Source organism: Rhinolophus sinicus, chromosome 17, assembly GCF_057876585.1.
Source record: "Rhinolophus sinicus isolate RSI-liver-muscle chromosome 17, RSI-T2T, whole genome shotgun sequence".
Classification (NCBI taxonomy): Eukaryota; Metazoa; Chordata; class Mammalia; order Chiroptera; family Rhinolophidae; genus Rhinolophus; species Rhinolophus sinicus.
In genome coordinates, this window is record NC_142517.1 from 207,405,892 (window position 1) to 207,934,699 (window position 528,808).

Here is a 528,808-nt window from a genome sequence, read left to right on the forward strand (position 1 = left end):
TTTCTTTTTAGTCTTTTTAGTCTTTTTTTGTTTCTATGCATAGGAATTTGTTTTACAAAACATGGATCAGATTTGCACAATAATATGGATATTGCCTGCCATGTTTTGAGTTCTTTGTCAGGTACCCAGCTGGACACTGGAGAAGGGGAGATGGAGAGCAGGGCTTTTCTAGCCATGGCCATGACCATACTCACCTTGGGTCACCTGTGAGATACTGAGACTTCCTAGGGGTGGCCAGGTGTTGCCTGGTAAGCATCTTGGGTACCTGCTGCTTTGCTGCCAGGGGTGGGCACACCTCCATCCCTACCTCCGTGGCAGGGAGGCTTGGGAGGTGCCTGGTGGGCACAGTCCCCAAACTCAGCCCCTTGCAAGTAAGTGCCTGTTGAGTGGCACCCAGGGGACAGTTCAGAGCATCTATGTACATTATGCAAAAGTGCTTCCATAGAGATCCACTGTATAACATACAGCCTGTAGTTAACAATATGGTGTTGTACCCTTTAAAATTTATTAAGAGGATAAAAGGTAAAATTCATTAACTTAACACTCACATTAATTGTTCTTACCAAAAACAAAACAAAACAAAAAACCCTCAAAAAACAAAAATTAATGGGACACAAAGGAATTTTTGGAGGTGATGGGTATGTTTATTACCTTGATTGTGGTGACGGTGTTATGGGTGTTTGTACATGTCAAAACTCTTTGTATATATAAGTTTTTTTGCATATCAAATTGTGTACATTAAAGATGTGCATATTTTTTGCATATTAATTATACCTCATCAAAGGTGTAGAAAAAAGTGCTTCCTCCTTTGGAAACACTTAAATGAAAAAGTTGAATTGCATTCAAATCCACTCTCATTAACAAGAGAATTTTCAACATTATATTCATAAATGAAAGCAAAGGAAGAGCTGTTAGATTTTTTAAAAAAGTAATGTAAACTGTGATAAATTTTAACATGGAAAATGATTATTTACATTTTTATTACTTACCCATGCAAAGTTTCTCTTCTTAATGGAGACTATTAAGAATTTAAAATCTTTCTTTGGTGCGTGTGTGAAATATGTCACATAAGGTGCTCAAAATAGAAGTGACAACAAAGCAAACCTTCTAGTCACCACCACCAGGTCAGGAAGGGTGGCGCCCTGCGGTATGTTTGGAGGGGTCCACCATTACCATTTCAAGCGTAAAACCTGATGGAAAAAAGGCTGCTTTTGCAGAACCAAATTGTTCAGTAGGGATGTTAAAAATATTTTATTTGATACCTTTATTTAAAACAGTATTTTCCCAAATAGCTTTTTAAAAAAACGCACCCCTCTCCCCCTATCCCCCCATTAGGCCCTCACAGATGCCCAGAATCCCGGCAGGACCGCCGCGTGCCCTACACTGGCATGCCACAGGCGGCTCCCGGGTCTCCCGCGCCCCCGGCGGGCGGGGTGGCAGACACGCCCCGGTCAGCAGCCCCGGAGGCGGTCAGAGCAGAGTCGGTCTGGTTTGGGGCAGACCGGTGTTTACAAGACGTTTCTCAGCGCTTGGCTGATGTAACAGCCATCGGCGTCAGCCTTCCTTAGGGAGAATGACGACCGTCCTTGTTTTTACCCTCGTGTTAAACATGCTCAATTATTTATTTTCAAGCTCCTTTTTCTTCTCCTTCTTGTGTGTTTCGCAGAAAAAGCCGGAGCCTCTGAAGCTGCGCGGGTCTCTTACCTCCAAGGGAGCCACGAGTTTCATCTCGCTCCTTGCACTTTTTTCTGTTTTCTGATTTTTTTTTTTTTCAGTATTGTTAGTATGTTTTGGAAACGTTTCTTTTCAATTAATGCCTGTTTGGAAAAGCAGCTCCCCCGCCCCGCGCTCTGTGGGCGCCTCCCACCCTCAAACTGCGGGGACCCGCGGGTGCCACTCTCAGCCGTGGGAGCGTGTGGGTGACACCCGGGAATACTCGGCTCCCCCCACCCCCAACCTGTTCTGGGCCGCGAGCGTCTCCAGTCGGGGCACTTCTAGGGAACGAGAAAGGAACCGCCCGAAGGGTCGTGAAACTTTTTCCGTTGCTGTTCCCCCGGGGACTACAGGGTCCCCGGGCTCCCCAGGAGCAAGCTCCGGTAGCAAGGTCCGAGTTGATCCGACGTCCAAGCCCCGTCCTGGGGGCGGTCAGCCACACGCCGGGAGCCTAGGGGAGGGGGGAGCCGGTTGAGGTCCGGGGACGCGCAGACACCTGCGACCGCTGCCGCGGGAGGCGGTCCCCGAGCCCTGGCGCCTCCTTAAAGCCTCGGCTCCGCCCCGCCCTCCCCCACCCCCGCCCGCGGTTCTACCCAACCGCCGGATCCCCGCCGCCTTGGCAGTGCTGCACAGCCGCGAGCCGGAGAGGAGCGCGCCGCCCGCCCAGTCCCTGTGCCCGGTCCTGCGTCCCGGATCCGCCGCTATGGCCAGCGAGGAGCTGGAGAGCAAGCTGCAGCGGCGACTGCAGCGGGAGGAGGGGGAGGACCGCCCCGAGCTCGCACCCCGCGCGGTCCCATTCCCGGAGCCGGAGCCGGAGCCGGAGCCCGAGCCACCCTCCCGGGCGCCCAGCGCCAGCGCCGACGCGGAGCTGAGCGCGCAGCTGACCCGACGGCTGGACATCAACGAAGGCGCGGCGCGGCCCCGCCGCTGCAAGGTCTTCAACCCCTACACGGAGTTCCCGGAGTTCAGCCGCCGTCTCATCAAGGACCTGGAGAGCATGTTCAAACAGTGAGGGCCGCGCCGCTCTGCACCGTGCGCCCCCGAGGGCCCTGCGCCCGGGAACCCGGGAGGGAGAGAAGGGGAAGTGGTTGGTGGTGGATCGGTCTTTCTGGCCTGCAGTCCCGGCTCTGCTTTGGTGGGACTGGGTGGGATAGTTCAGGAGTCCCGGGGGTGTCCTTAGCATTTGACTCAACTCCCCAGATCCTATGCGCCCCGAGTCTATGACGGCGCGGGGGTGGAACCCGGAGGGGCAGGGACACAGCGGGAGACGCGGACCCTGCTCAGAAGGTCCCCTGGGACATCCGAGCCCGAGTCCCGGGTCCTGGGCTTTCCGGGTCGCGGGCCCTGTCCCCTCCGCGGACTTGTTCTGAGATGAGCTCTGAGCGCAACTTCTAGGAAATTGAGATGCGCCGCCGCGCCTCACCTGTCAGCTTTATTCCCAAAGGAGAAATTAGCCTCGTGGTCCTTTTTTAAAACAAAAGAGGAAAGTTATCCTGTGCTGCCTCGCGGGGTCCAATGTACCAACAGAGGTTGAGAACTGGGAGTTGGTTAAACGCTTCTCCAAGATCGGGACGTTCCTGGAGCGAGCGCGTCCCGAGGGCCTCCTGGGGGCATCACCTGTCTGTTGGCGCCGGTCGGAACCGGACAAGGCAGCTGGCAGCTGGTCCGGCGGGGGCCCGGTCCTGTCCTGCTCTGTAAGCCCCACCGGGCGGGGGAGCTGCGGGCGCGCCCCAACACCCGGCACTGGAGGCAGCGTAGAGAGCCCCCACTAGTTGCTCTTGTAGCCTAGGAACTCCCTGGGCCTCAGTTTCCTCATCCCGAGAGAATGGCAGCAATAAGCGTTCCTGCCTTTTAAGGCCATAAAGTATTTTGCACACCGTAAGCTCCTAACCGAGCTATTAATATTATTTCCAGAATTGGTCCAAGACCAGAAAAATGCATGGGGGAGCAGAGGCCGCCAGCCAGGTCATGTTTAGGGCGTTTTTAAAAGCGCTTGGAATGTTTGTCCTCCCGCGTGGAGGTTCTATTTAAGGGCGCTGTGTGGCTGCTGCCTTGGCCCCTGCCTGAGGCTGGGCTGTTGTCCAGCGCCAGCCTCTGCGCGGAGGTCAGTAGAGGCTGGCGCCCAGAGACCCCTCACCTCCTCCGCTTCCCTGACACCCTGATTTCCTGGTCCATGGCTGGCTTCCAGGCACTGTTCTCTGGGGTTAACACCTGGTGGGGCTAGTTTGGGCAATTAAGGAAAGCTGAGTTGGGGCAAAAGCATGCCTGCCCCAACTGGGGAGGAGATGGAAAAGCAATTGGTAAATGGTTTGTTAGGACCCCTTTGATCTGTGTGGGGTTATGCCTTTCATGGGAAGACTGCTCTGGCATGGCTGCACTCATGTCCCCAGTTCCTCCAGTCCAGCGGGATTCATGGAGGGCATCTTGGGGACCTTCTTCAGCTTGCTTTTTTCTCCAAAGCTAGTGTGTCAGTCAGCATTCTAGGTTGGGTTTTCTGTCATTTTCAATCAAGACTGGCATAAGCAAAAAGGGATTAATTGGCTCATAAAACTAAAAAGGCAACTGCTATCAGGTATGGCTGGATCTAGGTGCTCAGATGATGCCATAGGTGCTTAGTTTCTATTTTTCTTAAGCCAGTTTCCTTTGTGTTGTCCCCATTGTCAGGTGGCTAATTACTGGTGGTGGTATTGTGGCCACAGTAGCTCCAGTAAGTCCAGTGGGAAAGAGTAACCACAGCAAAGGCTTTATTCTCTCTCTCTCTCTCTAGTTCTATTGTTTCTTATTGGCTCTGAACCAATTGCTGTAACCAAGGGAATTTGTTGCTCTGATTGACCATGTCTGAGCCCTGTGCTTCCATCCCTGCAGTGAGAAGGCAGCCCTGCCCCTAGCGAGGAGCTGGCAGTGGGGAAGAATGGCTTCTCCTGGCCAATCCGGGGCCTCTTGCTGAGGAAGGAGGGACATGTGAATGACCTTCACAGCTCCATCCTGGACTCTGACCCAGCTCAGGCCTGCTGCTTTGTTCACCCTCAGTTATGTGTGTCCTGTGGCAGGACTGGTAGCTCCTACGTATCATCAGGGAGTGGGATCTGAGGCACAAGTTGTTACAGAGAAAACTTCCTGGGGATTTTCCTTTGTGTCCCCACTCTAGAGTCAGCTGAGCAGTGGCTGGAGACCCCAGTGTGGCTGGTGGAAGAGTGTCACATTTGGAGCCAGACAAGCATAGGGGCAGATAGGGCTTAGGACCTGTGATCCTAGGTGAGCAACATAATTCCTCTAAGCCTTAGTTTTCTTGCCAGTAAAATAGGCATAAATACAACGAGTTTCCCCTGAGGGCCAGGTAGCTGCTGGGGCTACCAGGGGAGGGCTGCCTTCTTCCCCCCACAATGGTTTGGGAAGGCCCCCATAAGACATGGGGTTAAGACCCAATTATCCATCATGGGTTTGGGGAGGGCCGGGACATAGCCCCGTCATTCCAGGGTCATTGGCTGTGATTATGAGCAAGTTGCTTAACCACTTCTGTCTTTCCATCTGTAATATGGGGCAATAGTTCCTTTCATGGGGTTTTGTGAGAGCTGAGTGAGGTGGGTGGGTGACAATGCTGAGTTGACATGTGACATAGAACAGGGGCCGCTTGCTAAAGACCATCCCCCCCACTCTGGCGTCAGGCCCTGTGTCCACGGCCAGGACCCTCCCCACTCTGCTCCGCCTTCCGGCTGCCCATCCCGCGGAACGTCCACAAACTCAGCCTCCTCAACTGAGCTCCTTGGTTTTCCCTTCAGGTGCTTCTCCCAGTTTCCCACACCTGGGAGGCAGCGAAACTTCACTCTACCTAGCCCACCCGGGACAGGGGCTCCTCTGGCTGGGAGATGTCACTTGGACACCTCTGATTTTAGTATTCAGCCCGCCTTGGTGTCCGGAAAGTGGCAGTGACTCGAGCTGATGGACACACCCCTCATCTTATGAAGGCGCCTTGGCTTGCCAGCCTCCAGCAGATGGCAGATCCCCAAATGCCAAGCCCCACAGCATTGTTCCCCGGGTGGTAGGGAGCCCGTAGCCTGCCTCAGACTGGGCAAGGGCAGCAGGATGCAGGTGGCCCTCTGGGCTGACGGGCATAGGCAGAGAAGGTCCCAGAGCCAGCTGGCCACCTGGAGGAAGCTTGAGGTGGCAGGGGTACGGCAGGGATCTGCCTGACGGCGAGCAACATGGTGTTTTCCCTGTGTGCGTGTCTTCACGTGACCTTCTTGTAATCCACTAGTCATTGGATTTAGGGTCCACCCTAATCCATTATGACTTCATCTTAATTTATTACATCTGCAAAGACTATTTCCAAAGGAGGTCACATTCTGTAGTTCTGGGTGGCCATGAATTTAGAGGGGACCCTATCCAACCCCTTGCTGTGAGTGAACAGAAATGCCCAGACCATGTGGCCCCATGACTGTCTCCTCCCCACCTCCTAAGGGTGGGGGAAGGTCCTTCCAAGGAGGCCCTCAGATTTAGGAATGTGAGTCTTAACCAATTTAAGTTATTTACGATGGAGTTAGGAATGTCAGGGACATAAGCAAAGGCAGTGCTGTCCCACCCCCAACAGAAAGGGGATCAGTCTTCCCAAAGCCCAATCCTTGCTCAAATGCAGTCACCCTCTAACTATAAAAGCGAAACAAAACCAACAGAAAACCCCCTGCTCTTGCCAAGAGTGCACTTACTCTCAGGAAGAATTTCACTTTTAATCAGTTTCTAGATCCAGATTCTGATGTCGCCTTGGAGTTCACTCAGAACCTGACTTGACGGGCCCAGAGCTCACTCACCGTTTTTGTTCTGGGGCTTGATAGATTCATGCAGATACTGCAAAACATGCTTTGATCTTTTAAATGTGATTTTTCTAGTTAAAAGTATTTTGCCTGGGGATTTCTTACATTTTGAAAGTTAAAAAAAAACACAACAACAACAAAAAAACCTGGGTCCTTCCCTGCCTGTGGGCAGTGTCGGGTTCTTGGCATGGGGGTCTTTGGTCTTTGTATCCTGGCTCCTCAGTTGTATGTTGTAGAAGAAAGAGAATTTTCTAATGAGTGTGGGAAACCAGAGGCGTCATCAACCGGGCCAGAGAAAGTTCCCTCTCCATCTCCAAGTGTGTTACTGGATAGCCTGAGCCAGCAGAATAGTGGCCTGATTTTAAATGAAGAGTGAGAAGGCCCAGGAGAAACTGACTCTACAGTGTGTGTCCAGGACTGTAATAGGAGCTGGTGGGGTGGTCAAGGTTAGACAGGAAATTTTAATTACCCTGGGCTTATCCAGGGGCCTCTTTCAAAGGGGGAGGTAATGAGGGCAGCCACTTAAGGGCAGGACCAAATGCAACATGTGAAAATGCAGCTGTGATGATTTTGCAGCATTCTAAAAGCTTGTGTTTCAATTCCCCAAAGAGAGGGGAGGGGAGCGTTTGGCTCTGGGAAAGTTGTCTTTTTATTAAGAATCCAAAGTGATGATGTTGTGGAGGCCTTGCCAACACCCGACTCTTGTATCACCATGGAACCCCAAAAAGGTGAGCTTGTCCTGGAACTCTTAATTTCTTGTCTCTCCCTCCCCCAGTTTCTTTTTCTCCTCCTTACTCTGTTCTCTGAGGGAGGGAGTTCTCTGAGAATTGGAGGGCTGGGAATTTGCCAAAGAAGTGACAGGAGCCCTCTTGAGGAGGATTTTTACTGGGGGGTGGAGGTGGGGTGGCCCGCCCATTCTCATGCTCATCTTTTGAATGAATTGACTTTAAAGATGGGAAAGGTGGATGCAAATGGTTAAATGCTTTTTTCCCCCTCTTCAGGGAAGGCAAGAGCTTTTGTCTCTCCTGTAGCCTCCGTCCAAGGTGAACCCCCCTCAGATTTGAAATTACCTCACCTGCAATGGATTTTGCATGTTGTACTGTTCTGGACTGAGGGTGGGGTGAGAACCCAGGGCTTGTCTGAATTCCTGGGGGGTGCTCAGCCAGAACCCAGGCTGGTTTCGGGGCCTTGGTCTCTGGCAGAGAGACAATGTAACTTGGAACTGTTTTGCAGCGCAGTGTTTAAGCACCGGTTGTTTTTATTTGCCAGCATGTGTGATGGCTGTGAGGCCCACAGCTCCTGGCACTTTCACCCTTGCAGGGCACTGTCTCCCTCCTCGTGCCTTGCTCCCCACCCCTCTCTCTGTGGGGAATCTCCTCCACCCTCCTTATTACAGAGCCATCTAATTTTATGAGCATTTGAAATGATGGGAATTTGAAATTGAGTGAGTTATTCAAGTTTTACCATATACAGAAAAGAGTCCTTTTCCCCTTCTCCCTGGAAAGATTAGTTACTGATTACCTGTTTTCAAAACTGAGATCCAGGGACTCTACCTTTTTTTATACTCTCAGCCCTGTGGTTCTCCCCCACCCCCGCCCCACCCCAACTAGGAAATAGAAATACCTTCTCCTTTGAGTTTGGTCTGGTTTACAGCAGGCTACGTAACTGTGGTTTCCTGGCATGGCCGAACCAGTGGGTCTCTAAAGATGTACGAACGAATGGCATCTGGGGAGCTGGTGGCTGCCAGGTGTGTCAGACTCTGGGACAAGATGCTCAGGTTAGGGGCCCAGCATACCGGCCAGGTTTTGCACATGATTGCGCATATCTTCCTGCTTCACAAATCTCTGCTTCGGGTGCAGCAAAGTTGAGACCTAGTGGTTTGAAGGGAAACGAGATTAGAATTTCCCAACTTAAAAAAAAAACTGAAATTTTTTTATTATTATAAAAAGTATAACGTTCCCTGTTTCAATTTTCTTGCAAAATAGTTAAGATGTTTATGACTTCGAGAGTGGAAGCCCCACGCTGTCCTGTTCCCAAGGGATCTCCGCCAGCAGGTTAGGTGCCTGGTCCTGAACAGGAAAGTTGGGACCGTATAAGCCATTCTGTCCTGTGTCAGGCGGGAGGCCTCTGGCTCAAGTGGTGGAAAACCCTGCCCCGAACTCCCTGATCAGTAAGGAAATGTATCATCTCACATAACAGGAGTTCAGAGGATGAGGTGGGCCCTGGGTGTGCTGGCTGCTGTGGCTGTCAAGGACTTGGGTTTTGTCCCCCTCTGCCCTCCATCAGTCTCTGTGTTGGTTTCATCTGTGGGCTGATAACCGTAGCAAGATGGCAAGGTTTCCCAAGTCACACCCAGCCATGAAAATCAGAGGCAGGAAAGACCTGAGGTTGTTCTAAACAATGAGGAAATCTTTCCCAGATGTGTCCCCTAAGCCAGCCTCTGGCATCCCATTGGTCAGCACTGGGTCATGGGCCCAGTGGCTGCCCAGAGGAAGGCAATGACCGTGATTGGACCACAAGTGGGCTTCCTTCCCTGAGGGGCAGGTCCCTGCCCCAAATGGGGGTTCTGTTAGCGAGGAAGGGAAAGGAGGAAGGGAACGGTAGCCCTCCCAGTGTCCTTTTGGGGTCTTTTCCTTTGTCCCTATGCATTTTTGTGTGCATGGGAGGGGCTTTTAGATGCAAACGTGGCTTCCGGAGGCCAGATGGGGGAGCAGCCCATTTCTGGGGGCTCCTGAATGCCTGAGTGTAGAGGTCTTTCTTCTGGGACAACTCACTTCTGCCATTTTATTTTTTCTTAAATTTTATTGGGGAATATTGGGGTACAGTGTGTTTCTCCAGGGCCCATCAACTCCAAGTACTTGCCCTTCAATCTAGTTGTGGAGGGTGCAGCTCAGCTCCAAGTCCAGTTGCCATTTTCAATCTTTAGTTGCAGGGGGTGCAGCCCACCATCCCATGCGGGAATTGAACCGGCAACCTTGTCGCTGAGACCTCGTGCTCTAACCACCTGAGCCTTCCGGCCGCCCCTCCAGAAGCGCAGCGGCAGCTCGTTGTCTTCAGTCTAGTTGTGGAGGGTGCAGCTCACTGGCCCATGTGGGAATCGAACCAGCAACCCTGTTGTTCAGAGCTTGGGCTCTAACCAGCTGAGCCATCCGGCTGCCCCACTTCTGCCATTTTAATGGAGACCATGTGTCTCCTCTCTTTGCCTGTGGCTGTAGATCCCTGGCGGCTGGGAGCCCTGTGTGCGTATTGGGGGGTCGGGGACTTTGTCTGTGTTAACCACTCCCTAGGCCAGGGGTGTCCACACTGCGGCCCGCGGGCCATTGTTAATTGGCCCACAGCAAATTCCAAAAATATATTTAGTTTACTTAAATAAACCAGGTGAGGCAATACGTACTTCACCTCGAGTGAGTGGCCCGGCTGTTTGTGTATTTTACCGCATATGGCCCTTGGTGAAAAATGTTGAAAAAAGTTTGGACACCCCTGCCCTAGGCCAACTCTCAGTGAAACGCCTACTTTTGCCTCACGTAGCCCTTCCTCCTTACAAAGAGCCTGGTATGACTGAACCCGCCACCCTACCTCTGCATTTGGAGGGCCTGCTGGCTGCTCTGGGCAGATTGGCCAGTTACACTCCTCCTTGGCCTGGTCTTTGACAACCTTTCCTTGATGCCCCCCCTCCTCCCTGGCCCACTCCCCACACCTCCTTTATTCTCTTTATCATCATGAGTCGCATGCCTCTGATTTCCTCCTTTTAGGAGGTTCTCCAGATGAGAGGTGGTGAGTGCATGGGGCCAGCCGCCATCTTTGGCTGGGAGGCACGTGCATTGATGGCGCTCATGCCTTTTAGCAGCTGCCTGTTCTGTTGCTAAGGGCCCTCTCTTGGCATGGAGGCCTTTGTATAAGTCGTGGGTGGATGGGCGTGGGGGCGTATCCGGGCCTGGGTTTATTTTCTTTCCGTCTCAGCCTAGCCTCCCCCTGAGTTGGCTGAATGAAGGTACATTCTTGTCTTTTGGAGGTAAGGACTGGGTTGCTAGTGCCAGCTGCAGTCTCTTTGTTCCTGTTCCTGGTTCCAGGCCAGGCAGAGCCTGAGACAGGCCAGGCAGTGGACTCTGATTCTGAAGTGGTGACCCCCACCTCTGGTGGGTGCTGTGGTAGCCTAGTCTCTCCCCATGCAAGGCTGCCTCTGTGTGGACAAAAGGCCTTCAGCTGAGGAAGTAGGAGGATGTACTTTAGGGCTAACAAATTGCCATGTGTCCAGGGCTAGCCCCTCTGCCCCATCCTGGTGGGAGTGGCAGAGGGACCCGAGAGCTGCAGCTGATCCCAGTTCTGGGGTTGGACAGCTCTTGGGGACCCACAGACCCACCCAGCACTGCTCATTGACCACTGACTTTGCCTGTGACGGGGGTCCCAATCATTGGCCATCTAATAAGGTCTGGCTGCTGACCATCCCAGCTCTGTGCTCTGGGATGCTGATGTGGTGAGCTCTATTACAGCCTTGGAGAGGTTCTGGCCCCTGATCCTGCCCAGCTCTGCAGAGGGTCTTTGTCTCCTCCCTAAGTGCCTCATGCTTCCACCTCATTCCCTACAATGGCTGACTTTATTGAGCTTTGGACTCCCCCAATACCACCTAACAGCCACTGCTTACAGAGCACCTACTGTGTGCAGGCATTTACACATCAGAATCACGATGAGGTGGGTACTATTATCAGCTCCATTTTACAGATGAGAAAACTGAGGCACAAAGAAACTAGGTAACTTGCCCAATGTCACACATGGTGTAAGTGGTGGAGCTGGGATTTGAATCAGCTCCCTTGTGCCAATGAGCTTCTCTCATTAATGTCATTCTACCCCCTAGAGTCTCAGGCTCCAGGCTTTTAGCCCTCTGCCAGCTTGGATTAGGTTTGCAGGAAGGAGGAGGATGGATGTGCTTTAGGACTTACTCAGCTATCCTTGACACTCCCCCACTGCACAGCCAGGTGGCGCCATCGGTGACCCAGCCTCTACAAGCTGCCTGGCCTCCAGACCTCTCTGGACCACCCACACCAGGCCTGGGGCAGCTGCCTCCTAAACTAGCCTCCTCTCATCCATCCTATATGTTGTGACCTCTTGCCAGAGCCCAGATCTCATTACCTTGCTTTCCCCTTCAGAAGCCTTTGTGAGCTGGGGACAACATACAACATTGGGTAGCTCCCTGTTGTCCACGGAACAAAGTCTGGACTCTTCAAGATGACCCTAAGGGCCAGTCCCACCTGGCGATTGCATTCTTCTCTCTCGCTGGCCTGATGGCCTCCCACGGCTGCCCTCCTAGACCCTGCACTATCCAATTAATTACACTTAGGCCTGTCAGTTATTGTTGATTTTTGTGAGGTTCCCCTCCCCCTCCATAGTGTTTGCCCTAGCCAAGCAGAGATGGGTCTTTAGGGTTGTGTGGCTAACTTCTTCCTCCAGTCCCCCTGCCCACCCTTCAGCCAGGCCCAGGGCCATAGGTAGGGCCGGGGGTGACTTGACCCCTGCAGAGGGTCTGACCTCTGCCGCTGGAGCTGCACAGAAGCCCTAATTAGTGCCCCTGGGGAGCTTCGCAGCTCACAGGGCTGTCAGAGGAGTCGGAGCTCTCAATGGGATGGTACAGTTCCTTCCAGCAGTGACACTGACCACATGCCATACGGGCACACAACTGTAAGTGAGATGTGGAAACTGGTAAGTGACCACCTTCTCAGGTTGTCCCCAAGATCGCGTGACCACTTGGTGTGCAGTCACAGCCTTAATTAGGTCACTCCAGTTCCAGCCCCATGTTCTTTCCACTGAGGGAGCTGTCGGTCCCTGGCCCCCAGCAGGGCTGCTGGATTTAAGGTGGTGCCAGCCCAGAGGGGGGGACACAGGAAAAAGGACTGGCTGGCAGGGTAGCAATGGGGGCACAACCAGCTTCTGAGAGCCAGAGGGTGGCAGCCCAGGAGTGCTTCCTTCCTGTTTGAAAGGGACAGACTTGTCCCCCACTGTCCACTTCAACTGGGCCTATGGCCCCTGGCCTCCCCCGAGACCTGTGTCTCCCCCTGGCTGTTTCCCCCCCAGACTCCTCCTGGTATTGGGTGTTGAGCAGGGGTGGGGCCCTGCTGGGGCTGCCCCATGCCTGACCAGGTTGGCTGTGGAAACCTGGTGTGTTTGGGGCACCTGTTCCCTGAGATCCACAGGACTCCTGGGAATTCCCAGGAGAACTAGGTTTCCGGGGTACCTCTGCCTGGTTTTCTGGTCCCTCAGGACTTTTATGGTGAGTGTTGGGAGCTAAGGGGAGGCGCCCCATTGTTGTACCTTCACAGCACAGAACTGACCCTTGTTCATTTAGACATCCGTGGTCAGAAGAGCTCGTTTGTCTTACTTTCTCCAGTCAGGCATTGTTCCGGGAGGCTTCCCCTGGGAGTGTGTGTCCTTGGCTCTTTCTTCTCCTTTCTGGATGGATTGCCTGGAACTGACAATTCCTTGATCCGCTCATTCCATTCCCTGTACCCAAACTGAATCCTCAGCCGTCTTGCCCAAATCCAGCAGGAGTGCCCTGATTTCAAAAGGATCAAGGGGAGATCCCAGGATTAGGGTCTTTTCCTTAATGAGATGCCAACCAAAACTAAAACAGTGAGCCTGACTGATAAGCCGAGAGTTTATTTACCTTACTTTAATTTTGGCCACAACTGGACAATGGAAGTATTGGCAGCCCAGAGAGTTCGAGTAATTTACCCAGGGACACACAGTGTATGACACTGGGGCTTTGAAGCAGGGGAGTTTGACCCCAGGAGCACACCTACAGCCACCACTGTCTCTGCCTTCCTCAGCAGGAGCCCAGCGGCTCCAGCAGAAGGAGTTGTTATTGTTGCATTGGCATTCCTGAGTCAGAAGCTTTCCCCGCCCATCCCTCTGCACCCCATCCTTCATAGTCAGAGGGTTCTTGGTATTTGTGCCTTTAGTGTGGCCGACACACTTCACACCCCTTACTTGTTATCTCATTGTCACTGGCATGTGCCTTTGGGGGTAACCATGGGGGCTGGCGTGCTTTGTTTCTACTCTGGGTTGCTGGCATCAGCAGGAGAATTTTGCATGTGCATGTAGCTAAAACCTCCCTCACTGAGGCTTTCCCCACTATTGAGATACTGAGGTACAGCATCCAGTTTGAGAGCATGAGGCTGAGGGAGCTTGGTGCAGCGAGTGGCTGTCCTGTGTGGTCACCCTGGTGCCGTCTCCTCCTAAGCCTTGTGCAGTCCCTGGCAAGGGCAGTGCATTCCCCTGCATCAGGGGTGTCAAACTGCAGCCCGCGGGCCAACTGCGGTCTGCAATCCATTGTTAATTGGCCCGAAGCAAATTCCAAAAATATATTTAGTTTACTTAAATAAACCAGGTGAGGCAATACGTACTTTACCTCAAGTGAGTGGCCCGGCTGTTTGTGTATTTTACCGCATATGGCCCTTGGTAAAAAACGTTGAAAAAAGTTTGGGCACCCCTGCCCTGCATGCATGTGGGACAAAGCAGATTTCCCTAATTGTATTAAAGCCTAGGTAGCAGTTGTCCAGTTCTGCCTCCCTTCTGCTGTCTTGTGAGGCGCTGAGCACTCCGTAGTGGGGCGGCCCCTCAGCTCTGCCCCCCAGTTTCTTTTATGAACTTCCAGACCCTGTGTGTGGTGTCTGGAAGTACACAGCACTGTGGCTGAGGGTGGGGATGGGACCCAACCTCCACTGCTCTCCTGCAGCCTGCAAAGAGGTTGGCCTCTTACCAGAAAATGAAGGCTATTTGCAGGCAGCGTGCCACCCCACACAGGCTGTGCACAGAACAGGTGAAGTTGGCATTCAAACGTACCCAGTGCCACCCCTACCTCACCATGGCCCTCCTTGCATCCCTCCATGGCTCGGACTGTTGTGGGCTCCCCAACTGGGCCCCCGGCCTTAATCTGCTCATCCGCCCACCTCCCAGAAAACTCCATCATGCACACTGAGCTGACAGGCCTTTCTGAAACAGCTATCTGCTCAAACTCTTTGGGGGTTATCCCCTGTTGCCCTTAGGAAGACACAACTCTCCCAGAATGCTTTGTGGGAGGGGGCCCTGTGTCCCCTTCTGGGACATCCTGGCACCTCTGGACAGGGTTGGTGACCGTGGCTCCCTCCCAGCACATTTACTCCTGTTAGTTCCTGCTTCTCTGTCCCAGCCGCTTCCCTTCAGTACAGTTCTGCCCAAGTTCTGGCTTATCACAGCTCAACTGTCTTTTTGTACCTCTGCTCCCCACGGGAACTGGTCTTTGTGCTTTCCTTCTGCTCTGGAGAGGCCCCAGGTAGACAGGAGCCAGGTGGTGAGCGAGCAAGTGAATGGACAGCCACAGAGCCAAAAGCTCAACCGACAAACCTGGCTGGGAGCAGCCTGATTGGAAATCAAAGACTTTTGGGCTCCAATCAAAGCTTTTGTACTTAACTCCTTGGAGGCCCCTGGGCCCCTCCTCGGAGCCTGCTTACTCTTACTTTGCATGCAGTGATAACACACTTGGAGATCTGGTTTCCCAGCCTGCAGCAAACAGGAAGGAAAGAAGGAAGGAAGGAGCAGCAGAGGATTTGACAGCTGGGAAGGACCCACGAGAAGGCTAGGAAACCAGAAACTTAGAGAACGGGCAGCTAGGGAAGTTTGGAGGAGGAAGGACCATCCTATGACCTCGGGAAGTCCTGAAGCTCATGTGGATGGGCCCAGTTAGGGCAACGCACAGGGAGAAGTGGGAGGGACCCAGGAGAGGCCACCTGCTCTGGGGATAGTCTGGCACAGTGCCCTTCTCCTACTTGAAAGAGCCTGGGCACCACGGAATCTTGTAAAAACGCAGGTTCTGATTCAGCAGGTCTGCATTTCTAACAATACTGGGTAACCATGCGCTGCTGGGCCAGGGACCCACTTTCAGTAGCTAGCCCCTGCCTGTTTTTAAAAGGCAGTGCATTTTCACACAAGGCCTTTCTGAAGAAAAGCAGGGGTGTTCTGACGTCCTGGTGGTCTCTGAGGCATAGGCGATCCTCCCAACACTAAGGCATTTTCTGGGGCACTGCCATCCCTCTGCGGGATCCCTGGGGAGTTTCTGATGGCTGGGCCTCAGGCAGACAAAGGCTGGCCGGCGCTTTTCTTCCTTTACAGCAAGATTATTCTGGTGCAGTGAAAACCAAGAAAACCCAGGGGCTCTGCACAGTGGAAGCTGAGAGAGTAAGTGATTTGTGGAAAGAGGAGGGGCCCAGCTCTGGGAGGACACTGGAAACCGGCCCATAATCCCTGGCTAGTGGGCCTTTGGTGGGGTGAGGCTTAGGTGCCGCCAGGGTCCCTGTGGCCAGGCCGGGGGCTTTCCCAGGTCATAGGCATGCACAGCTGTGTCCCTGTGTTTGGAGATGTCAGCCTGTCCTGCCTCACCCCACCCCACCCCGCCAATGATGGCCCCAATCAGTAAAGAGTGGGGAAACCTGTTAGAGTGAGCCCTTGGAAGCAAGCCTGATCCTCTCACGTAGGGCGGGCCGGGCTGAGTCCCTCAGGACAGGCTCGTGGAGATTCAGCATAAGGGGCCACGCATGGCAGGCTGTGGAATTGGGTTCCCTGCAGAATGCTAAGATGGCAGAACCTGTCTGAGGCCCAGCTGAGTGTGGGAAGCTCTTCAGAACAGAAGTCCTGGAAGCTGTCTGCTTCCTCTTCATGGCTGCAGACAAGTACTACTTTTAGAAATAGATCCCGCTCCTCGACTGCTTACTCCGTGCAGGGCCCGTGCCGGCGTGTTATCCCCTTTTGGCCTGTCTCCCACCCTGCAAAGCACAGCTGGCTCTCGTACACCCAGTCCGCACAGGGCTTACCAGCCCAGCCCTCTCCCAAGTGCAGGGCAGGGCTGGGCTTGAACGTCAGCCTGTGTCTGCAGGGCCGTCCCCGGTGCTGATGGGACCTGAGTCTCCCTCACAGATCCTGGAGAGTATAACGGGGACAGGGATTGGGACATTTTAAAGCAAAAATGTGGTGAAAGGTCACTAATCCAGAGGAGGGCTAGAGGGAAGCCCCAGGAAACAAACAAGCACGCGGGGGGGTCTCAGGATTATGGGTGGTTTTTCTTTAATAGCTTAGGCTTGCCTTTAATAAGAAAGATCTGGCTTAACATTTAAATTATAGGGAAAAAAATGGGTGTAAAGAGCTAAGATGTGGGTGGGGGAGCCAAGGGCTTAGGGGAACTCCAATAATCCTGCAAGCATTTGAAAGATGTAAACTGTGCAGAGGAAAAGAAAATAGTTTCATGGTTTGAAATGGGCGGTGGTGGTGGAAATACAGCTTTAGGCCAGATGTGTGACCTTCGGGGCCTCACTGGATTGGGGCCTCCCTCCCTCCCCAGACTTCCCCCTTCTGGGTTCCCCTGGGGCCTGGTCCCACACTCCAGGGCAGGGAAAGGCCATCGGTCTGCAGGGGAGTTGCCTGATGCGTAGCCCTGCCAGCTGGGCAGTGCAGGTGGGCCCGCCTGGGCAGGCTATTCTATCTAGATGCTGTTCCCTTTTCTCAGGGCTGGATTCCAAATTGCAAGGAAGGTGATAGCATTTTCACAGGGAGAGAGGAAGCAGAAGAGTTTTCTAGGATGACCAAAACATATCCAACTGCATTTGCTTTTCCCAGAGGTTCAAAAGTTTGGTGTAAGATCACCGTTTGCAGACCTGTCTAAAGGGGCTTCCAGACTGCAGTTGCTTGAGGAGAGGGGCTCTGAGCAGGATGAAGATGGTTTTAGCCCTTGGTCCAGCCTTGGGCATACTTGTCCAGGGTCCTCACCACCCGGGTTCCGCCGCCACACCTACTGTGGGCTGTGGTAAGGATGTAGGAAGTCCTACAACCTTCAGAAAGGCCTTTATTTCTTTTAATACCTGACTTCCCCGGGAAACTTGTCTGCCTTGGCACCTGTCTCTGTCTTTGTTAACTCACTGGAAGGGCAACCTTGGCCTTCTGTAAGGACCGACTTGATATCGAATCTTCCTTGGAAACGCCAGTGGCTGTGTGTCCCAGCCCCCGGGTCGGACCGAAGACTTGGGATCAGGATGGGGGCCCTCCTGGTTAACCTCACTGTGCCTGGTGACCTTGGGCTTGTTGACCTCGATGGGCCTGACCTCATCAGGCAAACAGGACTACACCCCAGGAGGAGTGTTGGGGGTTTACATCAGATGAAGTTGATTTGAGGGCTTGGCTGCTGAGACTTTCTTCAAATGTTTGTAAGATGGCAACACTGGTATTCTCTTGGCCAAAAATGAATGACTGCATATTTGCACAGTCCAAAGGACCATGCTTTCAGACTGAAGTCTGAATCCACCACCGTCAGGACTCAGCTTCAGATATAAATTGTAAATGGTGCAAATCTCACTTACACCAGTGGTCTGTTTACTGGGACATCAAGCATGCTCTCTGTCCCCCGGGTGTCACCAAGTTGAGGGCACATAGTATCAACTCTGTTCCTGGTCATTCTTGTCTTCTCTGTGCCCAGGTAAAGCCAAGCATCTGCTTGGAAGTCCCAGGTTAGTTCTGATCCACAGGAATTGGCCTTGCTGCCTACTTGGGCTTTCGCCACCTGTCAGGTGGGGTAGCTAATCATGCCACAGCACTGCTGAATTAAATGAGGTGATTTAGCACAGTGCCTGGCACTTGGTAAGCTCTCAATAAAGCAGTGAACACAGGCGGCTGTTATTAATTCTTCACAGGACTTGTAAAGATGAAAAGGATTAGTATAGGAGACAGTGCACTGTGAACCTGCAGGGCAGGGCAGCTCTAGTTATTAGGCGCTTTGAATCCTACTGTGTGTGCTGCAGGTATATATAGTCTCAGACGCTTTGAGAAGAGCAGATAAAACAGAACGATGACACGGGAACCTGGGAGGTTTTTCCTGCCTTTCTTGCAAAGGCAGGCCCTGAAGGAAGGGACCGTGGACAAACCCTCAGACGGTCTGAATTATAAATCCTAGCTCCACGGGGAGGGGAGAGGATGCCACTAATGTGCCACTTTGTAGTCCTGCCAGGACTTCCATAGATGGTACTTGGCTGGTGCTTCCAGCAGGAACAAAGGAAAGCAGCCTTTACTGCGTCCCTGGGTGTGAAGGCAGTGGCGGCTCATGACCCCTTTCTTCCCTGCCCTTCATGACCTTGCAGATGCCCCCCCACTGTCATTATTCCTGTGCCAAGCTGGTGGCTCCTGGTAGGACACCAACGGGGTGTGCTCTAGCTGTAGCTTTGGTCTTTTCCTCTACTGGGATTTGCCCACTGGGGAGGTGGGCTTCTGCTTCCAGGCAGAAAACATGGTCAAACCAAATTTTCCTGCCCATTTAAAGAACATGGAATTCCTTTAACCTGTTGCCTAGACTTTGCCGAGGTTCTTTTTGACATATTTGTCCTTTTTCTTAGGCCTGGAGAATGTTTCAGGCTTGAGGGTCTAAACGAAAGGTTTTTTACACCTTCTGGTCTCCTCTCAATCAGAACCCAAGAAAAGAAACACACGGATAGTGGCTCCAAGCCTCTCCCCGCAAATGGCCTCCTATCCACAGCCCCTTTGTGCTGGGGAGGCTGTGCTAGTTCAAGATTGGGTGACAGAAACCCTGGTTCCCCCCACCCACAGGACAAATTCCTGCCTTGTTCCCTGACCTTTTCTTATCTCCCCCTTGTCCCAGTTTATATCCTCTTCCTGGGCCCTCCCCTCTCTTTTCACCTCAGCTTCGCAGCTGCTCCTTTCCTGCCTTCACTTTTCTGCCCTTCTTTTCTGCATTTAGACCTTAATACTCTTTGCTTCTGCCCCGAATAATTGACATCTTGAATGCACCGCCCTTCATTGCTTCAGTTTTCTCTTTAGCAAACTTTGTTGGAATGTCCACTGTGTGCTGAGCAGTGGGCAGAGGACATTTCATTCAAAATCTCAGCACAGGGGCAGCTGTCGTGGTCGTTTAACTGGCTGCCCTTCTAACATGGAGGTATTTCCCAAAGTGTTCTCCTTGGCACACTAGCTTGCCAAGATATGCCTCCTCCCATGGAAATTCCCTGAAAACAGGACTGTGTGGTCACATGAGTCTGTGTGTTGTTTCCCTCTGGTAAGGGTTGGACACATGACCATATGGAAGGCTCTGGAAAGTTCCATACTAAAGAAGCCTGTTTACTCTGACTAGGATTCCCTGTAATGGAGATCGTCCCTCTGGCCTGTTTGTAAGAGCTCTCCTTACCTCACGTCTCCTTCTTGTCAACTGTTTTTTTATTTTGTTGTTTTTTTTTAAACTTTTTTTTATGTGTTTAAGTGTGTTTTTCCAGGACCCATCAGCTCCAAGTCAAGTAGTTGTTTCAATCTAGTTGTGGAGGGCGCAGCTCACAGTGGCCCATGTGGGGATTGAACCGGCAACCTTTTTGTGAAGAGCTCAGCACTGTAACCAACTGAGCTAACCGGCCACACCTCTTGTCAACTGTTTTTGCCAGAAAGTTCTTCCTTGTGTTGGCTAAAGCTGTCTCTGTCCTGTCCACGTACAGAGCCCAGTTCTGGCAGTCCTTGGGGAAGGTTCCTGGGAAGTTTAAATGCGTAATCTGAAGGCAGTGTTCTGCTTTCCGGGGCTAAATACTCCACGTTTCTTCTACTCTCATCCTTATGTGAGGTTTTAAAGTCCATTCACCTTCCTGGGTGCCTCCCACTGACCAGGCCTGTGTTGCCCGATGTGTGGTGTCAGCACGGACTGGAGCAGACTATTATGGGAAGGCTCTGGAAAGTTCCATACTAAAGTTCCATATTAAGGGGTGGAGAGAACTGTGGCCCCTTCGTTCAGTATTTGGAACTTTTTGTTCTTGTCATCATGATTTCACCCCATGGGTTTTTGGCAGCCCCCAAACTCACTGTGGTATCGCAAATCTCCAAATGTCATCATACATGCAGTTGAACTCTTTCCCTTAGAACCAGCACTTGAGAAACTGGTTTGGAGGTCTCAGTTTCAGGACTGTTTTGAATGTGGGAAGTAAATACAACACAAATTTTACTATTTTAAACCATTTTTAAGTGCACAGTTCAGTGGCATTGTGTACATTCACATTGCTGTACAACCATCACCACCATCCATCTCCATAACTGTTTTCATCTTATAAAACTGAAACTCTGTTAACAATAGCAAATAATAATTCCGCTTTTCCCTCCTCTCCCTAACACCATTCTACTCTCTGTCTCCTAGAATTTGACTACTCTAGGTACCTCATATAATTGGAATCACACAGTATTTATTTGTCCATGTTGTAGCATGTGTCAGAATTTCCTTCCTTTTCGGGGCTGGATAATATTCCACTGTATGTACAGAACACATTTTGTTTATCCATTTATCTGTCGATGGACCCTTGGGCAGTGTCCATCTTTGGCTATTGTGAATAATGCTGCTATGAACGTGGGTGTACCAATATCAGTTCGAGTCCTGGCTTTCAATTCTTTTGGGTGGATGCCCCGGCGTGGAGTTGCTGGGTAATATGATGATTCTGTGTTTAGGACCTTGCGTTCTTCCTCGCTCTGCTTTATTCCTGGACATCACCAGCTTGCTGACAGATGGGCCTAGATTCTGCCCCAACTTTGTCACCAGCAGATGATAGTCAGCACCCTTCCTCAGTGGCCCTGCGACTCACCGCCAATCCATCTAATTGTATGAGTATCTACATCTGTGTTTCTTTCCCCCACAAGCCTAACAGCGGGCCTTGCTGACTCGGGCAGAGATAACAGGTCAGCCATCGTTTTCTGTTGGAACAACTTGACACCGTGTTTCAAAAGCTAATGAACATATGCCCCAGTAATTCCACTCTGGGATATACACCCAAGGGAAATGGAAACGTGTCCACACAAAAACTTGTACATGAGTGTTCATGGTAGCATTATTCATAACAACCAAAAGTGGACACAACTCAAATGTCCATCAACTGATGAACGGATAAACAAAATATGGTCTATTTATACAATAGAATATTATTGACAATAATAGAAAGGCATCACGTGCTGTTGATACAGGCTGCAACATGCGTAAACCTTGGAAACGTTATGCTAAAGAAAGAAGGTCACATATTGTATGATTTCTTTGATATCAAGTGTCTAGAATAGGCAAATCCACAGATACAGAAAGCAAATTAGTGGGTGGGGCTGGGGTGAGGGAGAGGGAAATGAGCAATGACTGCTACTGGGAGCGGATTTCTTTTGGGGGTGATGATATGTTCTGGAATTAAATAGTGATGATGGCTGCCCAACCTTGTGACTATGCTAAAAGGCACCGAACTATGCAATTTAAAAGAATGAATTTTATGGTATGTAAATTGTATATCAAGAAATGCTATTTTTAAAATAATAGTGCTGTTATTTTAAAAAGAAGTAAAAACCAAGTAAATGGGGGCTATTCCTGAATTATTTTTGGTGAATCCATTGCAATCATTGCTTCCTTTTTGAAGTGATCACAAACCATTCTTTGATAATACTAGGTCCTGGGCTGGTCCAGCTGTGATTTACATACTCTGCCCACCCCCTGGTAACCGAGAAGCACTTTGCTCATTTCCACACCTGCGACATCTGTGTCTTCCTTCAGGCTCCTCAGAGCTCACCAATAGACATCCAGGGGTCTCGTCCGCATTCTTTTCCACCTTGCAATGTGATTCTTCCAGGCAAGGAGGCAGTGCCCAGTGGGAGCACAGAGCTGCTTGAGCTAGAAAATGCCATGTGGAGGGAAGTGGCATCAGCAGAGTCCCAGAGGAGGACAGACAATGGGTGCTATTGGAGATCAGAGGAGGGAGGGGGCAGCTCCTTGAGCTCGGGGGTACAGAAAGGCCACCAAAGAGAGTGAGGGGTGAGTGGGTGATGTGTTCTGGGTGGGAGGAATGGCATGCGTTGGCCCCTGCCACCGGAACAGAGCGTGTGGGGAGTGCGGGCCTCATCTCTAGCCTGACCACGTGGGCCTTAAAATACCACTGGCCCACAGAGTTAGATTTCTGGTTGTCTACAGGCTGCATTTCTCGGTGGGTGGTGGTGTGGTTCCCAACAATGGTGAGTTTTTGTTGTTAGGTCAGGAGGAAGGGGGTGGGCTATAGAGAGTGAAGAAACCAGATTTGTTTGCTTATGTGTGCAATTTTTTTAAATGGTAAAATAGACATGAAAGTTACCATCGTAACCATTAAGCATACATTCACACTCTTGTATGACCATCACCACCATCCATCTTCAGAACCTTTTTTCATCCCAAACTGAAACTCTAGCCCATTGAACAGTGACTCCCCACCCCCCGTCCCCCAATTCCCGGTAACCACTGTTCTACTTTCTGGCTCTATGAATTCTAGATACCTCATGTGAGTGGGATTACGCAGTATTTGTGCCTTTGTGTTTGGCTTATTTCAACCCTAGAGTAATGTTGTCGTGTTCATCCATGTTGTAACATGTATCACAAGTCCATTCCTTTTTACCACAAATAATATTCTATTGTCTCAAGATGACATATCCCATTGTATAAGTATACCACATTTTGTTTCTCTAGTCATCATCAATGGACACTTGGGTTGTTTCCACCCTTTGGTTATTATGAACGGATTTGTTTTTTAAAACAAGGTTTTCATACCTGAGCAACAAGGGATGTCTGGATAGTAGAAAATAAGATGGATTTGAAGGAAGGAGACCAGGGAGTCAGTGAGAAAACCCTGTAACAGTCCAAGTGTGTAGAGAAGAGGGTGGAGGGGTGGGGTGGGGTGGAGTAGTCAGGAGAAAGCAGAGGACAAAAGGCTGAAAAAGGTCCTCCTGGGCTGACCCAAGCCCAGGGAGTAAGGGGTAGGCCGGGATCCCCCACTGTGATGAGGATGAGTTTGTTTCCAGGCAGGGGCCTGAAGGGACAGCCAGCAGAGGTGCTGGCTCTGTGGTTGAACTCAGCCAAGCGGGCAGAGCCGGGACTCCTCTCAGCTGTCACTCACACAGATGTGACCAATTAGACCTGGAGACTAGATGAGTGAGCCAGAGGACAGAGCATAAAACAGGAATGGAATGCGGGGGGCCAGGCTGATTCATAGCCTCGTGCAAGGGCAGGAAGCATGAGCCCAGAAGGATGAGAGGAGGGGTTGGTGGAAATGGGGTGGAGAGTCCCAAGGAAAGGGTCCGGAATTGCCGTCACTCCGTGTGAATGGAGTGGGTGTGTGGGCGCGTTCCTGCAGCATCTCCGTTGTCTAGCATGAGGAGGTTCTGTCGATGTTCACTGACCAAAACTGGGGGAAATAAGGGTGAACAGGCATGGTTTTCATCCTCAAGAAACTATCACTTAGTTAATGAGATAAGACATGAAAACAAACACGTGGTACAAGACCCACTTGGAATCCTACCATCAGGGCCTGAAGGTGTTTTGAGGAGAGGAGGGTCCGTTCCGATGCAGTGACTCAGGAGGGTGCTGCAAAGCAGGAGGTATTTGAGTGGTTTCTCAATACATGAGGCTGAAAGAATCACACATTTGGGAGAGTAACAAGTGTCCTTTCGTTCTGGCCATGGCCGTTGCTCATCAGTGCCCTGCCTTTGACCCCACAGATACGATGCCGGACGGGATGGTTTTATCGACCTGATGGAGCTGAAGCTGATGATGGAGAAGCTGGGGGCCCCCCAGACCCACCTGGGCCTGAAGAGCATGATCAAAGAGGTGGACGAGGACTTTGATGGCAAGCTCAGCTTCCGTGAGGTACCTGCATCCTGCCGGCCCTGAGCCCCTGGAGGGGGAGTGCCCCTGCAAGAACCCTCAGATTTACAGTCCCCTGGAGTACAAATGGTTTTGGCCTCTCTAGAGAGCTGTTTGGATATTTAACCTACAGTTCTGCTTTTAAAAATAATTTAAGGAGCTAGTGAGCCTCAGTGCTGGCATGGAGAAATGCGCAGAAAGCAGGCTGAAAGTCAGTGTGGGTAGGATAACCTCATTTGGGTAAAATGGTGGAAGTGTCAAGAAATATGGAAATATTCTTAGTGAATGTTTGTGGATGCAAAGATTTCGTGGTCTTATAATTTTATACTTTTTAATATATAAAAACTTTTAATATTTATAATATGCATTTAAAAACAGTAAAAAAAAAAAGCAAAAAAAAGCAAACAAAGGGTCTTACTCTGTGTCCAGGGACACCACCACTCCCAAACAGTCCGAGAATGGGCTTTTTGGCCTTTGAACCCTGAACTTGCTGGCAAAATTTTGTATGTAGAGATATCTTCCTGGAAGAGTATACGTAGATTCACAGGCGGATCTCCAGTAGGTGAGAACCTTGGTGATAAGGTTCTATTTTGGTGCCATTTCTATTTTGGGGGAAAAGTCTCAAGGCCATTGGGTTTCTTCCATGGTAAGGTTGCATCCCCACAAGGAAGGGAATCCCATGTCTTATGTGTTTGAGTTTTATTGAAAGGCCTCTCGATATGTCAGTGTGGCCTGGTATTAGAATAACTTCGGTGATAACATCTGGGCTAAAGGCTTGGGCATTAGCCAGCTGTTGTAGTCTGTTCTCAGTTGTGTCTCAGCTGGTCCCTCAGGAGCCGGGAGTAGAGACGACTGTCCTTGCTTCCTGGTGTTTAACGTTGGTTATTCTAGAAACGGTGGAGCACTGGCGTCCTGGTTTCTGATGGTGAGACTGGCCAAGTACTGGCCTTCTGTCCTGGCTAGGTAGGGACTTGGAAGCTCTTCCTAGTGTCTCTGTGTCTGACCTGTAGCCATGAGTCCCCTCCCAGCTGTGATGAAACTGATCTTGTCTCTCACTGCCCACAAATCAGCTCCATGTTCTCCCATCTCTCCCTTTCCTGAACTGGCAGATGTGACAATAGAAGCGCACGGAAAACCCGTGTTAGGCGGAACCCTCAGGATAATGTGGTAAAGCCTCTCATTTCAGGTCGAGGAGCTAGAGGGCCAAAAAGGTCAGCACTTTTCTGAAATCAGGCCCCAGCTCAGGGCTGGGTCTGGGTTGCAGCCTCTGTGCCCCGTGGCCTCCCATCGTCACTGCCACGCTCGCCTTTCCAGCTGCCCCTCTGGTTTGGTTCCTTCATATCATTCATGCTGGGCACTGGCTCTTTCCAACCCGGGTGCCCCTGGGGTGTAGAAGGTAAATGTTTTTGCCTTGGTGAAGCTTTGGAGGCAACACTGGGGAAACAGCTTCTGTGGCAAAGTTGTGACGTCTGGGGAACAGAAATCAAGAGGGTTTTGAGGTCTGTGCAAGTCACCAGCTGAGCTAAGACACAATCCCCCCCCATGTTTTACCCAGGGGTCCCCCAAATATGTTCCTGCCTGAGTCTCAGATGCTTGGTTAGCTTTTGCTTTTCCCACAGAGGCTGGGACATCTCAAAGGGTTCCGTTGTGGGGTCTCACCCCACCCACAGAGCTTCAGTGACATTCCCATTCAGTCCTTTATCAGTTCAGAGCCCCATGTGGTCCCATGTCTAGCAGTTGTACCCAGAAATGCAGGTTTCAGAAGGATAGACACGTTTGCCCTTGGTACTCTGGAGCCCAACCTCCTGTTGTAGTATTTTATTCTGCTGGTTTCCACCTGTGTTGTAAGCCACTCGTGGGCCCATGTGCTTATGTATGAAACGAGGCTTATAGTCAGACCTCAGTCTCCACACAGAGCTGTGTGACTTCAGGGTTCAAAGAAGTTATTTCACTTCTAAGCCTCAGATTTTCTGTCTTAATATAGGGGTGTTAGTAGCTTTTCCTCAGGACTGTTGCGAGAACTAAGTTCTTTTTCTGTGCCTGTTTCAGTTAGGACTCTTGGTTATAAGTGACAGAAAGAGAATGCCAATTAATGTAAACAAGAAAAAAACAACTATTGGCTCACATGCCTGGGAGATGAAGTGAAAGTGCTTTAGGCACAAATAATCCAGGGGCTTTCCCTTTCCATGTCTTGCTTTCTTCTGTGCCCACCTCATCTTCTTCCACTAGAGTGTTGCCCCCAGGGCCTGCAAGACGGCTAACAGCAGCTCCACGTTGCAGTGTCCCAGTGTAGAAACCCCAGTGAATAGAGAGCTTCTTTATCCCAGAGTTCATACCAGTCCCAGAGGAAGGCCTCTGATTGGCTCTACTGGGGACACACACCCACCTCCTGGACCAATCATTGAATTCAAGGTACTATGATTGGCTAAGTCCAGGTCATTTGCCACAGGATGCCATAGTGAACAGTGCTACATTCATCACATGGGACAGGGGTTTGCCAGGTAGACAAAATTGCTCACTTCTACCGTTCCTTCCTTACAGCCTGGCACTTAGTAGGTGCTTAGTGAATGTTGTGTTCCCTTTCTTTCTCTTTGCATTAACTCTACCAAGTAAGTCACACCCAAATAAAGCTCTTTGATACAGAAAGTATGTCGCCATTAAGTACTCTTTTGCTGCTTTTCCCCAGCGTACAAGGAAATTGGTCTTTCTCTTAAATCATTTCTTTTCTAATTATGAAAATAATGCACGCACATTAGGGGCATTTTAGAAAATTGGCCTATATGAAGCCATTAAAAATGATGGTGTGATACAGTGTTTCATGACCAGAGAACAAATGTTGACCATGTAAAACTTAGGGACAAAAGCAGATGACCAAACTGTATATAAAGAATGATTGCATTTATGGTTTATGTGTGCATTTATGCATGTGTATAGACACATAGAAAAAGTCGTAAGGATGAACCAAAGTCAGCAGGTGTAGCCCCACAGCTCTGGTGATCTAGAACGGGATTCCAGGAACTCCCCACCTCATTCTCCTTTGCTGGCAGACAGGGAACCCTTAAGATCTCCTCTCTTTCTTGTATTCCTCACTAATGCCATTACATCTGTCTCAAAGCACCATTACTCCAAGGCCAGATATGCAATGGTTCTGCACAAAGGTTGGGTAAGGGGCTTACTGGATACCTCTCAGTACCAGGAACTGGGACCTGCTCTCTCTTCCCACTGACCTCTCCCTCAGGTGCGTCCCTGGCAGCCTTGGCTATGCTGGGTTGTCTACCTGCCTGATCACGGTTGATTGGACCAGGGGTGGACCCCGGCCAGACCAGGTCAATTGGCTCTGCAAGTGGCTGTTTCTGGAAGAATAACTCAGTGTGGCCATTTTCTACCGTGTGGATCAGATACGAGAGCTAGAGAGGGAATGTTGCTTCCACGCCTGAGAGCATGGCCTCTCCCAGTTCCAGTCCTCTTCCTGGCCACTGTATTTTGTCCTTGGTTTTTTGAGACATCCATTCATATGACTACCTCCTTTTTTGCTTATGCCAGTTGTGTTTGTTACTTGCAATCTAAGAGCTCTCACTAATACAGGGGAAGTGTTTGCATCTCCAGCTAGAGCCATGAAATATAAAATTTCCTAAATTGATCAAAGCACTTCTTAGCTTGTATCTGAGATCACTTTAGCTTTGTTAGTTCTCTCTCTGTTTCTTTGTTTTCTGCTTCTCCTTCCCTCCCCCACTCTTTGCTCATAGTCACAGCCAGGACACTTTCCAATTCTCCAAAACATACCAGTCTTTGTGGACTATAAATAGGAAGACAAACAAGGCTGGGCAGTTGGAGAAATTGTCATTCAGGGGTTGGTGATTATAATAAAATTAAATGAGAATACCTGGCATGCTTTGTGAAAGGCTGAACATTTTCAGGTTGAGCTGGATTTTTTTGCCCATTTTTAACTGGCTAGGGTAGGGGGACCCCTAAATTATGACAGGGCGCCTGGTGGTCATCTACTGAGTTGGCAGAATAAGAGTTGAGTATACACAGCCTGGATCCGCTCTGGGGAAAAGACCCATGAGGAATACTTTCAGCCATTCTGTAAACACAGAGGAACATTGTTACCTCCCCTATAGATGTGAGGGACCCCCATCCTCCCCTCCAGGTCACTTGCATTGTTGCTAGGCTGGGGGCGGCGCTCCATCTTTCCTGGGCTGCCTGCCTGGGCCCAGGAAAACAGCTGGTGTGGAGGGGCTACCTGTTTTGTGTTTACCTTACCGAGTAGTGTGTATGTGGTAGTGTTGGGGGGGGGGGCGCTCCTGTAACTGAATGCTTTAAGGATAGCTAGGGTACAGAGAGATGGGTACTTCACTCCTTCCTGTGGCTCACGTTCGCAGCATGAGGTCTTTGCTGCTTCAGTCTCTTCCACGAGTCCCTGACCACAGCCCCCCCCCCCCCCCCCCCATCGCCCCTTGCCCACCAGTCTGCTCTTGGGGGCCTCACCTCCTTCAACGCGCTGTTTCCCAAGCCTTCTTTGGCGTCTGTGTTCTGGCTCTGATGGTCTGCAGCATATCGAGTCTTTGCCGGCCTCTAGCGAGAGAGTTGGAAGCTGCAGGTGGCTGAATGTGCCATGCTGCCCAGTCACGTGGTGGCCTCCGCAAAGCTCCCTGCCCTTCAGCATCTGGCTTCATCCCTTGCTTTGCAGTCGGCAATGCCCACCTTGGAGTCAGGACCCCCCAAGCAAGAATGACAAAGGTTGAGGTGGTGGTGATGGAGGCTGAGACTGTCATTTAATGAAACACACTTCCCTCTAGGAATTAAGAGTCTTGACAATAAAAGAGACCCAAGGTGGAATTTGGAAAACCTGTTGAAGGTGTTTCACCTCTCACTCTACTTTAGATAATATTCTTTTCTCCTGGAGAAGCCATTCTTCAGAGGAGATGGTCATGAAAAAAAACCCCTGAAAACCTGAGAGTTCCTGTAGGCACATACATTTTAAGTAACACCTGAAAACCTGGAGAAGCCTCTTTCTGTGATGACTTAGAATGCATAATTTGTATTCTTTCCAAATGGAAAAATAAATTATAGAAGTTGGGTAGCAGTTATTTGACAAATAAGTTCACAAACATTTTTTAGCAGTAAAAAGCCATAAAATTGACTTGGGGGGGGGAAGGATGGAAAGTGGGGAGACCTACCTTTTCAGTTTGGCCTGTTTATTTTAAAATGTATTCTGCAGAGGCTTTAGTACACATTAGCTTTAAAGATTAACTCATTCAGGTCACATTTTGTATCTGGAGGAAGAAGATGGATTATTCAATAAATGATGTGGGGATTACTAACTAACCATTTGGAGGAAAATAAGGTTAATGATCAACATCACATGATAGATCAGAATAAATTTCAGAGATTAAATATTGACACGTTAAAAAAAGAAGTCATAAAAGCAGTAGAAAAAAAAACGAAACATAGGTGATTGTTTCTATAACCTTGGTGGCGAGGAAGGTTTTTCACAGCAAGGTTATAAAAGGTCTGGAATGCCCAGGTAGACGTTCCCAGAGACTTCACACAGACTTCAACAAGAGCGGCTGGCACCGCGCACTGCAGCCTCCGAGTGCTAAGCTTGAGTCTCAGCCCCAGTTTCCTGCCCAGGGCACCGCAAGAGAGCTGCAAGCGTTGACTCAGTCAATGAGTGGGTAGGACCCATCCCACCAGGAGGAACCCTTGCCTCCTTCAAAAAGATTTTTGAGAGTCAAAAAGCACCATAAGTTATTTTACGTGGTGGTAATGGAGGCTGAGAGTCTCTCACTTAATGAAACATACTTATCCTCGAGGAATTAAGAGTCTTGGCAATAAAAGGGACAGAGCTAAAGTATTTGAAATATATCTATAAAGGTTTCTTAGAAAACATGAAGAATGGTAAGCAATCTAATGCAAAATGGGACAGAAATGCAAAATAGGAATGAGTAAAACTATTGGAAATATTAAGTTATTTAGTTTAAGAAAATAATACATACAGGTCTTTTTCTTTCGTGGCTGTAAACAAGGACATTGCCTTTTTTTTTTTTTTTTTTTTGCTTGTATAGATAATGCTTCTGAAACGATTGTGTAAAGTTTTTTTTAGGAATAGAATCCCAGCAGTGACATTGATAACTGGAAGGGTGGAAGCATTTTGTTATTGGTAAATATTTCCAAAGTGCCCTCCAAAAAGTCTGAATCCATTTACTCTCATCAGCTAGATGTGAAGGCGCCCATTTCCCTACATCCTTGTGAAAGACGGGCAGGTTTTCATTTTTGACAATATGATAAGAGGAAAACATAATGGTCGCACACACTCATTTCCACCCTTTTTTATAGGCTTGGCAATAATGACACTGGCTTGGGCCGAAGGGGATTGTGGTAAATCTCTCGCGATGTTGGCTCTGACTCGAATCAACCTTTCCCCACAGTTCCTGCTCATATTCCGCAAGGCCGCGGCAGGGGAATTACAGCAGGAAAGTGGGCTGATGGCGCTGGCAAAGCTGTCCGAGATTGACGTTGCCCTGGAGGGTGTCAAAGGTGCCAAGGACTTCTTTGAAGCCAAGGTAGGTGGCTCCTTCCTGTGCAGGACAGTCGCCCTCCCTCCACCCTGTCCCACGGGAGCTCCCAGTAAGGAACTATCTCATTCACTCCCTCAGGACAAGCTGAAGATAGATCGTGTGTGATTGCAGGGTAATGAGAGTTTGTCTGCGTGCAATGTGAACATTAAAAGCAAAACAGAAAAACACGCAAATGGTAAATGCATTAGGTCCTAGGTTTAGATTCACATGGGCTTGCTGGTATAATACTTCCAGGTTGACTCTCGATCCAGGCTTTCCTAAAGGGTTCTTCCCTACCCCAAACCACAGTTGAGTTACTTGAACTCAACCTTATGTCTGCATCTTACACACCTGTGTGTAAGCAAGTGAATAATGGGGCCAGAGGAGGGGGCCTTGGTGCCTTACCCCAAATCAGTATTTGCTCCATTGACAATGACTGGGAGTTGGGAAGGAATCTCCAGCACGTGGTCTTGGAGCCCTTCTGGGTACTTCTGTTCATTCATCCAGCCATGAACATTTCTCGGGGGCCACCCCTTGCTGGGTGCTGTCATTTTCATCTCCATTAGAGCACACCTGCAGAAAGAGAGATCAGGAGAGCCCTGCAAATCCCATCGACCACAGCAGTAGACAAGGCTCCCTGGGTTCAGATTCTGCCTCCTCCTGTTACCTGTCTGTGTCTCAGTTTCCTCACCTGTACAATGGGGCCAATAATGGGATTGCTGTGAGGATTCCATGAGTTCACACATACTCGTATATGAGTATATAAAGTGTTGAGCAAGTACCTGGCTCACTGTGAGTAGTCCATACGTGATATTAGCCGGTGGGACTCCCTAGCACTCCAGGCAGGAGCCAGCCTCTTGTGGAGTTTTGGCTTATTCCAGGAGTGCCCAGAGTCAAAGTGTCCCAGCCTGCTTGGGCCCCTAAGCATGACTCTCTTCTCACTTCTCTGTAATGCTGCTTGGGATAGAGTCCACCATCCTCCTGCCAGCATGTAAACTGTGACTTATGGTGGACTCCTAACACCTGAATTCCTACTGCTGTCCGTCATCTGACAGTTTCAGGGGCAGGTGGCCCACTCATTGCGCCTTCATACCAGCATAGTGGGTCTAGTCCCGGAAGTGGTTAGGCCCTTTCTTCAGGACGTCACATTGAGTCAACCCAGCTCCGGCAATGCTGGACACACATTGAGCTCAGGAGATACAACTTTACAAGGGTGTAGTAGACTAAACTTTTGCCTTCCACAGGATGCCCACATGGGCTAGTGAGGAAAGCAAACTCTCAGCTCTGATAGACAGCGAGTAGAGAGGAGGCAAGGGTTCCTCCTGGTGGGATGGGTCCTACCCACTCATTGACTGAGTCAACGCTTGCAGATCTCTTGTGATGCCCTGGGCAGGAAACTGGGGCTGAGACACAAGCTTAGCACTTGGAGGCTGCAGTGCGCAGTGCCAGCCGCTCTTGTTGAAGTCTGTGTGAAGTCTCGGGGAATGTCTACCTGAGCATTCCAGACCTTTTATAATCTGGCTGGGATCCCCTCTCCAGCTTCATCCACCCCTTTTCTTCAAATACTGCCACATTTTTCACAACAGGGCTTCAGTATCTGCTGTTTCCTCTTCCTGGAAGGCCCCACCCAAATGCCTCTTCCTAGAAAACTACTCACTTTTCAAGACCCACATTAAAGAGTTGCCTCCTTGGCTGCTTTCCTGATTTTCCAGCCAAGAAAGTCTAGCCTCTTCTGCATGCCTTGATTATGAGTGGAAGTGGTATTACAATTTATTTGTTCAAGGCATTCTTGGATACTTTTGGTAAGAGTATAAATTGACCCAACGTTTTGGAGAGCTGTTAACATGTCTTTTCTTTCACCTAGGGAATACTGCCTCTGGGATTTTATCCTTCAGAGGCACTCATGCAAATGCACATAGATACATAGACAAGGATTATTGTACAGCACTGTTGGTAATAGAGAAAAATTGAAAACAACTGAAACCTCCTTTACCAGGGAATTGAGTCCATTCTGTCACACCCACACATTTACACACCCTGCAGCTGCATCTATGTGTGGACAGATGTACAAAATGAGTTAAGCAACACAGTATTTTTGAAACCCCATTTTGTAAATATTGAATACAACCTGGATAATTATATACCAAAGTATTAGTAACAGTGCTGTCTGAGGGACTTATTTTTTTATATTTTTGTAATGTTTTATAATTGTGTATGCATTCTTTTTATAACCAGGAGAAAAGATGAAAAGAACAACAATAAAAAATTTTGAACTTGTTATGTTTATATGTCTGCCTCCCCACCCAGACTCAAAGGTAGAGTAGGTGTGTTATCTTTGTAATTACAGTGCCTGGCATATAATGGCCCTCAATAAACATTTGCTTGAATGACAAATGGAGGGAACCATCACTACAATTTGGGAGAGGGCCATAAAGGAGCTGACATTTGCGTCAGATGTTCAGAGATGAATAGGGATTCACCTTGTAATCAAGGAAAGGAAGGGATTCCTGTTGTGGGAACGGCCAAGAGCAAAGGCTCCAAGACACAGAGGATGAGTGTCTGGAGGCTGGCCCTTGTCCACAGTGGATGCAAATGGACAAGGAGTTAGTTCTGGGCTCCCATGGAGGTCAGGCCTTCCCCAGCCTGCTGGCGGCCAGAACTACCTGTAGAATAGCTTTCCAGGCCCCGCCCATATCTACCTGGGATTTCTCCAGGAAATGTGGAGTTGAATGAGATCTGCAGGTGGAGCCAATGCATGATCAGGCTTGGGAAGCACAGCTGCAGGCACTCGGGGCCCTCAGGTGTTTGAGCAGGGACTTGAGGGGATCAGTGGTGGGCACGATGGGGATGGACTTGTGTGGGGAGAGTTTGAACTTGGGATAGATTCTGGGGAAGAACTGTAGGTCCAATGGAGGTACTGACGGTGGGGCTGGGGAGGAGGTGGGTGAATCCTAAACCCCCCGGAATTCTCTATATTTATGACAGTTTAATTGGAGGTGGGAAGTAAAATACCATGTGGCTTGTGGAGCTATGTGCAGAGGGGCCGGTGATATATATATATTTTTTCCAATCAAGACAGGACCTCCCCGGCCCCACAATGGAAATGGTTTGAGGAAAAAAAGTTATAAAAAAGTTATGGGTTTTAGTGTTAAGTCTAAGGTGACTTCAGGCAAAGGGAAGGCATGCCCCTTCATTTGAAGGGCATGACGTTGGTTGCAAATAGTTTCTGTTCCCATCCTGTTGGGCAGAAGTTGGCCACACCTGCCTGCATGGGAGGCTACAAAATGCCTTTTTTCCTGGAGTTCCTTGTGCCCAGCTGTAATTCTACTAGGGAAGATATTGGGGGTCATGGAATAATCTCTTCCACACATGTCCGTTGCTGAACCAATGGGCAAGGGCTGGAATATCATTACCCTGATGGGGCTCTCTCTGCTGGAGCCTGGAGTCAGGGGTCAGTCTCTTCTAAACCCTTGGGCCATGTACCAGGGGAACATCTCATAGCAAAAAAGAATGTAGAAAACGGATGCTTCGCAGACACCCAATCACACAAAACACAGGAGCAATCTTCATAAGACACAAGGTGGAAACCGTGAACTAGAAAAGATTGACCAGTGGTAGGATATAATGGTAACTGGACTGTGGGGAGGGATGTAACCAGAGATATAAGGAAACGCTGGAGAAAAGGCTATTTTGGAGGACAGGAGCCACTTGAAGAAGAGATCAAATCAGATGAGGCCATAACAGAGGGCTGGGATCTGGCAAATGGTCAATGGAGGTTTTTAAGAGACCAGGTTGATTGTGGAGGGCAGATTGCAGTGGGGTAAGAGGTGAGCAGGAGCTGGGGAGGAAGAGCCCTGATGGCTGACTTTTCTGTCTCGCAGGCTGGCAGAGGAAGCCTGGACAAAGTGGGGATGGCAGCTTGGTATCAGGAAAGAACTTTTGTTTTTGTATTTTAGCATGGACATGATAGTGTTGGCGTATTTTTAGGTCACAGGGAAGTGGTCCAGGGAGAAGGCAACATGAAGACAGTGGGGTAATTGATGGGACGAGGACTTGGAGGTCATAGAATCAGGAGAAGAGGTGGATTTTGTAGCGGAGAAGAAGAAGGACCCCAAGTGAAGGAATTGCAAGAGCCCCCAGCTCTCCTCTGACCTGGCTGGGAATGGTGGGCAGGTGGGGCGGTTCACAAACATGTGAGTGTTGATGGGTCAGACCCTCTGCTGCGCGTCTTAGATTCAGGTCTTACCTAATGCTAACACAAACACTCCGGAGGCCGGTGGTGGTGTCCCACTTTGCAGATGAGGAAAATGAGATTTAGACAGTGGTTTGTCAGTAAATGTTTAGCAACTGACTCTCTGAACAAAGTATATATATATATATATATATATATATATATATATATACACATACACACATATATATATATATATATATATATATATATATATATATATATACATACACACACTATCTATATCCATGCCTAAGTTTATTATAAATTTTACTGATATAAAGGATATGTAGCACACAATTTACAAATAATAAAATATGTACTACTCTTATTATCAATTCCATATAACCTGTTGATTCTCAAAGAATGGGTCCTTGACATTTGCTGGGCTCTTATAGCTATACCAGCCTATGGTTGTGACGGACTAAAGAATGTAGTTCCAATGTGAATGTTGGTTGATATTTTCTTTAAGTTGATTTATAAGCAAAAAGGGAAAGGGCAGTGAACTTCATTCATTCCTGAGTGATGTGAGCAACTTCTTTGCTGAATTTGATAATAGTTTTCAAATGTTGGAAGAACACTCTCTCAAAAAAATTTTTGGAGCTATTCATAATGTAAAGGTTACAGACACTATCCATTTTTAAGTTCAATCTGCATTTTTAACATTTTTCCATCACTTTCTTTAAGAAAAGATTGTCTAGACAGTCAATGAAACAATAAAGCAAGCCCTAGTTCAAAGCATTTGTTAGTTTCCATGGCGTACATACTCCTGGCAGGGTCGCTTCAAGCTACCCATGGGCTATTGCAGACGTGGAGTTGGGAAGAGTCACAATAGCATATCGTCGTATAGGATTTCCACCTTGAAGATATAACCTCAAGAGCACAGATAATAGTAAAATGTTATAAAATAATCAAGCAGTGATGACTTTTTAGTACTTGTTACTTTTGCTTTAAATATAATTTATTTAATTGTAAATTAATATAATTCTTAATAATGGCTGTAATTAACAATCAGCTCATAAAGTTAAGAAAAATGATCATTTTACTTAGACATCTTAAAATGTTTGGTGAAGTTTAACACTCATTCATAATAACACATTTAAAAATAAAAATATGCTCCTTCAACATGATAAAAGAATATTTACTTTATAAATATCAAGGCATTCTATAAAGCAGTAATATTAAATAATGTAGCATGGGTACAGGAATAAACCAGTTAGTAGAACAGGATGTAAAATAATAAAAACAGATCTCCATGTGAAATTTAGTATATGAAAAAGAGCATTTTCAAATTGGTGGGCAAATAATGGGCTATTCAATAACAGGTATTAAGACAGCTGGCTATCCACTTACCATGTTTCCCCAAAAATAAGACCAAGTCAGACAATCTGCTCTAATGTGTCTTTTGGATCAAAAATCAATATAAGACCCGGTCTTATTTTACTATAATATAAGACCAGGTCTTATATAATATAATATAATGTAATGTAATATAATATAATATAATATAATATAATATAATATAATATAATATAATATAATATAATACAATACAATACAATATAATATAATATACTATGACATAATATAATGTAATACTGGATCTTATATTAATTTTTGCTCCAAAAGATGCATTAGAGCTGATTTTCTGGCTAGGTCTTACTTTCAGGGAAACACAGTGGGAAAATGAAGTAAAGGACCTCCATTATATTTGCTCACTAAAATAAATTGTAGGTGGCTTCAGAGCTGAATGTGAAAATAAAACCATAAAAGTATTAGAAGAAAATACAGGAAAATGGATTTAGACCTTCTTAAATATGACATAAAACACAAAAGCCAGAAAGGAAATGGCTGAAAAAACCGACTACATCAAAAGTTTAAAATATTTGTATGACTAAGATACCTTGAAGTTAAAAGACAAGCAAAAAACTGGGAGAAAGTAACTGAAAAGTATATGACACTGGATTAATACCTAAATTATGTAAAGTACTGCAAATTAAAGAAAAAAAAACTGAATAGAACATGGGCAAAGGATACAAGTGGGTAATTCACCAAAGAGGAAATAAAAGAAGGTGCCAATTTTTTTGACTATCAGATTGGCAAACAGGAAGAAGATTAATTATAAGCACTGGCAAGACTTTGTTCCATGATGGTGGGGGTGTAAATTGAAGCAGTTGTTTTGAGAGTAATTTAGCAGTCTTTATTAAAATAATGAACACACCTACTGTGTTTGCAAATTTTACCAAATTGATGAGACACGGAGAGAAAAAAAATCAGTTCAAGACTAGAGGATTTTAAGATGAATTTCTCTGCTATGGTATTATTCAAGATAAATTTGGTTTAAAAAAATGGTGCCAACTCTCATTCATACTACTAACAAAAACGTGTAATATTTGGAAGTAAGTTTAGAATGCTCTATTTAGAGAAAACAAAATTTGGCGGGTAACATAAAAACCGTATTGAATAAACACTGAGGCATTCAGGGAAAACTTACATTGTACAGAAATTCCTTTGCCACAGGCAGATTGATGCAATCCCAATCAAAATCCCAGCAGGGGGGTTGTTTTGTTTTCCTGAACTAAACAATATTATTGTGAAATCAAAGATAGCAAGTAGAAGTGGGTGATAGGTGAGGATATTAAACAGTATCCCGAAAAAGAAGTGAAGTGGGAAGACGGCCCAGCAGATAGGAGCGTGTATAACATGGCAGCCTGTAAAGTAATGGCTTCCTGGAGAGCAGAAGGCAAACTTGGGAAGACCACCGGGAAGGAGTATTTGCTGGGGGCCCTGCCCCCCCAGCAGGCCGGGTTCCTAGGTCACATGGCAGGAAACAACTGAGTTCTGTTTGGCGGGTGCTCCATCTCCACGTTTCTCCTCCCCTCTCTCATTCTGTTGGTCTGTGTTCTGCTGTTTCTCCTGCAGGTCCAAGCCTTGGCCGCTGCCAGTAAGTTTGAAGCTGAGCTGAGAGCCGAGCAAGAGGAGCGGAAGCGGGAGGAGGAGAAAAGGAGGCTCCGCAGGGCGGCCTTCCGGGAGCTCAAGGCAGCTTTTAGCACATAGTCGGCTGACCTTGAACTGTGTCCACAGCTGTGCCTCACAGATGCCCCAGGGAGAGCTGGCTGGGCATTCTCACCCTTCCTGACCCCTCACCCCAACCAGCCTCCACACCCACTGCCCAGTGCAAACTCCTTAGCGTCAGAGGGGTGGCAGGGGGCACCTCTAATCCCAGGGTGGGGGCCTCTCGTGAGAGGCCACCTGGAGCATCCTGGGACAGGCCAGCTGCCCCCTTGCCTCTCTCCTGCCCACCTTCTTCTGCCCTTCTCTGTAGCCACAATGTGCCTTTACTTGGCAACCTGTCCCTTTTCCTCATCCCTGTACCCTTCCACATCAAAGAGTGGAAAGTAATTTGTACAGATACTTCTTTCTTTGGTGGTCCTCAGAGGAGCTAGTCCCTGGGGGGCCGTGATGTTAATGTTGCCCGTTTTCTTGGATAATTCTCTGCACCTCTTCCTGTCATGTTCCCTCACCCTTTGTTTCCCATCCAGCTATGCTTTTGTCCTCCTCAGCCTGATTCTACCAGTTGCTTTGGCATCTTCCTCTGTCCTTTGACGATGGTAAGGCTTAAGGCAGACCAGGCTGACCATGCCAGTCCCCTCTCTAACAGGGGGCATGGCATGCCTCTGAGATGACCAAATAATGAAAAGACAAGAACTTCCGTTCTTTTTATCACCTTTCCCTGCCCTCTAGTATTCCCGCTAGATCCACTCTCTTCATCTTTCCTCCATTTGTGTCTCTCCGTTTCAGCCTTTTTCTGTGCTACTTAACTGTAATAATGAAATAATTCAAAGTAATGTTGAGTAGAAGAATTCTTGTTAACTCTGACTCGATGCAAGTTATATTACAAGTAGACCCCTGACATTCCCAAGTGACAAATGTGGAGCCTTTCAAATCCCAGAACTCATAACCCTCCTCATCCCATAGTCAATTTCCAACGTCTGCTCCAAGGAGGTGAAGCTGTTCTTACCCCCAGCACCACTTTTATGTGTTGTGAGTTCTTGGAGTTGCTCACAAATACCAGGGGTTTGTTGTATTTTTAAAAATAATTCCTAATGTCATATTTATTCTCTTTTGTAACTGCTGTCTTTACAATAAAGAAAACACCTGCGTTACTACCTTACAGCTGTTTCTTTTTAAATAAAACTGTGCAAATAGACTTTGCCGTCACCTTGTGGTGCTTCTCGTCTTTGAATTGATGGAGAGAGAAGAGTGTTCTCTGTAGGGGCCACGTCCAGCCCAGCCTCCTGTTGGGACACTGAGTCCCTGAAGCCAAGTTAACTCGAGAGTTGGTTTTCCCTTATGGTGTTCTCAGTGCCCTTTCTTGTCCCATCACTGAGGATTCTTTCAGCTGCAGGGAAAACCTGTACCTTAGTTTCTTTTGCTTCCCAGACCCTTGAAACTCTGATGCTGGCCAATGACCCTTCTTCCCATGTATAATGCCAGGGTATTTGGGGGACCTGGTAAGGACCCCTGTCCTAAGAGAACGCACTTAGTTCCCCAGGGAGGATCGTTTCTGTTTCTGCACAAACCCAAGACCTACAATTCTCAGGCATTTTTCCAGGTCAGATTGTCACCCTCCACAAACCTCTCCACCAGAGGCAATGGACATGAAAAAGGAATGGAGACACTTGCTGTCCCATCTAGCAGTCATGCTTCTTGGTATTTATCCAAATGAGCTGAGAACATTTATCCACACAAAACCCTGCACACGAATGTTTATAGCGGCTTTATTCATAACTGCCCAGACTCGGAAGCAACTAGGATAGTCTTCACTTGGTGAATGGATAAACAAACTGTGGTACATCCACACAATGGAATCTTAATTCAGCAATGAAAAGAAGTATTTTTCAACAATAAAAAATGAACTATCAAGTCACAAAAAGATGGAGGAAATGTAAATATATATGGCTAAGGGAAAGAAGCCAATCTGGGAAGGTTATATACATACTGTGTGATTCCAGCTACATGATATTCTGGAAAAGGCCAAACTATGAGGACAGTAAAAGGATCAGTGGTCGTCAGGGGTTGGGGGTAAGGAGGGGGGATAAATAGGTGATGCACAGAGGATTTTTAGGTAATGAAACTATTACCCTGTAGGATACTGTAATGGTAGATACATTCATCATACAGTTGTCAAAACCCATGGGACACACAACACAAAGAATGGGCCCTAATGTCAACTATGGACATCAGTTAATAAGGTATCAATATGGGCACATCAATTGTAACAAGTGTACCACACACTAATGCAAGATGTTAATAATAAAGGAAATTGGAAGGGGAGGGGGAGAGAAGTTTATGGGAACTGTACTTTCTGTTAAGTTTTTTTATAAACTTAAAATTGCCCTAAAACATAAAGTCTATTAGTAGAAAAAAGAAGGAAGAAATGGAGACAACAGTGTAATTACCTCAAACATCCATTTGCCTCTCTGCACAATTAGGCCCATGCGAGAGCCAAAAACTTGATTGCAATGATAGAAAATGTAACACAAAGGACTTAAGACAACAAAGGACAAATATTGGACCATGTAACTACAAAAACCAGGGACAGGACTTCTTTGCCCCATCTTTGCACAAAGTCCTGCAGACGTTGCTCCTTTCATGCCTGTCACCTACAGTTCACCTACAGTTCCCATCCTCCCATCTCCACGGCCATGACTTTCATTGGTTCTTTCCTGGGTCTCTACAGAGCCCTCCTAACTGGTTTCCTCGTCCTCATTCTGTCTTGATTGTCTACCCAGCAGCGAGAAGAGTCCTTATACATTGCAAACTGTTCCTAACATCTCTCTTACGTTTTTGGCTTCCTACTTTCAGGATCTGGTCTCTACTCACCTCTCCTGCCCTATCTCCTTCCAAACTGTACACGCCAAGTATACGCAATACCAAGCAGTTCCTAGAAGGTGCTACTCCTCCAGGCTTTTGCACTTGGTGCTTCTTCTGCCTGGCACTCCCTCTCTCCCTTACCCTACTGGCAATCTACTTCTCCTTGTTTATGACTCAGCTCAGCAATTATCTTCAGGAAGCTTTCTTGATCCTCCCAGACTAGAGATGCCCTTTCTCTGGGTTCCCATTTTACCCCGAGTTTTTTCCTGCTGTACTCCTTACGGCATTATGTAGCATCCTTCTTCTTACTTGTCTTCCTCCTCTTTTGGACTATGAACTTTTTCAAGGGCATGTACTCTGCCTAACCCACTGCTGTAGGACTAGCACACTGTCCTGCATGTGGCAGGGATCCCTTGCATGTTTGTTTCACAAGGACATCCCAGGTTTGTTGGAGCTGACAGAGACAGGCAAGGGAAGACCACTACCACTGACTGAGCGACCTTCTAAGCACCCTGACTTAGATGGGAGCCTAGCCTGAGGGGACAGCTCTGCAAGTGAGGACGGCAGAGATTGTGGGGACCTCATTCTCTCCGGAAAAGTGATGAGTCCACTCCGAGAGGCCCTCCCTTGACTGAGCAATAGGGAAAACAAACAAATCGGTTCTGCCTCTGCCCTGAGGCTGTATGATGTAATGGGATTTGGAGTCAGATATTAGGCTACTTAACTTAGCCTCACTAAGCCTCAGTTTTCTCACCTGTCCAATGCGGATGATGATTGCCTACCTGGCAGATTCCATGCCTGGCATATATTTAGTGCTCAGGACACATCAGTCCTCTCTCTTAGTTAGGGTACCAATCTGAGTGGCGCTGGCTTCTCCACTAACAAATCTGTCCTACTTTTTCATTCACTTTCAAATTTCTGCATCCTTCCTTATCACTCATTTCCCCCTAACCCTCTGTTCTCCCTGCCCCATAGACACTGCCAGTCATTAATTCCATGGCCTTCTCCCCAGTACAAGACTCCTTGATAATGCTGCAGATTTGACATCGCCAATCAATATTTTCCTCCTTCTGTTCTGAGACTGGCTCCTGCTTCTAATCTGGTCCTACCCGTAACTTTTCTGTCCACCAGCTATGCCTTTCCTCCCAAGAGCCTTCCTTCGTCATACTTTTCTTCTCAGCAGTTGCTGGTGATGGGTGATTCCCCATGATTTCAGAGATCTCCTCTCTATGACTCTCAGATTTGTAGCTCTGACCCCCTCTAATCTCCTTCATTTCAAATGGCCTCTTCAGACCTTTAGATGATTGTAGTAATTTGCCAGGGCTTCTGTAACAAAGTATTCCTAACTGAAATTTATTGCCTCACAGTTCTGGAGAATAGAAGCCAGAGATCAAGGCATGGGCAGGGTTGATTCCTTTGGAGGGAGAATCTGTTCCAGCCTCTGTCTTAGCCTCTGTAGTTTGCTGGCCATCTTTGGCTTTCCTTGGCGTGCAGAAGTGTCACCTGATTCTCTGCCTCCCTCTTCACATGGAGTTTTCCCTGTGGGTCCAAATTCCCCTTTTTTATAAGGACACCAGTCGTACTGAATTACAGCCTACCCTAATGACCTCATGGTAGCTTGATTACCTCTTAAAGACCCTCTCTCCAAATAAGGTCACATTCTGGGGTACGTCCTGAGGTTAGGAGGCCAGCATATCTTATTAGAAGAACACAGTAAGATCCATAATGGTGATGTTGCAGTCACTATTGCTGTGTAACAAATTACCCCCAAAATGGAGTAGCTTGAAACAACCGTTTTATTCTGCTCATAGACTTGGTGGATCAGGAATTCACACAAGGCACAGTGAGGATGCTTGTCCCTGCTTCGGGATGTTGTGGGCTTGGACGCCTGGCGTGACTGACAGCAGGGGCTGGAATCATCTGGTGACCTTTTCCACTCACGTGTCTGGTTGTTGATGCTGGGACTTCAGTTAGGACTGTTGACAGGGCAACTACATGGGCCTCCTGTGGTCTGGGCTTCCTCACAGAATGGCAGCATCAGGGTGTTCAGATTTGCTATATGGCAGCTCTTGCTTCAGAAGAGACTGAAGAAACAAGGAGGAAGCTCCGTCACCTTTATGATCTAGCATTGACAGTCACCTCGTTTACTGCCACCGCGTTCTATCGGTTACAAGGGCCAGAGGGGAGGGGAAGTAGACTCTACCTCTAGACAGGGTAATGCCAAGGTTCTAGAGGAGTATGTTGGATGGAAGAGATTGTTGCTGCCATCTTTAGAAAAATACCACCTCTCGTGGTTGATCACCTGTGTTTACTACAAATTAAACTTATTTCAGGTTAAACTCCTTGCTCCCCTCTCTCCCTGATACAGTCTCATTTTCCACATCTGTGTTTCCATCAATGACACAAAGCTGAAACTTTATTATCATCTCTGACTAGGGCAGGCATCAATCTACTGTTATAATTTTAAAAACCACTGTTTAATGAAACCTTGGAGAGACGGCGAATTAAAAGGAAAGAGGAAAACACCCTTCCTGAGGAGTAGATAATCAAGGATTTATTTGATTCTATAGGTATTTATTGAGGGTGTACTGTGTGCCAAGACAATGCCAGCAGCTGAGGATGCAAAGTCGAATAATGCAGCATGTGTAACGGGTAAAAGCTTGGGATGTTATCACCTTTAATCATCATCATCATCCCTTAGATTCAGTTCTTCTCTCTGGGAACTTATAGTTTAGGGCTAAAAATATGGCTAAGGCACTCTGAAAAATAGTTTGGCAGTTTCTGATAAAGTTAAACAAGCAATCCCATTCCTAGGTATTTACTGGAGTGAAATAAAAACCAATGTTCATACCAATACCTGCATGTGAATATTTATAGCAGCCTTATTAATAATCTTCCTAAACTGGAAACAACCCAAATGTTCCTCAACTGGGGAATGGATAAACAAATATAGTGCATACATCCCAGGAAATACTACTTAGCAATAAATATGCAAGAGTACGACTGACTCTCAAATGCATTGCTAAGTGAAATAAGCCAGTCTCAAAACCATACTCTATGGCTTTGTTTATATGACATCAGAAGGTAAAACTAAAGGACAGAAAACAGAACAGTGGTTTCAGAGGCTGGGAGTGGGGGTTATTGCTGACTACAAGAGGATCATTGGGGGAACATTTGTGGGTAATGGGACTATTCTGTACCTTGTTTTTATTGGTTGTTACACACACCTGTATATGTTTGTCAAAAGTTGCAGAACTGGGGCGGACGGGTAGCTCAGTTGGTTAGAGCGCAAGCTCTGGGCAACGGGGATGCCTGTTCGATTCCCACATGGGCCAGCAAGCTGTGCCCTCCACAACTAGAATGAAGTCAATGAGCTGCCGCTCAGCTCCGGGTGGCCAGATGGCTCAGTTGGTTGGAGCGTGGACTCTCAACCATAAGGCTGCCAGTTCGAATCCCACAAGGGATGGCGGGTTCTGCCCCCCACAACTAAGATTGAACATGGCACCTTGAGCTGAGCTGCAGCTGAGCTCCCAGATGACCCAGTTGGTTGGATTGCGGGCTCTCAACCACAAGGTTGCTGGTTGGACTCCCCCAAGGGATGGTGGGCTGCGCCCCCTGCAACTAGCAATGGCAACTGGACCTGGAGCTGAGCTGCACCCTCCACAACTAAGATTCAAAGGACAACAAGTTGACTTGGAAAAGTCCCGAAAGTACACACTGTTTCCCAATAAAGTCTTGTTCCCCTCCCTCCCAAAAAAGTTGTAGAACTGCACACTAAAAATGCTAAATTTCATTGTATAAAGGAAATTATACCTTTATACATATATTTATGTATATATTTATGGTATATATGTTTATATACACCATAAATATATGTATTAGGTTGGTGCAAAAGTAATTGCGATTTTTGCATTTATTTTTAACCTCTTAAACAGCAATTACTTTTGCATCAACCTAATATATATATATATATATATATACACACACACAAATATATGTATATACACATATATAATTACTTCAGAGAGGTGGCAGGACAAGTTGGTTAGGGACATGGGCTCCGAAATCAGTCAGCCTGGGCTAGGAAGTCGTGGCTGAGATTTGGAGAAGGTAAGTACTCTCTCAGGTGTCTGGTTGACTTTCTTAGTGCTCTTAGTGCACCAGGATTATAAGAGAAATTGCAAGTGCTTAATAATATAACAAGTATTAGAATTACTTCTTTTTTTCCTTAAAAATAACAATTCAAGAGATAAGTTCTTTGGTCTAAGGGAGGGGATTAAAGAAGGCTTCACATAGGCGGTAACATGATTTTGACTTTTAAAGATGAGCAGGCATTTTGTGGGTTGGTGAGAAGTGGGGTAAGTGTTGACAATGGCATTGTAACAAGAGAAAACAGCATGTGCAAAGGCTAAAACACACTGGCATATTTAAGGACCCTGAAATGTGAGTTTATCTGGAGCATTAAGTTCAGGGGGAAAAGAGGGGGAGCAATATGGATGATAGAGGATCCTGAGTTCAGCAGAATGGGACTGTGAAAGGTTCGTTTGAGAGTCTGCATTTCTAACAAGCTTCTAAGTGATGCTGCTGCTGCTGGACCATTGACCATATTTAGAGCAGCAGTATAAAGGTCAAGGGAAGAAAGTATTTCAGAAAGCAGGGAGTGATCAGTCTCATTAAAGACGCAGGAAGAAGTGGGGTGCCCAGTTAGCTCAGTTGGTTAGAGCGTGTTGCTGATAACACCAAGGTTGCCGGTTCGGTGCCGGCATGGGCCACTGTGAGCTGCACCTTCCTTAAAAACAAAAACAAAACCGGCTGGCCCGGTGGCTCAGGCGGTTAGCGCTCCATGCTCCTAACTCCGAAGACTGCCGGTTCGATTCCCACATGGGCCAGTGGGCTCTCAACCACAAGGTTGCCAGTTCAACTCCTGGAGTCCCACAAGGGATGGTGGGCTCTGCCCCCTGCAACTAGCAACTGGCAACTGGACCTGGAGCTGAGCTGCGCCCTCTACAACTAAGGTTGAAAGGACAACAACTTGACTTGGAAAAAAGTCCTGGAAGTACACATTGTTCCCCAATAAAGTCCTGTTCCCATCCCCCAATAAAAAATCTTTTAAAAAACAACAACAAAAAAAGACGGATAAAGCACTAAGTCAGGATGAGGACTGGAGAACTCATTATCAACCTGTAGGTGGAGGTGTCCTTAGAGCAAGCAGTAGGTGGATGGGTCAGGATACAGACCACAATGGACTGGTTGATGATTGCTTGCAGGGTGTGGAAATTGGAAAAGTGCTTACAAACAACTTTTTTTTTTTTTTTGGGGGGGGGTGCAGTTTGGCTTTGAAAGGGAACAGAGAGGTAGGGAAGTGTTTGGAGGAGGAATTGGAGTTTTTAACATTAACTTTTAAGACAGAAGAACCTTTTTAGTATTTTAAAAAGCTGATGGGAAGGATCCTGTAAAAAGGGAAGGGGCTGTAGGCACAAGGAAAGAATGGGATGACCTGAGAAGGGTGGCGTTGCCAGATGTGACAAATAAAAATACAGGACGCCAAATTAAATATGAATTTCAGAAAAACAATAAATACTTCTTTAGTGTAAATGTGTTTCCAATATCGCTGGGCATCCTGTATTTTAGCTGGGAACGGCCAAATGGGAGATTTTAATGCAAAAGGATCATAACCCTGGATGCAATAAGGGATCAGAGCTCCAAAGTCCTTTCCAGCTGTCACATTCCAAGACTCTAGAATGAATTTCCAGTTTTACCAGAACCGTTAAGATGTACAGAAACTGCTTTGAATTTTGGCTTTTCTCGCATCCCCATTTTCTCTATGATGGCAAGCGGGCAGGAAAATGCTGGATGAAAATCTGTGGAAAAGTTCTAGTTTGGAATATCGACTCATAAGTGATGCAGAACTTTTTGAACTGCAGACAGGTTCTGGATTGGGCGCACAGGCCGGTGAGTCACAGGGTGCCAGGCACGGGTCCAAAGCTGGACACCAACTCTACTCAACCCAAGGGCAGGTAGGGAGCCCCGGCCCAGCAACCCGCAGGCGACTGCGTCCAGGCGCTGCCCCGCCTCCTCCAGTTCGACATCCGGGGCTCCGGCAGGGGAGTGTCGGGGAAGAAGGGCGGGAGGCAGCGGAAAGGAAGGATGTTGTGGGAGGTTGGATGAGTCGGGAGGGAGGCGAGGCGAGGCGAAGCGGGGGCGGAGCAGGGGGCGTGGCGGAGCGAGCGCGCTGTCACGTGACGTGCGTGGCGACGTGTCGGCCATCTTGTGTTGTTGAGGCTGAGGACTGACTTGGGTTCTGAGAGACTCCCTGTCCCGGACCGCAGGTAACCAGCGACTCCGTCTCGCTCCCCTGCCCGGCTCTGCTCCGCGCCCTGGCTCCGCCGCCCCACGCCTCGGGCCGCCGAGGCCTGCCGCCCGCGCTCGCGTCCCCGCCGCTCCGGCGGACCTTGCCCAGCCGCATGGACACCCACAGGCCGCCCCGGCAGCGGCCGCGGCCGGCTCGGGCGTCAGGCGAGGGGACAGGTCAGGTGCGGGGCCGGAGAGAGCCTCCTCCCCGGCGGGGGGCACGCCGGTCCCGGGCGCATCTCGTCCTCGGAGCCGACGTGCCCCCTCCTCCGGGGCCCGTTGGCATCGCGGTGGGGAGCCGAGAAAGGGAAGATGTTGGTGAGGCGGGCAGTGTCAGGCCGGCTTGCTCAGGGCCAGAGGGCTCGCCTTCCGCTACCTGCCCCTCGGGGCCAGCCGCCCTCCTGGCCTCGGGCTGCCCGGGGTCACAGCTGCCGCGGCCAGCCCGCCGCTCCACACCTGGCCTGTGGGAGGTGCGCCCTTCTCCTCCTCCCCGAGCGTGTGCGCTTGGAAGGCTCCTTCCGTGGCGAGGGGACGGGGTCTGGGCCAGGCCTGAGGCAAGGTGTAGCCGTGATCGGGACCTGGGACAGAGGTTGGGAAAGTAGAGCCTGTGGCGTTTTTGGTCCCCGAATGATCACATCAGGTTCAAGTGGGCATTAGCCTTAATTGTCAGCATTCTGAATACTCCAGTGTGTGGCTGAAGCACAAATCAGGCGACCAGAGAAGGGCATGAGAGTGAAGCAGCTTGTGTGCCCGTGATTGGGAAGCAATAATATTGTGTTGCATTTATCTAGCACCGTTTGTTTTTTTTAATTCTTCCTTTCCTTGAAAGTCAAAGCACTTAAGCACACCTTTCTGTGAGAAAGGTAAGTGTTCCAATTTAACTTGCAGGAAATTGAGGAAGGGGCCAGAACTTGTGAACAACTTCTTACCCATGTTGCATACCTTGGATTATTAGCAGTTTTGATGCCCAGTGTTGGTGCAGGGAAGATAATCTTTATTTACGTAGTATTTCTTTTTTAGACTCCTAGATTAAACACATTTTTTTCTTGTCATCGTATCTGTACATTAACTCTCATCATTCTAATAATTGACAGCTCTGGCTTTACAGAGTTTGCCCATTTTGGTTAGAACATAAATGCATTCTGTCATTCATTGATGTTTTTATGTGTTTCACTCATTAGTGTAGCAGCTTTAAGAGTGCTCAAACTGGAATGTGTACTTTTCTGTTACATCAGATGTTGACATCAGTTGAGGACACTAGAAAAAAAATTTTAAGTGGCACGTATCTGGAAAAATGTCACACAGTGCTTCCTTTGATATTTAACACTGAGGAATACACTGGTGATGGTAGTGATTCACTAGAAAAGCAAGGGCTTCACACCTTTTCTATACTTGATGAAACATTTTAGAATTTTTGAGACTGAGGAGGGAGAAGGGACCATGTGCTATCATTCATTTATTTGACAAACATTGAGACCCGGCTGCACTGTTGGTTGCTGGGAGCAAAACAGACCAAAAATTCCTGTCTCCATGGAGCTCATTTCTAGACAGATAAATAAATACTTAGGTAAAATATATAGTTAGTGGTAAGTGATGTGGAAAAACATGAGACAGGGAGATGGGATACTAGGGAGTTGGGGGAGGGGTTAATTTTAAGTAGAGTGCCCTGGGAAGGCCTCATGGAAAAGCTAATATTTGAGAAAAGACCTGATACAGGTAAAGGAACTATTCCGGTAGTTCTGTGGAGGAGGAATGCTCCAGGCCACAGAAGTGAGGGCAAAAACCCTGAGGCAGAAATTGAAGTGGGAGCAGATCTGGTGTGGCTGCGGAGTGGACTAGCCTAGCCAGAGAGGCACAGTGAGAGGTAGGGTGGTGGGAAATGTGTACCCAGTTCATTGGTACTAAGATGAGAGGGGTTTATTCAGTGTCCTGGAATCTCTTCCCACATCTCTGTGACTCTTAGGGGAATCAGATATCAGATTCTGGAAATTTGGGCCAGTGTGCCCCACCCCCTCCCGCCACATGACCCCCCCCCCCCCACACCCCCAATTTGGAAAAATTCAAGATGCTCATAGAACATCTATCAGGAAATTGTCATGAAATAGTTTTCACATGAAATTGATGGTCAACTGCCTAAAGGGATCTTAAAAAAAGGATTGCTGTCTAAGAAGGGGATCTTTGAGATACCACAGAATATTTGAAAATATAGGCAAATGATTTTCCTTTGAAGTTTAGACACAGGTCATTAAGGGATATAACCTGGAAGAAAAATGAAATCAATGTTTTAACACGTTGTCCTTAATGTGGTTAGTAAAGAATTCCTTTTAATTATTTCTGTGCTGTCCAGCCTCGTTTTAAATTCCTCAGGAACTCTTCCACTAATATGTATATGTCTTATAGCATTTTACCCTGTTTCCCCCAAACTAAGACTTAGTTGGACAGTCAGCTCTAATGTGTCTTTTGGAATAAAAATTAATATAAGACCCGGTCTTATTTTACTATAATATAAGACCGGGTATAATATAATACCGGGTCTTATATTAATTTTTGCTCCAAAAGACACACTAGAGCTGACTGTCCGGCTAGGTCTTATTTTCGGGGAAACGGTACATGTGTAGAACTTTTTGTGCTGAGTTTTTCATTCCTCCACTTTTACCTTTCAGACTAGTTCTCCAATTAATTCGATACTCAGTAGACTTTCTCATTGAAAGAACATTTTTTTCTGATTTCCTTCCAGCTTATCTCCATATTCTTATTACTGAGCTTTCATGAATGTCCTCTTTCATGTTAATTTACCATAGGAATTTAATATTTTGCTTTTGAAATGCTTTTGCTTGTGAGTTGCATGTATGAAAAATAATTTGTCATATGGTTGCCTGAAAAGCATGAGAACATAGGAATTACAACCTCGGGGTGTGAGTGTACTCCTCTGCTAAAAGATACAGTGATGATAGTAGGGAGGGTAGTGTTTTAAATGAATCACCTTTCTCCCTCCTGTTCCTTTGTGGAATTTTTGAAGTGACATTTTCAAATGATAGTGTCTTTGATGTCTTACCAGCTCATATGTTCCCATGACTCTGCATTTTACTACTCCATATGTCTATTCTCTTTTTGTTGACCTTCACACTGGAAGATAACACTATTGATAGTGATTGCAATCTAGGAGAATCTTTTTGGGTGAAAAGATTATTACTGTCCCTTTACCTTTGCCCTCCTAAAGGATCTCTGTGCCTTTTTTCAGAGACTGACTCCATTAGCCCTGGCTGAGTAAATTTTCAGTACTTTCTGTTTTATTCTATTTCTTATAGATTATAGTGGGACCAGTCTCATTAGGTGGAATCTATAGCCAATGTTGGTGTTAATCCAGGTATCTTAGAGGCAGGTTAAATGTCCATTTTTCTTCAACAATTTGAATTGCCTTATCATTTGGTCATCATTATAAAGCTCTGAATCCAGGCTTTTTTCCCCCCTCTTGACCCCCCCATTAGGATTTTATGGTGATAAAGTTGTAGGATTTCCGTTCATTTTTAATGCTGAAGAATTACATAGCTTTAAAAATATAAATAGATTTTTACTCCATAGGCAAGCTTACTTATACTTAGAATCCTAATTTATCTTGATCAGATGAGAATTTTTTTATTTTTATATGCTCTCAGATGACTGATAAATATACTAAATTAGTTATACAGGAATGCAAAATGATACCTTTGTTGAATTGTCCATAATTTTGTGTAAGGTTGAAGGAGAAGAGCGGAGAGGTTTGAAAATCAAAGGATGTTCCCTTAAGTGGCCAAAATTAATTTTATAAAAATATTTTCAAAGTATTACAACCTTCCCTACTTTAAGTAATTGAGTAAGGACCACAATTTCATATTTTCTTGTCAATTACAGAGTTTCATTGAACTTCAACTTTATTTTTTTTTAAAGCAAGATTTTCTTTTTTTTAATTTTTATTGGGGAATATTGGGGAACAGTGTGCTTTTTCCAGACCCATCGGCTCCAAGTCAAGTCATTGTCCTTCAATCTAGTTGTGGAGGGCGCAGCTCAGCTTCGAGTCCAGTCGCCGTTTTCAGTCTACTTGCGGGGGTACACCATCTCATGCGAGAATTGAACCTGCAACTTTGTTGTTGAGAGCTCGTGCTCTAACCAACTGAGCCATCCGGCGACTCCACCGGCCTCTTGTTGTCTACAATCTAGTTGTGGAGGACAGCTCACTGGCTCATGTGGGAATCGAACTGGCAACCCTCTTAAAAGCTCGCGCTCTAACCAACTGAGCCATCCGGCCTTCCCTTGAACTTTATATTTACAAAAGGAGATACCCTAGAGCTTGTTCTCGAGTTGGAACCAGAGGAGAGTTTGTTTTATTACTTAGTTCTCCCCTCTATTTATTATGTCTGCCTTTATAAAAAGTAGAGAGCGGTGGGTAAAGTTGGATGACCTTTTGGACATTATAACAGCTTTTTTTTTTTTCAAAATTAAATCAAAGGCAGAAGTGGCTTTCTCAAGTTGGTTTCTTGCTGTTAGTAAAATTGTCAACTTTATAATTTTTAATTACTGTATTTTGACTCTTTAGAAGCAGCATTCAAAGCATTTGATTATAGCTAAGAAACACTTGAAGCTGTTGGGGTTCAGTCCATTCCATGTCACTTGAAATACCACCATCTTGTGGATTTTTAAGATACTGTCTCAACAGTATTAAAAGAAGGTTGTGATTTTGCAATTGACAGCACACCTGGAGCTTTGCTCTTTGGAGATTTGGCAGTGATCAGACTTCCTGGGGCCTCCTTGATTATTTGCATAGAGTACATATTATTGTATTGCTATGTTGCTGGCTGTCATTTTTCTATTAGATATGTTTAAAAAGTTAAACCTAAATTCCTATGATGTGGTTTTGAATGAAAACTCCAAATCACTTTCCTGAAACCTTGTAGTGGTGCTTATTTGTCAGCTTCATCAGAATCACTTAGAACTTTTGTTAAAATACATTTTTCTTCAGTCCCACTCAGCTACTGAGAGAGACTCTCTAGATGTTAGGACAGGGAATCTGGTTTGTAAGCACACCAGGTAATTCTAATATTTTAACCAGGTTTGGACTCTATTTCCTGTAAAACATATTCATGATAAAAATTATGTTTTTCAAGTTTCCTAGGAGATTGTTGGGTCATTTACTGTAATACTTTTATTATTTACAGTGTTAAAAGGACCTGAACAAAGTCTGCTCAAACCTCCTGCTGTGAAGCAGAAGAACTTTTGAACAGGTGAGTGTTGAAGGGGAGTACAAAGTGACGGCGTACGCAAACAGATGATTTTTACTTTTAAGGTTTTGGTTATTTTTGTCCTGTTATTTCATCTGAACTTATAGACAGTGAATGGAAACAATTTCCCAGGTGCTGCTCAGAGCTCTTATGAATCATCAGAATAATCATACCTTTACTGCATTGCTCCTGTTATAAATTTGTGTCTTAAACTGTTGTAAAGATTTTTTTGATGGCATGAAACAGGGAAAGGAATGCTTTGGGGGGTAGAGGTAAGGACATATCTTAACCCAAGAGCAGTTGGCTTCATGAAGGACGCGAATTAGAAACTGGGAAGCATTCAGAAGCCAAAGTTGTCCAGATAGCACTTTTCTCCCCTCTGGCTAGTCATGTCCTTTCTTGTCTCTTTTTATCCTGTTTTAGTTGTCTTTCCACAGTCTGACCTTCTGTGCTTTAACAAACACATCGGAGGAAATTGCCACTTCATTCCTGTAGCCACATATGAACTCAGGTTCTAGTGCCACTAGCTAACTGGTTACTAGCTCAGTGTCCACATTTCAAATTCCTGGGAGGGAAAATTTGATTGGTTGAACTTGGTCCAGTTCTCCATCATTGTACCCTTTAGTATGGTCATGAAGTTGGGATCTAGAAAGGCACACTTGTTAGTTGAAGGATCCTACTCCTAAGAGGGGGGGAAGGTCTCAGAAGAGGTGGTGTGTTGGCTATTCTAGTCAGAGTCCCACAGAAGCTTCTAGATGTTTTTTCTTCCCTAGAAAAATTTCTTGTATATAGCTCAGCTGTTTCAATTTGTGTCCTGAAGAGTTAAAAATATATGCATATGTTTTGGTAAATGAGGCCCAGTAGGTCTCACCAAGTATCCTTGTTGGAACTTCCTAGTGCAGTGTTTTAACAAAATTTCTTGATTTGGGGGGTTCAGATGAGCAGCTGGGGTAAAGGTTTAGCAAAAGAACATAAGGAAATGGGAGGGTTAGTGGAAAAAATAAATGGTTATTTGTTTTTCATTGATTGCTTTTATAAATTTTAATTTCTGGGTACTTTTACAGCACTAAGCGACACTTGAGTGTTAGGAAGCCAAAGAGAATTTTGAAGCGTGAGACTTCTGTATGTGAGTCTATATTCACATTATTTGAATGGTAGCAGTGTCAGTAAAGGATCAGTGAGACAATATAAACTTGTACTAATATGTTTTTGTATTCTAGAATTATTAGGTGATACAGAAGCAAACTTTTTTTTTTGTTTTTTAAATTTATTGGGGTGACAATTGTTAGTAAGATTACACAGAGTTCAGGTGTACAATTCTGTATTACATCATCTATAAATCCCATTGTGTGTTCACCACCCAGAGTCAGAGCAAACTTTTTTAATGGACATTTTGAAGTCCTGTTTATGTTTGTTTGTAGAGTGTATGTATTTGGTGACAATTGCTTAAGTAACTTTTTTTATTAGTTAAATCTTATGTTAGTATATTAGTATATCAAGATTTTTGATGCAAAGCCTAGGGATTACTGATAAAAGTGAGCTATTATAGAGTTATATATCGAATGACAGGCCACAAATGTAACTGTTTGTGATACCCTTTTTTCAGCCACGGTTTCTTTAGCAAATAGATTGCAGATGAATTCATTTTTAAGGTAGAAGAGTCCTTTCTTATGTTGTATGTTTTCTTTAATCTGGGTGTTGAGGTAAAATTTATTCAGGACTTTGTAAAGTTTAAAGAGATTTCCACAATCTATGTAAAACTTTCACAAGCTCTGGGGATCCCTATCTGGAAAACATTGGCTTGTGGTAAGATCAGATGACATGGTAATATTTAGGGCATTGTAATTTTTGCAGAATAGTTCATGGTTGCTAATTTTGTTCTCCTTTCACCAAAAGGGGGCAAAAAAGAGAAACATTTAGATACTGTTCAGAATCAGTGGGGAGAATGATAGTAACAGTAGTAGCACTTCTTATAGTGGTATTGTGACCAGTATGTTCTTTGGGAACAAAGCTCCTTTTATTCAAGTTGTCCTAGCGCTGCAGGAAGTGTTGGGAGCTCTGGTCTCTTCAGTATTGGTTCTATGGTTGCAGAGACTGGCAAGGAATTGGCAGAGATACGGTCTTGGTACTTTCTAAATGGTAAATCATGGCTCAGGCCTTGAAGACATTGCCACATCCAGGGGCTCTCAGCCCCTTGGGAATTGAGGTCGTGTTGCCCAAAGCATGGCCAGTTGAGTAAAGAATGTGAAGCCATTCTGCAAGATCAGTGGGTCAGAGAGCTTTAATTCATGTTCTGGAATCGGATACTCTCCTTTAGTCTTTTATTTGCTTCCATCACTGTTAATGAAGTTTCTGATAGTATGTTACGAGAAGATGTACTCTTCCCTAAGCGAAGGGCTTACTGTTTTGTCTAATTGAGTGATACAGAGGGGTGGAAGTTGGAGGATAGTGGAACAGAGTGTGGGAGATTGGGAAAAAGAGAAAAGGGACTTCCGCAAAATGAATTCCTCTGAAAACTGCAAGCAAGTGTGGGAGAAAAGGTAACCAAACACTACTGAGCACTAATCAGTATGTAGAGAAAAGCTTGTGGCGTTTTAAACAGAGAAATGTGGGTGTAATTTTCTGTTGCTTATTACCTGTAACTTTAGATAAATAAGTTAACCGCTTGGAGCCTTATTTTCCTTACCTGTAAAGCATATCCGATGGTGGTCGTGGAAATTAAAAATCTAAAATGCCCAGTACAATGCCTGACATACAGTAAATAGGCTCTCAATGAGTGGCTTTTATGATTGTTATGACTACCGTGTTTCCCCGAAAATAAGACCTAGCCAGACAATCAGCTCTAATGCGTCTTTTGGAGCAAAAATTAATATAAGACCTGGTCTTATTTTACTGTAAGACCGGGTATAACATAATATAATATAATATAATACAATACAATACAATACAATACAATACAATACAATACAAAAGACACATTAGAGCTGATTGTCTGCCTAGGTCTTATTTTCGGGGAAACACGGTACGTAAATAGGTAAATTTTGAGTGTAAAATTTCCTATTTATGATTTGAATAGAGACATCAGTGGGTTCTGTTTGTAAGTCTTTGTTTTATTTTCAATCCAACAAGTATTTGAATACCTACTTTGTGCCAGGTGCTGGGCTATCCACAGTGATGAGCAAAACATACAAGGTTCTGTCTTCATGGGGCTTACAGCCTTGTGGCACAGGCAACCAAAAACTCATAAGTAAATTCAGAATGTGCAAAGTCTCTCTCTCTGTCCTTGGCAAAGGTATATTTTTAAAGCCCTAGATACTTAAAAAAAAAAAAAAAAGTGTAACATTTTGGATCTTGGTGTTCTTGTTGTAGTTGGTATTTTATGCCCCTTGGTACGCCTTCCAGGGTATGTATGTATCTTTCTTCTAAGTTAATATATGTATTTCTTTTGTTTGTCATTTTTTCCTCTTTCCTTGAGATAGATGTTCTCAACTGTTTGATCTTAGGACTCCTTTACCCTCATAAAATGTAGAGGACCCTAAGATCTTTGGTTTTTAGTTACATCTATCTGTATTTTAGTTACACCTATCATATTGAGAAATTGAAAATGATTTATTAATTTGCTTTAAAATAATAAGCAATCTCATGTTGACATAAATACTGGGGGTGCCAAAATATATACACATGACTTGTATTCATCTTTTGTTATTGGTATATATTGAGTATTACAATTTTAATATGGCTTTTTCCTTCTTAAAATGTGTATATATATATTTTTTGGTACCCTCTGTGTTTTTAAGGAAAAACGTCCATTTTCTAAAACATTTCTCAAAAATTTGGTGAGAAGAGGGGTATTGTTTCACCTTTTTGCAAATTGCTTTTATGTCTTGCTTTATAAAAGGCAGCTGAATTCTCTTACCTGCTTCTGTATTCAATCTGTTATTATTACTTTGGTTGAAGTATATGAAGGAAATTCATCCTCACAAAGATATGTATGTAATTAGAAAAGGGAGGAATATCTTAAGGGCTTTTTCAGATATTTGCAGATATTCTTTGATATTACACTAAAATTAAACAAGTAATAGTTTTTAAAGGTTAGTTGCAACATGAAATCTGAATTATATTAGTGCACCTTTTGTAATCTGATACATTAAAATCCCTTGGTCTTGTACATTTAATGGATATTTTATATTACACAGTATCAAAAAATCACATTCATTAATATCAACACCAATCAAAAAAGGCTTTAAATATTGGAAAAGTTTAAGTACTGGAAAACCCATCAAGCTCATATTGGTGAATAGAAGTTTTCCAAAGTTCTAGTATTTGCCTGAAAGCTCAAATTTTATAATTGGCAACAAGTATTGTCCATTGTTTTCCTTGAAGTGACAGTCTCACTTCATTCATTTTTGAAAAACTATTGTACTAAATACCCAGGTCTGGATAACCATATTTGTGTGTCAACTATTCTTTCAAGTCAAAATGATGTTCCATGGAAAAAAAAAAAAAAAAGGCAAAGGCAGGTAGTTGATCTTGCAGCTCAGAATACTCAGAATAGTTGCGTAAGTGCCTTTCTTTGAGACTTCTGTATGCAGCAGAAGTGCTTCATGCATGCTTCCCATTTCATCACGTAGAATATTAAAATGATGTTTACACAGGGATCAAAGTTAATAAAATCAGTAGTTTTTACTGCTTTGTCAAGGGCATTCTTAAGTAAAACTGGCGTTTTCTCTGTTCCGAGTGTGTGGCACATGGTGGTGAAGAATACAGTGACTGCTAGTACAGTTTGGTGCCATTATTTGGATGATGCTGAGGTACCAGCAATTTTACTCATCACTGCTTTTCATGATCAGTGCAGTGCCACGTAGTGAAAAATGCAAGTGATAGTATTATTATGAAAATCGTTTTAGCATCATGGATACCTTGAAAGAGTTTCAGAAGACTGGAAGACTTACTTTGAGAATTGCTGCTCTGGGGAGTGGAGCAGTTTTCAATGTTAGTTTATATGTATATGTTGCATTGACTTTTTTTTTTTTTTAAGCATTTAAAAAAATAAAGTAATTGTTTTTTAATATAAACTGGAATAAACATTGAGGGTTTTTAGTGCTGGGTAGAAACAGATTTGTCCATAAAGTGTGAGTAGTTATAAGACAGCCTTCATAATAGTCCTGTAAAAATAGTCTTCTAAAGTAGCATTATTAACAGAACTTTCTGCTCTGATGGAAATGTTACTTTTTTATTACAACTTAAATTCCACTATTTTTATAGTAGGCTGTATTTTTAAAAACAATTTTAGATTTACAGAGAAATTGAGAACATAGTATGTAAGTAGAGAGCTCCCACATACATATCACAATACTGTTATTATGGTACATTTGTTATAATTAATGAATCAATATCTACACATTATTATTAAGTAAAGTCCCCAGTTTATTCAGATTCCCTTAGTTTTGCCTATTGTGTTTTTCTGTTCCAGGAGCCCATTGAGGATTGCACATAACATTTAGTCAGGTATCCATAGGCTTCTCTTGGCTGTGACAGTTTTCTTAGACTTCCGTTTTTAACAGTCTTGACCATTTCGAGGACTACTAGTTAAGTTATTTTGTAGAATGGCTCTCTAGTTGAATTTCTCTGATATTTTTCTCCTGATAAGATTGAGGTTATGGGCTTTTGTGAGGAAGACCACAGAGGTAAAGTGCCATTTTCATCATATCAAGAGCACAAATGGTCAACATGATGTGTCATTGTTAATGTGGACTTTGATAACTTGTCAGCTTCGTCCCTGGTAAAGTTATTCTTCCTCCTTCCCCTGAGGAACTAGATTTTATTTTATTTTTTTCCACAATATTGTTGACTATATTCCCTATGCTGTACATTACATCAGGTGTAGTGGTTACGTAATGGTTAGACATTTATATAATTTAAGAAGATTCCCCGACTAGTCTAGTACCCACCTGACACTATACATAGTTGTCACCATAATATTGATTGTAGTCCCTGTACTTTACATCCCGTTGACTATTTTGTTAATTCCAATTTGTATTTCTTCATCCCTTCACCTTTTTCACCCTGTCCCCAACCCCCCTCCCATCTATCACCCCGATAGAGCTAGTACCCATCTAACACCATGCATAGTTATTACAATATTATTGACTATATTCCTTGTGCTGTACCCTCCATTCCCATGACTACTGTGTAACCACTAATGTGTACTTCTTAATCCCTTCCCCTTTTGCACCCACCCTCAACCACCCCCCCAATCTGGCAGCCATCAGAATGTTTTCTGTATCTATTTGTTTCTATTTATTTCTTTAGATTCCACTTATAAGTGAAATCATAGGTTTATCTTTCACTGTCTGACATATTACACAGCACAGTACTCTCTAGGTCCATTCATGTTGTCACAGATGGCAAGATTTCATTCTTTCTAATGGCTGAGTAATATTCTGTTGTATATATATACCACTTCTTTATCCATTTATCCTTTCAGGGACACCCAGGTTGCCTTCATATCTTGGCTATTGTAAATAATACTGCGATGAATGTATGGATGAACACGTTCCCTTGAAGTAGCGCTTGGGTTTCTTCGGATTAATACCCAGAAGTGGGATTATTGGTCCTTTGTCTCTTGTTGTAGCCTTTATTTTAAAGTCTATTTTGACTGGTGTAAGTATTGCTACCCCAGATTTTGTTTTTTGTTCCCGTTTTTCGTGAAATAGCTTTTTCTATCCCTTTACTTTCAATCTGTGTCTTTTGATCTGAAGTGAGTCTCTTGTAGGCAGCATATGTATTGGTGTTTTTTTCATATCCACTCACACATTCTACATCTTTTGATTGGAGCATTTAATCTGTTTACATTTAAAGTAATTGTTGATAGATATGTAGTTATTGCCATTTTATTACTCATATTTTTTCTTTTTTTTCTTTTCCATCTTAAAGAAGTCCTAAGATTCCTTGCAATACTGGTTTGGTGGTGATGAACTCCTTTAGCTTTTTCTTCCCTTTCTCTGTCCTTCGATTCTAAATGACAGCCTTTCTGGATAGACTAATCTTGGTTGTAGGTCCTTGCTCATCATCACTTTGAATATTTTGTGCCAATTGCTTCTTGCCTGCAAAGTTTCTGTTGAGAAATCAGCCGCCAGTCTTATGGGGGCTCCCTTGTAGGTAGGTAACTGCTTTTCTCTTGCTGCTTTTAAGACTTTTTCTTTGTCTTCCTTTGGCATTTTAATTATGATGTGTCTTGGTGTGGGCCTCTTTGGGTTCATCTTGTTTCTGACTTTCTCTCTGTGCTTCCTGGGCTTGAATATCCATTTCCTTCGCCAGTTAGGGAAATTTTCCATTATTTCTTCAAATAGGTTGGTTCTCAATTTCTTTCTCTTGTCCTTCTGGTACCCCTATAATGCAAATGTTGTTTGGTACGTTTGATGTTATCCCAGAGGCTTGCTCCTTAAACTGTCCTCAGTTTTTTGGATTCTTTTTCTTTTTGCTGTTCTGTTTGGGTGTTTTCTGTTACCTTATCTTCTAAATTGCTGATTTGATCCTCTGCTTCATCTAATCTGCTATTGATTCCCTGTAATATATTCTTCATTTCAGTTATTGTATTCTTTATTCTAATTGGTTCTTTTTTACGTTTTCTCTCTCAATTTCTCCCCCCCCCTTCTGTCTCCTCCCCCCACTCTGGTTCAAGCTGTTGTTTCTCAGTCTAGTTGTGTAGGACACAGCTCCCTAGCCCATGCTGGTGTTATGAGCCTTGCGCTCTCCCTGCCTGAAGAATTTGGTCGCTGGTCATCGGTCGGCCGCTCACAGCAGCTCATGGCAGTGCCGGCCACTCATGATGGCCACCGGCTGCTCATGGCAGCACAGCAGCCCGCAGCAGTTCACGCCGATCTCCGCCTGCTGACAGCAGCCCAGCTCCAGGGAGAGCTGTTGTTCACAGTCTTAGCTGTAGAGGGTGCAGCTCACTGGCCTATGTGGGAATCGAACCGGTGACATCAGTGTTAGGATCCTGGCACTCCAACCACCTGGGCCACTAGGCCAGCCCTCTCTCTCTCCATTTTTGTTTCCTCCTCTTTGTTGAAGTTCTCCCTGAGATCACTGAGCATCATTATAACCAGTGTTTTGAACTCTGCATCTGGTAGGTTGCTTGTTTCCATTTTGTTTAGTTCTTTTTCCGGAGGTTTGTTCTGTTCTTTTATTTGGGACATGTTTCTTTATCTCCCCATTTTGGTTTCCTCCCTGTGTTTGTTTTATATCAGGTAGGGCTGTTATGCCTACCGGTCTTAGTAGAGTGGCCTTGTGTAATAGGTGTCCTTTGGGGCCCAGCTGAATTTTAAAATTTAGTTAATTTTAATTAATTTACCTTGATATAGCCACATGTGACTCGCAGGTACTATATAAGACAACACAGTTCTAGACAGTGTTCCTCACTTTTAAATTTTATCCAAAACTTTATTTACCATCTCTTTTAATAGATTTAAAGAATGGGGTTTAACCTAAAAAATATAAAATGGAATGCATTGCTTTTTGAGGGTGGTGGTCAGTCTACTTTTAGTAAGCTTAGTCGTTTTTAAAATCAACTTTTTTGAAGTATAATTAGCACACAATAAAAGCCTTCATTTTAAGTACGCTCATATTAAATGTATGTTTTATGAGTTTTGACAAATGTATATACTTGTATAACCATCACCATAATTAAGATATGTAACATTTTCATCCCCCTCCCAATTTCCTCCTGCTTCTTTGCAGTCATTGCCCCTCCCCCAACACTAATCTATTTTCTGTGACTATAGTTTTGCCTCTTCTAGAATTTTATATAAAGGGAATTATTCACTATGTATTGTTTTTGGGTCTGGCTTGTTTTTCTTAGTGATTCATCCAAGTGGCTATAGGTATCAGTGATTAGTTTTTTATTGCCGAGAATATTCCAAGATATGGCTGTTACAGTATTTGTTCATTTGTGGATGAATATTTGGGTTGTTTTTGGTTTGGGTCTCTTAGGAATAAAGCTGACCTTAGTTTCATGGCATGGGTAGTGATTCAGATTGTGGGGGATTGCAGTATTTATCACAGCACTGTAACTTAGGAATTTAAATTCCTTTTATGATGAAAAGTCAGCTGAGTATATGTTTTTTGAAGATAGGACATAAAAAGAATAATTAACATAGAAATAAATAGTATTTTCTAAGGTTTTATGTATAATGTGTGGTCCAGATAGAGGTAGACAATTTTTTTGACTTTTGATGACTTTCTGGGGGAAAAAAGTTCTGAATTCCATAGGTTAAATGTTTAGTAATAAAGTGAAAAATTGAAGCCTAATTTTGCTTCATGAAATTTTGTCATCAGTGAATATGTTAACGGATCATATTTTAAAAATTACTCAAAAATGTTCTCATGTTTAACAATGAAGAGATCTGGCATTGTCACATCAGATGAATACAGAAGGAAAAAGTGCTTTCTGCTATAATAGGTGGGAGAAGAGTTCCCTTTTATTTTTGTACCTTAAAATTGTTTTTTAAACTGAGTTAATGTTCAAAAGAATATTAACTTTCTATGACGTTTATGTTGGGGTTGTAAAAGTATTTTAAACAGTCCAGGCAAACACTTTTGTGGGACTTACAATATATTTTGTTATAAAAAAAAATGAAGAATAGTGCAAATTATGAAAATAGAGGGAAAAAAATCATTACTCTCACCTCATATTTCTTTGTTTCTATGTTCTCTGTCTTTTTACAACATACGTATAATTATACTCTTGTGCAAATGTCATTGTACACTGTAGTCGGTTGAATGACTATGCTGCTTTTACAAGATTGCTTCCAGCCTTTTACAATTATAAGTGATGTGTATATCATTACCCCCTCATGTTTGGCCTTTTCCTTTTTATTTTACTTAGGTTTTTTTCTGAAGTTTGGAAAAAAATGAATTTTGAGACCTACATATTTTAGCCTAGCAACTGAGTTTTGCCTTGATTTGAATGTAGACTTGTTTATGGTCTTAAAGAGCGGACAGATTTTTGGATAATTTTAACATGGTGTAAGTTTTTTCAATGACAGAAATTTAAATAGGGAATTTTTTTGTTATCATAAGACTTGCATTTAAAATAGTTTCCTTCCTGTCCACTAAAATATTTTTAATTGTACTGTTTTTTTTTCCAGCTAAACCATTTATGATTTATTTTAACCTTTTTAAAATTGAGGTATATAAAATGTAGTCAATATGTACACAAATCCGAAATGTATAGTTGGAAAAAATTTTACATATGTCTGTAGATCAACACAGTGAGCATTTCCAGCACCCCAAAAGGTTTCCTCTTCAACTTCCCGGTCGTTAGTCCCACTTCTGTGGTGAGCAATTTTCTGACCTCTCTGACCATTGATTATTTTACCTATTGAACATCATATAACAGGGATCAGACAGTGCATATTCTTTGGTGGCAGGCTTCTTTTGTGGCATTCATGCAGTATTGCTGCGATTTTCAGTAGTTGGTTGTTTCCTTTATTGTTACTGAGTATTTTGTTGTATGAATATACTACAATTTTCTAAAACTTATTTTGAAATAATTTCAAATTTACAGAAAAATTGCAAAAAATTAAGATTTTTCTGTATGCCATTCATCTAATTTGGTCACCAGTTTCTAGCATTTTCTCATATATTTGCTTTATCATTCATTTTTTTGTTTTCTTTCTCCATATATATGCATGCATATATACATATTTTTAAATATAATTTAGTTTTATATAATTTTTTTGTTCCATTTGAGAATACGTTACAGACCTCATGCTCTTTTGGAAACCCCTAAACATTTCAGTGATGTTTTCTAAAAATAAGAACATTCTACATAAACACAGTGAAAATTTCAGAATCATAAACATTAACATTGATACAATACTATTATCTAATCCATAACTCCTGTTCAAGTAATTATTCCAATTGTCTCTTTAATGTTTCCTATAGCGTATTTTTGGCTGGTTCAGGATGAAATTAAGAATCACCCTTGCCCTTAGTTTTTATATCTCTTTAGTCTCCCTTAATTTGAGATAATTCTTCAGCCTTTCTTTGTCTTTTATGACATATTTTTGAGAGTACAGTTGGTTAATTTTATGTCTGTCAATTTGAGTTTATTTGATTTTTTTTGAAGATTAGTTTCAGTTTATACATTATTGTCAGGAATATATCATAGTGATGCTGTGTCCTTCGTAGTGCATCGTGTCAGGAGGCACGTGGTGTAGTTTGTCTCATTATTAATGATGTTACCTAACTCAGTAACATCCAGGTGGAACAGATGCATAGTGGGAAGGGGTGCGGCGCTTCAGCACTCTCTCTGTCACACCACCCCCTCCACACCTTCACGTGCTCAGCGTCCTTGAATCTCCACTGCACGTTTTTATTCATTCATCTGTCAACATAGTCACCAAATGTCAGTTTATGGTAATTGTGAATGAAGCTGCTGAAATGGGGACAGAACTGTTCATTTATTTGGTATATGTGAAGAGTGGTAGGGGAGTAGCTCTTTTTTTCTGATTTTGAGAAAATGGAGGTAAGGCAGTATGGGGCAGATTCAGCTTCCTTGGTGCTCACTCTGTGTCAGTCTTTTGGCAGACTGTGCAGGGGCCTGGCTGGACTTAATCCCAGGTTTACCATAGTTTTGTTTGCTAAAACTTCACCGGGTAAATTTTACATACCCACGATATGGAGATTTGCAATAGCAGGTAATTGTTTTCATAAGAAAGATTTAGGAGATTTTCAAAGGAGTATATATTTTGAATTGTCAGTTGCATAGTGCTAGCTAAGCAGTGCATCAAGACTTCTGGGGAAGCAGTGTCAGGGAACACATTTCAGTGTCGAGCTGTCAGCTGCGGTGCCGGATGGACTCTGCTTTGGCCTCTCCTTGCTTTGTTTGTGTGGACAAGACTTACTACACAGATCTGTAGCTCCTTCATGCTGATAATGATTGTGTGTGCCCAGAAGTCGTCTAGCTCCTCGACACTGGGCCATGGTGCAGAAAATGGTAGCTAGAAGAGCTAAGAGGCCAGGGTCTCCCTTTTTTGTTTCAAACCCAACAATAAGAAAGAGCTAAATTGATCTCTTCCCACTTCTCCCTTGAACATGCGCTCTTATGCACACAGTGATAGATGAGGTCCCAAAGAGAAGTTGAAGACCCAGGAAAACTAGAAAAATATATATAGAAAAAGAAAAATAATTATGCTAGTAATCAGAGATAAAATAATTGCTAGTGAGGGTTAATTTAGGTCAGAGTTTTTAAGAAGTTGACAGATTATATCACATTCATTGTCAAGTACAGGATGCAGTTTATTGAAGAAGGCTAACTTCTTAATATTAATTGCCGAAGGAATATAATACTTGAATTCACTTACAAGGAATTTTGAATAACAGACGAGGTCTGAAATAATGGTAATGTAGAAATATTCTCTCAGCTATTTTGAAGTCAACTCTTTAAAATTTGAGGATAGGGCCAGCCTGCTGGCTCAGGTGGTTGGAGCGCCACGTCCTAACGCCGAGGTCGCAGGTTCGATTCCCATATGGGCCAGTGAGCTGCACCCTCTACAGCTAAGATTGTGAACAACAGCTTTCCCTGGAGCTGGGCTGCTGTGAGCAGGTGCGGGCTGCTATGCTCCCGAGAGCAGCTGGCAGCCAGCTGGAGCTGCTATGTGCGGCCGTGGGCTACCGTGTGCTGCCGTGAGTGGCCGGCAGCCGGCGATAGCTGCAGTGAGCTGCTGTGAGCAGCTGACCTACGACCACCGACTGCCTCAGCCAGGAGGAGCGCAAGGCTCATAATACCAGCCTGGGCCAGGGAGCTGTGTCCTACACAGCTCGACTGAGAAACAACGGCTGGAACCGCAGGGGGAGTGGGGAGGTGGGAGGGGGTGGGGGAAATTTGAGGATAGACTTTTGTCTGAGGCCCTCATTCCTAGAATGGAGTAGCCAGAGGAGAGAAAAGGCCAGAGGAGAGAAGTGAGAGCCTTGTCACCTGCTCTGTCACAGTTGCTTTCAGCATGAGAAAGATACGCTAATAGGGTGGTCTCAGAACTGACTGTTTTGCTCCATTCCCTCAGAAGCACTTTATGCCATTAGGACCACTTAATGTCATTATGTCCACTTCACATCCTTTTCTGACTTCCTCAAAGATGTGAGTGCTCCTATAGTTCAGAGATTCTAGGACTAGGACTAGTGTAGAGAACTAAGACTAGTTCTCTCAGAATTTTTGCGGCCTGCTAATTCTGCTATGCCACGTGTTATTGTCATCATCTGTCATGAATTAAATGAAAGTCCATTTGTTTATTCATCCTTTTTGTAGTCTCATCTTCACACCACTCTGAGTTTCTTCTTTTGACCCCATCTCTCACAGTGTTCATTTTTTTCCAAGGTCTTTCTACTGACGTCTTTGAAATACCATGTTTGTGTTAAACCTCTCCAGGGGTTAAACTGTTTGTAGGATATTTCCCCATTGTTAAGGTAACTGAAGCCCGTCTTGCCCTGGTAATGTTACATTCCCTTTAGCCCTCTGAAGTTACCAGTGTGTTTTCCTGCACAGTGGTGGGTGCGTCAGCGGCAGAATCGGGATTTTCATCCTTTTCCATTCGCGTGCCTGTTCTGTTCCTTCAGCCTGGTTGGCTCCCATTGTCTCTCTGTAATTATTTATACCCTTTCACACACACATTTTCTGAGTTAGATGATAGGTTACATATAGTTACCTTAGTCATTATTCCTCCCATCTTTTGTGTGAAATCCCTTTTCCTCTGAAGTTCATGCTAATGATACAGTATCTGTACCCTCATCATCATCAGCTGTAGGCCCTGTGGTCTCATCCTTTGATTCATTGTCTTCTCTACTCTCCTCTCTGCCATTATCCTGAGGTGACGCCGAGTCCATGCGGATGACCCATCCAGTCCTCCCAGGCTCCTGGTTCCTGATACACCTCCATCTCTACTTCTCCTGGTGCTTTCATTGTTATTCCTCCTACATCTGCTTTTCGACATTACCAGCACCTCAAATTTTTAAAGTCTCTTCTGTTTTTACTCCTTGCCCATTGTGCCAAATCACACTTTTGCCAGTGCCCTGCACGTTGCCCTCTTACTCTTCCATTTACTGATGACAAACCCATAATCCCGGTTCAGTCCTGTGGTGAGCGCTCTCTGTCCTAGACGCAGGCTGTAAGTTGGAGAAAGAAGCCCACAACTACGCACATAGGTGCCATCTTCGTCTTGATGGGGCCTTCCGAACTGCTGTAACTAACTGCAGTGTGGCTTCCTGGATTAGCTCCTGCAGCAGAACGAGGAGACTGCTGGGAAAACTGGTGAAATCTGAATAAACTGTTAATAGTGATGTACCAGTGTTGGTTTCTTAGTTTTGACACATGTGCTGTGGTAATGAAGTTGTTTGCATTAGGGGAAATGGGGGAATTTTGGTAATATCTTTGTAGCATTTCTATAAATCTATAAGTATTTCTAAATAAAGTTCATTTTTTGAAAAAACAAACACTTGTAGATCACAGCAGCTAGCCATTTCTTAATGCCCTTCAAACTTTACCCTGTTATCTCCTCTGTCATTTACCTACTTGACTGAGAAAATCGAGGCCATCAAATGTGAATTCCCCTCAACCTCCTATCACACACACACACACACACACACACACACACACACACACACACCCCAAGAATAAGTTTGGAGGCATCCTAAGTCATGTGGATATGACTTGTCACAAGTAGATAGGAGTAAAGTCTTTTTCCCCCCCCATTTGTTCTCTGAAATCCCATCCACTGTACCTTCTCAGAGACTTTACTTCCACCATATTTTTGCTCATTGTTTGTTTACGTTTTGATTCTATTAGTACTTTTCCATTAGGATACTTTTATCTGAAATACAAATGGAAAATTTCTTTCCACTTGAGTTCATTTCTCTTCACCATTTCACAGCTAAGGTTCTATAAAGAGCTGACTGCATTTCTAGTCCTCCCTTCCTCCCTCCCAGCCATTCCTCATCCCACTGAAATCGGGCTTTGGCACCCCCCACACTTCTATAAACTGCGCTCTTCAAGTCACCAGTGACCTCATTGTGGAAGCCAGTGAAGGCTTTTCAGTTCTTGCTCTTTTTTGACTTTAATATTTGAAATTTGTGAATTCTTCCATTAAAAAAATTGTACTGGAACTATCTTTGTTGTATACATGAGTTAGGAACTTACTAGGAAATAATTACCCATAACTCCACCATTCAGAAGTAAAAATATTCACATCTTGGGGCATATCTATATATACCCATTAAAAATGTATTTTAAAATGTGTTGAATGTAATTATATTCTCTCTATTCTACAGCCTGCCTTGGATACTTAATGTATTGTTGACATCTTTTCATGTCAGTGAATATACTTATCATCGCCTCTCTTCTCTAGTGCTATGTAGGTCTGGCTTCTACAATATCTGCTGGATTTCTAATGCTCCTCCTTTATCTCTTGCTAATTCATTCTCCTCCTGGCACCCTGAATGGTCTTTCTAAAGTGCAGATTTCATTCTGGACATTTTGTTGCCCAAATCTTTTCAGAGCTTTCCGTTGCCCTTGGGATATAAAATACAAACATTTCTGTGATACGGCTACTGCTTTCTCAGATCTTCTCTTTAGTTTTTAGCCTTATTGAACAAATGGATAATCTCCCAAAAGAACTTAGCTCTTTCTCCTTTCTGTTTTTGATCACAGTGAAATTGGAGAAAGCTAGAGTCAGTGAATTTGAGTTTAGGTGAAAGGTTAGGGTTAGAGATATCTAACTACATACATGGTCTTTCTCTTCCTTCCTGTATCCTCCTGCACAGTTTTTGCTGAGGCTTTGTTCTTGTCCCTTGAGCTTGTCCTTGACTTCTGCTTTGGGGTAGTTTCAGTCAATTTTTGGTTGCAATTCTGTAGCTTTACTTCAAACTCTGTGTCTCCTTATCCCGACTCTGCACTGAAAGTCAAAGTCTATGTTTATAGTCTTTTCAGGCCCTCAGGTTTTGTCCAAAACCATAAGTGTCCTTCGCCCAAAATCATTTCTATTTTCTCCTTTTTTCAAGCTTTATGTTCAGATTCAAAAGGCACCCCGCTCCCAGTATTGAATCCTGTAGATTTCATTTTTGCATTTTCTGTTTAGATTTTCCTTTCCTTGGAGTTGAGCTTTTTCCACTGTGGGTAATATTTTGTGGAATAAGTTATTTGAATGGATCCTTGGTTTCATGCAGGCCATCGTGAGGGAAAGACGGCAGGCATTCTGGGGGAAGGAAATGGAATGAGCAGAACCACAGAAGTAGAGAGTAAAAAGTTCTCATTTGGTTTTGAATTGGGAGGTAAAACAGTAATAGTTGAAGAGATATGGGTTGTCAGGTTGATGGGAACCTGAAATACTAAGAATTTTGACAATACGCGGTAGATTTAATTGACTGTTATAAGGGGGATAGGCATTGACCAGAGTGGTGCTTTAGGAAGATTGATCTTCCTGGATGGAAATACTTAGAGGCTGAGTCAGGGAAGCCAATTAGATATTTTATTCTAATCAGACATGAGTTAACAAAGGTTTGACTATAATGAAAGAGAATGTAGGCGGAATTTTGAAGGAAGGATTGACTAAATTTGGGACAAAATGATTGGATATGAGTGAGAAAGAGGAAGGAGTTTCAGATAACTGGGCTTTTGAGCCTGGCTGACCAGTCAACTGTTAAAACAGTGGTACCTTGATCAGTTGTTGATGAGATAGATATCCAGGAGGAGCAGGCCCCTGGAAATGCTACACAAGTCACGGGAGAAAAGAATCAAATACGTAATTCACAGCAGGGGTGGGGCCCCTCCCCAGGGATGGGGACAATTTAGAAATTTGTGGGAGAATTTTTTCATTGCAATTGTTATAACGACACCCCCACTCCCTGCATGTCCCCTATTATTCCTTGTGATTTAGTAGGCAGAGTTCTACCCAAAGTGTTAGTAGAGAACACCACTGTAGATAAAGAAAGGTCCAAGACAGTTCTAAACAGAGTTTATAGTTAAATAAATCCTGGGTATGCAGAGGGAAGTTAGAAAAGCAGAGAAACTTTTGAGGAATGGTTACTAAATAGGAAGAAAATGATAGGAAAAATAGGAAAAAAGTAAGTATAGTGCCGGTTGTGGAGGGGAAAGGAGGAAATAGTTTCAAGAAAAGGCAATCTAGAGAGGAGGAAGAGTATGGTGGGAGCACGGCATCCACGTCTGGTTCAGATCCTGGCTTGCTGCAAAAATTCAGAGCTGTGTTCTAATGGTCACAAGTCTCCTGGGGGTGGGAGTTGACTGCATGTGGCGTGGTTTAAATGGTGGTGAAGCTTATGCTCATTTTAATACCTCACTCCGTCCTTAGAAAGGACAATTGAGAAATAAGGCCCAGTTTCCATTCTGACTAATTTATAATTCAGAGGCATCATGTAAGACTATCCCTCCAGTACATGTAAATACATTAGAACTGGGCTCATTTAAATTAATTTGGAAGGAGCAATCTGGGGTGGGGAATTCAGAATTAGGGAGTGCAGTACTTTAAGCATTAAAATTAGATTTCTTCAACAGTCATAACTCTTACATTTCCTGCTTTAATTCATAAAGGAGAATGAGCAGAATACCATTCTGAGTAATGTGGGACTCTGATTGATAATTAAATAGCTTGAATTATTATTCTTAGGTTCTTAAGTGTTCTCCAGAAATCTTTACAATGGGAAGTAATCTTAGGAAAACCCTGTTGTAAGTGGTAGTTAGGTTCTGAGACCAAGGTATTAAAAATGTTGAGCTTTTAATATTTGTGCAGTGTGGTAGTTGGGCACTACTGAAAGATTTGTAGGTAGAATGTAAAGAGAACTAAACCAAGATCTCCTTGTTTTGTGGTGAGATCATTTAAGATCTACTCTCAGAAACTTTCAAGTAGATAACACAGTATTATTAACTATAGTCACCGTGCTGGTTGCCAAAACTTGTTAATCTTATAACTGGAAGTTTATACCATTTGCCCAATATCTCTCTCCTTTCCCCCCACCCTCCAGCCTCTGGTAACCACCACTCTACTCACTGAGTTTGGCTTTTTAGATTCTGCAGATAAGTAATATACGGTATTTGTCTTTGCCTGTCTGACTTATTTTACTTTAAGCTTTGATATCTTAACGTTGCTTTTGAAAGGTTACTCATGAAATTCATTAGCTTATTATTTTAATTTGATGCTCCCAGATAATTTTTTAAATAATCACGAGAGTGTTAAGTGCTAAGCAGAAAGTGGGAAGAATTGTGGGGGAAGCTGTGAGATCGATAAGCGGGGGTGGGGGGTGGGGAGGATGTCCTTGTTTTAAGCATCGTTGGTATATACCTCATGGTGATGGGACAGCTATTACAAGGGAGTAATGTAAATTAAAATGGAAATCTGTGACCCTTAATTCACTCCCCATTGCTCTAAGGCTAAAGAGGAAAATCCTTCATTTGGTTCCCAGTGCCCTGCATGTCTAGTCCCACCAATCTCACCAGCTTTATCTCATACCACGCCTCCTTTCCCCAGATTAACATGAAAAGATGGTGAATGGGAATGTAAGGGTGGATTTATTCATTTTACTTTGCCTGCTATATTGTTATAAACAGATTTTAAAATCTCATTCTGGTGATTGTGGTTGAGAGAAGCATAAGCAAAACATATTCCCTAGCTATATTTTCTGGGCTGGAATTCTGCATTGAATCTTGACTAACTGTATGGAGATATTCTTCTCTTTTACAGGTTTCTCCACATATAAAAATCTGTTGTTAACATACGGGAAAAAATGGCAGCGGAAACACAGACACTGAACTTTGGGCCTGAATGGTGAGTTTTCAAAATCTCATCTTGTTGATGTAGGATAACTAGTACAGTAGTAAGGTGTTTGTACAGGTGTTGGGTGGTTTTTGAGACTCGTTTATGTGCCTCGTTGAAAATAATGTAGCTATTCTAGGAATTATATTTTATTAGTGACTACATTCTGTATTTTAAAAAAATTTCTTGGTCTGGTTATGTAATGGTAACGGAATTAAAACTCCCCACAATCCCACCACCCTACCAAATTAATTTACTTTTTGTTTGAGCCTTTGTCTAGGTGCATATACAATTTTATATAATTGTTAACGTTTTTATGTGTATATATTTTCTGCTACAATATTGTTTTGTGAGTGCTGTTCATAGACTCATTTGAAAAATAGTTTTATTTGAATTTTATTGTATTGATGGGCTAGGCAGGTTGTCCAGAATTACATTGGCTGTTAACAGTAGCCCATAGAGGATTGAGTCTCTTACAGATGTGTTTGGCCCGAATATGGAATTCTCATGGAATTTTGAGATCCATCACATTGTAGTGTGACTTTTACCCTCTCTTCTTCCTTCCCCCCCAAAGTTGGTGATTGGACATCCTCTTGTCAGTAGTGTGAATAATGATAGTTGCTTTTTCCATTTCAAGCCTCGAACCAAGCCTCATCTACTTAACATAAAGCAGACAAATGAGAATAGTGCCTTAAATATTCTTGGTTGTTCAGGTGATGGTAGTTTGATAAATGATACAGACTCCTGTAGTAACTCCCTATCTGAAGAACTCTTTTTAAATGAATTTCTTTCTGTATGTAATTCTAAATTTTCTTGGTCTTTAACAGCTAGTATTTGGAGACTGAGGAAAAGTCGCTATTTGAAGTTCTAAGAACTGATGCAACTTCTATACTTTAAGAGTTTATTTTGGAAATGTTGATACAAGTAATACTGCAGCTATTTTAGTTCTTTAAAAATAATTTTTTATATTTACATTTTATTTTTATTTTTATAATTAAAAATTTTTTCTCATTATCAAATCAATACAGGTTTCCAAAAGTAGAGTGTTCCTATGAAACCTTTCATAAGCCAAAATAGCATAAAGCAAAGAAGCAATTACTTTAGGGACACATCTTGCTAAGGGATGCACAGAATCAAGCTCTGATGGCTTGTTGCTGAGATGTTGAGTGTAGATCCTGGGGAAAGAGCTGGTGGGGTCTCTCTGCTGCTTGGGTTGCCGCCCTGCCAAACTGTTTTCGCTAGTTGCCTTTTTTTGTAGAAGTGAAAATCCTCTTTGGGTTTCTTTCAGTTAACAAAAATAGGTACTAATGTAGATTTTTTTGTAAAAGCGAAGTGGCGTAAAGCGAACTTTTGAAAAGTGGGGGTTACCTATATATGTTTCTAGAAAAATTAGAAATTACAAGTAAGCCAGAAGAAGATATAATCACCCTAATTTCATCATTTGTGATACCACTGTAAATAGGTTGGTGTTATCTTTCCAGGTGTTTTATGTATGCTTATTTGTATATATATACACATTTATTTTCACAAAAATGGGATCATACTGTACATTCAATTTTGTAACATACTTTAAGAAAATAACCACATCAAAAGTATCTTTATTAATACATATTTTCTATGAAGTAGTTGCATTGTATGGATGTATCATCATTTAACTAGTCTTCAAGATGTCGCATATATAGGCTGTTCTCAGTTTTTCATTATTATAAAAATATTTTTGATGAACATTCTTGTAGCTAACTCTTTATTCACATCTTACTAACTTCCTTTACCAGGTGGATTTAAATAGCTTATTTGTTAACTGTTTGTGTGCCGCTCTTTGGCCTTTATCTGGAATTTATAACTGCTTCTCTTTTGCATTTACATTCTCATGTCTCTTTCTTTGTGAAAACATGACAGAAGTCGTCATCTAATTTAAGGAAGTGTTTTTCCTCCAGTATCTCTCCGTAAAGAGGTAACAAAAAGACTCCAGGTAACAACTCCAGGAATGTAGCCAAACAACAGAAGAAAGCTCCTGGTCCTGTCCTCGAGTCAGGACACATTTAGCTTGATGCCCTGCACCACGGGTTGGCCTGTGTGGCTGTAAATCAAGGTGTTGTAAGTAGTTGTATTGGAATACAGCCACACCCATTTGTTTCCGCATTTGGCTGCTTTCACACTGCAGTGGCAAGGTTTAGTAGTTAAAACAAAGGCCATCTGGCTCAAAAAACTCCCATATTTATTCTCTGGCCCTTTACAGAAAAAAGTTTGCTGACTCTTGCCCTAAACCATGGGTTCCCAGAGGCATTTCAGTGTGTCACTGACCCAGTCTATCCATCGTGGCTTACACCTTACACATCCATTTCATCGGTACTCTCAAGTTTTGTTTGATGGTATTTTGTTTGACTAGCCCAGTGTTTTTTTTTTGGTTGTTGTTGTTTTTTAAACAAAATTTGAATTGCGGTAACTAGTAGAGAACAGTTAACAGTACCGTGCTTAAACAGTAGCTTTACCTAATGGTTACCTCTGTTACCCTGCAGGCATTAGAACTTAGAAGCTTTCCCTTGGTCAGCTGAAATGCTGGTAATCTGAGGAGTGGAGGTTTAAGTAGGCATACTGCCTTCTTTGTACCATCTATCAAAATTCCTTCTGGCAAAGGGAATATATGAGACCCTTAAGTAACTCAGGTATCCCTGAGCTAGAAAGCTGCTGTGTTTTTCTGCATGTTATATTCCATTCATTGTGAAACTTGAGGTGAGGAGCTGTGTCCAGAATACTTGAGAATCAAAGTATAGAATGTTACCATTGAATCAGTGTGTAACTCTGAAGCATACAGAAACATTTAGTGATACTACATTCTGTTTACTAAAATCATCGTTTTTACAATGATGTAAAACAGTGTTCAGTAAGAGATGAATAAAATGAAGAGATTTATTTATTTGTACCTGGGATAGTAGTGAAGATGGGAGAGCATTGAAAATTGTGGTAGGGACAGACCCTGAATGACTATGAGCATGGACTTTTTAATTTTTTAAGGTCTGTGGAATCATTAGGTCTTAGTTTATCTTTATATTTAGAATAAAGAAATGTATTACATAATCACCAAAGTAATTTAAAGGGTGTGATAGATTTAAGGAGAAGTAAATCATTTCTAGGTATGAAACAGTAGTCACTTTGCGTCTTTCTCAAATGTTACCACCTTAGACCTTTCCTGACCATCTATGTAACACTTTCCCTTTATTCCACGTCTCCCCTGTTTAATTTTTCCTCCATGGTCTATATCAAAATATAACATACCAAATATTTTACTGTTATTTTCTTTATTATTTATATTCCATCCTCCAGCCCCCACTAGACTGTGAACTCCATTGAGGGCAGGTACTTTGGTCTCAGTTTTTGTGTAGTTTGTTCACTGCTGTATCTTCAGTTCTTAGCACATAGTAGGTACTCAAATTATCTGTGAAATGAATAGGTGAATTGTTGGAAAGGAAGGTTGTTCTTAATGTTTTGCTATTGTAAATACATATATACATCCTTGAGCAGTTTTATTTGTATTGCTGATACTTTGGATTAATTTTTTGGAAGTGGAATTATTAAATCAAAAGTTTTCATTTTTAAGGCTTTTGTATGATATATGGACAGATTGACCATCTGAAGGATTGTATGAATTTAATTCCCATCCCTTACCTGTTTACTTCACCCTTGACAAAACATTAAGTACTACATTTAAACTTTTTTTAGTTCTAAATCTGGTAGATTGGGACTTTTAAGAATTTTTTGTTTTTAGTCCAAATAACAAAATAATTAATGTTCATTCCAGAAACCCTTGACTGTTTATTAGCTTTTTTTTCCACTGGCCAGTTAGTTCTGTGAGGGCCAGGCAGGTACTTGTGTCTGGCCAAGTTCCTGAGGATCTAAAGCTCTCTCCTTTTCCCCTTACTGATCTCTTTCCACCACCCGCCCCAATCCTCCTCGTTCTGTTTCTCTTCCTTTCTCCTCCTTTCTACTTAATCTCTCTTCTCCTAGGCAGTCACTGCCTCCCCCACTCCCCAGGTGAAAGGGCGATAAAAATATTCCTGAGGACAGAAAGTACAAGGGGGCAAGAAACTGCAGGTTTCAGAGAGGAACTCCCAGATGTTTGCTTTTACTCTAACGTGAAGTGTAGAAAAGATGAGCTGGGAGGCAGCCCTTCTATGTTAAGAAGTTTTGGATTTTATTTGATCATTGTGTGCCAGTGAAGAGTTATTAAGCAGGGAGTTTTTAATTCAGATTTGCATTTGAAATAAACATCTCGCGGTAGTCTGGAAAGTGGAGGATGGACTATGACTGGTTACATTGTTTAGGATGCTGTTGCCGCAGCCCAGGTAAAAATGAAAGTGTGAACAATAACAGTTTAGTTAATCACAGAATGGCTTGAGAGACTGAGGATTTAAAACTGGTGGGACGCGGTAATTGGGTACGGGAGATACCAGAAGGTGAGGCGTCAAGGATGACCCCCACCTAATCCAGTGGCTGAGTAGAAGGTGGTGTCTTTACCTGCCTTGGGAAGACAGATGATGAAGGGGGTTGGGATGAATAAACTGAATAGGGGTTTGGGGCGTGTTAAACCTGAGGGTTGTTTGTGGTTCTATATGAAAGTCTTACTCTAGGGGAGAGATCAGAGCCAGAAGTGAGAATCACGAGCTTATACAGTTGTCCTTTGACTGCCATGCCGTCATACCTCTACACTGAGGTTGTAAATTGCTTTTATAAGCTGCAGTTTGGATGTTGGACAACTAACAAGTGAAGGTTTTGGAGTATCATGGAGTTTTAGGAGGCCCTGCTGGCGCTACCTGTCAGTTACTGCTCATAGTAGGACGGGCTCCTGTGTTTGACAGATCTCAGGATGGCCAGGAGGAGCAAAGTGATAAGGGTAGAAAAATGGCCCTTCCATTTAGTGTTGAGGTTACTGATGAACTTCGCTGGAGCAGTGGAATGGTAGGGGAGAAGCCAGGTGGCATTGGGTTTGGAAGGGACCGGGGAAGTGAGGATGCAGAGATATTTCTGAGATAAAGAGGAAAGATGAGCAGTGGCGCATGGCGAGAGGGGTGCTGCGTTAGTGGGGTTGTAAACGAACCACTATTGGATGTATTTAGAGACTGAGGGGAAAGCAAGTAGGGAGGGATTGAATTTCTAGAAGAGAGGGTTGTGTGGAGTGAGATTCTAGAGGAATGAGAGATCACTGGTGGGTTTTTAAGAAAGGATATTACCCAAATATGTGTTAGTTTTCCCAGCTATCTCTAGGTGAAGAGGGACTTGGAATAGGATTTGTTGATTATTGAATAGAGCACAACCATTATCCTGCTTCACACTACCATCTCTAATTTTGAATTCCTCTCAGCTTGCCTTCTTGGTCTCGTCTCGTCACAGTAGCTGGAGGAATCTCTTGAGAATGCACTGTGGTTATTCATGATAGGTCTGGTGTGTATAAGGAGTTCCGTCCCGGACATTGGAAAGCCCTTGGTGGAGTTGGGGGTAGGGTGGGGTGCGGGGAGCGCATGGCGCATTGGAAGGGAACTGGGTGCTGAGTGGATTTGAAACCTTGTGAGGAGCAGATGAAGAAATTAGGGATGTTGGGCCATGAGGAAAGTCTCTGGTGAGACAAGTGACTGACAATACTGGAGTGATTTCACTCTAAAGAGTGCTTAGATGTGCCCTCTAGTGGTAGAAATTATGGAGTATATTGGTTCAGTGTAAGAAAGATTTTAAAATAAATAATTTCTAATAAAAATGTATATTTTAAAATTAATGTTCAGTAGGATAAACCTTGTCCTCTTTAAGTGAAATTTGGAGACCTTTTTGGCAAGATCTTGGTCTTGTTAATCATAAAAACCTGAGTTTGAATCTTTGTTCCCCTCCCTATGACTGGGCAAGTTGTTTAACCTGTTGGCTTCATTTTTCTTCTCTGTTATATTGGGGTTCTTATTAAGCTTAAAAGAGATTAAATGAGGTAACGTATGTCTAAAAATCCCAGCCTCAGTTCTTAGTGGATATTCCAGTGTTTCAGGAACGAGCTCAACTTGACATGAATTTCTGGAAAGCCGTTTCCTGGAAGGTCCTTTAGCAGTGGTTGTTGCATCACTCCTTTGTGGGCATGTTGTTTTCTTACCTGGTTGTTTAACCTGTCTCATAGGAGTTGGACAAAGGATAATGGGAAGAAAAACAAAAGATCAACCTAGTAGCAATGAGCACGCCTAGAGCCCAGACTGTGGTCTTAACATACAGTAAAGGGAATCTGGATTCCTGAAGAAATGGTTGATTCTAGGTCTGAGGCAAGAAATCATATAAGCAGAGTCTGGAACATTTTGACGTACCAGATAGAAAGGAAGCTGTTAAAGACTAAGAGGGTTGTGTCAGACGGACTCAGGAGCCAACCTGAAGTCTCTTACTGGTCAAAGATGAGACAATTTCAGTATTGTTAAGAATAATTACAGTGAGTTGAAATACATTAATAAAAAATAATTTGTTATCATCAGAGGATGCTAGTGAACCAAGTAATTATTTTTGAAAACAAACAAGAAAGAATCAAGGCTTTTTCTTTCCTTTCCTATATAAGGTATACTATTAAGTAATGATACCAAGTAGTATATGAGGGAAGTTTCTCTTAGTTTCTCTAAATAAAGAAGGAATGACAGAATAAAGTCACTTTGTAACCCTGTGAAGTTAGGGATCTAAGCATTGGCCATAGGGATGCTAGCCTCACAGACCCAACCGGCAGTACGTGCCTCCTGGTGGAGTAACACACCGCCACTTGGAAGTAGTCTTGCCAAATCTGATTAGGTCTCTACATGCAGTGACCAATTTACATGAAATGCAGAGAACAGACGTGTTAAACTGTATCACAGGGATAAAATCAAAGTCCAGACTTAAAAATAAATCCTTATCTTGTAGTGATAGCATTCTGAAATATTTACAGATAAAATGATAACTTCGAAGATTTCCTCAAACTTAAAAATAATTTCCGTCAAAAAATCTTGAAAGCCAAAGATTTCCTTTAACATTATCAAAGGAGTATTAATTAGATGGGGCAGTAGAAGGAGCAGGAATTGGCCATGGATTGTTGGTTTGGGGCTGGTGGTTGGTCTGTGGGAGTTCCTTATGTTCTTGGTACTTTTGTCTATATTCAAAATTGTCCATTATCTAATATTTAATGTTTTTTTAAAAAGGTGGAAAGAGAAGATAGAAACATTGGAAAAAAAAATCTAGTCTCACTTTACTAATACATATTCCTTTTTTTTTTTTTTTGGTGTTTTTACATTTTTATACCTATGCATACATTTTTCTGCCATTTTTGAATAATATTCAAGTATTTACTGTGCTTGGCCTTCAAATTTTTAAATATGTAATTAGTAGATTATTCCTCTTTTTTACTTTTGTGAATAAAACTTAGCGATTCTGGGTGCTTTTTTTTTTAATGCTTCTGTTGAAGCACAATTTTGTTAATTTCTTTTGTTAAAGAAAAATTTAGGCTAAACTATCAAATTAAAGTACCTTGGTCCTTTTCGCCCTTGGTGTCTGCTACTTTATAGAACTTTGGGCAGCTTCCTGGTGATCAGCTACTCCTGATAACTAGTTTTCCTACTTGCTGTTTGACACAGTGCTGGAATAGCATCTTTCTCTTGCCAGTTTTTGCTAAGGTTTTTCCTTCCCCTGTGTGTTTTGTTTTTTTTTAAAATAAAAACATCTCATGAAATTAAACAAAATGCTCTTTCCCCAGTTCCATTTCTCAGAGGCAACTGCTGTTATGAGCTCAGAGTATATTTTTATATTTTTCTTCATAGCAGTAAATATAGCTTCTATATATTTTTGTACTTCACTCTTCACTGCATTTTCATATTCTCTACACTGATCATTAATTGCTTTCATTAAAAATGAATTATGAAACATTGCAGACGTATAAAAGTATAAATCGTAACAAACCTCCATGTACTCAGCACCAAGTTGAAAAAATAAAACATTGCAGTTATAATGAAAGCACCCTTTATACTCTCCATCCCTTTGCAGATAGAACTTTATCTTGAATTTTGTATTTGTCAGTTCATGTTTGTTTCTATGCTTTTGTTATGTTTTTGTTATGTGTTCTTAAACAGTATAAACCTATTTGCAAATTTATATGAATTATGTGTAAAAATGTCATCTTTTTATAAGCTGTATTTTGCCTTTTATATAGCATACTTTGTTACATATTTTAATTAAATAGCACATCATTCTTTGAAGTGGTTCTAATTTATAATCCCACAAATACTACTTGAGAATTTCCATTGTTTTACATCCTTACCAACAAGTGGTATTGTCAGATTTATTAATTTTTATTAATCTGATGGGTATAAGATGATATCTCACTTTTGTTTCAATCATGTTACTTTTTTAATTTGGAGAACTGTCCCCTCCGTACCTCCCAACTTTCTCAGGGACATGCCACAATACCTTTTAAGTTAAGGAATTGCCACATGGTTGTCTAGTTATTTCTCAATGAATTGCTCTCTTAAAATCTTGGATGCCTTGATATAATGGGATTTCTTTCTGTTCTTTTCAAGAATGAAAATGAAAAATTTTATAGTATGTTATATAAAAATAAAAAGTTCATAGTTCCAGAATATTTGACAATTCATTTTTATATATTCTTTGTGTCTCCTGTTCTAGGCTCCGAGCTCTGTCCAGTGGTGGGAGCATTACATCCCCTCCTCTTTCTCCAGCATTGCCGAAGTATAAATTAGCAGACTATCGTTATGGCAGAGAAGAAATGTTAGCACTTTTCCTTAAAGACAACAAGGTAAAAAAGTAGGAAAGAGTTTAGAATTATGAATGAGTTTTGGGGTATGTACAATGATGTACTGATGACATGAAATACCCATGGTTTTTCTCTCTAACGTACCTTTTTTCTGCGTTGAAACCTGCAGTAGTTAACAGAGGCTCTTTCTTCTAAGTGTAATGTACTCCATTTTTTAGAGAAGACCTAAGATTTCATTATAGGAGTAGAAAGCTTCATGGAAAAAATAATAATAGTCAGCACTTAACGTTTTGTCTAATTAGTTTAGTCTTAGCTTCTGTTGCTTGTCTATTTCTATCCCAGTTTGATGGCTGAGAAAGGAAGAATTTCTCCCTTTATTGCACCTCTTCTTTCCAGTTAGAAGTTAGAAGAGTAAGAAGAGGAATTGTTGCTCTCATTCTTTTCCTTTTTGAGTGAAATGTAAAATTTTTAGTGGAGAGGAAATCTTAAAATGTGATGCCACATTTGTGTCACTTATAAATGATCAAATCACAAACAGTATAAAGTATACTTTTATCTGACTAGTGAGAAATAGTATTTTCTATTTTTAAAATATACTTTGTTTTTAATTTTATCAGTGGATTGAGAATCTCCAGTTTTAATGATGGTTGCTGAGGATAGAGTTGCTTACAAAACTCTCCTTACTATCTTGGGTTTTGAGTTAAATGTAGAGATTTTTACTCTTCCACTGTGCACTCTGGAATACCGGAGTTAGTGCTATATCATATCTGATGGGAAGATGGGATGGGTGACTGGGGTTTTTAATATTTGACCCTTCAGAATGCGTAAGTACCACCATAGTTACTTGTGTCTGAATAAACTTTAATCCATATTTATAATAATTAGCAACAGGTAAACAGAAGAGTGATTTTTTTTTTTTTCTTGTTTTACCTTCTTGAATTGGAGGGATAGCGTTAATCTCATGTGTTTGGACAAACAGATACCTTCAGACCTTCTGGATAAAGAATTTCTGCCTATCCTCCAGGAGGAGCCCCTGCCGCCGTTGGCTCTTGTACCCTTCACGGAAGAAGAACAGGTTTGTGCCTCGCTGTGGGCTTTAGGTCAAACCCTTGTTCCTCCCACTGAGGCATGAAAAGAGGACGTTACGATATACTGAGGCCCTAAGGAGTATTCCTGTGTCCCCACAGGTCTGCTTCCTTCTTACTGTTTTCTTGGTGTGTGGATGCCTCTCTTAGTTGACTAGATTCTGCTTTTGATCTGAAGCAGCTGAGTGTTACGTAGAGATAAGGCAGTGTTTCTAGAACCTTCAGGACAATGGCAACCATCCCTTAGAACTCATGTGAGTAGAGAGAGAGTTATTTTGTGAGGGAAGGAGGGCCTTTTTTTCCAGAAAAAGACTTTTTCAGAAGTAATGGCAACCTGAATTTTCACCAATGCATTCTACCATTAGAGGAAAATGTAGATCTTCAGCTTAAAATGTGCTTAAAAATGCTTTCTGTCACCAATTTTTTAAGTGATATTATGAGAAAATTAGACTTTTGGGTTGAAAAGTAGCAGATTTTGTGTTGTCCTATTATAGTATACTATGTCCAAAGATAAATAAGAGAGTTTCTGATTTCAAGGGACTTACGGTGATTGCAGTAAAATGGAGAAACGAGATCTTTGTTGGATGCTGGAATGCCACTTTAAATGAAGAATCATTACTTTTTTTTAAAAAGACAGCTTTGTTGATGCAATAACATGCCGTAAAATTCATCCTTTTAAAGTATACAATTTAGTGGTTTTTAGTATATTCACAGAGTTGTATAACTATCACAACTACCTAATTCCAGAACATTTCATTATTACTTTTGTGACAACCCTGGATGCTTCCTCTATACTCTTGCAATATTTTACATGAGGAAGTCACTCTATTATGAAAGAAAAGCTTATTAAAAGAACTCTATTACAACTGTGTTAGGTTCTAAGAAAGGTGCAGTATTCATCTTTGGTGATTTTTCAGCACCAAACTTTCATAAGCAATTTTTGTTTGTTTATGGTTTTCTTCTAGTTCCATCTTTATTCATGAAACCCAATTATCACATAGGTTCATCAGATATTTTCATTGACCAAAAGGTGTTTATTGCTGTAAAGAGAATACAGGAAAGAGAGTCCTGTCTCTACTGATTGCTGAAAAGTTTCTTTTCAAAAAAATTGACGTCTAGCTATATTTTGGTTATGAAGTATTTCAAATAGATAAGTAAGGAGCATATTATTGCGAAGACCAGTGTATTTACAATTCACGTATGTTAAATCTTAAAATTATGACGTATTTGTGTCTGTTTTAAGAAATAAAGTTTCTCAGATAGTTGAAATTGCCTGGGTGTATCCCTCCGTTCCTTCCCAGAGATTACTGTGAATTGGATTACTTTTCTCATTCATGTTTTATTTATTTTTTCTCCCTCATTCATGTTTTAATGTTTTCATTACATATTTGTGTATTCATAAGCCATAAAAGTTTCATTTTGTAGGGTTATAAATTTTATATTGAAGATAGCATACTATAGTTTTTAATTCTTCAGCTTGCTTTTCTCTTTCAATAATGAGTTTTAGATTTATGTTGCTATACGTAGCTTTAGTTCATCTCTACTATATAGTATTCCATATGGAGAAAAATGCGTGTTTTTTTTTTTATCTCTGGTTGGGTATTTGTGTTGTTTTGAATTTTTGTTATTATAAATTGTGCTGCAGTAAGCATTCTTATAACGTGTTGTAAAAATGGAATCGCTGGGTTTTGGTTCTTTGCATTTTTAAAAATTTTTACTGGGTATTGCCACACTGATTTCTATAGTGATTTAAACCGTTTGCACTCTCACCAGCATTGTATGAGAGGTCTCATTTTTATGTAACCCTCCAGTTCTTGGTTTTTAAATTTTGGCCAAAATGATGGCTCTGATAGTTGTTTTTAATTTGTATTTCACTAGTTGCTAGTGAGGTTGAGCATCGTTTCACATGCTTGTAGGACATTATGGTTTTTGATTTGTCTGTGTCCTTTGCCTGATGTTCTGTTGGGTTGTTTGTCTTTCGTGTTGATTTTACAATTTCTTTGTTCTTTAAAATCAGTAAAATACTCATATTCATTGTAGAAAATACAGAAAAGTATAAAGAAGAAAATCTCACTTATAAACTTACCACGTAGAGATAATTACTTAACATTTAGTATGTTTTATAGTCTATTTTCTCCTTATATCTTTAGTTGTCAAAAAATACCAATACAGCCATAATCCAACGGCATATTAAAAGGATTATATACCATGACCAAGTAGGATTTAGCCCCAGAATGCAAGCGTGTGCAGCATAAGAAAATAAAAAAACCCACTTGATCATCTCAATTGATGCAGAAAAAGCATTTGACAAAATTCAACACTCTTTCATGATAAAACCCTTGGTGAGCTAAGAATAGAAGGGAGCTTCATCAGTATAATTAAGGGCATTTATGCAAAACCCACAGCTAACATATACAGTCAGTGTTACTTAATGATGGGGATACGTTCTGAGAAACGTGTAGTTAGGTGATTTTGTCATCATGCGAACATTGTGGAGTGCGCTTACACAAACCCAGGCAGTAGAGCCTGCTGCACGCCAAGGCTGAACCTGTGCTGAATACTGTAGGCAACTGTAACACAATGTATTTGTGTATCTAAACATAGAGAAGGTACAGTCAAAAGACATAAACCCGTAGGTCATTTGTTATCATTGCGTATTACATACTGTACATCATTGTATGTGGCAGACTTTTATATGCTGGGCGGTAGGTTTGTGTACACCAGCGTCACCACACACACGTGAGGAATGCCTTGCACTGACATTGCAACGGCTGGGGTGTCACTAGGCAATAGGAATGTTTCAGCTGCATTATACTCTTACGGAACCGCTGTATGTGTGATGCGTGGTTGACTGAAACGTGCATAACTGTACATATTGGCGAAAGGCTGAATGCTTTTCCCCTAAGATTGGGAACAAGACAAGGATGCCCACTTTCGTTACTGATGTCCAACATTCTGTTGGGAGTTCTGGGCCCAGCAGTTAGGCGACAAAAAAAAAAAAGGCATCTAAACTGAAAGGGAAGAAGTAAAACTATCTCGGTTTGCACATGACATGCTCCTACATGTAGAAAATCCGAAAGACTCCACAAGAAAACTGTTAGCACGAATAAAGTTCACAGTTGTAGAGTGCAGGACCAACACAAAAATCAATTGTATTCCTATACACTAGCAGTGGACAATTTGCAAAGGAAGTTAAGACAATTTCATTTATGGTGGCATCAAAAACAGTAAAATACCTAGGAATAAATTTAACCAAGGAGATGTAAGACTTTTACACTAAAAACTACTAAACATTGTTGAAGAAATTAAAGAAGGCCTAAATAGATGGAAAAGCACCAGTGTTCATTAAGCCTTGGGAAGATTTAATATTGTTAATTGATCGATTGGCAGCACAGTTCCCATCAAAAATCCCAGTGACTTTTTGGGTAAAAATTGACAAGCTGATTCTAAAATTTATATGGAATCGCAAGGGACCCCCAAATAGTCAAAACAATTTTGTAAAGAAGAACAAAGTGGGAGGACTCATACTTGCTGATTTGAGAACTTTTAATAAAGCTACAGTAATCAAAACTGTGGCATAAGGATAGACATATAGATTAGTGGACTAGAACTGAAAGTACAGATAGAAAACCAAATTGATACATACTGCTAACTTGCTTATAAGAAGCTTTGCATAAGACTATCTCTCTTGTTTCACTGCTGCCATAACTATAGCATTTTACCACTCCTTTTGCCATGCTCAGTATTTGTATTTTTTTGAGTTTATTTTTTGAATAAGTAATAAACCACATGGTTTAAAAATCAAAATTTGCTGTATAGTATATAATAGAAAAATCTCTCTCCCATTCCATTCCCCCAGCTGCCTTTCATCCTTTCCCAAAGGCAGCCAGTGTTAGTAGTGTCCTGTTTATTTTTCCAAGTAGATATTAAATATATCTCTCCCTTTTTTATACAAGTGATGGTGTACACTTGTATAAGCATTCTGTACTTCCAACTTTGAGGGTTTTTATTGAAAATATTTTCTGTAAATTTGGAAAAAATGTTATTCCATTATTTTAGGCTACGTTTCTTTCTCCAGTGCAGTGCAGTGCAGTGTTTTTCAAATGTTTGTGTTTATATTTCTTTCAGTTTTTTGTTTTGTCTTTGCCAATTTATCTTTTGGACACTAATCTTTTTCTTACTGATTTATACTATTTATATGAGTTGAACCTAACCTGTTTTCTAAACTTCTAAATTGCATTTAATTTCATTTACAATTTTTTAAAAAATACAGAAGCTAATTTTTATATAGCTCATTGTACCAGTCAGTTTTAATCTTTTGTGATTATTCTTCCAAAATTTTTAGCTGCTTATGCATATATTTAATGATGTATTTTTATTTTTTCTGAAATGATTTCTTAGAGACTAAATGGGTCAGAAAAGCTTTTTAATGAGGAGGGAGGAGGACTTGCTACTAGTTATCAAAACCTGATAGGTTTAATCAACAGAATGGGTAATTGAATCATTTAGAAACATCCCATAACATTTATAAGAAATTACTATTTAGTAAGTGGCTGTACAAATCATTTGGAAAATCAAAGATTATTCAATAGATGCTGCTAGCGACTGTAGTTAACAATTTGAAAAATAAAGTTAGGTATGCAATGCACCTACACACTAAAACTGGTTCTAGAATGACTAAAAGCAAATCCTCATTTTGTTTTTATAATGGAAAAGTTTATCTTAAGATATTAAGTCTGGATGCTACAATTACAGGGGCTTAACGTAAGTGTTGGGAATTTTTCAGGCAGTAGCAGAAGATCATCAGGGTCCATTTTCAGAAGCATTTAAAACGCATCATTTAGGATTTCCTGACACCTACTTGGTAGCCTTTTGTTATTTATAAAATATAATAGATTAGGACAGTGCTTAAAGGTGGTAAAAGATTTCTTAACATTTTGATGTTTGTCCTTTGGACGGTCAGGCACCCCTTCACGAATTTAGATCTTTGTAGACTAGAGTTTTACATACGTTTTCGCCTATTATGCCTATGGGGAGGGGAATACTTCTAATAACCTAAGGTAGCTTCTTGCTGCCTGTCTTAAGTTTCCTGAAGTTACCTGAAATAGATATTTTATCTTTAAAATGGAAGTTAATTTTGTTCTCTCCCTCTCTCCCCTTATATATGTGTATAGATATATATATGCATGCAGGCATGTACAAATAAAATATAACTAGGGAAAAAAGTTTTCTTAGAACAACATTGATGCTCAGAGAAGATCTAGTTGCTCTTTTGGTTTGGCCTTCCCTTGAATATATTAATATATCTCAGTTTGAGAAGCATGACTCTGTACACCTATAATTTAGGTATCTACTACCAGATTGGTGTATTTTATTTATTTGCCAACGAAGACAATTCATGTATGCATTTTTGAATAGATAATACATGTATATCCATAAAAAATGCAAAAGTGCATATAGTGGAAAGCAAGTCAACGAGTCCCCAAACTCTTTAATTGCTTCTTTTTCTTCCCCAGGAGTAACCAGTTTCCGTTTTCTTGTGTTCCCTTCCAAGGGTATTTAATACATCTGCCATACTTTATGTATAACTCCTGACTCCTCAAAAACTTTAATAGCCTACAGTGGACCGGAAGCCTTACCAATAACACAAACAGTTGATTAACACCTGTGTATATGTATTTATGTACTGAATTCTTACAATGAAGTAAGCTAGAGAAAAGAAAATCATAAGAGAAAATACATTTACAGTATTTATTGAAAAATATCCACGTATAAGTGAACTTGTGTAATTCAGACCATGTTGTTCAAGGGTCAAGTGGGGATGGGTTCCTTTAAACACATATACACATAAATGGGAGCATGCTCTGTGCACTGTTTGCACTTCACTGTTTTCACCTGAGCATCTTTGGGAGATAATGGCAAATACTTGGCTTTTAGTTTGTGTCAGGCACTGTTCTGAGCACTTGTTTAATGTGTTCAGTACCTGCAAAATCCCAGGAAGTGGATACAAATATTACTCCTATTCACGTTATGTAGATGAGGAAAAGGAGGACAGAGGAGTTGAGTAGAGGAGCCAGAATTCAGTCTCAGGCAGCCTGGCTTCTCCTTGCTTCTAACTACAATTATGCTTTATATCTTCGTATGTTAGGTTGACTATATGAAATTGCAGTTTTTGTGCAATTTCATATGGTTCAACCTAATAAATAGAGTTGCCTTATTTCTTAAAACAACAGCGTAGAATTCCATGTGTAGGTGACCATGATTTTTCAGTTAGTTCCTATTGGTTGATAATAAGCAGGTTCCCATCTTTGCTTTTACAAAAATACAGCAAGGCTGTTATAGATCTTTCTGCTTATGTTATTTTTCACAAATGTAAGAAGAGGAATTGTTGTGTCAAAGGTTACAGACGTTGAAATGTACTTTGAAAAATTGCCTTCCGGTGATTATAGCAGCTTGCACTGTCTGCTGCACCGTGTGAGGACGTACGTAAGCATATGAGAGTTTCCTCGCACCCTGCAGTTGGGTGCGTTTGAGTTGTATTCATGTGACAGTTTGGTAGTGAGGTGTTCAGCTGCATGGGATCTTGGCATACAGAATGCACTTAGCTCTGACCTCTGATTTTTTAGTATTAGAATATATTAATTTAGATGTTGAGACTTCATAGTCTTGCTTAATTGTGACCCCAGAGGCCGTTATTCAATTACTCTACTGGTTACTCTGTGCTGAAAGCTTAAGTTAATGCATTGTTTCAACCAGTTTGTTTTAAAAATTAAGTTTTATTAAAATATAGTTTGAAGTAAGCGTTTTCGAGTTGGGTGTTCCTCTAATTTTTAGTTATCGATTACATCTTAAGTCTTCAGTTTTGAAGTTACATGATTATATGATTATATATCTATCAAACTCAAAGAAAAAAACTTATTTACATTGATAAGTTTTTAAAATTTACCTGAACAAATTGTATTGAGTACAATTCTGAAAAAAAAACACAACTAATGAGATAGGTAATGAGAAGGTGACCCATATATTAAAACAAGAAATTTAGTAATGAAAATAGAAGTTTTCAACCAGTTATATGTTGGTTTCTTCAAAAGAGGTATAGACATTACATTTCAATTTGATTTAGAATCAAAACAGCAAATCAGGACTTCATAGTGGAAAACAATTTAGACTTAAAATATTAGTTGAAAAAATTTTTTTCAATCCAATTCTTAAGTCTCACTTCTTGCTCTTTTCCCAGGAGGGTCCCTTGGCTAAAGCCATGCCCAGGTTGCATTTTCCTCAGTGTACCACACCTGTGCACTTTTGCACAAATGTCTGTTAGGTTCTAAGTATATAGGAAGTATATAGGTAAGAATATATTCCAACATTTTCTGAGTTTAAAACTCTCGTTAAATTCTCCTTCCAGCCGATGTCCTGTGCAGTCGAAAATCTGCTTATAACTACTGCATTTTATAGATCATTTCCCCAAATTTTAATAATTGCTTCTTGCTTTATCTTTTCCTAAGACCCATATATTTCATTTATCTAGATGTGTCAGCTAAACAAGTTTTTGATTCCCAGGCCGCCCGTCTTCCTGTTTTCCTTTTCATGTTTGAAGGATGCCCACCCACTACTCTCCCGTTGTACTTGACTGTGTTCCAGCTTGGCTGTGGGTGCATGTGTGGGGTTTTGTTTATTTTTTCAAACATTCCTTCCCCCTCTCCATTGAGATGGTTGATCTTATGTAGATTCTTATTTGGCCCTTCCCCATTCACTTCTTTTTTTTTTTTTTTTTCTTTTTTAAAGATTTTATTGGGGAAGGGGAACAGGACTTTATTGGGGAACAGTGTGTACTTCTAGGCCTTTTTTCCAAGTCAAGCTGTTGTCCTTTCAATCTTAGTTGTGGAGGGTGCCGTTCAGCTTCAAGTTGTCCGTTCAATCTTAGTTGTGGAGGCGCAGCTCAGCTCCAGGTCCAGTTGCCATTTCTAGTTGCAGGGAGCACAGCCCACCATCCCTTGCGGGACTCGAGGAATTGAAGTGGCAACCTTGTGGTTGAGAGCCCACTGGCCCATGTGGGAATCGAACTGGCAGCCTTCGGAGTTAGGAGCACGGAGCTCTAACTGCCTGAGCGACCGGGCCGGCCCCCCCATTCACTTCTGGTTCCTGTAATTCTATTAAATACTACTTGGAGTTGCTAATTCACATTGGTGAACAGAATGAGGCAAAAAGGATCATTTTCCTGTTTATCATGCTACTCTTGATTCAGACCTGTTTGTGATTCCCTCGCATTTCTAACTCTCACTAGTTAAAAGACCGTTTTAAATCAGATCTCTTTTCCCAAAATTTCTCTGTGTTGATGCATATTTTCTCTGTCTGCTTCAGGATACATAACAGCATCTAGAGTTTGGTTAATATTTACCTCCTCATAGAACCTAGCATAGTGTAAGGCATTGGTTGCTAGTGTTTGTTGATCTGAAATGTTTATTTGAAATTTTCAGCTAAAACCCGGTTTGGCTCATCTTAGTATGTCATGTAGTTATGGTTTCCCATTGTTAATAGCAATTAGATGCCATTTTATAGATGCAATGGGAGATGGGGAGAAGCAATATGCAGTTTTATCTGTTTTATCCAGGTTTTCTTTGTTTTTTTTTTGCAGAGAAACTTTTCCATGTCTGTAAACAGTGCCGCTGTCCTGCGATTGACAGGACGAGGAGGAGGAGGCACAGTGGTGGGGGCTCCTAGAGGACGAAGTTCTTCGAGAGGACGAGGTGAGCTTCATGTGAGAACGGTAATAGCTTTGTGTGAGAACAGAGGAGGAGGAGGCGGACAATAGGAAAATCACTTTAAACATACTAATATTTGGTGTAAGGAAAACTGCTCTTTCACATTAACTGCATACTAAGTGTCCTGAATATTTGTTTTCTACAATTCTCGGTGTATCTGCTTTACAACCCCTGGTTTGGAGCAGAGGAGGGCAACTCTAGCTTAGAGATTTGAGTGTGAAGGATTCTGGATGGTCCCAGTTAACTTTGGCAAACCCTCATTATCCATATTCCTCGTGCACAGGAAGCCTTGCACTTTGAGAGCCAGAGCTCTCTAATGGCCTTGGCTGCTGAAGCAGTACCAGGGTCCCAGCAGGCCTCTGTGACAGGTTTGTAGAGAAGGCCGTGTGCCAAGAGTGTCCCCAGCCAGAGAGAGGCTTTAGTAAAAACTGTCTCATCGATACTATGGCTATTTTAGGGGGTAGAACAAAAAATAATTATGCAGCAGTCATTTCTTAAACCTGTGGTTTTGTAAATTTGTGCCTTAGAAGAATAATTCTTATTTTGATATTACTCATTTCTTTGATACCCAGTCTCTATTTTGGGATCGTTGATTTTCTGCTGCATAAGGGCATTCTTGATGTTTGTAATATAAATATTTACTTGAGCATTTACCTCTAAGTTGGCTAAATCATAGCAATAGTCTAAACATACCTTGTAATTTTCTTTAAGAAATGGAAGAATTGGCTATCTGCAAAGACAGAGGCCATTGTGTCCACATATCGCACCACCCAGATTGGCGTGATCACGAGTGTGGAGTATCTAAATTCTTCTTAAAGTTGTGACTTATGAATAGAGTAATTTATACCCAGTCTTTATAGAGACTATTAAATTGTGCATTCCTGTGAAGAGGTTTCTTTCAGTAGTCCATTCAGAATGTGGAACTGCAGGTGCTGTGAATAATGAAAAGGCTAACTAAAATGCTCCACGTGTAGGCCAGGTATTATTACCAAGTTATACGTGGTTTTCCTTCTGGATTTATTTGTCAGTCTCTAGAACGGTGGTTTTTAAACCTGGGAGTTGTTAGAATCATCTATAAAACTTGTAAGAAACACCCCTGTGAGAGAATACTCAGCGGTGAGATTTAGGCTCGTGTGTACTTCAAAAGCTCTACAGATCATTCTGATTTCTACATGCAGGTAGATTCCATTGGCCAGAATTCATTTGAGATCTGTGCATCTTGGTGGTGCGATGGTATTTTGGGGATGGTTGGACTGCTGCTGGGTGTTTCCTGTGTTTCTCGGTGGTGTGTTGGCAGCCAGGAGAGGTTGCGTGCACTCAGCGTTGCCTTCAGTGCTTTTCAGGGCAAGTCATAGAGCTTATTAATCAAGAAGTGTGGTCCACAGGCCAGCTGTTTATGTGCCTCAAGTGCCCACCAACTTTGCGCGCCGCAAATACCAACCAGCCTCTAAACAGGCTAAAAAAAATTCCACATCGAGAAACAAATGACGGATTGATGAATTTCTCACTGCTTTCTGGTTTCTTTGAATGAGAGCTATCATTCAAAGCTAGCTTTGGAATAGGATAGAACTCTGACACTGAGGATTTAAACAAGGTGTGTACAAAATATAGATACTGTGACGAAAGCAGTGACATTGATGGCAAAGAATGGCTTGAAACTAGTCAAATGAATTAACTGACTTGTGACAAATACTTCTAACACCATTGTCCCAACTGTGATTCTTTTTAATGGCCTCATAAGACCATTAATCTGTGTGTGTGTGTGTGTGTGTGTGTGTGTGTGTGTTTTAATTTTTAAATTACCTTTACTCATTACTTAATTTGAACTTGTTGGTTAAATAATGATTATTGTGGCTTTTTTTGCCTGGGCAGAGTTAACATTAGATGACAGTCCTGGCTTTTTCCAACTTGAGGAAACTCTAAAAAGCGACTGACTTCTAAATATCATGAACTAGTAAAATTTAAACAGTGAGTGGATGGAGAAACAACATAAAGTTATCACACTCGTATTTTATCTAGTTAAGGTGTTTAACAATAAAGCAGATTCGCACAACTGTCCGCCACTGTCTTCCTTAACAGGAAGTATATTTTAATCCCTGAAAAGAATAGAGTGAAATCTCAGACAATAGGATAGTCCTTTAAACTGAGCTTTATGAAAGATTGACCATGTTATATTTACTTGTTCCTCCTTACTTGGGAACTACACTTATAAATGGGCCTTGTACTTTGGAGAGTGTTCCTACATTCTACAAGCTGGAAAGCTCTAGAATCTGATTGTTTTTATGTGCCCACTTACAAAGCTTTAATCCCTCAAGAAGGACTGGTGCAACCAGGAGGCTATTTCTCATGTTCATATGTTTCCAGCATAAAACACTTTTCCAAGGTGATAGCGACTTAATGGTTTTCCCTAGGAAATTGTTCCCTACAAGGACAGGGTACTTTTTTTCTAAAAATTATCATTGTAGGGATCACCCGTGTTATATAACAGTTTGTATTACAGTGTTTTAGGATCTTAAATAAAATGTATACACTACCTAAGGAGACAGGTACTGAAACTGGGAGTTGACTTTAAGTTGACTTGAAGTTGACACAACTGGAAGGTAAGTTTAAGATTATTACAGTTCAACCCTAGTCCTCACTTACATTTTACAGATGAAGAAATGGATACTTGGACTCTTAAGAAGGTACCCATTGTTCCTAAGATTACCCACATACAATTCTGTCCATTATTTTTATATTTCCTAATAAGATGTGAAAGTACAACTGTATTCTGAGTCAATTCTTGAGAAATTACAACCAAGATGTAGAAATACTGCATGAATATTTGAAATAATTATTTAATTCAATTGTGTTTAGCTTTGGAATGCATTCATGCTGTTTTTCAAGATTCAACCTTTTTCTTTGGGTGGTTTTACACTGTTGGAGAAGTTGAGCTAGGGATGGCTAAGGTTTCGTCCAGGTGTAAATGCATCCCCAGACTCCTCCAATTTTCAAACCTGTGTGTTTGAAATGTGGGCACATCAGTTGGGAAATCCTCACATTGTACAGAAAGTAGAAAGCCGGAAGTTCATACTATCTCCAGACCCGGCAGTTGGATATATGTCCTTCCTGACCCCAACTCTGCAGCCGTGTCGTTTACATACATGAATCATTTTTATATGTGCTGTTCTTGGCATGCGTTTGTCATTCAACAGAATCACATAGATTTATTTTAATGGCACCTTTTATATCTTCATAGTGTTCAGCTGAATTGTTTTATAAGAATTTATATAGCCAATCCTTTATTGATTAGATTGTTTCTGTTTTTTTAAATTACAATGAACATCTTCATGTGTATCTATTTGCCTATTTGTAAGAGTATGTCTAGTAGGACAGATTCTAGTTAGAGTATTTGAGTCAAATTTTGATAGATCTACCCAGACTGCTTTCAGTAAGGGCCAATTTACACTTGAACCACTAGCACCTCTGAATCCCTCTACACTCTTACCAGCTCTGAATTTAGTCGCGATACTTCTCTTCAACGTTTGAACAAAGGGAAAAGAGTGTCTTTGGTTGCTGTGGAATATCCTTTGAGGAGTTAGTTCACAGAATGATGAGTTGACCCTATTAAATTATCCTTTCTCTGGAGTTAGATAAATTATTTTAACATTTGTGGTTGGCTTTTGTAATTCATCTGTGCTCTCCTCAAACTCCCCAGATCTTCCATTTTTGTTGAAAATAATCCAATAAAAGGTTAAATTTGTAGTAATGGTTTAGTGGTCATCTTAGAATTTCACTATTGAACTTTTTATTATAGAGTTTAATATTGACACTGTTTCTTGTTCAGGACTGGGACTCTTACACCAGTTTCTACTTGTTTCTTTCAACCTCCTGTGGTATAGCTACTTCAGTGCCGTCCTTGGTCTCACAGGTGAAGATCCATTGGGCCTCGCTAAATCTTTAAATGTAGATATCCTGCTTTGTATAGAGACAGACTTCAAAGATTACTCTTTGGTGTTGAACGTGTGCCAGATGTTGACATCTGACCATCATTTTTTTTCTGTTTTCTTATTTTCAGGCAGAGGCAGAGGTGAATGTGGTTTTTACCAAAGAAGCTTTGATGAAGTAGAGGGTGTGTTTGGTCGAGGAGGTGGCAGGGAAATGCATAGGTCGCAGAGCTGGGAGGAAAGGTAACTAAGGATCCACATCTTAGTATAAAGGTTTCCTGGTGTAAAAAACTTCTTTTCTGCTTTCTGCAGAGGAGAAGCCACTTTGTAGAGTTACAAGTTTTCATTTCAAAAAATGCTATTATTAAATATCAAGTAGTTTGTTAGAAATTTTTAAGTGATTCTTTAAATAAGCATTTTAGGTAAATAGTTTAATATGTTAGTACTGGCATGGATATTTAACAGTTATTTAACATTGACATTTTATTGTTTGTTGCTGTTAATCAAAGCACCTCCTCTATATTGTCTGTGACTTTATAGGCAGTCCATCAAGATGACGTATAAGGACAGTGGCACAAAGATGCATATGCAGAGAATTCCACTGTGGTGATATTTATGATATGAAGTAATTCGAAACAAGCCAAACAGCTCAAAATCAGCATGGTTTCTTATAAAATAGTGTATTCGCACAGTAGACTACTACAGAACCATTCACGTTAGGGTGATTTTGAAAATACTCATATTTAATGATGTGCGAAAGTACATTCTAAAAGCAGTATATAACACTATTACAGCATGTATTTATAATAAGCACATATGTAATCTAAAAAATATCTAATAAAAAATAACATTTCTGGATCAGTAAAGCTAGTTTTTGGCAGGTAAGATGGTGGATATTTTTGTTTTCTTGTTTGTGCTTTTCTGTATTTTCCAAATGTTAGGTAATAACCATGTATTTGTTTTATAATTTGAAAAAGAAATTCTATTTATGAAAGACAGGAAAGGGAGTGTCATGGATGGGAAATCTATTACTCTCAAGGCTTGTTTGAAACTTACTTTATCTTTTCTAGGGGTGACAGACGTTTTGAAAAACCAGGACGAAAAGATGTAGGTAAGGCTTTCCTACTGTTTTGAAGTACTTTTATCTGGACTTCCTTGGTATTAGTTCTTAACAAGGCTCCCACATGAGGATACATTTACTGAAAATTGACTCAGTTACCTGCACCTCTCCAGCAGATGGGGTTGTAGCATTGCCTGCACTGAAAAGTCCATGGTTATTTGAGGGCTCTACTACCGCGTGAGACCAGGGATCAGGAATACAGCCGTCAGGATTTACTTGATGTAACTTTTAGTCTGTGTGTTCTCTGCAAGGCATACATTCTCTATTAAGGCTGTCTTGTGAACTGAAATCTCAAGTTAGAAGCCAATCTATTAATTAACTCCTTTTCCAGTGTAAATAGCATCTCACAAGTGAGAAGAAATAGGGGAAGTGCTAGAATCTTGGCTTTTGTATTAGAGAGCAAAGGCTAAAACTGAAGTTGTTTTTATTTAGTCACTTACTCATCTGGTCTTTTTGGTGTATAATCTTTTTTTCTTGTTTTGAAATGAGAGCAGTTAAAATAAATTATATATATAGTTAAATAGCCACTGAATTAAGACAAACACAGTAAGAGAACAGAATTCCAATGTTTATGGTTGAATTAATCGTCGTCTGTATTAAAGATCTATAATGTTAAGATGGGCTTTCTGACTGATTAAAGGTACTACCTTACAAACTGCCTGTAGGTAGTACTAGTATCTGAGAGAAAAAATTCCATGCATAGTAACATTGGAGTTTTGAAAATCACCATACAAGCTCAAAATTCCTAGAAGTACTAGGAAAGTTCTCCAGAGCATGATCATATCTGACAGTGGTAAACATTTCCCGAAAACAGGTGTTAAATATGTAAATATCATTTACAGACTGATGTGCAGATTGCTTTTTAAAAACTAAGTAGTTATAGCATCACTTTCGTACCACTGTTTCCATATCAAATTCATTTTAGTATATCAGTTATTTCTCATTGATTAACATGGCATTGGGAATATAAATGAAAAGCCATTAAATGAGTGTAGCATGAAGAAATTTGGAACAGACTGGCCAGATAACTTATTGCTAGTTGAATGGCTGTACTCCTGCTGTAGACTATTACATAAGTATCGTCTTGGGGGATTTGTCAGGACCTCTGCTTTCATCCTTGTCTGATTCTATACTTTTGCCAGTGAATATGGAGAGGTAATGAGGAGTTTAAAGAAGACAGGGTTTGGAATCGGAAGATCACCGCTAATCTAAGCTCTCAGATATTCAGTAGTCTCATGCTTCACAGAATTTTTAGGATTAAGAGTATATGAATTCGTTTATCTGTTCAGTGATTATTGAATTCCTACTCCTATGATAGGCCTTGTGCTGGGTGCTAAATAATTATTCCTTTTCTTTGCATGACAAAGTTGGTGTGTGATTAGATTTTCAGATCATTTAGGTCTAGAGGGACAGCTCTAGAGACGACTAGCTGGGACTTGGGCTCAGAATCCAGGTGTGGAAGAGACCAGATCAAATCAAATGGAAGTTTAACAGCAGAACATGCAAAGTCTCTCATGAGTAGCTCTGCAGTTTAACCTGTGGAGTGATTGAGTACCAGCGGCCTGCTGGGGAACAGCACCGCCCTGTCCGCTGACTGCTGGGCATGAGTCGGCAGTGTGTGCAGCGTTTACCGAACTGCTGGGTCCTTAGTGAGTCCATGAGAGAGAGGCCTCCTGTCTTTTATGTTGTCACAGGACAGCCTAAGAATTGTGTTCAGTGCTGGGGCTGCACCTTGAAAGGATCCATACAATGGAGTAGGATGGTCAGGGCATTTGAAGCCCTATGATGGGAATGCATCACGGAAGTGGGGCTGTTTACATAGGAGACAAGACTGGTCAGGACAGAGCAGGGTCACTCACTCTCTGAAAACATTTGCTTAACAGTCATGTAAAAGAGGAATTGGACTTGATCTGTATGAATCTAAAGTGCAGGTGTAAGGAGGCTGAGACCATCTTACAGAGATCTCATAATTAGGGTGGTCTGAAAGCGACTTGGGTTCCTAGTAGTGAGTTCCCTGTCAATGAGGACAGCTTGATTTTAACTGATACATAGTCACACTTCGGTAATCTGGAGTAGGTGAGTATAAAGTTCCTTTTTATCATTATTTTCCTTTCTCAGATTTTAACTGTATTAATTCAATTAGGGTGATTTCCCCAGTCACCCTCTATGAAGAGGATAGGTTCTTTTCTTTGCACCCTATAGGTGTATTTTTGAAAAGGCAAGTTCCGTAAAACTAAATAGATGTGAAGCAGTTAAGAATACTAAGAATGTTTTCCCTACTGAAATACCAGGGCAATTTTGTACAAACAGATACATTCAAATACTTTATTGTGGCTTTTATTGAATGTTCTTTGATAAGGTGCTCACTTCAGGGTATCATATTAACTGTGCTAATGATTCTGAGCTGCTTTTTGTGAGTAATCCACTTTGGTTGAAAATATTGTAGATTTTTAAAAAGTTGCTCATAATTGTATCTTACACTCTTCAAGAATAGCAGTACTAAATTAGCTTGTTGGGGCATCGATAGATTGATCAATTGTGAGCTGTCCTATGACATTAAGTTAAGATAATTTGAATACTGAAGGTTCCAGAATGATTTGTCCTTTTTTAAATTAGAGATGGTTCTTATCATGTATTTGCTTCCTGTATGGAAAGAAAAGGGTGGAATTTGACAGCTGGGTAAGAATTGGACATACCCCCTGTGAACACCCATTGGGAGAATATGGAGACGGAAAAAGACCTGTGATGATGGAATTCAGTGGGAACTGATTACTCCATAGGGGGGATCAGTGCCAGCTGTCCTCTTGTAGTATGATTCTGTGAGGAGGAAATGAAAAGATCATTAAAAACTAAGAAATGATCCAGATGATACCAGTAGGTCCACAGCCCAGTGTGACACCAATTAATACATTTAGGAAGTACTTCGAAGTAGACATAGTAGTTTTTGGTTATTGGGCTGCTGTTGGCAGTTGGTAATATGGGCTTGTGCAAAAAATAAAACTAGGCCTTATGGTTTATAGTAACTACTTGTCTCCAGTTTGTTGGGACTGTCATGGTATCTGTATTGGTTTCCAGAAGCACTTTGAAGTTAGGTCTAACGTGGTCTTGGTTGGTCATGTATCTGAGTACCATCATGGAGCTCTCAGGTGGCCCAGGTAATGGGTTGTGCAGCCAGGAATTAAGGCTGCTGTTCCCACCTCCCAGTAATTCCCCCCGCCCCTTTTCATTTGCACTCCATTCTTCTGAAAGGATAATGGCACCTTTGCAGAAAACTTAATCCTTAACGTAGAAACTGTGATTCTTTGAAGTGAAAGAATCATGAACAGTGCTTTCAACTCCGTAGACAAAAGTTTTTGATTGCTTTTCTTAGTTGTCTATTTGTGAAACATTTTAAAAATAGTGTTAGTATACCAACAGAGTCTTTTGGTGTGTGTGTAGGAGGGAGTCATATCTAGTTTTCAGATGCAAAGTTTATATATGAATAGTGTACAGTGTGACTCATCGACTTGAATGGAGAATCTGCTGCACCTACAGGGAGGCTGAGATCCCAGATCTTGCTCACTCCCTTTGTTGTGTCACTTTGGGCAACTTCACTTAACTGTGGGAATTGTGATCTATGTAAATGACATAGAGCTCTTAGGAAAAAACATACCATGTATATCTTTGATACAACTTTTATTTTCACAGGTAACATGAATCTTGTTATTTTATTATAGAAATAAGAATTACTGCTGTCTACATGTGTTACAAGAGTCTTGGGTTGGAAAAAAAAAAGTGTTGGTCTGGCTAGTACTTAAATTAAGAATGTCTAAGATTTTCAAACAGCAAAAGCTCACAATAATTAAGTTTCTATGTCCTTGATATTCTTCCGCCATTATCAGTCTTAGACCACTCTGAAGTTCTTCTTAATTTCTTTTCCTTTTGGTCAAAGAGTAGAAAAATGTGACTTGCTGCTGTGCTCTGCTCTTCACAACTGCTTGCCTTTACTCAGCTAGTACTTATTTCAAGAGATGATTCCTGCATGGGTCGTCATCAGTGGGGAGGGGTAATCTTTCACTTTTCCCACATAAACCTGAATAAGGGAAATTTTCAGAAAAGAAGAGCAGCCACAAATCTGTTTGAAATTAGATAGGGTGACTTATTTGGTTCTTGTTTTGTTTGAGGGGAATTTGATATTTTTATCGAAATGAAAATTATACAAAGGATAGTCTTAAACTGGAGGGAAGGGAAGGGGGTTCATCTTGGTATATATAAAATAAAAAATGAGGCAGAGGAAGCATAATTTTCATGGAGTATTATTAGATTTGGAAAGAAATAATAGATTCATCTAGTCCAACCTCCTACTGGTGAATAAACACTCATTTTGTGTTTATAGAAAAAACTATTTGAAGTTGGAAACAGGAATTTGGATTTGAAAATACTTCGTTGCCTAATTATTTTTTGCTTTATCTATTGGAGATTTTTTCCTAGTTGAATTATATCTTATTCAACCTTTATATCTATAAAAACTTAAATATATTTGCATTTATTAGTTACTTAGAGCTGTCATGGTTTTTTATGCCAATGAATGCATCATAGGTAGGAAGGGAATGTTTTTACTTCTGTTATAAACCATTTAGAGGAGTAGATTATAATTTTTAAATCACGATTTGGTTATTAGGCAGTGTAGCTTTAATGTAGATATGATTTTGTTTCTCCTTGTCAGAAATACCACCACAGGTTCCACTTGAGCTGGAACTTATCTTACTTTCTCTGATCACTTTCTGCCCCAAATAACGTGTGTTTAGGTATCATGCTCAGATGCTTTTGCAGCTATGTATAAATCTATACTTTGCTGTTGTTCTTGTACATTTTTTTTGTTCCTAGCTGTTAAAAATTAAGGGGTAATACTTACCCCAGTTTTGTAGTATAAAGAACCAGAAGAATGATCTTTGTCGTCTTGAAAAAAATAACAGTTTTAAAAGGATGCTCACTAAATATTGTGAAATCATCTTTCCACCCAGGGAGCTAGGTTTGAAACTGGACTGTTGCTTCAACTTGCAGATGAAAATGAGTGATTTTTTGGTTGATTTGTTTAGAGTTCAGCTGTGGTGAACTTCACTGTCCATTTTACCTTCATTATTGGTATCATAGTACATCTTTATAAATTCAACAACATTTTGGTATAAATAATCTGTCATGTTGAGATGTGTTGATTTCAGCAGATAACCACAGATACAAACTTTGTAAAGTAGAATATTATGTTTCCAGACTGTGTATTGTTAGCTCAGCCATTTTTTATGGGCATAGGCTTGATTACTATGATGTAATCAGAGAAATGTAATCAGCATTGGAAAAAAAAAAAGAAAACATGAGATATGATAAAGGAAAAGTAGCTGCATAACTGGCAGGGTGTGTTTAATACATTAAAAAATAGGGTGCTATGGACACGTCTTATTCTGTCAGTCCTGTTTCAGAGATCTGAAAATTGTCAATGCTTTGTCCATTGATACGGATGTCCAGGTCAGTCCTGTTTGGGCTCTTAGAGACCAGAGGAGTTGGAAGTTCAGGCACAGTCTTGTCAAAATTCTCCATCTTGATTTGATATTCACCTTTGGAACCTCGGGTCAACAGAGACGCAAAACAGTGATGCAACATGATCTCAGAGGGGAGGTAGGATGTCCTCCTTTGGCATATTTCTCCAGTGCCTTCCTGCATTGCTGAAAGGAACACAACTAACTCAAAGTGGGGAGGATTTTCTTGCTGGAGCAGAGTAGCCAGAGGACTCGATGGTACAATGGAGTGATAGTAGGTCAGTGGAAAGATAAAGAACGGGCATTCCTCAGAACTGATGCCATCGAGGTGGAAGTCCACACTGGTTTGGTAGAGCTCACCGTTCTCTTTTTCCTGATAGAGTATAGCTGAGACCCGAACGCTGGTTAGAGGGCTTGGTCGAGTGTTGGCCACTTGGAAAATAAGATTAGGTTTGCCATCTACGTGAGCTACTACTGCTAAGTCAGTGAAACGAATTGAGAACGCTCGATTTTTTGGCCGGGCAATCTTCGCCACAAAGGCACCTAAATTAGAAATCATTAAGTTTTCTTAGAATGAACACTTTAAATATCAATACCTTTTCTGAATGAGAAGGGTATATCAAATAGTTATACATTTCTTGGTGCCATGCCTTCCAAATGAATTGGGAATGGAACTCGTTAATTTGGGTAGTCTCATTTGCCTGCAGAATGTTTCAAAGTATACATACATTCTTATTTAAAAATTATGATTTCAAAAGGGATAAGTAAAATTCATTTTGTTACATAGAAATGTAATATTTCATTCTCTAGTTTGTTACAAGGTCAAAGAATGGTTACTTCCTATATTCCTGCCACTACTTTAAAAAGTGTAATAAAATAAGCACAGTTTAGGTGCAACCAGATTACCACAAGCCTAAATGGAGATTAGATTCAAAGTAGAATGATTTGGGGTGCGGAGGGGGGACCACTAGATACATTCAAGAATTTTTTTAACTTTGAAACTTATACAACCTCCTCTCCCCCTTTTTGTAAAGAAGACTGGCTCTAAGGTGATTTCAGTGTGCCTTTCAAGTGCATCCTTCTTGTGGCCACGAGCTATAGATCAGGGTTTCTCAACCACTTTTGTGCCCCAGAACTTGTTGGCAGGCTGGGGAAGTCTATAGAATTATGCTTTAAATGCATAAAGATAAAATACATCCAAAGGAAACCAAATATATTGAAATCCAGTTGAACATTAAAAAGAATTGTAGTATAGTACTATATATATTTTATTAAAATGTTAAATAACAACGTGGTGGGTTTAGTACTGTAATTTTGATGTATTGTAGTGTGAGATGAAAATATCTGATTTCTGTTTGTATCAAAGTTACAGGTATTATTGCTGATGCTATTGTTTTTTTCTTGCATACATTTATAATCAAAGGAAATAGTAAATTTCAGTCGGGGGTAGTGAAAAAAGATGCAAGTTTTTCCTGTTTTAAGTTCACAGATCCCCTAAATTTTATCTTACGACTGACCCAGTTTAAGCACTCTTGTTGTAAAGGTTAAATAGTTTGTTACAAGTTATAGAGCCAGTTGTTAAACCACACTGAGATTCCATTCCAGACCACCCTTCATGCAGCCCATTGTTCACTTTCTCAGATTATCACTGGGTAGTGTGTCAAGACCAGGTTTTTTTCTTTCTTTTTTCTGTTTTGATTGTATATAGTGTGTTACTGGTTTATAAGCAAAATTTCATAATCCTCGTGACCTTATTTCCAGTGCATTTTGCTAAGGCTGTGTATACTTGTTCTTTAACATACAATGCTGACCTTGGTGCTCTGGGCTCACTAGGGTTGAGTAAATGCTGAAAAGATGAACTTAGAGGAGAAAATTCTTGTCCAGTTTTAAAAAACCATCACAGGGGGCCGGCCCGGTGGTTCAGGCAGTTAGAGCTCCGTGCTCCTATCTCCAAAGGCTGCCGGTTTGATCCCCACATGGGCCAGTGGGCTCTCAACCACAAGGTTGCCAGTTCAATTCCTCGAGTCCCACAAGGGATGGTGGGCTGCGCCCCCTGCAACTAAGATTGAACACGGCACCTTGAGCTGAGCTGCCTCCCGAATGGCTCAGTTGGTTGGAGCGCGTCCTCTCAACCACAAGGTTGCCGGTTCGACTCCCGCAAGGGATTGGTGGGCTGTGCCCCCTGCAACTAGAAAACGGCAATTGGACCTGGAGCTGAGCTGCAGCCTCCACAACTAAGACTTAAAGGACAACTTGAAGCTGAATGGCACCCTCCACAACTAAGATTGAAAGGACAACAATTTGACTTGGAAAAAAGTCCTGGAAGTACACACTGTTCCCCAATAAAGTCCTGTTCCCCTTCCCTAATAAAATCTTTAAAAAGAACAAACAAAACAAAACTATCACATTCCTCTGTTAGGTAAAATGACTGTCAGAATATGTGCTGATATTTATTCACTTAATGAAATATTTAGCTTCTCTGAAAAACTCCTTTTAGAACTTTTGTTAATTGTTTTTTGTTTTTTGGGGCATAAGATGTTGCTACAAGTAGGTGTTATATTAACCCCTTTTTTCTTAAGAAGTTCCAATAGGTGAAATTTAAAGTGTAGAGTCAGGTTTCTTATAATCTCTCCTACCATGTATCCCTAGGCTCTCCTTGCAGTCTCACTCATCATCTGCTAATAACGCAAATAAATGATCCAATAGCACAATGCTTATAACTTTGACTATACCCTTTCCAAAACCTTTGTAATTTTTTTAAAGAACAAAAACCATTACCTGTGATAAAAGCCTCTAGCATGAGGCCCAGGAGCATTTGTATGGCAAGTAGGGCGATTGCACTTGGACAGTCACCACTGGGGAACATGGTACCATAACCAATTGTGAGTTGTGTCTCCAGGGAGAAGGAGAACGCAGCCGTGAAACTGGTGATGTACTTGACACAGATAGTGTGGTTTTCAGGAGGGGCATCATGGTCTAGCTCCAGGTCACCGTTCATCTCTGCTAGCACGTACCAGAGCACTGCAAAGACAAGCCAGTGGACAACAAAGGAAGCAGAAAAGACCAACATCATCCAGCGCCAGCGCATGTCCATTAGGATTCCCCACGCATCTCGAAGATACACAAGACCTCTTTGAGCGCCATCCATTTGGAGTGTGCTGTGGCCATCCTTGGTGACCATCCTCCGGTATCTCTGAGTTAGGAGAGGAGCAATAACTTTGCAATTACTGCCATCCATCTCACGCTGTAAATCTCTGAAATCAAGAGTAAACTAGTAAACCCTTGACTGTTTTACAGTTAACATTAATAAGTTCTGAGACCTCATTCACCTTGTAAATACACCTTTGGAATGTTTTCCTGACTGTTGGGGCAGGCTTTCCCAGGCTGAAGGCTCTCTCTTTTCTCTGTACTTAAGGTGGCATTCACAAAGTCCTACATTTGATAACTAATCATGAGTTGCCTTATGGTATCTCTTATTGTTTCCTAGAATGACTGTTAAAATATTGTTTGGCTTTGTAACACTCCAAGTATATTTTAAAATCTCTGAGGGTTAGGATTATGGTTCATGGCTTATTGATATGCCTGTATTTTTCTTGTACAAGTCCAAGCATCAACTACTTAACTGACTTGACTAAATGTTATGTGTAAATAAAAACTTCTCATAATTATTTAATAATTCATCATGAGTAACTCATAATTAACAGGAATGTTAAATACATGTGTTCCTCTGTATAAATAAATAGAAATCATTTGGAAGTATAGTGTTAAATTGTCTCCAACAGTTTTGAAGCCAAACTTAGTGCTAGGACAAGACTAAGCTTTTAGAGACCTGTAGTTCTAATGTATGCTGTATAGTTATTTAGCCTATTCAAAGTTTTATGATTAGGTTTTATTTTTGTCACTTTGTGGCCATTTTCATGGAGTTTTTTCTTCCCTGGCTGATGGATTGCTGCCCTTTGTGACTATTCTAGATGCTGATTAGATTGTGGGGTGGAGAGAGATTTTCTTGGCAAAATAAGAAATTTAGGTAGAGGTTCCTAGATAATAACTACTTATGAAAATAAATAAGCCAGAAGAAAAAACTTTAAGTTTAATGAACTAAAATAATCATTAAGACATCAAATCACAATTTAAAAAAGATAATATAATTAGTTTTTAGCTGTAAACAGTTTTCATCAGTGGTTACCCTTTTCTCTGTGTGGTGAGTAGAAATCAAAGGTGTGCTTTCTGTCCTTGCATATGGCCATCCTTGTATATGACAAAGGGTCCTAAGACATGTGTAGAGGTACCAGGAACAGAATGGGAAATGCAGCTTTGCTCCTTAGTGCTCCTCTCTTCTTTGCAACAGTCCAGTACTAGGAATTCTACTTGACTCTTTTTCTTGCTTCTTCCTTCAGAAGTAGATGCCCTTGGAAGTATCGCATGTCCCCTTCCTCCCATTTGAAGGATGGCGCCACCTAAGTGGGTTAGAGGCATGTAGAGCTGGGGTGTTGCCTGGGTTTGCTGGGTCGTTCCTGTGTCCAAGGCCTTAGGAGACTGACTGCCTGTGTTGTCGGAATTGAACGTTGGCCTGCTCGGTATACACTTTCTCTTTTGTCCTGAGGTTCATTTATCATTTATTGGTAATGTTATTTTCTTCAGATGTGAGTTACTGATGGAACACGGGAATGATTGTTACATTTATTTAGATTAGCTGGTGATTTCAGCTTCATATCATAAACTTAAAAAAATCCTAGGGCATCAGTGTTTTATAATTTATTATTCCTCACAAGTTGTCGTTACCATTTTTTTAGTGTATATTTTTTTCTTGGCACTGCTATTGAATGACTCATTTTGCTAGATTCTTTAAATATTTTAGAAGACCTGATCTCTGCCCTTTTGGAAATAATAACAACAGCAACAAAATATTCATAGGCACTGTGCGGGGTGCTTTCGTATTGCATTATCTCTTAATTCTTTGGTATCTCAGCAAGTCAGACATTATTGTCCCATCTTCAGATGAGGTCACCGACAATCAGGCAGATAACTTAAATTCACACAAGGCAGATGGGGCCTTGGATTATTGGGATTATTCTCCAAGTCTGGCTCAGTTCACAGCGGGTTAGTTTTGTTTGTTTGTTTGTTTGTTTCACTACAAGAAGCTGTCTATTTAGAGAGTTTGGTGAAATAAAAATCTTGCCCAAGATAATTACTGTTGCATTCACAAAATAGTCTTTGACAGCCAGATTTTTTTTAGCGCCTTTAATAGATGCGCTTCTTGTCCCCAAACTGTCTGAAATATCTGTTTTGAAGCATTGTTAACTTTATACATGATTCTTATGACAGTAACAATAATATTAGCTAACGTGTATTGTTATGTGCTAGGAATCATACCAAGCACTTCACATGTGCTAACTCGTGAAGCTAATAGGCAGTGTCTGGTTAGATTAACCTCTCAGTAAGCATTAGTTGCTTTATTGTTATTAATAATATTTCTTAACTTTCACAGAATTAAGTATCTTTATGCCCATTTTACAGATAATGATATTGAGGCACAGTGAGTTTCCTAAGATCACTAAGGTAGTAAGTAGTGGTGAATCTCACACTGAGTCCATAGTCCGTGCTGTATTACTGCAGCAGGAGACATTTTGACCCTGGTTAGCCTTCATGCATAACACACGTTCTGTTTGACTAATTTTGTTCAAGATCCACTACAAAATATATGTTCTTCATGAATGCTTGCTTAGGTTCAGACTTAGGATTTGTAGGCAAGAAACATATTTTCAGTTAAGGAAGACATCTTGCAAGATTTGAAGACTAGCGCAATGACGAATTATTACATAATCTAGGATTCTCCGGACCAGGAAAATTAAAACACTGGAGAGGACAGTTCTTACATAGCATTGCCAAGTTTGTATTTTGCCAGATGAGAAAAGAATTTTAAAAACAATACTATCATAATTTTATAAAAGACGTTTTGACACTTGAAGAGGAAGAAGGATATAACAGTGAAGAATAGTCGCTTGTGAACCACTGCCTGGTTCTGCACTGACCATGGCATCGTCCTTTCTTGTTTCTTGCTTCCTGCTTATGTGAAAATGCCCATCACGGACCTCTAGACTAGTGCTTGTGCCACTCAAGAAACCACTGATTGCGTAGTGTTTCATAGTAATTTGGAGTGGGGAAAGCTCCATGATTCATATTGATTTTCAACCTGCTTTGTTAAAGTTCTAAAATGCATTCATTACCTGGGGAGGTACCCTTTCTAGACAGACTTAGCTAGCAAAATTAATTATTCCCATTTGGGCATTTTTAGGATTGTTACTTGTTACCTACAGCTTTTGTAGCACTCATACTCTAGGCCAGGGGTGTCCAAACTGCGGCCCGCGGGGCCAACTGCGGCCCACAATCTATCGTTAATTGGCCCGCAGCAAATTCCAAAAATATATTTAGTTTACTTAAATAAACCAGGTGAGGCAATATGTACTTCACCTTGAGTGAGTGGCCCGGCTGTTTGTGTATTTTACCGCACATGGCCCTTGGTGAAAAACGTTGAAAAAAGTTTGGACACCCCTGCTCTAGGCTTTTACAGTTTCACTCTTTTTTTCTTACCTTGGAACAAGAAAGTCAAAAGGCTAATATCAAAACAGTGAATCAATATCTTTTTTATATAGACTAGCTTGCTAGATCTTGTTTAGATTGTGTGGCAAGGGGAAGAGCTGAGAGGAGTAAGATTCTGATCCCGTTTAGCAGATGTCCCTGAATGACTCCATTCTGTGGACTCATGGAATCAGTGTGTTTAGCATGAGGAAGACAAGGTGGGGGACGGAGCAGGCCGGGCTGTGGCTCTGGTGGTTACAGAGCCGGGTCAGTGCGGGCGAGCCACCCAGTCCCTCTGGCCAGGCTTCCTTATGTTCAACAAGGAACGGAAAGGGGGGATTAAAGAACACGATCCCTTAAAACCCTACATGTCTGTAAACTTATTACCATTTCCCTCAACTGATACAGGTTTTCTGTAGGATTTTATGTCTGCTTGTATGGCATTTAAAAATTATATTATATGTGCCTGATATATGTAGATTTTTCTTCCATCAAATTTAAAAGTGACATAACATCTGATGAGCAGACGTTATGTTTATGTGCTTACATTTCCAAGTAATTTTCATATCTCTGCAGGCACACAGTCCATTTTTCAAAATTTGTTTCTTTAATTATAGTTGACATACAATATTATTCTAGTTTCAGGTGTACAACATAGTGATTAAACATTTATAGGCCTTTCAAAGTGATGACCGTGATAAGTTTAGTAACCATCTGTCACCATACATCATTATTACAATATTATTGACTATATTCCCTACGCTGTATATTATTTCCCAGTGACTAATTTTATAACTGGCCGTTTTGTACTTCTTGATCTCCTTCACCTTTTTCGCCCATTTCCCCCACCTGCCTCCCATCTGGCAACCATGTTTGTTCTCTGTATCTATGATTGTATTTCTGTTTTGTTTTATACTTACATGATTCTCATCAACTGATCCCAATAGAAAGTAGAATTGGAACTTGGGAAAGTTTGCTTGTAACTCTGTGTGTGGGCTGTACATCTTTTGCCCATATATAAACTATTTGGTGAAAAAAGTAGTACTTTATAAAAATGATAGTTTGGCTGCTTTATTGGTCATCAAAATAATGGATTCATTTTACTCTTTAGTTTGTGGTTCTTAAAGCTATGTCTCTTATTGCCATGTTGCAATGTAATAGTATAGTTCATATTAAACAGTTAAGATGCAGGCTATAACAACGAGTGTTAAATTATTGCAGTATTACTATGTATTTGTTCACGTCTGGTAAAACACTTTAAGACAGTATAGGGAGTCTTATAATTGTCTCTCCTGCCCTCCAGAATTAGGGTAAACAGTTTGAGTTCTAACTATTATATAAGCTCAGAGATTCTTTTAGATGCTTACTTGCAGAAGCATCTAATTTCAACAATACCATACTTAAAACTTAAAATTAGGATACTCATAACTTTTTTCATGGATTAAAAAATAAAGACAAAGTGTTTTTCCTTTTTGTCATTTGTTTTTATATGCTCATCTTGGGTTCTTTAATCCCTTTCAAAAAAAAGATAACATTTTGTTAAAAGTTACTGCATTTTTTTAAAGGGTTTTTCTCTTACTTGCTTCTATGTTATAATGGAGAGTTAGTATACATTTAATAAAACAACTAAGAAGAAAATTTCCAGTAATACTTTCAATAGGCCTGTTATTCCAGTCCTGAAATTTAAAGAAAAAGAATGAAGAACCTTAATGTATGACCTTATAGGTAATATCGTTGTTTTAAAACTCGATTGGCAATATCTAGCTCTGTCCCTATTTGCCAGTCTGTTTCCCTTAAGGAAAGAAATAAGAATGAATATTATTTCATGTACTCACCAGTTCTTTTGCTGGGTCGGCCTATATGCACAGGTAGGTCTTGAGGAAACTTTCAGAGTCTGCCTTTTTGATGAGGTAATTTTATTCTACAAGTCTAGTTTGTAGGTTCTCTTCTTGGACTGGGTTTACAGTTCACATTCCTCTGTTTATAGTGTTGTGGGGGCTGGTTTCAGCTGAGGCTGATGTGATTGGTCACTTAGTCTGCAGGGGGGCCAATTAGCTCTGATCATGTGGAAAAGAATGCTGGTTTGTTAAGAGGTCTTTCTTTACCCAACACAAACCTTAACAACTCTGGAGAAAGCCTCCAGAACTGACTTGGAGAAGGGGTGCATTTTTTCCCTCTAATCTGGACCGGTCTTTAGTAAGTTTGCATAATCTTACTTAAGAGTTTATTTAAAAGTTCAAAGGGATAAAATTCCCTGCAAGATTTTCTTTCAACCGTCTTTCCTTATATAGTGTGTCGAAGTGTGAGATATTTCATTTACTAATCTTTTTCCCCCCTCCATTTCTTTGGGGAAGATATCCTTGTATAAGGACTTTTAGGTATGAATTGATTAATTGATTTTTACCAGTTTTCTTTGCATAGTCCATCTCATCAGAATGGCTATCACTAATTCTAGAATTAGTAATATAGGTAATTTAGTTTCCTGAAATCTTTCTTGGGGGGAGGGGCAAGGAGGCAGACTTCTTTATTTTTAAGGCTGTGTGCAGGGACCTTGAATAAAAATAAACTTGTTTGGTACCTTGTACTTATCTTTAAAAAACACACGTGTGTGAAAGAACTGAAGGATTGTCTTAAGGTATGCCTCAGTGGTGTTTCCTTAAGGAAAAGTATGATGACATGCAGTAAAACATAGTGTTCAGGGTACAGAAAATTTAACTTAACATCTAAATAGTGTTTAGCTGGAAAACATCTGTGATGCAGCTTGTAGCAACCTTGAAATGAGCTGTGGGGTGGCTTTGTATAATGCCTTACTGAGCAGTACTTTTCTCCACGTCTATTAGCTGCTGATTTTAAAACTTTGATCAAATGTCACATGTAAGAGGATCTTAGAAACAAAGGCTGCGATTATTCAAAGTAAAATCATGGAAGGCCTGCTGGGAAAATTATTAATGTAGATCAATATAATGCTACTTAGAAAGTGAAATCCGTCTTTGTAGATTCCTTCCCGCTCCCCACAATTAAAAAATATATTAAGTCTTTCTTTGTTTTATTAATGCCAAGCATTTCAATACAAGTTCAGACACAGCATTGGAAACTGACCTTCAGAACTAGAGAAGGTAAACGCATAAAGGAAGGACTTGTGATGTGATGCTTGTTTCCTGCCTGTGCTGGTAGGAATTATACTTTACATCAGTTGCCAGTTAACTGATTAGGGGAGGAAAGCCAGAGTAAATACAGTGTAACACTGCCTTTCAGAGAGCAGAGGTACTGAAGTGTATCTGCCATGTGTCTTGAACAGACACTATAGCAAACAAGATAGTGAAGGATTTTACCAAACTTAGAAGCTTCTTTCCATAATATACTCCATTTCCGAATATATTGAGGCAAAAATTATTTGACAGAATGATCATCAAGAAAGAAATGTCTCAAGTGAAGGTGTGTCCTGGTTTCTGCATTTCTGTAATTTGAAAGTCTGCTATGGCCTGTACCCGGTGATTCCTCACTGCTAACTGCATGGGTAGTGTAGACCAGCTCTGGAGTGCCCACCGGGAGCAGAGCGTGCCCGTTACCGTAGCCTGTTCATTCATTTCTGGTGCAGGCTGCCAGGTTAGCGGAGGTGGCACTGGTGATAGGCCAACTTCACCCCCAAACACGTGGGCCCTACACAGCATTAGTGATTTTAGGTGGCGAGGGCTGTAAAACATCTCTTCTATGAATGAACATAAATGCTAGGTTGCTGTTCATTGATTGATTGATTTTTTAATTCAAAATCATAACGATTAAGCAAGGTGCCAGACCAGGGAGGTTGTTCTCTATTAAATTCACTTCTCTGCCCCAAGGGTGTTTGGTTTTCTTTCTGGCTGAAGTAATTCAGTATATAGTCCATAAGTGTTCCACACTGTAGTTGAAAACAATAAAACCTTTAGTTGAATGTCCTGCCAGTGTTTATAGGGAATCTCCCAATTTCAGGACGTCAGCCCTGGTGTCTAGGGTTTCTCTAGTGTTCTTTCTTGCATGGTCCACTTAGCTTTCTTTAGAAGGTGCCTGTTCTCTTTCCAGTTCTGCATCCAGGCTCACCTTCGGGTCGCCTTCCCCAGAGGTTGCAGGCAGCATCTGGGTGCCTCTCAGCGGAAGACTGAGCACAAGGACTGGGGGAACATGGGGCACATTCAAAGCCCAGGAGGCACTTTGCAAAGAGATTCTCCCTTCCAGCCCAGAACTGCTGTGTTTTCGGGACCCATGTTAACCAATGGAGCGGATTGCTGCCCCTCAGGGCTTGGGATGGGAGAGGAATTGCAAATCTCTGGATATAGAATTTAAACTACTCCATCTAGCCACCGAGAGTTTTGTTTACAAGTAATTGTGGGGGTGGGGAAGTAGATGTGTACACCTGGATGGGATTCCCTTTCACTGTTTTCTCTGGCATTAGAAAATATTTTTAGTGTTGATCAGAGAGTATATATCTGAATAGAGGAATACAAAGTTACTTGCAAGAAAAATCTGCACATAAACAAGCTTCAAAGTCTGTCCCATAATTCCACGTTTGCTTTTGGAGTTGGGGCACTTGTAGGTTCCAAGTCTCACAGCTGTAGATTTTGTTGGCTGAGCGCCTCCTTGCTCCATCTGAAGTTTTCCATAAACACGGTTTTTGGCTGTGTGTCAGACATGCACACAGGTGCCCTTTTACTGCTCTTTCTCCTTAGGAAGTCCACTCAATTAGACCAGACTAAAACCAGTACTGCATTTTTATTTTATTTTACTTTTAGAAGAATTCTATTCTGACTTAATACATGAAAGCAGAAACAAGTATTTATTGCCACTGGGGAAAATACTTAGATATGTAATACCTTGTATTGTAGCACCTTTTTATACAGTTTCAGTTACTGTGATGTAAGAAAAAACATGTATTATACAGATAATACAGTTTGCTCATAAAATGGTCATATTTGCTATATTGAATAGAAAACAAATACATTTTACATTTGTGTTTCTTTACATTTTGGCCGTTATAGGTACCTTTAAGACTGACAGAAACCTTAGACCCTTTTCCCTGAAAAAAGGAAAAAGCATGCTAACATAATATGTGCTTCCAGTTCAAGGATTCGTAGCCTGGGGCTCATTTATTGACTGTAGATTAGGACTATTTGGTTCAGGCATTAATTTGTAAATTATCCAATTGCATGTACTTTTAAATCAGCTTGTTTACAAATTAATCTGTTAAGATTTTAAAAAGTCACCCAGAATACTCACCTTTGTTGTGGTGCTATTGCCATAGGAGGAGGGAGACTTGGACTTTAAAGGCTGAGAAAGGCCTTGGGCTGCCCCTCACTCGTTTATCCCTGGTCACTGTGGAATCCCAGAAGAATTCTTCGACATGAAAGGAACTTTAGATATTATCTTCTAAGTTGCCTGTGAATGACTTTAATACTTACTATTATTCTAAAATTATGTCAGTAAGATACAAATGTATTTATTTTTTAGCTCAAATTGTTCAGGTGAAGTTTTCTTTGGCACCTCCACTCCCCACCCAAATTTATACAAATGTAAGTCTACTGTAATCAGTTAGTTTCTAAAGGGTTTATTTTAATATTTTAGAGCAATTTTTACATACAGTATAATTTTTAGTTACATTCATAGTAATTGAAAATGTATATTAGATAGTTCTTAAAGTTATTTTTTTCTCCTCAAAATAATTTCTAGAGTAAAATTTTTATGTTGGATAAATTGGTCTTAATATTTTTTTCAGGGGTATATTGTTTCTGCTGTAAGATTCAACAAATTTAGTTCCATCTTCCCCCTTTTAGAGATGTGGGCAGTCTGTCCCCAACTTGTTCCATGCATGGTATGTCTGTTGCTCTTTTAAAGCTTATTAGATTTAGATCTCAGATCTAACTCTTCCTGCTTTAGTTTTTCTAGAATTTCTGGCTACTTCTGATGGGTTAATTTGTGAGTAAACCCTGGATTAGGAGTTTGAACACTGTATTCTGTTTCTGATTTGGTCACTATTCAGCTATGTGACCTTGGGAAACTCCCCTACCAGGTATCCCTTTCCTCAAGGGAACAGTAGAGATGATAATGTTTGACTTAACACGTTTGTTTATTGTGAGGATCTGAAGAGATACAGCAGTGTATTTTGTCAACTGTAATGTATCAAGTCATTTATTGTGTGTCCACTGTGGACCTGGAGCGGAGGTGCTATGTCTATGTCTCTTCTTTATTTTCAGTCCTATGTCTTCAGTTGGGTTTGTCCGTGGAGGAGGTACTCATGTTGATGTTTACTAGAGGTTTGAGTAAAACAAACAAGCAAAAAATGGTAGAGAAAGTAGTACTATTTCTCGGGGAAAATTTTTGGTAGTACTTATTAAAGTTGAATATACCTTATGACCCAGCAATTTCACTCCTAGGAAAATACCAACAAAATGTAAACGTTCGTCAAATTCCATATCCAAGAATGTTATGTTCATAGCCCCATAATTCATAATAGCAAAAAGTAGAAGCAACCTAAGTGAGCAGTAGAGAAGAGGAATATGTTTGGTCTGTCCTTACTACGAGGTCCTGTAGAGCAGCAGCAAAGAGCAAGCTGGGATTCTGGGTAACAGTGTGCGTGCCTGTCCTGTAGTGTTCAGGGAAAGAAGCTGGACAGCAACGAATGTTCCATTTTTATAAACATGGTTAAAAGCACGGAAAACTAATCTTTGGGGCTGGAAGTCAGACTAGTGCTTCTCGTGGGCAAGGCTGATGGGGAGGACATGAAGACACGAGAGCTCCTGACGTTCTCTTGCTTTTAAAAATCGTAGGAGGTAGTTATGTGGATGGATGTGTTTGCTTTATGAAAACTCTTTGAATTGTACATTTGTGATTGGTGTACTTTTTGGTAAGAATGTTATACTTCAACAATAAGTTTTTTAGAAGGTAGGGGAGGAGATGTGTGAAGTCCATTTAAAAGTGCTTGGATCTTTTTCACCCTTCTCTTATGAAAATGGCAGTGACCCCTGAGGGTAGAATTCCACATACCTGGCACTTACATATGGATGGGATAGATTTGGCCTGTCAGAATTACATTATTCTGGTTTTCCTTGGTTTACCAGAGAAGTTGTCAACTAGATCTTTCTATTGCACTTACTCATTATGCAATATTTGATACATCAAAAAGTGTAATGCAGTTTTAAGGAATTATTTTGTGGAAACAAGCACTAGGTAACAAAATCTGAACTCCTTTATTACAGAATTTTTGAACTAGCATGGGCTGGTGTTTGTGTCCAATCAAGTGGCCTCACCTTGTGTACACAAGCGCTCTTCAAAGTGTGTAGATCAGAATTGGAGCCAGAATTTAAAATCAGGTCTAGTGACTCCAAGATCTTCATTCTTTCTTTGGTACTGTGCTCTTCTTTATCTTCCACATTTCTGTCTCAAATCCTTTCTGGGACAAGGAATGGCATAGGTAGTCATTCAAACTTTAGACATGCAGGTTTTCCAACAGGTTGAGAATTACAAGATAGTTTTCAGTAAGTAGGAAAGCCAAACTTCTTCCTTTCTGTAGTTTTCTTATTTTGACCTTAGTCTGTCTACATTTTTCTTATTCCTAGGTGCTAATACGAAAAGTATGTATAGGACTTGACAGTTACAAAGGTAAAGAAGCTGTTAGTTTATTTAAAAAATGCAAACAAACAATTCACATTAAGGGAAATAAAGTCAGTAAACAACAGGAAAAATCTTTGATATGAAAAATTCATATTTGAGCCACATTTGTATACCATTTTATAACTATTAAAGTAGTAAAAGCTTTAAAAAGATACAACGCTTAAAGTCGATAATGCAAAGTGGTGTGGTGGCTTGACCCTTTTTTAGGAGGGAAAAGGTATGTCATGTATGAAGTCCGTCATTTTGACCTAGTAATTTCAGTTTCACCCTTTGAAGTTTTTTTCAGAAGAAATAGTTCAAAAAAGCAAAACACATGTACACACAGGTATTTCTTATCTCATTATCTATAGTTCTCAAAAAACTAGTTATAAAGCAGTGGGGCAGTGGGGAATAATCTGCTGGATTATGCTACAGCAGCAAGGTATATTTGGTATGTACCCATTTGTATTATTTGGAAGCTATATAATCACAGAGAAGTATTTGTTATCATAGATGAAAAGTAGATTATAAAATAGGTATACTGATTGTAACTGTAATACATAAAAATAATAAAGTCACGTAAAAGCTAACCACAGATAGAGTTCTAGTTCTAGATTGAGGGACTACTAGTATTTTTAATAACTTATATTTTTTGTAGTTTATCATCTGTTAGGAAGAATTATAATGACCAATTTTGATGAGTTAAGCATTTTGTCATTAGTGCTATTTTGCTTAGCTTCTACATTCATTACATTTTTTTTTCCCCAAGTCAAGTTGTCCTTTCAGTCTTAGTTGTGGAGGGTGCCGTTCAGCTTCAAGTTGTTGTCCTTCCAGTCTTAGTTGTGGAGGGTGCAGCTCAGCTCCAGGTCCAGTTGCCGTTGCTAGTTGGCAGGGGGCGCAGCCCACCATCCCTTGCGGGAGTCGAGGAATCGAACTTGGCAACCTTGTGGTTGAGAACCCGGGCTCCAACCAACAACTGAGCCATCCGGGATGGCAGCTTAGCTCAAGGTGCCGTGTTCAAGCTTAGTTGCAGGGGGCGGAGCCCACCATCCCTTGCGGGACTTGAGGAATTGAACTGGCCCATGTGGGAATCGAACCGGCAGCCCTCAGAGTTAGGAGCATGGAGCTCTCACCGCCTGAGCCACCAGGCCGGCCCCCGTTCGTTACATTTTCAAAGGCTTAATGTCAAAGTAGATGAAAATGAGTGGTTCAACTATCATGTTCCCAAGTCATTGTATAGTACCTGGCACATACGTGTATCCTGCAACTCATTGATTACATGGGTTAATCTATTGATTACATGGGTTAAGCTATTTCCCATCATTTATCAATTTATATACATTAGTGATTTCTTTGTTTTAAATTTGTTCTTTCATAAGTGTGCCTACATTTTTTCATCACATAATAGATGTGGTGCTTTGTAAAATGGGTTATTCCCTTTTAATTCTGAGCAAGAAAGCTTGCAAAGTCTTCAAGCCCTTCTAACCCAAGGCCAGACATATGGGATATGTCTGTACTTGAATCCATAAAACTTGCACTTAGCTTGCAATAAATATTTATTGAATGAGTCAGAAGATTAACTTTTGAATCCTATCTGTGCCATTTAAATAGTAGTGTATGATTTTGAACAATTCTCTTGGGTTATGTTTTTGAGCCTCAATATTCTCAGCTATAAAATGGGAAAAATATTTTCCAATACTGAGGATTGTTATGAAGATTAAATCAGTTTAATGAGTGTTTTTATTATCTATGGCTGTGTAACAAGTTACCACAAAACTTAGTGGCTGAAAACGGCCAACACTGATTCTCGATTATCTCAGTTTCTGTGGGCCAGGAAGGAGCAGCTCAGCTAGGGGGTTCTGGCCTGGGTGTCTCATGAGGCTGCAGTCACCGCAAGGCTCAACTGGGGTTGCAGCTGCCTCCAGGCTTGTTCATGCGGCAGTTGGCAGGCCTGGTTCTTTCAGAGCTGCCTCATGACATAGCAGCTAGGTTCCCTCAGAGAGAGTATCCAGCAGGGAAGCTTCATGTTGGAAGTGACAGCTCATCACTTCTACTGTATTCTGTTTGTTAGGAGAGTCAGTAAGTCCAGCCCACACGTGGGGTGGGGGAGATTACACAAATGTTAGAGGCTGCCTGCCGTGATAAGAAAGCGTAGTGTTTTTCCTCCCATTCTAAGTTCTTTTATCCTTTAAAATAGTCTTCATCCCTTAAGAACAGTATCTGATAACAACCTAACAGACATTTGGGCAAACAGGATGTTGAATCATGATGCTAAATGGACTATAAGAGGATGACCAAAAAATAAAATGTCTTCGTTTTCAGGTGCCACTGTACAATTTTGTTTTTCGGTTTTCAGTATGGTTTAATGAAAAGAATTGAGGTTGTCAGTGAGTGAATATGTAACTTTTACTGTTATAAACTGAGGATATCAGTGTATGTTCTGGATTTTCAACTACTTTAATGTGAAATTTAAATAATCTGTTATGAATTATATATATTAGCATATGTGGGATGGTGATTAAAGAATCTGTTTACACAGTTTAGAATTATCTTGTCCTTTGAAAGTGCCAATTTAGTTTACTTGGTATACCAGGATATCTTTTACTGTTAATGTAGCTCTTCAGTTGCATCAGGTTAGACATAGCTTAGCTTTGAATTTTGTTCAAAAGCAATTCGTTATATGCCTGTAATGTTCTTCCTGCTAGAGTGAATGAAAAATTATAGCTCACAATCTCTGCCTTTGAGTTTACAATCTGTTTTGGAATAAAAGAGGGAGAGAAATTTGCAGATATCCTGTTTGGGCAGAATCATCAGTAGAAGTTGGTTAAATTAAGTTACATCATATAATTTAAAATATTGTTTGACTTAAAAAAAGAAAGAAATATGTGCTGGTAAGGAAAGATTGTCAAGTTACACTGTTAAGTGAAAATAGCAAGGGTACAAAACAACATGTATAACGTTCTGAGGGTGGTGTTACGTGAGTGCAAATGAGGGGTCTATGTGTACATGCATAAGTCTAGCTGTGGACAGTTTTGGGAAGACTTGGTAAGAAACTCCTGGAGAGTAAGACTGGGGGGGGTCTTGTGTAAGGGGAAAGTTGACTCACTTTTCATTGCCTGCCCCTTTTTTTCAAAGCATATATATTTAAAAATAATTGCCCAGTCTGTTAGCATTCAGCTTTAAGAAATGTGTTTAATAATATATATGCTCATTTTATTTACTGCTCTACCTGAACATTGAAATGCACACATTTGCAGAAGAGCTTGATTTGAGCAGTCAAGTCTATTTTCAAAATCCTTCTTGGCTCAGGCTCACGTTTCTTATTTTATTTATAGGGAGACCAAATTTTGAGGAAGGTGGACCAACGTCAGTGGGAAGAAAGCATGAATTTATACGATCAGAAAGTGACAATTGGCGTATTTTTAGAGAGGAACAAAACGGAGAAGATGAAGAGGGAGGTTGGCGACTAGCTGGATCAAGAAGGGATGGCGAGAGGTGGCGGCCTCATAGTCCTGGTAAGAATTCTGTTGAGGGTTTGGTGGAAATGGTTAGGGAACAAGTGGAAAAGATAAACTGTTTTTTTAAAAAACAACTGGAGTCATTATTTATGTCATCACTCAGTCTTATTACTACAAAAAATTTCAACAAAAATTCCCTACATCTATTCCCTACATCTAAGTGATTAAAATCACTTATTTTTCTGGGGCAAATAGTGTGGTTTAATGGGAAGCACCTGCTCTTAACTGCACAACCAAGAAGAGAGTTTCGTTTGGTTTTGTCTAACTCTAAGTCTTTGAGTCTTTTTTTAGCATGCTTTAAAACTTATAAATGTATAATTAATTATACGCTCTCTTAGGGACATGTGCTCCCCCTAAAATGTTTTTTTTTTCCCTGCATAAGAAAGAATTCATTCTTTCAATTTTTTTTTTGTCCTGAAAATGTGATTTATTCTTATTTGAAGAATAAACTTTAAACCCAGGTCAAAAACAATCACAAGTTCATTTTTTTTGTCCCTCTAACTTTAGAAAAAGGAAAGAGAGTAGTAGCGATTAGTGGTTTTATAAGTTCTTCTGTTCGACTTTGAAGAATGCTTCAAACTGTTTCTTCCCTGACATTAGATATGCTGGTAATTGAAGACACTGGTGCTTTGTGTCAAAGTTCATTCCCTACCAAAGTGCTGATTCCATGCCTCATGATAATCAGATGCCACTCTAGTTTGAATCTTGGGGTCATGCAGAACTGACGCATACACAATGTGTACATGTCTTTTGAATTTCACGTGCATAATGTAAGATTTTATCTATCAATCATGTGCCAAGGGAGCTTACCTTTATTAGAGGAACTTATAATAATGTAAACTGTTTTCATTTGCTTTTTAAAATCAAGTTATTAGCAAAACCACTAGTCTTGCTGTAAGTAAACATTATGACAGGCATTCAGTGTGCTTTATGGAGTGGTGGGTAGGTAGAAACTTTGTGAAGTCAATCTTTGGATGAAGTTATGATACTTTATGACTGTTTCTTGGGTGAGTTTTCTGTCATTAGTGGGCATTGTTTACATCACAGTTATCGAGGCAATTCTCATCAGTCTGTGTCCTGGGCAACCAAATGTTATCATTCTCTTCAAGGCATCACAGCAGTTTTTGCTGAGCTTGCCTGTAAGCAGAGGGTTTGTAGACTATGTTCCCAACAAGCATTCAGTGAGAATGGACAGGATCTGGGCTGAGCGAGAAGAAAAATTCCAGCTGATCAAAAACAAACAAGGTGAATGTTTTGGAAGATGAACAGTGTTTCTGAGCCCAAATGTCTGATGTTGATTCTGTTAAAGGGAGTTGAACAAAGTAAAGTTTAGTGTCATATTTTACCACTGACCCTCCTCAACCAACAACTACGATTTTGGATATATATTGTCTTTTTCTTATCTTTTCTAAATCTTTCTCCCTAATGTTTGGCTTTCATGTCAGTTTTATTTGTCATCAACTTGACAATTTCCCCCCAATTTTTATCTATATAGTTTTAAAAGATAGTTTGGGGGAATATAAAGATATATGGAGCTGGAAAAGCACTGTGAATATGCCTTTTTAGAAACGAATAATATCTCCTCTTTCAACCCATCATATTAAAAATTGAGTCTGATTATATCCGTTGTTATGTTACTCTTCACATTTCTTAGATTTTAGTTAATCTTTTATTAGAATTTGATTAAAATTTTAATATAATGATTTTGACGGATTTTTATCTTGTGAAAATAGTATCACACTAGTTCTGATGTAAGGTCTATAAAGCAGTGGTCAGTCTAACGAGCTGCAGATGTGCCTTACCTGCTACATTTACTTTCATGAATAAAGTTTTATTTGCTATTGGTAAGACAATGAAATTATGGGACATACTTTTATTAAAGTAGGGCTCACATCTGGGTATATATGGAGGTGGAAGCATTAAGGGCAGCTGAGCATCTACTCTGGGAGCTGAACTTAGGAAAGTCAGTAAGAGAAACATGAGCCAGATGCCTAGAAGGATAGATTCCTATCACGGTGCATACTTACAGACGGGTTAGAATAGATAGTAGCAGACGGAGTGCTCTGGAATTCAGCACTTGATCACGAATACTTCTTTTGAGTAATGACTCTAGGTTACATTTAAGGAATCTGCGTATCAAATTCCTTAGTTTTCATAGAAGGTAGTAAATAGTGTTCTGTTGTTGAAAGTAAAAGGTGAGTGAGGAGTGTGGGAATGATGTTTCCTTACCTTTTGTGAGTGGTTGATAAGATACCTGTATTTGACATTTTAATATTTTGCCCTTTGGTTTTCAGTTTGATTTTCAGATTGCTCATTTTAGCAAATTGAGCCTCAGCAGTAAGAGCATTTCACTTTGGCCTCATTTCTTTGTGTATCTCCCACAGAGAAAGCAGTCAAGCATAGAAAATTCAAATAGGTTAAAACCTGCCTCTCTTTTTAAGACTCTCTTAGACTCAGGTTTGTCACATTTTAACAAGTTTCCCTTTCATTTTTAGAAAAATACTTTAGGATCTTTTATTCTTAAGCAGTCTCTTTTTGTTGGATAGTGGATATAATAATATGCTAGGGTGGGTTTAGGAATGTCCTTGGGGGTGTTATATGGAAATAAAAATTCCCTAGGGAGAGTTAAGAGATGAGAGGATAAAAAAATAAAAAAATAAAAAAGATGAGAGGAAGGGAAAGAGGAAGCATGTTATTGTGGAAAAAGCCAGAGAGGGTGTAGAAATGAATTATAATTCTGCTTTGCTAGTTATTTCTGCTGTCAGAATTTTGATTTTTTAAACTATAAAATTAGGGTAGTAAGCTATATAAAATCTCTGACATTTGTCAGTACTATAATTCCATGACTTATTGTTGGGAGTCAGAATTACAAAAGGGATCTTGGTGCTAGCAAGTAGGCGTGATGGTTTTGATATTATGAATTGACACAGGGAACTGGTCTTAGCCATAAAGAATATTTCCATGATAAGAAATGCTTGAAGACCTGCCAAAGGGAAGGCATGGGTCTTAGTATGGAAAGATACCCAATGCTGCAAGTCTAGGCCATGTGAGTGGCTAATCAGCATTTCAATCAGATACCTAAGGCTTATTAAAAATATATACTTTTAATGAAGTGTCCTTTAAAAGTGATTTGTTTTAAATGTATCTTTAAAAGCCTTGGAGTATGTCGTAGCTCGGTCCTTAATGAAGTTACCTATTGTCACTCAGTGATGGTATTCATATTCTGAGCTCGGAACTTCATGTAATTTGCCCAATTTTCTCTTTAGTAGGTTGATCCATTTGAATTTGCTTTTCAGTGGTAGTTCTCTCCTTTATTCCCATCCATGGTTTTCTTTTTCCAGTGCTGTCATAAAACGTCTCTAAGGTTTCTGTCCCCCTCCTCATCCCAGATGGCCCTCGTTCTGCAGGCTGGCGGGAACACATGGAACGACGGCGAAGGTTTGAGTTTGATTTTCGAGATCGGGATGATGAACGGGGTTACCGAAGGGTGCGCTCTGGCAGTGGCAGCATCGATGACGACAGGGACAGTTTACCAGAGTGGTGCTTAGAGGATGCCGAAGAGGAGATGGGCACATTTGACTCCTCTGGCGCTTTCCTCTCTCTCAAGGTAAAACGTGTGTTTCAAATGGCATGACAGGCACTGACCTTCTACCAAATCCAAACATGGTGTTAACTTTTGGCTGTATTTTTTGCTACAGAAAGTGCAGAAAGAGCCTATTCCAGAAGAGCAGGAGATGGACTTCCGGCCTGTAGAGGAAGGGGATGAGTGCTCTGACTCGGAGGGTAGCCATAATGAAGAAGCCAAAGAGCCTGATAAGACAAATAAGAAAGAGGGAGAGAAGACAGATAGAATAGGAGTTGGTGAGGCGCAGTTTTGTCTTTTACCTTTTTTACTATCGAACCAGAAGTTTCCTAAATTGTTAATTTAAGATTACTTCATGTTACAGAAGCTAGTGAGGAAACACCCCAAACCTTAACATCATCTGCTAGACCAGGTACTCCTTCAGACCACCAGGCTCAGGAAGCACCACAGTTTGAGAGAAAAGAGGAATCCAAAACTGAACAAACAGAAAAAGCTGAAGAAGAGAGTCGGACAGAAAATAGTCTGCCTACCAAAGTGCCCAGCAGAGGGGACGGTATGTATTTATGAGGGTGACAAGCATTGGGATTCTGCTGGGGCCGGTGATCACATGACAATAAGAAAGGCTTCTGTCTGTACCTTCTAGAACTACTTCCAGTGGTGAGTTCCTAGGATAGATTACTTCACTGGTAAACCTAGTCAAACACTGCTTCCCACAGATGTGTCCATCCCTGAATTCACCAAAATAGTTAGAGGAAGGAAGATGGAGCTCAGGAATCTCATTTCCTGGGTTGTTAGGACATAACCACCCTGGTCATTCCAGCAGACTGGGCTACTGATCCTCTGCAGTCATTTGATTCCCACATCAGACAGGTACTTTCTTATGCTGAGATGTGCCAGATGACACACCAAAATGCCATTGTTTCAAAAGAGGCCAAAAAGGGCTGGATGAATCTGTGGCAGTCCCATCACCTTTACTAGAGAATAAGCTTAAAGTATATTCTCCACCATTACTGTATTGATTTCAAATTGCTCATATACCTTAGTAGGCAATATTAATGTTCATTTCCATGTTTATTCTTGTACATATTTAAAAAACGACATTGTAATGCCTGGTGTTGAAGGGTTAATTGATTCACCATGAAAATGCACCCCATTTAACGTGGCCTATGAGATGTTGTGTGATCTGACATCTGCCTCCCTCCGTGTGGTGTCAGCACCAGTCTCTGACTCCTTCGTGCTATTCACCAGCCTCACAGCCTGTTAGGTTCCAAAATGTGCCTTGTTCTCCTGACTTATGGCTTAGCACGTGTTCTTGTCTGTGCTTGACACGCTCCCACCCCACATTCCCACGCTAGCTTTGGTGTCTTGTTTCTTAGACAACCAGCACTACTTCTAATGTAGTAATACAATATTATAAAGATCTGTTTATTTTTTTTGCCCAATAGACTAATATTTTGAGGGCTTGAACCAAGGATTTCTTTTTAGTTTTTCATGTCGTGAACAAAGTTGAATGAATGAATTCAGCAAATATTTGAATCTCTACTATATACAGAGGGTGCCAGTGCCAAAAAAGTGTATACACATTTTAAGAAATGAAAACTATTAAAATTGTAATACTCAATATATACCGATAACAAGAGATGAGTACAAGTCACACTTGACCTCTGCAATTACCAGAGGTGCTCAAAATGGTTGCCGTCAATGTCCAGACACTTCTGATTATGGCGAACTACTGCTTGAACAACGCTGACCAAAGTGTCCACTTGTCTGCATTGTTTTGCCCCCCCCCCCCCCCCCGGGATATCAGGCAGGGTGTGACTTGTACATTTGGAGACCTGTTTCATTTGTGGTAGTCACTTTTCAGTTATGATGGCCCCAAATTACTTGTGGTTCATTCTCTTGAATGTACATGCCTGGGGCTTTATTCTAAGATTTTAGGATGGACTTAAAATACACGTGTACTTTGAGAGTCTTCATAGATGTGCATTAAAGATTGAAGCTCTGGGTTTAGAGGAGATAAAGCATGTGTATATCATAATCTAGGGCAAAAAAGAACTACATGAATTCACAATTGGCAGACTCCTAGAATGCTTCAGGAAGCAAATGTCTTTGAGTTTGTCTTGGAATAATATGTAGAATTTGGGGGTAAGTGTAGCTGGATAAAATGGGAGAGGGCATTCCAGGAGTAGGCAGCAGTGGAGCAAACGTGAGGAAGTGGGACTGACCTAGGCATGGGCAGGAATCAGCTCCTGTTTTTATTTAGATGAAGTATGAGGTGTGAAGAGAGAATGGTGGCAAACATGGCTGGAGCATGGACTTGATAACTGTATGAAGGGTTGATGCTGTGATGACAGATGGCTGCAGTGTGACCTGCTGGGCTCCTCAGCAGTCACTTACGATGGAGGCAGTGCGCCTGTAAAGGGAGATAGTGGCAGATGAGGTTTCAAAGTAGCAATTGGTAGAACGTAGTCACGGCTCATACGTTAGGGCCAAGGACAGGGAAGAAGCAAAGATGAGGGAGGTGCCTGAGAGGATTATGGTACCGTCAGCAGAGAGAGAAGTTGAAGAGCACATTGGGCGGGGAAAGAATACATTCAGTTTTGAATGTGGGTTCTGAGATGTTGATGAGGAATTAGGTAGAGATAGCCAGAGAGCAGTTGTGAATAAGGGACTATAGCTCGATGGGAAGAGTTCAGGGCCAGAGAGGAGGAAAATTCACAAAATTACATACACTTGTTAGGGGTCAAAAGAAAAGTGGACTGAAAACAGACCCTTGGGTAATTCCTGTTTTTAGAGGATAAAGAGGAGCCAGAGAAAAGTCTTCAGAGGCAAGTGTGAGTGCAGGACAACTAAGGAAGGAGAACGTTTTCAGCTTAGATTTGGGTAGATAATGTCAGATGCTACCAAGAGGTTGGATGATGAAAATGAGGAAAATACTGGATGTGGGGACTTGAGGTCACTGTTTATCTCGGGGAGAGAAGCTTTACTTACTGGAGGGGTGGGTGTGGAAGTCACCGTGTAGCAGGTGTGGGTGGTGGCGAAGTGGAGACAGCTTGTGTACACTGTCTTTTTAGATTGGCAAAGGAAGGGAAGAGCGAGAGGGGCAGGAATTTGGAGACGCTGTCTGTAATTGAACAAACAAGGTTTCATAGGGGAAACCACAGTTGTATCGAATTCCTTCCATCCCCCTTTCCTCCTGAAGAGCCAACACACAACCTCTTTGGCAGTCTTTATTCTTACTGAGAACAACTTCCTGCGCGGTACAGGTAGACAGACTCCAAGTGTTTTCCATTGTCCTACAAAATGTAATGTATTGAGTTACATTAATTATGACTTGAGATAGGTACTTAAGATAAGTGCAGATATTTTTAATAATGCTTTCGATGATGAGATACGACATCTTTGAGAAGATTTACAGTGCCTTGTTAAGTGGAGACATGAGACAAGGAAGGAATTAGACTGATGCGGTTTGTTTGCAGGAGGTAGACCTGCAGCTGTTGGGTGGATGCTCTAGTGACACAGGTAGGCGCTGTTGGAGGCCCTTGGATACCTTTTACTCCTCAGTTTTGTCATTCTATGGCGGTACTTCTGACATTATAGGGAGAAATACTACACTTCTCCATAGGAAGGAGCTGCCATATTCATGACACAGGTCACATTTCTGTTGAACCCATTTAGCAAGCTGCCCAACGTGATAATGCAGAGTTATCCTTCATAAGAGTCTCTATATTTTAAAGGGTTTTCATCTGTCTATGTTTTTTCCCTCTAGAAATGGTTCCTGATGTCCAGCAGCCCCTGTCACAGATTCCTTCCGATCCAGCCTCTTCTCTTCTCATACTTCCACCACCTGGTCCCAGTCCGACTGCTGCCCTCCGGCCAGTCGAAACGCCGGTCGCGGGTGCCCCTGGAATAGGCAGTGTTTCCACAGAGCCGGATGATGAAGAGGGTCTCAAACATTTGGAGCAGGTGAAAATCAGACAGTCCTTTTTCTCTCCTCTGATACTGCCATAAAAATTGGAAGGCAATTAAAGGAGTAATCAAAAATGGAATTTTCGTGCGCTAGATCTTATGTACTGGAAAAGTTGTTTGTGTATCTAGTATTTATTTGTGTGAGTAATTGTCTTTCAAATCATTTCATGCTTTTAAGTTTCTGCTATGTAGTAGTCATTATGTCAGGTTGTTTTTTGCTCTTCTGAGGTTGCCCTTAGCTGTTTGCTTTTCTTTTTTCTTTTTGGAAATTAATGGAATCAATTAGCCAAAAATGGCGAATGCAAGCAACTGTGGATGGACACTGTGTCTTCTGTGTATTTTGCCTGAAGTGTGACAGGAAAAATAGTCACACTCTCAGGATATTAAATCTTAGTCATGTCTCTCGGTTTCCCTAAGATTGTACATACCATTATTTATGTGCAGAGTAAATGATAGCTTGCTTTCTGCAGAAGAAATTATCTGTAGAAATACCATTCCTTCTGGGTGGGATGGTTGGTGGCAGGAAATGCTAAAGAAAGGAAGAAAGGGGGCATTGTCTTACTACAACTTGTGAAAGATTTTATTTGTAATTGTATTAGTTGAGCCTTTGTGCTAGTAACACCCATGTTTTTACAGGTTTAGTTTTTACAGTTTAGGATTGACCAATGGCTTATAAGTTTAAAAACTACTCTTATTAAGTATGTTGATTAGAAGCCTGGGTTTTGATCCATCCAGTTGGTATTTTAATCTCAGTTCGGTTTGCTTAATAATTTGAGACCTTGGCCTCTCTGAGCTTTAGTTTCCCCTTCTGTAAAATGGGGATAGTACCTATTTCATGGCATTGCACGATGTGTTCCTTGCACGGTTAATGCCTTTCACAGATCAGGTGGTCCAAAAAAGGCAGACTTTTTTTTTTTCTATGTGTACAAGTAATTATGCAGAATCATTTGTTTCACAATGCATTTTTTATTTTTCTCTTAGCAAGCTGAGAAGATGGTGGCTTATCTCCAAGACAGTGCACTAGATGATGAGAGACTGGCATCAAAACTGCAAGAGCACAGAGCTAAGGGAGTCTCAATTCCGTCGATGCATGAAGCCATGCAGAAGTGGTATTACAAAGATCCTCAGGGAGAAATTCAAGGTAGGTTGTTCCATTCTCTTTAAATACAGTGTCTGCCATTTCCTCCAGATTCTGTAAGATGGTGATTGCTTAATGTTAATTTGCATAATAGTAGAAAGGCTTTCTTTTTCTGTATGTATAGAAGATATTTTTATCGGCTTAGCCCCATAGTACTTGATGATTTCAGTGTGGGGAGGGAGAGTCCAGTGAAAAGAACTTGAATACAGGGCCGCATGTGAGTGGTAATATGATAGGGACGTAAGCAGAATGCTTAAGACCCCCTCCGTTCTGGCATCCCAGCTGGTTAACTAGGCAGGTGGGTTACTTACCTCTCTACTGCAGTCTCCTTACCATAAAAAGGTGATGGCAGCAACCGTGGAAAATCTTGCTTAATGTTTCGCTGAAGTGGTGTTGATGTTATAAATGATAAAGAACTATTAAAAATGTTTGAGAAGAGATAGTACCATATTATAAACTAATTCCTTAAAAGATTTGTTTGGTGCGTAAGTTAAAGTAGAATGGGGAGAGAATACTTTAAAGGACATTTGTTGATTCTTCATTTCTGCTTTCGAATACTTTGCTCATAACCTGAAATTGGTTGTTGACTGTATTAGTATCAGTTTCATGATAGTGTTTTACCAAGTACAGCCATCCTGTGACCTTTCTCCAACGTAATAACTCCCTTTCCACTCTCAGTCCCTTTTCCCTGCTTTATTCTTCTCCATAGCATCTGTTGCTACCTGGCAATATCTGTATTTGTTCATGATCTATAGAATGTAAGGTACATGAGAGCAGTGCTATGTGTTTAAATTTACTTTAAAGTAATTGTTGCTTCACATGTGGTTGTAAGAAATAATACAGAGATTCCATGTACCCTTTGCCCAGTTTCCCCCAGTGGTAGCCTCTTGCAAAACTAGCTCAGTATCACAGTCAGGATATTGACATAGATACAGACAAGATTCAGAACCTTTCCATCTCAACAGGGATCCCTCATGTTGCCCTTTTATAGACACACTATTCCCTTCCCACTTACACCCCCTTCTCCTCCTTATTCACCCCTGGCAACCACTAATCTGTTCACCATTTCTACATTTTGTCATTTCAAGAATATTATATAAATGGAATCATACAGTATGGAACCTCTTGGGCGTGGATTTTTTCAGTCAGCATAATTCTCTGGAGATTTATCCAGGTTGTTGCATATATCAATAGTTTTTTGTTTTTTTTTAATTGACTGAGTAGTAGTATTCCGTGATATGGATCTATCATAGTTTGTTTAACCTTTTACTCATGAAGGGCATCTGGGTTCCACATTTTGGGTGTTTAATAAAACTATAAAACATTCATGGATTGGTTTTTATGTGAACATAAGTCTTCACTCCTCCTGAGGTAAATCTTCAGGAGTGCAATTGCTGGGTTGTATGGTGATTACATGTTTAGTTTTTTTAAGAAATCACCAAACTGTTTTTCAGAGGGGCTGTACCATTTGTATTCCCACCAGCAATCTATGAGTGATCCAGTTTGTCTATATCCTTGACAGTATTTGTTGATGTTGCATATGTTGATATCTCACTGTAGTTTTTAATTTGCATTTCCCTAATGGCTAATGATGTTGAACATCTTTTTATGTGCCTATTAGCTATTTATCCTCTTCAGTAAAATGTGTCTTCATTTTTTTTCTCATGGTATAATTGGATTGTTTGCTATTTTCACTTTTGAGTTTTGAGAGTTCTTTATATAGTCTAGATACTACTCCTTTGTTAGATACATGGTTTGCAAATATTTTCTCCCAGTCTGTATCTTTTATTTTCTCTAAAGAGTCTTTCACAGAGCAAAAGTTTTAAATTTTAAGGAAGTCCAGTTGACCGATTTTTTTTTTTTTCTTTTATGGATTGTGCTTTTGGTATTAAGTCTAAGAAGAACACTTTGCCTAGCTTCAGATCCCAAAGATTTTTTTTCCTCTATATTCCCCCCCCCCCCCGAAAAAATTTACTGTTTTATGTTTTACATTTAAGTCTGTGATCCATTTGCACTTCATTTTTGTATAAGTTATAGGACCTAGATGAAGGTTTACTTTTTTTGCCTATGGATGACCAGTTGGTCCTGGACCTTTTGTTGAACAGGTCCTCTCTTGGATTGTTTTTGCACCTTTGTCAAAATTCAGTTGAGCATGTTTGTGTTGGTCTGTTTCTGGATTCATTCATTCTGTTCCTTTGATCTATGTATTTGTCCCTCCACCAATACCGCAGTCTTGATTACTAGCTATATAAGTGTTGAAATTGGGTTGACTGATTCCTCCTGATTTATTTTTCTTTTCAAAATCGTTTTTAGCTTTTCTAGTTCTTTTGCCTTTCCATAGAAATGTTAGAATAATCTTGTCTGTGTTTAGCAAAAATCTTGCTGAGATTTTAATAGGAATTATGCTAAACCTCTATATCATTTTGAAGAGATTCAACCTCTTTACCATGTTGAGTCTTCCAATCCATGAATATGATATGGTATATCTCTCTATATAGATCTTTGATTTCTTTCATCAGCTCTGTGTAGTTTTCAGCATAGATTCTATACGTTTTATTAGATTTTCACCTAAGTATTGTTTTTGAGCAATTACAAGTTTATTGTATTTCAGTATCTATGTGGTCATTGCTACTATATAGAAGTGAATGTTGGATGTTTATCTTTACCCTGTGATCTTGCTGAGCTTACTTATTAGTTCTAAGAGTTGTTTTTTGTTAGATTCCATAGGATTTTCTAAATAACATTATTTGTTATTTACAAATGAGGACAGTTTTATTTTTTCATTTCCAATCTATATGCCTTTTATTTCTTTTTGTTGCCTTTCTTGGCTATTCCAACACTGTGTTGAATAAAAGGGATGAGAGCAGGTATACTTGCCTTGTTTTTCCTGTGTTCCTATCTTGGGGGAACACATTCAGTCTTTAATATTAAGTGAAATGTTAGCTACTGGGTTTTTGTAAATGCCATTTATCAATTTGAAGTACCCTGTTTTTTGAGAGTTTTTATCATGGTTGAGTATTGGATTTTGTCAAATATTTTTCTACATCGATTGATCTGATACGATTTTCTTCTTTCGACAGTTAACATGGTGAGTTATTACGTTGATTGGTTTTTGAATATTGAGCCAGCTTTGCATCCTTGAAATAAATGCCATTTGGTCATGATGTGTACTCTTTTTATATATTGCTGAATTCTGTTGGGTAATATTTTATTAAGGGTTTTTCTATCTGTGTTCATAAGGAATGTTGTTTTGTAGTATTTTTGTTCTGTTTTGTTTTACTCTCATTTTCTGGTTTTGGTATCAGGGTAGTACTAGCTTCATTAAGGGATCTGGAAATTATTTCCTGCCCTTCTGTTTTCTGCAAAAAGATTCTTTAGAATTGGTATTGATTCTTCTTGAAATGTTTCGTGGAATTCTCCAGGGAAACCATCTGGAGACTTCTTTTTTGGGAATTTAGAAATTGCAAATTCAAAGTCCTTAATAGTTTAGGGCTATTTGAAATTATCTGTTTAATATGGGCGAATTGTGGTAGTTTGTTTTTTGATGAATTGGTCCATTTTATCTAAAATGTCAAATTTGTGTGCGTAGAGTATTTCCTTATTATTCCCTTACCTTTGTGATAGTATTCCCTTGTTATCTTTTTGATGTCCGCAGGTTCTGTAGTGATAGCTCACCCTGTTTCATTCCTTATATTGGTAATTTGTTCAGCCCTCTTTTTCTGTTTGCCAATCTTGTTAGCGATTTGTTAATTTTACTGATCTTTTCAAAAGATCAGCATGTTTCATTGATTTTTTCGCTATTGTTTTTATTTTCAATATTATTGATTTCTACTCTTTATTATTTCTTTCCTTCTATATCTTAGGGTTTATTTTGTTCTTCTTTTTCTAGGCCCTTAAAGTGACAGCTTATATTATTTGAGCCTTTTCCTCTCTTCTAATGTAAGCATTTATTACTGTAAATTTCTCTCAGCACTTCTTTAACTGCGTACCACAAAATTTGACATACATATTTTCGTTCAGTTCATTGTTTGTTTGTTATGTTTTGTTTTTTAATTTCCCTTGAGTCTTACATTTTTAACCTATGGATTATTTAGAAATGTGTTGTTTAGTTTTCAAGTGGAGATTTTCCTGTTATCTTTCTGTGTATGAGTTCTGGTTTGATTCTATTGTGGTTGAAAAACACACTGTATATGATTTCAATTTTTAAAAATGAGGGGCAGCCCGTTAGCTCAGTTGGTTAGAGCACGATGCTCGTAACACCAGGGTTGCCGGTTCGATCCCTGCATGGGCCAGTGTGAGCTGCGCTCTCCACAACTAGATTGAAGCAACTGCTTGACTCGGAGCTGATAGGTCCTGGAACACACTTAAAATAAATAAAGAAGTTTAATTATAAAAAAAATTATTTATAGTCTGTTTTGCTGTATGTTATGTGGTACTTGAATGTGTATTTTTCTATTTTTGGAGTATTCTGTAAATGTCAGTTAGATCTTGTTAGTTGATGGTGTTGTTGAGTTTTGTAATCTTGTTGGTTTTCTGTCTAGTTCTAGCAGTTGTTGAGAGGGGTGTTGAAGTCTTCAGCCACAATTGTGGGTTTGTCTGTTCTCTTTCAGCTACAAGATTTTGCTGCACAATTTTGCAGCTTTGGTGCTTGTACCTTTACAATTACTATGTCTTCTTGGTGATTGACCCTTTATTATGTAATGTCCCTGTCTCTAATTTTCTTTGCTCTGAAGTCTACTTTATCAAATACTAATATAGCCACTCTAGCTTTTGATTAATCTTTGCATGGTACATCCTTTTGTATTCTGTGACTTACCTCCCTCTGTTGTTATATTTGAAATACTTTCTTGTAGACAGTATCTAATTGGGTCATGTTTGATGTTGCTGGGTTCCTCAGCTCCAAATCTGGGATATATAAAGTAAAATGAAAACCCAGGGCTTTGACCACCTCGTGGTTCCTCAAGCCCCAAGGCCCTGAGTCAGTCTGCCTTCTTCTCCCACCAAATTTCAGAGTCCTCCTTTATTTGTCTTATATATAATGTGCCAGGGGTTTTAGTTGTATTTATCAGGAGGAGCAGGAAAAATACATCTATTCCATCTTCCTGGAAGTGAAAGATCCAGGACTTTGTTTTGTTTACCGCTGTATTCCCATAATTGGTTGTCAGTAAATATTTGGTGACTGAATAAATGAATGATTACTGAACAGAGTGTATTTGTTAATTTTGTGTATAACATATTTGATTATTTCTTATTATAAAACATCTAGAGAATGTTAGTTTTTTTCAAACCCTTACCCAAAGCCAGATTTAGTCTTACCTGGGTAAATGAATTATAATTTGTCTTAATTTAATTGATTATTCTTTATACTTTACTGTCTTTGGAGTAGTCTATGAGTGTCAGATCTTGTTGGGTGATGGTCTTGTTGATTTTCTGTCTAGTTCTATCAATTGTTGAAAGAGGGATGTTGAAGTCTTCACCTATAATTGTGGATTTTGGTTGTGTAATCTCTGGCAGAAAATAAAAAGCAGGAAGCACAGCATTCAGCCCTGCATGTTTCTATTCTCTGTGCTTAAGTGGATACAAAGTCTAAGAACAACCAACTCTTTTCAGTTTTATTTATATACTAGGGACTGAGTGAGATAGAGACAGTTGCGTTCCTTAAAACTAACTAAAGCACTGCTGAGAATCTGGGATTTGTAGACATAGGGCCTATTTCAAAATCATTTCTGTTGTATTATATTAGAAGCCTGTTTACCACCTTTGGAGATAAGTTTAATTATCTTACAGACTATTTGAAGGGTTCCACCTGAAACGGGTTTACCTTGAATGAGGATTAGACCCAGAAAACACTTTTTTCCTTTTTAGCCTGAAAGGATTCTTATTGCCCTTCTGTTTTAATTGGTGTTGTTATAGGTCCCTTCAATAACCAGGAGATGGCAGAATGGTTTCAAGCTGGCTATTTTACTATGTCCTTATTGGTGAAGAGAGCATGTGACGAAAGCTTTCAACCTCTTGGTGATATCATGAAAATGTGGGGAAGGGTTCCCTTCTCTCCTGGTCCAGCTCCCCCTCCTCATATGGTAAGTACCTCACAGCTCACCCAGAACACATGTTAAACACAGGAGCACTTGCTTCTGTTATATCTAAAGATGAGGAAACTATAGTTATTTTAAAGTAATTGCAGTGGCCCTGGGAATTCTGAATCGGAGACTGCGTACCTAGCTATAATGATCTTTTCAAAACTCAAATACCCATGCCCCCCCCACCTCCACCCTTCATGCACACACTTGCTTTCTCTCAGGAACAGAATCTCTCAGTAGCTCTCCAGCAGGTGTAGAGGGAAGAACAACACCGGATCCTGGCCTGCCTACCAGGTCCGGCATGTTTCGGCACATCCCTTTCCACGTCAGAGCTTTCGCCTTCGTCTGCTGTGCTCCTGCACGGTGCACTTGAGAGTCCTTGTTGCCTTTACTTGGAGTGTGTTCTCCTCCTCCTGCCCGCCATTTGCCTTCTGACTCATAAAGTTCCTCAATTTGAGGTTTACCTTAAAGCAAGTGTTGCTAATATACAAGTCCAGTGCTTTGGAATACTTTGAAGACTTTAAAGAATATTAGGTACTGATATTTTATAATAACTAAAAATGGGATCAAATGTCACCCCTCCCCGTAGTATGGTGGCAGTGGCGCACCTTTGAACGGGAAATCTCACTCCTTGCAGCTGCTCCTGAGCCTGTCGCCATAGAGCTCCTTTAGGAGAGCTTTGGATCTGGGCCTTAACGTTTCCTTCTCCAGGCAGGAGTGTCTCCAGCTAGGGTGCTGGCCATAGCCAAAAGTAGCCATAGTCAGAAACTTGTAGTGTGAACAGTGGATTTTCATTGTGGCATCACCACTGACTTTCTCATCAACTGCATATCAAGGGCCTGTGCCAGGCCTTGTGGTAGGTTCTTAAGAGATGAAGGTGAATAAGACAACCTTGGTAGTCAAGGGAGTTTATATGTGAGAATAGTGTCTCTCCAACTTTTTGACCATGGCCTGTAGTAAAAAAACAAAAGTGAGTTTTACATCACTTCTCTGTGTGTATATATATGCGAAACAAGTTCCACAAAACATTTTGTGCCATGCACATAATTTTGTTCTATTTTTTTCCTTTTCTAAATATACAGATGTTGATCTTGACCTAGCAATTGATTTCACAATGCACAGATGGGTTGAGACCTCCTGTAGTTTGGAGAGCAGTGAAGATTCCTAGGTTAGGGGAATTATTTGTGACATTTCTGTTGTAAACCCAAAGAAAAATTATACTGTGTACTATTGTATATAAATTTAACTTATATACCAACTTTGAGTTTTATTTCTCTTCTCTGAAATTGGGATGAGTTTTTATCTTGATGTTTCTGAGCTGAAAGCTCCTTACTCGGAACTTGACATACATTTATTTCCTGACTTGCAGTTATAGGGCTAAGCCTCAGTCAGACTCACTTAGGGGAAAAACCAGGGGCAACTCTGCTTCCTGTGAGCGATTGCCTTTGTCCTGAAGTACACTGAGAAGAATCCACCTTGCTGATGAACATACCTGGAAACCTAGGTTTTCATGTAGAAATTTTAGATTAACCTAGCATAGCTTCTATCTAGCTTCAGTATTTAACGAGAAAGAAAAATGTCCCTGAATTTCAAGTATTTTATTCCAAACTATAATTTGTGTATAATAAAGATATAAGCTATTCACTAAAGATTTGCCTAAGTTTAGTCTATGTCACCCGTATACTTTTATGGTAGTTCCTCTTATCCACGGAAGATACGTTCCAGGACCCCCAGTGGATGCCTGAAATCGCAGATAGTACCCAATCCTATATAGACTATGTTTTTTCCTGTACATACATACCTATGATAGTTTAATTTACGAATTAGGCACAGTAAGAGATTAACAACAGTAACTAATAATAAAATAGAACAGTTACAACAATGTACTAAGATACGAATGTGGTGTGCCACTGGCCCCCCTCCCCCCATCTGATAACCAAGACAGCTATTAAGTGACTTAACTGGCAGGAGCATCTACAGTGCAGATATGCTGGACAAAGGGATGATTCATGCCCTAGGACATGCCCCCAGGAGGGACGGAGTGGGAACCGCAGGAGATTCATCACACTACTTAGAATGGTGTGCAGCTTCGAACTTACAAATTGTTTGTTTCTGGAATTTTTTAATTGGTCCACAGTTGACCGCAGGTAACTGAAACCTTGGAAAGTAAAACCACAAGTAAGGGAGGTGTGCTGTGTTTCTGTTATCTTACACTTCACAGTTCATTCTTTTTCCCTTCACATTTCATACATTTTTCAGCTTTTCAAAATTTAAACTCCTGCCATGTTATTTGAAATATAAGCTGAAAAACAAGGTTTTGCTGGAGTTTATTTTCTGTAACTATGATGTATTAATAGCAATAGGAAAATCTAATTTTGGGGTAGAGAGTTACAGTTTTCAAAGTTTTTATATTCTTTTTAATTTAAAATTTTTCATCATCTTAAGAAGACATACTTACATACTGGTTCTCTGTGTTCATTACGTGCCATTATAAAATTCCTACCATAACCTTTCCTTTAACCTTTAGATAGTTTTATTCCTTTCTGTTTGTCCCATTTCAGTAATTCCTACATGACCTCCAAATTTATGAATCACTTGTAAGATTGAGAGAATTATACTTTTTTTTAGTTACAGTAGTAACTAGTACAGTTCAACATTCAGCTTCAAGGGCTGGAGGGGAAGACAGCAGCTGAAATAAGGACCCTGTCCTACTTTAGTTGAGTCTCTTATATGCAGACAACCACCTTCTCCCACTAGATGGCACTGTTTGGTTTTTAAAGATGCCTGAGTTTTTATAGTTAAGCGTTTTGGACATAAAGGTGAAGTGGGAAATGAAGGTCTGGATTTGTTTTGCTTTCAGATATATGTGCTAAATGACTTTTAGGCTCTTTGCAATTTATTCAGTGGTATTTCTTCCCCCCTCCCTTCACTCCCAGGGAGAATTGGACCAGGAACGACTGACCAGGCAGCAGGAACTCACGGCTTTATACCAGATGCAGCATCTCCAGTACCAGCAGTTCCTAATACAGTAAGAGCAGCGATATAGTAATGAGTGTACCACAGCACCCAAGGGCTTTACATGTAATCTGCTCATGTGTGTCACCTTTTATAGCACAAAACTGAAAGTTTATAGGGTACTTCAGTACCCAGCCTGTGGCATGTTAACCACTATACATTCTAAGTTTGGTCTTCTTAAATACCAGAAGATGATATACATAACTATCATCTTGTAAGGTCTTTAGCTCCTAAAGCAAGAATCAACAGGCATGCTAAGAACTAAGTGCCTCCTAAATGGCTCAGCTTTGAATGTCACAGAGAAAAACATAGATGAGAGGACAGGAAAGAAGTAAAAGTTTAAACTGTTACAGGTGGTGTGGAATGATGACAGACTCACTTGGGCTGTGCATTTCTTTTGTAGAAGTAAGATTGGCTGTCATCGGTGCAGAGGTTGGCAGCCCGATACCTGTTTTTATAAGCAGCTTGATTGGCACACAGCCACACCCACTTGTTTGTGCATTGTCTGTGACGGACAACAGTCGCAGAATTGAGTGGTTTTCTATGGTTTACAAAGCTAAAAATACTTACTGTCTGGCTCTTTACAGAAAAAATTTATCTACTGCTCATCTAGTGAAAAAAAATCTTACCTGAAAATTTCCAAGCTGAAGGACGAATTTGAGCATTTTTATACAGCTGATTTTATTTTTGCAAAGGTGCTTCATGTGGAAATAGCAGTTTGAATCTGTTTGATTTTAATTTGTTTTCTGATAAGAGGCCACATCTTGAGGGGATTTACCAGTTTTTGACAATCTATGATTTTTTTTTTTTTGCTGTCCTCTTTCAGAAGCATGTCATCTATAAGTTCCGTTCTTTCTAGAATGAAGTATAGAATTTTCTATGTGACTATTATGAAGAATTATAAAAAACGTATTTGATAGCTATTTCTGGTGGTATTTGGGGTGGGGATGGACTGAACCATGTCTTATTGTGTTAGTAAATGAACTAAATGTGGATGGATAGGTTACACTTTATTTTACTTTTTGAAGACAACAGTACGCACAGGTTCTGACTCAACAACAGAAAGCAGCGCTGTCTTCCCAGCAACAGCAGCAGTTGGCACTTCTCCTCCAACAGTTCCAGGCTCTGAAGATGAGGTTGGTGGTCATTCCATGAAGTGTCATATTGTATGTGTGTCAGAGAAAGAGAAGAAAGGAAATAGTGTGTGTGAACTCGCCTATCAAAATATCCACACACAACAGAAAACTGTGTTGTGTGTGAAAACAATATCATTTATTAAAATAATTAAGCTGGAGAGGTAAAGCATTTGTTTGCTTTTTACTCAGAGGATAAATTTGGAATGATAACCAAAGAGTAACAGCACTTAGGAAGTAGTGTAGTCTTACGGAACCATCAACAACAAAAATTGTCGTCTGGACGTTTAATCTCATTTATACCCCTGATATCTCAACAAAGTATTAACAATGCCACATGGGGTTATAATTTTCCAGAACCCAAAATCTATTAAGGTAGGGTAGGTCACAGGGAAAGGGCATTACACTAGAAGTCTTAAATTTCTGCTGTTTCAGATTATCATTCAGGTTATTACTTGTTTTACCCTCTGCAAAGGTATTGGTTGCTGCTCTTAAAAGCTGTACTGTCCATTTTAATTGGAACCTTGAACATTTCTCTTTTGAGTTACAAACCGTCTTGTCAGGTAGGCAGGTTAGGTGGTAAGGTCTCCATTTTACAGATGGGCAAACTGGGACTCTGAGAGGCTAAAGGACTTGGTTGTCATAATATACAGAAAACTTCCGACACAGAACCAACATGCAGACCTTTTGACTTACTGTCTACGGGTGTTTTCATTATAACATGCCTCCATGATTTATTGAGATATTCTGGATTTTTCTTTTTTTAAGATGGTAGATATATCCATTATTTGGAAATCAATGTTTGCTATTTCCTTGAGGAGTCCAAAAGTGTGACCATTGTGTCTCTCTCTCTTTGTTCCTCTCCTAAATGCTTTGGTAGTGTTACGTTTTAGTTAAAACAGTGAAGGAGTTTTCTGGCCAGATAACCTGGCAAATCTACATTTAACATAGAAATTCCTCATTATTTTTTGCAAATGACAAGAACAAGTTAATTTTTGTATTTCCCTTTTGCAGAATGTCTGATCAGAACGTCATTTCCTCAGTGACTCGGTCTGTGTCAGTGCCAGATACAGCATCTATCTGGGAGCTTCAGCCAACAGCCTCACAGGCTGCAGGTAAAAGCTTCAACTGGCCTTTGGTAGCGCTCCTAGGATTTAGACTCAAATAACTTTATAATTCACTTTTTAAAAAATACCAGGGTTTTTTGTATTTTTTTACCTGTTTTGTATTAAATATTAACAAAAAGTTCCTTTTCTTTTTTATAGACCCCAGCAAAGGATTGAAAGTGTTGTTGAAAATACACTGTTAAGGATTTGGGAGAAATTATTTAGTAGATAAATTTCTTGAATTTGAGCCAGCCTCTCTTTTTTTATGTTCCTCTAATCAGTGTGTAAAAGTCTTTTAAATTGTTTTCAATCTCTCCTGCCAGAGTGAAAAATACAAGTAGTGATGATCTATTCTTCTGAGCCAAGGGTAGCTATATAGGTTAACACCACAGGTGCCCAGAAGTTTGGGGAAGAGAAAAGCCTGGTTTGAAGTGAACATCTTACTTTATTCTCTGATCTTTTTGCATCAAATAAAAAAACTGGGGGCTGGGATTTTTTAAAAGTCTTTGTTGTGAAGCACTTCTGTTTCTTAGTGTCTGATACCTACAGAGGTGGGTAGTGTGAATCATAGATAGTCCTTATAACAGGTTATAGTTTATATTGGAAATTCTCAGGAACCGTGGGCATTGCTGAATTTTTCTTAGAGCCATTGAGCTCTAAGGCTGTAGTTCTCTTGTTTGTTAATTAACCTCAGCCCTGGGGATTATGGCAGGAAAAGGACTGATTATCCTCCTTCATCAGCTCTCCATGCTGTATGTTACCTTATTTTTTCTTAGTAGCCATTTGTAGTTAGAATGTTGAAATCCTCTCCAGTTTTTGGGAAACTAAGTACCTTATTAAACAATTTCTTTCTTTGGGTGTGATGCAATCAAGGTCCTTTACAAATAGTCCGCCAGTTTTATGTAGACAGTAATTTATAGTCCATAAATAACGCTATAATAGGAGTGTAGAAAATAGAGAATGCTGAAAAAAGGTGTCAGCAAATATTGCTGGCAATAGGAAAACAGACGTAGAAGCCTTTTTGTTTTTTACTTTCACATCTGACTCTGTGCTGCCTTTCAGGTCCACAGGACCCAGTGTCATTTGTGAGACCTGCCCAGCCTTTCCAGAGGCCTCCCTAGCTCCAGCTGTACCTCTTTTTCTCTCTATCTTTTTTCCCTCCCGTTTGTTAAAGTAAAATTCACATAACACAATTTAACCATTTTTCAATGAACAATTCAGTGACATTTAATACATACACAATATTGTGCGACCTCTTCATTTTCTCTAGCTCCACCATTGGACCTCTCCTAGCCCTCTTCTCCACGTGGTGTGCAGTGAGAGGTGGTGTGGCTGTTGGAAATGCCCTGGGCGTTGGGATCTAATACGGTGGGATTGAAATCCTAGCATGGCCATGGTGCTTGCCCTGTGTCCTTGGGAATGTTGGCAAACCACCTCTGACCCTTAGCTTGTGCATCTGTAAAATTGGAGGATGTGAACAGATATCTTACAAGGTTTTTTGAGGCTGAAATTAATTCCTCAGTAAATGCCTGGTATTGTCTTTCCCTCGAGGTGTGTTGAAGGGTATTGATACGAACGAGAGCACTGGCAGCTTAGCCTCCTTCAGAGCAGAGCAGATACATATGTGTGATGGGGCTCATTCAGGGGACAGGGACACAGCTTGTTACATTATTCTCATGGGTGTGTGGCCGTGTTTGTTGGCTCTGACTTCCCTCACTTCCTTTCCCTTGTTTTCTTACAGTTTGGGAAGGTGGTAGTGTATGGGATCTTCCCCATGACACCACGACTCCAGGACCTGCCCTTGAACAGCTTCAGCAGATGGAGAAGGCCAAAGCTGCAAAGGTCTGACCCTCCTTCTTCCACAGCCATGCGTCCTTTCCAGCTGCAAGACATAGGCATTGCTGTAGGGAGTCTCTGTCCCTAGCTAACTACTTTTCTCCCTTTGAGTTTGCTGCTACTTAGCTGGTATGAGCACATACATATTCTGTGAATATATATCCCCCAAAAGACCTTGAACAGAATGAAAATTACAAGTTTAAGTTAAAGTAATTAAAATTGATTAGTTGGTTGACACATTAATGATCATGGTCATATGTATATTTTAATTACATTATTCATGGTACAAACAAATGTTTGTTACAAATACTAAGACTAAGGAAATATCCACTGCATGGCTTATTAGACCCTTGATTGTAGCTCGAGTTCCCACCTGGAACCTTATAGTAATGGTTGTTTACATTTCTTAGTGTCCTCAGACACACAGCTGAAAAGCTCAATATTGATATTAGATCCTGTATTCCATTCACATCTTTTGGAGGAACTAGGAATCCTGAATTTTGGTTTTAGTACTTGCCAGAAGAGGTTGTCTGTCAACACTTAGAGTCACTGTAATGATTTCTGGGGTCTTATTCCTATTTTATACTTAGTGCAGTCTTATCCCGAGATAGTGATAATCTCCTTAGAATGCCCAGAATGGTGAAAAGGCTTATGGTCAGGGTCTGTCTCCGTAAATGAGTGAGAGACCATAATTCAGACAATTCTTGAGTGTGTTCTAGTTCCTCAGTGCTTTGGGCTGGGAACACATACAAGGTAGGATCAAAAAATATGTTGACTAAATTTATCACAGTAAAAGACACATTACCATTGATCCCTCTTAAAATACTCCCCCTCGCTTCGAACATGCTTATCCTATCATTCATGCCACTTTCTGAAGCAGTTCTGGAAGTCCTCTTTTGTGAGTGTCTTTAGTTGAGCTTTCGTGGCTGCCTTGATGTCCTGACTCATTCTGACTTTGGGAAAAAGCCAGAAGTCGCATGGTGCCAGGTCCGCAGAATAAGGTGATGAGGACACACCATAGTATTTTTATTTGACAGAAACTGCTGTACCAGAAGTGATGTGTGACACGGAGCCCTTCTGTTGTGATACAAAAACACAGTGGATGCTGCTGCCGAGTGCCATCCAACAGAAAGGCAGGGACCTTCAATACGGAAGCGGCGCATTGAACCTAAGTAACAGTGTGTGACAAGTTTCAACTTGTTCGGTGCAGTCAGTTGGGTGTGAGCCAGGGTTGAAAGAAGGTGTGTTTTAAAGTGTGTCATAAATCATCCTCCGTCATGACAATGCTCCATGTCACACATCACTTCTGATATACGGCAGTTTTGTTAAATAAAAACATTACGGTGTGTCCTCATCCACCTTATACACCAGATCCTGCACCTGTGACTTCTGGCTCTTCCCCAGAGTCAAAATGATTCAGGACATGGAGGCAGCCACGACAGCGCAACTTAAAGGCACTCACGAAAAAGGACGTCCAGAACTGCTTCAGAAAGTGGCAAGAATGATGGGATGAGAGTGTTCAAAGTGAGGGGGAGTATTTTAAGGGTGATCAATGGTAATATGTCCTTTACTGTAATACATTTTTTTTAAACATTCACCATATTGTTTGATCACACCTCATCCATCATAGATGATGAAAGATAGGCGCTTCCGGGGGGGCGGGGATGGTGATGACACACAGACAAGTCAGTCAAGAAAGCACATGGGCCAGCTATCCAGTTGGAGCGGTGGGGATCAGGAATTGGGTGACACTTTAGATGGAGAGTAATACCTGAGCTAACTTTCATTTGTAGGACAGTAGGGTTTAACCAAGTTAAAAGGTTTGGAGTTAACAGAGTAGGAGGAGGTAAAATTTAAAGTGCAGTTGAAGGAAACAACACCTGTAAAGTCTCAGAAATGCAGGAGAACAGACTTAATTTGCTCTGGCCTGGACCCATGGAGCGTCTGAGGAATAAATAATGAAAGAGGAGGCTAAAGAAGATGAGGCAGGCCAGTCACAAGGATCCTTGCACATGTCATATTAAAGTTAGGATTTATTTTCTGGGTGAAGAATGGCATTAATGGAAGCCTGGAAGTAATTTTTTGATGGAGGTTAGATGTTGTGCTGGGGAATGTGGGCAAAACAGGATTCTGGGGAACCAGATAAGAGACTCTTGAGACTGTAGATGAGGAAATGAAGGCCTGAACTATACCTGTGGCAGTGGATCTGGAAACTAGGTACTGGATTTGACTAGGATTTAAGAACTGTTGATGATGACGTATGTCAACTGGTTGGTCTTCAGGTTTCAAAGAATTGTATCATTCTTCACACCAGCAGCTTTACCACATTGCTGTTGAAAGCTTGCAGTCACAGTGTTAGATCTTCAATCAGAAAATCTTCTGTGGGATGAGCAAAGAAATGGCTACCCCAAGAGAAGTCTGGTGTGACTCTCATATTGGCCCCCCCCCCCCCCCCCCCCCCCCCCCCGTCTAGGAGATGTGACGTGTGGTAGTGTGGTGTGAGGAGGTTGGTAAGGGCGGGAGAGTGCACTCAGGGCAGAAGAGCGTAAACCTGTTCTGATGCTGGGCGCTCACAGCTGGTGCAGCCCTCAGTGGCTGTAGAAATGACCACTGAATGGTAGTGTCTACACCAGGGGTGTCCAAAACTGCGGCCTGCGGGCCAACTGCGGTGCATGATCCATTGTTAATTGGCCCGCAGCAAATTCCAAAAATATATTTAGTTTACTTAAATAAACCAGGTGAGGCAATACGTACTTCACCTCAAGTGAGTGGCCCGGCTGTTTGTGTATTTTACTGCATATGGCCCTTTGTGAAAAATGTTGAAAAAAGTTTGGACACCCCTGGTCTGGACACACATTCCATCTTCTCCTAATGTACTGCGCAGGGATGTTGGAGTGTCCCTGTATATGGCTTCACGTTTCTAAGAGTGCTCTTGTGTAATCACAGCTAGAGCAGGAGAGACGAGAGGTAGAAATGAGGGCAAAACGGGAAGAGGAAGAGCGAAAGAGGCAAGAAGAACTCCGGAGACAGCAGGAGGAAATGCTTCGGAGACAGCAGGAAGAAGAGAGGAAAAGGCGGGAGGAAGAAGAGCTTGCCCGGAGGAAACAGGTATACCTCTGAGAAATGTGGCTGGAGGGTTAGCGCTGAGGGAGCGCCTTCGGGGTCTCTCGCTCACTCCCACCATTACACAGGTTGGAGTTCTCCAGGAGATGGTTTATCCAAGGTCAACAGCAGGATTAGAACCTTGGAAGACTCACTTCCCTTTAGAAAAAATGTCTTATCCACTCACACCCACTAGAGGGATATTCTTCAGTCCTAGTAAAACATTAGAATGGATTTCTTTTGCATATTTATTTCCTGGGGTTTTATAAGCTAGTTAGATTTCAGAAGTTAACTGAGTCTTAAGTACTTACGACCAGTGACATTGAATGTTTTTCATGGTTTTTGGCTATTTGTTTTTTCGGTGGGCAGGAATTCTCTGTTCATGTGCTTGACCCATTTTTCTGCTGGGACTTTTAAAGATCCCAGTTGAAAAGATCCACTTTGCAATAGCCCCAGAGTCTAGCCTTTACCTCCCATTTCGTACTTCTTGTTGGCCACGTGGGATACTCTGTGAAAAGCAAAAGGGCCTATGCTGGGATTAGATTAGCACTGCTAATATTTCTTAGAGTCACACTCTACCTTAGCATGTAAGGACTCTGAGAAATGCTGCAGTAAGAAAATCTATTTAATTCCATGTTGCTCAGTATTTCCTAAATTGTTTTGATAACGAGACCCTTTTCCGTATACTTACTATCTGTAGGACTTTGGTCCTTCAGAACGTGTTCTGGTACACACAGCTTTACTCAGTGCTTCTGACTGGAGAACTTACTCCTACCTTACCAGGCATTTTTAGTGGCTACATTGATTTGACCTCTCTATACCATAGAGTCTCAGCTGATTAAAAATAGGGGTTAACGGTACCAATGGAGAAACCCAACCCTGAGTTCTAATGTAGCCATTTCTAGGGGTAATCAGTACATCTAGCTAATGCAGAAACCAGGGTCAACTTCACAGGACAGTGCTGTTTTTATTTTAAATACAAATCATTTTAGCTCTTAACATGCCTACTCCTGAAATTACATACTTTTTGTTCTGTATGCTTTATATATATTCTGTTAACAGAGTCTTAGTGGCATATAGTCTATTCCTTTTCAAATTATGAAGTAATATATTGAGACTCAGAATTACACACCCTTTTTATTTTAATATAGGAAGAGGCTCTACGACGCCAGAGGGAGCAAGAAATTGCACTAAGGCGACAGCGAGAAGAGGAAGAAAGACAGCAGCAGCAAGAAGAAGCTCTTAGAAGAATGGAGGAGAGGAGAAGAGAAGAGGAAGAAAGGCGGAAGCAGGAAGAATTGTTGCGCAAGCAGGTGACCGGATGGCTTACTCTCCTCATTGCTACTGGACGCTAGGAATCAGGGATTAATAATGAAAGTGTTCAGATAGCCTATCTAAAAGTTTTTCAGGTTGCTGAAAATTACCGGAAGAGACCTAATTGACTCTTACTACAGAAGTAACAACACTTTTGTAATAACTGGCCCACTTGCAATTATAAAAGCTGAACAAAATAACCACCAAAAATAAACAAAAGCAGGCCACCAGAAAGAAATCCAAAGACGATATACCCTTGAAAAACCAAGTGTGAGATCTACAAGGTGACAGCTTTTGCCTGAGCATCATCCTCAATTCACTCTTTTAAAGTGTACAGTTCAGTGCTGCTTCATATATTCACAAGGTGATGCAGTAAATTGCCACTGTCTAACTCTAGTCTAAGCATGCCGTCCTGCCATTACAGGCAGCCAGAACCCCTAAGGCATTTCATTTTAGTGTTTAAGGGCAGGTTTTTTTTATTAATAGACTTTATTTTTAGGACCACATTAGAGTTTCAGAAAAATTGGGATGATGGTACAGTTTCCCCTATTACTATCTTATATTAGTATGGTACATTTGTCACAATAAACCATATTGATGCACTATTAACTAAATTTTTATTCACATTTCCTCAGTTTTCCCGTCATGTCCTTTTTCTGTTTCAGGATCCTATCCAAAACAGCACATTCATTGTGTGTCTCTTTAGCTTCTTCTTGCCTGTGATTGTTTCTCAGAGTTTCCCTTGTTGATGACTTAGACAGTTTTAAAGAATACTCATCACTTTATTGTAAGGTAACCCTCTATGGGAATTCACCTGCAGTTTTTCTCACAATTAAATGGGAGTCCACCCCAATAAATTTAAACCAAAAAAAAGGGAGTCATGGGTGTTTAGGAGGAAGATCACAGAGAGAAAGTGCCATTTTCATCACATCATGTCAGGGTACGTATCACCAACGTGACTCCCATCTGCTGACGTAGACCTTGACCACCTGGCTGCCACGGCACTTGTCAGGTGTCTCCAGTAAAGTTACTTTTCTCCCCCTTTGGGAGGAAGTCCCTATACCCAGTCCACACTGGGGACATAGATTGTTTGTTGGTTAGATTGACACAAAGCTGGAAATTACCTGCTTTTGCCTAAGTTCTTGACTGAAACTCTTTGGGAAACCTAAGAGGTAGATAGTGGCTCCCAGGTTAGATGGTGTATGATTCGTCCTTTGGTTTATGCATTTGACAATTCACATGTTTAGTTAGTGTACTACTGTATGCCAGTTATTGTGCTTGTTTCCTGGGGGAGTACAAAACTTTTAAAGAAATTGTTTCTGTCCCCAAGCAGCTCGCAGACCACATGGGTGAGAATTATACAAGAAATAAATGCCACATTTAGGATACTTTCAGCTGCAAAATCAAAACATTCACCTAAAAGTGGCTTAAATAGTTGCCGTTATCGCCTGACCTATTCCGGAGACATGGCAGTTACAGACAGCTTCAGTGACTCAGGATGTCATTAAGGATCCAGGTCCTTGCATACTCTGCTCTGGTGCTGGCTGGTGTGCTGACTTTGGAGTTCAGATTCTTTGCCTTATGGTCAGGAGTTTGGGATCCCATACACTTGTGCCACGCGCATCGAAAAGAGAGTCGGTCCTTCTCTCATCCGTCTCTCCTTTTGTATGGGAAGAAAATCATCTGTAGAAGCCTCCCAGCAGACATCCCTTTGGCCTAAATCAGATCACACTGGAAGCTTAAAAAGCAAAATCTGGCTTTTAAACCTCTGGTATAAGAGGAGGCTCTGTCTGCAAGGAAGAAGCCTGAAGGGAATGGATGCTGGGTAGGTGGGGACGGTTGCTGCTCCAGATGGGCTAGAAGCAAACAGAGAGCGGAGGAAAGGTACAGTTGGACATAATGAAAAGGCAGAGGGCAAGTTGCCTGCTGCAGATTGGGGCGGTCCTTTGAGCGTGACTGACACGAGTTCTGGACAATAGAGGGGCACGCGCTGTCTGGATAAGACGGAGCATTGCAGTGCTTAGGAAGGTGAGGAGAGCTCCAGAGGGCACCATGGCGTGGTTTTGAGGGAGGGAAGCGGAAGGAAAGTGAGCCAGCGTATGGGGCACAGTGGGAGACGGGTGGAGTCGGGGAGAGATGGTCCGAGGGGCCTGTGGGCCCAGGGGTGAGGAGCAGGATTGAAGTAAGTGGCCTGTAAAGTTGCTTTGGTTCCAGAACTGGCTGGGCTTCCCCAGTAATCAGTATCCCTCAAGGTCCTGGCAGCTGTAGGCACTCAGCACCCTGTAACGCTCGCTCTGCCTCAGTGTTGGAGCCGTTTCCTGGGGGCTTGGCTGCAGTTGGCAGGGACCTCTTAGAGATCAGTATTTAACCACACATGTTCCAAGTGACATTCTTTCTATGTAGAAATTACCAAAGAAGTGAAAAATTTATCCTGTAAGCGTGCTAGGCCTTTGTGGCTTCTATAAATACATTTTAAAAGAAAACCCTACCTGTCATCATAAGCATGCTTTCTCTGTTGCTTCTATAACCTTTTGACAAAAGCCTTCAACAGTGATTCACATTTTTCTTTTTAGAAACACAATCAAGTTTTATTCTCTTTATTTTTCCTTCTGGGAAGGAAGAGGAGGCTGCAAAATGGGCCCGAGAAGAAGAAGAAGCCCAGCGTCGATTAGAGGAGAACCGGCTGCGAATGGAAGAGGAGGCCGCCAGGCTCCGGCACGAGGAGGAGGAGCGGAAGCGGAAAGAGCTGGAGCTGCAGCGACAGAAGGAGTTAATGCGCCAGCGGCAGCAGCAGCAGGAGGCTCTGCGGAGGCTACAGCAGCAGCAGCAGCAGCAGCAGCTGGCGCAGATGAAGGTAAGGCCTGGGCACCCGGCTTCAGGTAGGTCAGCGTTGCCAGTAAGATGGCTGCTTCCTTGCGTGCTGAGTACGACCACTGCGGAGTGCAGTGTGGTGCGTGCACGTCGGGCCAGACCTTTCGACCAGAGAGGAATCAGTGAGAAGCTCGGACCGCAGCAGGGTGCAGCAGAGCTAAGGCAGTCTCTGGTCCGTAAATGGAGTGCAGCCCGGCAGACGTGGGACTGGGCTCTATATATAGCAGTTCAGCACTGCTGAGACAGGGAAGTGGGAGAAGGCATCTGCCCCCCGCAAGCAGGAGACACACAAACTCGGGTGTGTCCGTGGGTCGTCACCAGGGCCTGAAGCAGCTGACCGTGCGTGGGTTTACTGAAAGTCGGATTGGGATGATGTATGCAAACGGTTGTTTTATGAGCATTCAAAGCATTGTTGGAAATAGTAGAAAGTGAAGACGGGGAGACCAGTCAAGAGAGTGTGATGGTGGTGGGGGCAGTGCATAGGAAGGGTCAGCAGGACAGAATTAGCTTGAGAGCGAGTGTCTGGTCAGAGGGACCAAGGCAGCGGCTGGAACGGTCCTAGTCAGGAAGCGCTCAGGGACTGGGAAAGCAATGGGATTACTGGTGAAACAACCGGGGTAATTGGGAAGGGGCGAGCGGTGTATGGCAGGTGTGTGTAACTTCACGTGGGGTCAGTGGTTGGTAATAAGACTCAGTGTCCCCTATCTTAAGGGGCCTGCAGGAGAAAGACCTAGAAACAGTCAATTAGAATACAGTATGCGTGTGGTGAGAGAGGTGGCAGTAGGCATTATTTGTTTTGTGGCTGGCTGGATTAATTTAGTGAAGTCCCACTGTCCCCAAAGTGTGAAGTCTCTTCTGCTGCTCTTCCCGAGATACAGCATTGGGTATGCCCAGCCACTCTTTGGTTGTCTTTTTCCTGGTCCAGCTGTTAAACTCCACTAATTGCCAGCTGGATTGCTCTGTTGTTGTCAAAGTGCCCTGGGGCATAAGTTGCTTTGTGATCTGATCGAGTCAAATTCCGTCTTCTTTGAAGAGCCACTTGCCCAGGTCTGTATTGGAGATTTGTTCTTTCTGCTCTTTCCTTGGTTGTCTGACACAAAGTAGTGGCGACAGTTCAGCCCGCCTCTCCAGTAAATCCACCAGTCTCCTCCCAGCTGCCTTTCACTGGTCCTTCACTGAGGCTTTGAAATGCTCGTAGAGTCAAACTCCTCATTCTCCACACTTTTGCAGAGGAAGTCAGTTCCTTTGGGAAGGCGCTTGGAGCTGTCATATTCTAGTCTGGTCCTCCCACCTCCACCCCCAGGCAGAAATCTGAGTCACAGCTCGAGCCTGAGAAAGCGGAGTGCTGCTCTCCTGCTCTCCGAGTGACACCCCTGCTGTAGGAGTTGAGCCCTTGGGGGCAGGTAGCCTCGGGTCTGTGGGGCCTGCCTCTCCAGCTGGGGCAGTGGTGGCTTGGCAGCCTTTCCAGCTGGAGCAGCGGCAGGACCCTAGTAGTCTCAGTAGTGCAGGGCTCAAGGTAGCTTCCATTTTCAGAGTGGGGGTAGGCATAAGAAGGGAGCCCCTCTGCGCTGTCTTTGCTGTCACTTAGGCTGAGAAGTGCTGATGTGCTTCTTGGGGAAGTCTGCCCTCACTGACTGGCAGCTGAGGAGCAGGGAGGCCTGTGTTTTGGCCGCACTCACCTGGGATGGAGTTTCTGTCTGGCTGAGCTAGGAGCTGGGAGAGAGTGGGGTTTGGTCCAGGTACCACATCTTCTGTTCTGATCAAGTTTTAGCAGATTTTCTTGGGGAAAAAAGTGTCGTTTGCTGTATTCCCTTTGGAGCATTTCTAGAGGCTTTGAATGATTTTAAAAAATAATTTTTACCAGTTTTGCTGGGGGTTGGTCCACAGCTCCTTGTGGTGTCATTACTGGATATGGAACACAATCATTTTATTTTGTTTTTTAAAATAAAAAATAGTGTTAAAAGTAAGATAGCAGTGTCAGGGCAGAAAACAAAGTAAAAGTTTAAAAAAAATCAATGAAAGATAGTAGCCATTCAGGGGTCACAAAATGTGCCAAATTCCCTACTATGTGCTTCTGATTTGGGAGAGAATTGTTCCAAAAAGCATGATGGATGAACTGCGGTTCTCTGAGTGGGCTGTACAGGATGGGGGGGCCGGAAATGATCCAATGCAGTGTTGCCACGTAATGGGATAGTATTCCCTGTGCACAGGTAAGACCAGGAAAATGATAGCTGTCAGCAGACCTTATGTCACGTGAAGACTCAGATTCGTCTGCTTTACCCCAGAGAGCCGGCCCGGGAATCCTGAACGAAAGTGGGTTTCGGCCCAGCAACTGGAAGGGTCTCAGAGGCGCCTGACAGAGGCCGAGGCCATTGCAGGAGGTGGTGCATCTCTTCCTGGTGCTGCCTCACATCCTGCTGAAGACAACTGGGGACTGGCTCCTGGGGACAGTGGGTGACACACCCACTGAGACGAGACTCCATCAGTGGTTCTGGCTGATGGTTGGCATCAGAATTACAAAAGGGCGCACGTTCTCTGGCCTGACCTTTGGATCTTCTGGTTCGTCAGGTGTGGGGCCAGGGCATCAGCGTTTTTACAGGTCCTCCCAGGTGGTGCTTCCCGGTGTGAGATCTGCTGCCCTAGTTGATCTTGATAGCACCTTCCAAGTGGGTCATTTCTTCCGGAGAAAAGTGGTTGTTTGCGCTCAGCTTTGCCTACCTAGTCCCCCAGCTTTCTCTCTTAGTTTCCTGTGTACCCCTGTCCCACCCCAGCACAAGGGCACTTTGAGAGAAATGCCCCCCACTACTGCCTGTCATATTGGCCCCAGACTGTTAAGGATCAGCTCATTCTGTTCAGGAGTGTTGCAGGTACTCATTTGGAGAGCTGTTTGGTGGTGTCGGTGACAGGTGAAGCTGTTTATCCCCTTGGCCCATCAGTTCTAGTTTTAGAGATTTCTGCTGTAGAGCCATCCTTTTGGGGGCTTTTGGGCATTTTGTTTGTTTTGATTCATGCTCGTATTATTTCAATTAAACAAAATATAAGTCTGATTAGATTTGTTTTTTGTTGTTTGTTTTTAAGATCCGTAAGATGTCTCAAAATTAGAGTGCATTTTTTTTCTGGCCTAGAAGACCGAGGGATTCTCTTAGAATAATCAGTCTTTTAAGAACGTTGAAGTACTCAGAACCCAGATATTTACATACTATTTTAGTCCATAATTTTAGGGGCTAGGAAAAAATAGAATTATTAATTAAAAATAGCTTGGTGCTCATAACTAGAAGATAGTTTGGTTAACAGTAACTCTTTTTCATAAAAGACTAAGAACTATGCCTGGCATCTTCCATTAGCTGTCCGCTCTGCTGTCCCTGCAGAGAGCTTGTCCTTAACCCTTTCACTGGAAAGTCACAGATCATGTTTTTTACTGCCTCCTTGGATTAAAAATTCGGTGATTCCTTGTTTACTCCTTTCCCTTTATGTCTGTAGCTACAAATGTTAGTGTTAGATGTATCAAATTTGCAATCCCAAAATGGTATATCAAATAGAAGTGTATGGTATGTATTTTAAGTTGTTTTAAAATAATCTTAGCTTTAGAGTAGTGACAGGAGATTTAAGTAAAAGTAGCCGACTGACTGGGAGAATCAGTGTAAAAGGAAGGACACGTGTATGTTCCGTTTGTACATGTTGCATCACTGCCTCTTCATTTCCTTTCCCCGTTTCCTCATGAGCTCTTCCGCCTTCCTTTTTGTTAGCTTCCCTCTTCGTCAACGTGGGGCCAGCAGTCCAATACAACAGCATGTCAGTCCCAGGCCACGCTGTCATTGGCTGAAATCCAAAAACTGGAGGAAGAACGAGAACGGCAGCTTCGAGAAGAGGTAAATTTTAAAAGTAAAAGGGGTCCATTCAAACAGTGTTCCAGAGTAGCTTGTGTGCATTATGGGTTAGTGGTTAGTAAAGATAATTATTGTCAGATTGCTGTGTGTCTGAATTGCATGTTCGTTATTAAACTCTTTAGCCTATAATTTGGTCATTCTAGCAAATACGAAGGATGTAACAGGACTAACATTAAGATTGGATAACATAAATATTTATCTTAAACATTTTAATGTAGCTCTTGAGAGAATAGCTCATAAATAAAAGTCCATGGGTTTTTCAGAATTATGGGTGAGCTTTATGCAGATAATCCTTCTGTAAATCTGATTTCTAGAATGCAGGATACATTTTTCTCTAAGGGTATTTATTGAGTTTTCTGACTACCCTAGAAAACCATAAAATATTCCAGTAGGAGAAAAAGTCTCTGCCTATAAGTCTATATCATTAGGATAAGAAGGATACAAAAGAATGAAAGAGAGGGCGGGAGGAGAATATAGTTCTTGACAGAAGAGAAAATGAATAAGCAAAATGGTTTGGTTCAGCATGCCATTAGGTGCCATATTCATCCATCCATCCATCCACTTATCCATCCATTCACCCACCCATCTATCCATCCATCCACCCATCCATCATCCATCCACCCACCCATCCATCCTTCCATCATCCATCCATGCAGCATCCATCCATCCATCCATCCATCCATCCATCCATCCATCCCATATTTGCTGAGTCTCTACTTGGTTATAGTTATAGTCTGGGGTTATATCTTGAGTCTGAAACTGACAAAATTCTCTGCTTTTATAAAGCTTACCCTCTAGTTGAGGGGAGATGGACAGTAAAACTTGGTGCTGCTAGTGATTGTCTAGTTTTAGGTAGTGTGATCTGGGAAGGCTTCTCTGAAAAGGTGGCCGGAGGTAGAGTCTTGAAGAAAGTGCTTTATATGGATATGGTTTGAGGTAGAGCAGTCAATTTGTCGTAGAATGCAAATTGTCATTTTGGATCTAGGTGGAATCGTTCACTGAAAGCCATGGGTACACAGAGAAGTGGGAGTTGTCTCTACATGTTCACTGCGTAGTGTGTTTGACCTCATCAAATAGGTTAAAAGGTTTCTTCACCTTTAAAATTCCCTTATTTCCTACCCTCTTAAAAAAGACTGAACTTTCTCTGAAATCATTTCTTTTTTAAAAGGTTGTAACAAATGGATGCAGAGCAGAGTATATCATTTACCTTAAGGCTAGAAATTGTTCTGGTAATTTTGGTGTCTGCTGAATGAAAAAATGATAGTGGCCATCAGGGTCAGAATCACAGGTCTTTTCTTGTTTGTCAGAAGTTAATGATTGCCTCATTTGTATTTTCATTTGATTACTTTTCTTTGAACTGTTGAGTCTTCCTCCACTCTTTAAAAGGTATAAAATGCCACTCAATAGCTATTTCTCACATAGAGAGAGAAAAACCTAAGAATTTTATTTCATTTTTTCCATGGAGGTGTCTTTTCCAGAACCCTCTAAGCTGTTTTGAGCTGTACGCTCTTGGCTTGCTGCCCAGCTGTTAGGTTTTTCTTGAAGTCTTCTCAGTTGTTTGTTGCCCTCCTGGACTGATTTTGATTTTCTCACAATTTCTCTCCTGTGTTTTCAGTTCTGTCTTTTTATCCTTTTTTTGAGGGGGCATTTCTTCAGTCTTACCTTTCAGTCCTAGTGAATTTTTAATGTATGCTATCTTATTTAAAATTTCTCTGAGTCCTTATTTGGTTCTGTTTCTTTTTATAGTCTCTTATTCGTATTTCCTCAAATGCACCATCTTGCCTCTCTCAGAATATTACTTACTGATGATAGCTTTTAAAAAGCTAGCTCCTGCTTTCCCCTGTCTGGTTTGTTTCCTCTGAATTTTGTTTTTTTGGTTTGTTTATTTGCTTGATTGTGTCTTTGGCTTTCATTTTAGAAGTTTATGTCACATGTTTGTTACTCCTGGGCTGTCTGTTCATATTTAGGAATAAGGCACTGAAGAGCCGATAGGAGGTGCTGGTGTACAGCACCTTGGCAGGTTTTGCCGTGATGGTCTCGGGCTGGGCTGTTCTGCTGGAGGAGTCCCCGACCTGTCGGTGTCTATAGGTGTGTTCTCTCGTGCAGGGTCAGCTCCCCCACAGAATTACCCTCCAGGGGGTTTCCGCCTTTCCGAAGAAGTTTCTGTTTTCTGCCAGGGAGAGGGAGACACAGCAGCCCAACTGCATCAGCTGTAGGAGGCAGTCTGGGGTCTCACTGCTGCTTTTTTATAGACCGTCAGCCAGCCTTCCTTTGCTGGAGATGCCCACACCTCTGTCCTGAGCTTTCTGCATACGTTGGCCCCGTTCTGAGCTTCCTGTAACTTAGGTTTCATCTTAACTGGGTCTGTTACATTGGCCATCATTTGTATGCTGTACAGCTTATAAAATTTATTCTGTTCTCTTCGTAGTTAGCTTTCTAACAATAGTTTTTTTCTGTCCTGTTGGTAGGGCTCTAGGAAATAAACATGTATTTCATTTCTGTGCTTCACCAAAAGCCCTACTTAATTTTTAAGAAGTAGTTCTGCATTTGATTTTTTTATTCTCCTCCTAGTAGCTCTGTCAGTTTACATCTTTATTTGTAGTAAATGAGTTAATCCTGTCAGGTGTTTAATTTGGTGTAGCTACTGTGTATTCATTTGCATTCCATTTAGTTACTGGACATGTGTAACTATGACTTTTACAACCGGTATCCTGAGCTGACTTCCATTTTTGTGCCACAGCAAAGGCGCCAGCAGAGGGAATTGATGAAAGCTCTGCAGCAGCAGCAGCAGCAACAACAGCAGAAGCTCTCAGGCTGGGGGAATGTCAGCAAACCCGCAGGTACCGCCAAGTCTCTTCTGGAGATACAGCAGGAGGAAGCCCGGCAGATGCAGAAGCAGCAGCAGCAGCAGCAGCAGCAGCAGCCGCCACCAAACAGAGCCCGGAACACTACGGTGGGTTCCTTTTCCTATGGACCGGTGGCATCAGTTAGCACTTCTAATTGGTGTGGACTCTTTTTTAAAAAATATTTTTGTTATTGTTAAGTCATCATGTGTCTCTTTTTCTTTACCAGCATTCCAACCTGCACACCAGCATTGGGAATTCTGTTTGGGGCTCTATAAATACTGGTGCCCCTAACCAGTGGGCGTCTGACCTAGTCAGTAGTATCTGGAGTAACGCTGACACTAAAAACTCCAACATGGGATTCTGGGATGATGCAGTGAAAGAGGTGGGACCTAGGAACTCAACAAATAAAAATAAAAACAGCGCCAGTCTCAGGTAGGGCTCAAAATAATCAAACCCATGCTCCTTGGGGGGTTGGGGGAAAGGGGCGTGTGAGGAGTGGGATGGTGGGTGGGCAGGGAAAGGCAGTTAATTTAGTTTTTACTTATGTTCATCTGTATCTAAGCACCTGAGGTTATAGTTTGGGGGTTGCTTTCTTCCCCCTAGAAACACATCTGTATTATCACTAAGGGCTCCTTCTGTTGCTGGCACTTAGTCCATTGCCTGTCACACGGTAACCACTTAATAAATATTAGGAATAATATATTTTTGATGTTGTTTAACATTTCTCCAAGGTGTTCTCTAGATCATAGCATTTTTTCCTAAACGTGTATTTTTAAGTTACTTACAGTATAATGAGTATTATAAACACCTCTGTAACGGTCTATTTATTTTTATGATAAGTTAGTTACCTTTCACCTTCATCTTTCTTTCTTTAGTGTACATTGTTTTTGAAAGAGCATGGGTTTTAGTGTAAAATACATGACCTCAGATCCCAGCACTACCACTTATTAGCTGTGTGACCTTGGGCAAGAGGGAACCTCTTTGAGCCTCAGTTCCCTCATCTGTAAAATGAAGATAATAATAACAACTTCATGGGTGTAGTTGTAAAGATTAAATGAATACACGTGAAGTAGTTAGTAAAGTGCCTGGCACATAGCAACTACTTAATAAATGGTAGTGTTGTCAGATAATTTCTTATCAATTGAGGGCCTAACATATTGTGACTAAGACACTAAATACGTATGTCAGTTTATAGAGCACAGTGCTCTAGGCCTTTGTGTACAATGTCTTTATTCCTTATGGTAACCCAAAAAAGTATCAGTACCATTTTACAGATGAGAAAACTGAGGCTTAGCAAAATTAAAAAACAAAGGACACACAGGAAGAATTTCATCATTTCTCTGAAAAGAAGCCCTACATTCACAAACTGGAATATGTTAGCTGAGGCTAGATTTTTAAGGGGGTATTGAGTAACCCCTGCTTCACCCCAAATCCAAATACTTGAATATTTGGAGCTAAGCTTTGGATGATTGGACAGCCACCCAGTGTTGCCAAGACATTATTTGTGGTATTATAGTATAATCATATAGTAACAGTTTCTGGGAATATAATATCGCCCTATTGTTTTGCTTTAGTAAATCTGTAGGTGTGTCTAACCGGCAGAATAAGAAAGTAGAAGAAGAAGAAAAGTTGCTGAAGCTCTTTCAGGGAGTAAATAAAGCCCAAGATGGATTTACCCAGTGGTGTGAACAGATGCTTCATGCCCTTAATACGGCAAATAACTTGGATGGTAAGAATTGGGGAGGGAAACCCAGCATGTGGAATGGCAGAGCAGGACCCACAAAGAGGTTGGCACACTGGAATGATGGGCCAGAACTCAGGAGTGAAATCTAATGGAGGTCAGGTCCTGCACCTACCATGAGAACTTGCTTCTTCAACAGTATAGGATGTAATATTACTTGTGAGAGAAGCCCGGTAATACTCTGCTCAAATAGGTTGTCAGCGTTTGCCATAAAGGTAAATGCTATCTCAGGCTGCCTTATGATGTACTGGACAGAGGCAATCAGAGTTCCATACTGCTCGTTTAATGAGGGACAATGCCAGCCGGACCAAGTCTGAGGGAAGGTAACTGGCATGGTGGGGACAGAGGTCAGCTTGGGCTGGAAAGGCTGAGGTGATGTGAACTCTTTCAAACCTTCCTGCCTTTGGGGGTGGGGTGGGAATCCTGTGACACAGCAAGTAGAAGTACTTTGTGTAGCATAGTATGTGGAAGTAAAGCAGTTTCAGCACAATTCGAAGAAAAAGTTGCTAATTGTTAGCTGTTCATGAAAAGAGCATTCTGCCTGAGGTAGAAGTGAGTCCCTCCCCCAACCCCAAATGAACAGAGACTCGTCAGCTTGATACAGAAGGGATTCCCGTAGCTCATAGTCTACCTCTGATGTCTTGTCCCCAACTAAGGATCTTTAAAAACAGAGAGGTAAAGGAATGAAGGGTTCTTTGCAACACTGTAACAATATTTAATGGTCTGAAAGAGCCAGAGAGAATAATAGTGAATGATAGTAAAGGCTACCATCCATTAAGCACCTACCATGTGCTGGGCACTTTCTAGGGGTTAATGTATGTTATCGCAGTTACTTAATTTTTGCAGCAATTTTTAAAGATACCTTTACAATGTAGGTGATCTTATTCCCATTTTATAAATTAGGAAATGAGGCTCAGAGTGGTTAAGTAACTCATCAAGGTCACACAGCCAGCAAAATCCAGAGTCAAGTTTTAAACCCATGTCTGTCTAACTCTGATACTTGTGCTTTTCTCCTACACCATACTGCTTGCATGTTCCATTTGATTTTCTCTAAATGTATGAAATCTCAGTGACGTGAAGGAGGGTACGGCTTTATCTTTAGCGTCTGTCGTGGTGCACAGCACACATCATAGCACTTAATAATAAGTATTACTTGAATTTAAGAAAAGAACGAATCCCCAGATAACTTAAGTCTTAGGCAAGCAGTTGTTTCAATCAACATAACATTTAGTGAAACTAAACGTGTGATATGTCTTTGATTGTATGCTATTTCACATAATTTGGGGCATTGCGATGATAGTGGGTTTTTGTTTTTTGTTTTTCATTTCTAAAGCAGATTAAAAAAGTATTTAACACAATTGCTACATACCTTTTAAGTTTCCATCATTAATGTCTTTTGGGTGTGACAATATATTAAAAACTAAAACTGATTTTTGTATGTGATATTTCATTATTGCTCTATGTCTTCTCCCCCCTCGTGTTGCAGTTCCCACATTTGTTTCTTTTCTGAAAGAAGTAGAATCTCCTTATGAGGTCCATGACTATATCAGGGCCTACTTGGGAGATACATCTGAGGCCAAGGAGTTTGCCAAGCAGTTCCTCGAGCGCCGTGCCAAACAGAAAGCCAACCAGCGGCAGCAGACACCGCAGCAGCCGCAGCAACAGGTATGAGGCAGCCGTGAGGGCGCTGCCCCGTGCGAGCCGAGCCATTAGTACCGTGAAGGACCGAGCACCAGAGAAATGAAAATTAAAACAAAGACAGCGTTTTTGTACATCAGATGACCCAAGCTTTTTAAAATGTGGTAGATGTGATCTTTTTAAATTACATATCTAGAGACCTTTGTGAATTTCCCAAAAGGTAGCAAATATAACCATGCATTCTCCATTAGGCGCACCAACCCCATCATTCTTGGTTCATGCGTGTACCTCAAATCGCAAATTCCAGCTTGTCACAGAGCCATAAATTTGGTTGTGAATAGTTACAGACTACAAATACTAAATCCCCAGTACCTGGGATCCAGTTTTCCCCCATGCTGATAATCTTGTCGTTTCTGATGGGGATGCAGTCAGTTCTCATACACGACTTTCGTGTTCTGTAAAGTTGCCGCCAGCACTGAATCAGCAAAGACTGGAACATTGCTCCCAGGGGAAATACAGGGTTAACTTCATGTGAACCTCTGGTCACAGTATTTTTGTCAGCTGATCAGTATGTAACCTTGTTTTACATGTGTTTCTATTTAAACATGCTTTATATCATTTATTGTGGAGTCCTTAACATGGAAGTCACAGCCAGCAGCGCCGTGACTCAGCCTGAATGAAGCTCAGCTAACACGTGTTTTGTCCAGGAGGCATGTCACAGCCTCCGTGTGCTTAGCAACGCTAGACAGCACTTAGCACTCCGGCGCCGTTTTATATAATGAAATCACCAACAGAAAGGACACAAATGCGAAAAACATGACACTAAATAGAATGAAAAGGATGCTTGTTTACAGTATGAGAGCTGAGACCAGAAGGCTGAGTCCTGCTGTCGTCTGCCTCAGCTGGGAGGGTGGCCTCGAGCCCCTCAGATTGTTCACTGCTCTGCACGTGTTCATGTCCCGAATAACCGCAGAGCACTGCAGTTTTTTTACCCACTGATTTGGGGGTAACAAGTAGATTGTAGCAAGTACTGCAGCCCCCCCATCCACAGGGGATACGTCGTACAACCCCCCAGTGGATGCCTGCAACTAGATAGTACTGAACCCTGCACATACATCCCTATGATAAAGTTTCATTTATAAATTAGGCACAGTAAGAGATTAACAACAGTAATAACACAGAACAATTATACAACATACTGTAATACAAGTGGTATAGAACGTGGTGTCTTTGTCTCCCTCTGAAAGCCGAGGTAGCTGCTTTCTGACTAACGCGTGGCAGAACCCAGCATGGATACGCTGGACAAAGGGCATAATTCATGTCTGGGCGGGACAGAGTGGGAGATGTCCGTGCAAGATTTCATCCCGCTACTCAGAACAGTGCACAATGTAAAGTTTATGAATTGTTTATTTCTGGAATTTTCCGTTTTTGGGCTGTGGTTGACTGCTGGTGACTGAAACCACAGAAAATGAAACTGGATAAGGGGGGACTGCTGTAAGCCAATTCACAAACACGGACTCCTTGAATAACGAGGATGGCTTGTTGAAGGTTTCTGAAACGAATTGGCAAGATTCAGGGAGAGACTTAAGAATATTCATATCCTTTAATCACATAATTCTACTAGAGATAATGTTTGCTTTATAGGTCACTTCTGGGGATATGTGAAATACAGCGAAGTACAGGGCATTTAAAATCCACTTGGGTAGATGGGCTAACAGGGATCAACTGCAGGAAAATGCAAGTTGTAAACACGAACGGGAATCAGAAGAGAAGGCATCCTAATACCATGTTTCCCCGAAACTAAGACCTAGCCGGACAGTCAGCTCTAATGTGTCTTTTGGAGCAAACATTAATATAAGACCCGTTCTTATTTTACTATAAGATAAGACCGGGTCTTATAATATAACACCAGGTCTTATTTTACTATAATACAAGACCGGGTCTTACATTAATGTTTGCTCCAAAAGATGCATTAGAGCTGATTGTTGGCTAGGTCTTATCTTCTGGGAAACATGGTAACAACACAAAAGGCTCTTTGCATTTGTGAATGGCTGACAGTGCTGCAATTAGAAGGTGGAGGTCCAGTGTGTGTGCACAGCCAGGCTTGTCCTCCCACAATGCTTTCTCCACCCCCGCCTGCTTTCACCTAGCTCATTGACTCTGATCCCAGTTTAAAATGAATTGCTCTAGTAAGAGCACCAGTTGAGTGTGAACACCTGGTAGACTATTCCATAGTTTAACCAGTTGGTAGGAAGTGTGGGTAATATTTTAAGACCAGATCCCTTCTGGGATTGCTGGTCGGAATTAAGTACGTGACACTAACTTTGTTTGGTAGCATGCTGCTCGCTGGTCTGTAGTCTGGGGCCCAGAGAACAAAGGGACCTTCCGCTTTGGGGAGATGAGGGGTATAAATTGCCAGAGTGCAGAGGTCTGTTTGTGATTTTATTTGCTATAGATTTAATTTCCTAGTGGATGGTACAGAGTCCTTGTGTACCTGAGAGGTTTTGACAGCTGTGCTGTCATAGCAGTGTGGACACGTGGAGTGACAGGACAGGCCTTGTGGAGGCACAGAGCTTCCTTAGGGACATCAGAATCTACATGAAGGTAACTCAGTGGACTGCGGTTGGTTTCAGTGTTATCAGAATGCATGGTAGGCTTCCTCTTGTTAAACTGCTACTTGATAAGGTGAGGGCGCATCAGCGCTTCTCTTGGGGCGGGGGGCACGCCTGCCTGCTCCGTGTAACCTCAGCTGTGCCCTCTTGCTCCACAGGACTCTGTGTGGGGAATGAACCACAGCGCACTACATTCAGTATTTCAGACCAATCAAAGCAACAACCAACAATCCAGTTTTGAGGCCGTACAGAGTGGCAAGAAGAAGAAAAAACAGAAGATGGTCCGAGCAGATCCCAGCTTGTTAGGTGAGCACAGGCCTAAAATCTCAGCTGAGTGTTGGGAGAGTGCAGGTTCTAGCAGTTACTTTGTGACTCCTGGGGGAAGTGTTTTTCATGAAGGGAAATAATTCATACACAGAATTTAACTTTTTTAACCAGCTCAAAATAAGTAGTCAGTATTTCCTGGGCATCTCAGTGTAAGAATTGTGCCTCATGTAGTTTAGGGACTTACATTGTATGGTGCTTTAACGCTTGTTTCATATTTAATATGAATTTCCCTAGAAGGCCTTTCAATTTAGTTAGAAAATAATGCTAATGGAACACCATCAAAGTTGTTTATAAACTTATTGCTAATTTGTGTGAAAGGTGACCGACCATAAATCCAATCAGGTATTCAGAGAAAAGAACTGAGTAGTGAGTATATATTCACTAGATCCGTCAAGTGATTCTCAGAATGATGGCTTTATGGCATGATGTTGCCGTTTTACTACTGAGCGAACCTGGAGGACTGAGAACATTTCCCAAAGGCACACAGCTGATCAGCATGGGGCTGGGATTTCAGAACAGGCATGTTTTCTTTCCACTCTTCTGTGTTACCCACACCTGTCGTCTAGAATTGAGGACTAGTGTCTTCATACAAGGCAGCTTCATGGAGCTGGTGACACTGAATTGGGGCTTTGAAAGACTGGTCGGAAGGATGGGGAATGGCGTTTCTAGAATAATAAACAGCATAGGCAAAGCTGATGGGCTGCCTGTGCTCCCTAAATTGGCCTACCGACCTATATACAATGATAAAGTTATTTTCCATTTATGAATGTAAAATAGGCTATTATAAAACCACGCTGTCTGGAGTAGAATGATTATATTGGCAAAGATTGCAGGTGGGGATGCTGGCCCGGTTAGCAGTGTAGATCAGGGAAAGATGCTGGCGGCCTGGAGTGGGATCTGGCATTGGCGATGGAGAGGACAAAGATGGATTTGAGAAGTTTAGGGGCTAGAATAGGCTGGACAAGGAGAATGGGAAGGTTTTGGCAGCTGGATGGATAGTGTTGCCTTTTGCTAAAATGACAAGCACTGGGAAATGGAGCCGGCTTCTGGGGAAATGTCAGGGTGTTGGAGTGTTGGATGAGGTGAGTGAAGTGACTGTGAGACACCAAATGGAGAAACCCGTGTGAAAGAGCTGATAGCACAGCACGCGGTAGATTATAAACCTGTTCTGCCCTGGGTGGAATCCTATGTTTTCCTTCAGTGGTTTCCTGCCCTGGAGAGAACAAAATGTCAGTAACAAAAACTTAACTGAGGATTGCTCTTTTGGAACTGGTGCCTGAAAGCTGGCTTTGGGGACATAAGGATCTGGTGAAATTCTGTTTTCTTCTGCCTGTTTTGAAAGTTTATGTTAAGAGTGGGTGGAATAGTCCAAAATTTTTTCTAGTTCTGACAGAAATAGGTGAATATAGATTTAAAAGTGTTCCTTAAATTCTGGTTGTGGGTTCTAGCTAAGAATCCCTTGCTCTTTAGCTATGGCACTTAAGGGCTAGGCTGTCAGGGAACGGTTCCTCTGAAAATGAGGTGAAGCTCTTATTATTTTTAATTGATATGTGCCTTATGGATTTACAGATTAAGAAAATTAATAAATGTCCATCAGTTACAAGTTCCCCATGCATAGAGTAGGGGAAACAGGTTTTCATTTGATCCAAAACTACCCGTTGAAACCGTAGTCATTAATCAGAGGAGAACTTTGCTTCCAAAACAAACCATCAGAAAGGGGCCCAGCCCCATTTGAACAATCCATATCCTCCATTGTACTGGTGTCTTCCTCTAGTTGTTAGAGTTGCCAGGTGCCACTGTGAACCAGCGTCCTATACTTGGATATGACAAACACAGTTGACCATTGAGCAACACAGGGGTTAGGAACATCGACCTGCACAGTCGAAATCACATATTACTTTTTTATTCCCCAAAAACTTAATTATAGTCGTCCTTCGCTCTCTGGGGGGGGGGGGGGGGGTTGATTCCAATACGACAGCGGATACCACAATCTGAGGATGTTCAGGCCCCTTCTATAAGATGACGTGGAACAATGCATAGAGTTGGCCCTCCACGTCCACTGATTCCCAGCTGTGGATCGAATAGACCTGATTTCATGGATGTGAAACTCGGGGATACAGAAGGTCGACTGTATGTTGAAAAAAATTCACGTGTAACTGGACCCGTGCAATTCAAACCTGTGTTGTTCAGGGTCAACTGTGTACACACAATGCCATTTTGTCCCAGTCGTACTTTCCTGATAAGAACAGTCTCAATCCTGAAAGAAATTGTGCGAGCAAGGGAACAGCCTGTTGTTCTGAACCTAAGAGAATACAGTCTTTAGAGCTAGGCTTCCTGGGCTCAAATCCTCATTTGTTGCCTTGGATATCCCAGAGTTTCCCTTTCTATCAAATGGGGAGAAGTGTCCACCTTACTGGTTTATGACAGGTAAATGAGATTATGTCTGCTAAATGCCTAGGAATCAAGATATTATAGCAATGAATGATTAACTTTTTTGGCCCCAGGCTTCTTTTTGCTTCCTGTCTTTTCATGATTAAAAATAATTTAGTTTGTGTTTTTATTACATTTCTTTCATTGCATGTAGCTCATTATTGTTTTTATCATATTTCTTTCATCTGTTCTTGAGGTACATATGAAATCAAAGAAAAGCCTGCTTCAGAATACAGTAATAGCTCATTTCATAGTCTTTCGGTTTTTAGGCTTACCTAATTACACCGTTATTTTAAAATATGAACACTAAGCCTTTCATCATTTTCAAGGGAAAGCAGTCTTGCGGGCGCTGGGAGTACAGTGATGGGCAGAACCCAGGGTGGACGGAGGCCGAGCCTCCCCCAGAGGTATTAGGCCTTGTAAGCAGCTTGTACCACAGCTTCCTGGGTTTAGAAATAGGCATGTTTATGTTTGCAAATCAGGATATTTTGGAGTCAAGAATGTAATATAATTAAGCTGTTTGTATTATGTAAGGCATTTTTTATTATTGGTATATTTAAAATGTGTCTTTGTTTGAAAACTTGAACATTAAGGAACAGAAAGGAGGGGTCAGAAAACTCAAATAATATTAACAGAACTGCTTTTAGACTGGAGAGCATCGCTTGTTTGCTTTTTGATATTCAAATAGCAGCTGAGACAGCTTGGAATTTCATTTAAGGTGGATGAACTGAACGGCTTCTTGGAGTCACTCCTTCCGAAGAGTCTCTGTCAATAGTTCCGTTTGTCTGTCAGTCTCTGATTGTGGAGTTTATGGCGTCTACACACTAATGGCTGATAGCACTAGGTATTCAAACGTCACTGGTGTTTGTGAGTAGTGCGAGTTGCTTTCAGTGGCCGTGCTAGTCCTGCTTTTTCTAAACCAGATTCCATTTTAGTCAATATTGCTAACTGAAATCCTTTCCTTTGCAGGTCTGCTGCAATAGATTGAGTGGAATAAAGTACTTAAATTGTTTTGTGCTGTCTACTATGTGATAGGAAGAACATCTGAGGGCTCTGGGGATCTTGTCTTCCGAATAGCACAGCTCTTGGCCAGAAGTATTCCCAGTAGTGAGTGGGGCTGAGGCCATGTTACACCCACTCCCAGTGTGTTCCTCCTGCCCCCCTACCTGCCCCCATATCTTGTAAGGCACATCTCCGGAATGAATTTCCCCACAGCCCCGCCTGGCCTGGCCTTAACACACACTTACACCCTAGGCTCCTCTCAGGAAAAGTTCTCTAGGGCAGTGGTTCGCAATTCTATTTAAGCAGTGATGCTGTGTGTTTGCTTTTCCGCCTTAATTAGATTATACCAGAACCCTAAGAAGTAAAAACAAAGAATCTCTCATTGGAAGGGCAGAAAACCACTGCTCTGACCTTTCTCCTCCTTTCTTCTTCTCTTGACTGTCCCTATGGAATGCTCAAAAACAAGAGCTTATATTGTAGCCACTGCCTGGACTTGGAAACAGAGCTGTCACTCATTGCCATTTTTTCCTGCAGGGTTTTCAGTCAACGCTTCATCGGAGAGACTCAATATGGGTGAAATCGAGACTGTGGATGACTACTGAGCACCTGCCAATGACTGGCCTTCCCTCTCTCTCTGCTGACCATGGATTCTCCACCTTTGGACACAACACTTAGCATTTACTCTTCCTCACTCTGCAACAAATCACAGAACCGATCATCTCAGGCCTTTCCTTCTAGCCTGTTGTGTCCAAGATCTTTAAACCGTTTCTGTTGGTGAGCATCTCAGACTGTAGATGAGTGGACCAGCCCGTGTCTCGGGGGTGGCAGTTGGGATTTCTCCCCAACAAGGCCGTGTTTGGCAGCACGTGTTCACCTCGTGATTTCATCTGCTGTCCCCCAGAAAGTGTACTGGGATCTGCCAATAGCAATTTACTTTCTGTTGTCACTTTTTTCCTTTTATCTTGTTTTTCTTCTTCATTTTATTCCCCCCTCCCCCATAAGGGCAAGGGGTCTACCTGGTGCAGTCGTGAAGAGAGTTCATGGTAACAGACATTGGCCAGCAACAAAGCACCCATGTACTGTGACGTGAGCGTCCCCCAGGCCGTCGGCACTCTCCCGGTCTGAAGGCTGCATGGCCACTGCTGCCTTCGGGCTTGCATCCCAGAGGCCCTGAGTGGGGTGGAGTTTAGATTGCGTTGTTTGGTGTTGCACACCCTTGGCCTGTTCCTTCTGAGCATCCTTTCGGAGAAAGGACTCATGTTTCTTCATTAGATAGTGACTTCCAAGCAAGCTGCCTTCTCCCCCAGCGTACTGCAGCCCGATTGGACAGAGGAGACCCTGTGGCCTGGGAGAGGGACTTACTCTTAATTTTCCTTTCTTACAAAACTGATTTTTCCCATAAATATTTTTACTTCAGAGGACTAGGACCAGTTTGTTTTGGGCCTTTCTGCTGAAAATTTGTCTCGTTTAAGAGGCAGCTAGGATCTTTACCATATGTATGAATTTGTATAATTTCATTTTGGATAGGGATAAACTTGTGCATCAGATAAAAGCCCGGAATTTCATCTGGTTCCTCAGAGCATTGCGTGTGTGTCTTGCTGTGGCCCCAAAAAGATTTTGTTTAAAGATTCTGGAATGGCAAGTTGCTTGCCTTTTCTGAAAAGAGAACATACCACACCTGATCATCTTTCAGACCTTCATCCATGGAAACCACTATACAGGAGAATGGCGGGGAAGGGAGAGAACGGGGGAAAGAGCCTGGTGTTGGCTTCTGGTCGTAGCCTCCTAATAGCCCTTCACTTCAGATATAAATGTACCCAAGCCCTATTTATAAACAAATACTCTACCTGCCTCCACCAGCCTCCCCCTTCCCCCAAACAATATCATCTGGAATTGCCAATCACACTTTGGTCTGAAGCCACTGGACGTCCGTCCCTGGGCACGAAGTGCTGAGTTGGGGTGGCTCCTGGTAGAGCACCTTTTCTTTCTGTCATCGTTGCCTGAAGAAGGCTGGAGTTGCTCTGAGAGCAGTTTGGTTTGGGATGATTATATTTGGTTTCTATTTTATTCTTTTGGATCACCAGTCTCCCTATCCCTTCTTGCCTCCCTCCCTCCGAAACGTGTACAATAACTATACAGAGACTGCTATAAACTTGTATATAGTTTTTGGATCAAATAGCATGAGGAGATGGGGAACCATTTAAAATTGGGACTCCTGCTCTCCTTTGCTTTGTAAATTCAAAAGTGGGGGGTGGGGAAGAGGGATAGTTAAAATGTTTACAAAACTTTAAGCTCCCTCGGACCTTTTGCCAGTGTGGAGGAAAATAAAAAGAACTTAAATAAAAGCTGGTGGTGTTCTATCTGAGCGCACCTCTTGTACTCGCCTTTGTTGAGGCTGAGTTTTGCACTAAACCCTTCGTTCTCTTGGTCCATGGAAAAGCTCCAAACCTGTGAGCACCCGAGACATGGAAGCAGCGGGGACTTTGCCAGACTACGTTCGAAACACTGGCTGGTTCTTTGTGATAGAAAATGTAGAGGTCAAGGTAGACATGGGTAAGTTTGACCAAATGTCTTTCCTCCTCTTACTGTCCCTTTCTGCTGACCTGTGGCTCGTGTCCTGCCCTCACCCCACAGACCCTCCTCCCTGGATGTGCTGTTCCTCTGGAGGAGCCCACACCTTCCAAACTGGGCTCCACTCTGTGCTTGTTCGGGAAAGAAAGAAAGACAGAAATAGCATTTGGAGGTGGGGGAGGCAGATTCGAGGGAACAAAGTCATATTAGTCATGGAACATTCCATTTCCTTAGCTGGGAGCCTTGCTCCTACCTGAGGACTTGGTCACTTCGTGGAAAGAAACCACTGTTCCCTAGGAATGCCTGTTTGTTTCTGTTGCAGTTTTGCTCTTTTTTTCCACATTCTGATTTACTCTTTCACTTCCATGTTCTTACCCCTTTCTGTAAACGTATTTGCACGTTATCTGAACTCTTCCTGAGTTTTAAGATATTTGTTTTGTACACTGTTTGCTTCCAGATATTTCAATTCAGAGATTTGAGAAACATACCCAGACAACATGTTTTTGATTTTGGAGACTTTCCCCAAGATAGTTGGTGCTCTGGTTTCTGTTGCTGCGTAACAAATTACCCCACACTGTCTCACAGCAGCCCTTCATTTTGTTGATAACTGTGTGAGGAGGACCTCGGGCAGGGCTCCGCTGTCAGCTGGGGCTGCCATCTTAGGAAGGTGGGATTGGGGTGGCCAGCTCCCTGGTGGGGCTGGCGGTGGTGCTGGCTGTGGGGTGGGAAATCGGCGGGCTGATGGCGGAAGGAACTGGGTGTCCTCTCCAACACAGCACCTTCATGTGGACTTCTTACGGGGCATGTGGCTTCCCCCAGAGAACCAGGCAGAGGCTGCATCGCCTTTCCTGACGTAAACTCAGAAGTCACATGGTCCACTTCTGTGACGCTGTTCTGTCAGACCAGTCACGAGCCCACTCAGATTTAAGGGGTTGAACGTCCCCGTCTGCCTTGATGGAAAGAGGGCTAAGGTCACTTTGTAGAAGAGCATGTGGGTTGGGAGACGCTGTTGTGGCCATTTGGGAGAAATAATTGCATAAAATGAGTTTATGCGTATACATCAAGGACCTTTAAGTTTTCATTGGCTCTAAGTTGAGGGATTATTTTTTTCTTTTTAATTTCAGGATAGATAATGATACTTCTGGCTTTATTTTGAATAATCAGTTTCTTTTAGGGCAACTATTTTATATATATATATATATACATATATATATATATGTGTGTGTGTGTATATATATATATATATATATATATATATGTTACACATAGTATGTGTCATTTTAAATACATTATCTTATTTTTAATCAGATGGAGAAATGAAAAGTTATTTTATGCAAAATGCCCCTTTCTATGTTATTAGTAAAAATTGCAGGTGTGTGTATGACTGATGAAACAAGTGCTCCTGTGAGACGGCCCTGCTTCTCCGCTGCCTCCATGGTGGGAAGGGAACTTCATCAAAAGAGCAGCAGGCACGCATGTTCGAAACAGGCACCACCAAGAGCACACCCCAAATGGGAGTTGGCCTCCTAGCTGATGGCTGTCTGGGAACGAAAAGGAGAAAGCCCAGCTCTGCAGGATGGCTTTGGCCCTGCTTGGGTGCAGGCAGTTCCTGAGGAGGAAGCTGCAGTGCCTGCCAGATGTGCCATGTTCATTTTGCTGCTGATGATGGATGCCCTGAGCATGACGGATGCCCTGAGCATGATAGTCAGCTTTCCGTATTGCCAGTGCTGCACTGGGAACCTGGAGCGTTTCCCTCTGGGGATTAATCAGTACGAATGTTGTGCAGCTAAAGAAGACCATAGCTATGGCTCGCCATCTGGGAGAACTGGCATGTAGATGCTGGGAAGCAAGAGAAGAGAGTGGCTCTGTCCTGTGGCCTAAAAGCTGCCCTTGCCTCCCGCTTCGTTGCTGGCAAAGTGCTGACATCTGGGACAGAACTCACGGTCACCTCAGCAGTCACTTCCGTCCAGCGGCTTGAAGCAGAGACATCATTTCTTAAAGATTGTTTGCTTGTCCTCCCCCATGAAAGTGTGGTGGACGAGTTTCCCTCGACAGCAAATTGCTTTTTGCTTTGAATTCCTCCTTTAGCATGAGAAATGGTCCTGAAAAGGGTCACTGGGTTGGGACGAGGTTTTGGCTGCCTCTAACAGAAACCACAGTGACAGTGGCCTAAACCAGGATCGCTCAAGGTCATCAGGCCAAGGCTGCTGTTGTGGCTCAGGGACCTCGGTTCTTTCCGACTCACCCTCTTAGACTAGTCACTCTAGTCCAAGGTGACTGCCAGAGTACCAGCAATCATGCCCGTGTTCCAGGCAAGAGGAGCACGCCTCCCTGCTCAGCCCCCTGTAAGGAGCTTTTTGGGGAGTCCACCCAACTCCTAAGTCTTCGGTTGGATGTAGGTCTATAACTACCACTGTAAGAAAGGCTGGAAGTGTGGGGGTTTAGCTGAGTGCTTTGCCACCCCAAATACCTTGGGGATTCTGTGTAGAGCAAATGGGAAGGATGGGTATAGCACTGGCAGTTAGCAGTCTGCTCAGTCATTCTCTTTGGTCTTCTGTTTTGAAAGGGGAAGAGGTTGTGCACACTGACCAGGGGAAGGAATCCTAGCAGCTACCCCAGTGTAGTCTGTAGACGGAGGACCAGGCTTTTCCAGTGAGGGGCTCAGCAAGGCTCTGGCTTCCGTTTGTGTACAGAGCCGTGAACCCAGAGCTGTTTCCAAGGGCCCGCCCGGCCCTGCTGTATCTAGCACCTCCCAATTCTACACAGAATCTAGTTTTTTTGGTGTGTGTGTGTGATTTTTGTCTAAGGTACCCTGTGGAGTGAACCTGTGAGTGGTTTCATGAATGGAGGTCCTGGAGTCCAGCTGTCAGGTTTGAATGTTGATCTTACCACCTACTTTGGTCAAGTATTTGTTTCCCCATCTGTGGAATGGGAACTGTCAGCCAGCTGTCATCAATAACTTCAAATGGAAATGCATAGTACAGTGCCCGACATGTAAATGCTTGATAAATTCTGTGTGTAGGCTGTTTTGCGAGGGAGGAGGTGCTCATACGCAGGTGCAGTAGAGCCTATTAAATAGGGTCACCTTCCTCTTAGACGTCTTTGTGCACAGAGGTTCCCTCAGGTTGGGAGTGTGCAGGTGCCAGGAGACGGGCCATTTGCTCCAGCCTCGTTATTAACCATTGCTTCCTGTCCTGTCGCTGGGCCTGTTTCCTTGCCTGTCAGATGAGGGGGTCAGCCCAGGTCATCTGAGGAACTTGAAACAAAAATCCACACCTAAGCTCAGTGTCCTGGAGTCTGGAATGGGGTGGGTTCCATCACTCCAAAATTTCAAGTGCCCTAGATTCTAAATGGACAACCTGAGTGGGCAACCACCGGCCTAGCTGATGGTGTGAAGTTTCCTTCAGCTCTCACCTCCTGAGTGTGCTGGCGTGATCTGCGTGTGCCTCTGGCCATCCTTGCAGCATACTGGTGACGCTTGGTGTTTGCAGTGTAGCCCTTGGGTTTCAGTGTGGCTCCTTGACGATGCTTGACAGGACCCTCTGCAGTTTTACAGAGGCAGACCCCCGTCAAAACAAGCCTGGTGAGCTCGTGTCAGGGATAGACACACCTACCTGGATTTCTGACTGTCTGTCTTTGGTCATGTGAAATTACACCATAAGCACGTCAGGATCCATCGTGAAACACACCAAGCAGGGAGCATCCATAAGGTGTCAGTGTGTTCACTCCCAATGTGTTCTGTCATTGGGGGTCCCATCTAGAATCGTGACTAAATTCAGGTTCTCCAAGAATACCTAAGGGGTGGTGGTGTGTGCATCAGTCACCCTGGCTGGCAGTGTTGTATGGTTCTCCCATCTTTACTTGGGTCAGAATTCTTCAGTCAGTTCTGTTGCTGTGAGATGGACTCCCCGTTAGAAAAGTTCTTTCACGTAGCGTTTTTTTTTAATTAAAATTAAAAATTTTTTCAAATTAGTTGACATTCAGTATTACATTATTTTCAAATGTACAGTATAGTAGTTAGACATTCATATAACTCATGAAGTGATCACCCTGTTAATTAAGTCTAGTACCCACCTGGCACCACACATAGTTACTACAATATTATTGACTACTGGTATATTCCCTACGCTGTACTTTGTATCCCATAACTATTTTGTAACTGCCAATTTGTACTTTTTAATCTCTTCACCTTTTTCACCCATTCTCCTAACTCCCGTTCCATCTGGTAACCATCGGTTTGTTCTCTGTATCTGAGTCTGTTTCTGTTTGTTTGTTTTGATTTTTAGATTCCACAAATAAGTGAAATCATATGGTATTTGTTTCTGACTTACTTCACTTAGCATAATACCCTCTAGGTCCATCCATGTTACAAATTGGTGCAGCCACTATGGAAAACAGTATGAAGATTCCTCAAAAATTAAAAATAGAACGACCTCATGACCCAGCACTTCTACTTCTGGGTATTTATCTGAAGAAATCCAAAACACTAATTTGAAAAGATACATTCATCCCTGTGTTCACTGCAGCGTTATTTACCATTGCCGAGGTAGGGAAGTAACCTGTGTGTCCATGGCTAGACAACTGGATAAAGAAGTGGTACATTTATACAGTGGAGTATTACTCGATCTCTGGTGGAGCATTTTTAACGTTCATCGGTGGTCACTGCTTAGGTCTATTACTTAGTCATTGAAAAATGGGGATTTTTTTCATTGAGGGGGGTATTTGTATTTTGAGTAATTTCAGACTTAAAGAAAACTTGCCAGACCAATAGCAAGAACTCCCAGGTAGCTTTAACCCAGATTCTCCAATTGCTAATGTTTTGCCACATCTTTTTTTTTTTCTTGGTGACTACACTCAGTAATGACTCTCAGTAACTTTTCCTCCCCTTATTCCGCCCCCACCCCCCTCCAGTTCAAGCCGTTGTTTCTCAGTCGAGCTGTGTAGGACACAGCTCCCTGGCCCAGGCTGGTGTTATGAGCCTTGCGCTGCCCCGTCTGAGGCAGCTGGTCACCGCAGGGTAACTTTTGTGACCCATCTGAGAGTAAGCTACAGACATCATATCCCTTAGCCCTAAGTATCTCAGGGTGTATTCTTTGAAACAAGGGCATTTTACATAACCACAGAACAGTTATTAAAATTAGGAAATAAGTGGTACAATACTATTAATATTCAGGCTTCATTCATATCTCACCGGTTGTTCTGCTAATGGCTTTTATAAGGAAAGACAGTGTGGGATGCCTTCTCTGATCACTTGTATTTAGTTGTCATGTTTCTTGAGTCTCCTCTAATCTGGAACACTTCTCTGTCTGTCTTTGTCTTTCAGATCTTGATGTTTTTTTAAGGATGCCAGACAATTATTTTGTAGGGTGGCCATAGTTTGCCTGGTGTTTTCTCGTGGTTTGATTGAGATGATGCAATTGGGCAGGAATGCTACAGCAGTGATGTTATGTCCTCAGTGCGTCATCTCCAAGCACATGTCAGTTTGAACCATCACTGGCGATGCCAGCGCCAATCACTTGGTTACGGTGCTGTCGGCCAGGTGTCTGCACCGGAATGATTTTCTCTTAAAGGGAGAAGCATTGAGACCGTGTACATATCCAGTTCTGCATCAAACTTTCATCCACTGGTCTTAGCAGCCATTGGTGATTCTTGAACAATTGCTAGGATGTTGGCTAAGCTTTCCTTTTCCATTTGTTGGTCAGGAAGAGCTTTCCATACATAAACATGCATGCACGCACGTGAACACACTGTGTAGGTTATAATCGGACAATACTTTTTGTGCACAAATTGTCCATTTGGAGCCCCGCCGAATTGACTTCCGTGTCCTTCTGCATGTCCCCATCGTTCTTTGAGCATTTCCTTCCTTTGGCCTGAGGTAGCCTAGGCTCAGCATCTACTTTTTTCCCTACCCCAGATATAGAATTCACCATTTCTCCAAGGAGCTGTAGTTCCTTTTAGTAAGGAATGGTATCCAGAAACCAGAATCTGGTTCCTGGTCATGCTTATTGCTACTGGGGTGTCTTGACAGGTAGAGACAGGCCGTGTGTGTGTGTGTGTGTGTGCGCGCGCGCGCGCGCGCGTACGTACAGATACATGCACACATCTGTGTACCTCATCATAACTTATCTCTACATACCATGAGTCCTGACTGATGTCTTTAATTCTAATATGATCCCACAGGCTCCATTCGAATCTTCCTGCTCTCCATGTTTGTGATTCCTCTCGCCAACAGCAAGAAACTGGCTCCTATTATCCTCAGTCTTATCTCCTTATTTGCTCAATCCTAGGACACACCAGTGTAGTTTCATAATTGCTAACCCATACTGTGAAAAACAATCTTTTTCTAGCTAGAGTTCAAATTTGTTTAAAGATACACCTCCAACATTACAGAAATACATATGTACAAGGTTAATCATGCAATAATCTTTGTAGCAGTTTAGACTTTTTGTCTAGTCAGAGAGTGCTTTGCCATTTTTCTCATTTTATATAAATATAAAATTATATAAATTAAGATTTCAAATATTAATTTGAAATACTATTCACTGTCTTAAAATTCGTAGTAATTTTATCTTGAGTTTGTCTGATGGATTGATGAAACACATTAAGGGCTTGGTGACATGGCTTACACATGCCCCTACCCCTCTGCAGCCTCACCCTCCTTCCCTGCTTCTCATCCACTGAGATGGATTCAGGCCAAAACCCCATCTACCACTTGACTGCCATAAGCTCTCACTTTGGTGAACACAGTGGCATTTTGGGTTTCCAGAGATTAGTGTCAGCACAGTGCCAGTGTCTAGTGGTCCCAGAAGCTATGCGTATCTGCCTTCCCCAGGCACAGCTACCCAGTCTATGGCTGCCGGGACCTTTGGGGGAGATTTACTGTTTATACCTGTGGCCATCTTGCAGAGTCCTTTCTCACCAACACAATGTTGCCTCCCTTTCTATCAGAGAGTCTGGGTCTGGGAAGTAGGTGAGAGGTTTGATGCTCCATTGCAGGAAGTGCAGATTTCTGTTCACCTGTCCGTTTTTGTATATCAAGTAGTGCATTAGTTAGCTGCCCATCTGCTTTATTCCTAGGGGTCAAAACACTCTTGTGGTCACTCCGTCTTTGCTATTCATTGCAGTGTTTGCATCCCCCTTATTCCTACTGAAATCAGGCATCCCATCAACACAGGCCTGCAGAGAACACACACCACATACTTTTTCAAAGATGTGAGTCTTACGAATGCATCTCAAGCCTCAGTGAAGGGAGTGCACTTTGGAACCTCCTGAGGACACTGGAGTGGTGGCGAATGTGTGAGTCACCTATCGCAAATCCACTCCAACACTCCTTCCTTCCTAAATCTGTGGCTTCCCTGCTCTTCATTACATCAGGCTTCTCCATCTCATTGAATCCAGGCTACTGTTGAATTGAGGTTTTATTCATCCAACCACGCTGTTAAAGCTACTTCTAGATACTTGAACTAAACATTGAGTTAGAAGCTCCACTAAACACGCCCCATCGATACGTTTGACCTGATCTAAGGTCACTCATATCCTGTCCATTTAGTCTACTACCTTAGAATTCATTCCCACACATGTCCTCCAGATTTCTACTAGTGTAAATTAGCAAAATCTTAGTATTTAGTTATTAATTCATTGCTAGCATAATTAGCGATTGTTTTAGTGTGTACCTTTCTCTTCCCAGGTCAGCTGTTTCTGTTCTCCTTGCCTTTAGTTAAGGATGTGGAGGCAGTGAAGGGTTGTCACGGTAGGTCTTGAGAACAGGCATCTTGCAAGGGGAACGCACAGATGAGATGATTATTCAGACAAGAAAAGACTCTTCAGACAGAAGAGCCTGCTGCTTCAGCAAGAGTGGCCTGGGGATTTGTGGGTAGAAGTTTGTCCGATTTGCATCAACCCAAACATCCTCCTTCCGGATCTCAAGGTCCCACTCCTTCCCAATCAGTGCCATACATGCTGCCTAGGAGAACAGGCATGACTATGAATTCAACTTCAGATTGTAATTCTGCGACTCATGCAAATTTGGGGCTTGATTTTATGCCGTGTATAAGAAAGATTTTTTTTTTTCAACAGCACGAATGGACCTGGATGGTATTATGCTAAGTGAAATAAGTCAGAGAAAGACAAATACCACATGACCTGACTTACATGTGGAATCTAAAGGATAAAATAACAAAAAAGGAATGAGATTTTTAACAAAGACTTCCAATGGAAATGCTCTGTCTGTTCCCTGATGAGACCCAGACCTTAGAATTTAAAGCCCTGAAATCGTCCTTTTCTGTGAACACCCAGTGCAGTAACAAGTAGCCCGTTCACTCCACTATCCTTTGATCATCATCACTTCTATAAACATCAAGTGCAGCATTGACGTGGCTCAGTAGGCCTTGTCTTCAGCAGGCACTTCTTGCTGAACAGCCACAAGCCGTAACACAGCATGCCGTATGTGACCTGATCTCATTCTCCACTGGCAATGAGGTCTGCACTCAGCAGCAGGGGGTGGCAAACCAAGCTCAGAAACCTATCTTGGAGGGTCTGTTTCCCAGGACCGTTCCAGGTGCAAAGCACTGCATTGGTCAGGGTCTGACTAGGAAAGAGTCCATTCTAGGTATTTCAAGCAGAAGAGATTTAATACAGGACTTTGTTAAAAGAATATGTAAAAGTGAAGGAGCAAAAGATGGAAGGCAAGGTTCCTCATACATTAGTAACTGACACCTGCCTGGTCTGGAAGGAGCAGAAAGGTTGCTCTGAGGCCACCGTGCTGCCCATGAAGGCTGCTGAAGTCAGGGTTCGGTTGCCTGCTGATGACCCAGGAGCTGGCACTTCCAGCCTTCTGTGCCTGTCCTTGCAGGCACTGCCACCTGACCCTTTGTCACTGATGTTACTGTGGCCAGTGCTGCTGCTAGAGACAGTCAGAAATCGGAAGCAGAAAGAAGTCGCTTCTCCCCACACTTCCCATCTCCCACCAGTGCCTCCCATTGGCAGATGCTAACAGGAAGTCAGCTGGCAGGAAAGTCTCGGGAGTGGCATTTGGGGGTCTAACTACATTATGTTTCTCCGTTACATTGCGGGGAGCAGAAAGATGGGGATGGGAGGCTGAGCAATCAAGCAGCACAAACGAATCAACAGTGAGAAGATGCTCATGGTTAAATCTGTCCCAGAAGCCGCAGCTGGCTGAATCCAAACATGAAGTCTCTGCTGCCCTGGCGCTTCCCAGGTGGGGACGGACAGACAAGCAATGCGCACTTCATCTACAGATGCTGTTACATGTACCTGACAAAGGATTTTTATGTGGGACACACCTTCCGAAATAAATACCACCCTAATAAATACAATATAGGCAAAAATAATTGAGCAGACCCTTCACAAAAGAGGATATTCCTGTGGTCAATAAGAAAAGGTGCCCAAGGGGCGGCCAGTTAGCTCAGTTGGTAGAGTGCGGTGCTCTTAACAAGGTTGTCGGTTCCATCCCCACGTGGGCCACTGTGAGCTGCGCCCTCCAGAGCTAGATTGCAAACAACTACTTGACTTGGAGCTGATGGGTCCTGGAAAAACACACTTAAAATAAAAAGTTAAAAAAATAAAAATTGGCTGCTTTATAAAAAAAGGTGCTCAACTTCATCAGTCATGGAAGCGCATCCACAGTGAGACCCCGCCATTTACCTATCAGACAGCTAGAAATAGAAGGACAGGCACCACCAGGGGTGGTGAGGATGCATCAATTGGAACAAACACCTTGGAAAAGTGCTGGGCAGCATCTAGAGAACCTGAAGACTATCCACCCTCTGCCCCAGTGATTCGGTCTGGAGGTGTAAAGACAAGCACGAAAATCGGTACATGTCCAGCAAGAGACATACAAGAATATTCATTGGAGCTTTATTCATAAAAGTTCACACCTGGAAATCACCGAAATGAACACAGATAAATGACAAAGGAATGAGTAAGCCGCAGCATATTCAGATGGTTGAACACTGTTCAGCAATAAGAATGAAGGAGCTACATGCAACCGTGGATGAATGTCACAGAATGCTGAACAAAACACACCAGACGCAAGAGTTCATGTCATCGGATTCCATTTATTTGATGGAATCCGATGGGATTCCTGCAGGTGTGTTGGAAATGTTTATTCATCTGGGTGGCATTTACACAGGTGTACACCTGTATAAAAGTTTATCAAGCTGTAAACATAAGATCTGTGTACTTCACAGCATACGAGCTTTGACAATTAAGTTCGAGAACTTGTTGCAACGATGTTGCTAACCTTCTTTGGTGTCAGAGGGATTATTCATTGTGAACTTGTACCAACTGGACCAACAATCAAGTTTACTATTTGGAAGTGCTGCAAAGGCTGCATGAAAAAGTTAGACGACCTGAACTTTTCACCAACAATTCATGGCTCTTGCATCACAACAATGCCCCAGCTCAAATCATTGTATTGGAACACCCTCCCTACTCACCTGATCTGGCCCCCAATGACTTCTTTCTTTACCCAAAGATAAAGGAAATATTGAAAGGAAGACATTTTGATGACATTCAGGACATCAAGGGTAATATGATGACAGCTCTGATGGCCATTCCAAAAAAAGAGTTCCAAAATTGCTTTGAAGGGTGGACTAGGCACTGGCATCAGTGCATAGCTTCCCAAGGGGAGTACTTTGAAGGTGACCATAGTGATATTCAGCAATGAGGTATGTAGCACATTTTCTAGGATGAGTTCACAAACATAATTGTCCAACCTTGTATGTTAGTCCTCAAAAAAATTTAAAACAACGAAAAAGAAAAACAAGTTTCATATAAATAGAAGTGCAAAGAAATTGAAAGTGATGTGATGGGTGGATAGGGGCTGACTCATCAGCTGAGACCTGAATGGTGACAAGGAGATAGCCACTTAAGGAGCTGAGGGGCTGCTCTCTAGGAGAGGGGACAGCAGGTGCAAAGGCCCTGAGGTAGGATCAAATTTGAGCAAGGTGGGAGAGGTGAGCAGGGCCAAGGCAAGCCCTTAGGTTGGCTTTTTTAAGTGCAGTGGGAAATCACAAGGGTGTGAAGTAGGGGGGTGTTGGCAGTACTTTCTGAGCCACTAGATGTGGGGAGTAAGATAGAGAGGGAACTTTGATGACTTACTTGTGGGGCTAGGATGTCTGGAAAGTGAGGGCTGGGATTCCATTGACTGCGCAGGGCCAGGGAGGCAGTGGAGTCAGGTTTGTTTTGCACAATGTCACGTAAGAGATGCTCATTAGACACCCATGTGCTGTTGGGGAGGCAGTGGGCAGTGGGGCTGAAGTTCTGGGCTCGACCCGGGCGGGAAGCACATGTCACGAGCATACAGGTGGCATTTCAAGTCTCAGGCACCTGGGGGAATAGCGAAAAGAAGGGACACATGGCATTTAATGACATGGGCTTTTCTGGAAAGAGACTAGAGCTGTCAGGGAGTTTGGACTGAAATTGTTTAAAGTGCTTGTGCTGCTTTAACAAACTCTGTGGAGAGTCCGCTCCCAGCCAGCCATCTAGAACCCAGCCGTGAGCAGACCCCGGCCGTTCAGTGCCCACTGCGTAGGGCCCTGTCTCTGAGCCTGGGCCCTGGGCCACATCCAGAGCCACTAAACAGAGTGCTAGGAGCACCTGCATTTTCCAGGGTCCGGGGTGTTTGCTCATGGAGGTTTGAGAATCTCTCACTTCCAATGGCCCAGGAGTGAGTGAGTGTGTGTGTGTGAGAGAGAGAGAGAGAGAAAGGGTGGGGCTGCTCCAGAATTTGGGAAGGCGGTCTGTTCTGTAAGCTCCGCTCTCTGTGTGTGTGTGTGTGTGTGTGTGTGTGTGTGTGTGTGTGTGTGTGTGTTGGCGTGTGTGGGGGGCGGGCACGGTGTCCCAGGAGGACAGAGTTTGCATTGATGAAAACCCTTCCCAGCCCTTTGATACCTCTTTCCCGCCGCCCTGAAGTTAAGCAGCTCAGTCCTCAGTGCATCCTGCTCTCCGGCCGGCCGTGCTCACTCGGCCAGGATGGCATTCCGTCAGGCCCTGCGCGTGGTGCTGCTGCTCCTCTCCGGGGTCCTGGCTCCTGCCGTGCTCACAGGTAAGGGTGCTCCCTTGGCTCTGCTGCCACCAGCCTCCAGGTGGGAAGAAGCACCAAGACCTCCAGGGCCAAGAAGTACCTTGGACCAAATTCGCCAATGCCCACAGGGCGGAAGCCCTTCGCAGGAGATGGGCGGCCATTGGGGTGGTTCTGCGGAGGGCTCCCATGAGACAGATGGCAGCAGTCGGGGAATTCCAGCCCCGGGGACGGGGGCAATGGCCTCTGAAGTAGGAGAGTGACTTGGGAAGCAGGGCCGGGGATGTTAGCTGCCTGGGGGACATAGGGATTACTCTAGTACCCTAAAATCTGCAGCCTCCCAGACTTGGGAGTCACAGGGGGCACAGGGCCAGGATAAGCGGCTGGGGAGCCAGAGGCCTCAGGCCCCTGCACAGAAGACCACAGAGCCCTGCCGTTTACTTTTCAAACCCTGCAAGCCCTTCCCTGCTGGTTTTCTGAAAAGTCTTTCACGAGTGTAGACCCAGGTGCTATTCCCAATTTGGGAAAAATTCCAGAGGGAGCACCGGGCCTGAACCTCAGCAAAACCATGAAGACCCTGGACTAGGTTTTGCACTGAGGCCCAGTGGCTGGGTCTGGGTCCCAGCAAGAAGGAGGGTCCCCACAGGTTTGGGCCGCGTGCCCAGGACCTCAGCCCCAGTCCTGGCATGACTGGGGCTCTACCCTGGGAGGAGCTGGCCCAGGCTGGCTTTGAAGCCTGAGAGAGCAAAGGCACAGCTGGGTCGGGGGGTATTTTTCCAAGAAGAAAGTAATCTCTGTTGGCCCTGAGGTAGCCAGAGGAGTGTTTCAGGCCCCTGTGGGGAGTCGGGGGCTCTGGGGAAGTGTCTGTGGATGGGTGGATGGCAGGCGTGTGTGCACGGCCCAGGGTGAGCCGCTGGGGGGTGGAGGCCTGGGGGACGGCCGCGCTTAGACACACGCGGGAGCAGTAGGCAACGGTGAGGAGCCTGGGGGCCTCTCTTGAGGTGCCCTAGGAAGCAGCCAGCAGCCTGGCTTTGCTTCTGGCTGTATCCCTCCTGGCTGTTTCTCAGCCTCTCTGTGCCTGTCCTCGTCTGTACAGTGGTGACAGCCTCCCTTCCAGGGGACTGTGGGCCTCCCAAGTTCAGACACGTGAGCTTTCAGGTCGGGTCTGGCATGTGGTAGCGCCCAACCTGTGTACACATGTCCCAGACCCTCTGTCGGAGGCAGGGAGGTCTCAGGGCAGAACACCACGCAGGCTGGGGAAACGCCTAGCTCCCTTTTGGTGGGGAAGGTGTGGGCTGGGCAAGTCGGGGGAAGTGGCCCAAAGCGTAGGGCGGCGTCTTCCCTAGCCTAGATCTTGGGGCTGTGATCCTTGCAGCCCCCTCACCCCGCCCCATCCCAATGAAACGTGCTCCTGCCTGGTGGTCAGAGTGGTGGAGGTGAAGGCTGGCGCCTGCCTGCCGGGGTCTGGGGCTGCCTGGGGAGCTCCTTGCAGTTTCCGGCTCCCCGAGCAGCCAGCTCTCCCAGCCAGGCTGCCGGCCAGAGGTGCTGGATCAGGCTGTGTGTGCTCAGCCTGGGTGGGTGGGCTTCGTCCTCTGCCACAGGAATGCCTGGGTGTCAGCCTCGTGTTTGGTGTCACAGGCCCTCACCTGGGCTCACCTCCCTCCACGTGTCCTACCGAGGGCAGGCAGGCCAACTCCACTCTGGAGTCTTTGGGGTTCTGGCTGGCTGTCCTTCCTCCCACCATTCTGGGAGGTATATACGAGGCCCGCCAGCCCCCTGACCGCTGCCCGGTGGGCAGGGGTCCTGGAGCCGACAGGTCAGGAAGGAGTGGCCCTGTGGCTCAGGTCCAGGCCGGCCTGGGCCCTCCCCACCGGTCGCCTGTGGCCGCAGCTCCTGGCGAGGGGGAGCAGGCCAGGTTGAGCGGGCGGGAGGCCAGGGCAGGGATGAAAGGGGCCTTCATGGCCTGCACAAAGGCCGTCTGTGAGCAAGGGCGCCTGGCCTCGGGGCCGTGTGGTCAGAGCGAGCGCTAAACAAACTTATTTACCGAAAGGCAGAGCGGCTGGGGGTGGTGGGGCTGCGGGACAGCCCACAGTGCCCAGGCCTGTGTCACGAGGCCCCCACTTCTCCTCATTTCCCTGGTTAGAGCAGAGTCGCAGATGTTGTTTACTCTGGTCCTTGGAGTTTGGGTCTCATCACGGGTCCTCTTTGGTCCTCCCCCTGTCTGTCCTCACTTAACTAACGTCACTGCGGCCGACCCATCACTCGCCTTACATGCCCATGGGTTCCGTCCTCTGCACCGTTGCTCAGGCTGCTCCCCCTGCCTGGCACTTCTTCCCCCGCCTCAGTTGGGGCCTGCTGCCGGCAGACTCTGACAACTGCTGCTGGTCATGGCTTCCCAGACGGGTAGATCTGGGGGCAGGGTGGGCTATTGCCTTTCCACGTTTTTTCCCCTCGTACTACAGCAAATTGACAAAATCCAGAGACATGTAGGTGAGGATAAGCAAATGATTCAGCCCCTTCCTGGGAGCTGCACCTCTTTTGCTGGAGGCTGGTGGCTAGCCCCTGAGGCCCTGGCTGTTCCAGCACAAGTGAGCCCCGGACCAGACTTTGGAGGAGAGTGGGTTCTCCCGTGGCAGTGGGCACCAGAAGACCACACCACACGGAGTGGCTTAGCCTGTCTGGCCATGTGGCTCATGCCAGAGGGACCCAGGGTGGAGGCAGCCCTGACGATGGTAGCATGGTTACCCACTTGTGTGGGCTGGGAGAGGCACGGTCCAACCCACATTTCACAGGTCGGGAGAATGAAGAAGAAGGTGGTGAAGTCTGTCTGCCAAGATCCCAGGGTGAAAGTGTGACGGAGACAGATCTGGACCCAGACCACTGGGTTTGGAAGCCCATGGGTTCAGCTCAAGCTTCAGGGACTGGTTGGGTTTTGAAGGCAGGTACAGTCAGCAAGGAGGAGGCAGCCCAGGCCGTGAAGCAAGGAAGAGCCAGGCCTCTGTGGGGAGCAACAGAGAGGCTGGTCACAGGGGAGAGGAGGGGAGAGGGCCTGGGTGCACTTCCCAGCTGCCCTGCTCAGAGGGCCTGTTCTCCCCAGAGATGGCTCCCGGGCTCCAGCAAGGGCAGAGGGTGGCTAGCTCCAGGAGTGAGCCCCTGCCCTCCCAGGGGCTATGGGGCCTGTCACTCCTTCTGAGCTTGGAGCGGATTCCCCACATGCCACCCAGGTTGGCTGGGCCTGAGCCCCAGGAGCCACAGCCTCCCTGGCCAGGTGCCTGGCAGACAGAGGTGAGCTTTGGCCGGCAGTGGTGGGGCAGGGAGGTGCCTGCCTGCTGTCCTGACTCGGGGTGGGGGTCATGGGGGACAAGCGGGGGCCAGTGGTGTCTCCATTTATCTGGGGAGACAGACAGTCTGCAAGCCCTAGACCTCAGGGCCTGCCAAGTGGTGGGTACACTCAGGCCTTTTTCTGCCCAGCCCCCTGGAGCCTGAGGTCAGCATGCCTGGGGCCTGGGCCTGGAGCCTTCCACGGCAGCTACAAGGCGGCAGAGCCACAGTGACAAGGAAGGCCTGCTAGGGTCACTCGTCCATCCTCACAGGAACAACTTCGCAGCTGGTGGGGCCACCATGGCCCCCAGACCCAGCACTGCAGTTGAGAGGAAAGCTCCCCCCACCCCTGCCCCACTAGGTGCTGGGGCCTTTTCCCCTGGGGCCTCCTTGCTAGCAGTGTTTTCTGAAAAGGGTGCCAACTTGGGCAAGCTTTGTGGTCCCTGCCCGCAGGCAAGCTTCTGAGCTGAGCCAGCCTGGGTCTGGGAGAGGCTGCAGGGGCAGGAACTAGGGGGCTTTGTACGATTTTATTGTGAAAAGATGTTACGTTCATAGAAAAGTTGCAAGAATAACCCAACGAATTCCAGTAGATTCCGTGTTTCTCAAAATAAGACCTGGCCGGACAGTCAGCTCTAATGCATCTTTTGGAGCAAAAATTAATATAAGACCGGGTCTTGTAATACAATAAGACCGGGAGTTATATTAATTTTTGCTCCAAAAGACGCATTAGAGCTGACTGTCTGGCCAGGTCTTATTTTCAGGGAAACACGGTAGATTCACCGGTTTCCACCATTTTGCCATATTTCTTATCTCTGTCTTCCTGTTTCTATCTACCCATCTGCCTGTCTGAACGCTGAACCATTTGAGAGTAAGTTGCAGGCATGCCCCTTTGCCCCTAAAATGCCCAAGAACAAGCATATTCCCTCACATAAGTGGTCGGTTGTCCACATGAGGAAAGGAACATGCATGTAGTATCTAGACCACAGCCTTACTCGAATTTGGCCAGTGCACCCCAAACTGTCTTTTATAGCAGCTCTTCCAGCCCCACCCAGGAACATATGCATTCGTTGTCACATCTCCTTCGTCTCCAAGCTGGAAGAATTCCTCAACCTTCTTTTGTCTTTCATGGCCTTAACATTGTTGAAAGCCCAGTTATTGTAGGACTGGCCCCGAATTCGGGTTTGGCTGATGTTTCCTCAGGCTTTGCCCCGGGTGCTGCTGTTGGCAGGGAAGCCCTGGAGGCCCTGTGTGAGTTCAGAGCAGCCCCAGATCACACTCAGGGCCAGGCTGAAGGCCCACCCTGCTACAGCCCTACAGCCGATGGTCAGGGCTGCGCTAGGAGGCCTGAGCCCACCTGCCACCCTCATTTGGAACTTCGCTAGGTGGCTGCGTTCTCCTGTTTGAGGAGGATGGATGAGCCCAGGGTTGGGGTGATGCTGCGGGGTTCACGGCCAGGGTGGGGGTAGGTGTGGGTAATAGAAAATGGTGAGGGGTATGGGGCTGGGGTTAGCACACAGGCCTGTCGCTTTAGGTCTCTGGGGCCCCTGGGGACCCCAAACCCTACTAACCCCCCACCCATGAGCAGAGAAAGGCTCCTGCAGAAAAGGCTGCCCAGGGACGGATGTGTTGATTGAGCCCCAGTTTGTATAGGGGGCAGGGGACACCCACCCTTTCCTTGGAGGTCCCTTACAGACCACAGATACATACCCCTGCCCACCCCTCTGGCCCTGTTCTGTCTGGAGACAGAATGTGCTGGCATCAGTTCCTCAGGATGTACAGGCCCCTTGGGCTTTTAGCCTCAGACACATACAGGCGTGAGCGGGTGCTAGACCCCATGTCCTGTGGGTCGCATGGCTTTACCCAGGCGAGGGCCAAGTGGGAGAAGCGGGGCTGACTGGCCTGGGGTGTGGGTGGACCTCTCCTCTCCACCTCCTGCAGCAGTGGTCCCCTCCAGCCTCATGGGGCCGGGTTGGGCAGGGACGCTGATGCTTCACCTTCCTGGCCTCTTCTCCCTGGTGAAGGCTGACCTGTGTCTGCCCTGCAGGGGAAGGGGGTCCCTCACAGGTGTCACCCCACCCAGGCCTATAGAGCCCATTGGTTCAGATGAGGTGTCCCAGGCTCTGCTGGGAGAGAGGAATCGCCCTGCCCCATGACCCCCTAACTCTGCTGCCAAACCTGGGTTCTCACAGCTGTTTTCTAAGCCGGCCTGTCCTTTTTCTCCCCCTCCCCCCATCAATCTGTCTTCACTTCGGCGTGGAAGAAGCCTGGCCCCAGTGGGGACTCTGGGGCTACACGTGGCTTCTCAGCCGCGGTTGCCTCACCTGTGACACTGGAGGGCTAGTGTAGTGCTGATCACCAGGCGCGCCCCCCATCTCCGCACAGAGCACCACCTCCCCAGGTGGTCACCCGCGGGGGCGGGCGATGTCCACGTCGGCCCCACTGCCTGTGCTCCAGCGCCTGTCCTTGGCCTTGCAGCCGAGGGCCCGCAGGAGCCCGCACCCACCCTGTGGAACGAGCCCGCCGAGCTGCCGTCGGGAGAAGGCCCAGTGGAGACCACCAGCCCCGCCCGGGAGCCCGCGGCCACCGGTCCCCCGGCCCCCACCGCCGCACCGAGTCCGGAGGACAGCACCGCGAGGGAGCATCTGGATCAGGGCGGCGGTACGCGGCCGGTGGGGAGGGCAGGGGCGGAAGGGAACGGGCAGGCGGAGAGAGGAGGGGGAGGGGAAGAGGGAAACGAAGGGGGAGGGCGGGCTTGGGCCAGGGGCTGACGCGGCCCTCCGTCCTCCGTCCTCCGCAGGCTCGCTGGGGCCCGGTGCCATCGCGGCCATCGTCATCGCCGCCCTGCTGGCCACCTGCGTGGTGCTGGCGCTCGTGGTCGTCGCGCTGAGAAAGTTTTCAGCCTCTTGAAGCGAATAAAGGGGCTGCGCCCCCGCCCGGCGCGACTCCGCTGCACCGCGGGGCGCGCCCGTTTCTCCAGTGTGTCCGTGCGTGAGTGTGTGGCGCGCGGGGGCAGGCGACAACTCGCGACACGTGAGCGTGTGTGCACATGCCCGGGCGCAGTATGCCCGCAGGAGCCGTGTGCGTGCGCGGGGCTGAGACCGCTGGGAGCGGCCAGCGCTGGGAGCAGGACACCCGCACCCGCATGGCCCCGGCGGCCCCATCGCCCTGTGCCCTCGGCCCCGCCCTCCCCGAGGCATCCTGTGCAGCGACACACAGGCAGCCGCGGGGTCGGGAGGGGCTGACCGAGCCTGCCCCGCACCTGCCACCCTGCTTTTGGCGTTCGGGCCTCGAGATGGCAGGGATTGGACGGCCGTCGGGGCTCCCGGCCAAAGGCCGGGTTGTTTTGGGGGAAAGGGGGCTAGGGCCCCGTCTGCGGGCTTGGAGCCCCGCACCCATCCGCCAGGATCCCTCTACCCTAGGGAGCCCCAGGAGCCAGACGAGCTGAGCTGAGGGCCATGGGCAGTCTGTTGGCTGGGCCCCTTACCCCACCCACTGCCCTAGGCGAGGGGAGGGGTGCCTTGGCTGGGGTGGAGCTGCACGTAATGGGCATCCTGGGAGCTTTAGGCCTGGGGCAGCCCCAGAAGACAGCTCATTTATTTAGAGAAAGAAAGAAAAGCCTTTTCAAGTTCAGCTCTCCTCACTTCAACTCTGGAAGCAGTGTGTGTGTGGCTGGGGCCAGGGGAGGTGTTTGGGGTGGTGGGTGGTATTGAGTGAGGCATGAGGACCCGCCTCCAGCTTGCCCTGACCCCCGACCTTGGTCTCGCTGTCTTCCACACAGGAATCCTAGCCTTTATAATTTAGAGAGAGATTTACTATAGTGGATGGCCTGCTCGGGGGCAGCAGGGAAGAAGGGCCTTTTGGACTGAGGCGCAGACGACCTGGAGGTGGGACTGTGTGCCAGCCCTGAGGTTAACACCGTGGGCTCCGGGGAGATCCCTAGTGTGAGTGCTGGTGGCTGGGGGGGACTCGTCCTCCTTTTCCTCTTTTCCATCATTGTCTCAGCAACTATTTGGCCTCTGGTTTCCCTGATCTCCTGGCCACACCTGTTCTTGTGAAGATTAGTTTTCTCCTGGAGACTCCAGATGAGCACGTGGTACCCACACACACTCTCCCCAAACACATCATGGGTTACAAGTTTCTGCTTATAAAGGACTGTTATGAAACTGACCAGCTTTCATGTAACTGTTTAAATCATTTCATTTCACACACCCTCCAGTGACCAAAGCCTCCCTTAGAGCAGATGATCCAAGTCAGCAAGCTGTTTCCCAGCTTAAAGGAAACAAGCTGGACAAGGGCCGGGACCAACAGACAACGCCTCCCCTCACTTTGTCCCAAGCCTCCTCCCCGAGCAGCATGGGGCTCAGAAACCTCCCCTCTGCCCCATCCCTCACTCCTGGGGAATTCAGGTGCTGGTACTCCCCCCAGAGGGGTGGGGGTTATAGGCCCAAAGAGCGTGCCCCTCAATGGGACCAGGGGTTCCTCCCCCGTTAAACGAACATGTTGCACGTGTGTGCATCTTCCAGGATTCGTGCAATTCTCAAAGGGGCTGTAGTCTCAAGAACACTAAGAGCCATGGGATGGCCTGTGGGAAGGAAGAAGCTACAAAGTCCCGCTGGATCACAACCTCATGCTTCGAATCAAAAGCCTGTTCTGGCGCAGAGGAAAGTGTGTCCTGGCAGAAAGACAGGACAGGCAGACAGGCCCATCCACACTCCAGGACAGACAGGTGGTGAAGGTGGGGTCGCTGTGAGGGCCAGTTGGGCTGGGGGAGGAGCTGTGCCTCTGGGTAAGTGGCTGCTGCCTGCAAAGGTGGGAAGGAGGCCCAAGGCCAGTGACTGGCCAGGTAGGGAGCCCCAGCCCCACGCCTGGAGGTCAGATTCCCTGTGAGACCGCTCATACCTGTCCCACTGTGGTCTTCCAAACCTGTGTTCTCACTTCCACTGTAGCAGAAGGGCGTCCCTAACTCCCTAAAACAGCCTTTTCTGTTTCTGGACTCCTTGAACAGGCAGAGGTCCAAATCTACTTCCATCCTGAGGCCCCGACTCTGGCTGTTCCCTCCTCCACTAGAGGTCTCCTCAGCCCTTCTTTCAGGATATACCTTTTCCACTGACCTTGAAGGGGGTTCCTCTCTGTCTGCCCAGAACCAAAACCTCAGTCCTGTGTGTCGCAAGGCAATAAAGAGTAGAACTTCACCTCCTTTATTTTACACATGATGCTTCTTTTAATGCAGTCAAAAATGATACTTGCTTTTCTTGGAACCATAACCAATACAGGATGCAGTGACCGATTCATTCCTTACGACACCTGGGGTCCTTAAGGGACCAGAAGACACAAGTTACATCTAGCCCATCAGGGACCCAGAGGCAGCATGGGCCCTCGGCCAAGCTCTGGTAGGCCTGCCATGAGGCAGGGCCTGGCCGTGCAGCCAGAAGCTGGCGGAGGTGAACAGAGACAGCTGGCCTCTCAGTCTTGTGAATTAGAGACCAAGGGCTGCTCTTCAAGCTCATGGGGCAAAGGCAGTCCATCCGCACACCTGGCGGATTCTAATGGCTTCCAGGTTAGAGAAGGACACGTGCAGGGGGTCATGACAATCACCACCTTCGCACCTGCCCTCGGCCAGGGACACCCTGGGTCCGGGGCTTCCAGGGCCTGGGAAGGCCCCTGGAGCATGCCAATCCCCTTCCACCCCCTCTAAGAGATAAGAGGGAGAGGTGGTATAATACTGTTTAAAATACACTTTCCCATTTACAAGTGCATCAGAAGAAAGACGTGGGCACCCTTTTTCCAGTTTGTGAGTGAGGGGCTAAGACACATGAGCACTCAACACGTGGAAGGGATGAGGGGTGGGGGTGACTCCTGCACAAGGTCACCTTCCCCCCGCGGCCCTCCACTGTCCGTGGGTTTGCCTGCCAGGCCCTGCTCCCACCTGCCCACATCCCTCCACCAGGCTGGGAGCTGGGGGTCATTGCCGATTTCGGCTGCCCAACTTCCTGCGGTCCTTATTCTGGCTGCGCTGAGGGTCATCCATTTTGTGGACACGGAAACATTCCTTGAGGTTCTGGGACCGGATCTTGGGATTCAAGATTTCCTCGGTCATGTTGCTGGGGAACCAGCCTCTCTCTTGGTCGTGCAGACGCTCACCAAAGATCCACCCTGCACAGGGAGAGGATGGGGGGGTGGTCAGGAGATCCCACAGGAACTCCAGTGAGCCTTCCTCCTGGTCAGGCGCCCATCTGTGCAGGGAGCATGGGAGGAGACGCAGGAGTCCAGTGGGCCTTTCCAGAGCCATCCGCTCTGCAACCCCCTGCTGGAGACCCTCCGATTGGGTCTGCCCTCCATATGCTGGGGAGGTACCACCCTGAAACCACCTTAGGGAGCAGTGTGTGTACATGTGGCTGAAATGGAACCAGTCACATTCTGTGCCACGGTGTGTCCCACATGGATTGACGTTGGAAACTATGCCTGAGCCTTCAGCAATCCTAGGAGACTAGGAGACCCCAAGGGCCGCCCCCCAAAGCAAGAGGTATCCAAGGGGCCAGTGGGGGTGGTGGCTGACTGGTGGTTACCCGGACTAGCATGCCACTGTCTCCCTCTTGTTGAGCACCCCTGTCTGAGCCTCAGCCTCTGAAGGACTAGGTGGTCAGCTGAGGTAAGCCGCCATGAACTGGCCGACACCAGCAGATGCCCCGGCACTCTTTCCCTCCCCCCGAGATCACCCTGCAGCTGCGGGTCTCTGGGCAGGTCCCAGCACAGGGCAAAGACCTGGGGTGTGAAGGGCTGGGGCAGGCCCTCTGCTGGCCACGCGGGGGGTGCGCTGGGGGGCATGACAGGTTGTTTGTATTCTGTGGGTGGGAGGGGAGGCTGGTGGCAAGAGGCACTGTTCTTCCAATGCTGGGTGAGCCCCTGGGATTTGGGACCAGCAGAAATGGCCTTCCCTGGAGGTCACCAGCCTGAGGCCTTCCAGCCAGGACCTCAAAGGGGAGGAGGGACTGGGGGATGGGGAGACCTCTGTGCAGATTTGGGGATTCTGAGGAGCAACTGATGTAGAAATAAGGGATCAATGTTCCAAAGGAGGGGCGTGAACCTGCTTGTTTGGCACTGACGTCATGGGCATGGGTGGGTGGGAGCTGGGGGTGTGGGGGGCTTCTTGGGCCACACGGGGCTCCGACTGGAAGCCTGTTGCAAATGCAGGGTCTAGGGTCGAGGTGAAGGTGTTCCTGACTCCTCCTACCTCTGTGATGGGTGGGCCAAGGCCAGGGCTGTCAGGGGAAGGCATGGAACCAGCCTGCGGCTCTTGGGCTGGGCTTGGTGCTAAGCGGGAGGCGGGGCTCAGGCTCGGGGAGGAGAGCAGAGGTGCTAGGAGAAGCGCCCTCTGCTTTGAGGGAAAGCCAGGGAGGCCAGGATAGGCAGAACGGCGTAGGGGAGCAGAGACGTGCCAGGGCCTGGGCTCCCCGGCCCATCAGCCATCTCTGCCAGCTGCTTCACCTCGATGGGGGGCTGAGACGCCCCACCTCATCCACAGGCTGGTGTGGGGCCGGGTGCAGAGTCCCGGGGGGCATGAGGGGGAGACGCTCCCAACTCCCGCCTCACCGTCTTCCGTCTTTTCCAGGATGTTCAGAATGTCTGCCAGCTCCAGCGTCAGCTCATCGGGCTGCTGGGCCACGTACGGGTGCACGCACTGGACCTGGGGGCAGTCTGAAGGGAGGGGAGGGAGGTGGCACACCCTCATCACCGTGTCACCGCCCTGCCCCCACCCAGCAAACCCTGGACACCGCCAGGCAGTTAGCAGGGTTGTTGGCCTGTCCCACAGCAACTGAAAAGGGGTCCTTTGACAGGGGGAGGGGCCTGGCTCCAAGAAAATGAGATTCAAATAGCTGGGTGCTCGGAGAAAACAATACGTGGATAAAAGAGTAAACAGGCCATGTGTGGGGCTTCAGAAGGAACCTCTTGGCCCTGGGACGAGGCCCTGGGAGCAAATGTGGGGTGCTCGGGACTTGGTGAGTACTGTCACGATGGCAGCTTCCCTCAGGCAGCCAACGTGCACCCTTTTATATTTTGTAAGGTTTTCAGACAACTGGCAACCCCAAAGAACACTGGCATTCACCTTCTGGGCCCAGATTCCTCGTGGTTTCATTGCAGCACCTATCACTTAAGACACAGGGACTTGTTCCTTTGCTAACCATTCAAATGTTTGCAGAACTCAGCACACTGACGTCCTCCATGGGGCACTAAGCTTGCAGCTGAAGCGGGCACCCCGAGGCCACCTGGGCCTCTAGAATGATGGGCTTGGGAAGCGTGGCCCTTTTGGGAGGAGTGCAGAGGGCACTTGCGGCTGATGCCACAGAGCCTGCCCTGCCCAGAGACGGCCTTGTCCCAGAGGAACACTTACCCAGCAGCCGGGATGTGAAGGAAACAAACTTGGTTCTCCGGTTGGGGGCCAGCGAGGTCATCCAGCGCTTCATCTCACTCCTGGGACAGAGGAGGGGACAAAAGCCCCAACCACAGAGCACATGAGGCATGGTGGGCAGCTCAGAGGGTGCCCAGCAGCCAGCAGAGAGGCTCGGGAGCCCTACAGAATCTCCCCTGTGCCCTTTAAAAAACCAGGTGGTGAAGTGAGTGCTCCACAACACCTCAAAGTTAACCCACAAAAGAGCGCTCAGCAGCCAGCTGCCCTGAAGCCATAGTCTGTCGGAAGTGTCACTTCATTCCTGCCCCAGGAGGGGGGAACTGACCCGAGATGGGCCGTCTGGGGGACGGAGGGGGGCTGGGCACCACCACACAGGGCGTCTCCCCACACTGATCTTGGCTGTCCCTCTCAGAACCTTGGGGCTGCAGGGCAGGTGGCCTGGCTGCTCAGAGAGGTGACCAGATAGACGATGGTTGTTCACTGGTCAGCCTAGTACAAGGTTCCTATAACATCTCATCCAAACAGAGGGCCCACCCAGAGTCTGAGGCCCCGAGGGACACACACGTTCACCCACACACCAGGCAACGTGCAGCCTCCCACCCCAACCCCCACACACAATGGCCCCAAAACCTGACACTAACCCCAGACAGAAGCCCTGTGGGGAAGCACGGGAACCAGGCGGCCTGCGCACTGAGCCTGGAGCCTTGTTCCACCTGGGAAGGTGACACGGAGGGGTGGGTGGGGTGGCACTGGGCACTCACTGAGACGACGCCTTCAGCATGTAGGTGGCCTCCCGGTCGTCGGAGTTCTCCAGCAGCCGCAGAATGAACACGTTGGCCAGCGTCTGGCCCTGGTCCTCCAGTTCCTCTACGCGGAGCAGGCCCCGTGGGGCCGAGTCAAACACCTGGTACTTGTCTCTGGGGACCGAGGATGGCAGGGTAGGCATGTCGGTCTTGAGGAGGCCTGGGGGGTCCCAGCAAAGCCCTCACCCTGGCCAGCCAGCAGGGCCAGCCCCGCCACTGCCACTCCTCACCTCCTTCCAGAAGGCCCCCCCCGAATGCCTGTCCCCCTCACCCCAAGCCGCCCCTTCCCATGTTGTGGATGGCAGACCAGGGGTCAGCACTGACCACAGCAGCTGCCCTGCTGAGCTCTCACTGCGTGTCAGACGCTGAGCTGGCCTCTCCATATCCCTAGGAGTAAAACCCACTTGACAGGAGGGGAAACTGAGGCCAGGGGGTTTAAATAAACTTGCCCAAAGGCCCAAGGCTAGAGAAGAGAGGAGCTGAACTTAAACCTGAGTCAAAGCCTGGGCTCCATCCGGCCATGTGGCTGGCCTCCCCCAGGCCACGGCGAACCCCGCCCTGCCCACACTGTGCCCCCTGCAGCACGGTCACCCCCAGAGCGCCAGGCAGTGCCCGGCCAGCTCACCCAGGGACCTGCCGGCAGATCACCAGCAGGTCGTTGAAGAGGAAGAGGTAAATTTCCTGGAAGAGCTTCTTGGTCCGCAGGGTTCGGGACGTCTTGGGGCCTGACATCTGCTGCAGCCCCCCCTGCTTCAGCAGCCAGCGGGAGTGGGAGATGATGGGCACCGACTGCAAGGGGGCAGTGTCAGGACAGCAGTGCCCCCGCGCCTCCCCGAGGCTCCCCGGTGCCCTCACTGGAGCAATTACTGTGAGTATCAGCAAGCGGGGGCTATTCTGGGAGGAAGGGTGGGGCCCAGGCCATGGGAGGACAGCGCGTGCATGTGGTTCTGTATGTGTTTGAGCCTGTGTGTGCAGTCACATATTATCTGTTGCATATGTATTTGCGTGTGCTTGTCTACGTGTACTGCATCTGTACACATGTGTGAGTGCATGTATGTGTGGGCACCTGTGCGTGTGTCATCGCCCCTCCACCAGGCTCAGCCGGTGCGATGCAGAATCAGAGGAGAGGCCAAGTTCATGGAGGAGAGGTGAGAACTGGGCTGTGTGAGGTCCTGCTGTGTGGCTCAGGGGTAGGCTTCCGGTGCCTGGCAGTCAGCCGGCAAGGGGAGCTCTGTGGGGGGCCCCGAAGGCCACGTCTGCATCCTCGACTGGGGCTCAGCTCCCACACCCAACAAGACCTCAGAGACCCTCGGTGGGCACTGTAGGCTCATGTGCCTGTCACCAGAAACCCCGCTCCTCCGGCCCTCAGCTCACTAATGCCTGAAGCTCTACACAAAGTTGGGGGAGCAGGTTGGTAACTTCAAATCTCCCAGCTTTAAGACTCCCTGGGCTGGTCCCTGTCACGTACTTCACTGTAAACACACAGCCAATAATGAGCCGATGGCTGTGCGGTCCCTGCCCACCTTCTCCCAGAAGACAGTCTAGGCCAGTGTGATAGCCTGGTGACTGGGGAACACACAGGGGCCCTCCAGCCAGGGGTCAGGGAAGGCCTCGGGGAGGTGACCCTGCTCTGAGACCCCAGGGTGGCCATTCAGGGAGCCCGGCCAGTGAGCAACGCTCCAGGAAACCGGGCTGGGTTGGACACACGCAGATGGGTGCACGCTTACCTTGATCTTAAACTCCATCTTCTTCTGGATGCTGATCATCTGCTCCGTGCGGCTCATTTTCCTGACGCCCTCGTTGCATGCTTTTACCACCTGGGACAAGAACGAGGACACATCAGGCCACCTGTAGCCAGCTGTCCCCAGCCACTTCCTTCTGCCCACGCAGGTCCCAGAGAGCTGAACAACCACCGTGACCAGACATTGTTCCCACAGCTGAGACTGACCGTCCAGTCTCCATCGGGCTGGCGCTCCTTGCTCTAGCATCTTCTGGAACAAAGGCATAGCGGGAAAACCTGTCAGGCTGTTAGTTATGGCTCTCGGTTCTGGTGGAGAAGGTAGTGCCTTGTCCTTGGTAGGAAGTAAACCCCAGACCACGTGTAAACTGAGGCCCGACCCCTCACATCACCCAGAAAGCAAACTTCAACAATGAGATGTCCTTTCTCATCTGTCAGACTGGAGAAGACAGACAGGCCGACAAGGCGCCAGGTTGGCGAGGTGTGGGGACACCCCTATCACACACTGCAGGAGAGTACAGGTCCCTCACCTTCCTGGGACGCAACCCAAGTACCAAGACGCCTAATAAAACCGCCTTTCCCGGGACTTCTGAGGACAGTATTCCACCCTGGATCACGGGTGTCTGGAACAGAGCCTGGCACCCAGCAGGCACTCGGTGTTTGTGAACGAGGACGGTGCCCAAAGCTGTGTGGACTAGGGTGTTCCCCGCAGTGCTGTTCAGAATGAGAAAAACTGGCACCGACCTACGTGTCCATCAACCGGGATTTCCTGGCGCTACCCTATCCGTACAAGCGAGTGCTCTGAAACCATTAAAAATTGCAATAACTTCACATGCCCTAAAATGGAGAGTAAAGCCGTTTTTGCAGAGAAGACAATGGTGTGTGCCGGTGAGTGGAGAGAGGTCTGCAGGGCACCATTATGCCAGCAGGCGGTGGGGTCACCCGTGGGATTGCTGCCATCTTCTCTGTACTTCTGAGCACGTTCAGATTTTTTTGTATTGAGCGTCAATTTCTTTATAAATTAGAAAAAAAAACTTTAAAAAAAAAGGAGTCTGTGAGAAATAGGAGTATACCTTTCATCACAAGGAAGAGAGATGACAGCAGAAAATAAGAAATAGAAAATGCTTGCTCACTGCAGGGAGACCCTTGGGGCACGTAGGCCTTTCACAGGCCTTGGTGGTCACCGGACTCACCTTCTGTGACCCAGTGTGGCCAGCTGCCCGGTGGGGGCCAGAATGAACTCCCATCCATGGAACTCCCATCCCATGTAAGTCCTAGGGCTGAGCAGAGGCCCCAAAAGACGCTGCCTGACTCACAGGTCATGGTCCCTCCCTGACCAGCCTGCTCGAGGCTCCACCCTTTCCCCCCTAGGCTGGGAGGAGTCCATTGTTTTCCCCAATAGTCAACGGGTGCAAATGCCAGAGGATTTTGGTGGCCAACCGGTGTGAGTAAGGGACACAAGGAGAAGACCTGGGGTGCAATAGCTGCATTAGAAGTCCTTGTGGCTCAACGTGGCTTAGAACCAGCATCAGAAGCCCACTGAGGCTAGAATTTCACTAAGCTATTGCCACTGGTGCAAGAAGTGGCGAGGACTTCCCAACACCCACTCTCTCGTCCACTGCGGGGTCAGTAGCATGGCAGAGCGGTCCCTGCACAGCTGCCAAGAACTGGCTCGCAGCTTCAGCTGACACCAGGAGCCAAACACGAGTCAGCACTTTAAGACAAGAAGGATCCACGTTAGCTGAGCACGCGTGAATGGATACCGTTTACTGACCCCTCCCACACAACTACTCTGCAACTGCCGGGAGAACCGCTTCTCTCTGAGGATCAGGAGCAGAGGTGGTCTCTCTACTCTTGGGCAGGAAAAGCCCTGGGCTTGGCAGGGCCAGTGAGTCCTGTTGCAGACATGGGAAACATAGCCTGAGGGATGGGGAGAGGTGTGGAGGCAGGCGCTTGGGGCTGAGCTACATCAGGGCTCGAGAGCCAGACCAGCCTCTGCGAGAGAGACAGGCGGGGATGCACTGGAAAAAGACAAGGACAAGCGTGGGCTCCCGACGTGCAGGCAGCTGATGAGAGACCGGGCCGATGGCGGGCAGCAGAAGTCGAGGTGGGTAAAGACTGCCCCGCCACTGCCTCGTCCCCTCAGGGTCACATCCACAGTTGGGGTGGAGAAGGAAGACATGCCGCTGTGCTGGGGCCACACCTAACCTGGTGGTCAGCCCCACTGGCGTCTCTGGGTCGCAACAGCAAATGTTAAGCTGCATTTGCGTTTTCCAAAGACACACTGACAAGCGAGGGAGCAGGGCTGGGAAGGTGCGTCCAGATGAGGGAACAATTTATTGGGAAATGCAGGCAGAGGAAGCCCACTCACCAGTTCCAGCTCTTTGTGGGCGTCCAAGGCGGTGCATTCATGCTCAGACCTTTCCTCCACTCTCTTCAGGATGTTCTGAGCACAAAGAAAGTCTGCATGAACTTTCACAGGCCCTGCCTCCCCGGCCCGCCCCCTGCAAAGCAACCTCCCTGCTGCACTGGTCCAAACAGCCTCGTTTAGCTGCGACAGCCACTACAAAGAGCCCAACCAGGTGACAACGGAGGCAGAAGGACAGGCTCAGCTGGGCTGAGGGTCAAGCATCCTGACCCAAGCTTTGCCTGGCTCTAAACTGGTAACCACACGGCAGTCTGCTGTGAGGATTAACCGAGGGCCTTGCCAGGGACAGCAAAGGTCAGAGCAAAGGAGGCGACCCGCGCTGGCGGAGGGGCAGGTCCAGCGGTAGGGACCGTCATGCTGCGCCAGCCCTGTCCTCACAGGGGGCTCACTGCAGGTAGCCCAGGCTCCCTGTCCTCTCCTCTGGGATTGTCATCTAAGCCCAGTCACCATTAAACCCAAGGCCTTACTAACTGGTCTTATTGATCAAGTATCTTTTTTCTAATTGTTGTATTTTCTTGAATTATCAAAAACAATGCTCACGTTGCCTTCACTTCTAAATGACAATTTCTTGTGTTGCTCTCCAAACTGCATAATTTCTGTCTCCCAGTCCTCGCCGTGCCCAGATTTTTGGATCTGCTCTTGTCCGCTAAGGAGGTCTGGGTGCGTCTGAGCTGCCCCACGCGACGGCTGCCCGAACACCGCTGCTGACCACCCAGCCACCTCAGACAGCTGGATGGGCATGTCTTTTCCCTCTTCACACAATGCTCGGCCTCTCCCCTGAGCGCGACCAGACCTGGATCACCGCCAACTCTGATGTCTCTCAGCGGCACGTCCCCGGCTGCCTCTGTGTGGTTACCTGCCCAGCCTCTGCTGGCAGCCAAGCCAGAGACCTGTCCTCCCAGATGCCTCCTCCCCCCCTTCACCAACATGAGGCCACCAAACCCTATCATTAATGGTCCCCCTACTCCCAAATCAGCATGGTTCAGGCTCCACCTTTTCTCATCGGAATAACACTCCCATCTGACCAGTTCCTGCTCGTGGCCTCAAACAGGACGGCCCGGTGCACATGCCCTTCGCACTCCTTTCTATATGCTCGTGCTCCATACCCTGCCTTCTGTAGTGACTGGCGGTTCTGCCTGGAACGCACCCCCCACCCCCCGCACCCCTGAAACACGCTTCTCTGACACCCCGCTCCACCTCCATTCCACCGTCGTCCTCAAGACAACGCTAACGTAAGTCTTGAGCTTGGTTTTGTTGGCTTTCATGGTATAAAAGTTAAGGTTTTATATATATATGTTCTTTCCCATAAAATTTCTTAATTTTTTTTTCTCTTCCTAATTAGGAAATGCTACCGTCTTCTGCTCAGTTTTTCCAAGTTAAAAACATCCAGACACACTCCTTCCCTCCGCAGTGTCCTGACGTGGGTCTGTCCTCACTGTTCTCTGGAAGCGTTATCGCCCGCTCCCCGGGCACTGCTGCTGTGACTCAGGTTTCTTTGGTTTCCAGCCTCTGAGCCCTTCCTCCCCGGGCTCCACCTCTCCTCTTTGATTCCCTTCTCCTGTGGAGCTAGTAGCCGTGGCCTTTGGTCTGACCTCTGACCGCCCCTCACTGTGGCTTACAGGTCACCATCTCAGCTTGTTTTCTCCCCACCCGCACCCCCCAGCTGTGGCCAGATCCACACCACCCACTTCATCTGCCAGAAGCCAGTGGTTTCCCTGTGCACACCAGCACGCAGCGGGCACAGGGGTCTCCAGCCGTCTTGCCGGGAGCCTGACTCCTTGGAGACCCCCTTTCAGGAGACTCACCCTCTCCAGGCCTCCCAGGCTCTGGCTCTCTTGCTCTTCCTCCTGCTGCATCCCTGTTCCTTCTGGGGCACGGTGTGTCCCAGGACTGGGTCTCCAGACCCATGTCTCTCCTTTCTTGGCGGTCTCTTCTATTAAATGCCACCCTGTCCCAACTTTTCCCTTTGACCCTAAACTTGGATGTTCAACTGCTCAAAGTCATCCCAACCTCAGCCAGTTCAACACCGACGCAGACTGCTCCCCACACTGCCTCCCCACCTCGGGGAGCGGCACCATCACCCACGCTCAAAATCCAAGATCCTTCTTCTCCCTCTTATCCCACAGGAGCAAGTCCTCCCAAGGCGCTGGCTTCCCTCCGGGACCCCCCACCCCCAACACCAGCCAAGCCATCCTTCTTTCTCGAATCACTTCCTTATCCTTTCTCCCATTTCCACTCTTGCCCTCCTGCCCATCCATCGCTCCCCACGTGGCAGCCACTGTGTGCTCTCACAAATGCCACTAGATTGGGTGACTCCCCGCCACACTGAGGATAGAGCCCAATGTCTTCTGTGGCCCCGACTGGCCCTGCCCACATCTCCACACTCCCTCCCATCATGTTCCCTGAGCTCACCTCTGGCCTCTCTGTCTGCGAACTTTGCGGCTCCAGGGCTTTTGCACAAGCAGTTCTGTCACCTGAACGGCTCCTCCCTGGCCGCCAAGTCTCAGCTTAAATGTCACTCATCTGAGACGCCTTCCTGACCCCCCAGCTGGCAGTGACCAGGCAGTCCATCCCTATCATGTTACCCCTGTTTCTTTGTCTTCACGGCCATGACCACTTCCTGGTTGTCTATGTTTGTCACCTCCCCACCCTACCCCGAATGTGGTTCCCCAGGAGCAGGGGCTGAGTCCACCGCTGCTTGGCACACAGCAGGAGCTTAATTAGGATTTGCAGAACAAATGGTCTTTCTAGAAAGCCAGCAGGGAACCGAATGTCCCAAGGAAATGGCCTTCAGCCACAGAAATACACATAAACCCGTCTGCCTATGGGGGGAGAGGCAGTACCTGGACCAACAGCTTGAGGCGCGTGATCCTCTGGAAAGGCAGGATGAGGAAGGAGGAGAGGGGCAGCCCCTTGCACTTGGGGTCCTGCTCCAGCTGCGCGATCAGCTCTCGAAAGGCTGCCTTCTCCTGGCTGGGGACACAGACACAAGAGTCAGTCTCTGGCTCACAGAAGGCGTCCATCGGAGCCACTTCCTCACCACTCACTGCCTTGTAGGAACCAGACAGCCCACGGGCACCAAAATCGCATTGATTCATTTATTTCTTTTTTTATGGAAAATAAACTGTTCCCGTACAGGTCAAATGACAATGGTAGCCTCACATGCCTGGCCTATGAAGACTGAGCGAAACACGCTGTGTGTGGGAGGGCAAGCATTCTTTGTGTGGCCGCCTCTATGAATCAGACGCACAGTTCGATGATTTACCCAGCAGGGACCCGCGGCAAGGTAAACCCTCGGAATGACAGGAAGAGGCAGTAGCAGCTGGAGGCAACTGCCGGGGTAACTGCGCTATTCCTGCCAGGTGGGGGGCATCTGCAGACAGTGGGAGGGTCCACTGCTGACGAGGGCTCCCTGGAACTGCCACCGGAGACGAGACGCAGCAGGGACAATGGCACTGCCTGTCCTCGGGCCCAGACCATCTGCACTCACGGGCCACACCAGTGTACCCTTGGGCACTGCGATATCTAGATTCCTGTCTCATGGATACCTGTCTTCTCAACGCTTGTCCTCAGAACTGGCTTCTGGATTCCCTCCAATCCCAATTTCCAACCCCAAATGTAAAACACCCAACCCCCAAATACTCAATCTTTAAAACATCCACAGAGGATGACACGGTTCGATGGAAAGGCCCAGTGAAATGTAACAATTAGATGTCACTGTTCGGAAAGCTCTGGAAACTCCCCAGTCAAGGTAGGAACACATCACTGGTTACACTGTCATAAAGCCCAGCACAGAAAGGCAAAGGATTCGAAAGAGGCAAGTTGACTGAAAAATTATCTCATCAACCAAAACTCCGAGAAAGTTTATGAAATGGGCAGATTAGCAAGAAATTCAAGGGTATTGCTGGGTAATCACCGAAAAGATATCCTTTCACCCATCCCTGCCTTTGCCTCTAGTTCAAATCACTTTCCTGACGTCTTGGCCCTGGAGTTGTCCTCTCGGCCTCAAACTCCCTTTTCTAAACCTCACAGAGCTCTGCACGGCCGCTCTGGGCAGAGGTGCAGTGGGCACCATGGCTGACCATCTTGGGCTCAACGTTTCTCTAGTGACACCGAGCCCCTGGGACATGCCGGGCTTGGATACTGTCTTGGTAAAGTGAAAGGTCCAAGGAGAGCAGCTCAGCGCCCATGTGACAGGAGTGGCCCGAGCCTGACACACTCACAGCAACTGCTTGTAGGTCCTCTCCTGGTAGGTCTGGTTGCTGACGTAGGTGATGTACACGGAGAAGTGGTTGGCCGCGTAGTGGTACACGATGTCACACACATCCGAGATGACGATGTTCTCTTCCAGCCGGTGCTCCAGCTCCAGGAGGAACCTGCAGGAGGCCAGGGCCGGGTCAGGGATGCCGCGGTGGAGACTCAGGACCTGCCTCCACCAGCCGCTTCCACTTGGACCCACCGACACACACGACAGGATGACATCCGAGCACAGGTGGCAGATTTGGTCACATCGATTATTGTTCAGGTTTTTAGGTGGCAATAGCATTAGGAGTATTTTTGAGAGAGAGAGAGACACCTTCTCTCTTAGATCCACACTGATGGGTTTACAGGTGAAATGAAATGAAGATGGGGGTTTGCTGAACCTCGATGCTGATGCTTACACTCGCTATACTGGTGTCTCTATTCTGCAAATTTGGAATTATTCCTAACAAAATATAAATAAGTACATAAATAAATAAAAAGACACTCCTCCTTCTAGAGAGGATGAAGAGGCAGAGGCCGGCGGGGGTCTCACAGCTGCTCTTATCTCAGGCGCTCTCACCCTCCCGAGCCCACTGCAAATAGAAAGGTGGGGTGACAGTGTGGGGGACGGTCCTGTTTGGGGGGGTCCACAGAGAGCCAGCAGCTCTGCCACCTCTCAATTTCACATCTGAACACTCAGGGTCGGACCAGATGGTCCAAAAGCTGAGTTTGGCACTTTTAACTGCAAAACCCCATGGCCGACAGTGAACGTGGTAAATGATCTTTCATCCCGACACTGTGACTGGAGTTCACTCCTTCTTTGCAAGAATCAACGAATTCTGATAACCACCTGCACACACTGTGTCAAACACCATCCCACTGGCAGAGAGGAAGCATTAGCGTAGGGCTGTGCTGTGCGCCGGCCCTCAGAGGGTCTCAGGGCCCTGCACGCACCAGGCCAGGGCTTCACCACGTCAGGATAAACAGTTTATGCGGCCACCCCTGCTGGTCAGGACAGTCCGCCTTACACACCTGCCTGACCGAGCGGATGGCACGGAGCACTTATGCTGACGGGAAGGGACCTGCAATCACGTCCAGGGGGCCGTGACTGGCCACCCTGCTGGGAGGGGTGGTGGGCCTCTGGGTTTACACCTTATTATAGGAAATTCCACCCAAGTGGAGAAGCCCGCGTGGCGAGCACGCGCCACCTCCTTCAGCCGTGCCCCAGGCGAGAGGAGTTGGGAAGCCAGGCCCCCCAGGACCCGGGCAGGGGCTCACCGCTCGCTGACGGCCATGACGTCTAGGACGTTGGAGAAGAGGATGTGCGCCTCGGACGGGTGCAGGATCTTCTTCAGCCGCTCGTTCTCCACGAAGTGGGACACCAGCAGGCTCAGGCTCTTGTAGTAGGAGGCCTCAGACGTGACCAGCTCGAACATGGCCTGTGTCCGGACACCGGGCAGAGCAGACAAGAGGAGACCGTGGTCAGCACCAAGGACTCGCCCCAGGAGGGCGCCTGCCCCGTTCTCAGACAGGGACGCAGGGAGGCTTGGTGGGACTCTTAACAGTAATAAAAAAGGAAGCTGACGCTGAGGTCGTGTGGAAGACGGTGGCAAAGTGACCCTCTGCATGAAAGGCTCAGCAGCCAACCCTAGAGAGAGCGCTCCCACGGCCTGCTGCTACAGTGAGAGCTGGAGACAACCTCGTGTCCAAAACACGGAACAGGGTAGCAACGCCAGAGGTCGCCATACGTGGCAGCCCCGGCGGCTGCTAAGGGTGACAGGTCCTGGCACGCGGGCTGGACCGTCAGTACTAGGGGGACTCCCACGCCTCCATGCCCAGAAAGATTCTGTAAGGAAACAGGCCACCATGTCAACCACAGGTATGGGGCAAGGGGGTGGAATTCAGGGGTGACTTTTCCTCTTTCCTCTTTGCCCTGAAAACTGAAAAGAAACGAGAACATATTATTTCTTTCATGGTCTGCTTTTATAATGTGATTGGTAAAGCATTTTTAATTTTGCAAAATAGAGAAAGAAATCCACAATCAGATGAACTTTTTGGAGCACCGTGACTTTGTATCATGATGATTACCTGGTTAGTGAGCCTGTGAACAACAAAACTCATCAAAGCTCTGTTCTCTCAAGTGTCGCTCTGCCAAGTGCTGGCAGTCAAGCCTGGCTCACCACCCCCTCACTCACAAGCAAACCCAGCGACCCTGCCAGAGGCCAGCCTGAGTCCATCCTCACCTTCGCCATCACCCTCTGCTGTTCCTCGACCTTGGGCAGATTCAGCTCCCACGGTGGCTGCCCAACAGGGACAGCAAGGTGGGGTGAATTGTGCCCCGCCCCTGAAACCTGTGCCCACGCCTGGCGCCTGTGAATGTGACCGCGTTTGGAAAAAGGGTCTTTGCAGATGTGGTGAAGGGTGTCAAGGTGAGGAGAGCAAGCTGGACTGAGGGTTCAATCCAATGATAAAGGTCTTTACAAGAGAGAGGTGGAGGGAGACTTGACCCAGACACACCGGGAAGAGGCCACGTGACGACAGAGGCAGACATGAAGGGACACCTGGTGCCACCAGAAGCTGGAAAAGGCAGAAGGATTACTTGGAGCCTTCGGAGAGAGTGGGGCCCTGCCCGCCGACACCTTGATTTGAGGCTTCTGACCTCTACCACTGTGGGAGAACACATCCCTGTTGTTTTAAGCCACCCAGTTTGTGGTCATTTGTTACAGAAGCGCCAAGAAACCCACACAGACAGACGGGGGAGAGATAGAAAAGCAGAGGACAGTGACGAGCGCAGGGGACTCTGGCCCCTCCCCCAGTGTCCTGCCCACCCCCATCTCACTCCAACCTCCCCAGTGTCAAGAAAGCTGGTGCTCCAGGGGTGGGGAGGGGTGGGTAAAAAAGGGGGGCAGGGAAGGGAAGAGGGGGGATGGGCTGGCACGTGTTCCAAACACACCAGGCTCTTCTGTCTCACGGAATCCTCACAGGGCCCCCAGGAAAGACAAAAACAGAAGCTCCCGTTTTACCAAAAGGAAACAGGACGCAGAGGTGAAGTAACGCTCCCCAAGTCATACCGCTGGCTGGTGGAACAGCAGAGATTCACCCAAGGTTTTTCTGAGTTCGAGCTCTGCCACGACCCCACCGTGCAGTGTCAGACCGTCGGCACAGCGTGGTCAGCCAAGCAGCCACTCTGAGGCTGCCATGCAAAGCTGGACCAACAGCCAACGGGGCAAAGCACTTTAAAATGAGCGACATATCAGAAAGTGGGGGCACTCCGTAGCATGAACCTGCTCAGCAACAGCGAGAAATTGCTCAAGGAGTGGCCACCAATTACAGACCCTGGGCCACCAGCAATCATGAAAGACAACACAACCCCCTGGGCCCTTAGTGTCTGCCTCGGACTTGAGACACAGTGGTGAGGAGCTGCCATGAGCCCATGGCCTCTCAGTGACGGCCCCACATCACAGCCACTTGGTCCCCTTACAGACACGAAGCCATGGAAAGGACAGCACACTGGTCTCTCTAACGGCAGAGCTGCACCCCAGCACTGAACGAGGACCCACCCTTGTTCTGTGTCCACCAGGTGTCCCCCACCTTCTCACTCCCTCAAGCCCTGCTCGGCAAGACTGAGATTACGATGGGCAGGAATTTCCCCAGAAGATTCTCTGTTACCGATGCTGAAATCAAGTCACTTTCCTGCTGCTGCATTTAAGTTTCTCAAGAAAATGTCAAGTCATTATAGCTCATAAGTTCTAAGCAAATAGAACTAAAAAACCCAAAATACCCCAAAACTGATGTGGATGAGTGTCACCAAGACAGGAAAAAAACACCGGGCCCCGAATGCAGCCCCAGAGAGAAAGTGTCCTTGAAGGAGCCTGGGAGGGACACCTGGGACTGTACATGGAAACGCCGTCCTGGCTCAGTGCACCCGGGTCCTTGAGCCGATGGCATCCTGGTCCCGATCTCCGGAGGACAAAGGGCCAGGGGGCAGCTGGGCAGAGGCAGGCGGCCTTTCAGCCGCTGACACGCAGAGGGCTTGGCCTGAATCCCTGCTAATTGGGACTGGCTGAGCCCATTCACAACACTCACCCCCTCTTTCTCTGTTTGTAGGCAATTAGTCATCTGTGAATTTTAGTTTTCCAGGGTGTCTGTCTTCATTGTACACGTCAAACTATTTGCCACATCAATATGGTTGTCTTTTCCTCAGTCAGTCAAGCCTTTGCACGGCAGTGTGGAGCTGACAGGGATCCAGGCCCTGCTCGTTCTCCATTCATTCACTCATTCATTCATTTAGTCCACAAATGTTTACCAAGCACTGGCCTAGGCACCACGCATTCAATGCTGAATACGGCGAACCGCAAGCGGCAGCCGGAGCCGCATCCCAGGGGAGTGGAGACAAGGCAGATGGAAGGACAACGCCCCCGGACAGGGGACAGAGACGCCATGGAGCAGAGGTGTGTGTGTGTCTGTGTGTGTGTATGTGAGCGTGTATGTGTGTGCGTGAGTGTGTGTGTATGTGTGCGTGTGTGTGAGTGTGTGTATGTGAGTGTGAGTGTGTAAGCATGTATGTGTGTGCGTGTGAGTGTGTGTGTGAGTGCATGTGTGCGTGTGAGTGTGTGTATGTGAGTGTGAGTGTGTGTAAGCATGTATGTGTGTGCGTGTGAGTGTATCAGTGAGTGTGAGTGTGTATGTGTGTGTGAGTGTGTATGTGTGTGTGTGAGCATGTATGTGTGTGCGAGTGTGTGTGAGTGTGTATGTGTGTGCGTGAGTGTGTGTGTGTGCGCGCTACTACAGGGAGTCCCCCCTGATAAACCCGCACCTGCATCCCCACCCACAGCGTCCACGTCCCCACCATCTGGGCTCACACAGGGCTGCTGTCTCGGGAGCACTCAGGGACACTGAGCGGAAGTTTATGAAGCACGGCTTGGTCTCCCAGGGGCGCTCCGAACGCCTGACTGTTCCATTTGACACCTGCCAATAATCACGTTTCTCCTCCTGATTTTCCATCTCTGCGACGACTAAGCCCACTGCAGTCTGGACTCCTGGCGGAGGGTAACATCCTCGGCGTTAATGGCTCACAGGTCAACTCTGGATGTTTCAGAGGGGCCAATCCAGGCTTTGCCATCGGCAAGGGCTGTGACGGGCCTGGCGTCCACCACGGGCAGTGGAGCAGCAGCGTAGACAAGGCTTTGGCCATGGAGTTAGCCAGACGTCTGTCGTGAGAACTGATTCGTCCTGCCAAGCCTCAGTTTCCGTATGTGCAGAATTGGAACAGTCCCCAGGGGAAGGCGCTCGGCCTAGAGCTGGCCCATCTCAAAGCACCGGCAGACGGCCGATGTCTGGGGTCATTATCGATCCGGACTCTGGGCATTGTCCTCACAGACTGTGCTTCATGGATGGTGCCCTGCCCAGAGGGCTCGAGGTGGGCCTGTCTCAGAAGGTGACAGTGGGACTGATTCCAAACTAAGACCAGAAAGCCCATTCCTGGCACGGTCTCAGGGCTCGGGAAGGAGGTGGAGAGCAGGGGCGGTGGGGCTGGCAACGGGCTCCCATTCACATTGAGTCCATCCCCGCTGACGGCCGCTCAGCCGAGTTGGCCAGAGCCACACAGCTTTGTTTTCACGAGTCCGCGGAGGGCTGCTGCTCCTGGACTCTGAACGTGTTCTCATGCTTCCCAACCTGGCGTGTGGACCAGGAGCCGTGCCCGTCTCCCCACCGGCCTCCCTCGCCAAGCTCAGGAAGCACTGGAACATATTTTTCTCAGGAAATTTAGATTTTCCTCCAAAAGAAGGAAACAACACATCCGAGGAATCACTGGCACTCCAGCTGGGACCATCACCGTGCAGTGTCTCAGATGAGCTGTGGGTTTAGCTTCAGCTGGTGAGTGTCTCCCCCTCCTTGGGGAGTCCAGACTTCTGAGACTTCAGACCCCAGGTCAGCACCGCGCCTGCTGCATGGAAGACACCCCACAGACACACAGAGCGAGGAACCCCCCTAATGCAGGATGGGCCACGGGGGTTTCTTGGGGTTCAGGGACCTCAGGTGGCCTTGGGGCTGGAGTGACCCAGAGCTAAGCCTTCCTGGACCACCCTGTCCGAGCAACGCATTTGAAGAAACAAAGGAGACCCTGACCCATTAGCAAGGGGAGCAAAAGAGGAAGCAGGGCCACCAGGAGCAGTCCGGGGGGGAACACAGCCTGCGTCTGTGGGAGGAAGGCTGACAATCAGTCCTATGCAACACGGCACTGCTCCTGAAGCACTCTGCACCGGCCCGGAGTTCCCTGTGATTGACACAATTCACTTGTGTTGTATGTCACTGTGCGACATGGGTCCTCACTGTCTGGCCTGGCAAACTCCCCTGACCCACTCTCCACATGCGCCCCACAGACCCACTGGTATCAGTGCATCCTTCTCCCAGCGCCAGCAAGGCTCAAGGTTGGACAGCTGTCTCCCTCGCTCCTTACTTTCACTGCCTCCTTCTCGTAGTTCTGGGTTCTCTGGGAACCCCTGCATGTGCTTTATATTCTCATACAGTTTCTGGCTCACCACGCGGTCTTTGATGCTGTCACCTTTCCTTTATTAGGATGCTGTTGTGCGGGGCTGACTGAGAACCGAAGCTGCACGTCACCTCTCCCCACTGTTGTCTCGTGTGTCATCAGCACAGCACCCCACACCCCCAGGGTCCCAGGGAGGCCCTGTGACCTCCACCAGAGCCCCAGGCTCTTCCCAGGACCAAGTGTCCTCAATGGGTGTGAGCTCCCATCTGAGCAGATGAATGGAACAGATCTCAGGTAACCTGTGCTTCCCACCTGTCATAGACTGAACCGTGCCCCCCCAAAGTCATATGTTGAAGCCCTGACCCCCAACGTGACTGCATTTGCAGATGGGGCCTTTGAAGAGGTAATTAAGGTTACATGAGGTCCTAAGGGTGGGGCCCTGATCCACTGTGACTGGTGTCTTCGTAAGAAGAGGAAAAAATACAAGAGATGTGCACACTGATGAGAGGTCCTGTGAGGACACTATGAGAAGGTGGTCTCACCAGACACCCACCCTGCTGGCACCTTAGTCTTGGACTTCCGGCTTCCAGAGCTGTGACAAAGAATGTCTGTCTGAGGTATTCTGTCATGGCAGCCAGACCACCACCTGAATTCCCACCCAGCTCCAAGGACTGTCCCCCTACAGCCTCTGGGCCAGATGTGAGTCCACGCTGCCTCCACAACCCATCCGACCAGATCAGGGACTGGAGGGTGACCCAGGGCGTCCCTCCTGACACGGGACACACACCTCTCAGGGAACCAGGCAAAGTCGGACATTATTCCAAGTTGCCGTAACGGAGGTCCACGACCAGAGTCAAGAGGAACGAGACGTCCTCGCCGTGGCCCCTGCATCACTGGGGAGGCTCGGACCAGACTGACGGCCATTCACCGATAGTCTGTAAAACAGCATGTGCTGCTTCCGAAAAAATTGCACTGGGGAGAAAAAGGCTATTTTGCCAGAACTCCTTGTTTACGGAGCCAGGGCTGCTGCCCGACATGCATAGAAGCCCCCATGGTGGCACCGGCTTCTGAGAAAAGAAAAAGCTTTTGTTGCGAAGTCAACCGAGCAAGGAGGCAGGAGGCAAAATTCAAATCTGTCTCCCAACCAAGGATTTTGGGGTTCCACTTAAAGGAAAAAGCAGGGTAAGTTATGCATATTCTAGAGGTACGTTATTTTAGCGTACGGTCTGGTGCACAGCCGTTGGGGGATCAGGGCTTTTCACGCGTGCATGTTTGGTTTCGGGGGGTTAGTATGTATTCCGTGGAGTATTTCAGCCTAGTGTTGTTAAAAGGTTATTGTAGGGTGACATCTTTCTCTAGGGTGCATGTCTGACTGTCCAGCTGCCTGATCTGTGGCCTTACTCTGTTCTGCCTGAAACTCGTCAGAAATAGGACAAGGCCAGTTTACACTGGTTCTGCGGCTACGTGCTGACCATGCTGTCCCTTTGCCAGATCGACGCACCCTTCTCTCCCCAGCGCCAGAAAACTCTTAGCTGCCATTGTCTCTTAGTCATTACCCTCCTGCCTGAGACACATCGTTGGATGTGGCTTTTAATTGGTAAGTGGTGGCCATAAACATCCTTGTTCTCGTCACCTAACATGCGACCGGCATAACGCGAGGTAGTTCCAACGTGTCACCTCACTTGGTCCTCAAGACAACTCTGGAGGTGGCCCAGCCTGTCCCCATTGGGCAGCCCTCGGTGCTGAAGCCACATAGTTCATGAACAGCAGACACAAGGTTTGCGTCCCCACCCTTTTACTCCAGGGCTCCGCACCTTGACCTCTCTCTCTGAGACGACCTTCCACACAAGCACTGAGGTTTTCCTGCGAGCCCAGAGGCCAGTGGTACCAGGCCAGTGCCCCATGTCCTCGCAGGTTGGCCTGCTGCTGTTTCTGTAGGAGTCCCCTTGCTCTCACACGGGACCATGGGCTCTTTCCAGATTCTTAGTCATCTTTTTAGCTTTATATGGTGCTTTCAAGTAGGTGTTTAATGGTAAATTTGTTTAAGGAACACCTCTAAACAAGCACTGAAATGGTGTCTGGTTGATGGATTGTACAGGTGGTAGTAACTCCCACCGACTCCTAACTTCCTCCCAATGGCTCAGCCCTCAGACCCCTCCGCCTCCCGGTCAGTTTGCACTTGGCCTTCATCCTTCCTTCCTGGCTGCTGCTGGTCTGGATATCTGACATCCCTGGAGGGCTTCCTAAAGGGCCTGGCCCCTGGTGCAGCAGGCACAGGAAACTCAATGCACCGAATGTGTGCTTAGCACCTAGTAGGAGCTGGGGACTGTCGGGCACTGGGGACCCCGAGATGACAAGCCCTGACTCTGGCCTGTTGCAGATCGTGGGTCAGGAGACCACACACCGGGAGCCAGGGTCCATGCTGCTGCCCAGCCATTCCCAGCTCACCGGCTCTACAGACTTGTACCAAGAGCCACCTGCAGGAAGCAGCTGGGCTCGATGCTGGGGACACAGACGTGCTGTCACCGAGGATGCAGCCCCGAGAGCCTGAGGCCGCCCAGCGCTCAGGTAAGCTGTCTGTGCTGGGATGACCGCATGGCCCCCCTCCAAAGGGTGTCAGAGGAGCCAGAGAAAGGGGCGGCCAGGCCCTCCCATCAAAGGCCAAGCTGCTCTCTGCTGGGGCCTTCAGAGTCCTCCGTGCCAGCAAAGCCACCCTGGTGGACTCGTGCCCGCACTCGGCTGGACCGTGCTTCCCCCATCATCTGACTGCAAAGGCACAAAGCTGTGGTCACTTCTATGGCTAGTACAGGAATTCATGCCCCACAGGCGTTAGGGTGTAAAGAAGTGACTCCAAAATGGCTTTTAGTCAAGAAGCCTCTAGAGCATCCTTCTTCTTCCACAAACAAGAAGTGATGAAGTCAGACCCCACACCTGTGCCCTGACCTGCTGCAAGACATGCAAGGAGGGCCTCGGCAGACACATGGGGTGACAACCACCTCTGGGCATTGCTGTGGGACTAGGGGTCAAATATTAAATGTGAGCCATGTTTGCACGCACTGGGGGGCCTGATGCAGCCCCCAAGCACCAGCAGCCCAAACCCAGGCCTCCACAAGCTGTCACATGTCCAAGCACCACGTATCACATTTTCTTACAACGATCTGATCAATAAGGTAATACAAAACAAGTCCATACTAACTAAAATAGGTAAACATTTTAAAAGCCACACGCTTGCCAAGACACTCAGCCTCACTCACCGTCAGAGAAACGCAAATTAAAACCACAATGAAATATAATTTACAGTCTAGCACATTTATCAAAATAAAATTGCTCTTTTTGAACTTTCTATCAGGTGCATACATTACTTATACAAAAGATTCATTTTAAAAATGATAAATGCTAACTTTGTCACTTTGCTAAAACAGTTAACAGCTGCTTGCTTTCTAAATCAAATAGAAAGGAGCTTTCTGGTGTTTGGGGTGATGGCAATTGCCCACCTTAAATCAGGGGGCAAACATCTCTGTTCCCTCCCAGTGTGGGACTAATTTGCTGACTTGTTAAGGTTTATCCTAACAGGACAATATGTACGATTCAATAAAGATTGGTAAATAAAATAGCAATCATGATTTAATTTTTCAATAGAGACATATCATATAAAAAATCCGAAGTAATTTCCTTCTAAAATGGACAGTTTTCTTTTGGTAAAAAAACCAAAGTACACTTAAGTTCTACATTGAGAAAGTATGTGGGAAAACCACAAAAGTACAGCTCTGGTGTCAGAGATGGAGCAGACTCAGGCTGTGATGTATAGCATCACTGGCTACAGCCCCTGGGAGGACCGCACAGGGCACCTGCCAGGTTCCCTCCCTTCTCGTTCCCAGGAGGACGAAGCTGGAAGTGCTGTCTGGCCATGCTGGGGCGGTGCCGTCACAAGTGCCAGCTGGGCAGGACAACCCACATGAGTGTATGTGTGTCCTTGTTTCCTTGGAGATACTCAGAATATCATTCCTTGCTCATTTTTCAAGCTCTGCACACCCAGCTCACAAGATTAGGGGCTGTAGCCAGTCTGTCTTTTTCCATCTCCTTTGCCTAGGCAGGCTCCTGATGCATGCTGGGGACACAATCCACGCCAGCAGCCGAGCGACTGCTTCAGGTACTGTGCAGGGGATGGCACTGCCAGGTTCCTGTGTGTCTCCTGACACCAGTGTCAGGAGTGCTGAGTATCGAGTGCTAGCTGAGGTTTTGTCTGTGGCAGTGGCTGTTCTCCACCTGCCCCCCCGCCCCCCCCACACACACACACTGCGGTCTGTCCTCCTTGCTTCGTATTCTCTTTTTAGGACAATTCTGTGTTCCACTACTTTCTAGAGAGGCCCCAGCCCTCCCTCATTTGAACACCTGCCCTTTCTACAGCTGCCTCCTCCCCAGCTTTGCAATTTGAAAGAATAGATGTCTAATTATTTTCCCAAACACCACTCCAAAAAGGAGGGCAGAAATCCAGAGCTTCAGAGGGAGTTAAAAAACAAAAACTAAACTATGAAAGTCCAACACGACATCTGAGACGATAGTTTCCAGTTTCAGCCACCTAATTTTCACTTTAACAAGGAGGAGGAAAACATATGATTTTGTTCTTAATCCTGATACTTCAATGGCTGATTAAGAGCCAGGCCTACAAAAGGCTATCATTTGGGGGTATTTTCCTTGTGTGAACATTAGTTACTGCGACCTGCTGCTTTTGTAGCTAATGAAAAAGCAACGTTTCACCAACAGCCTGAGCTGGTGGTACAAGTTGCCTGACTTGCTCGGACACATGAAACAATGATCTGATTCTGAAGTCACTGAGTCAGAGCCTGAATCTGAATGGGGTCAGCGTCGTGCCCCACGGCCAGATATGAACAAAATAGAAACTCACATTAAGCGCCTTAAAATACGTATGAAAAGTCAGAAGCCTGTGTCGGGTGCCCGTGTTACTTACCGTGTTTCCCCAAAAATAAGACCTAGCTGGACCATCAGCTCTAATGCGTCTTTTGGAGCAAAAATTAATATAAGACCCGGGTCTTATAGTAAAATATATAAGTAATATATTATATATAGTAAATATATATATATATAACATATTAGTAAATATATATTTATATAGTAATATATATAGTAAATATAAAAAATATATATTATATATAGTAAAATAGATTATATATTATATAAGTATAATATATTATATAAGACTGGGTCTTATATTATAGTAAAATAAGACCCAGTCTTATATTAATTTTTGCTCCAAAAGACTCATTAGAGCTGATGGTCCAGATGGGTCTTATTTTCGGGGAAACACGGTACTACTGCACGTGACTATATTTATTGTCAGGTCATCCTAATTTATTTAACTATCTTTATCTGTTCCACTGGAAATGACAAAAATATAATTTATTAAATATCTTTATCTTCTATGCACACTGTACTATAAATGTAATGTTTTATCCTGCCTTTTAAAAACTTAATATGTCATGAATAGTCACCTATTTCATTCTTTGAAAACATGTTTTTTAAAGTTTGTGTCTTTGTATAGTGGTACACTGTCTTACTAAACAATTGCCCTATCATTGGGCATTTAGGTTTCTTCCTCAGAATCTTCCCCTAATTTTTGCTGAATATCCTAATAAATATTTGTGCACATTTCTGATTATTTTTCAAGATAAAGTTCTAGAAATCTAAACATCAAATAGTGCACAAATTCTTGTAAGGATTTTGATACAAATACTGTTATACTCTTCCTATCATCTGTGTTTAAGCACTCTTTTAAAAATGCCCCAACACTGGGTTTTAAATATATTTAAATTTAAAAGTCTCTGCCATTTTGAAATGCCTGTTCTCAATGTTGTTTTAATTTATACCTCTTTGATCACCAGTGAGCTTGATTTTTTTTCCCTTTCTTCATTTAATCACTGGCCATTTGCATTTTTTCTATGATAAATGTTTTGCCTATTTTCCTTTTGGTACTCATAGTTTTCTTATCAACAGAGCTTTCTAATTGATTGCAACCTGGATTTTGCTGATACATACCAAAAAAACAACAAATTTTTGCATGTTTATTTTATAATTGGCCACTTCCCTGAACTGCCTTATTGGATCCAGTATTTTGGACTGCCTCAGGATTTTTAAGTAGACAACCATCATTGGCAATAAGTGTGGTTTTGACTTTCCTTTTCTATGGCTTTCTCGCTCATTCCTTTCCTTGTCCTATTGCACTGGCTAGAGCTTCCAGAGCAACGTCAGCGTCAGCAAGCTTTACTGTCTTATCTTCATGGTCCCAACAATTCTTCATTAAATATGATTTTGTATATAGGCTTTCCTATAAATTGTATTCCTTATAAATTGAAACTTTCCTTATGAATATTCCTGAGATATTCTTTGTAAATGTCAGAAAGTACCCTTCTGAGTTTTGTTTAGACGGAAATAGATGTACTACTTCCCTTTTCAACCTCTTTGAAGATGAGTATTTTTCTCCTCTGGCCTATTGATAGGATAAATTTTGGTCCCAAACATTATATGATTTTTACATTCATTTACACATGCTCAGTTATTCTTTTAATGTATCTCCCAATTTGATTTTCTTATGTTTTATGTAAGTTTTTTGTCTTAATTCACAGTGAGACAGATCTATGTTTTATTTTTTGGGGGGGGAGGAGGAGGAGAGTACTTATTTTGTTGGGTGAAACAACATGAGGACAGTCAACCTTTTCTATAATGCATTAGTTTTTAAATTAACAGACAGTAAAATTGACTTTGGAGTGTAGAGTTCTATGAATTTTAACACATGTATAGAATCTTCCAAAACTACAACCAGGATACACAACAATGCCATCACTCCAAAAACACCTGTGCTAGCTGTTCTAGTCACACCCTCCCCCACTCTTCGCCCCTGACAACCACTTATCCGCTCCCTGTCACTATAGGTTAGTCTGGTTCAGAATGTCATATAAACGGAATCATATAGTAGGTAACCTTTCTGATGTCTTTCATGCCGCAAGATGCCTTTGAGATTCAACTAAGTTGTATGTATCACTAGTTCATTTCTTCTTATTACTGACTAGTGCCATGTATGGACGCTCCAGACTTTGTTTATCCATCTATCTGTTAGAGGACATCTGGGTTGTTTCCAATTTGGGGCAATTATGAATAGAGCTACTATAAACATTCATGTACAGGTTTTTGTGTGAACACAAGTTATTTCTCGAGGGCAGTGGTTCTCAGCCGGGAACTATTTTTGCTTCCCAGGGGATATTCAGCTAAGTCTAGAGTCATTTTTGGATGTCACAGCTGAAGGTAGGGGTGCTACTGACACCTGGTAATAGGGGTCAGGGATGCTGCTAAACCTCTTACGACGCACAGGAAAGCCCCCAAAGACTGATCCAGCCCCCATGTCAACAGGGCTGCTGTGGAGACTCTGCTCTAGGTAAATACCAAGCACTGGGATTGCTGGGTTGTGTGGTAAGTGTATGTTTCACTTGATAAGAAACTGACACCTCTTCTCCTCTCCACCGCTTCTCCTCATATGGCCAGTGGCTACTATAGTGGGCAGCGCAGATTTAGAGAGTACAAAGGTCCGTAAAAACACTTTAAGTCAACCTCATTATTTTCCTCAGATTCCTCATATCCCTTTACATCCCACACCTATTGTATAGTGTGCATGGCAGTTCCTGCTCATGTTTCTGACAGATCGTGCTCTGCTTGGGGGCTAGCTCCTAATAGTTTATAATAGTTACCTTTTCTTTATCAATATACCTCTTGGGAATGGCCATCCTAATCAAGACACAACATCCAAGAGAACAGGTTTAAGTAAATAAAAAGACTGACATATTGTCTATAAAAATGGAAATGAGATTTTTATGTGACAAAGGATACCATGCACAAAGTAGGAAGGAAAGTAAGCTCTCGCTCAGCCTGTCACCAGCTCTTTCTGTGTTACGACCCAGTGATACAGGTACTATGACTGTGCCCATTTTATAGCTAAGGAAATGGAGGACCGGAGAGGTTAAGTAACCTGTCCAAGGTCACACAGCTAAGAAGTGGCAGAACCGATACACAAACCCAGGCGGTTGGGCTCCAGTGCCTCTATACATAACCACTATGCCACATCACCTCCCCTAACTACACTGCAGGAGAAAACACTTGAAACATATAAAAAAATATTTATACATTTAATATTCAGAATGTATAAAAAGCTGCTATCAATCAAGAAGACAAATATAAACAGCCCAATAGAAAAAAGGGCAAACGGCAATTCACAAAAAAATGGAAACAGCCAGTAAACATATGAAAAGATGCTCAATTTCCAAGTCATCAGAGAAGACAGGTTAAGACAAGGAATGATTTTTCAACCAACAGAGTCGAGCAAAAATTAAGACCTTTGCTAACAAGGCTGGGAGGGTGTGAGAGAGTGACTGTCACACTGCCAGAGTCCCGTGAAATGTGCACCGCCTTTCTGGACGGCAGTTTATCCACCACCATTGAAAGCACACTTCACCTTTGACCAGCTATTCCTCTATCCCCCAGCAGTGGTCTCACAGCCCCACACAGAGGCACTCTCCTAACCGAGCTCCACGGGCCAAGTTCAACCGCCCTGTTTCCTGCAAAGCCATGTGGGGATCAGAGCTGAGCACTGGAGTGGCAGGACACTCACCAGGCCCCCTGCACACCTCCCTCCCCACATGCGTCCCTTATGTCGTTGTCGTTCATCCTTAAACTCACTCAAGCCATTTGTACTTGCTATGCACTTACGTCCTTTCGTGATAGAAACTAAAGAATTTTCAGAGCAAAGGGAGTTGTTCTTATGAAAACCAAGCTGAAAGCTCTAAGAGTCCAGTAACGGCCAATTGCTAAAAAAACAAAACCAAAACCAACGGCTGATGAATAAAACAAGTGTAAAACATGGGACACATCAGAAAGACCGAGAAGGATTTTGCACTTAAGAGTCTTCCTAAGTGTCTGAACTCCGAATCGGGTGGTGCATGATAACAATATCAGGAAAGCTAAAGTACACACAGCCGTTCTTCCAGGGAGAACCCAGGAGCCAAGGAAAGGCCGGCACACATCGGCACGGTTTGCATCGTCTTAGACAGTGAAAATACATTAAGGAGTTGGTTATTTAATTTTAAAACATTTAAAATTAAAGTGATACCTTTATCAATGTAGAGGATCCCTTTAACAATACAAAAATGACTCGTCCCCTGTGGAAACTTTCCTTGCCCTGAATTCTACTGTCTGATAATACAGTGGATTTAGTTTTCTAGCCAATTGGAAAATTGCTGTCCTTCAAAGGAGGATTTAAAGCAATTTACAGTCATTGTCGTAACTGACATGTTTGCTATTAACTCTGCCACCTTATTTTATGCTATTTGTTTTCTGTATTTTTTATTTTTATTTTTATTTTTTTTTGCTATTCGCTTTCCTTTATTACAAGGGCCCTACTGTCCCTCCATTTAGCTTTGCTTATGTTGTAGAAGGTTTATATCCATGTTTTATGTTCTACTAGGGTTTATCTCTAAGCTTCCCAAAGTATTTAAAACTTTCATTTCCCTAATTATCAAGGTAAAAAATAAGTAGTCCCCCGAAAAAGCTGGTCTCTTTTCCTTGTCCTGAGGACAAAAACAAATGGCCCCAAGGTGGTACTAGTGTGTGAAAGAAGCCAAATGCACAGTCCTGTTGTGTAATTCTTTTTCTGAGAAAGTCAGAGTTAGGGATGGTGGCGCTGTGGTGGCTGCGGGAGCCCCAGGTCTCTCCGGATGACCAACCGCAGGGGTTTCCCCCAGGCTTCAGGCACCTCCCACATGGTTGCTTTCAGTGGGCAAAGCCTGGCGAGCCTTCCCAGTCCAGCTCCACCTGCCTCAGTGGAGACGCCCCCCACCCCCACATCTTCATTCCAGGTGGGGTGAGTGGCTTCTTGATGTCTCCTCACTAGGAACTGATGACTAAACATCATTTACATCAGAAGTTTCATATAAAACTCCTGATACAGTCATTTACCAATCACTGCTCATGGATGCAGTCAAAGTTGGAGCCGATTTCTCCTGATTCTACGGGGCAGGACACAGGTGAACCCTCCAAAAATCAGTTTTATCAAGCCTCCCCGAGAAGCCAATGCATCATGGGACAACCCGCGTTGGAGCCAGACGACCCTGGTCAGGAAGTATTCTCAGACGCGGCCGTTAACTGTGTGCCTTTGTAGTGACTGAGAAGCGCAAATGTTTGTACAGAATGTAGTGCAGGAGTACGTAACTGGGAATCAAAGAAAGGCAGAACGCAGTGCGTCAGGACCGCAACAAGGAAGTTCAATATGGGCTTCACGGAGCAGGTGAGGGGATGAGGGAGAGAGGAGACAGATGGGACTTGGATGGAACAAACTGGAAAATCCCACTCTCTTCATTGCCCCCTCTCTCCCCACTTTTAAAATTCCACAATGAGCACATACTTGCACGCTCACCACTTCCTTTGCTCAGTCTCTCTCCTCTCCTGAGTCTGGACCATACCTCTGTCTCTAACACAGATTTTCCTTCTATACCCAAAGAATTGCTGTTCAACTAAAACGAACACTTAGATTTCTTAGTTACTCATTACTGTCACTGCGCATTTGGAATTAATTATTTCTCCCTGCTAGCAATAAACCATGAGGCTCTCCAGGTGACGCCTCAGCCTAATCTGCCAGGACCATCAAATGAGGGGGCGAGGGAGGGGGTCCCAGCCCTCTGTACCAGTTAGGAGGGGTGGGCATGCCCAGCGCTTTCTTTCAGAGCCCCCACGCATCCGCGGTTCAGGAGACTGCAAAATAAAGTGGGTAAGACTGTGAGTGAGAAGTAAAGTACCGGTGACTGGCGTGATTTCTCGGTCACAGTTCCTGAGCATCACCTAGCGTCCACACGTGCCAGGAAACACCCCAGAACAATGACGGAGGGCGTCAAGAGTACAGTGTTGCTACTGCATGAAACGAGCATGCTGAGAACACAGCAGGGGGACCGAGCTAGCCTAGGAGGTACTTTTTGTTGCCTGTGAAATAATGTGAATTTTCCTGCAGGTTCTGGACGGATGAACCCTGTCAATCATTCTCTCGGTGAGCCTGCTGAGGGGGGGGCCTCAACCCACACCAGTTACAACACCCCTCCATTCCAAGGACGCTGCACGCCAGGCGCCCGTTACCTCCTGCAGTTTGATCTCCTCGGGCTGAAGGATATCCAACAGCCCGCTGCTCTGGATCTCAGGGAGGTCCTGCCAGAGGTTGAACTTGGAGTGGGGGTTGCTGAGCAGGCAGATCTGGGGCAGAGCCTTCCTCTCCGGCAAGCTGGCGGGCTCCTCCTCTTCCTCTCCTTCCTCTGGAGTCTCCTCGCTGCCTGGGGAACTGGGGGCATTAGCTTGTATTTCTGCATCCTGCTGCCGCCTGGTTTCAATTTCCTGAAGAGTCGATTTATCTCGGTATTCCTGATACAGGAGCCCTGGAATCAAACAGAATTGGAATGAAGAGAAGTAAACAATTTCGGATGCAGATCTTTCCGAATCACTCAGTCGAGGCATGGTCCTCTTATCGAGGGCAGGGGCTCTGCCCAGAGGCACCCCAGGACGGCCAGACCTGCACATGTCTCAGCCAAGGGCTGTACCATGTCTTCACTTCCTGGGAAGGCTCAGCATGCAGGAGTTTTTTTCAACAAAGACTAGAGAAATCCCTGAACTGATTTAAAATCTAACCACACAAATATCTGCTTTCTGCACACATACTTGGCAAACAGGAATCTACAACTTGACGTGTTAATAACCAGCGTGGGCAAAGTGGATGGAGACGTCTCAGTTATGTTCAGTATCCCACGGGACGTTTCCCACAGCCTTAAACGCTTCCATATTGAAACTCAAGTATATTCATTTGTGAACTGGGAGTGGTCAATTCTCATTTTGAAGGAAAAACCAGTATTTCCTCAGTCTTAGGATTCAAAAATGAAATATTCCTTTTTTGCTTTCACAGTTTCAGGCTTACTTCCCTGAACAATTGAAATAAATGCATTAAGAGTCTCCAAGGAGATTCGGGGGTGCCTATGAATCAGCACAGAGGTGGCACCTCCATAGGGAAAAACCCGTGTCAGACATCAATTATCTCTTCACACACACGGGAGCAGAAACCAAGGGGGTGTCCCAGCCCAGGGAGAGGGGGGAGGGGTTGCTGGGGAGGGGGGCAGGAGTCCCGCCAGCAGTGAGGCTGGGAGGAGATGGTCAGACCCCAGGGGTGTTGTCTGCTTGTTGTGCCATGGAGGTGGCAGTCTGTCCTGTGGGCAAGAGGGAGGCCCCAAGAGAACTCAGGCAAGTCGCTCTGGTCTGCATTTTAGGAGGCCCACGGATGGGAAGAAAGAGGCTGTGACAGCTTTCCAGGAGAGCAATGATGGAGACCTGAGCTGCAGTGGTGATGGAAGGATGGAGCCATGTGCCTGATTCAAGGGACAGTGACAAGGTGGAAGACGGGTCCTGGTGACTGGCTAGTGCTGCTGGGTGATGAATAATATCCAGGTAACAAGCTTGGCAATGAGGTTGGGTGGCCCCACTCAAGGAACACATGACGGGGGTGTGGAGAGGTCCAGTGGGCAGCTGGACGTACTGGTCTGGACAGCAGTCGGGGCCCCTTGATATGTTTATCTCTAAAACAAAGATGACTTTCCCAGGAAAGTTCTGATAGAGATAAATGTACCACTTGGAAAGCACTTTCTCTTATAAGTGCAGTACCATGTTTCCATGTTTCCCCGAAAATAAGAACTAACTGGAAAATAAGCCCTAGCATGATTTTTCAGGATGACGTCCCCTGAACATAAGCCCTAATGCATCTTTTGGAGCACAAATTATTATAAGACCCCGCCATATTTCCAGGGAAGCATGATAGCTATTATCCCTTCTTGATCTAATTGTTAAATATATCTAAACAGTAGAAAAAGGAAGGAAAGAAAAATAGGCTAACTTTGAAATCCTGAATGTGGCCGGACAGATTATATTTATAAACAGGAACCCAATAAATCTGCCCTGTGGATTAAATTAGTTGGCTTCCTATGCTCCGTGACATTAAATTAGAAAGCCTTTATGCGAAGTACATAGCATTCACTTCAAAAAATGAGGACCCTGTAATTTAACAATGTTACAATCCAGCAGAATACAACATGGCATTAATACGACAAAGGAATGAAACAGAAAACTGAAGTGCATGCTAAACGCAATGGACTGAAGACGGGTAACATCACTACATAAACTGGTTCGCTCACGAGTACAAGATCACTGCTGCTTCCGAAACTGAACTGACTACTCTCTTGTGATTTCGATACTATATTTACGGAGATTTAAAGAAACCAGGTTCCCACAAGTTGACTTGGAGTCCCTTTTCTATGCTTAGCACAGTGCCTCCCCCACATAGTAGGTACGCAAATATTTGTTGAATTGAACGCCTTTTTAAAAATGCAGTTTCCAAGCTTCACAGAAGTGTTGAACTAATTTGGCATCTTTTTGAAGGTTCAAAAATACGTCTTATGTATGCAACAGTCGGCAAATCATGGCTGAATGCTATCTCCGACATCATACGCTGAAAAGAGACATAACTATCAGCACTGTGGATTGAAGATAATGTTTCTGAAATCACACCGTGGCGGCCACTGTTGGCTGTCTTTCCTCTGTGCCCTTACACCGCTTCTTCCCAGCTGGCAGGGGAGGGGTTTTGTTTGCGTGCTGACCCATTCTGTGCTCAGGGAAGTGGGTGAATGTCGACTGATAAAAACTTACTGTGACCGTTCTCTTCCCCTCGTCAGTGGTGGGTTTAGATGTGAGCATGTGACACAACCTGGCAGAGGAGAGTAAGCGGATAGCTTACATCTTTATGAAGGGCTTCTCAAAAAGATATCCCTCCCTGATAGACATTGAAGACAAACTGCCCCCTTTTGCTTTCACACATGGCTCCTGGAGGATGTGATGTCTGGAGCTGTGGCAGCCATCTTGTGACATGAAACTCAAATGCTGAGAATGGTGGAGGGAAAGGAGCTGGGTGATTGCTTGACAGAACAAACTAACTCCAGAACTTCACTCCAGAACTTCCTACCACTGGACTCATTAACTGAGATAGAATATTTCCATTGTTTAAAGTCATTTTTGCTGGATATTCTGATACTCTCAGCCAAAGACTCCCAATACAAGTAATTTTGAAATTTTCTTAAAATTTCATACTTCTTCCTGAAGTATTTAGAATATGAATTTAAACACCCATTTTCCTGAAGTTACTGTGATTGCAAAGAGTTGTCTGACACACCATGTAACCATTTTTCATAGCCTGTTTATTGTTACTAGCTTTAAAATTCAGATTACAATACAAATAGAGCAGCTTTACCTGAGGAACTACACGCTATCCAATTAAATTTCTGTACTGGATGTACTGTTAACATATCATGTTTTCCTATTTTATATTTTGTACATTCATCAAGCACAATTGTATATGGAAATTAACTTCCCTTGTAAAACCTCACCCCTGGTATTAGCACATTCATTCAGAATCAGAAGGTTCAGTTCCCATCTCTCCTAATTGGAATGATCTCTACCAGGCTGGCTGTGCAGCCCTGGAAAAGAGAGTAAGTTCCCAGCTCCTCTTGCCAAAGCCACCAGAGTCCTTCAAAGTCTCACTTTCTGAAGAGAATACTTTTTTTCTTTGAATCCTTCAAATAGAAACTTCCAAAGGGCAGGGAATCCTTTTATTTATTTTTTTTACTGAGCACCTTCTCTGTGCCAAGCATTTATTAGGTGTCAGAGACAACAAGCGTAGTGCATGTTCACACGTGCTCACACGTGCACACACACAACCAATCGCAGGGTCTCAGGGTCCATGATCTATAACGACAGTTGTATACTGCGTCATGCATAATCCTGGCAAAATTCTGTTCTGGCTTCCATAGGAGCCACTGCAAAATCCAACACAGTGGCCTGCAAAATGCCCAGGTATTCATTCCACTTTCCTCCACCCCCCAACCCCACTGTGTCTTTAGGAACCTCTCATCCCTTCCTGATAACCTGGCAGAGAATTCACTTCATTCGCAGAGCTAAAAGCCGGTAGTGCTGGTGAGGGAATCTGCTTAGCACAGGCCTCAAGTCTATGATGGAGGATGAGAAGAAGGCAGTGACAGCTCTGCGCTGTCAGTCAACATATCTGTTGAGCTCCTGCTATGGATCCAGCCCAGGAGCCAGAAAAAGACAGTTGCCATTACACCAGCAGATACTTGCAGGGGACCAGGGACTAAAGACTCAAATGTCCTTCTCGACTGTTCACCACATGAGGAAATTGAGGGCCAGGGTGGGCAGATATCAGAGCTCAGGGCCCCCAGTCTTGGGCTTATGGTGCTGGCCCAACAGGTCCATCCACCTCCGGAGAGGTATATCCACATGTCCGTAATGCAGATGGGAACCTTCTCCATGAGAAGAGGCACGGAGCCCTCTACCCTCACCCCGATTTCCTTCCTAGTTGTGACATTGATCTTAACCAAAGAGGATCCCTTTCAAGAAGGTGGAGGCCTAGGCTTCCAGTGTTTGCCAAGGCAGAGGTGGCCCTCCTCATTAAGAAGGACAACGTGGCAGGGAGGTGGGAGAAAAGGGTTTTCAGGAATCTGTTTGCAGGTCAGCCCTTCTCTGTTGCCCCAGAACACAATGGGAAAAGCCGCCACCACCATCACCACCAGGCCTGACATGCAGGGGGGCTGCTGGAAACAAAATCCCTGGAGTCAGCGGCCTAACAGCATGCAGTGTGAGCTCCACCCCCTCAGCTTTGCAAGGGCTCAGCTCTTCTCAGGGAAAAACCCCTGCCAGGGAAGAGTGGGCCGCCCCAAAAGTCTCCCACACACAGGGTCTCATGGGGCAACGGATGCTCCACTTCCACTGGAGGCAATTCCTTTCTGTCTGAGCTTTTGGGATGAAGGACAGTTAATGATGTTTAGGGAAGAAATTTTCCAAACCTAGAATTTTAGTTTAACAAGTAGAGTCTCCTGCTCTGACGTTGAAAAACAAATAGGATTTTCTAAGCAGCCGGTACCATTTTCTGAATAACAGAACCCACATCACACATTCAGTGCCACCACTGGTGACAATGATGAGAACCAGTTCCATGTCATTAGCAATTTTTTAGTCTTAAACGCAAGTGCTCACATTCTTGGGATGCCTTTTCAATCAATTTTCTGTATTCACAGGGCTTCAGCAGCAGCTGTGCAGGAGCTGGACACCTGCGGGCTGTACCCCACACCTCCTGGCCATGTTCCTGGAAAGGCAGGTGCAGCCAGGCTTCCCTTCCTAACCCAGGGACCTTGGGGGGCGGTGGATTCCTGCTTTCTCTCTACTTTACCTTTCCCCTTGAGCAAAACCAGCCACGCCTCCTCTTCCTGAAGTGCCCTGGTCAGTCTGTCTCACTCCAGAAGCGATTCCCTCTCTTTCCAGCTCTTCCCCAGGCTCCTCTCAGGCGGGGGTTCATGGAGTGCCCTCCTCCCGCATGGCCCAGCAGAGCCTCACCCCTGGTCTTTCTGGCATTACTGACAAGGGGAAAGCCAGCCCTCCCCCAGGACAAGGCTGGGCAGGTAGAGCTCTCAGGACAGAGCAGGGCAGAAATGCATTTGCAAAAGCCCAATTACACAATACTATTAAAACGTGGCAGTTTTGCCTGTGACACCATTAAGAACCAAATATGCCAAAAATGTTCCTTAGCCATGTCAGATACATTTGCTCACAGAAACCCAAGGGCATCTCACGAGCAGAGGGTCCCTCAAGAGTCCACCAGGAGCCCGGGTTTCACCCTTGAAGCCTGACCCCCGACCACCACGGCACCCACCTATTTGTTCGATGAGATTCCTCCAGGAGTCGGCGGGAATGGGGTGGATCATGCGCAGGGCGTCGGTGAGCGTGGTGGGGCTGTCGGCCAGCGTGGTGGGGCTGTCGGCCAGCGCCGGGCACTCCTCGGGCGTGGCCCCATTTCCTGGGCTGGAGGACGACTCACTGCCAGAGAGAAGCAGGGGCAGGGCCGGTTATTTTTAAGCAATGACACACCTTGGCTCGCTGGCGAGAGGCGTCCGCACAAGGGTCCTTGGCCTGCTGGACCGGCCCGGGACCGTCCAGGCCGAGCGGACGCCGCCCCTTTCAGCCAGAGGGGCCTCACAGGCCCTTTTTGTCACCGCACCAGGGCGCGACCGGGTGATTCATTCCCACACCAGCCCGCCCAAACCTTCATGTTTTCAGAGCTCGAGGGCAGGCGTTGGAAACTTGGCGCGCCCTGCCCACTCCGCGGCGCCACCCGGACGCCCCGACGGGCCAGTGCCCAGGAGCCCAGCCCGCGCTGCGCCCCCCAGCGCAGTCCACGGTTACGTGGCCCTGGCCCCCTTCTGGCTCCGGTCCTGCCGTCCCAGTGCCTCACAGCATAGAGAGGGGACACCGAGCAGGACGCGCGCGCCCAGGGTGCCTAGGAGAGGGCATGGGAGGCGGCCAGGGACAGGGGTGTCGGCGGCCCTGGCAGGGAGGCACCCCAACCCCAGGCGGGTGCAGGCACTACGAGACCGTGGGTGAGAGTGGGGGGCGGCACAGCCCACGCGGCATAGGCCGCGGGGGTCGGCGTCCGCTGCCGGGGACAAAAGCTGGGGCCAGAGGCGCGCGGGGGCGGCGCGTAGGGGTCTGGACGGCCGCTAGTCCTCACCTGCCGAGCAGGTGTCCTGCCGCCGAGTAGCGCGCGTCGCTCTCCGAGGTGGAGCTGTCGTGGTCCACAGCGCAGGCTGCGCTGAAGGCTGCGGCCAGCAGCTCCATAGGGGCCAGCGGCCCGGCGGGCGCTGGGGCCGGGTCAGGGGCCTCGATGGGGGCCCGGAGCCGGGTCGGAGGCGACGAGCGGGCTGCGGAGCGGGGTCGCAACACGCGCGGCTTGAGCTAGAGCTGCCCGCCGCCGCTGCTGCCGAGCGCTCCCGCAGGCGGGCAAGCTGGCAGGCGGACGGGTGCGCGCCTGGAGGCTCCCGCGGTTGCCACGGCAACGAGGTGGCGGGAGGGGCGCTGTGGCGGGGGCGAGGCCGGGCGGCAAAGGGGCGGAGAAGCCCGGGCTGGGCGCGACCCCGGGCAGCGGGTGCGGATCGTCGCCCGGGACCTCCCACCGGTTGGGGCGGGGCGGGGGAGTGGAGGGGAGGATGCGTGGGGGCCGGCGAGCTGTGCCCTTGGCTTCCCGCCCCCTCCTCGCTGCCTGGACTACACCGGCTCGCGTGGCGAACTTGGAAGTTGCGGGCGAGGTGACCCTTTGCCCTTGATGCTCTCGAACCTCTGCCTGATCATGCCCGCTCCCCCCCCCCCCCCCCCCCCCGCAGAGACTGGCCCGGGGACCCCCCCCCTGCTGCCCCAGGCACAGCCTCAGGGGAGTGCATTCCCCCTGGAGGTGCCTCTGTCTGAGGGAGTCCGAGGCAGAGACGGGTCTTTGAGAGCCCCGGCACGTCCGCTCCCCACCCTGACCTGGGAGAGGGGCAGATCGAGGCGTCTTCCGGGCGTGTCTGGCTGCCCTCAGCGACCCGCAGGCCCCGGTGGTCCGGGATGGGTATGGGGGAGCTACAGGAGAAACAAAGTGCCCCCAAACCTCCACCCGCTTTCCCGGTCCGGTCACATTGACTCTGGGAATCTGCACCTTTGTGTTAGCTAGTTGAATCCGCTTGTGGATACAGAAAGCAAGCAAAAACCGGAGTCCAGTGAAGTGTGAGTGAGCCCCTGTGACGAGGAAATCCTGAGGGACTTTCACCCATCAAGACTAACTGGCCCGCTCCCCGGTGTCCTTTCCGAGGCCGGCCTGCCTGCTTTCCTTGATGGGCGCTGGTGACAGCGACTGTTTCTGTGGGCCAGGGTCAGTTCTAATGGTTAGGGACGGAGGGTGCCTTGGGTGGTGGAGGGTGGAAAATATTCCTCTGCATATTCCACCCACTTGTTTTTGGATGCGTATACTCCTGGTGGGCGGGGTTCAGTTACTAGTTAGTAGTTGACTTTAATAGGTTCCTTACCCAGCTGTTTAGAACAGTGTTAAAGGGAGAGTTGGGGCAGGAAAGGAAAGAAAACTGCTTGGGAGGGGGTGTTGCCTGGAAGGGAACTCCCCTCCTGACACCAGGGTTGCAGCCCTGTGGTCCCTGTCCCCTCCATCTCCCCAGTTCCCACTCTAGGAAAGGTGCTCAGGTGACCACAGTCCAGTTCCTATAGCTGCCACTTAGCCCTGGTTCCCCTCTAGGGGCCAGAATGGAGAGGCCTGGTCTCCTCTTGCCTGATATCCTCTTGCCCTTAAGGTCGCAGAGTATCTTCCTGACAACCTTCTGGTCTCCTCTTTCTCCAAGCCAAGCCCCTCCCTTCCTTGACTCATTCCATACGTGTTCAGACAGCCCACTCTATATATCTCTACACTGTCATCTGCTCACTGGCCATCTCCGCCCGGATGCCTCCTGAACACTCCACAGCGTGCTCACATCTCCCCACTGCCACCAGCAGCCAACCAGGCGGCCAGGCAGAAGGGGAGAGCTGGCCTCCACTTCTGTACCTGCTGCCACCCCACATGTCAGTGCCTCACTGAGCCCCCAAAGTCTTTTAAAGCAGTAGCCCCCTCGTTGGCATTTGGACCTCTCCCCACCCAGTTCATCTTCTCTGTCCCCTTTCTAACTATGGGTTTGCTTTGGTCTTAAAAACCTGCGTTGGCGTGCCATCACCTGACGATGCGGGCCAGTCTCCTGGCACTGTGAGGGGGTCTTCACCAGGTGTCCCATTCCTTGCCAGCATCCTCAGGTTACTGTCCTCACCCGCTCCTCTGAGGCTTTGGTCTCACTACACACTTTTCCAGGCTCTGGGCTTTGGCAAAGACTGCTCCTTCTGCTAGGACTCTGTTCCCCTAGGCAAGTCTTCACTCTTGCAGGTCAAGGTGCATTAGGCCGTCCCGCCCAGGTCCTTTCCCCTGTGTAACCGGCAGCATTGCCTGGCACTGCAATTCTCTGTGAACAGGGCCATTCTTACACTAAGCTTTGGGCTCCCCCAGGGTGGGCGCCATGATGTCTTACTCATCTTTCATCAGGGTCCAAGGAAGAACAGGGAATGGGCATCGCTAGGGCCTACTGCTTTGCATGGTTTCACCACTCCTTACATTGAATGTAACATTAAATGAAGCTGTTACTTTCACACTTTGCTGCACCAAGGAGAAAGGATTAATATTTTTAAATCAAAATATTCAAGTGAAATTACATATATTAAGCTGAACATAATAAAACCTTCCAATTGAAAAATAATCTAAAAATATCCTCGTAATTATAAAATCAGTTTAGAAAGTCACAGTTCTGAAGGCATATAACCTTAAGCTAAATTCCCCATGTTCTATTTTTTATCATATTTAGTGCTTATTAGGCAAGCTATGACTAAAATCTCTACTTACTTGACATTTTGCTCACAGTATACTTTATTCACACAATAAAGACAAATATTTCAAATATACCTCATTAGCACATGGTACGTGCTCCATAAGTATTTGTTAAGGAATTAATTGTATGTTTTTTAAAAAATATTTAGTGTTAAAAGGAACCAACAGTCCAAAAGGGAGTCACTTTTGCTAAGCTATCTCACCAAACCAAAACTTAATAACTAGACCTAATTGCAGTTTCAGCCTCTTTCAGGAGTGAAATTCTAAACCAATCAGTATGGAATTTCCTGGTCAGCACTAGTGAGGTAATAACCCACTTTTAACTTCTTAGTCCCACCCTCTTTTCTGCCTATAAAAACCCCTTTCATTTGGTACTACTCATCAGAGCACCATTCTACTTGCCCAATTCATTGAATCACTTAATAAAGCCAATTAGACCTTCATATTTACTCGGTTGAATTATATCCTTTAACAGTAGTTACTTTATATATTTTATCTAAAGATTGTTTAATTTTTTCTTTTGGGTTATAAAAGGTAAATGTTGGGAAAAATTTGATTCTTATTTGTATAGCTACCTCTGCCTTCAGGAGTCCTCATTTATGTTTATAAAATGTTACCTTACTCTGAGGGAGAATTGCTAGAAGCAGAGGGAAGTTTAGAAATAATCTGCTCCAATACTTTTATTTTACGAAAAAAAAGCAGCAGAACCAGAAGTTTAAAACAACAAGTCCAAGATCACATAGCTGCTAATAGAAGTATGTGCTAGTAATTCAAGACTGTGTTGTATGGGGAACTGCACATTTCTGTTTACTTATTCTAAATATTTTTAGAGTTACACTGTCACCAGACAATCAAATGTTAAAACACATTTGTATTCTTAAATCTAGTCGGGAAATGGCTTGGATTTTTTTTTCTTTTTTTGTGTGTAATGAGATAATCCTCAAATATATATGGGAAACTTCTAGAAACAGGTGCTTGGTAACATTTAATTAACTATCTTTTAAATCCATAAAAACAGTTTATTTTTGTCACTCTCAAAAGAGTTTTTCAGTTGCTTTGAAAATCAACAAACTGAAACTGTGCCGGCAGCAATCAACACTAAATCCACAGAAGGCTACAGACTCAAGGGACAAATGGGTCCCCAAAAATCTAGGGAGAAAGGTAGGAAAAGGACAAGATATAGCTAGGCTTTCTTACTGAAGCTCCAAGAAACCCAGAAACCCATATTTAATAGATGCAAAGATTTTTCCACAAGACTTGCCAAAAGTAGATTGTTCTGTTGTGTGGTTAGAAGTATTTTACTGGAGAGGTGGAGATCTTTCCTTAGCTTTGATCATAAGGATAATTTATAAATGTGGGATTGTAACATATTATGGAAATAAGTGAAAAACACAATCATTTTAGTCTGTGTAATAAAGCATCAATCGTACCCAAAGAAAGGCCTGGCCTTTGCCCTGGTCTCCTGGGAAGTGATCTCTAAGTCATAGGAATGACCTATCTGATAAGCGTGTCTGCTTACCTGGAGGCCTGGAGCTACACCAGAATAGGTCCAGAGGGGCTGAAGACTGAGGTCAGCCACCTGGGTGGTCAACCAATTCTAGGTAATCAAGCTCCAATAAAAACTCTGGACACTAAGGCTCAGGTGAGCTTCCCTGGTTGGCAATATGGTCACACATTGTTGCTGGGGAATGTTAGTGCTGTCCACGGCCCCGTGGGGATAAGACAATTGGAAGCTCTGAGTAGAACTTTTCTGGACTCTGTCCTATGCATCTCTTCCCTTGGCTGATTTAAATCTGTAGCCTTTCGCCGTAATAAACTGTAACCTATAACCACGAATGTAAGCTCTCAGTGAGTTCTGCGTTCTTCACGTTAATTGTGGAAACTGAGGGTGGTCTTGGTGACCCCTGAACTCTGCAGCTGGTGTCAGAGTCAGGGTGGTCTTGTGAGCTGTCCCCTAACTTCACAAGCCTTCAGTCTGATTTAGAGTAGAGCAACCACATCCTGCTAACAATCTTCTTTTCCTTGACCTCTTTTTCTCTCGCTCAGTCTGCCCTATACATAGCTGCCAATCAATTTTCCTCAAACATATCTGATTCCACACATGTTATCTTAACTGACTTCCCAGTACCTTGCTGGTAAGTAATTCATTGCTAATGGAGTTAATGTGCAGTCCAGGCTGGGGTTGCCCAGATGAAAGCTGGGTCACCCCTGAGAGCTCCCATTGCCCTCCCTTTGCTCTGTTTGTATTTCCTGTTGAGATTTTGGGGGGCAGCTATGAAGATGTCATCTACCTCTGCATCCCCAGCACCCAGCACATCCAGGAATCATCAGGAAATAGATGGTGAATAAGTAAACACACAGAAGTTGGCAGCGGTTATGTTGACATTTCCTTGATTTCAGTCTTTCTTCTACAGGTATTGAATGTAGCCACACATTTCCTTGGTGTTACATCTTGCCCTTCTTTGGTCAGTGAAGACGTTTCTTTAACTGACCTCTTTGGAAACTAGCAGGCTTCTAGAGTTGGTGCCACAAGCTAGGGGGAGGTAGCTGTGACCTGTTGTGATGAGTCAAAAACCCCATTAAAACTGGACTCACTGTTTTGGTGAAGTGAGGAGTGTTTTCTTTTTGTTCTTTTTTGACATGGCTGCTATGGTGGATGGTTGGTTCAGTTTTGGTTAAATAGGGAAAAGCCGAGAGGGATGCAGAGATGCATAAAAACCTTTGTCTGGCTTAAGGAGATGTGCTAGCACTGGATAGGTTTAAATGATTATGGGAAGCAGGCATTGAGATCTTAGGGCCAAATTACTGAAGATTTCATATTGCTATCCTGAACACATTTTCAGAATCAAAAATAGGTGGCCACGCTTTGCTCCACTTTCAGGCGTGAGAGGCAGCCTGGGTGATGCTGCTTGGTTAGTGAGATGTTAGAATCTCTAAAGCATTGTGATGGTTTATATCCTTAGCTATGTCCTTAAAAGGCTGGGACAAAGGGCGGCCATATCTTCAATTATGAGATGCAGATAATTGGATGGCCTTGATAGAAATGTATTTCTCAAAACAAGCTTCCCAAAATACTCACGGATAAGAGGCCATAATACTTGTGTGTTTATTTGAAACTGTGAAAAATGAAAGAGGGCCTGGGCTGTGGTTTCTTTGGAATATTCCTACCATATGGACGATGTCGTGGCCTTTTGACCAATAGGAGCATACAGAAACAAGGAGACCTAAGGAAAAATATTGTTATTTCCACACTATGTTGAGGATAAAACTTGGAGCGAATGAGATAAGGAGTTGCTTGGACACACACAATTTACATTTTAGGTTGTGGTAATGGGGGCTCATATACTGTTATTTTGAACTCCAACTGCAAAGGAACGAATACCCCACTTCCTTCCACTTAGCTTTATTCATTTTAAATCACCTTATAAACTAAATAATTAGATCTAATTTAGTCCTATGTGTAGTGAGTCCTATAACGTATTATACAAAGAGAAATTGATCAAAATGGCGGCGTGAGGTGAGCCTCTGTAAAGTTCCCCTGGAATTTACAACAAATGGAACAACTATAACTCCACAAAGGACTCCCTGCACAGCGGACAGGCAAGAGGAAGAGGCCCACTACTGAATTCACCTAAAGGTGGGCAAATCGCGCGAGCGGGGGAGGAGGGAAGGGAGAAGTGCGGAGACAGAGTCACGCGGGCGCAGGACGCAGACCTCGCTCAGGGCTCCGAGCTCGCTGCTTCCCGGAACCACCGCAGCTGCGGGAGAGGGGAGGACTCGGACTGCTAGGGCTCCGCTTATGGCCCACAGGGCTGAGGGGACAGCATATAACACGGCTGAACCCAATGCTCACGGCAGAGACCTCAGAGAAAAGACTGAGGGAAGAAGGCTGAAAACGGTGGTTTAAGCCCTCACTGCCGAGCAGAGAACGGAAGCCTTAGTTACTGAGACTAGCCACCCCTCCCTACCCTCCCAGAGCTCACCCCACCCCCACCTGCCCAGTGCTAGATGCGTAAGAGTAGCAGTGTCAGATCAGAAGAATAGAATATTTGCTGTTCTGAGAACTGTGGTCTGCAGACACAGATTCGCAGCCCAACCAGTTCCGGCAAAGGGCAGGGAGCTGTGGAAGCAGGACTGGCTGTGGTGGTGGTCGCTGCCATTGCTCTGGGCCACCTCTCACAACTCACCCCACCCCTGACCCCACCTATCTGGGTGGATCCATGCAGGAGTAAACAGAACTGTTGAAACATACGGGCTCTGAATCTGGTGCAGGAAGAGCTTTGGAACATCAAAAGCTCTCCGCATATCCACACGGACACTGCACCCTGTGACCCAGGCGAACTATTAACAGAGGAAAAGCCCGTCTCCCAGGGAATCCCCCCATTGTGTGAGAAGCTGGAATAGTGCAGAAAAAACATAACACTACCATGTGTGAGAGACAAAAAGGCTGCAGTCGGAGAGAAAATAAAACATTCTACCAACAAGTACTAGAAAACAAAAGAAAGACCTCCTCCTATCAACCTGTTGCAGAAGCCACTCCTGTAGATGTCTAGGAAGAGAAATAATAAATCAGTAATTGCCATGAATAACCAAGGCAACAAGACAGCTCAGAAAGAAAGTGAAAAGTCTCCAGAAAAGGAGCTTAAAGATATGGAAATATGTGACTTAAGTGACAGAAAATTCAAGATTGCAGTTCTGAAAAAAACCTCAACAAGATGCAAGAAAACACAGATAGGCAGTTTAATGGATTCAGAAACACAATCAAAGAACAACATGAGCATTTTACAAAAGAGATTGAAATTTTGAAAAAGAACCAAATAGAATTTCTGGAGATTAAGAACTCAATAGAAGAAATTAAGAATGAAATAACCAGCTTAGGTAGTAGAGTTGACCAGATGGAAGAAAGAATCAGTGACATCGAAGATAGAAACCTAGAAATTACACAGATGGAAGAAGAAAGAGACTTGAGACTTAAAAGAAATGAAAGAACTCTACAAGAACTTTCTGACTCCATCAGAAAGAGCAATATAAGAATAATGGGCATACCAGAAGGAAAAGAAAGAGAGAAGGGAACAGAGAATATATTCAAACAAATTGTCGATGAGAACTTCCCAAACTTGTGGACAGAACTGGATCCTCGAATCCAAGAAGCAAATAGAACACCTAATTACCTCAATCCCAACAGGCCTTCTCCAAGGCACATTGTATTGAAGCTGTCTAAAATCAATGACAAAGAAAGAATCCTCAAGGTAGCCAGGGAAAAGAAGACGGTAACCTACAAAGGAAAGCCCATTAGATTATCATCAGATGTTTCAGCAGAAACTCTACAAGCCAGGAGGGAGTGGAACCAAATATTCAAACTATTGAAAGAGAGAAATTATGAGCCAAGAATAATATATCCAGCAAAGATATCCTTTAGATATGAAGGAGGAATAAAGACCTTTCCAGACATACAGAAGCTGAGGGAATTTTCTAATACACGACCTGCACTACAAGAAATACTAAAGGAGGCTATTCGCCCACCATCAACAGGGACAATTTGTGGCAACCAAAACCTAAAAAGGGGGAGAGTAAAGGCCTGAACTGGAATATGGGAATGGAGAAAGTAAGCATGCTGAAGAAAATGGCATACTCTAAATATCAAACTTTCTTTTATATAAACTTAAGGATAAACACTCAAAAAAAATCCAAAACTGACATATATACTGTAATAAAAGAAGAAACAGAGGAAAAAATCATAGAATACCACCACACAGAAATAATGGACAACAACAAAAAGGCAAAGAAACAATGGAGACACAGCCTTACCAGAAAACTAAAGATAGAATGACAGGAAATCCTCACATATCAATAATCACCCTAAATGTAAATGGACTGAACTCACCAATAAAAAGGCACAGAGTAGCAGATTGGATCAAAAAACTAAACCCAACCATATGCTGTCTCCAAGAGACACATCTCAGCTACAAGGACAAGCATAGACTCAAAGTGAGACGGTGGAAATTGACACTCCAAGCAAATGGTACCCAGAGAAAATCAGGTGTAGCCATATGATATCAGATGAAACAGACTTCAGGGTGAAAAAGATAACAAGAGACAAAGATGGACATTTCTTAATGGTAAAGGGGACTATACAACAAGAAGACATAACAGTCATCAATATTTATGCCCCCAATAAGGGAGCACCAAAATATACCAAGCAACTACTAACAGAACTAAAGGGAGAAATTGACCAAAACACAATTATACTAGGGGACTTAAATACATTGTTGACAGCTATGGATAGATCATCCAAACAGAAAATAAATAACGAAATAGCAGCCCTAAATGACACATTAGATGAAATGGACATAATTGACATATATAGAGCATTTCATCCTAAAACATCAGACTATACATTCTTTTCTAGTGTACATGGAACATTCTCAAGGATAGACTGTATATTGGGACATAAAATCAGCCTCAGCAAATTTAAGAAGATTGAAATCATACCAAGCATATTCTCTGATCACAAGTCTTCTTTGAAATTGGATATCAACTGCAAAAAGAAAGCAGGAAAAAACACAAATACATGGAGATTAAACAACATACTTTTAAAGAACGACTGGGTCAAAGAAGAAATTAGAGGAGAGATCAAAAGATACATAGAAACAAATGACAATGAAAATACATCCTACCAAAATTTTTGGGATGCAGCGAAAGCAGCTTTAAGAGGGAAATTTATATCATTACAGGCCTATCTCAAGAAACAAGAAAAATCCCAAATAAATAACCTCATGTTACACCTTAAAGAACTAGAAAAAGAAGAACAAGTGAAACCCAAGGTCAGCAGAAGAAAGGAAATAACAAAACTCAGAGCAGAACTAAATGAAATAGAGAACAAATAGACAATAGAAAAAATTAATGTGACAAAGCGCTGGTTCTTTGAAAAGATTAACAAAATTGACAAACCCTTTGCTAGACTCACTAAGATAAAAAGAGAGAAGACACTAACAAAGAGAAATTATTATTATTAATTATTATGACTATTACTACTGCTACTACTACTTCTACTATTTAGGAAGCCTGCATTTAGCACTGAAATACATTCACTATTGTAATGGAGAATGTATTGCCTTAATCATTAATCAAATGTAGCAAAACTGTTTAAGGTATGAAATAAGAAAGAAAAAATTGTCTATTCATAAACTAAGTAGACTTGAAGGAATAGCATGTAATTAGCAAAATTAATAACTAGAAATTACTCACACATCGTTCCTTAAACATTGCAAATAACTGGATTTTAGAGTAGTATTTGCCATAACAAGAGTAGTATGATAACTTTTCATCCATCAAAACAAACCCCTCACCCTTAACATCCAGTAGAAATAATATTCTTTGTTGAGTCACCAGAACTAAGCGTTCGAGGATTTAGAGTCTCATAAAAAGACCAATATGTGTTTGGTAGAGATGGGTCCCTTCACGGGAGCTGTTAGAGACACGGAAGAGGCGTACCACTAAAGTGCCCATTCCGGGTCCTTGACTGCCCAGTGGAATCTTGATGAAAAAGTCTGTATTCCCAGGAATTCAAAGCTTTTGACTACTATTGATATTTCTATTTTGAAAGCTCTAATAAGGGAACTGAGGATAGCAGCACAGAAATTAGTACCAAACAAATGAATGCTATCCTAAAGAGCAAGCATATTTCAAAAGCATATGAGATGCACAGCCACCAGAGAGGTGTAAAAATGAACAGGCAGTTAGCCAAGGCTTGGAAATGGTCATTTGCCTTCTGGATGGACCACCCATATAAATCTGCAAATGTTCATACCTTTAGTGAAATGATTCTACTTTTAGGAATGTATCCTAATTAACTGCAAGAATCCATGTGAAAAAATTAGCTACAAGAATGTTTATCGTAGTGTTATTTATAATAGTGAAATATTTGGAGCTACCTGAATGTCCGATAATAGAAAATTGACTATTTAAATTATGACATAGCTCTAAAATGGAATTAAACATGATGTTTAAAATATTTAATAATCTGGAAAGATGTCCATAGTATATTGAATAGGCAAGTAGATTCCCAAACTGGATGGTAGTATGTCTTAGTTTGTTTATAAATAGATTTATTGAGATGGAATTTTAAGCACATGTATGTATTTGAAAAAGGGCTGGAAGAATGATCACCAAAAACACTTCTCAGTACCTGTGCTTGATTAGTCAGAGTCTGAGGGAATTTTCCCCTTTTTACTCACATGTGTTTAAAATTTTTTCCACAATAAATGTGTCACTTATATAATAAGAGGGAAAAGTTACTTTAAAAAAAAACATCAGTCCCTTAATTGCACACATTTAGAGCGTGAGTTTAAAGCATTCACAAAACCAGAGGGAATTCTGATGAACTTGAAAACTTGAGCTGAGCTGTTTTGTGTTCTCGAGATTTACCTGGGGAAAAACCCTTCAATTCATTACATAAATCTATCTTTTCAAAAGCTCTTCAGTTTCCAAAGCATCACGAATTCCAATTTTACAGTAGATTACCTCTTGGCATCTCTAAAATTAAAGCACTTACTTGATATTCCAATCTGCCTGGTTATAAAAACAATCCTTTCCCAGAAATTCCCCCTTTCCTTCCATAAATCGACATGTATGATTCCTAACCAGAGTGCATCTTCCTCTTCTATTGAAGTCATGGCCCCATCAAAGTCGCCATCAGAGAAGTCCCTGCCTCCTGTCAAAGGCAGGACTCTCCAACACCACAAGCCCTTCCCTGCTCCCCCACCCACATCCCATCTGTGCTGGCGCAAATGCCACCTCCTCTGTGAAGCCCACCCCCCACCCCATCCTGTAGCTGGTTGTACCTGCTCACTCTTAGGGTCTCCTATAACACTTCCCCACGGCTTCTCTTAAAGCTTGATCACTTTCTTAGAGAATTATTTCTCTGTCCTACTAGGCTGTGCATAGAGACAGGGCAGCCTGGTTGACGTTGCCCCCCTTGCTGTGTGGGCAGAGACCTTACACATCTTGGAGGCTCAAGACACCTTTGCCGAGTGGGAGCAGAGTTGAAGGAGGCTTGAATACACAGGCATTCTTTTGGTAGCGTCCCTGTGCCTCTCAGTAAATTCCAGCCATCGAAGCATGTCACAAAACCTTTTCTTTCATCCACTAAATACAAACCGCCTCTCCTTGCTACTCCCTTAAAAGGTGAGTGCCCCATTCGCTAAAGTACCATTATTATCTGGGGGGGAAATCAGACTACCAGCAAAGAAGTGAAATTTCACTTTGGTTTCTTTACCTCTTTACTGTTCAGCCCTCCCCTGAGCTGACCAGTTGATGTTTCTTTTCCTAATTTGAAACCCATGTCTCAGTGAAGATTGCATGCTAAGTGATTGCTAGTTCTAAAATGTTGCTCAGCCCTTGGAGAACCTTTTATTTGTCACAGTCAGTGGGATCTCTAGGCTTGTTTTTCTCAAAGGCTCAGGGTAAAAACGATGGTCCTTAATAGGTCTCTCTTTTCTTCCAAATCACCAGGGGCTTTTGTAGCAGTCTCAGAGGAGAGTCTTAAACTCTCCAGAAATACATTCTTCCATTTGAAATTAACATTTGTCCTTAAAAAAGGAAGAGACTCTACCCTGTCATTAGCTGAGTGGTTTTTCTAAGTGATAGATTCTTACCAGGAGAGAGGAAAGTCTTCTCAACACAGTGAGTCAGAGAAATGACAGAACAGAGTGGAAAAATTCCTTCCTGTTGAGAATACCTTAGAATACATGACGTCCCTTTCTTAACCCACGGCCCTCAATACCAGCACCCGACACACTGTGAGTCTCTATCGATTGTGCCCTTATCTTTTGTAGCACTCTAAATTTTGTGGATTGAAATTCAGTGATTACCAAACTGAAAATCTTCAGGGAAAACAGGCACTCATATATATTGCAGATGATAGAGCAAGATTGTCTGACCTCATATGGAGGGGAAGTTGACCATAACTAACAAAATCACATATAGGCAAAGAACTGAATGTTTGTGTCCCCTCATAATTCATGTGCTGAAAGCCTAATCCCTGAGGTGATGGCACTGGGGGATGGGGCCTTTGAGAAGTGATGAGGTCATAAGGGTGGGGCCATCGTGAATGGGATTCGTGTCCTTATAAAAGAGACCCCAGAGAGACCCCTCCCCCTGGTCTTGGATTTTCCAGCCTCCAGAACTGTGAGAAATACATGTTTGTTGTTTATAAGCCACCTAGCCTACGGTATTCTGTTACAGCAGCCGCATTGGACTAAGACAACATATATTTACCTTTCGACCCAGCAATTCCATTTCTGAGAATTTACCCTGAAGACAAATCCTAAAATATGAAACAAGATTAAGTGCAAGTTCGTTCACTGTGGTGTTATTTTCGATAGCAAAATATTGGAAGCAACCTACATACCCATCCAAAGAGTGCTCTCTGGTGTAGTCGCACAGTGGAGTCCTGTGCAGCTGGAAGGATGAAAATGAGGAGGGAGCTTCCGAAGCGATACTGAGTGATTTCCCGTGTTATGGGAAAGAAGCAAGATGTGAAGGGGCATATGCAGCATGTGAACTGAAGAAGACAAAGTCACACAGTTATAGTTTTTTCCCCAGCAAGAAACATACAAAGAAAAAAAGAGAAACAAATAAATATGGTTATTTCCAGAGTTGGGGTAGAGGGCAAGACCTTTCTGAATATAACCTTTTGTGCAGTTTTGACTTATAAAGCATGTAGATGTTTCACATATTCGAATAATTTTTAAAAATCTAAAAGTATGGGAAAATATCAAGCCCTAGGTATAAAAAATAAATCGAAACAAGTGAACCTAAGTAATGATCAAATTGATAACATAAGCACACAGAAAAATAATGAATTCAAGTAGTTTTGAATGTAGTACCTATCTCTATACTATTACTGTGATCTATTCTAGGATTAAAAACAGCAAAAAATCTTTACTTAGTCGAAGTGTGGGTTGAATTATGTCCCCTGAGAAGATCTGTTGAAGTCCTAACACCTGGTATCTATGAATGGGACTTGATTTGAACATAGGGTCTTTGCAAACAGAACCAAGGGAAAAGCATGTTATCCTGGATCAGAGTGGGGCCTAACCCAGTAACTGGTGTCTTTATAAGAAGAGGAGAAATTTGGACATAGACACACAGAAACGTACAGACAGGAGGATGCTATGTGAAGACGTTGGCAGAGATTGGAGTGATGCATCTACGAGCTAAGGAAACGCCAAGGGTTGCCAGCAGCTACCAGACACTGTGACAGAGACACGGTACCACACTATCACAATATTATTGACTATATTCCCCATGCTGTACATTACACCCCCAAGACTTATTTGTTTTATACCTGGAAATTTGGACCTCTTATTCCCCTTCACCTCCCCCCCCTTTTTAATTTTTAAATTACAGTTGACATTCAATATTATTTTATATTAATTTCAGGTGTACAGCATAGTGGTTATACATTTATATAATTTAAGAAATGATCTCCCTGACTAATCTAGTACCCACCTGGCACTATACATAGTCATTACCATATCATTGACTATATTCCCTATGCTTTACATCCCCATGACTATTTTGTAATTACCAATTTGTGCGTCTTAGTCCATTCACTTTTTTCATCCTCCCCTCAACTTCCCTCCCATCTATCACCCCAACAAATCTAGTACCCATCTGACACCATATATAGTTATTATAACATTATTGACTATATTCCATGTTATACCCTCCATCCCCATGACTACTGTGTAACAACCAATTTGTACTTCTTAATGCCTTCCCCTTTTACACCCAGCTCCAACCCCCTCCCATCTGGCAACTATCAAAATGTTCTCTGTATCTATGAGGTTGTTTCTGTTTTGTTTGTTTGTTTGTTAATTTTGTTCTTTAGATTCTACATATAAGTGAAATCACATTGTATCTGTCATTCTCTGTCTGACATTCTCCATTCAGCACACCATCCAAGTCTATCCATGCCGCCACAGATGGCAAGAATCCATTCTCTTCCATGGCTGAGCAATATTCCATTGTATATATGTACCACCTCCTCTTTTTCCATTCTCCCAATGATGGACATCCAGGCTGCCTCCACATCTTGGCCATTGTAAACAATGCTGCAGTGAACATATGGATGCACACGTCCCCTTAAGTAGCATTTTGGGTTTCTTTGGATAAATACCCAGAAGTGGGAATACTGGGTCCTTCTTTGTACCTTGTTACAGCTTTTGTTTTAAAGTCTATTTTGACTGGTATAGGTATTGCTACCCTAGCCTTTTCGTTTATTTGTTTCCATTTTCATGAAATTTCTTTTTTCATCCCTTTACTTTCAGTCTCTGTTGTGTCTTTCAATCTAAAGTGAGTCTCTTATAGGCAGCATATGTAAGGCTTTTGTTTTCTTACGCATTCAGTCCTATGTCTTTTGATTGGAACATTTAATCCATTTACAATTAAAGTAACTGTTGATAAATATGTAGTTTTTACCATTTTATTTTTCATATTTTTTATCTTTATTTTTTCTCTTGTCTTGTCTGAAAAAAGTCCCTCTAAGATTCCTTGTAATACTGGTTTGGTGGTAATGAACTCCATTAGCTATTTCTTGTCTGGGAAGCTCTTTTTCTGTCCTTTGATTTTAAATGATAGCCTTGCTGGGTAGAGTAATCTTGGTTGTATGTCCTAGCTTTTCATCACTTTGAATATTTCGTGCCAATCCCTTCTGGCCTGCAAAATTTCTGTTAAGAAATCAACTGACAATCTTATGGGAACTCCCTTGTAAGTTACTAATTGTCTTTCTCTTGCTGCTTTTAGGATTCTCTCTTTGTCTTTAAACTTTGACATTTTAGTTATAATGTGTCTTGCTGTGGGCCTGTTTGAGTTCATCTTGTTTGGGACTCTCTGCTCTTCCTGGACTTGTATATCTATTTCCTTCACCAGGTTAGGGAAGTTTTCAGTCATCATTTCTTCAAATAGGTTCTCAATCCCTTGCTTTCTCTCTTCTTCTGGTACCCCTATGATGCAAATGTTGTTATGTTTGATGTTGTCCCAGAGGTCTCTTAAACTATCCTCATTTTTTTAAATCCTTTTTTCTTTTTGCTGTTCCAATTGGTTGTTTTCTGCTACCTTGTCTTCCAAATCGCTGATTTGATCCTCTGCTTCATCTAGTCTGCTGGTGATTCCTTCTAGTTCATTCTTCATTTCAGTTATTGTATTCTTCACTTCTGACTGGTTCTTTTTTATGGTTTCTATGTCCTTTTTTATGCTTGCTATCTCTTTGTTGAAGAGCTCACTGAGTTCCTTGAGCATCCTTGTAACCAGTGTTTTGAACTCTGTCTCTGGTAGGTTGCTTGCCTCCATTTCATTTAGGTGGCCTTATGTGGTAGATGCCCTATGTGACCCAGTGTCAGTCTCCCTGGTCACCTGCTCCAGGTGCTCCCGGAATGTCCCTTGTGTGGATTGTGTGTGCCTTCCTGTTATATTGAGCCTTGATTGCCATTGGCACCTCAGTGGATGTGATTGGCCCTCAGGCTGACTGGCTGTGGGAGTTAGCCATGTCCATAGCTTATGGGGTGCTGTGCGGGGGGCTGATCCCACTGAGTGGGGTTCACCCCAGTGGGCTCTATTGCCTGCTGAGACTGCCCTTGGGAGTGCCACTTGTGGGACTAATTGGGTGGTGCTCTGCTGTGATCTGAAGCTGACCTCCAAGTACATTGGTTCTGGGGTCTTAGGAGGGGCTCCAGTGCAGGCCCAGGTCACCCACTGCCTGTGACTGGCCAGGGACTACCTGGTAGGAGCTACAAAGCAATCCACAGTTGTTTGCTGCCTGTGCTAAACCTGGAGTCATGTGGGAGAGGCCATGCTGTGAACTAAGGGCAGTTGCTACCAGTACTGGAACTGGGGGAGCTCCACAAAAAGCTAGGACGCTTGAGTCCTGCTGCCACCTGTTGGTTCCCTTAAGCTTCAGCCCTTGATAAAACCTTGTGCGGTACACGAGTTGGGTGAGGCAGGGTCTCAGGGAGTCACTAGAGTGGGAATAGCTGTGTTCACCATTTGTGTTACTATACATTCTGGTTTGATACCAGTTCTGAACTTGGAGCTACTCAGCAAAAGCCTCAGAGCACAACAAGGTCAGCTGCCCACCCCCACCTGAGACCCTCAAACCCTGATAGTTTTCCAAGAAAGAGTGCAGTGAGGGTGGGTCTGGCTGCTCACTGAGAAAGTGTTTCACGGGTTGGGGGAGTTGGGTAAGGTGAGGTCCCAGCTGAATCAGCAGGGCAAAGCAGTGGAGCTCACCAGACCAATCAGATTCAGATTTGGCCTGTGGGGGAGGGCTCAACGCAGGAAAGATGGCGCCCGGTTGCTGCCTGTATGGGAGAAAGACTCGACTCTACACAGGGAAAATGGTGACAGTCCCTCCAGTTTTCGTGCTGAAGCCGCACAGCTCAGTCTCTCCCTGTGTGTTTTTAAGGCTTCCTGAGTCACTGTCCCACTGCTGGAACCCAAGGTAAGTGTCTGTGCTCGAGGGAGGCTGCACTTGGGCTCTTTAAGAGGATGTCTGGGTTTCCCGCAGCTTTCCATCCCACCCAGAAAGGATGGTTAGAATCGTCACTGTTTTTCACAGCCAGATGTTGTGGGGGCTCTTCTACCCGGCACCAGCACTCCTGGTGTGGGGCTGGGTGCCTTGCTTCTCTAGGGGGAATCTCCGCAGCTGTGATAATTCTCTCAATTCTCAGTTACCACATGCAGGTGTGGGGCTGGCCCATTCTGCGTCTCCGCCTCTCCTACCAGTCTTGAAGTGGCGGCTTCTTTATATCTTTAGTTATAAAACTTCTGTTCAGCCAGACTTCAGATGGTTCTCTGGGTAGATTGTTCTATAATTTAGTTGTAATTTTAATGTCTTCACAGAATGAGGCAGGCACAGTATTTACCTACTCTGTCATCTTGGGTCATCTTGGATCTGTCATCTTGGTAAAGTTCTTTCCTCCTCTAATAGATTGATACTGAGAACCAGGGTCCTCACTGTTAGAAGATGGAGGTGAAAATATGGAATAAGGAGAGCAAGGAGGAACACTGTGTGTTGAATGGGGATTGAAGGTCTTTATATGAACTGAACGCACACGTTTCCTAGCTCTGACCACTGAAAAGTCCTAGAAGCGACGCCCTGCCCAGTAGTAATGAGCACATATGACCCCAGATCTTGGATTCTAAATACCACTCTGCACTGAGAGGCACCAGGGCTCCTTGGAGAAACAGCTGGCTCCAGGTCTGGGATATAGAAAGTATATGAAGTATCTTGCTGTGTCAGAATGCAAGGAAGTCCTCAAAGACAGGAAGGGATATATCAAAGGGACATAGTAACCAGCTTAAAGGAACTCCTATTGGCCATATTTGTGACAGTTTGAGCATCAAAAGGAATATGACAGTAATGGAGCAAAACACATTGAACTTGACAACAAACCACCACCGTGAATCCATAGTGATATTCCAAAACAAAATAAATCAAAACACAAAGGAGGGGTTTTCTTTCACAGAAGTGAATCAACTACTATAAGTAGGAGACCTAATAGGACACGCCCATTTTGCAATTCTCAATGTAATGGTGGCTTCAGGGAGCATCAGCAATGGTTGTTAAACGGTTAACAGGAAAGAGGACATTTACATGGTCTCAAGCTATTACTTTACAGATAACTTGTTAGTTGTAAAAGGAAAATTTATCTTTACTTTGGAGCAAAATGGCAGCTTCCAAATTAACCAAATGATCCAAGCTGGCATCAGGAATAGGGGGCCAGCTGATCTTAGTGTCTTTTGATAGGATGCAGTTTGAAATCCATGTCACCTGGATGCATTCTTGCTACGAATGTTTAACCTGAAGAGAATCAAGCATCTAACCCTAACTTCCAATTTAAAGGAAATACAGGGGTAAGGGAACAAGTGAACACAGTGCGAGAGAAAGCAGACCAACCCGCAATGGGGGTGGGGGTCATTCCACAATCGATAAACCTGGGTTTACAAAGAGTCTGTCCTGGAAAACAAAACGAGGAGACTTTTTAGATTGTAGGACCCACAAATGCAGCGCTTGAACTTGATCAGGTCTTGATTCACAAACCCTGGCTGTAGAAGGCATTTTGGGGTCAATCGGGGGAAATGTGAATATAGACTGGTTATCCCATAGATGATGGAATGATTGTGAATTTCCTTAGGTGTGGTAATGGCATTATGGTTATGTGGAAGACCCTCCCTATTCCTGGAAGTTGTCAGCTGGACATTTAGGAGTAAAGCATTACAGTGATTGTAATTTATTTTCATGTAGTTTAGTGGGAGTGGAGGAGAAAGATATGCAAGGTGTTAATAATTTTTTTAATCTAGGTTGAGGGTATATAAGAGTTCATTGTACTATTCTTTCAATTTTTCTGTATGTTTAATTGTTTTTGTTTATAAAAAGTTGGGGGAAAGGAAAAGACGTTTAGAGAAATAACTCACTTGGTTTAAAGAAATGTATTAACAATCAAGTTTAAATGCAGTCAGATGTAAGGTATGGAATATTGACTTTGGGATGGTGTAAAAGCTGAGGAAGTCAAATGGCCTTTGCCAGTCTTCTTGCTAAGCTGGGGAAGCCTGGGGTGCCAGGACCCACAAACATGTGAACCCCAGGAAGGCAGAGCTTTTGGTCCTCTGTGTTCACTGCTAAACTTCCAATACCTAGAGCAGCAAAGCCTGGATCCTAGTAGGTGTTCAGTGAGCATTCATCTGGTGCAATGAAGTGTAAATAGCTCAGTCGTAAACATCATTGTCTCATTTCTGATTATTTTTTTAGGATAGACTCTTGGTCAAAGATTAAGAGCATTTTTATTCATGTTCACGTATTTTATGAAATTACAAAAAATTATACTGGTTTATACCCAACCAGTGTCTCTCTCTGCACTCTTTCTAGTACTTAGTGAATTTTAAACAATTTGCCAATTTGATACACAGTGATGGTGTCTTGTTCTATTTTGCATTTCTTTACTCGTGAAGTTAATTTTTATTTATTTATGATCATTTGTATTCTTTTGTGAGCAATCTTGCCATGTCTTTTGCTTGTTTTAATTTTGGAATGTATATGTTTTTCTAACTGAGTGGTAAATACAGTGTGTGGTGTTATTTGAGGTTTTTTTTAGAACATGTCTCGCCGCATAGGTTTTCCTACCAAACAGGAATGCTAAAATAAGTTATTTTAACTTATTTATAAAGGATATATGAATCAAAGTATCGTGAGGGTGGCAGGTGTGCAGTGATGGGCAGTGGATTAAGTTCGGCAGCCACTCTCCCCGGACCCCCGGGGAATCCTGGTGTTACTTTCCCACTGGACTGTGGGGCAGGATGCCGGGACAGGAGACAAGGATTTAGGGGTCAGAGAGGAGCCTCACAGAGTCTTTTGTCCCTGCCCCTGCCTTCAGGCAGGCAAGACAGTTGTACTGTAATTTTACAGAAAGGACAACCAAGGGGCAAGACCTCTCCTTGGGCATACGCTTTTCCAGGTCCATGTGGGAGGGGAGGGGGTTGGGATAAGCTCTTCAGTCCTGACAGTTGCTATGACCTCAGGTCGCTTTCAAGAGGTCCCCTCCGTCCGCCTGTCCTCCTACCCCTGTCTGAGACAGTTTGACCTGGAACTGTCACCACCAAAAGCAGACTTGCCTTGTCTGACGGTTCAGTCTCTTTTTCACTAACATATGATTGACTTCACCACATGCTTCAGAAAATAAAAAAACGGAAGGAAGAACAGCTGACAAATGTATAGCTGCCAACTGTTCAGTAATTAATTTGTTCCACGAGTGACTATTGAGCATCCACTACCTATAAAGCCCCAACAGGCGATCAGGCCTCAGCACCCGCCGTGGCCTCTGACACGCGGCTGGCTTCTACTGACTTCAAATGCTTGTTATATGGAAACCTCAAAATGTCAAACAATGAAATGCTGATAACAGTAAACCGACGGTTTCTGAAAAGACTATGCTCCTGGAAGTTACATTATTTCACCTGTATAGTCTCCAAAGGATTTATTTTATTGTCTTTCAAATAACAGAGGCTAAGTGAATAATTTTTTGAAAAAAATTACAGGATAAATTGCATATTTAAAGGTGTAAACTTATATTTTCTTTGTTTGAAAATTAGCTTAATTACAGGAATGGAATAATTTCTTTAAGAATTTGGTAACTTTAAGGGGAAGTTTCAGTAAGACATGGCACCTTTATTTTTCTTTTTTCAAGGAGGCTGGATTTTTAACATGGGGTTTCCTAGAGCTGAAGATTCAAGCGTAGATAATTCATTAAGGAAGGACACCCAGGAGAAATGAGTGAGTGAGGGAATGGAAGCAAGAAGCAGGAAGCAGGACAGGAAGCAGAAGCGGGATGGAGAGGAAACGCCAAGAAGGGAGTGATTTCAGGCAGAGCCCCAGTCTCAGTTGCTCCCACAGGGGATTCTGGAGCATAAACTACCCCTTGGAGTTGTACGCCCTTGTGACACGGAAGATGGAATTTTGTACTTTAGCAACAGTTGGTCATTGCCTCAGGGCTGTGTGGAATGTGTATGTGGGGGGGGGGCAGGTAAACTTTCAGGCATGGGGACAGGAGAAAGGCAGGCGGCCTAATGCCAAGCATTTGCCCAGCATCTGATGTCTATAAGTAGAATTCACCTTCTAACCCAGTTTATAGAATGTCCCCAATGTATTAGTTATCTATTGCTGTGTAACAAATGACCCCAAGACTTTGCAGCTTGAAACAACGTTTATTCCCTCACATAACTTCCATGGGTCAGGAAGCCGTGGCTCTGGCTGTGTCACACAGGAGGCTGCAGTCCAGCTGCTGCCAGGCCTGGAGTCTCCACTTCCGGGAAGTGGCAGGAAGCCTCCGTTTCTCGCCATGTGGGCCTTTTCCTTGGGCTGCCTGCCGAGTGTCCTCATGACGTAGAAGCTGGCTTGTTCAGGGCAAGTGATCCATGAGAGGGAGAAACTGGGGCCTTTTATTAACATGACCTTGACTCCAATGCATACTCAGGTCCATCCACCTGTCAGCTGGAAGTGCTCACGAAGCCCAGCCCACACTCCAGAGGAGGGCGTGCGTAATCCCAGGCAGTGGGGTCACTGAAGACCATCTTGGAGGTGGGCTACCACACATTCCTTCAGCTTCTTTGCTAGAAAAGGCCTAAGGCCAATCAGTGCTGCTGTCCCATTTGGTGAGTTTGACACCCACCAAAGCAAAGACTCCAAAGTGGATAAAGATACTGGCCTCTTTCTGGGTCCTTATGCTCTCTCTATAGCCCCTCCAGTGGGCTGCATAGTCCAGGCACTTCCGGTGCCCTCTTTAGACACAGCAGATTCTTCTGTAAAATGAGGCCCCTGTGATTTGACATTCCGCCTTTAGTGCAAATCCAGCCAGCTCATGTCTTTGGCTCACACACAGATTCTTGGCTCTCTCTCCCCAGTCCAGCCGTGACAGCCTTCTCTTGGCAGACATGTGACTTTGCCACCTGGGAAGACCTGACTCCTGGCACAGCAATTAAACTTGGCCAAAATAAAGCATGCTATTACTCTACAGTGTGGGGTCAAGAGCTTAGCTGGGAGGTTTTATAGTCTGAGAGGAATTACCCATGGCAGAGAGCAAAAAGGATTGGGGAGGTCTGACACTCCCTTCAGGGTGCTGTGTGCTTCACTGCTCTGGGTGCCACTGCAGTGCCGAGGGGCCACATCACCCCCTATTTTCTATCTCTCTAGCCCACACTTCCCCTCCCCCATCCCTATGTGCAGTGGAAACCCCAGGACATTGTTCATGGGGGAAACAAGCCATTTCTCCCATGGATTACATGCTCACCGGTATTGCTGTAGTCAGTGTAACAGGAAATTTGGGACTGCAGCTTTTCCTAGCAGCTCTTAGCGTAAGCCAGAGGCAGTGTTACGAAGTGAAGCTCAGTGACTGAAAGTTGGAGGAAAAGCACAGCATGATACAGACCAAGCACAGAGCCCTGTGAGGGCCTGGGGCAGTCCAGGGATAAAAACCCAGATTACCAGAAGGATAAAAGGACGAACAGGCCTCAAGGCCTTCATCCGCTCTCCAGAAGGGCTGTGCTGGGTACTGGTTGGGCTCAGCCTCAGGCAAGAACCTGGACGTGTGTGTGCTCTGCAGAGCGATTGAGGCAGATCTGAAAACTAAGGCCAGAGTAATGCTAATGGAACTGGAAATATGAATATGAACTCCAAGCACAATACATGTGAATCATGTCTTAGGTTGGTGCAAAAGTAATGGTGGCTTAAAAGGTTAAAAATAAGTGCAAAAACCATAATTACTTTTGCACCAACCTAATAAGAATTGTTAATATAAGAGTTGCAGAGGAAATTCAAGCTAGTCAAACTACGACAGCCCTGTTTTAAATGTTTTCTATGTGTTCTTTTATTGACATCCCACAATGCTGTAGAGCAGGGTAATACTTATAAATTTCAGGAACTTTTTTGCTCTGTAGCATACTTTATTTCCTTGAACACTGCTTTCTCCACCATGTGGGTGGAAAAGGGATTCTGTAATAAAACTGTCAAGTCCAGTGATGGAAAGTAGCCTCACAGGGGGACCTGATCATAAATTCCTAACTGGGCAGGTCGTGGTGGGTAGTCACGCTCCAAGCCTCTAACTTTTTATCGGTTTATCTTTTTTTTTTTGAAGGAGCCTGAAGCAAGCCCTGTCCTTTGTTTCTGTTTGTCTAGGTAATCACTTCTTTGAAATAACCACCTCAAGAGGGTTTATCTTTGCCTGAAGCAAGCCCTGTCCTTTGTTTCTGTTTGTCTAGGTAATCACTTCTTTGAAATAACCACCTCAAGAGAGCACATAATCTAAACTAGCCTGTAAACCAAGTCCCGCCTTGCTTTCTCCCACCTTCCTGTAATATTCCTTATGTTCTCTCCTTAATTCCAAATGCATAAAAGAAACCACAAAACTGTCATTATCCGGAGCATTTGAGAGTTTGCTTCCTGGTAATTGTCAGTTTGGCTCAAATAAACTCATAAAAATTCTCTACAGGTTTAAATGTTTCTTATGTTGACAACCAGTAGTCATATGAGATATGGTCAAAAGATACGGTGAATGTTTAAATAAAAAAAAATTGTTACAGTAAATGACGCATTGCCATTAATCCCCCTCAAAATACTCCCCCTCACTTCAGACACACTCATCCCATCATTCTTGCCACTTTCTGAAGCAGCTCTGGAAGTTCCTCTTTCGTGAGTGTCTTTACTTCATCCTCCATCGTGACAATGCTCCATGTCACACATTGCTTCTGATATATGGCAATTTCTGTCAAATGAAAACATTACGGTGTGTCCTCATCCACCTTATTCACTGGATCTGGCACCATGAGACTTCTGGCTCTTCCCCAAAGTCAAAATGATTCAGGACATTGAGGCAGCCATGACAGCACAACTAAAAACACTCACGAAAGAGGACTTCTAGAACTGCTTCAGAAAGTGGCCAGAACGATGGGATAAGTGTGTTCAAAGAGATGGGGGGTATTTTGAGGGGGTTTACTGGCAATGTGTCTTTTACTGTAATACATTTTTTAAATTTCAACATTCACCATACATTTTGATCACACCTCATAAGTTGCAGGGTTTCTGGAAGATGATCTATCATTGCATCTAGTACCTTCTTATTGATTACCCCCATAATGCTTTTTAAATCGCAGATTAATTAACTTTACATGTTAGTTTCTATAAGGAAATAGTGTTATTTGCCAAACAACATTTTGGGGGTTTGTGTTTTCTTGCTTTGCCATCTTTTTGCTGGAAAATCTTAGAAACATAAACTATCTCTTGATACTGATTGTTTCTCAGCTATCCCTACATAACCAGCGTGCTCAAAATGAATGAATGAATGAATGATAAATAAATAAATAAACCAGAGGATGACATACATTCTTTTATGAAAATTAAGAAGTGGGACAAAATTCTAGCATCCCTGTCCCCTGCATAGGGGTGATTGGTCCAGAGCCAGAATCTTCCATGGGAGAGCAGTTCTGGATTTGCTCTAGGACATATGAAGTTCTGACAATTAAGTTCGCAAACTTGTTGCAATGATATTGCTAACCTTTTGTGATATCAGAGGGATTATTCATTATGAATTTGTACCAACTGGACAAATAGTTAACTAAGTTTCCTACTTGGAAGTGCTGAAAAGGCTGCATGAGAAGTTAGACAACCTGAACTTTTTGTCAACAATTCATGGCACTTGCATCACAACAATGCACCAGCTCACACGGCACTGTCTGTGAGGGAGTTTGTCGCCAGTAAACAAATAACTGTATTGGAACACCCTCCATACTCACCTGATCTGGCCCCCAATAGCTTCTTTCTTTACCCAAAGATAAAGGAAATATTGAAAGGAAGACATTTTGATGACATTCAGGACATCAAGGGTAATACGATGGCAGGTCTGATGGCCATTCCAAAAAAAGAGTTCCAAAATTGCTTTGAAGGGTGGACTAGGCGTTGGCATCCGTGCATAGCTTCTCAAGGGGAGTACTTCGAAGGGGACCATAGTGATATTCAGCAATGGGGTATGCAGACTTTTTCTAGGATGAGTTCACGAACTTAATTGTCAGACCTTGTATGCAGTCAAGGTCACAGTTTTTTCTGTGGCGCATACCTGAGGTGATTGGGGCCTGGAGACCTTTCCAAGCAGGAATGCATCAGAGCCACACAACTAATGGCTCCTGGATCATGGGCTATAGAGCATTGGGGCTCTCTGGGAAGCTTCCAGGGGATGCGGCTGCTAAATGTCCCCCTGAGTCATAAGGGCTTTTCTGATAGAAATTGGCCTTCAGAACAGTGGAGGTGCTCAACAAATATGCATTAAATGAATGAACACAGGAATGGATTCCTCTGGTTTGCAGGGGTGAAGCATCTACCAAGAGTAATAATTTTCGTTTTAGAACAGCTAACCACAAAAATGATTCACTCTTTCTATCGCTATGTGGATAACAGAACACATTGGGTACAGTAGCTCAGGCTATGCACTGCCCAAATCCAGGGGTATCTTTTATGTAGATGACAATATAAATGGTGCTTTCTAGAGCTGGGCCCTAGAACTGCATCCTCAACTTAGGGGTACTTCATTCTATAACAGGGGAAGACTGTATCCAGGTCATTCATTCATTCATTCATTCATCAACTGTCTTAGGCCTGGGGATATGGCAGTGGACAAAGACACCAGCCCAGGCCTTGAGCTAGGTATCACCTAACAGAAAGGCACATAAATCATCTGATAATTATAAATTAGAATACGTAATGGGGATATTATACGGTGCTATGGGAGCTCAAAAGAGGAGTATGTAATGGTACCTGAGGCAGGAAGCGTGAGGGAGGCATGGTAGGTCAGGAAAGGCTTTCTGGAAGAAGCTAAGTGAGACCTGAAGGGTGAATAGAAACTATGCCAGCAACATAGGTGGGTGGGGGAGCAGTAGGTACAAAGGCCCTGAAGAGAGAGCACTTTCAAATCATTGAAACATAATAAGAAGTCACACTCGTTGGGTTTCAATCATTGTTCTCAATACTTTAAAGATATTACCGTGTTTCCGGAAAATAAGACCGAGCCAGACAATCAGCTCTAATGCATCTTTTGGAGCAAAAATTAATATAAGACCCGGTCTTATTTTACTATATATTAATTTTTGCTCCAAAAGATGCACTAGGGCTGATTGTTCGGCTAAGTCTTATTTTCGAGGAAACACGGGAGCTTGTTGTTTACTTCATAATGCCTCCAGTAAATTAAGCATTATTATTATCTTCAGTGTAAAGATGAATAAACTGAGGCAAAGAGGGTAACTTGCCTAAGGTTACACCTAGTAAATAATGCAGGAAGAGTCAAACTTGGAGTCTAGATGAAGAGCCTGCAGCTTTTATTTCCCCTCATTTTAATTTTTTTAACATTTTGAAAGAACCTTAAAAGTTACAAGTACAGTATAAAGAACTTTTTTTGTACCATTGGCAGATCGGTTGCTAACCTGATGCGTCATCACCCCAAACACTGTTAGTGTATATTTCCTACAACCAAGGACTCCCTATATAAGCAGAACACACGCAGCAAAATCAGGAAGTGAACTTTGACACGTAATTGCCCGTGAATGCTCAGACTCCAGTCAGAGTTCGTCTATTGTCCCAATAATGTGCTTTATCGCCCAAAGATCCAACCCAGGGTCACCCCTTGCGCCTAGAGGTCTCGCCCCTTTGTCTTCCTTCAGTCGGGAGCGGTTCCTCAGTCTTTGCAGACACTTCCTTGATTTGGGTTCTTCTGATGTTTTCCATGATTGCGTTCTGTTTTTGTACCTTGGGCAGATGACCTTGTTCAGTTTGACTGGTTTTTAAATTTTACAAAAGTGAAGCCACAGGGACTTCAGGAGGCAGCTCATATGCACGGGCTTGTGTGTGCTGGGCCATGTGCGTGTGTGTTCTGGCTTCGTACTCGGCTCTTTTCCTTCATAGCACAAGCTGACCGGGCTTGGGAGGACTAGGGGTTTACTTCAGCTGGGCCTTGCGGCAGGCTGGTGGTAGGACAACCAGGTGGGACTCGAGCCCCCTCCACTCCGAGCCCCTCTGATCTCTTGCCTGCCTGGGGAGCCATCGGGCTTCCTGAGGTCAGAGCAGGTTGGGTCTTGAAGGTTGGAGAAACAGGTGTCCTCGGTCCACTCACCCTGCCTTCCACTTTCTCCCCAGACTCAGCCCACTGGTCAAGGTAAATTGTTTTAAATTAAGAATTCAAAAGAATTAGGAAAAAAATATAACCAATAAAATACAAGATCATGATGAACAAAGAAACAGAATAATTAACATATTCATAACATAACAGTTTAAGAAGTAGGATCAGGTTATTGAAAAGTTACGGTTATAAACAAGCAAACAAACAAGATAAAAAGCCACATGAAGGATTATAGTTAAACAGAAATAGGAAATAAAACACACACTTAAACCCTACAAAGCTCCAGAAGCTTAGGGATTTAAATAGCAAGGAAAAAAAAAAAGTAAAGGAACAAAAAAAGGATTAGACATTAAAGCAAAGCCAGAAGCACCGAATTTTAATAGTGGTAACAATGATAAAGATGATATGCAAAAGGAAATGTTTAAAAAATGATTAAAATAGAGGGAAAATAAGAAGAAAGGTAAAAAGGCAAAGTAAAGAAGCTTAAAAATGGAAAGAATTATAGGAAAAATAAACTAGATTGACCAAAATAAGGTAAAATAAAACTAAATGGAACACTTAACAAATGAGATGTTAACATTTTAAAATGCTAAAGACGTAATTGTAAGTAGGTAAAATCCATGTGTCAAGCTCAGCCCAATGCCTGTTATTGTTATTGGTATTGTTATTGTTATTATTTCAAGTTTTAAAGGAGTCAGCAAGTCCAAGAGACTGACCCCTACATATCTGGTTCCTTTCAAGTTCCTGAGCCTCTGACTGGTCAACTCCGGGCCTGGGAGGGAGGAGGGGGAGCTGGGGGGCTCGCTCATCTCGAGGCCACGTCTGAAAGAACCATGCGTCCTGCAGCCCACAGCTGCAAGCCTTTGTGGTGAGGTGGGCAATAAGCGCCTTCAACTTCCCAGAGGGGAAAAATGTTTAGAACTGTTGAAAATAAGATATAGCTGTCAAAAGTATATAAAATTTGCCACTTAAACTGTAAAACATAAGTCATAGTGACATTCGTTCTGAGATAGTGTAAGAATAGAAACAATGTCAGAGACAGAAAATCCGAGCCTCGCCAGTCACCGTGGCCAAGTGGACTGAGATCCATCAAATGCTCTAGTGTCCTAGTTTATGGTCTGCAGACTGGATAGGCTTTGCCAGGGCCTCAGCTGGTGCCCGGGCGGAGGGATGCCAGAGAGGAAACTGGCTGATGACGCTCCATTTGCATTTCTGTTACTGAGGGCACTGGGTCTCCTGTCTTACTGGGGAAGGTGGAGAAGTGGGTTATCCTCAAAAAGCAGCGGGGCAGAGAAAGCCCTCCCAGTTACAGACGCTGCATTCCTGCCAAGGCTGCAGGGAGATTTGTTTACCCTGGTGACATTGTGACCTGGCTTTGTGAGGCCTTGTTCTGCACGGACTGGGCCACAGTCTGCACAGGTGTGCCTTCAAAAGGTCTTCGAGCTCCCAGGTGGCAGCCTCTGCCCGGGGAATCCACATTCATTCATTCGTTCATTCATTCATCAATCATTTGTAAATATTGAGTAATTCTGGTATGTCAGCCGTGTGCTAAGTGCTCAGGGGGAAACACAACTTGGCATGGCCTGTTCTCAAGGAATCTACAGTCGGTATCCTATAGCACTGTGATGAGAACTGAGGATTCTGCCGAACCTCTTGGAAAAGGGAACGTGGGCAGGGGAGTGAGGGTGGGGCTGAGGGTCTCTTTACTTTGGCCCCTGCCTTTAAAAAAAAATGGTTGCAAAAACTAAACATAATAAAAATTGAACTTCTATTGTGGAAAATTTCAAATATATGCTACAGTAGACAGAGAAGTATGATGAACTCCCCAAATACTTAACATTAGCTTTGACAGTTAAAGACTCATGGCTTATCTTTCATCTCTACTCCCACCCACTCCTTCCTGAGCATGGATTATTTTGAAGTAAATCCCAGACAGCATACCATTTCATCCAGAACTTTTCAGAATGTATCTCTTAAAGACGTGAACTTAAAAAATAACTATAATACTATTAACACCCCTAAAAGCTTAATAATTTCTTAACATCATCAAACATCTGATCCATGTTCAAATTCCCCTGATTGTCTTTTAAACTTTCCCTCCCAGAGTGTTTGTTTCAAACACAATGCAAGTAAGGTCTACAGCATTGCAACTGGTAATGCTGCTTTAGTCTCTTAAATCTCTCCCCTTTTTTCTTGTTTTTTCCTTGTACCTTGTTGAGAAATAGAGTCGTTCGTCCTGTTTGGGCTTTGCTGGTTCCATCTGCTCTATGCTGCTTTACCTGGGCCTGTCTGTCCTGGGGTTTCTTGTATATCAGTAGATCTGGAGGCTGATTAGAGTCCAACTGCATTTCTTCAGCTCCTATATTGCCCCAGATGACTGAGTAATGGCAAAACACAGTTTCCTTGAGTAAAAGAGGCAGCCCCCAGCCCACAGTGACTCAACACTTTTTCCTTGGGTTCCCAAACTGTACAGACTGTAAGGTTCTCCTCGTAACAACCCAAACTAGTACTTATGAACATCTGACAAGCTTCCCCCAGGGTCACAGTACATGGAACTGGTATATTTCCATGGAAACACGTACAGTTTCCAATATAGAAACTTGTCCTTGCCCCGAATCAGTATTCGAAGACACAGCGCATTGCATGAGTTTCGGTGGCAATGAGGGATTTCATAGAGTGACCATTTGGGGGATGGATCCAAGGATAATAGGTACAATATTTAATAATGAAGAAGGTGTGGCTGCACCAGCGGGAGCAGAGCTGATCACACTTAGTGAGGCAGTCCCTGGCTGCCCCACTGAGTATCGGCCCTGGGTGTCTCCATGCTTAATGCAGGCTGCCCATTCTTGGAATAGCGAAAATCTCCTGTAATTCCCTGAGGGCATCGTGGGAAAAGACAAAGGTATTTTCTGCAAAGGTGAGTGGAAAAATATTTTAAGAAGCATCAGCCTGCTCAGTTCATGCAAAAAACAAAAGAAAAGAAAAGAAAAGAAAAGAAAAGAAAAGAAAAGAAAACAAAAATTGCCCGGTGTAAAATTTAATAATGTAGTTTAATTTTGTAGAGAAATTTCAATCTGTAAAAGCACATATTCGAGCTCTATTCTTTCTCATACATACGTCAATTTGGTGTGTTTATGATGAAATGATTTCTGGGACTGGAACCCTGATTTGTGACAGTAGGCACCCAACTGAGAACACCCTGACCTGTGAGGACCCCTAGGGACCAATGTGGCTGTGGACTAGGGCTGGGGGCCCTCTGAGCCTCTGGGCTTTGCTCTCTGAGCAGGTTAACAGGAACACCTCCCTCTCACAGTCACCTTTCCCCTGGCGATGCCTCCCTCTGGGGCAGCCTGGGGAGAACATGGGGTGTGGAGTCAAAGCCTCTGGGTTCCTGGTCTGCCCTCTCACTAGCTGTGCAACCTCAGGCTAGTTGCTAACTTTTGTGGAGTCTTAGCTTTCTTATCTGTGAAATGGGAATAACGATAAGAGAATTTAAAGAGATAGTGCACATAAAGTCACTCAATAAATGTTAGTTCCCTTCTCGTCCCCTCTTTATGACATATCTGTCTGCAGTAATTGCACGTCCCTCCTGCCGCACCGCCCAGCAGCACTGTGACACCCCTGCTGGTGGCATATGGAAGAGGACTTACAGGATACCCTTGGATGAGCTACAGACAATTATAGAACCTCTGGGGACAGGCGCTGACCACTGAGAAGAATGTCACACATTCCATTTCAGCACTACCCAAGCTTCTTGCAAATAGAGTGCTGGTTCTTGGGCCCATTCCGGGCCTCAGAAGACCTCAATGCTCTACTACCGCCTCCAACCCCTACTGCTCTGCCTTCCTTTCTGCTGCTTCTCACCTCACCCAAGTCCCCTTTGGCATTCTCTTGTGTGGGAGACCCAGGCTCTAACTACATGAGCCTACACGGTTTGGGTCCCTGGCTCTTCTTCACATAGTTCTCAAAGGTTCTCTCGAACACAGCTCTCACTAATGAAGTGGAAATGGCCACATGAGTTCTGCCTCCTGTTCTTTTAGCTGACTGGCCCAGAGATAAACACCTGACCCAAGGAAGGCCAACCAGGTTCTTTTCCTTAGGCATTTTTTTTCCTCTAGGGGATACAGAAGGAAGTCCCTATTGGCTGTGGAGAGCCAAACTGACTATGGCTGTCATTTTGGGTTATGTGCAAGCTGACAGGCAAAGAGAAGCTAGTCTGAGGAGAGCAGGAGAACAGAGTGGTCCACAGAGAGACAAAGAGAGGAGTGGGAACAATGGCCCCCGAGAAAAGGAGAAAGTGGCTCTGGTTCCTGATGACTTTTCTAGTCCTGTAAAGCTGGCTTCATCTCTTATACTTGGATTCTGTGGGATTCCAGCATCCTTACAATATCCCCTCTCGACTTGAACAAATTTGAGTAACTTTCTGATCTTCGCAATCAAAGCATCTGTGACCAGGGAATGAGACAAGTATAGCTACTCTCACCGCTTCTATTTAACATTGTAATGGATGTCCTTGCCAGTGCAATAACGCAAGAAAAAAACAAATAGAAGGCATAAAGATTGGAAAGAAAGGACGAAAACTGTCTTTATTCACAGATGGCAGGATCATGTGCTCAGAAAATCCAAAGGACTATACAATTAGAACTAAGTGAATTTATCAAGGTCACAGGATACTAAATGACCATGCAATAATTAATTGTTTTTAAACATACTACCAATAAATAATTGAAAAATGAAATTACAAAACATTGGCTTTAAAATAGGATCAAAGCATTAAATACCTAGGAATAAAAGTAATTAAAATATAAGTCCTCTATACTAAATCTACAAATCATTGCTGGGTTAATTTAAAGACTATCTAAATAAGTGGAAAATTAGGACATGTTCATAGATTGCGCAATTTAAAGTACCAATATTCAGGTGTTAGTGATCTCCAAATTTTCTATAGTGACAATGCAATCTTAACCAAAATCCTAACAGATTCTTTTTAGAGTAGACATTGACAAACTGATTCTAAGATGCAAAAGACTTAAAATAGCCAAAACAACCTTAAAAAAGAATGACGTAGGAAGGCTTACACTAGCAGATTTTAAGACTTAGCATAAAGCTACAGTTATTTAAGACAGTGTGATATAGACATAAGGAGAAACAATTAGATCAATGAAACAGAATAAAAGTCTGGAAAAGACCCACATTTCTGCAGTGGGTTTTTGATAAAAGCACCAATGCAACTCATTGGGGGAACAGAAAGTATTTTTAATAAATGATATTAGAGCACCTTATGCACATGGACCATAGATATAAATGGAAAAGCTAAAAGTATTAAAACTTCTATAAGAAAACATAGTAGAATGTCTTTATGAACTGAAGTAGTCATATATTTGTTAGATAGAATGGAAAATGACAAACAAAAAAAGATAAATTAGTCATCATCAAAATAAAAAAAAGTTCTGCCCATTGAAAGACAGGAAAATTGAAAGATAACCCACAGACTTGTAGGAGGTATTCACAATACATAGGTCTGTCCAAGAACTTGTATTCAAGATAAAGAAGAAACCCTCCAAATTAAAATAGTTAAGTAAGTAAATAAATAAATAGCAATGACTTGATTAGTAACTCCACAAAAGGAGAGACAGGAATGGCCAATGAACAGTGAAATGGTACTCAGCCTCATCCGTCATCAGGGAAATACAAATTAAAACCACAGTGAGAAACCAGCACGTCTTAGAACGGCTACAGCTACAAAGACTGATGATTCTAAGCAGTGCCCTGGAGCAACTGGAACTTTCATGGCTTGCTGGTAGAGTGTGATCTGGTATACCCATTTTTAGAAATTATTTGGCTAGCTCTAATAAAGTTAAGTATCCACCTATCTTAAGACGCAGAGTTTCCACTCCTGTGTACACACCCCAGAGAAATGAGTGCATACATCCACTAAAAAACTTGTCTAAGTACATTCATAGCAACTTTATTTGTAATCGTCGAAAACTGGAAACAACCCAAATAGCTGTCAACAGAAGGATGGATAAGCAAATTGTGGCAAATTGTGGTAATGCTTCTCAGCAGTAAAAAGAACAATTTGATATATATGTATATATATATATATATACATTAATGAATCTCAGAAATATTATGTTGAGCAAAATAAGTCAGACACCGTAGAGTTCACTCAGTGACCCCATTTCTAAGAAGTTCAAGAACCAGGAAAACTAATCGAACGGTGATAGAAGTCAGAAGACGGTTATGTCTGAGAGGGTTGGACACTGCCTGGGACGGGGGCCGTAGGGACCTCATGGCACAATCAAAATGTTCTATACCTTAGTCTGGTTGATGGTCCAGTGGGTATACAGGTATATAAAAATTCATTGTCACGGACTAAATTCTGTCCCTCCTCGCAAATTCATATGTTGAAGCCCTAACCCTCAATGTGATGGTATTTAGATATGGGCTCTTTGGGAGATACTTAGGTTTAGATGAGGTCATGAGGGTGGGACCCACATGAAGAGGAAAAGACCAGAGCTCCGTTCTCTCCCTGTCTGCTGAGTGAGGACACATGGAGAAGGCAGCATTCTGCAAGTCAGAGAGACAACCCTCCTAGAACTCTACCCTGCTGGCAACCTGATCTAGGACTTCCAGCCTCCAGAACTGTGAGAAAATCAATTTGCTTTTTAAGCCCCAAGACGATGGTATTTTGTTATGGCAGCTCAAGCTGACTAATACATTTATCTAGCTGTATATCCCAAGATTTGTACATTTTGTTGTACACCAGTTAGGTGGTTGGATATTTGCGTATTGTTCTTGGCTCTTGGGGCTTAAGCCAAATGAGAGGCAACAGGAAGCAGTTGCCCTTAAAATATAATTACATGTAAGTAAAACAGACCCTATGGGCAAAACAGTGTCTGGAAGCCAAAGGGTACCTTACCACCTAGTTTTGGGATACGATGCCCAGTCCATACTTCCTCAATGCAGATATGGGAACACTATTTCCCCATAACCATCCAGGGATTCACAGAGTGTAAAGTTTCTAGGAATTTAGTGTCAGGAAATAAAGAGCGATGGGCATCAGGATTTTGCCACAATATCAGTGTGGCTTCTAAAATAGCAAGATTTGAAACTCCCTTGGGTCAGAGATTGCTGCCGCCTCCTCCCCTGTGTTCATTCTCCTTTCTTCCTTACTATGGAACCAGTTTATTGGGAGGTTTAAAAAACAATATACATTTCCCAGCTTCCCTGGCAGGTGGAAGTGGCCATGTGACCCAGTTTAGGCTAATGAAATATAAGCATCAACTGTTGGATGGGCTTTAGGCAAGCTCCTTAAAAGAAGGTCAGACTAGGCTGGTATATGTACCCTCCGTCCTTCTTCCCCCACCTCCTTGGCCGTTTTCCTTTCCTCCATCTGAACTGGGGCTGTGATGGCTGGAGCTCTAACAGTCACCTTGACAGGTGGTGGAGTAAAAGCTAGAAGGAGCCTGGGTACCTGGAGGCATGGAGCGGCTGCTGTTACAACCTTCCAGACTTCTTTCCCACAGAGCCAAATAAAACCCTATCTTGTTCAGCTTTATTATTTGTTTTTTTGTTGTTTTGTTTTTTGTTTTTCTTTTCTTTCTTTCTTTTTGGTTATGAGCAGCTAAATTCAATCCTAACCAATATAAAACCCAAATGTCCAACAACCGTACCACGGTGAATAAATCACAATCCAATCAGCTTGTTTTATAGCCATTAAATGATTCTGTAGAAAAATATTTAGTAACATGGAGAGGTATTTGTGGTAAACTATTAAGTAGTTTGCGAGACTGGATGTATAGTAAGACCCTGTTTTATGAAGAGAAAACAGGCATAAAAATACAAGAAAAAGAAGAGATTTGAAACAAGTACAACATATGGAAACCTCTCTGGGTGGTGGCGATACAGTGATTTTTCTTTTCTACTTCTCAATGTATGTAATATCTACAATTTCCTAGTTCGCTACAGAAAGGGGACAATGGGCTTGTTTGTTTGTTTGTTTTTTTAAGGAAATTGTGGAGGTTTTTTTAACAAGAACAACTAAAAGTTACTTTTTTTTTTTTTTTTTAACACAAGACACCCTTGTAGTTCCGTCAAGACTTTGCACAATGATCCCTGCTATGTCCTGTCATGAACCGGGCCCCCTCGTGATTTGTTGTTCTCACCTTGTTCTCTTGGCTCCTGAGTCTGTCTGTGTTGGTATTCGCCAAAGATGTGTTCCACTCTGAGGTAAATTCAAGGTCAGGGGCTCTTGTACCGATTTTCCATTTTCCAGTGAATCTGTGAAATTTAAGAAATGTAGTGAATTAGAACATGTGAATCTCCCCCTTTCCAGGCAAGTGTCTCTATGACTAGGTCAGTAGCAACTGTCACCGGGGATGGGGGGGGGGATGGGAAGTGATGAGGTGTGTTCGTCCTCTCACTCCCCTGTGGGAATTTGCAGCACCTTGTACTGTATTGAATGACCTGGAATGACAGCTCTAGGAAAGTTATAATTATGATGCAAGAAACTTCATTTACATGTGCGTATGCATCCATGCAAGTACATACGTACATGCACACATAGTGGGACAACGAAAACTGGAAGTGAGATTGCAAACTTAGATACAAACCTGGTTATTATTGTAGATGGCAATAAAACCACAACCATTGGTGTTATTGTTTCTATGGGACAAAAATCATTTGCAGCTCATCAGTCTTTTAACATCTAATTTTAAAATGTCCGAGTCCTAATCAATATTAAATAATCAGTTAAGTTACGTTCCGTAGAGTATTATCAGATCACTCAAAAGTGGGCGTCTTAGCCAATGCTCTAGTGTGATTTTGAAACAGTGCCCACTTAGAGATGAAATGGGAAATGTCCTCACCTTCCAGAGTCAAATCACAAACCATGAGCACAGAGCGAGAGCCTGCTTTTATGGTTAAGGAATTAGAAAGTGGATGACTTAAAAAAAAAAAAAAAAAAGAATCAACAGTGCTTCACATACTTTATTTTGTCATATGTTCTTTTAGAACCAAGTTTATTTTTCTAGTTTTGTAGAAAAATAGATATTCCAGCCACCTTTTACTTAACTGTCTCCTCTTTACGACCAATCCATATGTGCCCTGGGAAGATGAGTAAGTCTCATGACTAACTCGTAGTCCCAAAATTATTGAAGACAAAGAAATCACTTTTTTTGTTTTATTCCCAAGGCACAGAATTTCAACAGCAGCCGGATGCCAGGCAGCCTGTGTTGTGTGCTCCTCTGAGGCAGAGCCAAAGGTACCATGTTCTCCCCTTGACTCTGGATCAGGACGTGCTGGGCTTTTGTGGGGAGTTAACTCCAGGGAACTGAAATGAGGGAGTGACTCTAAAAATAAAATTGTGACTGATGAAAGTATTTCTGGTTTGGGCATAAATGGCATCTTTGGGGGTGGCAGGACGTGAAGTAACTCCCAGTCTAGTCTACACTGGCGTCAGCATTCTCCACTTGGCGTGGAGGCCACAAATGAGGCTGTTTCCCCGTGCACCCCGTTTCCCTCTCCAGGCCCCACTCAGACACAGCCCCCACCCACTTTTTCTCCTCAGACAGACCCCCACCCTTGACCCTGGGCAGTTGTATCTCCTTCTCTCTCTGCTTGCAACACTCTAAACCTGTCCAATGGGGCAGCCACTAGCCACCTATGGCTGTTACGCACTTGCAATGTGGCTAGCGTGACTGAGAAAGTAAATTCTTCATTTTTTCAAACTTAAACTCATTTAAATTTAAATATAAAAACTGGTACTCATTTCAGTTATTGGAAAACTTTTAAGGATATTTGGAACAATCTGGATGTGTAAATAGACTTTCCTGACTGTACATTTTATGAAATCTAAATCCAGATCAAGTAGTTCCAATGAAAACATAGCATGTGAATTAAGAGGGGCTGTAAGTATAAAGTACTCAACAGATTTCAAAGACTTAGTGCAAAAAATTTGCAAAATATTTCATTACCAATTTTTATATTGATTATTGACTCCATGGCCATCCTGGAGACAGAGAGGGAACAGGACTGAGCCCATGTCCCCAGATATCCCCAAATGTGGATGGTTCCAAGCCTCCCTCCTAGGACGTGTATACGTCTGGGAGTGTTTTGTTGAGTCCTAAAACCAGGCATCTTTTTAAAATAAAAGTCAGCCTTCTTGTATAATTTGGGTCAACAATTTCTCCTGAAGTAACCACATCAGCTTATTGGGGGAATGTGAATTCTTTAGATAACTGCTTCAAAATTTCCACCTTACTGGACCTATCCTTAATACTTTTATTATTTTCTCATTTAATTAGGGCCTTTCGGCCCTGATGACTCCAGCTTGATGTGAAGGAATCGCTGAGGCAGCTGTCCCTGGTACTGACCTGACAGGTGCCTAGCGTTCGGTTCGGGGGTCCGGCTTTTGCTTTTGCTTCTGTGTTTCACAGCGCGATTGAAAACAGAGTTTCTTTGAATTTGGGTGCGGTAACGGGCTTCTTTGTTTTGGATCTGGTCAGCGGACGGCGTCATTTCTTCTTCTGTGAGTAACTCAGGTTTCACCCGGGCTGGTTCATCAATTTCCCATGATTTTTTCTGGGGCTTTTCCATATCTTCAGAGTCCCTGGTCTCCATGAAAATAGGTCTGACTGCTTCTCAGAAGCCTGGCTGGAGATCAATAAGCTCCAAACTTCACTGGTTTTGAGTGCTTTAGAATAGAAAGAGAACAATTTTCAGTTGGGGTCATCAGGCTAAATATTCCATTCAGGGTATAATATTCCACTGCCATTCAGATTTGGTGACATTTGGGATAATCTATGCATCCTGGTGACTGCATCTTTGTTGATGCAGATTACAGTTTAACCACAGCAATTTGGATGCATTCACGTATCATTTTATAATTGAGGTTTATTTTATTCCTAGGATGCACTTTTGAGGAAAATGCTTAGGGTGGCTTGTAGAACTAATTTTCAAGTAAACATTTTCTGAATAATTCAAGAGAAAAAGAGTAGCAAAAAGCAGGGAGGGGAACTCCAGGCAACCAACGCAAGGGAAAGGAAGCTGCATGGACACAACAAGAAAGGGTCCTGGGAAGAACAGAAAGGGTTGTCAGCAAGTGACAGGTCCTACGTCCTGAGTTAAGAGGGGATGTGGTTACAATAAAAGCTAAATTGTTTTTGGGCCACAGCACAGAACCCGAGAGTGAGAGGTTTCTGTCCCGGCCAGATGAGTGGGGGACGCCCTGACCTGAGCTCAGGTGGGAACCCGCCCAGGGGAATAGTGGCTGGGTGGTTGGGCCGAGAGGACCCAGGAGGGATGAGCTCAAGGCTGTCACACACCTGCTCTCTGGAGCCTGGCAGGGAGGGTGTGGACAACGGGAGAAGGACTCCAGCTTTGGATTCAGAGCTGGCCAAAGGCGAGGCTGCTTTGGGGGCAGTCCATTCCCCGTCCCTGGAGGCGTCAGGACAGGGTTGTGGAGGTGTTAGGAGTCAGTGACTTCAACCTAACCCCTGACATCTCCTCTCGCTCTTCTTTCCCTTGCCGTCTGTGCCTCCCACCTGGGCTGACTGGGACTGACGCTGTTCTCAGCGGAGAGGTGATCTGGGGGCACCAAGTGGGCATGGGTGCTCTGGGAGGGGGATGGGTAATGCGGGAGGTCATTGTGGGGGCTGGTCTCTGGTCTCTGAGTGGGTCAGGGAGTTCCTATCACATCCTTGATGACCGTGAGTGAGGAGGGGCAGAACCCCAGGAACTCTGGGCTGAGGGGCCAAGGTCAGAAGTCAGGTTTCATACAGGTTTCACCCAGGTGTGGCAGGTGAGGACCTGGCAGAGGGATGACAGGATCAGTGACTCACGGCGGTTTGTGGAGGAGAAAGGAGGGGCCATCCCAACAGTGGGTGACAGGCCCTGGTGACTGTACAGGCCAATACCTGTCACAGCCAGTCGGGGAAGTGGGAACAAAGCCAGGTTTCAGGGACGTGCAGGTGAAAAACCTACCTGGAGAGTCTGCAGTAGGAAATCCTGACTGAAGCTGATGGACTGTTGCGAACAGGGTATCTCCCTGCTCTGACCTTGGGGCATCTCAAAGGCCTCGCTGTCGTGGCCCCACACGGACTGCCTTTTGGCATTCAAGGTTTTCATTGTTATCATCACCATCATTATTTTGGCTGCTTTTTAAAAATTGCAGGTATAATTTACATAGAATTTACATAGAATTTGCCCTTGTTAGTGTCTAGTTCTGAGCTCTGATGAATGGATGCAGCACATGTAACCCCAGGACAATCGAGACACAGGACTTTCCTTCAGCCCCAAAGTTCCTGGTGTGCTGCTGTAATCAGCCCGTCCTGCACGCCCAGCCCCTGGCGACCACGGATCGGTGTCTTTGTTCCTCTGGTTTGCCTCTTCCTGACTGTGGTGTAGCTGGAACTGTGCCGTGTGCAGCCCTTGGTGTCTGGTGTCCATGGTTGGCGTGATGCCTTGGAGATTCCGCGGGCTGTGTAAGTGCTGAGCGCCAATGTTACCGTGTGGGGCTATGAGCTTAGGGAAGCCTGCGGGCGTACTGTGAAGGGCACTGGGCCGGCCGGGAGGCGGAGGACCTGGGCTCGAATCCCCATGTCCTGCTGCCTGTAGTCACCTACTTACATTGGGAATCAGGGCCTCAGTTTTCCACCCAGGGAACGTGGGGGTGAAAGGGTGTTCTCTGCAGCTTCTTAACTAGCTCTCAAATTCTGTGATGTGAGAAGCCTCAGAGACCCATCAGAAGGCATGCCAAGAGCCCTGGGGATTGCTCTCAAACCATCCTTCTCATTTTCTTTAAATGAGGAAGGTCTGAAAACCTGATGTAATGAATTCCAAATCATACCATTTTTAAGACCCTTACACACACACACACACACACACAGAATTTGTAAAACTCTGAAAAACAACTCTAGTTCTGCCGCAATTATTGCCTATTTCAGGCAAATGGCTTCTAAATCTGAATGTTTTTCTAATTGCACCAATTCTTCTCTATCCATTAACAGGTGTAAAGCCTGACAGCCCCTCACCCCTCCGCCCCTGCCCCCCCCCCCAAACTTCTAACGATTTTCTTTAACCCCTCTGGAGATTTAAGCCCCACGTTCTGTTCTAGGTGGCTTCAGGGTGGAAGTGCCTAGAGGCAGCTTTGTGATTGGAAGGGGGAGGGCTTAGGCTAAGCGCATTTGCATAGCATTCATTCATCCGTCCATTCATTCCTTCATTCACTCATGCCTCAAGTGTTGCTGACGTGTGGTCCTCGTCTTGGTTCCATGTCTGCCCACATTCCCTCATTAAGAAGCTCTGGAAGGTCAGGGCTTGGTCTGTTTTGTTCGCTGCTGTCCCTGGTGCCAGGCACACACGGCACCCCGTAAACACTGTTGTTTACAACAGTGGATGAATGGATGAATCCCCTCCATTGTATAAGATGTGATCACCCCCATTTTATACATGAGGAAGCTGCAGGCCAGGGAGCGCTGGGATCTTGCCCAGCTGCATGCAGCTGGTTAGCGGTAAGGTGAGGATCACACCTCATATATCTGACTTGTTTGTTGGGGGAAGCTGAGACCCCTGTGAAGTGGTCAAAAGATGCAGTTGTGAAAACTGGCTGAGGGCTGGGCTGGGTGAATCAGGCAGAGCAGAGGTTCCAGTCTGCTCTCTCAGTGTGGCTCTGGGCACGAGAACCAGCAGTGACTGTGAAACCTCCCGGGCGTCGGGCTGAGGGCCAGGGAGCCGCCCTGCATGAGTCAGTGGCCGGGAAGGTTAGGACACATGAGAGAAGGTGGTGAGTGGGGGAAGGGGAGCTGCCCCAAACCCAGCGGTGGCAACCCAAGCAGCTGCTGGGGCTGGAGAGATGAAGCCATGGTTGGCACTGGGGCCGTGCCCTCTGGACCAGGGCTTCGCAGATGATCAAGGGCAGGAGTCACCTGGGCTCTTATTAAGCCACAGATTCTGACTCTGGAGGTTTGGGCTGCGGCTGGAGAGGCCTCAACTGTGAGCACACAGAGCAGCCTTGAGCAAGGTCCTAGGGGAGCAGAACCTCAGCGGGTGTGGGCACAGGGTCACCAGGGAGCTCCCGGTATGGCCCCATGCTTGGCCAGGTCTGGGCAGTGTCGTCCCAGGTCAGGCAGATGGAAGTCCTGATGGGGAGCAGGGCTGAGGCAGGCGGGAGGGAGGGGTGTCAGGAGAGGGGCATGGGGGGTGAAGCAGGTGCCATCTCTCCACTGTCCCTTCCCGCCTCTTACAAGGGGACAAAGTAGAGGAGAGAGAGAATGTGGAAAACAAGAGAAGTGGAGGAAGAACCCTCCCCGGGGCTGAGAGCAGACGTGAATTGGGGGAGCTGAACACATGCTCTGGAGTGACCCCTCTGGGCGCTGGGACGGTCCAGTAAGACCAGACCTGGCCTTCAAATTGGGGCCATGGGAGGGAGCAAACACTAGTAAGCTGGGAGGCAAGTTCAGAACAAAGAGGGTCCTTTGCAGGGAGGGGTTGGGGTGAGCAGCAGGTCACGGGAAGCCCTGGGAGGGGGAGCTTCACTCCCTGGTCGATCATCCCAGAGGGTCGCTCGGGTCAGCACCTGGAGCTGGGCCTTGGGCTCAGGCAGTGCCAGGTAGGGCATTGGTGAGGCAGGGGGGCCCTGACAGCTCCAGGCAGGAGCGCTTGACGGGGGGATTCTCAACAAGACCACACTGAAGGCCCGTCTTTGTCTTCAGGGAGGGGGCCCAGGGCAGTGGTGACTGTGGGGTGTGTTAGCCAGCCAGGTGGGGGAGGGTGGGTGTGGCCCAAAAATGTGGCCTGAAAGAGCTGGGAGAATGAAGTCACCTTAGCTGAGACTGTGACCACAGGAAAGGCTTGAACGCTGCCAGGTGAGTATCCATGGGAAGGTGAGGACCCCTAAGAGACAGGTGGGCCTGGCTGATCCCAGGTCACCTGCATCAGTTCAACTTTCATTCCTGGTCCTAGCATTGGTAGGTACCTGAGGCTCCTCCCAGGTAAATGGTAGGTTTGCTTTGGGATATAAACAACAAAGGCTTTCTTTTGGTCAAAACGGGAGAGCTAGGGAGGAGGATTCTAGATACCAGAGGAAAACAGATGAAGTTTCTGGTTAGGGAGAAAAACCCAGAGAGGGAAGGAGGTGGGAAAGCTGCTGTGGAAGATGCTCTATAGGGGGGACAACCTGCCTTGTGAGAATCACAAAGACAACCCGTGACCATTGTAGACAATGTGGGAAACTCAGGTGACCACAAAAGGGCAGCGGTTGCCTTGCCCTGGAGATGCTGCTGGGAGCATTTTGGTGTTCTCAGCGTGAACAAAGGGGAGGAAGGCAATGGGATATCCAAAGAGAGGAGAGGAGGATTCTGGGAGAATTTGAAGTGGAAATTCAGAAATTGGGGAGCGAGCGGTGGGGAGGGACAGGATCAGCAAGGCGACAGTAGGGGAATTTGGGGAAGATGCAGGCACCCAGCTGACTCTGCACATTGGGGTCTGCGCCTGGCCCTATGGGACAGTGTTGGCTTCAGGAGATGGGGAGTGTGTTCCCTGAGGTTGTGAGGGAAAGGGGTGGGGGTCCTTATAGAACCAAGACCCTGGTCAAATGCAGAAAGGGACACGTTTGGGGCCTAAAGGATGAATGGAGATATTCCAGTGAGTGGGAAAGACAACTGTGTAGAAGAACTAAGGGGTTTCTAGGTTCAGTAGGGAGGCCTCTCTGACTGGAAGTTGAGCAGAGGCCTGAAGGAAGCGAGACAGTGAGCTCCAGGGATAATGGGAGGTAAAGGTTCAGATTGGATTTGTCAGCTGGCTTTTGGCTCAAGAGGGAGAAAAGTAAAGATGAACCTTGCTTTCCCTTCAAGGCTGTTAAACTGATACACTGGGAAAGGAAGCAGGAATCTGAGGGAGAAGTTGGTCCTGAGATCAGAGAGAGACGGCTCATTTGGGAGGAAGCTGGACTTGAAAATGGTCCATTGTGGCAGGGTCTGAACTCACCAGAACGTAACCTGGAAGGTTAAACACTAATTACAGCAACAACTCATTGAGCAAGGAGTTAACAATAACAGTTTCTGATCTAAGCAACATCTCTTTAGAGACGCAAGCGCTATGACACTGTGAGACAAGGAACAGTCTCAAGGCCACGCGGCTGCTGAGTTCCAGCCCTGCCACGTCCAGGCCTCTCAACTCTGGAGCCACCCTCTTACCACCACGTAACGCCACCAGCAGTTAGACATGCTGGCAAGCTGGGACACTCACACAAAAATGGGAGGTGGGTCAGACACCATGACAAAATTCATGCACAAGATGAAAGACTGACAGATCAAATGTGGGCAGCACCCCTTTCCTGATAATGCAACAGAAGTCGGCGAACTTAATTCAAAACCAGGCAACTAGACAGTGGTACAAAGAGGCCACATTTCTTTTATACAGGAAGGTATTCAAATGCCAGAGAGTGGTGGGCTATACACCTATGTCTATCTATTTACAAATATAATCTGCAACAGGAAGAAAGCCTGAAAGGGAATAAGAAAGCCAGAGGTTCAAAGAACAAACTAGATATTCCTGTGCCAAATGATTAGTGACCAGCATAGGGAGAAGAGGGACCACGAGTGGAGCATAAATTGCAGAGGTCAGAGCAAAATTGAGCTGTGTCAGCCTGGGTGATAGAGGAAGGAGAGGTCATCTGCAGGGACTCCAGGTGAGAAAGCCTGCAGGTGATGGCAGGCATAGGGAGGGCAGAAAACTTTAGACAAGGGACCTTTTTTCAGGTACTTTATGTCTCATAAAAGGAATGAAAATCCAAACCACACTGAGATTCTTTTTTTCACTTATGACATTGGCAAAAAAACCCACAAAAGTTTGACAAGCAACTGGTGAAGCTGAGGAGCAGCAGGCAGCCCCCATCATTGATTCCATCCCCTGGGAGCAGTTTGGCAATATCTATCAAAGTAAAAGACAAATATGCTTTAGCCCAGCCATGTCATCTGTAGGAATTTGGCCCACAGATGGCTTGCACGGGTGGGAGTGGCTGTGGGCAGGTGACTCACTGCAGGATTGTCTGAGATCAAGCCACTGAAGACAACAGGATGTCTCTCGGTCAGGAACTGGTCATACCAATTAGAAAATTCTAAACCTTTCCACAGAAGGAATAAGATGCAGGCATTAAAGCAAGAAAGAGGAATCTATATGCTGATCAAGAAAGGATCCTAGGATATTTCAAGATGAAAAAACAAGGACAGAAGAGCATGTATTATGTTTCCATCACTGTACAAGGAGGAAATACATTCAAATTTATTTGGATATGCCTAAAAAATTATGGAAGGAGTTACAAGAAACTAGCATCAGTGGTTATATATCCCAGGGGCGTCAAAAAAGTGTGTACACATTTTAAGGGATGTTATCTGCGTATTACTCTGCGAAGTTGAATTGAATTATGAGAGCAACGTTTGCTCAAAAGATGGCATTAATCAAATGAATGCTAGCATCACCATGTGACAGGCAGGACAGTCAAAGAAAATGGCGGAAGCACGGTGGTCCTTCAAGGAGCACGAGACCATTCTGAAGTGGTATGTGAAATTCGAGAACGCTGTGGAAGCACAAGGACAATGGAGGCGTGAGTCTGCAACAGCACCTCCAACACGCCTGACAACTGCACACATTTGTGATAAGTGTGAGACGCATGGTGCTGTGTGAAGAAATTGAAATGGCATGAGCAGCGATACAAGTGGGCACTTTGGTCAACGTTGCTCAAGCAGTAGTTTGCCATAATCGGAAGTGTCTGAACGCTGATGGTAACCACTTTGAGCACCTCTTGTAACTGCAGAAGTCAAACGTGACTTGTATTCATTTTTGTTATCAGTATATATTAAGTATTACAATTTTAATAGCTTTTCCCTTTCTTAAAACGTGTATACATTTTTTTTTGGCACCATATATTTACTATAGGACAAAACCTGGGCAAATGGGGAATGGGATTGGGGGGGAAAGAGACTTTCAACAACATACCTTTGAACAGTTTTTGATTTTTTAAAGAGCTATGTGAATGTATCAACCTATTCAAAAATTAAATAGAGAAATCTTTTGAAATAAATGAATAAGACAGAATCTTAAATACAGAAATGAATCACTTCCAGAAACTGAGACAGAGGAGTTATGGGATCTGACCCAGAAGCCCCCCAAACCCCTCCTATGCAGCAGGGAAGGGGGTTTGGATAGAGGAAAACTGGTAGCCATGATGGGGGGAAAAGAACTATTTTATGTTTATATCTTCAAAAATCGAGATTTTCCCAAAAAATCAGATAGAGTATAAGAAGGAGTCGTTAAATGAGGTGTTTTAATTCCCAGATAAAATGTTCTCAGAGTGAGTTAAATAAAACAGAGGCAATTTCATAATCATGAGGCAGTCTTAATACAATACAATAAAACACATCAGTGGATTAGTGATAAAATTCAATACCAATCTTCTGGAAAGACCTTTAAAAGTGAGATGGAAAAGTGAGAAGGAAAATTCATAATGATAAAGAGTACTGTGCCTATCACTAACACAAGGATGCTGGAAAACCAGAGCAGGGTCTTCTTCTCATCATTATTGACTATTTCTTGGGGTTTGGCCAATGTAATGAGACATAAAACAAGTGTGCTCAGAAAAAAGATGAAATAAACATAATTCGCAGATTATATATATATATATATATATATATATATATATATATATATATATGCCTAGAAAACCCAAAGAGCCAAGTGAAACTATTGGAATTGCAAAGACTTCAGTCCAAGACCAGAATACGATAGATTCACTACATGTCAACAATAAAAAGAGAGTAGTAGTAACAAAACCAGAAAACACAGGGTAACGACATTAATGAATACAAGCCCCCTATCTAAAGGAAAAACCTGAGAGATGGAAGGAGATCTGCATGTCTAGAGAAGCATGGGTTTTTCTTGGATGGGAAAATGACATTAAAAATATGTCAATTCTAACTTGAAAAATGTCAAGTTAATGTATAGTTTTAGTACCATTGCAATTTAAAAATTCGAATTAAAAAAACTCATTGAAATGTTTTGATAAAATGATTATGAAGTTAATCTGTAACATAGACCAACAAGATTAGCTCATTTTTTGAGGCACATAGGAAATGAAGAGATTCTACTTCTCATAAATATCATAAAATGCTACAATAATAAAAGGAATGTGGTAATAGCACAAGGTCATCAGTCTGTAAAACAGAATGGCCATCCCAGAAATGAATTCTTATCTATAAAAATGTCATTTTATAGAAGAGGCATCACAAACATTAAACAATGGAGGGATTACAGAACCAGACAAAAAACATCACCAGGAATGAAAACTATAGACCAATATTTTTTATTGATATAGATAAAAAAAAAGAATCCTCAACAAAATGGTAGCAAATTAACCAGGAAAATATAAAAAGGACTATGAACCATGAACAAATAGAATTTATCTCAGGAATGCAAGGTTGGTTTGATGAGCAAAAATGAATTAATGTAACACCACATCAATGGAATAAAGGACAAAAACCACATGATCATCTCAATAGACATTTGACATCAAATAGCATTTGAAAAAATTCAACACCCTTCATGATAAAAATAATCAACAGACCAGGTATAGAAGAAAACTTCCTCAACCTGATAAAGGGCATATATGCAAACCCCACAACTAATATCGTACTTAATTGTGAAAGGCTGGATGTGTTTCTGTAAGGTCAGGAAGAAGCTAAGCATGCCCCTTCTCACCACTACTGTTCAACATTGTAATGTGAATTAGTCGAGAAAAAGAAATAAAAGAGACTCAGATTGAAAAGGAAGAAGTTAAACTTTCTGTTTACAGAAGGCATGCTCTTGTGTATGTAAGATCCTAAGGAATCCCCTAAAAAACTATTGGAGCAAACAAGTTCAGCAAGATTGTGGGATATAAGACCAATATTCAAAAATCAATTGTATTTCCGTACAGTAGGAATGAACAAACCAGAAACGAAATTCAGAAAAGAATTCCATTTACAATATTATAAAAAAAGAATAGAATACTTAGAAACACATTTAACGGAAAAGTATAAAACATATTCTGAAAACTATAAAATATTATTGAAAGAAATTAAAGAGGACCTAAATAAATGGAAAGGCATCCATTTTCATGGATCAGAAAAATGAATATTGTTAGGATGGTATTACTCCCCAAGTTGATTTACATATTCAACACAATCCAAATCAAAATCCTGCCTGACTTCTTTGCAGAAATTGATAAACTGATCCTAAAATTCATATGGAAATTCAAAGGAGCAGTGCCAAAAAAATCTTGAAAAAGAAGAAGAAATCTGGACTCACTCTTCCTGATTTCAAAACCTACTACAAAGCAACAATAATCAAGACAGTGTTGTGCTGACACAAGATAGACATGTAAGTCAATAGAATAGAGTTGAGAATCCATTAATCAATCCATATATATATATATATATATATATATATATATATATATATATGGCCAATCAATTTTTGACAAGGGTGCCAAGACCATTCAATGGGAAAAGAATAGTCTTGTCAACCAGTGGTGCTGGGACAACTGAGTATCCACATGCAAAAGAATGCATTTGTATGTCTACCTCACACCATATACAAAAATTAATTCAAAGTGGATCAAAAACCTAAATGTAAGAGCTGAAACTATAGAACTGTTAGCAGAAAATTTAGATGTAAATCTTCTTGCATTGGATTAGGCAATGGTTTCTTGTGTATGACACCAAAAACACAAGTAACAAAAACAAAAAGGTGGAGATCATAAAAATTTTAAAATGTGCTTCAAAGAATACCATCAAGAAAGTAAAAAGACAATTCCCAAAATAAGAAAAAAATTTTGCAAGTCACATATCTGATAAGAGACATAGAATTACCATATGACCCAGGAAGTATATGACCCACTCCTACCATATGACCCACTCCTAAGTATATTCCTGAAGAAAATGAAAATACACATCCACACAAAAACTTGTCATTAAATTTTCACAGCAGCATTATTCATGACAGGCAAAAAGTGGAAACAACCCACAAGTCTAACAACTGATGAGTGGGTAAATAAAATGGAATATAATTTAGTCATGAAAAGAAATTAAGTATTGATATACGCTACAACATAAATGAATCTTAAAATCCTTTTGCTAAGTGAAAGAAGCCAGTCACAAAGGATCATGCACTGTATGATTTTGTTTATATGAGCCACCCAGAATAGGCAAAGTCAGAGACAGAAAGTAGACGCGTGGTTTCCTAGGGCTAGAAGGGTTGTGGGGAGTGGGGAGTGAGTGACTGCCAATGGTGACGGGATTTCCTTCTGGTGAGATGATGAAAATCGTCTAAAATTGATGTGGTTGCACAACTTTGTGAACATACTAAACACCGTTGAATTTCATACTCTAAAAGGGTGAATTGTGTGGAATGCAGATTTTATCTCCATAAAATTGTTATTGAGAAAAAGGAGGCGTGGCCAAAAAAGTTTGGAATATTGGTTGGCAGTTTGAGGAAAATATCAGTTTAGATCCTCAAAATAAATTCCCTAAATATACTCCAAAGGAATGAAAGCATTAAATATTTTTCTCAAACTGTAGAGCATTTGAAAAATGTACATATGGTTTTATTACTTTTTCCTCCCATTGAACAATATGTTTTGGGGAATGTTCTACTTCAGTAAACTAGGTGTATACCTTCACTTTTCATATTTCTATAATATTCTATAACGTATCATTTATATTTCCATTATTTTATTATTATTTAATTTGTTCCCACGGTCTCTTTTCATGTGCATTTAAGTTAGGTTCTTTTTTGGTTTTAAGAAAGAGGCAGTCATTCAAGTTACTTGAAGAGAAAAGGAGCCTGGAAAAAGATATTAGGTTGGTGCAAAAGTAATTGCAATTTAAAAGGTTAAAAATAATTGCAAAAACTGCAATTACTTTTGCATCAACCTAATAGATAAAGTCTATACTGGGCCAAGGTGTTGTGGGGACCAGTCCCTCCACCTCTGTCAGGGGTCAAAAAATAGAACATTCTGAGACGGAATTAAATGATTCCCAAATTTTGCCACACAATCCTGAGGAAAGCAGTGTATCGAGACCCAGGGAGTGGAGCTAAGCAAGCTCCCTCATCGCTGCTTACACGTGGCTTCCCCTGGGGAGCCCCTCTTCCTCAGCGGTCCTGTAGGGAGGACAAATATGACCTAAGTCCTGGGACTAAGGCAGGATGCACGGGGCTGGCGCTCAGTGAGTGGTAGCTATTTTCTTTGTACCTTATTATACAAATGAACACAAGGATATACTATTTCCATCTATAAGTATAACATATGTTTATATTTATATCTCACCCAATGCAGCATAAATTGAAAAGAGTACAAAAGAAAGAATAAAAGGACGGGGACATAAAACTTAATGAGGGATGGAGTTAAAAAATTCCTGCTATAAACTTTTGCTATGGATGATCCCAAATACCGTCGGCTTCCTAGCAGCCGACATGGAAAGGGAAACGTGTCAGTGACTCATCCTACTGCATTCAGGGATGAAAACCACCAATCGCTCAGGAGAAAGCGTTAGTGCTACGGCCGGTTAAGGGATGTCTCGCAAGGGGTTTCGTGGAAGTGCAGCGCAGTGATTTTCAAACTTTTAAGAGCTTATTAAATATATGGGTTCTTGGACCCCGTGCCTGGATTTTAGACTGAGTAAGGGTTAAATGAGTCCCAGGGATGTGCATTTTGGAGAGTGTCCCAGGTGATGCTTGGACCCCAGTCCATTCGGTCCTTCTACTGGACTCACAAAGCTCACACACACTCATGCAAACAGGTTTAAGACTCTTCCTTTGTGCCTCCTTCAGTGTCAGCTGATGGCTTCACACAAAAACACAATCAAGCTGGTGTTGTTCTGCAGGTGACACGGTGCAGGCTTCTGCCTGGTCGGGAGATTGCAAAGGAGACGTGGACTCTCCATCTTCCTCTCTGTGGAGGGTCTGACAAACATTTGGTGCCATCGTCTTGAAATGGCGCTTCCAGATAAGCATATAGAGGCGGCTTGTGTGTGAGCTGCCTGTTATCTACCCAGGTGGAGTCGACTAGAGGGTCAGGGAGAGTCGACACCCTTCAGGAAAATGAGGGGACAGTAATCCTCCAGGAGGACCAAGATTATCTCGTAAAGAACATTGTTTTGACTCTATTCTAGACCCCAGGCAGACCGACGATGGAGCCACAGAGCTCAAATCTTGATGTCAAGGCCCCAAAGCGTCTAGCCTGGAAAATTCCTTGGCAGGTGATTCTTCTTTTGGCCTCCAAATCACAGCCCAACACCAAAGTAAAACATCCACAGAGTGTCCCCTTGTGCAGCATTACTTCCTGGTATCCCTTCCAAGATAAACACTTGGTCAAATATCCACCAAGGTAATTGAATGAGGCCTCTTGTTCTCTACAAATATTGTCTATAAACCAGGAAAGAGGTGGGAACAGTGGTGTTTACCAAAAATGGCAGCATTCGTTTCTAGGTGTGATGACCAACAGCTCTTCTTTCTGCTTTTAATTAGGCACTTGTTTCATTGTCTGCTGAAGCCACTTTTAGGTTGTTTATAAAACGGTTTTGGCCAAGGTTAAAAGGATGCCCAACTATTTATTCTCTGGAGCACAGGGACAATGAAGAGGGAGCTGTCACTTCTATTTTACCCTTTCATATAGTTAAAAGAAAGCTTAAGTAGAGTAGAATACAGAAAGTATCCATATTTAATTTGTTTCTATTGTCTCTTTGAATGTGCCTTAAGTTAGGCTTTTTTTTGGTTTTAAGAAAGAGACAGTCATTCAAGCGTACAGATTGCTGGATGATGACACACCATGGCACAACATCCAGACCCAGGAGGGCATCGCCAGCAGTCCAGAGAGCCTCCGTGCCCCTCTCCTCCCCTGCCCCAAGGGTAACTACTGACTTCTAGCAGCAGGGGTTAGTTTTGCCTGCTTGGGCGCTTGGTGTAAATGGAATCCTTCAGAATGCTGTCTGCTGCGTCTGACTTCTTCCCGTGGCATCAGGCTTATGAGATCCATCCACGCCGTCTCACGCTGTTGCAGAGGTTTTGTTCTCATTACCTGGAGCTATGGTCCTCACTCTGGAACGGGCCTCAGAATCACTGGAGAGTTTAAAACCCAGGTGCTGTGCCCCACCCTTTGAGTCTGTGATGCAGGAGGTCTGGGATCAGCCGAGGATTTGTGTTTCTAACACGTTCTCAGCTGCTACTGCTGCTGGTCGGAGGACCACGCCATGAGGACCACCTCTGTACTCTGGCAGATCCCCTTTCCTCTGGAAAACAGGTCTGGGCTTGTCATTATCGTTGCTTCCAGAATCATTGAGGGGCAACACTGAGCCACAGGTGTGGCGGAGGCAGGGGCAGTGTGCAGCCTGTGTTCCCAGGTGGAGGGCCAGACCAGTGTCCTGAGCTGGTGCTGGCCTCTGTTGTCAGCCAGGGTGGCAGAGAGGGTTTCGCTTTTCTGCTGCCATCCTTTCCTGACCAGGACCACCGAGAATTGGATCTTTGAGGCTTCCGGGCTTATGAGCTGGACACATTAGAGCCTGGGCTTTCTGGCTCCTCCAGGAGTGGGCAGGATATGGTGGAGAATTCCAGAACGTAACCTGGCTCCCAGTGTCCTGCTGCACATAACACCAATTGGCTCCTTCCCTCCCTCACCCCTGACACTGTCACTGGCTGGACTGTAAGCCATCCCCAGCCCTCAGAGGGGGCTCAGGTGAGGGACTCACTTCCTCCTCCTCTTTCCGATGTCTGTCATCTTCCCAGGCTTCAGACACGTGTGGGTGAGGCTCCCAGTGCCCGGCCTCCAGCCTCTCCCTCTCCTCCCTTCTCCCAGCTAATGTATCACGTCCACCCCTCTTTCAGCGTCCATCCTCCATCCTTCTCTTCTCCCGCCGCTCCCTCTCCGGGTCTGGTCTGCTGCCAGGGCTTTAACCGGCTGATCTTTCCAAAAGGCCATGCCCTCCCTCCAGGCTGTATCCAATGGTCACGTCTCTGCCTGGAATCACTATGCTGTTAGTCGTGCACTGTGTCTGGGAGAGGGTGCCCTGAGGGACAGGGGGAGGCTTCTGGCCACCCACAGCCACCCTTCCCGGCAGTTTCTGAAGAGGACAGGTTGCAAGCGACAGGGCAGTCAGCTTGACATGCTGAGGACAGCGGGGATGTGGGCCAGAAGGCCGTGGCTGAGGCAAACCCTGCCCGGAGAGGAATGGCCAAGAGCTGCAGGCACTGGTCCTGCTTCCTGGAACAGATTACGATGGTCTTGCTTCAGGTACTTTCCCTTTAACTCGTTTGATCCTCACAGAAGCCTTGGGAGGAGGGTGGAGGTGGGGGGTGGGGCTGGGAGGGAGGCTTTATTGCTGTTATAGTCACATTTTAAAGATGAAAACTCTAAAGCTTAGAGAAACTCAGTCACTTGCTCACGATCACACAGCTGGCAAGTGGCTGAGGCAGAATTTGAACCTGGGTCTTGCACGTCCCAGAGCCCTGTCTTGCTGCTGGGAAGGAAAGCAATGGCTGCAGTGACACTGCCTGAGAGAGTGGAGGAAAGGAATGGCCGGAGAGACTGCCTGCAGAGGTGGAGCATGTGCTTAGGAGGCAACAGGGTCCTTATCAAAGAGCATAGATCAGGGACAGAGCACGTAGCAGGAGACAAGCCAGAAGCCAGGACAGACCAGCCCCCTCTCTGGGGGCTGAGCCGTCAGGATCCCTGGGGACTTGCGTTGGCGCCGGCTGCACTCTGTTCAGCAAACCTCCTTCTATGCTGCGTGGAGGCTACTTCATGGGGAGTTCTGATTAGTTTGGGGCCAGGGGCTCAAGTCACATGCAGGGTCACCTCCCTGAAGTGACTGTGCTCCATGGTTACCCACATGAGAATGACAGCCACTCCCGTCTCCTTAGTGAGTGGGGATAGGTGGGGTGAGTGGCCTCCCCGTGCAGCCCAATAAGTGTTGGGTGGTCTTCTCCCTTCCTGTGATGTGTCAGGCTGAAGCCATGAGACCCCTGCAGCAGAGGGGAAGATGAGGTGTGTTCCCCCTAGCACGTCCTGGCAGGGCTCTGGGGATGGGTCCCCTCAAGCCTTCAACACACCCTCTTCCTCACCTTCCTATCTGTAGGGTGATGGTGCCCACCTAGCTCACATGGGGTGGCATCGGCCAGTCGTGTCCCCAGTGGGTTCTATTTACCTACACGCTGAGCACAGCTGTGTCTGCCCTGCTGCCCAAGGTCATGAGGCAGATGTGGGTCCCCAGCACAGGACCCAGACAACAGGCAGAAGGCAATTTCCCAACATCCCCCATCATCCCAATGTGAGCACACCCCTCCTCCAGTTTCTCTTTCCTTCTGGAAATGTCTCTCATTTGTGCAAGGATTAAATGAGCTTATGTTTCTGGCATCACATCAACACGCCATAAATGATACTCCCAGGCTGCTGGTTTTACTCTTTGCAACTAAATGAGAGATCCGCTTATTTAAGTTGTTTTTACTTTTTGATATAAAAAGAATCCAGATTGTAAAATGTCTATAATGTTCAATATAAGAAGCAGGTATAGCATTTGGGAAAACGAACCGAAGGTCCGTCAGAACCACAGTTCTGTCCCAGCGAGCGAAATCTATGCCTTGTCTCTGAAGACTGGCTGGTGGCAGCTCCTGAGAGCCCCATTCCCTCTGGTTACATCAGTGACAGCAGCCACTCTCAGCTGGGTGGGGGAGGAGAGGGCTCAACCTACTTTCTCCAAGTGAAGCTGGAGCTAGGTGCTGCGCGTTTTCGGGTATTAAGAGAACTTTTCCCTGATTAATGGAAGCTGACCCTCTTTCACATCCCCGCCATCAGACAGGCTGTGAGCAACAGGAGGGAGTGAGCTGGGGACAAGCCACCTCAGCTGGCCACCGCCCTTGGCAAGCTCCCACCCTCCTGTGGGCCGAGGTCTGCTGGACCTGGCCAGAGGGAGGCCAGCCAGGGCTGCCAAGCTCCCAGTCACAGGGCAAAATAGACACTACACAAAAGTGGGCAATGTCATTCCCACAGCCAAACAGGGACCTTTATGTGCAGGAAGCTGCACACCAACACTGGGTCTTTGTTGGGTTCTAGTCGTGGGGCCATTTGCATGTCGGAGTTGCTATGAATGCACCTATCAACCCATAACCTAGAGGATTTATAAAAAGGCCTGCTAAAAATGACAAGGCCACTACTCGTGTCTTAGTCAGCTCAGGTTGCCTTAACAAAATACCAGAGTGGCTCGAACAAGACATTTGGTTTCTCACAGTTCTGGAGGCTGGAAGTCTGAGACCAGGGTGCAGCAGAGTGTGGTCAGGTTCTGGTGAGGGCTCTCTTCTTGACCTGCAGACGACCACCTGCTTAATATGTCCTCACGTGGGCTTTCCTGGGTGTGTGCAGGAGGTGAGAGGGAGATGGGGGCGGGGGGAAGAAAGAGAGGAAGAGAGGGAGATGGAGGGAGAGATAGACAGATAGATGGATGGATGGATGGATGGATGGATGGATGGATGGATGGATGGATGGATGGATGGATGGATGGATAGATAGATAGATAGATAGATAGATAGATAGATAGATAGATAGATAGATAGATAGATAGATAGATAGATGATAGCTAGAGAGGGAGATGGAGAGAGAGAAAGAGGGGAAGAGAGGGAGAGAGAGAGAGAGAGAGAGAGAGAGAGAGAGAGCAGAAGAATGAGAGGAAGAGAGAGATATGCAGTGTTTCCATTTCCCATTCCTGGTTCCTGCCCTCCGCAGGCCAGGGTGTTAGTTTTGCCTTCAGTTCCTTGTATTTTTCCAATAAAATCTCTTAAAAGATTGTTCTTATCCTGGCTTGAAGGGATTCCTGTGCATTACTCCCCAGCAGTTCAAAGCTAGACTTCCTGATTTGTGGTATATCTAGGTTTTCAACACTCCAAACTGGGACCTGAGGTTGACCTGGTCAGTTGTGTCTTTGTGTCCTCTGGGGGTTCTGTCCACTCACATGCTAAGCACGGCTGTATCTGCCCTGTGCTAGGCCCCGGGTCATGAGACAGATGTGGCCCCCTCCCTTGGGCCCAGAGAGCAGGCAGCGGGGACTTTCCTGATATCCGCCATCATCCCAACCATGAGTGCCCCTCCTCTGGCTTCTCTCTCCCTTCTAGAACCTTCTGTCATCTGTGCAGTGCTGGAAGCATTCCAAGTGCCTTTGTGCACCTCCTGATGTGATGCTGTGATCTCCCCACAGGCCTGAAGTTCGGGGGGAGGTGACGCAGGCCCGGAGGAAGCTTCACTGAGGCAGAGGGTAAACTGAGGCATGAAGGCCTGGGCTATCGGGATCAAGACCTGGGGGTTGTGCCTGGGCCTTTGCGGTGGTGAGAGGGGAGAAGGAAGAGCAAGACAGCAGAACACTGGAGGGATGTGGAAGGCCACAGGGCCGTGAGGACCATGGGGACAGAGAGGCTGGGATTTCTGCTTTGGTTTGGGGGAGCGAGTTACACAAGCAGGAGATACCGCATTTTTTAAAAACCAACAATAGTGGCAGAGACCTTGAGGGGCTGTGTTTGCTTTCAACACTCTCTCATCTAACATTTTCATTGGATTCGGATGAATTTGGACGGTCCCCTGTTCTCCCCGCGGTTGCCTGGGATTTGAACCAGTGGCTGCAAGCTGGTTTTAGGCGATACATCAGCCAAACATTCAAAAAGTTAATACTCTGTATTTTAGGAAAAAAATCCAATTAACACATCTAACCTGCGATTTCACAGATATTAATACTTAGGATGAAAATAAAAATAATTTAATTTAAAGCCGATCTGTAGAAAATATTAATAGCACAGCTGGTACATGGATATGTTAAAAACGGTAGATGTGGGAAGTGAATGATTGACATTCCAGAAACACCGACTTGAAATTACCTGGATGAACCAGACACCACATAGTTCAGTTCTCTTCTGAACTAAGGCTTTCTTCCCTCTGCACGCCAGTGGTTCCCTTGGGCTCTACCCCAGACCCCTGGGGGAGGGAGGTGGCAGTGCTGCCTTGTCACTAGCTCAGTAAGGGTTCTGATGACCCACTGCTCTGCTTAGCTTTCTGAAAGTGAACCCCAGTGAGTCTGAAAATCTCCTGACATTGTGTGCAGGGGTGTGTGTTTGCACACTGGGGGGAGGGGAGGGGTCCATGGCTTTCATGAAGCCCCAGGAGGGTGAAGGCCATTGCCCTCTGAGGTGCTGCCATTCCGTTTCTCTGACACTTACTTGTTTGTGTTCATGAATCCATGTACTTTTGATTATAAATAACCCAAACCTTGCCAGGTGGTTGGCAGGGTGTATTCAATGCATAGAGAACGGCTCTGGCGGGTGTTTGAGGCCTGCCCACACCAAGGCCCTCCAGGACCCAGCTGGGGGCCACCTCAGGAAGGCTGCCCAGCCCCCAGACCACAGCAGCACAGGACGTTCTCTGCCCAGGGCCGGGATCCCTGCCTTTTTCTGATTCTTCTCGATACTTGCAGTCTCCCCCTCAAGGGTTCTCCTCTCATCCCTGCCCACTGGGCTTTGGCCATGGCTTTCAGCTTAGGCTGACCCTCGGGTTTACACCCATGGCCCTGCCTGGTGCCAACCCTGCCTCCTCCTCCAGTTCCTCTATCCTCTAAGGCCCCACTCGTTCCTGGGGGCCCAAGATGCCTGTCCTCGCACAGCCCCACCCTCACTGAGAGGGTTTATCCACTGACCCCTTCCTCTATCTGACTACGCTGCTGGCTTTGACGATGGAGGAAGGGGCCACGAGGCTAGACATGTGGGCGGCCTCTAGAGGCTGGAAAAGGCCAGGAAACATTCGCCCCCTAGAGCCTCCGGAAGGAACGCAGTCCTGCCCCCACCTAGATTTCAGTCCGGCGAGACCCATTTTGGACTTCTAGTTTCCAGAACTGTAAGGTGATCATTTGTGTTGTTTGAAGCCACTGCGTGTGTGCTAATCGGTTACAGTGGTCAGAGAAAGCTAACACACCCTTCTCCAGATGGACCCCCAAACCTAGGAGGTGGGCCCACCATTGACTTCCTCACGCTCTTTCCATACCAGCATCTACCAAACTAGTTTTTCAAAAAAATTTGAAGCCTTAGCTAGGTTTGCCAGAAAAAAAATGCCTTCACTTATCAAGAAATCCTACTCACTGGAGGGAAATAATCATCGGGTCCAATGCGCCCACACCCCGAGGGAAGCTCTGAGGGGTGCATAGTCTTCCGCGTGGACAGCAGGCTGGCTGGAATGGTGCCACTGAATGACAGACTTGCTCAAAGCCGGCCAGGTCAGGGCTCTTGGGGCAGGTGCGGTGAACTCTCCGGAGGAGGACCCCAGTTCTCTACATTTAAGGGTTCTCTGTGCACATTCGTGTTTAATGCTCAATGTTCTAACTATGTGAACTAATCTCTCCTTACTGCTTAAAGTCGACTATTGTATTGGGAAAAGGGATCCATTTTCTTTCTCAAGGCCTCTCAGGGTAATAAGAGCTAAAACTGTGCGTGGCAAGCACTGTGCACTCATCCTCTCATTGACCACTCGGGGCGAGCTTATATGATTGTTCCTGTCCTTGTCCTATTTCCCCCATTTTTGCAGAGGAGGACATGGAGATTCATTGAGGTTAACTGACTCAGCCATGGTCACACAGCCGGCCGGTGGTACAGGGAGCCTGGCTGTGGCAAAGTGATGAAGAGCGTGATTTCCAAACTATTTCTCACCACCTTTCATTTAGGACATTGTGACTTAAAACAGTCTTTCCTGAGAACACAGGCGCACAATATTACAGAGAATTCAGTGAGGAATCAAAGTAGGCAGAGACCCAGCCTGGGGCTAAGCAGTTACAGGAGGGCCACCTTACCCTCCACAGCCTGTGCCTGCGGTTAAAAGGTGCTACTTTGTTTTGGAAATTTCTGTGGTATTTCTCCAGCGAACACACAAATCAGCATTAATAATGTTTCTCCAAACACAGCCTAGTTGGGTCTGTTTATACTAGACTGAGCATCAAGATGACTTCCTTTGACCCTGAGTTAGAATCTCGCCATGTCTTACCCTTGACTTAGGAACCAAGTTAGCCGACTGCAAGTGGCTTTGGTCTTGACTCTGAACCGGTTCCAAAGAGGCCAGAAAACTGTGGGAGGAAAGTCCAGGCAACTGCTCTGATAGCTCGGGCACTGGGAACAATTGTCCAGGTGCCAGGTGCCTTATTAATCAAGACACAAAGAATCTTAAAGTCATTTTAAAGTTCAAAGCTAACTTCCTAAAAAGGGACTCAGCAGGACACGAGGCTTTCCCTCCAGCGTTCAAGAATCCACCAAGGAATGTTTTTATCACTCAGATGAGAGCAAAAAGTATGTTATAGATGCACTCGCGTTCATGAGTGGATTTATACCTTCGGAACATCATGAAAAATAAAGCCCATTAATAATAAATTGCCAGGGTTTTATCATCTTAAAACACTTGGAAGTTTTTCATCCCATTAGTAAGAGTTAACGGGAACCTGTTTTGGCTCGGGGAGGCCTAGCAAAGCAGCTGTGAGTAGGAAACTGGGTTTTCTTACTCATTTGGGGCAGCAGTAAAAGCAGGAAGGGGCCTGGAATGAAGATGGGGAGCTTGGGAGAGGGGCAGGGGGGTTGTCCATCTTACCACATCTTGTCACTGCTGGCCCAGAGCAAGCATGCAGCAAATACTGACTGACTGGCTGAATGAGGCTTTCTCTAAGCAGTCAGTCTGTGTGGAGCTCGTGGTTATGCTGGATTGAAAACGTGAGACAAGCTGGTCGTATTCACTTGTGCATGGGACTGAGCAATGCTCCCCAAGCACTAATTCTTGTCACTTCTGGGCAGCACCTGGGGGGCAAGGTCTGCAGGCCTAGCTTGCCTCCCTTCCTTATCTGGGCTGGTCCCTGCCCTTTTGGCTCCCAAGCTCCTCCAAGCCTTTTAAGCTGCTCGTCCTCTAGAGAACTTGTTTTAAAGGGTCTGTCTCTGGTAGGAGACATGCTCATTAATTAGTAATGAATCAGCACCCCATTTTAAAACTCATCAAAGACCTAGATAATTGATAGTCAGAGCTTCTAGCTGTGGGAGACACCAACACTGATGGCGTAAGCTCAGCCAAACGTGAAGGTGACTGAGGCAAGCCGGCCAGTGCTGGAAGAATGGAAGTGAGGGCTGAGTGTCCGCTGAGACACATTAGCCAGCGAACCCCCCTGTGATCTCGGGGGGCCTTTGGAGTCCAGGTTTCATGGGTAAAGGGCCACACCCCTCCGCCTTCCTTCTGCTCCAACAAACCTGTCAACCAGCATCCTTTAAACAGGGCTCCTGCTTCTCTAGGTCCCTGCCTCTGTTTCCCCCAGCCCCAGGTCCTGCACGGCTCCTGTTCTACCTTGTTAAAACCCTGCTGTCCCTTTCCAGGGAACGTGCCCTCTGCAAGTGTGCTATGTAAAGAACTTGCAACATTAAATTAGGGTAAGTGTGAAAACATTACTACCTTGCTTTCAAGTTAAAGAGCCTTGCTTTACATAAAACCATACCTCTCAGCTCTTCTCCTCTTATAAAATAATTAATAAGTGATGGAAGATGGTTTGACGATGCCCTGCTCAAAGGCCACCTCCTCCATGCTGGCCTCCCTGGTATCCTTTTGATGATCCCCGCCTCATTCGAACTTGTGATTTTTTTTTCATATTCCAAAGGTTAGGTGAGGTAGAAAGATTGAGAGATGGCTTGACCCAGGTTCCCAGACACCCAGGTCCTTAATCAGCCACCTGAGGGGTGCTCCCAGCAAATGCCCCTTCTTTGGTACTTAAAGCTTTTATGCAGACCCAGTGTGGTCTCCCCAGGAGTGGGGCCTCAAAGACTGCTATCAACCAAGGAAAGGAGGGCTGGCTGACAGGCTTCCCTGGGTATTTCTTCTTGGTCCAGAGACTCTGACGGTTCCAAAGGTTGGGAAAGGTGAGCCCAAGATGATGAGATAGAAAATTCCTCTTGAGGCCCAGACTGCTCTGCCCCAGGAGCCTCCCTGCCATGGGGCCTCTGAATAGAGGTGGCTCATAGTCTCATGGGTGTATCCCCTGCTCAGCTGGGCGACATGCCTCTCACCCCCCTGACCCTATAACTGCCTTGGGGTGAGGAGGGCCTTCTGTGGCTCCTTCATGGAGACAGGGCCTCTAATCTGGCCTTGGGCTTCTGGTTCTCCCCTGTGCCCTCAGCCCCTCCCCTGCCAGCAGTTATTTGATGAAGGAATAAAGGAAGAGATTTTGCTATTTTAGGGTAGTGCTGGGGTAACCTTAGAGTGCCAGAGCTGAGCCCTTACTTGGAGAAGCGATGGATTCATGGAGGTGCAGAAAGGACCCCACCCTGGGAGATGGGGTGTCTGGTTTCGGGCTGGTAGGATTGCTGGCTGTTGAGACAAATGGTGGCTCCAGTGTCCCTGGTGGAGCCAGCAGGCGGGGCGATTACATCTGGTCTCCTCCTCTGAGCCTCTGGGCTGTTTTGTCCACTGGTGTAGGTTTCCTGAGCTGCCCTTGCCGGGGCCAGAGAAGTCTCCCCACAGACAAGGTGAAGTTCTTAAAGGAAATGTCTTCCTTCCTCCCTGGCCTCTGGGGCAGAAAGCTGTGCCATGTTACTTGCACTGTCATTGGGGTTACCCACTCTTCTTCTGGGGGGAACCCCTCTAAGGGAGGGGTTTTCAAGACAATGTGGACGCCAGGAAGGGGTGAGGTTGAGAGCAGGGTCGAGGGAGGTGGTCTGTTGTCTGCTTTCATGGACCAAAAAGCTTAAGACACCCACGGAGACACTGCTTTCTTTGCTCTTGGTGCAGTGATGCCAAGGGCAGCTGGAGATGAGGCAGGAGTGAAAAAGGAAGGGAAAATCTGAGGGAAGGTGGAGCAGGAGAAGGGGAGGGAGGACAAGAATGTGACAGGGGGTGGGAGGGCGGGCGTGGCACGTTCCCACCAGTGGTCTTACTGCATTAACAGAAGCATTTTTCCAAAAGGCAAATATGTTTTGCTATTCATCTGAACACGGCAGAACTGTCCCAAGTCCAGGCACCCCAAATCCCAGTTCTATTTAGCCACTGACAGTGTGAGAATCCTAAACTTTAAATCAAAACAGAAAAGAAGAACCTCTCCCTATCTCATCCAAGAAAGCAGTGTCCCCAGACATTTGAGCCACACACACCATGCTTTGGCTTCATGCTGGCTAGGTGCGCCTGTCCAGAAGGGTTGGAGGGGCGGGGACTTTTGTCCTTTCAGGTGGGACCCTGAGCAGCAGGGGGCAATGTCGTGGGGTAGCACTGTCACTTTGCGGCTGACTTCCATCCCCAAAAGACCACAAAGCCATCTTGCCCAGAGCCACACAGCTAGTAAGTGGGGGATCCAGGATTCAAACCCAGGCTAATTGGTACCCAAATCTGGAATCTTAACCACTACCTGACCCTGAGATTTGAGCCATGGCCACATAGCAGTCACCGTTTCTTAGCACTTCAGCGTTTCCATGCATATGATTAGGGCTGCAGCCATGAAGGGTGACCTGTGCACTCATAAGACCTGCTCTTAGAAGGGCGTTCACTTGGTTTAAGGCTCTGCTGCTGCTGTTCTTCACAATTTTTAAATTCTTAATAATTTTTGAATACGGGGCCCCACATATTCATTTTGCATGGGGCCCTGCAAAGTCTGTGGCCGGTCCTGTTTATTATCTGACCTATCCCCATGGCCATCACAGGAGAGGAGACTGAGGGAAAGAGCACCCTGATTCACAGATGGTGACACTGAGTCCCGGCAGAAAGCGTGGCAAAGCCAAGACTAGGCTCGATCTTTTCAGTGAAATCTCGGCTCTTTCTCTCCTGCAACTCTCTCAGTGAATGGATGGGTGGTGGTCTCCTCTCCTTCACACACCTGCCTGGGGGCTTTGAGTCTTGCCCTGGCTGCTGCAACCTCCATTCCATCTCGTTTCATAAAAAAAAAAAAAAAATCCCCAAACCATTTGCTCACCTGCCAGTGAGGAGCTTCTGGGGGTTGGGCCTCCCTGATGGCTCTTCCTCGCCTGTCCTCTGTCCTGTCGAGGGTCTCAGAGAAGGCTAGCTGTCCTCAGCAAGATCCACACGCCCTCTGCTCTGTCCAGAGAGCCCACAGCCAGACGCTTTGTTCTCGCCTGGAAAAGGCTCCCTAGGAAGCGTTCCTGACCTTCAGACCTGCCTGGGCCCAGAGCTGGCCCCATGCCTGGGACAATCACTTCCTGGCTGGGTGTTTACCTTCCTGGGCCCATGGGCCCAGACCTGGTGGCGGCCACATACCTGACCCAGAGGCTGTGTGGGAGGGAAGGCGCTACCCACTCTGAAGGCCTGGAATAGCTGGTGCTGCTCCCTGCTGCAAGGGATCCCTGATGGACCCTCGGCACACCCAATGCCCTGCCCCTGGCCTTGGCCAGGTAGGTGCACGTCTCTCCAATCTGAGGTTTGGGAAAGCACACGGGTCTGCTAGGGTTCCAGTCACTTCGTGTACACGGCCATCGTGCCTCAGCTTGACCGCTTTCAGGTGTGGGACCCTCATTGCTTTGGGGGGGAACTTGCTCTATCATATTATCACTATCATCATCATCATCATTTAATAGCTGCCTTCTCTGCAGTAACAGGGACTGGGCTTAGTGTTTTACATAATCACGTTATCTAATCTTTATGTAATCTCTATGAGCAGAGAATTATGCCCATTTTAAAGATGCAGAAAAAGAGGTTCAGAGAAGTTGGTCATCTTGCCCAAAGCCACACAGCTCGTAAGTTGGGGATCCAGGATGCAAACCCAGGCCAATTGATACCAGAATCTGAGCTCTTAACCACTACTGCCATTTGTCAAGTTTAATTGCCAGAATGTCCATCTTAAACTCAAATCAGCCATTGAATTAGGTATTGATTACTGGCAACATATTAACCCAAAATGCAGTGGCTTCAAATGACACACATTTGCTATCTCACAGCTTCTGCGGGTCAAGAATCTGGCCCGGCTTAGATGGGTTCTCTGCTCAGGGTCCCTGCCTGCAGTCAACGTGCTGGCAGGGCTGGGACCATATCTCAAAACTCTCCTGGGGGAGGGTCTCCTTCCATACTCATGAGGTTGACAACAGTCAGTCCCCTGTGCACTGTTTGCGGGCCTCAGCTCCTCACTGACCATTGACCTGACGCTGCCACACAGGCCTCTCCCCAGTGGCAGCCTATCACCAAGGTGTGCAATAGAGAGACCAGGAAGCTAGAAGTCACCATCTCTTGTAATCTTCCCTCAGAAGTAACATCCATCACTTTTGCTGTATTTCACTCATTTGCTGTATTCCACTTTTGCTGTATCCCACTCATCAGGGATAGCATATGTTCTAACGTAGGGAATTACACAAAGGCGTGCATCCAGGGGTCACTGAGGGCCGTCTTTGAAAGCTGTTCATCACAGCCATCGGAGTGCCATAAAATAATGGTTTCTGTTTTGTCTCTGAACGCCAGATAGAAGTCGTCTCTTATCCATCCATCATCCATCCATCCATCCATCCATCCATCATCCATCCAACATTTGAGGCGGACACTATAAGCCCGACCCCACGTTAGGCTCACAAGATACCAGGATAAATATAATTACTCCGTCTCTCTCACTGTCCCCTCACCAAAGGCTCACAGTTGAGCTTTCGCATATGGGGTCTAAGGGGTATCCCCTGAGTGTTCTGTTCTTCAGGAGCATCCGTTCTCTTTCCTTCAATTGGTCCTCATATGTCACACTCCTGAGATTCCCTTTCCTCCTGCTCACTCTCCTTTCTTTGTCTCACTTGTTGAAAAAACAATTTTAAGCACCTCCTCTAAGTGCAAAGTGTGATGGTAGCCGGTGTGTGTGTGTGCACACGCGTGTGTGTAGGGTTAGATCTGATTTTCTTGGCTCTCTTTCCCCTTTTCTCATTAGTAATTTTCCTGTTTCCCTTTAGCTCTGGAAAGAAGTGGGGCCACAGCTTTTTGGAGACACCTCTCCCATCACATGTGCACAGGGTCCAGCCCAGAGTTGGGCCTGCAGTACAGCAGACTTTTGGGGGGGGGGGGTGCCTGGTGGAGCGAGGGCCATGGGGCACAGCAGGAACCAGTTTCACACTCCTGGGTGGGCAGGGCCAGAAGCGGGACGAGGCAAACATACATCCTGGCCTCCCCTGCCTGTGGATCCCATCTCCTTTGGGAGCTGGAATTCTAAGTCTTTCTTACAGGTGACCATTCATTTCATACATTTGTTGAGCACCTAGTAAAGTGTAGATACTGTGCAGGCTCGGGGGCTACCACTGGCAACACTTCAAAAGTGAATCTCATATTTTTTCCTCCTCCACTCCATCTCTGCTTCATAATAGAACCCCTTCAGCTCTTACCTGGACCACTGCAGTGTCCTTTAAATGAGTCTTTTGGATTCATTCTCTCCCAATTACTTACAGTCCTTCCCACCCCGTCCCACTCAATATGCCATGTGACTCTCCTGACGCAGCCTGAGCGCATCGCTTTCTTGCTCAAACCATTTTACATAATCTCTGTTAACAGTTCCGTGAGTATTCTTCTAGAAAGTTCTCTCTATACATAATCTCTCTCTCTCTCTCTCTCTCTCTCTCTCACACACACACACACACACACACACACACACACACACACCTATGTCCTTTGTTCATTTAGGCAGGACCACAGCATGTATGCACTGGTTTCTGTCTATCGTCTTCCAATTCAGCAGACCTTGAAGTCCTTCATTCTTTTTCATGTTTGTCTCTTGTTCTGCTATAAGAATGTTCTGGGGTAATACTGAGAGCCATAGACTAAATGCTTGTGTCCTCTCAAAATTCACATGTTGAAACCTAAACCCCAAGGCGATGATATTAGGAGATGGAGCCTGTGGAGGGTGATTAGGTCACGAAAGCAGACGCCTCACAAATGGGATTAGTGCTCTTATAAAAGAGACCCCAGAGTCCTCGCTGCACGCACTCTACTCTAAGGACACAGAGGGAAGATGACTGTCTATGAACTAGGACGTGGGCTCTCACCAGATACTGTATCTGCCAGTGCCTTGATCTTGAACTTCCCAGCCTCCAGAACTGTAAAAAGTAAATTTCTATTGTTTATAAGCCCCAGCCCTTTCAGTCTATGGTATTTTGGTATAGCAGCCTGAAGGGACTAGACACTGAGAAATCCCTTTCAAGACCTGGGGTAATCCTGACCCGAAGCTTTTGTGATGTTTTCGGGGTGGCAATTTTTGACAGATCATTAATGGAATTAATAATCATAAAACAATTATGTTAAACTGATTATTATAATTGTTCATTGGCAGGAATTGAATAGTCAAAGATAATAAATTTAATTCATTATAAGTGAATTTCTTTTCAGACTAATAAACCTCCTGTATTGAATTTGTGGTTGGGAGTGGGGAGAGGAGAGAAATTCAAATGTTTTTAAGTTTTAAAAAAAATTGTGTGGTTCTTTAAAAAATGCATTTGAAATATTTAAAAGTGATAGACGAGGCCTGGTCAAGAAAAAGCACTGAGCAGAAGCAGGAATAGTTATAACACCTATTGACCGCCTCTGGGCCAGGCTCTGCTCTAAGCACTTTACATGAATTAACTTGTTTAATCATCACTATAATGTTATGATGAGGACGCTAGACATGCAGATGTTAAATGCTTGCCCAAGGTCATGTGAAATTTCCTGAACACACAGAAATGGTGACTATAGAAATAGATATATATCGCATATATCATACATATGTAATGTAAATATATATTTGATTTCAAGGGCAAGAAAGGTAAGCGTCCAGCTGCCATAAATGAATAGGTAATTCTTGGGTCCTTCTCTATCTACCCTGGTGAGCTAATTCTTTCGGGACTGTTACACACATGGCCAGGGGATGTGTCTGTTCTAAGGTAATAGCTGTGGGAGAACAAGAATCAAAGCCTTTGGACCCAAACACAGACGAAGTTTGGAGAAGAATTATGGCTCAGAAGTTTAAAAATGTCCTGGGTCATGGGTAGAAATAGAATCACCTACAAAAAAAGAGAGAGCAAGCTGGGTTTACACATGGGGCCCAAACCTCCTCCACTTGTGAGGTTTGGAAATTCTACAATCGAAACAAAGAAAGTTGAGAAACCATGAGTCCTTAAGACTAAGGTAGAGATAAGTGAGGGGAGGTATCCCCACTCTGGGGCACTAGTGGGAACACCTCCACCACCACACCCAAGAGATAATTCCCACAGAAGGTGAGCTCACACACAAAAATTATAAAACATTTGAGGAAGACTGATATGAAAAGTATAAATGAATATGAATGATTAAAATAGTATTATAACAAATTAGCATTTTAGGAAGTCCAATAGGAAGAAAAGCATCCCACAAAAATGGGGGAGTTGACACACGAGGAAGTGGAATCAATGGAATAATATAAAAAGAAACTTAAAAATATATATATGTTTAAGGTGCTTAAAGAGATAATGGAGTAAAAAAATCTACAAAACAAGAATAGGAAATCATTTTTGAAAATGTAAGACTTTTTTTTTAGAGCCGTTTTAGGTTCACAACGAAATTGAGGGGAAGGTACAGTGATCTCTCATACACCCCCTGCCCCCACACATGCGTAGCCTCGCCACTGGCCACATTCCCACCAGAGCGGTACATTAGTTATCATTGATGAACCGACATTGGCACGTCATTATCACCCAAGTCCGTAGTTTACATTACAGTTCACTCCTGGTGTTGCGTGTTCTATGGGTTTGGACAAACGTGTAATGACATGTGTCCATCTCTGCAGGATATCATACAGAGAGTATTTTCACTGCCCTAAGAATCATCCCTGCTTCTCCTGTTCTCTCTCCCCGAGCCTCTGGAAACCACTGTTCTTTTCACTGTCTCCATAGTTCTGCCTTTTCCAAAATGTCATAGAGTTGAAATCATGCAGTATTTAGCCTTTCGGACTAGCTACCTTCACTTAGCTGCATTTAAGGCAGCTCCGTGTCTTTTCATGGCTTAACAGCTCATTGCTTGTTCAGTGCTGAGGAAATTGATTTTCTAAAAAGTAAATTCAAAGAAGAGCTAAGTAGATATTGTAGAAATAAAATATATATGTATATATTGCATTCAATATATATAAATAAATATATATATTGCATTCAATGTATATTGCTATATATACATATATATTGCAATATGTATATATTGCAATATATATATACACATATATATATATGTGAATATATATATATATATATATATATATATATATATATATATGTATATTGCATTAAAAAAACTCTTAGCTAGACACCACTTCAGATTTAGTAATTTGGAAGATGTATTTGAGAACATCACCCAGAATGAAGCACCAGGAGGCAAAGAGATGAAAAATGTGAAAAATAAGTCAAAAGACATCTGAAGAACAAATCAAGAAAACTAAACATACATTTACTAGGCTGTTCTGAAGGCGAGACTAGAGAGCAGAGGAGAGACAACATTCAAGTATTAATGACCAAGAAATTTTCACAATTGAACAAAAGGACATGAGCTCTGAGTTTGAAAAAGCGTGCTGATTGCTAGGCAAGGTAAATAAAAATGAATTCACATTTGGACCACCCATGGCGGGACTACAAGGATAAAGAAAACTCATAAAAGCCATCAGAGGAAAAACAGATAACTTTCAAAATAATGATGATTCTGGCCGGCCAGGTACTGTCGGCTCCCTCACGTCCTCAGACTAGACTGAGCACCTACTATGTGCCGGGCCCTGTGCTCTCCTGCTGAAGTGTTCTAGCCCTACTTTGTACATTTTACTTTTCTTCTTGAGCTAGTCCAGGTCATACACCTTCCTCCAGGAAGTCTTCCTGACTACCCCTGTTCTCATCACTTCCCCTTAATTGGTGTTACCATCACAGCCCACCCCCCACTGTTACCACCACCATTGGGTCCCTGCGCTCTCTGGCTTCTGTTCCCTGTGTGTTGGTCTGTTTTCCCCCATATAAATAATAAGCACTGGGAGCTCTGTGGCCTTATCCGTGATCTTTCTGTCTTCCTCCCCAAGTTAGTACAGTGTTGGCTACACAGCGTGTGTTTAATGAATATTTTTGAACACTTAATCCATTGATCCTGTGGAGTCAAATATAAGTCACATTTTCATGCAGAGTCGAGCCCATTTTTACAAGCTTTTGTGGCCTTTTTGAAAGCACGTTTCCCCACTTGATGATCTGGCTAGGATAGAGTTAATAAGGTACTCAAGCCACATTTTAAAGCCTGTCATTATATTACTTATGATCATTTTTAAAATAATGCCTTTTAAAGCTAATAATCAAATCATATGTGCCTGGAAGAGTACAGGAAGTAAATAAACATCATTTGTATTCCCACTAGTTAAAATTGATTACTAATATTATTTATTTATTCATTGTAAATTCAATAACTACTTACTAAATATCTATTTTGTTCCAGGCACCATGCTGAGTTTTGGGGGTGCAGCAGCCCATATTTTGATATAATTTTTATTTATGTTTAATATAGATTTTTGAGTATATAATATACAAATTTACCTTAAATGTTATCTTTTTTTTTTTAAAGATTTTATTGGGGGAGGGGAACAGAACTTTATTGGGGAACAGTGTATATTTCCAGGACTTTATTAGGAAACTGTGTTTTTCCCAGGACCCATCAGCTGCAAGTCAAGTTGTTGTCCTTTCACTCTTAGTTGTAAAGGGTGCAGCTCAGCTCCAGGTCTAGTTGCCGTTGTTCAATCTTAGTTGCAGGGGGCGCAGCCCCCCATCCCTTGCGGAAGTCAAACTGGCAACCTTGTGGTTGAGAACCGGCACTCCAACCAACTGGGCCATCTGGCTGCCCGGGAGCTCAGTGGCAGCTCGTTGTCTTCATTCTAGTTGCAGAGGGCGCAGCTCACTGGCCCATGTGGGAATCGAACCGGCGACCCTGTTGCCCAGAGCTCACGCTCTAACCAGCTGAGTCACCCATCCAGCCCCTTATATGCCATCTTGTATCTTGCTTTTTATAGTTCATGCTGTCCCAGCATTTTCTCATATATTATCTTTAAAACATGGTTTTAATTAATTAGCTGCCCAATACATACTCTATTTTATGGATGTGCCACGATTCCTTTAATAATCACCCCCCTACACTTAACCCACTTTTAAAACACCCCTTCTAGCTGGAGCGTCAACTACAAGGTGACACCCACACCTTCCGGCGGGTGTGAGTCAGAGCTGGGGTCTGGGTTTATCAGGGCGTTCACGTGGGCTGGCCTTTGGGTGGGGCTTTTAAAGATAAATTCCAAGGTCAGACTGTGACCACCTCTCTGCAAACTGGCGAGAGGGCTAGACCAGAGCAGAAACAAGGGGACTCAGCCCTGGCCATCCAGGGGTCACTCTGAGTTGGGGGACCACCAGGGAGAGCTGACCTCCCAGGAAAGGAGCCCTGGGATGTTTCTGCACTTGGCTCTGAGCCACAGGAACTGCCTAGAGGTGAAGCTACTGTGAAAGGACTATGTCCAGTGGAGGGAAGGGAAACAAGTTAGGGGGACTCCCTCTCCATTCTAGACGAAGACAGGAAGTATACTTTGAACTGAATTGGACTGCCTTCTGATTTTCCCAGCTCCTGCGGCCTCACCCACGCGGGCCATGGACTGGGGTGAGGTGGGTTCTGTTTTCTGGCAGTGTGCTAGTGACTGATTTGTCTTCCTGGAAATGATTTCAGAGCCCATGGATGGTTGTGGTTAGCCATGCTGTGGTCCAGAGGAAAAGGGTTTTTTGCCAGGTGAGTCCTGTCGTGTGCCAGATGCTGGGGTAAGAGATTTAGATGTGTTATCTAAGTCTTCCTGTCATCAGCCCTGCCTGGCAAGGCAGCCTCGTCCATTCACTAATTTGATGAGTATCGACAGAGCACCAATGATGGATCAGACACCCTCTCAGTACTCGGTTGTGGTAGCCGATAAGTCATGTAGTTTGCTCCCAAGCAACTCAGAGTTTACGCTGGTATTTTTGCTCCCATTATTCAGAGGAGGAAACTGAGGTCCCAAGAGGTCAAGAAAGTCACCTTGCTCACACAGCTGGCCCTGGCAGAGCCAGAGGAGCCGAGTCCTGGGTGGCTCCAGCCCTCCTGCACTTCCAGACTCTCCAGGCCCTAGGAGGGTTGTTCCCTGATGTGCACACATGTTGCCTGTGGCATCCATTAAAGAGGCAAGCTTGACTCAGGCTGCCCGTGGCTCACGCTGATTCAGCATGACTGTGGAGGGAGCTGGATGGACTCCTTTCCAGATAATGAGAGGCAGCATCCTAACTGGGCCAGGGCTGGGCCTGTGCTCTGACATCATCCTGGAGCAGGTCCTGGAGCAGATGAGTGGGTGGCAGAAGTCGGGGCTCCCTTAGGCATTTATAGGCACGGGCCCAATCGTGGAGGCCGTGAGACGGCAACAAGGGGTGAAGCCAGGGCAATGCAGGAGCAGCAGTGTTCTAGAAGCTGGGTTCCCACCGCCTCAGCTCACGCGCTCTGACTTCCCATCCAGGCTCCGCGATCCAACTTGGAATACTCCCCTTGAGGATACGGCTTCCCTCCGAATTGGCCCACCTGTTCCTTTGTTGACATAGACAACAGTTCTTTTGTAGCAGGTAATTATGGAGCGATTGTGCCATATTTGGGAATGCCTCAGACCATGGCAGTTTTTAAGTGCGTGCCAGCTCACGGCCCCTCAGCGCCCTGATATGGCACTCACTGTGTTCTGGGGTGTCCAGAGGGCACATTGGAGGGGAACGTGGAGAGAAAGCTCAGATCAACCAGTTCAGGAAAACTCCTAATTCTGTCCTGAACTTACTGCCAGCCTGAACTTTCAGAGGGAGGCTCAGTGCTACCTGTACCGGCCTGGGAGTTAAGACAGCTCCTCTGAGCTTGGGGTGGGAATCCCGGCAAAGCCCTGGGCCCAAGCTGAGTGGTTGAGCCCCTGGAAATGGGGTTTTCTTGGGGAAAGAGGCTGCCCAAGCTTCCAGCTTGCTGCCCCTCGCGCTTGTTTTTCTGGTGCTGCTGTCAGACTAGATGTGAGCAGCTGCCTCCTCTTTGGAGAGATGGCGTTATTTCAATGGGATAGCCTAGAGGCCAGCGTTTCACCCAAAACTGGGCCCACAAGGGCTATTCAGGGGAAAGCTGAAAACGATGCCTCTTTCTTGCTCCCCAGAATTATTGGCTCACACTGGAGGGCAAGGCTTGTCTCTTTACCTGTTTCCCGGCACGTGGAAGCTACTCAACACAGATTTGTGAATTGGCAAAGGATCTTCCTGAAACAGGCAAGGGAATGCTGGCAACATGCCGTGCTCCTGCAGGAGAGAAAGAAGGCAGGCGGGAACCCTCCACCACTTGTCTTTTGTGGGGAAGCTTTCGGATGTTAGAGTCCCAGCTGCGGGGCTTGTGGCAGGAGTGCCCATTGTTTAGGAGCGTGGGTTCTGGGATCAGGCAGATCCAGGCTCAGTTCCACCCACCTGCACCGACGTGAGGAAATCATCTTCTACCTCCCTGACTCACTTCTCAGTTTCCCCACATCTGTGATGGGGCCGCCAAAGCTGGCCTCCTGGGCTGAGTGGGGAGAAGTAGCCTTCCTTGTTTAAGATGTTTTGCTCTGGGCTCGGTGCCCACAAGACTACAAGCCATGTCAGCTGCTGGTAGCCTTAGGCAGAACCCTCTGAAATTGCCACTGTTCAACCATTTTTGACCTGTGATGGCGATTTCTCATGGTTCAAGCCAACATTGCCATCTCATTGTCATTGCTTGGGAGCTACAGTGTGACACTGGGTTGGCTGAGGCCCCTTCCCAGCCTCCCCCAAGGAGTCAGGTCCCAGCTCAGCCTGCACGGTCACCCCCTCCAACTCTCTTTTTGCCAGGTGAAGAGAGGGAGCCCAGGAAAGTAGGTTCTTGCTCAAAGATATACAACCTGCCCAAAGATATACGACCCAGGACCGGAATCCAGTTTTTGGCTCCTAATTCAGTTCTCTTTCCGCTGCTTCAGTCCAAAGCTGCTGCCATGTGTGGAGCCAGTGCTGGGTCCAAGTGGGCCAGGGGCTCAAGCATCACTGGAAATGTCATAGGGTGCATGAAGATGGCAATTTCCAGAACTCCCCTCAGAGGCAGTATTGCACAGGGTTAGAATTGTCTGGAGTCCCAGCTCTGACACTTAGGGTTGGGGGAGCTCAGTTTCTTCCTCTGTACAATGGGATAATGATAGTGTCGACTTCATGGGGGTGTCAGGGGAATAAATGAATACGTATTTGTGAATCGTATTATAAATAATACGATTTGTAAAAACAATTTCCAAAATTTTTAAAAATATTGTAGAGCACTTGATGAGCGTTGCTTAAATGTTTGCTATTATTGTTATGAAGCATTTGGGGTTGGTATTACCGGTGGATATGTGAGTTTGGGCCGGCGTTGAGTCACAGAATAGAAAAGAGCCCTCTAGAATGGACTCCGAGGTCTGCATTTCCTCCACCCGGTCCCCTCCTGTGCCAACTGTGGCTCTAAATACACACGGACAAACATTCAGACTCGCAGCCTGTGGGGGCTGGGGTTAGCGTGTTTATTCACGAAGCATGCCCAGTTCCTAGAACAATGCAGGGCACACGGAGGAACACGATAAAACTTTGCTACGTGAATGAATAAACTTGTCCCCGCCATAAAGGTGACAGAGTCTAAAGGAGGAATCTGGAAATAGTCACAGACGCTATGGAAATCAATTCAGAATACTTTAAATTCGGGCATTGTCAAACCCTCCCCAACTTGCCCTCCACATCATATGAATTCTGTGGCTTCTCGTCTCTAAGAGCCGGGCTCCTCTCTCAGTTGTCACTGTTTCTGCTTTTCCAGGCTTTTATTATATATCGCATGGAAAATTGCAATAGACTCACCTTCTGCCCCACCCCCTAACGCCAAAAGAGGGACTTCCTACAAGAATAAGTCAGGTTAGGTCACTCCCTTGCCTAAACACATTTGGAATCTCCCCATTGCCTCCAGGCTAGAAGGATGCTCACCATCACCAGTCATCAGCAAAATGCAAATCAAAGTCACAGTGAGACACCACATCACATCCACGAGGATGGCAACAGTCAAAAAGGCACAGTAAAAAAAAAAAAAAAGAAAAAAAGAAAAAGGCACAGTAACCAAAGCTGAGGAGGATGTGGAGAGATTGGAACCTTCACACACGGCTGGTGGGAGCGTCACATGGTGCCGCTGGTGTGGATACAGTCTGGCGTCTCCTCAAAGGGTTAAACACAGAGTGACCATGTGACCCAGCAATTCCACTCCTAGCTAAATGCCCAAGAACCTAAGTAAACCCTTGATCAATTTTCTAAAGAACACTGTTGTGCTGAATCTTTCTTCCCCATTTTCATTTCAATTTTAAATCATATTTGATTCTTTCCTGTCTACATTTCACAAAGTTTCAACTTAGTCACCGTCACGGCTACCAAGTTCTACCTTGTTGGACTACCGTGTGCAAGAAGAGATTTTATCACAATGACCGTTCTTCCTCCCACGTTTAGGCAGCCACACGTTTTACCTCGTGCGGCATTTGCCCTTGTTAGTTTTATTTTGTTATGTTGTTCTAACAATAATGTTCATTACGGGTTGAATGACATACTGATAGATTGCATTTATTTCTCAAATGTTAAATAAGTTTTAAATCGATAATAATGTACATGGTAGAAAAAAATGCAAGCATTAGGAAAGGGTATAGAGAGCAGAGGTTGTGTGCGTCTTGGGGAAGCCTCGGCGGACCCACGGGAGCCCTGGACCTGTGCTGGCCCTCGGAGCATCTGAGTCAGGACACGGAGGCCGCGTCTTTATGCTCTGGGCAGGCCAGCTGTCAGACGCAGCCCTTCGTAGGGTCTGACAGGAAAAAGTTCTTTTCAGCTGATGGCAGTCCTGTCCCACCTGCTCAGGTCTGATGGCTCAGGGGGCCGTCTGCTCCGCAGCCAGCACTCCTTGAAGCTGAGGTAAGTCCCCCCCAAAGGGGACCTGGTCGGCCCAGAGAGGACACCATTGTCACACATGATCACCAAGTTATCTCGGGCCCTCCCTGATCTTTTTGGCCAAATGCTTATTTTTCACTTTTGTTTCTTGAACCTGTGAAGGGCCATTCCAGCCTGAGTGAGCTGTCAGGGGCCTCTCTGTCTTCCATTCCAGGTGCCCACTCCGTGCCCCAGGGGTAGAGCCCACACGCGCGGGGCAGCTGGGAACTTAACCTCAGGCAGCCTGGGGAAGAGAACCCTGAGAATCAAGGCTTCCCCCGCCACCCCCGCATCCACCCCACTTTTTCTTTTTTTGTAAGGCAACTTTCTAGGGCTGTGGAGTTATAAAAAGCTCCCATGTGTCATTTTCTGGCAGTTGGACAGCTGCAGAACACCACTTGGCAAGCACTCTTATCTTACCCAAGGCTTAGCATTTGATTGATGTGTTGGGCTTGGCAAAAGCTGTTGAAGGTTATCACAAATTTCTCCTAACGAGGTGTGTTAACTTATAATAAAAATTTAACACAAAATACTCTTTTCCAAATAAATCCCCCTTCGCCGATGGCTCCTGGGCAGAATGCTGCCAAGCTCCTTGGGAGACACGTGCAAAATTGGTAGACAAGGCTTAGAAGGATGAACCCCATGTGGGATGACAGGCCACCCGAATCTCAACTGGCTGACATGTGGGGTAAGACCCCCTGCCTGGGAGGAAGTCCCACCCACCTCAGGATGTGACTGAGGGACTCCTCTTTCCATGCCTCCCCCAGGCCCCATGGCATCCTGCCCCGTCCTACAGAAGGAGAGAGTGTTCCAATCGGGAACACATGCCTACAGAATCCCCGCTCTGCTCTACCTGCCACAGCAGAAGACCCTGCTGGCCTTTGCAGAGAAGCGGCTGAGCAAGAAGGATGAGCACGCATTGCTGGTCGTCCTGCGCAGAGGAAGCTATGATGCGTCCACTCACCAGGTCCGGGTAAGGCAGGATGAGGCTGCCATAGCTGCACCGGGAATGCGGGACCACGCCATCCTTAGGTGGCTGGGGTCTGGGGGAAACCCAAGAGGGACCCAGGGACCTATCAGCGCCCCCAAGTGGTCACCTGGATGACACATGGGCTCACGGTGCACACGTCCAGTTGGCCTGGCTGCCTAGGCGCCACTGCATGACTGGACAAGTCAGTCAGGGAAACTGACGTTCGGAAAGGTCTCCCTATGTGATTGTGAAACTGAGAGAGGATTTGTTTAGTATCGTTTCACTGGGAGGTTGTACCGTTTGAGTAAAATTAACCTGGGGTGTGGGTGCTAGGGGGGTTGGAGTGATGGTTTGTGTCCTGAACTTCCAGTGTGCAGATCAAGTAATTCATTTTAACAAAGACACCCAAGGCTGGCTCATCACATATGAAAAGTTTAATATTATCACTATCATTACTTTGTGGTCATTATTACATAGTAGCTGTTCAGAGCATGGGATTTGAAACAGATGGACCTGCATTCAAGTCCTGGTTCTATCATTTCCCAGAGGTGTGGCCTTGGGCAACTCATCTGCCCTGGTAAGCTTCTCATTTTCCAGATGTAAGGTGGAGCTAATAACACCTGTCCCCCAGGAGTTAGGTGTTAGGGCAGATGAGACAATGGATGTTCGACTCTTGACACGGTGTCTGGGGCACAGGGGGGTAGATGACACGGCTGCAGCATATATGACACAGATTTGGGATTATGGAAGTTCAGTGAGAGTCCTTAGTGTCGTGATGCTGCCCCCTCCTAGGTTGCATTAATAGAAGACGGGAGGTGATTGTCATTCTGCCCCACACTAGACTTGCTACCGTAGTTACTTCTAGGGCTTTACTTTTCAAGAATGGAAAGTTAGACCAGGCCAGTAAGTTATGGGAACCAGGGTGAAGCTGGGAATGGCTCATGCCCAAATCACCTTTGCATGTTGACGTCTAGCCCGCCCTGGGTGCTCTGTAATGTACGTTCATGGGAATGGAGGCAGCAGCCATTTGAGGAGTGGGCTGCTTTGGAGGGAGTGAGGTGGAGCCCTGGCTCCCACAGCTCTGGGAGGTGTTATAAGGGTGAGTGAGTGATGCTGGATGAACAGCTTTCCTTGACGGCCTTTGATCCTAACCCCACGAGAGCCTCCTTCCCCCCAGAGTGCAGCTCCTGTCACTGTCACTCTCACTGGTCATTTCAAGGCAGTGCTTCTCCTTCCTCTCTCCTCACATTCAGTGGCACGCTCAGGAGGTGGTGGCCCAAGCCCAGCTGGAGGGCCACCGGTCCATGAACCCTAGCCCCTTGTATGACGAGAAGACAGGGACCCTCTTCCTCTTCTTCATCGCCATCCCCAAGCAAGTGTCCGAGCACCACCAGCTCCACACGAGGGTCAACGTGACCCGGCTCTGCCAAGTCACCAGCACGGACCACGGGAGGTCCTGGAGCCCCGCCAGTGACCTCACCAGCTCTGCCATTGGCCCCGCCCACAAGGAATGGGCCACTTTCGCGGTGGGCCCTGGGCACTGCCTGCAGCTCCACAATGAGACGCAGAGCCTGGTGGTGCCAGCCTATGCCTACCGGAATGTGCACACCCACCGGGGGCCTTGCCCCTTTGCTTTCTGCTTCCTCAGCCACGACCACGGGCTCACGTGGGAAAGAGGCAACTTTGTCGCCCAGGACACCCTGGAGTGCCAGGTGGCTGAGGTGGGGTGTGCGAAACAGAGGGTGGTGTATCTGAACGCTAGAAGCCCCCTCCGAGTCAGGGTCCAGGCTGAGAGTACCAATGACGGGCTCGATTTCCGGGGGACCCAGCCAGTGCAGAAGCTGGTGGAGCCTCCCCGCGGCTGCCATGGGAGCATCGTCAGCTTCCTCGTCTCTAGCAAGGGGTCCAACTCCTTGGACAGGTGGCTGCTCTACACTCACCCGACCGACCCCCAGCAGAGATCCAACCTGGGCGTCTACCTCAACACGCGGCCCCCGGCCCCCGACGCCTGGTCCCAGCCGGCCCTGCTGGCCGAGGGGAGCTGCGCCTACTCGGACCTCCAGAGCCTGGGTACTGGCCCCGATGGCTCACCTCAGTTTGGGTGTCTGTACGAATCAGATAATTATGAGGAGATTGTCTTCGTCATGTTCACCCTGAAACAAGCCTTCCCAGCTGAATTTTCACCTCTGTGAGCCCCCACGTGTTCCCCAAGGGCTCCTACTGGCCTGGACCCCCCTTTCTTGGCTCTTGGTTCCCATCACTGAAAGTGTGAGGCTGCCTCTTGCCCTCATTTGTGGTTTCATCTTCTCAGAGGATTCTATTTTCAGCCCAGAAAACGAAGGAACCTGACTTGGCAGAGCCCCTTGCCAGGGCCAGCCCAGGGAGCTCTGTGTGGCTCAGCCTGCCTGCTCCACTGGCCACCAGCTTCTGGGCACGTCTGGATACATTATCTAGGGCGTCCTGTTCTTCTTGGGAAATGCTCATTGTGTTTGCCTGGGAAAGGTTGAGACAATGATGTAAATTAGCAGAGGTGTGTGTTTGTGTGTGTGTCCTTGGTAATGCTGTATGGCAGGCAGGCTGGGGAACAGCTTTGCAGGGAGGTAAGGTGGGGCCTAGGAAAATCAAGCTAGTATAAGTCATTGGGTCAGCTTCCCAAGCCTGCCATAACAAATGACCACGAACTTGATGGCTTAAAACAACAGAAATTTATTCTCTCACAGTTCTGAAGGATGGATGTCCAAAATCAAGGTGACTGAAAGGCTGTGTTTGCTCCCAGGGTTTTAGGGTAGAATCCTTCCTGGCCTCTTCCAGCTTCTGGAGGCCCTGGTGTTTCTTCGCTCATGGCTATATAACTTGAATGCCTCTATTCTCAATGCCTTTCTCCTCTGTCTCCTGTGTTCTCTCTTCTGTCTCTTATCAGGACACTTGTCACTGAATTTAGGGCACACTTGAATAATCCAGGGTGAGCCTTCCCTTAATTACACGTACAAAGACTCTTTTCCAAATAACCTCACAGATTCTGGGGGTTAGAACACGGATGTGTCTTCTGGGGGGTACTATTCAATGCAGCATAGTCATAATATGTTATTTTTGTATAGGTGACGTGGCTAAAAGTACAAATGAAATTCAGATGAATCAGATAAATCAGAATAATGGAGGGGGCAGCAGGGGTTGAGCTGTTTAATGTGCCTCTGTGACACAGCTGCTTTGGGGTGCTCAGTCTTTGTGGTAACAGGTATGTCACCAGGAGGAGGCGGAGAGAGAGGGGAGGGGGTGCTGTGCTTGTGTCGGTCTTGCAATATAGAGAGAGCGGGGAGACAGCCTGAGAAGGGACCTGGCCTGAATGAAGGAGGCTGACATCTCTCTGACCTCTGGGGGTCTTTGGGAGCCTTTGTCACATGTCCCTGTGGAAGAGCAGGCTTGCCCCATGGCCCTGCTCAGAGCCCCTCTACTCAGTTCTCCTCCTGATTGGGTCAATCTAGCAGTTTGATAATGGGGAGGATCAATGACAATAGCCGTGGGTTGTTGCATTTGAGCTGTGTCTCTGTGTGGCCAGGCAGTGGTTAAATAGAATTTCACAGTGGGAGCTTTGGTTCTGGGTGTGGTTCCTGGCACTGGCCTCCTATATGGTGCTACTTCTCCTTGTGGGGTTTTAATAGATCCAGATGAGTAATTAGGGCCTGGTCATTGCTGGAATGGAAAGTTGTGCCCCTCTGTTTTGGGGATGCTCACCAACTAGCTTTCAAACCCCACCAGGGTAGCTGGCGGGAGATGGGGCTGAGGCTATCAGTAGGTGAGGACAAGGGCATGCAGGCCAGAGCAGTGCACCCTCAAGATGGGGGGGGGGGCACTATCGCGTTTCATCATTCAAATCGGGAGACTTAGCATCATCAAATCTCATCATTCAAATCGGGAGACTTCTGAGAGTGAGAGGAGGATGCTATTAAGAGTTACACCAAAACAGTGGGGATTAACCTGGGCGTCCTGGGCAAAGCAAGAGGTTTCAGAGAGGAAGACCCACCGAGGGCTGTGTCAGGGGCTGGCCTCCCTTACCCACCTGGAAGAGAATCAATGATCTATCACGGGTCTTGAGATGAAGCAGAATAGGATGGAGCCTCTGGCCACTACCAAGCAGAATGTCGCTCTCTTACACTCCCTCCAGTCTCAAGTCCAAGTGCTTGTTAGAATTCCCTGGGAGCTTTTAAATCATGCTGATGCCCGAGCCCCCCCCTGACCAACGGATTCATAATCTCAGGGGGTGGGGCCCAGGCAGGGGTGTTTTTTCAAAAGCTCCTGAAGTTATTCTAGTGAACTAAGTCTCCTGAACCGCTGGCACAGGTGAACTCTAAAGTTCCTTCTAGTTCTAAATGTATACAAATGCCAACGTCTTCGGATTTGAATGAAAAAAATAAACTGATGTACTCTTTGAAAGACACCACTAAGAGTGAACAGAAAAGCCGTAGATGGGGAGAAGATATTTATTGTACATAGATCTGACAAAGCACTTGTATCCAGAATATATAAAGAGTATCTACGAACCAATAAGAAAAAGACAATCCAAGAAAAATGGGCCAAAGGCTTGACTAAGTGCTTCACAAAAGAAGATATCCTACGGGCTGTTAAACACAAAGTCATTAGGGAAATGCAAATGAATACCGTGAGAAACCCACTCGAATGACTAAAATTAAAAAGATTGACATCAGCAAGTATTGGCAAGGAGGTGAAGCAACAGGAACACTCATACATTTCGGGAGGAAGTGTAACTAGTGCAAACACTTTGGAAAGCTGCTTTGTAGTGTCTTCCTGAGCTGAACATGCAAATACTACTCTCTGACCCAGCATTTCCACTCTGAAGTACACGTCCAAGAGAAACGCATGCAGACAGCTGCCAAAGACACGGATCAGAAGGTTTACAAAAGCTCCATTCATAAGAGTCCCAAACTGGAAACAACCCAAATGCCAATAGAAAATAGAATGGATAACTAAATGGGGGATAGTCATGCAATGGAATGAATATTGCACAATCATAAAGGAATGAAGTACTGCTACACACAGTAGCATGGCTGATTTTCAGATGTTATGGTGAGTGAAAGAAGCCAGAGTCAAAAGCATACATACGTGATGATTCTATTTATATGAAGTTCAAGAATAAGCAAAACCAATCTGTGGCACACATGTCAGGATAGAGGCCAGTTCTGGGGGTAAGACTGTTCACGGGGGAGGGGCGAGAAGGAGGCTTCTGGGTGCTGGGAAGATGCCAGTAATTGATCTGGTGCTGGTCAGAAGGGTGCGTCCATGTATAAACATCCAACAAGCTGTACACAAGGTTTGTATACCTTACTGCATGCATGTTATACCTAATAAAATCGAAAAGTTGAACTGAATAGCGGATATTCTGGTTAAACCTCCAAATCAATATGTTCTTTTGGGTTGTTAAACTTTGGAACTTTAGAATTTTTTAAATAAACTTTTTGGGGGGAACAATTTTAGATTTACAGAACAGTTGCACAGATAGTATGGAGAGTTCCCGTACACCACACGCCCAGGTGCTCCTGGCTGTGCCACACGTGTGAGAACTAAGAGACTAACATTGGAACGTTACCATTAACTAAACTCTAGACTTTGTTTGGATCTCACCAGTTTTTTCCCACTAATGTCCTTTTTCTTTTCTAGGATCCAATCCGGGATATATTTAGTGTATTTAGTGAAACTGAATTTTTATTATAATTTGTGTCCACATACACACAGAGTGATACACATTTCCAGCACGCCCTTCCCCTCCACCCACCTTCCCCTAAAAATTTGTCAAACAAGTAAAAAAATAAGCAAATGCCAAGATTCGTGCCTCAGGCCCAGACTGCTGGATTGCAAGTGTCAGACGTTGTTCAGCCTCTGAAGGCTCAGGGAGGTGACCCCTCAGCCACCCAAGTCATTTATACCGGAGCTCCGGATCTAGGCTGTGGCCCATTGGCCAGTTTTGAGCCCAAAGCCACTGCGTGGGACATCCGGGAGCTGGTGTGGAAAGTGTGTGTGTGTGTGTGTGTGTGCGTGTGTGTGTGTGTGTGCGTGTGTGTTGTGATGTACGTGGCCCACTGGCAGGCCCAAGCTGGAAGGAGGCTGGTGGGGCAGCTCTTCTCAGTACTCTGCCTGGTGACCTGACCGTCAGGGCATAGAACAGCAGGGAACAGGGAAACCTGACCTCACCAGCACACTCCCCTTAGCGCAGAGCAGGGGGAACCTGGAGCTCCAGGTCTGGGGAGCCCCCTTCGTCCTGGTCCTTGCAGGTATTTGACTCAGGGCTGTTATCAGCACTGAGGAGTCGGAGCTCTTGTCACCATTAGGGACCCTTGGGACAATGGTCGTCATTTCCATCACCTCCTCATCCATTTCCCCTCTTTGTTCAGTCCAGGCATCTGATGGCTCATGGGAAATGACAGTGGAGTATTGAGAGCTACATGCTGTGGTCTCACCCGTTGCCGCATGCATTGCAGAGACTTTTCAGAAGTGGTCCGCTGAGGACCCTAGAAATAGATCAGGGTCAGTGACATGGCCAAGGATACCTTTTCCACCATGAATTCAGTTTGCTTCCTCAGGATGGCTAAGGCCACCATTACACAAAAAATGTGTGTTGAGTGGGACCTGATGTTGCTTTAGGAGATTCCATGGTAACAAGACAGAGCCACTGCCCTCAAGAAACTCACATCTCGTGGGATAAAGTTGACAGTAAACGTGTAAGCAACTATGAGGTGTGATTGAAAAATGCGGTGACTGTTTAAATAAGAAGAAATTTATTACAGTAAAAGACACAATGCCATTGATCCCCCTCAAAACACGCCCCCTCGCTTCGAATACATGTATCCCATCATTCTTGCCACTTTCTGAAGCAGTTCTGGAAGCCCTCTTTCCTGACTGCCCTTAGTTGCACTGTCATGGCTGCCTCAATGTCCTGAATCATTTTGACTTTGGGGAAGAGCCAGAAGTCGCACGGTGCCAGATCTGCTGAATAAGGTGAACGAGGACACACCATAATGTTTGTCTTATTTTTTTTTTAATGTGTATGCATTTTTTGGCACCCCTGGTATTTATTCTTTTTTTTTTTTTTAATAAATTTTATTGGGGAACAGTGTGTTTCTCCAGAGCCCATCAGCTCCAGGTCATTGTCCTTCAATCTAGTTGTGGAGGGCACAGCCCAGCCCCAAGTCCAGTAGCTGTTCTCAATCTTTAGTTGCAGGAGGCGCAGCCCACCACCCCATGTGGGAATTGAACCGGCAACCTTGCTGTCAAGAGCTCATGCTCCAACCAACTGAGCCATCCGGCCGCCCCCATAATGGTTTTATTTGGCAGAAATTGCTGTATAGCAGAAGTGATATATGACACGAAGCGTTGCCATGATGGAGAGTGAAGACACTCACGAAACAGGACTGCCAGAACTGCTTCAGAAAGTGGCAAGAATGATGGGTTAAGTGTGCTTGGAGCGAGGGGGAGTATTTTGAAGAGGATTAATGGCAATGTGTCTTTTACTGTAATTTTTTTTTTATTTAAACATTCACCATATTTTTTGATGACACCTCATAAGTAGTAACGCAACTCTGTACTGCTTAGTGATAAAGAGAATGTAAAAGGGAGCAATATTGTCAAGAATGAGTGGGGGTCTGCTAAATCTGGGGTCCTCAGAGATGACGCCTCTGAGTAGGTGACGTTCTCATGAAGACCTGGGAGAGACAACAACACATCTTGTTTGTTCCCCTCAAGAAGCCAGAGCCATGGACCCAGGACCTGACCAGTGTCCCGCTGGCTGCTGGACCCAGGGACATTAGTCTCCTGCCTTTCCCTCGTGTTCCCATGCAGCCACTTCACGGGTTTCTACCTGCACTTAGAACAGTGGTTTTCAAAGTGTGGTCCGTGGAGCAGCAGCATCCCCTGGGAAGCTGAGAGAACTGCAAACCCCTGGGTGCTCCCGAATCCTACCTACAGACTTCGTGAATCTGAAACTCATGGTGGGTGCAGCAAGCTATGTTTGAACAAGCCTTCCAGATGATTCTGAAATATGCAAGAGTTTGAAAACTTGGAGATGCCCTGGTGTGGACCCCAACCTGCCTAGGACTTTGTTCCAGATGCAGGAAACTTCTCCCAGTTCTGCGAGACTACCCTGATGGCCTTACCTGATCGAATGGCTGCCTGTGGGATTTCAGGTAACTCTGGGGGCCCCAGATAAGGGTGGTTGATGATCTGGACTAGGACAGAGGGCTTGGGGCATCACCTTAGAAGGGCCCAGAAGCTGGCCCTGTGGAGAGGCCAGGAGGGGGTTTGCTAAACCCAGTGGTCTGACAGGGAGAGTCTCCTTTTCCCAGGAGGGACCTTCTCTCCACAAAGCCAAGATTAACTGGGACAACATGTGGCCCCAAAAACTGACTGAAACTTGTCCACTCTTAGCAGTAAGGCCACACCTGGCAGGACATGAAAGGTTAGCCCTTTAGAGATGGGAGTGACCTTGAAGTCTAAGTCCATCCTAGTCAGTTGACAGGGTTAAAGCAGGTCCCATGAGGTCCAGTAGCTCCCTCAAGACCACACAGAGGTAGGGCCAAGAGAGCAATTGGCTTTTCTGAGCCCAGACCAATGTCCCCACCTCTGTTCCGAGTTGTCTCCACAGCCTCTGCCTAAACATCCAAGAAGAGCAAAGGGGTCTGTGCATCCCGGTTCTGGGATGTGGAATTCTGTTTGGCTTGTCTCCGGAGCCGGAGCCCTTAGTCCTTGGGCACTGTGCCACCTTTCCTGGCATTCCCTCATCACCTCACCAAAGTGGGCAGGGAGATGGCAGCTCACATGTGAGGCCTGGTCTGCGGACTTGCCAGCCCACGATGTCTCAGAAGGCACCATTCACCATCAGCACCAGAAGATCTCAGTGCTGGGGCCATACTGTACCCTCCCACTCCACGTCACCTCCCCACCACGTGAAGAAGGAAGGAAGGAATCCAGTATTTAAATGCAATACTTTCATCCTAGTGCTCAGAGGTGAGAAAGCTGACTGTACTTTTGGCAAGGTGTTACTTTTTCAAATTCCATTTTTGTACTTTTTTAAGGGGAGGGTTTCAAAGTAATAGATGCCAAACATTTGCAAGTACAAAGAAGAAGGAAAAAATATCATCCTAAATCACACTCACTGGAAGCATATTTCTTCTGGTCTTTTATCTGTGAACTTTTCTTTTTTCCTAAAACTGAGATCGTGCTGTAAAGTCGATATAAAAGGGTGCTTTTGCTCCCTAGTTGACATTATATCACGAGCATTCCTCCATGTTATTTTCTTGCAAAAGACAATAGATCGAAGAGACACACCATGAATTACAACCTAACTTGTAATGTGCTTAATAATTTTTTAACTAATAATTTTTTCTTCTTTAATCCAACCAGAAAACATACATACATTTATTTATTTATTAACACTCACTATGTGTTAGGCACTGAGCTGAGGGTATGAAACAAAAGTGAATGTCTAGTGAGGCCTGACTGTGCCCCGGTCTCACTCATTTCATCCTTACAACAATCCTATGAGGCAGGTTACTGTTATCATCCCCATTTTACAGAGGGACAAACTGAGGCAGAGAGAGATTAAGCCACTTGACCATGATTTTACAAGCTGGTGACAGGAGCCAGGGGGTCAGTTTTCTGAGTTGGCCCTTTTCCCACCTGGCTGGGGAAGAGTTAGACTGTAGACTTCTGCACAGGGCAGAAGTCCCCACGTAGAGTGTAGGCTCTGACGGCAGGTGGTTTTGTTCCCTACTGTATCGCTGGAGTCTAGGACAGCGTCTGTGCACATGGCAGGCTCTCAGTCAATATTTATTGAATGAATGAATGAATGAATGAATGAAAACAGGCAAGGTACCGATTTGGTCATATTAGAGCCCAGAGTGAGTGTGGGAGAGGGAGAAGTCAGGAAAGGCTGGCAAGGCACGGGCCGTGAAGGGCTTGGTGTGACCTGCCAGGGAGCTTGCATCGCATCCTGCCACGGTAAGGATTTCACTCAGAGGAGTGGCAGACTCAGATTTGTATTTTAGACAGAGAGCCCTGGTAGAAATGGGAGGGCAGAGGGAGAGATGTGAGTGGGGTGGGATGGAACGTGAGGGAGGAAGGGCTAGGGAAAGCCCTCTTGGAAAGTCCTGGGGACAAACAATGCAAGGGTGGAATGAGGCCAGGGCCAGTGCAGCTGCATCAAAGAGAATGGATTCCAGAGGGTTCTGTAGCTTGGCGATCCATCAGATGTGGGTGGGGATGAAGACGTCATCTGGATTCTGGCTGGGAGATTTGATGACAGGAATCTAGCTAGACGATACGTGTAGAAACACAGGTTTTTGGTGTAAAGATGGAATGTTCAGATGAGGTTGGGCTTAAGTGTCCATTGTATATGCACGCAGGCAGCAGGAAGTGTGGATGGGAGTTCGGTAAGGTCAGGGCTAGAAATGCAGATTTGGAAGCCATAGTGGAGATAATGCCCTGGGAGAGTGTGGGAGAGACAAAAGAGAAGCCAAGAACAAAAGCTGGGGACACACCAATAGCGCAGAGGCTGGGGGTGAGACAGGCCGGTCAGGAAGAAGATAGGGAGCTGGGGGAGCAATCAGAAAAATGTGGGGAAGTGGGAGAGGGCGGGAGGATGTTCGGAGAAAGAAATTAGTGAAGATCTTGATGAGAAGTTTTCGGACAGCAGGTGGGTGGGTAGAGCCAGGCCACAGTGGGAAGAGGTGACACTGTGACAGTGGAGGACAATTTATCCATAAAGGTCATCAGTTAAGGTGAAAAGAAAGGACGATACCCAGGCAAGAAGAAAGCAGGTGGGAGCCCGGCTCTCAGTCTTTGCTGTCCACTAGACTAGCCAGGAGATGGCCAGGCCCCACCAAGAGATTTCTATTTAGTTGGCCTGGGGCCTTTCAAATGCACAGCCAAGGCTGAGAGCCATTGGCCGGGTTTCTGTTTTACAAAATGGAAAAAATCTTCAGCTTGCTTATAGGGGGATGCCGAGGGGAGGGAGACAATCCAGGGGGACCTGGGTGGCTTTTGGAGCCATCCCAGCATAAGCTGAGGGAGCCCTGGAGAAGTAGGGGACCGATGGGGCTAGAGGCAGATGTGGGTGCATTTAAAGGTGATTGGGCAGAAAAGCAAGGAGGTTACTTTTTGATGGCTTCCAGATGTGAGCTGCTCTGAGGAGCGTGGGGAGGCGAGGTCGGGAAGCAGGACCAACTAGGAGAAACACAGGCTTGGGTACGGCAGCCATCGGAGAGGCAGAGGAGACGTCTGGAAGACGCTGGCCACCATGCTGCTTGGGAGCTGTGGGTTTGTCCTGGTGCTAAGCTGCCTGGTAGGAAATTTCTCTGTGAAAGGTCAGCAGCCCCATCAGGAGGGAGCAGGTTTTCAAGGAGGAGTCGGGGGAGTGGCAGAGTGATGAGGGGGTGAAGGCCCCAGAGAGAGGAGGCAGGGGTGTGGATACTGTGTGTGCTGGAGGCTGAGTGTGTGGAGGTGGGAAGGGGGTGGACGGGGTCCGGGCAAGGACGGGGGCTTGTGAGAGACGGCGGGAAGGAGATCGTGTCTGAGGGGGTAGAGTGAGATCTGGACGTCAAGTTTTGGGTTGCACACGCTCCGAGGGCTGCAGCTACAGTGGGCAGAGGTGGGACTAGCTGCTGACCCAGACATGAAATAAGGAGGACGCCTGCCAAGTCCTCGGGAGTGGGATGGGAAATCAGTAGAGCGGCAGGTGGTGGCCAAATTAGAGAGTCTTTGCAAGTGAAGGAGTTTGGGCTTTGTCCTACGGACAGTTCAAGATTTTCAGTAGGGGAGTGGCAAGCTCAAAGCGAGGCCTGAGGAAGATGAACCTGGAAATTCTTTGCAGTCTGGCTACACACCAGGACTTGGAACTATAGATCCCGGAGATCGAGTGGGTCACGCCTGCGATGAGAACAAGGACCGCCAGGTGGGAAGGGATGTGCAGTTTGGCAGGTTCGACACCTAGCCAAGGCCCTGGTCCCCTTTACCACCCCTCCACCAGGGGGTCAGCAAGCCATATTTGAGTTCACAGTAAAAAGGCCTAGAGGATAAGGTGAGACCCATACTTCTGTTCCACCACGAACCTGTTCTGATTCTATAGTCCACACACTTCCCCGGGGACCCTTAAAGTGGTCGTCTGAAATTCTTTTATGCAGGGGACCAGCACTCCATGCCTGGAACCCAGCTAGTCCTTCATCTGTGCTATTTCCAACAGTGGTCTGGGTAACTCACACGGGGGCCCAAGGGGCTCCAAAGGGGATGCTGGGGAGAGTTTAGGTGAGTGGGGCAAAGACTCTGGCCTAAGAATCTCAGAGTCCAGCACTGAATTGAGGGCTCACCTAACTCAAAGTACGTAGTATGCAGAGCAGTCATGAGCTCAGGCAGACACGAGCTGTAATCTGAGGCCTACCACTAACTTGAAGATGAATTATTTAACCTCTCTGGTTGTCAGTTTCTCTGCCAGTAAAATGGGAATGATAATAGGACCCCCTTATGGGGTGTCACAAGGCTTGAATGAGGCAATTGACGCCTAGAGCTTAGCACAGAGTCCCACACAGAGTAGCTGAAAGATTGTAGCTCTATGATAATTTAGCAGATATTTCGTGGGTACCACTTTGGACCGAATTGATTCCCTTCCGAATGCGTATGTTGAAGCACTAACCTCCAACATGACTGTATTTGGGTGTTCGGGAGGTAATTAAGATTAAATGAGTTCAGAAGGATGGGGTCCTAATCCTATAGGGCTGGTGGCCTTATAAGAAGAGGAAGAGAGATATCTGTCTCTCTCCACGTACAGGTACTGAAGAAAGGCCACGAGGACAGTGAGAAGGCACCATCTGCAAGGTGGGAAGAGGCACCTTACCAGAACCCGACAATGCTGGCGCCCTGACCTTGGGCCTCCAGCCCTTGAAACTGTGAGAAATCAACCCCCACCCCTACCCAGTCTGTGATAGTTCATTACGGCAGCCCGAGCTGACTGAGACACCTACCATAAGCCAGTGCGGACTGGAGGCTGCAGCCTGGAGGGATGGATAAGACAAATGTGGATTTGGAGAGGAGCAGGCAAAGTTGGGCAGGTCGGGGGCTCAAAGAGGAGGGGGGTTTCAGCAGGAGTGCCAGAAAAAGACTGTGCTTCCGGCAGCCTGCGAAGCTGGAACAGTCCAGGGAAGAGGTGATGCAGTGGGAGGTGGGGGAGAAGGCGGAGGGGCAGGGATGGTGGGTAGACATGCAGGGGTGGAGGGGCATTGAAGAAATGACTTTCACGAGGCGTTAGGAGCCGATGCAGTCAGGAAAATCCAGGGCTTCCTGAGACCAGGGGTTTCAGGGGAAGACATCAGAAGACGAAATTGGTCAGAAGATTCTGATGGGACTGAGGCCGGAAACAGCAGGGTGGGTATGTTTTTGTTTTTGGCACATCAGTGAGGACTGCTGGCTGCTGAGGCAAAGAAGAAGAGGAACAGAATACGAAGCTGGGAGGAGTTGCCACGTAATCTCTGTGGAAAGCGAGTGGCTGTTGGCAGAAAATGCATTTAGGAAATGCAGTCACAGGCCCTGCCAAGGAAGGGTTGTCATGACTCAGGCTTGGGAAGTGTTCGGAAGCGAGACAGAGGTTGGAGGCAGCCCAGGGGCCCAGGCAGTGGCCACCCCAGCACCAGTCAGCAGCAGCCAGGCAGAGAGCTGCTGTCTCTGGAGTTTGGCAAATGTGACCCCAGAGGCTGAAAACCAGAATGGGGTTGGTTGCTATGACAACGTGGTTACCTTGGGGAGACCACTGGTGTGTCTTGCTGTATACACCAGGTACGGGCTTAGTTCCACAAAGATGCAAATCTGTAAGGGCCACCAAGGCCCTTCATGCCTCATGTTCAGCCCAGGAGACACACCCAAGCAGCTTTCTTGGAAAGGGACTGTTTACATTTTGTTAAAAATTCAAATCATATCTTAAATCCAAGGAGGACAGCTCATTTTTAAATGCCTACTGTGATGAAAGTCCAGAATCCTTTTGAAACGCAAGTCACGAAGGCCTGTTTTTTAAAGTCTATTTCAGAAGTGGGGTTTTCATTCATGTCGCTTTCTTCAGGATGGCTCCTCTGGGCTGAAGGAAACAGTAAGCTCCGATTCTCCTGGGTACGGCAATTGCTGCAGCCACTTTAGAAAACAATATGGCACAATTAATCAAAACTGAAACTGTGCACCACCTTTGAACCTGAGTTGCTCTTCAGGGGGTATTTATATCACAGATACCCTGACTGCACAGACACCCAAAGACACGGCCACATGTGTACACTGTGGCATGGTTTGTCATAGTAAACGCTGGAAACAATCTAAGTGTCCATCAACAGGAGACTGGTACCATGAATTATGCTATGGCATGGAATGGTATGCTGGCTTTTTAAAAAAAAATGTGGTAGGCACAAAAAACCACCACCACATGTTCAGAAATATTGTTAAAGTGAAATAAGCAAGGTGCACAGCAAGGTAAAAAGCAAAAAGGCCTTGCAAAAATATGGTTGTATATGCATAGAAGGTTTTGCAAGAATACACAAGAGGCTGGCCTGGGGGCAATGGGGTTAGGGGTCTGGGAGGGCAGCAAAATGTAGTTTTCATTGTGCTGGCTGAAGTTTTAATATGTATTACTTTCAATAAAAATTTTAAAAAGATCCCAGAGAAAAGTCATTCTCTTCCTTATGAGACCCTAGGGACGTGTGTGTCTTTGGAGATGCTACCAGCCGTGTACATAAAGCCACGCTGTGCCACAGGATTTCATACACCCCTTCTAGAACCGGAGTTGGCTTGTTATTTGTTTAATTTTTATTATTATAGAAGTAGTGTGTGGTCATAAAGGAGTCTGGAAAAGTAGGAGGAAGGAAAAAAAAAATGCCTGTAGAGATGCCACCTACCTCAGCACTTTTCATAATCAGTGATTTCCCAGGATACATTTTTTTTCCATAGTTAGAATCAATATTTTTTATCGGTTTCCTAATATTTTTCTTTCTTTTTTCCTTTTCACTTACCATTGTATTATGACTATTTTCCTTAACAATCTTGGCAAAAGACACAAGTTATTTTTGTGGATGTGAGTCTCCCTTACTTGATTCTTGCCAATGTCAAACCTAATTTTCCTTGTTCACCCGTTTGATTTTCCGGGATTTTCCGGGATTTGAGGGCAGAGTGGCTCATTGCCAGGCCTGTGGTAGTCACAGGACGTCCTTCAGCGCAATTATGGACTCCGTGGGACCTTGGACCCCTGGGGAAATCTCCTTCATCCCTGTTGGCTTCGTTGCTATGGGAACATGAAAGTTGGGGCTCTGCAGAGCGTCACACCTGAACGCCTGGTGGAGGCTAGAGTTTGAGGCTCCCCCTGGTGGCGGGAATCACCAGGCTCAGAACCTGACCCATTTAGGTTATTTTCAGTCGGGGATAAAGAGGGCTTTATAGAATCCTGTTCTTTTTCAAACCAGGATTGATAAGCCAACGGCGAGTATCACTGACCCTGGCAGTGTGTTGGAGCCCACGGACGCTCTGCCCTACAGGCACTGGTCTGGAGGGCCACTTCGGAGACCTGCCTTGTCGCGAGTGCCTACTTTGCACAAGGCATGTTACATAACTTCACAGAGTGGCAAACTGAGATTCAGACGCCAGATACTTGTGGCAGGTCTGGGACTGGGACCCCGGTCTCGCATGTGTGTAATTCAAGGTCTGATTTGCAGAGATGTGGGGGGCACAGGGTGGGCGGGTGGTGAACTGAGACCTCACCCTCCCACTCTTCAGGATGCTCCAGGCCTCAGTCTCAGGGACTACTGAACCAAATCGGAGCCACATTTGTGTCTGAAGGGATCCAGGGAGGGACCTGGAGAGGCCAGCTCGAAGATGCCAGGAGCAGAAGTGGAACTGGGATTCAGTGCGAGGAAAAGTGAGGCAGAGGGATCCTGCCACATAAGCTCATTTCTTTAACACTGAAGGTTTGTCGGTTCTTCCTAGAACTTCTAGAGATGGCCCAGTGCCCATGACCTCATGCCTAGCAGCCCACCCTGGTGGTGCTCACTGCACTGACTTCCTAGAAATTTTCCTCCAGTGCCCAGGACTGGCCAGGGTTGGCAGTGTGCTTGGGTAGGCTGCCTCAGCCTGCACATGGGCCCACATGGGACATGACCCCACTTTTCCCCCTCAGCTGCTTTCCAACCCTCTGCCCTATGTGCGAGGTTGACCAGCTGCCCTCAAGGAGCCCTGGGACTCAAGCCCATGGGATCTTTCTGGAGCCGTAGGACTGGGTGTGATTCAAGGGAGCAGCTTGGGGAGCAGGTCATGCCTTCTGACCAGTGTGGTATTTCTTTTGTGCAATGGCACAAGATTGGGCTGCTGGGATGGTGCAGAGATGCTGATTTCGGATGGTTCTCACTGATACCGAGCACAAGACAAGTTCAGGGCTCTGGGCAACCCGTGATTCATGTCCAGTCCCTGGCCTTGAGCTGTGTGTGGGCCCCCAGGTCACCCCTCACCTGCAGCGTTCCACCCATGGTGCTGCCTCTGTTCAATAGCACTAAGGATGGCAGAGATGGCAGCAGGTGTTATTTACCCTCGGCAAGCCTGCCAGGAGTGCCTGGGCACTCATTCTACCCCCTCTGGAGGCTCCTGTCCAGCTGTCAGGCCACGTCTCCTCCAACGGCTCGTGAGACCTTTGCTCTGCAATACCCATGGGCTCCTCCAATCAGCTCACATGAAGCCGTCCAGGATGACTGCAAGCAGGCCAGGTGTGGATGCCCGTTCCTTGAGAATAGGACCACTCTCGTGTGTGCAAGGCAGGGGTGTGGTCATCAGTGAAAGAGAGCACTGTATAGCAATGCAGTGATTATGGCCTAAAAAATTCAAGGGAAGCTGGTTAGAAGATGTGTTGTTCTCCGTTTATGCTACAAATGTCAGAACAGTAGCTTTAACATGACTAGAAAATCACTTACCGTTAACATTTTCTCACACGCTCTGGGCAAGACACGCATCTGTGTTTATCCGTGAAACAAAGAAACAACCTCCGAGGGAATTACCGGAAGTCGGTATTCACGGGTGGCATGAGTAATGGTGCCACGAACAACAAATAGATAGTGTGGGAAGGGGGCAGAGGCAAGAATGAACAGGTGCTGAAAAGCCAGGACATTGTGAAAAATTGCAGCACTGTTGATGTCATCTCGCTGCACAAGATACGAAATCAGCCAAGAATAGTGTACTTGTCAGTAGAAAACAGGACCTGAACAGGAAGAGAGGACCTGGACATCACTTCATATGCACCAATTAGACATCGAAGATATGCGTACTAACCTCCTCTTTGTCCACTATTCTAAACCTTCTTTGATAAATCACTATACCTCAATGGATCCATCAATTTCATAACAGTTCTTAGTACATTGTTTTATAGATAAGGGCCCTGCAAAAAATATTTACCCGTCCCCCACCTGCCGTTAGGGCATCCCTGAGCTAGAAGTTGGGGTTTTCTGAGTGTGGGGGGCACAAGGGCAGGGGGACAAGGCAGCTGGCCATGTCAGATGGCTCCGGCAATTGGGTTGAGAAGGAAGTGAAGATGGGATGGGCCTTAAAAATGAAGGAAGCGAGTGGCATGTATGTGTTGTATATGTGTCATGTGTGTGTCAAAGGGAAATCACACTGGAGTCAAATGGCCAGGACAGTCCCACTGACCACCCCCAACTCTGCAGAGATGTGGGCCTTAGTGGGAACAGAGGTGTGAGAGAGGGAGGGTGGGAAGCTGGAAAGTGTGGGGGAAAGATGGTTATAAGGAAAGAGTCTTAGACGTGCTGCAGGGTCTCTAGGGATGCGTCGGTCAAGGTACGAAGGGGCCAGGATGTCGGATGGAGCCTCCTGATGGGCCCTGGAGTGACCCAGGGGCTTTGAGGCTGCGAGCAGGGTGGAAGTCGGTGCGGGTCAGCAGGGAAGCGAGGAGAAGGGTGCAAAGTGCATGATGGAAGCATCCAGGTGAGGTAAAGCTGAGGTGGGGGTGAGGGGCTGCTGGGGAGCAGGCAGACACAGGGTCCGACTGGTTTGGGGAAGGCCAGAGCATGGAGGCCAGCGCTATGCCCACTGTGTCCCCACCCCTGCTGAGGGCCTGCCCAGAGGGCCCCTGATACAGGCTTGCTGAAGGTTTAAGAGTTTAGTCCTTGTTCAGTGGGAGGAGTGGGAAGGGGGCTTGGGAGGAACTGGCTTTGGGGAGGCAGAGTGAAGACTGGACTTCTCTGGGCTCACGTTTCCCAAAAGGAACTTCACCTGGAGCCCAGAGGAGGCCTGAAGTGGGGGCCACACTCATTCCGGGCCTCAGAATCAGGACGGGGTCAGTGCACCCGGATGAGAGCACTTTGCTCACTCAGCATCAGCTGCATTGTGTGCTGCTGCAGGTGGGAGGTGCGGGGGCTCCTTGGCTCACATGAGCTCCTTTAGGGGCGATTTTCCTTAAGGTAGAGGCCTGGCTTGGGCCCTGGAGGGATTCTGCTGTCATGTCCTCGGGGGCGAGGCCTGGGGTTGGGAGGCCACCCCCTGTGCAATAGGTCAGAACTTACCCCTTTACCTGGTAGGTCTGATCCAAGGACTGAGGGCACCCAGTCTGGGGCCCAAGGGGCAGGTGCCCACTTTGGAGCCCTCAGAATCTGCTGGTCCTGGCTGGTGGCCCCATGGAGGCAGCTCCCCTTTGGGCTGTGGGCAAAGGCAGCCATGCCTGGCCGCCCCCGACTCTGCTGAGCTGTAGGACTCAGGAAGGAACATCATTCTTGGCCAGGTGGCCAGTGGGGATATGTGGGTTTCCTGAATGTTCTGTAAAGACCCAGAGGTGAAAATCCAGCCTTTATTCATGCTGCCATGGAGGATGTGTCATCCAGTTTCTTTCAGACCCACCAGGCCCTGAGAATGAGTGTAAAAGTGTCAGAGAGCTCCCATGTGGGCCCTCGGAGCCCTCAAGCGGTGTCACCCAAGGTCCTCCCAGCAGCCAGGGCTGTCTGGTGTCTGGATGGCCATGAGCCTCCAATGTGGAGAGGAGGGCTCAACTGTAACTCTCCCCTCCATTTTGCTCAGACCTGGGCCAGGCCTTAGCCCCAACTGAGAAGATGTACCCCGAGCCTCTGTGCCTCGGGTATGTTGGGGGGAGGGCACAGGGAGCTGAAAAGCCCTGGGGTAGGGCAAGAGGCTGAGGGACCTGTCCAGGAGGTGGCCATCCCACACGGGCATCGGGCCAGGCCTTGGAATGGCCGCTGCTCTGGACTGTCCACACCTGCCAGGCCACTCTTCTTCAGAAGCCAGCCATGAGCCTCCTGACACCACAGGAGCTGCCAATTCCCCTAGGACTTGATCTGGCATTTGCCCCTCTGGGGACTGGGACTCATTAGAGGAAAGAAAAAGGGCAGGCGAGTGAGCAGGAGGGGGCGCAGGCTGTGGATGGGTGGTGGAGTACCGGGCGCTCCTGCGGCTGGGTCTCTGCAATGAGGAAGTTCTCTGCAGCTCGTTTCCTTTCCCTCGCTGAGCGCCTGAAACAGGAAGTCAGTCAGTGAGCTGGTGGCAGCAGCCGGGGCAACAGAGAGGGGACAGACGGCAAGTGGCTGTGCAGGGGCCTCACTCCCCTTGGTGGCGTGTTGGTCCTGGGGGTGGCCGCCGGTCCGGCCCGAGGAGGCCCACGCCCGCCATGGTCCCGTGCTGGAACCATGGCAACATTACCCGCTCCAAGGCAGAGGAGCTGCTCTCCAGGACGGGCAAGGATGGGAGCTTCCTCGTGCGTGCCAGTGAGTCCATCCCCCGGGCCTACGCGCTCTGTGTGCTGTAAGTATGCTGTTCTCCCCGCCCGGGCCCTCCGCCGGGGCCTGGCCTCTCCTGTCCGGGCACAGAGATGCGGAGGTGTCACTCAGAGAGGGGAGGCCAGCCTGGGCCTAGCCAGGGGCCCGGCCCTGAGGCGGGTGGTTTCGTGTCACGGGACAGAGTGACCTGCCTTGCCCACTGCCCGGGTTTGTTGGTGAGCCTAGGTGAGGGTTCCTGGGACTTGCAGGCCTGGGAGTTTGGGTGTTGCCATGTTAGAGCTCTCCAGAGCCACTCTGAGGCCTGGTCACACACCCCGGCTGCCCATAAGCTGTGGTGCCAGGGTGTCCTCAGGGCCTGGGGGTCAGGAGAAGGGGTCGGGGCTCTTTGTGGCAGGAGAAGCTCAGGGCTGCATGATGGTGGGTGTGTCAGAAAGCAGTTCGGTGTTGGTCAGATGCCCAGTGTGCAAATCCTCATGGAAGAGCAGATGTGGCAAGGGGGACTCTTCCCATGCCAGGTTTCGAGTCCCTGGAGGAAGCTGTTGTTGGGGGAACCATGAATATGGGGTGGGTTCACTGAAGAAAGGACTTTCAGTTCACCCAGAAGTGGCATCCTGGGCCGAGAGCAGAGGAAGTCACCACCACAGGCAGTTTCATCCTCACGACAACCTGCAGTGCGGGTCCTGTTATCACCCCACTTTGCAGATGAGGAGACTGAGGCGCAGACAGATTAAATGAGTGACAACAGTCAAATCCAAGGCCATCTGCTCCCAGAGGCTACCCCCCGACAACCAGACTTCTGCCACTCCACTCCTGCCCCTGTCAAGCCGAGTGTGAGGATAGATGCCAGGTGACAGCAAGAGAGCCAGAATGTTTACAAGGGCCAGCTGGCAATACTTAGAAAATAACCCAGGTTCACAGCTGGCCAGCTGGCTTGAGCTCTGACTGCGTCAGAGAGCCCACCTCCCAAGGCCAGCTTCCTGCACCGCCCCCACACGCCCCCACACACACACTCAGGGGAAGGGACACAGGCCTGGACTTGCCCACAGGCACTGCCCCCATGGGGACCCACCAACGGGGCTTTGGAAAGAATAAGGAGATTCTGAGCCGACTCCACTCAGCCCAGGTGGATCTCTCCCCTGCCCCAGCAGGCCCTGCATCCAAGGCTGATTCTTTAGGGGTTTGCTGTATGCCAGGCTCCTGCAGAGAGCTTCCAGGGCACCTGCTGGTTAACAGGCATGGCAGCCCTTTGGCCGGGCGCTGTGGCTGTGCTCAGGCTACACATACGGATGGAGGGTCCCTCTGACTCCAAACTGGGAGCAGCGTGGCCAGTCAGAGCCAGAGCTAGGACCAGAAGCCTTGGGAACCTCTCATCTGATGGCTCCTGAATTTGCAGGTGAGCAGATGGAGCTCAGACAGCTGGAGGCCTTTGTCCACGCTGCCCGTTGGCTGGCAGCAAACTGGGATTCAGGCCTGGTTTCTGGAATTCACTCTCCCTTCCTCCCCTCGCCTGCACTTAGTTACTCTCAGGCCTGTGGCAGAGGGGCGTGGTCTGCACCTGAGGAAGGGGGCCCGTGCTGCCTGCAGATGTCCACCACCCTCTAGGCCCAGGCCTGGGCTCCTCGTCAGTCTCCCGTCCTCAAGGCCCTGACACCAGGGCCCCTTGGCCAGGCCTTCCGCCCCAGCCCAGGGCTCCCCTTTTCCTCCGCTCTGTGGGTGAAGCCACACTTCCTGCGGGCTCAGGAGCCACTGTAAGCTGGGGAATACCACAGACCACCAAACTTCCCCAAAACCTGGGCCACCTCATTTTGCTGCTACCCTTAATTTTGCTAATTAAGATTTAAAAACTCAGTGACAACTAACTGCCACCTTCCAACAGCTCATTTCATGAAAGAAAGCATCCTTTAACACCAAAGAGGCAAAAAATAATAATAATAAAAGCCATTCTTTTAAATCAAATAGATTTAACTTCCTGAAAAACAAACTCCACCAGCCTTAGTTTCTCTGTTCCCTGTGGACCAGTTGGTGGAAAGCTCGCCCCACACCGTCCATGGCCTGATGTTGGGAATCCTGATGGAGGAGGAGCAGCTGGGCTTCCCTCCGTTTCAGAAGTGGCAGGCTTCAGCCCTCTGCTATCGCTCTGGAAGTCAGCCAGGTGCAGGGACCCTGCGTGGTGTGGCTCTGGTGTCAGGGCCGTTTAATAACCTTGCTCTAAAAGTGAGCCAGGACTGCTGAAGGAAGCCACAAAGACACTCCCCGCTGCTCTGGAAATAGCCATATGGAAAAGACCTCGCAGCCCAGGGTGCCCACACCTTATCCTGCCTGGGCCCCAGGGGCCAGAGCTTCTTCCTGCTCCCCTCTGCTGAGTGAAGGGACAGCAGGAGTCCATCTGATGGTTTAGTGGCTGTGTGTGGAGCTCCAGGAAATAAATGTAGCTTCCTTGGACATGCTCAGGAATGAAGACAGGATTTGACTATTTAAATGGAACCAGGAAGGGGGGTGAGGGGGACACCAAAAGACAAGGCTGCAATTCAGTGCTGCCCAGGTGACTTGAGTACACATTCACCCCAGGCCTAGCAAACCCTCATTTCCTTCTCAAGAGTCAGCCCTGCCACCTGCCACTGGGCAGGAAAGCTCAGATCTGTCCTTAGCCACTCAGAAGTCTTGCTTTAGGGGGACCCTAGAGGCCTGTCTTGGGGTACAGTGAACTGGAGGGAGAAGACCCCAGGCAGCTGACCACAGGGTTTGAGTGGGTTTGGGAACAGGCTGCAGAGGGGACGCCTATGATGGAGTCACAGAGAGGGCCTGGGAGGTCCAAAGATCCAGGAGGTGCAAAACGGTTTCCTGAGGTGTGAACCGGTGTGACATAATCCTCTTCTCTCCCTCCAATCTTTGTGCAAAGCTTCAGTCAAGTTGACACTGCTCATTAACTACTGTTGTGCAAATGCAAAGAAAAACACTTTTTCATATCAGGTATTAACAGAAAGGGGGCGGGAATGCTGGCACAGACAGTAGCCAGGAGCCAGACCTGGAGAACCTCAGGTTCCTGAAATCTGGTTTCCATAAGAGTGTGTGCACAACCAGGAGGGAATGGAGGCCCCGAAAGCCGACGCAGTTAGTGGGTTCGTGGTATTCTGTATGTGAAGTGACTCATAACAAGCGCGGTGATGTCGAGTGTCTCCAGATTTCTGTGTCCGTGCCCAACACCCCAGAGCAGTTTTTCCATCCAAGGTTTCGCAAGCTTGCCTACCTGACAGGCTAAACTCACCTGTGCATAGATGTCACTGCTTCTCCACTGAATGGTCCCATCTCCTGGAGCGTGAACCCAAGCATGGTGATGAGATGTGGTCCTCCTAGCCAGGCCTTCCTCTTTGTTTGGCCCAGGGATGGAGTGAGAGGAGGTCCACTCTCCCTCCCTAATTCATGCCACCTGACGCAGTCCCTGGGGAGGCCCTCTGTGCTTGCCTAGGGCTGATGTGAGTTCTAGCATCTGCGAGACGCTGGCCTCCTTATGTCCACACAGCTTCCTCATTGGTGGAACGCCTACTTGTTGGGTGAACTTTCTTTACTGAGGTATACTTCACATCCCATAAAATCACTCCTGTACAGTGTACAATTCCGCGATGTTTAGTACATGCATAGCGCTGTACCACCATCACCACTAATTCCAGAACATTGTCATCGTCCCGCCCAGAAAACCCTGGCCCGTTACTGGTCACTCCCTCTTCTCCCTCCTCCCAACCCCTGGAAACCACTAGTCTACTTTCTGTCTCCAACCGTTTGCCTATTCTGGATGTTTCATATTAGTGGAATCATACAATATGTGGCCTTTCGTGTCTGGCTTTTTCCACCTACCATAATGTTTTCAAGATTCATCCAGGTTGTAGCACAAATCATCCCTTTTTATGGCTGAATAATAATAGCCGATTGGATGGAGACACCACACTTTATTTGTCCGTTCATCAGTTGATGGACATTTGGGTTGTTTCTATGTTTTGGCTACTGTGAATATTCATATCCAAGTTCTTGTACAGACATATGTTGTCTGTTGTCTTGGGTGGAACCGCTGGGTCATATGGTAACTATGGTTCTCGTTCTGAGGACAGGTCGTACTGTTTTCCGCAGCAGCGGCAGTGTGTGAGGGTTCTCATTTTTCCATGTCCTCACCAACACTGGTTAGTATCTTTTGGATAATAACCATCCTAGTGGGTGTGAGCTGGCATCTTATTGTGACTTTGGTTTGCATTTCCCTAGTGATGAACGATGTTGAGCCTCTTTTCATGTGCTATTGGCCATTTGCACCTCTTCTTTGAAGAAATGTCTGTTGATATTCTTGGCCCGGGTAAAAAATTGGGCCATTTGTCTTTCTGTTGTTGTCACTGGATGATTGAGAGGATAAAATGGGAGAATGTGGGCAACGTGTATGACCCAGGGCGAACCCATGGTAAGCAGGTACTGAATGCTGGCCATTATTTTTTACAAGCTATAAAGTGAGCAGTGACATCTCAGAAGCAGAGGAGCCTAGGGCCCATCTGTGAAGAAAATTCCACAGAAGGAAAGAGGAGTGCAGAGGCAGTGTCACTTCTGGAACTTCCTGGAGGCCTGAAAGAGCCTTCCGGAGACCGTGAGCTGTCATGTGGGCCTCCTCAGAGGAAGTGCTCAAAGAGATGAGGCAGGAAGAGCACTTGAATGACGCACGAGTGGCCGGTGGCGGCCGGGGCCAGGGTTGAGTGCCTGGAAGCTTGAGGAAGAGCGGGGTCTGGAGCACGCCTGCTAGGAAGAACCACTAAATGAAACCAGATGGAAGGAAGATAAACTCGCATGAAACGGAGGCCGTCTTAAGCGCACGAGTTCCAGTTTAGGAGAAAGATACTGAGAGCACTAAAGCCCTAAGGCTCTGAGAAGGAGCACAGGGTGTGGATGAGGTAGGGGTCAGGCCCTGTGGCACTGGGGAGAAGCAGCCTGCACCCTCCCCTGTCATTCCTTGCTCCCTATAGTAGGAAACCATTGTATTTACAAGTACCAGGACCTGAGCAGTTTCGGTTCAATTACTTATTATAAATAACACCAGACAGGGTGATATATACTGGGGGTGCCAAAAAAATGTACACCAGTGGACACTTTGGTCAGCGTTGCTCAAGCAGTAGTTTGCTGTAATCAGAAGTGTCTGGACGCTGGTGGTAACCGCTTTGAGCACCTCTTGTAATTGCAGAAGTCAAACATGACTTGTATTCATCTTCTGTTATTTGTATATATTGAGTACTACAATTTTAATACAGTTTTCCTTTCTTAAAATGTGTATACATTTATTTGGCACACTCTGTATATGTATCATACACATATATGATATATATATATACATAATCTCATATATATATGATCTCCATTTTAGGTATATAACCATATAATTTTTGTCAGCATTTTCTAGCTGCATTGGCATTTTCCCATTTAGTTAAAATTTCTTCCTAAGTATCATATTTAATGGATGCACAAATTTCTATTACACGATGGACCATAATTTGTGAAATATCAGACATTTAAGTTATTGACAGTATTTTGTTATTATAAATATGAAGGTGATGAACATCTTTCTGCAGAAACGTGACATTTCTGTTATAGATTCCCAGGGGTGGAATTACTGGGTCAGAGGATCCAGCATTTTTAAGGCTCGGGATACAGAATGACAAATTGCTTTCCACAAACTTTGTTCCAATTTATGCTCCCAGAAGCAGTACAAAAGAGTGCCCAGCTCATTCCAGTATCCCTAGTTTGAATATTTTCATTTTAAGAAAACATCATTCCGTTGCAAAGTAAAAGGTGGTCGCTTTCTGTTCAGCTTGATTTACATTTCTTGATTGCAGTCCTGGTAAATCTGTTTGACAAGGTTACTGTCCATCATTCCTCCTTTTGTGGATCATCTGTTCCATTGTCTTTGCCATTTTTCTTTTGAAGCTGCAGTTTTTTCAATCGATTTGCACGAATTCCTTATATCACATTTGTTGCAAATATTTTCACTGCAGTTTGTCTTTAAACATTGTGATTCTTTTTGACATCCAGAAACTGTAAATTTTTGTAAGGTCTATCAACCTTTTCCTTTTGTGATGTTTCCCCCTTCGCTTTTTGATTTCTCTGCACACAAAAATTCAATTCTGTTTCTTCCTGTGGAAGGCAGGCGGATTGGGACGGGGCATTTGGAGGTTCATGGACATGGGCCAAGGGTGACTCTGCTGTCCAAGCTCCAGCAGGTCACCTCATTTCACAAGGCCTTGTTTCCTCATCTGAAAACCAGGACTAAGAAGAATACTTACTTAGGAGTGTTGTTAGGTGGATGAAATAAAAAGTGTGTATCACGTGCTTAGCACAGGATTTGGCAAAAACAGATGGAGAGATTATAGGTTTCACTATAGGTTTGGTTGTTATTTTACATTGAACACATTAATCTTTCTGGAATTAATTTAATGAATGATGTAAGACAAAGATTTATGTGTAGTTTTCTTAAGTAACCATCTTTCTCAAAACCTCTTACTGAATAATTGATTTATTTTCCCTTTGTGACTCTTTTACCATATACTAAGTGTGTGTGTGTGTGTGTGTGTGAGTGTGTGTGAGTGTTTGTGTGTGAGAGAGTGTGTGTGTGTTTTAAGAGTTTATTTGAGCCAAACTGACAACATATGCCAGGGACCAAGATCTCAAATGCTCCTATAAAGTCTTATATATCTCTTTCTCGACTGTTTACCCCGTTCCATATATATCTGCCTTTCTTACACCAATATCATGCAAAGTGCATTACCACACTTTTATAAGCTGTTTTGTTTTAGGATTTCCATATCTATTCTTTTCAAATAATCTTTCAGGTGAAACCGATAATAATTTTGTCAGGTTTGAAAAAATACCATTGAGACTTTGATTAGAATTACATGAAGTCCATAATATAACTTCTGAGCACGGACATTTTAGTATTGTTCAGTGTTAATAAATATAGCTATCGCTATTATTTTAAATTTTGTAATTTTCTTCATATAGATCCTGTAAATTTCCTGTTATGCTACTTCTGATTATTTTGTAGTCTTATTACTGTTGTGAACAATATCTTTTGCCCTACAGTTACCCTTTCGTGGTAACTAATAACATACAAGGAAGTTATAGATTTTATATGTCATCTTTTTTTCTGTTACTTTATTCACTCTTCATTATTTCCAATTGTTTTGCATTTGCTTCTCTTGTGTTTTCTTGATAGACAATCATATCATGTACAAATTAGGATCAGTTTTTGGTCTCCTTTCCAAACACTTCTCTTATTCAGATTTCATAACTTATTGCATTGGCCAATATTGCTGAAATACTACAGTGGAGGATATTGGGAAGAGAAAATGTCTACCTCAGGGAGGAGGACTGTGAGAATCAAACATGACACGACCTGGAAAGGGCGTAGTGGTGCTAGGCATTGGGATGGTGATGCAGCCTGGGGCCAGTGACCATGAGAAGCCATTCCCGCTCCTGGACCTGAAGAGGCAGGAGACAGGGCTATGTCACTAGGCCATTGCCTTGAGCTGTGGTCTCCAGTGGAGGAACTCGGTCACTGCTGACCTGCGGTAGGCAGAGTGGGGTCGGGGGAGCAAATACCTTCATCCCATCCTCTTAGCACTCTGCCCGTGCCTCCCATTGGCCAAACCTGGATGAAGCAACCCAGCAGCAGCCTCCTGGACACAAGACAGGTGGAGGTGGATAGAGAGTGCATCTAGTTGGGGCACAAGCGGAGTGGGGGGCAGGGGGAGGTGTGGGGGAGGCAAAAGGGGAATGTCCAGCTCACTTGTATTTTTTTTGGTTTCCTTTATTCTATTTGCCAGAGGGTTGCCCATTTAATTTTCTGCTTTTCAAGTAATGTGTTCTTAGATTTATTTACCTGTTCTGTGTTTTTACTTTTATACTAAAAAGTATTTGTACTTTCAGTAACCCCTGCTGTATGTATGGTTGAGGACAGAGATCCGCCCTTTATATTTCTCTTCTTTTCTCCCATTTAAAATCTGTCCTCTTCTGTACTGACTTTCTCGAGTTTGCCTTCTTCCTCATTACCTTTCTCCAGGATGTCAGCTCTTTACGGACTCTCTTGTGTTTAAGCCACCTCGAGAACTCCAGGTGTTTCATTTCTGATCAGTTTTCTTTGTCTCCTGTTGCTCAGTTTTCACAACTGATTTTCCCAGTTTCAGAGATGCAGTGGTCTCGTAAGTCTTACTGGTTTACAAAGCAGACTTCCCCAGAATGTCTTTTTTTCTCTTTTGCAGTGATTCTATGTACCATAGACGTAACACCTTTGAGTTGTTAGAAAAACAGTACTCCCTTCTTTTGGGTAGCGACACATTTTCATAGGTCTGGTGATATTTCTTTTCTGTCAAAAGAACTGTTAGGAAAAATTGGATCAGATTCTTTTGGAAATCAGAGTGGGTTTCTACCCCAATCCTCTTCCCAAACAAAAAAGGACCAACAAGGATGGCGGTGTGAGCCCCCTAATCCAACATCCAGCTGATGGGGGTGAGGCTGTGTTCTGGTGCATGGATAGGTGGGCTTCCTCCCAGGGGCCTCATGCAAGGAATGACCCGCTGGACCCCCAGGCTGCTGCGGCGCAGTGTTCAGCAGGGCCCCTGCAGCAGTGTGGCTGCCTCAGCTCCACCTCTCACTTGGCCTGGATGCCTCCTCCTTTCTTTCTTCTGAGCTAACGGCCTCTTTTAATTTATTCATTTTCCGACTCTCTTTGGCTGGGCTTCTTTGGGGTCTTGGTGGTGAATGGTGAACACCCTTGGTTCCTGGGGCTGACGTACGTTTTCTCTTGCTTCTACATTGGTCCAATGTAGAGTGCTTTTTTTTTTTTTTTTTTTTAATTAGTTTCAGGTGCACAAGACAAAGCAAAACTTAGACGTTTATCATCTCACACTGTGTGAACCCCCCTCCCCCATCCACTATCCCTCTGTACGTTCCCAAAACCTCTCACCTTCCCCTTATCCCCACCCCCCGCCCCTCTAGCAACCCTCTGTTTTTCCTCCATGTTTCCAAAACTGTTTCTGATTAGTTCATTCACTTATTCTTTTCTTTAGATTCCGCATATAAGTGAGATCATATGGTATTTGTCTTTCTCTGTCTGACTTATTTCCCTTAACATAATGTTCTCTAGGTCCATCCATGTTGTTGCAAATGGTAAGATTTCTTTCTTTATGGCTGCGTAATACTCCATTGTATAAATGTACCACAGTTTCTTAATCCAGTCATCTAGCGATGGGCATTTCGGTTGTTTCCAGGTCTTGGCTATTGTGTATGGTGCTGCAATAAACATAGGAGTGCATAAAGATTTTTGAATTGGAGTTTTGGATTTCTCCGGATAGATACCTAGGAGTGGGATTGCTGGATCATAAGGTAGTTCCATTTTCAGATTTTTGAGATACCTCCAAACTGTTTTCCATAGTGGCTGCACCAATCTGCAATCCCACCAACAGTGCACCAGTAGAGTGCTTTTTTGAATGCAGAGTTTCCAGCCCTCGTTCTCCCACCTCATCTTGTCCAGAAGTCCACAACACTTAAGCAAGAAAACAAGAGAAAACATGTACAAACTTTAGAAATTAGGAATGATATATATATAACATGTTACCAAGGGATTAAAAACAATTATAGGAGAATGCTAAGCTTATCAGCAGAGTGAGACAGAGACCCTGACGAGGTTTTTGAATTTTAGAGAATGGGCCCTCTCTCTCTCTCTCTCTCTCTCTCTCTCTGTTATTCTCTTTCTCTGTCTCTCTCTCTCTCTGTCTCATTTACCATGGTAAAACCTGTTTCTGGGCATGCTTATCTGTGTTTATTTGGCTAGGAATAGTCAAACAGAAATACTTTTTTTACTGAGGTATAGTTGACATGTGACGTTATATTAGTTTCATGTTGTATGTTATACAACATAATGATTCACTATTTGCATACGTTGCAAGAATATCTAGTTAACATCCATCACCACACATAGTTACAAAAAAAAATTTATCTTGTCATGAGAACGTTTAAGATCTACTCTCTTAGCAACTTTCAAATATGCAGATACAGTATCGTTAACTATAGTCACCATACATCCCCGTGACTTCTATGATATTTATCTGAGAGAATAAATAAAACACCACCACGTTTCTTCCTTCTTCCATTTGCTTGTCCTCTTACAGGGGAGTAAAACTGTATTAGGATTGATCTGGAAATGCCCTTCCCAGGGGAAGCATCTTCCTGCCTCTTCCTTTCCTCCTTGCTTACAGAGTGTGTGTAGGCGCCCGTTGTCACCAGTGCCGTCCATTGCCACATGGAAAGCTTGCTCTAAGCCCCACTTCCTTTGAGAGCGGTGCTCTCTCATTTGGTAGCAGAATACGCACTGCGGGCCTAGCACCATCTTACCCTGGGTCACCACGGGGAGTGTTCCTAGCACAACTCCCTGGAAATACCACCCAGTCATTGGAAGGAGTAGCCACTGAGGACCAGTGTTAGAATCTTACATTGTGATTGAATCACCACAGAGAGCTGGCAAGGGCTGCATGGGACCCACGGCCCCCAGAGATCAATGAGCGTGTTGTCTGGAGCACGTTACAGTGCAGTAGTTGTCAGCGATGAGTGAGTTGTGAAATCTTCACTGTGAACATTTGCCATGTAAGATGGTGTGTGTGTGTTATGTATCTGTATATGCACAGGTATGTTTATGTACCCATGTGCGTTCTGCGTGTGTACAGGTATGTATATGCATATAAGACCAGAGGGACATGCAGCTGCCAGGGAGAGGGAAGGCTGAGTGAGGTGTCCCCACCCCCACCTCCCTGCTGAGCCCCCAGCACCCCATGGCATGCAGTTTGGAATAACTACTCTCCCATGGGTTGTGTGTGGCAGGGGAGGTGGCGATGGACACATTTTCCTTTGAAGATCTTAGCAGATTCAAGCCCAGGGACGACGTGTCTGCCCCATGCACTGGGGGTGCTGCCATGTTCCTGTCAAGGGCAAAGCGTTCTCTCGTCTTATTGCATTGCTTTTGAATTCTGATCTATTTAAGTAACATGGAGCTGTTTCTTTGTTTCAGTGTTTCTAGAACATCTTTGAAAAAGTCATAAAGGCTTCCTGTTCTGTGTGGCTGTCTCTGTCCCGCTCCATGTGACTGTGTTCTTTCTGTCTACAAGCTGATGTTTTGGCCCTGCTCAACCTCTTCCACAAATTCGCTGCCCTCAGCCAAATAAGAGACTGTCTGTGCTCTGTCCTCATTTGCATATCTGCTAAAGGAAGTGTCACCAGACCTCGCAGTGAACGCTAAGAGCACAGCAGGGTTCCAGCTATACTCAGGCACTTGTCTAGTAGGCTCTGCAAATGGGTTTTGAGGCTGGGTAATGGGGCTGCCATCTCTGTTTCCCAGGACATTGCCAGGAGGTGAAGTGGCACTGGACTAGAGAGTCACCCTTGTCATCTCTGGTAAAAGCCAATTGTGGTGTCAGTTCAGGCTCTGGAGAATAGGACAGGGAGTGGAAAGATGGGAATTAAATGGACGCGAGGAAGAGAGAAAAAGAGACTTTCCTACGAGAAATGAAGAGAAGTGTGGAAGTGAAATTCCCACACCGTTCTCCAAAACTTTCTTTAAATGTCCATTGATTCAAAAGCCATTAAAGATTGTAAAATTGACCACATAAAACTGTAAAACTTCTATTGAGCTTAAAAAACAAACAAAAGTCCCCCCCAAAATCAATAAACACTGTTAAAAATAAACAATTCGAAACTATATTATAGTGGATATCAGTCTTACACATAAATAGGCAAAAGATTTTTTAAAAATGTGAGGCCAAGACATGAAAAAGGAATTCACAGAAAAAGAAATACAAATAGTGAAACACATGAAAACATGTTCAATCTTTCTCATAAAGAAAGGCAAAGCAAGCTATAATTTTTCTTTCACCTCTCAGATTTGCAAAGATTAAAATGTCTGATAACAGCCAGTTGGCAGGGTGTGGGGAAGTCGACACTTTCATATCCGGTTAAGAGGAGAAAAAAGTGACACAACCTCATTAGAAGGCAACGGTTGGTCTCTATCAAAATATAAAGTGGACATGTCCTTTAGACCAGCTGCTCTCCTTCTAATGCTTGATCCATCAACACTAATCAACATCAGCAGAGATGGTGTATAATGTGTCCCGGCACTGCACTAAATGCTTTTCCTATGGTAATTCACTTAGTCTGCCCAACCACAGGGAGCTGTCACGTCAGCCCCATTTGTTGTCCCCATTTTACTGATGGGGAAACTAAAACTATGAACTCGCCAACATACACAAGATGAAGGAACAGAGATGTTCATGGCGGCACTATTTATAATAGTAAAAAGTTAAAAATAACTATCTGTCATCATCATGGCCAAATAAATGAGTGTACAACCTCAAGGTAGAACATGACTTAAGAAGGCCTCTAAGATATTTGTTTGGTCAAAAAAGCAAATTTCTAAACAGTGTATGTAGTATGATGTTATTTGCATTTAGAAAAGCACGCATATGTCAGTTTGTGTGCATGTTTTAAAGTCCTGGAATGATGTACAAAAGTAGTAAGTCTAAGAAATAGTAAATCTAAGAAGCGGGGAAAGGACACATTTGTTTTTCATTTTGTATCTTTGTCTATGGTCTTAAAATTTGTAAAGTTGTGTACAATTTTAAAATCTAGTTAAACAAAAACATATAAATGCTTCATGAAGTGCCAGGCGCACAGGAGGGGCTATAAATAAGTGAAATTTCTATAATGAAGCACTCATTGTCTTGGTCACAAACACAAAACAAGTGTCTGTGAGCTGGAGTGTGACCCCTGCCTACGGGTTCAGCAGGGCTGGGCAGGTTTTCGAGGTTCACGAGGATCCCGGATGGAGGAAATGGGGGGAGAGTATGGCGGGTGACAGAACAGACCAGCAGTTTCAGCTAAGAGTGTGAGACCCAGATAGCGTGCCTGGGAACTCCTTCTGCCTCTGGGTTCAGCAGCGGAGCCAAAGGACTTTTATGGTTGTCTGCTGCCGCCAGGCTCTCTGTGGGTGGGGTCACCAGCTGGACCACCCACCACTGGGCAGACTTGACAACTACCCTTCCTCTCAAAAGTTTTAGGAAAGTGAAAAGTAGCTCCTCCTTCTCCTCCTCACCGTGGGAATGGAAGGAAGGTGGAGCTTCTAGAAGGAGAAGAGAATCTAGGGCCCCAGTTTCTTCCTCATTAGAAGCAACCCTAAGGCTCAGTGACCAGCTGCTGGGAAACTCCAGGTCTCTGACACGATGGTGGCTGACATTTGGGAGAATGAACCCAAGGGGCAAAGTCTTCAGGGGAGGAAGCCATAGGACTGAGGGTTGCTCAGCAGAAGGGAGACACCCCCCCAGAGCTGAACGAGCCTCACCTTGGCCACGGTGGCCGTCTGTGGCTGTGTCCAACACTCCTTTGGCATGTCCACACCTTGCTCAGCCCCCCTAGAGTCTTATTTCTATTGGAAACACCCCCTCTGTCTGTTCTTTTGGCCAACATGCCAGCCAGAGGTGGCAGAGGCCCTTCCAGCTGGCAGATTCCTTTAGATCAGACCACAACGCTGTCATGCGGTGGTGTGAATCACACCCCAAAAGAACCCACCCACGTTTTCCTGAGGTTCCCTGCATGCTCAGGGGGTGGGGAAAGGGGCAGGCTATGCCTCCGTCCAGGGCCACTTGATGTCAGAGCCAATGTCCGCCTCAGAACAGTTAGCTCCAAAGTTCAGAAACTTCACGCTCAGATTCCTCGAGCCATGTGAGGAACTCTTTTCATTTCAGCTACCAGAAAAATGTTCCTGCAGGGGTTCTAATATCCTCTTTGGTCTGTTTCAGGTATCGGAATTGTGTTTACACTTACAGGATTCTGCCCAACGAAGACGATAAATTCACCGTCCAGGTAAGACCATTATAAACCTAGAAATACGACCCTGACTGGAGCCTATGTTGGCAGAGAAAGAGTGAAAAGAGGGAGAAGAGAAAAGCACATGCTCCAGCTAGCCCAGACAGAAAGTCCTGGCTGAGTCCATCTTTCTTCTGGAAGTGCACAGGTGGGGTGGCTTAGCGAGGAAACTGTGACCCTGCAAAGTGACCGTGCTCTGTGACGTGATAGAGCAGACATGCCAGACGTTATTTGTGCTCATGGGTGTGAAGAGGAATGCTCAGAGATGAAGGAAAGTGACTGTGGCTCGTCTGTTACTTTCTTCAGTGCACTCAGAAGAGTGAGAATCAATAGACCAGGAAAAAGAGAAGGAAGGGAACTTGCAGGAAAACAAACCATATTTTCTGGGGGGCTAGAAGTTTGCCCCAAGGATGGGCACAAAACAGTACCTTTCTATTTGTAGAAATTGGTTCCGTCAAAGGCGTGCTGCTCATGGTTTCAGATTGTATCACATACACTCCAAATGTGTAAAACTTGACATTAAAGAAAAACCACCTCGCTAGTCCAAATCTGGGAAGACCACCCTATGCAGAGTTTGCGTGACAAACAGCACAGGCTTTGTGCCACCACAGTGCATGACAACTTAGTGATGTGGAGGCCAGGGCAGCTATTTTTATCTGGCTGCGTTAAGGGAGCACGGGGGACTGGGAAGAACAAAGGAGGCGACACACCCAGTGTCCTCACTGGGGGCAGAGGAGTCCTGCTCAGTTCTCTGGACCGTGGTGAGAGGCACTGGCAGGCGAGGTTCACCTATGCGGCAAGCAGAGCAGGCAGTAGAGACAGAGGTTGGGACACGATGTCACAGAGGAGCAGTGACCGGATCTGTGGGGTTTAGTTGAAAAGATAGTAGAAGTGGAAGGGGAGAGGTGTGGCACAATCTCTGATTCCAGAACCTGAAGGGATCGGTGCATTTTGTGCAGGACAGAGCTGGACTCAAGGGCAGAACAACAGGGAGGCCCCTGGGGCACAAGTCACTGGAAATATGTCAAGAGGGAGAAGTGATGGAGTAGAATGCCGCTGGGGAGACTAGTTATGGGGATCAAAGGAATCACTTCAGTGAACCATGGGGGACAGAGAGTAAGACCTTGAGGGGCATACTTCAGCCAACACAGGTGGTCACAAAGCTGTCTTGTCAGGAGGCTGGGGCTGTTTGCGGCAGGGCTTCAGTGGGAGATGCAAACTTGGGCTCAAGTGGAACCGCTCCACCCCACAGAGGTCAGGCTGGGTGTTGCTTCAGGCTTCTTGATCCCTCCCATACGTGAATCTGCACCAACATCTAAAAAATATCCATTTGAGTGTTTTTAGCTAGTCTGGGCCACCCACATGTCCCGGCCTGGTCACCAGGAACAAATGTTGGCACACCTGGTACAAGACTGTACTTTGAAGTGCTTGGTGGCTGCTTATCATTAAAATGGTTGTCTCTCATGTGGGCTCCTCACCTGCCAGGGATGTGGCGGCCAGTGTGGGGCAGGCAGTCAGCCTCAATGCCCTTTACAGTTTTTTCCAATTCTAGTACTGCATGAACTTGCTGGCCTGGGTTGGCATCCTTGGTAGGCGGTTTGCTGAAAGGAGTCTGAACTCTCTTAAGTTAAAAGTTGGTCAATGCGTTTGATCTTTTTTCCCCTTGTGGTTTCTTGTATTCCTTCAAAGTGAAGAAGACTTTAAGTATGACTAGGCCTTAAGCTGGAAAAGACATGACTTTGTGGCTTCTTGTGAAGTTTGTACCCATGGCTTGTAGATGTATAGACTGTGTCTAGCGTCTGTCCCCTCTCACCTTCACACTCTTATCATTAAGAGTTGTGTTGTGGTATTGTGAAGTACTGGGGGTCCTACAGGTACCTCCAAGCTGCTGATTGTGAAGCAGCTTCAGAATCAGGGCGCATCATCAGGTTTGCGGGGGTCGTGAAGACCAGAAACTGACTTTGACTAACTCATGTAAGAGGTGGGCCTTTGTGGAGAAGCACAGGGCAAGGAAGGAGAAGGCCTGGGAACTGGGCCCAGAAGGGCTTGGAGCCCTACACCCCAGGTGCTACCTGCTACAACTCAGTCTTTCTCTGTGGGTCTGCTCTTCTCCCACTAACAGGCTCACTTCTCAGTTCCCAGTCCCAAGAGGGAGTATCTGGTTGTCTCAGCCACCAACGGCTTTCTCTGCATGGGTCACTCATGGGCCACCTGTCTGTGTATAAATTGGCTGTGTTAGAACAGATGACTGCCCAGCACTCAAAGATGGGGGTAGAGGTATAGGGAGAGAGTGTGATTTTCTGAGGCTCAAACTCAGCCGGGGCAATAGGCAGGCAGGTTCACAGAAGAGCTGTGGCCCTGCTGGGCATGTCTGCTCCTGACCCCAACCGTGGGCCTGTGGCCTCCTTTATGGCCAAAATCAGGTAACCAGGTTATAGGTAGCTGTGGGGACTAGGCGGCCCAAGGAAGTTTCCACCCCTAAGATATGCCTTACTATAAAAATACAATACCTTACTAAAATAATGAGAGTAGATATTCACTGGGAGCAAATTAAAGCCAGCACAGTTAGATGAAGTCTGAGATCCAACAGAGCTCTAGCAGTTATTGACCACTTCTTATTTCCTCTTTTCATGTTGAGGCAAAACCTCATACTCTTTTCTGAGCTTACCCACAGTTTCTAAATAACTCATTCCTTACATCTCAGTCTCTTTAGTGCCACCAGAATATGAGGCTCCCAAAATAAGTATCTGGCCTGAAACATTGCCAAGTAAATCGCTTTCTTATGTTAATTACCTTACCTCTTCTCTCTGGGGCTTTGGTCTTTTTGTCAGAACCAAAGAGCCACTGCCTCTTTGTTCTCTGCAGAGCAACCTTGTGAAGTCAGTCCACGGTTCGTGGGCCGTGACAGCCCCATTTTGGTCAGGAAGAGGAGTGATCCTGACACTTGGTGACTTTACTCTCTCTCCACCTTTTGCAAATTTATGAAAAATCAGAGATGAGAGGGAAGGATGTAAAGCATAACTTCATTCAACTCCCGTGTATTAAGTATGAATGTTGCCGAGGCCTGCAGAAGTTGGAGCTCACACCCAGTTCCCCAGACCTCCCCTTCTAAGCCTTCCTTCTTTGACCCCACAAAGTGTGTCCAAACCTGGCTGGGCACTGGATCCCCTGGGAAAGGATAGACTCTGCCTCAGGAAGACGAGGAGGCAGGGTGATGTCACCTCTCAAGGAGAGAGGCCTCTTTTCCTTTCTACAGTATAGATACCATTTGATCACAAGTGACATTTAGCCTTGTGGTAAATTATTGAGGTACCTGGTATATAGGCAGACCCCTCTGTTCCCAGCTGGTTCAAGTCCAGAATTTGCCAGCTGTGTGGCCTTGGGTGAGGACATAACTCTGCTGGACAGTAGATGTCACACATGTGCCTCCCAGGGCATGTGTAAAACACCCAGGCCCGGTGGGTGGCCAGCCTGGGGGAACTGCTGTCCTCACCATCACTGTCTTTATTCTTTGTGAGAGGGAGCAGATATCAATCAAAATGATCACTCTGCTAATCAACATAAGTCAGTTCTGCTTCATAAGTCAGGTCAAGTGAAGGAGGAAAGGAAAAATGGGGGGAAATGAGACAGAAAAAGAGGGAGAAAGACAATGGAGGGAGAGGAGAGAAGGAAAGAACAAATGAAAGAGGGAAAAAGGAGACAGAGGGAAAGAGATAAGACAGAGGAAGAAAAAGGAAGGAAGAGGGAGGGGTAGTGGTGGGTGCGGGTCAGGGGCAGTTTTGACAGAAGATGAGATGGGAATAGGTGTGGGGCAAAGTGATGGCAGAGAAGGGGGAGGCAGGTGGTATTCTAGAAGATTCTAGGCAGTGCCTAGGGGTGGTGGGAAGGAGGACAGATATTGTAGTGACCAGGCTTCCTCAGCTCTGTGTTTCAGACTGTGGATTTCCATGTCTCAGTTACCTTAGCAGCCCATGGAATTGTTAAGTAGTTGTTCAACAGCTGCTCTGACCCCCACACCCTGAGAAACTTCTGGACCTGAGTCACAAGTCCTCAAGGGTGGGCAGTGCTCTGAGGGTTGTGTGAGGCCAGAGGAAGGCAGGTCGGCTCAGCCCCTCAGGCCTGAGGTTCCCGCCCCAAGAGAGTGGGTTTCTTGTAAAGCCCAAACTCCTTTCCTGACTTGGAAAGGGAAGTGACCCTGCACTAAGGAATGCTGAGTCCATAATTAGCTGTCTGGCTCCTGCTGCCTTTTGAAATGACCCTCTTCCCTGGGAGATAAGGAGGCATTTGAGGCAGTGTAAGCAGTCCTGAGGGACCAACTTCAGCGTGAGTGAGGGGAGGCCACAGTGTTCATGAGTGGACTTGTCACATGACTGGCTGCCCCAAACCCAATGCCACAGTCAAAGTTAATGGGGCCCTTTGAGAAATGGGGCCCTGGAGTAAATGAGGCTCCATTCCTACAACCCCTCAACCCTTGCTCTTTTTCTGACATCCTTCCTACCAAGAAGGATAAAACGGAAAGTAAAAACCACCCCTGGTCCCCAGTCACGTCAGTATTCATTATGAACTTCCTGTCTTTTCTCATGGTTGAGATTGTATCCAAGATCCTGACTGTTTAAATCAAGACAAGAACACACACAAGTTTTAATGCAAGTTTAGTTGAAGAAGGAACTTGAAACTCTGCCTCATAGATGCTTTCAGTATTCTTTCCTGATTTAGAAGAAAAGTTCAGTGGCTGGAGTCATTCTGGTGAGAGACTTAGGACTCAGTTCCTGGTCCCTGATGGTGGCCGTCACGTTACTCTGGGCAGTGTGGCTTTTGGAGAGGGAAAACAAAACAACTTTCTAAAAGCTGTTCCGTCACAAGTGTCCGGGTGGGTAAACGGTTTGGCCATTGTTATTACTCTCAGGAAGAGGGTGGCAGCTCTTATTGTTCTGAGTGGTCACCAAGTGAAGTAAAGATTCCGTCTCAGCCACCGGCTGAAGGATGTGGCTCTAACACACACTTCCTGACATTGCACAAGAGGGAACAGAAAAGGCCCAGGCGACAGAAGCCATGCAGGGCCAGGGCACCCTGCAGGACGCTGTGGCCATGCCGAGAATGGTGGGCCCGGCGGGGATCCACAGTGTCCAAATGGTCCTTTTGTGTCATGACTGCCATCTTCTAGAAGTCTGCATTTTTATTTTATTTTACTATTTTATTATACTACCTGCCATAGACCATGGACAGGTTTGTTTTCCAAGCTTCTGAGTATTTCAAAGCATCTTCCAGTTGCCGTTACATTCAAAAGGGAATTTGATGGAGATAACACTCCTGGGGATCAAGTTTTCCTTCAAAATTCTACAGAGGTGTTGTTCCACTACCCTGAGAGAGTTAGTAATAAAATAGCCCCACTTACAAATCCAAGGCCAAGCTGGTACCAGTTCCATTATAAGGAACCAAATTTTTTTCTTTTTCTGATCTGAAGCTGGGGGGAATTCTTTTCTACCCCTGTCATCTTTCCTTTTGTTGATAGTTTCTGGAATGCATGCAGACTGTTCACTTTGCAAACTTGGGTCTTTCTTTTGGTTCAGAAGACTTTCCTTCTGTTTGGTCTTTGAGGATGTTTTTATCCTAGCTCTTCTGGTTTCCATTTGTCATCTATACCTCTCAATGATTGTCTTTATTTTCTTCCCCTCCCCTTGGCCATCATGTCCCTGCTTCTTGTGCTCCGAGCCTCTGGTTCACCTTCTTTCAGGGCCCATTTCCTTTTTATGGCCCAAAGCAGAGCTTACCCAGGCCCACACCAGCTATGGTTGGTGGGTTTAGGCACGGGACTAGAATGCGAGTGTAACCAATGAGATGTGAAGGGAAGTGTTCTGTGGGGCTTCTGGCAAAGCTTTATTTGTCTTAGAAGGAGATGCAAGAATGAAGCGGTTCTTTTCCTACCTTTGGAAGCTGTCAGAGGATGCGATAGCTGGGACTACTGTTGCCATCTTGTAACCAGGAGGGCAGGTAGCTGGAGAGTGAGGCGAATATGTAGGGGCGGGGCAGAAAGATGAAATAAATCTGGGTCCTCGATGATTCCACAGAATTAACTGAACAGAATTAACCAGGTTGGTCATTGCCCCACCTCCAGACTTCCTGTTTCTGAGATAATCGATTCTTTTTTGTTCAAGTAACTGAATTAGGGTTTTCTGTTACCTGCAGCTAAAAATATCCTAAGATATGACGGTTTAAACTATCCTAGGGGAATTTCAAAGCAGAAAATGAACATTTTAAATTGAATGTCAAGTTCCATTGCACCCAAAGCCCTGGTCTGACACACAGTCTCTGACTCTCCCTTCTCTGAGCTGTGTGTGGCCTGTCCCCCGTTATTGGGACCCACTCCCACCCCTCCTGGACATTCCCTGTGACGTGTCTCCGTGTCAAACTTCCTGGGGTTCAATATCCCTTTCTCTAACTCTAACCAGAAAAAGCACAAACACAATATTTTAACAATTGCTTGCTTATAGCAGAATGGTTTAGCTTCTCCTCTCAACTACACCCTTCAAGGTCAGGATCTAGGTCTAATCTTCAGATATGTAAGAGGCCAGTGAAATTTACCCAACAGAAGAGAATCTTTTCTCTAAGAAAATACCTCGCCCGAGAGGCCTTCCCTGATTACTCCATAAAAATATCTCCCTGCCCCCTCCTGTGGCCCTCTAACCCCTTACCCTGCTTGATTTTCTTCATGGCACTTGTAACTACCTGACTTTATATACTCATTACCAGACGTATTTATTGTCTGTCCTAGAACTGTTCCTGGCATCTGATGGGCACTGAATAAATATTTATTGAACGAATTAATTCTGGCTGCCCCTGTAAGAATCTAGAAAGAGCTGCATGTTTCCCTTAAAACTATGACTTGTGGCACTTATCATTTCAGTTGGGTCTCCATGGTGTTCACCGTATCTATTGATTCGTTGCTGTTGGTTTTGTTGCCTTGACCAATTCCCTCTGCATGCTGGGCAGAGTACTCTGGTCCCTAGTCTTGATTTTGCTGTCACTTTCTCCCATGTGGATTTTCATTTCGCCGGTGAGTTTTTCATTTGGGTGCAAGCCTGCCTCATCTGGCTGGTCTCCCTCTTTAACCGGTCCAGTTCTCCATGGTCTTTCTTGTGGGTTTTCACTCCTGAGTCATAAATGCCTTGCCGTTTTACATGCATGTGAGAAGGTCAGCGGCTTCCCTGGATGTTTTATGAGTTCCTGCAGCAGCGTTTGCAGAGAAAGCTTCCTCCAGGTCTTATTCTCCCCAGCCTCCGTTTCCTCCTCTGAAATACTCAGATAACAGCAGTACTTCTCACATAAGGAATGCCCCAGAACCAAAGTAATGTATGTGAAGCAGTTATGGGCAGTACCTGATACGTGACTCAATGGATGATCGCTTAACGATCAATGCCTGCTCATTGGGCTTGTGTCACCCCAGCTTTGAAGGACTGGGGAAGACTGAGGCAGGGAGTCAGGGCAGGGGCTGGTGCCTGGGGTCAGTAGGCAGCAATGACAGGGCCTTGAGGATGCCAGAGAGGTCAGAGGGAGGGTCTCATAACTCCCACTGGGGCCCACCTCATCATCCCGTTTCCCCACTGCTCCCACTTACCGAGCTCTTACTAAGAGCCAGACATTTGATATAAGTTCTTTAATCCTGCGAGGGGGTATTCTCATTATTCTCATTTTAAAAACAAAGAAATTCAGGCTCAGATGGGAGGGATAACACTGTTTGCTTGGTTCATACTAGTCAGTGACAGATTAAGGACGTCATTTGACTTGCCATGCTATGGCTTAAGGGTCAGGCCACTCTCCCCATCCTTGGCTTGGCCTGTTGTCATGGAGATGCCCAGCAGCCTGGGCCCCCAGCTGGAAGGTAAGCACCAAGCTGAGTCTGATGCTGCTGCCATGTTTGGATACTGGCCTTTGCCTCGCCAATCACCAAAGTGTGGCCCCAGCCGTGGAACCAGGTGGGAGTTATATGGCATTGGAGCCACTGACCTTCCTGAATAGGGCTCAAGATGACCCTACTTTTAAGCTGAGCCCGGTCAGGGTTATAGCTGTGTGCCCTGACCATATTCCTTGATGGTCAGCATGACTCAGCTCAGAGAATCCCCACAGCCATCTGTTCATTTTCTCATTCATTCAGCAAATACTAGTTGGGCCCTGGGTACAATAGTCAACCTCAAAACATAGTCCCTGCCTTCAAGGGACATTCAGTTGAGAAACCAAAGACAAGCAGTAATCAAGATTATCCCCTGAACGCCAGGTTTATATGGCTTGAAGTAGAGGTGTTTCAGGAAACTTTTACAGCAAAAGTAGCTCCCCTCAAAGGGGAGGAAACAAATGGCCCAGCCAATCCCTACAGAAAATCATCACTTCCCCGCTTCTGTGGCACCCCTAGCCATGGGGGTGGGCTTTGGTCCTGTGTCTGTCCCCCCCCCCCCCCAGTGAGCTGTGGGTGCCAGGCAACAAGAATGAGGGTCTCATTTGCCTAGAGCCGGGCACAGGACAGAGGGTTTATGACCATTCACTGAGTGAAAGGCCCAACTGACTTGGCTCGAGAGTGTGCTTTTATTTACCTCTCAGTGCTCACGAAACCTTTCAAGTTTAACATTAAACCCCCAGTTCTTGGCAGAGGAGTACCCCATTTTGAGCAATCTCAGGGTAGAATAATCCAAATTTCTTCCCCAAATATTGAACTAATTGGTAGGCGATTGCTTAGTCATTTTTACAAGGAGATTCGCCACAAGAGAGTCGGGAGTTCCCAAAGTCCCTTCATTTCAGCTGCTCTGACTGTCCAAGTCCAGAAACCCTGGGAGGCGACTGCCATCAGACTGTCTGCCTGCTCTCCACCATATTTATGCTACCTCATGGCTTGGGGGAAAACAGTTCTGAAGTCTTGAAATGAAGAAATATGTTTTCCAAAATCCAACGTCTCTGGCATATATACACTCTTAAAGCCCTAAGAAGAGGCCTTAGCACCTTATACTGCGACCAGGACAAGACATGAGGACATAGTCCTAGGTTTTAAAGAAGGAAACCAGACATTGAAACAAGTAGATTTAAAGGTTACTCAGAAGTCTGCAAGAAAGACCATTAGCTGCTGGGAAAACCAGACAGTAGAATAGGTCTCTCTTCCTGGGAAGGCATCCATCAGATAGTTCCTCCTATGAACATGAAGCTCCTCCCTGCCCCAGGACCTTTGCACTTGCTCTGACCTCTGCCTAGGACTCTGTCTTCCCAGATCACCACGTGGCTGACTGCCCCGACGTTACTCCCAGGTCTCCCTCTCTAAAGTCATGCCCTGCTCCAATAGTCATTCTCCATAGTACTCCTGGTCTATTCTTGGTCACAGCACTTAACACCATCTGCAGCGGTATGCATCCCCTGTTGCTCCTGCCACCGGAGCGAATGACCACAAACATAGTGATTTAAAATCAGTAGAAATGTATTATCTTACAGCTCTGGGGATTGGAAGTCCGAAATGGGTTTCACTGAACTAAAATCAGGTGTTGGCAGGACTGTGGTCCTTCCTGGAGGCTCAAGGGCAAATCTGTTTTCTTGCCTTTTCCAGTTTTTAGGAGCCACCTGCATCCCTTGGCCCCGGCCCGTTTGTCCATCTTCAAAGCCAGCAATGGCTGGTCAAGGCTTTTTCACCAGGCCATCTCTCTGGTTGAGTCTCTCACCTCCTCTTTCCCTTATGAGGACCCTCAGGGTTTGATTGGGCCCCCTGAATAATTCAGGATAATCTTCCTATCTCAAGGTCAGTCTGTGACAACCTAATTCCCTCTGCATCTTGGTTCCCCAACTCCATGTCACATGAGGTCTTCACAGGTCGCAGGGATCAGGACGTGGACATCCTTGAGGGGTCATCGTGCTGCCCACCACAGCGACTATCTTGGTTCTTTATTGATTACTTTGCAATCTCTCTCCACGAGGAGGCTGTAAGGCCCATTTTGCTCACCACTGTGTCTGTGGTGGCTCCTAGAAGAGCCCCTAGCACATAGTAGGTGTTCAATAAATATTTGCTAAATGATTGAATGGAGGGATAACTTGTAATATGAACGAAAGAAGAAAGGCCTCCATTTCTTTACCTCTGAAAGGAGGGCAGTGGACTGGAGACTTCCAAATGCCTTCGTGCTTTAAAATGCTGATTCCTTCTGTAATAGTTCCTTCTGTAACAATGACACCAACAAATAGAGGCAGGTGTTCGGGGCGGCTGTTTCATAATCTGCTCTGCAGTGTTGGGGCACAGTGGGTGCAGAAGGGACTGGATCTAGGATGAAGTGAGGACAGCAGGGGAGTTTGGGGGCGACCTGCAGAGTTCATCAAGGGGCCGCCCCAGGCTTCCTCTCCCCCAAGGCAGCTCCTCTCCAGGCTGAGGGCTCAGAGCTTGTCTGCCAGCTGTCATTTCTGTCTCCGCTGGAGTACCTCCAGAGTTTCACAATAAGAAAAGAAGCAAGTTAGAAAGCATTCCGGGGATATGCAATTAAGGATAAAAATATCCCTCAGGCTCCTGCAGTGGGGAAATGGAGAAGGTTTCTGTTCCTAGGACAACTGGAAAGAATGGCCAGCAAGGCTTTTCGTATTGATGAGCCTGGACAATTATAAACACATCTATGTCCCACAGTGCCCTACGCTGGGTGGTTCAGTTCTCGAAGGGGAGGGGTTTCGACTGTGCAGCATCCCAACTGCAGGGCCTTGGCTTGGGGTGAGAGAAAAGGGGAAATGGAAACAGTGAAGAAGATGAGCTTCCTTCTTTGCATGTGTCAGAGGGAAATGGCTCTTTGAAAGGCAAATGTTGAATGTTGGAGATGGCTAAGGACTTAGGGACTCCCAACAGGTCTCTCCCCACCCCAGTTTCCCTCCCCCTCTTCAATCTTGAGGCAGAGGGAGATAGGCCTGGGAGCCCCAGGCCCATGACTGTCTCTGGCCCCCAGGTGCCCAGGCATGGCCCCCCCTTCCCATGTTCCTCAAACCCCTCAGCCCTCTGCACCCCTCAGCCCCACCCCATGCTTTGCACCTGAAAAGATGTATTCCTGCTGGTGGTATGAGTGAACAAATGTTAACCCCATGATGAAAATGGTTGTACAGGAAGAAGCAGAAAGATCAAATAGCACATCCTGAGAGAAATGGGGAACTAGTCTGACTTCCGATCTGAATGCTGCTGAGGTCCTGTTCTTTTCATAGCCCGTCTGGGACCGTGAAATAACTCTCCGGGCTAACTTTTATTTTCTTTGTTTGTGTTAAGGAGGGTTACTGCAGATCAGTATTTGTTATCTCTGCTTTTTCTCTTAAGAAAGTAGATAGTAAGTGAGGGTGCGGAAGTTCAAATTGAAAATATGAAATGGAAATCAAACCCCCTGACACCGAAACAGGCCTTGCTTCTTGGGAACCTGTCAATGTAAATGTATTTCTCTAAAATGTATCATTAAGACTGGTAATATATTTGGCACCTTAAAAATAGTCTTAAAGACTTCATGTTAAGCACTTGAGTGCTCACTGAGGCATTCTTTAAATGTCAACAGTCCTCTTATATTTGTGGGAGAAAAGATTTGCAAAATTTTAGCAAGAATAGTATCATGCCTGGTCAGCTAGAGCGAACTTTGCACAATTTCAAGCATGCTATGATTTCCTTTAAAAGTCCCTGAGCGAAGGTGGTCAAAAGGTACAAATGTCCCGTTATAAATTAAATTGTCCTGGGGGGTGTAACACATGGGGGCTATAGTTAAGGATACCGTCGTGTATATTTCAAAGTTGCTGAGAGAGTAGATCTTAGAGGTTCTCATCACAAGAAAAAAAACTGTAATGATACGTGGTGATGGATGTCAGCTAGACTTACTGTGGTGATCATTTCATAATATGTACAAATACCGAATTGTCACTATACACCGGAAGCTCATGGAGTGTTATATCTCATTTTAAAAAACGTGAAAAACAGAAAGCTATGGGGACTGTTGCCTAGGAGCAGATAATGGTAACGATATTAACAATAGCATCGTTGCTTTGAGTCCTTGTGTGCGACACAGCCCCCTGCTGCTATCAGTTCAGGCGGCTTTCAGGCCACACTCCCTTTGGCAGGAAAACCTGTCCTCAGTGGTGCCTCCTGAGTGCCCTTCTTATGTCCCCCACCCTGTTAGCCACCCCCTGGGGTCTGAGAAACAGGTGTTGCCTTGCTCCCCTCCCTGGCAGAGCTCAAGAGAATCTCTGAAGCTGGGCGGTGTGGCAGCCGCTGGCCACACATGTCAATCAAGCATCTGGCCTCCAGCTGGTCAGAATCGAGATGTGCAAAGTGTAAAACCCACATCAGGTTTCAGAGATTTAGTACAAGAAGGAATAGGAGGAGGGAGGGGAGGCGGGAGAAAGAATGTAATATATATCAATATTTTATTGCAGATTGAAACCTTAATATTTCAAATAGATTGGATTCAATAAAATATATTCGTCAAATTAATTTCACCTGTTTTTCTAAAACTTAAAAAACATGAGGGCTCCTAGAAAAATTTCAATCACACCTGAGGCTCTCGTTATTTTTCTGCCAAATGGCATCGCTCTAGAGCAGGGGTGTCCAAACTTTTTTCAACGTTTTTCACCAAGGGCCATATGCGGTAAAATACACAAACAGCCGGGCCACTCACTTGAGGTGAAGTACGTATTGCCTCACCTGGTTTATTTAAGTAAACTAAATATATTTTTGGAATTTGCTGCGGGCCAATTAACAATGGATTGCGGGCCGCAGTTGGCCCACGGGCCGCAGTTTGGACACCCCTGCTCTAGAGCCTTGCCACTCAAAGTGTGGCCCACAGACCAGCAGCATCTGGGAGCCCGTTAGGACTGCAGAGGACCCGGCCCCACACCTACTGGCTCAGAACCAGCATTCAAACAAGCTCCTCGAGGGATGCGCTCACCCATGAAAGTCTGACGACCACGTGGTGGTGGGGAAGTGGCAGTAAGTCTCACACAAGATGGGAGGCAGTGCAAACAGGGGCAAAGAAGGCTCCAGAGGGCAAATCCATGCACACCTGTAGGGCCTGGGCCCCGTGACGAGTGCCCCCAGCAGGTCACATGGGGCAAAGATATATGTACTAGGACATTCACTGTGTCACTAGTTCAAATAGGGACCAACAAGAACCAGCAGAAAACCTAAATGTGATTAACAGGGAACTATTACATCTACTGAGCTTGGGCCAGTGGAAGTCTGTGCAGTTGTTTAAAAAATTAGGGCAGTGTTGTGTGTCGTCAGTTGGCAACATCTCCAGAATTAAAAAGAAGTTGTTGCAAGAGGATATTATAGTATGAGAGTTTGGGGGTTTGTTTGTTAGGGAGTAGATTATAGATACAGGGTAGCATATACATCAGAGTGACAGGAAAGATAGCTCAGAGACTGTTAACTGTGGGGCGAAGACGGGGTTACCAATGAGAAAAGGGGGCTTCTCTTTTCCAATTTACACCCTTCGGTACTGTTTTCGTTTTTTAAAATCATGGCTGAGAGGTAACTTTTATAATCATAATTTTTTTCTGTTTTACACTTCGCCGTTTGTCTTCATTTTTTAAATTGTTATTATAGGAAATGGGATCATCTCAGAAAATCTGGGGGTAAGCCTGCTGTAGTGTGGGGTCCCCCGTAGGAGTCCCAGCAGAGAAGATTGGGAGAAGGGAGGTGGAGACCAGATTGAAAAGGGCTTGAATGCTCCTGGCCGGAGAGTTTGGCCTCTGTTCTGCACACAGCAGGGAGGATGGGGGGGGAGTTGTTTGTTTGTTGTTGTTATTGTTTTTAATTGAGGTGAAATTCACACAACATAAAACTTCCTATGGTAAAGTGAGTGATTCCTGGCACTTAGCGCATTCACAGTGTCTTGCCACCGACACCTCTATCTAGTTCCCAAACATTTTCATCAGCCCAGAATCAAACCCCGTACCCATATGACAATAATTTTAAAGTTAGTTTTTTTTGTTTGTTTGTTTGTTTGTTTTTATTCCCTATGCCCCTCTGGGAAATGCATATGTGTTGAATTTAAATCCCCCAAGGCAAAAACTGAGTGGTGGGGGTGATTTTGGGGGAGTTTAAAAAAATGTGTTAAGCCCTGTTTGTGGGGGCCGCTGCTGTGTGGGTAGGGACAGGGCTCCCAAAGCAGCCCCCAGGCCAGGGATGCTGGTTCTCAGGTAGGAGCTCTTCTGGGTCAGGTACAGGCAGAGACACGGGCATCAAGACCCTTGTTAGAGGAGCAACAGATTTGCTTACAACAGTTATACCTGTTTTCTTTCTTTCTCGTTTTCCTCTATATTTTTTCTTTCTTTTTCAACCCAAGTGAAATATGAATATACTTTTTTATTTATTTATTGGGGTGACAATTGTTAGTAAAATTACATAGATTTCAGGTGTACAATTCTGTATTACATCATCTATAAATCCCATTGTGTGTTCACCACCCAGAGTCAGTTCTCCTTCTATCACCATATATTTGATCCCCCTTACCCTCATCTCCCACCCCCCAACCCCCTTACCCTCTGGTAACCACTAAACTATTGTCTGTGTCTATGAGTTTCTGTACAAATGAGAAACAGAATATACTTTTTAAAAGCGTTCAAACCAAACAGAAGGACAGAGTAGAAAGTGAAAGCCTGACCTCACCATCCCCACACCCCTCTTTCCTCCAAGGGGGTAACCACTGCCAATGGTGTGGCATTTGCCATTTTTTGAGCATTTACATAGAGATATGAATCTATACAAATATATAGTTTTTAAAAAAATAAATAGGATAAACTATTCGTATTGCTCTACAGTTTTCTTTCTTTTCATAGCAATTTGTCTTTGTGATCTATCCAAGTCAGCTCACATAACCTTTGTGCTTTTTGGGGGGAAGGGAAGGCTATTTTATTTTGTAATAGAGATATAATTGACATATAACATTGTATTAGTTTCAAATTAGCGTAATGACTTGCCATAGTACATACTGTGAAAGGCTCATCACGATCAATTTAGTTAACCTCCATCACCACACAGAGTGACTTTTTATTTCCTTGTGATGAGAACTTTTAAGATGTACTCTTTCAGCAACTTCAAATATATACTACAGTATTGTTCACCATAGTTTTTTAACTGACATGTTTTAACTTTGGGCTTAACTGTCATACTATACAGTTTACCATCCTCCTACGGATGGACATTTAGACAGTTTCCTTCTTTTTTCTTGTTATTACTACAAAAAAAAAAAATGCTTACAATAAGCCAGGCTTGTGTGGGCCTCTGTGCACATGTGCAAGTTTTCTTCAAGATGAAATGTTACTAGGTTGAAGGAATGCGTATTTTTACTGAAGAGATAGCCACGTCACCCTGCCAGAAGCTTCTTCAAATGAGCCAACTCCCACCTGATGTCCCCACATGGTCTCAATACTGGATATGATCAGTGTCTTTGATGCTCGTCAAACAGTGGATGAAATATGCAACCTTAATATTTTATTTTGCATTTCCCTCATTAGAAATGTGAATAAGCATATTTTCATGCATGAGCTGGCCACTTGTACTTCTTTACCTGTGAATTGCCTATTTATTTTCTTTGTCAGTTTTTTCCCTTTTTGAAAACTCTTTCTGATTATATAAAAAGCTCTTCATATGTTTTCCATATTAATTTTCGGGTTTCTTTTGCTAGAAATATATTTCTCCCAGCCTGTCATTTTCCAAAATACCTTGTTTATGGTTCGTTTGTCATGTGGAAGTTTACAACTTTTATGTAGTCAAATGTTTTCATTTATGGAATCACTCATCTCAATATTATTCACTCAGGGAAAATATCAGTTTTTCCTAGCACTTTGATAATATGCTTTTACGTCTGGCTCTTTATTTATTTTTACATTTGGATAAAATAAGGAAATAGCCACACCACTAATGGAACAATCCATCCTTTTTCTATGGATTCAAAATGCCTTCACATCACACACTGACTTCCCACGTACGCCTAATCCAGTTTTGGACTCTTCGTTCCGTTCCACTGACTGACGGGCCTATTCTTGCCCCAGTTCCGTAATGTTTTCATGACTGTGGCTTTGCTGTGTGTGTTCTCATCCCGTAAACCAAGTTCCTATCTATTGTTCTTTATTCTTGGTGGTTTCCATGCATTTTCTTTTCCAGGTGAATTTTATAAGCAGCTTGTAAAATTCTCTAAAAATTCCACTTGGAATTTTTATGTAATTACCTTGAATTTATAGATTAACTAGAAGATCACTCATCTGCTTATAATATTGAGTCCTTCTGTTGGAGAACATGCATCTCTTTCCTTTTCTTCAGATTTTCTTCTGTATCTCTTATGCTGTCTTTCATGTTTTCTCCGTATAGTCTTACGTCTTCCCTGTTCTTGGGTGGGAAGTAGTTTTCACCACTTTGGTTAACAGAATCTGTCTTTGTCGTGATGTTTTCTGGATGGGTCTTGTTAGTGTCTGGGAAAGTGGTGACTTCTGAGCGGTGCTCGTATCTGTCTTTCTCAATGATCTCACCGGTTTTAATTGTTTTTTTGAATGTCTTCTTTTGGCTTCTCTAGGTACATGATCTTGTGGTCTGCAGATAGTGATAGGTTTGTCTCTTCTTTTCAATATGACTAATTTAGGGAGAGGGGAGTTGTTTGGGTTTGTTCTGTGCTGGCTGGGACCCACAGTGCAGTGACACAGATCAGTGGCAATGGCATTCATTGTTGTCTTGCTACTGGTTTCCGGGGATGTTTCTGCTCAGGAAGGAGGATGCAAATCAAAGACAAGGGGTAAAATGGGAGTGCCAAGAGGAGGGCGTCAGCCAAACTGGATGCCAGAGTGGATGGGGAGCTGACAATATAGCCGGGTGGTCAGTGCCCAACAGGGCGTTCTCTCTGACCCCACAGGGCGTGCTCTCTGACCCCACAGGGCGTGCTCTCTGACCTAACCCCTTGCTCCAGATCACAAAGCTGTGTTTCATTTTGGTCCTGCCTGTTGCCCAGCATGTTTGAGATGCCTCCTAACGTGGTGGCAGCCACACGTTGGCAAGCCCACTTCCTGGACCCTAACCTGAATCACTGATGTGAATGAGAGGGAGAACCCAACAGCACCAGAAACCTACACCCAGGCTGACGTGGTGTGTTCTCACCCTATCCCATATTCCTCCATGTGGTTCTCAACAAAAACTCTCAGGTGAATGTCACAAAATGCTTTGTTGAAATCTATGTAAATATTACATCAAAGATCAGAAGTAGCCCTTGCCTTCGATTTAGTGTTCTGTTTGCCTGACATATGTTTTAACAAATTATAAGCCAGTTAAAAGCATTTTTTAAAATTCAGAGCTTTTTATATAATATTCTGAATTTTCAGCTTCTCTTAAAATTTTTGAAGCTCTGATCACCTTCGACCTGCCTCATGATGATGTAACAGAGGTGAGTGGAAGTCACCTCCCTTTCTCATCGATGTGCCACAGTCCCCACCTCGCCTTATTGCCTCACTTCCAGCCTATTCCACTTATTTACATCACCTGGCTTCTGTAGGCATTTGAGCTGTGATATCTATCAGATTCAACAAATGATCCAATTCATTAGGCTAGCAAACATACACTGACCTTCTGCTATGAGAAGAAAATAAAAAGAACATGTTCCCCTGACTTGGTCTATTCCCAATAGACCCCTGCTGGTTCCTAGGCTCATGCCTTGCTTTGGCACATCTCACAAACCATACTCTTAGTGACCTGACCTAGAATCTCGCCTGGGATGGACGTGGTGCTCAGTGAACTGAGCTACAGAAGAACCTGTCTTCCCCGTTGTGAGCATTGCAGCTTCCCTGGCCCGCCCTCAGCCGTCTGGTCCCCTCCTTTTCACTCTTCCCCCAACTTGGGAGCAGCCCAGGGTTGAGCTCTCCTCTCCTGGGACGAGGCTTGGATTTTGCAGGACAGGTACAGTGGCACCCCCCTTTCTGCCTAGAGCTTCAGTCCCATGTTGTTGGGGTGCCTTTGCCACTTCCTCAGAGCAGCAGAGCTTGCAAACGGTGACTTTCAGTTCCTCTGAAGGGTACACTGTTTACCCAAGCTGCCTCCACTCTTGTTTACCCAAACCGAGCTTCTCTACCTCCAGAGGTCCAGGGTGAGCCCTGCAGGGGAGCTGGAGGGCTCAGAGTTGTCACAGTCTTGCCAACCAGACCACTTTGCTATTGTCCCTTTTCAGCTTCTGCAGTCTCAGACATCCCACCTACCCACAAAGGCAGGCTGGAAGCTGCCCGTTTTGCTCTGGGCCTTTGCCATCTTCATGTGAAAAAGGGTTTTTCTGCACTCAACAGTAATCCCCCTCGACATTTCCCCCAACGAATCATGAACCATCTTGTGTCAATGGTATTTTATTCCCAATCCAGTGTTGCTTCTAGAGACTGAGGCTGTGCAGAGAGAAAACCAAGTTTGCCTGTAAGAACTGAAGGGATGATTTTGCCCAAGTGGTAAATGTGGCTGGGCTACCTGCAGTGGCAAATACTTGACAACCAGTTCCTTCTCTGGGGAAGAAATCAAGGCCTGATTTGCAGTGGTTGCCAATTTCCATGGTGTAAATACTCTCACCATGGCTTCCACCATAGTGGCCACATTTAACAAGCAGCTACTGGGGTGCCGGAAAAATTGGGTTTTGAACTAGTACAGGTTGGCACAAGCTGGCATGAGCCAGCAGCAGCACACACTGGCCTGTGTATTATAAATTCATCCCTGTTGCTGCCCAGGTGGCTCGTTAGGAGTCTGGCATTAATAATCACCTTTGCTTCGCTTAGAGCCCTTTGAATCCCCAAACCCTTATCTGTAAATTATTTTAATCCCATTTTACCCATTCCTTTTTTTTTTTAAACCTATTACTTTTTATCACATTTGGGGAAGATATTTTTTCCTACTTAATTTCCCACTCCCCTGAGCATCAGTTGTTTTTTTTTATCTGACAGACAAGCACTGGTAATTATATTAGCATATTAAACCCACAACAGGTAGCCCATGATGAATGATTCTTCCTGACTGAGAGCCAGGCCCTGGACTTTATTAGCTCATGTAAACATCTGGCTGATGAGTCTTCGGAACTTCATTCATGGACAAGGAACTTGGCTTAGTCTTACAGAGTTAAATGCCACACTCCAGGTCACACAACTACTTGGTGTTGGGGGTAGGGTTTGAATTTGTAGCTGACCTGATGTTTTCAAAATTAGTCACAAGCATTAAAAAATCTGAGATTTCATCTAAGAATCTGCATTTTTTACCTTCCCCTGAATATTCTGAAATTCTGACAACTCTAGGCGTTTGCTACCCCGTGGCGCTAAAGCTGGAGCTAAGTGGAAGCTGATCCCTATAAGGGGACGTTTTTCCAATGTGCCACAGTCTGCACCTCTCCGCAGTATCTCACACCTGCCTGCTTCAGTCATATCAGGCTTCAGATTCTGTGCTTGTACTTATGGGCCACACTGCTCTCTCACTACATGTTGCTTCCCCTTGCCCAGTCCTTCCCCACACTTGACCAAAGAAGAAACTAGACACAGAAGATTTCAGTAATTAATTCAAGTCAAATCAGAAAGGTCACAACAAGGTGAAGAACCCATCTTTCACAATCGGGCTCCATGACAAAACCGCAGTGCATTCTTGCTATAAAGTGAGGTCTTTACAAACTGTTTTAATCCCTCTATCCCTCTCCGGCATTTGCATAACCCTCCTTTAATAGGCAACCGTTTGAGTGTTGTCTTTTTATTTGGATAGGTTCTTTTGAAATGTTTATTGTTTCGTACTCACGTATTTTTAACTCACTGAAGTGATACTAGCTTTCATTCGTTTTCTACTTTCTTCATCAAAGGATCGTTTAAAAATTCTTCCATATTGCTGCATACACATAAGTCTTTGCTTCTGGCGTCTGCATGACACCCCTGTATGCCTTGACCACACTTTACCTGTCTCCTTTCCCGATGATGGGCACCCAGTGTCCCTCCAGAGCTCTGTCACCACAGATTTGTGATGACCATCCATCTAGGTGGCCCAATGTGAGCCCTAGCTATATGCTCAGGGGTGAAATTGCTGAGTCATAGGACATACACATATTTAATTTGTCTAAGTTGTGTCTGATTGCTCTCCAGAATAGCTGCACTAGTCTACACTCCTGGGATTCTTTGTTCAACACAGATATGGCAGGAGAAACGGGAGAGAGGGCTTTTAAATATGTAATATCCACTAGTAAGTAAGGCCCTTTGGATGGAGCTCAAAATAGGCTTGCCTCATACCAAGGTACCAGAACACACAGGTAGAGAACTGGAGGACAGCCACCTTTCAGTGTCCAGGAGCACAGAACTTAGAGTGAGGGACTTGATGTTCTGGTGCTGTCACTTCCGAAGCAAGTCATTTAGCCCTTCTGAGCCTCAGTTTCTTCATCTATAAAATGGGGAAACCAACAGAAATTTAAGTCGCATTGTTTGGATACTCAAAAAAGTAGTAATACTTTCATTCATTCATGCTCAACACAGAGGTAAATACATGACGCAGTTTGTCACCTAACTGCCGGGTAAATACATGACATGTGCCTAGTCTCATTGAGGGTGTCCTGTATCCCCTCTTGCTGGCTCAGGGAATCACGGGCCCAGTGGCCCAGCAACAGCATAGGGATTTGAACCGGTCTGCGTAGAAGGTGAGGTAAGAGGTGTGCTGAGCCCAGGGGGGTGAGAGGAGGAGGGAGGAAGTAGGGAGGGAGCAAGGAGGGGTAGGAGGGGTCCTTATGGGCAGCCATGTTTGGGGGAGAAAGAGGAAGAGGAAGATAAGGGCTTCAGGGCTGATTGCTTCCTCCATAAGGTGGGGGTCCAAATTCTTGGCTGTTGGTGAGGGCTTGAGGGTCAATCCTTGGACCAGCTGTTGTGGGAGGGCTCAAGAAGGACAAGTGAAAGGACTGCTTTGAGAGTTGACCATCACAGGCCAAGTTCTTCTAGAAGCAGACCCTAAGTTTGGGTACTAGTACTTCATTAAAGAAAGGTTCCCAGGAGAACCCAGTAAAAGAGTGGGATGCAGGGGGAGGGCAGGGGAGAAGCCAAGCAAAGCTGCAGTTCCAGGTGACGTCTCAGACTCAGCCTGATCCTACAAGGAGCTCTGGAGTGTGAATTACACCTCCAGTATGTCCTGCATGGAGCAAAAAGCTGGGCTTTCACACACACACACTTTGGGCGGGGCCCAGGGAACAGAGAGCTCCCCAGTTTCTCCTGTATCCTATTGTGAATGAGGTGGTTCCAGGACCCAAAGGAGGTCATCTGAGTTATAGGTCCAAGTCTTTACCAGAAAGCACAGAGCCCCCAGAAGAGAAGGGGGGTGGGAGCCTACAGCAATAAAGGGATCTACAGGAACTGGGTGGGATACCAACAGCATTCCGTATAAGGGCCTAACTGTAACCACAAATTTATATGAACACCCATATTTGGTACAAGCTGCTCCCTCTGCCTACTATATTTCCATTTCTCTTTGCCTGGCAACTGTTATCCATTCTTTGCATCTCAGTTTAAGTATTGCCTCTTTAACGAATAATCCCCGGACCTACCAGGCTATGCCCTTGCCTTACCCTCCCAAGGCGCTGCACTTTGTATTTATTGACTTGTTTATTGTATCATGTCTTGCTTTTCTGCTAGACTGTGGGCAAAGCCTGGGTCTGTGTTGGTCCCTGCTGAATGACTGTGAGCGAATTTCAGGTGAGGTGCATGATAAGAGCTTAGTAACTATGTGTGGGCTGCCTGCTGGCCCAATGAGCCCCCCAGCTCTTGTTTACTGCAACCCTGCTCAGATGCAGAAGGTGGATTGGGGCACTGATCTCAAATAGTGGCTTTGACAGGCAGGGCCTGCAGAAGTACAGGGAATGGAGGGTGCCATGGGGACTGGATCTCTGGTGGCTGCAGTGGGGTTCAGGCTCATCAGAAAGATGATGGGGTCCAGAGGGACCCGAAGGCCTGCACAGAAGATGAGATTGAAGGATGGTGGTCTCTGAGAGGCTGGAGAGCAGACATGGTGGGAATGAGGGCACAGAATTTGAAGATTTGTCCCTTGTGGCAAGTCCTGGTGATAAAACAAGCTATGTGGCATTGGACAAGTTACCTAATCTCATGGAGTTTCAGCTTCCTCATGGGCAAATTGAGAAAATTGTGTCATGAAGGTTCAATAAGAGGAAGACTCAGGAAAAGCTCATTTTTTGCTTCAAATTTGTATTTGTCAGTGTTTGCTGTGTAACAAGCACTCAGTAAGCTCTGTCGTTTCCAACAGTAAGCATTTATTTTTCTCTCCTGGGTCTGCAGGTCAACTGTGGTTGGGTGATCGAGGATGGGCTCTCCTAGACTCAGCTGGACTCAGCTGGACTCCAGGTTTCCGGTCAGGTCCAGGTCTGCTCCTCGGGTCTCTATTCTTGGTCCATATGGCCCCTGGGGCATCTCCTTTTATGACAGGTCACAGGGGCCCAGGAGAGGCAAGCATGAACCCAGAATGTCCATTAAACCTGGAGTTTAGAACTGGCACTTTGCCCACACTGCATAGGTCAAAACAAGTTGTATGGCCAAGCCCAACATCAGTGGAGCAAAGATGTAAATTTTTTGCACTGTAGTCCAAGATGTGGCAAGAAGCCATGAAGAGGGGGTGGCTGCAAAATTCTATAACAGGGAAGGCCCACTCTGCCACAGACTTCCTTCCTCCTGGGCCAGGCTTCTGTTTATGTGAACTTGTGGAGAAAGCACGGAAACCTTTTCCATAGTTAGCTCACAACCTCCCTGTGATGCCGGGTGTGATGCATGGTTTCTAGTTGTCAACTGTAACTCTACTAAAGGACACATCTTCTCCGGGGGTCTTCACTGTAGGTCTAAGGTCCCCAGATCAGGGTTCCACTATCCAAACACACAGACCACATGCTGACGGGGCATTGTCATCCCCGGTCCCCTTGCCCCCTTGCTCTCGAGACACCACTGGGGGAGACCTGAGTGCATCTCAGAGTGTCATTTCAGTACCAGCCAGAGGTGTGAGTTTCCCAGCCTCCAGTGTGCAGGTCCTTTGATGTGAGAAGTTCAAAGCATTTTATAAGCTATTCAGGTCTGCGAGGGGAGCACAGGACTTACTCCCACTGCACAGGCATTGGGGAGCAAAAGGCAGAGATTTGGGGCCTCACAATCTCAACATCCCAGTGGGGGTCCCAGCTCACAGGTGATAAAGCAAACTAGCCCGGGGAGAGTCTGGGAGTTGACCTGGCAGGGGGTTTCCCCAGTGGAAGACTATATGAGGCAGGGCTGCTGGCTGCTGGCTCTGTTGGGGCGGGGTAAAGAGTAGGATTAAAAAGCCTAAGGAAGGAGCGTGGGTTCTGAGAATCGGGGCGGGATGTGGATTTAGAAATGAGTGCAGAGTGATGCCAAGTTGTTCCTGGAAGTCTGCCCAAAACAAGGCAAAGGAAAATCTGAAGAATCCAGCTTCTGGAAGTGAGGGCTGGTGGGAGACCCCAGCTTGCTGGCTGAGCATAAGACAGAGCCCACTCCGCCAGTCCGGGGCAGAAAGGGCCCAGTGTGCAGCCTGGTGGGAGTTAGGAGCAGCAGTGTCCCGCTGGAGACGGCTAGTGTGTGGGGCCGGGCCGGCTTGGCAGTTTCTGCGTTCTTCCTTAAGTTTCAGGTCTCCTCTCAGCTACCATTTCACTCCCTTTTGCACATGAGACTCTGAATGAGCCCAGTGTCATCTTTCACCCTCTTCAAGCCCCCAGCTGTATGGTTTTGGGGACCCTGCCATGGAGCAGACCAGTAGAGATAGGATCATGCTCACAGATAGCAAATGCCAGCCTCCCCACCAGCACCACCGGCCACCACAGCACGGAGGGCAGGCCTGCTGCCACCCAGGATCCAAGCTCCTCCCACATGCTGGGTTTCACAACACCAAACCCAGCCCCCAGCACCAGGAGGCTTGAGTTTACAGGAGAATCTCTAACCATCTGGTTCCACCCTGAGTTGGCAGCTCCCTATGTTGTGGTGCTTGCTAACAGGTTGTGAAAGAATTCACAAGTCAGGTAGAAGTACAGAAGGAAGATTTATTAAAGTATGAGGAGGGTCGGCTGGGCAGAGTCTACTGGAAACGACTGCATGGAGTCTGTGTCTGAAGTTTTATATTTTCTAACCAGGATGTAAATTGCTTCGGCCTGTAATGGAATTTTCTGTTGAGTTCCTCTTTTTCCCTTGGGGTGGGGGGAGTAATTAAACTGGTTATCATATGTTATGTAGATTTAAGTTGGGGCCAGGAGTAGATCCCATACAGATGCAAAATCTCTCCTAAGTCACAGGGCCTGCTTGGTGGAAGTAAACAGAACCATTGAAACTGCATAGTAAATGTATAGGAAGCAGAATCATTAACATTTGGTGGAAAGGAAGTAAAGAAAAAAAAGAAAGCTTTCAAAAAGTCCCAAGCTAAATTACACTTGTTAAATTATACCAGAGATCCAAATCTCAAAATAGAAGATTTAGTGCCACAATTACAACCCCCATCTTAACACCCTACATGCAGTACCTTACCTTCTGTCTAACTAGAAAGTCCACAGATCCCCACCCACCACCTCATCCTCTTTCTTGTCTTGAAATGTTCCCCTGGATGCTGCTCTCCTGACAATGTCTCTGACCACCCAGGCAAGTTGCTCAGCATCTCTGAGACTCAGTTTCCTCGTCTGTACACCAGAGCTATGGCACCCACCTGTGATGTTAAATGTAATATAAATTAGACAACATACTTAACACACCTGATCCAGGTTCAGTTTCTTCCATTTGGGGAGTGGGGTCCTCACCTGGGAAGGGCCAGAGCGGTTCCAGGAGACCCCGCAAAGGAACCCCTCCCTGACACAGGACACAATGGGATCGTGTTCTTGCCACCATGACCTATCATTTGTCCTTAGCGACTGATTCATGGGATCGATCACTGTTTCAAAACAAGACCTGAGGGAAGGTGAAGACCCTGCTCCCCTCGGCGTGGACAACCCTCATTTCCCACCCGTTTCCTCTGCCCTCCAAATGCCATTTACCGCTCACAGCCTTCCAGCCCGTGAACCCACAACCCCAGGCCATTTACTGCACACCAGGCCCTGCAGCCTGACTGCCAGAAAGCAGCCCTTTCGAAAGGTCCCACAGATAGTTCTGACACGTCCAGGAAGATCCCTCCATGTGCCTTCCACTGGCTGGCCAGCTGCCGGCACCGCACAGAGAGCATTGGTCCTTTCTCCTTCGTCAGCTCCTGCTTGTACAGGGCTGTGACGGGCATGACCAATGAAGAAGCTTCATGCTGTCCCTGTGTTCCATGAGAACACCAGGGTCCCTGTCCCTGCCTGGGGCTCTGTTCCAGGTGCCAAAAGCCCTGTCTACCAATCTGCCAGGTTCTGCTCCCCCCAAAGTTCATGCCATCAGTCTCTATCTCTCATTCACCCCAGAACCTAAACCAAACTCAGGGGTTCTGGGAGAGAACAGAAGCTATGTCAACATCTACCCCGGTCCCCTGCCCTTCCTCCCCACCCCAGGCTTCCATCTTTCCAGCCACAAAACAGAACCTGCCCTGCTCATCCATGGAAAGGACCTTTGCAGGAGCCCAGCTTCAGCGCCATGGCAATGCCCAGTACACCTGATTTCCAACCCAGCCTGCACAACCTGTGTGATCAAAGTGAGGGCTCCCCCTCCCCTCTGGTCAGGCTCAAGAACAGTCACATCAACCCAGAAGCTGTACCCACTGGTCGGTGGCCTTGGGGCTGTGACCACCCCCTCACCTCGGTCCACTTGTACTTTGAGATTCCTTGTGGTTGTCTTTCTATTCTTGGTACGTGAGTGTTATTACAGTTATCGGAGCATCAGAGATGTTTCCAAGATGTCATTTTTGTACAGAAAGCTTTAGAGGGATATAGACTAGGAATGCTTTAGTAAAAACAAAAACAAAAACAAAAACAACCAGTTGCTTTTAGACAAGATGCCTTTTAAAACCATCTCCCTTTGGGCGTGTGCATGCACACATATGAATTAAATGAGCTAGGTTACATACACGTAAGCTAAGTTTTTAAAAACTTTTTTATTACAGTGTATAGCTCAAAAAAGTGTTTCCCAAAACCACCATCTAGATTAAATACAGATTATTTCCAACCTGTCTTTTTTTGTTTTTACTTTTTTTTTGGAAAATAATTTCAGAATTATAGGAAAATTTCAAAAATAGGACAAAGAATCCCTGTATACCCTTCACTCACTTTCCCCAATCAACATTTCAGCATACTAAGTTTACTATTGTCTCTCATTATTATTATTATTTGTTTTTTAATTATTGGAGAGTTAGTTGCTGACAATGACCCATTATCCCTAAATATTTCAATCTGGTTTTCCTTAGACTTTGCTCAAATTTCTCCAATTGTCTTAATAATGCCCTTTATAGCAAGATATAAATGTAAAAGATTATATGTAATATACACATATAATCTCCCCTTCTGGAACAAAATTCAATCCAGGATCATATGTTACATGTAATTATCACATCCCTTTAGCTGGGCACAGTTCCTTGTTTTTCATGACCATGGCATTTTTTAAGAGAATCGGCTAAATTTTATACAGTGTCCCTCGACTTGGGGTTTTCAGGTGTTTCCACAGGATTGGGTCCAGGTGCTGCATTTTTGGCAGGAGTGCCATAAAAGTGTGTTCTCCGTGTACCTATCTCAGGAGGTACCGTGTTACTTTGTCCCATTACTACCAAAGTTAACTTTGTCACTTCAGTCTGGTGCTGTCTGCCAGGTTCCTTCGTTGTAAAGCTGCCATTTTTCCCTTTAAAATTGTTAACTGTTTTCTGGGAAGATACTTTGAGATTGTGTAGATACCCCATTCCTCCACAAACACTCACACTCGTTGTAGTGTTTTTAGCATCTGTTGATTCTTGCCCGAATCAGTTATTCATACGATGGTTGCCAAACAGTGGCTATTTCCATCATTCCTTCGACAGTTATTATTGGCATTTACTGTGCGAAAGAAATTTCCATTCCCATTTATTTATATCAGTACAGATTCATGAATTTACATTTTATCCAATGAATTGTAATTATTTTTATTATTCCTTGTAATGCTCAAATTGTGTCAGATGGTCTTTTCAACTGTCCTTGCAGCTGTCTCCTGCCTCCTGTATCCTTTTGACAAATCCTCATCATTGTTTGAAGATTTCCTTACTTTTGGGGGCAACAGATGTTCCAAGCCCACATACCTTTCCTGCCCCGACCCTGGAACCAGCCGTGTCTCCCTGGTTCTGGTCATGAAGAGTGCACTTAGGTGGGCTCATTGCCACTGGGGTGTCTTTGCTTCCAGGTCCTCTCAGCAGACAGAGCTGGGAAACGTGTGTGCGCAGATACACTCACACCTGCCTTTACCTGTAGAGAGTAAAATCCTGAGTTCACGCTGGAGCTTCCTCTCCAACCTGACACAGCAGAGTTCATTCTCGCCTAACTCCTTTCTCTGAGAGTGAGAAGCCCAGCTCCCATATCTCTGTAGATTTCATCATTTGTTCCTGTCCCCATGTGGAGCCAGTCTCCTGCTCTGTGGTCCCGGGATCCTGGCCAGGCCAGCTTCTAAGGCCCCCATCACCTCCTCACCCAGCTCACCCTCTGCCTGCTGACCACCTCCTCGGCCCCAGCCCGCAAAATCCCACTGGCCCTGGCCAATTCAAAGGGAGAGCAGGGAAGGGAAGCAAACTGATAAATGTGTTTTAAAGAAGAAAGGAAAAGGGATGGGGAAGAGCTGATTGGCTTTTAAGGAGACACACCCTGGGGTTCATTCTAGGCCATATGGCTGAAGAGGGATTTCTGAACCTGAAGGTGCCTCCAGAGCTCTTCCCAAACCTGTCTGCCCTTCCCCCCACCATCGCTTGCTAAAGCTGCAGGTCTGGAATCCTCCTCCCTGGTATGTTAGCAAGTCTAGCAAGTGTCTGTCTGGCTGTTCTAATTCCAGCTCCATCCTGGCCCCTGTCCTTCCACTGCGCTTCCCCCATTCAAGCACCAGAGTGGGGTTGCCAGGGCCCCCAGCTTCCGCTTAAATTACTCTTAGCACAAAATCCAAAATCTGTGGGGCTCATCAGGCCCATGATCTGGTCTCCTTGCTTCTCCCATCTTCACTCAAGTTGGAGTCTAATTCTTAGGAAGAGGTGGGTGGTGGGGGGAGCTGGTTAAGGATTGAGAACAGTCCTGAGGGCAGAAGAAAAACCAAGGGAAGCATTTCAGGGGTTGGCAGAGGCAGGGCTGGGAGGAGGTGGGTGTGGCAGTGGGAAGGCCCCGGAAGAGGCATCCAGCCCCTGCTAAGCTGATCTCTGAGTGGAAGAGACACTGCTGGGCCTCAGCTCTAGAACCTGGGAAGCAGGAGGTCATGTTCGGAACACAGACGGAGTCTGGATGGCCAAACTCCACACTACCCCTCACTCGTTCCATCAGTGTGGTGCTTCTGTGGATGTGGGGAGCCCAGGGCCTGGGGGGCTCCGAGGCGTGGACTGAACCCAGCCCCACCCTCACCTCCAGTATTCTAGCCGCCATGGGGAAATAGGGGGGGAAATGACACCAGCTACCCCACAACCCTCCCTGCCATTCTCTTCACAGCGGCCACCTCGTAATGTCACCCCACTTACGACCTACCTAGTGACTTTCTCATCGAACATGGAAAAAAGTGCTTTGCTATAGGGGGATCATGAGCGGGGGTTTTTCCCCCCCCACTTCTTTTAAAACTTTACCATCATTTGTAAAATTTCCACAATGATTGTAGATGCTTATTCACTGTAAAGCGAAGGCTGGCAGAACCTTGAGGAGGGTGTCCATCGCCCCCCCCCCACACCCCCTCCCCGGGCTCCCTGTGTCGGCTTCCTCCTCTGAGGAACCTCTTTCGGTTCCCCAGTTGCAGGCAGCAGACAGTACTGAAGTTAAAATTACCCCCCGGGGAAGTTCCGCGTGTCCAGTGCTGCAGCCTCCCTGTCCCACTCCCCCGCTTCAGTGGGTGTCTGAAAGTCACAGCCCAAGAACTGTTTCTGGAAACAGGCCATTTCTCAGAGTGCACAGCCCTGAACCTCTAACACACGGGACATTCAGCTGTCTTTTGTTCTAAAGACCCCAGGGTTTCTTCTCTACCTCTGGGGCTGGAGGTGGCTCTCTCCCCTTGCTCTGTACCTTCCCCAGAAATGTGGTACCTGGGTCAGCTCCGGTGCCAAGTGATAGGGAGAAGGGGCCCCTCGCTGCAGAGCCCAGCCTAGCAATCCGCGTCTGTCTCCTTTTACAACTTTTCCATCCTGAGTTCCATTTCCTGCATGTGCCCTCTCCTCCGAAGAGCAGTGGGGCCTGTCGTTACCCCTGCAAGGGGCTTGGAGATCTAGATGAGGCTGAGCCAAACAGGGTCCCTTTCCTTCCAGGACTTATAAGCTTGTGGGAAGGCAGGCACATCTGGGCTTGGTAGGGAGCTGTCTGCAGGGCCTTTGTGAAAATGACCATGCTGGGCCGTGCCTGGAATGTTCCATAGACCTGGAGATTTTAAAAGGAGGCTGGAAAAGAGATAGGTATTTTGTTTCACAATCTGAACTAACCCCTACCACGTTGTTTTCTGCGTGACTTTTGGGGACAAACATTAAGTTCATGTCCATTCTGTCGATCCCACGAACCCCAAAGGGACATCTGCTAACAGGCCGACTTGACTAGGAAATGCTGCTCTTCGCTTGTTCACAATCAAGCTGACAGTCATGTACTCGAGGGATCCGCTCAAGACAAGGAAAGTGTTCCCTGTGGAAAGTTGCCAGGGAGCAGAAACCCAGGCATCTGTAGGCACTACCCTGGAGCGTGTCTGTCCCTGTGTGGGGCTCACGTTCACAGTGCACGGCTAACGTGGGGCTTCAGTGTTTTCTTCTTTGTTTCAAAATGACTTGATAAATCTCTTCAGGAAGCCAGTGGTTGCGGAATGAGGAACAAAGTCTGGAGGCCTTGACCGTTAAGGATCAAGGACAGCCCCCTTTCCAGCTGGGAAATGTGGCCGGTTCCGCTCCTGGTGTGAGAACAGACTGTGCTGTACATGCAGGACCAGCAGGCTGGCCTTCCCACTGCCTCCATCAATGGCTTGTCACCTTGGACTTGACGAGCTGAGTGGGTGCTGTGTGCTCCGAGCCCCTCCTTCCAGTTGGGTTTGGCCAATGGGAGGCACAGATAGGTGATGGGAGCGTAGAGGACCTCCTGCCCTGTGTTCCAGGTTTTGGGGGCCGCAGCTCCTGCCAGGGAGTCCTGTCTGGGTTCCCACGCTTACTCGTCCCCTGCGGCTGGTCCCACGGTGGTAACTGCTCTGCTGTTGCTAGGTCTGGGCTGTGGCAACCCTCTTACTTGTATCCCTATGTCCTGTCCATTAAATTCTCCCCAAGTTCCCCAGTTTAACAGGACATCTGCTTCCTTCCAGAACCTGATTGATATACCTGACAACCTTCTCAGACATTTTGTATTTTAAATTGTTGAAAAGGCACTGCCTTTGGCAGCTGTGCTCAGGGGCGAGGGGAGGGGTGCTCCCCTGCTGTCTACCCTCCCCCAAGCCATTTCTTTGTGCCCCACCTCCCAGTCCCAGACCCACATAGGGTGCTCCCTGGCCACCCCTCCTCCTGTTCCAAAGGCACAGCTGTCATCCTGACCCAAACACACAGGTCAGTCCAACCACTAATTGCCGAGCACCTCCGACAGCCAGGCGCAGTGGCACCATCTGGGGATACAACAGTAAGGAGGCCTGGCCCCTGACTCTGGGGTGTACAGCCAGGTGCATACGCCCTTGACCAGACCCCCACCCCACATGACCCCAGTGATCCCAGCAGCCTATGGTCCACCTGAAGGCCCGGACTCCCTACTTTCTTGGCTTTGACTTAGCAGGGTTCGTGAGGCACCCAGGTGTGGCTGCCCTTGGAGCAGACCCACCCCCTCGCTGGCCACACCAGGGCACCGCCCCAGCCTCCCATGTCACTCCCAACCCTGCTGGAGCCATAGGTACCTGACTTGAAGGTAGATAAGTCAAGATGGTCCAGCCGTGCTCAGCCCTAGACCCCGCTTGTTCACCAGCGTGGGTGGATTTTCCACCCTGTTTGCCCATTGGCCTCCTTTTCCACATGCGACGGGTACATGTGTCTTTAGCAAGAAAGGAGCTGGTAGCCCCAGGGGAGTAGTTAGATCTATGACCTCCAACCCCAAAGAGGGCACCTTCTCAATTCATTTTAAAATTACTGATATGATGGGGGTTATGATAACAGGGGTGAATCACAGGCACTCAGTGTTAGGAGCACGGGCGCTGTGCTCCCGCGAGACCAGGGAAGCCCGAGCCAGAGGGGGCGAGTCTGTGGTACTCATCCCTGTGTCCATCAACAGCCTGACAGAGACTTTGCTCCCGTCCAGCTGTCCCAAGCTCCCTGCCCCACCCTGGAGCCCAGCTGCACCTTCCTCCCCACCTGGGGTTGCTGCTTCGCTCAGCATCTCCTTGGCTGGGTTCACAACACACAACACCCTGCCTCACTCTGTCTGCCTTTGTTTCGGTGCCAGAGGAAGGGAGAAGTCCAAGATGCCTTTGGGTTTCTGGCTGGGCCACTGGGGAGATGATCGTGCCATTCCTTGAGACAGGGAGCGCTGAGGAGTCATAGAGCAGGGAACTGGACAGGGAGGATAGACAGGATGTTGGGACACATTGGTTTGAGCTGTAGAGTACAGCACTGATGAGAAGGCAAGTCTCCTACTTGCAGTTCTCCCATTGGCCCTGATGCCTGTCACCCCCTCAAAGGGAACCAATAGGGGCTGGGCCTCGGCAGGGTGGGGTCTCAGCTAAGCAGGGCCTCAGCAAGAGAGCCTGGTGTCAAGGGACCTCCTCAAATTTCTTTCTGGAGCCATAGAGAAAAAGGAGACCTGGCCCCAGGGCATTTGAATAGTCCAGTAGAATTACCCAAAGGCTCCTCTGTTATCAGCAACAGAGATACAAATCAGGGAAGATTTTTGTGCTGACTCATTTTCTGGGCTTTGGAAAAACAGAAGTACAGCAAATGAAAAAATATAAAAATAAAAGCAAAACAATTGCTAGAATAGGTTTTTCCTCTGTTTAAAAATAAATGATTTGGGGGTGGGGGGGAAAGGGGAACAACTCCCCCCACCAAACTCTCTCTCTCTCTCTCTCTCTCTCTCTCTCTCTCTCTCTCTCTCTCTCAAAACATATTCTAAACTATTGAAAATAGATTTCTCGAGGTTGTGGGGCTACAGGTGATTTTTCTTTTTTAGTTCTGTATTTTCTAGTTTTTCCATAACAAAAATATATCACTTGTATAACAAAATACTTTAAAAAATAAAAGCTTTTTTGTGTTCTTTTTTGTTTTTTTAACTGAAAGGAAAGAAATCTTTAAAACTGTCCTATTTGTGCCTTTTGCAGACTGGCTCTTGGGGCTGCCAGTTACAGGATGTGAGGGTGTGGGCGTGGCCGGCAGACCGGTGTAGGAACCCAGGGCTTTTTCTGGATCTCGGTCACTCTGTCACCCGCGCTGCAGGTGGCCTTGGTGTCTGGGTGATGTCCCAGCCAGATCAACCATGCTTCTGTTTGGGGGTTCTGTCCTCAGGCATCCGAAGGCGTCCCCATGAGGTTCTTCACCAAGTTGGACCAGCTCATCGAGTTTTACAAGAAGGAGAACATGGGTCTGGTGACCCACCTACAATATCCTGTGCCACTGGAGGAGGAGGACGCAGGCGACGAGCCAGAAGAGGAGACAGGTAGGAGGGACAGGGGAAGGCAGGAGGCTGGCAGCTGCCCGGCATGAGAGGAACCTCTGGGACCCTGCCCTCTAAGCGCCATGGTGAAGAGGTCCTGGGGTGCTGGTCTCACCACAAGTGCTTATAGATTAGGTGGGTCCAATTATCAGAGGGAGAGAGTGTGACATCATGGCTAAGGACAAGTTAGGAACAGAGACTTGAGTCAGACCTGGGTTGGACTTCTTGCTCCTCAGCTTCTCAGTTGTGTGACTTTGGGTAAATTACTTCACTCTCTGAACCACACACTGACTTCTCTTAAAGAGACAGTAAAAATAATATCTACTCTCAGGTTCATCAAATGAGTCAATAAATGTAGAGCCCAGAGCTTAGTACACAGTAAGCGCTCAATAAATGCAGCGACCACTATCATCAACCAAATAATTAGCTGCATTTCACTGTGACGAGGATAAAGGAGTAGGGAATCTTTGCACCTAACTGGAAGGATAAGCTAGGTGTTTCTTTGTATCATCATTAAAAGGAAAAAGTAGAGACCCTGAAAATTATGTGAGAGTCAGGCCTGCCCTTTAAGTGGTGGAGGGACACAGACCAACAGAACAAGTCCAGCAGAGACGGGCAGCTCAGCGGGGGAGCTCATGGGGGCGGGATGTGGCGGGGGATGAGGGGGTACTTCTTTTCCCCTTAAAATCTTCCTAAAAGAAAACCTGAGATTTGTAATTGAGCCTCTCAACTGGTCAGGGCTCCTAAATTCCAGGGCCTGGAAACAGCCAGGTCCCCCAGGTCACCCCCAAGGGAGGGCAGAGTAGACCAGAGACGCTGAGGTCCCTGGGCTGGCTCCCAGGCTGTCCCTGGCACGGTACCCTTATCATCCCACTCCGGTGGGCTGGCTTGTGGGCACCGCCCACCTTCCTGGAAACCCGCTTTGAGTGTTTGCAAAGCTCACCCGCTGCCCCAGAGCATGAGCTCTGAAGAGCAGCCTCCCCAGCCCTGTGGAGAAGGTTGGGGTGGGCAGAGGGCTTCAAAAGGACCGCAGTGTCATGGAGTCTGAGAGGGACCCAGGCGGGCCACGCCTCTTCTTGCCTCCCTCAACCCAGTAAGAGGTGCCCTCCGCTGTGAAATAACCAGAGCTGCCGTGTCCACGTGTGAGTGCAGGGCCACTCCCAGCGCCACGCCATGGCCACTTGTCCCCCAGGTGTCCCCCGTTGGCCTTGGCCTCATCCTGCAGAAGCGCCCTCCACACACGTGTCCTCACTTCCCTCGCATCCCAGCCCAGCTCTTCTGCCTCTCAGGGTGGCCACCTGGAGAAAGACCCCGGCACCTTCTGTAAGGGCTGGAAAGAGAAACCCAGTCTTGTGACTGCTGGCTCCACCGCACCAAATGAAGCTCGGGTCTTCTCAAGGCACTGCAGTCCCTACAAGGTTCAAAACAGGCTCGCAACCATCTAAGGAGCCAAAGTGGCCCGGCCAGGAGAGGAAGTGAAGGGCTCATCCTTTAAAGAGGACGCCCCCACGTAGTTAGCTCTGTGGCTGGGGCCATGGGGCAGCCATTTGGTACAGGAAGAGGCTCCGGCAGGAGGTTCTGGATTCAGGGCCTCAGGACCCTCACTCATTTGTGGTACTTGCAGGATGGAAGTCCTCCTAAAGGTGAATGGCAAGGAGTTTCACCTCTCAGCCCGAGTTCAAGTCATTTGTCATATTTCAGTTCTCTGGGTGAAGGGACATCCCTCTCTTTGATTTGTCTCTGAAGGGCTGGGGGGAGAGAGAAGGAAGGCAGAGGCTGGAGAGGAAGCAGAGAAAGGGGGATGAGGTGGGAGAGAGGAGCAGTGTGTCTGGGGCTGCCCGCTACCCGCCCCACTCCTGCTCTGGGGACCCGGCCTCTGCCTGGTCCAGGGCCCCTGGTTCAGCCCGCAAGCTGGCCATCCCGCTGAGCTGCCTAGTACTGCTGGCTCCACCTGCCCAAGGCCAGCAGCTCTGCCTGGGATGGCCATCTGACCCCAGATGTCAGGTGTTTGCTGAGCGCCTCAGTGGGACAAACTGCTAGTCCCCGGGGCCAAAGACCACTAAGACCAGGTCCCTGCCTCAGCGGCTCGCCGTCTAGTCAGGGAGTCAGTGAGGGAGTGGGGACTGAGGGACAGTGTGGCACAGATGGGTCTGTAACTGGGTACAGTGGCCGGGACCTCGCATGTCTGGCAGGGTCACTGCACAGAGGACACAGTTTCTCTCTATAGGTGGGCGATGTGGAGAAAAGCTAGCACTTAGCCCAAATGGCATTCCTGCTTTTCTCTTGGGTAGAAGGTGTCCCATCTCCACCTGAACTGCCACCGAGAAACATCCCTTTATCTGCTGGGCCATGTGAGGCCAAGGAAGTCCCTCTCGTGAGCGAGAATGTGAGAGTCGCCGAGGTCAGCCGGCCGAGCCTCTCGGAGACGTTGTTTCAGCGACTACAGAGCATGGACACCAGCGGGTGAGTCCCTACCTGGCGGGTCCCCTTAGAGGCCAGCCTCGGTGCCACAACACCCAGGCAGCTCCCTTTGGGCTCACTCCTGGAGGTATCCCTTCTACCCTAGAACTTGTTGCTGTGAAACCCACTGCCCTCCTGACGGTGTGTCTGTGCCCAGCTCACTGCACAGCTTCACGGCATGGTCCTGCTCAGAGGCTCCATCTCCGCCAGGCCCCACAGCATGGCAGGAGCTGGGGATGGAGTGGGGTACAGTTCTGTGCTCCAGACTTCAGGGGCCTGTGCTGCGATTCCCTTACCGGGGCCTGCCGTAAACTCAGACAGCATCTTTTCCCATCACACATACCTCCATTACCATGGCGTCTACGGGGTCAGGAGACCCAAGCAGAGGGGCTCCCTGCACTGCAGCCTGGACCAGCCACACAGTCCTTTCCTGCTCGGGGCCCCATTCAAAGGGGCCCCCTTCCTCATCACCAGTAAATGGGTCAGAGCGATAGTTGCATGTGTGGTGTGGACTATGAGGTCTACACAGCGTGGTGCTCCTTTCTTTGTGGTGTGAGGTGTGTGATGCTATCGTTCTAACACTTGAAGTTGCACTCGCTCTGATCCAGGGTTCTCAGGATCTGGTCCCTTACGTGGTCCCATACAGGCTCCTGCTGGACCACACTGACAAAATTCTGTAGTTTCTTTGCCATCTGGTCCCGTTTGTCTCTTAGCAGTCCCGGCCCTTGCAAATCGGAGGCCCCGACTTTGAAGATAGTTCAGGGGGCTGGCTTCAGTAGGAAGGACGCCCCATGAGGGGAGCTTTGTCGCCAGTGCCCAGCATGTCACCTAGCGTAGAGCAGGGACACACTACTATGTATGTGCCGAATGAATGAATACGTGAGGAACTTCCACGCATTAATCATTTAAAAACATTTTTGTTTCTATGTGAGAAAAAGGACCCCCAAAAACTTCCTTGTGGCAAGGCTGCTGAATCATCTCCAATTAGAAAGATCAATTTGAGGCAGCCAGAGCTCCTTACCTGCCATCTGCAGATAAAGGAACCACCCGAAGGTATACACAAGCCACCCCGTTGCTAGGATACCCGGTGTTTTACATTTCTACCTTGACACATTCTCTGATTCAGCTCCAGGCCCACTGGGCTATGTTCTCCTCACACTCTGAGTTACTTGTGCTGTGTATCCACGGGCTAAATATCCAATGCTTTGAATATGTTGATATGCACATTATCCTAGTGACCCTGATATATGTGTCTAAATAACAAATGCTTATTAAAATATTCCGTGCAACGCCCATTGTTGAGTGTCCTTGAGTTTGCATTTCTCTCCAGATTAAATGCAGTGCACTCCTTGGGGAAACAGGCAAGGAAGCCCAATGGTGCCACCACCTGCCCATTCCTCCCGACTCTCCCACTCCAGGACCTCCTCTGTAGGGACAGGTATTCTCTTGGGCCACAGGGCCCAGGAGTTCAGGACAACATATACAGCCAAGCCTCTGTGCAGCATCTTAAGAGGGCTTGTAAGCAGGCGAGGCAGGCTCTCTCTGGTTTTTGCTTTTTAGCTAACATAGCAATTGGGACTTAGATTTGGGGATGAGTAAATGGAGCATGGTGGATGGCCCATGGTGACACTTTGCTTATAAAATAGTTTTCTACATAGAAGACTGCCTTTAAATTATTCTTTATTATACGACAAGCTGCACAGTCTTTTGTGCAAGTTAATTAGATCTATCAGTTAGGTCATAGTTAAAACAAGATAGCTGAGTAAAATTAACCTTCTCTGATAAACAGTTTACATCTTATGTCAACACTTTTCTACAACAAACATTTTAACAAATACAGCTTCCTATAACAAGAAGTCACGGCCTCAAAGTTACAAGTCAATAATCATTAGAACTATTAAAAATACATGTCTTAATGCTACTATAGGAGAGAATTTGCCCTTTTTAGTAAAATGAATTTAGGCAGAAATTGGATTTTTGTGATGTGAAGACTCAGAATAAGCATAGATTAAACCTAAGTGTTAGGATAACTCTTACGTAAGGAATCGCTGACCTTGACCTCAGTAAATCAGGATGGCGAATTCACCCCTTCCTAATCTTAAGAGCAGTAGCTTTTCGTTATTCAAGGATCCTACAGAAAAAAACCTGTGACCTCTAGTTTCCACTTGATAATCTATCAAGGCTGAACAAAGATTTTTTTAAGGCTCGTAATAATTTTTCACACAGACAAATCAACGTCCTTAAGCCTAGTTTCCTCATTTGTGTGTGAAATAGGAATAATAATAATCTCTGTCTTGTAACATTGATTTGAGGATTTAAGGGGAAAATGAGCATAAAGTGCTTAGCAGAGTGACTAGGATGGGATGTTATGCTCAGGAAATACTTGCTGTGATTAATTTTCATTATTATAGGAATCAAGATTCAAAAGTTATCCCGAAAAAAAAAAGGAAGGGTGCTACATAGGAGATAGAATGTAGAGGTAGGCTCAGTCCCAGGTGAGGGCCGTGGTGCCATGCGGCCTGGGCTCTCCTCCGCTGGGTCACCATGTTCAGTGGACAAGCCCTGCCTGCAGTCCCATGGCATTGTTCATAAATTGAAGGGGCTGGACCAGACCCAGGAGGCTGAGGGCGGTGCACCTGGGCGGCCACCACCATCTCCCCACCCCCATCTCTCATCACAGAGACTTCCTCATGGAGCCTAGAATGACCTGGAACCTCCTTGACCCAGAGATCCAGGTCACCCTTGGCGGTGACTGTGCAGTTGGCATGTGAGCTAGAACAATTTACCATCCCTTGACTAGAGCCTCTCTCAGCCCTCAGCTCCTGTCTTCAGGAATAGATGAAGGAGGGAAACAAGTCCGCACTAGATTTTCCAAGCTGTTTCGTCTCCATTTTAAAGGATAAACATTTCCCAATCGCCAACCAGTATCGTTTCCTTCCAAACCCTGGCTTTGGAAATAAGCCTTCCTGGTGGGTGATGCGCAATCTGCCTTGCTGGACCCTTCAGTCTTGCTCCCACCTGCTTCTCTATCCTCTGGTGAGAACTAGAGAACCACACAGGTGTGTGGAAGTTCCCTCGAAGGACGTTGCCTCAGCCAGAGACTCTGAGAACGTGGATTTCTTCTTGTTACTATTGGTGTTTGTGGCCAAAGAAACAGGATAAACACGTTTTTATTTCTTTTTTCCCCCCAGGCTTCCAGAAGAGCATCTTAAAGCCATCCAGGATTATTTAAGCACTCAGCTCACCCTGGACTCTGATTTTGTGAAGACGGGCTCCTGCAATCTCCCTCATCTGAAGAAACTGACCTTGGTCCTATGCAAGGAACTCTATGGGTAATGGTGCCTGTAGGGGTGGGGGTGGGAGGGATGTGTTGGCTGAGCAAGAGAATCGGCTGTCAGAGTGGCCCCTGTACCCCACCTGGCTATTTCAACACCGCTGGTATACTCAGAATAATCACACAGTTGGCAGGAGCTTAGAAATCTCTGTGGCTCTTTCGAGGTTTTGTTTTCATGGTATTTGAACTGTAGCGCTTTCTCCCCTCCCCTCCCCTCCCCTCCCCTCCCCTCCCCTCCCCTCCCCTCCCCTCCCCTCCCCTCCCCAGAAGTTAATTTGAAGCCAGTTGGTATGGGAAGAGGTGAGCAGGCGGACACTGCCAGCCCTTTCACACTCGCTCAGGAACCAGCATTTAAGACTTTTGGGGCTAGTCTTCCTTCTGGCTGCAGCCGGCAAATTCAACAAGCAAGTAGGGCACAAAGAGGAAATAAACTAGTCAGCCTCTTTTCTGTATGATGGTGATGGCCCAAGATATCCGGTGATGGCAAGTTTTTAATTGAGCAAATTCACCAAAACTTCAGTTTTCTGATATTGAATTCATTGAATGACCAATTGGAAAAAATTCCAATTTCATTTAGATGTTTTAATTTCACATTTTAATTTTATTAACGCAAAACTTAATTCCAAGTTTAATTACATTTTAACTGTTAAAAGTGGACATCGTCTACATTAAACATGTGCTTAAAAAAGAAAGATTCAGGCAGATATGCCATCTGAAAATTTAGTAGAAAAACAGTGTAAATGCCTTTTTAAAAGCTTGAAAAATAGAAAATAAAATTCAAAAACATCTGAAAGAAATCACGAGGAGCCACAACAATGCCATCATAAATGAAAGGTCAACATTTGGTAGGAAAAATAGCATTTCATGTGAGCGAGGTGGGTTTTTTGGCCTATACTATTCTGCGTTTTATTACAGATACCCCAATTTCAAAATTTTCCTATCAGATTCTCTGGTGCATACCCATCTTAGCTTAGTTGATATGCAAAAAAAGAGTCTTTCATCATCAGTAATCAAATTGAACTTTTCCTCTCAAAGACTCCTTAAAGTACAATCAATTTGGTTGGTAAATTTAACAAATAATTTCGTTGACAAATCGAGCACTCACCAAATTGGCCAGTCAGGTTTAATTTCACTGAATTGGCTTTCTACCAATGCGGTTTTGGCCAACCGGACCTAAGGCCATCATTTATAAATTCCCAGGGAGAGCTACTTTTCCATGTGACACTGTTGTTACAATCCATTTATCACCAGGGAAAACACATACGTGGCACTTTCTCTTTAAGAAACGTAACTTCAGGATGACTGGCAACAAGCTTTTATTTCTGCTCCAGTGGAGAGCCTGTGACATGCCGCTTCCTTGCCCAGGAGGAAATTTACCGTTAAGTCTCTCCACTGAGCTTCCCCTTGTCACCCCACACATTGGCAGCATTCCCCAACACCTCATCGCTACCTGGACTTTCCTAGGATCTGAGTCACCCCACCTTATGGGGACAACAGCTTCCCCAACGTCCTCTCTGGTACATTGTACTAGTGGAAAAAGCTTCCTTTGACTTCTAGCTGTTCCACATCTTTTTTTACTGAATAGCTACCTTCCTGTTAGAATTAAAGATGCTGTGAGGTTCCCCCGTGCACGACTGTTTGTCTTCGCCATGATAGGCAAAGTGATAGCAGGCTTGGAGACTTGGTTAAGTGAAGGGTGGAATTTTAGAAAATCTTAGGAATATATTATGTTTTCCATGCTCTCCACCCCCCAGCCCCCCCCAGCCCCCCTGCTGATGCTGTTCCAGGAAACTAACTACAAACTCATAGTTTTCAAACTGCTTTGGTTGGAACAGGTCATTCATTCATTCATTCATTCATTCATTAAACAAGTATGTTTGGAGGGCCTCCTTTGAGCTCTGTTCTGGGTACTGGGGTATAGTAAGAAACACAACGCACAAGGTTCCTGCTTTTTTAGAGCTTGTTGCAGCTGACATCTTAGTAAGGAGCACAATAGGAGATTAAGTCTGTAAATACACAAGATAATTTTAGTAAGTGTCATGGCAAAATAAAATAGGAAAAAGTGATGGAAAGACATTGAGTATGTGTTTGTGGGGGGGCGTGTCAGTGTCCTTTGGGCGTCAAGGAGGCCTCTCTGAGGCAGTGACAGAGCTGAGACCTGGTGACAAGAGAGAGCTAGCCATCCAGTAATGTGGCAGAGGGGCGTCAAGTACAAAGGTCCTGAGGTAGAAATGAGGCTGGCCTGCAAGGAACAGAAAGAAAGTCTGTGTGGCTGGAGCGTGACGAGGGAAGGAAAGCATTAGGAGTGGAGGTCGGGGAAAGGCAGGCGTAGACAGCCAGATCCAGCAAATAAAACACTGAATGCCCAGTTCAGTCAGAATTTTAGATACACCACACATACTTTCTTAGTGTAAGTATATACCATGCAATATTGAGATATACTAGATTTTCCAATGTATATCTGAAATTCATTTTAACTGGGCGTCCTGTGCTATATTGAGCAAAGCTGGGCAGGAGCCACAGCATGTCTGCCTCACAAGGCCCTGCACGAATTTTACAGGACTGGGGTGTGGTTCGAGCTGGGGCTGTGAAGAGTGGCTCTCAGGTGGCAGACCCAAAGCAGGGCACTGTGGACCTGCTGTGGCTGCGACATGATGGCCGCCCACGAGAAGGGAAGTGAGCGGAGGCAGGCATCTGTCTGTTTTGCTTCCTGTCGAGTCCCGAGGCTTAGACAGTGTCTGGCACCTGAGAATGGCAGATGGATGTTAGTTACATGATCCCAGGCCTTGGGGGTGCATGGGTGCTGAGAGCTAGTGTGACCTGGGACATGTGTCAATGGTAGAGCTGGCAGACCTGCTGCCTGGTTAGATGTGGGGTGAGGAGTAGACAAATCGAGGGTGACCCCTAGGTTTTTGGAGTGAGCGGCTGAGTGAATGGTGATGCCAGTTACAGAAAAGGTGAAAGTCAAGGGGGATTGAGTTGGGGGGTATCTTTCTCTCAGCTACCATTGGCTTGAGGTGCTATTAGACATGCCGCCAGCTGAGACGCCAACCGAGACGTTATTCTAGAAGTTAGAGCCCAGGAGACCTCAGGGTTAGAGGTATACATTTGGGACTCATCGGAATACAGTTGGCACTTAAAGCTGGGAGACAGTGGGGTACTGCAGGGAAAAGGGGACTCAGGGTGGACCTTTCGAGGTAGGGCACAGGAAGAGGAGCCGGGGACTGAGGATGGCACCAAAGACGACCAGGTCTGTTCACTCAGACCACTTGGCATGACAGCAACTCCCTAAATAGGATGATCACAGAGACTCAGCAGTGAGAAACGGTCCGAAGCTTCCTCTGCAGAAATGTTACCACGTCACCACGTGCATCTGAAACAAAGGCCTTTAGCAGAATGTAGGCTAAAGGAAGATTTGTAACCCGGAGTTAGGTTATCTAGAACCAGACAGAAACTTTTCCAGAGAAAACATAAAAAATAAACTCAGCAGCGTCTGGAAATATTTGGTAACCCTTAAAATGGAGAAACGAGAAGACATGCAAGTGGAATTTTAAAATAGGATGTCAAAGTGTGGAAATACTAAGTGAGGGCAGGGTAAAGATGTTAATAAACAAATAAACAAACCCAGAACAAAAATACGTCATCATCATTTTAACTGCTTCATTGGAGGCCATAAAAATAAACCCATAATTTTCAAATCAAATTTGAAAATCAAATCACAAAACAGAGCCGAGTATCAGGGAGGACTGAATAAGCACATGTAAAGAAGGTGTGATAAAAAGTTGATAGTCTTTGCAATGAGGGCATAGAGCTCAACTTATAGTGGGTGGAATAGGCTCTGGAGGAAGCCGGAAAAAATGATGCATAATTGATGACTAAATGTATAAAAGAAAATTTTTTCCCCAGGCTTTTAAAAGAGCTAAATTCAGGAATTGAGAGACATAAAGATCCAATTAACAGAACAACCAAATAAACACCTAAAACTCTTCTTAAATGTTTTCTAAACCACAAGAGAAAATGAATGCATGAAGTAAACACTTACTTTAATAAATTGCCATATTTAATATTATTCCCACTCCTTGATGATACAATAAAAATTCTGAGCCAGTATCTCCAAGGAGAAGACTACTGACCCGGGATTAACTCAACCTAGATGTCATTCAAGGTCACTGGGTGTCTTTGCAGATTAAAAAAAAAGAAAAATTGTGAAAATGTGTTAATTACATGCTTCTACTTCTAAGAGGATCCAAGAATTTTTTCCAAAAATTTTAGCATGCTGGTGATCCTAAAAATAAGAACCCAGCAGCTAACTGAGCAGCTGGATATAAGTACACCCAAAATGAAAGCATTCATTCTGTACTCCCAGAGCACAACATGCTGGAAATAGAAATAAATAACAGAACTAGCCACAACTACCCAACCATCTAGACATTTTTATTTATTTTTAAAAGATTTTTATTAAAATATAGCTAACACACAGTATTGTGTTAGTTCCAGGTATACTTTTTCTTAAACATTTTTATGAAAATATAGCTACTTGTAGACATTTTAAAATCATCTCCTAAACCACAGAAGAGTTAAGGAACTGACAGAATGTTTGCCTATCTGGGTTAGGTGTAGGGTACAAAGTAAGTAGGTTCTTGAACAACAACAACAAAAACCCACATATAACTTTTAAAGTAGTGAGTGAGAAACCAATTTAAAATGAGCAAATAATTGCTCACTAGTAAATACTAATGATACATTTTTGACTAAGGTAAGCAAAAAATTACCGAGGAAAAGATGAAAAATAAAGAATTACAAATCATTTTATAATGGAATCCAGCCCACCTAGGATGAAAACAACAGAATGGAAAAAAATACTAGATTTAAAATAAAATAAAAAAAGCAAAGCAATATATAAAGAGTTTATACCAAAGTATAAAAATACTAAAACAATTCCCAATAGAAAACTAATAAAGAACATGAACAGTTTATACAAATAGAAAGTAGTAGAAACCAACCTTGTAGAAAGATATTAATGACATTAGAAATTAAAGATAGGCAATTCAATTCATCAATATTGAAATGTTATAACCACTAAAAGAGAGAGAGGAAAGAAAATAATAGAATTCAGACAGTACATCAGATGAACAGGCTTGAACAGTGCTGTGAACGTAAGAACATCCAAACCTGTAGAGATTAAACCATGAGTTTATTTGAACCAAACTGACAACAATTTGCCAGGAAGGAAAATCTCAATGGATTAAGAAAATACTCTGGAGAATGGCAGCTCTGCAGTTTATTTTATACGTTAGAGTCAAAGGAGGAGACATGAAATCCATTGGTGGTAGATTAAGGGGGAGGGAGAAAGCAAAGCGAGGGTGGGGGGGTGAGGACATCTCTGGGATTGGATAGAAAGTAAAATGGAGAGATAACATACTTTTTTTGCATTGGTGGGCACAGGATAGTTAACATTTTACAGCACCTAGAGATGGTATTCGGGGAACAAGACAAAATGAGGCGTTGGGTTGTGCGGTGAGGGGCCCGGAAAAAGGGATTACTCTGCTATTCCAAGGGCCTGTTATCTTAGATGCAAAAAGACAATAGGCAGTCTCACTTAAGTTAAAGATTGACCTTTGTCAAGGAAGCTACAGGCCAAGGATGTGGCTACCGGCCATGACCAGCCTTTAGTTAGGGATTTTCTTGTTCAGACCATCCTATGTGGTTGATTTGGTCTCTGAGTTTGTAGGGCCTGCCATGTGGGCCTCCCCTGAATTTGTCAGGTTTAGAATGTGTCCCATTTTTCATGCACAGTGTCTATGGCCCTGTAACTGGTACCATCTCTCAAAGGCTTGGCAATATTGATCAAAAGTTTTAATCTCTGCTTATCCTAAAATTGCAATTGAAAATAAGAAAAGAAAAGCCATATGAACAAAGCTGTTCAGAGCAGCCTTTATTTATGGTCCCCAAGGTCTCAAAATAACCCAAATATCTAGCAATTGATTTGGGCACATTTCCCCCACAGACTATTTTGATACCATTAGAAAGTTAACTATGTAAAAACATGAACAGTCTTTGGTGAAATAAGTGAAAAATAGAACTCAAAATTGTCTGCCACCGTGCTTAAAACAATAAAGCTGAGAAGGGAACAAAGAATCGATAAAGCCTGGTATTGGCATCGTCAATAGATGAGACGGTGGGAAATCTCTGTGGGCGTCCCTCTCAGCTGCTGGGAAGGGACTGGAACCTGAAAGCACTGACAGCAGGCACCGGAAGCCCCTGGGGCCCACATTTAAAATGCAGATTCCAGACCCAATCAGGTTGGGGCCCAGAAATTTGCATTTTTAACACTTGGTGTGTGTCTGTGATTCTTATCAAGAGTAAACTTTGGAATGATGGATTGCTAAGTGATTTCAAAGTAGTTTTGTGATTCTAGATCCAAATTTTCTATGGGCCGTGTATGGCTGAACAGGTAAATCGGGTCCACACACCACACTGCAGTTTGGTCCGGGGTGTGTGACCGGAAGGAGTGGGGGTCTGGGGGGGGTGTAGGGGGGACCAGCACTGACAGTCCTGGGAGCTTGTGCTTCTGGGGAGGATTCTCGCCCTTGCCAGACGGGGCTCCAGACGGGGCCAGGGATGCCTCAGCCGGGTCCTCACTAATTCTTAACCTTTACGGTGTCCCCTGCCCACAGGGAAGTCGTCCGGACTCTCCCCTCCCTGGAGTCTCTGCAGAGGTTGTTTGACCAGCAACTCTCCCCAGGCCTCCGTCCACGGCCTCAGGTAACGATTTTGGGGTTTGGGAGATGAATTTGATAAACTGGGGGTGGAGGTGGGGAAGAGGAGCTATCGCGTGTTCCGAGGACTCCGAAAGGAGCCCCGCCCCCACCCCACTGCCTAATTTTGATTTGAGGAATAAAGATTTCAGGTTATTTCATCAGCAAAACTGCTTACTAGTGCTGAATAACCAGGCGAGGCAGGGCCTTTTCCTATCCTTTCTCCTCTGAAACTGAAAGAAACACACAAAGTGCTAAATTCTTGATCCTGCCTCTTGCCCCAGGAAGTTAGGTGCCGGTGCCCCTCCTGCTCACCTGCTCACCTGCTCACAGACACCTGCTTACAGCCTAGTTGGGGGTCAAGGCCAAGTTGTCTTCTGAGCCTGTGTAACAAGAGGCGTTATCATCAGCAGAATTAAAAACAAGCAAAGGCTGTATCTCAAAGTACATGGAACCAATATAAGGGACAAAGGATTCATGTTTTTTTTAAAAAAATCTTCTGCAAGTAATTCAGTAAAAACAACGCAAATTTTAAAGTGGGGAAAGGATACACAGAAAGTTGTTTTCCTGGAGAACTGGGAATGGCCAATGTACACATGAAAAGATGTTCAACCTCATCTTGTTAGTAACCAGAAAATGACATTGAAAATGAGGAGATACCGTCTTGCCTATCAGAAAGGCAAAATGTTGGCTGGTGAGGTCAGGGCTTGGCTGTGGGGACCAGGGACTCACGGGAGTAGGGGGCTCGCGGGAGTAGGGGGGTCTCGCCTCTCCTCATGGCTGGGAGTGGAAATGGGTTTTCCGAAAGCAATTTGGCCATTTGCATTGTTGGGGGGGGGAATTCCCCCCCCCTTCTAGCCTTTAGTTCTTAGGGCTGGACTAGTAATCAAATAATAAAAATTACGCAGACTGGATTAACAGGAGAAAAAGCAGTTTCATACGTGCGCACTGGAGAATCACAACATGATACTCTGATCATAAAACGAGTTTTAAAGAACTGACTGAAGTAGGCACCTCTTTATACTTTTTAGGCAGAGAATAGTTTGTGGGAAATTGACAAGACAAAGTCGCTACTCATTAGAAGGAATCTAAGCAGATGTGGGCTTGGGCACGGCAGTAAATTGCTACAGTTTGGGCTTGGGCAGTAAATTGCTACAGCCGGGGCACGGCTTGTTGCACAGGCTTTCTCCCACTGGATTGTTTAAGTCTTGTGATAAGGTGTCTCAGCCTCAGGAGCAGGGAGGGCTCCGATCACGTGGAGAGTCTTCTCCTGCTTTTAGGGGCACAGGGGAGAGTCAGGGCTCCTCCCGCTCCTGCTGCCTCTCAGGTGACCTTGGTTGGAAATGATCAAGAGGCCATTGTGGGATATGGGTGGGGGCGACCTGCCCTGGGCCCCCCATGAACATGTTAAACGCACTATCCTTCAAGCAGTTCTATATGTAGGCAGTTGTCTTACAGACAAGATGTTGACACAGGTGTTTATTGTGGCTTTGTCTCTGAAAGCAAGAACATTGGAAACCAAACAGACACAGAGTTGTAGACTATGGGACAGAATTTTCTAAGGTGGATGCACTGATGTGGGAAGACCTCCAAGACATACTGTTGGGTGAAAATAAACAAAAACAATGGTATATAAACTATGACATAGAAATCGGAGCAGAAGGATTTATACCCAAAGGTCAACTCTGGTTACCATGTCGGGATTGGGGGGCCATGGAAGTGGGGAGAAGGGGGCTGGTCCAAGAGGAACTTTGGGTTTGACTATATTGTTTAATTGAGTTTTTTAGTGAGAAAATGTATGTATATTTTATGTGTACAACTTAAAAATTCATCAGAAAATGTGAGCTAATTTTGCTTTCCTCCAAGTGAATGATGGGTTAATGTCCAGGAAAGAAAGAACAAATCTAGACAAAGCAAGGGCACTGCCGGATACTACAGATTTAAATGGTTTGACTAGGAGACCACACACCTGAGTTTCTGAAGTAGATTTGAAGAGGGAGAAGCTCCCAGGAGGCTAAGCTGACAGCAGTCACTCGGCCGGCTGCCCCGCCAGCCAGTGTTTGCAATTGGTGGCAGGACACAGCAGCCAAGGAATGGAGGGTGGCTGTGGACGTGGAGATAGAGAAAGGGTTTTTGCTCTTACCTTCCCTATAAGACCCTGAGGCTCAAAGAAAAGCAGAAAATGGCATTCTTGATGCCTTCAGCTCACAAATGGAGGAGGGAGTCCTGATGCTGCCTGAGGTAAAGGACTGTGGCCCCTGGATCAGAAACATCTAGTTCAATCTGACTCACCTCACTGCTCCTTAGTTTCCTCATCTGTGAATTGGGGATAGTACTGTCCATTGCTGCAGGGTTCTGTGAAGGAGTAAATGACATTGCAATTCTAACCATCATTAGGCCCTTGCCCTTAGGTGGGCAACACAAGATGGGTACCCCCGGCCCCTCCGTGGAATTTATTTGAGAACTGCTGGGAGGTACAAAATTTATTTGAGAACTGCTGGGAGGTAACATTATCAACATGACTGCTGGCCTGAGGGTTGGGGAGAGCCTTGGATCTGCCCTGTGTGGTGAGAAAAGAGAGGTTCTTAACCTTGGAGCCCACATCCTCCTTTGAAAAGTTCAACTTTGAAAAGCCAAGTGAAAAACAGGGCCAGTTTATGTAAACCCGTAGGTGACACTCAAGACCAATGCACACACCTCTAGGCTGGGCTGTGAACTATGCCTCAAACTGCATTCTCATGACATTTGAGGCTGGATCGTTCTTTGTCGCGGGGCACTGTCCTGTGCACTGTAGGTTGTTCACGCATGCTGGCCTCTACCCACTGGATGCCATTAGTATACCCCAGTTGTGACAATCCCAAATGTCTGCAGACATTGTCAAATTGCCACCAGCTGAGAACCACTGGGCTAGATCTCCATTCAGATCTCAGGGGTGCACTAGCTGTGTGACCTTTGACAAGTTGACTCACCACTGACTCAATTGCCCCATCTGCAGAACAAGGACTAGAAGAATCAATACATATGTGGAGTAGATGAGTGAATGCATTCAGAATATGCTCGGCACAGTGTAAGAATTCATCAGAGCCTCATATGCGTTCTGCTGAATAAGAGGCAAACAGACAAGGCTCCAGCATTGTTCTCATACCTTCTGTTCCAAGAACTCACTCCCGTTTGTCAGTAACTTAATTGATACTTTGTAAGTTTTTGCCACACCTGCCCCAAAAGACACAGATTCAGAGAGAGTGGGGGGAGGAGACAGCAGCCTGCAATTGCCAGGTGACTGTCCAAGGTGGCAAGCAGGTAATTCCAAGTGTCCAAGAGGGAGAACAAAGGAACTTGAAATCTGTTATCTTTTCAGTCTTCTTTGAGAAAAACAACCCTCAGACAAGGGGATCCTGAACTGTCCCATGTACTACCAGCTTTTCTGCTCTTACTGGAATCTCCACTCCTTTAAGCCTTTCCCCTGATCATAGGAGCCATAGACTACACGCTTTATTAAGGAGCAAGGGCAAGTACTTGCCAAAAAGTAGTCAGAGAAAGTGTTGACAGATCTGAACTGCTGTGATGACGATGGTGACAGTTGTGGTGGGGAGTGATGGGTGGTGGTTGGAGGTGATAGTGATGGTGCTGATGGAGGTGATAGTGGTCGTGGTGGGGGTGGGAATGGTGACGATGCTGCTGATGACAGAAGTGATGGCAGTGGCAGACGTGATGGTGGTTGGTGATGGCAGATGCACTATACTAAAGTGGCTGGGTCAAAAGCAAGCGTAGGTTGGCTGACGTTTTAAGCAAGGGGTTGAGTCAAGGGTCATCACCTGGTTGGTGATAACCCTCATTCTGTGCTGCTTGGTGTTCAAGTTAGTCATATGTATGTCTGGTTTTCTCATCCTGCTTCTGGAGGGCAGGGATGGTATCTTATTAACGCTATACCTCCAGCACCTGGCAGCGTGTCTGGCACGGAATAGTAGATGCTTTGTAAATGTTCGTTCTGTGCATAAATGCTTGAGATTATGGACTCAGTGCCGGGCCAACAGGATTCAAACTCTGCTATGCCATTTGCTAGCTGTGTGACTTCCGATAGGTAACTCTGGCTCTCTGGGTCTCATGCATGCATGGGACAACTTTACTGAGCATCTTCACTGGCGAGGCACTGTTCCAAGCACCAAGGTCGCAGCACTGAACACGGCCCTCATGGTCCCAATTCTCACGGAGCTTACATTCCAGCAGGGAAGCACACAATGAACAAATCAGTGATCACGGTGATTGATAGAAAACAAAGCAGGGGGATGTGATACAGATGACCTGGTGGCTGCCTTAGCGACATGGTCAGAGTAGACCTCTTTGTGGATCTGAGACCTGAGTGACGAGAGGGTGGCTTTCCCAGGTGAAATCCACATCTCTGGGGATTCCTCAGAAAGTACAGCTCAAGGCCATGGGCAGATCGGAAGTGAGGGTGAGAGTGGCTGGGGGCAGGGTTAGTTCATACAGTCATACAAGACAGGGTGAGGAGTCTGGACAATTTTCTCCCAGCAGTGGGAAGCAACTAGACTGGGGTTTTAAGTTGTGGGATGGCTGTATTTAGGAAGAGTAGGAGCAACAATGCTGTAGATACAGGAGGAGGGAAGGTAATTAATACAGAAGCCAATCCTAGAGTTTTGTATCAGCAACTGAGTAGATGAGGTGAGAGTTACTGGGGCAGAAGCGGATTTAGAAAGAAGAAGAAATGGAGACTTCTTTTTTGGCCATAATTGTGAGATGATTGGTGATGTCCCTGATTTCTTCATCTGCAAAGGGGGATAATCATAGAACTTACAGGGCTTTGGGGGATGAAATGAGATGAAACGTGGGAAGCGCCCAGCGTACCACCTCTCGGTGGCCTGTGCTCAGTGAATGCGTCCTTATTTGCTCATTTCTCAGGTGTGTGGTGAGGCCAATCCCATCAACATGGTGACCAAGCTCAGCCAACTGACAAGTCTACTGTCCTCTATTGAAGATAAGGTACTTGGGGCGTCCTGCAGCTTCTCTTGGCTTCTCTGTGGTCCCCTCTCCGTCAGAGAATGCCCAGGGGTGCAGACTCTGTGCTCCCTTTGCCTCTGTCCCAAAGGATGCCATCTTCCCTTCGCCTCCCAGCTCAAGGACCTTGTGCATTTGTGCCCACAGGTGAAAGCCTTGCTGCATGAAGGTCCCGAGTCTCCCCATCGGCGCTCCCTCATCCCTCCAGTTACTTTTGAGGTAAGTGGCTGTACCCTTGTGCTTCCCAGTTGGAGGCTGGGGGACATTCTGCCCCCTGTGGAAGGAGGGCTTTTGGCTCACCTGAACAAAGGCAAGGAGCCCAGTTGCCGGGAATGGCGGTCAATGGAACCACCCGTGACGACGCTTAAACATTAGAATGGGCGCCAGATGAATCTGTGGAACCTCTCTCATAGGGAGGCTCCCCAGGAAAGAGCTACTTGGCTCAAGATGCCTTAACCTTTGTTCTTCTCCAAACAGGGGCCGTGCGTGACATCAAATGGGCTCCCCCAAACTGGCTATATAGTGCCTGAAGGGAGGATGAGGAAAAAACACGACTCCCATGATTTCCCCTAGGGTGACTGAGTAGAAGCTCCAGGTTCTGGCCTAGAAATTTGTTTTTCTTAATTATCCTCGGAGATTCTTGTGTAGCCATCATAGCTTTGATCCCACATTCGGAAACACAGGACGAGACACCCCTTATAACCTCCCCCAAGGCCTTTCTAGCCCTGATGATAATTCTGTATTAGGCTATAGTTCCATCTTCTGAGCATGGCAATTGTCTTTTTCCTAATTATTATCAGTCATTGTTCAATTATGGGTTGTAGCAGGCCCAGGAACTGAAAAAGCTATGACCAAAATCCTTTCTGGAAGTAGTTGACACATCAGATTAATGCGCGTTGTCAAATTAAGCAGTAAATGAACCATTTGCCAGCAGTTATCGTTTTCTCCATCACACCTGTTGGCAGATGGCTGCTGTGCACACAGTGCACTAGCTGGGCTCCTGCCCACATTGTAGTGAGTTTGGGGAGCCGACAGTGGGACCGTGAGCATGAGGTCCTGGGGTGCGACCCAAGGGCTGCCCTGCCTCACAGACTAGAGGCTCACGGTTGGCACCACGAAAGCCTGGACAGAAGGGATGACCGACATCTCCCTCCTTTTCCCCTCCTTCTTCCTCCCTCTTCTTCCTCCTCTTCCTCTTTCTCTTTGCAGGTGAAGGCAGAGTCTCTGGGGATTCCTCAGAAAGTACAGCTGAAAGTCGATGTTGAGACTGGGAAACTAATCATTAAGAAGTCCAAGGATGGTTCTGAGGACAAGTTCTACAGCCACAAGAAAAGTAAGAGCCCCTCACGCCCACCACGCTCTCACTGCTAGTGCCCTTACGGATGACCCGCCAGTAGCAGGCTGCTGGAGAAGCAAGTCTGGCCAGGGACATCCCAGCCGTGTGCTAGGACACCCGCCTGCCTATGGAAGCCCCACCCAGCTCTAGGGCCCACCTCTCATGACCCCGCCTACCTGAGGCCTACTCTGGCCTTCCGCCTCCTTCCTCTGAACCCTGGGGACATGTAGCAATTCTGTGATGCGTTCCTCCCCCCTAGATCTCCTCCAAGGGCCTGGCACAGGGCCCTCCACATGTAAGGGACGTGTCCCAAACCAGGCAGCATCTTTATTATAGTACAGACTGAGAGGCAGTTTCAAATGCCCGGGCTCTGCAACCAAAATCCCAGCTCCACCTCTTCGCTGCTGTGGACCTGGATACATCACATGACCGTTCTAGGCCCCAGTTTTCTCATCTGTAAAATGGGGATGATAAGGATGAAGGGAATAATCTCCATGTAAGGCTCCTTAGGAAAGAGCCTGGCATGTAGGAGCCACTCTGAGTACCTGAGGCTTTGCATTTTGCACCATCGAGTAAACTCACCAGTAAAAGGGGAATGTTCACACACCAGATGCTTGTGGAGAAGTTGCTTTGGGCAAGGCACGGGGATCCAGGACAAACAGATGGATGAGGCCCACGTGGAATTCACATCTGTAGCCCACGTGGAATTCACATTCCAGAGCATTGAGTGGCTAATACATGCTCAAATAAGTTTATCAATACGGTGATTTCAGCTCCTGATTAAGTGCTGTGAAGAAAACAGACAGGGTAATGGGGCAGACAGTAATGGGCGGGAGGCAGTGTAGAGGGCGCAGAGCCTTGAGTTGGCAGCCCCGCTGGGGAGGACGGCCAATGACAGCTGGGCAGTGTGGCCTGAGGTCAGTGGGAAGAGACACTCTGCAGGGAGGCTCCTGTAGGAGGGGCTTCGGATGGCAGCAGAGCAGAGGGTGAAAAGTGCAAAGATGGGGAACTGATATCTGCTGCCTGGACTGAGCCTGCCTGCCAGGGAGGGGACTGCTCCATGCCTCAGTTTCCGCATTTGCGCAATGAGGGTAACCAATGTATAATAACGTGCTATTTTCTGAGCCTCATTTCCTTACTTAATCTTATACTCACAAAGACTTTTTGAGGAAAGTAACTTTACAGATAAGGAAACTGTTTTACTTACTCTTGGTAACTCAGCTGGTAGGTGGCAAAGCTGTGACGTGTGGGGTCCTTAGTAGGTGCTCAATAAACGCTGCCATTGTTGTAATTTGGGTGGGAGGGGGAAGGCGCGTGCAGGGCTAGGCGTCAAAAGGAAGGGCATGGGGCGCTAATCATAGTAGAAACCTAGTAGAAACCACCTGGGATGGAGTATCCCCCGGCTGGGAGGACAGTGGCAGGAGTTGCTTCGCTGTGGAACTGAGGACTTGCAGACAGCCTAGACCAAGTGGAAGAAAGATGGTGCTAAGAGGACCTCTGTGTGCCAGGCCTGGTTAACTCACAGTATTGGGTCCCCAGAGGGGCTGGCAGGCCAGGGGCCCAGGGAGGCCATGCAGTGTTGTGGGAAGCAGGGGGATGCCAGTGCCAGGCTGGGGCCATGGGGCCAGTGATCCCAGCAGAGGGGAGGAGAACACTTGGAGAAAGCACTTGAGTTTCCTGAGAGACCCCCCAACCCCCTGGTTCTGGAGGATGGGTGTCAACACTTGCCCCCGAGTGGTTCTTTCCATGTGTAGCTAATAGGTTTATTCTGTGACACTTGACAAATGCTGTGGACTCTCCCCTCAGATAAAATCTCACCTTCACACAACAGTTTGTGTTCCATTTCAGGAGGGTTTCAGACGCCCTGAAGCCAAAGTCTGTCTGGTCTACAAACACTATTCTTCATTCTTCAGGGTCTCAAAATCCCTTGCAATGCATAACTACCAGGATGCCAGATTTAGCGAATAAAAATTCAGGATGCCCAGTTAAATTTGAATCTCAGATAAGCAACAAATTATTTTTTAGTATAAGTATGTCCTGTGGAATACTTGGAACTTACTTATAGTAACAATTTGCTCCTTTTCTGAAATCGAAATTGAACTGGGTAGCTTGTATTTTACCTGGCAACCCTGGGCATGAACAGCGTCTTTGGTCCTTAATAGAGTAGTTTGGGAATAGACAAAAAACGCCAGGACACAATATATCAAAGTGATTTTGTAGAGAGTAAAGGTAAATGTTTTTTTATGAAACTTGTGTTGGTGTTACACACACACGCAAATTTATGTGCATGGGTCACCATGTAAAACATATTTTTCCTGGGGTCACAGGCAAAAAGTTTTTTTAAAAAGGCCATAAGACCCCGAGCTAGAGGCATTTCCTTTTTCCTACTGTTTGGAAGTGGAGGACTCTCATTTTTGTTAAAAGTCTGACATGTGGGATGGAATGTCCTGGAGGCAGGTTCTAGCCGGATGGAGACTACTGCTGATGGCCAGAGTGGAAAGTTGGGAAAATCCTGCTGCGTTAGCCTTGCCACACAGGTGCCCTGGAGGGAACCTGGGCTGCAGGTCCACGCTGTTGGCCCACTGTCACTGAGCCTTTGAGCTGGAGTGACCTTCCAACATTGTGCTGGGTCAGCAACACCAGCCCTGAAGCAGACACCTTGTGGCACGTCCCACACAGGGTCCAAGGCGCTAGCCACAGCCTTACCCCCTCAGAACACTCACCTGAGCTGTTCCTCAGATGGTAGATATTTGGCCCAATAGCCAAGCCCTACAATAATGCCCATTGCCTAGGAACCCCTAGCGTTAGATCTCCAGAAGGGTGGGAAGGGAGATTCTGTGCTCAGCACCGACTTGGTGTCAGATGCTGTGCTGGGCACAGTGGGACAGAGGGTAAGAGCACAGATGGGCTCAGGGGCTAGACTGCCCAGGTTCAAGTCTAGGCTCTGGCACTAGCTAGCTATAGCACGTTAGCCTGGTTTCTTAACCTCTCTGTGCCTCCATTTTCTCATCTGTGAAATGAGAATAGTAATAATGATGATGATGATGTTAGATTTCTCAGGCTTGTCCTGGGGAGTAGGTGAGTTAATGCATGTGACAGCAGCTCACATGTGTCCAGCAGTGGCACTGGCCCCGTGGCAAAGTGTCCAGGCAGAGACCAGGGGAGGGAGGTCTGCCCCCCATGGGCCTGCCCCATCCTGCAACCTCCTGCTCCTGACTCCCACCTGGGGTGTGGCACCGAGGTCTGAGCGATACTCTCAGGGCAGCAGGTGGGTTGGGAGTGTGGGGACTAGCCCCGGGTAGGAGGTAGGGTACAGTGAGCAAAAGAGCGTAGATAGCCCAGAAAGGTGTTAGAAGTCCAGCCTTGAGTCCCAGCTCAGCCACTTGTGACTTTGGTCTAATGTCCTCTCTCTGGTCCTCAGTTTACTCTTCTGACAAATGGGTATAGTAGCATCGTGGAGGGCTGTTGTGAGTCTTAAATAGGTAAGCATTAAAGTATGTAGTTGTAGATGCCTGATCTCTGCACAGTACACCTGAAGCTGAACAATACTGACTGACAACTATAATTTTATATATATATATATATATATATATATATATATATGTATGTATACTTATATATTTGTATGTATATTGTTACAGGAAGCCGAGTACAGCATTAGGAATAGAGACAGTGGAAATGTATTGGCTCTGTGCGAGGAACAGTGGATAGGGGGAGGGGGGCTCACACAGTGTGAGGGATATAAATGATAAACGTCTAAGTTTTGCTTTGTCTTGTGCACCTGAAATTAATAAAAATTAAAAAAAAAAAAAAAAAAAGTATGTAGTGCTTGGCCTCTAGTAGGTGCTCAATAAAACTGGCTGCTCCCACCACCATCATTGTCATAATGATTCTTCCAACATAGCTGTGAGGAAGGCAGAATAGAGCAGCGAAGAGGATGGACCAGGAAATAAAGTCCCTAGACACTGGACCATGACAAGCTGTCATATTCATGCAGAGTTGAGGTCACAGTGTCGGGCAGGGCTGCTGTCCACTGCCAACTTGGGCAGGAGAGATGGGGACTCACTGAAGGTTTGAGCGGGAAAGGGCTGCGTTAAAAGTGATCAGTTCAGAGTTCATCTTATCTGTCGTGAAAAGTGAGTTACAACTGAAAGGGATGGACCCAACTTTGACAAGAAGAAGCAGAAACCTAAGATGAATGAAGAGATTGTCAAAGGGTGCCTGATTGCTCTAAAAAAATCTTGAGGTTCCTGGGCTGAAAGAGATACCTCCCAGGGCTCTGAGAAGCACAGTGAACTCTTGCCAGTTTCATTCAATGCACATTTTCCTTCTGAGCATCTCCCATGGGCCAGCCCTGACTTATAGCCCTCTGTCAGAGAATTAGCAGCTTCGAAGGGAAAGCTGACATGTGAGCACATTAGGATGTGTCTGAGGCCAGGTGGGCCCTGGGGAGGGCTGATTAGCTGTGCCGTGGGCTGGTGTAAGGAGGCTTTATACACAGAGATGGCTCTGTCTCTGAAGGAGTTCACCAAGCACAGGGCATGCGAGGGCCCTGGCACTGAGACAGTGGCATGTGCAAGGAATGGAGCAGGGTGTTAGGGAAGTCACATGTAACTTGTGGTCCTACAGGGAAGGGCAGAGGAGCATGGGGTCTCAGATGTGGGCAGGGCTTTGAATGCCAAAGTCAGGGCTGGAGAGCACCGACGGGCTTACCACTAGAGGGGTGAATAGATACCTTCGTGCAATTATGGACAGTGGGGAAGGAAAGTTTCTGTCAGATCAGGGATGGGTGAAAGCCAAGCTGGAGATACGTGGCCCTGAGAAAACCCAGGTCCAGTCAGGAATGGACTATTACAGTGCGGGTTTGTGAGACCTTAAAAGAAAAGCATGGATGCCCAGAGCCCGGTGGCCTTGACTCTCTGAGGAATGCACCCACCTTGCTTCTCTCTTCCCTCCAGGCCAGTGGAGCCCAGCTCACCCTCGGTCATGGCACCTGTCACACCCGAACACAATGACCTGTTCACAAGTTCCCTCCCCCAAAGTCGGCAGGGTCTTTACCTTACAGACTCCTGACCTGCGCAGGATGTGGTACCCAGCAGGGATTGCCAGTTGATGGAGGTGCTTGCAACGTGGCTTATAAATCCCTGGCCCCCCTCCCCCAAAATCGATTAACGCATGCTCCACAGAGGCCTAGAAGTGGATCTTTTGAAACTCATTTCTAAATCCCCAGAGTCTAGAACAGTGCTTGGTACAGAGTAAGTGATCAATAGATATGTACTGAGTCAGTGAATGAGTTAATGAGTGGATGCATTCCAGGCCACTGAAATAACACAGTTCACGTGGCTGCCTGTTTACGTGTCTTCTGTAACTGTCACTGAGAGGCAGTGTGTTGGGTAAACTGGCTTGATGTAGTGGATTCATGTCCTGGCTTCATGGCTTGATAATGGGACCTTGAGTAAGTTACTTAACTACTCGAAGCCTCCATGTCCATGTCTATTAAATAGGGGTTCCTATGGGGCTGCTGTGGGGGCGAGTGGGATGAAGCACGTCCTTAGCCAGTCCTGGCCCACAGCTTCCAGTCACGGTTATTATTGCAACGTGCTGCCCACTAGGAGGAATGCTTTGGTGGCAGGTGTTGGAACTTCCTTGCCTCTTCCAGTCACCATATTTATTGGTAGCTTTCCCATCAAGGCTTTCTATGCATAGGGAAAGCCAGCTGCTGTCTGAGGAAATCATAATGTATTCACTCACTGAGTGGCTGCCACTCGTATGTGCCAGGTGCTGGGGATGCGGAAGTGAGCAAGCCAGGGAGGTTACTGTCAAGTCACGGAGAAAACAAACAACTACACAAATATATATATATATATATATATACACACACACCAGGAAAGAGTCAGGGGATGAACTCTAGGCTGGGAATTTGAATAGGATCATCTGACAGTAATGGAGAAGTGTCATTTGAGCTGACACCTGAGTGTATAGAAGCTGCTGGCTGTGCAAACACCAGGGAAAGAGGTGCCAAGGCGGGAGAAAGCTTGGTGTGGGAGAAGGCCAAGCGACTGGGACGTAGATGATGCAGAGACGGAGCACCAGTCACGGGGGCTTGGTGAGCTGAGCCACCGTTAGGAGGTTTCAGGAAGGGGAGTGGTGTGGTCCCACTTTAAAGTGAACTGTGGCTGCTGTGCTGAGAATAAATTATGTCCAGAGGTAGATGCAGCTGGGGGGACCAATTAGGAGGTAGACGCAGCTGGGGGGACCAATTAGGAGGCCATGGCAGTAGCCAGGCAAGAGATTGGTGGCTTGAGATGGGGAAAGGTAGACAGATCGGGAATGTTTTGGAGGTGAAACTGCTCATATCTGCTGATGGATGAGAGGAAGAGGAAAGAGGAACCAAAAAGAGCTTCTAGCTTTATTTAACTAAGTGTGGAAACAGGTGGGCCACTTACTGGCCCTGCTAAAACATTAATTCTGATCAAGCAAGATGTCACATCCTGGGGGCAACCACACAGTCTTGCAAATGGATGTCAAGGAAAACCAGAAATTCAAAGGGAAGGAGACCTGGCTGAATAGTGGCAGATTTGGGAAAGTCTTGTGACCTCCCAGGCGGACCTCCCAGTAGGAACCACAACATGGGATGTTTGCTGCTGACGGGAGGATGGGATTTCCGAGTACACAAGACGTGCATGGTGTCCCCTGGGTGGAACTTCCAGTCAAGATGGCAGCCAAATAGACACACTATCGTCAGCTCCCTTTCTAAAAGCAAAGCTCACAGGTCAAAGAAAATGATGACAATAATATTCTGAATGCTGAAAAGCAGATGGAGGGGCGGCCGGATGGCTCAGTTGGTTAGAGCGCGAGCTCTGAACAACAAGGTTGCCAGTTCAACTCCCACATGGGATGGTGGGCTGTGCCCCCTGCAACTAAAGACTGAAAATGGCAACTGGACTTGGAGCTGAGCTGCGCCCTCCACAACTAGATTGAAGGACAACAACTTGGAGCTGAGGGGCCCTGGAGAAGCACACTGTTCCCCACTATCCCCCTACCCTCCCCCAAAAAAATTTTTTAGAAAAAGCAGACGGATAATGGTAACCAACTTATAGGAACCAAAAAAGCTGAGTTTTAAGCAAGTAGTTGGAAAAACTGAGACACCTGACTCATACCACAGAACCCACAAAGGGCGCAGGAATTGATAGCATCAGGGGCCCCTAGAAGTGGGGGTGAAGGTGGGGCTATCAGTGGCAGAATTGGATGAAAATCTGTTTAAAAAGAGTTAGACCCACCAGATTCCTCTGCACTCCACTTAGACCATGGTTGCCCCTTATTCATTCGGCAGAAGACTGGATGTTTAGTCTCCAAAAAAGGTAAAGGACTGGGGGACACCAGGCCTGGTGAGGGCAGGGGAAGCTGCTGGAAACAGAGGACTAAATAACGTCACTTTCTGAATGCTGAGACACAGCCTGCCTCCCTGCCTGACCCAGGATGCTGCCAGCCAGGCCCACACCCCGCAGGCAGGAGACTAGAAGATTCTTCTCTGGAGCACGTGACCATCAGAGGGGCAAAAATCTAAAGAAACTGCCATGAAGAGGTTTCCCTGTGAATCAGCCATGAGACCACTCAGCAGAGAAGCCCTGTTCAACAGGCCCCCTCTCTCACTGCCAAGTGAGAACTGGCAGCCAAGAATCACCAGACAATGGAGGGAAGCCTGGAATAGGACACATTCAGACTCAGGGCAAAAATGAGCAAAAAGACAAAAAACTTGGAGGAAACAATTTATGAAGGTTAAAAGTAATAGGCCCACGAAACAACAGAATGCTGTTTTAAAAGGAGCATTCAGGAAACAAAATAAAAATGAAGAAGGAGGGAAGAAGAAGAGGAGGAAGTAGGAGAAAAGGAAAAGGACAACATGTGTGAAGTGCTGTCTGCCGGGGAAGCTCATAAAGGGCTCAGCACCCAGGGGTTTACTGGGGCTGGTCATGTGGCCACGCGCTGCCTGGCACGAACCCAAATCCCAGACTCCCAGGAGGAAAGCAGGTGTTCAGCCTATACCACACTGTTTGTACAGTGTAGGCACAGTGAGCCGCTTTCATCAGTCAGTCAATGCTGGGAACCCTCCCCAAATCCAAGTTCCAGATGCCAACCAAGGGCCGCCTCGCAAGCAGGCTTTCCAAGGACAGCAGGCAGGCCTGCCATGGGAACTCTCTCCTGCAGGCGGATTCGCACAAGATTGCATTTCTCAGCAGCAGTGCCACACACTAGAATGAGCAAGGTCTCCAGAGTCTGAGGAAGATCACTGCAAACTCAACAGTTCTGTTAGTGAAGCATGAGGGGGGCGTTTTCAGACACACAAGGCCTCCAGAAACTTATCACCCATTCTCCCTTTCTTGAAAAGCTGCTAGAGATTTTGTTCCACCAAAAACTGGGGCATAAACCAAGAAAGAGAAAAACATGGGAGCCAATGCAAGAGAGACAGAGGCGAATGCGTTTCTGGATGATGTGGAAGGAAAACCTGAAGATAATGGCTGTGCATCAGCCCCAGAGGTCACCTGTCCAGAGAGGAGAAGACCCGGGGGCCCTGGGAGAGGCTCCCTGGGGATGATGAAACTGATAAACAGCTTGATCACATAGAAAAGAGAGTTACAAACTGAGAGAATTTGGACCAATGAAAAAAACATGGCAATTATTAGCTCCAGGAAAAACAGAGGTGTATAGTAAAAGGAAAGCAATCAGCTTGTCTGTCAATAGCATTTCCACAGTCATAATGAAAAAACACTGACCACTTACCTGGCCAAAATGATGGTATAATTATTGAGAGGATGATGGTGGTGGGGGGCAACATTATGCATTGGTGGGGGGAGGGTAAGGACGAGAGGGGGGACAGGCTGTATGTGTGAAAGACAGCTAAACCCTCATCTTCTATAGTGGGAAGTCAATATGTAATAGGAAATATTGAAAAACCTAAAACCAAAATCAGGACGTAAGCATGCTGTTTAGAGACACGGAATAAAATTCTAAAAGAATCCATTAAGAGAACTGGAAGTGGTTGCTTCTAGGAAGAAGAACATTGGAGGGAGCTGAGGTTGGGGGGTACTGTTATGTGTACAAATCTTGTAGAAAAATTGGAGCCTTTTTATCATTAATAGAAGTAAAAGAAAATTTTAGGTATAAAATGAAAGCAAAGAAAAAGAAGGAAACGAGGAAGAGAAAGAAAGGAAAGGAGGTAGAGGGGAGAGAGAGAGATAAAGAGAGGGAAAGGAGAGAGGGAAGCTAATGAAAAGACGGAAAGTCCTGTTGTCTCTGCTCTGGCCAGGCCACCTCTTGTTTCCAGGCAGCACCGTTCCCAAGCACGAGCCCCTCCCTGAAAGAACAGCCAGGAGCAAAGGGATCTGGGAGACCAGGCACCAATTTAGTGCTCAGCTTGGGGATGGGAAAGTCAGCCTTGTCGATAGGTGCCACAATATATATCAGAGACTCTATACATATTGGGTGACGAATGAATGAATGTGGGTGAATGAATAATTGAACTTCTGTTTCTCTTAAGTCCTGCAGCTCATCAAGTCTCAGAAGTTTCTGAACAAGTTGGTGATTTTGGTGGAAACAGAGAAGGAGAAGACCCTGCGAAAGGAATATGTTTTTGCTGACTCCAAAGTAAGTGACAACATGCTACTAAGATGGCCAAGAGGGGAGTAAGGGACACGTGTTTGCTGAGGCTGGCTCTGTGCCTGGAAGCTTGCACCATTAGCTCACTCAGTTCTCACAACCCATTTCCCACCTGGGAAAGCTGAGCCCGAAAAGGTGAGGGGACACGCTGCAGGCCAGCTGGGATTTGCGGAGCAGCAGCTCTGTTTTCCCCCTCTGCCACGCTGCCTGCTCGGGAGGGTACATCCTTTATCATTGTGTCCACGCAGCCCCCAGCCCCATTGGGAGGCCTTCAGCTTCTCTGGGCTGCCGTCGGAAGCCCTCTGGGGCACCCTGGAAGGGCAGTGCTCCCTCCCTTTCTACACATTACTCACGCTGCAGAAATGAGACGCCCTGCCAGGATTGGCTCCTGGGGTAAGAGGAGGTGTGGGCTGATGGAAAGCTCGGGGTCTTTCGGTGTCTCCGTGGGCCTCTGTACAGCCAGAGCAGGGTTCTCTGTGACCTGATACCTTCTCTGATGTACCAACCAGGGGATGAAACCCACTCCCTTACTGTTTGTCCTCCAGTGTACGGTGTGTATGAGGCAGGGCACGAAGGGCTCCCACCACATCAGGTCGGCACGTGGCAAGGCTGGGGGACAAGGGCTCCCGGTTCACATTCACAGGGATAGCCCCCACCACCTGCCCTGTGGGCAAAGTGGCAGGGCTGGGCTGGTAGGAGGCCAGTGGGAGGCCTGGGGGTGCCCAGAACTGGCCAAGAGGGTGGGAAGGACTGGGAGGGATGATAGAGAAGGTGCTGGGAGAAACAAGGAAGTGGGGGCCAGACAGGTGATGGAAGGTGGAGCCTGGCCGGGCATCGTTCCAGACACAGGGACATAGGTCCAAAACTCAGTGTTGCCCATTGCTGCAAGCTCAGGATTGAGACTCAACAGTAAATGGAGGCACCAGATTTTGAGCCATCCCTAACGAAAGGCAGGTTTCCGGAAAGACAGCCATTCTAGAATCATCTTTGTGAGTTGGTTTCTTCAGAGGGGAGTTCTTGAGATTTGCAATTATTAGGATGAATCATATGAAATTGCCATCTTGGTAGGCCTGGAACAAGTAAATATTGGTAATTTCATATGGTATAATCCAAAATTTTTATGTATGTGTATTTACTATATTTGACTGTACGCTACAAGAGGCCGCATTGCTTTGTGCCCCACTGCGTACCCAGGACAACTAAATGAAGACTTCATATTAAAGAGGCTGTGACAGCCTTCATGTGTTCTTTCCTTTTCAATTAGTTTCTTTAAATTGTCTTTCATTAAACAAGTAATCTGTTCTCATTGGTGAAAAAGTTACAAATAAGCAAAAAATTTAAAATAGAAACACCCGTATACCACTAATAAACCTTAGATTATATAGTTCAGGATTAAAAGAAAAGTAAAAATGCGATGATGCTCTTCATAATGTTTTACCAATTGGCTGTTCATACTCAACACTATATTTTGACCATCTATTCTTGTTGATAGAGTATTTCTGCACCAAAATTTAAAAACCCTGCGGTGTTCTAGCATATGGATGACCCATAATATGATAATCAATTCATTTCCTAAGACTGGACATTAAGTTTGCATCTAATTTCTCCTGTTTGGAAACGTGTGCTGCAGTTCCCATGGTACGGTTGGGTCTTTGTTCGGTTCCTGAACATTTTCTTAGAGTCGGGTCCTTGCAGCAGAACGGCTGACTCACAGAGAAGCCACTTGCTTAGACTTTGGACACATATTCCCCGAGTGTCCTCCTGGAAGTTCGTACCGAATTGTGCCCCGTCAGTGTTCTTGAAGCTGATGAACCCTTTGAAAGGGTAAGGTGCAGGAAGGCAGAGGCCTTTCTGAGTCTGTCTGCCCTTGAACCCCTAGAAGAGAGAAGGCTTCTGCCAGCTCCTCCAGCAGATGAAGAACAAGCACTCGGAGCAGCCGGAGCCGGACATGATCACCATCTTCATCGGCACCTGGAACATGGGTAGGTGGGACCGCCTGCCATTGCCTCCCCTTGGGTTCCGCTTCCTGCCACAGGCATCCTCCAAGGGCAGGGCACACCTGTCTCCCCCACCCCCAGCCCTCAGCCCAGCGGCACAGCCTCCGTTCTAGGGAATTGCACCCTGTTCCTGAGACCCTGGGTGAAAGGAATGAGCTCTAGGACTCACACCTGCAGTGCCGCTGAAGTGGGTGACTTTGCACGTCTATGTTGGGAAGTTTGATGTAGAGAGTCTGAACATCTAGGTGAAGGGGCCTTGGGTACCTGCCAGCCTTAGGCAACTCACCTAGCGGCCCAGGCCTGCAGGAAGGTCTTTTCCCCTAAGCAGCATTGCCAGAGAGAGAGAGAGACAGAGAGACAGAGAGACAGAGAGAGAGAGAGAGGAGGATGCCCAATTTTATTTGAATTTCTTATAAACAAATAATGTTTTAGTTAGGTGTTTAGCTAGAAATAAATACACACACACACTAAAAATACATTATGCTAAATGTATACATTATAATATTTACATACTAATACATGTTATATACTAAATATATAAATGCAATATACCAAATATATATTGTACTAAATAACTACTTAGTGTAACTATTCAGCTAGAAATAAATACTAAATACCAAATATATATTGTATTAAATATATGTACTATATACTTATACCAATATATGTTTATATACTAAATATAAATTATGCTAAGTAATTATTTAGTGTAAGTGTTCAGCTGGCAATGAAAAAATAAGTAGATACAGGCTATCCAGTTGAACTTGAATTTCAGGTAGACAGATATTACATAGGACATACTTATTCTAAAAATTATCTGTTGTTCATCTGAGATTTGAATTTAACTGGGTGTCTGTCTCCCCCACCTGGTCCTGAGCAGAGTCAGGGCCACCCCACTTCCGACACAGGGGATCTGGGAGGAAGCGGTTGAGCAGCAGCCACTCACTGAAAATGAAAACACAGTGTGTGACTCCTGGCCTGTCGGCTGAGTGGAGGGCGGGCCAGGCTTCTGGCGGGGAAGTCGAGAGCTCCTGACCCTGACTCCAGAAGCCGCCAGCCCCTCTCAGGCCGTCATGCCCAGGCAGTCCAGGGCCACGGCGGCCCTGCCGTAGTACTCTGGTGCACGTCCTGGTGTCCTTCCTCCCCGTCTGTCCCCTCCAGTGTTTCCTGTTGGCCCCCTGATCTCGCCAGCTCTCACACTCGGGGTCATGCGCATGGGCACGTGGCCCCTTTCCATGTTTTCCTCTGTGAGCGCAGAGGTCTAGATTTGACTGGGTCTGCTGAAGGCCGTCCTGTTGCACAACTGCAGGGGCGATCTTCACACAGAAGACAATGTGAGGGAGCCGGCGATGCCAGCGCAGGGTGGGAGGGTCTCCCCAGGCAGAGACCACCAGCGCAGGGTGGGAGGGTCTCCCCAGGCAGAGACCACCAGCCCCCAGTGTTCACCCTCCCACCGTGAGCCGCAGGGCAGCAGAACCCAGGGGTGGTCATAGTACTTCAGTTCTTGGTTTTCTGGCACTTGTGAGCCAAGAAGGTTACGTCTTTGGGGCAAGAGTTTCCTCAACCTTCCAGGGCATTGAGAGGAGAGATAACTCTTTCATTGTGTCCTTATTGAGTTACTTCAACTCATTTTTCGAAATTGGAGTGGGATGTCTCTCCACACTCCTGTTTCTTTGCCTGACACCCTCACATCTCTCAGATCTTGGCCGAGATCTCTTGCAAGGAAGCCATTGTTGTCTCCCAACCATTGGCTAGAAACCCCGTCCTAAACCTGCCAACCTACTGGGCCATCTGACCACCAGAATGTAAAATCCTCAAAGAGTCTGTCTGAATTATTGATGTCACCCCAAAGACTAGCTGGTGTTTGACACCTTGTGCAACTACTTTCAGACACCACATGGAATCTTCTAGTGTTTCTAGTCTTTGAAACAACATTATCTTTAAAAAGAAGTGTAACTGACCTCTGACCCTGCCTGACACCCGGGGGGATAGTGGTACCTAGTTCTCCATCTAAGGTATTTTGTTGGGGGGCCTTAATGGTTGTCGTGACTGTGACTCCCCCCCACCCCAATGTTCCCCCCACCTCTGTTTTGCATTCTTCTGATGTACCAATGACTCACTTGGTGTTGGGTTTTGCTGTTGAAGGTAACGCCCCCCCTCCCAAGAAGATCACGTCCTGGTTTCTCTCCAAGGGGCAGGGAAAGACGCGGGATGACTCCGCTGATTACATCCCCCACGACATCTACGTGATCGGCACCCAGGAGGACCCCCTGGGAGAGAAGGAGTGGCTGGAGATACTCAGACACTCCCTGCAAGAAGTCACCAGCATGACTTTTAAAACAGTGAGCATCTGGCCACGGCCCTGGGTGGGACTCGGGGGCAGTGGACTTTGCAAAGCCAGCCACGAGCGTCTCAGAGGCAAGGGCGGGCTCGGCCTACGGGCTCTCAACTTCCAAACATGCGTACGTGCTCAGTGGTCCCCTCACTTCCAGGGCCGGAGAGGGGCACCTGTATTCAGGAATCGATGGGGTCCGTGGGCATTGCTGAAAAATCACCGGGGTCCTTCCTCACCCCTGCCTGTGCTTGTGGATCACCCTTCATCGAGCCTTGTCATCCAGGCTTTCGTCTTTAGGATACTTTGTCTCATCTGTGGGACATCCTTAGGAGCCCCCAAAGAGATTACAGACAGGGAACCCCACACCCGGGAGGTGAGGGCTGGGGTCAGGTACTGCGCCCTCGAGGGTCACAACAATGTCCTTCCCACCAGATTGCCATCCACACCCTCTGGAACATTCGCATTGTGGTACTGGCCAAGCCGGAGCACGAGAACCGCATCAGTCATATCTGCACCGACAACGTGAAGACGGGCATCGCCAACACACTGGGTGAGCAGGGAGTCTTCTCCACAGCACACTCCTGCCGACAGCCGCGCCCATCCGCCCCAACAGGGACGTCCCCGAATTGAAAACAGTCTCGTGTCCTGGGCACACCGGGTGGCTGTCCCCCCAGCTGAGACTCACCTGGGGTGACACCAGTGCTTCTGGGTACTGGCTGAAAGGCAGGTTCCGATACAGCAGGGCCGAGGTGGAGCCTGACAGTCTGTGTTTCCAGCAAGCGTCCGGTGTGTCGATGCCGCTGGTCCCTGGGCCCCACCTTGAGTGGCAGGGACCTAGGACTACAGACTTGCTGTCAAGGGCCAGAGAGTAAATACTCGAGGCTTTGTCAGTTCTCGTACCCGCTGATGACGCACAAAAGCAAACACAGACGTGTGTAATGAATGGGAAGGGCTGTTGTATAAAATTTTATTAACAACACAGGCTGTGGGCTCAATTTGGCCATTGGTGTAGGTCGCGGACCCCTGGTTTAGATCAAGAGCGACCCAGGTGTAATGTGAAACGCTGGTATCAGCTGTGAGCCTGTGGGACCAAGCAGGGTGCCTCAGAGTATTGAAATAAGAGTGGAAGACTGCATGAGTGTGTGAGTGTGAGTCTGTGTGGGTGTAACTGTGAGTGTGAGTGTGTGCAAGTCTGTATATGTGAGTCTGTCTGTGAGTGTGTGTGGCAGGTGCGCCCACACGGGCCGTGGGTGGTGGTGAGGGCGAGGCCAGTGGTTCTGGTGGTTTGGAGTCAGGGACGGGACAGTCTCAGAGATAACAGGAAATAGAAGGATTGCTACAACTGAACGTGAACGCTCTCTCAGCTTTTCTGCTGACAAACCGCACGCTGCCCGTGTCCACACCCACTGGTCCCTCCTTCCTTCCTGTTACAGTGGCTGCCCTGTTCTGAAGCCCACGCCCTTCGGCTGCTCAGGAACCTCCTCTGATCCTTGTTCCATCCCTGCCTGGGCCGCCCGCTGCCCCCACCGGGCCCCTCCCCCAGGACGCAGAGGGGATGATCCCCGAGGTCCTTCGGTGCATGCTCTACGCAGCCCCATCCAGCCCAGACAGAACGGGAGCCTGTGGGTCATTTTAAATTTCCTTGTAGCCCCATGAAAGAAAGGAAAAGGAAACAGGTGAAGTCAGTTTTAATAGTACATTTTATCAGACCTCATACATTCAAAACACTACCATTTCAATAGGCGTTCGTAAAGAAAATTATGAGGTAGTGCACATTCTGCTTTTCTTACTGCGGCTGGTAATTCTGATGTGTCTTGTACACTTACAGCCCCTCTCATTTTGGACCAGCTGCATTTCACAGGCTCAATGAGTAGGCTTGCCGCTATTGTATTGGACCGAGCAGGTACTCAGAATTCAGCACGTGCCAGAATTACCTAAATGGAGGTCGGCAAACTTTCTCTAAAAAGACAGATAGTAAATATTGTTGGCTTTGCAGCTCATGCGGTCTTTGTCACAGCTATGCAACTCTGTCTCTGAGTGTAGCTGTGTTCTGATAAAATGTTATTTATAGTTGTGAAACTTAAATTTTATATCATTTTACTGCGTCACAAAATATTCTTTTGATTTTTTTCCCACTATTTAAAAACGTGAAAACCATTTTAGCTGTCAGTGGGCCGGCGTTGGCCCACCCCTGACCTAGAGGACTTGTTAAAGACAGATCACCGTGCCCCACCCCCAAAGTTGCTGATTCAGCAGGTCAAGGTTGGGGCCTGAGAATGTGCACTTCCTACAAGTTCCCAGGTGACTGCTGCTGCTCCTGCTGGTCCAGGGAACACACTTGGAGAACCACTAGTCCAGGATTGAGTAAAACTGACCGAAAAAAAGGTGGTCTCGGTGTGGATTTTGGTATCACCGGGAACCTGGAGTTAGCTGGGTGGGAAGGAGGTCAGACCACCCGGCCCTGGCTCCTCCTGAATCTTCTTCCCGAGGCTTCTGGCTGCATCTCAGTTCCTGCCTGCTTGGCACGTGGAGTGACGGATAGCCCCTTTGCAGGGAGATGCCAGGATGGGTTCATCAGCAGCCTCCTCCTTGGGCCCTGTGGAGAACCCCAAGGCTGCGGGCCATTCATTCACCCTGTTTTCTTGGCCTGGAAGAATCTCAGTTCCTATTCCCTGGCACCTGTCCCATCTCCCTCCCCAAATGAAGCTGTCGAGCTTTCTTCCTTTGCCTCCACTTTCCCACACTTGCTTCTTCCACTCGTTAGTAATCACCGTGCCTCACCTTGATTTCCTGCCACTCAGCGGGTCTGCCTGGTACTCTGACTTCTTCCTTCTCCCTTCCCTTTAGGGAACAAGGGAGCCGTGGGCGTGTCATTCATGTTCAATGGAACTTCCTTGGGGTTTGTCAACAGCCACTTGACTTCCGGAAGCGAAAAGAAACTCAGGTAATGGCATTGATTCCTGGAAAGCCTGCATTGGGGTTTTTTATCCAGGCAGACCTCACACCCCCGACTAGACACCATAGTGACTGCTTGGCCCTGGGCTAGGACCCTGACCTGTTTGCCTCTCAGGGCTTTCCCCATCGCTTCATCAAAGGCAACTGCAGCACAGTGGTGACTCCCATGCATAGATCTTGTCTGAAGGACAGATGGACATTTCCTTGTGTCATTAACCTAATAGATGCCTAACTACCACTCCTTTCTAAAGGGAAAACCTCATCTGGAACACCCTTCACATCAAAGCCCATTTTACCTATTGGTGGCCTAGTCGTGAAGACAGCCATCTAGAATAGTCATGGCTCTGATTGCCTGCAGAGCAGATGTTCTCAGAGCCTGTGCCCTGTGTTCCCAGTTAAGCGTGAAAGGCCCTTTGCCCCACCTGCACATAAAGGTGCTTTGTTTCAGCAGGGCCCGGAGATTTGAGTTTCAGTTCCCCCCACACCCCCTCTGACTTCCTGCCACGGTGGAATGGGGAACCCTGTGCTAAGATGACTGCGTGGTCATTTAATTAGGCGAAACCAAAACTATATGAACATTCTCCGGTTTCTGGCTCTGGGAGACAAGAAACTGAGTCCGTTTAACATCACTCACCGCTTCACTCACCTCTTTTGGCTCGGGGATCTCAACTATCGTGTGGAGCTGCCCACCTGGGTAAGGAGCTGTCCACCTGGGGCTGGGGCTGCCCACCTGGGTGAGGGGCTGTCCACTTGGGTGAGGGGCTGCCCACCTGGGTGAGGGGCTGTCCACCTGGGGCTGGGGGTACCCACCTGGGTGAGGGACTGTCCACCTGGGTGAGGGGCTGCCCACCTGGGTGAGGGGCTGTCCACCTGGGGCGGGGGGTACCCACCTGGGTGAGGGACTGTCCACCTGGGTGGAGCTGTCCACCTGGGCAAGGAGCTGTCTGCATGGGGCTGGGCTGCCTGGGACAGGGGCTCACTTGAGTTAGCTCAGGGCAGAGGGTCATGGAGACACACAGACCAGGCTGAACCAAGGCAGCTACTTGCACTCTGGGACTCAACGCTGTTCCCATCACAGAAGGTTCATCCCTGCTCATGCCTAGTTCCCACCTGTCTGTCTTGGCTGCCCTTCCTCACCATCACTCTGGTCCTCCAGCTGGCCAATGACAGCCCCTTAGCCTGCCAGTCCCAGATCTCAGAAAAGACTGAAGTCTGAGGAGATCAGATCAATTTTACTCCCCAAATCCTGGGTCACAGGCCAGCCTGAGGAAGACATTTTTTTTGGTATATTATATTGTTTTTATTGTTTTACCTCAAAGCATTATTTGATTTAATTTTCGTTATTGTGTGTTTTTCAGTTCTAAAATTTCCATGTGGTTTTCTTTGTATCTTACTTTTTTTTGTTGTTGTTGTTGTTGAGAAGACATTCTTTAAGGGTGGATGCCCACCCATGGGCTAATGGGCAGCAGTCAGAGGAGCCATGTGGCACAGACACGGCCTCAGGGAGGGAGAAGCTTTCCCTGGGAAGGGAGAGTGGACAGACGTGGCTGCTGGATGTGTCCAGAACCAGACATGGTTGTTTTCGGTGCTCCTGGAAGATGGGGCAGGGGCCAGGTGTGGGAGCAGAACCGAGCTCGTCTGCCCAGGGACCTTAGTTAACAGCCTGGTGTTTCCCCGTGTAACACGGATGTTGAATACTTTTGTGCTGCCATCCTGTGAGGGGAGAGGGAGGATGGCAAACATAGATCCACTTTTACAGAAGGCGAGGGCCCTGGGGCACAGTTAGGCTAAGGAAACAGCCTTGGGTCGGTTACAGATTGCTGACAGGCTGACAGAGCTGGGACTGAACCCAGATCTCCTGGCTCCACTTCCCAGATGTTTTCCCAGCTGTCCCACATCCCTCAGCCACCTTGGCCTCACTGCCATAGCAGCTCTGCAAATACTGAGGAGCTTAGGTCCCATTTGTGCCCATCTTGCCTCCCCACCACTCCCTCCCTCACAAAAGCTCCTCGGGGCAATTTTCCGTCTCTCCTGCCTGCTGAGCGGGCAGATGGGGGAGGAGTGGACAGGGACCCTTCACAGTCTAAGGGACTGCCATAGCCGTTCACTCACCAGGAGGTGGCCAGTTGCACTGGCCATGGCAGAGGTATAACGTAAGTCTTAGGAGAGAGGACTGCTGGCTTCCAAGGCCAGCGTATCCCATGGATGTCACACCGACTCTCCGGGTCCCAGCCCAGATCATGGAGGCCCAATGCCCTCAGATTTGGGGGCTGGGGTTTCACATCCTTTCATGGCCTTCCAGCAGGCTGTCTCAGTTCCCACAGAGGGAGCGAGAGAGCAAGAGGGACAAACCTACCTACCTAACGAAGTATTATTGTAATAAAATGACTTTAAAAGACAGGGTAAAAAAAACAATGTCCCTTTGCAAATTTGGAACCGCCAGAAACGTATATTATCAGGCTGATGTTTCACTACTCTTGCAGGATTTTCTCTATAAAATGGTGGAGCCAAGAAGCACCCACCCGGCAGCCCATGGAGCGTCCAGGCTCTGTGGCAGCGTCCGGGGCTCTGGGACCCGGTGCAATGGGCAGCGGGTGGTGACGTGCCTCCTCATGTTGGTGAAGTGGGGGGTGTCTAACCAATGGCCATGTCGTTGCTGCAGGAGGCAGAAGCTATAATCCAGAAGATTAAGCAGCAGCAGTACGCAGACCTGCTGTCCCACGACCAGCTGCTTATGGAGAGGAAAGAGCAGAGGGTTTTCCTGCACTTTGGTAAGGATTGCCGTCCTCTTCTCCGGGGCCCTCTCCAGCCATTGTTCTGCCTCCCCTGCTCCCCGAGTGTCCTCACCAGGGGAAGGATTATGCCTGGAGAAGGAAACATGACCAGATGTGAAATGTAGGGAATGAAAGCTGAAACCGGGGTTGTGTTTGGTTTCAGAGGAGGAAGAAATCACGTTCGCGCCCACCTACCGTTTTGAGAGACTGACTCGGGACAAATACGCCTACACTAAGCAGAAAGCCACGGGGGTGAGTCCTCTCCTTAAACACCCTCTCTGCCCTCCGGCTTCCCCCCACTGGCACATCTCACCTCTTGTGTCTGTTCCCATAAAGGCGAACAGAGTGACAAAGGAAAAGAGAGAAAGCTAGAAATCACACATTTATTGTGTCACAGAGCCAAAACCTCTTTTAAAGGGAGGCTGGGCAACCAGACTTGTACATTGCAAGGAGCTGGACTCATGACTCTTACGACATTTACCTTCTGTCCAGGTATTCTAAGACACTGAGAGGATTTCAAGCGTTATTTTCTTAACTGGGTTCTACAGCTCATTTGAAAAAAAAAAGTCCTGGGGTGAAATACACTTGCCAGTCTGCCAAGTGAATCATCATTAAACTAGCTTCTTTGCTGCAGGACTTACCAGAGCCTTTATGGGTTTATGTGCATTATAGTTCTCCGTGAGGAAATTCATGTCCCAAACTCAGCTGGTCACAATACCAGTTAATATCTTATGAGGACACTTGGTTGCAAAGAACAGTGTTTGGAGAAAGCTGCAATAAAGCGTGTCTTCACTCTTGTTCAGCAGATATTTACTGATGACCTGTAATGGGCTGGGCATGCTGCTAGGTGGTGGGAGATTAGAGGGGAGTGAGATATCTGCCCCCAAGGAGTTTATAGTAGGAAAGACAAGACAAATGCACCACAAACTGATACGAGAGAGAGAACATGGTGATGCCAGATGCAGTAAGGAGCGGTCAGACAAGGAACTGACCAGTGAGGGCGGGGAAAGATCAAGGGAGGCTTCTTAAAGAGAGGCCACTTGTGATACCTACAGGACAGCTTGGATTTCAACAAGCAGACTTGACAAGGGGTGAGGAGGGCTGATCCATTTCTGGTAGAAAGACTTGCTAGAGCAGATGCCGAGGCATGAAATTCTGGCATCTGTCACCTTCCAGTGGACCCAACTCAGGGAAGCCAGCCCTGTGGTGGGGTCCTGAGGGCCCGAATGCCAGAGTGGGGAATTTTCTAGGGCCACTAGAGTCCCAGGGAAATGGAGCATGGTTCACAATGCTGCCTGAGAGCCTTCTGGGCGTTACCTGGACTCCAGCAAGTGGAGAACCGGAAGTGGGAGAGAAAGGCCAAGTGTTGGGGAGATGCTAGAACAGAGCAGGACTTACAGAGAAAAAAAAGAAAAACCAACTGAGAGGAGGAGCCAAGACCCAGGACTGCTGCCATGAAGGAGGCTGAGACCCCCCAGGGCAGGAAACCTTGTGAGGTGTCCACTGGCTGCTGTGTAGCGGGGTCATCTGCTTTAAAGGCACTGTCAGGGCAGGTCCGTGGGGACACATTTGGAAGTGGTTTGACTTGAGTATAAGGAGGAACAGACACACTAGGGCCTAAAATGGGAGAGGGGGAGGTCCTAGACACCAGGTGGAAGCTTTAACCTGAAACTGAAAGAAAAGGAGAAAAGCAGGCTATAATAGTAGATCTGAGTGCTATTAATAAAAACTGGAAGATTAGAAGACAGGCTGGCTTAGAGCGGAAAGAAAGAGAGCTTGTTTTCAGACTTATTGCATAATATTAGTGGAAAATCTCAGAAAACATCCAGAAGGCAGTTGAAAATACTAGATTGATGCTAAAGAGACGCACCAGAGCTGGGTCACCATTTGGTAGTTTTCCACACAGAGAAGACAAGCAGTGAGTATAGGATGAGAAGAGAACGATGGACAGATTTGGGGGTCATCTATTCAGACATGAGAGGAAGAGGCAGAGATAACAAAGGAGCCAGAAAAAGAGTCATTCTCAAGGGCAGCTAATGCTGAGAACTGCAAGGTTAAGAAGTGACCATTTCCTTGCTTCTGGGAAACCACACATGCACCTACCCCATGATTCAGCAATTCCACTTTGGTGGATACTTAGGAGAAATTAGTACGTTTGTTCACCAAAAGACAGATAGAGGAATGTTTATAACAGCTTTGTTCACAATGTCCGAAACCTGAAAACAGCCCTACTTCTGTCAACAGTAGAATAGATAAATGCATTATAATACATACAATGGAATACAACCGCAACAATACACAAAAGAACTTCTACAAGCAACAACATGGGTGAAAGAAGCCAGGCACAAAAGAATAGACAGTTGAACTTTGACCAACATGGGGGTTAGGGATGACCCCCCCATGCAATCAAAAATCCATGTATAACTTTTGACTCCCCAAAACTTAACTACTAATAGCCCACTGTTGACCAGAAATTTTTCTGATAACATAAACAATTGATTAGCACATATTTTGTGTTATATGTATTACATACTGTAGTCTTGCAATAAAGTAAGCTAGAGAAAAGAAAATGTTATTAAGGAAATCATAAGGAAGAGAAAATACATTTACAGTTCTGCTTGTAATTTTATTTATTTATTGAAAGAAAATCCACGTATAAGCGGACCCATGCAGTTCAAACCTGTGTTGTTCTAAGGGTCAACTCTATACTGAATGAGTCCATTTAAAAGTTCAAGAGTAGGCAAAATTAATCAATTTAATTGATTAATCAGTCACAATAGTGTTCACCTTTAGGAGATGGTAGAATTGACATGGAAGGGACATGAGGGAACCTTTTGGAATGATAGCAAATCCCTGTACTTGACCTGGGTAGTGGTTAAATGGACGTGTACAAGTATAAAAATTCTTTAAGCTATACCCTTAAGATTAGTACAGTTTACTGTATATAAGTTGTATCTCAAGTCTAAAAGAAGTAAATGGGCAGCCCAAAAGTAGAGGCAATGAAAATAAAACATTCTTGAAAGACAATTGGTAAAAAGTTGTTTGAATGATTGGATGGATGGATGGATGGATGGATGGATGGATGGATGGATGGATGGGCGGGCAGGTGAGTAGATGAAAGTGTGAGTGGGTTGGTATGTGGTTGGACAGGTTAGTGGATGAATAAGTAGATGGATGGGTGGATGGATGGATAAGTAGACACGTGGATTGGCGGGTAAATGGGTTGGCGGGGGAGCCATAGTTGGAGTGTGTTATTAAAATGAGTAGCTGGTGAAGATAAGCAGAGACTGGGGAGAAAATACAGGTAGAAAGATTCATCTGAGTCAGAAAAAAAGTAAGAAAATGTAAAAATACAAGAGATTCTAAAACAGTGAGGAGGATAGGTAGGGGAACACAGCCGGGCAACACAGTCTGGCTCTGAAGCAGGAGTCCAGGACGTCTGGAAGTGTGGGGCATGGTGGTGGGCTTGGGATTGAGGCAAGAGAAAAGGTTTAAAGCCACCAATTGGGGAAATTCTATAAAGAACCAACAGCAGACGAATTCAAGGATTACCGAGGCCACGAGCTAATCTTCTACTGATATATTTTCTAAAAAGTAACAGGCATTTACAAAGTGTATGACTTTCATTTGCAGATGAAGTACAACTTGCCCTCCTGGTGTGACCGAGTCCTCTGGAAGTCTTACCCCCTGGTGCATGTGGTGTGTCAGTCCTATGGTGAGTGGCATGTTGGGAGGTTCGACTGCCCTCAAAAGCATCTTAGGTTTGAACCATGTGGAAGTGGTGTTTTCGTAGGTCAAAAAGAGTCAAATACTGGATATTCACATGGTTTCACCTTATATATGTATATATATATATATATATATATATATATATATATATATATAGTAAGTACACACACACACACATGGATTTGGGAGATTTAAAGGTAAACTGAGGTAAATTGATGAAAAAGGCATAATATGCAATATTAAAACACATAATTATAGAAAAGTTGTCAAAACAATTAAATAATTGTTGGCCCTGGCCATGTAAGATATGCTGAAGGGATTCTCAACGGCTTGAGAGCTTATTCTTAGAACCTACTTGGTAGTTCTCATTATTTGGAACCATTCTGCTCTGTGTATTTAAAAATTCACCCAGCAGAATTATTTGGAATACTTCACTGACTGAGAATTGTGGTATTATTTTTAAAACATTGCAAATTTCCAGATAATGACATCCAAAATTCACATGGTTTCACCTTATATATATTGTAAATACACACACAATGATTTGGGAAATTTAAAGGTAAATTGAGGTAAAGGTAATGGCATGCCCCTTATGTGACCAAGTTACAGGCCAGGGCCCCTGACAGGCTTCTCGTGACCCTGGCCTGACCCACATCTCAGGCCTCCATCTCGGGTGGGGGGGGGGGGGGTCTTGCTGCTGCGCTTTGTGACTTCTACCCTCTCTCTCTCGGGATTGACACAGCCCCACATTGACTCAGGTCCTGTAAAGTTGGACTGATTTCCAGAGCTTTCCATCATGCCTGGCTCCTGCTGCCCCGAGGATAGTTTAAGGCATGCAGCCTGCACGCCCCTGGCCCCTGAGCTGTCTCACAGAAGTGACTTCACTCGACACACTTCACACACCTTTAGATGTGCGGAAAGGCAGCCGACCCCCAGAGCCAGAGCCAAAGAATTGTTCCACCTTCAGAACCTACAGAGGCCCGTATCCCACCCTCTGCCTGCAGCCCCTCCTCAGCCCCTCCACACCTGAACACTCCAGGTCCACGACCCCTACCTGGCCTGCACACTACAGCCATCACACCGGTCCTGCAACTCCTGCCAAGTCTTATCCGTAGGAAGGTCCCACTGTCTGCCTCCTTCAGCCAGCTCTGAAGAGATTCGGGAGAAAGTGGTGGCCTGTAGCCTCGAGAGGGTTTGTAGCATCACCGCTTTTGAACTTAAACTTGGCATTCGAGATGGCTCCATAGTAGAGGGTGTTAGGACAAAGCAGGGCGATGGGTTTGGAAGTGGCATTGAGGAACAAGGCATACACACCTTCCCCCAGTGTCTTCCAGGAAGGGCCAGGTTTGGAACATGAAGGGTAAGTTGAAGATGTAGGGAATTTTGCTACTATTTCACTGAGTGCCGGAGGGCACAGAAGGGTTTAATGAGTTGTGGGTGGGCAAGAAATTGGAAAAGAAAAGGGAATGAATATCCGGAGCTCAGGAAATGGGGGTCAACTTCTGTCCTCTCCTGCTTCACACAGCACCGGCCTCTCACTGACTTCTTCCTGTCCGGCTCCACATACGGCGTAGGCTGGTGCCCCTTCTGTTTTCTTCCCTTTCTCAGAGAAAGGATATCCTCCTCATTTGTGGGCTAAGCTTCTCACCTGGGCCCTTTACTCCATTCCTCCTTCTCCTGTGCTGTTTCTCCTTTGTCCATTAATGGTTGGTGTGTCCTGAAGTTTCCTCCTTGCCTCTTCTCGTCCTTCATGTTTTCCCTGTGGGGCCCAAATGTCCTCAGGGCTTTTGCTTCCACCTGGAGCCCTCAGGACTCCAAATCTGAAGGTAAATCTCCAGCCCTGACAATCCAGCCAGACATCTCTACGCGCCTATATCAAAAGCACTTAGAACTCAGTATTTCTAGAACTGTGTTCCTTCTTTTATGCCCTCCAAACGTGCTCGGCCGCCTTCCCTTCTTGTCCAAACCCCAAGCTCCTTGAAAGAGTTGTCTACATTCGTTCTCTATACTTGATCACCTTCCATTCTCTCCCAATTCTGTGAGTCATTATGGGATGGGGGGAGGGGCCATCTCTCCCACTGATGAACTCAGTGACCTTAAATCCCCCTCTCATCTATACAACAAGTACTTAGACCAGAAAACTCTCTAGAGTTCACACTCCACAATCTATTTAAAAACTTGTGAGTCTTTAGGAAAAACTAGTACAGGCACATTTCATCCATGGAGGAGACAGTGTCACACTTTTCACTGAGACTTTTGAGCATGGTGGTGGAAGGTCAGTGGAACAATGGGTGCAAAACCTCTACCCTTCTGGAGGCTTCCATCAGAGTGAGTTGATTTCTGCCATGGGTTTTCCATCTTGGCTTGACCAGAAGAGTTTGTCCTTCTCTGCTCAGAAATGCTTTCCCTCCCCTGCAGGCAGCACCAGTGACATCATGACAAGTGACCACAGCCCTGTTTTCGCCACATTTGAGGCAGGAGTCACCTCCCAGTTTGTCTCCAAGAATGGTAAGTGGTGGGCAGTGTCCGTTCCTCCATTCTCCACAAAGACAGGAGGCCTTGGGCACTCGTCTTCCGGTTGAGGCCATCAATTATCTGCGTTAGATGAAGGCTCATCCTTCCAGCAAGTCCACAGTCTGTCGATCATGTCCACATCACATTATGGTTTCAGTCCAGAGCGTTTTCTTGCTCTCTTTGGCAAATGTGTCAGCTTGTTAAGCCTCAGTTTTAATACCGTCTTTAAAATGGGGTAAATGAGTGTCTTCCAAGCTGTGGCTTCGAAGATGATTCTGGGTGGGACCTGGGTGACCATTTATTAGTAATGCATTTATTTTAATATGTTTTAAATTTGTCTCTTCTGTGTAAGGCAAGCAACACTGATTTTCCATTCAGTCTTGTGATGGGCCTTCTTAAATATATTTATTTAAGTTTGAAAAGTGAGTATTTAAAGAAAATATTAATCAGTATTAGTGCAGGTGTATGGTAGGCAGACGTGGTAAAAATTGTGAAGATGGGATGTGGATGACGGAGTTTGGGGAAATGCTAGTGTAAATAATAATAATAGGTTTGCAGGTAATTTTTCGACTAATCCAGTTCAGCCCTGGTGGCAGGCCGCCGTATCTCAGCAGAGGCCTGATGTTCTTTGTGGCATGTTCAGCTCTAGGCCTGGGTGACCCGGGAGCCGTGTTGTCACCGTCTCTGCCCACCCTCCATGCCTGTGGTCAGCAGACAGTCCAGGCTCATTTGTGAAGGCTGAATGGGGGTCCCAATACAGGTTGGAAAAGCCTGTATTGTTCTGTGTCATTGGCACTGTCGTGAATGTAGGTGAGGCTGGAACCGACTTCCTGGGACATGTCTCCATGCTGTTGGGTCTAACATCCACGGTCCCAGGAGTATGACCTCCCCTCTCCATGCAGTCATGACCCACCATCCTGTCTCCTTTCTAGCTCTGGCCACTGTGCCTTTCCAGAACCTTCCACCTTTTCCCCAGCTCCCCCCCCCCCTTTTCTCTGAGTTTCTGCAGCGTTGATGGGTGGTCCACGCCATCACACCCTTGATGAGGACCCTTACCACATCCTCAGGGTCAGGCTTGCCTTCCCTCCACTGGGACTGAGCTCACAAACACCGATGGCCTGGACGAAGCGTTGGTTGAACGTCTACCTAAGCAGAGCCTGGCCTAGGAGCTGTGGGGCTTAAAAGGAGAAAGGAAAGCTAAGTGAAATAAGCCAGGCAAAAAAACAAGTACTGTATAGTATCACTTATATGTGGAATCTTTAAAAAAAAAAAAAAAAAAAAAAAAAAACAGAAAGGAAAAAAAAAGATTTCATAGAAACAGAATGGAATGGGGATTGCCAGGGACTGAGGAGCAGGGGCATTGAGGAGGTATAGGTAAGACACTAAAGGGAAGACACTTTCAGTTATACAGTGAGTGAGTTCAGGGGATATAATATTCAGCAAGGTGACTATAAGTAATACTACAGTATTGCATACTTGAAATTTGCTGAGAGTAGATCTTAAGCATTCTCACTGCACCAAAAAAAAAAAAAAAAAAAACCAAAACAAAACAAAAAACCCAACACCCAGTTAACTACGGTAACTACTTCACAATGTACATGTACACGCATATCAAATTATTACATTGTACACTTTAAATATATACAATTATGTTTGTCAGTTTTTCCTCAATATAGCTGGAAAAAAAGAAAGGACAGAAGGAAGGATGGGAAGGATAGAGGAAGGGAATGTCTGTGCTTGCTCTCAGGTGGCTCAGAATTTATGTGGAAGAACAGAATACCTGTTCAAAGCCAGCCTAAAGATGCTTGCCAAAGTGTCGTCTAAATGAATAGTGTTACGAGCAAATTAACTGAGTATGAAGCACGGAAGGAGCTTGGAGTAAGGAGAGGAGGTAACTGTGCCTGAGGAAGGAAGAGTAGGTATCCCTCAGGACCTAAGCTTAGAAATGAGATGGATTTGGGTATCGAGCAGCTGAGCCATTATACAAGCTCTCTTTGCTGGAACTAATGGGGAGACTGAGGAAGTGAACTTGAGGGTGTTGCCCGGGTCCATGCAGCTCTAACAAAGAGTAGCTCTTGACCCTTGAACTCTTGGGTCTTCCTGCTCTGCTCCCCACCAGCTTGTGATTTGTCAGAGAGGCTGCTACCATAGTGGAGATTTGCTCGATGGGATTTCAGGGAAAACCTCTCCTTCCCCCAGACTCTCACCTTCCCTGGACCCCAAGAAGGAGCTCGCTGTTGGGGGCCTGATTTGAAATGCTCTGTCTCCAGGCACACTGTGGAAGGAATCTCTGTTCTCACCTGTTCCAGGCCCCGGGACTGTCGACAGCCAAGGGCAGATCGAGTTTCTCAGATGCTACGCCACCCTGAAGACCAAGTCGCAGACTAAATTCTACTTGGAGTTCCACTCGAGCTGCTTGGAGAGTACGTGGTTGTTGAACTTCCATTTGGTTGGGGCAGCCATGGCTCTTGCTCTGAATGCCTTTACACCGATGGTGCTTTGCCCCATTTCTCCTCTCTGGGAAGGACTCATGGATGGATCTCAAGGGGCGGAGTCAGAGAAGCGGGCCGCAAGTGGAGGTTCCCAGGGGGCACCCTGTTATGGTGCGCTGACCCCTCGCCCCTTGGAGGTGACAGGGCAGCTGGATCCTCTCCTTGCCCCTTAGGGCAGAGTGTAGCCCAGTTGAGGGTCCCCCCAAACTGGGACTCTGACTTAACCAGAGGGTCCTGGGTGAAGGTCCAGAGCTCCTGGAGGCCAGTGCCAGGCGCTGAGCAGTTGCTGGGAGCCGCCTGGTCTTCCTCGGGGTCCTCTGCTCTTTCCTACACCCCAGGCATCTTTCCCAGGTGGTCTGGAGCATCTGGGAGCAAGCTAGAGATGGACAGCCTCCTCGCAGCCATCAGCAGTTAGCACAAACTATGTTCAGGAAACACTCTTTCTAGGTGACACTTCTAGGCATATTGTCGAAAGCTGTTCCATGGTGAGAAGGTCGCATGGCTTCTAGCTCTCCTCGCTGAGATGGTCTGGGTAGTGGTGGTGGTAGCGGGGATAGAACCACTCTACTAGAGGAGGTGACGGGATGATGGATGCTTGCAGACACCGGGAAGATGTGTGCCACCAGCTACATTGCCGCCCCACCCCACTTCCTTTGCCCACTCACTGGGGCTCAGTCCTGGTGACAGACCCACCTTCTCACAAAGGCTCTAGGTCCCAGTTCACCGAACAGGGGCAAAGCACTTCCAAAAATGATGAGGATTTTTGTGTGGGTGTTTTTAATAAACTATCGAGACATTTGCATACATTTCTATGGAAACAGCATATTAGGAAGCTTAAATTAGCATTTCAAAAGGCTGCTGTCTTGAGTGGTGTGGGAGAGCTGTCATGTTTCCTAATTGCCTTACCTGCAAAGTGATGGTTTCTTTGTTGCCCGGTTTGTTGCAAAGAGGAGCCAAAAAGGAGCGGAGTCCCTGATTTTCCCAAAAATAACTAGACCGTGTTGGCAAATGACCCTCCCCTGCTGCAAAACAGATTCCCCACCAAGCCTGACTCCCAAACGATGCTGTGGTCCCTACAGAGTTAAGTGGCAGGAGAGTATCTTCACTGGTTGGGGTGGGACAGCCCTAGGAATCTTTTCTGCATGGTTCTCGTTCTGTTCTCTGAAACCAGCCTTCTTATCCTGCGACAGGTTTTGTCAAGAGTCAAGAAGGAGAAAATGAAGAAGGAAGTGAAGGGGAGTTGGTGGTGAAGTTTGGTGAGACTCTTCCAAAGGTAATTCACAAATAGGGTGTCACCCAGCCAGCAGTGCTGGGCAGTGGCAGAGCTCCAGCCGGGCCTCCCCAGAGGCAGTCGGCATGCCAGGGGCCACATGCAGAAGAGGCTACACAGTCCTGCCTACCTGGAGGACCAGCTCTCTTTCGAGGCGCTTTCTGGCACCCTTTCTGTGGTGGTTAATCATGGGCCTGTGCCTACTGACCCCAATATTCCTAAATGGATTTTACTTCCCATAATGGGTTGTGGAAGGGATCTAGAGGTCTCCTCGCCTGACCACACGACTTTACAAAGAAGGAAACTGAGGCAGATCCCAGAAAGGTTTATTCGTGGTCACCGGCTACAGCAACGGACCCAGGACCCACGCCCCAAGGCCTGGCTCCCCAGCAGTGCTCCTTCGCCTGGTCAGCCCCGTCTCGGAGGACCAAGTGAAGGAGTAGAGAGGACGCCATTGGCTCCCACACGCACTCTGTATGCGGACAGAACTTGACGTGGGCACGGTCCATGCGAGCAGAGGGTAGAATTGAAAATATGTAGGAAAACCTTGGTGGGGACACATTTTTCTTTATTGCAGAAAAAATGGTTTTTGACCTGGGACCCAGGACTGCTTTTGTGTTCAATTGATGTGTCCGGATGTCCATGCTGAGTACACAGTGGAGTAGGACCCCGTTTCCTTGTCACATAACAAGGGAGGGGCACACGGAGAGGGGGTATAAGGCTGAGAAAACCGATCGCGGAGGGTGGTGGTTTCAGGGACTCTCCTGGAAGGTTCCCTTGGTGACACCTGATATGAGTTGTTTTTCGTTTGTTTTTCTAAAGATTTTATTGGGGAAGGGAAACAGGACTTTATTGGGGAACAGTGTGTACTTCCGGGATTTTTCCAAGTCAAGTTGTCCTTTCAATCTTAGTTGGAGGGTGCCGTTCAGCTTCAAGTTGTTGTCCTTTCAGTCTTAGCTGTGGAGGGCGCAGCCCACCATCCCTTGCGGGAGTTGACGGCAACCTTGTGGTTGAGAGGATGCGCTCCAACCAACTGAGCCATCCGGGAGCTCAGCGGCAGCTCCGCTCAAGGTGCCGTGTTCAATCTTAGTTGCAGGGGACGGAGCCCACCATCCCTTGCAGGAGTTAAGGTGTTGAACCGGCAACCTTATGGTTGAGAGCCCACGTTCCAACCAACTGAGCCATCTGGCCACCTGGGAGCTGAGCAGTAGTAGCTCATTGACTTCATTCTAGTTGCAGAGGGCGCAGCTCGCTGGCCCATGTGGGAATCGAACCAGCAGCCCCGTTGCCCAGAGCTCGCTCTCTAACCAACTGAGCCACCCATCCGCCCTGATAGGAGTTTTAAAGGTGAAGGGACCCATCCTCTCCTAAAGCTGGGGTGGGACGCAGGCAGTCTTCAGGGGGCTGGGCTACCCACACTGGCCGTAATTGTTGATTGGAATCAACTCTTGGGATACACACATGAAGGCCATACCATTTCAGGAGCAGAGAGCTGTTTTCAGGCACCTGAATCCTGGTGGCTCAGCTCCAAGGTGACATCTCACCTTACCCACCCACCCCACCCTCCTGCTGCTCCTCCCTGGCTGCTCCCACACAGCACCCCAACAGCTAGTTCCTCCTTCAGTCAAGTGGGGAAAGGAACCAGCATCTCAGGCCCTGTAGCACCCCTGTCCTGTTCCCACATCCTAAGGACCGCCAAGACCTGCCTCTGTCCCGTCTACCCACTGCCACATTCCAGGCGTCACCATCCCTCCTCTCGTCTGGCTGAGGCATCCTGAAGCCCGACGGATCTTTCTGAAACGCCCATCTGATCCTGGCGTACCCCTCTTTATCCAGTCAACTCCCTCATGTCTCGTGGGATGAGCCCAAGGTCCTCGGTGGCTCCCAGCCCCTTCTTGCCCTCCAGCCTCATCTGTCCCCATGGCACCTCAGGGGTTTGACTCCCTCCTGCTCCCTGACCCTCCACCCACCTCTGTCACTTTCTCCTCCCGCTTCACCCTCTAAAACCCCTTTGAGGCACCCTGACAGAGGCTCCCTCCAGCCACCCCCACCGTGGTGAGTGTGTTCCCCACAGACATTCCTGTTCAGCTATCAGTCACCTCACACACTGCTGCCTGGGAGGGTGGGGTCTTCCTGCATTCACAGGACCCCGGCTCCGGGTCTAACTTCAAGCCGGCCAACATTATAAGTCAGTGAACAGAGTGGTTGGTGCAGCTCTGGAACCCCAGAATGCCCCAGAGCACCCAGTCATTTGTCCTGGAACTTTCTGAATAAAGATAGAGTCCATTCTGTAGGTCAACATGGCTCCAGGCCTGCACCAGGGGTCTCTCAGTACCTGGGTGGGAAGGAAGGGGGCAGCCTAGAGCAGCGTGGGAACCTTTACTAGGCCCTTCAGTGTTGGAGTCAGTGTGAGAAACAGCCTTAAGTTGTGCAAAAGTCACAAAGTTAGCCAGTACAGGGGAGCTAGTGCATGCATTAAGCTCCCTGTTTGTGCATGGACTCGGCCTTCCATTGATGGGGTTTGGGTTCACCCTGCGTGCAAAGCCTGACGTACACATGTGCTGAACCAGACCAGCAGGGCAGCCGGGAGCCAGCCATCCCTCGGTGTCACAGAAAGTCAGGGATACAGTTAGAATTCGGGGTCTGTGTCTGTCATTCACTGAGCCACCCTCTAGCAACCTGCAGGACACTTCAGGTCCACTTCCGCTGGTAGACACAGGCATTCTCCTGCCCAGATGGAGGGCAGCCTTGTGGCACCACCTTCAGTGCAGCCTCCGTCCTGGGAGGGGGCTGAGGAGAGAACTGCACTCTGCTCGGGGAGCCTGGGGTGGGAGTGGGGTGCATTCAGACCTGATTCCTAGTCCCATACATCATTTGCGTATCAGCCTGGTCTACTCCCAGGACCCTGAGGGCTGCAAAGGAGGGGAAGGGAGCTGGGGCACATGTGGGCTCAGGCCCTCTCCTGGGGTCTAGAGTGCAGTGTGACCTGGGGTGAGGGACAGGAAAGAAAGTTAACCCCACCTTGCTGGGTAGGGTGTACATAGGGGTTACTTCCTGTTCTCTGGGCATGAAAAGCAGAGGTTTAAATTTGTTTAATAACAACATCTATAGGCCTGTTTTCTCCAGCAGTCCCCTCACCTGGGCTGGCGGCCCTCACACGCCTGCCCCTGACTTGTCAGCTCTAACTCCGTGCCCTTCTCCTTACAGCTGAAGCCCATTATCTCTGACCCCGAGTACCTGCTGGACCAGCACATCCTCGTCAGCATTAAGTCCTCTGACAGCGACGAGTCCTACGGTACGTGTCCCCGGGCAGGTGCAGGTACCACCCCTGCTGGTAGCTGGCAGCCTCTGAGGTAAGGGAGGCGGCAGAGTCTCCGTCACAGAAAGCCTATCTGCCGCTCCTTTCTCCATCCCAGCGCTGCCAGAGGGCCCATTACTGGTGAGTCATCCTTCCCGCCCCATCGGGCTTCTGGGAGGAACAGCCAGCAGCCACTCCCAGAGGCCCTTCCACTCGCTTTTGAGTCTTTCCTGTGTCAGATTTGTGCCAGGTGCTTTGCAGACATTTTTTTAATTCTCACAAGATCTTATGAAGCAGATGCTATTCTCCCAATTAGTCAATGAATAAACTGAAGCTCAGAGAGGTTAAGTGACTTGCCCACATCACACAGGTAGGAACTGGCTGAGCCCTTATTTGAACCCAGGTCTTCCCAGCATTGCTCAGTGCTCAGGCCTATGTCTCTACAACTTTCCCACTAGAGAGAGACCGTCTTCTGTAACATCTTCAGCCGGTCCAGGGTGCCAACCCAATGTCAGTTCACCCTTGTACTTAGTACATTCAGTGTGGCTTGAGCATGGAGTGAAAGGGGCAGGTAGCCAGAGAGAGGATGAAGGCAGGAGCCAGATCAAGTAGCTTCCTACAAGCCAGGCTCGGGGTAAATACCTTATCCTGGGGCAGCAGGGAGCCATTAAAGAGTCAAGCTAGACAGTAATGTGGCCAGCTTTCCATCGATGATCAAGATGAGAGATGAAGGGGCCAGCGTGAAAGTAGTGACAGTAAAAATGGAGAGACAGGATAAAATTGAGAGGTGTGGAGAAGGGACATGAGAATTGGGGAAAATGGCGGTTGGGGACGGCCCTGCACTTCTGGTTTGAGTAGCTGAGCTAATGTTTCTGTTTCCTGATCTGGGTCAGCTGTGGTGAGGAGCAGGCACAGGAGGCTGACAAGGCACAGCCAGAGGGTGTGACGCTGGGGACACCGGCAGAGTTGGGTTGAGAAGAGGGCGTGGTTGTGATAGCAAAGGTGGCCAAGAGATCCAACAAAATAAAGACTGAACGGTGTCCCTTAGACAGAGTGACTCGGGGATCATCTGTGGACTCGGTGAGGTGGTATTTGCTGTTTTCGGTGTCAAAGTTTTAAACTTTTATGTCCTTTTATCTGTACGTCCTGTTTTGTCATTTCTTACATTGCTCCAAACCTTGGAAAGTTGTCATTTCCTCCAGCCATCAGATTAGTATTTAATTCTGTTTTTCTATTGGATTTTCTATGAATTCATTTTTTTTTTTTTACAACTACTGATCTATGTAGAGTTCATTTGCTGTAAATTTTAAGATGGTGTCCCAGATTGCTGAAGAGTTGTTCCTAAAGGTTCATTCAATGGTCCTTGCCGTGGCCGTGGCTCGGAAGGACTGCCTTTGAGCGGTAGCTCTGAATCTCCAGGAGGAATTCGCGATGTCTGTCCTGCGGAATGGCGAGGTCTTGACATGAGTATTATCCCTCCACCTCCCCAGGCGAGGGCTGCATTGCTCTACGTTTAGAGGCCACAGAAACTCCGCTCCCCATCTACACACCTCTCACCCATCACGGAGAGATGATGGGTCACTTCCGGGGGGAGATCAAGCTGCAGACCTCCCAGGGCAAGACGAGGGAGAAGCTCTACGGTAAGTGGGAATACCCCCCCTTCCCCCCAGCCCCACCCTGGTACCCTTTTCAGTGCTGTGGGGTTAGGTACAGGGGTGAGGTTCCTCTCAGCAAAGTCATTGAATATTCTGAGCACCAGGTATCAACCTTGTTTGGTAGATGGGGAAACGGAGGCACAGAGAAGGGAAGTGATTGGCTGAAGGTCATATACCTAGTAAGCAGCTAGCCCAAGGTGAAATGCAGGTTCACCCAGTGCTCAGCTGGAATTCATAAAGGTGATGGGGTCCCTCTTCTCACATGAACCATGAGATAGCAAACCTCACTGCATGTGGACAGTCTGGCAGCCTCAGCTCCTGGGAAGGCACTGGGCCATCAGGGCTGCTGCTTCTCGTGGCTGTGCCTCCCCTCTGCCCTGAGGGAGCTTCTTTCTGTAGCAGGACTGTGGGTTGGAGTGAGGGGCCTCAACACCTCTGCAACCATAAACCAGAGTCAGAAATGAAGGTGGGGTCCCAGCTGCCCCTTAAGCCCATAGAGGCTTTGCTATCAAATGCTCTGGTGGAGCCACCTTGTTATACTTGTTTTATGCAGAAATGTTTGCTTTTTTTTGTCCCTTGTGGATCTCCAACAAGTTGGAAATGTCACACAAAATAACAACTCTGGATCACATATGCCAACTCTCCTCCCTCTGGAGCCATAGCAGACATAACTAATCAATCACTGAACTCGTATGAGGTCCCAGAATCTTGCTTAGCCTGCCTCCCGGGCAGCCGATATTCACTGTTCAGCTCTGGACGCCAGTGCAAACCTCTCTGCCATCCTGGCCCAGACTCTGGGTGCTGGGCCCTCACATGCTCTTTCCTGGCCCTGTCATTGCAGACTTTGTGAAGACTGAACGTGATGAGTCCAGTGCGCCCAAGTCCTTGAAGAGCTTCACCAGCCACGACCCCATGAAGCAGTGGGAACCTGCCAGCAGGTAGAGCTGGGGGGTTGTCAGGGTTTCACTACAAACTTGCTGACTTTGCAGGCTCAGGACCCAGGGGAGGGTAAGTGGAGCCCAGAGGAACCCAGGAGCTGGAGGGAAAGAAAGCTTGGCCTGAGAAGCACTGTCCTGCTTCCAGCTCTGCGGCTTCCGGCCACAAACCCATGGCCCTGGGCAGGAGGGGATGGGGGGAATTGGTGTGACTGTGACGAGGCCTGGGAGACTCCTTTATGTAGGAAATTTCAGTTCCGTTCAACAAACATGGGCTGAACACCTACTATGTGTCAGGTTCTAAAGAAACCAAGGCACATTAGGTACAGTCCCTGACTTGGGAACTCACAGCCTAGGAGAGAAAGGCCCAGTCCAGGAGAAAGCACCTGCAGAGATGACTCGTGGAATGGTCACTGTGTCTCCTGTAGGTGGGGGACATCAGCAGTCATGGCTCTGTGGCCAACAAACCCCATCCTGTTACTAAGAAAAAAAAATCACTGGGGAAAATGCACACAGGTTGCTCTTGGCAGAGACTGGACTAGGAGTAATCTGGACTGTGTAAGAATCTGTATTACTTGGAGTGAGCAGTCCTCTGTAACAGAGTCACCTCAGCATGCTGATAGGGTCTCAAGTCCCAAAATCCAGCCAGCAAGGGTTGTCAGGATCTCTGCCAGCTTCCTTGCTCAGGGAGCAAAGCTATGCTAGTTCGCGAGCAAAATTCCAAGAGCCGCAGCAGAGCCCAGCGCACGCCTCTCCTCCTTCCGGCCCCCACTCTGCCTACCCATCCAGCCCTCGCTCACATGCCCACCCACCCCCTGGGAACACAGAAACTCCAGCCCTTTCCCTCGTCCAGCTTCTCATGGTTGTAGCTGTGGGCACCACGCTATTTCCTTTCCATCTTTCCCCCCCACTATTATCCTGTCAACGAAAGCATCGTAGCTTGGCTCCAGATTCAGGATCAGTGTAGGTCTACAAATTATTTCCCATCTGACTAGTGTTGGAGTTAGTATTTCTTAAGCAGGCATTGACAGATGGGTGAGAGATGTGCTCAGGACCAGGCAGAGCAGATGGGAGCAGGGAGGGTCCTTGTAACCTGTCCACTCAGAATGCTTCTTGTCAGTGCTCATGAGAGCACCAGCTTACACAGGATGACCCTTCTGCTGCTGAGGCGGCACTGTGTATGTCTCAGGGTCACCTCATTCAGGTCTGGCCCATCCTCTAGACAGCTTTAAGCTGACTCCCCCACATCCCAGGCTCCATCCTTGACCTCTGTGACTTCCACACTCATCTCCAAATACCAACATGGCTGTTTCCATCCTGATGACTCACATACATACACGCAAACTGACATGTCCCAGATGGAACTCTCCACTTACCCCCACCCTAGCCTGCCCACGCCCCACAGTCACTCGGCCCCACTGGCCTCGCAGCCTCCCATTTCACGCTCCCCACTTGCTCGTGGGGCCTTCAGACGGTTCCTGGGACAGTCAAGCCCCTGTCCTTTGCACTTACTCTTACCACTGTCTCCCTCCCTTCCTTATCTGCCTCCTCAGATAGGCCTTCTCTGACCACCCTCTGCCCAGTTGGTCCCAACCGTCCTGCTCGTCTCTCTCTGCCTCTTTTGTGACTCAGCACTGTATATATGCCGTGACTCTCAGTCACTGAACTTGTTTTATTTGTCTCTCCCACCAGATCTGGGTTCCATGAGAATGGAGATTATGGCTGCCTCATTCACAACCATATTTCTTCCCAGGGTCTGGTGTCTACTGGGCCCTCAGTAACTCTTTTGTTTTATGAATGAATGAATGATGAATGAATGAATCCACTGCCCAAAAATGAAGGACTGGGGGAGATCCTCAGGGGTCCTGAGAAGTATCAGAAGTCACCATCCTCAGGCTGGTCCTGAGCTGGAAGAGAGAAGGGAGACCTGAGGTGTGACTGTGTGTCTCTCCCACAGGGTCCCTCTCTGCAGTGGCTCCAGCATCACTGAAGTCATCAACCCCAACTACATGGGGGTGGGGCCCTTCGGGCACATGAAACAGGCCCTGTCCCCCGACCCTCAGCCCACAGCCTGGATCTATGACCAGCCACTCAAGGACTCCTCCCTGGGACCTGGAAGGGGAGAGAGCCCTCCAACACCACCCTCCCAACAGCCCATATCACCCAAAAAGTTCTCATCCTCGGCAGTGACCCGAGGCCCCTGCCCCAGGACACAGGAGTCGAGGTGAGCGTCCTCTGCCCCAAGACCTCTCCCTTCCCTGGGTTTTCACTGACGGGAAACCTGGCCCTAGAATGGAAACTTCAGTTCCCGACTCATCCTTGGGGCCTGGAACACAGTAGCCACTCGAGAAATACTTGTAGAATCTCCACCTCCTACCCTAGGGGTGTTAACGTCTAAGATTTCTTTTTAGAAGAAAAACTTAAAGATGCTACCACGAAGAATATCTTCCCATAAAAACTACATGTATTGAAAAACACTTTTCTGTAACAGTGAACCCTCCGGCCATCTTTCACTCCCTGGGGGCCCCCCCCGGCACAGGTGGGGGTTTCTCTGTAGAAGACCCTCTCCAATGCTGGGCTCCCCTCTCCCTCCTCAGTCATGAGGTGCCTGTTCCCACGGGCAGCTTTCCCCTCTCTCCTGTTGAGGACAGTCAGAAAAAGACGCAGCTGAGGCTGGGCGAAGGGGGAGAGCAGCGGAGGGAAGGGGTTAGCCATGAAACTTCGGGAAAGGCCAGGATAACCTGAGAAAGGTGACCTGCGTCTAGAGCTGGTGCGGGCAGCCTGTGTCAGGAGGACGGAGACAGGGAGGAGCCCAGCCCAGGCAGCCAAAGCCACAGCCCCTTGTCACATGTGCAGCTGTCACCAAGCAAACACATTCGTGAACATCTCGTAGAAACGCAGCATAGGGAGCTCTAGAAGTTTCTAGTAACCAGAGGCTGACAGATGGAAATTAGAAGTGCAGGGCCCATTAACAGTGATTGAAGACATGATTGAACGTGTCAGTAGCGTCCCCTGCTTGGTGGCTGTCTTTACTGTTTGTAATGACTTTGGGGGCTGCTCTCAGCCTCCCTTCCCTTTCATGAGATCTTAGGTTTCTCAGCAGTTTTTTTGTCACTTATTAGAAGCCAGAGAAGAGAGTGTTGTCGCTCATCTCCCCCCACTTCCAACCTTCCTGAGGGGCAGTTTTGTTCCTTAAGATTTTCTCTAAAAAAAAAGAAAAAGGAAAAGACACCATCCTCAGGCTGGTACTGACCTGGGAGAGAGAAGGGAGACCTGAGGTGGATAGATGAACAGAAGGAAGGAAAGGACGGAGGGAGGAGGATGTGATAGGACAACAGGACACGAGAAGGTTGGTCAGGGCAAGTAAATATGTCTGCCCCTGCGCTCAACCCTATCTCTGTACCTCTAGTTTCACCGGTGACAGCTTCAGAATAGGACATCTGTAGGCCAGCGGCCCCCAGGGTGGCGTTCTAAGCTCACTGCTCACCAAGAAGGTGATCAGAGGCGAGCAGCTGCCAGCTCCCACCCCTGCCTGCAGCGCCCTTCGCTGCTCTCAACCCCTGGCTCAGCCTGAGCAATGGCTATGGAAAAGGGGGTGTCACCAGCACCCTCCGTGTCCTCCCACCATTGCCCCACACTCAAGTAGGATGACCAGCTGTTCTGGTTTGCCCAAGACTGTCCCTTTTTTGCACTAAGAATCTCACATCCTGGGAAACCCTTGAATCCTGGGCAAACCTGAACAGCTGGTCACCCTGGACTGAAGTCGTGTGGTTAGACAGAGGGTTCTGCTCAAACGGTGTTCGGTGTTTCGCTTCTTTAGAAAAGAACAGACTCCGGAATCTGGGAAGTGGAGTCCTTCTACCTACCACAGGAATTAACTGTGCCCTGGATATCGGTTCACTTATTCTACAGCTGCGGCCTCCTATGGGAATTATTATTTTGGTCAGGGAAATGAGGCTTTTAAGATTTTGTGTGGTTTCCCCCGTCTCCCCTGCCCCCACCAAGATTTCTCCTAAGAGTGACAGCCGCCTCCATCGCTGCTCTTGTCCCAGGGGCGTGAGCTTCAGAATCACCAAAATGCAATCCAGAGCCTTGTTCCTGGCCCTGGCCCGAATTCTCTGAGGCGAACCCTCTCTTCCTACCTCAGTCATTGAGACTGGGCTGTCAGGTGTCCAACCACGCACTTTTCTTTTCTCTGTCTTGCCCCTCTCCATCAGAACTTCTGGCCAGTGCTGCTTGTACCCTCCTCCGCCTTCCTCCCTGGGCTGCCTCCTAGCAAAGGTCTTTGAGGATCCAGCTGGGGGTACAGAGGATGGCCTGTGGGGGAGAGGTGGCTTTCCAACGTCTCCTGCATTTCAGTTACACAACTGCTCCAGGTCTTTCCAGAGAATAATGATACAAAACTGAGTCTATAGTTAAGCCCCTGGGGGCACGTCCCTGAGGCTGGCCTCCCCAACACCCTATGTCATCTCGCCTCATTGGCACTTCCAAGGATGACATCTCTCCTCTGTCCCCTGAGCCCACGCCTCCTCCCCAAAGAGTCTATTCGCCTTGTCTGTTCAGCAACCGCAAGCAGTGTTTCAGCACACATTTCATTAGTAAGAGGTTTCACGACCTGAACAGTCCGTGGGTTCCAAGGGACACACGTTTTCTTCATAGCAGCCCCCGTTTTTGCAGAAAGCAGAACCTAGAACACCCCGTGGAGATGATGCTGTTGGCCAGAATGTAAAATGTGTGCCCATTCCTGGTTCTCATAATTTGCTCAGCAGAAAGTCACCTCAAGTAAGAGTTGTAATAAATGAGGAGACAGACGAACAGGCTCACGTCTCTACTCCGGCCCCTGACGTGGGGCTCCTCTGCCACACGTCAACAGGCCTATTTTCTTGCTGCTGGCTTGTTTCCCAGTGCTCGCATCGCTCCAGGTTCCCTCTGATTGCCAGCAAGACCACCGTTTTTTCCTTCCCACTGAGTGACCACGAGAGAAGCTGCACTCACCAGGAGCTCTCCAGGGAGAAGACTGTGGTTGCAAAGAATATTGTGTTCATCAGGAATGTTGGCCCCCTCAGCACAGATTTTGTCTGGTTCACAGTATCCTGTGTCTGGGGCACATGGGGGAGCTCCTACACATCTGTTAAATGGAGCTCCTTGACCTGGGACCCTCAAATAGCGTAGAAGGTCACTGAGGACATCTGGTCACCTGCAAGGTTTCTGTTCCCCTGAGAGTCAGCAGGATTTGCTCAAGAAAGCAGAGAGGCTGTGGGATTCTTGTGGGGGAAGCCAGGAAGGCAGGTCTGTTGGCAGCAGTGAAGGGCAGGGCTATGGAGGGCAGGCTCCTCTGGTGAGGACTGGTGGTGATTTGGATACTGGTGGTGCCATGGAAGCCCTGTCTTGCCTTCCGCACGCCCGCAAACGCTTTTGTGAATTCCCCTTGCTCACTAAGGCGCTGGTGTGAAGTTTTTTTTGTTTTTGTTTTTGTTTTAAGATTTTATTGGGGAAGAGGAACAGGACTTTATTGGGGAACAGTGTGTACTTCCAGGATTTTTTTCTTTTCCCAAGTCAAGTTTGTCCTTTCAATCTTAGTTGTGGAGGGTGCCGTTCAGCTTCAACTTGTTGTCCTTTCAGTCCTATCTGTGGAGGGCGCAGCTCAGCTCCAGGTCCAGTTGCCATTTTCTAGTTGCAGGGGGCACAGCCCACCATCCCTTGCGGGAGTCCAACCAGCAACCTTGTGGTTGAGAGGATGCGCTCCAACCAACTGAGCCATCTGGGAGCTCAGCAGCAGCCCAGCTCAAGGTGCCATGTTCAATCTTAGTTGCAGGGGGCACTGCCCACCATCCCTTGCGGGACTCGAGGAATCGAACTGGCAACCTTGTGGTTGAGAGCCCACTGGCCCATGTGGGAATTGAACCAGCAGCCTTCGGAGTTAGGAGCATGGAGCTCCAACCACCTGAGCCACCGGGTCGGCCCATGGTGTGAAGTTTTTAATGAAGGAAAGGGTCCGAGCAAGAACTGAGGTTACCTGTGTGCTTGTCAACCTATGAGTAACACAGTACCTTCTGTCATTTTCCATTTTGTTTTTCATTGAGGTGAATTTCACGTAACATAAATTAATCGTTTTAAAGTGAACAATTCGGTGGCATGCAGTCCTTCACAATGTTGTACAATCAGCCCCTCCATCTAGTCCCACACATTTTTATCACCACAAAGAAAACCCTATCGGCATTGAGTAGTCATTGCCCACTTTTGTTTCTCCCTGTGTCTCCATTTCCCACGCTCCAGGCCCAGCGACTTGGGGAAGAATGTGGGGGAAGCTTCGCCTCAGGAGGACCTGAAGCCGACCAAGCCCGAGATGTTTGAGAACCCTCTGTACGGGTCTGTGAGTTCTTTCCCTAAGGTTCCCAGGAAAGAACAGGAATCCCCCAAAATGCTGAGGAAGGAGGCCCTGCTCTGCCAGGACCCAGGAATCTTGTCTCCCAGCATCCTACTCTCCAAAGCCCAGGAGGCTGAGGGCAGCCAGGGGACAGGCAAGTCGCTGCCCACACCTGCGTCCACAGCCACGCCCTTCCCCAGCCCCACACCGCGGCTCCGCTCCTTCACCTGCTCACCCTCTGAGGGCCGGCCTCCCGCAGGGGACAAGACCCAGGGGAAGCCCAAGGCCCCTGCCAGCTCCCAAGCCCCAGTGCCAGCCAAGAGGCCCATCAAGCCTTCCAGGTCCGAGCTGAGCCAGCAGGCCCCGCCCACCCCGGCCCAGCGGCCGCCCCTGCCGGTCAAGAGTCCGGCAGTCCTGCACCTGCAGCACTCCAAGGGCCGTGACTACCGTGACAACACCGAACTCCCCCACCACGGCAAGCACCGGCCTGAGGACATGCCGCTGGGCAGGGCCACTATGCAGGTGCGCTGGGGTGTGCGTAGGGGGGTGGAGGGGGGTGCATGTGTGTATGCATGTGTGTGAGAACCATGCCCAAGAATGCGTGTGCTCTTGTGTGATACAACCTGCCATGCCTAGGAGTGTGCTCAGGGGCACATGGGCTTGTATGAGTGGGTGAGTGTGCATGTGTGTGATGAAACAACCCAGCCCAGGAGTGGGTTCTGAGAAATAGTGGTTCTGGGAGCGGCTTCCTGAGGAGGGGCTGGAGTCTGGATTTGAGCCCAGGCCTCTCTATCCCCAGAGTCCCTGCTCCGACAATGAAAGGGTTAAAGGAGGGCCTGTGGATAAACTGTCAGCCCTCCTGTGTCAGGCCCAAGGCTCCATAAATACAAAGCGCCCAGATCACTGACATTTCGTTATTATCATCATTAGTGTTAGTACTTAAACATTTCTCTGTATTTCAGTCTTCAGATGCAATGTCCCCTTCCTTTTTATAAAATAGATTTCTTTTTGAGCAAAACTAATAGTGCTAAGAAGAGACTCTGGAGCCAAACTCCTGGGTTTGAGTCCCCGCTCTCCCACTTCCTGGCTCTGTGCCTTGAGCTTGATATTCCTCTGTAAAAAAGGGGGCTATTAATGGGACCTGCCTCCTAGGTTTATAAGGAGGCTTGCATATTATTATGTATTATTACTATATGTTATAATTTATACGTAAATTATATAACACATTCATTTACATACTATATGTTATGATGCATACATATAACATCCATGCATATGGATTAGAATATATACGTATACTGTACTTAGAACTGTGTGTGGAGAATGCAGTGCTGACAGTCTTCTGTTCTCCTGCAGTGAGACCCCTGGTGAGCTGCCAGTGAGACGGGGCCAGAGGAGCAGCATGAAGCCACTTGGACCCTCTCCTGGGACTTCCTGTTGGCCCCTCCCACCCAGCTTCCTGTGCAGGGTTTTGTACTTTTCAGCAGAGGCCCAGCTTCTGTGTCGTCAGCAGAGTATGCTGGCTGCGAAACTGGGCCCTAAGGCTGAGGTTGGAAGGGAAAGTGTACCTGAATCATAACAAACAACTTGCACACCTAGGCCCCCGGCTTGATCTTGGTACTTGGCACCCAAGGGCTTTGTTCTGGTTGCCATTTTCAAGAAAGAAACTAAAGTGCTGATTTGCGGGTAGAGATATAAATAATAATAATGATAATATTAATAATAATAATAATAATAATGGCTGCATGTATCGAGCACGCACCACGTGCCAGGTACCTGCTAAGTGCTTTACGAGTATTGTGACATGAGTCTTCCTCAGCCAACCCAAACCACATTCCCAGACGCCCCAGTTCAAAACAGTATGTCCTGCGTGATTTGGGCAAAGCACTAAAAATTAAGGCCTGTGACCTGAAGTGAGACAGGGCTCAGCCTTTAGGGAGCTGAAGAGTGAATGTTAATTTAGGCTACGAGGAACCTGACCTTGTCCAGCTTCAGTGATGCAAACTGCTTTAGCTGAAGCCCCGAGGGTGCAGGCAGAGCTGCCTGGAGAGCAGGGCTCTCTCTGGGTCCTCTCAGTTCTTTAGTCTGAAAAAGAAGGAAAATCAGCTCCCACTCTTCAGGAGGGAGATCCACCTTCAGCCCGGGCTACAGATGCCCAGGCGGGAGCCAGGTCCCCCATAACCTCCATGAGGTGGGCAGCTACCACTAGGCCATGGGTTGAGCCGAGCCCCCCAACACTTATGTCATCATATTAATAGAAGAGTCTTTGCTCCCAAAAGCTGGGCTCTCCTGCCTGGGAGCCAGGGGCCTCTCAAAACTGCAGCCTTTTCTTTAAAAATCCTTAGCTTTGGGCCCTGATTCTTTCGTGACTAGGAGAATCGATGGATGATGTCTGTGTTGCTTTTTCACATAACAGAATTAATGTAGGAAGCCAAATCGTGAAGTGTGTGTGTAAGGCAAGAAAAATGGGTACGCACCCCACATCCCCTTGTGTGTCAGTCTGTGCAACCAATAAATTGTGCCTTTCTCACTCAGCTCCCATCTGTGTGACAATTTTTCCTGCTATTCAGCCATAAACACGCTTGTAGGCAGTCAGGGCCATACATCATCAGCCAGTGGACGGGAGAATACTGAGGTTGACGATGGTGATGGGCAAAGCATTGCTCTGACCTGAGGGGGCTGTAGAACCAGTTTGAAGTTGGGCATGGAACAGGAACGGCAGTAGACATCACACATGTTTGTGGGACTCCTGGCACCCTGCAGCCACCCAACTTCCTCCAGCGTCATCCCCTCGACCACCACCCCTCCTGTCGTGCAGCCACAAGTTCCTCCTGGCTTTTGTAAGCGTTCATTGCTAAGCTCCAGATAACAGACACATGTAAATAATCCCCAGGTCTTGGACCTCCAGCTCCCTGCATTCAGGGTCAACTTGTATCGTCCACGGGTCAGGGAGCAGTCCCCAGGGACAACCAGTGTGGGTGATGCTTGGCCCCACTTCCAGGGTGCCTTGGCCTGGGCTGCTGTCCCCACCAGTACCAGCTGCTGGGCCTCTGCTCTAGTTCAGACACCAGGCCTGGACTCCAGGCAGAGCTTGAGGGAGTGGTGTTCTCGGCAGCCACAGAGCACACCATTCACTGCCCTTCAGCAATGCCCTGTGAAGACTGCAGGGGCGGGGCTGAGAGCCCACAGCAAACTTGGCTCCTCCCCCTACAGGCTCACTTCCTGGTCCCCAGGCACCAGCCTTCTGACTTGATGTGGAGGGCCAATTGGAGACACGGAGACATCCCTTAGGCCAACCCCCCTACATCCATCACCCTACCTCCTGGGGGACCCAGTGGCTGCAGGTTGGGCTGGTGTGCTGCAAAGGAGAGCAAAGTGTTCAAGCTCCCACCCCCACCTAGAACGGTGTCCGGGCGCTCCCCAACACCTCTCGGGGTCCCCAGGAGAAATAAGTCAAAGAAAAGCAGTGTGGTTATTGTGTTCTGAGCATGATGAAGGTAGGCTAGGCGAAGTTGTGATGTTCAGTAGGTGAGGTGTAATAAATGCATTTCCTCTTTATTTTTTTAAATTTTAAATTTTTCTTTTATTGCGGAATATTAGAAAACTGTTTTTCCAGGACCCATCAATCGTTGCCCTTCAATCTAGTTGTGGAGAGCACAGCTCAGCTGCAAGTCCAGTCGCTGTTTTCAATCTCAGTTACAATCTTAGTTACAGGGGGCGCAGCCCACCATCCCATGCAGGAATTGAACCCACAACCTTGTTAACAGTTCCCGGTCTAACCAACTGAGCCATCTGACTGCCCACAAATGCATTTTCCGACTTACGATGTTTTCAATTCACGAAGGGTTTATCAGGATGCAGCCCCATCATAGATCGAGGAGCATCTATTAATACCTGTATTTTGTTTCAGCTAGCCTTCACCAACGGCTGTAACCAAGAAGGTGGATTTATCAACAAGTTTTTCTCACAAAAGTGCCCCCCACGCCGAAGATGAATTCTGCTGTCCCCTGAGACTGCAGAAGCCGCTGCAGTCACTTTTTTTAAAAAAGCAAACATTTCCTTCTTTGCATGCTTATATGAACACTGGTTGACAACAGCAAATTTTGCGCCAACAGGAAGGTGTTGTTATCGCAATGGATATTCTCTAATAATAGCTGCTTGCTGGGCACCCAGCATCTCCACCCCCAACACAGCCTGGAGGCCAGCTGCTGTGGCCTGAGGCATTTCGCAGGGATGGGTCAGCCTGTGGGCTCCTCCTCCCTCTCCTTCCTGGGTTTCCGTTCTTTTTCCATGCCATTTTTTCCACCACTATAGGAGGGAAATTAGTGAGTCACTCAGCAAAGCTCTCTCACAGCTACTTTCCTTAACTGCAGCCTACAGGTTCTCGTCTTCGCGGGTCCTTAAAATAGCTCCTTTATGTCCACAAACTAATTTCCATGGAGATCCAGCTGTCTGAAGGCCTAGAAGCTTCCTGCAAGGCAGCAACCCCAGCTCCCAGCCTTCACTCCAACTGAGAGAGACTTTGTAATGCAATCACAGGGTCTCACTCTCACTATCCCCCCTTCCCTCCAAGGTCCCTTTTGGGGAATCTGCATTGGCTGGAAAGAGCTCTGTCAGGCAATAGAGTCAGGACAATTGACTTTCCTGTCATTTTCTGTTTGAGTGGCTGGTCTGCGCTGGTCAGTTTCCTCTCAGGTTACAGTCTGGGTTCCTGAGTATTTTGATCCCAGGTGTGTACAGCCAGTGGGCTCCTTCGTCCCTTCAGCAATATATATATATAGTGTGTATATATATATATATATATATATATATATATATATATATATATATATATATATGTATATATCTGTGTTGATGGCATGTGCTGGGCCTTGGGAGTTAGCACCTTAGTGAAGGGCACCACGGGGGGTTGGGGGGAGGGCAGGAGTGGTATATCCTGGGCTGTGGGGTCAGACAGAACGGGGTTTAAATATCTTGATTTTCATTTCCTAAAAATATGATCTCGTACCGGGCACTTAGCCTTTCTGAGCCTTGTCTATCAAATGGGGAGAAAGATGCCTTCTGCATGGCATGGTTGTGCGGATTTGGTGAGCTTGGCTCTGCAGAGACTCGGAGCCTGGCCGTTGTAGGCATTCACTGATCGTTGGTTCCTCCCTCTCCCTGGAGATGAGACTGTGGAAGGGCCTGCGGGATCCTCTACGCAGGAGAAGGGAAAAGGTCCAGGCGGCGAGGAGGGTGGCGTCTGAGCTGGGCCTTTAGGGAAGTAGGAATGTCCTGGGAGGAGGTGGGTGAAGGCCTCCCAGGTGTGGGCAAGACCATGAAACAAGCAAGATGGGAAACAAGGGGCAGGTTGAGACTGGGAAAGCCTTGAAGGCGCAGGACGCTGAGGGGCTAGTTGAGGCCAGGTGGGCTGGGTGAGGCCAATGGGCTAGTTGAAGCCACGGAGGAGCTAGTTGAGGCCAGAGGAAATAGTTGAGGCCAGAGGGACCTGTTGAGGCAGGGGTGGGTAATTGGATTGCTTTAGTTACACAGACTAGAGCTGCTCATATCCCCTGAGCCAATGGGAACAGACCTTGGGGACACGTAAGACGTCCTCGTGCAGGTACCCAGTCACACGTCACGGGGCAGTGATGACCAGTACTCCTTGCCATTAGGGACGTCTTGGCAGTCCCAATCACCAAATAGCAGCTCTGTGCCCCACAGCAGTTCTGGATCAGCTGTCCATATGAGACTCAGCTCCAGCACTCCGGTTTCTCCCACCACTGACTTCTTCCTACTTCCCTAAGCGAGTAAGTGACTCACAGTCCATGTTTTATCCTGCAGGGACGTGAGCAGACAGTGACATGCTGCTCATATGTTTAGGAAGGTCAAGAATAGGGTGAGGCAAGTGAGACACCCAGATGCAAAAGGTAAGGGACAGGCCCCTCAGGTGGCTGCCTGAACCCGCCATCTTGAATGTAGCATCCTGCTGCCTCACTTGCCTCACTGTCCCCCTGACCTGCCTAGCTGGGGGAGGAGGGACCACTGGATGCCAGGAGGAGCTGAATGACTGTGAATGACAGGCAGCAACAATGCTCTGCAGCCCTGGCAGGGGCCGCGGGAAGGAGAGAGAAGGGGAGAGGGGCAGACGCTGGAGGCCATCCTTCACATTATGTGGAATTGTGTTTTAGTGCATGGGATGTAAATTGAATTTTTCTGCCTAATTTTGAGCATATCCCTAGAAATTGTCTTACTTCAGTTGTTTTAAAATAGCGTTCAGTTTAGGCAGTGGCTACGAGCCCAGACTCTGGAGTTGGAGTCCTAAATGTGTCAAAAACATGCCAGGCTGCAGGCCAGGCTGTGAGGACCACGAAGAATAAGGCAATACCCCAGGCTTCAAGGAGAAGCAAACACACAGGTTAACCGTTATACTGTTGCATGGTGAGTGGTATGAGGACAAGAGACCCGTGCGATGAATTTCCTTCAAGTGTCAGCTATGAAAATGGATTATGAGTTAGTATTTAGAATGCTCATTACCATGGTGGTAAGGCTCTTGGGTTCTAGGGTCAGACTGCTTGGGTTTAGCTCCAAGCCCTACTGCTGACCCCACTGTATGACCTTGGTAAGTATTTAAGCTCACACTGACTCAGTTTCTCCATCTTTAAAAAAGAGACAGTAATCACATCAACTTCCCATGCACCCTGGTTTTTTAATTTGATATTAAGATTTAACTGGGCATCCTGTACTTTATCTGGTAACCCTAACTCTACTCCACCTACCTGAGGATCCAGGTGAAGGCTCCCTCCCCCACAGCTGGAGGACTGCTGGACTTCCACAGCTGGGAGGAGGCACTACATCTTTGAATCTATAAGGCCCAAGCTTACAGCAAGCAAAGAACAAGACAGTCAATAACACCAAGTGCAGACTGGACTCTAAGTTCTGGCTTCCCGTCCAAAAAGAACCAAGTAGAAGCTAATGGAGTGTTCGTTTTAGGGTAGAATTCTTAAACAGATGGAAATAGAGAAGTCAACATCCCCTGTCAACATTTCATTTAACTCAAAAATTACCTAACGTTAGTTTCCTATTAGCTGCATGATTTGAACACGTTATTTAACATCTCAAGGGAGATGTTAAATTAATTCTGTCTTCCGCCACGCTAACTACCTTTAAGAATAAACAGTCAATACTCTTCAGAGGAACCTAATGGATCTGAGGACCTACAATTTATTGTTCACAATACCCAGGATACAGTATCGTTTACAATTCTAGAATGTAACCCAAAATTGCTTAACATAAAAAGAATCTGTAAAACGTGACCCATTATAAGAGAAGAGATAAGCAACAGAGATCAACCCATTCTAGACATTGGAATTAGCAGACAAAGCTGTTACGGCTGTTATTATAACTACACCCAAGGACATAAAGAAAAATACTCCTGGGCCGGCCCGGTGGCTCAGGCGGTTAGAGCTCCATGCTCCTAACTCCAAAGGCTGCCGGTTCGATTCCCATATGGGCCAGTGGGCTCTCAACCACAAGGTTGCTAGTTCAATTCTTCGACTCCCGCAATGGATGGTGGGCAGCCTGCACCCCCTGCAACTAAGATTGAACACGGCACCTTGAGCTGAGCTGCCTCCCGGATGGCTCAGTTGGTTGGAGCGCGTCCTCTCAACCATGAGGTTGCCGGTTCGACTCCCCAAAGGGATGGTGGGCTGCGCCCCCTGCAACTAGCAACGGCAATGACCTGGAGCTGAGCTGCGCCCTCCACAACTAAGATTGAAAGGACAACAACTTGACTTGGAAAAAAAGTCCTGGAAGTACACACTGTTCCCCAATAAAGTCCTGTTCCCCTTCCCCAATAAAATCTTTAAAAAAAAGAAAAAAGAAAAAGAAAAAAAAAAGAAAAATACTCCTGAAATAAAAAGAGAGGGAATCTCAGCAGTGGAACCAACATTTAAAAAGTCAACCCAGAATTCTAGTTCCAGTGAAAATATTCTTCAAGAATGAAGCTGAAATAATCTTCAGATAAAAGAAAAATGAGAGAATGTCCTTCTATCCGATCTACTACAAAAAATGTTACAGGAATCTGTTTAGGTTGGTGGGATATGACAACAGGTAGAAACTCAGCTCTTCAGGAAGAAATGAAAAGCATTGGAACTGGTAAATATATGGATAAATGTAAAAGACTCTTCCTCCTAATTTCTTTAAAATGTGATTATATAAAGAAATAATTATAACATTTTACTGTAGGATTTATAATTTATGTAGATGTAATACTTATGACAAGTGTAGCATAAGGATAGAGCAGGGTGGGAAATGCAGCGATATGATTAGAAGGTTTATACATTTTACATGAAGTGGAACAATATTAACTCTAAGTAGACTGTGCTATATTTAAAAAAAATGTATATTTTAATCTCTAGAGCAACCATTGAAGATGAGAATTCTTAAGGAGCTGTGCTTCTTCTAGTGGTCGGTGGTTCCACATCCCTATTTCCTGCAGATGCCTGGTCTTTTGACCCTTTTCTGTCCTATGCTGGTCCCTGCCCCAATTCCTTCATTCCACAAAACATCACCAATGAAAATTGGGGCAATGGATCATGACTAGAGAATATCACAGTCACAACTTACAAATAACTGCTGGATGGCTTTGTTCTTAAAATTCTTCAGTCACCTGACCACCAGAAATATCTCTCTGATGTCCTTTCTCTGGGGTCCACTGGCCCTGCCTCTGCTGAGAACTGTCCACAATCTTATCACTTTGTCCTACTGGGCAATGTGGTTCTCTGTCTCATTCAAAACTGTCCTGGCCATGCCTTTGAGGTCATCACTGCACAAGAGCCATGATGTTCTGTTACAAGATGTTCTGCTACAAAAAGTTTTCTCCCCGAAAAATTCCACTACCAGCTTTTTAACCATTTTTTTCCCTCACTTCTACATGTAGATACACCTTTGAGCTGTCTGCTGGCTCCCTTCTCTGTTAAACAGATCTATGAGCTCCCGCCCAAACTTGCCCAAACCATTTATCTAAGTTCTGGGCCACACAAGTACCTTAGAGGCTTGAAAACCTACCTCCGATGGCTATGGTACTGCAGAACCCCACTGGGGTCAATGTCCACTCCACATGGCTTATTCGCTCATCCAAAATATAAATGTATTAAGCCTTCCTAGATGCTAGATATACAGTGCTTGTCATAATATTACATACATAACTCTCCCTAAGAAGGGCGTTCCAGAAGGCTGCTAAGAGGATAAAATATTCTCTTCATACCATGTTTTCCCGAAAATAAGACCTAGATGGACCATCAGCTCTAATGTGTCTTTTGGAGCAAAAATTAATATAAGACCTGGTATTATATTATATTATATAAAACCCGGTCTTATGTTAAAATAAGACCAGGTCTTATTATTTTTGCTCCAAAAGACGCATTAGAGTTGATGGTCCAGCTAGGTCTTATTTTCTGGGAAACATGGTATCATCTCCTCATTATTGATAAATATTGGGTCACCATAAGGCCACCTTAAGAAATCCAAGTCAGACATGAAAAGATGCTCAACATCACTAATCAGAGAATTGCAAATTAAAACCACAATGACATACCACTTCAAACCTGTCAGAAAGGCTGTCATCAATAAATCAACAATCAAAAAAAGTGTTGGTGAGGCTGTGGAGAAGAGGGAACACTCGTACACTGTTGATGGGATTGCAAATTGCTGTAGCCACTATGGAAAACAGTATGGAGGTTCCTCAAAAAATTAAAAATAGAACTACCATATGAGCCAGAATCCACTTCTGGGTATTTATCCAAAGAATTCCAAAACAATAATTTGAAATGATTTTTTGCATGCCTATGTTCATTGCAGCATTATTTACAATAGCCAAGATATGGAAGCAACCTAGGTGTCCATTGATGGATGATTGGGTAACGAAGAGGTGGAGCATATGTACAATGGAATATTACTCGGCCATAAAAAGAATGAAATCTTACCATTTGCAACAATATGGATGGACCTAGAGGGTATTGTACTAAGTAAACTAAGTCAGACAGAGAAAGACAAATACCATATGATTTCACTTATATATGGATTCTAAAAAACCAAAAAATGAACAAACAAAACAGAAATGGACTCACAGACACAGAGAATTAACTGATGATTACAAGATGCGAGGGGGGTTAGGGGACATACAAAGATGTCCAGTTTATCCAAATGACTGGGTTACTTCGCAAATATACACACACATATACGTGAAAATATTTAATAGTAACAACCTACTCCCTCCCACCTTCCTTAGGGGGAAAGACTTTGTTGGTTCCATTGAGGAAATTGATAGAAGTGAAAGAGGCTAAGGAATTAAGAAGTACAAATTGGTAGTTACAAAACAGTTATGGGATGTAAAGTACAACATAGGGAATATAGTCAATAATATGGTCATGACTACAAAAAAAAAAGAAACCTAATTCTGACTGTAAAAGCTTTGCTCCAGTCATCTATTGTTAGATAAAAAGCCACCCCCAAACTTAGTGGCTTAAAACAATGGTGACACTTATTTTGCTCAAAAATCTGCACCTAGGGCAGGGCTTGGCCCAGCTCCACTCACCTTCACTGGGTGGGCTTCAAGGCTGGAGGCAGAACCATTGCACTGTTCATTCATTCACAGGTCTGGTGGTTTCATGCTGGCTGTCAGCTGGGGCAACCCTGCGGCCTGGCCTCTGAAGTCACACAGAATCACGTCTGCAGCGTTCTGTTTGAAGTAAGCCCACATTCCAGGGGAAGAGCAGTAGGCACCACCTTTTGATGGGAGACGTACACGTCAAAGAACTTGCAGACAAGTTTTAAAACCCCACAGCCTTGAAGAGAAACGTCAATCATAACTGACGGGTGGCAAGGAAAGGAGTCACACTACAAAATGCACAGCAGGCTTCTTTAAAATCCTCGTCATTTCTCTACCAAAAACCATGTGTCCGCACTGCATGGCGGCCGGCTGCTCCCTACTCTCTCTGTCTCCTTCCCTCCCCTCTCCATGCCCTCTACACCCATTCTTCCTCACTTTCCTCTCTCTGTCCTAGCTCATGCAATCCCTTTTTTTATCAAGTTAAATTTAGATTTTCACCTTTTCCCTTTCCCCATGGCCCATCTCCATCAATTTCCTCAGCGGAACCAACAAAGTCTTTCCTCCTAAGGAAGGTGGGAGGGGATACTCTTTAATATTACTCTTTAATATTTTCATGTATATGTGTGTGTATGTATGTATGTATGTACCCAAGGCAATGAGAGCTGGAGTCAAGAAGCTGCAGCTATAAAAGAAACCAAGAAAAGTAAGGAGGCAGGGAAGATGTGGGTTAAAGTTACCTTGACCTCCCACTTCTCCTGCCCTTTTATACCCAGCTGGTTCTTCCCATTGGCCAAACCCAGCCAGAGGCCAGAGGGCAAGGGAGCCCAGGAGGTGATACTGTCCATAGGGTAGGTCTCCCCACAGGATACACTGAGAAGGGCAAAGGAGGGTGGGCAAATGGAGAAAAAATAGCACAACTTCTTACAGAAATGAGTAAGATCACCTTCGGATGGCAACTCTTTCAAAATGCACATACATTGGGAGTAAAAGATATTGGAGGAATCACATGTCCAAATAATTAAGAAAAACAGACATTAACAGCAACTGGCATGACAGCCATCTTTAATTACATGAGCTAATGAAGTGGGATTCCTGGCATGACTTACTCCAAAGTAATTTATATTTGGCTTAGAAAGCAGAATGGTTTTTATAACAGATTTTTCTAATTATGTTTTGCTTATGTTAGTATGAGGATTTGATGCCTCAAGTAAACACCACCTGATCACAAAGCAGGACGGCTTGGAAGTGCACTGAACACCAGGTGGGAGCCAGGCTGGGGGTCTGCCATTTGCCGCAGATGATACAAAAGTAAATGGAAGTTTTTGCTTTGGTTTCATGGGGCTGCTCTGCAACTGGTTTGTAAAGGGCAGCTATTGTATCTCGTGCTTCTTCTGGGTTCCTCAAAAATAATCACACTCAAACTTTGCTGTGCGTAAGCATCACCGGCAGAATGTGTGAGAATGCAGATTCCGCCAGAGTAACATTCTCTTGGTCTGGGTGCTGCCTAGGAAGCTGAATTTCAACAAGCATTCCAGATCTTTCTGATGCCAGAGGTCAGGGCCTCATATATGGGGAAATATTGTTCAAAAGGCTGGACACTCATTCATACACAAACGAGGCAAAGTAGTGTAATAGATGCAGTAGGGAAATGCTTTTGGGTCAGAGCTGGGTTCAAATGACCACTTCACCATTGATAAGTTGAGGCCAGTTACCTTCTCTGACTGTCATTTGCAAGAAGGGTCAACAATGCATGAAAGAGTACACTTAGAGGTAATAACTGAAGAGTGAAAACCATGATTAATACATAGTGGCACTCGCAATCTGTATCTAGAAGCTTCTTGAGCGAGGCTTTCTCAGGATGAGAGAGTTCTGGGAGTCCTACCTTCAAAGACCCATGAGGACGGCACCTGCCAGACGTGGGCTCTGATGCCCAGCGCTGGACCCTGCATTCATGGAGCGCTATCCTGAGATACTGGATCTCAGATATTTCAGAGTTTCTGAGGCTCACTCTTTCCTTGTTTCCACTCAAGAAATTATTATTCATCCTGCAGCATATGGGCAACAGGTTTCTTATCCATTATCTCTTGCCGTTGGCATCATCCCATGCAACAGTATGGTGTTAACAAGAAAATATTAAAACTAGCCATCTTAAATTTTTGATTCTGTTTCATAATGTAGCATAATGAGAAGGAAAATCTTTCACAGAGTCCCAGTGGTGCAGAATCATTTAGAAACGATTCTAAATATAGACTCCCAGATGACAGAGGGGTTGTTTTATGTCATTCTGTGATTTCTTTTTCACAGCATGTTCTATGTGCTGGAATAAAAATGTTTAGTGAAGTCAGGATGCTAAATTGAAGCGAGCCTTCACTCTCTGTTCGTTGCAAAATGCATCTGTTACATTTAATTGGCTGTGCATCCTGGCATCAGACCCCGCAAGCAGCAAAACAAAAATCAGACTTCATAATGCAACAGTCTTGATTATGCCCAGAACTAACTACCACTCTGGGTCTTTCCTAATCATCTACTTAACCAGCTTGCATTGAATACATGTAAAAAGAGTTTCCAATTCCTCCTCTTAAATCATCCTAAATGGACATGAGTATGTGATAATAAGTGACTTGATATTTCACATAATATAATTACATATCCTAGATAATATATAATACGCTTCCAATATTTTGGTCAATAAATAGCCGATGAATACTGCTTGTTATGGGGAATAGATTTGAATTGCAAACTGTTCCGAGCAAACCATTCAAAACAGTTTCTTGAAACTTAGGTGCAAAGTCTATAGTAACTTGTCAGTGACTATAAATCTGAACTAGGTATCCATAGAACCACCCAAGGAGCCCACTTAGAAATTCAGGTTCTGGGGCCATCCACAGAGAGTCTAATTCAGTAGTTCTGAGGGTGGGGGAGAGGCGAAACCTGGGACAGGCGTTTTAAAGAACTCACCAGGCAATGCTGATGTAGCTTAGTTGGGGACGTTCTAATCCGTTTTTTCCTGGCGGTGTTCTTCCCTCACTTGTACCTGCCCTTCCCCTCACCTGTGAACAGACTCCCAACCCAGACACATTCTCTTAGCACTGGCCTGGAGGCAGGTGTGTATCTAGGATTAAGGAATGTTCTTTGAGCTCCTGAGCTTCTCTTGGACTGACCACATGACTATCTAATCACAAACAAGGTAAAATCGTGAAAATCCTATCTCAGGAATTGCTCAGAGAGGGTCTAATACTGGATGTCTTTGGGCCAAATAACAGTGCACTGTCATTTGTGTTCTTTTTTTATTTTTATTTTTTTTAAAGATTTTATTGGGGAAGGGGAACAGGACTTTATTGGGGAACAGTGTGTACTTCCAGGATTTTTTCCAAGTCAAGTTGTTGTCCTTTCAATTGTAGTTGTGGAGGGTGCATTTCAGCTCCAGGTCCAGTTGCCGTTGTTAGTTGCAGGGGGCACAGCCCACCATCCTTTGTGGGAGTCTATGAGTCGAACCAGCAACCTTGTGGTTGAGAGCCCACTGGCACACATGGGAATCGAACCGGCAGCCTTCGGAGTTAGGAGCGCGGAGCTCCCATCGCCTGAGCCACCAGACCGGCCTCTCATTTTTGTTCTTTACTTGATCCTCACCACACCAAGGTCGGGTCTTATTTTATAGCGGAAGAAACTGAGGTTCAGGGAAGCCGGGGCACTTAACAAAAGTCACACAAGAAAGGTGGAGAACCAGTCTCGGAGCTGTGTCTCCAATTTTCAAAGCTGTTCTTTCCAACAATTTATTAAGAGTTTGGTTTGGTTGTATTGCCAGGATATGTGGAGGTGGGGTAAGCCTTTTACATTAAAAAAAATTAACTAGTTACCTCTGAGAATTAATTTTCTGTACAAGAGGAGACCACTTTTGCATTCATAGAACAGCAGCTACACGGGAAATGATTAAAATGCTAAGAAAAGTCTCCCTCAGGCTTGATCTTCAGACCTTTTACAATGCTTCCATCTTATGGTTAGATATGAAAATAGAAAAGTAAGTTGAGACCTGATTTGCCCCTGGTTCTCAGACCCTCTGTCCCCCACCCAAGGACAGCCTGACTTTGCTCCCTGGAGCTGGGCCGGGCATTGTGGAACCTTTTTCCTCCCAAGACCAGAAACCAGATCTTCACAAACCTAATTCTAGAACTTTCAGAACTGACGTTTGTAGTTTGGATGGTTTTGCCATTTTGATGGACTGCTCAGAGTGCCAAGACAAATGACCACACTGTTCAGTTAGTTTCTGGTGCGAGTCCACTTCCTGGTTCACAGACGCTCATCTTTTCTGTGTCTTCACAATGGCAGAGTGAGGAGGAGGAAAGAAATATCTCTCCTCCTCTACTTAGGAAAGGATACCAACCACCAGTCAGATTAGGGCCCCATCCTTATGACCTCATTTAACTTTAATTATCTCCTATCTCTAAGTAGAGTCACATTGGGGGTTAGGGCTTCAGCATATGAATTGGATGGTGGGGGTGGGGGACACAATTCAGGCCATAGCAAATGGGTTCAGGAAAGCAGCTTTGGAAAGATGTACATGAATAGCTTTCCTAACTAAAGACAGAAAGTTCTGTCTCAGAAGGTACCCTTCTAAACCTTTTATGGAGAAACGGATGGTGTATCAGAAAGTCAACGTGTGCCATTACCAGCACTTGGGGGGCGGGGGGGGGGCGGGGCAAAATAGTGTGGCTGCTGAATCTGGTTCCACAGCATCTGGAGTAGAATTATATGCCAATCTGTCTGTATGTATACAATTCCTGGGAGGCAGGCTTTAGCCACAATGGCTTTCCTGCTGGAGTTGGACAAATCAGGCAAGGTCTGGCCTTAGCGCTGCCTTAGGCTGGGCTCCTAAAAGCAGAGCCTGATGCTGGGATTCTTGGGCAAGCAATTTATTGGAGAAATGCTCTCTATCAGGGCATCAAGCTAGGTGTTGAGGGAGACAGGATATGTCAGGGGACTAAGTTGGGCATAACTGTAGTTTTTGGAGAAGTCTTGCCTCAGTCTGTCCCATGGGGGGCTCTGGAATGTACATCACATCACAGACAGTGTCCCATTGAGAGGCAAGAGCACAGGGCACCTTTGCCCACTCCCATCAGTCATTGGCCGCCTCCCAGGCTTCTCTCGGCAGGGGGGCAGCTCCAGTGAGCCAAGGGGACAGGTGTGAGCATTCAGCAGCCAACACCCAGTATGACTGGGAGCCAGACACACTGCTGCTGCGCAGGACTGGGGGCCCCCACTGCACCTGCTGCAGAGCCTGCTGTAGCCCACCCCTGTCTGAGTGCTCTTTTCCCAGACACCCTCTTAGCTAACTCCCCCGCCTCCTTCAGGTCTCCCCTTCTCAGTGAGGTCTCTGCCAGCCCACTGTTGTGAACACTGAACCTCACCCCTCACCACGCCCTTGCTCTGCTCCACTTTTTCTTTTTGCCCATAGTTCTCATCACCTGCAGACAAACATAGTTTACTTCTTTAGCATGTTCAGTTTTTTTATGGCCTAACTCTCCCATTATCATGGAAGCTCTTTAAGGATGGAGGTATTGGTCTAGCCTTAGCACCTAGAATAGTGCCTGACATAAACTAGACAGTTATAAATGCTTGTTGAATTATTAATTAAGTCTCAAAGCGGTCCTGACCCATAAAAGGGAGGAGATCAAGACCCGAAAGCAAAGATCACCATCTTCTTTTTTTAGAAGGGCACTAGCCAATCCATGAGGCCGTCTCGGGGCCTATCGGAGGGGTACCAACACTTCCAGGGATACATGGATAATATCATGTTGGGGTCCAAATGAGTGCAAAGTCGCCATTTTGCTCTATGTGGCTGCTCCAAGCTGTCCCGCCCAAAACAGGTGCAGTCCTGAGGACTCATGAGTTTTCCACTTGCCCTTCTAAGGTAACTTTGTCTTTACTTTCCCTCACAAGTCTCATCTGGGACCACTCCAACGATGACACCTTAGTTAGTAGAACTTCCCAAAGATAGGGAAACGCAAACGTATGGAAACACTCAGACGTGACAATGCTTCAAAAACACTAAAGTGAGGAATTTTCACAAATTCCTTAGAGGGTGCTTGTTATACTAATGTGAAGCTGAGTGACCAAGACGATACCCACATCCCATCTGCCTTACAGAGAAGGTGACTTAAACAAACCCTGAGAAAGAAAAATAATTTTTTAAATCATCTCTTCCGGGCCTACCCCTCAAACAATTCACAGGTAACTGTTTACTCCTTGCCTAGACAAAATATTCAAAGAATTAAGATAGATATCACCCAAAAGTGAATGAATGAGGAGTAAACAAATAGATAGGAAAATGTTTGATTTTACCAAAGAAATACAAGTTAAAACAACAGTTGGATACAGTTGTCATCTATCAAATGAGAAAGGTGTTTTTGGTTTTTTTTTCTAAATTGTACTACCAAAACTGGTGAAGATGTGGTTACAATGACCATTCTACACCATGGGTGGAAGTGTAAAGTGCTAAAGGTCAGCGGAAAGCTATATTTAGAGACTAGCTGTATTCAGAGACTTTGTTATTTTCCTAATCTTTGACTGAACAGAGTCAGAACACTGCTGGAACCCTAACCTACCCAAAATAATCTGAAATTCGGGGGAGAAGCCTTTTGAAACCAGCCATAGAGGTTTACAGTGGTACCACAATGGCAGGAAGGGGGAGGGACAGAAGTAGGTTACCTGGGTAAGCTGGTGATAGATTCCCTCAAAATTTTTCTTGGGTTTAACTTTCTATCACCAGGACAATGTTTTCTTTCTTAAACAAATCTAATAAGAAATTGTACTCCTGACGACAAATGTGTTTTCAGGTCCCTAAGACACTTTATAAATCCCCAGATAATTGTGTGATGAAAGGTCATTTGCTGTCAAAAACATATTGTATTCACTCAGGCTGAAATGCCGTTTGGACACGTTTTCTTCATTTAACTTGACTTTGCCCATGAGTCAGATAATGAATATGAACCCAGCATCAAAATATGCAAAGCATTTCACCTGGGACACAAATGCCGAATACGCCAGAGACAGACTTCAGGAAACATTGTGTGTGTGTGTGTGTCTGTGTGTGTGTGTGTGTGTGTGTGTGTGTGTGTGTGTACATGTATGCATGTGCATACATGGACAATTTTTGTCACATCTACCCTGTGGCCTAACAAATAAAATATTGGCATTGAGTTTCATAGTTGAAATTGATGATTTCATGTACTTTTGACAGTTGAATCATAATTCCAATAGTTCCCTTGCGCTTGGCTCTTATTAACCTGGAACCATGTGAATAACTATTTTCAGAGCAAATTGAACAAACCGTTGCTTCAATTTTAGGCCTTTGCAAAGACCAAATGTCAGCTTGATACCTCAGCAAAGAACCGTATCTCATGCCATGCAACATTTATTTATTTATTTATTTCCTTCCTTCCTTCCTTCCTTCCTTCCTTCCTTCCTTCCTTCCTTCCTTATTCACAGTCCCATCCCACTGCTACGTGCTTTCTACGGGGTTCTACTGCAGAGAGTGCTGTGTCGGTAAGACACCCTGCAGAGCTATTAATATCCTGTGAGTCATTTGAACAGTGCGTTTTGAAATGATGTCCCTTCACTTTCTGTTTAGTCAGGGAAAGAGAAAATAGTTCTAACATATGGCCACAGTATTTTCCAATATCCCAGGTCTATTCTAATATTTCTATTTGTGGCTTTGGACTTACTAATTTTTTTCTCCCACCAACAGATACTATTATTTAGAAGTTCATGAGATCTCAGATCAGAAAATTTCCCCAAGAAGTTGGAACATGGATTGCTGGCTAACACGAAAAGTGCGTGAGAAGAGCAGTGGGTTGCCCTCACCCATCTCATGAAGATTTTATAGTGGAAAACCCTGACTTAGTGACCAGCTGTGGGGGCACTGCCATTTTTGTCTGACCAGCCCTAGCCTTTTCTTGGGCTTTACTGCTGTATTACTCAGGATTCTCGGGTGGCAGGTGAAGATAAAAACCCAGTGCAAACCACCGTTAGTGAAACACAGGGACAGATGGGCTCAGGTAACCAGATGGGGAAGAGAGCAGGGCTGGGCTGCTTTCAGGAGTTACTGGACCCTGGGCCTCAACGCCACTGGGATTCTCGGTTTCTGGTCTCCTCTTCTCCCCATGTGTTTGCTCCATTTTTTTCGAATTAATCTTTCATGAGACATGGGAGGGAACATGGCCACTAGTAGATGAATATCCTCAGACTTTCTAACCCAAGGACAAAGGGGCCACTCTCTCCTAGATCCAGTTTAAAAATTCCTGTGAAGGACAGTGGCAAGGGTTTCTATGCCCACGGCTGGGACCAATTTGTTGCCCAAAGGGACGTGGAAATACCGTGACAGTGGCCAGGAGAGTGGAATCTGTTAATAAAAGAATGGGGGGCTGGGCAGTCTGAATGAACATAAGATGTGTCCTACATCTCCTTTTCTGGAAAGTGTCCCTTCCCCTCTGTCTAGAGGGAAGCATCCTGGAAGAATGACGCCTTTGCCATATCAATTGTTAGACGCTAATGCTAGTCCATCCGAGTCCTCTTCCAGGAATTTAGAGTGGGGGCTTGGAGAGGCCAGCTTGGCCGACAGCTTGCTTGAAATCTGAGGAGCTGTAGGAGGAGCCATTTCTTCACCATCAGGGTGGGAGGACTAGGAAACAGAAAGAGCGGGCAGCAAACAAGAGGGAAAGGAAGCAGCCATTTACAGAGAGATGCAGATGCAAAGGGCGGAGCATTCTGGTGGGATGTGTGCCCTGGTTCCAGCGATTCTCCTGTATCAAGTCACATCCTGGCTGCCAGCTCTGTGTAACACCCCATATCTACATAACGCCCCCTCCCCTTAAAGAAACTCAAATCGCACTTCTGTTGCTTGTAACCAAAAGCATTCTGATACTCCGTCTCATTCTAAAAAAGCCAGCCTCAACCCTGGCACTGCACAGTGGCACGGTTAAATGGGTGGGTTCGGGTACCAGTCTTCCTCAACTGAACCTGAGCTCTGACTCTTACTAACTTTGTGACATCAGACAAGTTACTTGACCTCTGTGTATCAGTTTCCTCATCTGTAAAGGGAAACATTAATAGTACTTGTAGTGTTGTGAGAATTAAGTTAATCCATGTAAAGCACAGTGCCTGGCATGTAAAAACCACTCAGTAGTCATTAGCTGTTATTCATAGTAGGAGAAGGCAATAGAGCCTGGGAGACAGTCTAGCCAGGGATCATATCCACCGCTTGCTGGATGTTGAAGACTCTGGCCACCATTCCAGACACTTGGCCTCCTTTAGCTACGGGGGATAACCAGCGCGTCCTCTAAGAAAGCGGAATTTTACTCTGATGCTTGTCTTGGGGTATAAGGATAATACCTACCTCAGACGCTGTCGTTTTTAAAATCCGAGTGTCAACATATATGTGGAGAGGATGATGAAACCCACATGTGGTTTAATCTATGTGCACAGAGATTCTTTATAATGAAATGTTCCTGTTGTATTCATACGTATGCAAAGCCAATGACACTAGGAGAACAAAGAAAAGCAAGGGGTGAAAATGTCAAGTGACATAGGCCCTTAAAGGAGCATCACCACTGCGAGGCAATGTTTGGAGGAGTCATCGGTGTGCCTGAAATCTATGTTGGTCGGCGTCTCGACTACCCTTTGGTTTACTGTAGCAGCTTCCAGTTTATACAGTAGGCAGTTAACAGTTAACTTAGTTTACTTTCACTCTTAGCAATCTAATTTGGGGAAGAGCTAAACAGGAGTGAAAATAAAGAATTAAAGATCGAGAGTTTTTTTTAAAACAAGAAATTATATTTAAAAACAAATAAAAGCAAGGGGAAAAAAGAAGAGAATCAAACCCCATTGGCAGTCCTCTAGATGGCCCTTTTGTAGTTCCTGTTCCTTATACTTTTAAATAACGTGCATTCGAATCTCCCTTAATAAAGAGTGGGCTCCTTGAGGATCCAAGTCTGGGCTGGCTGTGTCTCCCACACAAGTGCTCACCCTGTGCCTGACCCACATGAGGACCCGACTGTTTGCACTTGCCAATTGAAGGATAAAGACTAAAAGGTATAGGACAAGAGGAAATAGGTCAATCATCTGAAGGTTGGACTTGAGTTCCTCAGAAATGGGGCATTGCTAGAGGATCTCACAGGTGAGATGTGTAGGCATTGATGGTGAAGGTGAAAATCTCCTGGAAGATTTTAGCCATGGAAATGATGTTATATTAAATCTGCTCGTACTTTGCTTGAGTGAAACTAGACTTTCCACAAAGAATGTTCTTTGATGAGGGGTGTCTCTTCCACTCTTCCGGGAGCAAATTTGCACTGCTTAACACACTGCTACAAGAATCTTGGGATAATTGACATTTATCTTACATTCATTGTAGTCTGTCAGAATCCATTTCATAGACGTCGCTTTCCAACAAAGCATGCAGAATCCTCTAATACTCATTATTTACCAGAATAAAAACTCTTTAAGAGTCATAATCTGGCTCCAGAATCTTCAGACAACCTTACTTCCTCCTTCTTCCTATTACCCCTTCCCCCTTCACCCATTTCCCACAAGGTCCTGGGATCACACGTAAGGCCTCTGCATCACTGACTTTGCTTTTCACCAGGATGTCCTCACTATTGGCTAATTTAGGAATTAATTACACATATTTTCAAGTTATTCTCTGTTTTACGTATTCTAGTTGAGCAAAGCTGCACTGTCAGCTGAAACAGAGACTGGACAATGGAGGGCAGTGGTTAAAGGCACAGACATGAGAGTCAAACAACCTGTGTTTAAACCCAGGTCTTGCCACTCACTAGCCTGGTGTCCTCAGGCAAGTTACTTAACCTCTCTGTGCCTCAGAAGCCTCATCTATAAATGAGGACGAAGATGCTAACAGTAGCTAACAATAACTCTACTGAATAGGGTTGCTGGGAGGATTAAAATAGCTACAAAATGTGAAATTCTTAGAAGAATGCATGGCCCTTTGTGCTTAAGACGGTTCATGCTTATAAGTCATCTCTCACAGACCCTAGCATCCTGCTGTACAAATGGTTTTATCAATAAATACATGTTCACTTCTGTTAAGTTTTTCTTGCATACGTAGTACATGTATCATGTATAACCATTAGAAAATACATGATATAGAAAATACATATAATAAAAATACCAGTAATGCCACTGCCCAGAGATAATACATTAGTATTTTCATATATTCTATTCATTAATTACACATTTACCGAGTACCTAATATGTGAAAGGTTTCACACTCTTGCTGGAGCTATAATGTTTGTAATAAATAGACATAGGTCTTGGAATTTACAGTCTAGTGGGGGGGGGATACACACCTTAATCAAGTAACGATATAAATACATATGAAGCTGCAACTGTGGTAAACACTATAAAAGAGGGTACACGTGTAGTAGTGAGATCAGACCTCGTTGTGAAGGTCTATCTGTTATTTGAAGGTTGTGAGGAAGTGACTACTGAGCTGGGTGGGATTCAACTCAAAGGCATTAATGCGGGGAATTCAGAAGGAAGTGTGCCCAACAGAAGCACAGTGAGTCCAAAGGCCCTGCTGAGTGAGGGAGCAGAGAAGGGAATCAGAGGCCTACTGAGACTAGTGTGCAGGAGATGAAGCTGAGTTAGGGAGAGGGCAGACCTAACACAGCTTAGAATCCTTAGTTTAGAAATCACATTCGCTATTCATTCAACAACCTTTGCCTATGAGGAGCCAGGGACACACATACTTTACAAACATTGGATTAATACCATACATTGCTTTTATTACGAACATTTTTTTGAACACTAAATATACAGTATTTTAACTCTTATTGTTGAAAATATAGATTGTTTCCAACTGCCCACTATTATTACCAATACCATGACAGCAACATGGACATCTGTCTAAATATTTCTTGGCATAAATTCCTACAAGTGCAATTGCTGGTTCTGTGAATCTGTTAGGATATTTCCATCTAAATCTTGTCGGGAAAATTAGCATATTCAACTGTCAAGGTTTGATGCGACGTGATTCTACGGTCTTTTGAGGTTGGTACCACTATTTGGAGGTATTCTCAGTGACTTTCAGAACCTGCTTTTTCACTTTTTTCAGTGTGTGAGGAAATTCCTTCTATTTCTGACCCCCAGGGCTCTTCTCACAAGTTCAGATCACTCAGCACTGCCTGCCAACAACGTTATCCTTTACGATGGCTCTAGAAGCCTGACTGTCCTACTGCTGGGCTTTCTTATCTGTCTCTGAAAGGTCTTCCTCTGGACTTGAGACACGCTGGAGGAGAGGGCAGTTTTTGACACTCCTTTCCTCTCCTCTGGCCTGCTTTGTCCAGTTCCGTTTTCATGCACATGCACTAGCTTGTTAAAAGCAGATGGAGCTCAGATGATTCTATTACAGGCTGAGGTTTTCCGTTCTACTGAAGTGACAGACGCCACCTTCTCCAGGGTCTTTGTCCCCTATCTCCCCTCTTTCAACATCTCCTGGCAAACTGTCCTTTTCCTCTTTTCAAGTCTTGTTTGTATCTTGGCCTTTGCTTACATTGCCTTCTAAGGAGCCACTTACTGTTAGGTTGCAGATAGTTTTTAGGTTTCTAATGATTTAACATCACCAATCTATTCGGACTTTAACTGTTCTTTGCATCCTGTTTCTTCATTGAAAAAGCCTGTCTCCGAGGTCAGAGGGACTGTAAAGCAGACGGAGTCTGGGCAGTTTAACAGGATACTGGGTGCATAGGTAAAAGCAGGCTTACCACGCGCCAGGCGCAGTGCTAACTGCATTACACAGGTTATACCTTTGAATCCTCATAACAGCCCCGTGAGGTAGGTATCATTACGGTCCCCATTCTACAGATTTGACACTTCACGAGGTTGTCACTCCTCCACAGTCACGGAGCTACTATGTGACGAGCGGACCCCACTTCTGCTTGTAAACTGAGTAGATGAAGAAAAGGGAAGCAGATCAAGAAAGAAAACATAAAAGGCGTAAAGGAGAAGGAAACTTCAGCAGGCGGGCGGAGCGGCCCCTTTCCAACCAGGGCTGAGCCACCAGTGAAGCCCCAACGCCTCCCAGCGGCCGCCTCTCAGCCCGCAGAGCTTCCGGCCTCGGGAGGGCGTCATTAACGAGTGCCCTGCGTCGGCGCAGGTCACGTGTGTGCGTGGGGAGTAAGACGTCGGGTGAGGAGGCGGGCCTTCCGGCCCTAGTCAAAACCATTTCCGGCAGGAGCCGGAAGACCGTTCCGGATGGCGTCGGGGGCGGCCTGTGCGTGGAGGTGAGCTGTGGGGCCGCCGGCCTTCCAGCGCCTGCTGGTCTCCTCATGTTGCGGGCCGCGGCCGCCAGTCCCCGCTCGGATCGGCGATACTGAAGCGCCCGGGCAGCGCGCAATATGTCGTCGGGTCTCCGCGCCGCCGACTTCCCCCGCTGGAAGCGCCACATCTCGGAGGAGCTGAGGCGCCGGGATCGGCTGCAGAGGCAGGCGTTCGAGGAGATCATTCTGCAGTGTAAGCGGCGAGCGGTGCCCGGGAGCGGGCGGGCAGACGGGTCCTGCAGGGGCGCGAGGGGCGCCAGCGAGAACCGGAGGCTGCGCCCCCGGCGCGGGCCGCCCGCTCGGCTTGCAGCCTCCCGGGTCCCCGGGCCCTCGGACGCCCCCTACCTTTTGAGATCTTTTCCTCTTTCTTCCACTTGATGTTCGGGTGTAACTGTGGGGCGTTTTCTCTACTAAATTGTGGGCAGGCACCGTGTACGTTTGTCTGTAAATCCCAGCAGCTCGCACAGTGCTTGTTGTGTCAATAGACAGGCTCCAGCCACGTCCTGTTTCGGGCTTCGCGTTATTGAAACGGGCGCTGACTAGGCAGTAACTCGCGCCGTTGACGTCGTTTTGTGAGTATAATGAAGTGAAGTGGCCTTTGAGTCCTCAGACCGCTTGGCCTTATCCCACCTTGCTGTTCTTTGACACATTTTGAGTCTTAACATGCTTTTCAGGTGGGACGTCATAGTCTTTACTGTTACGAAAACTTCACTATGGAAGAGGTGGTTGTCTCCCTCCCGCCCCCACTGCAGTTTGAGCGCAAAAATGTCTGTGCCCCTAGATGCATTCGAAAGAGCATTTCCTAGCCACCCCCTTCCCTGACTGTACCATAAGGTCACACGCTTGGGATAAGAAATGGGCACTTTTCGGTCCTGTGGCTCCGTCCACCCCTTGAGGTAAGCATGACAGCAGTCTCTAGAGTTACGTTGATTGATGAGATTCATAGTAATAGTTGCCCTTGATTGAATTTTGGTTGTGCTAAGTCAGTGGTTCTCAAACCTACCTGCGTATTAGAATCATTAGGGATCTTTTAAAAATGACACAGCCCAGGCCACCTCTGCGGCAGTACACAGGGGTGCGACACGGGTATTGGTATTTTTTGATGCTCCCCAAGTAACTGTTATGTGCAAATTAAGTTTGAGTACTGGGCTAAATATTTGGCGTGTATTATTTCACGTTATCTTCCTGAAAATTCTATGCAGCGGGTCCTGCTGTTGCCCTTTTTACACAGGAAGCTAAGAGAGATGAAGTAACTTCTCCGCGAGGCACAGCCGATTAATGGTGGGGTCTGGATTGGAACACAGACTTGATGGCTCGTGACTTTTGCATTTGCTTTTCTCTTTGGGTCCCCCAAGAAACGGCCCTCCTTCGCTTTGGCTGAGCCCATCCTCTTACAAGGCTGGGAAGAAACGGGAGATGATGCGCCACTGTTGTGGCTAATGCCTTATGTGCTCAAAGCGGGCCAGGCCAGTGCTATTCCAGAAAGCCAGGAGTACAGGCCACCCCTCTTACTCAAGTGCTATCCCTTCACAGGTTACTTAAATTCAGGTCTTCAGGTGTTTATTGAATGCTTGTTCTTTAAAAGCTAGTACGTATTGAAAGTCAAATTGGGTTGGAGGTGTGACTCGGCCCCTTACTAACCTTTCCGCTTGGCTGCTTTCTGAGTCTGGTTTGCTGCATCTATAAAATGGGGATGAAGCGTGCTCTGCCTGCCTCATAAGAACAGGGCCGTGCATGTAAGTGCTTTGGAAGCCCTCTACGTAATAATAGTCTGTAAATGGCAGGTGCTTGTAATTGCATTGGCACAATTTGAATGTTTTTCTGCACTTTGAAAATGGACATCTTGACGGGGTGGGAGAATGAAGGAGAAAAATCGGAAGGGGAGATCGGTCCTAGAGAGGGAACACATCTTGAAAGAGCTATGGTGAGTAGTGTGTACCTGAGGGGCTGGGAGAGGGACCTGGGGTGAGAGGCAGAGAGAGGGCAGGAGAGGAAGGCCATCTTTGCCTGGTAAAATCTTTTCTTTAAGCCAGGGATTGCCATTTGGGAGATCACTTCCGGTTTGACTGTGGCACACCCATGCCTCCTGCCAGCCTTCCTAGTTAAGTTCTGACTATTTATCAGCCCACAGTTCCTTCTCAGTCCCTGCCTCTGAGCCTGAAGAGAAAGATGAAAAGAGGTCGTGGGGTCAGGGGACACCTTCCTACTGTCTCCATCCTTCTCTTTAGTGAGAGGAACTTTTAGGAAGGATCCCTCTTACTGCCTCATGTCCTTTGAAAGACCTAGTACTATCACAGAGCATCCAGTTCCGATGTAACATTTGGAAGATCTTACTAGAGCCCTTTGACACGGGTGAATATCCAAGGTTGGAGCCACTTCCCTGTTCTGGGCTAATTCATTAAATAGATGAAGAGAGTGTTTCTGTTTCTGCCCAGGAATCCCATTTTCAGATCATCAAGACTCTTTAAGAGAAGAAGTAAGCTCTTCTAACAGGAACAGTCATTAGCGTAAACCTATTAAAATTTTGTTCTTGAGCAGTTCTCATCTCAGGCTTTTAGGGTCACTTTCTTGTTCTGCTTAGTGTATCCCCCACATCTGATCTAGCTGGCCCCCTTTTTTGCCTGTCATTCTTCACTACATGTCATTTTTAGCCCTGGCTTTTCTTTTGAATTCCTGCACTATGCTCCCTGTCACATTTATTACATCAGAAAGAGCTCATTTTCTCCCGTAAGCTCGCTGTTGCTGTGTTCACTGACACATTAGCATCTTCCACTCAGTTGCCTGGGCAAGGAAGGAACCTCAGAATGATCTTTAACTTCTTACTAATAAATATCTGGTCGCGTCACTGCCTGCTTTTAAAATCAGTTATTTCACCAGTGCCAGTAAGAAAAGGTCTGAATTTCTCATCATGCCCTTTCACGTGTTGGCTCAGACAACTCTGCTAGTCCTCCTTCCTGGACTGTGTCGTCTTCACCTGTGACGCCATCAGAGCAAAGGAGAAACGGGTCGCTCTTCTCTTCCTTTTTATACTTGATTCCCCCTCCCCATTACACTTGAGTTCCTCGGGGTCAGGGGCCCTCATTTGTGTTTGTATCCCTTGTGCCCTGATCTAAAAAACACATTTCCAAGTGTAATGATAAGGTAAAGTTCTGTATTCCTTAGAGGTGCGTAGCATTTCATTTTTTCATTGTGTTTTGGTATGTTTCTTACCCCTTGCTCCTGAGGTAGAAATAGGTACCTTGTGGGAGTAGAAAGCATTTTCAACTGTTAATTGGGGGGACATTCTTTTTTCTTAAAAAAAAAATTGCCCAACAGTTTAATAAATGTGTATGTATAGATATAATAGATTACGTATAGATTATAATATGTGTAATACATCACGTATAGATTATAATAGATACATAGATATAGTAGATTATAAAGTCATTTATACTAAGGTTGTGAAATAAATATGGATTGATAATAGGGAGACATTCTTGCAGGATCGTTTCCATAGGTTCCTGGCTGGGCTGTCCTTGCTTAGGCCCAGAAGCATCTAAGCAGTGTGAGCCCCTGGATTTTGGATGATTGCTGTAATCAGTGACAAAGTACAGTACCGGGTAACTTTGATACCTGATAAAAGTGAAACATACCCAGTCGTCTTCTGGGTATTTATTTATTTTTTTGGTCCAAATCTTTGTAAGACATTAAGTAGCAATAAAGTATACGTAAATTATAATAAATAACTGGATTTCTCGCTCTCTCTTTTTTTTTTTTTTTTGGATAGATAACAAGTTGCTGGAAAAGTCAGATCTTCATTCAGTGCTGGCCCAGAAGCTACAAGCTGAAAAACCAGACATACCAAATAGGCATGAGATAAGGTATTTTGGAACTATCTTGCATTATTTGTGTCTACTCCTTAATTGAAATTTGTCTCAGTTCAGTTGTCATGTCTCTAATTTAGAAGCAAACCAAGTACCGTTTCTGTGTTCCAGTTTTTGTCAGCTCCTTTCAAATAAGAACTTCTGAAGCCAAATAACTAAAATCATGTTTTTAAAGGTACTTACCTACCGACCTAGAAGGGTTATCATTAGTAAGAGGCTAGAGAAATTGCTTGAGGTGGGTACCTAGGCCAGTTCCTCCTCCAGCCTGTCAAGAGTTCCGTTTTCTAGATAATCAGACAAGTAAGCATTCTTGAGCGGATTTACACAGATCTTGTTAATACAGGATTGCCGTAAGTTGCTTTTTATACAATACAGGTCTGTTTGATCCTTTTTTCAGTTCAGTGTTTTTCAACATATTTTAGTAAATTATGAAATTAAACTAGCAGATTGCAATAAGCCTTGTTTTAAAGAAAGATTAGAAAAAAACCTGCATTTTAGTAGGAAGAGTAAGTATTGTCTTGTTAAATATGCACGTATGTGTTCACTGTGGGGGATGATGTGTTTACTTGGATTATTCTTATAAAATATTTCTTGTTGAGAGGCATGGTTCAAAAAACCTGAAAGCCATACTTCACAGAGTAACTTAAATGGCGTCATTCTAGAGTCTTATTGTCTCCTTTTTCCATATGTTCATGTTTGTATATTAATTTTGATTGCTTGTATCAGAACAGTACCCTTGCTCTGAAATCCATTCTTATTTGCATATCAGTTAACACTTAGCAATTTTAAGAACAAAGTTGACAGTAATTTAGGGCTTTAAAAATCCCAGAATGGTAGGTGTAGTTTAAGTTCTTTACTCCTATAGCTGAATCTTCTGTGAAACTGCCTGCCATCCATGTTTCCTCAGCTGGCGGATGGCCTCCTGGCAGACCAGAGCTCCATCCTTGCTTAATAACAGTCCAGGAGACGGTACCTGGCTGTGGCCCTGGAAGGCCTTCGGTAGTGTTGAAGTTATCGTAGTGCTGTGGCCTATTTTAGGTGTAGAGAATGCCATTTCACCTTTGTTTAAAATGTTTTTATTTCTACCAGGCTACACTCTTGGTGACTGTATTCTATATCCTTTATCTGTTAGTCAAACTCATCTACTTGGAAAGGTGTTTATTATAAGTAAATATACGACAATTTTGGTTGAATATCACTGCGGTGCTAGTGTGATTGGAGGTGCTTCCTTCCCCACAAACTCATGTCCGTATCAGGCCTCTCCTCCTGACTGCCTCGTTTCTATTAATGGCATGTTATTTTCCACCAGTCATCTGTGAGTCCCTTTTCCCTCGGTACCCTGTCCCTCCCCATGTACAGTCGGTCACCCAGGCCTGTTGATTCCTGGCCCACAGCCCTTGTGCATCTGTCCCTTGGTTTACATTTATTTTACCACTCCCTTCGTTTCTTCTGTGTCCTTTCATTCCTGGACTGTGGAAGGAATCTTCTGCACTCGATGTCTGCCTGCGGCCTGGGTCAGGCGTTAGGGAGGCAGAGCTGACTAAGCCCGAGTCCCTGCTCTTTAGGAACTGTCTATGGGGGCGACCAGTTGAGGGGGTGTTTGCTAGTGTGGTAAGTGTGGGCACAGAAGATGGCTATGTAGGTGGTTTTCTTTAAAAAAAAAATTTTTTTAACTGAGTAAATTTGAAGATGTAACTGGATTTATTAAGCAATTCATCAATCAGGCAGCATCCCATCTAGCAACTAGAAGGGGTTATACAGAATGGAAGGGTTTTTCAGGAAGAAGAGTTGGGTAGGAGAGTTATTAACAAAAGAAAAGAAACGGTTGTTACCAAGGGTTTTTCTCATGTAGATGACCTCTTTTCTATGGGAGGAGGGAGGAAATGGAGAGGGCCCACGTGACAGATTACTTCATTGGTGTTCACTAGCATCTTCCAGACTGGTTGGTTATGTTTCGGGCAGATTATTTTTGTTTTTTGTTAACTTTTTTAAAAATTAGTTTCAGGTGTACAAAACAATGTACTAGTTAAATATTTATCATTTATATCCCTCACACAGTGATACCCCTCCTCCCATCTACTTCCCCTCTGACATCGCACAGTCACTACATTTCCACTGCCTCTATTTCTAATGCTGTACTCCGCTTGTAACTATATATATCTATAAAATTGTAGTTGACATTCATTATTGTTCAGCTTCAGCTTCGGGTGTACAGTGCAGTGATCAGTATGTTTTAACTGCAGTTAAATCAGGTATTAAACTAGGTTTGGTGTCATGGGCTTTTAGCACAAGCCACACCATTTTGGGCCTGTGGTTTTTTTGTTTTAACAGTTTCCTTTTCCTTCCTTCTGTCTCTAAGTCCTGCCTATCTTATTCTAATTAATCTTAAAACACACTGTGTTTAAAAAGCTTTATCTATATCACTTATCTGACTTCCCTCTTAAGTGTTTTAATCCCTTTGCTTACCGTTTCCCCGAAAATAAGACCTAGCCAGCCAATCAGCTCTAATGCGTCTTTTGGAGCAAAAATGACTATAAGACCCAGTATTACATTATATGTGTGTGTGTGTGTGTGTGTGTGTGTGTGTGTGTATACACATATATATTATATTATGTATTATATTATATTATGTTATACCTGGTCTTATAGTAAAATAAGACCGGGTCTTATATTAATTTTTGCTCCAAAAGACGCATTACATTAGAGCTGATTGTCCGGCTAGGTCTTAATTTCAGGGAAATATGGTACTAAATAAAATTAAACTCTTGAGCCTGGAAACAGTGGATTCTGATAGTTTTCTAGGTATGCTTCCTGGACAGCAGCTTCTGGGAAATTGTTACAAATGGAAAGTATCGGGCCCAACTGCAGACCTACTGTTTCAGGAACTCGGGGAGTGGGCCCAGTAACCTGTTTTAAGAAACCCTTTAGGTGGTTCTGATGACCTGGAACTGTTGAAAACCCCGTGTCAGATCCTGAGAGCCTGCTGGAAACGCAGGCGATGGGCTCTGTCTCGGGCCTACTGTAGCAGTCTGCGTGGGGCCCAGGAATTGGAATTTAAGCATGCCGTTTAGGCGATTCTCTTGTCTACCTAGTGAAGCTCCACTGGGGGGATGTTGCAAAGAGTTTGAAATAAAAATGGAAGCGCCTTAGTCTCCTGAAGCTCTTGTAGAATGCCAGCTCCTTTTCTGAAGGGACTAGCCTTGCATATTCTACATTGCTTTGCATTAAAATAAGAAGATTTGATAAAAAATACTTTTTAATCCCCATATGCAGTTAGTCACCCAGGCCTGTTGATTGTTCTGCCTAATTTAGGATGGTTTCCTGTGAGGTGCGATCCACTTTCTCATCGCTTGGCTTCTACTCTGTGTGCTACGATTGGGGAAACACAGGCTGCCTCCAAGGCTGGGGTATTAGTCTGTGCTTGAACGTGTAATAAAAACACTTTTGGAGATGGAAGGTGGGATCAGGAGGGAGCGTCATGCTGCCCCCCTTTGCCCTCTTTTATTTCATTATCGGTCTTGGAGGAGGCAGTTCTCCCCCTCTCTTCAGGTGGGGGCATCCTGGTTTTCCAGCTTTCTTCCTTTTCCCCGTCTATGTGCTTTTCCTGGGCGATAGTTTCAGCTACTCGCTATAGTCCGATAATTCACGTCTGTGGCTCCAGCCAAGACCTCTGTCCTGAACTATAAATCCACTGTTCTAGTCACTTACTGCTATTTCTGAGATGGTCTGCAGGCACCTGCAGAGTTCCCCAAACTACATTGATTCTCAAAGCAATCTGAACTCAATCCTGCGGTTTCAGATACATCTGTCTGCTTACAGCTTCTACATGTCTTCCTCCAGCTTGTACCTCTTTTCTTGAAGTTCAGGCTCTAATACCCAGTTTCCACTCAACATACCCACGTGGATGTCCAAACCGAACTCTTCAGCCCTCCCCCACACCTTGTGCTCCCGTAGTCCTTCCCATCTTAGTAGGTGACGCCTGCATTTTCTCAGTTGCTCAGGTCAAAAACCTTGGAGTCATCTCGCATACCCCACATCCAATGCAAAGGCAGATCCTATCATCTCGCTTCAGAATGGATGTAGCTAGGACCTGACCGCATCTCAGCACCTCCACTGCTGCCGTCTTAGCTGCACTGTCTCGAGCAGGAACTGTATATTAATTTCTAGCTGGTCTCCAGTTTCTACCCTCGACCCCCAACCCCTGCAGTCTGCTCTCCAACCAGCAACTATAGTGATGCTTTTAAAACAAGTCTTTCCTCTGCTGAAAATCCTCCAATGGCTTCCAGTCACATCTAGTAAAAGCTTTGCATGACCGCCCCACTTCCTCTGACCCGTCCGCCTCCTGTACCTGCTACATCTTGGGCTCCAGTCCTGCTGTCCCCTGAGTACACCATCTGTGTCACCTCCGCGAGGCCTTTCCAACACTTGCTGTTCCCTCTGCTCAGGAGGGCCCAGCCCCCGGGGGCTGCATGGCTCGTTCCTCACCTCCTTCCCGGCTTCAGTCGTGTGTGACCTCCCTGAGCAGCCTCTTTAATTACATGCATAGAACAGGACCCGCCACTCTGTTCCCTGCCTTACCTGCTTCGATTTTCTTCACAGCACATCTGACCTCCTGGCTTCATACGGTTGCTTGTTTGGTGTCTGTCTGCTCGTAACTGATCGTCAGCTTTATGTGCACCGCCTTCTCCCAGCTCCAAGAGCAGGGCCTGGCACGTGGCTGGCGCTCACGTGCTGGTCCGCGAGGGGCCGTCTTACCTCCTCCGTGTTTACCTAAACTTCATTCTGGAGCCTACCCTTTATTCAAGTGGCTCATGTCTCCTGCTTTCTACTTCATGCTTTATTGGCTGTGTTGCCGTGTACAGGTTTGAAATTTGGAAGTTACTGTTTCACGGCCTGATTAAAGGGGCTTGGGTCTGATTTTTTTTTTCTGTCTCTTTCCTTTTCATTCTCACCTGCCTGGTTTGGGGGTTTAGTCCTGGACATGATGGTGCGTGGAATGAGAGTCAGCTACAAGAAATGGCCCAGCTAAGGATGAAACACCAGGAAGAACTGACTGAATTGCACAAGAAACGTGGGGAGGTAAAGATAACTGCCCTCCTCGCCAGTCTTCCGCTCTGTGTGGGTCTTAGGGTAGGGAGGACGGGCGGGCAGGACTTCCGCTGGAATTTGCAGCCGTTCTGGCTACATGTGGCATCACCAGCTCTGTGGTCTCTGCTTCCATCAGCAGCGGGGCCTGCCATTGACATCACTACCCCGTCGTCATGTTCCAAGATGGCATGAAAGGTACAGGTGGAGAAACTTTAAAGGAAAGAAGCCCGCTGTTTGGTCCATTGAAGGCCTTACTAACACCTTCACAAAGCTTTTGAGAGAACTCAGAGGTGGACGAGAGGAAGGGGGTGGAGCAAGGGAGAAACGGGTAAAGGGGTTCCGTTTTATGGTGACCGGTGGAAACTAGCCTTGCTGGTGAGCACAGCGCAGCACATACACTTGTCAGATTACATCTAATGTCGTACACCTGAAACTTCTATAATGTCATACACCAGTGTTACCTCAATACAGAAATTAAAAAAAAAAAAAAAAAAAAACTTTTGAGAGTGAACCCTGATGTTTGAGGAAAAAATCGTTACAACCAAGTCCTGGGCTGTATTTACTCTGGATAGTGATGTAATAGCAAATTATGAAAAAATGTATTTTACAAATCAGCTGAATTGATCATTTTATCAGCTGAGGAGCCTGCAAAGGTAGCCGGGTGGAGGGGTAGACAGGTGCCCCCAGCAGGACCTGGCCATCTGGAACTTTTCTCATCCATGCAAGGCTGCCTTCGGCGGGGCCCAGCGCACCCCCCACAGGCCCTTTAGCTCCTCTCTGCCACCTCGCTTGTTTCTTCTTGCCGTGGCCCAAGCCTGCAGGCACCTTTCCTTAAAGATTAAAACCACTGTTAGTTTTTAGCTGGGGTCCTGAAAGCTCGCGTTTATGAACGTGTCCTTCTTCCCCCCAGTTGGCTCAGTTGGTGATTGACCTGAATAACCGAATGCAGCAGAAGGACAGGGAGATGCAGACGAATGAAGCAAAGTGAGTAGAGAGGACACCTCCTTGGGGACTTGCGTGGGGTCTCTCACTCACTGTGCGCCCGTGAGCAGGGCCAGTGTGATCGGTGGGCTCAGCGAGAGCTGAATCTTTGTGCATGCGTAGCCTGGGATCTAACCTGTGCAAAGGGTGGAAGAGGCAAGAACAGTGCCCTCAGTCTTGCAGGTTCCCAGCAGACCCCTGGGAAGTAACCTTGGCCCTGGCTAGTGTCCGCAGGCGTTCAGAGTTCTCCCCGTGGCCTCTGCATGTGGGAGCTGGTATCTTCTGTGGTGGGGATGGGGCGAAGATACCAAGTGTGTGGCCCTTGGGAACAGGGGTGAGTTTGGGGGCGGGATTATTCTTGATCAGGGAGAAGATAAAGTGGGAACTCCAAATCTAGGACCTTTGAGCTGGAAGGGAGCCTGGGTTTTTCTGTACCTTTTTCCTTAATATGCAGAAAGGGATCCTGAAAGGCTTGGAAAGGTGGAAGGCTTGCTCAGGAATTCTGCTCAGTAATAGAGCTGATGGAATGAAGACACAGGATTTCCAGCCTCCTTTTAAGCCCCCGTTAACCACTGCATTTAAGCACCGAAAGTTCCCCCTTTTTTCAAATCCTGCTCTTCTGAAACGGGCTTTAACTAGTCATTTGTAGTCTAGATGACTTGCACCCTAGGTGCATTCTCTCCTAATGGGGTTGCCCAGTGGGGCTGGGCTCGGCTAAGTGAGGGGCAGTAACCAGGAAGTCTGCCGCGTGGTACCTGGTATGATGGCCGAGGTCATTGCTGGTGCCCGGGCTGACACAGCTCGAGCTCCTGGCCAGGTACTGTGGCCCCGGTGCAGGGCTCCTCCTGCACGGCACCATTCCTCCTGCATGTCATGCTTTCAGAATTGCAGAATGCTTGCAGACGATCTCTGACCTGGAGACGGAGTGCCAAGAACTACGCAGTAAGCTGCAGGACCTTGAGCGAGCCAACCAGACCCTGAAGGATGAATATGATGCCCTGCAGATCACTTTCACTGCCTTGGAGGAGAAGCTGAGGAAGACTTCGGAGGAGAACCAGGAGCTGGTCACCAGGTGGATGGCCGAGAAAGCCCAGGAAGCCAATCGCCTCAATGCAGAGAATGAAAAGGATTCAAGGTGGGAGATCAGTCCGCAGTTGGTGGTTTCCTTTTCTTGTAAAGTAGAGCCCAGGTCTATGAAAAGAAACAAACCTGGCAGCTCTAACCACGGGGTGAGGAGAGGGGGCGAAGCGGAAAACACTTAACACAATTAGAAATGGTGATGGTGGATATAGAGATCTGCGTTTATAAGAACACTTTTGCAGCTGGGCAAGCCCATACTATTTTAGCCAGTGAATTCTTTCAGTGTTTTGGGGAGAAAAGCTAACTCTTGAGCAGTGTAAATTAAACCAGAATTAGAATAAGATTGAAATTCCTCCCACCCAGCCACCCCCATTTTTATAAAATTATTCAGACCCATACCAAAAATTCTGATACAAGAAGACAATAGTCCACCCTCACACGCATACAGGTGTGAAATTCCTAAATTAGATTCATTGGTACTTTTTAAAAAATTCACTGAGGCCCCACAACAGGAAAGCCTCCCCCCACCCCCGACACTAGGGGTAGTCTCAGTGGAGGGAAATTTTGTGATGAAAATCCCCGAGGCTGTACCTTCATGGTGAGGGTCTACTGTGCTACATGCACGCCCATCAAAACTGGGAAAAGAAGAAGGAAGGGCCCTCTCTCAACTGAGTGACGTTTTGGCCATCCAGCCGGCAAGGACAGCGAATGCAGGGCCTCTACAGAGAAGTTGGGGGCAGTTTGTGGTTACCCACCTAGAAAAACCTAAGCAAATTGGTTGAGAAACTAGTAATAAGAGTTCAACAGAGATTAGAACATGATTTTAAATCCCCACGTCAGTAGTTTGGAATTTGAAAAGATTATTGCAGTTAACCTAAGAAAATGAATGAAAATAATGAGGCTTAATAATGAGCACTAACCCTACCAAATAACATATCAAATAGGTTTCAAAGTCTGTATAAAAACTGAAACCATAAGGTAGAAGTAAGAAAATGTGACTGTCTGCTGTTTTACTTTATGAAAAATTCCTAAATACAAGTACTGGAGAACTTTCTAAATATTGAAAGGAATAGAAATAAGGAGGGAGTATAAAATTTTTGTTTCTCAACATCAGAGAACACTAGAACAGTCAACGAGGATGTGCTCTTGTCAAATCAGTATTTTCAATGTAGAGTCTGTAAGGAATAGGTGAGCACTCAGACAGATGGACGGAAAGCATAGGTAGTTCATAAAAGAAGTGGATGTGGGCAGTAAATTGGCAAAAAGGGTTGGGAGGGAGATGAAAAGGGGGCCCATAGAAAGCCTGTTTCTAAGCTGGAAGGGTACTTGGGAGAGACTGGGAGCCTAAAACTTCCACTTGTTGGACTTGAACTTAAGGAAGTCATGAGACTTGTTCTCAGATACTATTTTGTGGGTTTTTTGTTTTTTTTTTTATTTTATTGGGGAATATTGGGAGGGCCCATCAGCTCCAAGTACTTGCCCTTCGATCTAGTTGTGGAGGGCGCAGCTCAGCTCCAAGTACAGTCGCCGTTTTCAATCTTTAGTTGCAGGGGGCGCAGCTCACCATCCCATGCAGGAATCGAACCGGCAGCCCTGTTGTTCAGACCCGTGCTCTCACCAACTGAGCCACCCGGCTGTCCCTACAGATACTATTTTGTGATAGCACGTTATTCATAGGGGTGAAAAATTAGCAGTATATCGCTCAAGGGATAAATTGTGATGTTTTCATACAGTGGCATTTTACAATGTCATTTACAAATAGATGTTTTAAAGATTTACTGACATGAGAAAACGCATAAAATTAACAACTGAAAATAGCATAGACATTCTTTTTACACAGCGTGATCCAAATTTTGAATAAATTAGAAGGAAGGGATTATATTAGAATATTTCATTTGACTGGTCTGATACGGTTCTTGTTTTCTTTTTACTTTTCTATGTTTTCTAACTTGCTCAAGTTTCTACTGTATTAAGAAAAAATGAGCTGTCCTTTTTATATTCTTCCTGTCTCGTGGTTACTTTAAAATAGCTTGACTTATGCCATGGTGCTCTTAGGCAGCTTAAGGGTAGTGAAGACACCGAAGGTACCGGAAGTTGTCATGCTGCCTGTGGAGAACCTGCTGGAGGGAGAGTGGGCAGGCCTGTGCTTACACTGAGAAGAGCCCTGCAGCCTCCCAGTGCACAGGAGAATTCACACTCTTCCGCAGGAAAATGGGCTGTGAGGCACCATGTCTGCTTTTGTTCCTTCCTCTGGAATGTTCTCCTGGGGATGTGCAGTGGATGTGTCACCATCTGATTGCATATGTGGGGTCTGGGGATTCTTTCCATTCCTTTCCTCAGGTAGTTCCTCCACTGCAGAAGCTTTCCGCTTCCTGCCAGTCCCCCACCTCCTAGCAGCTTTTGGTTATCTGGGTCACAGCGTGGCATACTGTTTTGAAACAGCTGTTTGTGTTCTGCGTCCCTCACGAGGCCAAGGTATGTCCCCAGTCAGGCACGGTGGCTGCTGTGGAATATTTGAACTCGAACGAAGGTCATTTCCTGTGAGCTGTTCTAATAAAGGCTGGGTGCAGCATTTCCTTCTCCGTGACCCCAGGTCTGTCCTTTAACCACACCCACCCGCCGACAGGTCCCTTCCTGTAGAGGAGTGTTACACACCCACACCGAGATGCTGCTTTCCCTCAGAGACAGTTCACAGGGTGTGTATTCCAGCTAGAAGAATTGGTCAAACTGGATTTTTTGTCATTTATCCTGTAAAACTCACTTTTCATCTTCCAGGTATAAAATTAAGATGGTAATACACTTTTTCAACTTACAGCCTCTTCCCTTCCCAAGATTCTGATAATGCCATCTGGGGGACTTTCCCCGTTTTGAGAACTCATTGTGGTAGAAGCTTAAATGCCAGCAGCATTCTTGACGAGCTCAGTGCCGTTTTCCCAGAAATAAGACCTAGCCGGACGATCAGCTCTAATGCGTCTTTGGAGCAAAAATTAATATAAGACCCAGTCTTATATTATAGTAAAATAAGACTTTTTGCTCCAGAGACGTATTAGAGCTGATGGTCCGGCTGGGTCTTATTTTCGGGGAAACGGTAGCAGTGCTAGAGTTCTGGGTCAGGGGCCCTCCACAGAGAGGGTAAAACAGGTGAACTTGCCACAGAAGAGAGAGTGAGGACAAGGTAAAAGTTCGGGGGCGCCTGCATTGAGGACTTGGGAAGGAGAGACAGAAATGGTTCTGAGAGTGGAGGTGACTGTTGACCACGCCGTGGCGTAGACGTCTGTGTCCAGCCCTAGTGAATTGAAACCGTGTACGTTTTGATGGCTTAGGAGTGTCAGTGTCCTCATCTGTAAAATGGGAATAATAGCACTTAACCTCACATCCTTGTTATGAGGATTAAATGAGTTAAAACCTGTAAAATAAAACCAAGCCAGGCACAAGTAAGTTCTAAGTAAATCTTAGCCATTATTCATGCTCTTAGTATGTGAGTGTGAGACTGCTACAGAAAACTAACCCTGGATACACCAGAGGGGCCTTTCTCTCCTGAGAGGCCCTGGGTCCCACGGGCAGGTTTCTGCCCTGTGGCTTCACTGGTTTCTCTAGTAACAACCCTCTAGGCTTTGCTCTGAAGTCCTTGGTAATGGGGATCCTCACAGCGTGGGTTTGGGACTTACGGTGTCTTTGCCCCAGGCTGTGTTATTTTGAATGCACTATACATCCAGATGTGTTATCAGAGCGAGTTTGCTGAGAGCCGAAGCTTCATGCTTTCTTTAAGCAGACATAAATAATGGGCGTTTTCCTTATAGGAGGCGACAGGCCCGGCTGCAGAAGGAGCTCGCAGAAGCAGCAAAGGAACCTCTACCAGTTGAACAGTAAGTGGAGACGTGCCAATCAAACCTGTGCTCTTAGTAATTTGATTCACTCTTTTTAAATAGTTTTTTTTTTTTCCCTTTATTTTCTGTAAAACACTTTTCTAGATTGTCAGAAGAAAACTAAAAGATTTAAGGGAGAAAATTAAAAAAAACACTCATTACCAAATTAAAAACACTCATTACCTTCCAGAAAGTTCCTGTTTACACTCTTCATGAGCTGTGAGTTCTAACTTCCTGCAGCCCTAACAAATGACAGCCTCACTGTTTTCCTGTTGACACTTTGGTCCATTTTCTACCCCTGATTGTGGCTGCTACAATGTAATGCTGGGCTGCGGTTCTTTCTCTTGCTCTCGTCTTGGTTTATGACTTTAAGTGGAGGTCTGGGCAAAGTTTTGAAGAACAAGTGAAGACGAGGATCTCCTGGAACGAAAGGAATTGAATCAATTTGGAGCTTTTCCTGGTCTGGGATTGGGGTGGATGGTCTTCCCTAAGACTTGAAGCTTTGTTTTGAGAGCGGTGGCTATTTTCATGACTAGCTTCCCTTTGTCTCTAGTTCAGGGTGTGTTTCTTTACTACTGAAATATATTCTGAAATATGGCATTGGAATTACGACCCTCTAGTTTTTAAAATGTTGATTGCTTCCATATTAGTGGAGAGGAGTGGTTTAAATTCAGGAAGGAGTCATCTGCCTGATGGCTTAATTTATAAGAAAACAAAAAGATTCTCACATCAAGCCTTTGCTTTAGATGCAGAGTATGTACATTTCTTCTGTATTCTCAGATGGTGGAAAGTGAATCTCGAGTATATTCCCCAAAACTTCAAAATAAGTAATTGACTTCATTATTATGGAAATGAGGTTTTGTTTCTGAAAAATAACAGCATTTGTCCACCCCGTTTGCCAGCATAAACCAGTGACGAGGTGTAACACGATTTAGACAGATCAAGCATCCTGCCCGAGATCGCACAGGGTGGGGCTGAGCTAGGCTGCAGAGCTGGGGGTGTCTGACTGTACAGGCCTGTTCTTCATCTCTGTCCTACGGAGTTTCTGGGGGGAAAGGGCATTGGCATCTTTGAAGGGTTTTGATAACCAGTTGCCAACCCCTGCTATTTTCTTGTGGCTCTGGGCCTTTGCACAGTTCCTGGTACGTTTATGACTGTGAAATTCCACCCGAAAGCGTTTACATAGGCTCTGCTGTTCCTGCCAACTCTGCCGTTCTGTCATCGCCCTAGTGTGAACACAAGTGGCTCCCCCAAACCATAACCGTGAGGAAAGCCCAGCCCTGTTCTCTTTCTTCAGGCCATCCTGGCCCAGACTGGGTTCAGCTACACGGAACCTAGACTCAGTAGCCAAGGAAAATAAATTTAGTTTGACTTGGTCAAACTTGCTTGGTAACAAGTTATTAAGTACACATTTACTCAATCCAGATGATTAATCATGAAAAAATCTTGCTTTCAAGTTCTTATGAATCCAGAAATTAGGTGACAGTCTTGGGTTAGGTATATCCGTTGTATTATTTTACTTCTCCATGAAGATTATAACTCCGTACGTCGTTAAGACCAAAATAAGGACTTACCTTCCCCCACCAGGAAAATGGGGAGGAAAGGGAATTCCAGAGGAGCTTTTCATCCAGTGGGATAAACAACCAAGGGGTGTGTGTTCCTCTGACTTGATTATTTCACGTGAAATGTGATTGACAGGTGTCAGAAGCACCAAGTGTTTAACCTTCACACGTAATATAGCCAGAGGGAAAAGTGAATTGTGTTTAGAGTTTGTTTTCCTGTTTTACACTGCAGTAATATTTAGAACTGGGTTCATGCAACCGTTGATTTCATGGTCCTCATAGCAGTGCCTTTTCTTACTCACCTGGCTCTTGTCCCCACATTGCCCTTTTCTTGACTTCGTAGTAGCCCTAACTATCCTCTGTGCCACTCGGCCGTCTCATGGGAACTGGTTTTTGGTGAGTCCAGTCCAGTCGTCTGAGGCCAGGAGCCCTTCACTGCCAGCCCGACCTCTGCTGGAAGGAGTCTGCCATGGCACTGGTCGTGTGGTTGTGGACTTAATAAGCCGTCATTTCGTGGCTTTCCAAGTGGGAACCTGTTTAGGCCTCAGGCTCAAACGCTCCCTCCTAAGCTTATTTTCAGCTGGAGTTCTGGATTTGATTTGAAGAGATTGAGTGTTTCTGTTAGTGTTGCGCAGAGCGTGGCGGCTTCTTTTTCTCCAGAGAACCCTTGGTATTTGCAGAACAGACTCATCACAGAGCTGCTACTGAGCAGAATCAGACTCGGCCTCTTTCCCTCTTTCCAGGGATGATGACATTGAAGTCATTGTGGATGAAACCTCTGAGCATACCGAGGAGACCTCCCCCATGCGAACCGTCAGCAGAGCGGCCACGTAAGTGCACAGGTCTGGCCATGACTGGCGAGCACGGCTGTGGCCATGACAGAAGGATGGTTGGATACACCCACGCCTCCGTGCTGGGACCCCAGCCCCTCTGGCACAGCCACGGGGATCAGCGGGTTCCTGAGTGTCCTCACCTTGCACCTCTACTTCATGGGAGGCGAGCTGTCCCCTGGTGCTGCCATTGGCTGTGAAGGGAAGCGGGCAAAAGCATAGTGGCTTCCTAAACGATGGACAGTTCAACCTTGTTATGCGGGGTGATTTTAGATCACACTGTTTAGTTCTTACTTGGGCTCCAGGGTTTGTTTGTTTATTTATTTACTAAGGCAGGACTAAAGGAATGGGGATTGTTTATGTAGAGCTGGAAATTGTTAGGTCAGTTAGACATCTAGTGTCATTGTCTAAAGCGTTATTTGCAGGGAAGTTAATTTAATACTAGGGAACTTTATTTCTTTTAAAACTTCGAGACTGGATTTCCCTCCCACCTTGTCATCTGGTGGCTCGTACTGTGATGGGTTTCCTGGCTGGGGTTCGGGGACTCAATGGGAAACATAATCCCAGGTACCCTTTTTTGTGGACTGTTTTTATTGATTGATTATTTGGGCAAAATGTTTCTAAGGTTTAAACCTATCCTCCCCTCCTCTTTAGTAAGCGACTCTCGCAGCCTGCTGGAGGCCTTCTGGATTCTATCACTAATATCTTTGGGTAGGTTAGAAAACCTTCACCTTTCCTTGTTAATATGTGTATAAATATACCTAAGTATATGTACATGATTTATTACCATTTTTTAAACGTACACCAGAATTCAATGGTGCAGAGTATACAGATGCCGTAATTGCAGCTTTTTCATTTCGCTTCTTCCGTTTCCCTCAACCTCCTTTCTCTTACTCTCGCTGCGTGCTGGTCTCTGGCCTTACCCTTTAGTCTGTCCGAGTCTCCCCTTTTGGGACATCACTCTTCTTCTGATGCTGCCAGGTGAAAATATTATCCACTCTTACCCCGGCATGTGAGGGTGGGTCATTGATAATCAAGCTGATCGCTGCTTCACTGCCCTCAGTCATCAAACGCCTGTGCTAACCGGGGCGCTTTGCATGTTCCTAGGAATGCCGCTAGCCCTCCGCGCGGGGCGTTAGGTTGAGCTCTGTACGGCAGTCATGTTCGTCGCTCTTTCTTGGCATGCGTTCGACTCTGCCTTGACCACGGTGTGTGCTGAGGATGATTGTGACTAAGCATACACGCATCTTAAATTGTTTTCTGAGAGGACCAGCGAGCTCCCTGCAAGCTGGCCGGTGCATTACATTGAGAAGATTTTCCTGCAGTGTATCGACGGGGGAAGAGTTCAGGGTTGCTTCTCAGTGTTGAATTCTGGAATCCATGGCTTAGCAAGCAGGAGAGGACGAGTATGTGCTGGCTGTCCTCCCAGTTGTTTGAGTGAGGATGCTTCTGATCTGGTGAATCATTCTGTAGTTTGAAGGGCCTAGGAGGGGAAAGAAGTCATTGATAAAAGATGTCTTGAATCTCTTCTGCGTTCGATGGGCAGTCCTGCCTAATGTTCTCCTTTATGTTACTTCTTAGGAGGCGCTCTGTCTCTTCCTTTCCAGTTCCCCAGGACAACGTGGATGCTCATCCTGGTTCTAGTAAAGAAGTGAGGGTGCCAACAACTGCACTGTGTGTCTTTGTAAGTATGGTGCCCCCCCACCACCAGGCTTCATCCGAGAGCAGCCTGATAATTAAAGGAGGATCCTTTCTCCTCCTGCAGCTGAGCCTGACGTTTTATTTATAGCGGCCTTGACACCTGCTGGCTCTGTCCGCTGGAAGGGATTGACACAGTTTGCTTAGCTTCAGAGGACAGACTTGATTACAGCCATCCTCCGTGATAGAGGACTGGTTGAGAGGATTGCTAGCAGGAGGGATGGATGGGGCGGGCAGAGTGGTTAGCGCTGGTGAGAAATGAGACATAATTCATGGAATTGCTGTCACCACTTGCTCCAAGGTAGTGAGAGTCTCGTCAGCCGTGTGTTTTGGAGGATCAGTAGGGCGGCTGTTGGCTTCATGATTTATACCCGTATCTGTGTGACTTCTGACCACGCGGTTGGAAGCAGGAGACAGTCCTGGGCAGAAGCCACTTGATACCAGGACTGTCAGCTGGAGTCAGCTGGATTCTAGTCTGAAGGGAGAATCCGCTGGAGTGCCTGAGCAGGAACTGAACAAGCCTAGGAAATGTAGGGTACCTGGCTAGGGCTGTCCAACGGAGGGGGGCAAAGGCAGAGCAGAAAGCGCAGAGCCCAGAGAGTTGGGCTGACTCTTAGATTGTGTGGGATGAGTTAGAGGAGCCAGCTTTCAGGGGAGAGAGACTTGATACAAATGGGATGGAATTTATATGGGGCACCTTTCAGTTCCAGGCATAGTAAGAAGGAACTTGAATAATTAGCTATTTGCACACAATGAACTTTGGACATTTAAAGAGAGTCCCACTGTGGATGAGCTGGGGACCGTTAAAGCCCCTTCCCATCCCACTCCACTCCTGTGATTCCCTGGCCGGCCTGGGCACCTCACAGCGGTCGATGATGATTGGTGAAAGGTCTGATTGCACTTGATGTCACAGTCCCTTCGCTGCCCTCAACTCCCAGCAGCCCATTTTTTCTGCCTGTCACATTTAAGTCATGTGTGTGGGGTAATGGCGCAGCTGATAATTTGGGATTCTGTCAGTGCGTGTTTCTGAGAGTGAACGGTTCACAGCTGACAACTATCCAACAGCACCAGCTCTCAGGAGATTGATGAGCGGCAGCCATGGGTGTGATGGTGCATGATCTGAAGTTTTCAATCTGAGACCTGTTTAGTAGAAAGATACCATAGAAAAGGCAGAGAATTGCGTGAAGCCAAAAAGTGTGGTCACCTGTCGTACAGCTTCCCAGCAGTGGGACACAGAAGGAGGAGTGGGGAAATCAGATCACCCGGCAAAGACAGAATAGAGTGATGTTATATCCCAGTCACTTAATAGAGTCGTGCTCTCTATACTCTTCTAAGTATCTTTTTCAGTCCCAAGCAAATGTGAGGATCAGATTTTGTCTTCTCAAAATGACCTTTCGGGCAATGAGTGATGACCTGTTTAATGATCTAATATTTACAATCTGTGTTTTCCACGGCCTTTTCTTTTTTCCCTTATGGGACTTTTCCAACGTAGAAGTGGAGAATAAAAGGACTTAGAGAGCCGCCATCCTGTGAGGCAGCGTCAGTTAGGCACATTTGCCAATCTCCTTACCTCTCCCCGCACATTTTGGTTGGAGCAGAATCCCAGACATCGTATTTCATCCATAACCATTTCAGTATCTGTAGACTGAGAGGTGATTGCAGTGACAACTTCTAGTATTCTCGCCTCGTTCTAGAATGGGATGCTTTTTACTCACTTTCCGTTATCCTGACCACAAAGGCCATCTTTTCAGATCATGTGTTCCAGTGTGGGTGCCAGCCTCAGGAATTACCCTATCAAGAGTTTAAATTCTCCCACAAATAATAGCTGCTAACTTTTATTGAAGTCTTCGTGGTCAGGCACAGTCCTGGGTCACAAAACCTGTGGGAGTTCTTTTTTATGGACGAGCAAACTGAGGCTTCAGGAAGTTAAACTTGGCAGAGGTCACACCGCTAATACACGGTAGTGGCGCAGTTTCCATAAAGAGCTAATAGGATTCCAGTGTGACACTGATGTGGCGATGGGACTGGATGTGCTCATGTTAGGACTCCCATGTGTTAGGAAAGCATACACGCCTCCGTTAGCAGGAGAAGCCGTGCTCTGCATGAATTAGATACAGAGTTGGATGCATAGTCTGAATGCAGTCTGGACACAAGAGGCTGTTGAAGAGTTTAGATTGAAATTTCTTACTCTCAGAAGAAGTAAAATTAATGCAAAGATAGACTTTAGGCAGTTAGTTTACAGACTTTGAATCCTCTTTAAGAAGGTTACACCGTGTTTAAGTAAGTAGAACTGTATAAGAGTAACATGTTACAGACTCTTAGGCGAGCCTGGGCCAGGAACCCTTAGTGTATGATGGGCTCCCGCCTCTCAGAGCGAAGGTTCAGCTTTTGCTTTGGATCCAGTGGGCTCATGGGTGTTGGGCTCTTTCTTGTGGGCATGACGGTGATTGGGTCTGACACGCTGCTCGTCTTGCAGGACGCCCACGATGGGGAGGTGAACGCTGTGCAGTTCAGCCCCGGGTCCCGGCTCCTCGCCACCGGGGGCATGGATCGCAGGGTGAAGCTTTGGGAAGTGTTCGCAGGTGAGAGCTCATTGGAGTGGACAGAAGGAAGCTGCGTCGTGTAAGGAATCCCGCCAGAGCGTCAGTAACCATCGCAGTTACACTTTACAGCTGAGTGGCTGTTGGCTCTGAATTTCCAAGTGACTAGAAAATGCTGTTAAGTTATGGATATGTTTGTGTTAGTGTTTTTCAAACATACACTAATTGGAACATCTTCCAAGATAGTACAGGTTTTAGAAGGAAAATTAAAAATCCAACAGCTGTAGACTCTGATTAAACTACGAACTATGGTTTGTGCATTTACTAATGCCAGTGGCCATAGCCTAACAGAAAACATATTTAACAGCTTATCAGCCAAAGGCCGGAAGGTCAAGACTGAGTCTTTGGTTAGACATTGTTTCAGAAATGACCTCAGAGCACTCAGAAATGGGATGGCATTGAAACCAGAAATGGGAGTTAGGAAATCATCTCTTAGAATTCTGAAGTGGGGGCATAGCCCAATTTCAGCATTTGGAGATTCAATGCAATATATACATACTTTTCATAAAGCAAAGTCAAAGATTAGGCTGTAGGTTTTTAGAGGAACCACTTTGTCAAGTTTCCATAGTTACAGAGAAATGTACATAGTTACGTACATTTCTCTGTCCAGCAATAAATAGTTTCCTCTGATCCTCACAGGATCCTGTGCAGTTAGAAGGGTGGGTATTGCCCGTATTTGAAAACTCGAGACACTACTGGATTTGCATGGTTGGTTCACACAGAGAGTAGATGGGTGACTTCCGTTGGAAGGGAGCGGTGGGGTCTGGCTGCACGTGCTTTGCTCCTGGCACTGCAGCCTCTCTAAGCTGGAGAGCCGCTGAAGAGGCCTCCGGTTACTGCTTTGGGTGTGTTTAGGCCAAGAACGATGTGTTGATCCCTTTTGTTAGAGCAGATGATAGTACAGCACCGCACTTGTCTGCGGGCCTTTGAGTTTCAGGAAGGTGACTCAGCAGTAGTTAAGTCCCTGGCAATTACAGCTAGTCGAGGCCCTTTAGAATCTGTGTTCTTTTACCCAGAAACACCTTAGGAGCGATACTTGCTGAACTGTTATAAAATAATAATAAAACGATAGCATAAGAATAGCAATTCTATGAGATTCGGTTCTTAAATCTAAGCAGATAATCTGATTAAGCTTTGGGACAAAAAGAAATAACACTAGAAATATTTTTGGTTTACTCCTTGGTCAGTAAAAGCACTTGTAAATAATTGGAGATGCCAACTTTTAGTAACAGTGTTACCTTTATATCAGTTATATCCTAATTATAGGGCCTGTCTTCCACAAACAGCTTATTAAGTCCATAGTTTTGTTCACTTTAGCTAATATTTGCTGAATCTTGGAAGAGACCAAGTCCAAGAGTCCATTTATGAAATAGTTCAGGGTGTCCTGTTTTTTTTTTACCCTTTTAGAAGATCAGAAGAGTGGCACTTTGCACCCAGTAGGCACACCTGTCCCTGCTCAGTCTATCAAAAGCAGAGGCTCATTTGGGAATTACTTATAGAAATGTAGTTGATGTAGCTTCCCCCGTGCCTTCTAGATAAAAGAACTTGAACAAGGTGTTTGGGCTATTGTCTAGAATAACATTTTATTGATCATTTCTTATATTTGTCCAAACAGACCAGTATTTTGGGCAGAAGCCAAAGTGATATTTCTTAGAATTTGTAGTAATATTTTTGTCTTTACAGGTTTAATTTAAATAAAGACCTTAATTAGTGGATGTCAGCCTTTTTTGACTCCTGAAAATTTAATGAAAGCTAGGATCCAGAAGGAGGCATTTAATATGTTGTATTTTGCAAATAAATTCAGAGGCGGCATTCATCAGCCAGGTTAATTAATAATCCTGGCCCTAAATGTATTTGACAGCTCTGAACCAGTATTCGTATCATCATTATTACTAATTAGATGTACTGAGTGAGAGATAAAGGCTATTCATTGAAATCTTTCCTATTCTGTGCTCCCCTTTTATGAATTTGATTAGAGTGGTTCTGTAGTTGTTTTCCTAGCATTTCTATATAGGTCATCCTTAAGCTACTCTTTAAAAAGGGAACTGAATCTCATTATCATGGAGACTTACACTCTTCTAAGCTTGGGCCTGCATCACTGAAATTTCCATGTGGGGGGCCAGTGCTGTCTGAGAGCAGGGCCCAGTAGCCTGTGGCTGGATAGAGGGGGGGAGCACAGGTGCAGGCAGTTGGATTGCCAGGATCTCAGGGTTCATGGACATAGAGTTAGTGTAAGGACAAATTCCAGAAACTCCAAACTAGCGTCACTGGCATTCGAATGACTAGCCAGTTACACATAAAATTTTTCTTTGCAGACCATAATGAAAATTATCCCACCTGGATTCTGAAAATTTGATTGTTTAGTTCTGCAAAAGTGTTTGTTGACACAAGTACCGATCAGACCCAAAGATGTATTTATGTAAACTAGAAAATTTTACTGAGAAAAAGTAGAACTAAATTAAACATGGTCTCTAAGTCAGTTGACATGTTTTTTAAATTCCTGCACTTACCTCTCTGTAAAGGGAATGGATGACACTAAATTTCTTTAAAATAACAGCTTAACACACAGGCAAGATGCTAGGTTCTGTGTCTGCTTATACATTCATCACTCTTAGAAACTGACTAACAGTATGAGGTATGATCACAAAATACGGTGAATGTTTACATTTTTTAAAAATTACAGTAAAAGACACTTTGCCATTAATCCTCCCTCAAAATACTCCCCCTCATTTCAAATACGCTTATTCTATCGTTCTTGCTGCTTTCTGAAGCAGTTCTGGAAGTCCTCTTTCGTGAGTGTCTTTAGTTGTGCTGTCATGGCTGCCTCAATGTCCTGAATCATTTTGCCTTTGGGGAAGAGCCAGAAGTCACACGGTGCCAAATCCAGTGAATAAGGTGGATGAGGACACACCGTAAAGTTTTCATTTGACAGAAATTGCCGTACCAGAAGCGATGTGTGAGTGTGACACGGAGCGTTGTCATGATGGAGGATTATTTATGACACACTTGAAAACAAACCTCTCTCAACCGTAGCTCACACCCGACTGCACCAAACAAGTGGAAACTTGTCACACACTGTTACTAAGGTTTGATGCGCTGCTTCCCATATTGAAGATCCCTGCCTTTCTGTTGGATGGCACTCGGCAGCAGCATTCACCATATTTTGTGATCACAATGGAAGGGAAAGGCTCCGTATCACACATCACTTCTGGTACAGCAATATCTGTCAAATAAAAACATTACGGTGTGTCCTCTTCCCCATTATTCACGGGATCTGACACCATGCGACTTCTGGCTCTTCCCCAAAGTCAAAATGATTCAGGACATAGAGGCAGTCACGACAGTGAACTAAAAATACAAAAGAGGACTTCCAGAACTGCTTCAGAAAGTGGCAAGAGCGATGGGATAAGTATGTTCAAAGCGAGGGGGAGTATCTTGAGGCTAATTAATGGCAATGGGTCTTCTGTAATAAAATTTTTTTATTTAAACATTCACTATTTTTTTAATCACATGCCGTCTCACATTTTGTTTGTTCCACTAGTTGATTCTGTGATGATGCAGGAACGCTCCTGTTTTGACAATGTAATTGGCTTCTGTTGTGTTTCAGGTGCCCCATTTTAACTTATGTTTTGGCTTTACCTTCCTGTCTTTCCTGAATTTTTCTTTTTATCCAGACAAATGTGAGTTCAAGGGTGCCCTCTCCGGCAGTAACGCAGGAATTACAAGCATCGAATTTGACAGTGCTGTAAGTATCTAATACCCAGGGAAATAGGGGGATTTTGAGGTGTTTAGAAACAATTTAAGACATCTGGTTCTTGAAATTTAAAAAGAATTTATCTGGTTTCTCTGCTATTCTCTATCTTAAGTAAAATCAATGTTAGAAAAGGATGCAGGTAGGTTACAAATGCACTGATCGTGCCCGAGTTAAAGACTGACAGCTGGGCCATGTCTCTGCAGACTTGATAAGGGCCCCGGTTTGGGCTGAGGTGACGCAGCAGGGATGAGTGGGTCCCCGAGAGGGTAGTTGGGAGATGAGGCGAGGGAGAGTCGGCTCCTCTGGGCTCTGGCTTGGGCGGTGTGTAGAGAATTAGTATGTGGTGTTACTGAAGGCGGGCAGCAGGGGAAGCGAGTGTGGGAGGAGGGTTCCATTTTGAGCTGGACGGCCTGCAGCGTTCTAAGGAGAAATGTCTGAACTGAATGGGATGCGTGAGTTGACAGAACACGGGTGATAATGGTATTCAGTCAAGTGTGTAGTTTTAGACATCGAGACCTTGGACATTATTGGGGAGTTTGTAGTGTGTGAACTGGTTTCCTCTATTATGGCTGAAATTTGTTTATCCCCCCTTTATTCCTATAGGGATCTTACCTCTTAGCAGCTTCAAATGATTTTGCAAGCCGAATCTGGACAGTGGATGATTATCGGTTACGGGTAAGACCCAGTTAACAAAATTAGTATAATCGCCAAACTTCATATAGTTGTCAGGGCACAAAATGTAGGCAATGGCGGGTCAGTTTATTTAGGAAAATTGTGTGTGTGTTCCTGAAATCATACTTGATTTCCTTGCCCTTTCCTTTCGGCCTTGGGAAAATTTGTGTTTCCACTTTATACTCATTTTGTCCAAGATTCAATTTCAAAATATTTGCAATAGGAAGCCTTCATATTTCCATGAAAGACTTGAGATACTCCTGTTGATAAGAACTAGATACTTTCAGTAGACACCAGTTTTAGCTTAACTTCAGCAATCTTAGTGCCAGGATATAAATTGTGTTCATTTTGGGCTCCAAGACTTGATAATTACCTCACGGAGTATAGCTGGAAAGTACGTACTTACCGATGTGCTTATGATAGAGATAAAACAACTAAAGCTAGGAGTCAGGTGTAAGGGAAGGGAGAGTCATGCGATCACCTGTGGAGCAACTCGGCATCTGAACACAAACTTGCCGAGAAGTCTCTTGGATTCTAAGACAGAGACCAAAACTTCAGGGTTATATCACCTTTGTTCTAAAGAAAAACATACAGCTTAATTTGGAGACAGGTTTTCCTCCTTAAGCTTGAAGAAGTCTTTCCATGAGCTCATTAAATAAAGGCTACTGAAAGATAAGGTGGAGGATGAACTTGACATTAATAGGCATTTTACCAAAAAACTTTGACACCAGCTCTTGTATGTCAACCCACGGGAAACGGCATAATATTAAGTGGAGTTCTTACAGAGAGAGCTTCGGGGAGTGGGAGCTATACTGCAGTAGTCCCCGGGTGGTTCGCGGTGGTTGGACCGACGACGCAGCAATGTGGCCACACGCTTAGCTCATCACGTAGGCCTTCCGTTCTCTTGAGCTCTGTGGCAAATGACCAGCATTAGACGCTATTGTGTTTCCCGGAAAATAAGACCTAGCTGGACAATCAGCTCTAATGCGTCTTTTGGAGCAAACATTAATACAAGACCCGGTCTTATAAGACCGGGTGTTATGTAATATAATACAATAATAATATAATATAATGTGATACTTAGTTTTATTTTACTATAAGACCGGGTATGATATATGACATGATATGCTATAATATAATATAACATAATATAATATAAATATAAGGCTGGGTCTTATATTCATTTTTGCTCCAAAAGACACATTAGAACTGATTGTCTGGCTAGGTCTTATTTTCAAGGAAATACTGTAGTTGGACTGAAAGGGAGGGTGGTCGTTCTTTATTCTGGGTTGAAAGAAGATCCAGGGCTTTGCATACAAAATGTGAGATGACAAAGGTGACGTTCTCTTGTGACAGCTGCAGAGCCTGCCTGTGTTCTGTCTGCCTGAAGGAGCGGGGAGGTGGACTGCCGGATGCCCACGGGCGTCGCTGGTCTCTTTCCTCAGGAAACAGTTCACAGCTGTTCAAATGCTTGAGCAAGTTTATAGTCCTGTGTCCTGCGCCCTAAACGTGGAAAAGGTGGCCTAGCCTGTTGTCATGGCAGCCATGGAGTTCATCCTGTGGTGTGCCGTATTCTGTAACCATCTGACTTTACTGTACTTTTAGGATGGAGTTGAACACTTGTGCAACTGTTAATTTCCCTCGAGGAAAAGGGACTTTTCTTGAGCGGCTTCTATGCGTTAGACCCATTTCTGAGGTATGTTATGTACATACTGCTTTCAGTCCTCGGGGAACCAGGTGAGGTAGGTAGATGAGGGAACTGAGGCTCAGAAAAGGCCCCACGCCAAACCCCCATTGCCTGAGGTCACGCAGTTAACAAAAAGATGACACTTGGAATTGAGGTCTGTGCCCTTCCTTGTGTTGGATTGGCCTGGATTATTCCAGACTGAGGAGAGCAAAACTGTTTCATAGTGGAGAGGGACTTACAACCTTCCTCACGTGTTAGGCCCTTGGAGGAGAAAAGCAAGCCATTGAGGAGTCAACCAGTGCAGGCTGATATTTTTTCATTGGTAGAAGAGTTCTGTACAGGTGGGCATCAGCCTTTGGGACAGACATAACAAGGGGACCTGGGCGGATAGATCTGGAAGACAGAAGTCATACTGTGGGGAAACTTTTGAAGTGAGCTCGTTTGCACAGGTGGGCTGAGTTTCCCTGGTGAGGGTGCTGTCACGGTGCTCGAGCAGTGGGGCTCCTTTGCTTGACTAGCTGGACTAGGTGTGAGCCCCTCTGCTGCCCCGAGGTGAACGTGTGAAGAGATCAGGAGGCCTTTTTAAAACAGCTCCATCCCCAGAGAACCCGCAAGAAACTTGCCAGGGTCTGGGATGTCGGTGGGGTGGTGGCTTCCACTTAGACCCTAGTTGACAGTGGCCGTTGGAGGACTTGAATGGACATCCATGTTCTGAAACTCAGGTTCCAAGCCCTGGTCAGTATCTGTAGCTTTTATGATGAGGGAATGGTGTTGGGAGAGGTGGGCAGCACAGAGCGGCCGGAGGAGCGCTTGCTTTAAAATCCTTTTAGTGAAGGTATCCTAGAAACAGCCTGCCATTGACAGCGGCCCATGACAGGAGTCCTTGCATTACCAGGTGTTCTCGACCTCTTAAAAGTCTAAAAGGTCAGCGCAGAATGGCCTGGCTGCTCTCTGAGATGAGACTGGAGGAAGTAGGCTGAAGAACCCACCCTGCTTGCTTCTCTAACAGTGACGTAGAGAAGTGGCCACAGGGGCGACTGGCTTTCAGGAACTTCCTCTTCCAGTTCTGCATTTTTCTGCAGTCAGTTTTGTCTTGGGTTGGTGTTAACGGTAGCTGCCTGCATGGTGGGAGGCCCTCGGGGTCTGCCCTGTGACACGGGAGCCTGTGCAGAGCCCTAGAGAAGAACGCTGAGCCTCCTCCCCTTTTGGAGGCTCTGGCTGCTGTGACATCTGAATCCACTGCCTCATCTCTTGTGAGTTGCAGTTTAAAAGAGGAAGATAAAACCTAACAGTGTGTTAGAATTAAATATTAAAGATCAGTATCAAAAACAGTGAATGGGAAAAATAATCTTAAATCTGATCCACTTAATGTAAGGACTTTTTAAATGATAAAAGCGATTCAGTGCTTGTAGGAGGCTTAGTTCCGCCAGGGAGGGCGTGGAGAAGGGCCTAGTTGGCCTCAGGCAGGTCCAGCTGGTTTCCACCAAGAACACCATGAGCAGAAGTCCGTACTTTTAAAAGAGTAAGCTAATAGTACTTAGTGAAAAGCTGAGAAATAAAAGCATCCCTTTCCTTGATTCCATTAGTCCAATAGTTTCATTCCAGGAAATAAGTCAAGAGGAAGCTATATGCTCATAGGTCCTCATTACACCATCATTTGTGATCACGAAATGTAAGGTGCCCCAAGTGTCTGTCCGCTGGCCACGGAAATTTCAATTAAATTGTGACCTCACCCCTTGAAGATTATTTCGCTATTAAAGATTAAGGGAGACTCTTAAGAGTGGGGGCGCAAAAAGGAAGAGAATTAATGCTATCAACTGTGGGCCTTGTTTGGTCCCTACTAATAAACCAGCATGAAGAAGAGATTAGTCTCTCAGAGATGTTAGAGACCCAAATCAGTGCGACCACCCCCCAGGCCCGTGCACTTTCAGCCATCACATGAAACGTGCTTGGACTATAATGTTAGAAGAGCAGTAGCTACCTTTTTAGCAATATTTTCACATGAAATATATGAAAATATGAACGTAGGCATTTGGAGTCCGTAAAAATGAGTGCGTTCACATAGCCCATTTCTGAGCAACGTCTTTGCCTCCCTGTGTTTGTGAAATGTGATTTTACTTTCGCAGTAAAGAAAACAGTGCATGTACACAGAATTTTCCTTTTTTGATGAAGTAGTTCTTTAATAAGAACTTAATTTACAGAGTGGCAGAAGGACCTACCGAGATTTCCTGTCTCCCCGTGGTTTGTAGGCTGGATGGGTTACACTGAGTGGAGTCTTTATTCATAAGGCTTTGTTCCTGGAGCTGTCGTGCTTTTACCAGCAGGACCAGTGGGGGCTTTCATAGGCTGCAGTACACCTGCCCCGGCAGGCAGCACGTGTACCACGCAGTCTTGGTGTCAGAGAGGTTTTAATGTGGGACGGATGAGTTTTAGAATCCGTGCAAACTCCTCCTTAGAAAGGGAGAAGCACGTGTGACCGTAAGTTTTCTGTTCTGTCCCGAAGTGCAGTTGCTGCTCTGAGCATAGAGGACAGAGTGGATTCTAAAACGTTAACACTAAAGACGTGACGCTAAACTCTGAGATCTCGTCTTTGGGAATGGGGTTGGAACCCATGAGTTAGCAGGTAGTAGGTATCCTAGGGTCTTTTAAAAGGCGTTTTTTATTAGAAAGAAAACATCAGTGATTACCTTCTGAGCCCGGGAGGCGTCGCACGTATACAAGAGGTCAATGATGAATAGTAAAAGGGCTGACTCCCCAGGTCCGCCTCCAGCACCCTGACCAATCCCAGCCGCCTCACTGCCATCAGGCTCCAGTGGTGCTGTGATGGGCAAAAGGGCGGCTGACACTCGGTGATGCCCAGGTCTGTGTTCCTTGGCGAGCCCAGGGAGGACGTGCAGTTGGCATCCTACAGCCAGTCGTGAAGGGATTTGCTGGGAGTGCTGGAATCTGGGGTTATGATCTGGCTTTCAAGCTGAGACCTCTGACGGAAAACCCCCAGGGGGTTTAATTGTGTAAAGGGACCTGATGTTTTCTTTTCTGTAAATGATGCCTGCAGCGAACGAAAGTGTCTCTTCTGACTTTAAATAGGGGACTGATTTTCAGAGGCACTGGGTAAGACCCAGGCTTTAAAATTTTTGTAATTGGATAAAATCAAGACTTACGAAAAAGGTGTAAGAACAGTACAAGAAGGTGTCTGCAATGGAGCCCATTTCAAAAAGGTCCTCTGACTGTCCCTCCCTTTTTTGAGCAGAGGGGCACTTGAAGTTTGCACTGGCGAAGTTGGGTTGTTGTTTTTCAGTGTTGTTCGCAGTGGGAGCTGCGTCCTCTTCCTCTTTATACGTCCGCTCCGGCGACACCCAGAGCTCGGCTTTCCGGCTGTGAGGAGAAGCGCGTTCCCTGGCACTGGGACTGCCGCTGGCTCTCCCAGCACGGTGCCCAGGCTGACTGGCTGTGCTTTCTCTCCTAGCACACTCTCACGGGACATAGCGGCAAAGTGCTATCCGCCAAGTTCCTGCTGGACAACGCGAGGATCGTTTCCGGAAGTCACGACCGGACCCTCAAACTCTGGGATCTGCGCAGCAAAGTCTGTGAGGAAATTCAGTCTCTCTGTGTCTATATGTGCCATGGGACGCTAACTGCAGAGGTGTTCGGGGCCTGTCAGAGCCTGCGTTTAGTGCCATACAGTTTGGATTTCAAGTCCGGTTTCAGATTCAGAGTGGCACTGAAGTGGTGGCAGTTTTTTGTGCTTGAGGCTTCATTTAAATGGGTAGTTCTGATTACTCAGCGTCAGAGGGCAGTGGTGTGTGGGCAGCCATGGAGGGGCCCCTGCTTGATGACTGATGTTCGGTTTTCTTTCAGGCATAAAGACAGTGTTTGCAGGATCCAGCTGCAATGATATTGTCTGCACAGAGCAGTGTGTAATGAGTGGACATTTCGACAAGAAAATTCGTTTCTGGGACATCCGGTACAATACCCAAGAGCTTGGTGGGAGGCAGATGAGAGGGTCTGTACGTGGCAGAACTGTGATGACGTGTCCGTGGGTTGTGTTTTTAAATTCCCTAGAAATGGTGAGCTCCAGTGCACATTTATTTGAAGTTGGATTTTCTTTACCATGAAGTAGACAGTTGCGTTCAGCAGTCACGTACGAGCATGCGTGCACTGTGTACTTATGAGGTGCTCTGCTAGCTGCTGGATAAGCCTAGGTGTGCAGCGAGCTAGGTAGGTAGTTCCAGTGTGATCGGTAGGACAGACACAGGCCTGCGCAGTGCGCTGAAGTGAGCCAGGCACCTTGGTTCCAGGACGGAAGAGAAGGCCTCGAGGCTCGTCTCGTGAGGTGAGGAGGCCTCACAGTGCAGAAAAGCACTGGCAGCCGGGCAGCCTGCTGGGGCTGAAACAGGGCGAGTCGGGGTGGGGCGTGGGAGGAGACTGACAGGTGGGTTGGCGTCAGATTGCCTCAGGCTTTGTGCCATTTGAACGTGACTTGGTCTTAGAAGCTGTTGGCTGTTTGGCTTCAAGAGAGTCCAGCGTGTTACGTTGTTGGCAGTTTCAGAGGGTGTATTGGGGCGCAGGGAATCAGTAAAGAGTGAGGAGGATCTGAACTCAAAGCAGGAGAGGGAGGTGTGGAGGGAGGGAACAGTTTGAGGGAGAACTCGGACAGGACTTATTGACAGGTTGGATGTAGAGGCTGAGGAAGGGGAGAATTAAAGTAAGACGAAGAATAAATGACAGATTTAGGAAGAGGGTCCAGAGAATGAGTTCAGCTAAGGACATTAGTTTGTGGTTTCTAATAGACATTTGGAGAAATGGGAGCAGAATATTTGAGAGCGGTCGGAAGTCCTCAAGGAGGACTTTGAAGGTGTGAGAACGGATTACTCAAAGACAGCATATAAAGCGGGACGAGGGCTGCATCTAGGGAGCTGCCTCAGGAGGCATGGCCAGAAGTGGCCGGAACGCTGGAGAATCCTGTTGGTGGGCCAAGGTTGAGGGGAGAAAAGGGGCCAATGGCAGGAGTTCACTAGGATGCGGCTGCTTTGTTAGGAGGTACCGTGTTTCCATGAAAATACAACTGGGTCTTATATTAACTTTTGCTCCAGAAGATGCATTAGGAAAAATCATGCTAGGGCTTCTTTGCTGGTTAGGTCTTATATTCGGGGAAACACGATAGCTAGTGATCTGATTGGATGGGGGGCAGCTGGGACAGCGTGGTGAGTGAACAGCCTGTGGTTCCAGGTGATGCTTAGAAAGGCCTGGTGTGAAGCCTCTGGCTCCTAGCCATTACCTTCGGTTAGCTTTTTTAAAACTGAAATTTGAACCTGAAGCATAGAATTTCAAGAGTTAAGCTGGATGTTCGAGGTTTCCTGGTCCACCCCCTAATTTGACAGGTGAAGTCCCTGAGTCCCAAGGCAGTGGAGTGGCTTGCCTCCCACCACGTATTTAAAAATGCTAAGATAGGGGCGCCTGGTTAGCTCAGTTGGTTAGAGTGTGTTGCTCGTAACACCAGGGTTGCCGGTTTGATCCCTAAATGGGTCAGTGTGAGCTGCACCCTCCACAACTAGATTGAAACAACTACTTGACTTGGAGCTGATGGGTCCTGGAAGAACACACTTAAAATAAATTTAAAAAACACTAAGATAAACTCTTAGGGATGGTGAGGCAGGAAATCATTTCCTTGTAATCTTACAACAAAATGACTATAGAAGGGTCCGCGCCTCCTTTGGCTGTAACCCCAACAGATCGCTGTTCACGGACCTGGGTGTGGACTGGGGCCCAGAAAGAACTGGGAGGCTAAACGGAAGAAGAGGGACTTGCAAAGTGTGGTGACTCTGCCCTGGAGTCCCGTGTGACATCTAGCGTCACCAAGGGAGTTGGAGGGCCCCTGAGCTGGACTGTGTGTGGAGGAACCACACATTTGTCCATATAAGGCAGCCCAGTCCCACCGCAGCAAGTTCACATGTCTTTGGATAAGTTGAAATGGTGTAATTGGCATAATATAACACTAATTGGGTAGTAGCCCTGGTTAGCACATGCTGAGCAGAGTCACTGATTGGCAGTTACTGCATTACTCCAGAAATGGGCAAGGAAATTAGTGCTTACCAAATTTGGAGTTCTAGTACTCTAAACTATTACCATAGAGTCCATTGATGGAAAGAATTAAAAAAGCAATCACTGAGGTTACTTTTATAAGGTTGGGGACACGTTCACTGCCTTTGGAGAGTGCTGCATTCTAGTTGAATTGCTTTCCCACCCCCTTCTCCATGCACGACATCCTGGTTAAAACGGGGAGTTCTGCCGTTTCTCTGTTACATTTTCTCAGACGTTCCATTTGGTTTGCAGGTCAGAAACTATCGTCCAAGAGATGGAGCTGTTGGGAAGAATCACTGCCCTGGACTTAAACCCAGAAAGAACTGAACTCCTAAGCTGCTCCCGTGACGACCTGCTGAAAATTATTGATCTCCGAATCAATGCTATCAGACAGACGTTTAGGTAACTGAAGACACGCTGGTTTGGGTTTCATTTGAGTTGCTGGTTTTCTGAGGATTGCATGAAGATCAGAGGCCCCCAGCCTGCTCTCAGCTCCTCAGTGCCCTGAACTCTCGGGGTGACCGTGCCCTGTTGTTTGTTTCAGCGCGCCTGGGTTCAAGTGCGGCTCTGACTGGACAAGAGTTGTGTTCAGGTGAGTGGTGATGCCCCCGCTGCCCCGTCTTACCCCCAGTGTGGTCCATCTCAACGGTTAGGACACGGGCATTTTCCCATTGGGATGACGGCCAGGTTTATACAGGTCTCCACCTGAGTGTCCAGGAGTGAGCCTGTCAGTCCAGTACTGGAGGTCCCTGTCACAGGAGGTCCTTCCTTCCTAGTGTTCCTTTGTGATTACAAGAAGAGAAGTGTGTTGTACTGAAATACAGAGGTTGGCTAGTCTATTTGTTCTGGGCATAGCAGCTTCCCCCGTCTTTCCTGCGTTCGCACAGAACTACTTGAGAGTCGCCAAGGAAGGTGACTGTCGCACCCTGGACAGAGCTGGGTGGGCTCTCGGGAGAAGGGCAGTTTCCCTTTCCTGGTTCTCCGTGTTTCTGCGCGTGGTGCTTCTCCCACGTGCACTGCCGTGGTCAGTTCCCGTATTGTAGAGAAGCTCACAGAAACTCCACAGCTGACACTTCCTTCTTTCCTGCTGTCACTGAACCATATAACCAGGCAGTCCTTCAGCTGAAAGACACCCTTTGCCATTTGAGGGTTGACTTGATCACCCTGTGTGCTGTTTATGAGTCTGAGAGACAGGGACTTGTGGACCCAAGAAGTAACATGGCACCATTCTGCAGTGGGCGGGCGAGGCCAAGAGGACAGGGTGAAGCAGCTTGGGTCGGAACAGTGAGTGGCGCCTTCTGATTCCTGGGTCCAGGAACGGTCATGTGTTTGACTCAAATGAGAAGTGAACATGACTTGGGAAGAGGCAGGGATGCGGAATTGGGATGGGCTCTGACGCCTTGTCTTCTGTGTTCCCCAGCCCCGACGGCAGCTATGTGGCAGCAGGCTCGGCCGAGGGCTCGCTCTACATCTGGAGCGTGCTCTCGGGGAAAGTGGAGAAGGTCCTTTCAAAGCACCACAGGTAAGATGAAGTCTGCGAGCCCCTCAGGTGGTGCGCGGGTCCTGTGACTTCCTCCGGGGTCATGACCTCTTCAGGCGTGGACCTGAGTCGGCTCCACGAGGGCAGTGTCCACTCACGTGCTCTGCTGTGAGCTAGGTCAGAGGAGAGAAGCCGGGGCCATTCCCACAGTACAACAGCTGAGTGTTCTGCTGGTTTATGTTACGGAATATTCCTGTTCGAGCAATTAGAGCAGTGGCTGCTGGAGGAAAGGTTACAGAAACATTGTCTCTCACCTGCCCCATGGCTCCTTGTTTTCTGAGCTTTGTTCCATCACCCAGGCCCAACTGCTAGTTAGACTGCGGAGCCGGGTTCCTGCAGAACCACCTCTGTCTGGGCCTCGAGCAGTGAGTGGTCCTGTCCGTGGTCCTCAGGAGCTTGTCAGAGGCACGTGTTGTCACTCACTCTTACTCACTCAGCTGTTCTTTAGGGCAAACTCGAGAAGGCCCGAGTCCCTTCATCCCGAAAGCACGTCCTAAAATGCAGTGCAGGCTCCTCCTGGTTCCTTTGCTCCGCTGACGTGCCTGCCGGGGGGTGGGAGCAGCACTGGCGAGTAACGCAGGCCTGAGTGGCCAGAGCCGGACTGCAGGGGAGCCTGTGTGAGCTTCACGGGGCTCTCACAGGCCTTCCGCCCTTTTCCTTTGAAGCTCGTCTATCAATGCAGTGGCGTGGTCTCCCTCCGGCTCCCACGTGGTCAGTGTTGACAAAGGAAGCAAAGCTGTGCTGTGGTCAGAGTATTGATGGCACCTCCCTGGGAGAGCAGACCCGAAGCCGGAGAAGCACTCAGGCCCGCAGCTCTGTCGGCAGGTGGTGTTGGTGTTGGCTGCAGCGTTGACCTCCAGAGGACAGCGCGAGCCCTGTGGCAGTGGCCTTCCTTTGAATGGGATTTCTGAGGATGTGGACCGAGGTCTCTCGTGACCTGGAAGAGTAACACTGAAAAAGATCTGACACTGCGGTCCCTTAGCTGAGGCGCAGCTTCTTGCCTCAGTTCAGGTGGGAAACACTACTGGCTCTGATCTTCCGTACCTAAGCGGGGGGCACAGGCACCACCGCTCTCCTCACTGGACGGTTGTGCCAAAAACACCCCCACCTGGCGGCGGGTTTCTCCCTCTGCGCTTGCTCCCGTCCTTCCCAAGTCAGTTCTGGCCTAATGCATGTCCTGTCACCGCGGGATCATTTTCCCGGTGAACTTGCTTTAATCATTGGATTCACAGAAACCCAAACAGGCTTACCCCATCCTCAGGTGGCCCATGGCGACCACCCTGGTTTCCAAGGAGACCTGGGACTGTGGTCCTCCCTGCTGTTTTGTATCATTACTAGGCTCTTCCTCCCTTCTCATCTGATTACGGTTGGAATTTTCTTAGCTCTCCTAAACTGTCCTTGGAAAGCAACTGTTCTTCAAAGCTTCTGATTCTACATATCTATTTCTTGGTCAAGACATAAATCTCAACTTGGTTAAACAAATATGTTTTTGAAACGAAGTACAAAAACCTTTTTGCAGAGAAGTGGGTGTGCTGCAGGAAAGTAAAGGGTGTGTTCCTGTCTCCCATCTGTCAGTTCCCAGAAAGGGGGCCTTCCACGGTCCTTCCAGGTGTGCCTAGGTGACAGCTGGGAAGAGACTGGAGGGCCGGAATGCGTTACTCCAGCCAGCAGCTCATCCCAGTCCCTTTGCCAGGCCTCCATGCAATACCCCCTCGGTGCTTCCACACAGGAACCCGTTCCAGGAGGCCGGGGAATGTCACCTTTTCAATCTCAGGAGCTGTGATTAGGGCAGGGGAAAGACTGGCCTGTGGCATTTAAAAAAAAAGAAATTTATCTTTCCCATCTTACCTGTGTATAAAATTTTAGTTTCTCGAGTGACTGAAACACTGATGTTTGTATCACTTTTTAATTTGCACTTTACTTGTTTCCTTCCGTACTTGCCCTCTGGACAGCTGTGGATATGAGTGCTGGAGTGGGTAGCGGTGAGGTGTCTGTCCTGTGTTGGGGGTCCTCCTTTCTCTCACCCTGCCCTCATCTCCCCTTTTCCGTTTGCCATTCAGAGAACTCAAGGGGAGTTGAAATTCACAGGCCAGGACATGTCTTATTTATTTAATTGTGTTGCCCAACAGAACTTGATGTAAATAAAAAAGAAATCTGTTATATACTTTTCAAACTCCGTGTCTCTTGGTGGTTCTTTTATTCTCCTTTATCCTCAAGGGGGATAAAAATCAGTTTCTTTCATTTATTTCCCTGGTATTTACTCATTAGTAAATAACGGCTAGTAATTTCCTGCTGTCCTTCCTCGTTCATCACTTAAGCCCAGGGTATCACAGCCTGTCAACGTCAACATTCCATAGTTTCCCATTGTTTGCACATGTTAACCGGAACCAGGAAAGGGTCTCTTCAGAATTTGAGCAGCTGTCATCTGAGAGCCCAGCGCACTGTTAGGCGTGCTGCAGGTACAAGTTCCTGCTCCCTGCATGGGAGACCGTCCATAGCACTGATAATGCTCTATACATGTCGTCTTCTGGCCTCCACTCATCCTCTTTGCAGAACGGCGTGAATTACCTCTCTGAGGAGTGGTTTATTCATGGGAGCTCAGGTATCTAACAGGCAGCCTTGTGCCATTAACAAATTCAGATCTCCCGGAATCCCCCGAAAAACCTGGACCGTCCCCGCACTGTGTTTACAGAGGGGTTGGCCGAACATCTGCTCAGCCCAGCAACTTGAGTCAAGATTCCATTAGGATCTGAAGTCTTGGCAGCAGCCAGCACTTTCTAAACAGCTGAGAGAGCCCTTTGCAAGTCACCTTAAAGAAGTGAGTGAGTCATTATAAAAGGAGCCCAAAGTAAGCGATGTGTGGCCTCCGTTTTCTTTGAACTTGGAGGGGAGTGAGGCTGCTCTCTGCAGTAGCCTCCGATTATCCCGTTCTCTTTGAACTTGGAGGGGAGCGTGGCTCCTCTGCTTGTAACAACAATGTTTCCATTTGAGATGCATCCACACTGTAAAGCTCTTTGCAGGTCACCTGACTGCCAAGTTAGCTGATGGTGTGGACTCATGCTACAGAGGAGTCTGACTTCATCCAGCTCTGGGTCTTCACCCTCCCTCTGTCAGATCACCTGGGACCCGACCCTAGTGCTGCTGGTTCTGTGGGGTGCGGAGCGGTGGGCATAGAGGTTTTTAATCTCCTGGACAGTTTCTGGGTGACAGCCAGTGTGCGTCCTTGTAAGTGTTGTCAGCTTTGATCCAGACGTTAATATACTTCCGAAGCTGAGAACTTAAAAACATCTTTTTAATGAACTTGTATTTCTCAGGTCATTTCCCAAAACTAATAAATCACATTGGATGTATTAAAGCACAGACTGCACACAGTAGCCCTTATCCTGTGGCTCGTAAAGCCCCTTGGCGCCTGTGCATTGTGGCACATGGGAAGTTTTATATGGACACAGGTAAATGGAGGATGCTGCTCTCAGCCGGGGGCAGGGGGTGGGGGGTGGCAGCGCAAGCCCCAAGGTAGGGTTGGTAGGGGAGTTCCAGACGGCAGAGAGTACCAAGGTGTACAGAGCTACCTGTGTGTCTTCACATTTAGAACATGACCGTGACCTTGGGGAATTGGACATTTTAAAATGTGGACTTGAAGCTCATCACCTGTGTGAGTCACCAGTGAGAAGAGTGATCCTGATAAAGCATCTCATACGAGATTGTTTGCTGGGCTGCAGAAACCAAGCATTTCTGGTTTTATAAGACGCCTTGGACCCAGAGAAGGAGTCTGGCTCTCATTCTGTAAGATCTGAATTGTGTCCTATTTTGCAACTAGGGCAAGGGTTCAGAGCTAAGCGAGGAGCTGTCTTAGATCCTGACCCCTCCGTAGGCATGGGGGGGCAATGGAGGGGGCAGTGATGGCCACCTCAGATCGCCTGGCCCCCCAGGCCTGCAGCGTGAGGCTGATGTCAGAGTGCCTCTTGGGGCGTTGGGGGGGGGGGGGGAGAGTCGCTGTGTTAACCCCTTTACTCCCCTGCATCTTTTCCCTTGTGTCTCCTACTACAGTGCATCCCAGTCGTGCTGGGCATCCCAAAGTTTCAAGCCAATAAACTGGAAATCTTGAGTAGAGTGAAATATGTCTGTATTGGCATAGATTCTGTAAAAACACAGGATACGTGGTACGTGCCAGTAAAAGATTAGACTCTGATCCAGGAAATGATTCTTAGCTGCCTCACTCACCTCAGCACCATTTGATCTCGTTCCTCAGGGAGCTTGGGCTTCCGTAGCTTGGCGTCCTGGTTTCCACCTGTGCCTCTGAACCCTTCCCTGTCTTCACTCCAGATGCTTCCGAACGTCCAGGTCCGGCTGGGCCCGGAACCTAAGGGGGCAGAGGAAACACTCGTGTAATGAGCCTCGGCGTACCTACCTGCCACTCAACAATTTGTGAGTGTTTTATAACAAATCAAGTATGTCATTGTCCCCGTAAATCAGCATTCCTCCCAAGCTAATAAGGGCTCCATGTCATAGTTACACCTCGTGGAATGGACAGGAGCTCAGTGCCGTTCACCATCCAGTTTATAGTCTCATTTTCCCGATTGTCTCGCCGATGTGTTTGTATGACTGACTGGTTTGAGTTGGGGTCCAGTTAGCTCCCGCCGCTCACCAAACTGCCTTCAAGTGTAATGGCTTAAAACAACCTTCCTTACGATTCTGTTCGTGGGCTGGGCTGAGTGGTGGAGGCCAGCCTCCCTCACGTCTGTGGATGTGCAAGTCAGCTAGGGGAGCAAGGGCGACACAGCAAGAAAGCAGGCGGCACTGTAAAGCACGTGTCACTCTGTTTGGGGTGCTTTTTACACCCCATTGGCTAGAGAAGAGCCGGTGAATTCAGGCTTCACTTTTTAGAGAAACGGACTTAAGAGACAATCGGTAGGTACGTTTATGAGCCAGGCCGGTGAGAAGACAGGCTGTAGTACACGTCTGGTTTCTAGCTAGGACGCCATAAGTCCTGTTCCCTGGAGCACATGCCCAGATGGTTCTAAGATGTCAGAAGTCTCAGGAGCAGCCGTATGCTTGATGCCCATGTAGAGCTTGGCACAGAGTGGGTACTCAGTAAAGTTTTTATTTAGTAGAATTGAATCAGCAAAGAACAAACCAGCCCCATGATAGTGGGTCATAACCAGGTGAAAGGAACAGTGACAAAGAGGGAAGGGAGGTGGTTAAAAAATGTAAGAATAAACCACACAGTAAGGGTAAATGTTTTGTAGAAATTTTATTCTGTACATATGTGTGTATGTACAGGATCATGATGTAAATTTTTTTACTGTTTTTAAATTGATTGAGTTGAAAACCACATGACAAAATTAACCATTTTAAAGGGAGGAATACAGTGGCATTTAGTGCATTTGCAGTGTTGCACAACCACCACCTTTATTGGGTCCCAACAGAAAAGGGTGTATTTTTACACTGGGTTAGTGTCAGTTTCTCTCAAACTTTTTTGATCTATAGCAGTCCCATCTGTCTGAGGAAAAGCATGGGCCCTTGTGTAGCTCGCGCTGCCATAACAAAATACCATTGACTGAGCAGCTTCAACAACAGAAACTCCTTTCCCACACTTCTGGAGGCTGGAAGTCTGAGCTCAAGGTTCCGGTGACGTAGGTTTCGTTCTGAGGCCTCGGCCTGTCGGGCACTGCCGTGGCACCGCGTGCTCGCATGGCTTCTTTGTGCACGTGGAGTGGAGAGAATGGGGTCTATAAGGACACTAATCCTGTTAGATCGGGGCCCCACCCCCGTGGCCTCATCCATCCCTAGTCGCCTCCCAAAGGCCCCGTCTCAGATCCCCACACAGTGGCGGTTAGGGCTTTAACGTGTGACTTTGGGGGACACAAACATTCAGCCCATCTCCTCCAAAAGGCATCTACCTAACTTTGCCACCTGCAGGAGTAAGCAACTTGATTTGTGGTCGACTCCAAATTTCCCATGTTGAAGCAGCCTCGTTACCATGGAAACTCCCCTCCCCGCCCCCGTGTGCATGTGGCATGAGCGGAGGGTGAAGAGGCACCCTAGGCAGACAGCACCCTCACTCGGGACGAGGGAGAGCCTCCACTCTGCACAGTTCATTGTTCTTTTAAAGGACTCGTCTGCACACCCCACGCATCTCCCCAACCCTGCAAGACGGCACGTCGGGGCTCCCCCTCTGCAGATGAAGAGAACAGCAGTGAGGCAGAGGTGCTTTCTCGGGTGCAGTGGATTCACCAGTGAGCCACAGAACCCAGGACTCCTGTCGGGCTCTTCGTACAACACGCTCCTGGCGCACAGGACCTGAGCATGAAGTGCCATTCCCAGTATGATGCCTCAAGATGGAAGTCTGAAATCCACTTTGGGATAGGATCCCAGGGTGGTGAGGGTTTTAATACCCACCGGGAATGAGCACCTGTGTTCTAATTATGACAGATTTACATGCGGAAGAGGTTAGATTAACTTGGAGCAATGGAGAGAAGAAGGGAGGCTGGTTCCATCCTGACAAAAGAATTTTCTCACACTTCATGCTGTTCCAAAGCAATGCAGTAGTGATTTCCCCATCCCTGGAAGCATTCAACTTTTTGTGGCTATTGTGGAGGAGACCCAAGCAAGGGTTGGGGTGTGGACTACATGCTTTTTAAGGGTGCCTGCCCGCCTTAAGAACCCATAGGATTCCATGTATGATTTCAGGTATAAACCGGAACAGACAGCCCTTCTGTTCTCTAGACCAGTGGATGAAGTGGTACATGTTGGAATTACGGTGGTTTTTAAAAGCTCCGATTCCCTGGTACTCTTCATAAATAGAGTTGCCTCAAACTGCTCAGGAGCTCTCAGCTTCGTCAAACTAAGGCAGAGGGAGGACACGCGGTTTTCATTCTGTAGTTGATGTCCCGCACAGTGTACCCGTTTTCCTCACGCATGTGCCCTCGTAAGCCTGGGAGACGATAGCCTTGCCCCAAAGCCCGTAAGCTGCTTAGCTGAACATCCCTGCCCCCCGCTAACCACCCCCAGAGCCGGCTCTGTGCTGGGTGTTGGGGGGAGGGTACACGGGTCCTATAGCATCGTCTCACTGGACGCTGACTCCTGAGAAACAAGTGTTACTAGAGCTGGTGGTGCCCAGACTTGGAGAATTCATAGGCCAGTAAATCTCCAGAAGAATCGCAGGAGAGGTGGCACCTTTTTATTTTGGCCAAGTAAGGATGTTTTTTTCTAAACTACCAATTACTCCCATCTTTATTTGATTTAAAAAACAAACAAACCAACCACAGGTTGTCCTGCTTAGCAGCTACACTCTGCAGTGTTTATGGGCCAAGTGTGGTGATGTCTGCAGTTTACTTTCAAATGGTTGAAAAGGAAAAAAGCGCTAGAGATGAGCACGTGCAGCAAAATGTTTGTTGTCCCATCTCGGTGTTGACTGGGTGTTTATTATTTCAGCTTTGCTGTTCTAAAATTCAGGATGGATTGTAGAAGATGCAAAGTTAATGACAGAAGGCAAATAAGTGGTTTCCTGGAGTTGTGGGAGTTGGAGGAGTTGACAGATGGGTGCCACGGGCCTTTTGGGGTGATGGCAGTATTCTCTGTCTTCATCATAGCGGTGGTTAAACTCATCACACTATACACTGAAAATGAGTACACTTGGTCGTATGTAAAGTACACCTCAGTAAAGATAGGGAAGAAGAAACAGGACGTTTTAATACAAAAAAACCGAGAACCTCATAACCTTAGAAAAAAGGACAATCCTGTATACTGAATACATTTGGTTCTATGGAAAAACTCCCAACTTTACTCATTTCTCCACTAAGCAGAGAAAAATTCATCACAGACCAAGGGTTGGGAATGACTATCAGAGACTGTTTTCAAAAAGAGGGAGACCTGGCATCCAGTCACCCGGTTCCCCTACCTGCCAGGCCATGGCAGGCTGGCGACAGGTCTGCACCCCCCGACGGCCTGGTACTAATACAACAGGACGGTCCCAGGAGCCCCCACAGCTGCACACTGGTACTGAGACCTGCAGCAACAGCTCGGAGCAGCCCTTCCGATGGGGACAATAAAAAAAACACCCTAGTCATTGGTCTTTCTTATTTTTGTATTTTTTAGGGAAAAATTAGATGGTCTTCTAAATTTATAACAGTGTTATATTTTAGCTTTTCTGTCATAAGAGTAGTAAATGATTGAGAAAAATTTTAAATTACAGACAAAAATTTTAAAAACCTAACATTCCCACCACACAGACCACCAATGTTAGCTTCTCTGTATATCTTTGCCGATTGTACATGTAATGGGGGTGAAAACATGCACATATATAAATATACACATATGTGTGCACATTTACGCACACATAGACTGGAAAATCTGATCATACTATACATACCATCCCATGACCACCTTTGTTCATTCACAGTCTGCCTCCCTCTTCCAGATATTTTCATCTTATCTGTCACCTAGATCATATTCGGATTTTCCCAATGGACCCAAAATGCCTTATACATCCTGTTTGTCCCTGTGGGCATCGAACCTGGGACCAAACATCACGTCTGGTATTGAGTCCTAAGTGTCTTTTACTCTAGTACATCCCTTTTCTATGACGTTGACTTAGAAAAGACACCAGCTACTTTCTGGATTCATCTGGTAGCTAGCTCTTGTGTCATTTCACTTGTTCCTCTATTCCTTTTATTTCCCGTAAACCAGAAGTCATGCCAAAAGCTTGAAGGCTTTGGTTACCCCAAGGTGACATCTCGTCTGATCGGCACCATTGGCGATGCTGAGATTGACAGAGGACACCCTGGTTCCCCATTGCGCAGTAAGGTTTGCCCCTGGTGATGAGCCCAGAATCCATACGGCATCCCCTTGGTGCTGTAGGGACAGCCATTTCCCCATCAACCCTTCACCTAATGGCTTTGACACCAGTGAATAAGCCTTGTCTGAGTCACTTTCATCAGTGTTTTAAAACGTGAGTTTCGGTATTCAAGTATGGTGAGGCCCACAGATGGAGAGACGATTGCCATTGAAGAGATAGTTCGCTACAATTCCCAAAAGGGGGCAGGCCACGCCGTAGAGGGCCACGTGGGGAAGCACCCGGGTTGGTCAGGAGGCTGAGGGCTCAAGGGGAAAACATGGGCAAGGATCGCTTTGTGGTTTCCACGGGAAAGAACTAGTGAGGCAGGATAAGCTTAAAATGGGCAAGTCTAGGTAACTGCAGCAGGTTCTGGGGCGTGGAGGCTGTCTCCAGGTGTCGGGTCCCCAGCCCTGGGTGATTAGGCCAGCGCAGTGGTGGCTCAGCCTGTGAGACAGGTGTGGAGGTGTATGGGCTCTGGATGGGTTAGTTTGCATTCGAAAGGCAGTTATTTACTCCAGGGGCTGGAAGGCCTCTACGTCAAAGCATTAGAAATACAGAAAATAAAAAGCCGTGAGTAATACAGTTAGTTTGTCAAATGATGTTTCTCTATTACTTCTTTTACATGTATCAGTTGGCATGCTTCTGTAAAAAAAAGTTTTTCCCTTAGAAATTAAAAAAAAATCCCCAACTTTATTGCCAGCTATTACACTATTGTCATCCAGTGACTTATTGATTGACTAGACGTGTATTGAGGTCCCTATTCTCGTTACTAGATAGCTACGAAACAGTGAAAAAAATCTCAAAACTCCTGGAACTTACATTCTAGTAATGGTGGGTAGGGGGACAGACAATAAACAAGATTAAATAAAGGTAAATTTTACGTTAGATGGTGATGAGTGCTATGGAAAAAATGCAGAGAAGGACAGAAGTGTTGAGTGAGGTGGGATAAAGCAGGGTGTAGATGGATAGGGTGACATTGAAGTAAAGACCCAAAGAAATTAAGGGACTGAGCCGAGGGACTATCTGTGGGAAGTGTCCCGGAGGAGGAAAGAGAAGTGCAAAGTCCCCGAGGCAGGATTGAAGAAAAGCAGAGGCCAGTGGACCGGAGCAAAGTGGGTGAGGTGGTGAGAAATAAGGTCCGAGATAACGGGAGCCGCTCACGCAGGGCCTTGTAGGCGTGATCCAGACTGAGGTGGGAAGCCAGTGCAGTGTTTTGACGGATGCTAACATCACAGACAAGCTTCTGTTTCGACTCGCCTCATTCCCAGATGCCAGGTCAAGTCCAGTGTGTGAGTAAATGTGTTTAGTGGCCACAGCATGCGATCATTCACTCCCTGAGTGTTCCTGGGAGCAGCCATTGTTCTGGGCCCTGGGATACAAAAGTGCAGGAAGCACAACGCTGTGGGTCCCTGCCCTCATGAAGCTGACAGTCAAGTATGGGAAGAGACGTGAAGTAATCTCCCACCCAAGTGTCAAATGCACTGTGTCTAACCTAGTCCCGGAGGTTGGGGAAGGCTCCCCCGAGCAGGAATCTGAAGGGTGAAGTCGGTGAGGTGAGGAGAGGGTTGTTCAGGCACGAACAGTGGGAGTGTGTGGTGCAGGGCCATGTGAAAGGCAGCTAGAGTTTGAAAGACGTGTGTCTGTGTCCTGAGAGCATTGGGGAGAGGGAGCAGGGGTTGACAGCGGGGCTTGGAGGGCCCTGGAGGGTGGAGATGGTGCAGTCAGACAGCAGGGGACATTCTGATCCAGGAAAGCAGTGGGGTTGGTATGGGCTCGGGGGAAGCCATGGACAGATTCCAGAGGCTCTGGGGGGAAACAGACAGGACGTGTGATGTAATCAGGACACGGGGTGGAGGGGAGGGACCCATCTAGTTTGGTTTGCGTGGTACCAAGGTTCCTCTTGAGGTTGATGTTTCTCCTTGACCTTTTTGTTTATATCTCTGCCCCTCAGGTTGCGTTATCTGCCTGCTGAGTTTAATCAAGTGTGTTGAGCACTAGAAAATCCTGTCCTGTGGAGGGATAATCAGTCTATTTCCAGAACCCAAAGAGGGTTAGAAGAAAAAGTGGCTTTCCTTTAGCGGCTGTCCCTCCCATCGTACCTTCCCCGCTCGAGCATGACACATCCTGCATCTGAGCCCCTCCGGGAGGAGACCCTTGCCTAATGCTTAGAACTGCTGAAACTACCAGTTCACCCGTCTCAACACTAATCCAATTTCCACTCTGCTCCTCAGATGGGATTTGGCTTCGAGACATTGAGATCTGGGTGCTGGGCCAGATTCCCTACAAATGCCCCACGCACATCAGCCTAGGGCCATGCTAGGGTCACCTGGGTAGACAGCAGGGCCTGGCCGCCACCCCAGAGGGCACAGAGACCTCCTCCTCGCCTCCCAGGCCCATCCAGCTGGTTGCACAAGGTATGTGACCGCCCTCACACAAGCCTTCTCAGAAACTTGGGGCAGGTACAGGGAAGGGCACGGGTCAGGATGACGGGCATTTTCATGTAGTCTGTCCCCGTGTCTCCTTTTCTATGTAGTTTCTATGCACTTTGCTTGTTAAGGAAACTCGGAGTGTATTGAATTCCACGTAGCTAAGATGGCCTCTTCATTGTCTGTACAGCTGGGGCTGTGTGGTGGTGGTGGTGTAACGACACGGCAGGAAGAGGAAAGCACCACTTAGTATGAGTTTCTGAACAGAACTTTTGGGGATTTAATATATTTTGAAAATGATATTTGTGAGGTGGGTATGTTGTGCTTTTCAGGAACTTTTTCTGTCTTAATTGCCAGAAGACATCATCGTGACAGAATTTTAAATTCCACCTGGCTAAGTGTGACAATACCAAAGGTTAGTCAGAAAGTAAAGCCTCCTCGTTGGAATTGAGCTGGACTCCTGGTGAGGTTTACTAAGAAATGTTTGAGGCTTCTCAAGAGAAATAAAACACCTTTTTAAGAACAGCACACCGCAGTGCAATACAAACTAGACAAAGACCTTGTTTCATCAAACATGGATAGTAAGGCAGGTAGAAGGGAATGGCTGTACAGCGTCTCTCTTATGAGTAGGTGTTATACCCAGAATGTTCTTGGCTTTATATTAAGAATTGTTTTACCGTTCCCCAGCCCTCTTAACACCTGACGTCCATTCCAAGGTGGAAGAAGGTGCCACGGACAGATAGCATGGCAGCCAGTAAGTCTACACCAAACCATGTTATCTTCAAGAAGACCTCCCGGGACAAATCCGTAAGTGCTACAGAAATGAGTGATTTGATGGAAATGTTTTTCCTTTGTTTGTTATTAAGAAAGCTTTTACAAGAATAGACATGATCAAGTCCAAGGCTGTCTGAGGCTGAGGGACGCTCTAAGTCTATATTCCATCTCTGTCTGAGGATGGGCGATAAATGAGATAAACAAATAAGCAAATTGCAGAATACAACTTCTCTACAATCGCAATGAGACGTTAGTCCTGAGACCCTTAATTTTCCCCTAGTCTCAGCCCCCGCGCCCTCACCCCCAAGTTCACTTCTTTTCCTAGCCAGCCTTGAACCCATGACTTACCATTTCAAATACTGTTTTGTCAATGCCTGTAACTCACGTGGCCCTTTGCCTATCATCTTACCTGCCTGCCTGGGAAAAGCCCTACAGCTGACTCGATGCAGCTGTCCACCTCCTGTGCACAACCAGCCTCCGTGCTCACAACCTCCCTGCACCTTCAGGGCCACTGGCTAAGGGACATGCTCCAGCTGCTCCCTTTCCACCACGCTGCCCTGTGACCACATGGCCACCAGTATCCTGGCAACCTGCGTACTCGGCAGAGACGATGCCACTGTTGGCTCTATTGGGGGCACGTTAGATGGTCTAGACGTGCCCAAGAACTTCCTGGCATGGGAGACCCGAGGGAGGATCCTCCCAGCCTCCATGGATAGGGTCTCCTTGCTCCACATGATGGCTTCTTAGGGGCCTATGGTCTATCTCAGCACCGTCAATGCAAACCATCTATTTTAATTTTAATTTTTACATTTTTCAGTAGTCAACATTTAAAAAGTAAGAGGTGGAGTTCATTTTCACATTGTACTTTATTTAAACTAATACATCCAAAAACTATTATTTTAACATGTAGATGACGTAAAAATTATTGACGACATATTTCACGTGCATTTTCTAAGTCTTTAAAATCTGCTGTGTAGTCTACATTTATAGCCCCTGTCAATTTGGAATGGCCCTATTTCAGGTGTCCAGTAGCCACCTAAACTAGTAGGTACCGTATTGGACCATGTGGACCTAAATCATTCTTCTGGTTGACTTCCCCCAAAAAACTCTGGGCCCCCAAAAAACTCTGATCCAAAGAGACTAGGGCTGCCCACGGCGCTCTCTACCCTCTCCTCTCTTAGCTGAGGAACTCCGCCATTTTCATCAAGTACCCTAATTGTTTGTGGTGACAAGTTGGGTACCCCTCAATCTTTCATTCTCCAAACTCTTTTCCAGTGTGTGTCTTTCCAGCATACTTTATCTTGACGTCTGAAAGAGGAAGAGAGAACCCACACCTTGCTGGGCCATCTCACTTCCCCACTTTTTAATTCCTCACACCCAAGAGACATCCTTTGAACCAAGAAATTCAGAATTTTTTGTGTATAGGGGAAAAATAATTCATCAATGTCTCACATATTAGGGTCATTCCAACTTCAACCTCTGTGTGGCTCCGGGTGTTGCGTGCAGGGCACTGGGGCCATTTCTCTGATGCTCTCCACTCTGCCTTCTTCTGTGATCTTCGTCCTCCCGCTGGTGACAAGGCTACCCAGCAGCAGGTGTCTCACCCTCATTTACCCCCAGAAGAAGAAAGAGGCTGTTGATTCCTGGGGTCTCTTTTCAGGAGTGAGGAAATATTTTCCCAGCAGCCCTCCAGCAGACTTCTCTCATAGCTTATTGGTCAAAACGGGGTCACATGCCCACACTAAACCAAACCTGAGTCAAAGGAGTTGGATGATCATAATTGGATCCGGCCAATCAAGGATCATGCTCTGGGGCTAGCCTTGTCTTAGCACGTGACCACATGAGGGATGGAGGACCCTGACACAGTGGGTGACTTTTGTCCAAGCAGAAGGAGCACATGGCTGCTGGGTGGGCCAGTTGCAGTCCCACATTGTTCAGCCCCACTTCTCTACCTGCCATTTGCAGCAGAAGAGAACTGGCCCCAAACTGTGCTCCCACCTGAAGCTCAGGCTACTCACACCACCTGTGTGAGGGCCTCCACCATCAGCCTCCCTCCTGGCTGCATCTGCAGCTTCTCCCTCTCTTCCTGGACTTGGCCTGAGCACAAAAAACAAGTACCAACCTCAGGCACCTCAACACACCACCACCAACTCCCCCTGACCTGGTCCCCTTTCTAGCTCTCCTTCCTTCACAGCCAAAGTGTGAAAAACAAGAGACGCTCACCTCTTCACCTGCCGTCTTCCCTCCCACTCCCCCTCCAGTCCGCCCCCTCCCAGCTGTGTCAACTGCCTGCCTGGCTTTCCCCTGCCAGTGCACTCTCCACTTCGCTGTTAGGGTGACCGAAGTCTCAGTATTCTCCTCTATAAAATGGGGTTAATTCCTGTCTCACAGAGTTGCTGTGAGGATTAAATGATGTAGCTTGGTGCCTGGTGCATGATAAACACTCTAAATGCTATTTAAGTGCAGGTGTTTCATCCTGCTCAAAACGCTTCAACCTCTTCCTGGATTCTTTAGGGTCAGGTCCTCTAAAACTTTCTGGCATGAGCCTGCATTCCTGTTTGGTGGCCATTCACCTGCAGATGAAACCATTGGCAGTTCCAAAAGCATCCTCTTGGCTCTGGGCTTTGTATACACTGAATTTGTTATTGGTGTTGCCCAAAAGCATCCCTTCGCCATCCCGGCCACCTGGCTCTGCTGCTCTTCAGGTACTTCAGCGTCAGTAATCCAATAACCCAGAAGGCACAGGGATTCACTCCAGGACATCCAGTGTGAGAATGTAAATTTAGGAGATGATTTGAGGCCAACAAAAATGACTTCGGGTGTTTCTGAATCTAAAAATATGAATTTAAGAGGCTGCAGGGAAGAAGGGGGCAGGCCAGGGTGCACACACTCACTGGTGCCCTTAGCACACGTTCACTGACTTCCTGTTAGGTACCAAACACTGTCCTAGCCACTGTGATGGCTGAAAGATGGATGAAAGACAGAGTTCTTACCATCAGAGCACTCACACTTCCGTGGGGTAAAGTGGTGAGTGGTGGTGAACCAACCCATGCCCTCCCACAGAGTGGGTGGATGAAGACCTTTGCTGCCAGGCACATGCAAGTGGAGAAGACAGGACCAGACACTGGTCGTCTCTCACCCCCCACCCCCATTATGCCCCGCCCCCAGCTCCACCCTCCCCTGTTCCTCAGAGCATTGGTTCAGGTTTACCTGTACAGAAGCTCACCTGGTGGGATTTCAGGGATGGACACAAATCTCCCAGCTCTTTGCTCAGTCTAAAAATTATTTTAACAAGGAGGGGAAAGCTTTCATTCACAGCTAGAAATGAAAGGCTTCACATGCAAATAGGTGGGAGAAGCCTCATTTGCATAGGATAGGGATAGATTTCCACTAAAAGTATTATCAGTTAATTCAACAAGTTTAACTAGTTGATATCAGAACGAGGCTTGATGGGAAAAGGTGAAGAGAACAGGGACCTTCCAAAAAGGTGGGAAGGATTCCTTGGAGCAGATCTATGAGGTGGAGGAAACAGCACACCTTGGGGCCATCGTTGGCTCTGCCCACAGCCCAGCAGGGGAGAGAGGGGATGGGTGGGCTGCTGCCAGGTAGCTCCTCTTCTCAAGACTAATCAGAATGTTTTAGTTGTTGCTGATTTTTAATGTGAATGCGTTAGGTGAGTGTTCTTTGGCCATTTAGAATCCATACCTGTTCTTCCCACAGGTGACCATCTACCTGGGGAAGAGAGACTATATAGACCACGTTGATCAAGTCGAGCCTGTGGGTGAGTTGAGTTTGGAATCAAATTTTCCACACTGTATTTTCTTTACATCATCGGACAGCTGTTAGTTATTTATTTTTAAAAATTGGCTCTGTTGATAATCTAATCAAAGAAAGGACAATTTAAACATCAGTGCGGTGCCACTGTCTGATTGGAAGCAATTTTAAGGAGTCCTTTCTAGATTATATAAAGAATACTCAAAACTCAACAGTAAAAGAAAAACAAAACCCAGTTAGAAAATAGACAAAGGACACGAAGGGGCATTTCATCAAGAAGACGTATGGATGGCAAATAAGCACATGGAAAAATGTTCAACGTCATTAGTCATTAGGGAAATGCAAATTAAAACCACAGTGAAATATCATTGTACACCTGTCAGAATGGCTAAAATGAAAAATAGTGACAATACCAAATGCTGGTGAGGATTCAGAGAAACTGGACCATTCACATGTGGCTGGCAGGAATGTAAAATGCCGTAGCAGCTTTATTTGTAATAGCTCCAAACTGGAAGGAACCAAAATGTCTCTCAGACGGTGAATCAGGTTACCCAAGGTGAGGCACATCCACACCGTGGAATTCTACTCAGCAATAAAAAGAATGAATGACTGACACACACAATGGCCTGTGGCTCTCCAGGGCATTATGCTGAGTGGGGAACGCCAGTCTCCAAAGCCCACATGCTGTATGATTTCACCTGTGTACCATTGTCGAGTGAGAAAGTTGTAGAAACAGGAAACTGATTCTCAGTGCTAGGGCCTAAGGGTGGTGGGCGTGTGACTATAAAGGGAGAGGCTGATGGTGAGGGAACAGTTCTGTCCCCAGATTGTCGTGGTGGTCACACAAATCTCCACTTGTGATGTAGTGACTTAGAACTGCACACACAGCGTACCCATGTCAACTTCCTGATTTCAATATTGTGCTGTAATTATCTAAGATGTAACCACTGGGAGAAACTGGGTGACAGAAACACAAGGGCCTCTCTGTGCTATCTTTGTCACTTCCTGTGAATCCACAATTATTTCAACTCACATCCTTATTTTAAAAAAAAGAAGTGTACAAAATTGGCAGTTTTAAGCACTGAGCATGAGCGTGTCACTCAGCAAAACCGTTCCTGGAAGGTCATTAGATGCATGTTATCAAAAGCCAAATCCAGTTCGTCCACGGATGGAAAGGAAGATTTATCTCTAAGGATGTTTATTGCAATGTTAATTATAAAGGAAGCAAGCTAAGTTGCAAACAATGTAAATCCCCCAACAAGAGGGGATTAATTTGAAAATTTATGCTACATTCACTCATTGGAATAATGTGTAGCCATTAAAATGATTAATACATATTTGTGTGTGTGTGTGGTGTGTGTGTGTGTGTGTGTGTGTGTGTGTAGATGTTTGCAATATAGTTGAATGAGGAAAGCAGTTAACTGAATAATATGTATAGCAGGATCTCATTTTTTTTGGTAAAAACGTTCATGTAAGTGTATATACGTCTGGAAAATATTCTGCACAAATATCTTGACAATGGGTATCTCTGGGTAGTGGAAATTTTGGTGACTTTTTTTTCTCTTTGCTTAATTTTCCTTTCTAATTTTCCTATAATGAACATGGATTACATGTGCAATTAAAAAACTACATATACATACATATAGTTTATATATTTATATTTTTAAATGGGTTCCTATATTTAAATAACGTATGTATTCTATCTGTGAGGAAGGCCTCTGGGCCCTTCCATCTCCGCCACCCTCACTGTTCTCTCTCCTTTGGTGTAGATGGTGTCGTGTTAGTGGACCCGGAGCTCGTGAAGGGGAAGACAGGTGAGGCGGGAACAGTGGTCTAGTCTAGGCTGGTGCAGGGAGGGAGGCATCGGGTGGGAGGGGCGGGGCAGCTGGCACGCTCCTGCACACCCACCTGCTGCCAGGCCCCTTCACCCACAGCCCCTCGTACCATCATCAGGACAGCAGTCCTGTTCACAGCAGAGCTCACTGTCCCCATTTCTCAGATGAGGGTGAGGACTCAGGGAAGCCGTGCCACCAGGGTGGCAGGATAAGTGACGGGTTGGCAGAGCCCAGGTCTGTCTGCTCTGTCAGCTGTGCGTGCGTCCCTGTGCCATGTAGTTTTATGCCAGGAGCAACCACAGGAGGGCTCCTTGGTGGGTTTAAAGGAAAAGGGGGAAATGGAACCTTCTGGAAGGCCGAATTCGTTGGGATGCTTACTGTGGAGGCTCTGAACCAGAGCATCACAGCACTCCTGAAGATCTCTGGCAGTGGGTATGTGAGTGGCAGGTAATACGGTACTAGTAACAATTTGTTAGCTAAATTGGAGCAGGTCTGAGTTATCCTTATATACTGTCATGGACTCAATTCCATCCTAAAGATGCCTTTTTGAGTGCTTGCTACTGGCCACCACTGGAAATGCTCCTAACCCTGGGTGTGCCCACGGGAGTGTGCCAGATGTGGGGCCGTCAGCATCGAGGGGGGCCTGGCAGAAGTGGGGCTGAAATGCCCCCCTCTCCTGCCTCCATCCCCTTGAGATGCCTTGCTTCTCTCTAGCACCAGGGGAAGGCTAGCCTGAGCCCTGATCACCCTCCCCCTCCCCAGGAAAGGGTACCTGCTCTGAGGGAAAGCGCTGCCTGGTGAGGAGGATAAAGCCAGGTCATCTCTGGGCGCCTTCTAACAAACATCGGATGAGGGCTAGGCATGTGGTCAGTGTCTCTTCTGAACTTAGTGGCGAGGGCCAGTTACCCCTGGGGCAGACACAGGCAATAACCCCCGAGGACCTGGGGACCGCTTCCATATGCTTCCCGTTCAAGAGTTCAAGAGTAATGTGCTTCGTGTGCTTTTATTTACCATGTTAAAGAATGTGTCAATAGTGCATCCTCAATCGTGTAGGGTCATAATTCTTTTGGTCCACTAGGGGCACTATTTACATCTTTTTAATCAAACTGCGTTTTCAGAAGGGGTGATTCAGAGAATGCTTGTTTCTGAGCGGTGGGGAAACAGGAAACAAAGGGTTTCCTCTCAGAGTTGATGTCATCTCCCCACTTGACCCACAAGCCCCATCTAGCTTTCCTCACAGCCTGACCATGTCCAGCTCTGGCACAGACCCATCTGACTCCCTGGCACAGTTTCCCTCTACTTCTTACCCGCACCCTCAGCTCCATCCAGACATCCTGCCCTCAGAGCCCAAGAGACCTACACTGTTGGAAAGCCTCCTGAGGTCACTGAGCTGGTGGGTCAAGGGGGATAGTGGCATAGAGGAAACCGTGGGGTCAGGTGGCAAAATAGCGTGGTTCACAGGCGGCTCCTTCCAGTCTCTGACGTGCCCCTGTCGGGCAATTAACACCAGAGCAAGGTGCTCCTTCTCCACGAGTGTGTGGCCCGGCTGAGTGGGAGGCTTCTCAGCCCCCACGCCCTCCGGCGCTACAGGGTGGACGCCAGGACCAACAGTGCCAGCAGTCTCCCGTCCTCCCTCAGGCGCCGGGCAAGTCCAGCCTTCTCTCCTCTCCCTTCCAGTGTTTGTCTCTGTGACATGTGCCTTCCGCTATGGCCAGGAAGACATCGATGTGATTGGCCTGAGCTTCCGCAGGGACTTGTACTTCTCCCGCATTCAGCTGTTCCCACCTGTGGGGGCTGCCAGCACCCCTACGAAACTGCAGGAGAGCCTGATCAAGAAGCTGGGGGACAACACGTACCCCTTTCTGCTCACGGTGGGTGACCCCTGTCCCCATGCACTCCCCTGGCCCTGGTTCCTTCAGCCACAGCACCTTATAATGTGACCGGGAGTGAAGGAAAGGGGATAGAGGAATGACTTCACATTTGTGGGCCTTCAAATTGCACCCTTGGAGGAAATTTTAGATTCACGGGCTGTGATTGTCTTTTTTTAAGTCCTTCAAAATAGCCTGTGAGTCTTTGAAGGCACCATTTGAACCTACGGTTTAAATATTTCCCTTCTCCGACCACCTAATTACATGCGAGCGTGATTCCTTCACTTGCTCATCTATAAAAAGAAAGACATGCCCCTCGTTTGGCCCTGAGGAGTTCTAAACAGAAAAGAGTTCCCTACAGACAGGCGAACTGAGTGAAATAAGAAGCCTTGTGTGCAGCTCTGTGCGTCACCATAGATCAGTCGCTTCCTCTCTCTCGAGGCTTGGTCTCCCCTGGGGAAACCTGGCCACCCAAAGGCAGCCTCATGCCCTCTGAGACTTGGCGTGAACTCAAGATGGGGAAAGCTACTGCTGCCCTCTGCGAGCGTGTGTGTGTGTGTGTGTGTGTGTGTGTGTGTGTGTGTGTTTGTGTGAAGGTTATATATTCCTCCAAAGTTACATGGTTCAGCCTTGAAAAAGAAGGAAGTTCTAACACACGCTACAACATTGACGAACCTTGAAAACATGAGAAGTGAGAGAGGCCAGTCACTAAAGAACAAATACTGTGATTCTACTTACACGAGGTCCCTAGAGTACTCAAATCCATAGAGACAGAAGGAGAATGGAGGTCACCAGGGGCTGGGGAGGGGAAGTGGGGAGTCCATGGGTAATGGGGACAGAGCTTCAGTGTGGGAGATGAGAAGATTCTGGAGCCGGATGGCGGGGACTTGTGCAAAGCAATGTGAAGGTACTTTATGCCACTAAATATGGTAAGTTTTATGTTATGCATATTTTACTACAACTCTTCTAAAAATTACTTTTAAAAAGTTTCCTGGTCCTGGGTGCTCCCATGCACTGGCGCTGCGCGTTTGAAGGGACACAACCTTTTGGAGCGGACATGTCAACGTGTATCAAAACCTCAAAACTGGGACTTTTGACCTGACAGTTCCCTTTCTAGCGGTGGAGCCTGTGGAGTTGAATAAAACTGTGCTGAGATGGATGAAGAAGGGTATTTATTGCAGCACTGTTGATAATGGCAAAAAAAGTAAAGACCGGCCAACCAAGGGAGCTGGGTAAAATGAAATGTGGTTTCGCAGAAGCCATAACAATGGTGCTGCAGAACCATGGCTCACGGCGTGAAAATCGTCGTAATACTCCCCCCCCCACGCACCCTCAGTAGGGTTAGGGTTAGGGTTAGTGTCGCGAGCAAACCAGACGACAGGACGCATATATCATTTGGTCCCACTTCTGAAAAACACACCTCTATATCCACAGTCGTGTGCCTGGGTGCACACAGGACACCTGGGTACTTACGTCACGACATTATTCCGGGTATTAGAAGCATGCGTGAACGTGTTTTCCCTTTTGCTTGCTCCTTACCTTCATTTGCCAGTTCTTTTGTATGACGAGCATATATTACATGTGGAATAACACCTCTGAAATAAATGATTTGTCATTTCTTTCCACAGTTTCCCGACTACTTACCCTGCTCAGTCATGTTGCAGCCCGCTCCGCAGGACACGGGCAAGGTTGGTTTAAGAAGAAATGCCATGGGTTCATTTTGTTCCTTCAAACAATTTTTTAAAATGGCCTTTTACATGGAAAATTTCAAATGTCCCCAAAAGTAGAGAGACAGCCTATTACTTGTCTTCAGCAAGTATTAATCCTGACCAACCCTGTGAACAAAATAGTAGACTCCCTCCCCTCAGGGGTCTTACAGGTTGATGGAGAGAAACAGGCAAAAAGCAAATAACAATTACCTAAGGGCACATCCGTGGACAGCAGGCGCTGTGGAGAGCAAGAGGCTGTGTGAGGCAAAGGGAGAGTCTGGTGGGCTGCTCATTCAGGATGTTTAAAGGCGGCTTCTCTAATAGGGTGAAGGAGGAGCCATGCCCTCCTAGGGGAGAGCCTTCCAGGCAGAGGAGACACCATGCGTGCTGTGTGCTAGGGCAGGTGGAATCATGGGAGCAGATCAGACAGGTGTGTGCGGTGCGGCCAGATCACAAAAGGCCTCGTAGACCATTGTGGGCTTTGTTTGAATGAGATGGGAGCCACTGGCGGGCTCTGAACGATACATTCTGACTTAGGTTCCCAAAGGATCGTTCTGGTCACTGTGCTGAGAGTGGGGTTGGCTTGGCCAAGCATGAGCTCTGAACAGGCAGAGAGAATGACTGTGGAGGGCCAGGAACTCCAAGCAAGGAAGGCAGCTGTGAGGACAGGAAGAGAGAGTGAAAGGTGCTAGGACCCAGGATTACAGGCCAAAGAGCCCCTGGTGTCAGCATTCATGAAGGAGGGAGCCAGAAAGATGCCCAGTGACGGCAGAGGGGAACTGGTGTTATGGAGGGGTGTGGTGACAGATGGAGATGGTCTAGGGCAGGGATTTTCAATATGGGGGTCGTGCCTGCCCTATTAGAGGTTTGTGTTAATCAGTGCAGTGGGTCAGAAGTGGCACTTAAGAAAAGTGGGGCGTAATGAAACAGACCAGAATGGGAAATCTCGGAGGGTCTCACACATAGCAAAGCCCAGTGTTATTTCATGGAAGCTGTTTCTCAAATGCATTATCTGTTTTCTGGGCCACGTTACTTCTTACCATGGGTAGTGAAACATTTGAAAGCCACTGGTCCAGAGATGGAGGAAGACGAGGTCGCCAAATTAGAATGGAAGACACTGTGCCATCTAAAATGCCACCCTTTTGTCTGTCCCAGGAGAGGAGGGTATCAGAGCTCAGTGTGGGGGTGTCTGCATGCCTGGGGGCTTTGGGGCCATGCAGCTGTGGGAACCTTTGAGCTGGGGCTTGGAGAATACGTAGGAGTCTGTCAAATACAAAAAAGAGAGAGGGAGAGAGAGAGAAGCATTGATTTCAGGAAGAAAGTAGTGTGTGCTCAGGGGAGACTGGTGTGGGGCGTGGCTTGTGCAGGGAGCTGCGTGCAGTGGGAGTGGGGTGGGGGCGGAAGCAAGAGGTAGCATGGCTAAGAATGCCGGGTGGTGGTGGGTAAGGACATGTTAACGGTGAACCCTGAAAAGGGTGAGTAAGGCTGAAACAAAAAGAGAAGGTACCAGGTAACACCGCCACGTGAGGCATGACTAGGGTTTCCGGGTGGGAATTCCCTCCCGTTCTCAGGAATTTTTTTCACTTTCCCATTCTCGAATCCTGAGATATAAACTGTTCTCTGTTCTCCACGATGAATCGTTTCCACAAAGTGACGGCCGATACTACCAACCACCTGGGTTCAAGGAACCAATTTTCCCGATTTCCCGACCAACTTTTCCTGAGAACGGGCAGGAATTCCCACCTGGAAACCCTAGGGCTGACCTTTCCCAGGAAGGGAGGCGCTGACTGCGGCCTTGTCTGCTCTCTGACCCTGCAGTGCTGTGGGGTAGACTTCGAGGTCAAAGCATTCGCCACTGACAGCACGGATGGCGAGGAGGACAAAATTCCCAAGAAGTAAGCTTGTAGTTGTGGGAATAGGTGAGGGGTCCGGAGAGCGAGGAGTGGGGATCAGAAACCGCTGCTCCCTTTGTGTCTATGGCAGGACTTTACCCACTGGGCCTCGTGGCAGTAATGGAGCCTCCCCAGGTCAGGGCGGTCAGGACAGAACCTCTGAATGGGGTGGGGGTGGGGATGGGGGGGTGGAGGGCGGTCAATGGCTGATCATTTGGGGGGAGAAAACCAAGAGAGGTGACAGGGGAGTTAGCAACCCCAAGGGCTCATGTACGCCCCTGAAAGCCTCCAGATTCCTTCTTTCTTTAGTTTTCTTTTTCTGTTGTCATTTCTTTATTGTGGTAAAACACATACCATGAAGTTTACTATTTTAACCATTTTCCCGTGTGCAATTCAGTGGCATTGAGTACATTCACTATGTTGTGTAACCATAGTTACACCACTGTCCACTCTCTGTCCCAAGCGGCCTATACCCCAAATGTCTCATGGCCCCAAATGGAAAGTCTCCCCTCACTGAGCAGCACCTCCCGTCCCTCCCGTCCCCCCAGGCCTGGCCTGCAGTGTTCTTCTTGTAGCCAAACACGGTTTCCAACTGTGCCCTCAACACTTTCTCCTCACCCTCAGCACACACACCTATCTATGCGACAATGGTAAGTAGTAATGAGAGTGCGCACATTGGCAGCATGTCACATAAAGCACACGACACGTTCCCACATCAGCTTCACCACAGCGGCCAGCTCAGCATCTTAACCAAGGGTGAGAGTGACCCTTGGGAGCGCTGACCGGCCCCACACCACCCAGCCAGTGAAACTGCAGAGAAAGGACCTGCAACCAGGTCTTCGGGCCCCTCCCACAGGCCAAGGACCCATCTGTCTTTAGGTTCACCTGGTTTCTTTGTTGGGTCCCAGCATGAGTCTGGGAGAGGGTCCTGGCGGCCGTCCTCAAGGGGCCGCTGCTAAGGGCAGGGCTGTCTGTGACCTTCCATCTGCAGGAGCTCTGTGCGTTTACTGATCCGTAAGGTCCAGCACGCACCGTCTATGATGGGTCCCCAGCCCCGAGCCGAGGCCGCCTGGCAGTTCTTCATGTCTGACAAGCCCCTGCACCTCACGGTCTCCCTCAGCAAAGAGGTACCGCACAGGTGTTGCTATGTCCCGCGTGGGAGGAGGCCTGGGGGACAGGCCCCGCCCTCTAATGCTGTGGGTGTGTTTCTAGGGATACTTGAAGCACCAATGTTTGAGATGATCGCTTTTTTTCCCCTAATTTGGAGCTAATAGAGGTGACCTTTAGAATAGGGTCACATTGGCTTGTGTTCTACTCATGGTCAGTTCTGCTCAGCTGGTGGGGTGGTTTCACACACCCCCAGCCCAGCCCAGGCTGGTTTTGCCCTTCCCTGCCCCGTGGGCCTGGTTTACTACTGTGGCACCCATAGGTGTGGTATTGCAAACTGTTTATTGGAAAATTCAGGTTTTACCGTAACCACAAGGGGGTGACCATGTCACATGTAAATGTCACCTATGAGGTATGTAATAATGGAGAAAGGTGAAAAACCAGCGGCTAAGGCCGTCTCTGGCCCCTCTGGTCACCAAAAGTCATGCACACTTATTGGGAATAGCCTAACATACTCTGTGTGCAAGGGGTGTGTGCCTGCCTGTGTGCATGATGCACGTACGTGCGTGTGTGCACACATGTGCAAGGACGCGCCCACCTGGGCCCAGGTGACACAGGCACCACCTGCCCCAAATAACCTATGATTCCCCTGAAGACCTGGGGCGAACCCTGCAGTGACGCTCAGGCCCCGGCTTCTGGGCAGGAGCGCCCTCACTCCACTCCACGTCGGTCCCCATTACCCTTCTCAGCACCCCGCAGACGGGGCAGCACGCGTTCCCGACCCTCTCTAAAGGAACTGTGTAGCTGTCACTTTCTCTTCCTTGAAAGTATGGGAGTTTAGCTGCTTTTATTTGAATTAAGGGGTTGCGGTGAATAGAGAGAGCCATGAGATTAAAGGTGCCACCACAGTCTGCCCCCTTTTCTGGGTTATCTGCTAACTGTTTCAGATCTACTTCCATGGGGAGCCCATTCCTGTGACCGTGACCGTGATCAACAACACAGAGAAGACAGTGAAGAAAATTAAAGCTTTCGGTAGGAACTTCTACTCACAGCTGGAGGGTGGAGTCTTCTAGAATTCCTCAATCTGGTCCCATATTGGGGGAAGGGGGGTCTCCCCTCTGGTCAGATAGGCCCTCTTGGGTCCTTGGAACTGCCAGTTTGTCTCTGTTGTCACGGACAACGGGACCTTGAGAGAGGAAAGCCCTTCAGTGTCAGGTCGTACAACCTCGTGCCCAGCAGAGGACTGTGGTCTGGGAACAACATCCTGCCAGGCGAGCTTCCATCTTCTGTGTCATGCCTCCCTGGAGGGGCCCCGGGCCAGATCTCGGGGGAAGCCAGGAGAGAGTTTCCTTCCTCGGATCAGTGATGAGCTCTGTTGACACATGAGCACATCAACAGTGTGGGGACGTCCCTGGGGCTGGTGCTGTGAGAGGCCTCACTGAATCCCCTGGCACCCACTCCAGTGGCCCATGCTCTGCCCTCTGGGTTGGTCACACGTAGATTGCTTTGTAAATGGCAAAGCTGCCCGGGCTGACTCCCCCTAACTGATGGCCACGCCCCGAGAACACTGCAGGAGAGGCACCTCTGCTGGCTGTTTCTACACACTTGCTCTGCTCAACGGGCATCCAAGTGCAGGGGATGGTCCTCTATAATGGTCCTATGTGGGCTACTCCAAAAAGACACGATAGAATGACCCGGGAGGGAGACCTCCAAGTTCACTTCTACGTCAAACATTCGATGAGTAAGACAAAGTCAGACATAGTGTGTGAGGGTGACCTGCTGTCCCAGGTTGCCGAGGGCTTTCGGTGCTAAAACGGGGCCAGTCCTGGCAGGCCATGATGGCGGGTCACCCTGGGTATCATGCACTGCTTTTCTCTTTCCCCACGCATCCATCACAGAGAAGCAGCAGGCATTTTGATGCATGCATGCTAACGAATCCTAGATTTTTCCTGATGGTAATGAATGCTTAATTTCTGGCTTTCTTTTATATTTGCTTAGTTCATATGCCCCTAAGTCCTCCTAGGACCTGGCTTATTTGTGGAGCATGGTGTGTAGTGTCCAATACACTGTTCCACCAAGTAGCAGGATTGAGGAAGTATCGTTTGATACTTTGATTTAAAAGGATTTCTCAAAGTTTTATGAATCCTAACATCTAAGCCATTGATTTTGGAGAGAAGCTATGGAGTTTTCTGAAGCAAGATGCTAATAGCTTCCTCTAGGCTGGGCGCTGTGCCGAGCGCTTCCCCCAAAGTGTTTGTCTCAATTCTCAAATCTGATTTTAATGGAGATTAAAAATCATTTTCTTAATCATCACAGCACCCCTATGAGTTAGATGCAATTATCACCCCCATTTTGCTGATGGGGAAGTTGAGGCTTAGGGGAGCTAAGTGACTCACCCCACAGCTGACGGCCAAGCTGGGGTTTGAGTCCAGAGCGCATCTTCCTGTCCCCCATCCTGTGCGGCCTGTAGGGGGTTTCTGGCTTGGACACCCGGGAGGAGATGCTCATTCAATAAGACAGAAAATAAGAAGGAGGCAGGTTTGGAGAACGAGAGCAAGTGTTGTATTCTGGGATGCTGGGAGGGCATACCATGGGTGCAGAGAGTGGGGGGCTCCCAGGGGTTGCCGTGTTAGTCAGGAGACCAGCTCATGGGTGGGCGTTGACACAGAGCAGGTTATTGGTGAACAGAAGTGGCCTCAGAAATGTCAGCCTTTATGCTTTGAGCTGAGAAAGCCAAACCTGAGAAGCACACTCAGACGGTCATTAGAAAGGAAAGACCTACCGTGTGCCCAGAAGGCCAGGTGGCCCCAGGCACATGCGTGGAGGACCCCATGTGAATCACCCACCCCTGTCCTCCCTTTGCAGTGGAACAAGTGGCCAATGTGGTTCTCTACTCAAGTGACTATTACGTCAAGCCAGTGGCCGCGGAGGAAGCGCAGTGAGTAACTGGTTGGTTTTCTATTTCCTGGGCGGCCCAGGCTTCTTTGTCAAGTTCCCCTTTTGTTCATCTTGACAGAAGTAGGATGCTCAGCCAGCTCTCCAGCCTGTTCCTTCCTTCCCCTTTTCTCACTTCAAGGGCTGTGAAGAAAGTTAGCATTTCCCCTGTGTTCTCACCCCCAGAGTTCTGAGAGATCAGTGAAGCTGAGGCATGGTGGAGAGGAGGGAAAGGAGGTTGGAAATGTCACAGCGGGAGCAGGGGGACCTTTTACTCTTCTCAGTTTGAAAATCTCGTTCCAATGACAACCGGATTAGCATCCCTTCGTCAGTTCTCAGCCCAGTGTCATGAAAACCAAAGGAGAATCCCTCAATGGCTTCTTCATGGTGGAGTGAGAGACCTGCCCATTTTTGCTATGTGCTTGGCAGTCAGATAGATGCATTAAACACACAGGTTTCCGGGGGTCACCCCTTCCCCCAGAGAGGATCCCTGGGGAAGGTCTTTGTCCAGCTGGCATGTCCTATGTGCTGTTGTATGTAAAACACGTTAGCACAGTTAGAGGAAGGGGGTGGTGAGGAAAGAGAAACTGATTCAGCAAGATAATATTACATGAGATTTAAAAGGCAACTTAGGATAAACTATTACCGAAAGCAGATCCAGACTTAAGTTTAGATATAGTCTAGAGGGGAGGCAGGCAGGAGAGAGGCACAGCTCACCGACTGCCTCCTTGGTGCCAGGCCTCTGGTCTCTTCTAGAGGGCATCCCTGGGAGCTTCCTGGCTCACCTTTTCTCCTGTCAGATGCTCAATCATGATACAGAATGGACCTTGGCTGAGTTTTCCCCTAGTATACCCCATTATCTGCTTCTCTTTTCAGCTCTTGGGTGCATTTCGGACCAAATGATTCCCAGGAAACTGGGAACCATTCTAGGGTCCATCCCAAGGGTGACAGGGAGACTGAAACCTGGACAGGAACATGCTAGCAGGTCTCAGACCAGAGGCCATTCCGAAGGCTGCAGAGCATAAGCCATCGTCCCCGAAGCCATGGGCTCCTGGGAACCAGGTCAGACCTGACTCTCGGGCTGCCACCCTCCATCCAGTCCCAGACCCTGAAGGTGCTGGGAAACGGCCGTCCTGGCTGCAGGAAAGGCCAACCGCTTCCTGCTAACGTCAGCTTTATAGTGTAATTTCTGCTCTTGTCCCTGTGCTGCCCAAAGCAAGCTCATTCAGAGAGGCCCCACCGGGGCCCAGGTGGGGAGGTGCGGGCCCCCTTGGGCTCCAGCAGAATTCTGTACTGAGCACGCCCAGCAGCGTCCTGTATACTCTGGAGGCGGAGAAGCCAGGGCTGCTGAAGCTCCCCAGGGGCTCAAACAGGGAAGCCCCTCCGATGGTAGGAGCTCAGACTCCCAGCTTGTGTAGGAGCAAGCGAAGGAAAGGGCCCTGAGGCCGGCTCCCGGGCAGTGTTTTCAGCGCCGTGCCTTGTCTTCCGGCCGGGTACAGGGGTGGAGAGTGTGCAGGGAGCATTGACACAGGCTGCTGGGTCCCCTGGGCTCTGCAGTCAGAGAGTGTGCGGCTGTGTGACTGTGGGCTTTGCACAGTGGAGGTCCTGAGAGCCCCTACTCGGTCATAGGGTTGGTGGGGTGAGGCGCGAGGCATGCCTGGTGTCAAGTGGGTGAATGGAAGAGCCAACTCTCCAGCCTCAGGCGCTGCTCAGCGAGCTGGGATCTGTCTGACCTGGAGAAACCCACGCTGCTCCATCCCAGACCCACTTTGGCTGGGGTCCCCTGCCTCTGTCAGATCAGATGCTGGGGAACCCCGGCCCCGACTATCGATGGAGAAGATCTGGGAAAGAAAGCATAGGCCAATTTGAACCCAAGCCAGTCCAGTATGTACAGTTCACAAATGAGGACCCCACCTTGCCCCCTCAACAACCCACCACCCCGGGCACACACTGATCCCCCTTACAGTGACAGTTTTGGGTGACAGGTGGCTTCCAGCCTGGTCTTGTTGCTGACACTGGCCAGATGGCTCTGCAGCCCACGGCGTGGTTCACAGTCTCAGGAGGAGACTAGGTGTGATCCCTGACCCTTGGACCAGTCAGTCTCATTTTACCCCACAGAACATTCTAGAAATTCCACCATTAAAGCAGGCTGAGGGACTTGAAGAAATGTTCTAATGTTGCTGGCAGCCTACTTTCAGATTCAGTGATATAATACACTCCTGCTTCTCGGCAGGCAAATACACAGGCACTTGAAGTGTCTTTCCAGTGAGTCACATGGAACCTGGATCCTGGAAAATGCTTGTGGCAGATGGGGTCTCGTGGGGTCAATGATGGCTTTACGGCCATAAGAGCAATTAACCAGCTCTCCTCTCTGATGTTCTGCCTGCAGAGAGAAAGTGCCGCCAAGCAGCTCTCTGACCACAACGCTGACTCTGGTACCCTTGTTGGCTAACAACCGTGAAAGGCGGGGCATCGCCCTGGATGGGAAACTCAAACACGAGGACACGAACCTTGCCTCCAGCACCATGTGAGTCCTCGTAGCTCAGGTGGCACTGCTCTGCTCCACTTCTTGTCTCACCCCCTGGGCTCACAGGCAGGGACCCCACTCCCACCCCTGGTGTGACGTGGCAGTTACAGCTGTGAGCTCTGGAGACAGCCTTGTGCCAAACCCCAGCTCCACTGCTTACCTTGTGGGCCACCCTGGGCAACTTACTCCAGCTGTCTGAGAATCTCAGTTTTCCCATCTGTAAAGTGGGGGTGCCGAGAATGCCTTCACATAGAGAGGTTATAAGGATTATGTAAGATCCATGTAAATGTGGTGGGGAGACAAACTGTAGGGGACAGAAAGCAGGATCATGGGAGTCAAAGGATTTTCCAAGGATAACTTGACAAGTTGGTATGTTAGATTCTAAAGCGTATTTGTGACGCTTTTGGGGAGAGAAGAGGGAGGCTGACGCCCTAGGTCAGCTTCGAGGATGTAATCATGGCATCAACAGTGGCACGCTGTGTCTGTAAAAATGTTTCATGGTTTATGGCGCATTTTACAAACACATAAGTCTCTCCACACTTTAGTGAGGAAGGTAAATTTATACTCATTTTATGGATAAAGAATTGAAGTTCAGCCAGAATGAGAGACTTGTCCAAAGGTCACCTGGTTAGTTAATGGCAAAGTCCATTCCCAACCTGGAGCCCCTTGTTTCACACCCAATTTCAGGGCCACTTCCAGGGCCCTAGAAAGTGGCAACCACAGCAGAACCCTGATTAACCAGTGTGTGTGTGTGTGTGTGTGTGTGTGTGTGTGTGTATGTGAGAGAGAGAGAGAGAGACAGAGAGACAGAGAGACAGAGAGACAGAGAGACAGAGAGAGAGACCCCCCCTCCCATGCAAGGGAGAGGGCACGGAGAAAGTGTGTAGGATGTTCTCAGGCATGAGATGAAGCACGTTTTCTTCCCTAGCTGTTCGGCCCATTCAGTTCAAGGGAGAGAGTGGATCCCAGCAAACGGTGGGGTCTCCGACTTGCTCCCGCTTTTTCCCCCTTTGGTGGCAACCCCTCTCCATGAGTGCTTGGCCACACCCCAGGGTTCCAGATAAAGGCATGCTGCCCTCTTCAAGGAACTCCAGGCACCCAGGAGCCGATGGAGTTTGTGGGGGGAACTGTCCTGGAAGCAGTGTCCCAGGTGCCCCTCACCAGGAGGCTGCCTGGGCTGGGGGGTCTTCTCCAGGCCCAGAACCTCCTGTTCCCTCTCAGCCCCCTTCTCAGTTCTGTTATCACAACCCGCCCTGCCTTCTGCCTCAGGCCTTCAGGTTTCTTGGCCATATTGTTTATCATCATTCACATGGTCTTAGCTAGTATTTCATGCTTTTTTTATACCTTCATTCCTGTTATTGGACATCCTGAAATCCCTATGTCCCCACGTTGGGTCACATGAGATAATCATCTGTGTTCAAATACCCAGCCTGGTACCTGCCAGTAGGAACTCAGTGGTGGTAGTGGAATCTGGATTGAAGTTTCTGTCGAGGACTCTGTTTGGGGCAAATCACACACCACGTTCCTTCCCTTCAATATGGGATGCAGGGCAACAGCACAAAGGAGGGAGACGGCGCTGCCTGCCCGTGTCCAGGAGGCTTCACACAGGAGGGTCAACTTCCACTTGAGGTCTTGAGGGGCGGGAGGGTGAGGAGGGCTTTCTGCAGCAGGTTTGTAACTGGCAAGGCTGGCACATGGGGGACACAGCAGGATATGAGGTGGCAAAGGCAGACAAAGGCCAGCTCACAGATTGCCTGCCTGGCCACACTAGGGCTTGACCCTGGAAGAGCTCTCTGGCTGCAGAGGGGCGGAGAGCTCAGGGAAGGAGCCTGGCATGTGAGAGGTAAGTTATTGAGATAATCCAGGCACGAAAAGCCTGTGAGGACTCGGTGGCTGGTGGCGATGGCAGGTGGGGCAGAGGGAGGAGCTGAGGAGGATGGGGTTTCTGGCTGATAAGTGGGTGGATGAGCATCAATGGAGGCAGAGCGGGGAGAACCACGAAGCACATCCTGGCCTCTGAACTTCAAGAGGGGGAACACTACACTATAATGCAGGAAAGGAATCCCCTTGACCTGAGTATGGAAAGTTCTAGAACTTTGACAGCTTGGTTGAGTCCACCGGTTCCTGGAGAAGGCGCCCCCATGGTGGTGTGCCTGCAGGGAGTTGAGGGGTTGGTTCACACAGCTGTTGCTTTCTGCTGCTCCCCTTCATGCCTCTGTTTTTCCTTTCTGTCTGCGCAGCATAAAGGAGGGCATAGACCGGACGGTCCTGGGGATCCTGGTGTCTTACCAGATCAAGGTGAAGCTCACGGTGTCAGGGTAAGTGTGCAAGTTCCACTGCTCTGTCTGCCTTTGGTGAACTGTTTCCTTCCTGAATGACTGGGGGGCAAAGCAAGGGAAGGTCCACAAATCCTACTGCTTACCAAGTAGAGTTTTGGAGAGACTCTGGTTTGTCTGGTTTCACAGTTCAGTCTGATAGAACATCTCGTGGCAAAAGCTAAAGAAGCAGATGACAAAATAAGTGCCCAAATAGTACCACTTGACAAGAGGGGGTGTGCATATGCTCACGTGGTGGAAGATGACGTGCAAAAAAGGGAAATCACTTCAGTGTTGGGTTGGATTTCAGACAAGAAAGACTCTCAGGTGAACTCTCCATGCATCTTAGGGAGGCATCCAGCCATAGTGGGGAGACCTTTCCTTCCCTTCCCAACACGTCATCACAGGATTCGGGAGGCTCCTTTTTATACAAGAACACGGATATCTCAGAGTTCTGAATGGCTTTCCTTTTTTTTTTTAATGTTTTTAGGATCTTTTTTTTTCCTTTCTCCTTTCTTCTGCCTCTGCACCCCCCCCCCCCCCCACACTCCTGTTCAAGCCATTGTTTCTCAGTCTAGTTGTGTAGGACACAGCTCCCTGGCCCAGGCTGGTATTATGAGCCTTGTGCTCCCCCCGCTGAGGCAGTCGTCGGTCGGCCGCTCACAGCAGCTCACAGCAGCTCTCGCCAGCTGCCGGCCGCTCCTGGCAGCACACGGTAGCCCACAGTAGCCCATGGCGACCTCTGGCTCACGGCAGCCCAGCTCCAGGGAGAGCCGTTGTTCACAATATTAGCTGTACAGGGAGTAGCTCACTGGCCCATGTGGGAATTGAACCGGTGACCTCGGAGTTAGGAGCACGGCGCTCCAACCACCTGAGCCACCGAATCGGCCCTCCCTTTTTTTATGAAATGAATTTCTTCCATTTTTAAAAACTCATCAAAAGGGAAAAACCTAAATTCTTATTTTCCTTTTCAAATTCCATTGTCAAAGGCTCTGGCCTCTTACTCTGATGAGCCTTGGGGTAGTTCAGCCCCCAAAGGCAAGCCCAGGTGTGTATTCCATAATTATGAGTAGATAAAGAGGTCCTCAAATTTTATTGGGGTAACAAAGTAAACATGGGCTGATTTTGCAAATTTTTTTTAATGCAGCATTTGTGTTGTGTTTTTCAAAGTGCGCAGTGTTTTATTTTCTCAGATAGAGTTTCTTCCAGCAGTCAAGGTAAGTGATAACAGACATTTCACAATGACCTTTGCAGCCAAGAGAAAAATCCCGGTCTATGGTTTTAGTCTCAAATAGGAGGGCTTGACCTAAGTAAGCGACTCCTCTTTTTAACTAATCCATTTGAGGAAGAGGTGAAATCACAAGTGGAGGGGAATCGTTGGACTGAATATTAAGGGATGCAAAGGTCCTGGAAGTTGTGAGGGAAGGACCTAACTGGGGCGTGAGACATGTCCCACCTCTGAGTCATGGGAAGTAAGGCCATGTTACCCTCGGGGACCGCCACCACAGCCCTGTTTGCTTTCGTTCCCTAGCTTTCTGGGAGATCTCACCTCCAGGTAAGCCTCACACCTTCCTTCTCTGCCTGATTCCCAGGAGGTCAAAGGAACACATGTGGGTTTCACAGCAGGAGCACTGAACCCTGGTTTCCCGGCAGCTCTGCTCAGAGCTATAATGAAATGATGCCCGCTGCCTTTTGGTGACTAGCTGTGAGGCCAAGGATGTTGAGACCACCACGGGGCCTACACCTGGGCAAGGACACACACGCACATGCCTGCTCAAGAAACGGGCACACTCCATGCAGCTGCCTCTGTGTGTGTGTGTGTGTGTGTGTGTGTGTTTGGTAAAATATGCATAACATGAAGTTTATCATTTACCCATTTGACAGTGTACAATTCAGTGGCACCAAGTATTTTACAGTATTGTGGAACCGTCATCACGCTAGCTCCTGTCGTTTTTACCACCACAAAAGAAAACTACCTAGTAGGCACTCTCTCCCATTGTCCCCCTCCCTAGTCTCTGGCAACCACCAGTCTGCTCTCTATCTCTATAGGTTTGCCTATTCTGGACATTGCATGTAACTGGAATCAGGCAGTATTTGTCCTTTAGGGTCTGGCTTCTTTCACTTAGCATGTTGTCAAGGTCCATCCATGCTATATATAGCGTGTGTCGGTACTTCATTCCTTTTTGTGGCTGAGTAATAGTACCCTGTGTGGCCAGACCACAGTTTGTTTATCCATTCTTCTGCTGATGGACTTTGGGTTATTTCCACCTTTTGGCTGTTGTGCATAGTGACAGCTACCTTTTACATCACGTACAAAGAAGCGGCAGGCGTGACATGTTGGGGGCAGGCACTGACTTTACCTGCTTCTTCACCCTGACCCTTATCATCTCCTTCCCTTGCATGGGACTCAGGGTACACCTCTACTCCTAAACCCCGTCTACACTGGGGTCTGATGAGAGCAGCCTTACAAACAGATGTGTTTTGACCAAAGCAGTAACCCCAGGGCAGGAGGCGGTGGGTCCTGAGTGAAGCAGGGAGTAACCCTTGTTTACACACACACACACACACACACACACACACACACACCCCTTTCCATTCTTCCTTTGTCCAGATTTTCCTTCCGCTTTCCTTCCTGACTCCTTTCCTTCCGTCTTTTTGTATAAATTCCAAGTTGCCTCCAAACACCTTAGCTTCTGGAATTTGGCGGACTTGGTTCATCTCTGCTCTGCTTGGTCCCTGACGCACCAGCCTTACCTAGATTTAACAGAAAAAATTGTGGCACAAAAGATATCTTTAAAAACTATCTTCTCTCCACCTGTCCCCTACCACCATATCATGTCACTGAAACTAATGACCAGGAGGAAAGGACCCTAAAAGTCCTAGCCACCTCGGCCATGCATAAGTGAGGTTTCTGGACACATTCCAGGGAATACATTTACAATTCCCACCTGACCACTTCCTGCCTTCTGGTTTGTTTGGGATCTCACTGAACCCTGTGCCACGCACAGTTGTGTGTGTGCTCACCAATCTGCATTCTCCTTTCTTCCTAGTGAAGTGGCCACTGAGGTACCATTCCGCCTCATGCACCCCCAGCCGAAGGATCCAGGTCAGTGCCACATCACGCTGGCTTTCTCTCCTCACTCACTCCGTGCAGATTTATTACGCGTTCAGTGCTGTCTCTCCACCACACCTGGGAGCATGGGTGTGGCCGTGTCATCCTCAAGGCGCCTGCGCGGCTGGGAAGGGGTGCTCATCCGCTCACGCCTGGGCCGGGTGGTACCTGTCCACCTTCAGTCAGTGCGCGGGGGACAGAGCAGCTGCCCGAGGACGCGGCTGTCTCGATAGGCTCTGTCAGGAGGGATTTAAAGCAGAGGTTCTACTGTGAGCAGACCTGGACTTAGATTTAAAGAAAATTGAGGTGCAAAATAAATTAGACAGCCTGAAGCTTTTGTATTGCCTTTGGAAACATTAGCAGGCATTTAGAAGATGATGAGGATTTTTGACAGTGTCCTTTGTGATGGGAATGCAGAAAATACTAGAAAAGAAGGTCAGGCTGGATTCCTGACACCTTGGCTCCTTTGAATTGCAAATCCTTTTGTATGGATGTTTAAAGTAATGGAGCAATGGTTGTGCAACTCCTTGAATATTCTAGAAATCATTGGGCTGTATGAGGAGATAGGTGAATTGTATGGCATGTGAATTAAATCTCAACATAGCTCTTTAAAGAAAGAGAAGTAAAGCAGCAAAACGAATATAGGTGGAATCTCAGAAATTCTGAGGAAAAATTCTCCACGCTGTGGACAACTAAGAGGCTTAGGACAAAAAAAAAAAGGACCTGAGTGAGAAGTCTCCATACTTACAGTAATTAAGAATATTTTAAGTAAATAAGGTGTAAAGAAGCAGGGATTCTTTTTGTCTTATACTTTATATGTAGCTTTTCTACATTGATAATGAAATGGCATTTAAACAGTAGAGTAAACCCCCAGATTCATTTTGGGTTTGTCTCAAAAATATTTTGTCTCCAAGTGTCTTTTCCAAATGGTTAGGATTCAAATGCTCAGTGTACTTTGCCAGAAGCTTCCCTCGGGGGGAAAATACAGTCTAGCCATATTTTTTTTTTATTCATTTACGCTTTGTCATTAAAATACTATTTTGTAACTGTGTGAGATTGAGATGCATTCTGGTCTCTTTCAAGGACACTTTCAAAGGCTATTTTAAAACTGTGACCTGAGGAGATGTCACAGTTTATGTTTTCTGGAGCTATGAACAGACTTTATGACTGAACTTGGGGGAAGTGGCGTTACTCCCTTTCTGGGTGTGACATTTTCATGTTCAAGTCATTCTGGTCCTTCCAGTGAACACATCACATGTCCAGACTCAGCAATGATCTTTAACATTGTGAGATTTCAGGGAGAAAGGACAAGTCACCCCATGGCCTTGAAATTCTGATTTCCAGGGATTTATGTCACCAAGTTCTATTCACAGATATGTGCTCACATCTTACCTGCCTGCTCTGGAGAATAGACTCAAAGCAGAGAAAGCAGAAGTTGTGGTTGAGGAGCCCTGCCAGGGCCAGGGGCCAAGTAATCTGTGCATTGTAAGTGGTACAGAAATGCTACCACATTTTGGTGCCCCTGTCCAGAGCGTCCAGAGGGAGTGCTGGCTGTTGATTTGATTCTCTTTGAGGCTGATGGTCCCAGTTAGTATAATTTTATGCTTAGCACCATGCTGTCTAGGACGCTTCTTGCCCAGGGGATGTTTTGATGAGTCAGCCTCTCTGTGGGTCCCCTGTGGTTAGTAGCCCACACAGGCACTTTCCTCCCAGGGCTGGCTTCCAGGTGGGCACGAGAGATGAGAGCAGTGGCCTGCCATCACCACGGTGCTCCCAGAAAAACCATCTGGAGTTGTTTAGCATCAATTAACTCTGCCTGGCTCACCAGCGAGGTTTACACCAATGCTTTACTAGGGGGGCAGAAAGCAAAAAAGAGCAAAAAAAACACCCACTCAAATTAATAGCAGTTAACCTGGGGCTGCAAAACATACATGAAAAATAACCCAACAAAGTAAAGATCGACGTGTTAACAGAGAAATGGAACCCTGAGGGGCCAGGGGTCTCTCTCAAGCTCTAGTGCACAACACAGTGGCTGGGGGTGCTGGATAAGCATGCATCCCAGGATTCATTCCTCAGGACCCGTATGTGAAAGGTCTGAGGTGGGTCTGGAGCCTGGGTCCTAACAGCACCTGGGGTCTCTGGTCTAGATGGGGCCGAAGGGACAGGGAGGGAGAGGTGCTTTGAAAGACAAGTGCAACATCAGAGGGGGTGAGGCTAACCAGGGAAAGGGTCCTGGAGGTGAGGGTGTGGCACTTTGTGAAGGAAGTGATGGTTAGAAGTGCAGGGAGAAAGGCTCTCCAAGTGGGAAAGGCAAAGAAGCGGGATTGCGTGCACTTGTCATGAAACGCATGCATGTAGGCCTTCTATCCCTGCAACTAAATCACGGAATAAAGAAGAAGTTTCCAGGTACAGCTATTATACAGAATGTACACTAATCTCTCTCTCTCCTTCATTCCCTGCTGCAGCTCTGGCAAAGGAAAGGTGAGCCACTGCCCTACGACACCCGGTGTTCGTGACTTCCTCCTCTGGCACAAACCCCTTTTTGGGTCTTGTTTTACAAAACCCATGGTCTGGACACCGGCTCAGGCTCTGGTTTTTCTTTTGCTGCCTAGTACTAAGGCACACACATGCACACATATGTGTGCGCGCATACACACGGACACACTGGGTGTGCACGTCTGCTCCGTGGGTTTTCTCTTATTTTCGTTTGTTAAAGAGATTTTCCATGAACAGCTACAAGGAGAGTGGCGTGGTTCACTGTTCCATTCTTGATTGGGTCCTTTGTTGCAAAAGGAAGATCAAGAATCTTGTTTCACTACAGATGTCATTGCAAAGTTCAAAGGGCGTGCCGTGATCAGAATGGTCTCTGTTTCATTTTAGTTTTCAGGATGAAAATTTGGTTTTTGAGGACTTTGCTCGCCAAAATCTGAAAGACTCAGGAGACCCTGAGGAGGGGAAGAAAGAGCAGAAGGCCGCTGTGGATGAGTGAAGAGGTCGGCTGAGGGGCCAGGAAGTGGGGTCACAGTTAGTGGCAATGAGCAGCCCTTCACAGTTAGCGCATACTTATGTAAATGCCACAGTGTGAGTCTCTTCACAGAAATAAAGTTTGTCTGTTCTGCCTGGTCGTGAGTCAGGCTGTCTTGCTGGGGAGGCTGAGTGACATCACCAACACGGAAGCTGTAACCTCTCGGGTTCCTGAGTCTCGGGGAGGGGGAGAGAAGCATCTAGAAAGGAGGCCAGCCTCACAGAGCAGCACTGGCCCTTCGAGGTGAGAAGGCGTCTGAAAACTCCGTGCTCACCCTTGGGGCTTTGTCCTCGCTGGGCTTTCTCCAGGGGCCCCATGTAAGGGGTGCCTGGAAACATGTGGGGTGGGGGGTGCAGCGTTTCTGATGGCCTGACCAGTCTTGGCTCCAGAGCCCCAAAAGAGCCTCCTGAAATCAACCAGACAGAGGACAAATGTGGGCCACACACACTTTATCACTGATTCAACTTTGGGGGCCAGTCCCAGTTTGAACTTTGGGTTGGTGGTTAAGATTCCGTTGAACGGAGGCAACAAAATCAGATTTGACTGGTTTAAGGGGGAGGAAGAGAATGCGTTGGAAGGAACTTGGAGTGGCTCAGAGAACTGAATTGAAGGAAGAACCTGAGCTCCAGCCTGGGATGTGCAGAAATCGGACAGGCCCCCTGCCCTGCCCCCTCTCCCACCCTGGACCCGCCCTGGAGCTCAAGGTCCCGCCCTCTGGGGCTGCCATTCACCCAGATGCTCCCAGTCTCTGCGTCTCCCGTTCCACTGTGCCGTTGCTGAGTGGGAGAATCTGATGGCCGGCTTTGTCAGGTGGAGCAGTGCCCCGTGCCCAGCAGTAGCAGAGCCCAGCCCAAGGAATGGGTGGTTTCAGAAGAGGGGGTTCCTTTGTGCCGATGGGCGTTGTGGTCAGTGTCTTGATGGAGGTTGGGCTTAGAAGGGTGGGAGAGAGCGTGCTCTGTGTCAGGGAGGAAGGGAGCTGTGGAGGGGAGGAAGGAGAACCCAGCTGAGGCCAGGGCCCAGTCCTTCACGGAGTCCCCTTCCTGGCCTGTGGTACCCACCAGCCCGGGGGCTGCTACTGATGCAGACAGACTGAACGGCTCTCATGGTGGTCACAGAGGGGCTTGGAGATGTGTAGTCTCTGGTCCGTGCTTCAAGGAGCAGGATAAAAGGGGTTTGGAGAGTTCTGCACAGTTCACCCCACTCACAGGAGGTTGGAGGGTGAATGGGGGGAGGTCGTGTGTGGGGTGCACACTCGGGGTCAGGCCTCCAGCACCAGGAACAGTGGCAGAAAGCTGTATAGCTGCGTGGGTTCCACACACATCAAGGCTCCCACAGCTGGGGTTGTTTCGCAGGAGGCCAGGCTGGTTTGTGTCCTGGGGACTGGGATTTAGACCAGAGGCTCCATGTGGGGACCACGGATGGGAGCCCACAGACACAAAGCAAGGTCTGGATGTGTGTGTGGAATTTGAGGCATTCTGATATTGACGGGATGAAGATTCATTTCTAGAGGGGTGATGATGACGATGATGACGATACAGGCAGAAGACTGTGCCTATGGCCTGTGGGTTTGCCGGGTCAGACAGTTCCTTCATTTTTTTCTCCAGTGCTGAGGGAACAGCACGTGACCAGTCCAGCCCATGCCCCTCTCTCAGGATACTCAGGAAAGGGACGCACAGGGCGACCTGCTGCTCCGGAGCTCTGAACCCTCCCCCGGCCCCCCACCCTGCCAAGCCCAGAGGCCAGCTGTGGTTGGCTCCTGCTGGAGAACCTGGGCGAGCCGGTGACCTGGGAGTCTGCTGGGCAGTGCCCGGCAAGAGGACCAGCCTGTTGGTTCCTGCATTGCCTGACCCCAGGACATCCTAAGTCAGGGTGGACGTTAATAGGCCTGACCTTTGGAACTGTGTGGGTGGGAGAGCCGGAGAGAAGAGCTGACGGCCATCCCCCGGGAGACCAGAGGTCAGAACAGCCCTTGCCCTCCAGGTTATTTTGGTATCAAAACCCCGGACTCTTGGATTTCCAGGTGCTGGCGAGTTTATGGCTTACAGCTGGCCACCCTGGGAGGGTGTGGGGGTGGGAGCAGGAAGTGAGCAGCCAGCCAGCCAGCCCGAACAGGATGTGGAACTTTGCCTCGGCTGGGCCTGCACACGTGGCCATGTGCCTGCTGGCATGCTCCCTGGTGTCAGGAGGCAGGATGTCCCTGAGCAGGTCGGATGTAATGCATGGAATAAACGGTACAAAGGAGGTGAGGGTGCTGTGTGGGAAAAGCAGTGGCAGCTGGGGACCTGGGACAAAGTTGTGCAGCCAGCAAACACGGGGCTGGAGGAGGGATCCCTGCTATTTCTTGAGCACCTGCCTTGTGCTGGGCCCTTTCCATGTTACATGTCATCATTCCAACGAGGCTTATGAGTCAGCCCTGTCATTCCAGTTGTCAGATGAGGAAATCGCAGTTCAGAGAGGTTGTGCACCTTCCTTGAGTTCACACAGCTAGTCAAGACTTGAATTCTGGCTTCTCTGGGTCCGTATAACGAGACCTTTGCTCACCTTCTGATGCCGAACAAGTGTATGAGAGTTTGGAGAAGCAGAGCGGGGAGATTAGCGTGTATGATTCTACAATGGCTACCCTAAAGTTCTTTTTTATTTTAAATTGAAGATGTTATTGAGCTCATTATAGACTCACATGTGGTTGTAAGAAGCAATACAGAGAGATCCTATAACATCCTGCAAAACTGTAGTGTGCTACCCCAACCAGGATTTGACAGTACAATCCGCCCATCTTACTGAGATTTCCCCCGTTTGATGTGTATTCGTGTATTTAGTTCGCTACAATTTTATCACATGGGCAAACAATTAACTTCTTTTGCAAGTGTCTGTTTTCCTGCTCCTTCAACATTTTTCATTACTCTCTCCAGTCTGATGTCACAGCCCTAACGGTTTGGTTTCCTGACCCTTGGGGGTGGGGTAGATGGGGGAGTTGGGCCCATTTAGAAATATATGGGGCTGGTTGGGGTTGTCACAATGCCTGGGAGCCAGGGAAACAATGTCACACACGGTGAAGAAATGTCCCGCTCCAAATGTCAATCATAAGTTCAGGGTAGAATAGGATTATCCAGCGCCCTGCCCCCCCCCCCTTTTCAAGTGCATCAATTTCCTATTCTAACGGGAAGCAGTTCTTTTTGACAGAAGGTGTGCTTCCCTGTTGACAAGTTGAGAAGGATTAGGTAGGATGTGAAATGTGTCATTACTGCCACCTTGATGTGCCCTTAAGGTGGGATAAACTCAGGGAGCAGCATGTTGTTAGAGGTGATTCACAGCGTGACTCATGTCCCAAAGAGGCCCTGGAGAGAATGTGCCCTCGCAGGCCCGCCACTTCAGGGGAGATCTCCAAGGGAACCGCACTCTGCAGTCACCATAGAACATAAAGCCTTCTTTGCTCATCAGAGAAATATCTCAGCGTTATGCTTCTCTGATTTCGGAACATAATATAATTCTTACCAAGCCTAATACACTTTTTAAAAAGACACTTTTTATTTTCAAATAGTTTCAGATTTTCAGAAAAGTGGCCAAGATAGTCCAGTTCCCCCACACCCACTTTCCCCATTATTAACATCTTACATTAGGGTGTACATTTGCCACACTTAATAAATCAGTATGGACATATTAAACGAGGCCATTCTTCAGAGATTTCCTTACTTTTTATCTAATGTTCTTTTTCTGTTCCAGGATCCCACATGACATTTAGTTGTCATGGCTCCTTAGGCTCCTTTTGGCTGTGACAATTTCTAGTGCTTTTCTTCATAATTGCAAATATACACTGTGGTGGCTGCCTCGATGTCCTGAATCATTTTGACTTTGGGGAAGAGCCAGAAGTCTCACGGTGCCAGATGGAGAATAAGGTGGAGGAGGACACACCGTAAAGTTTTTATTTGACAGAAGTTGCTATACCAGAAGCAATGGGTGACACGGAGCCTTTCCATTGTGATCACGAAATATGGTGAATGCTGCTGCTGAGTGCCATCCAACAGAAAGGCAGGGTCTTCAATATGGGAAGCAGCACATCAAACCTTAGTAACAGTGTGTGACAAGTTTCAACTTGTTTGGTGCAGCCAGTTGGGTGTGAGCTACGGTTGAGAGAAGGTGTGTTTTAAAGTGTGCCATAAATCACCCTCCATCATGACCAGTTCCGTCACTTCTGGTACGGCAATTTCTGTCAAATAAAAACATTACAGTGTGTCCTCATCCACCTTATTCACTGGATCTGGCACTGTGACTTCTGGCTCTTCCCCAAAGTAAAAATGATTCAGGACATTGAGGCAGCCATGACAGCACAACTAAAGATACTCACGAAAGAAGACTTCCAGAACTGCTTCAGAAAGTGGCAAGAACCATGGGATAAATGTGTTTGAAGCAAGGGGGAGTATTTTGAGAGGGATTAATGTGTCTTTTACTGTAATAACATTTTTGATTTAAACACATACCATATTGTCTGATCACACCTCGTACTCTCACCCTGCGACAGTATCTACCTCCCATCTTTCACTTGACTCACGTTCATGCCCCTAGCTTTTTGCCTCTAAAATGATGGGTTCTGGAGTCCAGATGTCCCCTGAGCTTCTAACAGGTATAGGCAACAGCACACACAGGCATCTCCAACTCAGTTTGTTCAAAACCAAGTTCATCTCCTTCATCTCCTCTAGGCCTGCTTGTAGTCAGTGGGGCATCACCCCCCTGAGAGCCCCATATCTGGGAGGCATCCTGACTTGTCCTGCTCCCTGATTTCTTGGGTAGGAGCAGCTGTCCCTTTTCTTCCTTCCTTGGTTGTGTCTTCTCCACTCTCCACCTTCTGTCTGTCATCTTCTCTCCACCTCCATGATTACCACCTTGGTTCTGGCCCAAAGCAGCACTGCCTGGCTTATTAAATCACTTTTTTATGTCCTGTTTCGAGTCTTTTCTCCTCTGGATCATTCTCCGCCCAGATGCATTAGCTCTTCTGCTTTTCAAAGGCCCTTCTGTGGTTCTGTTCTTGAGATAACGTCCTTGCTTCTGAGGACAGCACAGAGGCGGCTCTGGGTCCTTCCACAGCTGCTCACCCTCCCAGACTCCCCACCAC

The 528,808-nt window shown here is 46.2% G+C and overlaps 9 protein-coding genes, 1 long non-coding RNA gene and 2 other non-coding genes across 24 annotated transcripts; 9 read left to right on the plus strand and 3 right to left on the minus strand.

Moving 5' to 3' along the window:
• The first annotated feature begins 2,305 nt into the window (after positions 1 to 2,305).
• Positions 2,306 to 39,202, plus strand: EFHD1 (EF-hand domain family member D1). The gene is made up of 4 exons (XM_019739825.3): positions 2,306 to 2,721; positions 24,057 to 24,204; positions 30,633 to 30,767; positions 37,915 to 39,202. The coding sequence occupies exons 1-4, from the start codon at positions 2,417 to 2,419 to the stop codon at positions 38,047 to 38,049; spliced, it is 723 nt and encodes a 240-aa protein (XP_019595384.3). The 5' UTR covers positions 2,306 to 2,416; the 3' UTR covers positions 38,050 to 39,202.
• A 7,890-nt stretch (positions 39,203 to 47,092) lies between these two features.
• GIGYF2 (GRB10 interacting GYF protein 2) lies at positions 47,093 to 166,143 on the plus strand. Of its 3 annotated transcripts, none has more exons than XM_019739766.3 (29): positions 47,093 to 47,198; positions 52,413 to 52,478; positions 71,225 to 71,308; positions 79,958 to 80,087; positions 81,025 to 81,120; positions 89,766 to 89,877; positions 93,950 to 94,061; positions 94,889 to 94,929; positions 117,986 to 118,165; positions 121,558 to 121,775; positions 121,867 to 122,029; positions 122,116 to 122,304; positions 125,521 to 125,717; positions 126,702 to 126,861; positions 132,772 to 132,938; positions 135,875 to 135,966; positions 136,982 to 137,089; positions 138,101 to 138,201; positions 139,934 to 140,034; positions 142,975 to 143,136; positions 144,282 to 144,443; positions 147,062 to 147,298; positions 151,062 to 151,184; positions 153,943 to 154,155; positions 154,275 to 154,480; positions 155,623 to 155,777; positions 157,276 to 157,454; positions 160,198 to 160,345; positions 164,333 to 166,143. In XM_019739766.3, the coding sequence occupies exons 3-29, from the start codon at positions 71,268 to 71,270 to the stop codon at positions 164,398 to 164,400; spliced, it is 3,861 nt and encodes a 1,286-aa protein (XP_019595325.3). In that variant the 5' UTR covers positions 47,093 to 47,198; positions 52,413 to 52,478; positions 71,225 to 71,267; the 3' UTR covers positions 164,401 to 166,143. The 3 variants fall into 3 exon arrangements, with proteins under 3 accessions (XP_019595325.3, XP_019595326.3, XP_019595327.3); XM_019739767.3 differs by having other exon boundaries at positions 121,576 to 121,775; XM_019739768.3 differs by lacking the exons at positions 93,950 to 94,061; positions 94,889 to 94,929.
• Positions 97,556 to 109,001, minus strand: KCNJ13 (potassium inwardly rectifying channel subfamily J member 13). 3 transcript variants are annotated; one of them, XM_074315129.2, is made up of 3 exons: positions 108,866 to 109,001; positions 103,230 to 103,705; positions 97,556 to 97,755 (listed from the first exon to the last, which is right to left on the minus strand). In XM_074315129.2, exons 2-3 carry the CDS (start codon positions 103,687 to 103,689, stop codon positions 97,694 to 97,696), a joined length of 522 nt encoding a protein of 173 aa, XP_074171230.1. In that variant the 5' UTR covers positions 103,690 to 103,705; positions 108,866 to 109,001; the 3' UTR covers positions 97,556 to 97,693. The 3 variants fall into 3 exon arrangements, with proteins under 3 accessions (XP_074171230.1, XP_019595328.1, XP_019595331.1); XM_019739769.3 differs by lacking the exon at positions 97,556 to 97,755 and adding an exon at positions 98,597 to 100,994 and having other exon boundaries at positions 108,866 to 108,986; XM_019739772.3 differs by lacking the exon at positions 97,556 to 97,755 and adding an exon at positions 100,228 to 100,994 and having other exon boundaries at positions 103,230 to 103,472; positions 108,866 to 108,974.
• A 6,801-nt stretch (positions 166,144 to 172,944) lies between the features above and the next one.
• On the minus strand, positions 172,945 to 184,309 carry LOC148754918 (uncharacterized). The gene is made up of 3 exons (XR_016019812.1): positions 184,055 to 184,309; positions 178,283 to 181,410; positions 172,945 to 177,718 (listed from the first exon to the last, which is right to left on the minus strand). It is a non-coding gene; the product is annotated as an uncharacterized LOC148754918 (long non-coding RNA).
• SNORC (secondary ossification center associated regulator of chondrocyte maturation) lies at positions 178,303 to 184,705 on the plus strand. The gene is made up of 3 exons (XM_019739727.3): positions 178,303 to 178,436; positions 184,209 to 184,391; positions 184,531 to 184,705. Exons 1-3 carry the CDS (start codon positions 178,364 to 178,366, stop codon positions 184,638 to 184,640), a joined length of 366 nt encoding a protein of 121 aa, XP_019595286.2. The 5' UTR covers positions 178,303 to 178,363; the 3' UTR covers positions 184,641 to 184,705.
• Positions 184,706 to 186,930: 2,225 nt separating this feature from the next.
• Positions 186,931 to 286,162, minus strand: NGEF (neuronal guanine nucleotide exchange factor). Of its 2 annotated transcripts, XM_019739778.3 has the most exons (15): positions 286,007 to 286,162; positions 261,356 to 261,675; positions 259,148 to 259,262; positions 222,700 to 222,863; positions 217,029 to 217,321; positions 200,630 to 200,790; positions 199,333 to 199,485; positions 197,953 to 198,082; positions 195,053 to 195,127; positions 192,671 to 192,760; positions 191,569 to 191,732; positions 190,902 to 191,057; positions 190,123 to 190,202; positions 189,324 to 189,428; positions 186,931 to 187,886 (listed from the first exon to the last, which is right to left on the minus strand). In XM_019739778.3, exons 2-15 carry the CDS (start codon positions 261,600 to 261,602, stop codon positions 187,696 to 187,698), a joined length of 2,124 nt encoding a protein of 707 aa, XP_019595337.2. In that variant the 5' UTR covers positions 261,603 to 261,675; positions 286,007 to 286,162; the 3' UTR covers positions 186,931 to 187,695. The 2 variants fall into 2 exon arrangements, with proteins under 2 accessions (XP_019595337.2, XP_019595339.1); XM_019739780.3 differs by lacking the exons at positions 259,148 to 259,262; positions 261,356 to 261,675; positions 286,007 to 286,162 and adding an exon at positions 223,555 to 223,995.
• A 126-nt stretch (positions 286,163 to 286,288) lies between these two features.
• NEU2 (neuraminidase 2) lies at positions 286,289 to 304,976 on the plus strand. Its single transcript, XM_074315163.2, has 5 exons — positions 286,289 to 286,442; positions 293,740 to 293,799; positions 294,548 to 294,650; positions 298,799 to 299,004; positions 300,255 to 304,976. The coding sequence occupies exons 4-5, from the start codon at positions 298,804 to 298,806 to the stop codon at positions 301,191 to 301,193; spliced, it is 1,140 nt and encodes a 379-aa protein (XP_074171264.2). The 5' UTR covers positions 286,289 to 286,442; positions 293,740 to 293,799; positions 294,548 to 294,650; positions 298,799 to 298,803; the 3' UTR covers positions 301,194 to 304,976.
• A 13,569-nt stretch (positions 304,977 to 318,545) lies between these two features.
• Positions 318,546 to 428,880, plus strand: INPP5D (inositol polyphosphate-5-phosphatase D). Of its 3 annotated transcripts, XM_019739749.3 has the most exons (28): positions 318,546 to 318,831; positions 332,666 to 332,729; positions 365,320 to 365,470; positions 367,759 to 367,930; positions 371,119 to 371,259; positions 377,939 to 378,026; positions 382,937 to 383,017; positions 383,180 to 383,251; positions 384,242 to 384,365; positions 393,907 to 394,013; positions 395,905 to 396,007; positions 398,168 to 398,364; positions 398,790 to 398,907; positions 401,205 to 401,301; positions 401,868 to 402,006; positions 403,975 to 404,083; positions 404,250 to 404,338; positions 407,720 to 407,801; positions 410,234 to 410,323; positions 412,600 to 412,752; positions 414,012 to 414,094; positions 417,299 to 417,386; positions 418,880 to 419,029; positions 419,886 to 419,982; positions 421,937 to 422,203; positions 426,256 to 426,500; positions 426,606 to 426,868; positions 427,703 to 428,880. In XM_019739749.3, the coding sequence occupies exons 1-28, from the start codon at positions 318,698 to 318,700 to the stop codon at positions 427,703 to 427,705; spliced, it is 3,507 nt and encodes a 1,168-aa protein (XP_019595308.1). In that variant the 5' UTR covers positions 318,546 to 318,697; the 3' UTR covers positions 427,706 to 428,880. The 3 variants fall into 3 exon arrangements, with proteins under 3 accessions (XP_019595308.1, XP_019595310.2, XP_019595311.2); XM_019739751.3 differs by having other exon boundaries at positions 426,256 to 426,868; XM_019739752.3 differs by having other exon boundaries at positions 318,547 to 318,831; positions 412,639 to 412,752; positions 426,256 to 426,868.
• Positions 428,881 to 450,175: 21,295 nt separating this feature from the next.
• ATG16L1 (autophagy related 16 like 1) lies at positions 450,176 to 487,740 on the plus strand. Of its 3 annotated transcripts, XM_019739763.3 has the most exons (19): positions 450,176 to 450,458; positions 454,032 to 454,125; positions 459,102 to 459,207; positions 460,127 to 460,200; positions 461,081 to 461,332; positions 465,078 to 465,143; positions 467,449 to 467,535; positions 468,190 to 468,246; positions 468,466 to 468,516; positions 469,117 to 469,219; positions 471,710 to 471,815; positions 475,508 to 475,578; positions 476,191 to 476,262; positions 481,413 to 481,533; positions 481,805 to 481,910; positions 484,280 to 484,429; positions 484,572 to 484,619; positions 485,448 to 485,549; positions 486,233 to 487,740. In XM_019739763.3, the coding sequence occupies exons 1-19, from the start codon at positions 450,344 to 450,346 to the stop codon at positions 486,324 to 486,326; spliced, it is 1,875 nt and encodes a 624-aa protein (XP_019595322.1). In that variant the 5' UTR covers positions 450,176 to 450,343; the 3' UTR covers positions 486,327 to 487,740. The 3 variants fall into 3 exon arrangements, with proteins under 3 accessions (XP_019595322.1, XP_019595323.1, XP_019595324.1); XM_019739764.3 differs by lacking the exon at positions 468,466 to 468,516 and having other exon boundaries at positions 450,180 to 450,458; XM_019739765.3 differs by lacking the exons at positions 468,190 to 468,246; positions 468,466 to 468,516 and having other exon boundaries at positions 450,187 to 450,458.
• Positions 470,101 to 470,374, plus strand: LOC141568099 (small Cajal body-specific RNA 6). Its single transcript, XR_012491110.1, has one exon.
• Positions 480,669 to 480,925, plus strand: LOC141568098 (small Cajal body-specific RNA 6). The gene has a single exon (XR_012491109.1).
• A 294-nt stretch (positions 487,741 to 488,034) lies between the features above and the next one.
• Positions 488,035 to 523,789, plus strand: SAG (S-antigen visual arrestin). Of its 4 annotated transcripts, none has more exons than XM_088793920.1 (13): positions 488,035 to 496,817; positions 497,546 to 497,636; positions 501,324 to 501,384; positions 503,147 to 503,191; positions 504,890 to 505,083; positions 506,709 to 506,768; positions 508,608 to 508,684; positions 509,673 to 509,808; positions 510,736 to 510,820; positions 512,654 to 512,726; positions 515,112 to 515,249; positions 517,490 to 517,567; positions 520,615 to 523,789. In XM_088793920.1, the coding sequence occupies exons 2-13, from the start codon at positions 497,574 to 497,576 to the stop codon at positions 520,907 to 520,909; spliced, it is 1,305 nt and encodes a 434-aa protein (XP_088650046.1). In that variant the 5' UTR covers positions 488,035 to 496,817; positions 497,546 to 497,573; the 3' UTR covers positions 520,910 to 523,789. The 4 variants fall into 4 exon arrangements, with proteins under 4 accessions (XP_088650046.1, XP_088650045.1, XP_074171324.2 ...); XM_088793919.1 differs by having other exon boundaries at positions 488,036 to 496,817; positions 497,517 to 497,636; XM_074315223.2 differs by having other exon boundaries at positions 488,036 to 497,636.
• Positions 523,790 to 528,808: the final 5,019 nt, after the last annotated feature.

Coding starts and splice junctions, on each gene's coding strand:
- NEU2 (XM_074315163.2), top strand. CDS start 298,804: ATGGCATCCTGCCCCGTCCTACAGAAGGAGAGAGTGTTCCAATCGGGA. Junction 299,005..300,254: donor CGTCCACTCACCAGGTCCGG/GTAAGGCAGGAT, acceptor CCTCACATTCAG/TGGCACGCTCAGGAGGTGGT.
- ATG16L1 (XM_019739763.3), top strand. CDS start 450,344: ATGTCGTCGGGTCTCCGCGCCGCCGACTTCCCCCGCTGGAAGCGCCAC. Junction 460,201..461,080: donor ATGCAGACGAATGAAGCAAA/GTGAGTAGAGAG, acceptor TCATGCTTTCAG/AATTGCAGAATGCTTGCAGA. Junction 484,620..485,447: donor TGGACAAGAGTTGTGTTCAG/GTGAGTGGTGAT, acceptor TGTGTTCCCCAG/CCCCGACGGCAGCTATGTGG.
- EFHD1 (XM_019739825.3), top strand. CDS start 2,417: ATGGCCAGCGAGGAGCTGGAGAGCAAGCTGCAGCGGCGACTGCAGCGG. Junction 24,205..30,632: donor GCAAGCTCAGCTTCCGTGAG/GTACCTGCATCC, acceptor CTTTCCCCACAG/TTCCTGCTCATATTCCGCAA. Junction 30,768..37,914: donor AGGACTTCTTTGAAGCCAAG/GTAGGTGGCTCC, acceptor TTTCTCCTGCAG/GTCCAAGCCTTGGCCGCTGC.
- SAG (XM_088793920.1), top strand. CDS start 497,574: ATGGCAGCCAGTAAGTCTACACCAAACCATGTTATCTTCAAGAAGACC. Junction 501,385..503,146: donor TGATCAAGTCGAGCCTGTGG/GTGAGTTGAGTT, acceptor CCTTTGGTGTAG/ATGGTGTCGTGTTAGTGGAC. Junction 517,568..520,614: donor GTGAAGCTCACGGTGTCAGG/GTAAGTGTGCAA, acceptor CTTTCTTCCTAG/TGAAGTGGCCACTGAGGTAC.
- SNORC (XM_019739727.3), top strand. CDS start 178,364: ATGGCATTCCGTCAGGCCCTGCGCGTGGTGCTGCTGCTCCTCTCCGGG. Junction 178,437..184,208: donor GGCTCCTGCCGTGCTCACAG/GTAAGGGTGCTC, acceptor TTGGCCTTGCAG/CCGAGGGCCCGCAGGAGCCC. Junction 184,392..184,530: donor GCATCTGGATCAGGGCGGCG/GTACGCGGCCGG, acceptor CGTCCTCCGCAG/GCTCGCTGGGGCCCGGTGCC.
- GIGYF2 (XM_019739766.3), top strand. CDS start 71,268: ATGGCAGCGGAAACACAGACACTGAACTTTGGGCCTGAATG. Junction 151,185..153,942: donor AACGGCAGCTTCGAGAAGAG/GTAAATTTTAAA, acceptor TTTGTGCCACAG/CAAAGGCGCCAGCAGAGGGA. Junction 160,346..164,332: donor AGCAGATCCCAGCTTGTTAG/GTGAGCACAGGC, acceptor TTTTTCCTGCAG/GGTTTTCAGTCAACGCTTCA.
- INPP5D (XM_019739751.3), top strand. CDS start 318,698: ATGGTCCCGTGCTGGAACCATGGCAACATTACCCGCTCCAAGGCAGAG. Junction 383,018..383,179: donor TGTCCTCTATTGAAGATAAG/GTACTTGGGGCG, acceptor TTGTGCCCACAG/GTGAAAGCCTTGCTGCATGA. Junction 404,084..404,249: donor GAGGGTTTTCCTGCACTTTG/GTAAGGATTGCC, acceptor GTTTGGTTTCAG/AGGAGGAAGAAATCACGTTC.
- NGEF (XM_019739778.3), bottom strand. CDS start 261,602: ATGGAGACCAGGGACTCTGAAGATATGGAAAAGCCCCAGAAAAAATCA. Junction 217,322..222,699: donor GAATCTCATCGAACAAATAG/GTGGGTGCCGTG, acceptor GTTTGATTCCAG/GGCTCCTGTATCAGGAATAC. Junction 192,761..195,052: donor CCCACAAAGAGCTGGAACTG/GTGAGTGGGCTT, acceptor TTCTTGTCCCAG/GTGGTAAAAGCATGCAACGA.
- KCNJ13 (XM_019739769.3), bottom strand. CDS start 103,689: ATGGATGGCAGTAATTGCAAAGTTATTGCTCCTCTCCTAACTCAGAGA. Junction 100,995..103,229: donor GCTAGAGGCTTTTATCACAG/GTAATGGTTTTT, acceptor TTTCTAATTTAG/GTGCCTTTGTGGCGAAGATT.